General features: G+C 40.8%; 4 protein-coding genes across 8 annotated transcripts; 2 read left to right on the forward strand and 2 right to left on the reverse strand.

Annotated features, from left to right (window-relative positions):
- The first annotated feature begins 1193 nt into the window (after positions 1–1193).
- On the forward strand, positions 1194–81206 carry DDX60 (DExD/H-box helicase 60). Its single transcript, XM_054029085.1, has 38 exons — positions 1194–1255; positions 4408–4730; positions 6766–6835; positions 8556–8745; positions 13503–13844; positions 15090–15206; positions 16416–16559; positions 19813–19971; positions 21986–22127; positions 22818–22973; positions 26033–26132; positions 27689–27804; positions 30417–30580; positions 33273–33519; positions 39332–39498; positions 41303–41467; positions 42826–42975; positions 43478–43597; positions 44804–44899; positions 46533–46648; positions 47771–47913; positions 48223–48332; positions 48715–48819; positions 48954–49082; positions 49938–50065; positions 53453–53611; positions 55240–55381; positions 57268–57420; positions 58507–58611; positions 62239–62439; positions 63633–63737; positions 67432–67570; positions 69261–69382; positions 74139–74286; positions 75486–75628; positions 77992–78143; positions 79090–79152; positions 80618–81206. The coding sequence occupies exons 2-38, from the start codon at positions 4511–4513 to the stop codon at positions 80715–80717; spliced, it is 5328 nt and encodes a 1775-aa protein (XP_053885060.1). The 5' UTR covers positions 1194–1255; positions 4408–4510; the 3' UTR covers positions 80718–81206.
- Positions 58255–195361, reverse strand: LOC128837710 (serine-rich adhesin for platelets-like). 4 transcript variants are annotated; one of them, XM_054029086.1, is made up of 10 exons: positions 194662–195361; positions 192959–193045; positions 189915–190145; positions 188069–188091; positions 183101–183246; positions 182738–182838; positions 182532–182633; positions 178097–179978; positions 161809–161917; positions 149923–150332 (listed from the first exon to the last, which is right to left on the reverse strand). In XM_054029086.1, exons 1-10 carry the CDS (start codon positions 195145–195147, stop codon positions 150278–150280), a joined length of 3222 nt encoding a protein of 1073 aa, XP_053885061.1. In that variant the 5' UTR covers positions 195148–195361; the 3' UTR covers positions 149923–150277. The 4 variants fall into 4 exon arrangements, with proteins under 4 accessions (XP_053885064.1, XP_053885061.1, XP_053885062.1 ...); XM_054029089.1 differs by lacking the exons at positions 149923–150332; positions 161809–161917 and adding an exon at positions 58255–58384 and having other exon boundaries at positions 194662–195360; XM_054029087.1 differs by lacking the exons at positions 149923–150332; positions 161809–161917 and adding an exon at positions 163106–164943 and having other exon boundaries at positions 194662–195360.
- LOC128837711 (probable ATP-dependent RNA helicase DDX60) lies at positions 109169–170282 on the forward strand. The gene is given in 34 exon segments (XM_054029091.1): positions 109169–109664; positions 111076–111189; positions 114072–114181; positions 115451–115646; positions 116293–116434; positions 121029–121184; positions 122306–122408; positions 123884–123999; positions 128228–128400; positions 130910–131162; positions 132299–132462; positions 133248–133400; positions 134960–135109; positions 136136–136255; positions 138532–138627; positions 139172–139287; positions 141509–141648; positions 141845–141954; positions 142057–142161; positions 142250–142378; positions 143963–144090; positions 145283–145441; positions 147303–147447; positions 150933–151085; positions 152148–152252; positions 153179–153379; positions 155969–156073; positions 156619–156760; positions 159312–159433; positions 160666–160813; positions 165845–165987; positions 167073–167224; positions 169405–169467; positions 169562–170282. Coding segments are annotated over 34 exon segments (4833 nt in total). The 5' UTR covers positions 109169–109334; the 3' UTR covers positions 169653–170282.
- A 10303-nt stretch (positions 195362–205664) lies between the features above and the next one.
- ANXA10 (annexin A10) lies at positions 205665–257791 on the reverse strand. Of its 2 annotated transcripts, none has more exons than XM_054030968.1 (12): positions 257600–257791; positions 238128–238209; positions 234504–234598; positions 221903–222016; positions 220257–220347; positions 219363–219442; positions 213928–213981; positions 213708–213801; positions 212358–212453; positions 210942–211000; positions 207701–207823; positions 205665–206015 (listed from the first exon to the last, which is right to left on the reverse strand). In XM_054030968.1, the coding sequence occupies exons 1-12, from the start codon at positions 257615–257617 to the stop codon at positions 205947–205949; spliced, it is 975 nt and encodes a 324-aa protein (XP_053886943.1). In that variant the 5' UTR covers positions 257618–257791; the 3' UTR covers positions 205665–205946. The 2 variants fall into 2 exon arrangements, with proteins under 2 accessions (XP_053886943.1, XP_053886942.1); XM_054030967.1 differs by having other exon boundaries at positions 205666–206015; positions 238128–238212; positions 257600–257790.
- Positions 257792–576716: the final 318925 nt, after the last annotated feature.

Below are 576716 nucleotides of genomic sequence, written 5' to 3' on the forward strand. Positions count from 1 at the left end.
GACCCTACCGGCAGGGCCGCCGCCGCGCAGGGGGGTGGGGAGGGAGAGCGCAAAAGGGGCAGTGACATTTAAGTGCTGCTGCGGCAAAGGACCCTCGTTAAAGTGCTACCGTCATTGCCCCGTTCCTCCCCGGGCTGCTGATGGGGGGGCGGGGGGAGACCGGCCGCTGCCGGCACTACTGCGGTAGCAGCCGGGAGCCCCAGGCCCTTTAAATCGCTGCTGGAGCCCTGGGTAGCACAGGCCAGGCAGCGCAGATGGGCTGGCTGGGGGAGGCTGACCTCGAGCCCCGCCCCTTCTGCCTGAGGCCCCCATACAGGTAAAAAGAACAGGAGTACTTGTGGCACCTTAGAGACTAACAAATTTATTAGAGCATAAGCTTTCGTGGACTACAGCCCACTTCTTCGGATGCATATGCATATTTTGTTAGACTCTAAGGTGCCACAAGTACTCCTGTTCTTTTTGCGGATACAGACTAACACGACTGCTACTCTGAAACCATATAGGTAAGTGCTTAATGTTACTTTCACCCCTGGGAAGGGCGCATGTCTCCAGGGCAGCTGAGTTCAAAACAATGAGCAGTCACTTGAGGCGTTATGGGACAGCTCCGGAGGCAAATTACAGCGCAGAAAGCAACCAAGTGTTCACACTGGCAATAGAGCGCTGGAGCCTCTGCGCAAATAGCTTTATGACTCTGGTGGAAGTGGTTTTTTTGCAGTGCTGCAATTAAGGTGATCAGATGTCCTGATTTTATAGGTACAGTCCTGATTTTGAGGTCTTTTTCCAATATAGGCTCTTATTACCCCCCACCCCCATCCCGATTTTTCACATTTGCTGTCTGGTCGCCCTAGCTGCAACTGAGGAGTTTCTGCACACAAAGTGGCTTGGCAGTGTGTGCATATCTGCAGTTTGAGCACAAAAAGCTGCTTTACTGCGCAGAAACTTGCCAGTGTAGACAAGCCCTAAACCAGCATCGTTATAGCAATATAAACCTGTGTGCATTATAATGCCCTCAGTGCAGCCTTATCTCCAGTAGGTCAGAGTATCAACAGTAGAGGGGTGCGGCCCTGGTCCTGAGTTCACATGCCCGCTCCCCTCCTGCAGTAAATCAAAAGAAATCCCTGTTACGTGTTTTCTGAGAATCGAAACTTAGCCGTGACAGCGGGGAGGCGCCTCCCACTCCGTCCTGTCCGATCATAAACGCAGCAGCAGCAGTTGTTCCCAGGTGCTCTCCCCGCTGGTTTCGCCCGCTGCCCAGGTACGGTCTACAGAGCGGAGCATCTCCTGCCTTCTCCAGTGCACCGGTTGCTCTAGGGGGCGCGGAGCTGGCGGCTCGGACCAGGAAAGCCCGTGGCTGCGAAGGACTGGGATGCTCTTCTCTTCTTTGGGGCGCTAGCAGGGACGGCGCAGGGATGGGAGGGGGAGTGAGCTGCCCCGGCAGGTGTCTCTTGAGGGGCACAGGGCTTACAGGGCTGTCAGTGAGAAAGTCAGGATGTGGGGAGAAGGGGGGCTGTGGGTAGTAGCAGGGTGTGTGTGTGTTTGCAAGTCCCTCCAAAGCCCTTGGATTCTTGCTTTCTAAAAGCCTCAGCCAATTTCCTACTGAGCAGAACAAGTTATTTTGAGTCCTATCTTTAATTGTCCCCCTAAGGTCTCTTAATTCTACCTGGTGCAAGTCCAGTTCTGTGAGTACAGATGCAAGTGAAAGGATAATTTGTTCTGTAGATTGTACTAGGTTTGGGGAGAGAGAGGGTTGTCTGAACAGTGGTATGCACACTGATGGCATCAGAAATTATATCAATTATTTATTCTAATTATTAAAGCTGCTCTCATATATATTCAATACTGGTTCAGGGACAGATGCTCCCACAATTCAGCATATTTATAATAGTTTCATTCTAAAGCAGCATTGATTTTGCTTTGAGCCACCTAGAATATTTCAAATATCTATGATTAATTACTTAAGGGTCTGGTTATGCCATAAATTCTTGTTGGATTCAATGAAACATAGTTATGTGGTATGTAGTACGTTTGCTTCTAGGTGCCAGAAACTGTTCTTTATGAAGCAGGTGTACCAGGTTACCTTAAAGGAGATCCTGATAATTTTTAGGCTATATTTAGCTGCTGTTTATAATCCTGTAAAATCAGGATAATAACAAAAGGGTTACTTTTTCTGGTTTTCATCTGAAGGCTGTAAGAAAATGTAGAAAATGTAGTCCAAGTGTTAACACCCATCAGTAACTAACCCACTTTTCTTGCTTCTATCCTGGATTCTGTTCTTGCAGGATGCAAATAATTTTGATTTTTAGTTTATTGGAAGCTGAAAACCAGTAAATTCTTCATTTGCTATTCTGAGCTGCCTGCACACATGAAACCAATATTATAGTCTGGCACTGTAGTTTATTATATTCTGGCCTTAAAAATGGTGGCATTGCTATCTCTCTGGGTTAGGGTGGTTCAGGTGAAGTCACAAGCAGGAGAGATTTTGGCAAATATCTTCATAAAAAAAAAACACAGAAACCTGAGGATTTCAGTGACACTGAAAGAGAAACTCGAAGTCTTAGGTCCCCAGTGCAAATTAATTTGAATTTCTTCTCTTTGTCATTAGTGGATATCTGAGTCCCCATCATAAAACTACTGCATAACTGGCAGATGAAGGGAATGAATTTAAGGATTGGAATAACTGGGGTAGAATTATGAAGCAGGAGGAGTAAACTGAAAACCAGGGATCCTAAGAGCTCTTGGAACTTGGAGGAATCATGTGAATTAAAAAAGTAGTGTTTCTAAAACCAAAATATCTTTTAAAATCACTTCTGATAAGTGTCATTTGGGGCCACTGTCTTGGAATCTGTTACACAGGAATTTAAAGAATCTTGCAACATTCTCTGCTGACTAGTTTTCTTTATTTCCAAGTGGTGGTTTGATTAGTTACTCCTGCACCAAAAAAATTAAAATGTGCCAAAAAATTAAAAATTCTGCACACAATATTTTAAAATTCTGCAAATGTTATTTGTTAAATAAATGTGGAGGCTCCAGCATAGCATTGGGGAGCACAGGCCACTGGCTGCACAGAGGTGGGAGATCACTGTGCAGCTCCCCCCTAGAACATGGACTCAGCGGTGAGGCTGCACCCAACCCTGACACAACGCAAGGACTGGTCCTGCCCCTCTGTGCCAGGTGCACCAGGTGTGGGCAGGCAGGCTCAGCAAAGTAGGATCCAAGTGTGGAGGGGCTTAGTGTTTGGGGATTTAGGTGTGGCTTGAGAGGGTTCTGAGTGGGGCAATCTGGGTGCGGGCGGCTCAGTGTGGGATCCGGGTGTGGGGTGAGATCTGGATGCACAGAGGCTTGTTGGGGGGTTCTGGGTACAACAGTAATTGGACTCTGCAGGGGGGTCCTGGTGAAGGTGTTTGGGTGTGGGGGGCTCAGTGGGGGGTCCAGATGCTGGGGGCTCAGTGGGGGGTCCAGATGCTGGGGGAGTGGGGTTCAGTGGGGTGGGGATCCAGATGTGGGTGGTTCATCAGGGTGGTCCATGTGCAGGGGGATTGGGGCTTATTGGGGGAGGAGGGGAGGATTCGAGTGCGGGGGAGCTCGGCAGGAGGGTCTGGGTATGAGGGGGTCTGGATGCACGACAGTTGGGGGAGCATCTCCCTGTACAAGAATCCCTCCCCCTGCAGCTGAGGAGTGATAAGTGCAGGAAGCAGGGGAGGGGGGCATTTGCAGAGCTTTCTGCAGCTGGGGGAGAAATCGGGGGATGGGTCTGACCTGGCCCTGGATGCCGTGCAGGGGAAGAGGAAGTCCTGTCCTCCCCAGCCCAGCTGGGGACTAGCAGCTGACCCCAGTGCAAGGGTAGGAGCCACCAGTTGGGTCTTCCCCAATCCTACCTCCTGCTCCATAGTGATTTACCTCTCTGCCAGCTGCCCTGGGAACCGAAAACATACTGCTGGGGAGGGTCGCTTCCCATTGCTTCCCTGTCAGAAAGTCATCTTCGGGGGGGATAAATTCTGTGCATGCGCAGTGATGCAGAATTCCTGCAGGAGTAATTAGTAAACAAAAACATAGTAGAGAAGCAGTTATATCTCTCAAAACAGCACTAAGGTAAGTAGTATGAGGATTTGATGGGAATTATATGTTGTCTTCTTTTTAGTGGATCTGTGTAGTTATTGAGCACAAGTCTGCAATAACAGACTCGATATCTAAAAACTAATTCTGTTTAATTATCTAGGTTTTTATAATGTATACATTCCTTCGTCATAAGTCTAATATATTATTTTCTTTTGTTTAATATATGAAGTAAATTAGTAAATATTATTGGCTTGGGCTCCTGGCATTTTACTAGCTTTCTTCTTCCAAAATTTTCAATGATACTATAGACATTGAGCTAGTTAATAAGGCACATAATCTTTCCCTTTACAGAGAAATGTATGTTTCTTAAAAGGCATTTTGAAGACTAATAGTACATCTAATAAGCATATGTAAGTTGAAGACTGGAAGTGTCAAGAGTCAGAATAAAGCCATCATGGCTTCTGGAGGAACTGTTAAAGATGGCAGTGATGATGATGGTGGAGATCTCACAGCCCAAAACCTTGAAAAAAAATCTGTGTCTTTTGAAGATCAAGTAGAAAATAAAAGTGGCTGCACTGACTTTTCAAATGTATTTTGTTGGGAAAAGGAGATACAGCAGGTATCAAGGGTCAGTGATTATAGCAGACAAGACAACTATGATTTCAGAAATCCAGGTGAGAAGATACATTCATTTTTGTTCATAATCATATCGTTAGCTTAGATGGTTTTGACAGGAGGCTTCATTGAAGATTTCATCATTTTCACTGATTAATACTCATCTTGCAGTTCTGTGGTTATTCAAGACTTAGACTAAACTGCATGACCCTGAGCTGTTTTTCAACATTAGACCAAAGTTCAGAAGTATGTTTATTTTACAAGTTTCCATATTTGTTTTTAGTAGAGACAAACTTTAAACAAGAGAATATTTAAATGTGATGGGATACAGTTTGAAGCAGGGGAGTACTAAATCCTCTCCCATTTCTTTGGAAATTTACCACAAAGTTTTCTTCTAATAATTATGCCATTATTGAAGCAGAATGGAAACCAACTTACATTCTCTGACACTACTTGGTGGTTTAAATTATGATGGGATAAATAAATTATGTCACTCATTTGACACTAATATGATGTGTAGAACACAAAGCTAATATTCAAAAATGATTATTTTAATCAAACACTTCAATTTCGGGTTAGGGAATAATAAAGAGCTTAGGGGATCTTTCAGATGAATGGTGCTAACTCAAATATAAAATCTTTACAAACACACCATGATTCTTGGGTCTGGCCAACCTGTATGCCACCATTGTACTTCTCCAATCCCTAAATCTGGTTCCATTCATGATGTAAATTATATTAGCCTCATGTCTGGCTAAGGATCATTTATCACAATGCTCTCTGGCCATGCCTGATCTTGCTGTTGGCACATTCCCAACATGCCCCCTATGCTGGCTTTATGTCATACCACATCCACAATAGATGTATCTCCAGATACCGTATTAATGCAGCTTTATGGCCCCTTCTTGCCACTGGAGGATCTAGCTTCAATTGTTCAGACTGAAATTTTCTATACTGGGTGCCTACTTCAAACTGAACTCTTTTTTTGGAAGTTTCACTAAAAACAGTTCAACTATTCAGAGAATGAAATTAGGAAGAAGATGGGGTTTTTTTACATGTTAAAAATTCTTAGAATACCTTGTTTTATAAGCTGGTATGTGTGCGTGCATGTGTGAAGATAAGCTGCAAGGAGAGGGGAGGAGCAGAAACTAGCTGTGGGGAAATAGGGCAGAGACAGATTGTAGGGAAGGGAACAGAGGCAGAGACAGACTGTGGGATGTATATATTAGGGGCATATGTGCAGGGACAGGAAGGGTATATAAGGAAAGAAGGGTCTGTGCCCAGGGCTGCCAAGAGCGGGTTCAGGCCCTGGTGAACAATTTTTTTCAGGCCCCCCAGCAAGGGCGGACGGGCTAAACAGGGCCGACGAGGGAAGCAGGAGAAGCTGGGCCCCGGGCCCCCTTCCGGACCGCCGGGCCCTGGTAATTTGTACTGGCTTCCCCCCCTCTCGTCAGCCCTGTCTGTGCCCACTAGAGCACTCTCCCTTCCAGAATCTGTATGGAACCCAAGATTCTTGAGTTGCTACATTCCTCTGCTCTCAGCAAATAGCTGTGAAATCCACTAGCAAAGTGTGTGCCTCATTCCCATTTAGTGTCTGGTCTGGTCTACATAGAAGGTAATAGCCTAATACTGCTCAGTTACTGGATTAACTCAAGTGGTAGAGGTTTGTGTTGTGTACTTAAAGGTCCCAGCGTTGCTGGTGACATATGACCCATCAATTTGTTTCCATATGATGGACTTCCTGTTTTGTCCGTTTTTTTTTAAACTTAGGAAATTATATTTAAAAGAACATTAACGTTGCAAAATTGAGCACAGAAGATATAGGAAATACCAGAATTAAGGTTGCCTCTCCTGGTGCATATGCATTATGATACAGTCTTTACTTACATGATTACATGCTATTTTTTCCCATGAAAAACCTTAATTTTTGCATTTCCTAACTTCTGAGTGCTTGATTTGCAATCATAATGCTCTTTTAACAGCTTTTTCACATGTAATACGATAGAATGAGAAAGTGATTAGATATAGGCTGACTCTTTGATCATATAACTCTTGTGACTGATTGCTAAGAAAAATGTTTTATTAACTTTTTAGAACTAAACAAATACATAGGACTTCTGGAGAAAATATCTGACTTAATTTTGAACGACATACCAAAAGCTGAGTAAGTATGGTGGCAATTACTTGAGCTGAAAAAAATGCAAAGAGAAATTGTTAATCAAGAGAAGAATTTCAGTAAGACTCAGAATATGGCGGTGCTACTTAACAGATTATCTACAGTCCACACAGCTACATTTAGACAGTGGCACCCAAAATTTGCATATCTGAGGACCATATTGAAAAGTGTTCAAGGGCTGCATTCAAGGGTTGCACCTAGCTTTTCCATCTCTGATCTACGAACATCCTAGATACCACTTTCCCTCAGATTATACGAACAAATAACTATACTATGATTCCAAGTAGAGCTGGATGGTAATTTTCAAACTAAATGTTTTTCCATCAGAAAATGTGGAGTCATTGAAATTGAAACATTCTGTGGGAACATGTCAATTTCAACAATATTTTGTTTAGAAAAAAATCTTAAATATACAATATATAAAGTAACAAAAATAAAATTACAGAATACAAATAGTAAATGAAAATATATGAAAATAAAATGAAAGTCAAAATCAAAATGAAATGTTTTGATTGACCCAAAATGATTTTTTTAAAATTTGTATTTAAAAGGACATCTGGAAAAAATCATTATGATTTGGAATGAAAACAAATTTTGAAATCACAGAATTTCATACAAAATAGAACTTCTGGTCCTCAGTCAGCTTTTGTTCGCAGTCATATGAAGCAACCTGCTTGCTGAGTGAAAAATAGAAAAAAATCAAAATCAGCCAGAGGTAAACCAATCTGGCAAGTTCCTTGAATATGGAATCAGGGCAGGGCTTTATTAATATACTCCCTTCCCAGCTGACAGCAGTGGCACATAATGCCTTTTATCCAAGTCTGGCTCAAAGGCCGCAACCATTCTTCTGGTGTAGACTTTGCCAACATTATCCATTCATTTGTAATCTCAAACCTGCTTTGCTGCAATGCATTCTACTAAGGGTAGTACTTGTAAAGCAGCTAGGGACTACAGCCCTTGAGTAGAATGGACCACTGTAAGTAAACCAGTGACCTGTGGTCCTAGAATATAATATGATCCAAATAGCTTAAATAGGTAGATTCATTAGTTAGCAGAGATGAAACCAACTGTTTTGGCATTGTACAAAAAAATATATCAACTGTTTTGCTAGACACTTCAAAAAGGGTCCCTATAAAGATAAAATTTTTATCTTGGTGACGTGGTTTGTAACTGTACTTTGGAAGCCCAGTTTTCAGAAGCAGACATTTAAACTGTATATTTTGATCCTATATTTGCATATGAAAATAGGAAGTTTTGCTTTCAAGTATGTGTTTGGAATGGCACAGTGCTTTTTTTCAGCAAATATTGGCTATGTGTAAATGGCTCTGTTGTTCAGTTTTCTAAGTTACACCCTACACTCTTTATCTATTTAGTTTTATGTGAGTCACTCAGTTGATGACCGCCTGGAAAATTTCTAGGGCTGACGATGCCCTTTTCTGTTTTTTACAAGGTGTGTAAAAAATTCATAACATACAAACATTCCTTATAGCAGACGATAGGAATTTTGTTGTAAATATAATAGGAGACAACATGGTGACAATGTTTTTTACCGAGTTACTGATCTTATTTTTCTCATACAGAACTGGAAAATTGTGTTTAAGATTTTTTTTTAAAACTGCTACTTTTTACATTTCCTCAAGTACATTGTATTGTTTCCACATTGATGATAAATTGTACTGTTTGTTTCCATATGCATTCTTTGTTTCAGGTATGTCAGCTTACTCAATGATTACGTTGAGTCTGAGTTTTTTCTGATTGATGGAGATTCATTGTTCATCACTTGCATAAGTGAACAGACATTACTGCCGGGACAGAACCTGCACTTCTTTTACCTGGTAGAACGCTTTCTACTGGATTTATCAAACAAAGGAGCAAAATACGTCATTGTTTTCTTCAAGGTAACAAATACATGATTTTTGCAATGAATGGTTGAATTCTTGCACTATATTTCTTCACTAGAGAAAAGTGTTCATTCATAATATATTAGGTAGTCTTTAAACAATAAAACAATAAAGGCCAAATTCAGACCTTTAGCCAATTTCTCCTCCAAAAGGTGCACAATTAGCCATGCAAAAGTAGTTTTAAGAGCTTGTTGCAAAGTTTTCAAGGAAACAGTTTTTTATCAGAAAATGCCACTTCATCAAAACTGAAACTTTTTGCCTGAATATACTAGATTCGATGAGAATTTTGTCAGGCCAGCTTTCTCAGTTCCAGGATGAAGAGCCTTTGTGTGCTTAGCCCAGAATAGCCAAATGGCTGGGGTACTCATCTAGGATTTTGGAGGCCTAGATTCAACTCCCTGCTCTGCCTGATTTAGATGAGAGACTTGAACCTGGGTCTCCCACATCCAGGTGAGGCACCCTAACCACCAGCTATTTTGGAAGTTTGGGGGTTCTCACTTTGATGAAAAAGTTTGAAAAGACTTGTTTCCATCCTGATTTTTTGTTTTATTGTGAGCCTGAGAGTGTACGCATGCAAATTACTCATAACAAATGCATCTGTATTCCCAGCCGGGAATTCCTAGATGTTCACAGGAGTATGTGATAAAATAAATAGACTAATACCCAAGCCCCGCTACTAAATGTTCATGTTATATATCTGGCTTAGGAGGATCTTTAGTTGCATCTCATGGTCCTCAGTCAGTTGCATCTTTATGGGCAAGCACCTGTGGACAGATTGAGTTCTGAATTTGGCCCTGCAAGTATTCTCTCTGGTGTTTGATTAATATATGTGGCTGATTTTTTTTTTTTTTTTTGGCACTAGGTAACACAATATTGTTTTTTCTTTCCTACTGCTTTCAGAAAAGAGTTGTTTTAGGTTAATTTTAGTTTTGTGTGTTATCCATGGGTTGAAATGGAACATACCTTTGGAATGTAGTACTGCGCAAGGATTACTGTTCATTTCTGTTCCTTGTGTTAATTTTGTTTTTGCTTCAGCATTTTTTGAGAGCCACATACTATTTCCAGCCCATGGCAACAACAAAAAAAAATAAAATAAAATAACATTGTGAGATTAAGACAAATTGGAAACTAATTGGAAACTTGAGGGAGTCAACAAGCATGTGGACAAGGGGGATCCAGTGGATATAGTGTACTTAGATTTTCAGAAAGCCTTTGACAGTATTCCTCACCAAAGGCTCTTAAGCAAAGTAAGCTGTCATGGGATAAGAGGAAAGGTCCTCTCATGGACTGGTAACTGGTTAAAAGATAGAAAACAAATGGTAGGAATAAATGGTCAGTTTTCAGTATGGAGAGAGGTAAATAGTGGTGTCCCCCACAGATCTGTACTGGGACAAATCATGTTCAACATATTCATAAATGAACTGGAAAAATGGGTAAACAGTGAAGTGGCAAAATTTGCAGATGATACAAAACTACTCAAGCTAATTAAGTCCCAAGCAGACTGTGAAGAGCTACAAAAGGATCTCACAAACCTGGGTGACGGGGCAACAAAATGGCAGATGAAATTAAATGTTGATAAATGTAAAGTAAAGCACATTATGTTTTCCAATCCCAATTCTACATATAAACGGATGGGGTCTAAATTAGCTGTTACCGCTCAAGAAAGAGATCTTGGAATTATTGTGGATAGTTCTCTGAAAACATCCACTCAATCTGCAGTGGCAGTCAAAAAAGTGAACTGAATGTTGGGAATCATTAAGAAAGGGATGATAATAAGACAGAAAATATTATATTACCTCTATATAAATTCATGGTATGCCCACATCTTGAATACTGCATGCAGACGTGGTCACCCCGTTCAAACAAGATATATTGGAATTGGAAAAGATACAGCAAAGGGCAACAAAAATAATTAGGGGTATGGGGCAGTTTCTGTATGAGGAGTGATTAATAAGACTGGGAAAAGAGATGACTAAGGGGGGATATGATAGAGGTCTATAAAATCATGACTGGTGGAGAAAGTAAATAAGGAAATGTTATTTACTCATTCTCATAACACAAGAACTAGAGGTCACCAAATGAAATGAATAGGCAGCAGGTTTAAAACGAACAAAAGGAAGTATTTTTTCACACAACACACAGTCAACCTGTGGAACTCCTTGCCAGATGATGTTGGGAAGGCCAAGATTATAACAAAAAAGAACTATATAAGTTCATGGAGGATAGCTCCATCAATTGCTATTAGTCAGAATGGGCAAGGATGGTGTCCCTAGCCTCTGTTTGTCATAAGCTGGGAATGGGTGACAGGGGATGGATTACCTGTTCTGTTCATTCCCCCTGGGGCACCTGGCATTGGCCACTGTCAGAAGACAAGATGCTGGACTAGATGGATCTTTGGTCTGACCCAGTATGGCCATTTTTATGTTAACCTTGGTGATATTTGGGATCTCAGTAGTTTGAGGGTGTCAGTAATGCTTTCGCTGAATAGATTTGCTAGCAAAACATTTTTCTTTCTCTATCAAGACATTTAAATGGTAAATTAATGACATTTTAAATTCACTTCTTTCTTTTACATAGCCTAATATCTTTCAAATTTGACTATGAAGTCAGAAAAAATTACTGTAAAATTAAAGCTTATATATATATGTTGACTTGCTCACATAGGCCCTAGTAATTCCCCCCCCCCAACTCTGATAAAATATTGTGTGTATAATAGTATGAAATTAGATTAAGGTAAAAAGAAACTGTAGAGTGTAGCTCAGATACTCTTCCAACTGTGAATTTGTAATTAATTTCTTTAGTCAATATCAATATGGAAATGGATAAAAGTTGAAATTCATATCTTCTTTTTCTTGCATCTGTATAGAGAAAATAAAAGCATTGACTATTCTAATTTTACTTAAATATTGTACATCAGGTTATATTATAGAGCAAGCACAATTTTAAAGTAAATTAAAAAGGGGATAAGGACAGTGATAAGAGACCCATCAAGTGAGGAATAAAGTAGTGAAGCATCTACTACTGGACATCATCCAAGATAAGATACTGAGCTAGAATGGCCACTGGTCTGATCCAGCTTGGCAATTTCTAGGTTTTTAACTACAGTGTGTCTAACTCTAATTTATGTACATTTTGGGAATACTTTGAGTCTCTACCTATATATTGGTATTCTGGTAATGTGAATAAGATGCAGAGGATCCAATTCTTGAATCTGAGAAGTCTGGTTTCCACCACTCTCCCTGGAGCAAAGCAGATTTAAGCTCTATAATTCAGGTTGGTGGAGGACAGGGCTGGCTCTAACTTTTCTGCCGCCCCACTGTACCCCCCCCGCGAGCACCGCCGAAATCCCCGCCCCCCCAACACCACGCCACCCGAAGCCCCGCCCCCTCCAAGCGCTGCACCGCCTGAAGCCTCCACCCCCCTCCGAGCACCGCACGCGCCAGCCCCCGCCCCCCCAAGGCCCCGCCCCCCTGAGCACCACGCTGTCCGAAGCCCCGCCCCCCCATCCAAGCGCCTTGCCGAATCAAAAAACAAAATAAATAAATAAAAAATCGAGCGCTGCCCTGCCCCAAGGTGCCGCCCCAAGCATGTGCTTGGTTGGCTGGTGCCTGGAGCTGGGCCTGGTGGAGGATCTCCCAGGCATGGGGTTGCTCTAGTGCAGAGGCTCTCAACTGTTCAAGACTACTGTACCCCTTTCAGGAGTCTGATTTGTCTTGCGTATCCCCAAGTGTCACCTCACTTAAAAACTACTTGCTTACAAAATCAGACAAAAATACAAAAATGTCACAGCACACTATTACTGAAAAATTGCTTACTTTCTCTTTTCTACCATATAATTATAAAATAAATCAATTGGAATATAAATATTGTAGTTACATTTCAGTGTATAGTATAGAGAGCAGTATAAACTAGTCACTGTTTGTATGAAATTGTAGTTTGTACTGACTTTGCTAGTTCTTTTTATGTAGCTTGTTGTAAAACTAGGCAAATATCTAGGTGAGTTGATATACCACCCAGAAGACCTCTGTATACTCCTGGTTGAAAACTACTGTTCCAGTGGCTCCTGTTTTGGATCTACACTTGATCCATGGTGCAGGGCATGTTCCCAGTGGAAAGGGTGTGTGACCAAGCAGTCCTTGCACTCCAGTGATCCCTAGAACCACCTTGGTATGTGTAGTCCCAGCCTGAGGAACTGGCCCAAACCACTCACACATAAATCCCCAGCTGTACCAGTTGCTCACTAGGCACAGCCAAGAATCTGGCCCACAAGCTTTTGCTTCCACTCTTTCTGTCAGCAGAATCTTTTAATGTCTCCTTATGTTTTCTGTTTAGAAACTGATCCTGCCAATGCTTATGCACACAAGTAACCTTGAACATATACAGCTCTCAATGGCACTGGTGTAAATCCAGAGTAACTCCATAGCTGTGCTGAAGTCAATGGAGATTCTATGGATTTACACCAATGTAAGCGAGAGCATGATTGATCCAATAAGACTATTCGTGTGGCTAAAGGTTAGCAGGACTGGGCCCCCAATTTAAATTATTGGCTTATTTGGAAGTTATTAAAATTACATAATGTAAAGTGTTATTTTCATGTCCTGTTAATTCAAAGTAATAGCTCCAAAGCAGATACTATGGATACATATATACAAAATATGTCATTACTAAGAATTAACATGTTTATACTCGTTGCAGCTAATTGAAACTGTTAATCTGTATAAAAATATGATAGAATTTTACTTTATTTTTTACAGGATGCAGAGCATGTATATTTCAGGCATCCGACTCTCTTGTCCTTACGTACTGCACTGATTCTCCATCTTCAGCACAATACTGATGCTGTCATTCACACTGAATTTTCCAACTTTTTAGAAGAGAAGTGGCAATCTTTCCTGCAAGAAAGCTACCCATATTTTATAATAATCTCTGATGATGGACTGACTAAACTACAGACAAGCTTTCTCAATTTATTTATCATTCATGCCTTGTCAAAAAGAATCAACATTGTCCTTACTTCTGGACAAGAATCAGATTTTATCAGAGTTTATGGATATCACATCCATGGCATGTACAAGCACAAGGGCTTTTTCTCCCAGGTAAACAACATATTAAATCATTACTGATATTTAATAGAGAAATTTAATATTTAGGCAGTGTAGTAGATCTTGCCCAAAAATGACTGAGAGCTAAAGCCTTGTCTATATTTGAAAACTTACAGTAGTGTAATGAAAAATTGACTTAGAGATAGACTGTAAACTCTCTGGGACAGGGACTAAGTTGAGTATGCACACAGAACATGGCATTAAATAAATATCAGACAAGGAGAAATGAGTGCATGAGTAGATTACGGCATAGCTAAAATGGTATGGGATGTGTCATGTGACTTCCAAGTTATTTTTTCTGGTTTCGCATTAATATTTATTACTATTTACTATTATTATTTTATTTATTTTATACTTTGTAGTTTGTAGGATTGTGTGGGAAGGCAAGTTTTGAGGAGGTATTGAAGAAGCTGTATTGCATATAGGTTCAATAAGGATTTTCTTGGAGTAGGGCGTACTGTGGGGGAAGGCATGGAAAAGGAGACAATGTGTGAGAGGCAAGTGGTGGGCTGTAGGAGGAATCTAGAGAAATGGAAAAGGCAAAGCACAGAAGCTGACTGGTAGAGTGGCAGTTAACAAGTGAGGAGTTGTAGGCTGGGGCAGAACCTCTACATTCAGTACAGAAAGCTGCCTTTATTTAATGTATGCAAAGCCCTTTTTGAGCTCTATCCTCTCCACATTTAAGCCCCTCTGAAAGACCAATTGGTTGTAATGCCTGTACAAAACTTGCCGATAGACAATACCATACCTGAGGAGTAGTTTGGAAATTTGTGTATATTTGTTAGCTAAATTTGTGGTGCTGTTTCCCCTTGCCTGCTCTTTGTGTTTAGATTGTGAGCCAGCGGGGCAAGGATTGTGCTTTCTTCACAATAAACTGCTCACTCATGAGCTACAGGCCAAAAAATATTAGCATAAATTACTCCTCACATAATTTTGAACAAATATACTCAAGAAAATCACACTTCACAGAAAATACATTAACAGAAAAAGGTGAAATTTGTCACAATATTCTCTACTTTGAATATTGAGTTCTATAATATGTACCCATTATAACATTTTTTTCTGGAGGAACTGTATCAGTACTCCAAATTGGTATTAACGTGTGTATTTTCCATTTTAGCCTTTTTGAATGACCTAAAAAAGTCATAATATTCTAATAGCATGTACATTTAAAAATAAAATGGCTGAATTTAGAAGATAAAAAGCTTGATATAAAAAATAAACTATATATTTTTTAAGCACCGAAAAGAGATTCAGTGTGTTTTCCAAACACTGGTTAAAGACTTGCAGGAATCCAGTACAGCAACATTACTTTCTCTCTCTGGACATTCAAGTGTGAAGGACATGGAAAAAGAGGTACTTCATTTTGTTACTTCAGTCAAAAACTTGAAAGAATTTCTACCAAAATCCTACATTAGTTTTAGTTCATATTGAACATATATCATTTTGGAAATGTCTTAGGAATGTTGTAATTTGAAAAAAAAGGTAAAAAATTGAAAGCTGAAAATCCATTGTGAGGGTTCCACATTAAAAATATAAACTGGAAAGTATAAAAATGCACACAGTTATGTTCAGGAAAGATCTAAGTAGATCCCCCTATCAGCTTCAAAATTAAATGTATTTTATACCTTCAATCTGCCCTACTCTAAAACTGTAATATATAGTATTGCTGTATTACTTTTTTACTAAAAATTCCCTTTTATGGTGACTGGCATATCATTTGTTTATTCTTAAATACTACATGTATCTTATTTAGCATACATGTACACTTCCTGAATGATATATTATTGCTAATGAGTATATTTGAGTCCCTTTTTATCTGGAGGATAGACTACAAATATATGTCCCGATCTTTTAAATACTTATGTATGTTAAAAACTTTGCTCAAAGTTAAGCACATGGATAAGTGTCTGCAGGATTAGTGCCTGATTCAAAGACTATTTAAGTCAGTGGAATGACTTCCATTGACTTCAATGGCATTCGGATCGGGATGGGTAATATGTGCATCTGATTAGTGATTACGATTCAATAAATTTGCCAGGGCACAGCACTTCTAGAGGTCAGGCCTTAAAATTATATGATTAAATCTGGACTTCCCGACACATAGAAGTCTCCCTCATTTATGTATGCCAAATGCTTTCCCTCTTCCTCTCTTCCTTTAAATTCCCTTGTTTTGGCTAAGACCAAATCCAAATCCCTCTTCCATTTGCAACTCCTTATTCTTGCACCTGAGCAGGATAATTAGACAACAATTCAAAGAAAAAGAAAAATGCATTTCCAAGATTTCTTCTCCTTCTTCCCTTATTTATTACACTCCTCTAACCTCTCTCCTGCCATGTGATGTATAATATGTATAATGTAGATCTCAATACTGCAAGGTGTTGGCAAATCATCCTTCACCTCTACAGGCAGGCATCATTCTTATTTCCCTAGGCCTGTGACTAAATATTTCATTCATGTGATTTTGGTCCCTGTTGGCTTCTTTGCCTATTACATTTTTAAAAAGAGAAAACTCTTGCTTTAAAATCCTCCTCATATATTTAATTATATATTTCATGATATCAGGTTTGTGAGACATTATCCCAGTTCAAGCATATTTGGCCAGAAATATCTGATGTTCGACACATTGTCTGCATTGTCTCATGTGCACTGGGGCTGAGAATGTACAGTAGGTTACAAAAGAAACACCAGGCTACCATTCGAAAACAGGTAGGATTTTCATTTAGCACAAACTCTTGCTTTTTTCTTTTCATTCCCTCACCTTGACAGGTGTGATATTTTAAAGGTATGCATTTTCCCTATGGCATATGTTCGGTGTGTTATCCATCTACTCCTATAAACTATTATTACAAAATATTTTTACATAAAAGCCTGTTAGTAGAACACAAATAATTTCCAGGAAAGCAGCAATTGACATACATAGAAATAAATATCTCTGGAGCTACAGTATTTCAAATACAGACTAGAATGTTTTATTCTACACACGATGTGGAGCTCTGTGCCATTATATATGCCTTTTTAAAGTTTAAATGGAATGAGTCAGGGCATTTAATAACCCCAGTGTTGTCAAATTTTATCATGACTCTTACTATATCTGATGTTTCACTTAAAGAACCAGCTTTTGAAGACAAGTGATTATGAGAGTATCTCAGCTTTCTTTCAAAGCAAAGTGAATTTCTAGCCCTCATGGTTGCAGAGAAAGATTTAAAAATGAGACTAAAGTGCAGCCTGAAGGCTCCAAAACTAGAAAGCAAATTAGAAGAACCTAATATTTACTCATATCTAAAATTTTGAAAAAATTTCTGCCAAGCTCATGATTTTGAGGGGGTCTTGATTTTTGAACATCCTGGCTCTTTGAGCTGTGGTCAAGTGAAAAATTCTCTAAGTTGTAGGGTTACCATAATCCAGCAAGCAAAAAAGAGGACGGGAGGAGTCCCGCGCCTGTCCTGCCCTAGCCCTGCCCCATCCTGCCCTAGCCCCGCCCCTCCCACTCCCCTCCTCAGAACCCCCAACCCTCCCCCCGCTCCTTGTCCCCTGACTGCCCCCTCCTGGGACCCCTGCCCCTAGTTGCCCCCCAGGACTCCACCCCCTACCTAAGCCTCCCTGCCTCTTGTCCCCTGACTGCCCCCTCCTGAGACCCTCCCCCCATCCTAACTGGCCCCCTAGGACTCTACCCCCTACCTGTACCCTGACTGCCCCAACCCTTATCCACAGCCCCACCCCCAGACAGACCCTTGGGACTCCCATGCCCCATCCAACCACTCTCCACCCCCTGACAGTCCCCCCCAAAACTCCCGACCCATCTAAACCCCTCTGCTCCCTGTCCCCTGACTGCTCCAATCCCTCTCCCCACTCCTGCCCCCTGACAGGCCCCCCTCCAGAAGTCCCAAACACCCCCCCCCCACTGATTGTCCCCTGACTGCCCCCTCCTGGGACCCCTGCTCCTAACTGCCCTCCAGAACCCTACCCTCTACATAAGCCTCCCTGTTTCTTGTCCCCTAACTGCCCCCTCCTAAGACCCCCCCCCCAAAATGCCCCCCAGGACCCTACCCCCTACCTGTACCCTGACTGCCCAAAACCTTACCCACACCCCCAGAAAGCCCCCCCAAACTCCCAACCCCCCCGTCTCTTGACTGTCCCCTCCAGAACCTCCCTGCCCCTTCTCCGACCCCCTGGCCCCCTTGTTGTTGGCCTTTCTTCACCTAATGTCTTGGTGAACTTGCTCAGGAACTGCATGAGCCGCTCATCGGACGCTGGGCAGCAGTGGGGGAGGAGCTCCAGACTGCCAGAGCCCATCTGCGATGCAGGGAGGGAGGGAGTGATTTCTGCTGCAGGGGGGAGAAGGAGGACGTGCTCTCTCTGGCTGAGTGTCGGAGCCCCATGTAAGTGGCACCACCCGGCCAGCTGCCCTGTTAGCCGCGCGTGCTCTGCATGGGGGGGAACTCCGGACATTTACAAATTCCCCCCGGACGCTATTTTTAGCTTAAAAAGCCGGACATGTCCGGGGGAATCCGGACGAATGGTAACCGTATAGTATTGCTACCCTGAGCACTATACATCACAGACCAGTCATGGCAACCTTAACTGTGCCCCAATGTATACATCTGGGGTAAGAGGTGCTTGAAGTCTGGCATCCTCGTAGAGGCAGAGTTAAGGTAGCAATGTGCAATTTACGATGTATGCTGGTTGTGCTACTGGTGAAGTCAGTATCTCCTGGTAGAGGTGGAGAGTTAGATTTCTTAATTTTTCATGTCCTTGCTTGTGTTGGGTATGTTACGTGTAGACAAACCTTTACTTACATATAATATGGTCTTTTATACCTCTGGCTTTAACAAGTATTGACCAGAGCTATAGATTTGGCCTTGCATTTTGCACTCACAGTTTTTGAGGCACAAATAATTTGAGACAATGTTGTAGATGCAAAATAATTGTGGATGGAACTGATCTCATTAATAAGTGTGATCATGCCAATAGATGAAGTCAGATTGAGTGCATTCACAAATCAGATAGTCTAAAACGGGTGGGGAACCTACAGCCAATGAGCCAGATCCATTCCACTACTTCATTTCACCCGGCCCGCAGCAAGTCTTCGTGCCATGGCCCGGAAGCCCTGAGCCTTGGTGCCCCCACCTTGCCCAGGGGGCTGGAGCTGTGAGCACTGGCTTGCCAGAAGTCTGGTTGGCTGCATGCAGCTCCTGGAAGGGACTGGCATGTGCCTGCGGCCCCTAGCAGCAGGGGCGATCAGGGAAGCCCCGCCCACCCCCCAGCACTGGCTCCGCAGTTCTCATTGGTCAGGAATCACGGTCAATGGGTGCTGTGGGGGCAGTGCCTGCAGGCGTGGGCAGCACGCATAGCCCCCAGGCCCCTCCACCTAGGGGCTGGACATGGCGGACGCTTCTGGGAGCACAGAGCCCTGACAGGTAGGAAGCCTGCCTAAGCTCCACTGCGTCACCGACCGGAGCTACCTGAGGTAAGCGCTGCCTGATCGGAGCTCGCACCCCAACTCCTCTGCCCAGGTAGGAACCCCCTCCCACACTCTAACTCCCTCCCAGAATCCACACCCTCACCTGCACCTCAATCCCCTGCCCCAGCCTGGAGCCCCCTCCCACACCCTGAACCCCTCATTTCTAGCCCCACCCTGGAGCCTAGGGGAAGCCATGAGCCTCTGCGCACCCCCATCCCCATTGGGCTGGAGCCACGCTGCTGTGGGGGGAAGTGCCGAGCCTCCACACCCCCCTGGTGGGCTGTGTGTGGCCTGCAACTGATTTTTTCCATGGGTCAGTGGCCCCTGATAGAAAAAAGGTTCCCCACCCCTGGTCTAAAAGATCAGTTCTATATGTCTGTAGTTATGTCTGCAAAACAGCAGATGCAAAATGGAAGATCAGATTGAAGCTCCTTTCAAAATATGAATTGCAAAATAGGTTGCATGTAGGCATGATACTTTTTGTTTGTATTTATACAGGAGAAGAGTAGGGAAATAACACCAGAAGAAGCTGAAGACCTAATCAGGATGTATTGCCTGAGTGTGGTTTTTCTTTTCCATTTACCTCTTTCACAACGAGCTCGGGTTAGATCAATCAGTTACCATTGGAGTAAACAAACTTTCACATTTATACAAATGGTAGGCAGTGCATTTTCATTGTTTGTACTTTTAGTTCTTATTTATTAACAATAGACACAAGGGATAGGATCCATGAAGGAACTTAGGTGTTGTAACACTTGAGGGCAGGTCTACACTATGGGGCTAAGTTGACCTAAGTTACGCAACTCCAGCTATGTGAATAACGTAGCTGAGTCGACATACCTTAGATCGACTTATTGCAGTGTCTACACCACGCTGGGTCAACGGGAGAAACTCCCATTCTCCCATGTCTCATTCCGGTGACATACTGGAGTCGATGAAAGAGTGATCAGCGGTCGATTAGACCCACAAAATCGACCCCCGCTGGATCGCCCCACATCAATCCCCCAGTAAGTGGACACAAGCCTTTAGCGTCATAGAGTCTCCCACCTCCCAAGTGAATGCCCAAGCCCCTGGACTACAGAGTTATTATTTTGCTCTTTGGCCCAAGGATTGTTGAAATATTTAGCCACAGTGCACATGCCCAGATGCAAGAACACAGGCACCTAAGGAACTTGTACTCTGAAAGCTTAGGCACCAAGTGAGTTTAGGCACCTAGAGGGTTCGGTGGGAATTTTGTGGATCACACAGGAGCCAAAACTGGGACTTAGTCATTTAAACCTGAGATTTAGACACCTTTGTGTCCTAAGGCTGAGCATATTTAATATTTAAATCAGTCTCTTTGCAAGCCTACATTTTCAAATAGAAGATGAGGTCAGACCATTTAACCTTTAACAGTTTCTAAAAATTATTTACCAAAATGTTCCAAGTAAGCATTTTAAAAAAAGTCTAAAAATTCAAATAAAAAACCTAGGAAAAATAATGAAATGAATGATACATCTTAACTATCTTGTGTGTTTAGTTATTTGTGAAGCTACGTGGCTCTTTATAGCAAAAATAAATAATGTTTTGTGCACTGATAGCACTTTCCAGACAAATATCTCAAAGTGCTTTACAAGTACTAACAACTAAATCCTGCAAACACCAAAACCTGTGTATAACTTTCATCTCATGAGTAATCCCATTGATTGCAATGGAACCCCTTGCCTGAGTAAATTATACACAAGTTTAAGCATTTGCATGATCAGATACTAGACCAGAGGTGGGCAAACTACAGCCCGTGGGCCTCATCCATCCCACGGGACACACCTGCCGAACCCCTGAGCTCCTGCCCTGGGATGCCAACCCCCAGCCCGTCCCCTGCTGTTCCCCCATAGCCTCAGCTCGCCCCGCCGCTGGCGCAATGCTCTGGGCGGTTAGCTCCTGGGGCAGCGCAGCTGCAGAGCTGCAGCCTGACCTGGTGCTCTGTGCTATGCGGGCAGCACGGCTGCCTGTCCTGCTGCTCTGGGTAGCCCTGCCAGCCACCAGTGCTCCAGGCAGCGTGGTAAGGGGGCAGGGAGTGGGGGGGGTTGGATAGAGAGCAGGGGACATTAGGGTGGTGGTCAGGGGGTGGGGGTGTGGATAGGGGTTGGGGCCATCAGAGGGTGGAGAACAGGGGGATTAGTCAGGAAGGAGAGAGGGGGTTGGATGGGGCGGCAGGGTTTCCAGAGATGGTCAGGGGACAGGGAGTAAAGTGCTACTCAACATGAATAAAGGGACAGAATCATTCCCTTAAATATGTTATGGCCAGTGTTTCACTACTGTCTCATCAATGCCTTATCTTCTCAAAATGGCACTGGAGCTTTCATAATATTACCATTTAGAGCTTACAATGCACTCTCCTGTCAGGTGTAATGGTGACCTATCACCATTCCCTTTAACTTTTCTGAATCTGTGCTTCTTTCCTACCACTCTGCTTTACACTTTTTCTCCAAAATGGTCTAAGTGCATGGATTTGTTTAACAAATATTCAGACCTTTGTGATCACCAAAAAAATCAAGTTGGGTAATTAAGAAAAAACTTCAAGGTGCGTTCAGCATCTGATACTGGAGCCAAAATCTTGAGAAAAAAAAGGTTTTTTTTTTGTGTTGAGTATTGATACCTTGCACAGAAGTTAATCTTTTTTTCCTTTTAGCATAAAGGTTGCGAATTTTTTCTTCTGAAACATCTGACAACTGAAAAGCTGTGGAAAGTGGATTTCACTCATTTGCCTGATTTAAGTGATGATCTTTTGTGGAAGAATGTTGCATATTACTATGAAGTAGAAAATGAGCAAGGTACTACATTCATATTTGTTTCTTCACTTATTAGTTTTTAAACCTAATCTAGATTTTAATCTAACAATAAAACACTCAGTAGTTCATGTCACATTAATTAATATTAGATTCTGACATTAGGCATATACCAGAGCAAGCTGGACCTATGTAGGAACATCCCTGGGATGCATTATGACATACAGAGACACCATTATCACAATTCCTCCCCTTCTTCCTCATTCCTCAGGTAGATGAGTGGGTGGGGTAGAAGATTACTATTGCCTACATCAGCAGTAAACTACTGTCCTTACCCCTATTCCCAGCATCCTACACTGCTTCAGCTAGTGAGTGATGGGTGTAGTCATGCTTCCACTCATTCCCCTCTCCTTTTCCACCCCCTGCCTGCCTGGTTCAAGGAAGGAATAAGTGGGCAAGGAGCCCTGCTTACTTCTAAATGCTTGAACACAAGGCTTGGAGTGCAAGGCTTGTGTGAATGTGTATTTCAAGTTGATATCTCACCCACTGTTGTTATTCCATAATGACATAACTGTTTTCTCTTTTGTTACTTTGATGTTGTGTCTTGTACTGTATTTACAAAGGTCCTCAATTCTGCCACTCTTATACTGAAGTGTGCAAAAAATTCAAGAAAGCTAGTTATAAAATAAATATTTTCTAGCAAAATATTAGTTTCCAGTTTACATTCCATTTTAGGGTTAAACTTGGATATGGGGGAAAAAATTAAGAGAGAGTATGAATATCTGTGGAGTATCATATCAAAACTATCTGGAAAGGATGATGATGGAAAGTCTTTGCCTCTGAGAAGAACTTCTATATCTTTTCTTGAAAAGAGAGCTTCACCAACTGAAGGTACCATAGTAACAATCTTCAAAATTACACTATTATTATTTTAACTCATGATTTTAAAATTGTATTTATTAAGGCTCTATTCTGCAGAAAATATGTGATTCCTCCATGAACAGAACAGTCTGCTTAATCTTTTGACATATTTCAAAGAAATCTTACTGCTTAGTAGAAACAATCTTTTAAAATATTCCTCCTTTAGTAGGAGCTATTGAGTTGACTAAACTCTTGCCTACATTTCATCAGAGGCAACAAGTATGGAGGGTTTCATATACAGCTGGGCAAATACTTAAAAAAATTGATTGGGATTTTTAAATGAATTTGTTTTGACTATTCAGACCCTTTTTGAATTCAACTCTCAAATGTTCTAGCAAATTGGTTAACTGGCAGTCATGTTAACAGTCGTGTCTGTGAAAATGGTGATTTCAAAGAAACTGAATTCTTAATTAGGAAAGAAATAGTCACACAAGAAACATTTTAAGAACTAGGCCCATTCAGTTATTGGGACTGTGGCGGGGTGATGACTCACTGGCACAGCACCTCCTACTGATCATCCTGGGAATTAGCTCTTCTCACCTGCCACTGGCTCCCATGTCTCCCCCAGACCCTAGTGCCCTTTTTTCCTGGGGGTTCTGCCTCAGCAGTACCCCCACTCTGGGTCTCCCCTCCCTGGGGGAAACCTCCCACCCTCTATCCCCACCTTGCCTCAGTGGCTATTGCCAGTCATCATCTAGCCCCCACTCACTGGGGCAGACTGCAGTCTGTAAACCATTCATCATCGGCAAGGGGGTTAGGACCTGCTGCCTTTGCCTATCTCTGGGCTACCCCTCTGCAGCCCCCATACCTTTTCAAGGCTTGCAGCCGGGGTTTTACTAGGCTGGAGCTCCCCAGCTCTCTCTGCCCTTCCCCAGCACTGCTCCACCTCAGGTACCCTTCTCAGCTCCCAGGCAGCTTACTCCTTCTCTCTTTAGAGCCAGAAAGAGACTAACAGCTTCTGGCCCAAAGCCCTCTTATAAGGGCCAGCTGGGTGCTGATTAAGCTGTCCACAGCCTTGGCTGCTTTCCCAATCAGCCTACCTTTTCCCAACCACCACCCTCTCCAGGGCTGCTTTTAACCCCTCTTTACTGGAGTGGGGCAGCCGCCCCTCAACAGGGACAAAAAGTATCATATGACCCACATATCCAAACAAAATCAACTAACCAATCTAATCATTCTGGATATTCACAATGACCTGCTCCTAATTAATGAACTTGCAAAGTGTTGTTCAGTCCTATGCAATCAAGAAAATTGCAGGATGACTACAAACCCCTCATGAACAGAAGTAGTAAAATGTGTCAATTTATCTGCAACTAGTTTTGTACCTATCTCTAGTTTCATCAGCTGGAGAGATAGTTCTGGGTATTTTGCAATTAGGAGATACACTGAGGATCACTGTAGCTAAGCCCTGCCTTCACTGCTTAAAAATAACGCGTTTCTTACCTCAGGGTAACTAATTCATGTGAGCCATGCCAAGGTAAAAACACAGTGAAGATAAGGTACTTTAGCTTTACTGGGAGGTAAACTAGGTGAGAGAAGGGGGAGGTGTAGTGCTGACCTCACCTGATCTCTTGAGATTCTTCCCAGCCCATTTCCATGATTTTATTATTATAGTTTACCTTGCTATAAAACTAATGCGCTTTATCTTCACTGTTTTTTCCTTGGGATAGCTCACTCACATTCAGGCCTGCTGACAGTAATTTTGGCCCCTAGGGCAGAACAGTCAATGGTTCCCCTAGAAAGGGATGACTGAAGTTTTCGCGCAGTGCTGTGCCTGCACTGACTGGTGCCCAGTGAGCTGTCGGCTGTGCTGCTGGGTGTGCTCTTCCGACACGGCCAGGGTTTCCACATGCTCACTTGGCTCACCGCCGCCAGCACCACCCCATACACGCCTAAGAGACTTGCGGCCCACCTGGGCGATTTAAAAGGGCCTGGGGGCTCCTGGCCGCCACCACCCCTACCGGTGGGATGGCTGTATTCCTTTTATTTACAAGGGAGGTCTGTGTGACATTCTCTACCCAGAATAATAGCTAAAGGGACATAGTCCTGTTCATAGTATTTATTATTTTAAGTAACGGTAATAAGTAACGGTAATAAGAAGGGTACAGAAAAGAATGGTCAGAGAGGAACGCACACATTCTCATTCATTTTTTCACCTTTGGAAATCATAATACCACCACAATTATATGCAGCTACAAGTCAGGATAAGAATCTTGGCAAATATTAAAAGACCTAGCAAGAAAGGAAAATAAATATGAATTGAAAGAAACAACGGTGAGAAATTAATTTGGAAAACAACAGGTAATTAATTCAACCTATAGTTCCATTACATGCATGTGTCGCAAGAAATAAGACAGAAGCAACATAAATAAATTACTACATGTGGGGATAGGACAGCCTACTTTAATGCTATATTAGGTTAAATTACGAGAACTGTTCTATTGGTTAAGTTTCAGTTTTTCTTTTGCCTTTCCTAGTATAAAGTCTCATAATTTTTACTGATCATTTATAAGTGATCATTTATAAGTGCTTCTCTCTGTGCTCAGTCAAGCAAGAATGTAAATGACAGAGGCTAAAAATTTCAAACCTGAGTGGCTAAAATTAGGCTCCAACATAAAAGTAGCCCAAGATGCTAAGCAGAACAAAGTGGCTTGATTTTCAAAGGTGATGAGCGTCTATAACTCCCATTGCAAACCAGGCCACTTTTAATTGGGAGCCTAAGTATGGATTTAAAAGCCTAATTTTTAGGTTTGAAAACTTTGGCTAGAAGGAATAAGTTCTGTGCATTACAGAACTTTGTTAGCAAGTTTCACAGAGCAATAATATGAATCAAAACTCTGCCTGGATATTTTATTCACTAAATCTGAGCTATCAGTAGAGGCTTGTTTTAGTATTGCTTTCTCTTGAATGAAGGGTGTTGTGATTTTGCTTTACTGAAATTGCATTTGAACATTATTCTAAGATGTTGCTGTAAATATGTTACTGTAGCAGACTTTTGAAGAACTGTCTTTTTTTTCCACATTTAAAAGAATCCAAGAATATTCCTAATCTAGGGCTGATACCCATGACATCTATGGTGGTGGATGAATTTGCTGGAGATATTTTAAGTAGCCTACCATTTTTAAAAAGGTATGTGTGTTTTACTTTTTTTATTTTTCTGAATATATATAAGATTAAATCATTGGGTATTGTGGTTTTGTCATGTTCTAGGAATTTTCATTGTGATGACTATTTTTGTTTTCATAATTTGGTATCAAACAACCCAGGCAACATTTTCAAAATATTAATTAAAAGAATGTAGGAAGTTAAGAAGTAAAAACAGTATGCATTAAAATGTAAAAGCAAACAAACAAACGTACTGGAAAAACAGAGTAGCCTGTAGTGGCATTTTTATATATTACAGGATGTTCTTGGATGCTGTTCTCTCATAAACACATACATGTGGGTTTCATGTATGTGTGTCTCTCTCACACACCCACACCCTCCCACCCACCAATTTATAATACATACCCAAAATCTCTGGAATGAAGACCATGATCAACAATTCTACTTTTGAGGCATACTGGAACTTTCTACGATAAGGGTACAGCTTGTCTGTGCAGATGGAGCTTTCTCAGGGACTGAGCTGAAACTATGGAATGAATTTCCACAGGAACTAAGGACCATCAGAAACCTCACCACCTTCCATTCCAAGTACAAGATGCATTTCTTTGAACTGCCTTTTCTGCTATAAACACATAGCAGTCTGTACATTAGCCCCCTCAAAACTCTCCAAACAATAAACAATGTCCCTCCAAACCTTTCCAAAACAAATCACTACATTGCACACACAAATTTCCCCCAGTGGAGACCATATGAGAGAGGGAACAAAACACAAGTGACAAATGTTAGTCACATCACTTAACACACTACTAGAAGGTACTATAGTGATGAGTGCAATATAACAACTGATATAGAATAGAACCACATTATTAAAATGTTACACACAACAGGACCACAAGCCTCCATTCTCTGACCATCCAAGACACCCACTGAATTCAACCTGGGTGCAAAGGGTGCCAAATAGGATTGCCAGTGTGAACCACACTGGGAGTTTTAGCTTGTTAATTAGACTTGCTCCCAAGAAGGTACTGTAGACCATGTCAGCTGCCAAAATCATGTCTATACTTGGACTCCCATTGCTACAAAAATCAGTTATTTTAAACCAGAGATAGTAACAAGGTGAACATTTTCTAAATATAGACAGACCCTGAGACCACCTGGGATGGGAAAGAGCCAGTTAGGTGGTATGTAACAATTTGTGTAGCACTATGGCACAGGGATGAATTTCACACATAAGAGGGATATGACATCACCCCAAATGTTTTCTAAAGTAAGTATTCAGATGTTGATTAAAGTAAGCAGATGGTTATATATCTTTGCTTAATTGGAACTACAGAGTGAAATCCTGGCCCCACTGAAGTCATTGGGAATTTTTCCTTAACTTCACCAGGGCTGGGATTTTACCTACAGACTCTAAATATTTTATACATTTACAATGGCATTTTCATAATTTTATATTATTCCATGTAGGTTCTATCAGGCCAACAACCTACTGATGTGACATGTATTTTAAAATCTTTATTTTTGAAAATAATGATATCATAAATAGTATACATTATCAATGTTGTGTCTTTTGTTGTTAGTGATGACTCTGCTGTTACTTCCCTTATTAAACAAAAAGAATTTGATGAAATTCGACACTGGCATTCAGGAAAGCTTCTCAGTGATGATTATGACAGAACAAAGTCCAGTTCTCAAGGTAAGACCCTATTCAGATAAACCCTATTCAGAAAAAGCTAAAGTATTATCAGTGTGGGTAGTTTTATAGGTTCAAAAAATTATTTAAAAGTTGCACTAATTTAATGAAACAATGTGTATTGGGGTAGAGATAGTCTTTTCGGTGTGTGTAGTACCTAGCCCAATGGGGTTCCAGTCCCTGATTGGGGAACACAGGTGCTATTGTAATATAAATAGCGATAATTAATATATAAAAAAACTTGGGTCTAGAATAATGTTTTCTCCATTTAGAAATAATGGGAATTGCTGAGATTATCTTAGTAAGACTACTCACATGCCTAAAGTTAAACATGTCTGTAATTGTTTGCAGGATCAATGCCATAGTTAATGAACACTCACAAAAGTGAAAAGTAGCCATTTCACAAAACAGTACATATTAGAAATAAAGCAACAGCTAAACAGTTTTCCTTTTCATATACTAAGCAATCAATAGTCTCATAGACTCATAGACTTTAAGGTCAGAAGGGACCAGTATGATCATCTAGTCTGACCTCCCGCATGATGCAGGCCACAAAAGCTGACCCACCCCATTTCCCTTGACTCAGCTGTTGAAGTCCCCAAATCCTGTGATTTAAGGACTTCAAGTCGCGGAGAATCTTCCAGCTAGCGACCCCCGCCCCATGCTGCGGAGGAAGGCGAAAAACCTCCAGGGCCTCTGCCAATCTACCTTAGAGGAAAATTCCTTCCCGACCCCAAATATGGCGATCAGTAGAACCCCGAGCATGCAGGCAAGATTCTCCAGCCAGACCCTCATTGACCATTGATAATATTTACCAGCGATGGCACGCTGTTGATTAATTGACTAAAATCACGTTATCCCATCAAACCATTCCCTCCATAAACGTATCAAGCTTAATCTTAAAGCCAGAGAGGTCTTTCGCCCCCACTGTTTCCCTCGGAAGGCTGTTCCAAAATTTCACCCCTCTGATGGTTAGAAACCTTCGTCTAATTTCAAGCCTAAACTTCCCCAGCGCCAGTTTATATCCATTCGTTCTCGTGTCCACATTAGTACTGAGCTGAAATAATTCCTTTCCCTCCCTAGTATTTATCCCTCTGATATATTTAAAGAGAGCAATCATATCCCCCCTCAGCCTTCTTTTGGTTAGGGTAAACAAACCGAGCTCCTCGAGTCTCCTTTCATACGACAGGTTTTCCATTCCTCTGATCATCCTAGTGGCCCTTCTCTGTACTCGTTCCAGTTTGAGTTCATCCCTTTTAAACATGTGAGACCAGAACGCACTCAGTACTCCAAATGAGGTCTCACCAGTGCCTTGTATAACGGAAGCAGCACCTCCTTATCCCTACTAGATATACCTCGCCTAATGCATCCCAAGACCGCATTGGCTTTTTTCACGGCCACGTCACATTGCCGACTCATAGTCATCCTGCGGTCAACCAGTCGAGGGACAAGATTTATTATTTTTTTTCACAAAAGGTCATCATTGTGTAGGGCAGGCTTTGATTCACTGTTCTGTAGTACAATTCCATAGTATGTTAATAATATCACTTTTTCTTCCTTTTTTGTTTCTGTTATGCTGAATAATTATTCTGAATTTATCAAAATTTAAGGCTAAATTATGCCTGCCCTTGCATGGGTGTGCTAGAGAGGAGGTCTCACTGGAGTATTGTGTCCAGTTCTGGGCGCCACATTTCAGGAAAAATGTGGACAAATTGAAGGAAGTCCAGAGAAGAGCAACAAAAATGATTAAAGGTCTAGAAAACATGACCTATGAGGATAGATTAAATAAATTGGATTTGTTTAGTCTGGAGAAGAGAAGACTGAGAGGGGACATGATAACAGTTTTCAAATACATAAAAGTCTGTTACAAGGAAGAGGGAGAGAAATTGTTCTTCTTAACCTCTAAGGATAGGACAAGAAACAATGGGCTTAAATTGCAGCAAGGGAGGTTTAGGTTGGACATTAGGAAAAACTTGCTAATTGTCAGGGTAGTGAAGCACTGTAATAAATTGCCCAGGAAGGTTGTGGAATCTCTGTCACTGGAGATTTTTAAGAGTAGGTTGGACAAGCACCTGTGAGGGATGGTCTACATAATACTTAGTCCTCCCATGAGTGCAGGGACTGAACAAGAAAACTTCTTGAGGTCCCTTCCAGTCCTGTGATTCTATGATCTCCACTCAACAGCAGACTTGTAGCTCCCTGGGGAGAGAGGAGAGAGTAATGAGTGCTGCTGCTTCACACCCAAGCTCTCCTGAGCCTGGGACTGGCCTGTTTCCTTCCTGAATTCTCCTGAAGCACCTTCAGAGGGGGGAGTCTGTCCACTCACAACCTTCTGAGGACTCCTCATAATCACCCAACCCACAGATTGGCAAATTGTGACTTAGAGTGATGATATCCTAGGCCTGTATTGGTGAACATGGCATTACAACAGAGTCTTGGTACTTCTTACTTGGCCTATACCTTTATTGTGGCCCTGCTGCTGCTCTGAAATGCAGGGAAAGACAAAGCCTTCATGCCTCACAATGCGAAAATTGAAAGGAAGGGCAGTATGTAGGCAAGGAGGTGAGGGATATGAAAAGCATGCATGTGTGTGTAACATTTTGTGTATTCTGAAGCAATGTGCAAAGATCCAAGGGCCCTTCGAAGCAATCAAAAGTTGCAGTCTTTTCTACGCTTTTATGGATCATCACTGGAAGGCAACATTTCAAAAACAATTGTAACCCAATTGGATACTCCAAAGAAGGCTTATTCTGACATGAAGAACAGCAAAAAAATTCATGTAAGATCTGTGAAGTATCTCCATAAGATCAGAATGATTATTTTATGCATGTATTGCACAGTAGTGATTTTTTTTATTTTGCTTTAAACCATCTAGTACAGGAATTTCTACCATTCTTGTTCTGCCATTATAAGGGTTCTGATTTGGGATTTCCATCTTTTCAGTATTTATGGGATCTAGATTTTATCTCATGTCTTACTGAAGGAGTTCCCTCCTGCCTCATTTCTCCATTCACCTTCCATTTTATTAATGGCACAATCTTGGTCCCACTGCAATTAGTATGAGCTTTGCTGTTGATTTTCCAATCCTGCATTGAGCTCTGTCTGGGTAGATCCCCTCTCCTTGTGTAAAGATCACTGCAGGATAAGGGACTAAGGCAATAATTGGTAAGGGAAGACCAATTTTTGTTTTATTGAAGAGATTATTTTACACTGTCATATTGCTGCTCTCTGCAAAGGCTATGTAGGTTTATAACTGTAGGTAGACAGATCTATTGGTGACCTCAGAATCAAATCAGATTAATATTTATCTCACAGGTAGTGCTCGCAGAAGGGAACATTTTTTGTACAAAAAAATCACACAACCAGGACAACAAGTGATGGCTATATTGATATCAAAAATTTGAATGTAGTAGATAGTGGATATTGGGGAAGAGGTGGGTTGAACAGCTAAAGGATATGAGTGGGTTACTGGAATTGTATAGTATGTTGTAGATTTTATTCTGTTACAATATTGTTTATTCTAAACATTGTAAAGCTCCTAGAACTCTGGATAGGGTTGCCAACTGTCTGGTTTTCAAATGGAATGCCCCATCACTGCTGACCGGGCCATTAAAAGTCTGATTGGCTGCCCACAGAAGGACAGGCAGGGTGCCTGCTTGGCTCCTGGGAAGAGGCTGGCATCTCCCTCTGGCTCCTAGGCGTAGGGATGTTGCCCCTGCCCCGAGAGCCGGCTCTGCAGCTCCCATTGGCTGGGAACCGTGGCCAGTGGGACCTGTGGGAGTGGCACTTCAAGGCAGGGGCAGAGCACAGAGCCCCCTAGGAGCAGGACATGCTGGCTGCTTCTGGGAACCACCTGAGGTAAGAGCTGCCTGGCCGGAGCCCATACCCCTCATCCCCTCTCACATCCCTACCCCTGCACCCCAAACCCCTCAATTCCAGCCCCACCCCAGGGCCTGCAACCCCACCTGGAGGTCTCACCCCCTCTTGCAACCTCTGCCCCAGCCTGGTGAAAATGAGTGAGTGAGGGTCGGGGAGAATAAGCGATGGAGGGAGGGGGGATGGAGTGGGTGGGGCCTCAGAAGGGGTGGGGCCGCGGGGCAAGGGTGTTGCAAATGGGAAGTTGGCAACCCTAGCTCTGGATATATGTTGGCAAAAATGTGAATGAATAAATAAATGAATAAGATACTATTGTTTTTAAAAATATTTAGTAGCAGAGTTGGAAAGAGTGGCAAGCACAGGGGTGGGGAGGGTGTCATAGGGCGAGGTGTTGGAGTGCTCTTCTGTACATGTTTATTTAGTGGTCAGTAGGCCTGTAGGGCATACCTATCTACAATGAAGAACTTGTACAGCCTGCAGACAGAATTCAACATTTTCAGCATTGAACAAAGACTGGTCTTTTCTTTCCAGATAATCAAATATTTACTAAGATGTAGCTGCACTGAATTCAGTGGAACTAGGCCCATTTATACCAACTGAGAATCTGGCCTCCAATCTTTAAATAACAACTTCAGGTGAAATTCTGGCTCCTCAAAGCCAATAGAGAAACTACCAAGGTCTAGTTTTGTAATCTCTGCAGTAACAAAAAGTGCACTAAGACCCAGATTGTGATGCATGTAGGTAAATGTATATCTAAAAATGAATGACAGTTTGTAATCAAATACAGTTCAGAGACAGCAAAGTAAAAATGTTGACTACTCTTTGCCCTGCCTTGCTACTGTGGAGCCTGAATCTGCAATCTTTGCATTGATTAGTACTTTACACACAAGAGTAATCCTGTTGTCTACAGCTGAAAGATGGCAATTGTGGTTGTGGTGCGATTTTATTGCCTTGCACAGTTTTCTACACCTGTGAAAAATGGGTGTAATATATTACTATTCTGATCTGTTAGCATTACATTCATTTTCCTTCAATGGAAACACTCTTAGATTACAATTTTTTTAAGGCAGGAGTCGTATTTTTTTATATATATCTATGTATACTGGCTAGAAAAATATGGTTCCAAACCCAGGATTAGGGCCTCTAGATACTATTGCAATACAAATACATAACTACATAAATTACAAAACAGCTGTGAATCAAGCAGTGTTTGGTGTTCAAGGCAATTGAAATACTAGTATTTATCCATGTATATTAACTGTTAAAATAACTTAAAATCATAGTTGTGACATAATGTGAAGAAAATACCCATCAGATAAAGTTATTGACAATATCCCAAGATATATTGAGTAACCAGAATAAAAAGTCATGAATTTCCATTAGTCCACTGACTGATTTATTTTGAAGATGTTTTATATAAAAGCCAATTTATAGGTGAATAATAAGAAATCAGTATTTTTAAGCAGAGTTACTTAGTGATGCTCACACGTCAATCTTTGTTACATTAGATTATTTGTAAGACATTAGCATTTGTTCTTTAAAATTTCACAAAAGTGTAAAGTTTTATGTATGTTGTATATTTATTTTATTGGCAGAAGACTAAAGCAGAAATAATTATTGAGGAAAACCAAAAGAGAATGAAAGCTGAAGAGGAAAGAAAAGAACAGAAACAATGGGATGCGCTTTCCATTGAAAAGCTAATACAAGAGAATTTTAACTTGGGAATAAGAAAACTAGAGGATTTTCTCAAGAAGTGTCAAAGTAATTCTGTGAAATGTACTGCAGAAATGGCAGGATTGAATACGTGCTTTGAAGTGTGGATAGAACAATGCAAAGACCAAGGTATGTGAAAGTATGCTTGGGTCTTTTTTGGAGGGGTTGGCAGTCATCATTTAACTGTAGCAAGATTACAGAAGAAAATCCTAATAAACTTTACCTGTTGTAGCGCCATGGCTAGCTGGTATAAGTGTTCAGGGGAGGGGAGTGCAAAGGACCCTGCCTGTCACTCACATGCTTCCAGCACAAGAAATATGTGCAACTGGAGTATCCTTCGGGGGATTTGTCTGGCTATGGAGAAGGGAGTATGTACCTGCCATTGGTATCTTAGCTCATCATTTTCTTTTGTGTACTGTAATAGTTTTCCATAATCAGGGTATTCCAGATTTTGTTAAATCAGTTTTGTAACACAGGGCAAGGATCACTAATTGGCTGCTGCTTCCAGTTGGATAATGACAAAGGAATTGTACCATTTTTTAGTTGTTGTGTACCATATCAGGTCTGTGGAATTCTATGCAAAATAGAGAATCAGGGGGTAGCTGTGTTAATCTGTATCCACAAAACCAACAAGGAGTCCGGTGGCACTTTAAAGACTAATAGATTTATTTGGGTATAAGCTTTCGTGGGATGCAGCTGAAGAAGTGAGGTTTTTTACCCACGAAAGCTTATGCCCAAATAAATCTGTTAGTCTTTAAGGTGCCACCGGACATCTTGTTGTTTGTATGCAAAGTAGAGCAAGGCTGACTTTCACAGTAATCTGTATATCTAGGGTCTGTGTTATAAAGTGGAATATTTCATGGCATATATATTGGAATATTTTATGCCAGAGTCTGAGAATCAAAGGGAAAATCATCCAGAAAGTCTTTGGTTTTGCCATTAGTTTTCTGTTTTAAGGTAATTCATATAAAAAGAGACATTTTGGCACTCGCTGGCAAAGTAAATTTATACTATAATAAAGAACCTATCAGTCCTAATTATTGATGAATTACACAAATAAAAAACTAATCAAACTAATCATATACAACTACAGTACATGCAAATTACACGATCCAACTAAGAAATCCTTTAAATTCCTTAAGAACACAGATCAAACTGCAAAACAAATATGAACACAACTTCCACATTCATTTCTAAATACGTTTTGCAATATAAAATCATTCTGACAAGTACACTAGGTCCTTACACTAACTTTTATATAAGCATGTTTATTGTTTTTCACTGTCATCAACAGAGTTTGATCCCACACATCCACACCTCTTCCATTTCAGGTATAGACTCAGACTCAGACTTTAAGGTCAGAAGGGACCATTATGATCATTTGGTCTGACCCCCTGCATGATGCAGGCCGCAAGACCCTTCCCTGGACTCTGCCGTTGAAGTCCCCAATCCTGTGTTTTAGTGACTTCAATCGGCTGAGACCCTCCTGCTAGTGATCCCTGCCCCATGCTGCGGAGGAAGGCGAAAAACCTCCAGAGGCTCAGCCAATCTACCCTGGAGGAAAATTCCTTCCCGACCCCTAATATGGCGATCAGTAATACCCCGAGCATATAGGCAAGAGTCTCTAGCCTGACCCTTGTTGGCCATTATGCTATTCATGTACCATTGCTTGGTCTTCCTTGGCTACTATGTTTTACCATTAAACCATTCCCTCCATAAACTTATCCAACTTAATCTTAAAACCAGACAGGTCCGTCGCCCCCACCGTTTCCCTCGGAAGGCCGTTCCAATATTTCACCCCTCTGACGGTCAGAAACCTTCGTCTAATTTCAAGCCTGAACTTCCCCACGGCCAGTTTAGATGCAATTGGTGAGAATTAGCATTAAGTTATCCTCTCTGTTGCCCAGCCCATACAGGGAGGCACAACACATATCTTACCAGTTTTGTAAGACCACAACAGAATACTGAACATCTAGATTTTTGGTTTCTCTCCTTGGTTCTGGGAGCAGACTGTGATGTAGTAATTACACCTTAGGGTGGAGGGGGGGGCAGAGCTACATGTAACACCACTCCTGTGCAGGGCAGGTGCAAGGATGTTTCGCGCCCTAAGCGAAACTTCCACCTTGCACCCCCCCTCCCCCCCAGCCCTGTGGCAGCTCTCTGCCCCTCCTCCACCCTGAGGCGCCCCTCCTGCAGCAGCGCCCCACCCCCGCCCTGAGGCACCCCCCACAGCAGCTCTCCCTGGCCCAGGGAGCCGTACGGCAGCTCCCCGCCCCAGCTCACCTCTGCTCCGCCTCCTCCCCGAGCACGCCGTTGCCGCTCCACTTCTCCCACCTCCCAGGCTTGCGGCGCCAAACAGCTGATTGGCGCCGCAAGCCTGGGAGGGAGAGAAGCAGAGCGGGGTGGTGTGCTCAGGGGAGGAGGCGGAGCAGAGGTGAGCTGGGGCAGGGAGTTCCCCTGTGTGGTGCCACCCCTCCCCTTACTTGCTGCAAGCGGCCTTCCCTGGGCCCCCCTGGCCCAGCTCCCTCCGCCTAAATGCCAATGACGACCAGGGCGGCCGAAGATGCGGTCGCCGCCGAAGGACCGGAAATGCTGCCCCCCAAATGCCAGTGCCCTAGGCGACCACCTAGGTCACCTAATGGGTTGCACTGGCCCTGCTCCTGTGTAGGTCATCTGTGGGGACTGATACTGGGACCTCAGTAAAAAGCAGGAGCCACTATTACTTGACCTAAAGAACCATGTCACTTAGCATCAGGGGCTCGTTCACCTGCACATCTACCAATGTGATATATGCCATCATGTGCCAGCAATGCCCCTCTGCCATGTATATTGGCCAAACCGGACAGTCTCTACGCAAAAGAATTAATGGACACAAATCTGACATCAGGAATCAAAATACTCAAAAACCAGTGGGAGAACACTTTAACCTGTCTGGTCATTCAGTGACAGACCTGCGGGTGGCTATATTACAACAGAAAAACTTCAAAAACAGACTCCAAAGAGAGACTGCAGAGCTAGAATTGATATGCAAACTAGACACAATCAACTCCGGTTTGAATAAGGACTGGGAATGGCTGAGCCATTACAAACATTGACTCTATCTCCCCTTGTAAGTACTCTCACACTTCTTATCAAACTGTCTGTACTGCTAGCTTGATTATCACTTCAAAAGTTTTTTTCCTCTTAATTAATTGGCCTCTCAGAGTTGGTAAGACAACTCCCACCTGTTTATGCTCTCTGTATGTGTGTATATATATCTCCTCAATATATGTTCCATTCTATATGCATCCGAAGAAGTGGGCTGTAGTCCACGAAAGCTTATGCTCTAATAAATTTGTTAGTCTCTAAGGTGCCACAAGTACTCCTGTTCTTCACTTAGCGTAGGGGTTCTCAAACTGGGGGTCAGGACCCCTCAGGGGTCACAAGGTTATTACGTGGGGGTTGCAAGCTCCACCCCAAACTCGCTTTGCCTCCAGCATTTATAATGGTGTTAAATATATAAAAATGTGTTTTTAATTTATAAGGGGGGGTGTCACACTCAGAGGCTTGCTATGTGAAAGGGGTCACCAGTACTAAAGCTTGAGAACCACTGTTTTAGCACCCTATAGCCAAGTAGTAAATTTAAATACATAGGCAGCTGCTAAAGGCTGACAGAGAGCCACAGTGCATTAATAAGGGGGGAAGAGGTTAGACAAACACCTAATTTGACATATCACTTTTAAAAGACTATGTGGCAAAGTAGAAGAGCTTTGGCTCTGTTATATAGTAGTGATCTGGGTCACTAGTAGTAGTGATATAGTAGTGACCTGGGTTCTAATTCCAGCTCTCTCTGAAATGTCCTTGTGCAATCTGTTACTTTTTCTGTTTAATGCACTGTAAGGGGTCAGACTCATCCCTGCAGTGCCTCCTGCTGGTCTCTTCTGGGAAAGAGCTCATCCCAGCTCCAGCACTCCCTCTGCAGGCCAGTGATCAGCCTTGCCACTGGCCCCATGTCCCTCCCAGGACCCCACTGACCCTTTCTCTGGGTGCTGCCCCCTGGCAGTACCCACACACACTGGGTCTCCCCTCCCAGGGGAACCCCCACCCACTAACCCCACCTCACCTCAGTGTAAGGCTACTGCCAGTCACCATCTAGTCCCACTCCCTGGGGCAGACTGCAGTATCAGCCACTCATCACAGGCAAGGTTGGGTTTGGACCTGCTGCCTTTGCCTACCCCTGGGCTGCCCTCTGCAACCCCCAGTACCTGTTGGCCCAATGCTAGGCCACAGCCTGGGGCTTTCCAGACTGGAGCTCCTCTGCCGCTCCCCAGCCCTTCTCCTCTCAGGTACTCTAGCTCCCTGCAGCCAGGCCCTTTTCTCTCCAAATGCAGAGAATGGGTGTCTCCTTGCTCCTGGCTCAAGCCTTTATAGGGCCAGCTGGGCTCTGATTGGGGCATGGCCCAGCTGCAACTGCTTCCCCCAATCAGCCCAGGTCTTTCCTTCCACAGCCCCAGCCCTCTGCAGGACTGGCTTTAACCCTTCCCAGGCAGGAGCGGGCTCCACCCCGCTACATGCACAAATGATAATAACTACCCAGCATATAAAGCCTTGGTTCATAGTAAGGATTGCAAAAAGTACTGAAATATTTTCAGTGCAATAGCTGGGACTAGAACTCATAGTCTCTGGCCATGTAGTTTAGCATATCATTTACTAGGCTAATCAAATACTCTGATCTTGCTTCCTAAAAATGGTGTGATGGCTGGAACTTTTCATGCCATTGTGAAACTACATGCAGCCAGGACCCAAACAATGATTTTCATGATCAGTTTGTGACAGTTGGCAACACTGGTGTAATAAGTGACAGGAGAAAAGGAAGAATACCAAAATGTTGAGAGGCTCATCATGGAAAACACCCATGTTTATGGTAACATCAAACCAATCTATCAGAACCTGTTCTCCACTCTCCAGCTCCCTTTTTCCCATCCCATGCTGTGGATGCTAACGTCCAAATACACTGCAGTATCATATCCCTCTGTCATTTAATGCAAGAACTGGATACCAGAAGAATATATTTTTAAAGCAGTATGCATGTTCTAAAATAGCAATGAGGTGTAAACAGAAAAGAATTTAAAAAAAAAAAGTCCAAACCACCATCTACATACACTGGCCATGAAAGGAGGCCGATGTGTAAAGCATCTGAGCATATTTATTATTTTGTGCATTTTGATTTATACATAACATTTAAATGTACCTATCCAGAGCTCTAGACAAGCCAAGTAATACAAACAAAAATAAATGTAGTTTCCTCCCCGAGTTGATCTCTAGCCATAGATCCCAGCTCTCAATGCCCAAATCTCAGCCATCAGTTCACATACATTTGCATAAAAATGTGGGAAGAGGTGGGTCTTGCAACATGTCCTGAAGGTCTATAGAGCTGAACTATTTTGGATGTGTCCCTCATCGCACATCCTGGGATTAAAATAAATCATAAGTTGTCTGCAACAGTAACCCTTAGTAGGACTGCTTCTTGGCTAGTCATTTTCATCCTGTTGCATCGCAGAAAATCTCTACAATGAGGCTTTATGTTAATGGCTTTTATTGGGAGCTTGCTGATGCAGGGCTTTCCAAGCTGACATCAAAATCAGAGTCATTGCACATGGTCTCATAGGATACAACTACACTGCAATAAAAGAGCTGCAGCACACGGGTGGCTGGCCTGGGTCAGCTACTCAGGCTTGCGGGTCTCAGGCTGCGGGGCTAAAAATTGTAGTGTTGATGTTTGGGCTCAAGCTGGAGTCCAAGATCTGAGACCTTCTCTCTTTGCACAGAACCTGTGCAGCTGTGAAGATCATTTGGCCCTTGTGTGGAGAGTTCTGCCACTTCTCAAATGAACAAAAAATATTTTTAAAATAAAAAATACTTAATGAGATTATCAATATAGCTGAATATTTTGTTTTTCAAGGAAAGAGACTGAAAGATATAAATGCAGCTGTTGAAGTAATGAGAAGAATCCATTCCTTGCTGGAAAAATATAAAGATTTAATGGAGAAGACAGATTATCAAAAGATTGTCAGATGTCTTAGATACTTTGGATTTGACAATTTAGCATGTACTTTAGAATCTTCCCAGGTAATGTCTGTATAACAACTGTACTATTCTACATGCATATAATTTAATCTCCGCTATAGTTTTTGTCATACAATTTGTATTATTTTTTTTCAAAATATCTACAATTTCATACAAAAAAACTATGTTAAAAGAAAATTATTTAGTCTGCAAAGTCAAGCGCTTGAAATGTAGGAGATACGAGATTTATGATTGCCCATGCAATTTTATTTCTGCCCCATTGTATGTACATCTTGTGCAATTAAATAAGGCAGAGGCCCCGTGGGAAAAAAATGTGTGATCATGTAGAGGCTGCATTGTGCAATATATGAACAATAGGGCCAAATTAAGATGGCACAGGCAACTGTAAATCTGTAATTTCTTAACTTTCAAATGCTATTTTGCCACCTGCATAGCGTTGTTTTACCACAGTTTGATTTTTTAAATATTATTTCTGAAGTGTGTTTTTAAAGAAAAAGGTAAGAACAAATTCAATTATGTGCAACTGGAACAAGCACACCATTGTGCATCATCAGTTCACATTCTGAACTTTCAGCATTGCAGCATACTTTTATCACCTAACCTACGGGAATAACAACATTAGCTGGCAGTTGGAGAAGGCAGTTATCTTAGAAGGAGGTTGGATCACTGGTTCCAGGAGTGATCATGGAGGGAGCTTGGCTTGATATCTTTCTCTCTCTCATTCCCTCCTCTACCCAGGAGTGGGAGAAGCTCTTGCCCCAGTTCCTACCTTCAGAGAGGATGGACTGCAAGAGGGGCTAGGACTAGGGGGCTAGGACTAGGGACTATAGGTGAGGAGAGCTCAGTTTGTGTTTCCTCTCCCCCTACATTCCCTACCAGATGTTATGTAGGAGAGCTACATGCTAGGTCTGGAAGGAGCAGTGCAGCCTGGCTCTCTTCATCTCCAACAGCTGCTCCAGCAGCACTCAGATGCTTTAGTGGCTGCCCCACTTTAGAATGTTCATGTTTAGTTATTATTCTGGCATGCTCACAACATTTTCCTGAGGTACAAAAATGAGAAAAGGGAAATGGTGATTTTTAACAGATTATACCTCAGTAAAAGATTAATGAAACTGAATGGGCAAGAAAAGGCACTTTTTTCTCTTTGATAGCTCACCCTCTGTATAATAATATCAAAGCCTACTGCAAACAATGCAGGTGTTAGAGATTCTCAAAGAAACGGTCACAAGAATCTTTTATAAAGGGAAGTGTTAGGCCACCTAAATATAGGACTTGCTACAGGCTCCCTCTGTAATAAAACTAAAGGTTAGAAAAGGAGGAGTAAGAAGGGGAGGGACATTTTACAATGAATAAGTTAAATCTTTAAAATAAAATTTAGAAACTATTATAATTTAAATTATTTAACCTTGGTTCCATGTTATAATATCTAGAACATCACTGCTACACCTAGACTTATCCCATGTATTGCATTTGTCTGAGTAATGACCTGATCCTGTGTGGTCCTGTGTGCCTCTTGCATTCAGCACTATTTTTACCACCTCCTGAACTCTTCGTTACCATCAACACCAAACGATGGCCAAAGGAGTTTCCAGGCTTCTTAATGCTACTGTTTAAGGTCCTGATCCTGCCATCACCTGCAGATTTCTTAACTTCTTGTTATTGTGAGACCATAATAATTTGATGCTTAATTGGAGCAAGAAAACCTAACATATTTTAAATAAATCCTTTTCTTTATTGTTGGAAATAAATAACTAGATATAATATTGCTACTTCACTGAGAAGTGAAAAAAATTAATTATGATAATATAAACAAACAAGCTGCATCAAAAATTCTAAATGTTTACAGATTCCAGAGGATGACAGAAAAGAGAAGAAGGCAAAGATTTCTAAATATTCTGTTGGCATGGGAGCAGCTCGGTTTCAGCTACAGTACATGGGTCATTGCCTGTTACGAGAAGAGAGAACAGATCGAGATCCCAGGATCCAGCATTTTATTCCAGATACATGGCAGGTAATACCATATACTGTGAAATTTGACCTACTGTTTTCATAGGTAATCGTTGTTAGAAGAGCCAATATTAAAATATAACAGAAAAATTCTACAGCTGTTCACAGCCTCTTTGAAAAGCTGATTTGGGGAACTTAATTTTCAGGAACCTCCATTTTCACCTACAGTGGGTGAGAGGGTTGTGGTAGGACAATAGCTTATATAAATATACAGACCTTCTATAAAATATAAACTTTCATATTTGAAATAGTTTTCTTCTTGATTAGCTTTCAAGTAACTTTTTAAAATCCATATTTAGATTTCAGAATAATCTGTCTGATCTCTAGTCCAGTTCTAGAAAAGGAACGCTTATTGCAATTGCCTTGTCTGTTTGTAGATTAGTAGAGGAGAAAGTGGAGATGATGAAATGTATCCATAAGTCTGAGTTTATTTTTGATTTGCTGATGAATGAATGTTGTATTGTTTGTTTGTTTGCTTTTTTGTGACAGGGTTTTACTTATTATTTATGTGTATTGGGGTTTTACATTGAATTTTCCATAAACTGGTGACATAGGGTCTTAAAAAATTTGACCCAGATAAGATCACATCAGCTTCCTTGTCTGATGTTTTATGTTTTTGGGGGTCATAGACTAACAGTCCCTATGCTATGGAAAATAAATAATATTTTTTAAATTGCTGGCTTACCAGGATTTTTTTTCCAAGTTGATGCTCATTAATGTGACCTAATTCAAACTTGACTGGACTGAGTTGGAGGGCTCCAAAGTCAGCCTTCCATCTGATTTTCCAAAGCTTTGGAGAGAGGGGCCGTAAGGCAGAGCAAGCAAACTTCATACCATATAAGAATCAATAGTAAGGCCAAGAAGCCTCTCCTTTTGGGACCACAAGCCACCTGAGGCAAGACTGACATTCCAGAATCCCATTGTCTGGAGGGGAAGTCACAATAGCAATGAGCATGCTACTCCAACTTTTCACTAGTCTCTCCATGCACCCAAAGAAGGTCCACTACTGAGAAGCACTGAGCCAGCAAGACATGACCATATGCTCCTTGCCTGTAGTTCTAAGTCCTACTCTGTTCTCTCTCCACAATACTCTTTGGGTATGGAGTAGGTGGAGTTTATTCAGGAGGAGAAGGCCCCTATTGGGATGAGACAGAGGTCTATGTGGAAGCATGGCCTTAGAGAAGAAGGCACTGGAGTGAAATGTTTTTTCAATAGCCGGGCAGCATAGAATTATGCAGTGGTAAAGAGAAAAGATGATTGTGTGCTGGTGAACTGAAATGGGTTTAGTTGTATCATAACATCTTGAACTGTACAAAAAATATATTGTCTTGGCATACAATCCATGTCACTTTTTATCTGCAGCGAGACCTTCTTGACATTGTAGATAATAATGAATCTGCAGTGATTGTAGCCCCTACCTCATCAGGGAAAACATATGCCTCCTACTACTGCATGGAGAAAATCCTGAAAGAAAGTAACGAGGGGGTGGTTGTGTATGTTGCTCCAACAAAGGTATGGCTTAAATGCGTAGAAGGCATAGTTTAATGAAAAGGGATTTACAGCAAAATAAAACATATTTCAGTCAAATCCTCAAAACCTCAACTACATTGACTTTGCTGGAGTTAGTGATTTACACCTCCTGAGGATCCTGAGGATCTGGCCCAAGTGAATTAAAACCTTAAGCTTCTATTCAATGTTGAAATCAGTAACTCTTTGCTTAAGTAAGGACAGAAGAATTTAGCTTATTTGATATTATCTTGTCTTCTTACACCTGACACTATTTTTAGTATGATGTTAGCAGTTTTATAGCACATGCTGTGTCTACGTCTATTATAAAACTTGGTAATAAATATTCACTGTAATTTGCATTCAGGATTGACTTTAATGTATTTACACTGGTATAAAATTGGAGTAATATTATGGTGAAATAGCCTATCTATTTATATTTTTATTTTCTTAGATGTCTAAATTTTATTGACGTGTTACTGATGTGTTGCTTTTCTTTAATAATCAGGCTCTTGTTAACCAAGTGTGGGCGACTGTTTATAATCGATTTAACAAAACACTGCCCGATGGTATGGTAGTATGTGGTGTTTTCACGAGAGATTTCCGCCATGATGCTCTGAACTGTCAGGTATACTGTTATTTCAGATTTGTTATTATATGATACATTTCTTTATTTAAATAACAAAGTTTGAACTTCTGGTAGACTGCATCTCAGAAAGTTCATCATGGTACTGTTTTTTAAACTATGAACTTCCAAACACATCAGAATATAACAGAAGAAAAATCTAATATTGTAGAAATCTTCATGAACAGACCTTTCCTGATGTCTGAATCTCACTTCATTTTACATGAAGTTCCAATAGAGATGATAGATCTTGTGTGTACAACAAACTGGTTTGCTTACTTGCCAGTTTTCTAGATCAGTGGGTAATAATATACACTGAAGTTAACGATCTTGAAAACCATCCCGCCCTTTTTTTTAACAAGTATGTTCTCAATTTCATCTCTCTCTCAAGGAGTAAAGCAGATAAGCAGCTTAATTTAGTACTGCTATTTCTGCAGCTGCTTCTACCAACTGGAGTTCCTCTATGCAGTTTTTCCCCCAGGGGAAGGCAAGGCGGCACCTGGGCCCTAATTTCCCAAATTGGGTGTGTGTGTCTCCCCTGCACAGTTCTGGATCTAGGAGGGTGTTGGGGGAAGAGGTGGCACCAGCTGGGCCCCATTTTACCTCCTCCCTGAACTACAGCCAACCCTGCTTTGGCTGTCTATGGATCTCCTCCTACTAGCTGCAGTCTCTGGGATCTTGAACTATTTTCTAAACTAAATCTACATCTTCCATTTAAAATATAAGTGCATTAAGTGTCATCATCAGGTTAGCTTACTTTCTAAACATAGTAATTCATTCCTGGCACAAAAGGGTAATTGAATTTTGGTTCTTATTAGAGAAGATTAATATAGTGTTCAAGAATGGCGATTTGTACTGTGGGACTGTGTACTCTGCAGTCTGGAGCTTTTTGGCCCCTAAGTGTTAAGTTACCCCTGCAGCAGGGTGAGTATTCTCTTTTTTTGGTGAGAAATCTATTAGAAGGAGAACTTAAGAAGAAAGTGAATAGGGTTTATAATGGTTTGGCTAGTTCGGCTAATATTTAGATTATCTGGAATTTTGGATGCTTATCTTGGACATATCCAGATTCTGAACCTTTGAGGAATCAGCCACCTCTAGTTGTTATTCACTGAAAATAAAAAATGTTTATTTACATTATAAAAACTATGTCTTATAATAATGTCATTTGTCAGCAGGTTTCAAACTAATGGGCTGCAAACATTTTTTCAGGTACTAGTGACGGTGCCTCAATGCTTAGAAATCCTGCTGCTGTCACCTCACCGCCAGCAATGGGTCAAAAGGATCAGATATGTTATATTTGATGAGGTAGATTTCTACTGTCCTTCTTTGCTTCTATTGGAATTATTAAAGGGTATTTTATTAAAATGTCAGGAGCTAAGTGAGTTTGGCATGTTTATATGCACATATTCTATTTTTTTTTTAAACAAGCTCCACTCCCTCTTCCAATGGCACTTAGTCAGCTGTCCGTGCACCTTTTTCTTTTGGTACTATCACTCTCACTCATTTTTTTAAAGTCTCCTGTTCATGGCAATTCTCAGCTGGTCGGAAGCACTGGGATTTGTTTCTCTCCATGTCTAAAGCAAATGCCATTTGTGATTCAACTATGGAGGATGTTTTTAAGTGCAATATTGAGCTATCTTCTTTCACATGGACTAGGGTTCTACTCATAGGGGAATCAGGAGCATGCTGTTTCATGCTGTCTGGAGTGGCTCACAACTGTGAGTGCCTACATCAGGGCAGACTGTCAGAAAACAAGGGCAGACACCCAAAACTGGTGGTATGTTCCATAATCAGATTTCACCAAACCACTAATAAATGTGAATTCCTGGATCACTATACCAGTCTTACCATAGAGTCACAGACAGTCCCCCATAGACTCTCCAGTCTATCTTGCCACCCAGACAAATGGGGCTTTGTGATAATGGTCACTTTAACCAAAAATCACACTGCATCAGGTTTCTCCCAGTCCCAGTAGACCAGTCACTTACCCCAAATCAATTGGTACTGCAGGTCTGACACCAAAGACAATTCTGGCAGCCAATTCCATAGCAAACTAACTATAGGTTTATTAGCTAAGAAAAGGAAATGAGAGGTATTGAGAGCTTAAAGCAGAGAAAATATATTAGCAGGTGCGTCACAGTTTGTCAGTGCAAACTGTAGCAGAGATGCAGTAATCTGCCAGTTTCCCAAAAGCCTCTCGGGGCTACCCAGAATAACTCTGGGGATCTCTGACTTCTCATTCAGTTATTCTGCCCTGTTAGAATCCAAACAGTCCAGAGTAAAGGATCTTTCTTTGAATCCATATTTATAATATCTTCACACAGAAAGCAAGCTGACGGTGTCTCTACTCACATGGGCTTTTCCTTTGATAAAGATGAGTGAGGAATCCACTTTGAGTCTCTGTCCTCAGGTCATCACCACAATGGCCATTTGCTTTGGAATTAGCAAATTCCTTAAATCCTTCATTAGCATTTCACAAGATTTCTTTGATGGGTTATTTAATCACAGGGTATACATCATGTAAATGTTTGCCATTATATTATAACAGGAACAGATAAGTGAAAACAATACAAGTAACATTATATTAGTTTTCATGAAGTTTAAACATTTGAATACACACGTATATTACTTACTTTGATCTATACTAATACACAAGCAAATTGGCCTACGGCCCCGATCTGACCTGGTTTGCCAGCATCACACCCTGTCTCTAAATAGTAAATATTTATCCTGGAGAACTTTATGGAAGTGCAATGTGCTGCTATTTCCCCAGCTGTGTGCTGGAAGAGTCTAATTTACTTTGTTAGGACTTGGAAAATTGGCAGGACAGTGGGGAAAATATTGTAAATCTACTGTTCAGTATAGAAAGTAAAAAATTGAGTTTTTTTTCTAATGTGAAACATCCATTTTTAAAAGTGAATATTATGTCTAATAACAGGTCCATTGTCTTGGTGGTGAAATTGGAGCAGAAGTTTGGGAGCACCTTCTAGTTATGATTCGATGTCCATTTTTGGCTCTCTCTGCAACTATTAGTAACCCAAAACATCTTACTGAGTAAATATAATGCTTTATTTTCTTGAAAGTGCAAAATGAGTTGCCTTATTTGATTTGAATTGCTTTACTTTTTTTAAATCTCTGTGTATTTTGAACACACATCTTTAGGGCCCTACATTGTTATCAAGCAATTTACATGATCTTGGGCTGCATATCCTGCCCCCTCTGCAGTCCCACAGAGTTTTTCACCAGGAGACAATAAGAAGGGAATTCAGCACAGTTCACTGGATATAGTTTCTGGAATAACTTTCCACATTCTGTGGGTTGTGTCATGGGAGGGGATGATTTAGGTAACTTGCATTTATATAAGGGTCAATCCTTGAACCTAATGCATAAACCAAGAGGTCCATCTGGGTCAAGGGAGACAATAGGGGGGAGGGATAGCTCAGTGGTTTGAGCATTGGCCTGCTAAACCCAGGGTTGTGAGTTCAATCCTTGAGGGGGCCACTTGGGGATCTAGGGCAAAATCAGTACTTGGTCCTGCTAGTGAAGGCAGGGGGCTGGACTCGATGACCTTTCAAGGTCCCTTCCAGTTCTAGGAGATGGGATATCTCCATTTATTTATTTATTTATTTATTTAATCCACATCGCAGACCGTGTAGAAGCTCGAGAGCTATTCTGTAGCTGCTATTATAACCTTAGTTGCTCTAGGGGCATTTAGTTAGTGGATCTGTATGTTTGTGGATCTCCAGCTCCTCCTCTTCCCCCACTCATCTGGCCAACACCCCATCTGCCAGGGCATAGGGCGGCCCTACAGAGCTGGGGTCCTAGCCTATATTAGATGTTAAGACCCTAGGCTTCCCACTGCCTGCTACCCAACTGATGAAGTTGCATCAGTTCTACTACATTCAAGGCTTTCCTCACATCTGAGGAATTTAAAAGGGAAGAATTTATTCCATAATGACACAATGTCTTTTGTTCTCTTATTCTTGGTATTATTCTACTAAAAAGGATTTTTTCATAGTATTTCCAGAGTATCAGAGAAGTCTGCAGTTTGCTAGTTTGAAGATGGTTTAATGGTTCAATAAATGGTTGGTTTATTAGAATATCAAAAAAGGAATTGTTTATGCAGGTATGTTACATTGCACTACTTTTCCAGCAAATGCATTATTTTTTGTTTAGGTGGCTACAGTCAGTAAAGAGGTACTGGCAACATGTTGAAAGTGTAAGAGAAGAAAGCCTTAGATCTTTTACAAGCACCAAGAAAGGAACTAAAAAACAAAAGAATATCAAGACAGTAAATAAATCATATAAAGTTAAATTGGGTATGTATCAGAATGCAACATTTAAAAAACCAGATTAGTCCTTTATATCTGATTTTTAAAAAGGATATGGTGAAAATCAGCAAATGTGAGTGTCTAATAAAATGAGATTTTTCAAAGACTCTGAGTACCCACAACTACCACTGACTTCAATGATAACTGAAGGTGCTTATCACCTTTGACAATAAGACCATTTGCTTAGATGCGTAAGTTTAGGTACTCAAGTTTGAAAATGGTGGCCTTTTGGTTTTAGTTTTAAACTATTATCAGGTAACTTGCTTTAGATTTAGAAACTTATTATTCTGTTTACAGTGCTTTATGGAGAGAGATACAATGATTTGGAAAAATATGTGTGTTCCCTAGAGGACAATGACTTCAAAATTCATCACTATCACCCATGTGCTGCCCTAACTGTGGACCATGTAAGTTTAATGGTATAATAAATAAAACAATTTTTGAAATGAACCATGAAATTAAGAAAACATACCTTCATGACATGTTGCAAGGAAACCAATTTCCCTGCCCAGGTTAAAAAAAGGCTGGGGTGATGCAGAAACAGGGATTGAGCTCCTGTAGAAGGAATTATGTTGTGTCATTTTTGCAGCATTCATGTTCAAAGACAAATTCTATCCTGTCTTTCTATCTCTCAAGAATGGCTACTGCAACACAAGAACCTAAGAAAGGGCAATGTAGAACAAGATGGGAAACAGTTGTCCACTGAAGAGAAGATGAAGAGGGACCCTCCCCTACATACACACACACAAACCATAAATCCTCTCTGCTTTCCTTTTTCTGGTATTACAGATAGATAAATATGGCTTCCCTTCAGACCTGACTTTTTCTCCACGAGAAAGTATTTTACTGTATGACTCCATGGTACTAGTCTGGGAAAACTGGCCAAGAGCTGACGTAAGCACTCATCACTTATATATTTTCACAACTAGTCTGAGCAGTTGTTTGTAAGAGGCCATTGCATGTTTGCCAGACGACATTGTCTGAACATATTTTGTAACAACATAGTTTTTCTGTTACCTGTTTTTAAGGAGCTAGATCCTGAGAAGTTTACACATTTTAAAAATAAAATAGTAATCACAAAAGCAGATGCAAGAAAATATGAAGAAGAATTGAAGGAAGAGCTAAAAAATTGGATAGTACATGACAACAGAATGAAGGTAACTACAATGATCAAGTTATGGGACATTCTTCTCAGGTATGACTAGAAAGCTAGATTTAATACAAAGCAATTATAATTCCTTCAGTTAGAGAGTTAATGCATGTCATTTTTAAAAGCAGATGTTAGTTCAAGCGTTGTAAAAAATTATGAATATTTTTGGAACTTTTTAGGTTTTTGATCTCCAAATACCATATTACTTAGATTTTCCTGAACTTGACGACTTGATCTTAACCTGAGTGTCTGACAAGTCCTGGACTGGACTTTGCAGATATATTGATGAATGATGATCTTGATGGTCTTCTAGGCTTTAGAAAAATCTCAGGGTTTATATTAACACTAAACATGGTTATCAAGAGTCTTATTGGCAAAAACTCAGGAAAATATATAACATAGTAGAGTAGAACACCACAGTCTCTGTGTAGTACTTGGTAGATTTGAGAGTTAGTTATAACTTTGTCCATTTTAATGAGTATTTCTCTAATTACTTTGTTGACAAGGTCTGTACAATAAAAGATTAGTACAACTTGTACTTGTATCTGTGGTTTCTAAGGTGCTTTTGATTATTAATTTGCATAATTGTTTATCTTCCTCCTGCCTTCTGGTTCTCTTTTAAAAACATTTAAAAATTTCAAAACCTGTTCTTTTAACCAACAGAAATTTTGTGCTAAGCAGTCTGTCATCCCACCTACAACATCTTGAGATGCAGTCTAATCCTGTTACTTACCAAAGTCAAGGTTGTAGTCAGGCTAGAACTGATAATCATTTTATATAACAAAAACCTGCAGCCTTATTAAAAAGGTACTCCAGAATGAACCTTGCGTACTCTTCATCTAATCATTATCTCTGTTTCTAGGCTAACAGGGTGCTGAAGTTACTCAAACCCCAACGTCCCTATTGTTCAGAAAAAGACATGAAGGACAATTTCCCATGTTTTGTTGAAAAACTAAGACAGATGGATAAACTGCCTGCATTATTTTTTCTGTAAGTCACACAAATGCAATAAAAAAAGTTACAATTTATATAGTAGAGAAATATTGCACATGGGCTTAAATTGCAGGAAGGCAGATTTAGATTAGACATTAGGAAAAACTTCCTAACTGTCAAGGTAGTTAAGCACTTGAACAAATTACCTAGGGAGGTTGTGGGATCTCTGGAGGTTGGGGGGTTTTAAGAACAGGTTAGACAAACACCTGTCAGGGATGGTCTAGATCAGATGTGGGCAAACTATGGCCCGCGGGACCATCCTGCCCGGCCCCTGAGCTCCCGGCCTGGGAGCCTAGTCCCCAGCCCCTCCCCCCTACCCCACAGCCATGCCGCCACGCTCTGGACCGCCGCTCCAGTTGGGCAGCATGGGGAGCACAGCTGGCTGTGGCCGGGTGTTGCGGCTGCGAACTCCTGCTGCTGGTAAGGGAGCGGGAGGTCCTGGGGGGGCAGTCAGGGAGGAGGGGGTGGTTGGATGGTGCGGAGATTCTGGGGGAGCGGTCAGGGGATGGGGAGCAGGGAGGATTGGGAGTGGGAGTCTCGGGGGGCCTGTCGGAGGCGGGGATGTAGATAAGGGTTGGGAGGGCAGTTGGGGGACAGGGAGCAGGAGGGGTTGGATAAGGGGGTGGGATCCCAGGGGGAGTTGGGGCGCGGGGTCCCGGGAGGGGATGGTCAGGGGACAAGGAGCAGAGGGTGGTTGGATAGGGGATGGGAGTCCTGGGGGGGCTGTCAAGGGCGGGGGTGTGGATAGGGGTTGGGGCAGTCAGGGGACAGGGAGCAGGGGGGTTGGATAGGGTGCGGGGGTCCTGAGAGGGGGCAGTCAGGGGACAAGGAGCAGGGGGGTTGGATGGGTTGGGGGTTCTGAGAGGGGCAGTCAGGAGGTGGGAAGTGGGAGGGGGCGGATAGGATAGTTGCGCAACCCTGATGTGGCCCTCGGGCCAAAACGTTTGCCCAACCCTGGTCTAGATAATACATATTCCTGCCTCAGTGCAGGTGAATAGAGTAGGTGACATATTGAGGTCCCTTCCAGACCTACATTTCTATGATAATCAAAGAAAATGTCATGAATCTAAGGAATCTACCAAGGTATAGCAATATTATGAAATATGTAACTGGCATAGAATAGTTCTCCCATTAAATCTGAAATATTTTTTACTTTAAAAATAATCACTCTTTAACCCTTTTGCCACAAGTCCATCACATGTGTAAGTGAATAGCATGATATTGTACCTAACTGTGTGGAGAAACTTCTGTTCTTATGACAAGTTGTTGGGTGTGGCTGAAGTGTTTAAAGGGTCACTTTTTACAGTGTAAGGAAGAGCTCCGAATGCTTGTTGCAGCTAACAATAAGTACAGAGTTGTGGGCTGTCAGTTGTTTGTAAAATTAAAATAAAAACAAACAAAAAACAAAAAGCAGCTCTCCTTGGCTAATATGAAGATCCAGTACACTTTCCACTGTAAATTCTCAAAATTGATAATCTGAAGAAAAGGTCATTGTTATTTATTAAATGTATTTTTTAATTAAAATATTGTTTACATTCATGAAACTATTTCCACAGATTCCCTTTCTTAGATGACCTGAGACACTATGTTATGTTAAAAAGTAGTTAGTCTAAATGGGTCAGTAAACCTCATAGCCTATGCAATATTTTACTTAAAAGCTTTATAGATGTGTGAATTCCTGCATATATACAGTTCTTGGGGATTTTTTTTTTTTTGTACCTGCCACCAAATCTCTAAACTTAGTGGTTTTAACTAGATTTCTACCATTATCCTTTTCAAGCTCCAACTCTTCTCTATTTGGATTTTGGTTTAGATATTTCAAAATATTAAAAGGAGAAGATATGTTGTTGCTTCTGCTGTCTTCCTAAGCACTCATTTTGAGTCAAGATGGCTAATGACAAGTCAGATTGTAAATTCATCTCACATCCTCACAGGATCTCTCTCTTGGATAAGGTGTATGTTGGTGTGGGGAAAAAGGGCACTGACAAAAAGTGCCCAGACTGTTCCTTTTCTCTCACATCATTATTATACTATACTCATCACCCTATCTGAACACTTTGACCATGGCATTGTTCACTCTTCACAGTCAGGATGAATAAGACAGATGGCAAAAGTTCTCTTAAAACAGGAATGGTCTTGACTTTCATTCACAAAGCCTTGACTTTGGCTTCAATGCCTTGTTGGTTTTCTGATCTGTGGCCTCAGATAATGTGAATCAAATATGCATCTGCCTTATCAGTTCTGAAGCACAGGAAAAAGAATAAAATAATAATAATAATAATAATAATATAATATAATAATGAAGAGGTCCTTGAATCTAAAGGCTCAGCCATAGAGATCCAGTGTCCTTGTGTGCATTCCTGGAGCAGCAGCTTTCAGCTCCATCACTACTAGTATCAGTACTTTCAGTTTGGGGGTCATACCTTGGCATTGCTGTTTGGACACATGGCTTCTGTGATGGGGGTCTACAAACCCCCCACAAAACATTGGAAGGAAAGGGCTGAGAATCCTCTCTGTCTGCAGACAGACAAACTAGTCATGCCCCAGCTCAGCTGTGAGAAATATCAGTTCTGGAAGGAAATTCCAACAAATATGATGACTAATGAGGGAAAGTCTAATTATATAGAGGGAGGAACAGGAAGAGGAGCTTGGAATTGCTAAGGAGCAATAATTCTCTATAGCAGCGATTCTAAAACTTTAGCAACTGGAAGACCCCCATTTTTATTTAAAATTTTTTGTGGATGTTGGCCTGATTGGGAAGTTCTTTTAGAAGCCTTTTACTTTCTATGGAGGATATGTTTCCTTACACTTTCCTCTTTTTTCTTTTGTTTCCTTGAATGTAAGCAATGTGAGATTGTGCATGATCCTTCACAACATACCCAATGCTGAAATGTGTAGCATGGCTACACAAAGTTTGATAGGTACCTTTACCTTCACCCAGCACTCATCTCTTGATTAGGAAGCTATACCAGACACCCATTTCATGAAGGTGTAGTGCATTACTTTTTCTGGTTATTCCAAGGGTGCAGCTCTGTAGCAGCAGTTTCGTGGGGAGAAAACTACGTTTCTTTCACAGATTCATACCTGCCCTCCCTCCTCTCTGTATGCTTCAGAATCTAAATTCTGGGAAGACAGATAAGAAATCAGGGTTGCAGGATCTTGCATCTCGTTAGAATCTTGCTCAGAATATGGCTTTGCACATTTACTGAGATATATGACTCCAGCCAGGATAGTTGGCCATCTTTATACATTAAGAAGTGGAAACGGCACAAAGATATTCCTGCATGAATGCATGCACAACAGTGTTCTACAATACATAGAGGCAATGTATTTGAGAAATCTAGTTACTAGTAAGTTACCTAGTTTTTAAATTCTATTTTAAAGATTCGACATTAAAAAGGTGGAAAAATGGGCTGAAAATATAAAAAACTGCCTGGAGAAGAAGCAAAAGAGTAAACAAATACCAAAGACTGAAAAGCAAATACATTTGCTAACAAATAGATTGAAAAAAAAGGAAAAGTCCATGCAGAAGAATCAGACTGTGTAAGTATTACTTGCATTTGAATCTATTGAAACGATTTCTATTAGGTTCATTGTTTAACTTCTTGTACCAGATCTATATGAAAGAGACCTTTCTAAACTAAAAAACTTGATTTTTCTCTTACTCCCCCTTCTACCTGTAGTCTTTCTCTAGGGCTGTCAAAAGAAAAACTAGCCAAGGTTTCAAAGAACTTTCTTCAAAAAAATATAATGCTTACTTGCCTACCTCTCCAGAGAGCCTGTGAGCACAGCCTAGCTCCCTGATTGTGCAAAAAAACCAGTTTTTATATTTTCCCCACCCTGCCTTGTTGAGGCTAGGACTATAGTCTGGCTGCTCTAGTGCACTAAATATCCCAGGTTCAGAGAGAGAGAGAGAGAGAGAGAGAGAGAGAGAGAGTGAGATGGAGTGGTTGGAACCACCAGGAGCCAGTCAGAGTTAGTCTGATCCCTCATCATTAAGGGTATGCAGTGCTTAATTTGTAATGAAAGATGTGTCAGGGCTCAGGCATCACACTAGCAGCAGTGCAACGTTTCAGGGATGTTCCTCTGGCAGCTGTGACATGTGAGTGGAGGCAAAGTATTGCGCTGCTGCTTGAATCTCTTACACACATAAAAGAACTGATGTGGCAAGTCCAGAGGTGCCGGGGCTATGAACTGCCAAGCCTAGAGATGCCCAGGCTCAGCCCCAGCCCAAATTAAGCACTGAGGGTATGTCTACCCTACAGCAGCATAGCTCCAGTGCTGACCCTTCCTACATTGATGAAAGGAGTTTTTTTATCAGTGTAGTTAATCCACCTCTCCTTGAGGTGGTAGTTAGGTTGACAGAAGAATTCTTCCATCGACTTAGCTGTGGGGGTTAGGTTGACCTACCTGCATTGCACAGGGTGTGAAGTTTTTCACAGCCCTGAGTTATGTAACTAGGGTAATGTAATTTTTAGGTGTAAACCAGGCCTAACATGGTTAGACCAGAGTTCCAGCTCACCCTACTCAGAGCTCTGTTCTTGGGCCCTAAACCAGAGTTAGTAGTTTAGATTTTCCTCAAACTCCATGTTAACTTTCCAAGACCACTTTCTCACCCCCAGTGACTGTACCCCTGTACATCATTTATTTCTTAGAAGAAAAACCCTGGCATGGAGTAGGGCTGATCCCTAGAGGGTTCCTTCACCATCCTTAAAGGGCCACCCTGTTACACAATAAACATTTTCTTCCTGATTTTTCAGGTGTATCAGACCAAATTCATACAAAAACTAAATACAAATCAAAACTGAATACAAGTTGGAGTGTACAATTTTTTGCCCCCCTGTGGTACTTCAAGGTTCTGCCCTCATATCGTTTTTCAGTTGAGTCAGAAGTCGAGTGTTTGATCAACACATTCATATTTTTTCATAGACCTAATCCTGCTCCACTGGCATCAGTGGACTTCTGCCATTGACCTCAGCAGGAGTAGGTCCTGTATCTGAAAACAAACATCAGCCTGATGGTGTATTATGTACAATCTGGCAGAAGGATTGGTCTGGTGGGAATATCTCAAAACAAAAACAAATAATAAAATGTAGTGAACTTTTAAAACACTGATTGCAGATTTTCTTAGATAAAGGTTCAAACTAACAACTAATGTGTATTTTGTATAGTGGCATGAAAATTACATCAAGTAAAACTGATAAAATGATACTTGAGGAGGCTGAGCATGGAAATTTGATGGAAAAACTTGGGAAGCTAACTGAAATCCCTCCGGATTGCACCTATGCAAATAGCCAAGCTGTTGATACAGAGGTAAGAAAAAAGCAAAAGTGCTGCTAATTCTACATTCCAATAATAAATGCTGGGCCCTGAGAAAGAACTTATTCTGCAAAGGTTCTTCTATTGCCCTCATCAGTGTAGTATCTGAGCACCTTCCAGTAGTCTTTAAAAATGTGACTAACATCTGTCATGTATGATTGGTTCTCTCTCTCATTGTCTTCCCAGGAGAATTGTGTGCAGTGTAGCCTCTAATGTTATGTTTCTTTAAATGTACCTGTTGATATGTGTTTGCTAGAAAAGACAAGGTGAAAGAAGTGCACCTTGCACTTGGAATGGAATGTGGTGATGTTTGTGATGGCCTGTAGCTCCCACAATCTGAGACTGGCTTCTGAGAAAACTCCATCTCCTGCACAGACAAGCTTTATTCTTGTGTTGGAAAGTTCCATGGTGCCTAAGAAGCAGAGCTATGAGCCATGGTCCTTATCCCGAAGATTTAGGTGATATTTTAGATCTCCCAAGCCCAGGCTAGTCCATTGACGATTAGGACCGAGACCTTGAGTTTGGCTTGATGTTCTATGGAAAGCCAATGTAGAGAGTGGAAGACAGGTCTGATTTGCTCAGGATAGCCAATGTTGCTGAGTATTTTCTACTAGTTGGAGTTTCCTAAGGGTAATGGCTTCATGTCCAAGTATATTGCATTGCTGCTTTACTTTTATTGGTAAAACTATTATAAGGGTAATTAAATATTAATCAAAATGAAACACTGTATCTAAGATTAATTGCCCCCTTTTACTTTGAAAATTAATATGTTTTAAATGTATATGCTATATATTTCAAAAATACATCCCAGAGTCTGAAATTCTCCCCACCATTAGTTACTAGCAGGGCCGGCTCCAGGCACCAGCTTACCAAGCAGGTGCTTGGGGCGGCCACTTCGGAGAGGGGCGGCATGTTCAGCTGTTCGGCAGCAATTCGGCGGATGTTCCCTCACTCCTGCTGGGAGCGAAGGACCTCCCGCCGAATTGCCGCTGCAGATCGAGATCGCGGCTTTTTTGTTGTTGTTGTTTGTTTTTTTTTTTGGCTGCTTGGGCCGGCCTAAACCCTGGAGCCAGCCCTGGTTACTAGAAAACTTAAAATCAATCTGTCTTGATTGCTATCACATATTAGCTTTATTAGACCTAAAAATGTATTTGTCTACTTTAAAACATATATGCCACACATAAACATTTACTTATCCCCCAGTTGGTTTCTTGCTGGCCCTGATTTCATTTTAGGGACTACAGGTTGACTCTTTTTCCAGCTACTTTTTACCTTAACTCAAGGTCAATTTCAGATAGCCATACTCATGTTGAGTAGCACTGTATACCCTATTGGATTCAGTGGACTAATGGAGGAGTAAGGTACTATTCAATGAATAAGACTGGCAGAATGTAACCCTTTATCTATTTGTTATTGCTTGATTTTCTATGCTGGAAAAAAATGTTACAGTGATGAGCACTATAGAAATTTCTGCCACTCTTACTCATATCAAGTAGTACTGGAAATCAATTTAAAATGCTCACGTAGGTAAGTTTTACTCCATGTAAAGGTGGAAGAATCAATTGCTTGAATGGAAAAAAAAAAAAAAAGCTTGACTAAATTCAATGAATCAGATCTCAGAAAAGAGGTTTAACCAACGTGTTATTTGGTTTGAAATGTGTCACTGGCAGCCCACAGGACTATCTCTTAACCCAAGCAGTGTTTTAGGCTACATCTGCATTTCTTGCACATTGGTAGTAACAGATTTCCTATTGAGAGCACTGTTTGGCCAAAGCAGGTAATTTTAGGACAATGCATTACTCAATTGTATTCCATTCTGGCACTAGCTTAAATGAATGTAAATAAAAATGAAAAATATCTAAATTTTTTCATTTTCTTAGATTTTGCAGAAGGTGATGGATCGAGTGAAGTTCATGAAAACAAATACAACACTGAAAACACTGGCACTGAGAGGAATTGGATATCATCATGCTTCTGTGGAACAAAGAGGAAGACAGTTGGTGGAGATGCTCTTCAGGATGGGATTTATCCAGGTTCATTGTTTTTCACAGATTTTTTTTTAAGTATACAGCAGTATCTGCTTTGAGAATTAAATATTTTTTACATGTAATGATCTCCTTTGAGTATGCATTCACTTATTGAGGGCAAATGTAAGTGCAAGCACAATCCCCACAAAATGTACATTAAATATATTCCTTAGTGAACAAATTGCATGGCATATCTATGCAGTTTACCAAACTGACACCATTTTAGAATACCTAAGAAAAAATACAATAGAATCTTAGGCCCTAATCCTGAAAATACTTACATATTTACATGCATTTGTGCATGTGAATAAAGTTAAGCATAAATATAAATATTAGCAGGATCAGGGCCTTGTTTTGTATATCTTTCAATATAAATTGTTTAAAATACTTTACAGTGTTTAATAATAAAAATACTTGGCTCTTTCATACAAACTTATTTCAAGATCCGAAACTGCTCAAATTTTTTTAAGCTAAAGATAAGCATGGTAAGTAAGTTTGGGATATTGAGATAGAAAAGTCAATTGACTTTTTGTGAGAACCAAGACAATCCTTCTGCGCCTCCTCACACCAAAAAAACCAAACAGCAACCACACACCAAACCTTAATTAAAACAATGTGCAACCAGGGCACAACAAGACAGAAGAAGCCACATAAAAATGGGCAAAATACGTTAGGATAAGCAATTATGACTTATCATTGAGGAGGGAACCAAGTTGTATATTAACTGTTAAAGGCATTATGCTGTTAATAATTTAAAAAATCCAAATAAAAATGAAAGTGGCAGCAGTAATCCCTTACCTGTGTAGCAATGATTTTCCACAGCTGCTCCATATTGTCTGTTCACCAGTCAGGATAATTTCTCTTCCCCCTTTCACTTGTTAAGCTACTACCTGTACCTAATTTACTCTGTTTATAATTCCATCATTTCAAGGGTGGAGTACCTGTTGTGGGTGCCTGTTATCATCTTTGCCTGGAAGTAATAATGTACAGAGGTGGATTAATTTTCTATTTAGCATTTCTATCTTTAAGGCTATCAGAATGGAAACACAAGTTTATAAATATAATTTTCAATACTTATGTTTATTTTCCTAGGTGGTTACAGCTACTGGAACACTGGCTTTAGGAATCAACATGCCATGTAAATCGGTTGTCTTCACACAGAATTCTGTGTATTTGGATGCTCTGAACTATAGACAGGTATTGAAATACACAGCTAGTTTAACTAACACACACATCTGTACACACGTACATAAATTTAGACAGAAAAGTTCTGGATAGCCGTATATATATGTATATATAAAAAGCTGGTCAAAATATTTCTGTCTAAAAAGTTTGATGAAAAAGGGAAAACACACACCACAAGTGAAGATTTTAGGCATATGATTAGGGCCCTACCAAATTCACAGCCACGAAAAACGCGTCACAGACCATGAAATCTGGTTTCCCCCCGTAAAATCTGGTCTTTTGTGTGCTTTTACACTATACAGATTTCACAGGAGACCAGGGTTTCTCAAATTGGCGGTCCTGACCCAAAAGGGAGTTACAGGGGGGTCACAAGGTTATTTTAGGGCGGTTGCAGTATGGCCACCCTTACTTCTGCACTGCCTTCAGAGCTGGGCAGCCAGAGAGTGGCGGCTATTGGCTGGGCACCCAGCTCTGAAGGCAGTGCCCCGCCAGCAGCAGTGCAAAAGTAAGGGTGGCAATACCATACCATAACATCCTTACTTCTGCACTGCTGCCTTCAGAGCTAGGTGGCTGGAGAGTGGCAGCTGATGACTGAGGGTCCAGCTCTGCAGGCAGCAGAGCAGAAATAAGGATGGCAATACCATACCATTCCATCCTTACTTCTGTGCTGCTGCTGGCGGCAGCGCTGCCTTCAGAGTTGGGCTCCCAGCTAGCAGCCGCTGCTCTCCAGCTGCCCAGCTCTGAAGGCAGTGCCGCTGCCAGCAGCAGTGCAGAAGTAAGGGTAGCAACCGCAAACCCCACCTACGATAACTTTGTGACCCTTCCCAAACTCCTTTTTGGGTCAGGACTCCTACAATTACAACACCGTGAAATTTCATATTTAAAAAACAGAAATCATGACATTTACTATTTTTAAAATCCTACGATCGTGAAAGTGACCAAAATGGACTGTGAATTTGGTAGGGCCTTACATATGATCAATTTCCAAGTCATGACATAAATCAGTCTATTCTGCATTTTCTACCTACCTAATGCAACCTACTTACATAGCCCCCATCAATTTAGTCTGAGTGCCTCACAATCTGCAATGTATTATCCTCACAACACCTGTGTGAGTTAAAGAAGCACTATTATCCCCATTTTACAGATGGAGAACTGAGGCACAGAGACAGTATGGGTATGCCTGTACTGCAATTAAACACCTGTGGCTAGCCAATGAGAGCTGACTTGGGCTCATGGGACTTGGGCTACAGAGCCATTTAATTGCTGTGTAGATGTTCAGGCTTGAGTTGGAGCCTGGGCTCTGGGACCCTTCCCTCTTGCGGGGTCCCAGAGCTCAGGCTCAGCCCAAGCCTGAATATCTACACCACAATTAAATAGCCATGTAGCCCAAGCTCTGCGAGTCCAAGTCAGCTGACATGGGCCAGCCATGGGTATTTAATGGCAGTGTAGACATACCCTATGTGGCTTGCCTAACATCACACAGGAAGCCTGTGGCAGAGGAGAAACTTTCATGTGGTTCTCCCAAGTTCTAAGCAAGTGCCTTAACCACTGGACCATCCTTCTTCTGCTTTGCCGCTTTACCTACCCTGTGCCCTCTACCCATTCGCCCCTGGACTTATTCTAACATTTTTACCCCTGAGGAGCTTCAAATGGTTGCCATTAAAGTAAAAATCAGTGTCAGAGAGATGTCTCCTTTTCCTCTTCCCAAATGAGGAACTCTACCCCCATCCAACCAAATTAAGTGGGCTCGAATTCCAGGATGGACAAGACTTAGTTCTGCACCTCTGACAGGTTTTCCTTATATAAAAATGTCACTACTTTAAAAAATGGAATATCAGAAAAATAGAACTTTGTACCACTGTCAGCTTCCCAAGGAGTACCAACATTTGCTTCCAACAGAAGGTCCTGAGATATCGGACCTTAAAAATATCATGATTCTGGGTACCAAGAAGCTATTTTAGAGGTTTATTAAATTTGCCTCTAAGGCCTGAAAGGTGAACTCATGGCTAAAGCACCTGGCTTGACAGGTGGGAAGGATACAAAAATAGTCCCAATAAAAATGTTAAAACTGTAAAATATTCTTACATTGTGTTTTGTAACATGTGTTGCATATATAGAATATATTATAGTGATTTATTGGCAATAATTTGTAATGATCTGCATAATTTACACATGGTTTCATCACTGATAAACAATGCAGCAGATTTTAGACATGGCTTGGATGCATAGGGCAAAGGACAGAGAAGAATGAAAGATGACCCCCAGGTTTCAGGCTTGAGCGATAAAGAAGATGGTGATAGTGTTGATGGTAAAATAAAGGGAACTGGAGAGGGCTTGAGAGACAAACTCAGTAGTTTGGTTATGGTATGCTTAATTTCAGTGAGACGTTTAAGAGGAAAGGTCAGAGACACAGGATGAGATGCAGGATTGGAGAGGACGGAGACAACTCGAGAGTAGAGAGGTAGATTTGTAAATTGTCAGAATAGAAGCAGCAGTTTAAACCATGAGAGTAGATAAAATCAGCTAAATAGGTGATGTAAAGGGAAGAGGAGGAATCTAAAGATTGAGCCTTGAAGAATCCCAACAGCCAGTGGATAAAATGGGAGAGACCCAGTGAAAAGCCTTTATGCTATTCACCATCACGTACTCTGGTTCTGCTCCACAGCTTCAGCACTGATTCTCTGTGGATAAGTTATACCAAGAGCTGGTCAAACAAAAAAGGGGGAAATTATTCACAAATTTTTGCAAAATAAATAGTCCATTTTTCCTCAGACATGTTGGAATTAAAAATATTTCAACAACTCTAATTCTTCCCTGTGGCATTTGGGAGTGATCCTGTGTTGTTTCTGGGGGTCCAGTATAACCAATGCTGAATTTGAACTTAAGTGTTTTACAATAGATTATTTTATAACACACATTTTTATTTAATTGTGATGAGCTATTGCAATCCAGGGCCCTGGATGGTGGGAAGATCACCTGGAAGCAGGTTGCACAATAAAATGGTATATCTATATGGGACAGCTGTGAGTGTTTTATTGCAGTGTAGACATACCCTTTGGTACTTACATCCCTAAAGGCCAAGGAGAGAAGAGCTGTCTGAGAAGTGGCCATGGCCAGGAAGGTGGGAAGATACACCAATTCTACCTATCCCCTGGATAGCCTTTGCTGGCAAGGCTCCTATGGAGCCCCAGCTGTAATTTAAAGTTGCCCTCATCTGACAACCATTGAGGGAGGTGGTAGTACAATCATTGCAAGCCTCCTCCCCATAGCCAGGCACAAATCTCCCAATTGGCATAAGAAGTTGACTATAGCTTCTGCATTCTTTTCTGCTGGCCACATAATAAAGATTGCAGCATTCTTGGAATGTTCTAACCATCTAATCTTACAAAACTGGTCAAGGAACAGCATATCCTCAGCTCCTTTTCTCCCACCCTCCTTTTTTCTTCCCCTGTCTTGGCTGTGAGCTGGAAAGGCAGGCTGGGAGCAATAGGTGCCTATTACCCTCCACCCCCTGTCCCGTTTTTTTCACAGTTGCTATCTGGTCACCCTATTCAAACCAGAACAACCGGCATTACTGCAATGACTTTGTGCAATCATGGAAATGAGAAAAAAAATGTTGGCATTGCTTCTCTCTAGATGTCCGGACGTGCTGGACGACGTGGTCAAGACTTGCTGGGAAATGTGTTTTTCTATGATATTCCATTGCCAAAAGTAGACAAGCTTATAAAATCCAATGTACCTCAACTGAGAGGCCAGTTCCCTCTGAATATTTCCCTGGCACTGAGACTTATGCTGTTGGCTGCAAAAGCTGATGACAAAGAAGATGCAAAAGCAAAGGTATATTATATGGTTGTAGGCTATCAATGCTCAGTTAGATAATGGAACCTTTATTTATTTTTAGATCACATGTTGAAGAATTTTTATTTAGTTCAACACCAAATTACTAAATATGTAATTTTATTAACCTGAAAAATCTAAATGTTTTTAATAAATGGGGGGATTTCTGATTTCTAATACACATTAAGTAATACAAATTAATTATGATCTTTCCCTTTCCCTACACTGTTCACATTGTTTTCAGTGGAATCCAATTTTATTAAGTGATATATATTTGGATCAAATATATCTATGCTATTTATATATATATCTTACGATCACAGAAATTAGATGAAAAGGCCCTATAAAATCCTTAAGTACATTTTTTGTATTTTGTGCAGTTTAGTTTTAAATACATCAAACAATGATTCTAATAGATCTCAATATCAAGTTTTCCTGATAGTCATCGCAAATTTTCCCTTTTTTAATTTCATCCTATTTTTTTCCAAGAAACTCTTTGTACTAATCTCAGCAATTCCTCTCCCTATTTGGTGTTTACACCATTCAAATGTTTGCAGATTATTACATTGTCACACCTTTGTCTGCTCTTAGACAAGTTATATTTATTTAGTTCTTTTAATCTTTCATCAGTCAATTCCTTTAGCACTCTGATCTTTTTTCCCTCTTCTCTGAACTCCCTCTAATGTTGTCAGTCTTTCTGCTAGTGAGGTGTCCAGAAACAGATGTAATAGGAGCAAAACCATCCTGAGGGGCATGGACAGATTTAAGGGGCAATAGGACAGTAAATGCCACCGCCTCCTCCCCATGTTGCAGTGTTCCTGGAGTGGTTTAAGCAACGAGCTGTCTCTGATATCAGTAAGAAGGCAGAAGGAAAGGGAAAAGGAGCAGAGAAAGGGGCTCAACTGCCTAGGGAGAGGAAGTTTATCTTATTGTCTTTATAATACACCTTCACTTCTTCTTCCCTTTTCTCTTTCTTGTGTAGATTGCATCCAAGAGTAATTTTGTCCCCAAAGTGAAACGGGGAATGGACACACAGACCCTCCCCATGGTACCCTGAGTTCCCCAACAGCATAATTCCCCCTTCTCCCAAAACATCCCCAGAGCATTGTTGTATCATAAGCAGGGCATTCCCTAGCAAGTTACTAATTTAGACATTTTAGAGAGTGATAAATTGAAGTATTTTTCCTCCTAAGGTTTTGTCACTGTTGAAGCATTCACTTCTCTCCTTCAACCAGCCAAGAGTCGTGGAGATATTAAAGCTGTACTTTTTATTTTCTTTGCAATTTCTTGTCAAGGAGGTAAGATTCCACCTTGTCTTTCTGTTAATGAAATGGTTTATCTCTAATTTTAGTCTTTGGCCTTGATCCTGCAAAGAACACCACATGAGCTCAGGGACGTGCCCATGAACATGCTATGAACACTATTATTTTATAGATCAAACCAGCTATCCTGGTTATTATTGTTTGTGCTGTACATGTACCTCAGTTCTTCCACACAAGCCTGAGATTTTCACTGAAAATTACTTATATCAAAAATGCTGAATCATGATATTTTAAGAAAAAACAAATTGTGCAAAAGAACTAAATTTCACATGATTCCATCTTCCTATTTTTTTTTTTGAGTGGGGTGGCTCTGTATCTCATTTGAGATATTTATTACATAATACATAATTTGAAGGGCACTGTCACATGTTTTATCCTTGGTAGGTTGAGAGCTGAGCCTAACAATCTAGTTGGTAAGTACCACATATGATACCACCATTCTTAATAAACGCCTGCCAGTACAGCTAAAACACTCAGGAACTGTAACCTCTGATTTTACTCTTTGGCCTGGTCTACACTATGACTTTAATTCGGATTTAGCAGCGTTAAATCGAATTAACCCTGCACCCGTCCACACAACGAAGCCATTTATTTCGAAATAAAGGGCTCTTAAAATTGATTTCTGTACTCCACCCCGACGAGCGGAGTAGTGCCAAAATCGATATTGTCATTTCAAATTAGGGTTAGTGTGGCCGCAATTCGATGGTATTGGCCTCCGGGAGCTATCCCACAGTGCACCATTGTGACCGCTCTGGACAGCAATCTGAACTCGGATGCACTGGCCAGGTAGAGAGGAAAAGCCCCACGAACATTTGAATTTTATTTCCTGTTTGCCCAGCGTGGAGAGCACAGGTGACCACAGATAGCTCATCAGCACAGGTAACCATGCAGGCCGATAATCGAAAAAGAGCACCAGCATGGACCGTATGGGAGGTACTGGATCTGATTGCTATATGGGGAGAGGATTCAGTGCTATCAGAACTTCGTTCGAAAGGACGAAATGCCAAAACTTTTGAAAAAATCTCCAAGGGCATGATGGAGAGAGGCCACAATAGGGACTCAGATCAGTGCCGCGTGAAAGTCAAGGAGCTCAGACAAGCCTATCAAAAAACAAAGGAGGCAAACGGTTGCTCCGGATCGGAGCCGCGGACATGCCGCTTCTACGCCAAGCTGCATGCAGTTCTGGGGAGGCTGCCACCACTACCCCACCTCTGACCATGAATTCCGAGGTGGGGGTAATCTCATCAGCTACACTTGAGGATTCTGCGGATGGGGAAGAGGAGGAGGAGGAGGAGCTTGCGGAGAGCACACAGCACTCCGTTCTCCCCAACAGCCAGGATCTTTTTCTCAGCCTGACTGAAGTACCCTCTCAACCCTCCCAAGCCAGTATCCAAGACCATGACCCCATGGAAGGGACCTCAGGTGAGTTTACCTTTTAAAATATAAAACTTGTTTTAAAAGCAAGCGTTTTTTAATTATTACTTTGCCCTGAGGACTTGGGATCCATTCGCGGCCAGTACTGCTACTGGAAAAGTCTGTTAACGTGTCTGGGGATGGAGCGGAAACCCTCCAGGGACATCTCCATGAAGCTCTCCTGGAGGTACTCCAAAAGCCTTGCCACAAGGTTTATGGGCAGTGCAGCCTTATTCCATCCTCCATGGTAGGACACTTGACCACGCCATGCTAGTAGCAAGTAATCTGGTATCATTGCATGACAAAGCCTGGCAGCGTATGTTCCCGGTGTTTGCTGGCATTCAAGCAACATCCGTTCTTTATCTCGCTGTGTAATCCTCAGGAGAGTGATATCGCTCATGGTAACCTAGTTGAAATACGGGAATTTAATTAAGGGGACAGAGGTGGCCGTTCCTACTGGGCTGTTTGCCTGTGGCTGAAAAGAAATCCTTCCCTGCAGTTAGCCAAGTGCGGGGGGCGGGGGGGGAAGGAATTGGCCCTGAGCTTTTCGCGTTTGGCTAGCAGGGATCTTCCCTGATACCAGCCACACGGTGGGGGGAGGGGTAAAGCGATCATCCCAGAGAATTCATGGGGGGGTGGGGTGGTGTTAGTTTGGTTCCTGCAGGGATCTTCCCTGATACCAGCCACGCGGTGGGGGGAGGGATAAAGCGATCATCCACAGAATTGGATGCGGGGGGGGGGGGGCAGGGGTTAGTTTGTTTTCTGCTGCTGAAGGTTAACAGGAAAACCGCAGCACTCAACGGGCTTTGCTTGGTATGTGGGAAAGGAGGGTGCAGAAGCCGAAAGACAATGGCTTACCATGGCCACATGCAAGCCGAATTCTGTTGCCCGGACCTGTGTCTGTGATCTCTAGCAGCAAAGCCACAGGTACTCAATATTAAGAGGCAAAATACGACCTTGCACAGAAATCACATGTGCTATGTAATGTGAATAGTGTTGATCACCGTGAAAGAGTATAAGCATTGTTCTGTAAAATGTATCTTTTTAAAAAATTCTCTCCTTTTTTCCCTCCCTCCAGCAGCTGCAAATTTTTCAAGCCTCCCTCCTCCGTCCCGAAGGCTATCTCAGATAAGGCGTCGGAAAAAGAAGATGCGAGACGAGATGTTCGCGGAAATCATGGAATCCACCCGCAGTGAAATCTCTCATCTTGGTATTCTGGCGCTTCAGGGCAGGGGAAAGCAAGTCATAAAGTTCCATGAAAGTGCCCTTACGCATGCGAAAGTTTCGCAGTCACTCGGAATCATCCCACACCTGCAACACTATGTGGTCCCACCAGTCTGTGCTCGTTTCCCGGGCCCAGAATCGGCATTCCACGGATAGAACCTGCCCCATTAACAACATGATCTCCAAAGCACCGGGACCCGCGGTTTGAGAGAATTCTGTGTCCATGTCCATGTCTTCATCACTCTTGTCGCTGCGCTGCCATTGCCGCCTCCTCCTCTCCTCGTTTTTCTGGTCCTGGTTCTGCATAAACTGCACGAGAACGCGCGAGGTGTTTACAATGTTCATGACTGCTGTCTTGAGCTAAGCGGGCTCCATGCTTGCCGTGGTATGGAGTCTGCAGTGTTCACCCAGGAAAAAAGGCGCGAAATGGTTGTCTGCTGTTGCTTTCATGGAGGGAGGGGTGAGGCTGTACCCAGAACCACCTGCGACAATGTTTTTTGCCCCATCAGGCACTGGGATCTCAACCCAGAATTCCAATGGGAGGGGGAGACTGCGGGAACTATGGGATAGCTATGGGATAACTACCCACAGTGCAAGCTCCGGAAATCGACGCTAGCCCCGGTACCTGGACGCACACCGCCGAATTAATGTGCTTAGTGTGGCCGCATACATTCGACTTTATACAATCTGTTTCCAAAATTCGAATTATATGAATTTGAATTAATCCCATAGTATAGACATACCCTTTGTCGCAGTTTTCAGGGGCAATATCTGGTTGTTATAATGCTCCATTGTAATTAAGTTTATATTATATCTCATGCTACCAGAACGATCCACTGTATTGCAAGGCGTGGAACAGAGGAGAATGGTTTTCTATGTAACTCCCCAAGTCACAGAATTCTCCACAATGGTGGCATGAGTAATATTTAATGTTGAACAATATCATGGTCCAAATGACAAAAATTACAGTCATTTGTAATTGTAGATTAATACAAGGTCCAGTCATAGTTTACTAAATTGTTTAATTCTTTAGGGATATTTGGATCAAGAAGGTAATACCATGGGATTTGCTGGACTTGTAACCCATCTGCATTATCACGAACCTTCCAATCTTGTCTTAGTCAGCTTTCTTGTGAAGGGCTTGTTCCACAAACTGTGCCAGCCGAGGAAAGGTAAGTTCATGTTCACTACCTTTTTACGTAGTTAAGAAATTGACACTAAATTAAAAATAATTGTTAAAGAGTAGAAGACAAGTTACATATATAGCGGAAAAAATTACCCAGATATAGTCCATCTCTTCTGGTTATTTCCTCCAATCAACCAACATCACCTCTGTCTTGGCACAACTGAACTTCAGCCAACTAGCCATCATCCAAACCCCTATCACAGCTGAACAAGCAGAGAAACTGCATTGTTCTGATCTGATGAAAAAGATGAGTGAATGTTGCAGTTTTGGGTAATTGCATCTATGACCTCTCTGTGGTGTGCTCAAGGGATGCTCCATTAGGTCTCACGCCTTCAGTGTCACCTCTCTCTGGTCAGGGACTTGCATTTATCTGCCTCCAGACATGGCATGTAGGCTGCATCCCCCTACAATTCACTGTGATTGTTCCAGCAGGTCTGATTTGTTCAGCATTTGCAGTTTCACACTCTCACAAGGGCTAAGACCGTAGTTTACTAGGGACCAGACAGCTTTACATAGAGCACAATGCATTTATTTTAGATAAAGAGATTACAAAGAAAATATAATAAAAGACAAACACATACACCCATCCGTCCTATGGTGACCCTGGCTAGTTCCAGTTCTTCCAACCCTTCAGCAGGATTTGCCTCTTCCCCATCTCCACTTTGGTCAAAGGTTCATGTCAGTTTATTGGATCAAAGTGAGAGCCCCCTTGAATAAGTTTAAACTCAGCCTTTATACCCCAAAGCCCTTCTTTGTCTCCTGGTCTCTTGAAGCTAGTCTGAGCCAGAATGTGCAATTCCCCCCAGAGGGTGGTACTTATGTGTCTCAGGGTCTGCAGTAACTGCCCCCCACTTATTTTAGTTCCTGAAAGGAGTTCTGTAACCCTCCCCAACCAGCCTACATACAAGCCTGGGTTCACAGAGATACAGATAACATTATAAAGTGGATCCAATAGTCTCAAGATATGCCTGCATTAGTCATAGGTGTCTGTCATAGTCAACAGCATGCTTATGGCGCCACGTCTGAAAATTCCTCACTATCTCACACTGTGGCCTTACATTTACATTGAGCAAGAGGGGTAACAAAAACACGAGAGAGAGAGACTCCTGTGGGTAGATGTTCAGTTGCAGAATAGCACCCTAGGAATCTTCTCTGAGAGAATACAATAGAGCCACTCCATCATGGTTCTTTCTATCCTTGCCAGAATATGCAACTTTCTGAACAATAGCATCAAAGGCAACTAACAGATCTAAAAGAATCATCACAGATATTTAGTCTTTGTCCATTGCTAAAAGGAGATCGCTGATCAAGGGGACCAGAGCTATGTTCAAATTTAAAACCAGATTTGAAGAAATCAAAAAAATCTGCACACTCTTGATAAAGCCAGAGCTGCCTCAATAAAATTTTCTCAATAGGCTTCCCTCAAAATATTAGAGACACAACATGGCACCTCCTAGTTCCTCCCAAGTCCGTGTAGTGTAATGGAGTTTGGACACATTACCCACATTATATCATAAGCGGCAACATTATGTATGTTTGCACCTATATTAGAGTTTTTTTTTCTAGAATTAAAAAGTTTGCTACGTGAGTTTTTCCAAATGCTTACAATACTGGCTAGTTTAGGCTTTAATCCCAACATCCTTGTTCTGACTGTCTGAGTTTTCTGTTTTGAATAGACTCAAAGACATTTTCTAAAGAGGTGATGGAACAACTAGTGCTAGTACTGGCAAATCTGTTTGGAAGAAGATATATCCCAGCCAGCGTGATTAAATCTAAACAAAAGTTTTACCAGTCAAAGGTAAGATGAAATCTCTTGTTTTATTTTTTTTAAATATTTAGTAAATAATGATAAAATAAAACAGAGAGGTAGGCTAAGTGATTGCTGATAATTTGAACAACAGATCTACAGGAGAGATAACCTCTCTTTTGATGTTAGAGTATCACATTGTGTAACTGTAGGCTGCTAGCCTGAGCCCTCAGTTCAGAAAGCGCTCACACCATGCTGGTTCTAGCCCTCTTTCTCACCTGGTTCTAGCCCTCTTTATTTGTTCACAATAAAACCGTTCAACATAAGCTCCATATATAAACCCAGTATTTTCCCTTGACCCAGGGTCTTCTTCAGGGGCCTATCTAGTCCTAACATGTTTTAGTCTTACCAATCACTTGCAGGCCTGCCAACAAGAGAGGCAAAGGGGGCAACTGCCCAGGGGCCCAGGTGATTTAAAAGGGCCCGGGAGTCCCAGGCCCCTTTAAATCATCTGGATGGGCCGCAGGGCACCTAGATACTCAAGACCACTCTGGGCCCTGTGCTTTGCAGGGCCCCATGGGCTGATGTGGGCGGTCCCGAAAGTGGCAGATTCATCACTTCCACCCCGGAACCTGTTCCCTTGGGGACAGCCCTGGCCCAGAATTTCTGTCGATGGGCCTGCTCACTTGCCTGAGAGTCACTCTGCTCCAAGGCCCTCCACAGGCACCCTCCTATTTCCTGTAAGGTCCCCTTGACCTAGGAGCTTCCTACTACAGTCTTTCTACTCTGAGCAGCTATCTTCAATACCTGGCCCCCTTGCTGGCTTTTATAATCAGCTAGTCTATCTCAGCTGTGAGGTAGCTGATCAGTCACAGGTGAGGCTCGGTGTAACTCTCCTTAAGCAGCCAGTCACTTTTAGTCAGTGATGAAAGCCATATACACAACCCTTAATTGAAAAGAATCATTATTAGATGCAAACATAAAGATTGGAGATTTGATGATCTTTAGATGAGATGAGCTCTTTGCAAGTCCAATGTTGTGAACTCAGTTTTAAACAGGAAGATCATCTCCCTCTCTTGAACTTGAACCCAGGTAACTACAGACCAGTTAGTTTAACTTCTGTGCCAGGGAAGATAATGGAGCAAGTAATTAAGGAAATCATCTGCCAACACTTGGAAGGTGGTAAGGTGATAGGGAATAGCCAGCATGGATTTGTGAAGAACAAATCATGTCAAACCAATCTGATAGCTTTCTTTGATAGGATAACGAGCCTTGTGGATAAGGGTGAAGCGGTGGATGTGGTATACCTAGACTTTAGTAAGGCATTTGATACGGTCTCGCATGATATTCTTATCGATAAACTAGGCAAATACAAATTAGATGGGGCTACTATAAGGTGGGTGCATAACTGGCTGGATAATCGTACTCAGAGAGTTGTTATTAATGGTTCCCAATCCTGCTGGAAAGGCGTAACGAGTGGGGTACCGCAGGGGTCTGTTTTGGGACCGGCTCTGTTCAATATCTTCATCAACGACTTAGATATTGGCATAGAAAGTACGCTTATTAAGTTTGCGGATGATACCAAACTGGGAGGGATTGCAACTACTTTGGAGGACAGGGTCATAATTCAAAATGATCTGGACAAATTGGAGAAATGGTCTGAGTTAAACAGGATGAAGTTTAACAAAGACAAATGCAAAGTGCTCCACTTAGGAAGGAAAAATCAATTTCACACATACAGAATGGGAAAAGACTGTCTAGGAAGGAGTACGGCAGAAAGGGATCTAGGGGTTATAGTGGACCACAAGCTAAATATGAGTCAACAGTGTGATGCTGTTGCAAAAAAAGCAAACATGATTCTGGGATGCATTAACAGGTGTGTTGTGAGCAAGACACGAGAAGTCATTCTTCCGCTCTACTCTGCTCTGGTTAGGCCTCAGCTGGAGTATTGTGTCCAGTTCTGGGCGCTGCATTTTAAAAAAGATGTGGAGAAATTGGAAAGGGTCCAAAGAAGAGCAACAAGAATGATTAAAGGTCTTGAGAACATGACCTATGAAGGAAGGCTGAAAGAATTGGGTTTGTTTAGTTTGGAAAAGAGAAGACTGAGAGGGGACATGATAGCAGTTTTCAGGTATATAAAAGGGTGTCATAAGGAGGAGGGAGAGAACTTGTTTACCTTAGCCTCTAAGGATAGAACCAGAAACAATGGGTTTAAACTGCAGCAAGGGAGGTCTAGATTGGACATTAGGAAAAAGTTCCTAACTGTCAGGGTGGTTAAACACTGGAACAAATTGCCTAGGGAGGTTGTGGAATCTCCGTCTCTGGAGATATTTAAGAGTAGGTTAGATAAATGTCTATTAGGGATGGTCTAGGCAGTATTTGGTCCTGCCATGCGGGCAGGGGACTGGACTCGATGACCTCTCGAGGTCCCTTCCAGTCCTATAATCTATGAATCTATGAATCTATGAATTTCCTCTACAACAGCTAGAAGCCTCTGCAAAACTTTTTCACAGTTTGGACTCCAGTTTTAGAAACTGTTTCACAGACTACCTCCCCTCCCTTTCAAATAACATCCCTATGGCAGTTAATTGCTTACATGGCAAAATAATATTGGAAATGTTTCAATATACTTTTTTTTTGGCTTACTTTTAATGCTGTTTAAACTATGGAAATGAGATAGCGCTCTACAGACCACAAGCTGCTGCTCTATGACCACAGTTTGGGAACCTCTGCTCTAGTGTATTTTAATTGATAGGGGAAGATGTTGCCTGATCTTTAAATTATGTATTAATTATATTGATTACTTAATAATCCCCAGTTATCATTTTGAGGGTTGCCAGGTTCTTGCCCCAAGATCAGGCCCAGTATTATTCAAATTATTATATAGTTGGGAACCCCTGATGTGCACAGTTGCAACACTCACACTATGGGAACTCTTTTATATTTACAAATATAGTTTATTAATACATTTAGCACAGTCACAAACACCCCAACTCAGTAAGGTAGATAAAAATACTACAGAATGTACATCTGAACACAAATACACTCACACCATCTCCTGTAGAACAACCTGAACTGTTAGCCATCATCTTCCTCATCACCATCACCTTCCCCATCATCACCAATGGCCATCATTCTGGAATCCCCCAAGGACTACATCTTCTCTCCTACCACTCCTAAGCTGGGATGCCACTTTTATAATATGTTATGCTGACACCGTTATATTTGATGCATATTCAGCAGGGGATTTATTTCCCTTTTCCTTATTTGTATTTCCTCACCTTACTAATGTTGGAGTATCTTTTTCCTATAGGTTAGTATATCAATGATCTCAACTTATTATCATATACATCCATTCATGGCCCTTTTGTGGTTAGGCATCACATTTGTTATTTCTGTCCTAACTGGTTATTTCGGTTCTTTCCAAGTTCCAAGTTGTGGTGTACCCGTTAAGTTTAAAAGGGTATGCACTTAGGAAAGCCCCTATGCCAACCTGCTTTAACACATCCTCTATGTTAAAGGTCGCAGCCACACATGGACCTTATGCTTTAACTCTTCACCATCTATCTAGGTGAAAGGTCCCAAACATATGTATGCTAACTTTGCCTTAGCTCACCATACAGGATGTGGCCTGCAGTCCCTTGTGTTACAGACAAAATATACTCTAATAGAGACTTATAAACCTATTCTAATAAAATAATCAAACCCATAAGAAAATAAGAAATTTATAAGAAAAGATATATAGGTAAGCAAGCAAGCTAGTCTTAAATGTATCTCATGTACCTGTTGTGTATATCAGTTTGTTGCCAGGACGCTTCTGTGGTTGAATTATTTACCTGTGGTCAGAACTTCCCCTTAAACTCTATTTTCAGCTCCCCAAATATGTGAGGTTTTCTGTTGGGCCGTTTTTCTGTGCAGAGTCTATCTGTTCAAAGTTCATAGGTCTCAAGCCTTATGCTAACTTGCTGAAGCTAATGTCTTACAGGATACAGGCCTGTAGGTTTTTTGCATTACTGCTGAATACAATGCAAAGCAGAATACAATACAAAGCAGTAAATATAATAAAGGCAAGCTAGCACACTGGGCTACAGATGTTTGTGTGGTGGGATAACATCTTTCCTATGTAACCTATAACGTGTACAGCATAAATTACTGATTTGTGCCTAGCAGACAGGGCCGGCTCCAGGCACCAGCTTACCAAGCAGGTGCTTGGGGCGGCCACTTCGGAGAGGGGTGGCACGTCCAGCTGTTCGGTGGCAATTCGGCGGACGGTCCCTCACTCCCGCTCGGAGTGAAGGACCTCCCGCCGAATTGCCGCTGCAGATCGCACTCGTGATCACGGCTTTTTGTTTTTGTTTTTGTTTTTGTTTGGCTGCTTGGGGTGGCCAAAACCCTGGAGCTGGCCCTGCTAGCAGAGCTGCTGTTTCAGTCTGTTTACAGGCTCAGGAAGAAATTTTTGACATTTTCAAGCACTAGAAACTTAAAAATGAAAGCTTGAGATTCAGCAAAACAATTCTGTGGCAATGGGTGGATTACCAGGCAAATTCTGTAGCCACAAAATTGCAGACTACAACATAGGGTTTGACTTATTATGGAGATAATCTGTTCTAAAGTCTTGCTTTTAGAAACAGTGACTTCAGTTGGAAATATCTAACATCAGATATGCTAAATATTGTCACTGCAACACCATACTGTAAAAGTATAGTATACAGCTCAGCTTTTCTGTACCCTTTTAGTTGCTCAGAAAACTGGTAAAACTCTAGACTGAATGTAAGTGTTCTATCCCACAACATTTGTATTCTTTTAGGTGTTCCTTGAAGATCTCCCAGAAGACTTTGCTGTTGCATTACATGAGTTCAACAACAAAATAGAGGAGAATTTTGGCCATTTTTTATTGATTATTTCCAAGATGGCTGATATGAAACAAGAATACCAACTTCCTCTTTCAAGGATTGGTAAGTGAATGCTACATTTATACATTCATATTCACTGTGGTTTGCTTCATTGAAATATTGTGTTTTGGGCTATTAGAGCCTGGTCTAGTGGTAGTGTAATGTGGAAGATAGGGGCTCAATTCCTTGTTCATAAGTCAACACACGCTAGAATCTGTATGAAAGCAACAGTCCTCTGAGGTAGGAAATATCTCACTTTGATATCTTGCAATTTTCTTGCCAACTAAAGAACCTGCACTGATGGACTCTAAAAAGGATTTTGTCAAAGCCTCATTAGAAGGAGGGTAATAATAATGGCCTTCAATGGGAAAAGAGAACAGGAGGAAAGTGTGGGTTCAGACTGCAAAAAAGACATAAAGAACCCTCTGAGTAGAAAGAAATATGGTATGATAGCGTAACAGGTTGGCAGTGTTTGCCTGAAGCATCCATCTTGTTAGCAAGATCCTTGCTGCTCTAGCTGAGACTACAAATCCAGTTATCAGAGTGGCTTCCAGCCCTGTACATCTACATCTAGACCAGAGGATATACTGCTACTGCACTTATGTCCCATCTATAGATCTTACTCTGTGAATATCACATAGTAACTGGAGGGGGTGGGGAGGTAGGTTGGAGCTTGCTCAGTGCAGATGGAATGTTCCCAGATTGTAGCAGCAGTCTTCTAAATTCTACCGAGCATATGTAAATGGTGATCAGGTTCTTTTAAGTCAGCAAAATCTGGATAGATTTTGTCCTGGGAACCCCAGAAGATACCTCTCTGATTACAGGACTAATTGCAAATACTGCTTCACCCCCCGAAGGCATTTCTTCAAAGAAATTGATGGAAAATATTTTAGTATTGGCTAATCAGCCTATTTTCCCCTAAACTCATTCTTAGAAATGGCTGAACCGCTTTTGCTGAATCTTTCAAAAAAAAAAAAAAAAGAAAAGAAAAATCAGCCTGAGGAGAAACCAAGCATGGGAAATTTCAGATCAAGTAGTTAAAATCTGGCAGAATTATAAGCAGCTGAAAGCAGAGGCTTATTATAGAAAGTGATAGATAACTCTAATTATAAGCATTGTCTGTAAGGTCAAAATTATAAAGAGAACTATTAAGTCAAAAAGAGTAATAAAAATATTTATTGCATTATCTGATCCTTTCTCAGAGGACAGTTGTGTTGCGTATGTATTCTTAAACTTTTCATTTCACATCTTGTTCTGGTTAGATTTTTCAAGTGAAGAATGCAATGACTCTAAACTGGTGTCTCACTTGATGAGTTGTAATGAAGGAAGAACTGCTGTTTCACCTTTTGCATGCCTGTCTGGAAACGTGGATAGTGATTTACTTCATGCAGAGACTGTCAACAGTGTAAGTGGGGGAGATTTGTAAAGTATTAATGCAGGTTCACTTTGTCTATACTCCAGAATAAATATATTCAGATACTCCATATGAAAAAGGAATTGCCACTCTAGTGATAACAGTTTGTACTTTTTATTTACCTGGTGTCTGAGGATATCAAAGTGCTTGACAAACATTAAGGAATCTAGCTTCACAATAGCTCTGAGGTAGGTATTATGCCTATTTTACAGATCAGGAGACTGAGGCATAGGGAAATTTAGGCAGCATTCTTCTGCTAAAAGAGAAGACAGTGATCTATTGCTATTAGGAAAGAGGCCTCTATCCTCTATTTATAGATTCAAATTCTACCTGACCTACATTCACACTGATTTTAGTAGAGATGCTCAGGCAAAATTTGCTCCATATTTTGTATTACTTCCAAGGAGTATATATTCCTAACAAGGAGCTTATTTAATGTTGTCAAATATAAGGAATATATAATGCCTGTTTTCTAGGGCTCAGCTGGCTTCCTGTTCACTTTTGGTGCTGATTTTGATCTAATGCCCTATATAGTTTGAAATCTGTTAAGGGAGAGAGATTCTCTCTACATGTACTGCCACTGTAATTGAAATTAGTTATGAAGCTTTCAGGGATTTAACTATAGAGGTAACTATCTGGAGGCCTGTCATTTTCAGCAGGTAACATTTAATTTTGGAACACAGTCCCTGCATTTGTTGATCAGAACCTGAGTCTGATGGGGGTATAATGCTCATCTATTTACTCACGCTTTTGTTTGAATCGGGTGATTGTAGGGGAGGCTATGGAGCTATTTTTGAGAGAATGTTAATTTAGTCTGATGGAGTTGATTGTGTTTTCTTTTAACATAGAGCTTCTTGGATAAGCCCATTTTTATAAACAAAAAAAAATGTATTGTAAAGAATAAAACTACTTTTAAAAATTGGTATAGGTGTTTACTTCCTAGAATCCATAATTAGAAAAGAGACACTCACTCACCAATTTTTTCAGTCGTGCACTAAGCCAGCAGAAGCTTTCAGTTATCATTTTAAATTCCTTAACATGCTTACTTTTCTACACTACTAGTAATCTAATAAAATGAAATTAAGTAACAATTATAGGAAAATAATTTTGTGGAATATTTTAGTACTAATATTAATTTGTCTTAAAATGTAAAACTCTCCAGTAAATAAGAGGTTTCATTGATGGTTACTCTTTCCTTGTCTTTCCATCCTCCTGATAGGAACTCTGTAGTATTTAACAGACTGACACTTTGTGCTGTTATTTTCCTTGACTCTGCTTAAAAAAAAAATCTCATTTTGTGGGTCTGTGCTCTTGGGTTCCATTTGCTACATAACCTTCTTTGCATAAATTTGGAAGAAAGAATTTCAAAAATAATCTAAACTTAAGCTCCTAAATATTTAGGCACTTTAATAAGGGGCCTGATTTTTCAAAAAACATATTAAGGGTCCAGCTAGGGTGACCAGATGTCCTGATTTTATGGGACAGTCCCGATTTTGGGGGCTTTTTCTTATATAGGCATAGGGTGACCAGATGAGATCAAGAAAATATCGGGCCACTGGAGGGGGGGAAGCCGAGTGCTGCCGGCTGGCCAAGAGCAAAAAAAAATAAAAGAAAAAAGCCGAGTGCTGCCGGCCGGCCAAGAGCAAAATATTGGGACAAAAATTGCGTCCCGACCAGAGATCGAATATTATCGGGACGTCTGGTCACCCTATATAGGCACCTATTACCCCCACCCCCATCCCGATTTTTCACATTTGCCCACTGGTCACCCTAAGTCCAGCAGATCCCATTATTCAATAGGAGCTGCTAGGTGCTCAGCATTTTTGAAAATTTGGTCCATTCTTTACGAATATAAGTAAGGATTTAAGAGCCTAATTTTTAGGTATGCTTGGCTGGGATTCTTTAAGAAATATTAGTTTCATAAAATAAATTAACCATCATTCTAAAGTGATGACTACTTTTATTAATGCTTTATTTCCATCAAGAATGCCATAAGGGCTTTGTCCTGCAAACAAAACTACCCAATAATGTCAATGGAATTTCTACTCTTGGGCTCCAGTTCAGCAACGTCCTTGATCATGTGCCTAACTTTAAGCACATGAGTAATCCTACTGACTTCAGGCCTTGCTGAATTTAAGCTTCCAGGATCAGATTTAAGTCTGGCACTTAGACATAGAAACCAAAAAACAGACTGTCTGGGTAAAACAAGATGGGTGGCAACCCTACTTAAGTGTTAAGTTGACATGTAGATGAGTAACGTCAAAACATGGAAAACCCTGGATAAGCATGCAAAAAATTTATACAGTAAACCTGAAAGATCTGAATCTTAAAATTAAGTTGCACTGTTTCCTCAGGTCATATTACGCACAGTTGGTATTACTGCTGGAAATATTCCTGTACTTTGTGCAAAGAAATTTGATAATCGAAGAAGAAGAATGCCACTTAATGCTTATGCACTTGACTTCTATAAACATGGTTCTTTGACAGCAATGGCACAAGATAATGGGTAAGCAACTGATGTTTCTTTGATTTAATTTTTCATCTTAAGCAGAGTTATAACCCTGATAGTTTAAGAGGTTAAAACATTATGCATATTGCATCATCTTCTCCCCAGCCCCACTCATCCATTTCAATGAGTGAAGAACATACAATCCTAACTTTTGACTGTGAACACTCCTAACACTACTGTATTTACTAGTGGCCCTCATACCCTTAGATAAGAGGTAGCCCTGGTGGGCTAAATGTTTTGATTATATTTATTGTCCATATATATTTTTTTATGAATCACTCTTTAAACTCTAGGAGAAAAATACAGTTCAGTGCACAGGCAACTATCTAAAGTATTCTAATACCTGTGTGTTTCACAGAAGTCTTGCAAGAGATTTTTCAGTAATCTACTATTTTCAGTGTTCTGATATAGTCTTACTTCGGGTGAAATTGAGCTCAGTGCAGAGTTCTTGCACAAAGCCCTATGCACCACGTAAGCATGCAAGTAAAGCTTAAGTGCAAAAAGCCTGCTGCCCTTCCATTTACTCTAGGTAAAATTCAACCTTGTGCAGAGTACAAGTTACAAGGCTCACTTAAGCCTTTTTTTTAAGGACTTTAGTGGAACTTAAATGGTGCATAAGCCTTCTGTGGACCACCTGCACAGAGATTAATTGAGCTTGAAATCCTGGCCCTTAAAACTAGTGGGAATTTTACCACTGACTTCAGTGTGGCCATGATTACCCTGAATATGTACAAGTGAAACACTGTAAAACACCTGCGTCCGAAGAAGTGGGCTGTAGCCCACAAAAGCTTATGCTCAAATAAGTTTGTTAGTCTCTAAGGTTCCACAAGTACTCCTGTTCTTTTTGCGGATACAGACTAACACGGCTGCTACTCTGAAACCTGTAATAGACATGCTTAAATACTTCTAGTTATTTACATTTGGAAATCTTTTCTTTTTCTAGTATACATGAAGGAGAAGCTTATCTTCTGCTGAAAGATTTTTCACTCACTATTAAAGCTATCAGGTATACATATGCTGGTGACTCTATTTAAACAAGAAAATGGACTAAAAGGGAAGTTATTTTTTGTAAATAATTTAAGATACTTTTTAAAATGTATGGTACCTGAAATGAAAAGAAAACTCTGTTTTCACTTGCCTTTTGAAAAACGTGTGATTTTGATAATTATGTCCTGTACAAATAATTTCTATCCCTAGTAAAATAGTGGATGAAATAGTAAGTAGTGGGAAATTCACTAAACATCTAAAGGATGACAGTACCATGTTCATGAGTTTAGAATAGCATGGGTTTAGAAAGATTAAATCTTGGCAAACAAACTTTACTGTTTTCTTAGTTAGACCTACAAAACCAGTGAGTGAAAGGAAGACAATAGATGTACTAGATTTGGGGCTAGATTCCTCAGTTACTGTAGATCAGTGTAGCTCTATTGAAATAATGGAGTCAATGGAACTACACTGATTTTAGCTAAGGATGTGTCCCTTGGTTTTTAGTAACACATTTAACACTGTCTGTGAAATCATGTTTGAAAAATTAATTCAAATTAACTTGGTTAAGTACACTTTTATGTTGACTGATAATTAATGGCAAGACTATAAACAAAGGATAATGATAAATCTCAATATAGGTCTTTTTTCTGAGAAAAATGCTGAGCGCACTGATCCAGCGAAGCACTTTAGAACATGCTCAATTTTAAGCATGTGAGTAGTTCCACTGACTTCAAGAGAGGGGGCTCAGGGAGAAGACAGCTCTCTAAGAATCCCCTTGCAGAGCTCCTCTCACATCATTCCATTAGGAAGAGGCTAATACAGTATAGCATTCCACAGCTTCTTGTGGCTCTGATTTAGCAGTCCTCCTCCGTTCAGCAAAGCAATTAAGTATGTGCATATCTTTAAGCATGTCTAAGTCCTGTTCAAGTCAATGAAATGAAACACATCATTAAGTGCATTGCTGAGTAGGGATAAACTTAAGCATGTGAGTAAATACTTTGCTAGGAGCCAGAGTAAGGAACTTCCTGTTGGAGTAATGGTTATAAATACTTATAAATGTAAAATTGCAGAATCTAGAATCACAGAATCCAGAACCACAGAGCTTGAAATAGTAGAGGCCCTGTTCCATGAGAGTGGCCTCAAATCTCAACCACATCCAAGAAATTTGACTTCAAAAACTAAACTGTGTCATAGGCCACAGCACTACATGTTGTACAGGTCGTCCTGCTGATTAATTTGAGAAAAACAGGCACATGACTCTTAATTTTAAAATTAATACACCCGGAGCTTCAGTTTTTAATAAATCAAACAAAATAAGGAGAGAAATAAAAATGAGTTGGTAAACATATTTAATTCTAACTATAATTGTATAAAAAAAATTAAATCCACAAACTGGGAGCTACCTTAACATTTAAACTAAGAGAATGTTCTTTCTTTACATAAAAGCAACTTTACAATTAATCATTTTCCCTTCTATTTTGCAGCGTTTCTCTAAGTGAACTCTGTGATGAGGAGGAGGACAACGTTGTGCAGGCATTTAGCCAACTCAGTGACAGTTACTGGGAAAAACTGCAAAAAGTCTAAGGCTAAAGATATAAAATCATCTATGTGCTGAAGCAACAAAATTCCAAAACTATGTTTCCTCATTTGTTATAACTTGGAAATATTATTATTTTCATAACTGCTTTAGGATAGTAATTTAAATTTGTTTTAATTACATAAAGTCTTGAATTCTGTCATCAATTTAATTCCTCCACAACTCAGTTTTATTATGTATTTTATTGGTGTGGCTATAAGATGTGTTGATTTTACAGATTTTGTGACAATTATGGTACTCATGGCTCTGCTGTGCATAGCAAAACATGTTTAGCTTGCCATGCTAGACCTTTTTTATGTAAAAAGATTTAGTTTCAAGTATGTATTTGAGAGATTGTGCTAAATATTAAGAATTTAAATTCAGAGATTATGTACAAAAACAACTTATGCTCTGTTTCTTTTATTAATCTATTAATAACAAGTAACTAATTCAGGGAATAACTTTCATTATACTCTAAGAAATAAATGTTATAATTAAAGTAATGAGTGCCATGACTTTCCTCTTATTTTTAAACTAAAATTATTACTTTTCTATTTTTTTTTGTTTATGTCAAACAACAAGCTTTTAATAATGGACTGAAGAAGCCATGACTGATATAAAAAACTGGGTCCACAGTTTTGAAAAGGAGGTCCGCTAGTCCTGCCGAATTGCCGCCGAAGCCTGGAGCCGCCGCTGGGTATCAGGAGGGTTGTGGGAGAAGAGGTGCAGGGGAAGGGGGGAGGTGCGGGAGGAGAGGTCTGGGGGAGGGTACAAAGGGAGAGGTGCAGGTGAAGGGAGAGTACAAGGGGAAGGGATGCGGCGAAGGAGCGATGGGGGGAGGTTACAAGTGGAGGTGCTGCGAGTGGGATGGGGGGGTGCAAGGGCTGAGAGGGGCAGGCGCTGACAGCTGCTTCCCCAGCCCCGTGCAGGCAGAGCCAAGAGGACGGACACTGACCCCCAGGTGCCCGAGTCGCGGGGGTCCCCCGGCGGGGCAGTATCCCCAGCTGTCCTGCTCGGAGCCGGGCTCTGCCTCTCCCCGCCCAGGGCAAGCAGCGCGGGGCTGAGGTGGGGGAGGTGTGCGGCCGGCTGGGTCTGGGAGCAGGAGGGGGCGGCGGCAGCTCCCTGGCAACTCAGGCTGCCCAGCCCCCCGGCGGCGTCCTGCACAGCCTGGCGCCGCCCTGGGGAGACTCAGAGCAGCAGCGGCAGCGGTAGCAGCAGCAGGACCCCTCCTCCCTCCCTGCATCCAGGGCCTGCTTCCCTCCCTCCCCAGCTCCTCACACACTTCGGGAGCCCCTCTCACCACTGCAGCCCAGGCTCGGCTAAGGGGACGATGCTCTGGCTCTCCAGTGGCAGGACTCTGGCCAGGGCTGGCTCCCGACTTTTTGCGCCTCAAGCAAAAAAAAGGGCCAGAGTGCCGCCCCTTCGAAAGTGCCTCCCCAAGCACATGCTTGGAGCGCTGGTGCCTAGAGCCGGCCCTGCAAATTACCAAGGGAAATGGTGAATTCTCCGTTTCTTGATGTCTTCATATCAGGACGGGTTTCCTTTCTGGAAACTATGTTTTAGACAAACATAGGTTATTGGGCTCAGCATAGTGGTAACCAGATGAAATTCTATGGCCTGTGTTACACAAGAAATTAGATTAGATGAGCTACTGGGCCCTTCTGGCTTTAAAATCTAAGAATTTGTATAAAAATGGTGAAGGTACAATTTGATCAATCAGAAGTTAGGTAAGGAAGAGAAAATATTTATGTATACTATTATCATTTAGAGTAAAATTCATCCCTATGCAGAGGACCAGACTATACAGTTCCATCCAGGACTTATGCACCACTTAAATCCTACTTAAGCCCTCAAAATAGGTCTTAAAGTTGATCCTGACCAATGGGAAATCTTGGTAAGTGATCGTAACAAGTGGCGCCATCGTCTCCATCAGGGTATCAAAGTCCATGACAGGAGCTGGCTCCTACAGCTTGAGGAGAAAAGAGCCCGTAGGAAGCAAGCAGCTCCGAACCATGATACATACTTTTGCAATAACTGCCACAGATCATGCAAATCTCAGATTGACCTATTCAGTCACATGAGACATTGCAAACCATCTACATCATAGGCTGAAATTCCCACCCTCTCTCACAGACAAAAGGATGCCAACATATAGAAGGTTTGATTTTTTTTTTGTCAGGATTTTTCTTGGTTGTTTTTCATCTTAGAAACAACAAGACTGTAAAGTCTGATCTTCCCTGATTTTGTTGGACAACCAGTAACACATTTTAAAATATGCTCTTCTGAGCTCTACACACCTTACTTTAAGAGATTAAGGGGCTGAATCTTAAAGACTTCCTTGATTCAAAATGTTAATTATTCAGTTGTTAATTTTTCACTGAAGGCATATAATTATAATTAAAAACAATCGAAACCAGATAGGATTTTTAGTCATACTGTTTTATACTTTCTCCTCTTAATAGCTGTTGCTGGAGAAGGAGGAGACTATGAGTTCTAGACTCACTTTTTCTAAAGCAGTATCTAAAATGGGGCGGGGAGAAGGGCCCAGGGTTCACCCTGATTAGCTAAATCAAGGTAAAACTACAACTTGGCCTTCTCTATACTAAGATTTTACATATCAGCAATCATCTGTTAACTTTCATGTAAAACACACCTTTTTCCTTAGCGTAAACAAGCTCCATTGTGCTAATAGGTCTTACAGTTCACACAAGTTGTGAAAAGAATGCAGATCTCTAATATGGCAGACCGAAGATTCGGCCACTTAGCCTGTCTTTCAGGGTCTGTCCAATCTCTATCCTTGGTAATAGAACAGTGATATTTCTGCATCTGTAACTCTCCGTCTCAGTGTGTTGAATCCCATACTAGTGGATGGTTCACAGAGGATCTATTGCCAGCTAATGTAGTTAGTTCTTTAGCTGAAGTGGTAGAGGTTTGTGATGCGGTACTGAATGTTTTGTTGGAGAAGTTGTTATAACTGCACAAAACAGAATTTTGGGTCTTTTTTCACTAGAAAAAACATACAAAAACTAGCAAAAATTGTGTGCTATCAAGTATTTAAAGATTGTATGCTCAAAGGCCCAAGAGTAGTGGGCCTTAAATCTGGCATTTACTAAGAACCTTAAATTAGGCAACCTTAAATCTGGCATTTATTAACTTTAGAATGCTTGACTTTACAACCTAAATAACATTCTGTGACATGGTACACAAGAGCAGTCCCTAGCCCCGGCCCTAAATGATTAATGCAGCAACCAATTAACCCAATTCCAGGTCCTCCGGTTAGTGGAAATTTTGATAATATAATATCATCGGAAATGGGTTGAGTTGGGTATCATTTAGAAACCCTTTCTCCCAAAAACACAATGGTACTAATCATGACAAACCTAGAACAATTACGTAGATATATATTCAATAAAATGTTTAACAATCAACATTTTTTAAATTATATTTTAACTCAGTCATGTCAAACATGCAGTCTTCAGAAAGTTAAATGATGACCCTTGACTGACAGTACTGTGTTATCAGTTAATGCTGAGAACATGATTCCTGATTAATGTTTTTAATGTTACAGACTACTATAAATAGAAGGAGTGCTTCAAGTTGATCTGCCATCATTGGCAAAAAAGACATGGTTCAGTGGTATTGATTATAAGCTTTGTTTATTATAAGAGTTATAATAAAGTACTGGTTAAGACTTCAGCATCCAGCTAGAAACTACTGGAATCCATCCACAAACATAGTTACATAGCATACATTTCATAACAGAATTAATTACAGTCCAAAAATAATTTATTACAAAATCCTTGATAATGTTTAGGTATCAATGGGGAGATAAAAAGTACTGACTAATAGCTGTAACATTGGAGAACACCACCACAAAGTGTTAGGATATAGATATTCAGGCCTGTCTGTAAAGGCCTATACTTTAAGAATTTAGGTGTATTCTTATCACTTAGCTAGTTATAGAGGTATAAAATAAAGCATCAAAATCACTGTCTGTCTGTGAAAGGGCCTTCTCGTACTGTGACAGTCTGAGGCTCTGTTCTTAGGCTAAGTAAGGCCTTTGGCTAAGCAGCAGAGGCAGCCATAAGCCGAGAAGTGAACGGTCACATCCTCACATTCCAAACTAGTCATATGGAAATAAGGTGCTATTGGGCTGTTAGGAATACAGTTCTGTCCTGATATTCCTATCACCTCCAGAGAAAGGAAATAGCCTAGAACATGTAAAAGGAAATTTAGTTTGATAGTTTTCTGTCTGGTAAGAACTTACTTATCAATAGACAGTTGGAAAACCCTTATGTCTATATAGATGTAGTTGTGAAATCCTCACTTCTGTATTGTTTTGTATGTTTATTTGCATGGTCTCTGGTTCTGTAATTGTTTCTGTCTGCTGTATAATTAAATTTGTTGGGTGTAAACCAATTAAGGTGGTGGAATATAATTGGTTAAATAACCATGTTACAGTATGTTAGGATTGGTTAGTTAAATTTCAGAAAAATGATTGGTTAAGGTATAGCTAAGCAGAACTCAAGTTTTACTATATAGTCTGCAGTCAATCAGGAAGTAAGGGGGAATGGGAACAGGGAATGGGGATGAGGAAATTGGAATCATGTTTTGCTAAGGGGGGAATGGGAACAGGGATGGCTCCGTGGTGTCAGAGCTGGGAAGGGGGACACTGAGGAAGGAAACTGGAATCATGCTTGCTGGAAGTTCACCCCAATAAACATCCAATTATTTGCACCTTTGGACTTCGGGTATTGTTGCTCTCTGTTCATGCGAGAAGGACCAGGGAAGTGAGAGGGTGAAGGAATAAGCCCCCTAACACAAACGACCTGGTTAAACACAATGCTCAGTGTCACCTTGCATGCTATAAGAAATGCACATACAAAACTGAATTTGGCAAGGCTGGGGAGGAAGTACATCAAGCATTGGGAAAAAGTTGAAAATGCCAGCACAACCTGGCAAACCCAGATGTAGGTGGAAAATTACAAGTTCCATTTTGTTTAGGCACTTTGCCATTTTGTTTGTAAGGAGTTGTTGTTTGTCCACTATGTTGGTGACCTTCTTCTTGAGACAATTGGTGCCTTTTTCTCTCTAAGGTGGGAAAGAGCAAGGGTCATATGGCCTGTGTTCTACCTAGGAACCGGAGAGCATAAAAGACTGCTGCACCCGAGAGGAGAGGCTGTCCTTCCTGGTGGCAGCACAGTGCATGCCTTAGCCAAGACTTTGAGGGATCTACAGAAGACCACAGAAGAAGATCCAAACTCCATAGTTCCGGCTATCAATTTCTGATTGATTCCTATCTTACCTGTATCCTGAACTCCTGTGTTCTCACCTTGCTATCGTGATGTCTTTTGTCATGGGTCCATTCCTCTGAACCTGGTGTAGTATGCTGTGTACCTCTGTACTTTACCTGTAAATTCCCCTTTGTCCTCATGGGTTTGGTACCTTGACTTTATGTCAGTTTGTTGTGCCAACCTGTACCTGTATGCCTTTTGTGTATTGTTTTGCTAGGGGTCCGATAAGTTACTGTTTCCAGATTCAGTCACTGTTTAATAAACCAATTTGCTTTATAGTTAATCTTGTCCTTAGTTTTCTCTCCGTTGATACATGTGGTTTGGGGGAATGAGTCTGCTGGGTGGGGACTCTGAGGTGTGGAACCTAGAGCACATCCAGTTATACATAGGCAAGATCTGAGTTCTGGTTAACACAGAGCTCTATCGAATTTTGAACAAAACATTAAGCATGATTGGGATGACTTTCCTAGAAGTAACCAAACACCTTTTAGACTCATTATATACTGTTAAATGCCAGGAAGGGACAATTTTAAAGCTACAGGATGAGCTTACTCGCACTGGTAACCCATTCATGTATGATGGACCGGAGCTCATGATGAAAGCAGTGTTCAGTGGTAAGATAGCTAAAGATATCAGAGTGAAGGTGGCAGGGACTATTTCAGAGCTAATTTCAGACAGGTCATTGTTCGCTCTTGGTTGTGTCCAGATCTCAGCATGACATTGATCTATGTGAGACTTCGGGAAAGTATGAGTTCTCTGTGATACCAGATATGATTGATGTTCAAATGCGATGGATCAATGCATATGTGCCATGCAAAAAGCAAACAAATCCACATCTTGGATGGTCTTCCTAAGCCAGCACCTGTTAACAACATGACCAGTACCTTAGGCCAACAAAGGCCTTTCAGCACAGTAATCAAGGATGGTATGGCTGAAGTTCAAACTCTCGACAAACTAGAAACTAACACTTGCTGAGATTTGGCAGAATACTTTATTATGAGGCTATAGAGAAAATTCTGGTGCTAAGATGAAGTCCACCTTGTGTTTGACATGTATGCAGAGGAATCAATTAAAATATTACATGAAAAAAAGAGACTCAATGGTATTGCACCTATCCAATACAAAATCATTGGCTCCATGAACATTTCCAATGTCACAATGAAGAAGCTATTGTCTCATATTCTCACAAAAGACAAGTTAACTGTGTACCTCGCAGGAAAAATGCTTGAGCATGCCAAGAATTTCTTAAAGAATTTCATCATTGCATGGTATAATGAAGATGCTGCCTCGCACTGTTTAGTGGAGTTTCTTCATAGTTCCCATGACACTAAAATTATCTTGCATGCCATCAATGCCACAGATAGACGTGCTACTAAACTTTGGATTTTTGCACAAGACATAGCTGTTCTACTGTTTTCTGTGAGATGCTACTCAAGACTTCCTCAAGATTCTGTTTTTGTGCCTGTTGCTTGAAAACAGAATTACTGTATATTCCTCAGAGATGCGTTGCTTTCATTTGTACCATTGTCCTGACACTACTGACACTACTGGAAGGTTGACTGGATAGTACAGGGGTCAGCAACCTTTCAGAAGTGGTGTGCCAAGTCTTCATTTATTCACTCTGATTTAAGGTTTCGCGTGCCGGTAATACATTTTAATGTTTTTTAGAAGGTCTCTCTCTATAAGTCTATATATTATATAACTAAACTATTGTTGTATTGTAAAATAAACAAGGTTTTCAAAATGTTTAAGAAACTTCATTTAAAATCAAATTAAAGTGTTGATCTTACGCTGCCGGCCTGCTCAGCCCGCTGCTGGTCTGGGGTCCCGGCCCTGCCCACATACAGTGGGTACCTACCTTCTCCCTGGTTCTGGCCCATTCTCTTCCTCTCTCTGCACTGAGCTGAGGGTGGAAGTGCACTGAGCACAGGGCTGGGGATGAAGGGTCTGGCCAGGAGCTAGAATGAGGGAGGGGGCTCAGGGTTGGGGCAGGAGATTTGGGTGTGGGGCACTTACCTGGGCAGCTCCCATTTGGTGCGAGGGGTGCAGGTGGGAATGTGGGGTGTGTGTGTGTGCTGGAGCTCCCGTTTGGTGCTCAGGGTGAGGGTGGGGATGTGGGGGGTGCATGGGGTATGGAGGCGCTGGGGATGTGGGGGGTGCAAGAGTCAGGGCAGAGGGCTGGGGGCATGTGAGGGGGTGCAGGTGTCAGGGTAGGGGGGGCTGGGTATGTGTGGGGGTGCCAGAGTCAGGGCTGGGGTCGTGGGGGGGGTGAAGGAGTCAAGCAGAGGACTGGGTGTGTGTAAGGTGGGTCAGGGCTCAGGGCAGAGGGCTGGGGGTGTGTGAGGGGGGCTCAGGGCAGGGAGCTGGGTGTATGGGGTGGCTCAGGGCAGAGGTCAGAGGGCTGGGAGTGTAAGTGGGGGGGCTCAGGGCTCAGGGCAGAGGGCTGGGTGTGTGTGTGGGGGGGGTCAGGGCTCAGGGCAGAGGGCTGGGTTGTGTGTGTGGGGTCACGGCAGAGGGCTTCCCCCACTCCTGCGGCCCCCAGCTGGTTCACCCACTCGGGGCCCCGCAGCGCACCACACGAGTGCAACTAGCGCCCCCCGGCAAGACAGTCCCCTCTGACTGTGTCTGGAGAAGCCGCTCCGGGAGGCGCATGACCCCGCGGTATGCAAGCTCCTCGTCCCAGGGCTCTCTGGCCACCACCGATTCCCGCTCGCCCGCACCTGCTGTGCGCTCAGTGCCGCCGGGCCGCAGGGCTCTCCACTCCTCCCAGCAAGTACTGATCCATGGCCGCGGCCGGGCGCCTCCTCCCGGGTACGCTCAGCAGCCGGCGCTTACTGCCGCTGGGAGTCAGGACCAGGTCCGGCAGCGAACCCGCTCCCTCGGCGCACCGCCAATCCACCATGGCCAGCTATACCAAGGCAGCCCAGGTGAGCGGGCTCCTTGCTGAGTGAGGGGACGCGAGAGCCCACAGGCAGGCCACTGAGGCGGCTCTTCTCTGAGGCAGCGCAGGCTCTGCCCCTCACTGGCTGTGTGTCCTCGGGACTCGGGCAGGCAGCAGTGTGCCATTAAAAATCGGCTTGCGTGCCATCTTTGCCACGCGTGCCATAGGTTGCCAACCCCTGTGATAGTATTTGATTCAGCCTTCAAAGACTCTCTCCTCGATCTGAAGGTGCTCGGAACTATTGAGACAGTCACTGATGAGGCCATAAATGGACGGGAGGCATTCATATGCCAAGTTCACCATTTGAAGACCAGTATTACAATACTTGCGAAGCTATGTTGGTGGATGTTCTCCAAGAAGCAGAAAAACGGAGAAAAATTGTCATCAACAAGGGGTACACTTATACTTCCTGTCAATAGGACAAATTATCAAGCAATGGAATGGCTCTGGGATGATCGAGTGCATCCAAAACTACCCTCCTCTATCAAGTATGGATGGGTCTTGAAGGACGGACTAATCACACCAGTTATATGGGAAATATCAGTCCTTCAGCTAATCAAATGCTTGTGTGCAAAGACCAAATGCTCAATACCATGGAAATGTTTGACAGCCTGCCTTATATGGACATGTGTGAGTGTGAGATCAGTGTGATGTGTGGAGATGACACTAATGATGACTTTGATGAACACATTTTTTCAGTCCTACATATCAAGGTTAATTTCCCTAGGATTACCACAGATCAATCCGTTTTTATGTAAGCAATGCATTCCTGAGTTAAAGAATAATTTAAAAAGTTGATTTTTAAACACTTTCTCAAATATATATAACACATAATTATTCTAGGTTTGCCATATTTGGTACATTGTGTTCGTGGGACAAAGGTATCCAAAAACCCTAATTCAACCCATTTTCAATGACATTGTATTATCAACATTTCCACCAACCGGAGGCTCTGGAGCTGAGGGGACAGCAAGTCCCTCTATTACACCGCTGAGGGTGACACCACTGAAATTATGATTCTGTAGATTTTTACGAATCAAATGACTCCTCTCTTACTGTTCTATCACTAACTTGCCCAATACAATGAGATTTAAAAATTTTATTAGAGTGAATGTTTAAAATGAAATATACATGAGTTAAGAGGCAAGGTACTGTACATCTGGGGTCAGGCTTGGGTTATGGGGGCTTACAGGTATCGTTTGCCAGGATGTAAAGATACATACATATTGCATAACCTGCATAGACCCAGATTGGGGTGCAAGAGTTTTTAAAGAGTCAGTGGATAAGTGGGCTCGGGTACGCCACCCATGAAATGAATAAGGAGTCCAAGTCAGTATCGGTGTAGCGGATAAGTACATGGGTGGGGTACCCTTGGTCTGTCAGGGAAGGAATTGGGTTATTTCCCTGGTCGGCGGTCTCGGTTACTCAGTGTGGTATTGACGGTGTCCTGTGATGTGTTCCGTATAAATGTCTCTAGATCACCTGATGGCGTCAGACACCATGAGCTGTCTCATGAGCCAGGCGTAGCATCGATCATCTCCACACGCTCTCAGAACCGGCTTGTTGTGGAAGTTCCAGGAGCCCAGGGCTCCCACAATCAGGGAGTGCATCTGGACCTCGTAGCCCTGGGCTCTCAGGGTCTCAGCCAGCGGGGTGTACTTCAACGTCTTCCATGCTCGGGCCTCATGGAGGGCTGGTAGACAGTTTTCAAAAGGCACTGTGACGTCTATGATGAGGACATTCTTCTTTTCTGCATCCATCACGACGATGTCGGGTCGCAATATGCTGTCTGTCCCAGGGATGGCGGAGTTGAGGGTGATCTTCCCCAGGGATGGCAGGATGGCTTTCACCAGCCGGTTTTGGATGGCGTTGTGGCGGTGCCGCCAGGCTCCGGAGTGCTGTTTGCATCCACACAGGATGTGGGGCAGGGTCTCGTTTGCATAGCCGCACTTCCTGCAGCGCTTGTCCTGGTTGCCATGACGGATGGCTCCGTTGAGGGGGACGCAGTTGAGTCGGGCCCTGTGGATGAACCGCCAGTCCACAAACCTGGTGAAGCTGCCCCCAGGGAGGAAGTGGTTGCTGGCGTCCTACTTGCTGGACACCTCGAACACCTTGCCCTGGTCCGGCTTCCGCTTGAGGTTCTCGGTGTAAAGGCAGTGGATGGTGTCCTTCAGTGTCCTTTCCAGCATAGCTCTGGCGGTCGGGGTGACGATGGTGTGGTTCGGGGTCTTTAAGCGCGGCACCAGTATTCCCAGCTCCCGGCGCTCCTCGCACCACTTCCAGCAGCAGCCGATCCTCTTACCCAGATGTCTTGAGGCTTTGCGGGCGCGGGACCAGAGAGAGGACAGGTCTCTCCCCTCTCTTCCGAACTCAGCCTCCAGGGAGCCGCTGAGGTAGGTGGCGATGTCCTGCTCAGAGGGGGCCCTGGCGATGCGTTTCCTGACCACGGCCCGTACGGCTTCCTGCGCAATGCTCCTCACTGTAGGGTCTGGGCACGTCAGGAGGCGGAAGGCATGGGTCATCACCACCACTTCGCACAGGTCACCCATCCAAGGTACGTTGGCGCCGCTCTGCCTGTGGGAAATGTAGATGATGTCCGTGCTGGCCCTCTGGAGAAGGTAGGGCCACTTTTCACCAGCTGCCTGATGGCGCTGTTAGCCTTGTTCAGGGGCACTGTTGTTACGGCCGATCCCCTGAAGACAAAGGAGATACGGGGTACCAGGAAGGTATTGAGGCTGTTGATCTTTTGCCAGGGGGCAAGCAGGGAGGAGTCGATTTGGGCCGCATCTCGCAGGATCTCTGCGATGGTGTCTTCGGGGGTCTGTTGGACGCGGACCCCTGTGGGTGTGCCGAGATGTTGGTATACCTCTCCCTCTTCGAGGGAGGCCATGGGCTCGCCCTGGACCAGGAATCGTGATGGCCGGACCAGTGCCCTGTCGCTACGGTCGACGTGGTAGGAAGCACACTTGTTGGGGTTGAAGCGGAGGCCAATCCACTCGGCGGCTTGGCTGGTGACGTCGAGCATTTGCTGGAGGCTTTCCGAGCTGTCAGCGACCAGGGCCAGATCATCCACGTAGGCCAGAATGCTAATTTTCTTGCCGTGCAGGTCGGAGCTGGTCGGGCTGCTGGAGATGGCTCGGATGAGCAGGTCCATGGCCAGGTTGAAAATGATGGAGCTGAGGGGGCACCCTTGTTTCACACCGTCGCGGATGGGGATGGCGTCCATCTCTCCATCCATGGCGCGGATGGTGGTGGAGCAGTCCTTGTAGAGGTCCCAAAGGATCTGGATGAAGGTTTCTGGCATCCCGAACTCTCCCAGGGTGGCAAAGATGTGATGGTGGGGTACAGACCTGAAAGCGTTGGTCAGGTCAAGCCATGCCACAGTGCACTGTCTCTTGGACCTCCTGGCTTCCTGGATGGTGGTCTGAAGGAGGAAGTTGTGCTCGTAGCATCCCTCGCAGGACATGAAACCCTTCTGTATTGAGCTGACAGCACCCCCGCACACTGACCAGTCTGTGATCCTTGCCACGAGGCAGCTGGCATACAGCTTGTAGATGGTGGAGCAGAGGGAGATGGGCCTCCAGTTGCCAGGGTCGTCTCGCTTGCCTTTTTTGTGGATGAGCACGGTCATGGACTTTTTCCAGGAGCAGGGAACGCGATGAAACTACTTGCATTTGGTGAAGATGGCAGCGAGCATCAGGCAGCCGGGGTCTCGCTTCTTCAGCAGGTGGTAGCGGATGCCATCTTTTCCAGGGGCGGTATTTTTGGTCCTCTTCAGTCTCGCCTGCACCTCCTGCGGGAAAAAATCTCGCTCCAGTTTATCTGTGAGGTCGATCTGGGGTAGCGGGAGAAGGCACTCTGGGTGTTGCAAGTTGGTCTGGGCCTCGTGGTCGAACACATCCTTGAAGTAGGAGTAGAGTCTCTCAGGCTGGATGGCACAGTAGGAGGAGGCCCCGTCAAGGATCTCCCTCATGGCTTTCGTCTGGTTCGTCCTGTATAGTTTCTGAATACAGGATGCAGCCGCCGGATTGTAGCGGCGGCCAACGTCCCCTCTCCTGCCTTCTCTGGCAGTGTTGTTATGGGTTGGCACAGGGAATCTGCGCGTGGTCCATGAGGCCTCCTGGGGTTCCCTCCTTCTGGCTGTAATTTCCGCAGACAGTTCTGCGGTCAGTCTGTCCATCAGGGTGTCGAAGGTCTCGAAGTCCTCAGCCTTTGCCAGCTCCTCCATCCAGGCGGATTGCCACGGCATGGGGACCCTCACTCGCGGCCGTCGTTCCTCCTGCTGCATTGTCTCTCTGGGTTCAGGTGCTGCGGAGACAGTCTGTGGCCTGGTTGTCCCTCGGACTGGGGGGCAGTGTTCAGGTGGGTCTTGAGGTGGGGGTCCTGGTGCAGTGCGGGGGGCAGCTCTCAGTGTCTCCGAGGTAGCGCTGGATCTTCCGGGAGGGAATGGAGTTCTGGAAACACCAGTGTTGGGCTTTGTGGGGGCGCGGTCGTGTTTGGAAGCGCTGGGGATGGTTCTGGTTCTTCTGAGGGTGGTATCTGGCTGGGGGGTCTTCGGTGGGGCCTGGGGTTTTTAGCGGTCGGAGGCTCATTGGGTAATCTTGGAGGAGGTGTTAGGTCTCCCGGGGGCAGGGTCCAGCCGTGGGATCCGGGGGCTGCGGGAGGCTCCTCCGCTGTCTGGGTCTCACCATGCGGCCTAGGGGACGATGCTAGTTGCTCCTACGGCACGGCGGCATGAGGTGACCTGTGGGGGAGCGCTACACCGTCTCGTATCCATGTTGTACCGGATGGTTTTTATGAGGTCGTTGAGGCATCTGGTGAGGTCGTTGACCTGGGAGGTGGCGGTGATCCCCCTCACAGCAGGGTCCAGCATGGGGATTCTGGAGGCGGGACTGGTCCTTTTGGTGGCATCGTCAGTCTTCGAGATGGGGGTTGCGCTTCCCTCGGTTGGCGGTTGGTCCCCCCTTACTTGCTGTGACTCTGGGGATGCTGGCTGGGGTGCTGAAGCCGGACCATCGGTGGGGTTTGGGGTTGGAACCCACAGGATGTCAGTGGGGTTCACTTTCGTGGTTGTGAAGGGTCCTTTGCATGTGGCATGATGGGACTTGCATTTCTTTTGAGTCTCGAATGGTGCATTGCAGCGGCTACACCGGAAAGCAATCTGTTTGTTGTAGGTTTTACCAACGAGTTTGCTGAGGGCCCCGAGGGTCTGGACTCCATGGACAGGGAGGCAGAAGGGGCAGAGGAGGAGACCTGTAGGGAGCGGGTACTGGAGGTAGATGCAGTTGTCTTCCCCTGCCTCACCCTCTGTGGGGTGGACCTCTGTTGTGCCTGCCTACTTGGCAGGTGATTCCTCTGGTTCTGGTAGAGAAGCTTGAGGAGGTGAAGTCGCTCTTGGGGGGGTGCTGGACTCACTGGCCACGATGTATCTTTGCCCGGAAGGACAGCATGCGGCATCGAGATCCAGGGCTCTGGAGTGCATTCCCCTTTGAGCAGCCCTCCTCCGGATAGGCTGGTGGTAAGTGGTTTCCGGGTCTGGGGTTGAGGAGGTGGTTCCTTCTTGAGTATCCTTCTCTGAAGCAGCAGGGCGGCGGTCAGCAACCTGGTCCCGGGTTGTCGGGGGGGCTCCTCCGGTATTCTCCCAGACTATCTCTGAGGAATTCTTCATGGCACTTGCAACACTACTCCCTCTGGCTCCTGATGCCTTCATAGAGCTGCAGACTCTGTGTTCTAGGCTGCACGTTACATTACACAGAAAAAGCTGTTTTCAGAAACCCTGAAAAGACTTCTGCTTGAGAGAATTCTTATTAAGAAAATACTTCCTTTGAGGTAAAAGTCTGGTTGGGCAGGACCCGGAGAGGACTTGAGGTGGGCATACCTGCCAACTAGGAATAAATTTTTTCCTAAGGACTAACCTTTTGGCAATAATCCCAATACATGAGTCAATAATAATTAATATATTATATAAAAGTACTTTTAATTGAACCATCAGGAAGAGTGCAGGACTAAAACCATGAAATTCCATGATCTAATTGCTACAACCTTTGTCCTTCCTTCCCTCATTACTTCTCTACTGTTTGCTATCCTCACTCACATAACTATAAACTATTCAAGGCAGGGTCCTTATCTATCTTTACTAGGGCACAGAAGAATAATTAATAGCACTAGTAATGGAGGTGGTCCAAAACCAGACTCTACTACTGAAAATCACCCAGATCTGGGGTGATTCTTAATCTGAACCCCAATCTGGACCTGATTTTATAGTCGGCCCTTATTTCTATAGGGTCACATCATGATATCCTTCCACATGTTGAACAGTACCTTATAGGTGTAAGATTCCATTCAATATGTGGAAGGATATCACTATCTGTAGGGGAAAGGTTGCGGAAAATTGGCGAGGAGCTAAGTGGAGGACCGAGTATGTGATTGAATGAGAGCGGAAGATGCAGGCTGTGCAGTTGAAGGCCGTGCAATGAACCTTGTCTGGCAGATCCTGCCAAAATGTAGTTTAGTATAGTTCAGCATTTTTTTGTCCTGTAAACAAGTCAGCTTATATAATATGTATGATTTATGAATGCAATGAATGTAGCCAGCTGTTGACCCCATGTAATCTTGAGATAAGCACGGGGGGGATATAGCATTGCAGCGGACTCCCTTCAGTGGAGTCCTGCCTGGCCAACGGTCAGAGTTCCCTGCAGCCCCTCTGCGCACCCTGGGACTCCCTGTGCAGCTTGGAGTGTAAGTTCTTCCTTCAGTAAAGCCTTTCTTTTTACTCTCAAGCCTGAGTGTCATTCTTTCGCTGGTATCACGGCCCCCCTTGCGGGCACACTATCTAACTCATAATGGGTAGAGCCTAACACTATCTCTATATTGGCACCAAAACAGTGCTTGAAAGACTGATGTTCCTTAGTTGCATGATTCTTTTCCTTTTCTTGGGAGCTATGAGACCATGCATTACTTAGAAAGTTTAGGTGTAGAGAGTGCTCCTCCATGACATGCAATTTCCCCACAATTCTTAAATCATATATGCTAAATGTTGCTACTGTATTTAGGCGTGACAATCAATATGAGTTACAAAAATACTTTTTTAAACTCTTTTCTTCAGAAAGCTTGTCTTCTCTTTCAATGACATTAAAAATACATGCTCTTGTTTTTTCTCCCCAATTGTCACCATTTCCCTATCTCAAATGTTGGCAGGTAGACATGGTCTGGAGCCGTAAAATTCAGATTCTGAACCAGAAACACCCTGAAATCAGGATTCAGTGTTTTGGTTTGGCCTATTATAGAAATGTGGAGGAATAGCTGCAACATACAGGCCTACTATCTAATCCACATAGCCATTTACATGCACCATACTCACTCACTTCATGAAATCTATAGGTTGGTCCATGAGGCTCAGCACTGCGGACCAAGACTTCGGATAATATTGGGCTCTGATGTTTTGTTTGGGCATATTATAGAAACAGAACCATAAGGCACAATTTTGGTCCAAGTTTTGACGCCCCGGCAGGTCCGGGGGATCCGGCTCTGATTCCACCTGCTGTGGTAAAGAAAGGGAGAGCGGCTCAGCATCTCAGCCCTGAGTTCAGAGTCTGCCCAAGGCTGGGGGAATTGGGGGCTCGTGCGGGCTTTGTCTCGCTGTCTTCCCCAGGGCGGGGCGGGCGCTTGCAGCTGCAGGGAGCGGCGTCAGCGGACCGAGTGCTTTCCAGAGGAGTCGGAGCAAAGGCCGCGGCAGCTCGGCGGGGGCGGCGACAGCAGTGGCTATAAAGAGCGCTCGTTCGCCCTGCCCGGGCTCGCCGCGTCCTCAGCCGCTTGTCGCGGGGAGAAAGAAGTGTAAGGAGTGGGCGCGAGGCGGGAGACAAAGCGCAGCTGAGAGAGGCAGGACCTGTGCCGGGGGCTGAGCCGTGGGGCGCCGGGACCTGCCTCCTGCGCTCGGGGAGGGGATGCCCGCACCTGTCTCTGACTGAGGCGGGGGTGCCAGGACCGCTCGCCTGAGCTCGGGCTGGCGATGGAGGGATGCTGGGCACAAACTGAGCCGGCCGCTGCCCATTCTCAGCTGCTGCTCCTCACATGGAGCAGGCGGGGCTCGCCTCTCCCGTGCCTTTGCTGAAAGAGGGGCTGCGATTAGTGGGCCACGGTGGCTCACTCTTTAAAGTTGCGTTTAGCAGCATCCTCAGCGCTGTAAAAGGCAGATCCCGCCCGGGGTGTACAGAGGGGCCTTTTGTTTTGGAAGGTCAGGGCTGACGTTATTTACGATATTAGACAATGATGCCTAATATCCTGGTTTGTTTTCAGTGCAGTTTGTTTAAGAGAGCAATAGGTACTCTGTAAACTCATCTAGTTGGCATGCATAGGCTGCCAAGCTTGCTGAAGTTGACTAGATGCAACATTTATTTGACCCACTTGATTTTCTACCTTATATTTGTGAAAAAGTCCAGATAATTATTTATATGAAGTTTATTAGTACCGTTTATTTGTTTATTTATTTGAAATCGGTTTTTTTTTTCCCTTTTAGATTACACCGTGGTGTTATATGTTTCTTGAATCTGCAAGCAGGCAATGCTGTATTTGGTACTACTTCTTTCCATAATGGAATATTTGTAAACTACAGTAGAACCTCAGAGTTACAAACACCTCAGGAATGGAGGTTGTTTGTAACTCTGAAAAGTTTGTAACTGTGAACAAAACCTTATGGTTATTCTTTCAAAAGTTTACAACTGAACATTGACTTAATACAGCTTTGAACTTTACTATGAAAAAGAAAAATGCAGCTTTTAACCATCTTAATTTTAATGAAACAAGCACAGAAAGTTTCCTTACCTTTTAAAATCTTTTTAAAACTTTCCCTTTATTTTTAAGTAGCTTACGTTTAACACAGTACTGACTATACAGTATTTGGTTTTTTGGGGGGGGGGAGGGGGTTGGTTCGTTGTTTGTTTTGTCTCTGCTGCCTGATTGCATACTTCTGGTTCCAAATGAGGTGTGTGGTTGACTGGTCAGTTCGTAACTCTAGTGTTTGTAACTCTGAGGTCATACTGTATTATTCATTACTGTATATCATCTTTTTAATTTTACATTTATTCCACTTTAAACAAATACTCAGTGAAATGTATTCTTTTAGCTCCATGATGCTAAACTTTATAGATGTACACCAATCTCTCTGTGGTATCATTTTTCAGTTAGACAGAATAGTGAGTAGATGGTGCTTAATAATGGGTGGTCCCTGTTCAGAAGGCTTGGTGCAGGGTGCAGTCCTCCATGCCATACTCAGGCAAAATTTGACTGTCAAGTCAAAAGGAGTTTTTCCTGAGTAAACAGGAGGTGGGCCCACGGTCTAAAGACATATACATAAAAGACCACATATATGGGGTCAAAATGTTTTGTCAAGTATCAGGGGGTAGCCGTGTTAGTCTGTATCTACAAAAACAACAAGGAGTCTGGTGGCACCTTAAAGACTAATAGATTTATTTGGGCATAAGCTTTCGTGAGTAAAAACCTGCATCCGAAGAAGTGAGGTTTTTACTCACGAAAGCTTATGCCCAAATAAATCTGTTAGTCTTTAAGGTGCCACCAGACTCCTTGTTGTTAAAATGTTTTGTGGAGTAGATGAATATTCTTTGTTTTGGTTTTCACCAAGAAGGTTAATAGTGCTTGGACGTCTAACATAGTGAATGCCAGTGAAAATGAGATAGGATCAGAGGCTAAAATAGGGAAAGAACAAGTTAAAAATTACAAAGACAAGTTAGATGTCTTCAAGTCACCAGGGCCTAATGAAATGCATCCTAGAATACTCAAGGAGCTGACTGATGAGATATCTGAACTATTAGCAATTATCTTTGAAAAGTCATGGAAGACAGGAGAGATTACAGAAGACTAGAAAAGGGCAAATATAATGCCTAGCTATAAAAAGTGAAATAAGGACAATCCGGGCAATTACAGACCAGTCAGCTTAACTTCAGTACCCAGAAATATAATGGAGCAAATAATTAAGCAATCAATTTGCTTAAGGTAATAAGTAACAGTCAGCATGAATTTGTCAAGAACAAATCTTGTCAAACCAACCTGATAGCTTTCTTGGACAGAGTAAAAAACCCTGTGGATAGAGGGAAGCAGTAGACATGTAATATCTTGACTTTAGCAAAGCTTTTGATACTTGCATGACCTTCTCATAAAAAAACTAGGGAAACTAAATAGAACTACTATAAGGTGGGTGCATAACTGTTGGAAAACCATTCCCAGAGAGTAGTTATCAGTGGTTCACAGTCACGCTGGAAGGGCATAAGGAGTGGGGTCCAGCAGGGATCAATTTTGGGTCCAGTTCTCTTCAATATATTCATCAATGATGTAGACAATGTAGTCATAGAGAATACATTTATAAAGTTTGTGCATGATACCAAGCTGGGAGGGGTTGTAAGTGCTTCGGAGGATAGGGTTAACATTCAAAATGATCTGGACAAACTGGAGAAATAGTCTGAAGTAAACAGGAAGAAACTCAATAAGGACAAATGCAAAGTACTTCACTTAGGAAGGAACAATCAGTTGCACACATGCAAAATGGGAAACGACTGCCTAGGAAGGAATACTGTGGAAAGGGATCTAGAGGTCATAGTGGACCACAAGCTAAATATGGGTCAACAGTGTAACACTGTTGCAAACAAAGCGAACATCATTCTGGGATGTATTAGCAGGAGTATTGTAAGCAAGACACGAGAAGTAATTCTTCCGCTCTACTGATTAGGCCTCAACTGGAGTATTGTGTCCAGTTCTGGGCACCACATTTCAGGAAAGATGTGGACAAATTGGAGAAAGTCCAGAGAAGCACAACAAAAATGATTAAATGTCTAGAAAACATGACTTATGAGGGAAGATTGACAAAATTGGGTTTGTTTAGTCTGGAAAAGAGAAGATGGCGAAGGGACATGAGAACAGTTTTCAAGCACACCTCTACCGCGATATAACGCGACCCAATATAACACGAATTCGGATATAACGTGGTAAAGCAGCGCTCTGGGGGGGCGGGGAGGGGCGCGCGTGCTCCGGCGGATCAAAGCAAGTTTGATATAATGCATTTTCACCTATAACCTATAATTTTTTAGCTTCCGAGGACAGCGTTATATCAGGGTACAGGTGTATATAAAAGATTGTTACAAGGAGGAGGGAGAAAAATTGTTCTTCTTAACCTCTGAGGATAGGACAAAAAGCAATGGGCTTGAATTGCAGCAAGGGTGGTTTAGGTTGGGCATTAGGAAAAATTTCCTGTCGGGTGGTTAAGCACTGGAATAAAGTGGCTAGGGAGGTTGTGGAATCTCCATCATTGGAGATTTTTAAGAGCAGGTTAGACAAACACCTGTCAGGGATGGTCTTGATAATACTTAGTCCTGCCATGAGTGCAGGGGACTGGACTAGATGACCTCTTGAGGTCCCTTCCAGTCCTGTTATCCTATGATTCTATGATTGTATGCTTTGCTCACAGTTACCATAGTTCAGTGGGCAATTACTAGTATTTTGTATTTCAGTAGCCCACAAAGTCCTAGACAAAATGGGGGCCCCATTGTGCTAGGCACAGTACAAACAAACAATGACATTTGCAGGAAAGGTTGCATGTAAGAAAAAAAAATCAGCAAAGTATTTAAACTTTCTGAAGTTAGTGGGACTACTCATGTACTCATGCATTTGTTTAAGTGCTTTGCTGAATCGGGACCTATGTTCTTCCAGCAAAGTCAGTGGGAGTTTGGTGTGCAAAGAATTGAGGATCAGTCCTCAGAGGGTGATAATAAAGATTTTTTTTAAAGATCACTAAAAACAGCTTTTCCACATAAATGAAAAAAGAAAAAAAATCAAAGCTTTTCATCTACTTTCTGCCTTTTATTATGCTCTTTAGTTATGAACTTTGTACATCTAAAGATGATGAGTATTAAAGGTCATATTTAAAATTGATAACCACCACATAAAAATGTAGTCCTTGACTTGGATATCTTAAAAGTAGTTATAACAGTACAAATTCTATGTACAGATTATAGCTATTAAAGTTCAAGTTTAATGTTATGATAACCATATAAGATATAGTACTTGACTTATGTATGATATTTTTAAAATAGCTGTAACAATGCAAATACTGTATTCAATATGTTTTATTTGCTTTTATCTTTCATGTAGTTTTGAAAGTACTGTTTTCTTGTATTTGATTGTTTATTTGAAGCCTGAGCATCTTGTCTTGAGATGGGAGCTTTATTAATGCAAAACCATTATAAATGAAATTTATATTTACTAACCATTATTTGTAAGATTATTTTCCTTTCACTTTTGTTTTATTTTGGTAACTAAAATAAAAGAGACAGTGATATCAATTTTTTAAAATTGCGGACACTGAACAAACACATAACAAGTGTCAAGTATCAGAGGGGTAGCCGTGTTAGTCTGAATCTGTAAAAAGCAACAGAGGGTCCTGTGGCACCTTTGAGACTAACAGAAGTATTGGGAGCATAAGCTTTCGTGGGTAAGAACCTCACTTCTTCAGATGCAAGTAATGGAAGTCTCTAGAGGCAGGTATAAATCAGTGTGGAGATAACGAGGTTAGTTCAATCAGGGAGGGTGAGGTGCTCTGCTAGCAGTTGAGGTGTGAACACCAATGGAGGAGAAACTGCTTCTATAGTTGGATAGCCATTCACAGTCTTTGTTTAATCCTGATCTGATGGTGTCAAATTTGCAAATGAACTGGAGCTCAGCAGTTTCTCTTTGGAGTCTGGTCCTGAAGTTTTTTTGTTGTAAGATGGCTACCTTTACATCTGCTATTGTGTGGCCAGGGAGGTTGAAGTGTTCTCCTACAGGTTTTTGTATATTGCCATTCCTGATATCTGACTTGTGTCCATTTATCCTCTTGCGTAGTGACTGTCCAGTTTGGCCAATGTACATAGCAGAGGGGTATTGCTGGCATATGATGGCATATATAACATTGGTGGACGTGCAGGTGAATGAGCCGGTGATGTTGTAGCTGATCTGGTTAGGTCCTGTGATGGTGTTGCTGGTGTAGATATGTGGGCAGAGTTGGCATCGAGGTTTGTTGCATGGGTTGGTTCCTGAGTTAGAGTTGTTATGGTGCGGTGCGTGGTTGCTGGTGAGAATATGCTTAAGGTTGGCAGGTTGTCTGTGGGCGAGGACTGGCCTGCCTCCCAAGGTTTGTGAAAGTGAGGGATCATTGTCCAGGATGGGTTGTAGATCACTGATGATGCGTTGGAGAGGTTTAAGCTGCGGACTGTAGGTGATGGCCAGTGGAGTTCTGTTGGTTTCTCTTCTGGGCCTGTCTTGTAGCAGGAGGCTTCTGGGTACACGTCTGGCTCTGTTGATTTGTTTCTTTATTTCCTTGTGTGGGTATCGTAGTTTTGAGAATGCTTGGTGGAGATCTTGTAGGTGTTGGTCTCTGTCTGAGGGGTTGGAGCAGATGCGATTGTACCTCAGTGCTTGGCTGTAGACGATGGATCGTGTGGTGTGACCGGGGTGGAAGCTGGAGGCATGAAGGTAGGCGTAGCGGTCTCCAACGCATTATCAGTGATCTACAACCCATCCTGGACAATGATCCCTCACTTTCACAGACCTTGGGAGGCAGGCCAGTCCTCGCCCACAGACAACCTGCCAACCTTAAGCATATTCTCACCAGCAACCACGCACCGCACCATAACAACTCTAACTCAGGAACCAACCCATGCAACAAAGCTCGATGCCAACTCTGCCCACATATCTACACCAGCAACACCATCACAGGACCTAACCAGATCAGCTACAACATCACCGGCTCATTCACCTGCACGTCCACCATCATATGCCAGCAATGCCCCTCTGCTATGTACATTGGCCAAACTGGACAGTCACTACGCAAGAGGATAAATGGACACAAGTCAGATATCAGGAATGGCAATATACAAATGGCTATCCAACTATAGAAGCAGTTTCTCCTCCCTTGGTGTTCACACCTCAACTGCTAGCAGAGCACCTCACCCTCCCTGATTGAACTAACCTCGTTATCTCCACACTGATTTATACCTGCCTCTAGAGATTTCCATTACTTGCATCTGAAGAAGTGAGGTTCTTACCCACGAAAGCTTATGCTCCCAATACTTCTGTTAGTCTCAAAGGTGCCACAGGACCCTCTGTTGCTTTTTACATAACAAGTGGTGTCCATACCTTGTGCCTACCTGCTAGGTGAATTTCAACCCTGTAAAGTAGGGTGGGCATCTATAGTTATTTTTATCAATTTAAATACATCTATCAGAAAATAATAACTCCCACATTAGGTATCAATAAGCTGTGATATTCTTTTGCTGTGGAGAAATTCACTACACCAAATCCAAAAAAACTTATAATACAGTACTCCGCTATCTGAGAACCATATATGAAAGACACTGAATCCATCACTTATGCTACTGGATCTCAGTGTGTTATATTTTCACAATTATTGAAAATGTTGGCTGTCCTCTTTCTTCTTCTCCTTCTTATAACTGGAGTTAGCCTTGCATTTTATTTGTAAGTTATATTTTCTTGTATAAAAGTATTATCATTAAATGTTTGCAGTAATAAATGTGCCACATATTCTCCTTACTATATTTGTAGTGTGGAACTTATTCTGGTAACAACCTTCAAAAATTAAAATAAATATTAAGATAGGTCAATAGGGAATTATGTAAGATAGGATGGGGCTGGATAAGTCTTTGGTGTGTGTGAATGAAATGTAATCACTGAGATGTTGGCTATGCTGATGTGTCAGCGTAGGATGAATTGGAAGATATTCTGTGAACCCTTATTTATAGGAGCAGTCCTTACTCATACAAGTAGTTCCATTAAAGACAATGAGAGTTTTAGTAATTTAAAGCTATTTGTGTTGATAAGACCCCAATCCTGCAAAGAAGTGCATGTAGGCAGACCCCTGCTCTTATGCAGAGCCCCGAAGGTCCCTGACCAGCACAGGATTGAAAAAGCTGAAAGATGGTGCAGAACCATCTTTCCCTTATTCTGGATTTACATTTGACATAGCTGATCCCATTGACTGCAGTGGGAGACAAGCAAGATTTGGTGCTTTATTTTTCTCCATATTTCCTTAGCTGAATAAGCCATGGTCCTTTGTGGAGGGCAATATAGAGATTAATCATCCCAGCAACAGTTTTGTGGGATATTGTGCCTGAGGACATTGCCTCCTAGTTCCCTGGCACTCTGGAGAAGGAAAGCTACTGCAGCACCTCTTTAAAAGGTGCAAGATTAGAAGAGGTTCCTTGCACCTTTCCTCCCCTTCCCATTTTGTTCACCCATTGAAGAGCCACACAATTTTTTTCTTGTTGAATAAGGATGACTAGATTGATGTTAGAAGAAAAAAGATTTGACAAATTTTAGGAAACTGAATTATATGAAAATATTGAGTAATTATTGCAGAATATAAGTAATAGTGAGTAGAGTTTGTTGGAAAATGTAAAAAATTCTCACGGGGATATTCACAAAATGTTTTCTTTTTTATTTGATGGAAATTTTCCAGCCACCTCTAATAGAAAGGTGGACAATTTAATGAACCAAGTCTAAGAGCATACCGTAATTACTGAAAATTAATTATTTGCAATTAAATACATTTTTATTTTTAGAGACCAGAAAGAAAGTCTGATGGCTTCTGCACAAACTGATCCTGAGGAAGATGGGAGTGTGAATGGGAGTGAGAGTGAGAGTAGTGCTGATGAAGAGAGCGAGACCACGGATAGTAGTCTGGAGCATTATTCTTTTCCATTTGACAGAGAAGAAGATGGAGAAAAAGAAATTGAAGAAGATAAAAGCCATCTTAATTTTTCAGATATATTGAGAGCTGAAGAAGAATCACAACATGTTTCAAAAGCTGATAGAGAAGATTCCAAAGAACTTAGGGACAGACATGATTCCCAAAATCCTGGTGAGATGTTAGCTGCTTATGCTAATGTCTAATTTTTATAGTGTTCTTTTACCACATGAATCCCTTGTAACTGTTTGAGTAAAATCCATATGTTTATTTTAGAAAAAAGAGAATGTCTTGGATTTCTGAAGAAATTGTCTTTATTCATTTGGAAATCCCTGTCACAAGCTAAGTATGTACAGTGAGCTTCACTGAAATAAATGTAAAAATAATTTGTTAGGAAAAAGTTTCCATTAAATCCAGTAGATGGCATTGTTAGCGTAATATAATACCTTCTACTATGACTGTCCACTATTCATCCAGGTATCAGAGGGGTAGCTGTGTTAGTCTGGATCTGTAAAAAGCAACAGAGAGTTCTGTGGCACCTTTAAGACCAACAGATGTATTGGAGCATAAGCTTTCATGGGTGCATGCATCCGATGAAGTGAGCATTCACCCACGAAAGGTTATGCTCCAATACATCTGTTAGTCTTAAAGGTGCCACAGGACTCTGTGTTCCTTATTCATCCAGGTTTATCGAAAATCAGGAGATCAGGGCTGTCAAATTTATTCTGTGAAGGAGGCTGAATTCCACTTTTAATTATGGTCAGTGGGCTGGGCATTTAGGACTCTATACTCCCCTCAGTCCATAGCAGAATGCACACTGACACCAATGGGAGGTTTACACAAAGAACACAGAAGGGTTCCCCAGCTCTAGCCAGTCCCCCCACAACATCTTTCTTCAGCTTCTATTCTTCCCAACAGCTTTTGTTACTAGTTCTCATCTCAGTTAGCACCCTCTCTCTCCCAGGTCTCCTATAGCTCTCTCCCAGTAGCTATTGCCTGTTCTCCACTGTTTCTCTCTGTCTCCAGCAGCTCTCCTATGCCACAGCCTATCTGTCTCTGGGGCTCTCCTTTCCTTTTTGGATACCTCTCACTTGCCCTTCCTATTTCTCTCAAGCAGCATTCCTCCACTGCTTTCCTGGCTCTTTATACAGCTCAGATGCCATCTCTTAAGGCCAGTTGGCAGGCAGATGACTAGTCACAGGTGCACTGAACATGATCCCTCTTAAAGAGGCCAGTCACCCTGTGACAAGGCTTCTACTGGGATTTTCAGAAGTGCCCGAGTGCCATCTTTTCCTCATTTCCCTGTGATCTTCAGTGGGAAGGGGACTGGCTCCAAGTCTTCTTTCTGGCTGGGCTAAGGCAAGTCTTATAACTTCCTGACGTAAGTAGCCTCCATATTAGGGGTAGAGTGAAGAGAGAATCCCTCTAATTGTTGGTTTGCTGGAGGGGACCCACCATGATTGAATGCTTCTTCTAGGATACATTGACATTTCTTGGGCTGAGGAAAGGGATAATATTCAATATCTTTTCATCTCCTTTTAAAATTCTTCCCTACTTGAAAGAACCCATCTTTTTAAGATGTTAAAAGAACTCCCCGAGCTCTCTGAAGTTATTGGCATGAACATAATTGTTATATATTATAACTGGGGCCTCAGGCAAGAGGGTGCCCAATATACATTCTGTGGTTGTATCCAATGGGACACTTTTATTTCAGAATCAGGAACAGCTTCCACAGCAACACATATGAGTGATAGCAGCCATGAAATTTGATTTGGGCTAGATAGCATTCACAGTGTTGAAGAGTGAGAAAATTTCCATTACATTGAATGAATGAAGAGCAATGTTGGCAGCTTATGACTGACTTTAGAGCCAAGAAAGATAGCTTACTTCTGAATTGGCCTCTACTAATCAATTTTAGTAGATTTTAAAACAAGTTTTCTAGTGAATTAAATCTTTTAGCAATCAAATGTCCCACCCCCTCCATTTCCATTTGTGCAAGATTATGCTTATACTATTTCTCTTTTCATTCAGGTATGTCAGATTACTAAATGATTTTGTAGAGTCTGATTTTTTTGTGATTGATGGGGATTCCCTACTTCTCAAGTATTTATGCAAGAAAAGACATTATCTGCCCTTCTTTTACTTAGTTGAATGCTTTCTACTTGATTTCACACAAAAAGGAGCAAAATATGTAATTGTTTTCTTCAAGGTACTGTAGCAACCAACTCTTATTTGCATACTGTTTAAACCACTGCACTATTTCAAAAGGAATTGTTTGATTGTAAGAAAGGAGATTTCATCACTAGATTTAAAAAAAATACAGTCTATAATAATTACGAACCCAATCTTGCTCCCCTACCCTGAATCCATATGCAGAAGGGACCTGCTTATCTAGACCTCACATCTCCTGGGCACATCTCCCTCAGCAACAGTTGGTTTTCTGTCCCAGGACTCTGCTGAGGAGGCAAACAGTGAGCAGTTCTGAAAGATTCACATTGTTCCCTCACTGGTCTTGCAGACATTGGCCCCAGGCTTCTGTCTGTAGTAGCTATCCTGTGGCATTGGAGGATGGCGAGCGAATGAGGCAGTAGAGAGTCCCTGTGCAGTTGTCCCTGTGCAGATCCTGGCCGCCTTTCAGCCCTCCTTTCCCATCCGTGCTATGATCTGTGTGGCTCTCAATGGACGCAGGAGGTTTGGGAGTAGGCCCTGCAGCCTGTTTCCATGGGTTGGATAAGCCATGCCACTCCTGATGGACTGATTAGGAAACAAATTGTCACAATGAAAACATTGCAGAGATTTCCTTTGCTCTGTGGGTTTTCCCACAGCACAAGGTTATTGGGCCAGAGTGTAAGAAAGGCAAATCTGTTTATTTCAGTTATATGTGCAAAGAGATGCACAATAACCCCCAGGAAACACATCTGAACCTTATTTTCCTGACTTCTTTTTTGTAAGAATTGTTTTGGAGAAGCTTCTATTAAAATTGTTTAGTAGTGTATTTAAATGAATGTATAATCATGTAGCTAATCATTAAAATCCATTTAGAGATACGCAACTATATTCACTTTGATGAAATTTTTAACAGTGCATTCCTAGAATTTTATAAATCTTGATCATTTATAGTAAAGAAGCTTACCTACAAAATAATAGCAGTGTGGGCCCAATGTTCCCCTAGAATGGAGAAATCCATGGGAAGGGGGAAAATCTACTGGAAACTGCAAAATTGCTTCTGTAAAATTTTCCTCATATCCATCAAATGCAGAGGATTACAGAAAAATGGAATGGGGAAGAGATATGCTGTTTAGACAAGGTGCAACTGAGTGGGTCCTCAGTTGCCAATGGAGACGGCCTGCCACTTCACCCAGTTTCCCAGGGCTCCTCTCCCATATAGCAACCTGGATCCTTTAAGAGTCTTATTTTGTTTTCTTAATCCCTGGTGACTGTACACCACCTTCTTTTTCATGGGGAATAGAGGAGCCATGGATCAGTAACTCCCAGAGGAGATTCTGGGTCCTGAGGGCACATGTTGCAAAGTGACTGCTCCATGGCTCCATCCATCCTTGGCATATCTACACAGAGCTTGAGGCCTTAGCCCACAATGTGCCTGTAGAGCAGAGGATCTCAACCTTTCCAGACTACTGTGCCCTTTTCAGGAGTCTGATTTGTCTTGCGTACCCCCCAGGTTTCACCTCACTTAAAAACTACATGCTTACAAAATCAGACTTAAAAATACAAAAGTGTCATAGCACACTATTACTGAAAAATTGTTTACTTTCTCATTTTTACCATATAATTACAAAATAAATCAATTGGAATATAAATATTGTACTTAGATTTCAGTGTATAGTATATAAAGCAGTATAAACAAGACACTGTCCGTATGAAATTTTAGTTTGTACTGACTTCACTAGTGCTTTTTATGTTGATGAGTTGATGTACCCCCTAGAAGACCTCTGTGTACCCCCAGGAGTACATGTATACCTGGTTGAGAACCACTGCTGTAGAGGGACTTTTGCAGCTTCCTAGGGGGATGGAGGAAGAAGATGATTGTGTCTTCTTTATTTGGAATATTGAAATAGTTATTACATTTCTACTGGGGCTATAGTAATTATGGGTGGAGCTAGTAGCATTACCTATGCTTAAAGTTAACTGGCACTTCCCATTGTAAGACCCTGTGTTCAGGTGGAAAAAAGTAGTATATGATCACATAATTAAAGACTATCATAATGCATATACACTAAGGAGCCAAATTAAATTGCACAAGCAACCTTTATTCTGGCATTCCCTAACTTTTGACTTTGCAACCTTACTGTTCTTTTAACATATTTTTTTTAAAAAAATGTAATGGATGTATCAATGATATCTTTATATATATGGAATTTTTTATTGCCTTTTACCCCATGAAATATTTAGAAACAAATATATCATTCTGTACAACATTACTAATAGCATACAAGTAAACAGCAGTGATACACAGACAAATATAATATTTTAGTGTTCTTTATTGTATTCTCTTAGGGGCAGGGAGCATGTCTTTATGTATGTTTGTACATCACTAGTCAAAAGAGTTCTGAAAAGGGTCTATTGGAATATAAATGTGAAATAATAATCTCTCAATTGTTTTCACTTTCTACAGGATGTGGAACAGATGTATTTCAGTTACCCTAATTTCCTTTTCCATCGTACTGCATTAATACAACACCTGAAGTGCAACACTGACATTGTCATTCATACGGAGTTTTCCAACTGTTTCTCACCAGAATGGCTGATTTTCCTCAAGGAAAGTTATCCATATTTTGTGATAATCTCTGACATAGGACTGATCTCTCTACAAGAAGACTATTTAAATATATTTATCGCTCATACCTTGTCAAAGAAAATCAGTGTTGTGCTCACTTCAGGACAGGAGTCTGATGCTCTTACAGTTTATGGATATTATGTCCAGAATGTGTATGAACACAGGTTATTTTTTCAGCAGGTAAATTGCAATACATCTTATTTATGGATTTTAACTAGGAAAAATGTACCATTTATATGTAGAATTATATTTTTAATTAGAACATCTTATTGGCAATTTTTGAATCAAGACTGGATGTTCTAAAATACATGGTCTAGGAATTATTTGGCAAAGTTGGCCAGTGTTATACAGGAGGTCAAACTAGTTTATTACAGTGGTCCCTTCTGGCCTTGGAATCAATGAATTTGAAAACCAGGTTTTTATACATTAAAATTGTGATGCAGTTATAACATTTGGCTTGTCTATATGCTTTTCATCTGAGGATCTTAAAGACCTCTGCATACATTAATTCATTTGGGGCAAAACCTTGAGCCCTTCTCCATAGCAACATGCTAGGCTATAGGATTCATTGCTGTGTGGCTCTTCCAGTGCTCATTGCCATGGGAATAAGGGGAGGGTAGGGGATGAGAGAGAGAGGCACAACGTGTTACTTCAGTTTGCAGTAACTTAGTCCAGCTAATCAGGCTGGGTTGAGGATTTGGCACTTAATTACTGTACCTTAAATGGTCCGATCCTTCTTTCCTTACACTGAATAATACCATACTCTGTGGGTGATCTGATTGAAATCCCTGGGACTGCTACTAAGTTATACTCACTGTATGTAAGGATGGGAGAATTAGGCCCTATGTTGTTATCCTCATTTTGCAGAGGGGGTAAACTCAGGTTATAGAGTGGCTAATGTACTTGCACAAGTTTACATAGTGGGTTAGTGATGGGCCAGGTGTAGATTACAGATTTCATGACTCCCGGTCCTCAGCTTTAATTTATTTTAGACAGAAACAGTTCTGGTTCCCTGGTGCCTATTTGCCATGAATTTGTCCTTGAAGAAAGCTTATATGATGAACTGTAGATCATATTCATGGTCACCCTTAAGTTCCTAATGGCCTGGACTTCTCAAACACCTGTTGAAATACAGTTTATTAGGCAGCCTCAGGAATTTATGAGTAGCATGTCTCTTTTCCTGTACTGTTCATTTAGGGCCTGATCCACAGACTTCAATAGGAACCTTTCTATTTACTTCAGTGGGTGTGCATCAGGCCCTGATTTTGTTTAACATATATAGTAAGTGATAACACTTGAGTTTAGGTCTTGGGCATGTGGTTTTTACCCTATTGTGACAGAGGAATTTTCTTTACAAGTGATGTTAGTTTTAGACATAAGCAGAGTGCCCACCTAAACTCATTTTCCACTAGTATTTGAGCTTAATAAACTTTGGGTAAAATTTTCAAAAGCACTGAAGTGACTTAGTCACTTAAGTCCCATTTTCAAAAGTGCCTATGTGACTTTTGAAAATGGGACTTAGGCACTTAACAAAATTTTCCCTTTGACTTTAATGTATAACTTTGACTTGTATACTTTTATTCTCATTTAGCATGAAAAGGATCTGCAACATACTTGTGAAGCCATGGTCAAACACTTACAAAAATTCCAGAATACAGCCTATCTGTATAATTTAAAGCTGAGCTTGAGAAACATACAAGAAGAGGTAACTTAACTATTTTACAATCTTTTTTCTAGTTACACAGCTCAGTAACAAAAAGTGTGTTCATGTAGCAATCTGTCAGTTGTGCAGTAGAAGATAATGGTCTTGTGGAAGAGCCCATGGGACCCACTCCCAAATCCCATGGATTCCTTTGGAATTCCAGGGGCCTCACTATGTACTAAACTATTCACAACAAAGGATATTTTTTGGAAAAGAGATTGCTTACAGGGATATTTCATAATAATATTTAGCACTTACACTGTGTTTTCTTATTCAAAACATTAGACAAATACTAATCTGCTATATTGATTTTAGGTTACTGTATAGCAGGGGTGGCCAAACTGAGCCTGAGAAGGAGCCAGAATTTACCAATGTACATTGCCAGAGAGCCACAATAATATGTAATGATTATATAAATACACCTCTACCTCGATAGAACGCTGTCCTCGGGAGCCAAAAAATCTTACTGCGTTATAGGTGAAACCGCGTTATATCGAACTTGCTTTGATCTGCCGGAGTGCACAGCCCCGCCCCCCCGGAGCACTGCTTTACCACGTTATATCAGAATTCGTGTTATATCGGGTTGCGTTATATCGGGGTAGAGGTGTATATGTATATGTGTGTGTGTTGATAATGTATATTTATTATACATTTATAATGTATAGTTAATAATAACAACTTAATCTTTTACTTAGAGGGACTTCTGGCAATCTTTGCTTTCAACAATTCCCTTGAAGTTTGGTTTGTGTTCAGTTGGCTCACATGCAACAGTTCTCTTAAGCGGCTGTCTGTCAAAACAGATCAGTGCTTGGATATCACATGTTTGAGTGTCAAGAAAACAGACTCACAAAGATAGGTCAAGACAAACATCGAGATTAATTTTAGGGTTGCACCTCTGATGTTGGGGTATTTATCCTTTTTTTTATCCCCTCTGTCTTCTGGACAGATTTCAATCTGTCATCTTCGAAAAGTTCTATTATTTCCATCTGGGATGCTGCTTCATCAGTGGGGCTTCAGTCCCTTAAAGGGGGCTTCAGACAATCGGCTTCAGTACTAAAAGGGTCAATCAGAAATCTGATTTGAGGTCTTTTCTGCTGCAAATCTTGGAATCTTTCCTCAAAACTGTCCTTAAGATCTTTAATCACACACACATACTTAGTTGTGCTCCATTTTAGGGGTTCTGCTGCATCTTCTTTTGATCTGGCTTGAAGTTGTAACATTGAGGGAAAGTGTGTCAGCTCTCCCTTAAGCATTTGTCTGTGAAACAACTGCAGCTTATTCATGAATGCAAATACGCCTTGCACTAGATCAGACAGCAACTGGAATTTTCCTTCTAAGTTCACGTTTAGTTTATCCAAATGCAGCAGCATGTCTGCAAGAAACGCCAAGTCTAGAACCCATCCAGGATCTGTAAGCTCAGGGTGTATTGTGTGCTTCTCCTCCATAAGCAATTTTACTGGTTGCAGGAGATTGAAAAAACAGGAAATAACTTTACCTCTCGAGAGCCATCGATCTGCACAGTGAAATGGCAAATTGGCAGGGGAGACGTCTTCATCCAGATTTCTAGATGCCAGTTGCTTCCGATGAATAATACAGTGAAATGTCCAAAATTCAGGAAAGCTCTCGTCAGACTTATAAAGCCCTACTAATCCATTTGCAGACCCCACATGGACAGAGCCCCGCCCGTTGCAATGGCAGTGAGGTTCTGTGAAGGCAAGTAGCTTTTCGCAACTACCAACATCAATGCCTCCTTTAGATCTTGTCCACGAGTTCTGTACTTTAGTGACACGATATCGAGGAGTTCTTCCCTTACAACACAGTCGGCAGACACAGTGCAGACAAATACCGTTAATAAGGTTTATCCTGCGCATGGCACAACTCATCCAAAGCAATGTTCAAATACTCACACTGCTGAAGTTGCGAGTGCGATTTGATGTCACTGTTTAGGTCGGAGATTTCTGTGTTCTGTTGTGCAGTGTGGAAGTGTGAGGGGGGCTTTATGCCTCATCCTCACTCCTCCATCCTCCCCCCCAGAGCCTCCTGAATGCTGCCGCGAAAAGGCTGATTGCAGCGGGAAGGAGGCATGGGGGAGGGAGGAGGAGGCGCTGATTGGGGGCACACCAGCAGGCGGGAGATGCTGGAGGATGGAGTTGGGGCTGATAGGGCTGCTGGTGGGTGCTGAGCACCCACCATTTTCCCCCAGAGTCGGCTCCTAGCAGGAGCCACATATTATCTTCTGAAGGGCCGCATGTGGCTTCGGAGCCACAAGTTGGCCACCCCTGCTATACAGAAACATTGTAAATCTTCTTTCGTGAGCTTAAACAATAATTTTCAACAATTACAAACCCTCTGCCTCCCTGAGTATAAATTCCCCTGTCAGAAATCAATTGGTGGCACTAGCTTAGTTGAGGACCACCAAATCCAAGAGTTTGAGGGTGCATTTTTATGACTAGTTTTCCCATTCATTTTTAAAGTATTAAATATGCCTACTATGCCATTGACCTTCTGATAGTCCTATCGAAGACAATAGCAAAGCTCCCATTGACTTCAGTTGGAGCCAGACAAGCTGGTTCCAGAAGCTGATATTCACCCCCAAAACTACTGGCTTTTTCCACATGGGGCCTTATTGAAAGTCTCTTAAAGTCAATAGAAATATTTAGTGGGCTTTGGATTGTAGTAGAATTGCTTTTAAAAAACCAAGTTTTTAATAACTCACTATCCCAGGAGCAGAAAAGGAAACTATTTTAACTAACTTCTTTTTCCCTTCTGTATATCTTGATGTACTGCTTTTCTTCATTGATTGAGTTATATAAAGATAAATGTGTATGTCTCCTTTATAATCTTTTCATTATAAAAATAATAATATTAACACCTTATGATTGTAGGTATGTCGGACTATTTTGCTGCTGAAGCACCTGTGGCCAGAAGGAGCCGACATTAGATGTATTGTTTGTGTTCTTACATGTATAGTGGGATTAAAAATGTACAGTAACATGTTAGAAAATGCAAAAGTCTCTGAGGAAACAAAGGAACAACTAACAAAAAATTTCAGTCAAAAGGTGAGATTTCTTTATAACTTCTCATCACCTGTTCATCTTTAACATAAGTATTTTGGTCATATTGGAGAGGATTGTCCCCCAAGATCCCATGCTGAAGAGGGTCCCAGTGGCTTCTGCAGCACCATGTCTTGCTTCCTCTGTGTATCTGCTGGTCCAGAGAACTGCATGGAAAGGGAACATCGACTGGGCGGATTGGCAGAAGAGTGAGTGGCCCGGGGGGTGAACTTCATCCTACTACCACCCCTCTGACTAGGAAAAAATGATGTGGATTGGGGCTGTATTATCTTTTCTACAGAATCCTCTCTGTGGATGAGATCCCCACTTAAGGGGTCCCCACTTAAAAGTGGGCAGCCATAGCCAGAAAGAGTTCCTGGCAGTGGTGCTCCAGTGGAGTTGCACCATAGGTAGGGATGGAGCTGCTCTGGGCCATAGTTGGTGTGAAGGAACAGGACATTATGCCACCTACTGAAGCCACTGGAATCCCCAAGGAATCCATGGGGTTTGGAACTGGGTCCCATGGCCTCTTTCCTGAGAAGTTTTACCTTAGGAGGCAATCTTGCCTATTACTCTTTTTTCCCGTTCCTCATACACAACAGTATAATAACCACTGTAGAGGAATACAATTTTTCATATTTTTTGTGTTCAGGGAAAAAGTCTCAATTTCTTCCTTGCCATATGTAACCCTTCATCAATATCCCTTTTTAATATATAATTATGCTAAAGGTCTTATGTTTTAATTAGTCTAAGATGAAAGCAGTGTAACAGCATATATGTAGAGTAGCACATATGGTAGATCATAGGAACATATTGAAAAAATAACTATGATAACTATCTCAAAATTAATTAATAGGGTTTACAAAGAGAAAAAACCCACATAGGACTCTATTTAAATATTAGCTTCTCATCTTAAAATAACATAATTTCTATCCAGACAGATTGGTAATTGGTTTACTAAATTCCATATGATTTTCAATGGTCACATTACTTCCCTCTTGGATTTATAATGAAAGTGGAAGTGATAATTGATCCTCAGTTATCTAATGCTACGATAAAAGGCGTGTGATGAACTAAGTATAGCCAGAAGTGATTGTAACATACAAAATGTATAACAGTAACAGTTTTAGCTGAACTGACAAAGTGAAAAATCACTGAATTATATTTTTAATATGAATTATGTTCACCACTAATTAATATTTATTATTGAGGTACTTAGTGAACCATATATTGGTTATGTCCCAATAGGAGAAAAGTGAATCATTAACACTGGAAGAAGCCGCAGACCTGTGTAGATTGCAGTGCCTCAGTGTGGTTTTTCTTCTCCACTTGCCTCTTTCACAACGAGCTCGGATTAGGATAATCAATTCCTGCTGGACTAAGCAAGTTTTACCATTTATAATCATGGTAGGTGTACCAGGGCCTTGCCTCCTCTGGCATCGGGTGCAGCAAATGCCTCCGATTTCCTTTTCTTGGTAGGGTACTCTAGCCCCCTGGCCAGGGCCAGCTCCAGGCACCACCAGCTTACCAAGCAGGTGCTTGGGGCAGCCACTTCCGTGAGGGGCGGCACGTCCAGCTGTTCGGCGGCAATTCGGCGGACGGTCCCTCACTCCTGCTCGGAGCGAAGGACCTCCAGCTGAATTGCCACCGCAGATCGCGATCGCGGCTTTTTTGTTTTTGTTTTTTTTTGTTTGGCTGCTTGGGGCGGCCAAAACTCCGGAGCCGGCCCTGCCCCTGGCCACACCATACAAATGTATTGTACATAGTACAGTGGCAGCCTGGAAGGTCTTTAGATCTTTTAAAAGCAAGTGGAGTTTGAACAGCTTGCCGTTGAAGCAGAGTGGTCCAGTAGGTAGTCTGGGAGTACAAGACTGAGTTTATATTCCAAGCTCTGCCACTGGCCTGCTGTGCGACCTTAGACAAGTCACATCACCTTTCACTGCTTCATTTTACCAGTCTGTAAAAATTGGATCGACATACCTTCTTTTGTAAAGTGCTTTGAGCTCTTCAGATAAAAAGTGCTATGTAAGAATTAACTGCATTTTTTTAATAGCAACAACATTGTGACTATTTTGTTCTGAAGCAACTAGAAGATGAAAGTGACTGGAAATTGGATTTAACTCACCTGCCTGATTTAAGGGACAATTCACTGTTAAAGAATCTTTCACATTACTATGAAATAGAATACTGCTCAGGTATTTATCTTTGGACTTGAATAATTTGCTTTTTTAATATCTAATTTTATTAAGTTTATAAATGAAAAGCAAAAGTATTAGCTAATGAGTATGTGTGTGTGTATGTATTATATTACTATTATATATAGTAATAAAGTTATTTTATGGAATAGTGGAAAAAGCATTTTCAGTATGGAATCCAGAGAATTAGATGCATAGCTCCTGTCACTTAACAAGAATCTGTTCAGACCCACTTTCCCTGGTCACACCCATGCCGCTATGAATATGCAAAAGCAAGGAGGGGAGGTGGTATAGGTTAGACTATGAGGACTCCGTGCCACTTGAAGATTGTCTTATGTTCATAGAATTGTAGGACTGGAAGTGACCTCAAGTGGTCATCTAGTCCAGTCCCCTGCACTCATGGCAGGACTAAGTATTATCTAGACCATCCCTGACAGGTGTTTAAAAATCTTAAAAATCTCCAGTGGTGGAGATTCCACAACCTCCGTGGGCAATTTACTCCAGTGCTTAACTACCCAGAGACTTAGGAAGTTCTTCCTAGTGTCCAACCTAAACCACCCTTGCTACAATTTAAGTCCATTGCTTCTTGGCCTATCCTCAGAAGTTAAGGAGAACAATTTTTCTCCCTCCTCTTTGTAACAACCTTTTATGTACTTGAAAATTGTTATGTCCCCTCTCAGTCTTCTCTTCTCCAGACTAAAACCCAATTTTTCCAATCTTCCCCCATATATCATGTTGTCTAGACATGTAATCATTTTTCTTGTGCTTCTCTGGACTTTCTCCAGTTTGTCCACATCTTTCCTGAAATGTGGTGCCTGGAACTGGATACAATACTCCAGTTGAGGCATAATCAGCGTGGAGTAGAGTGGAAGAATTACTTAACATAAGAATGGCCCTAGTCAGAGCAAAGGTCCATCTAGCCTACTATCCTGTGTTCCGACTGTGGCAAATGCCAGGTGCCCCAGAGGGAATGAACAGAACAGGTAATCATCAAGTGATCCATCCCCTGTTGCTTATTCCCAGCTTCTGGCAAACAGAATCTAGGGACACCATTCCTGCCCATCCTGGCTAATAGCCGTTGATGGACCTATCCTCCATGAATTTATCTAGTTCTTTTTTTAACCCTGTTATGGCCTTGGCCTTCACAACATCCTCTGGCAAGGAGTTCCACAGGTTGACTGTGCATCGTGTGACGAAATACTTCCTTTTATTTGTTTTAAACCTGTTGCCTATTAATTTCATTTGGTGACCCCTAGTTCTTGTGTTATGAGAAGTAGTAAACAACACTTCCTTATCTACTTTCTCTACACCAGTCATGATTTTATAGACCTCAATCATATCTCCCCTTAACCGTCGCTTTTCCAAGCTGAAAAGTCCCAGTCTTATTAATCTCTCCTCATACGGAAGCCATTCCATACCGCTAATCATTTTTGTTGCCCTTTTCTGAACCTTTTCCAATTCCAATATATCTTTTTTTGAGATGGGGCGACCACATCTGCTCACAGTATTCAAGATGTGGGCATACCGTGGATTTATATGGCGGCAACATGATATTTTCTGTTCTATTATCTATCCCTTTCTTAATTATTTCCAGCATTCTGTTCACTTTTTTGACTGCCGCTGCACATTGAGTGGATGTTTTCAGAGAACTATACACAATGAATCCAGGATCTTTTCTCTTTCTTGAGTGGTGAGATCTCTGTAAGCTGCATGGAAACTCTTTTACTTACTTACAGCAATTTATTTACTTACAGCAATTGTCTTCCTTACAACACTTCTGCTAATACATCCCAGAATAATGTTTGCTTTTTTTGTAACAGTGTTACACCGTTCACTCATATTTAGCTTGTGATCACTATAACCCCCAGATCCCTTTCTGCTGTACTCTTTCCTAGGCAGTCATTTCCCATTTTGTATGTATGCAACTGATTGTTCCTTCCTAAGTGGAGTACTTTGCATATGTCCTTATTGAATTTCATTCTGTTTACTTTCTCCAGTTTGTCCAGATCATTTTGAATGTTAATCCTATCCTCCAAAGCACTTGCAACCCTCCAGCTTCGTATTGTCCGTAAACTTCATAAGTGTACTCCCTATGCCATTATCTAAATCATCGATGAATATATCGAACAGAACCAGACCGAGAACTGATCCCTGCAAGATCCCACTTACTATGCCCTTCCAGCTTGGCTGTGAACCACTGATAACTATTCTCTGGAAATAGTTTTCCAACCAGTTATGCAACCACCTTATAGTAGCTCCTTCTAGTTTGTATTTCCCTAGTTTGTTTATGAGAAGGTCATGCGAGACAGTATGAAAATCTTTACTAAAGTCAAGATATACCAGATCTACTGCTTTTCCCCTGTCCACAGGGCTTGTTACTCTGACAAAAAAAGCTATCAGGTTGGTTTGACATGATTTGTTCTTGACAAATCCATGCTGACTATTACCTATCACCTTTATTATCTTCTAGGTATTTGAAAATTGATTGCTTAATTATTTGCTCCATTATATTTCTGGGTACTGAAGTTAAGCTGACTGGTCTATAATACCCTGGGTTGTCCTTATTTCGCTTTTCATAGATGGGCACTGTATTTGCCCTTTTCCAGTCCTCTGGAACCTCTCCCATCTTCCATGACTTTTCAAAGATAATTACTAATGGCTCAGATATCTCCTAAGTCAACTGCTTGAGTATTCTAGGATGTATTTCATCTGATCCTGGTGACTTGAAGATATCTAACTTGTCTATATAATTTTTAACTTGTTCTTTCCCTATTTTAGCCTCTGATCCTACATCATTTTCACTGGCATTCACTAGGTTATACATCCAATCGCTACTAACCTTTTTAGTGAAAACTGAAACAAAAAAGTAATTTGGTACTTCAGCCATTTCCACACTTTCTGTTATTGCCCCCCCCCCTCCACTCCCATTGAATAATGGGCCTACCCTGTCCTTGGTCTTCCTCTTGCTTCTAATATATTTGTAGAATGCTTTCTTGTTATGCTTTATATCTCTAGTTAGTTTAATCTTGCTTTGTGCCTTGGCTTTTCTAATTTTGTCACTACATCCTTTTGTATTTGTTTATATTCATCCTTTGTAATTCGACCTAGTTTCCACTTTTTGTATGACTCTTTTTTGAGTTTCAGATAATTGAAGATCTCCTGGTTAAGCCAAGGTGGTCTCTTGCCATATTTCCTATCTTTCCTACACAGTGGGATAGTTTGCTCTTCTGCCCTTAATAATGTCTCTTTGAAAAACTGCCAATGCTCTTGAACTGTTTTTTCCCTTAGACTTGCTTCCCATGGGATCTTATGTACCAACTTCCTGAGTTTGCTAAAATTATGTCTGCCTTGTTGAAATCCATTATCTTTATTGTGCTGTTTTCCCTCCTACCATTCCTTAGAATCATGAGCTCCACCATTTCATGAACACACTCACCTAAGCTGCCTTCCACTTTCAAATTCTCAACTATTTCCTCCCTATTTGTCAAAATGAAATCTAGACAGCCTCTCCCTTAGTAGCTTGCTCCACTTTCTGAACTAAAAAAATGTCTCCATACATTCCAAGAACTTGTTGAGTAATCTGTGCCCTACCGTGTTATTTTCTCAACAGATGTTGGGGGATTCCTTTTAAATTTGGCCAGCTTTCTCACTTGTTTTGTTTTGCCAGAGTAGCTCAAAGAAGCCAGAATAGGGAGCAGGTTCTGATCCTTGAATCACTGGAGTTGCAGGTTAAAATCCCAGGAAGTTTTTATTTTTAATCCTTTTGTTTCAAATAAAACTTTAAAAACTGGGGTTCTGTCTGCTCTGTATAGACATTAAAGATCTCATGACAATTTTCATAAGAGTAACTGAGGGCTAGAAACTTTAAAAAATGAAATTGAGATGTCATGAAATCACATGACTGTGGGAGCTTGGGCTTTAAGAAAACCGTCTGATAACAGGAGACTAACAATAAAATTGTGAGAGCTAGCAACACAACAGGTTGAGGATGAAGCTTTGTCTCAGGAACTTCTTCCAGAGCTTTCCTGCTCTCCTGACACCCTCTTCCAAGGGTTTCTCTGTGGGAAGGGTAATTTGGGCCCATGAAAGCAATTTATGCAGTAAAATGAATCCAGTCTAAAGGTTCAGTTCTCCTGCATATATCTAATCCAAACAATCTTGAAGGAACTTTCAAAGAAAGTATAAATTGGGCATATAACAATAGTTGACATTTATAACACCATCCATTATTCTTTGGGGAATAGAGGGAATTTTCTAAAGCCCAGATCCTGCAATGAGTTTTTTGGGGGGAGAACCCCCCATCTTTATTCAGGGCCTCATGGGCTTCAGTTGCAGTATCGAGGCCTAAAATTGCTATTTGTATACTCCCCAATATATTTTCCTGACCATATTTAGATACATTGTATACATCCAAGGCTACCAACAATTGTGAATGCGCCCTTTCTGCCCTGTTGTAATACCCAAAGGACACTGTCAGAATTGGGCCCTATTGTTGTGGATGCTGTATAAACACAGATAAAGAGGCAGTCCCTTTTCCAGAGAACTTTCATTGTAAAATCTCATTTTTCTTTTTTTTGTGTGTGTGTGTGCATAGGGTTACATTTTGAATTGGGCAAGGCAATTAAGTGTGAATACCAGTATCTGTGGAATACGGTAACAAAATTAGCTTCCAGCTGTGATTTTGGAGATGCTTTCCCAGTGAGAACTACTTCACAACTGTTTCTTGAACAGAAACAAATGGTATTTAAAGGTACTAACAACTGTATAAAAATGACTGGTATAAGCATAATAATAATTGCCAGTTATAAAATGTTTTACATAGTCAAAGTGCTATACAGTTATGAGCTTTTTAATTCTTTCCCTTCTAATAATTTATTACTTTATGGGTCTGTTCATTGAAGTCAGTGACAAAACTCCCATTTGATGCCAAAAGGAGTCTGATTAGGCCCTATGCATGAAATCCTGGCCCCATTGAAGTCAATGGAAATTTTGCTATTGACTTCACTGGGGCCAGGATGGCACCCTGTGGATTTGATTTTCATTCCCAAACCAGGCCCTTTGTGCTGGCAAAAGGCCTAAAGCAGAGTAAAGAAAATGATAATCTAAAAGCCCTGTTTCAGTCTGTGGACGAATTTTCTCAATGTACAGGCACTGTGGTAGATGCAAGGAGGCTGTCTCTCAAGGACTTCCTCACAAGCACTGGCATGTTGAGCGTGCTGGGGGCAGAGCTGGAGCAGGGACAAGTATGTCAGGAGTAGGTCTATAGCATACAGTGCTGTGGAGATTCCAGGCAGCACTGCAGTCCATAAGGCAGCCCTGGGAGGATGCTGCAACCTAAACATGCCCTCTGGGCTGTCTAATTACACTGGGAGCCATATAGCAGCCCAGAATCAGAAGGGTGCAAAGTTGGCTTAAGGACCATTTAGCCCCCGCCTCTGGACTGGGCTGCAAGATCTGTGACTTTCACTGTTTATCTTTATCAGGCATTTATTCTTTCCATACTTGAGGGTAACTTCGGTTAAGCTTTTCAAATGTTTTGTTAAAACACTGAAGTGTTCTTCAGAAGACTTTTGTAATATAAAAGGAGGTCTCTTGTGTTCCCCACATCTCTTGTGAATCATCACAGGGGCCATATACAATCAGGCTCATAATTTATATTAAATGTATACCATAATATTACAAATTCTGCTTTGACATCACTGATTATTACTTAACTTGTATTTCTTGTTACAATTTGATTTATAACATACACTTGACAAAAATTAGCAGGATGTTGTATATACGTTTTGCTCTTTGGAATTGCAGAAGGTAACATAAGAGTGTATGTTTTAGTTAACCAGTATTTATCACATTTTCATTCACACTGCAAAGAATCTAAGGAAGAAATTCCCAGTATAGGGCTCATCCCAGTGAAATCTGACCTTGTTGAAGATTATGCTGGAGCTGTTTTGGCAGATTTACCTATTTTAAGCAGGTACATTCTTTTGACATTTGTCTGGGTTTTTCTTTTTTAATTAAATGAGATACTATGAGCTGATTCTTCACTGCCCTGCATCTTATGTCATTATTTACACTTGTGCAAAGCAGCATAAAATGCTACTGTTCATTTAGGTAGTATTTTATATCCACTTTGAACTGGTTTAAATATTAACATTAGGTGCAGGGTAAGGATGACTCGGACTCTAAATCCTGGCTCCATATTGTATTCTTTATGCAGTTTTTGATTAGCATTATAGTCTCTGATAATGTTTGCTCTACAGTTTCAAGTAGCTGCTTTTACCATACAATGTGTACTTGAAGAGCCAGATACTGATCCCAGAGAAGCCAATCACAGAATGCAAATTGATTCAAATGAGAGCTTTGCCTGAATAAAGATTAAGTAACTATAGAGTCATAGATTTTATGGATAACATAATTTAATCCTAGTAACAGGCTCTGTATTGGGGGGGGGCAGGGGGAGGAAATCTTTCCCTCCACCCAGGCCAATAAATTGCTTCAGAGTTGCTCCACTCTGGGGGTTAGTAGCCATTTAAACCCCCAATGAGCCCCTGCTGTGAGTGGAGAATCTTTGTGGCAATAGATTCTCTCCATTTGTCCCTTCCTTGGAGTTCCCCTGCTCTGCTCAGACACCTGCTGCGCATTCCCACTCATGGGGTACGTCTATACTTACCTCCGGGTCCAGCGGTAAGCAATCGATCTTCTGGGATCGATTTATCACGTCTTGTCTAGACACGATAAATCGATCCCGGATCGATCCCGGAAGTGCTCGCCGTCGACGCCGGTAATCCTGCTCCGCGAGAGGAGTACATGGAGTCGACGGGGGAGCCTGCCTGCCGCATGTGGACCCGCGGTAAGTTCGAACTAAGTTACTTCGACTGCAGCTATGTTATTCACGTAGCTGAAGTTGCGTATCTTAGTTCGAAGTGGGGGGTTAGTGTGGACCAGCCCATGGAGTCCTCACCGAGCTGTGTTCTGTGACACACAAAGGATGTATCCCTCTTGTACTGACTCCAAAATCCAGTTCCTGACTTTGACAAAATTGTGCATGGAACTTATTTGTTTCTGTGGCCAAGAAATGTGGATTTGTACTAAACTAAGTATCAAATATGAAGTCAGACAATACAGATGTGCACCTATTAAAGATTAGTTCTGTGACTTATGCTATATAATTCTTCACTAATCCATAAAGAATTAAGTGGGGAGGACAGGAAGCCACTAGAGCAAAATGAAGTCATAAGCAATCAGGTGGCTGCCACAGAAGAATTAAGAATATCAGGTGAACAAAAAGATCTCTTTGGTATGACATGCTCTTCTAGTCAGTATTATGTATTACAATGAATGCCAAAACATTTTGTTTATAATTAAGTGGGTATAAGGCTTGTTATGTAGGATGTGCCAGAAAACTAAACATACGTAAGTATCACTGTATATACTGTGTGTATTTTTCAGCAATAATCCTGCAGTTACTTCACTTATTAAACAAACAGAATTTGATGAACTTCGGCATTGGCATTCAGGCAAACCTCTCAGTGATGATTATGACAGAACGAAGTGCAGCAATGATGGTAAAAAACATAAAACCTACTTATCTAGTTGGATAAAACTCTACTGTTGTCAAGGTTATCACATTTTAGAGGAAAGACTGCTGTAATTCCAGATAATTTTCCACATATTATATACATATACTTCAAAAGGGTATTACAATAATTAGTTTTATATTAAATATATTTTGCCTGATTACATTAATTTATCTTGAATAGCCCAAGGAGTTATGACACAATCAATGCTACAAGCCATATTTTCATGAGGCTCCCTTTTGCAAAAATTTGTTCAAATTTTTTCCCCTTGTGCAGAAATTTGCACATAGACAATATATATGTACACATACAATTTGGTATTTAAAATTGCAGTTTGGGTAACTGTATTTAGCTACTCAGTTTATATGCATAAGGGTTCAGATGACTGCGCAAATGGGGGCAAGGCTAGATTTACCCTATGAAAATAGCATTAGAAAGCAAAATAACTTGTATACTTTTTAATTTTCTGGCAATTTTTCCTATTTTCACATAACCAGAAAATAAACCAGGACTCAACATTGATCTTAGATTTGTACATTTGTATTATCGAATTAAATATACATTTGAGGGGCTACCAGCCACTTGTATACAAAACTATTGCTCTGTTGAAAAATTACCATCTGCCAGAGCATTATATCATGAATAAAACATCTTATGAGGAGTTTTACAGGAATTCTGTGTGATTATTAACAGATAGTTATTCATTTATAAAATAACTAGTGTAAACTCAATGCGTCAGATTCATCTCTGGTATCACTTTACTATTTACATAATGGATATGTACACCTGCTATGTATATATGTCTAGTGATAGTGTCATATTCATATTTAATCCCCACAAAACACAAAGTGGCCAGATGCTCAGATGCCATGATAATGGGTATAGGATAAGAATGTGAATAGAACAGAATAAACTAGAATAAAAAAAGCTTTGACCAATAAGTGTCTCAAGCCATATTATAATTGATGTTGGATGTGCTTCTTTAACAGCTTTGGACAAATTCATTCCTGGTGGAACTCCACAATCCATTACATTAGTCATCTTTTCCACTCCAGCCCAGTTGCTATATGCTGCAGATAGATGAGCTGCTTTATATTTTTACTTTTAAGTTAAATAATTGAATTAGTAGCACTTAAAAATGGCTTCTAATTCAGCTTTCTAAAAAAATGACCAACTTTAAAGACACCTTTGAATCTCTATGATATATGGTCTAGAGAAGATATTTGAATCTCTATGATATATGGTCTAGAGAAGATATTTGGCATTGCTCCTTGAGAAGCACTGGTGAATATAACTTCAAAAGAAACTACCACATCCCTCTCATGACGAGACCTCTCAGTTGCTATGAAGTTTTACTATTAAGTTGTTTTAACCAACTTTCTACCCTGGCTTAAGTAACACCTTCTCATTATTATTTATTGTAATGTAAACTTTGAGTAAACTGTTTAACATTGCCACTCTTAATGAGAAATCTTTACTACTGTAGTTTGAACACTTATGTAAGGGTCAATATGAAATGATTCACGGTGGTATATGACTTATTACTGACAGTATAATATCTTTGAGACAGATTTTTAAAAGTATTTAGGCACCTAAAGAGTCAAAAAGGGACCGAATAGGATTTCCTTTGAAGGTTATGTGCTGGCATCCAAGAGTTTTTGAAAATCCCAATAGATACCTGTCTGCATCTTTAGGTGCCTAATGCCTAGATTTTCCAAGATCCATTGCTTTACTTAGCATTGCAAGGTCTAGGGTCCAGATTCACAACAACATGCCTCTTTAGTCTAACACTTTAGTGCCACTCACATTCTCAAAACTACTACCCAGCTGCTGCCTAACCCCATAGGGTATGTTTACATAGCAGTTAAACACCCGGCTGGCCCAGGTCAGCTGACTCAGGCTCTCAGGGCTCAGGCTGTGGGGCTGTAAAACTGCCGTGTAGATGCTTGGGCTGGAGCACGGGCTCTGGGACCATTCTCACCGACAGGGTCCCAGAGCTTATTTTATAAATGAATAACTATCTGTTAATAATCACATAGAATTCCAGTAAAACTCCTCATAAGATGTTTTATTCACATATAATCCAGCCTGATCCTGCAGGTCTATACCACAATTCTACAGCCCTGCAAGACCAGCCACAGTTGTTTAACTGCTGTGTAAAGACCTAAGTCTTCATGGAACTTAGTTTCCATAGGCGGGCACATGCAAAGCTGCCTAAGTCTTGATGCCACCCCATAGTAAATGAGCAGCTCAAAGCCCAAATGCCAGCCAAAGCCACAGCGGCTCTGAAGCAGGATTCTCAAACTAGGTGAGAGAATACCTCTCTTGCCAGCATGCCTACAGGTACAGGCCCAGCACAAACAATAGGTGTGTCCCCCCAGAATACCATTAGCCCAGTGATTAGGGCACTCAGCTGGGATGTTGGAGACTCAAGTCACTGCTCCAAATCAAGCAGAGTGGGGATTCAAACTTGGGTCTCCCACATCCAATGGGAGTATTTTGGAAATACACAGGTATGCTGTTGTGATGGATCACAGAAACCCTCTTGGGAGCTGCCACCGGATGTACCAAGACTACCTCTGCCCCTGCCTTCCTGCCCCATCAGCTTAGGACTTCAGTGCCCTGCCTGGTTTGAACCAGACTCGCTAGCCTGCTGCAAACCTAGACCCAGGTGTGAATCACGTCCCCTAACAGCTACAGGCTTATCTGAAAGCAGCTAACAGAAGTGTTCTAGTCTTTAACACTCAGATGCCCAACTCCCAATGGGGTCTAAACCCAAATAAATCCGTTTTACCGTGTATAAAGCTTATGCAGGGCAAACTCATAAATTGTTCGCTCTCTATAACACTGCTAGAGAGATATGCACAGCTGTTTGCCCACCCATTAACACATACTTTGAATTAAATAATAAGTAAAAAGTGATTTTATTAAATACAGAAAGTAGGATTTAAGTGGTTTCAAGTAATAACAGACAGAACAAAGTAAATTACCAAGTAAAATAAAATAAAACACGCCAGTCTGTGTCTAATACAGTAAGAAACTGAATACAGATAAGATCCTCACCATCCTCACCAGTTCCAGAATGCTTCCTTTTACAGACTAATCTCCTTTTAGTCTGGGTCTAGCAATTACTTACACCCCTTGCAGTCACTGTCCTTTGTTCCAGTTTCTTTCAGGTATCTTTGGGGGTGGAGAGGCTCTCTCTTTAGCCAGCTGAAGACAAAATGGAGGGGTCTCCCCTGGACTTAAATAGACTTTCTCTTGTGGGTGGAGACCCCCTCCTCTCTCCTATGTAAAGTCCAGCTACAAAATAGAGTATTGGAGTCACCTGGGCAAGTCACATGTCCATGTATGACTGAGTTCCTTACCAGCCAAGCCACATTCCTGGGAAAGTCCAGATGTGGATTGGCGTCTCCAAGTTTATTGTTGGCTTAAGTGTTTCTTGATGGGGCACTTACTGAGAATAGTCTTTTCTCAGGAAGCTGACCAACTGCTTCACTACAGCCTACTTAGAATCAAACAAGTATGCAGCCATATTCATAACTTAGAATACAAAAATGATACATGCATACAGATAGGATTAATAGATTTAGTAGATCATGACCTTTACAGAAATATGTTACATGGCATATGTAGCATAAAACATATTCTAGTTATATTATATATATATATATATACACACATATAAGCATATTTCCATAAAGCCTTATGGGTGGCCCCGTCACAGCTGTCTTTTGTGCTGGCCCTGAGCCTGTAGATGTGCTGGTGAGATATATGTACCCTCACCTAGTTTGAGAATTCAGCTTCAGGGCTGCCAGGACTTTGGGTTGCACTAGGGTTCTGAGCAGCTCACTAGCTGTGAGGTGGTGTTCAGGACTTAGGTGGCTTTACACATGCCCACCTGCGGGGATGTAGGCACCTACGGGAGTTGGCAGCAGTTGAGCAGTAGTTTTGAAAATGCCTAAATGTTGGGCACAAGTGCCTAAGTACTTTTGTGAATCTGGCCTTAAATTCTTATGTCAGCTAGGGTCAGATTTTGAAAAGGTGTTAAAGAGAGTTAAATGCCTATTACCTTTCAAATTCTGGCCCTGGGGCACTTTTGAAAATTTTATCCAAGGGCTAAATTTGGAGCTTTCATCTCTTGCCAAAAAATGAATATATTGGAATTCCACCAATTACCTTATAAGTCAAAAATAATTCTCTCTGTTTGCTGTAGCAAAGTCCAAAGGTCCAAAAGAAAGAAGAGGCATACAAAAGTTACAGTCTTATTATCGACTTTATGGAAGATCGTTGGAAGGCAACATTTCAAAGACAATTGTAACCCAGGTGGATGTGCCCTTGGTTCCCACAAGCACTAAGACTGCTGTCACAAAGACAAAAAAATTACATGTAAGCATATTCAAGTTGTTCCATAGCATACCTATGCTTTCTGCTGTCCAGGCTCAGATTTTTCCTTCTGGTGTAGTTGCTTTGGTCAAGAATACTTACCTGGGATTTTTCATTTGTCAATCATTAGTAATTTTTATTGAAAGAATAAATCCATCCTTGCACCCTAGATTTAATTGGTAATTAGTGTGAACCCATTTTTATCCCTGTACAGAAATATAAACAAGTAGCTGTGTTTGGAGCTGGAGCAGTAAAACGATAACAGAAAGCTTTAATTTTGGAGACCTATACAATTAGTATGTGATTGAGTAGGAAAGAAAAAATAAATTTTAGGTAGGGTTGGCTTTTTACAGAACCTTTTCAGAAATAATCTGTTTAAAAATTGAATGAGGTTCTTGAGGTTTGTTTAAATATGCTGCTTGAAAACTATATCAAAATAGCCATTTAAAAGATTAGGAGTACTTGTGGCACCTTAGAGACTAACAAATTTATTTGAGCATAAGCTTTCGTGGGCTACAGCCCACTTCTTCGGATGCATAGAGTGGAACATATATTGAGGAGATATATATACACATACAGAGAGCATGAAAAGGTGGGAGTTGTCTTACCAACTCTGAGAGGCCAATTAAGTAAGAGATTGAAACAATCACACGGAAGATGCAGGTGGCTCATATCAATATTCCAAAATTGAAAAATACATGTGTATGACACATCTTTTATGTCAGTGTATGTGGATCAAATTAATGTCAATAAGGTACAGTTGAATACAGTACTCTTGGTTCTGAGCTACTGTCAGGGTTCCCTCCCCACTCTGAACTTTAGGGTACAGATGTGGGGACCCGCATGAAAGTTCCCCTAAGCTCATTTCTATCAGCTTAGGTTAAAACTTCCCCAAGGCACAAATTCTCTCTTGTACCTTGGATTAGGTAAACGCTGCCACCACCAAGTGATTCAAACAAACATTTAGGGAGGGCCACTTGGAGCCCTATCGTCCCCTAAAATCGCCCCAAGCCCTACACCCCCTTTCCTGGGGAGGCTTGAGAATAAACAAGATGAGCACAAAAACAATCAGATTCTTAAAAAACCTGAACTTTATTAGAAAGAAAAAAGGTAAAAGAAGCACTTCTGGAAAGTTAGAATGGAAGATAATCTCACAGGGCAGTTAGATTCAAAACACAGAGGATTTCTCTCTAGGCAAAACCTTAAAGTTGCAAAAACAAAAAAACAAACAAACAAACAAAAAAAAAAACAGGAATACACCTTCCTCTCAGCACAGAGAAAATCACAAGCCAAAACAAAAGATCATCTAACGCATTCCCTTGCTAGTACTTACTAATTCTATAGGAGTTGGATTGCTTGCTTTCTTGATCTGTCTCCGGCAAGAGCCACACGGAACAGACAGAACAAAGCCTCCCTCCTCCCCCCAGATTTGAAAGAATCTTGTCCCCTTATTGGTCCTTTGGGTCAGGTGCCAGCCAGGTTACTTGAGTTTCTTAACCCTTTACAGGTAAGAGGATTTTGTGCCTCTGGCCAGGAGGGATTTTATAGTACTGTATACAGAAAGGTGGTTACATTTCCCTTTATATTTATGACAGCTACAATTTGTGGGTTCAAGTCTCAAGTCTTAGTTGGACTCATGGCTATTACTAACATTTGGGGTGAAAGGGATGGCAACAGAGGACATTAGTTTGTATTTGTTTTGAGAAAATATTCCTAACCAATGCAAAATCTAAAAGTTCTTTGATTTTGATTTCCCTGCGTTTGTGACAAATAATGTCTGCATTTATATATCAAGAAAGATTTGATCCTGTAAGCCCTATTCCATATTAAATTGCTGACTAGAATAATACATGCACCATTTCTGATTTTACAGGATACATGAAAAAGTGTACCTGGATGTTAATGGGCAAGATTGAGCAATGAACAATAGTAATCATTACTGTATTTCTTAGTTAAAATATCATGACCACTTTGTATCATTTAGTGTGGAGTATAGATTTAAGGCCTGATCAAATGCCCATTGAAGTCACCAAGAGTCTTTTTATTGACTTCAGTGGGCATTTGATTAGGTCCCTAATTGTCTTCAATTTACTGAAATACCTGGAATTATAATTAGAATTTTCATTTTTCAGGCTTTAAATAAATGACTTCAAGTTGTGACCTAAACGCTCTTTTTCGTTTTATGTGTTTGTGGCTCTTTAGATATTAGAAAGTTAAAGAACTATTTCATATACTTTTAGTATGATTTGTTGAATAAGCCTTTTTTTTGTAAAACATGTACCAGTATTTACCAATAAATTATGACTTGCAGAGAATTCAGTACTATTTTAAACAAAATTCAAAGCAAAACACAACACACAAATGGGGAAAAATCCTATAATTTGCAGTCAGTCGTTATTCAGGCAAAATTCCCATTTACTTCCAAGGACTGGGCTCAAGGCTTACAACATTTTTCATATTGCTTGCACACATTGGTATTTAGTTCTGTATATCTTTATTAATTTTTTTGTAGAAAAGTAAAGCAGAAATAATTGCAGAGGAAAACCAGAAGCGACTAGAAGCTAAAGAAGAGAAGAAAGAACAGGAACAGTGGAGTGCCTTATCTGTGTCAATTGAAAGGGAAATTAAAGAGAATTTTACCTGTGGAATAAATAAACTGGAGAATTTCCTCAAGACATGTCAAAGTAATTCTGTGAAATTCACAGCAGAAATGGCAGGACTGAATGTCTGTTTAGAAGTTTGGAAGGAACACTGCAGAAACCAAGGTATGATTTCTGAATTCATTTTGGGCCACGATCATTCTGCATCCTACATCCCCAGCCCCCCCCCCCCCCGCCCCCTCCCACAAACCCCAAAGCTTTCATTAGACTTTCACAGCTAGAATAAAGGCACATACTAATGCTAATTTTCAAGTATGCATATACACCCATTTGGGGAGAATTAGGCCTCTTTTCAATTGCTGGCCAGAATTTAGCCCTATATTGGCAAATTCAGGATGCCACGAGTCAGATTTAAATTAACCACTTAAACTATGTTGTAACTGTTTTCCTATATCACCAAACAGTAGGCACGCATTACTAACATAAAATCTTGATTTCACTGTACAAAATTTAGAAGACTGCATAAGCTGTTCACTGAGCAGAGTTGTGCAATGGAAGGTGACTGGACTGAACTGGTCTGTAGAGCCTGGGGCAGTTAACATCCCCACAACACTACCAAGAGCCTATGTAAAGCTGCAGCTAAAGAATATTATGGAGATTAGGTGCTACAGGAAGTATGTCCTGAAGGGGCCAGAGCAATAGCAACCTATACCCCTTTGATTGGCCCATGCTTACTATTCCATCCTGGACGGTGCCCTAGGAAGGTGTCTGAACAACCAAACAGACATCTAACTTGCTGTGGCTCTAGACCTTGCCTTGTTCTCTGACCCTGACTTCAGCCTGATAACTGATCTCTGGTCTTTGCCTCTGACCTAGACTCTCGCCTCCTGATTCCAGCCTGGTAACTACTGCTGACCTCTGGTCTTTGACCTTTGCTTGACTCTGACATTTGCCTAGTGAGCCCAGCTGTAGCAATTACACTGCCTTGTGGCCATCCTTGACTTGGTGACACCAACACAGCAGTGACCATGAGGCCAGATGTCCTACGCTCTGGCCCCTTGCAGGTTGGGGCTGTATGGGCAGCAGGAGCGCTTCGTCTGCACATAGTCCAATCACATAGTCCAAGCATGGGGAAAGAGCCATGCCACCTCTCCTGGGATCATTTAAAAATAAAATAAAATAAAATTTAAAAAACACCACACACATGGTTGGAGCAGTGCGGTTCCCAAAACCTGAAGAGTAGATTGGAAGAACTCCTGATGATTTGATCATATATCAAATGGTTCCTTTATTTATTTTAGGCAAAAAATCAAGAGATTTAAGCATAGCTGTCCAAGTGATGAGGAGAATTCATATACTTCTTGAAAAACACCAGGAACTATTAAAGAAGCCACATGTACAAAAGTTGTCCAGATGTCTGAAATACCTTGGATTTGAGAATTTGGCATGCTCTTTGTCTAGCCTGGTAATTCTTATAGAATACAATTAATTTTTACAGAACATAATTAACTAATGAAATTAAAAGTGGTACAACAAAGATTACTTTGGCACTTGTGCCCATTTCCTGACAGTTTACACCCACTGGGCCTGAACCTGGTTCAACTGAAGCCAACTTCCCAAAGTGTTACTTTACACTGCCATTTATATCATCCAAATGTTGCATTGTAACACTGTAGAACAAGAAAAGATGGTTCTAAACCTCACAGAATGATATAAAATAGAATCTCAACAAAAATGTATACAAGTTATTCAGTCCTTCATGAAATGTAGCTGATATGCAATTATTTATACGGTATGAGCTGTTGTTTTAGGCTTTCTGCAGGCTCAGGGAGATATAACTGCAGCCATTTATACTTGTTTCATATATTACTTCAGTCTGCTATTTAACAGTGAATAATACTTGTGGAATCAAATCTTTCCATAGCAGACAAATGCAAATGTATATTCAGCTTGACTTAGAGTACATGGACTTTGCTGATAACTATCAGATCCATTAAAAATTTATGGTCACATTCTCATTACATCTGCATGTAGAATTCCCATTGACTTTTATGATTTCATGCATTGCTCAAGCCAGCATTGTATGATCTTCTGTATGGGAGTGTCTGAAAATCACCTCGCCTCCTCAGCACACATCAAACTAATTTTTCAAAGCTTGTATAATGTTCTACAATGCAAAAGCCAGATGCCATTTTCAATTACTCTATCCCTAATTCTAAATCTGACTTGAATTTTAATTTGACCTTGTAGATAATAGAAAGTGACAATGAGAAGATAGCCAAATATACTACTGAGATGGGAGCAGCTCGTTTTCAGCTACAATATATGGGCTGTTACTTGTTCAGAGAAGAGAGGAAAGATCCAGATCCCAGAGTACAGCATTTTATACCAGATACATGGCAGGTAATGTTACATGTAAACTATTTTTAAATAGTGCTGTTAGAGATTCTGTCAAGGTTTTCTTTCAAAATTAAAAAAAGCAATGAATGAGAGTCATACAGGATAATAAACATATTTCATTTCTCTCACTGTTGTAACTTATCCTCTCATTTACCACCTTTTATCCTTTATATACGGTCTTATGCTACTTTCTGTCTTATGCTACTTTAAGCCCCTGTCCTGCATTGGGATCTGCTAGTGCTGACTCCCAAGGCCATATGGTGTCTCAGAAGACAATGCAGTGATGTCCTGTGGAAGGCAGTGAAATTCTGCATGGTACAAGACTCTACAGTTACAGATCCCCATGCGAGATCAGGGCCTTAGAATCTAAACTCCTCAGGGAAGGAACCTATCATTTTTTACCTGTCTCTTAAGTATAAAGAATACCTCTGGAACTTTGTGTGCATTGGTATTAAAAATTGTAATATGATGCACTTTCATGCATAATCTGAGTTTCAATTTTAAGTTATTTATTGAAAGACAATTAGAAATGTACCAGTGACGTGCAAACTTTTTTTTTTGTTTACACAGGGTGGAGAGTAATAGTTTCAGTGCATTTAGTGTGCTATTACTTATTTACACAATAGCTGTAACAAATACACTGTAATGGGGCTGTACATTTAAATATTTCATTGGACTGTCTGGGAAACAATCCCACATTTCTTGTACACCCAAAGCTTCCAATGGGCCAAGGATAAGAAAACCTATCAAATCTCTGGGTTTACACTGCAGAGAAACAATTTTTTGTCGGGGGAAAACTCCTACTCTATGGGTAAATCCTCGTTGGATTGGCTGCCCTTCTCCATCCGTCTGTCTCTAGGAAAAGAACAGTTGATCCAAGCTGCTGCATGTTCTGAAGGAACGCCTGTTCCCTCAGAAAACATAGCAAACATAGCTCTCTCTATATTATTGTAGAAAGGCTGAATCAGAAACAGCTTGCTCATTTCTCATGTTCACACCCGCAAAAATTTCACTTGCTCAAGGAGCAACATAAAACTTGGCAAATATGCTGGGAGTGGGGAAGATATTGCCAGTGCTGCCACTTCCTCCCTACAACCTCCACCCTGGCCAACTTCTAAAGGTCACTGGTAGGGTGGGGAGAAGAATAATGAAATGCTGGGTAGTGGGAGCTGGGAAGAGCTCTGGGCTGTGTGGTTAAGCAGTACTGGTATAACATAAGAAACAATGACTGCATCAGAGAAAACTGTGACTTTTTTGCTTCTAAATTATACACTGCTGAACTGACTGGTTCATATTTTGCTTTTTTTTTTTAAAAAAAAAGTTCACTTTTGAACTGAAAACTTTCTTGTATCAACAATTCAAACCTAAGTGCAGTTTCCAGGCCAAATTACGGAAAAAAATAGTTTACAATTAAAAATCAAAGTGTGATGGAAAAAATATAACACTACTGCAGCAGCAGAGAAAAATATTTTGAACTTTATAATACTGATATTAAGCATATCAATCTAGAATCGATATATATAATTAAATGTCTTGAAATAAATGATTTGTTTTATCTCCAGCGAGAGCTTCTTGATGTTGTAGACAATAATGAGTCTGCAGTGATTGTTGCGCCTACTTCATCAGGGAAAACCTATGCATCATTTTATTGCATGGAGAAAGTTCTGAAAGAGAGCAATGAAGGAGTAGTTGTATATGTTTCACCAACAAAGGTATGGCTATATATAATTACATATTTTGTATGTTGACTATAGTATTTCCCGATATGATTAAAAACAATTTTGGTGATTATTTAAATTGATTTAGATTATATATGTCTGTTTTAATTATACATATCTACTTTAATTAAATATGTTTAGAAATATCCCACCTGATATACAGAATTTAGTTTATGTTAATATTCATACAGCACTTTGAAGGTGGAAAGCACTAAATAAGTGTGTATTATGTCAATGATGAAAGTAGCATTTGATCAGGGTATAAAAAAACATAGAAACCTAATAATTGCCTGCTGGATCAGACCCAAGGTCAATCTAGTCAAATATCCAGTCTCTGATAGTGGTAGTACCAGATGCTTCAGAGAAAGGAGCAAGAAACCCCACAATAGGCAAATGTGGGATAATCTTTTTTATGAAGGTCTTATCCTAATTCCAAATAGTTAAAAATGGTCTTAAACCATGAAGCATGGGGTTTTATATTCCTTTCAAAGCTAATTTTTAGCATTAACTGTTATAAGTCTGGATATTAACACACAGAAACATTCAGTGAATATGTGATGCATCTAATACATGTGCAGTTTTTCAATACTGCATGTGAAATCAAATGTTGTGCACAGTTATGATTATTAGGAATCCAAATGCCATTTTCATTTGCAAGTAAAGAATATGTGCACACAAATTTTGCCTGCACCCTTAGAGTCTGACTTTGGAAAATTCTGGAACATACTGTAGAATGTGATCTATGTTTTAAACTTTTGCAGAAAGAGGTAAAATACAGAATTAATATTAATATATATACCAGCTCACACATCAAGTTTCTTCAATATCAGTTATGAATGAAACTAAAAAATAAGGGTTGTTATAGTACTCTAAACTTTTATTGCTGATCTAAATTAATATTGGTGTCATAAATTGTGAAGCCTCTGCACATCTCAGAGCACCATACTAATATAGATGTACACTTTATGTATGTAAATGTAATAGATTTATTAATGATCTGTTTTATGTAATAATGACTAGGCTCTTGTAAACCAAGTGATGGGAACTATATACAATCGGTTCACCAAGACTTTGCCTCATGGATTAGTAGTAGGTGGAACTTTCACAAGGGATTATCGCCATGATACCCTGAACTGTCAGGTACGGTATTCTAGATGTATTACTGCATACTATATTTATTTAAATAGTGACTTTTGCACTTTTGATTGACTCCACAGAAAGTTTATTTTTGACTATAATAATGTTGGCATAACTATATAAAGATTAGAAAAAATCTGAGTTACTTGAGCCCAAGGTTCCATCCTGCCTACTAGGCACTCTCTACCTGTAGGGCACAACCTACATGTTGGCCACAAGGAGGCTTTGGCTTGATTGTATGCTGTAGTTGAGAAATACAGAAAGAAAACCAATCAAAATCCTTCAAGCATTAGCACCCAGCAGGTGCAAGATAGGGAAATGAAAGAGATTCTCTGCTCCCTTCTTTTCTCCTGCTGCTGCTGTACAACTCAACTCCAGTGCAAACTCAAACCTCCCTTCCACATGCTCAACTCCTAACCTTCTGTATAGTGCTGAGCTCCAGACTGAGGTTCCACAAGAAAGTGTGGAGCCCACAGAAGACCGTGTGTGGAATTGAGAGAGGATGGAGAAATACAGCCCATTTAGCACCAGCACACTTTTGCTCACCTTCAGAGCCTTCAATATCTCCCACCCCTAGTGGCTCCCACGAGCACCAGCCTCCCTTCCAGTAGCCTCACCACGCTATATATCCTCACCAGTCTTCATACCCAGCGTTTTCCTATTCAGCATCCATCACCAAAACCACACTGGGGTTCTTGATATGACTCCAGGCACACAACTAATGGCCTTCAAGGGTGCAAACTGTAGGATTTAGATTGATCCTGGCAAAAAAACTATGGATGGATTTGCTGTCTTGGTTGAAAACAGCTTCAGTGGATGCCTTAAACTGAAAGTCAAGCTAAGCTATTATAGCTAAGCTAATTAAAGATCCCAAACCCCCAAACACAGTTTTCACCCTGAAAAAGGAGGAGACTCTATTAAGTCCATTAGGGACTTTGCTGTTGCTACTGATTTTATGTGGAAGGTACTCAGCTGCAGTGGTGATGGGCTGCATTATAAAACCCTAAGATATCTAGATAGGACCACATTTATTGAACATGATAGTTAAGCTATATTATTACCTTGGCCATTACAGTTTTAGAACCACTGTTAGCTTTGCCATAAAGTAAACAACATCAATATTCATTATTTTCTCAACAGCGATATTTACACTGCATTGCATTTGAGGACTTATTCCTGTGCTGATGTTCTTCCACAAAAATAACACTACTTTTAAAAACACATAAAATATAATAAATAGAACTGCATTTTTTAAATTATTCCAACAGAAGTAGGCCAAAGCTTTTTTGTTATCTCTAACACATATTAGGCCCAATCCCAAAGCAGCATCCTTGTTCAGGGAAAAAAAGTGAAACAAGTCATAAACTACATGCAGTACATAGGGCAGGGCCGGCGCTTCCACTAGGCGACCCTAGGCAGTCGCCTAGGGCGGCAGGATGTGGGGGGTGGCATTTCGGCGGCGATTCCTCTGGGCAGGAAGAAAAGCGGCCGCGGAAATGTCACCGAGAACCAGGGCCGCCCAGAGGGGTTTCTTCCGCTCCCGGTCTTCAGCGGAAATTCGGCGGCGGGTCCTTCACTCGCTCTGGGACCCGCCGCCAAAGTGCCCCAAAGACCCGGAGCGGAAGGACCCCCACCGCCGAGAACGCTGCTTCAGAGGAGGAGCTGCCGCCAATTACTGAGGAGGAGAGCTGTTGCCTAGGGCAGCAAAAACCCTGGTGCCGCTCCTGACATAGGGACCCTGGTGCAGTGGCTACTCTAGCAAAATGTTGTGATTCTCATATACATAATAGCATCAGTGCATGGTGGATCAGGTTAAACTTAAAGTTTATTTATATTTTGCATATCTGGAGATCAGGCAACTTTGTCATGAACTCGGATGTGGATGGTCAGGCCTAGTGGCTGGAGCCAGAGTTAGAAACCAAAGCCAGTGGTCAGAATCAGTAGGGAAGCAGACCTAGAACAGATGGAGCAAGACAGGCACAAGCGAGATCACAGCTGTGGGCATATGCATTGGACAGCCAGAGATCACTCGTTGCTGTTGAGCTTAAGAGCCGGCTTGCTGACTTCGCCAAACAGGTGGCGTAGTCAATCAAGTGTCCCTGCTGTGGGTCAGCTGTGCTCATAGGCAGCCCAGAAACTAGGCAGGTGCAGCTGCAAGTCCTCATTGCTGACACTATACATTTATAATTACCCTCCTTTTCAATTATGAAAGCTATTTTTTTTTACATTTCATTTGTCAGTAGGCTTAGAAGTAATACGTCACAAACATTTCTTTTCAGATACTTGTGACAGTGCCTCAGTGTTTAGAAATCTTGTTGCTATCCCCTCATCGCCAGGATTGGGTCAAAAGAATAAGATATGTTATATTTGATGAGGTAGGTGTCTTTTAACAGGAATCAAATTAGCTCATGTATGAAATTTTTGAAAGAAGGAACCAATGACTGCATTTTTCAAAATATGTTATTACTGGCCAGCGCCCATCTCTGGGAATATAGCTGTAAACTTCTTAATTTTCAAGACATAAATTCTTCCACTTCCATCTCGACCCTCATCGTACCTCTATATTTAACTGCATAGAAATTTACCAATTTTTTTGGAAAAAATTGTAATGATAAATCTCACCAAATCTGACACTGAGCATACAATTTAGGGGCAGATTCTGTATTCCTTATGCATCTAAGACTGCTAGTGAAGTCTGTGGGAGGCTTGGGTACAAAATGAATATAGTGTTGAGTCCTTCAGATCTGATCCAATACCACTGTAGTCATTAGAAGGACTCAGTGGGCGGGAGTGGGCCCTTAATGACACATGCAGCAATTTCTGAATTTTTGGCACTCATTTAGTGAAGTAAGTTATTTTTCTCATTACAATGTATTTCCATATTTTAGGCTGATTTTTTTCCCATATATATATATATAGGTACATTGTCTTGGTGGGGAAATTGGAGCAGAAGTTTGGGAGCACCTCCTGGTTATGATTCGATGTCCCTTTCTGGCTCTCTCTGCAACTATCAGTAATCCTGAACACCTTACTGAGTAAGCATGAACTTTTTTTTACTTATAAGAGCATGTGAATTATATACATTGGATGGGACAAAATTACCTCAGAGAGTACAGCATGAAATGTAGGTGAAAATATTCATGTTTATTTAAAAAATATCTGGTTCAGAGCTGGATTGCTACAGCTCTTACTTGGTAAGGCCCAATACCTCTGCCTGGCCCAGCTCACATTGTGACTCCAGCTGTGGTGGAGAGAGCAGAGGTTCCACCCTGATACCCACTGCCATGAGCAGGAAGAAGATAGTGGAATGAGCTCTGGCTACACCCCACTACTTGCTTCTACCTGGAGAAGTGCCAGAAATTGATTTTTATAGGGTCTAATCACATCAGCCACACCATCAGAGGCTCGTTCACCTGCACATCTACCAATGTGATATATGCCATCATGTGCCAGCAATACCCCTCTGCCATGTACATTGGCCAAACCAGACAGTCTCTACACAAAAGAATAAATGGACACAAATCAGACGTCAAGAATTATAACATTCAAAAACCAGTCGGAGAACACTTCAACCTCCCTGGTCACTCAGTTACAGACCTAAAAGTCTCAATTCTCCAACAAAAAAACTTCAAAAATGGACTCCAACGAGAAACTGCAGAATTGGAATTAATTTGCAAATTGGACACCATTAAATTAGGCTTGAATAAAGACTGGGAGTGGATGGGTCATTACACAAAGTAAAAACTATTTCCCCATGCTGATTTTCCCCTACTGTTACTCACACCTTCTTGTCAACCATTGGAAATGAGCCATCCTGATTATCACTACAAAAGTTTTTGTGCTGATAATAGCCCACCTTAATTGATTAGTCTCATTATAGTTGGTATGGCAACACCCATTTTTTCATGTTCTCTGTGTATATATATCTTCCTACTGTATTTTCCACTGCATGCATCCGGTGAAGTGGGTTTTAGCCCACGAAAGCTTATGCCCAAATAAATTTGTTAGTCTCTAAGGTGCCACAAGTACTCCTCATTCTTTATACACAAAACGGTAATTTGTTATTATATTGATGGCCATATTTGTTGTTTTCTTGTCTACATCTAGTCATGGGTGATTCAGTTTGGCAGAAGTCAGAACTCCTTTTTCTTGCTGAACTTTCTCCCCCCAACCCCCATTACAAGAACAAAATTCAAATTCAAGGATTTTATTTATTTATTTATTTATTTGTTTATTGTGAGGTAGCAGAAAAGTTTGGTTAAGGGAGTTGTAAAGGTTGCTTTCACAATGTTTCCAAAACATAGCCACATATTTACATATTTTGCCTTTTAACCTGTTCTAAATACACCTAACTATTTTCTTTCAGTTCTTTTACAGAAGCTTTACCTTTACAGTAACTCCTCACTTATCGTCCTCCTGCTTAACGTTGTTTCAAAGTTACATCGCTGCTCAATTAGCGAACATGCTCGTTTAAAGTTTTGCAATGCTCCCTTACAACGTCGTTTGGCTGCCTGCTCTGTCCACTGCTTGTAAGATTCTGTGGAAGAGCAGTGACTTTACAAGGGAGCATTGCACAAGTTCCTCTTCTCCGCCTCCTTCCCCTCCCTCCCAACGCTTAGCACTTTCTGGGAGGGCGGGGGAGGAGCGGCGAAGTGCTACGTCTCCACTCCTTCCCCTCCCTCCTAGAAAGTCCTAAGCATTGCCAAACAGCTGTTTGGTGGCAGGGAAGCACTGGGAGGGAGGGGGATGAGTGGGGAAGCGCCGTGTCTCTGCTCCTCCCCTCCCTCCCAGAAAGTCCTAAGTGCCGCCAAACAGCTTAGGACTTTGGGGGTGGGGGAAGGAGCGGGGATGAGGCTGCTCTGGAGAGGAGGTGGAATGGGGGTGGGAAGAGGTGTGCCTGGAGTGAAGCAGGGACAGGAAGAGGCAGGCCTGGAGCATCCCTAGCAAAGTCGGCGCCTGTTCTTCTCCAGGGAAGCTGCCACTGCTGCTGCGAAGGTGCCTAGCGTCCTTGCCTGCAGCGGGCTGTGCCTGTGTGGGGTAAGCCTGGGGACCTTCCCAACCACAGTACAGTACTGTACAGTATATGCCTTTTGTCTGCCCCCCAAAAATTTCCTTGGAACCTAACCCCCCTCATTTACATTAAATCTTATGGGAAAATTTGATTCATTTAACATTGTTTCACTTAAAGTTGCATTTTTCAGGAACAGAACTACAACGTTAAGTGAGGAGTTACTGTATTTTGTTCTTTCACTCTAGGTGGCTACAGTCAGTAAAAAGATACTGGCAACTTGCTGAAAGTACAATAGAAGAAAGCCCTGGTTCTTCTACAACTGCCAGGAAATGTACAAGGAAGCAAAAACTACAAAAAACAAAAAAATCATATAGAGTTAGACTAGGTCTGTATCAGAATATTTTTAAATATAGAAAATATCATTTGTGGCCCCAATCCTGTAAAGATTTACACATGTACTAAAGTTTATGAACTGTGAATAGTTCCTTCAAAGTAAAGATCTTTACAGAATGGGGTCCTTAATTTTTTAAAAAAACAAGTGTAGATGCAATTCATAAATAAATTTATGCTTGTATATACAGTATTGCATGGAGAGAGATACAATGATCTGGAAAAGTATGTGTGTTCTCTCAAGGATAATGATTTTATTATTGATCACTATCACCCATGTGCTGCATTAACAGTCAGTCATGTAAGTATAATACCAGAGCCAAAATGGTTTTATCAGATATTATATTAGCAATATTAACCAAAAAAATCATTCTGCTGATTCTTTTGTTGAATGTACATATAGATTGAGAACTATGGCCTTCCTTTAGACATTGCCTTCTCTCCACGAGAGAGTATCCAGCTATATGACATGATGGCAAAAGTCTGGGAAGAGTGGCCAAGATTACAGGTGTGTATACACAATGGTGCATGAATGATATTTTTTGAAAATACTGAGAGAGCAGTTTGCTATTATTTTTATTGCTGGTGTTTTCAAGGAGTTAGATCCTGAGGAATTTACCTCTTTCAAGAATAAAATAGTAATCACAAAGGCAGATGCAAAAAATTATGAACAGGAGCTGAAGAAAGAACTAATCAACTGGATTATACTTGGCCAAAGAGAGAAGGTAACTAAAAATGTCAGAAGCGTATCCCCTTCTGAAACGTAAATACAATATTAATATAGTACAAGTACCCCCTAAGTTATTAAAACTAACTTTTTGCGGTTTCTTTTGTTAATTGAAAGCATTTTCTATGGCTAAAGTTCCAATGGCTCCTAATATCAGTGGTGTTTCTAATGTGTTTGGGTGAGATTTTCAAAAGCACCGAAGTGAATGGGTCATATAACTGCCATTGTGAGAGCTGGAGTCCCAACTTCCTTAGATAGTTTTAAAAATCCCACTTTTTATGTTTAATGCCTTCTCACTGGCCTTGCTTTACTTTAGTCCACTTCTTATCTTAGTGCATTCTTGAATCCCTTTGCGCAAACTATAGGTAGTGGGCATGTTTCCAGTTGAAGAAGCTTTTTTTTCTGATTAATTATATTAATTATTATTATTATTATTTGGATTACATTCACACTTAGAGGTTGTCCTAAACACTTTACAAGCACCGAATAGAAGATCTCTATTCCTATCAGCTCACAACCTGGGGCCTCACTCTATAAATCAGGAGCATCTCTGTTGAAATCAGTGGAGTCACACCAGTGTAAAACCTGTATAAGTGAGAAGAGAATCCAGCCTCTAATTAAGGCAAGATACCTCAGTGGATATACCATAACAAGCAGTAAGATCGGGCAGTGGATGGAGGACAAGGGAAACAACAATAAATAATATGAAAAAGCAAAATCTCTTTAAAATGTGGTATTTTCAACAAAATGTCTAATGGTACAATAATTCTTACATTTGCAATAATTCAGCATTCATACAGCAGTTTAAGGCCTCAATCTGTATGTGGAATTCTTATTGAAATTAATCTGAGTTTCACAGAGTCCTCAAAGGATCCATTCATAGGCTGTATACTGCTGCCACAATTATGGGTGACCTTATAAAAACCTAAATAGATAGAAAGTTTAAACAGAAAGCTGGAGTTTTAAATTACTTTGATTTACATTCAACATTTACATTATTATTGTGCACCGTTTGATTTTTTTCAGGTCTCATCAAATTTTGTGTTTTCACGCCTTTAAGACCGACCCACTAGGAATCATTGCTTTATACCATCTTTTGGGCTAATTAAATTCCTGAATTTAAGCACAAATAAACTCAACACTTGCTGAAATCTGTTGTGATTACCAGAACGTGTATATGTATTTTGAATATACTGGGCCAGGTTGTGTCCTAAGCTACATCCTTGTGACCCCATTGTTGCCAGTGGGATTACACTGAGCAAGTATTCCAGAATTTGGCCCTGAAGAATAATCACAACAGCCCTGTAAGTATTATCCCCATTTTCAAGACGGGGAAATCATGAAAGAGGTGAAGTGAGCTGACTAATCAGTGACTGAGCCAGAATTAGAATTTAGGATTCAATAAGTGGTAAGGGAGCAATGTACTCTAATGTAACAAGCACATGATTCAGTGTCTGGAATTTCTGACTTCCTTGAACAAAGATATGAGGAAGGATAGTTGCCTCAGATAACAAAGTTTATAGCCTGCTCCATAACATACAGTTTGCACTATAAATCAGATCACTAACACTACTTTGTCTAGGTGCATCAGCTGCTGGAGTCCCTTAAACCTCACCCTGTTGAATGTTCAGAAAATGAAAAGCGGATCAGATTTGCACATTTTGTTAAAAAACTACAAGACATGGATAAATTGCCTGCCATATTTTTTATGTAAATATACAAATTCTTTTTTTTTAATGTATATCTTTTTACAAGAGTTAAAATGATGTATATTGGAGCTAATACTGACAAGGCTCAGCAAGGTATGTTTTGTAATGTGCTATTTATTTTCAAGAGTCTCCTGAGATTAAGTTTTGTTTGTTAGACTGTGGTAGGTATGAATATCCATTTGATTAAAAACATTTGAAGTAAATGCTCATATTGTAGATCACAAGCACTCTCATCCTGTTCGCTTCCATGAGGTGTTAAAAAGTCTAGCTGAACTACAATTGGAACCTTTTAAACTGTGTGTGCGTATGTACACACACACGCACACACACTACATAATTAAAGGCATATCAGGAAGGTGCTCAGTGCCTTGCAACATTGGAATTGTTAAGGTTCATAGCTATAAATATATAGAGAGGTATATGCACATGTGTATATATTTATGGTATATAATCCATTTTGTATTGTCAATAATGTTTTTAAATAAAAAAAAAGCTTGATTCTTTTTTTCTCCTTTGTCTCCTGAAGAAAATGGACAATGGAGTTGTTGGGTGGTATGTGTGTGTTTGCACATGTGTATACAATTTCAAACAAAAATCTAAATGAATAGATTTAAAAAAAACATACATTTTGTTTAATTCTTTAAACAATTACAAGTATAACTGAGAGATATAAAATAATCTGAGACAAGAAATTGTCCTCAGCAATATAGGAAACTGATGTGATTGCTCAGAGATAAGTCAGAGTCTATACAGAATGACAAAAGTAAAAAGGAAAATTCTGAAAAATTGAGTCAGCTAACTATATTAAGGACCTGATTCTCAGCTGCCTTGTATCTTGCATAAATACTTACATCTGTGCAAAGTAGGCATAGAACTCTACCATCCACTTACCCACTTTGCTTAGGTGTAAGATCCAATTCAGCAAAGCATTAAGCATATGCTAAACTTTTTAAGCATTTGAGTATTTCCATTGATGTCAATAGTACTATTCATATGTTTAAAGTTAAGTATGTGCTTAAGTGATTTGTTTAATAGAGATAGGGACATATTTCTAAGTTTATAGAATTAACTGACAGATTACAAGACCTACTTATGACTATTACTCTAACAGTATGACATAAGTACCTTGTTTAAAAATATGTATCTCTTTAACAATCAGCATTAACTAATCTTACTACAATTTTTGTTTTAAGGTTTAACATTCATTCAGTAGAAAGAACAGCCATGGATACATTTTATAATTTGATGAAAAAACAAAGGAGTGAACGAGATCCAAATATTGAGAAAAAAATAAAAAGTTTAACAGACAAACTAAGAAAAACAAATAAAACTCTAGGGAAATGTCTGGCTGCGTAAGTATTACTATATATTTATTATTTTATTCTGTTAGTGCTCAGAGGCCTGAATCAGGATCAGGGCCTAATTGAGTTTGATGCTGTAAAAACACATAGCATGAGACAATTCGTGCTTCAACGAGTTTATATTTTTAATACCAGGAATAATAAGTGGATGTAACAGACAAACAGATGAAATGGGCAAGGGAGAGATGATGGTTTCCACCATTTCCTTTGGCAGGCTACCTATATGGTATATAAAAACTTGTTATTTACATCCTTCAAATGTTAACAATATCCATCTCCCTAACTATATATAATCAATAGAACAGAGTGATTTTTGTGATGTCCAAACAACTCCTATCTGAGGCCCCCAAATCAAAATCAAACTTTTCAAATTCAGATATGGCAGACATAACATTGTGTAATTAAATATATAGTCATGACATCAAACCCAAGAAAAGTACATGTCAGATGTGAGATCCTCAGCCCTGCTTTGGCCCCTTTGCACCATGTAAAAGGGCCAGAGCAGCATAAAGGGGCCATTAAAAGCTCCTTTATGAGGATTCTTCTAGAGCAGGCACTGCAGAAGACAGCCATAAGGCTGCTTTCCAAGGACCTGTTTTCAAACTCTAGCACAAAAGGTGTAGGAGGCAGTGCTGCAACAAACAGAAATGTGGAGATTCCAAGCAGTGCTGCAGTACATAGGGCAGTCTTGGGAGGCTTCCTTAACTTAGCCAGGCCCTCAGGGCTGTCAAAGTTATGCGGAGACTTCTTCAGCCCCCAGAGCAGCTTAGGATTGGGAGGTGCTATGAGTTTTGTGATGTTTAGGGTACAGCACAGAATCTCACTCCAAAACTATGGGCCAGGCATTTTGGCAGAAAAAGGGCTTTTCTTTTGATAGCTGCTTTCCAATATAGCCAGCCTTCTCCTACAACCTGAGTTTAAAGGATGGACCCCTGGAACACGGGCTCATGTGGACTGAGGTGATGATTGTTCCATGAAGAGTATGTTACTTCAAAGTGAATGAATCTTAAGTGTGTTTCCCTGCCTGCACTGAATGTGTCTACAGTTGAGAGCAGCTCATTCATTTCTGCTCCATTATCTACCTGGAACTTGCTTATTTTTGTCAAACATCAAGAGCCAGATTTTTAAAGGTATTTAGGCACCTAAAGATACATATAAGTGTCTAATGGGATTTTCAAAAGTGTCTAAGTGCCATCTTTGTAACCTCTGGGAGTGTACATTGTGGGTGGGCTGGGGTCTGATGTCATGATGACATTTAATTTATTTCAATGGGAGTTGGGCACCTAGGTGCTTTTGAAAATCCTAGTAGATTCCTATCTTTAGGCACCTGAATACCTTTACATATCTGGCCCAACGTCACTCTTCCTTTTTCAGATTCATGACTTTAAATCTTCCAGTTCATGTTAGCATATAACTGATACAAAACCCCTGTCGTCTTTCTCTTCCCACACTACTGTAGCATTCTTTCATTCTTCTCTTACTGTACAATAGAGTACCTATCCTTAGTTTGCAAGAATATTATACTTTCTTGGCAATATTTTCCACTTTTACATTTCTGCTTTCTTTTCAGTTTCCTCCATTTTGTATATCATTATCCTTTTTGCCCATGTAAGTCACTTTATATTCTGCCTTATACTTTAAAATGTTCTTGTTGCTTTGTATGAAGGCGATGATATAAAATTCAATTGATATATATTTAATGATTTGTGAATTTACATTAGTTTTGAGATCTTAATTTATGAGTCACTTGAAAAGGAAATGCATATTTAAAAGTTGAAAAGTCAAAAGAGTACTTTGTAATCAATTTTAATAACAAAAAAAATACCCTTTTAAAATTGTATGTTTTATACAGTAACCTAAAAAAGGAGTCTTCCACTAAACTTGAGAGAATGATCCTTAATTTGAACAAAAAACAAGATTTAAAGAAAAGACTTGAAAAGCTTACTAAGGTCCCTCCAGACAGTACTTATGCTAATTCTAAAGCTGTGGATAAAGAAGTGAGTAATTCATTATTGATAAACATAACTTTTGCTTTTGTTTTTAAACATTTAAATATAGGATAAGTATGTGTGATATCGCTGTACTTTATAATTCTGTGCTTAATCTGTCATGAAACTTGTCTAAATTGAAAGCCCGGTCCTGCAAGATACAGAGCATCTCTAGAGAGATGCTGAGTGCCTTCACCTCCATTTGATTTTTATTTTTAAGATGGATCCAGACTCATTCATCCTCCCATTGAGCTCACTGAGATCCAGGCAGGAGAGTTACTCCAGCATTAGAGCTTCTTGTAATTCCTACAGACACTATGGCCTGAGGGGAGAGGATGATTTGCCCATCCTTTGGGAATTATGGAGTGTAGAAGGCAAGGAATTCATTCCTGTGAACTCTCCTCAATGCACAGCTCTATCAGTTGCTGATCTGGGACTTTTTTTGATTAATTGATTAACTCACTTTGGAACTAGCATGACTTTCCCAGTCTTGTACACATCACAAAATAGCCACATGGTGTCATTTCAGGAAAGTGTATCTATGTAGGAAAGCGTTTAGCACATACTCAGCTTTATGTAACATTGACTGCCATGTTAAATGTAATATTGATGAAGTTCCATTGATATATGACAAGACAGATGCTTAAGTGCTTTCTTGAATAGGAATGAATTTAAGCATGGGTTCAACTGCCTTATACCAATAATTCTGGATTTGGCTTTTTGATAAGATAGATTCTGTCTTCAAACTATCAGACTAGAGAATAAGACATTCTGATGAATAAATATTTGTTTTACACAATGGAGTTCATCAGGATAAAACCACAAATATTGTATATGTTAAATTGCAGTAAATTAGCCAATCATTCAGGTAAACAGATGATGGAGGCTCCCAGTTAGATTGTCTGTTCATAGGACCCAATTCAGGAAACCATTTAAGCACATGCTTAAACACATATTTAAATGCTTTCCGGAATCAGAGTCTTAATGCATATTTTGTGTGTGTGTGTGTGTGTGTGTGTGTGTGTGTGTGTGTGTGTGTGTGTGTTTAAATTTCTTCAAATCATGTACATCAGCCTCTAGGTATGTATACATTATTTTTGGAAGAAATACGTCCATTACAATTACATTGGATCAAAGTACAAAAAAGTCTCAGTTTACAACAAAGAAATAAATGTTTTCCTCTCAATACACTTGTACCCTTGTAAACCTGCTCCCTGAGAAAATAGAGGCCTTACACTCCTCTGAAGTTAAAAAGTTTTTTCTAATTTCCACCCTAGATTTATTCATGGCCAATTTATTCTCATTTGTTTTTGTGCCAATATTATCCTTAGCTTAAATAGCGATTCTTCCTCCCTGGTGTTTGCCCCCCCGACATTCTGAATGTATTGATAGACAGCAATTATATCCTTGCTCTCAAGAGACGAAGATCCTTTTTTAATTGTGCCAGAGGTGCAGCTAGCCCTGTAATCATGACACTTTCTTAAAGCCTTCAGTACCACTTCAGTCTTCTACAGGTTCAGACTTAGCCAGCTAGCTCTTATCCAAACCCCAGCCTTTGATAGATACTGGTAAGCTAATCAATATTGCACTTGAAACAGTGAAAGCTGTTTTTGAAAATATAAGCCTTTATCTTTACCGTCAAGATAAGGAAATATTAACTGGTGTGCATGTTTCTTTCTTTCCTCATTCATCACTAATGGGTAATGCCTCCCACTTGTGGGATTCAGAATTGGTCTGGTGTTGATGCTGGAAGATCCAGGACTAAGCCCCACCCTTCAATTTAGGCCGCCAGATTTTCTGCCTCTGGTGGCAGAAAAAGTTGGTGGTTCAGTTTCTTCTAAGCATTTTGTTCTATAATTTTTTATTTTGTTTTTGTGCAGTGGCAGCCTCATTTCAATTTCTGTCTCCTCTTTTGTGGTGAGGCATTACCACAGTATTGAAGCTCTAACCCTCTGGCTTCTCCAGTACAGCAACTCTTGAATGGGCTCCCTCTGCCTCAGCAGAAAAGCCCTGCAAGCATCTAGCTAAGTTCAAGAGATGCTGTAGGTAGCTTTTCAGGAGTCTCAGCGAGCAAACTATGTTCTGCTGCACAAGCATTGACTTTTGCTGTGCCAGGGCATGGGGCTTGAGAGGGCAAGCTATACCCTTCAGCTACAAGCTGCTGACCCTTGCACTGCTAGGGCACGGGCTTTGAGTCAGACTGGTATGTAAAGATTGACTCCTGCCTAAAGCCGTGACTCCACCATGGGAGGGTTGATCAGTAGCATGGGGATTGCCACAGAGAGGAGATCCCTTCACAGTCTGCTTCAGGGTAAGTCTTGCAAACTACAGAGGCTTCAGATTAAAAAACTATAAAAGTCATTGTACCCTTCATAACAATTTGTATTTTTAACGAGCTAGTGAGGTAAAAATTGGGGTTTAAATCCTTTGGATTTTGCCTTCCCACCTTGAGGGACGTGTTCACTAGCACCTTTCTCCTCACAGGGGCTCTTTCACATGCTGTATAAGGCATATCGCCCTTCTATCACCCTGCAGTCTGGCTGGCATGCAAAAAAGCCTATTACTCCTGTGAAGCTCTGTCTCAGGCTGCAGTGTAATGGGGATTGTGCCTGCCTGGTTTTCAGCCCATAGCCTGTTGGTCTGCCAGGAAAAGGGGGCTAAGAGTATGACAGATGGAAAAGGGTCTTTCGTTCCACAGGCTGGCTCCACACTAAAGCGTAACAAACATTTCAGGCAGACTGTGACTAGAAGAGAGGCACAGGAGGACTCCATTCCTCACACAGCTGCACCATCATGGATTACAAGGAGGCACTTTAGACTTATTAGGCAGCCAGAGAACCTACGTTGCATCCGTAGAAAGGGACCCCTTCATCCAGATCAAGGTAGCCTGGACACTGGAAGAGAAGTGTAGTTCAGCAGGATTTCTCCATTAGCCTCATCATACTTTTTGATATCGAGACAGAACTCAGCCAGAAAATTTCATTCAGCTGGTCAATTTATATTTCTAATTAATGAGAAGAGAAGCTGTGTTGCATAATGAGAAATGTCTTACATGATCCTTTTCTTTTCTTTTTTTTTTTCTGTTAGCAGCTTCTCTTCTCTCCTCATTCATCACACCCTGGTAGTCTGGTAAATGACTGGAATACAAATTGTAACAAATTGAAATTGTTCTCTAAGGGGAGATTTAGATATTTACTTACCTGAAGGTTATTAATATATTATGTTAGGTTTTCTTAATGCTAATAATTGGTTGGTGGAGTATTGCTACAGTTTTGGAATAACACTTCTGGTAGCACGAGCTGATGGGTGGGCTTGAGGACTCCAGCGACAACGTTGTACCACCTCTGAATTCCACAGGTGGCCTGTATTACCTATTAGTGAGGAATGGGGAGAGAAGCTGCTCACAGAAAAAAATAATCAGGTAAGAATTTTCTTACTTTGTTTTACAACACTTAAATGACTGTGATTAATACTTAACATTTCTTTACAAGTAGACCTTGATGGAGATCTTTCATCGAATTAGGTTTCAAAGAAAGAGTTTCCTGCTGAGAATGTTGGCACAGAAGGGTATTGGATATCATCATGCTTCAATGTCATACAAAGAAAGACAAGTCGTGGAGATGCTTTTCAGGATGGGATATATCCGGGTTGGTAAATTATAATCATTTTTTTGGACAATTGCTTTTTAAGGAATAATTTTATAATTTCTCATTATATTTAATTAAATCACAGCTTGACTCTCACCCATATAATTCACATATAAACTTATTTTCATTGACTGTGGTAAAATATATTGCACCTGGTTTACCAGCATTAATTTTTAATATATTGACAGGAGAGTTTCTAAATTAGAAACAAAATATCTAAAAATTCTAAAAGCAATCAGTTGACTGGTCCAGGACTAAATGTTACCATCTTCAAGATTAGGGCACTGAATCAGAAAATTTTAGTAGATCTCTGCACACAAAAAGAATAAGTAAACTGATACTAGATCTGCCTTTTGATTTTTATGAGACTGTATGGTTATGGGTGTACTGATTCCAAAGCCCATTTCCGCAACGTTGTATCAATACAGTACCTCCATATCACAGCGTCTGTATTTACTAATTACCAGTGAAAGTTTCTCTAAAATTAAATGTGATTATATTTAGGGAAATGAACTATGTAATGGCACGTTGGGAAGCACTAATGAGATAATGTTAAAACTTAATGATGTACTTTGCATCAAATGTAGATCATGGTTTCTCACGCTGTTGAATTATTTCCAACTGTGCTGCTACTTTGCTTTAGCATTACTGAATTAGAAGCAGATTTCCCAGGGTGCAGTTATTGTATGCTTAAAATTATCACTTTTTAAAATAATTTTATATTAAAAGTTACATAAATATTTGCACAGTTTTAAAAAAGATAAATGAAGAAAAGTTAAAGTTATATTCTAATTCTGGTATCAGAGGGGTAGCCGTGTTAGTCTGAATCTGTAAAAAGCAACAGGACCCTCTGTTGCATTCTAATTCTGTTAAATCTATTTGGGTGAAATCCTGGTTCCACTGAAGTTAATGGTAAAATTCCCAATGACTTCAGTGGGCCAGGATTGCAAACATTATTTTAAATATATGGTAATAAACCAATGTTTCAAAATTAAATAAGCAAACGAAATTAAAAATTGCTTCTTGCTGCTAATAAATGCACTTATGTTTGACTTTTCCTAGGTGGTTACAGCTACTGGATCACTTGCTTTGGGAATCAATATGCCATGTAAATCTGTTGTCTTTACTGAAGATTCTGTCTATTTAGATGCTCTGAATTATAGACAGGTATTGAAATACAGCAAGTCTCATTTATATTGAATATATATACAGACATACTTTTCCTCACAACTTTCCCCAGAAAATACCTTCTTTTTCAAATTGCTTCTGCCTATTCTGAATCATATCTGCTGCCTTTAATGCCAAAAATGAGTTTTTACTGCTTGGTACTTTTGTTAGCACTACAGAGTTGACGCTGCTCAGAAATTGAGCTGGATTGTATTCTTTCTTGTGCATTATCAACAGAGCTATTTACTAAATTAGTCAGTTACACCTGTGCAATCCCATTGCAGGAAATGCAGTTGCACAAGTGAAACTGAAGACATAATTTGAAAACAAAGGGTTGTACAGGTGTAAATTAAGGTAGACTTCAGCCTGTAGAACCTTTTATTAAGGTAGTGATGTGAGAGAAGGAAAGAATCCAGCCTGATGTTCAGAGCCCAGGGTGAGTTTGAAAGACTTAAATTAAAAAAAAAACTAGCCCACCTCTTTACTTGTAAACGAACTATATTTGATGTAGAATGTATTTAGAGATGCTAAATGAGGAACACCATGGCACCATTTTTACAGATGCACCACACCATAAGTTTGTGAGGTACACTGGGATCCTTTGACAAGAAAGATACAAATTGTATCATTTTAGCTGTTTAGTGAATATAAGGAGAAAATACTTTCACTACTGTGTATAATTATAGCTGGGGTGATAAGGAAACCAGTATTACCTAAGGGCATAGTAACTGGTTATATTGCTTCCTAAGATCTGATTAAAAAAATTGTGTGTTGCATACGTTATTTTTCAAACTAGTATCATTAGTGTAAATGCTTTTGTACCCTAGTATACTATGGAGAGGAGCACCATATACAGTTTAAATAAAGAGAATAGAACAGAATTTTTGTGAAATAATAATCTTTAGAATTTATAAATAACCCTTTAGATGTCTGGACGTGCTGGAAGACGTGGACAAGATATGATAGGAAGTGTGTTCTTCTATGATATCCCACTGCCTAAGGTCGAAAAACTTATAAAATCCAATGTACCCCAACTGAAAGGCCAGTTCCCTCTGAGTATTTCCCTGGTACTGAGACTCATGCTATTGGCTGCAAAAGCAGATGACAAAGCAGATGCCAGAGCAAAGGTATATTAATTTATTTTAAAAACATCTTTTAATTTTATTATATTTATATATTCTCTCTAACTCAAGTACAAAGTATGCATTTCAAATGTAAACAGTCTGACACCAAATAAAGTGTATATTTTTCTACTAGAGCTTCTTAGGGTACATCTCTACTGCAGAAAAAAACCTGCGGAAGCAAGTCTCAGAACCTGGGTCAACTGACTTGGGCTTGTGCTACTGAGTTTAAAAATAGAAGTGTAGACATTCCTGCTCAGGCTGGAGCTCAAGGTCTGAGACTCAGCTAGTGGGCTGGGTAACAGAATTCAAGTTCCAGCTTGAGGGGGAACATCAGCACTGCTATTTTTAGCTCCACAATGCAAGCCCTGGGAGCCAGAGTCTGTTGACCTGGGCTCTGAGACTCACTACTGTGAGGGGTTTTTTTTTTGTTTTTTTTTGTTTTTTTGTTTTTTCATTTTGCATTGTAGCCATACCTTAAAAGTCTCTTGTGCTATAAGGACACCAAATCTCACTGATAAGAGAAAAGATGCTGCCAACAAGATGGCTACAAAATTTAGTCTTTCAAGAAGCACAAGATAGCTACTTGTAGAAAGGTATTTTAGTGTTAAAATATTAGTTTCGCTTATAGAAGTCACTGTTTTGATTTTGTTTTTCACTTCCTCTGTTTGTGTCTCCTCTTTATCTCTTTCTACTGGTTCTATTTTCTCCTCTTTTCTCTCCCTTCACCTTTTGATAACCGTAGCATCAGGGGTCCCAGTCAGGATTATGGCTATAATGTGCTAAGTGAGAAATTGCCACAGCGTGTTTTTAGTTTAAATAGAGAAGCCAGACAAAAGGGGTGAGAAAGAAAACATAAAGAAAGAAAAACATACAGACTTAATCAGTGTTGGTTGGAAAACATCATATTCAACATTTTTATTTTGTGTTATATTCTTCATGTCTTATGGAGCAGATGTAGGATAAGGGAGGAAGGCAGATAGAAAAGAGGCAACAAGAAAGACAAAGGAGGGCACAGCGGTCAATGAGGGAAGAGTAATAAAGAGGATGGGGAAGACCAAGGATGGTTGACAGAGCAAAACTGACAGGGATCGTGAGGGGAAAGAATGAAGATGTCAGAGCAAAAAGCCAACAAGCAAAGAAGAAAAATGCCCAGAATCTAACCTACAGAAGGAATGCTTCTGGCCTCCTGTTGGGGTACATCTTAAAGCTTGTCTACAATACCGCGTGGGGTTGATCTAAGATATGCAACTTCAGCTACGTGAAGAGCATAGCTGAAATCAACGTACTTAGATCTACTTACCGCGGTGTCTTCACTGCGGTAAGTTGACAGCTGATGCTCTCCCGTCAACTTTGCTTGCATTTCTCGTTCTGGTGGAGTCGACGGGAGAGTGCTCAGCGGTCGATTTATCGCATCTATACTAGACGCGATAAATCGACCCCCCCCACTGCATCGATTGTTGCCTGCCGATCTGGTGGGTAGTGTAGACAAGCCCTTCGAGCAGTGACTCTCAGCCTTTCCAGATTACTGTACCCCTGTCAGGAGTCTGATTTGTCTTGCATACCCACAAATTCCACCTCACTTAAAAACTGCTTGCTTACAAAATCAGACATAAAAATACAAAAGTGTCACAGCACATTATTACTGAAAATTGCTTACTTTCTCATTTTTCCATATAATTATAAAGTAAATCAATTTATATATAAATATTGTACTTATGTTTCAGTGAATAGTATATAGAGTAGTATAAACAAGTCATTGTCTATATGAAATTCTAGTTTGTACTGACTTCACTAGCGCTTTTTATGTAGCCTGTTGTAAAAGTAGGCAAATATCTAGATGAGTTGATGTACTCCATGGAAGACTTTTGCCTACCCCCAGGGGTATGTGTACCCCTGGTTGAGGATCACTGTCTTTAGAGCTTCTGGGAATGGATTTTCCTCTGGGAGTTTGCTCTGCCTCCCCTGAACTCTTGGCTGGTGAATGCTGCAGGGAGCTTGGTGTGTGTCCATTCTGTCTACTTTTCCATATTGTTCATGTTAATTATACATAGAGAATCAGAAGATCCTATGGGATCCAGGATTTCAACTAAAAGTGAGGAAAATGAGTAAAAGGGGATGAGGGTGGGAAATAACTGAACATAAATCTGGTCTCGGAGGAAAAATAAAAGGCCTAAAATAGAAGGAAAATAAAGCACTAATTTAAATTCATTTACAGGAAAATCTGGATTAACTCCTTAAGCATATTTACTTTATTATTTTATTAAAATACTGAACATAGCCCTTAGCAGTGTGTGTAATATGTTCAATATTAAAACAATGCACATTTTAGTTTAAATATTCAAATACATATTAATGCCCTGATCCTGCAAAGATTTAGGCATATGCTTAACCCATTGCATAAAGTTAAGCACAAGCCTAAATCTTTGCAGGATCAGGTCATAGGGATGGTATTTTCAAAAGCACCTGAAAGAGTTAGGTACCCAACTCCCAATTAAAGTTAAAAACAATCTATAGGAGTTGGGTCCTAGTTTCTTTGTTTGTTTGGAACATTAAAACATTGCAATTCCTAAATTTGTCTCTCTTTTTACTCAGGTGCTGTCAGTGTTGAAGCACTCACTGCTGTCCTTCAAACAAAAACAGAATTCTGAAATGTTAAAAGTATACTTTATCTTTTCCTTGCAGTTTCTTGTCAAAGAGGTAAATTTTAATTCTGTTAGGTTAAGAGCATATATCCAGCATTGCACTCTTATATAATTTTTTTCAAACATTACTGGAAACAAAGCCAGAAATCTTACAAACTGTATTGTTTCTTTCATATAATTATTGTACCACTCATCTTACGTTATATAGCACCATTCAGGCATTAGTTAAGAAAAACTAGGTGAAGAAAACCAGATAAAGAGACATTAAGCCCAATTTTTAAAATATAATCAGTGTTCCAATCCTACATTTAATTGAAGACTGTTCATTTTTTGTGATGCAAAGACAATAGAGAGAGTGCTAATCCTGCTGCATGTATGAGTATGATCAAGGATGGCACACAGGGCAAAATATGAACTGAGGTATCCATCCATATGATATTTTAAGATGCATATACATAAAATGCATTGGAGGACAGAATTTTCCCAAAGACAGCATGTTAATAATTGTGCTTCTATCAAGCCCCAGTTCGCAAGACTTCACAATGTCAAGCACTTTGTATCTTGCACACTTGAACTAACTTAACATATTTTATTAACTAGGGCTACTTGGATCAAGAAGGTAACCCTATGGGATTTACTGGACTTGTGACCCATTTACATTATCATGAACCTTCAAATTTTATCCTAGTTAGCTTTCTTGTGAAAGGTTTATTTCACAAACTGTGCCAGCCAGTTGAGAATGGTAAGTTAATATTTCATACTTTTTAATTAATGTAACTGCATTTTTGTGAATGACTGTCTAAATCATGCTCGTATTTTATTATGTGCTCTAAAGTTAATGATCTGTAATTATCTTAGACAATTACAAAACAAATGTGACATGTACTTCCTTCCATATAATGTTAATAGAACCTTTCTATTGTTATATGTTCACTAAGTTTCAAGTCTAAAGCATTTGCAGCTCCCACTCTAGACAGGTAAATGTAAGTTGTTTTCAAATTTAGTAATTGGTGATGTGTGTGTTTTAAAAAAAAAAAAAAAAAAAAAAAAAAAAAAATTAGGAAGATATCATGTAAAACTTCATTGTAACTATGGAGTTACAGCAGCCACTCCATAGTTAAGGCTGCAACTGGGTTTCATTATAAGGTCCATTTTGAATCCCTATTCAATAGACCTCTATTCCTGAAGTCCCTTCTATCACCCCAGTCAAAAATGAAAATGTATTAAGATTTTTTTAAAACCCAGTCTGTCTTTGATTCACCCTGTTGTTCTGTACTGAAGCTGTCATGTGTATCATCTGTGCCGAAACATACGGACAAAAACAGAGGTGAGTGAAGAAAAAGTAAAGGCCTTCATCCTGCAAACATGGATGGGGGCCTAAGAATTTTTACACAAACTTCTAGTTTCCATTGATTTTCAGTCCATATTACAATATGGTTCTGGTACGTAATTAATATGGGAAGTAGGTAGAGGTTTAACATTTTCAAACTGTAGATTTGTTTAGTTTAAACGATGCCTTCATCTTAAAAATGACCGATTTGTCTGAATGTTTGTCTACTGTTACAAGTAATGACAAAGCTTATCAAAGTTGAAAGAGTTTAGAGGAAAAAAATGTTTTGCTTTCAGTGTTGTTATTGCATTTGACAGCACTTTTTGTATACTCCGTTTCACTAATTCTCCTGTATTACAGTGAGGTTGGTAGCACCACCTATTATTAAGTTTGCCAAACACACCACAGTCATACTTTTGCCAAATGATAACCATTTGGGCTGACATTTTGCATGATGAGGCCTGCCTCTGTCTGAACAGGTTTGGAAAACTTCAGCCAAAGTGGTCAGCTGTTTCCAAGAATGAGGCTGGGAAAATATTCATTGTTTTGCTCATGTTAAAACATTCTGGCAACCTTTTTCTTTGAAATGCTCTAGCACTCCCATGCTTTGGAGCAGGGACTTGAAATCTGGCGGAGGGTGGTCTTTGTCATGGATGTACCTTTTGGTGGCATCATGAAAATCAGTCCAAATTTGGCTATGGTATAAGTCTTTGAAAAATTGTGGTTTGCATATGCTCGGTAGAAATGTGCTAGACCTTAACAGCTAAAATCTCAGAACAATCTGTTCGCACTGAGCATACTCCAGTCCAGAGTTGCAGGGGGCTAAGCAGGACTTTTCCTGCAATTGAAACTCTGGGCTCCTGCAGTCTGTGCGAGGTCTGGACACCTGAACTGAGAGGTGAATGGGAGTGGGAAAGAGAAAGGACTGGGACAAATTGGAGGGGACAGAGTAGAAGGGAGTCAAAGTGTAGAAAAGCCTGTGCCCACTAGAGCACATTCCTTTCTAGAGCCTGCAATGGACCCCCAGGTTCCTGAGTCTCACCATTCCTCTGCTGTCAGCAAATTGTGTGAAACCCACAAAGTGTGTGCATCATACTCCTCTAGTGCTGGTCCACAGAGAGAATGGCAGCCTACTATTGCTCTCAGTTATTCAGGTAGCTCAAGTAACAATGAGAGCTGTGCTTGAATATATGAAATGCTAAATAATCTGAAAAATCTGGACCTAGTCTTCTCAAACTGACACCCCAAATTAGTGGATACTTTTGACCCTATTCTTTTTGCCTCAGTTCCCCATATGTATAAAAGGAATAATACCACCCCCTCATCTCACTGGGGTTTTGTGAAAATAAATGAATGTTTGCCTTCCTCTGCAGCACAGAGCATGGGCACTTGCTGGTTTAAATGAGAGTAAATGATGGATTCTCTGTAACTTGAAGACTTTAAATCATGATGTGAGGACTTCAGTAACTCAGCCTAAGGTTATGGATCTATTACAGAAGGGGGTGGGTGAGGTTCTGTGGCCTGCAATGTGCAGAAGGTCAGACTAGATGATCATAATGGTCCCTTCTGACCTTAGTTTATGAGTATATAAGGGGCTGAATTAAGGTTGCACAGACAACTTTAAATCTAGCCTTTTCTAATTTTTGAGTACTTAACTTTGCAACCTTAATGTTCTGCTTAATGTAGCTTTTTGTATGTAATAGTAAATGAGTTGGTCAGTTTCCTTTGTTATTTGTGTGGGTATTTCACACAGCAACATGAAGAGAAAAACAATTTTTAAAAACAGGAAAAGTGTCTGTAAAAATTACCACAATTGGTACAGAAACTCATGGACCGGTATAGAACAGGAAAATACATTGAATTAATTTTTAAAATGACTAGACTTCAAGTTGGAAGTGTGTGTTTAAAGGTTAAAGAGAATTTTCTTATTTTGCATATTTATTGTACTTTCTGTCTGAAATAGGCTCGACTGTTTTTTCTGAAGATGTGATGGAAAAATTAGTGCTAGTGCTAGCAAACTTATTTGGAAGGAGATATCTACCAGCCTGTGCTACGAAATTTAGAAGAACATCTTGCCAGTCAAAGGTAAAGGAAAAAAAAATTAATTTAATTAACTAATAATTTATTATTTGCATTGTGATAATGCTTAGAAGCCCCAATTAGGGATCATGGGCCATTATTCTAAAGACTGTACATACATATAGTGAAAAGACAATTCGTTTTTGAAAGATCTAATGACTAAGGACTATAAAGCAGTAGTAATTAACCAAAAAAGGGCCAGTGGGTCCTGGCTTATGTGAATAATAAACTATCCAAGCATTCTTTCAGAGATGACACAGTTGCTTACACAGTTCTTGTCATGCTGGTATTTTATCTTTTAAGTGTGTTGATTAAATAGTTCTTTACTAAAAATTCCAAACACTGTTCATGTATATCTTTCCCCACATTCTAATTTTGACCTCCAGTCTAAAGTGCTATCATCTGTGAAATTTACAAATTGACTAGCAGAGCATTGGCTATAGAGGTTTTAACCTTTTCTTTGGTACACCTAGATCCAAACTTAGGGTCAAACCTTTTAGAAGTGTGATAAGATGGGCAATAACAATGATTATGCCCGGGGGGAGGGCAGAAGAGGGGAGCCTATATAGAATGTAGTCACTGGTACTCTTCCACACAAACAATATGTATTTGGGACGCCAAGTGATTTTTGGATTAAACCAGCTGGAGATGGGATAAAAGGACAGAACTGGAGAGCAGCAAGTGTATGTGGAGCTACTCCTCTAGCCAATTTTTTAATATCCAAGCTGGAAAAGAACATTTTTAATTTTCAGTTTATAGCTTCTAACCTCATAGGAGATGTTATTGGACAGCTGTGACCAGTGGCAGCAAAGTAGCAGAAGCATTCATGTTGCTAGGGTGCCTGTGGAAGGTCAGGCACTGAGATGTGCAGGGCTGGCATAGGGATTTCCTGTGGGTTCTTGAGCTATGTGCAGTCACCCCATTTGCACCAGCAGGAATCCCTCATATCAAATTGAATTATATGTTGAGCTCTCTCTGAGTAGAAGCTCAGGAAATTCCAGACATTGTTGCTTGAAAGCCATATTCAGCTTTAAGTTTTGTTCGTTGTAGACCAACTCTAGCTGTCTAAAGTTGGGCATTTTGAAGATTTGGGCCAAGGTATTTGGCACTATAGTCTTTCCAGTGTGTGCTTGTAATCTTCACAAATGTTGTGTGTATGCATCAAGGTAGGACTAATGCTCCTCAGATACACAGAAATAGTTTACCTAAATAAGGTAATAAGCTATATGTTGTTTCAGGTGTTTCTAGAAGATCTCCCAGAAGAGTTTGCTGCTGCTGTTCATGAATACAACTGCAAAATAAAGAAGAATTTTGGTTGTTTTCTTCTAACAGTTGCCAAGCTGGCTGACATGGAACAAGAATACCAACTTCCTTTATCAAGGATAGGTAGGCACTGGGAACACACATGCTTATTAATGTGGATCCAAGGTATATTGTGAATGACTGATAGTTTTGATAATGGGGACATAGGTGAGTGAAATGTTATGCAACTAAAGGCTAGTGAATTCAGCCAAGCTAATATAGAGATATACATTGCATTGCTTCTTTCATTCTACAGTAGGTACTGTAGTTGTAGATTATATTGAGATATTGGAGGTGTTATGGGGTGCAGGGACATGGCACATGGGTTAGCTGCTATCCTTTCAGGATTCAGGGAGTAAGAATTAAATCAAAGGTACTCCTTTATGAAAGGCAAATTGGGGTTCTGGCACTTTTTTCCTTGTCTTGTGCTGAAAAGAGCTAAAGAGGCAATTATCTGTCAGCTCAAAAATCCAGTCAGAACTTCTGAGGCATGTTATGATACAATAATTGTTTTCAGGGTGTACTACAAAAATTAATCCTCACATCGTCCTAACGAAATAGATAGGTAACCCACTATAGATGAGCATTGTATCAGGAGTAAAACAATTGAATTCCTCATTAGCCAATAAGCAAGCTTTGGCAATCAGAAAGCAATATGAAAAGACATCATCATAAGATTACAAAGCACTAGATTTTCACCTAGTCAAATTGCTTGACTGGCATATTATATTATCATATGGCTTCCTGGAAAGAAAGATGCGAGGTGGACTAACTAAATGTGTCCTTGTTTGACAAGGATGGATATTTTACCTTATAACCCTCCCAAAAAATTTAGTATTTTAGGGTGTTGCCTAACGCTTTTTAAAGATTAATATTTGTATTAATTTTCAATTGATCAGAAGGTTCTGGTACAAGAATCAGGCTACACAGAACTAAAACCAATGAGTTCGATATCTTGCAGGAACCCTCAGGATGTATGGCAAGGACCCTCCACGCCAAATAGAAAGATAGGAGTAATACAGTATTGGGGATATCTGTGGTATCATTCTTTGCATAATCTCTTAGTTTTGCATACTTACACTGTTCCTTGAGGAGCTGGTGGTAAGAGACAAAGTACCAGCCCTGTCTCTGGCATGCCAAATGAGTCAGATGGTCCAGGTTCCTCAATGCCCCAGATTGATGGTAGAGCTGAAGAGTCAAATGATTGAAAAAACTAATAATGATGGAGAAGCCAAGCTAACTGTACTTGGTGGTTTGCTCTCTTATAGGGCCTGAGCACCATCATGAATATTCATGATGGTGCTCAACCTTCCATGCCCAAATCTAACTTCCTCACCCACATAATACCGAGGTGTACTTATTCTATAAGTTAACATATTAATACATATGAATGTCATTTAGCTCATTATCAATTGCGTTGCTTCTTGCTTAAACTGGTTTACAGTTATTACTTCCAATTCTTATGGTGTTCCTGCGGTTGCCATTTACCATTAAGTTCCAACTACGACCATTACGTAAGCTATCTTTAGTTCTCCAAAGAGTAACTGTTAAACCATTTATCTCTGCCAAATGTCACATGCCTACTATACTTATGTTAACTTGCTTAAGCTAATGTCTTACAGGATATAGGCCTGTAGGTTCCTTGCATTAAAGCTGAATATAATAAAGGCTAAGATAGCCTTATGGGGTACAAGTGGAGATATTTTTTTAGATGAGGCAGCACATGAATTGTAGATTAAACTGTATTCATTCCATATGTCTAATCCCTTTTCACATTAGTGTAATGGTTCTCAGCTTCTTTTGATCTATAACAAACAAGATGGTCAACAAAATCATCCTACAGCCCATCATATCCCATGATATGGGTACAAAGGTGTGACCGGGTGCCTACATGGGCCACATTGAGGATGCTATACTCAGGGAAGACTGCAAAGAATAGGGCAGACAATCCCCAAAACTGGTGGTTTATTCTATAGTTAGATTCACCAAGCCAATAAGAAAACAGCTTCTGTAATACCACACTGGTTACCAAGAAGCCAAATACAGTCCCTTTTAAGCATTCCAGCCCTCAATGCCCCCTTCCCCATCCCCTCTAGACAGCGAAGTCTAATTTAGTGTGAGAGGTTATAGAAAATCTGATTCACCATATGTGAGGTTCATCAATCCCAAAGGACTGGACACTGATCCCCAGGTTAATATGAGTCTCAGATCTTGCCCAATAATCACTCATAGACTCATAGACTTTAAGATCAGAAGGGACCATTATGATCATCTGGTCTGACCCCCTGCATGCTGCAGGCCACAAAACCGTCCCTACCCCTTCCCTTGACTCTGCTGTTGAAGTCCCCAAATCCTGTGTTTTAGTGATGCCAGTAATTAAAACTAAAGGTTTTAATAATAGAAGGAAAAGTGTTGCAGTGGTTAAGAGATCAGTATATGTACAGCGATGTGAAAAGTTCTCCTGTTAGTTTCATAGCAGAGATGCTGAGGCTGGTGACTTGTAAAAGTCTGTCTGGAATCAATTAAAAAAGTTATAATGCAATAGGTAGTCCAGGTGTAGAGTTTGTTCAAATTCTTCCATGAGCATTCCTGGGTAAATCCAGAATAAACCTGAAGACCTTAGTGTTGTGGCTTAGATCTTCCCTGTTAAAGTTGAAGCAGACCTGAGATAAAAAGGATCAGTCCCGAAGCTTTCTTTATAGTTCTCTACAAGCTGATAAGCCTCTTGACAGCAATTGTCACAGCAGGACCTTCCCAGAATGAAGAATAGCAGTGCATATTGTTGCTTTGAAGCTAAACTTCTATTTCCTGTGCTTACACAGGTAGACTAGTTTCATTCATTAACATAGTGCAATTAGCCATTCAAACTATCAAGACAGTTCATTATAGCATAGATAATTAAGCTGAAAATAATGTAAATAATAATTTTAGTTCCTGCAGTATCTTATATCTTTAATTTTAAGGTTAACTGAATCATCCGCATATATAATATAGGGCCATTAAGACATGAAAAGGAATTAGCATCTACAAGCTGATCTTATTACATTTGTTAAACTTCTAACAAGCTATAGGTAAATACAGACAAATACACTTCACATCTACCCTTGATTTCTATTACTACAAATAAATGGGTTTATGAGTGCTGGTCTGGGACACATCTTTGAAATCCATGTACAAGTAGATTGTCTTGGTTACATTTCAGTGACTCTTGTTTAATTGTTATGGGTCATATCCAAGTTGAGCAGTCTGTTAGTGTCACAAAAGGATAGGTTTTTTTCAGCCATTTTGTGGATTGCAGACCAAAAAAGATGTGGGTGGGGCAACTTGTGGTTTGGGGGTGGGGCTTCTGGGAGAGTGTGCTGATGCTTTTGAGGATGGGAAGAGGAGAAGAGAAGAGAATGGTGTTTCTGAGTTGGGAGAGTCATCTAGGTGAGGGGGACTTGTGGTCTTGATGTGAGAGCCTGTAAGGGGAGGGAGCTGATACTGCTGGCCAGGGCTCAAATTGGGAAGAAAAAAATAGTAGGTACTCGTCCAGGTTCCACCTACAAACCACTCTTCCTATCTGAGATGTTCAAGTGAGAGGTCACTCACAATACACTGGGCTAATGTTTAAAATGTGATCACATGCTCTGATAGGCTCCTACTGTTGCCTCAGCTTTGTCTCCTTCTCAGCAGGATTCCAACACAGCTCTGGGCAGCGCAAGTTTAAGGCAAATACATAATGCCCACATCCCTTGGGTCTAGCTGTCAGTCATGTGTTGACATCAGAATCTCAGCTTTCTTTTAAAGAAAAAGGGTCTAGCCCCAATGATGGGAAAGATAAGGCTGAAAATGTGACCCAAATGTCATTGATCCAGTGATGACTGCCTGGTTCTGCAGACAGTTTCCCACAGAGGGATGACAAGCAGCCACTAGAGCTGGGAGAAAGCTGCCTGGCCTCACCACCATCATCAGGTCTATGCTCCTCTGGATGGATAGCAGGATCACAACAGACTTCCAGTGTGAGCGGGTCACAGACTTAAAGAGGCAGAGCAGGGAGAAGATGGCGGCAGCAGCAGGAACCACCATACAACTCTAGATGGGCTGCTCCTTCCTTTCCATCTAGGCTCCTGCTGATTCCTAACAACCACGGAACATTGCAGCTCTCAGGCAGTTGGGTGCGACCCACTGAGCCTTCCAAAGTCCAGTTATGAAGTGCAGCATTAGTGTTATATCTGCAACAAGGATGTGACATACCAGTTTTTTGTCATGTTCATATTGTAATTATTTATTTTAATAATTAAGGAACTGCTTTTCACTGTTGGAGAAATCCAAATACTGATTTATTAATTGGCAAATATTTATTTATGGCACAAGTAATTGTAAATTAGGGGGGGGGTCGTGTAAATGAAGCTTGGACTGGTTTGTGTGTGCAACAAAACACACAGAGAAAATTGTGGCTTTATAAGACAGCCTCTTGCATAATACACTGGGCATTTACATTAAGGATTATTTTTGATGTGCAAGGAATGCAGGATCACACCCATGGATTAGTGCTTAAGTGCCACACTCTGTAGGTTCCATTCCTCCAGTCCCCTCCCCCTCCCCCCTTGTTGTTGCTGATCCTCTCCTCCCTTTTTGCTGTTGCTGTCCTCTTCCTGACACTTGTAGTTGATTCCTTCACCAGGCTTTCCTTTAATCATCTCAGGAACAGCTGTTCCTTGGCACCCCCTTTTTGCTATAGGAACTGCAATCATCTCTCTTTAAAGGTATTTCAGTGAGCCCATAGTACAACCATTTTCTCAATATTTCAGTGTGTTTAATGTCCACTATTTTGACTCTAGTTTAAAGTTTTTTTTTTTTAAGGTAGCAGGAAAAAAGATTTAAGTGGAGGTGGTTAATTTTAGTTTTGAAAAATCAACCATATGGTAAGTCTTAATCAGTTTTAGCAAGACACAGGATACCTTAGGTTTAATTTTTGAAACATTAGGGAGATTTATACGTTGCACACAACTCCACCCTAATTGAGATTTTAATGAAAAAAATTAACTGCTTTTAAAATGCACTGATTATTAAAGGGCACTTGAGCATGTGAAGATTTTATTACATTCACATTTTAAAATTTGTTCTTATTAGATTTTACACATAAAGAATGTGATAACTCTGAACTGACATCTCATTTGATGAATAGCACCAAAAGCATAGCTTCTGTGTCACCCTTCACATGCCTGTCTGGAACCATTGACCAGGATTTATTTGATGCTGAGAATGTTAATGAAGTAAGTTAGTGTTGTTGTGTTTGTGTTTTTTTTTTTTTTTTTTTTTTTTTGTAGAGAGGGCCTCAAAATCAGAAGGGGATGGATCACTTGATGATTACCTGTTCTGTTCATTCCCTCAAGCACCTGACATTGACCACTGTTGGAAGACAGGATACTTGGCTAGATGGACCTTTAGTCTGATGCAATATGGCCGTTCTTATGTTCTGCATCTGAATTTCGTTCTGGGGGAGGGGGAATTCTTAACTCTTCTATGGCCCCTTTGCACCAATTATGAAGCAGGCATAAAGACTCTTAGTGAAGACCTCCAGTAAAGAGGGTGTTACAGAGTAAGTTGGGGGTGGAAAGAGACATTAGCTGGGGGTATTCTTGCATAAGCTATGAAGCTTATAGGCTATGGCAGTCACGGTATAAATTAAGTCTGTCACAGCAACCCTACCCAATCCCAACATATAGGAAGTGCAAGCTGTCTCCCTTTAGCGTGCAGCCCACTGCAAAGACCATCCCCGGGCTACATCAGGACTCCTATTTCTATAATAGACTAAAGTAAATCCCCACCTCCTAACGCTCCTGAAATTGGTAGCATGAAATACAAGTCCAACACCAAACTGTTCCATGTTTCAAGGTGTTTGAGTTTGGAATTCATATTCAGCCCATTTCAGACAGATCTGAACACATTCTCTGTATGTGGGTCAAAAGCCACCCCAAATTCAGAAACATATCATGGATAAGGTAGTGTTGAGGGAGCAGTCTGGGGCAGACCAGAGTCATGCTGCCATGTAAGCTACTGCAACAACACAGGGCCTTTGTGGCCATCTATAAAGCTCAGAAGATCTATCAATTACAGGCCAAACCCCCAGCTACTTCAACATAGAAAATGAAAATTGAAACTCTGCAAGTGCAAAGGGTCTGCTACATCAACCCACAGACAACATGATCCTAAATTTTCAGAGTGGCATGGATTATAGCCATGCAAATCCTTTTAGCAATAGGTCTAAAATCCTAGATTGCATACAGTAATTAGTAACACACCAAAAGTATAAAAATACAAACATTTGAAAAACAATTAATGTGTTGTATTTTCTCAGGCTGTCTTGCGTACAATTGGTGTTAATGTCAGAAATGCTCCTCTGTGTTGGTTGGAGAAATATGATAATCAAGGAAGAAGAATGCCACTGAATGCTTATGCCCTTGACTTTTTTAAACATGGCTCCTTGATTGCACTGACAACAGATAATTGGTACGTACTTCTTGTTTAATTTGAATATTTTGCTGCACAGTCGTAATGGCTGAATAGCTTTTGGGATATAAGTTAACTGCCTGCAATTGCACACCCACAAAATATAGGACAGGATCCCTTGTCATGATTATCCAGTAGCATAGAATTTTTCCTTATTAAAAGATTACGTTTCTGGTATTTATAGTTACAAACTTCCAAATGTGAACAGTGTGACTTGCTGAGTCTGCAGACAATGTCAGCAGTGTGAACAGCCCTCTTCATTTAAACTACTGCGTTTTAGCTGTAAAACCTGAAAATGGCAATTTAAATGTCAACTCCCAATGACAACTTCAATTCCAATCATTGTAGCTAATGTACTTAGCCTACAAATGAACACCACCTCCCAGTGTGACCAAGCACCAAATGCTCCTACTATCTCTATCTCCTCTCAGACTGCTAAGATTTCCAGCTTCCCCTGATAACCGAGACCTGGTACACACTACAGAGTTATGTTGATGTAAGGCAGCTTACGTCAACTTAATGTCAGTTTCTATACTAGAGTGTTCCTTCCACTGACATAAGTTGTCTGCTAAATCAACGTGTAGATGCTGTATTGCTTACACCACCTTAACTGGTCTCCAGGAGCTGTCACACAATGCACATTGTGATCTCTCTGGTCACCATTTTCAACTCCGCTGCCCAGAGCCAAATTTCTTTCAGGCCCTCACTGTTTTCTTCCTCAGCTGCTACTACACTCTTTCTGGCCTACCAAACACACACACACAGCCCACATCAGTGCATTCAACACATATTTGCTAAACTCATCTTCCTTACCTGTGAGTTTGATCAGATTACTTGCCTCTGAATATTTTTGAATCCTTCCATTGGCTCTGTCTGCTCTTTTATCACATCTAAGTTTCTTGTCATTGCCTTCAAAGTTTGGTTTACCTCTCTCAATTTATCCTCATTGGTCAAGCTTTGCAAAGTCTCCTGCCCGATCCATTCTCTGCCTTGTTCCCAGCTTCTCATTCAGTCACTTTCATACTTTGTCATGCAGCCCCACAGATATAGTACAACTATTCTAAGCTCATCTCCCTTCTCCATCTTTAAGGTCTACACAGAGTTAATGTGTTAAGCCAAGGTGTGACGCGACAGCACACTTGTAGTAGTAACCTGTGTGGGCTCTGCTACAGCACACTATGGAACTTTTAGAGCACTGTACCAGAGTTAACATTGGACTTGACTGCACAGCAAGCTCGCATGCTGTAGATTCACACCCTGACTTGCCACACACACTAACTTACCATGTCGACTAGTTCTAAATTGCTCTGATAGGCTTATTTCTCCCCTGCTGCTTTAGTGAATCTAGTTAACTTGTACAAAAATTACCTGTTTTTCCCCTAAACTGTGTATACTTGTCTGTCTTTTGATTGCTAGCTCCTTAGAGATCATCCATCTTCAAATGTTTGACAAATAATTAGTACATTGTTTATGGTAGTATTCGTAATGTTTTCTATACAAAATTCTAAAACACAATAAAATGGAAATATGGGGCAATACAACTAGTTGAGTTTAGAACAACAGAAATGAAGAAAGATGTACTGAACCATCATAAATGTTAATTTACCTGAAGCTGCTGCAAAATTTCCAGCCCACTGCATGGAGTATTGCACTAATAACCTGAGGGCCTTTCTGCAGAATTCAGTTTATTTGCCTATAGACAAAACAGCTAGTTTTTGATCTCTTCCTGTTCCTCATGTAGACAACATATTGGTCTGAATTCCACTTTCCATTACAGTTAGATTACTTTGCTTTTGCATGCTGTTCCAATAGCTGTTTTCTATCTAATAAAAAGTTAACACATGCATTAAATAACTACTTTCCCCAGATATATTTTTACTCTTCTAATGTGACTGTTTTGAATATTTTAATAGGCTAAGCATGATTATGTAAATATGTATAATCTTACACTCAGAACAGCAACTTTGTTTTGCCTGAATTATGAACTCTCAATTTTGAAATTAATTTTCTATTCATCAAAGTTAGACTTTGTTGATCTTTGTGGCCTGGTGTAAGGGGTGTCTGTTTACTCTGGATTTTGCCTACCAGCTGGGAGCAACAAGAGAAGATTTATAGAGTAGTGTAACAAGTTTCTTTTTAATAACGCTTTAAAATAATTTGAGATTTTTTTCCTTTACTAGGCTAAATGAAGGAGATGCTTACAATCTACTCAAAGATTTTTCACTTCTTATTAAAGCAATTGGGTATGATATACATATGTACTAACAAAACAGAATTTTAATGTATCTTTTTATATCTCCTAAGCAATTAACAGTTTTTTTTTTTTCCCCCAAACAGAACATCCTTAGGTGAACTTTGTGATGATCCAAATGACAATGTTGTACTTGCATTTCAACAACTGAGTGAAAGCTACAGTGCAAAACTGTAGTCTGAGCATCACATACTCTGTAAAGTTTGAAGAAATGACAGTAACACAGGGGTTGGCGACCTATGGCACGCGTGCCAAAGGCTGCACGCGAGCGGATATTCAATGGCACTCACACTGCCCGGGTCCTGACCACCAGTCTGGGGGGCTCTGCATTTTAATTTAATTTTAAATGAAGCTTCTTAAACATTTAAAAAACCTTATTTACTTTACATACAACAATAGTTTAGTAATATGTTATAGACTTATAGAAAGAGACCTTCTAAAAACGTTAATGTATTATGGGCATGCAAAACCTTAAATTAGAGTGAATAAATGAAGATTCGGCACACCACTTCTGAAAGGTTGCCGACCCCTGCAGTAACATATAGTCTTCTGGACAGAAGACCTGGACAAAAAATAGTTTTAGCAGTTAATTTAAGTTGAGTGATTAGCCTCTACTCACTTTTTATTCTCAAACACACTTGGAATAAAAATTACAATAAATCTTTTGGGCTATAGTCATTAAGGAATTGGCCCATTTTCTTTTAATTATAAATACAAATTATTCATTTTAAAGCTTGTACTATACTTGATGTTTAATTTAAAACAGATGTGTTAAGCTTAAGATTGAACTGTTAGTGTTTTTGTAACAAAGGCTGTAACTAGACAATTGTATCATTTTTCAAATTAAAATTTGTTTTAACCAGAGGTTTTTTTTTTTTTTTTTTTTTTTTTTGAAGCGTCTATTAAAAAAAAAGTCAATGCCCTTTACACTTGGAAGTTTCTAGGGACAGCTACTTGTAGCTCACTATCTGTCATTAACAGATGGCTACAGGGGCCACAAGTCATTGTGCATTAAATGAAAGCATGTTAAACTGCTGTGAGGATGCTCTCACACAGGAGTCAAGTGGCATAGCCTTTAATTTATGTACACTGACTTCACAATTGTATCTGATTTGCCTTCCTTATCTGACCTATGACCTTGTAGACACAACCCTAGGACAATGCTGGAGCATCTTAAGTAGGCTGCCCTAAAGCTAGTAGCAAATTATTCACACAGGCTTGTGCTGTGTGTCAGCAAGTAGACTTTGGCCATATCTACACACACATATGCAAATAGTTGCAGCCACTTAAGTGGTACATAGCCCTTTATGGAAATACTTAATTTCAGAATATCCAAGTAGAGATTTACACCAGTTAACTAAACTGTAACCTGTCCTTTAAATCAGCTTCTGTACCCAATGACAGGAAGATAGCTAATATAACACTAATATTTAAAAAGGGCTCTAGAGGTGATCCCGGCAATTACAGACCAGCAAATTACTTGAAACAATCATAAAGAATAAAATTGTCAGACACACAGAACATAAATTGTTGGGCAAAAGTCAGCATGGTTTCTGTAAAGGGAAATCATGTCTTACTAATCTATTAGAATTCTTTGACAGGGTCAACAAACATGTGGACAAGGGGGAATCCAGTGGACATAGTGTACTTAGATTTCCAGAAAGCCTTTGACAAGGTCCCCCATCAAAAGCTCTTACATAAATTAAGTTGTCATGGGATAAGAGGGAAGATCCTTTCATGGATTGAGGACTGGTTAAAAGATAAGGAACAAAGGGTAGGAATATGATAAATTTTCAGAATGGAGAGGGGTAACTAGTGGTGTTCCCCAAGGGTCAATCCTACGACCAATCCTATTCAACTTATTCATAAATGATTTGGAGAAAGGGGTAAAAAGTGAGGTGGCAAGGTTTGTAGATACTAAACTGCTCGAGATAGTTAAGACCAAAGTGGAATGTGAAGAACTTCAAAAAGATCTCACAAAACTAAGTGATTGGGCAACAAAATGGCAAATGAAATTTAATGTGAATAAATGTAAAGTAATGCACATTGGGAAAAATAACACTAACTCTACATACAATATGATGGGGGCTAATTTAGCTACAACTAATCAGGAAAACGAGCTTGGAGTCACTGTGGATAGTTCTCTGAAAATGTCCACGCAGTGTGCAGCAGCAGTCAAAAAAGCAAACAGGATGTTAGGAATCATTAGAAAGGGGATAGAGAATAAGACTGAGTATTTTATTGCCCTTATATAAATCCATGGTATGCCCACATCTTGAATACTGCATACAGATGTGGTCTCATCTCAAAAAAGCTATAATGGCATTAGAAAAGGTTCAGAGAAGGGCAACTAAAATGATTAGGGATTTGGAACGGATACCATATGAGGAGAGATTAAAGAGCTAGGATGTTTCAGCTTGGAAAAGAGGAGATTAAGGAGGGATATGATAGAGGTATATAAAATCATGAGTGATGTGGAAAAAGTGAATAAGGCAAAGTTATTTACTCGTTCCCATAATAGAAGAACTAGGGGCCACCAAATGAAATTAATGGGCAGCAGGTTTAAAACAAATAAAACGAAGTTCTTCACACAGCACACAGTCAACTTGTGGAACTCCTTGCCTAAGAAGGTTGTGAAGGCTAGGACTATAACAGGGTTTAAAAAAGAACTGGATACATTCATGGCGGTTAAGTCCATTAATGGCTATTAGCCAGGATAGGTAAGCAATGGGGGCCCTAGCCCAGGGGTTCTCAAACTGGGAGTTGTGACCTCTCAGGTGTCATGAGATATTACCTGGGGGGTTGCAAGCTGTCAGTCTCCACCCAAAACCCTGCCTCACCTCCAGCATTTATAATAGTGTTAACTATTTTAAGAAGTGTTTTTAATTTATAAGGGGGGGGGGTGCCCTCCATGGCTTGCTGTGCGAAAGCGGTCACCACTACAAAAGTTTGAGAACCACTGTTCTAGCCTCTGTTTGTCAGAAGGTGGTGATGGACGGCAGGAGAGAGATCACTTGATCATTACCTGTTAGATTCACTCCCTCTGGGGCACCTGGCATTGGCCACTGTCGGTAGACAGGATACTGGGCTGGATGGACCTTTGGTCTGACCCAGTATGATCATTATGTTTGTCTAAAGACAAGGCTAGACTGTGGGAGGGTCCCTCAAAAGAATACATGATTTTATTTTTTTGCTATTAGGATGATTTTGAGAAGTCCCATATTGTCTTAATCCAATGATTTTTTTAAAAATACATAAAGTTGGAGCCTATCACCCTTGGCAGTGGATCCTAAATAAGTTCTTGTCTGATTATGAATAATTAAAGCAAAGTGGAACCAAGCTTGTAACAAATTTCAGGGAAGGATAGTGAAACAAAGCTTTAGCAATCACTCGAGTAGTCTTGCGCTCTTTAAAATTACTACAGAGAATAGTTTGTAGCCTAGAGTACAAGGAAGTGGAAATATTATTAAAGCTTTAGGCTGAGATTTTTAAAGGCATCTAGAATGTGGATGCCTAGTTCTCATTAATAAATCTCACTTTAGTGTGGGATTTTCAAAAGGGCTCAGTAATGGCCTGTTACTGCAACCCTTGGAATAAATGATACAACCCCCATTAGCTGCAAGGGTAGCACTTAGTTCACTCTTGACTGATTTGAAAAATCCACACTAAAGCTGTGAACTGGAAAAAAAAAAAATGAAGACCGATACAGCTAGCGCATGACCACAGTGTAGTAAAAGACAACTAGTGTCTGACTATGAAAATGGCTGCTTGGCACCAGCTAACTTGTGCTAAGTTCAATTTATCTAGCTCATCCATACCAGATAAAGTACTTAATACCTTATTTAAGTCTGACGGAGTGGCTGAAATCATATTTTCCCTAACTTAGAAATAAACTCTAAGGGCTGGTCTACACTTGAAATGTTACAGCAGCACAATAGCTGTAGTTCTTCAGTGTAGATACTACCTATGCCAATGGGAAGGGTTCTCCTATCAGCACAGGTAATCCATCTCTCTGCGAGTAACCAGGGTTAAGGTGAGTATAGTTAGGTCTTTCAGGGGTGTGGATTTTTCTCAGCCCCAGGAGAAGTAGCTGTGCCAGTACACGTTCTCAACATACACCAGCCCTAACAGACGTCCAAATGCTACTGCTTCAATCCTGTAAGAGTGACTTTTCTGAAGAGAAATAGTATTTTACTAGTGTATTAGAATACACAGAGTGGACGGCCAACTGGTCCTTTTACCATAGCCAACCCTTTGAATGTTCATATGGAATGCTATCATATGAGCATGCTCTTCTGGTTTAGGGGAGAAATCACCAATGTTGCTCTTGACAAAGATCAGTGAGAAAGCTTCTCCAACACCACTACACAAATCTATTAGATCTGCAGAAAAGTTGTTAGTATTACAAAATAAAAGGAGAAAGCATGGAAGAGGAATGCAGTATGTTGTCACCAATAAAATCATTCTATAGAATGAATGTTCAGGCACTGCTGTGAAATTTCTCCTCTAGCATATTTAGGTTTTTGCTATGTTCTCACAAAAGATTACTTTCATTTCAATAGTAGCATCCAGGCAGAGAGGGTTATTCATTTGAGAGAATGAAATGATGATTAAGACCTTGTGGAGTAGTTTGAAGTCAGAGGATCTGCTTGCTTATAGTCCAATCCTGCAATTTATTCTCCGTGTGAGCCTATACCACTGAAGTCAAAAAGAACTGTCATTGACTTCAGATCAATGGCACCCAATTAGCTCCTAAGAATCAGAATTCAGAGTTCTTCTTTCTAGTACATGGATGCTTCTATGGATGGATGCTTCTCCCTATCATTCAGCTTCATTGTCTACCTGTATCTCATACTCTGAAGACTTAAAGGGGAAAAAAACCTATTGTCATGGCTAGAATGCTGTTCCAAGCACATTTAGGACTGCTTCATACTCTACCTAACCACTTTCAGGAGCCATTCACATGGATCACGCTCCCTGCTGGGTCTCAGAGGCAGTTTGTTAAAAGATGCTTTGCAACTCAGGGATCATTTCCGTTTAGAAGCGCACCTGCTGTTTATTAAATGTCTACTTTAACTTCCAGTAGCACTACTGCAATGGCAAAAAATAAAATTCAAAATTTCCAGAACCATCTTCACATACAAAAAGTCTTTGGTTTCATTAATGGGGACCCATACTTATTGGCCTATATATAAACTAAATGAGAAATGGCATGTTACTGTTAAAAAGTTAGAAACTCAAATAATCAAATCACTTGAGTGTAATTAAATTACAAGACAAAAAACAGACGAACAATTTACTACTAATGGTTTTAAATATTTTAATATATTAGGTGGTGATATACTAAGCAACTGACACTGGTGCTAATAGATAAGCAAATAAATCCACAATGCTATAAAGATTAGATAGAAAATGATTTCCAATGTTCTTTCCTATACACTGTGCACAAGTTAAGAATAACACTAATAATTAAGAATCCCAACCTCTTAACGGCATCAGCCCGCTGGCATTCAAATTCTAATTACTGATGAAGACAATGAGAACAGCATTATATTAGTATCAGGATGATGGATGAGCCAAGAACTCTGCCACAGAAAAACCACGTCAATGGTACTGAAGACATTACTACAAAAGTCACTGCTTTGTTGGACCTAATTCAGCATAAAACTTGGATAAAAGCAGTGGTGGTACAGAAGATATTAAATATGCCTATTGGGAAGAGTTTTGGTACCATTTTTACATAGCAGAGAATATCAAAAGTTATGTTTCTCAATTAGTGACAACTACCATAACTAAAATTTTGCCTTTAACAATGCATTCAATACTTGCTTCCTCTATAGAGGTCAGTAAAGATCAATAACTGAACCTGGGGAAACTGATCAAAAGATTAAATCACAAGAAGAAATGTCATCACTTCAGCCATTAACTATGTATTCTGATAAGACATATTTGTTTAGATATCCTGTTTACTGTCTAAAATTTTATAAGTATAAACATTTCATGCAAAGACACCACCTTCTTGTCACCTAGGAACTATTACAGAAAATAACTTGCCACACTTGATTATATTCAATATATCGCTCAAGGTCAGAAAGAACAGCCTTTCAAATCTAGATGTTTATCTTTACTAAAAGGCATACTTTATTTTAGCTCTATTTTAGCTGGCTGCTGGTTTTAGAATGTACCTTTTCAGAGAGTAAAAAGGAACATTTCACTAATCGAAACATCTGGAGATGCATATATATATATATATATATATATATATATATATATATATATATATATATATATATATATATATATATACATATATATACATATACACACACACACACACACACAGCATAGATTCAACAGACCATAATAAATAGGTTACTGTAAACTGAACAAGAGACTTTCCCAAGACCAATGTTTCTAGAAAATTCATTTACATTTCTGACCAACTGTTCTGTATGGATGTAGACTTAATTTCCTGTCCTGTGAAGAGACATATACAATACATATTTAATTTTTTGAATGTACATATTAACTCTTCAGAATGTTTCTGCTATAAACTAGATTGATCTACCTAGTAAACTTTAGGTCTATAAATCATATAGGTTGCAGTTATATGAAGTTTTAGTGACATGGCCATTTCTATGATTTGAGGAGCCCTGTACAAAATAGGGGCCTCAGCCAGCACCCTCCATATATACATGCCCCAGTCCATCCATGCTCAGTCCTTTAGCTCCATGATCAGCTCTTATCCTGTGGCAATTTCAGTTTGCAGCTTTCCACAAACAAGGCCAGCAGATGGGGTGTAATACTGGTCACCAAAAAAGGATATTGCAGAATTAGAGGGGGTTCAGAAAAGGATGACAAGAATAATCCAGGGTATGGGAAAAACTCATAAGAGACAGAAAAGACTGGGATTTTATCTTAGAAAGATTAATAGAGGGCACGTGATAAATATATAAAATAATAAATGGTACAGAAAAGATAGATCGATCAGGAAATTCTATACTCTCCAGCTCAATACACAAGGAGAGATTAAACGAAACCGAAAGGTGGCTAATTAAAACCTGATAAAAGGAAATAATTTTTTATAACAACTTTGCCACAAGAAATGGTTGAGGCCAAGAATTTGACAAGATTCAAAAAAGGAATTGGCCATGTATAGGGATATCAAGAATATCCAGAATTATCATAGTTAACAGCGCTTCCAAAATCATATTAAGCCTCATAAACTGAATATAAGGCTGACAGCCAGCAGGCTGGTGTGTGAGAGAGAGAAGCCAGATGAATAAGAACAGAGAAGGCAGAAAAAGAAGGTTCTAGAGAGCAAGCAACTGCCTGAAGCAGCACTCCGAGGCAGCAACTGGAGGAGCAGCAGCAGCGCCAACAGTCGCCTTTTTCAGATAGAGCAGAAGGAGCAAAGACAATACAGAGGGGTTTTATAGTGAAGGAGTGTAAATCTGATTTTTATACTTTATCTTAAGGAATAACTGGGTGTGTCTGTAAATAAAGCTGGATGCCTGCATTTGTGAGAGCCACCACACCCATCCTGCAACCATTTGGCCAATGCTGATAGTTACTAGTTAACACTAACATCCTATTTCATTAATATGTAATACTGTGATGTTTTCTTATGTCTATATATAGAAACTTTGTACACTATATTGTATCAAATTTAGGATTATACTGTAATGTTACATATAGGCTTCATACATATGAATTGGAAGTCTCCATGTGTTTTAATATGTAACATTGTAATGCTTCCCTGTACATATACGTTCTGTTTACTAACTGTGTTGGGGCTTTATGCATGTGTACAAGGGGTCTCTATGTACCTTGAATATTACATTATAACTGCTACATGGTCTATGTATGCTATATGTTCTGTGCTGTCTGTCTTATTTTGCCACTTTAATGTATGATTTCTAATTAAGATTTAATAGTGGTTTACTATGTCTTAATAGATTATATTCTTTCTTGCTTTATTGAATGTATTGTAACTGCTTATTTTCCTTTCAATAAATGACACTGTTTTTGAAGAATTGCTGCTTGTATGTCAATCCTTTGAGCAGAAGGCTGTATCGGTGTCCTCCCAAGGGTTAGCAGAATTAGTCTGCTCTGGGGAGTCCTCTTCGGGCCAGAGGCCAACACATTGGTAGACCCTGGCATTTCCTCTAGGGCAAGCCACCTCTTTATTACCCATTGAGATAGAACAAATTAAAAATTGTTTTATGGTTATAGGCAGGCCAGTATATGAGTGATTGAGACCCAAAATTTGGGTAACTGGTGGAGAGGCAAGAAACTAGAGTTCCAGCTTCAACCTTCATAAGGAAATAGAATTTAGGGTTAAACATGGTTTCTAACAATGGAAGACATTTTGGAGGTTGATATTCAGTTTTGTCAGTTTGTACCATAAAAATAGTATCTCTACTTTCTTTTGAATTCGAGTTGATTGTGATAGTTGTTCCTATTACAGATAGACCCCATTTAAGATACATGGCAAACAAAGAGCTCTGGAGAAAAAAAAAAAACCCAGGAGATCACCTCTTTTTAAACTGGTTATGTATTTCAATAGAAACATTTACCTAGTTCCAACATATCTAAACAGATATCTGAGTATTATTTACCTTGAAGGGAATTCTCTTCCGTTTCATTCTCTACGGTGCATGTACCCGGTTTTTCACAAGCTGTTATTTTGTCTTCTGCAACCAAAAAATATTCTGATGCACTGCTCCAGTCACTAGACACTGATGCTTGACTTAGCTCTTCTATATCAGAATCTGAATGATTTAGTGTTTCACATTCTTTATCTACTGCATGTGCCGAGCCTCCCAAAAAGGTATCAGCACATGTCACTGGAGTAAGACAAGTTGCATTCTGTAACTGCAGAGTGTCAAGTTCATCTTCTTTCCTAGAAATCTCTTCTAAATCTTGGTGTGACTTATAGGTTTCACCAATATTTACATTATCTTCAACTTTCACATCTATATGAGGTTTAGTTGATGCAACACTAGGATGAGTGGAAAATACATTGCTTTCTTTACTAGGAAGGCCTGTTGAAAATAGAGAGCTGACTACAGCTGGACCACACAAAGAATTCTGTTGAGCAAGAGTGTCTTCAGTTTCAGTGTTCATAGATAGGTCAAAAGAAAAAAAGGAATTGCTACGCTTTGGACTTGTAAGTTCAGATATGGCCACTGTACATATTGGAGGTGTAGATTTTTCTACAACTAGATGTGCTTTGTCAATTGATTCTATTTTCATTTTTTCACTTTCACTTTTATTATTATTAGATAAAAACAGCATCGAGGAGGAAGATAGTGATTTGGAAGTACTTTTGACGGTGCCTTCAAATGAGATTACAGGTGAAGATTTACATTCCAGAATACAATTATTGGATGAGAAGGAAAGTGTGTTATTACAGGGGAGAGGCTGGGTCTTGGAAACATCTTTTTTTCTGGTGTCACTACTAGATGTAGTGCAGGTTATAGTAGCAGTGGAATCTGGGGTACTGGCACTCTGCTCCTGAGGGACTACTGTAGGAGATTTTAGCCAGTTATATTCTACGTCTTTGCTTACAGAAACGCTCTCTTTTCCGGTTTGAAATATTGTACTTTGTTCAGCTGGCTTCTCAGATAGGCTAGAAAATGGTGAAATCTTCAATGAATTGCTGAGTTTGGATACTGTAAAACAATCTCTTTCCGAATTGCTAAAGGTAAATGAAAAAACTGGCTTTCCACTTTCTGATGACTCTAGTTTAGGACTTGTAGAGGCAGCAGAAGCTTTAGCCTCAGTTAAAGCTGAAGAGTTAAACTGTGTACAATTTCCATGTTGATTGCCCATTTCATCTTGAGTATCACACCTTCCGACGTAAAACGTGGGGAAAACCGAATTATTCTTCTCTTTTTTGAAGAAAAATGTAGCTGCAGCTTTATTTAAATTGGGTAATGTCGAGTTATTACCCGAATTGGGGATAAAATGTGGAGCAGAAAGGCTCTGTGTGGGAGCACCTAAAAAGGTGGGTTTTAAAACAGGAACAGGTTTTGTTGCGGATTCTGGTAAGCCAGTTGAAGTGCTAGGACTTGCTAGTGTTTTTGCAGAAATGGGAACTGGTGATGATTGAGCCATTTTTACTTTGTTTTTTATTACCAAGCCATTGAAATTTTCTGATGGGGTGGTTAGTTTGCTTACTTCCGGAGATCTTGTTCCATTAAATAACTTCAAGTCACTGTTCAATTCAGAGAAATTCCAGTTCACAGGTGGAAAGCTGAATCTGTAACTACTGGAACTGGAAAAACTAGTGTTACTAAAACTTCCTTTTTGTAATTTTTGTGTTCTTATTCTCTGTGCATCTTTCACTTTGGGAGGTGAGGACAGAAGGGGAACTGCCGAGAACGTATTCTTTGAAGAATCAGTTATCACAAATGTATGCTTCGTATTTGCAGGTGAAGTCTGCGTCTTCAATTGATCTGATGTCCGATGACCCATATAATAATTATAACGTACCTCCTACAATTGTAGAAAATCACCAAATTATTTAGTACAAGGGAAAGTAGTCAGTCATCAAAGTTGCAAGTTCTTTAAATATTATGTGAAGGAAAATTATTAATTTGTTGTGCTTATATGATCTAAGACTACTTTAAAAAGCAACAGAGGGTCCTGTGGCACCTTTGAGACTAACAGAAGTATTGGGAGCATAAGCTTTCGTGGGTAAGAACTTGCATCTGAAGAAGTGAGGTTCTTACCCACGAAAGCTTATGCTCCCAATACTTCTGTTAGTCTCAAAGGTGCCACAGGACCCTCTGTTGCTTTTTACAGATTCAGACTAACATGGCTACCCCTCTGATACAAGACTACTTTACTTACTTAGAATATTTTGCTGACACTGTTAAAAGGCAACAGAAAAAAAATACACACACTGTTCAGATTAGAAGAAATCTATTACTTTTTAAAAATCAAATATTTAAGTGACCCAAATAAACCCAAAATCCAATGGCATAAGTATCAAAGACTAAGGGCGGGTCTACACTACCCGCCTGAATTGGCGGGTAGAAATCGATCTCTCGGGGATCGAATTATCGCATCTCGTCGGGACACGACAATCGATCCCCGAATCGACGCTTCTACTCCACCAGCGGAGGTAGGAGCAAGCGCCGTCGACGGGGGAGCCGTGGAGGTCGATTTGCCGCCGTCCTCACAGCGGGATAAGTTGGCTCCGATATGTCGAATTCAGCTACTCGCGTAGCTGAATTTGCATATCTTAAATCGACCCCCCCCCCCCGTAGTGAGGACATAGTCTAAGACTACACAGAAGTAATATCTTTATAACTACAAGTTAATAAACAATTATTGCTAAAAATCAGAATTGATCAGTTTAAGATGCAAGAGAATATTTTCTTCTGAGAATAATGAAAATCTAAATCCAATGTAGTACTTTTTTATCCAGGGCCAATGAATTTTTAAATTCATATTTTTCTTAGTCACATTAAGATACACAGCAGCCAAACCTGTTATCTATGGTAACAAGGCAAAAGATGATTCATTTTATGTCTATAATACTCAAATGTCTCTAACTCTCAAGAGTATGGAACTGGAGAGGCACTAGTTATGGAAGGCCAAAACAGCTATCAAATGACTACAGAGGGAAGATATTTTAAGCCATTTTCTGCTAGAGGAAGAAGATAGATAGGCATGATGCAATGCAACTGATAAAGCCTGATGCAGCAACTCAGATATTCCTTCACTGACTGCAGTCAAAAGAAACTGGAATTTGGAATACTAGGGGACACACACAAGCCATCATTGCAGAAACTGTGACATGCAACCTACTGGGACTAACTGTTTAAAAATTTTAGCATGAGTTACCACCTTAAATGCACACAGAAGCATAGGCCCAAAATCAACAGAGACTATTAACTATTTCTCAGGAAAAGGTGTGGCATTCATTCATACTTCAGTTTGATCATAATATCGTTCCCACTGAAACTGGGCCTTACCTTCTCTTTAAGTATGGACTACTTAGTGTGGCCAAAAAAATGTTAACTTCTCAAATAAGTTTAAAAATAATCCACTTGCATTTGTAACAGTAAACAATCCACAACAGCTAACCCTTTTTTATAAAAGCAACTAGGTTGTAGTTGCAAAAAGAACAGGAGTACTTGTGGCACCTTAGAGACTAACAAATTTATTAGAGCATAAGCTTTTGAATAGGTTGGAGTTCTACATTTAATTTAAGAAAAAGGTTAGTGCGCAGTAGCCTAACTAAAAGTAGGTAACTGACCTGTCAAGAATATCAGTTTAGCATAATTAGGGCCCTACCAATTTCACGGCCGTGAAAAACACATCATGGACCGTGAAATAAGCCCTTCCCCATGAAATCCAATGTCCCCTTGTTTCTCAGAGTGTCCCAGAAAAGGGGGCTCCTAGCTCCGGCTGGGTAGGGACAGGACTTGTCCATCCCCTGCACAGGTGCATGGGGGGTGGTGGGGAGGAGGAACCAGACCCACCTCCGGGTGCCTCCCCCTGCTGTAGGATGCTCTGGGACTGGGCAGCAGTCGCAGAGCTTCCTGCAGCTAGAGGAGTTGGGTCTGATCTTCCTTTGTTCCTAGGAGCACCCCAGTCCATCCCCTGCACTGAGGGGGGGGGGGGGAAGCCTCCGGGAACCTCCTGTGGCTGCAGGAAGCTCTGCAGCTCTCACAGAAGTGAGGGTAGCAATCCCATGACCCCCCTACAAACTGGTTTGCGACCACCCCCCTCCCCCTCCACACACACACACAATCCCCTTTTGGGTTGGGACCCCCAATTACACCACCTTGAAATTTCAGATTTAAACATCTGAAAATGTGAAGTTTACCAATTTTCAAATCCTATGGCCATGAAACTGACCATAATGGACTGTGAATTTGGTAGGGCCCCAAGCATAATGAACAAAAAAAAAAAAAAAAAAAAGGAAGCCTGTTGTAAACCAAGAGAAGTAAAAGATTGTGATGATATAAAACAGTAACTTGTTTTCCCAAACACTATTAGCAGCTGAGCAATACTTACACCAAAATGCATTCTTACCTCATGACTCATGTTTTGAAATGTTGACATTTCTGATATTGACATTAAGCGAGTACAGATTTTACTACCGTCAGTCAAAGTTTCCTCATGTCCCACTACAGGCTGAAAAAAGTTACATCAGACATTGTTCATTTTGGATTTTACAAAGCCAAAAGAACATACTTAACCATAAAAAAAATTAGTAAGTCTTGTAAACAAGAACTTACATAATATGTGTTGTGTATGTTTTTCTGATCTTTCCATTGTTTTGCACTATTTGTATATGCATACTTTCCAGTTAAACCTTCATTTCCTCCAGAAGAAAGTTCTGTGAGAAAAGAGGAATAAAATAAGACTGATTTATTAAAAAAAAAAAAAAAAAATACAATTTATAAAGAACACTTGACTCATCAGATGTAAACTTACAAAGTTATGAAACCGGGGCAGCTAAAAAAATTTCCATTTTGAAAACTGAGTATTGCTTTAATGTAAAGTTTATTGTGGTACTATAACAGAATTATTTTCAAAATATATGTGTTAAAAATAATAAACTGTGCACTGTGTTCAAAATATATGCATCTTTTTTCTACCTTTAATGATGCATGAATCAACTGAAGTCAGCTGTAAGGCCAGGATTTCATTAACCACAGATTTGATATCCATTTGCTTTTGGGTAGACTCTGGTGCTTTTTCATAGCTAGATGCTATGTGCATCAGGTCAAGCTGAGTCTTCATTCTGGAAAAAAAGGTGAACAAATCTTTTAGACAATTATTTGTGTTTCTCTGGGCTCAAAACAGGGAAAAAAAAGTTATACCTAGTTAATAAAAAAATTACATTAAAAAAGGAACTCAGTAGATAGCAGAAAATATTTGAAGAGATTGATCTTCCTCTATTTAGAATTTTCTAATTTCTTTTCTTAGAAAAGACCACTTGAGGATTTGTTTGCTATTTCTTCTTCCAAGAGGCATCTCTGTCCGGCAAAGAAGCTGTACTTTATGGCCTAAAAGAGAGTTAACCCCTTCTAGCTGTATGGATAGCAAAAGACGTTTCAGTAAGGAAGGTTTTTTTGGGGAGGTGGGAGAAGGGAAAAGCTGTGGGAGGGGTGGGGGTGGAAGAACTGATATTGTTATTTAAGCATTTGTTTAGTTTGCCGTAAATTTAAAGACTCATAATCCAGCATGATGAAATTTAAACAAGAAGTAGGCATTCAACATCAAGTCACCTTATTCTTATGGAACAATTAATTTTGTCAAACCACCAATCCGCAAAGAGGCAAATCATTCCATTGAGAAATTTTAAATATGCAATAAGTGAATTTGAAGAAACTGTAAGTTTTATTGTCCAGAATTCATCTCTCCTGTACAAGTTTTTGCAATAATTAACTAGTCAAGCAGAAAAGGGTTAATACGTGCACTATGAAAATATAAGAGATGTGCTGAAATACCATTGCCAAAGATATTCTTCAGTAATAAGAAATAAAGTACCGTATATACTTGTTCATTAGCCCGTTCGTTTATAAGCCGACCCCCCAAGTTGGTTAGGTAAAACTAGCAAAAACTGCATGACCCCTTTCATAAGCCGACCTTATATTTCAGGGGTTGGCAAACTTTGGCTCCTGGCCCGTTAGGGTAAGCCTCTAGCGGTCCAGGATGTTGTGTTTACTTGGAACAGCACACCGCGGCCACGGGGAGCTAAGGGGCTCCATGCCTGTGAACGCTCCAGGTAAACAAAACGACAATGTATTAGATATTCAAATCAATGATTCCATAGGAGTTTAAAATCATCAAATTTTGGTGTAGACCCGTTTATAAGTTGACCCCCGCTCTTTGGTGTGTCACTTTTTTACCAAAAATATTCAGCTTATGAACGAGTATATATGGTATTGTTAGTCCACTATGTCTGAACCCGAATTACACCTTTTTCTTCAGGGGTCATTCCTAAAGGCCTCAGTGGTGAAACAGAATTTTAAAGTTCTGTTCTCACTTACTGTAATAACCTTTAAAATAAATTATTATATATATATATATATATATATATATATACACACACACACACACACACACACACCCCAATTAAGTATAGACATAAAAGTGCAAAACCATAAAAAAGCCAAATATGACATTTTGTGTATCCCACAGCAAACATTTAAAATCAGCAAGAGAAGGTACTGTACTCCATTACTTAAACAAAAAATAAAACAAAAAACCTTGCAAACTTTTTATAGAAAGTTTGCATAAGAAGTTTAATTCCATTATTATATTAGAGCTGACTGAATCAATTTGTATGTGCTCAAACATTGATTCTAATTCATTAAAGTATCCAAAAAATAGTTTTGAAAACATGTGATACTCGTGAATTGGAGCATTTCCTTTGCTCAGTGAAAATTACGAGTAACTCCTCACTTAATGTTGTAGTTACGTTCCTGAAAAATGCGACTAAGTGAAACGATGTTAAGCGAATCCAATTTCCCCATAAGAATGAATGAAAATTGGGGGGGGGGGGGAGGGAACGGGGGGGGTTAGGTTCCAGGTAAATTTTTTTTTGCCATACAGTACAGTACTATAGTTGAGAGGTGCCCTCTCCTTACCCCACACGGGCACAGCCCACTGGCATTGGAGACAATGAGGCAGGTAAGGAGGCTGAAGGTGCTGTAGGCTAGAAGCATGTTGTGCAGCAGCAGCTTCCCCTACTCTGCAAGCACCGGGGAGGGGGGGCTCAACCCTTGGCCCACCCACGCCACCCCTTCCTCCAAGCCTCCACCCTTAACCTGCCTCTTCTCCTCCCACTTCCCCCTTTACTCCGCATGCTGCGTCCTCGCTCCTCCCCCCTCCCTCCTGCCCGTGGCAATCAGCTGGCTTGCAGCGTTCAGGAGGGAGAGGGGAGGAGCGAGGACATGGCGCGCAGGTTCCCCATCCCTCCTGAACACCGCAAGCCAGCTGAGGAGGCAGGGGAGATAGGGGGGAGGTGCTCGCTCCTCCCTCCTGCCCACGGGAATCAGATGGCTTGCGACATTCAGGGGGCAGGAGGGAGGACTCTGTGCGCAGGCTCCCCCCTCCTTCTCCTGCCTGTGGCAATCAGCTGGTTTGTGGTGTTCGGGAGGCAGGGCTGGAAGGGGGAGCCTGCGCGCTGAGTCCTCGCTCCTCCCCGCTCCCTCTTGAATGCCACAGGCAGGAGGCAGGGGGAGGAGGTGGAAGGCGCTGATCTGCGGGGTCTGCCGGGGGCGGGAAGGAGGCACTGCGTGTGTGTGGTTGGGGGAGGAGGAGGGAGAAGGAGCCATAGGGGAGCTGATGGGGGGCTGCCCTGCATAACTTTAAATGGAGCATGTTCTGTAATTGAGCAGGGACATAAGATCGAAACAACGTTAAGCGAGAGGACATTAAGTGGGGAGTTACTGTACAAGAATATACAGTTCAACATATAGTAAATTAATTATATTCACTTTAATATAAAATTTAAATCACCAAATTTATAATGTGTCTCAGTAACATTTCATACGGAAAGAAGCTATTTTATCTAATTATGTTAGCAGGACCTATAAGCATAATTCCTGAAACCTTCTTTAATACTCCCACAAAAACTAGATTTTTTAGTCCCACAGCAGCATAGCATCTGGTAAACTAAGGCAGTGGTTCTCAAAGCCGGTCCGCCGCTTGTTCAGGGAAAGCTCCTGGCGGGCCAGGACGGTTTGTTTACCTGCCACGTCTGCAGGTTTGGCCGGTCGCGGCTCCCACTGGCCGCGGTTTGCCGCTCCAGGCCAATGGGAGCTGCGGGAAGGGCGGCCAGCGCATCCCTCAGGCCATGCCGCTTCCTGCGGCCCCATTGGCCTGGAGCGGCAAACCACGGCCAGTGGGAGCCGCGACCGGCCGAACCTGCGGACGCGGCAGGTAAACAAACTGGCCCGGCCCGCCAGGAGCTTTCCCTGAACAAGCGGCGGACCAGCTTTGAGAACTACTGAACTAACGCACAAACTTAAGTCAGAAAGAGACTAAGAGATTCAAAGAGTCAGTTTTCAGAACAAAGAGAGGTAAACAGCAGGGATCAGTACTGGGACCAGCGCTGTTCAACATATTCATAAGTGATCTGGAAAAAGGGGTGAACAGTGAGGGGGAAAAGTTTGCAGATGATACAAAAAAAAAAAAAAAAAATCCACTCAAGACAGTTAAGTCCAAAGCAGACTGCCAAGGGTTACAAAGGTATCTCACAAAACTGTGTGACTGGGCAACAAAATGGCAGATAAAATTAAATGTTGATAAATGCAAAGTAATGCACACATTGGCAAACATAATCCCAACTACTCATACAGAATAATGGGGTCTAAATTAGCCATTACCACTTAAGAAAGGGATCTTGGAGTCATTGTGGTTAGTTCTCTGACAACATCTGCACAATGTGCAGTTGCAGAAAAAAAAAAAACCACCACCGAAAACCTAACCATGTTAGGAACCATTAAGAAAGGGATAGATAAGACCAAAAACATAATGCCACTATATAAATCCATGATTCACCCACAGCTTAAATACTGTGTGCAGTCACCCCATCCCAAAAAAGATACTAGAAACGGAAAAGGTACAGAGAAGGGCTACAAAAATGATTAAGGGTATGGAACAGCTTCGAGAGGAGGAGAGATTAAAAAGACAAACTATTCAGCTTGGAAAAGAGACGATTCAGGGAGGATATGATAGAGGTCCATAAAATCATGAATGGTGTAGAGAAAGTGAATAACCAAGTGTTATTTACCCCTTCTCATAACGCAAGAACCTGAGGTTGCCCAATGAAATTAATAGGTAGCAGGTTTAAAACAAACAAAAGGAAGTACTTCTTCATACAATGCAGTCAATCTGCAGAACTGGTTGCCATGGAATGTTGTCAAGGCAAAAAACTGTAACTGGATTCAAAACGGAATTAGATAAGTTAATGGAGGATAGGTCCATCAATGGCTATTAGCCAAGATGATCAGGGCTGCAACCCCATGCAGCAGGCTGTCCCTAAGCCTCTGACTGATGGACACTGGGACTGGAAGACAGGGAATGAATCACTTGATTGCCCTGTTCTGTTCATTTCCTCTGAAGCATCTGCCATTGGCCACTGTCAGAAGACGGAATACCGGGCTAGATGGACTACTGACCCACTATAGCCAGTCTCATGTTCTTATTATTTTCTGGGACAAAGCAAAAAGACAGTATTAAGGCTTTTTTTAGGACAGTGTTTACCTCATGTACTGCAACAGAAAAACATTAATATCTGAAGTGATTATTTTAAGCTTCACTTGTATCTGTTCAATAATAAATCTGTGAAAGTGATATAGTACTTCCAACAACTCTAGAAGAATTTTAAAATTAAATGTCAAATATTCATAGAACTTCTACCACTGTTCAAAATTGTTCTGTGTATCTCTCCATATTAACTAATCCACTACATGCCCTGGACACTCCTCTCTGAATCCCCTCCCCACAATCATGATATGAATATTAACTAAACTTACTTTGTTGTATCTTATTATTTTACTCAACTATACACTAGCAAACCACAGAAACTAGAACTCATGAAATGTATGTACCTTTTATTCAAGCCACATGCCACCTGTAATTAAAATAAAACTGCATTAGAGTTAAGGATGTCATTTAAAAATCAAACAAAATTACTTTACCAGAATATCTGACAGAAATTAACTGTTTTAACTTGTTAAAAAACAACTCTTCATTTCACCAAAACATAATCAGAACTTTTAGCACTCACAGAAGTAAAAGAGCAATAATCACACACAGGGAGTGTGTATATCTGGGAAAATTACTTACCCTGTAATATTTTGTTCTGAGACCAAAGGGGAAATCTTTCCTAAAAGTCAAATCCAAGACACTGTACATGAGGCAAAAGCCACATGGCAGTCTTTGAGATCAAAATGGACTTGAAAATATTTTGGCAGGATTTTCAAACCATGGACTTGTGCTCCTTAGTGCAAGACTAAGAGTCTGTCTACACTTGAAATGTGGTATTTAGGTCAATGGAAGAATTCTTCTGTCAACCCAGCACTGTTTACACAGGGACCTAAAATCAGCCTAACTATGGCGCTTAGGACTGTGGATTTTTCATACCCCAAGTGACATAGCTAGGTCGATCTAATCTGCTAGTGTTCATCAGCCCTAAGGGACTTTTTCTACATGGTAAGGTAATGCACTCTCTACAGGGGAGTGATTTCTAGAGTGCACTAACTGGTCCATGTAGACCGGGGTGGACAAACCTTTTGGCCCAAGGGCCACATCTGGGTGGGGAAATTGTATGCAGGGCCATGAATGTAGGGCTGGGGCAGGTGGTTGGGGTGCGGTGTGCAGGAAGGGACTATGGGCAAGGGGTTGGGGTGCAGGAGGGGGTGCGGGGTGTACAAAGGGGCTCAGGGCAGTGGGCTGGAGTGCAGATGGGGTGCGGCAGGGGGATGGGGTGCAGAGGGGGCTCAGGGCCGGGGGCTGGGCTGCAGGAGGGGTGTAGCATGGGGCTCAGAGCAGGGAGTTGGGGTGCAGGAAGGGTTCGGCATGCAGGCCCCCCTGCAGCTCCCATTGGCCAGGAACAGGGAACCGCGGCCAATGGGAGCTTTGGGGGAGGTACCCACAGGTGTGGGCAGCATGTGGAGCTTCTGGGAACGGTGTGGGGCCAGGATAGGCAGGGAGCCTGCCTTAGCCCCACGGTGCCATGGGATGGCAATCCCGTGGGCTGGATCCAAAGCCCTGATGGGCCAGATACGGCCTGCGGGCCGTAGTTTGCCCACCCCTCATGTAGACCCTGCTGGTGCGCACAAAAAAGGCTCCCCAGGGCACTTCAACATAAAACAGCTATAAAATAACTAACTATGTTAAAGCACACCAATGGCATCTATACAAAGCAATTAATGTTCAACATGGTAGTGGGCACTGGAAATCACACTCCATAAATTCCAGGCAGAGTTCCCAAAATGGTAAAAATTTTGGTCACTGAGGGTGCCTTATGGTGTTTTATAATGCAGCTACTTGCCCCACCCTACTACTTGTGAGTACGTGCCTCACAGGATTTTAACCAAGTCTCTCGGAACTTTCCAATAAGTTCCTGATTAAGTTGGAAATGAAGAAAATAAGTCAATCACAAAAATTCAAGTGAATTAGAAATTAGTGCCTCAAAACAGGTTGCGCAATACAAGAGGGGGAAAAAAATCCTTCGCCAAATCAAAATAATGTTCTCTTCTACACTCTGAAGGGAAGTAAGTGAGAATCCTGTCAGAATTACACGTTCAGAGAAGCAGATTACACTGAAACATGTAAACAGAATTCACCTTGACAGTAAGTATCTCAAGGGATGTCCCAAACAAGGGGGGGGGGGGGGGGTGTTACATGCACATACAATGTTCTGCTATCAAGTAGTAACATAAAAGTTATCACCTCCAGGAAACACTCAGGATCACATTCATCAACAAGCTTTTCACAATCCTTCAGGAAACTCTCAATGGTTTTCTTGTGAGTTTCCTTCATTTTCTTCCAAATTTGATATTCTTTCTCTTTCTTACTTCTCTGACTTTCAATATCTTCTAGCAATTCCTTTTTTCTCATTTCCAGAGTTTTGAAAATTTCTTCAAATTCCAACATAATTATCTCTGCTTCTTTGTTCAAGATCTAGAAACAAAGTATTTTGCACAAAGATCTGATAACAGTAATTCTTTACACTGCGTCATCCCTGCAAGCTGCATGGCAACTTTTTAAAGACACCATAAGAGAGGCTCAATTTAAATGTATACCCCAAATTAAAAAACCACAGTAAAAGAACGAAAAAAGTGCAACCGTGGCTAAACAACAAAGTAAAAGAAGCAGTGACAGGCAAAAAGGCACACTTTAAAAAGTGGAAGTTAAATCCGAGTGAGGAAAATAGCAAGGAGCATAAACTCTGGCAAATAAAGCGTAAAAATATAACTAGAAAGGCCAAAAAAGAATTTGAAGAACAGCTAGCCAAAGACTCAGAAAGTAATAGCAATTAAAAAAAAAAAAAAGAAGTACATCAGAAGCAGGAAGCCTGCTAAATAACCAGTGGGGCCACTGGACGATCGAGATGCTAAAGGAGCACTCAAGAACGATAAGGCCATTGTGGAGAAACTAAATGAATTCTTTGCATCGGTCTTCATGGCTGAGGATGTAAGGGACATTCCCAAACCTGAGCCATTCTTTTTAGGTGACAAATCTGAGGAACTGTTCCAGATTGAGGTGTCAGAGGTGGTTTTGGAACAAACTGATAAACTAAACAGTAGTAAGTCACCAGGACCAGATGGTATTCACCCAAAAGTTCTGAAGAAACTCAAGTGTGAAATTGCAGAACTATTAACTGTAGTCTGTAACCTATCATCTTTTAACTCAGCTTCTGTACTGGAGGATAGCTAATGTGACTCCAATTTTTAAAAAGGGCTCCAGAGGTGATCCCAGCAATTACAGGCCAGTAAGCCTGACTTCAGTACTGGGCAAACTGGTTGAAAATATAGTTAAGAACAAAATTGTCAGGCACATAGATTAACATAATTTGTTGGGGAAGAATCAACACAGTGTTTGCAAAGGGAAATTATGCCTCACCAATGTACTAGAACTCTTTGAGGGGGTCAACAAGCATGTGGACAAGGGGGATCCAGTGGATATAGTATACTTAGATTTTCAGAAAGCCTTTGACAAGTTCCCTCACCGAAGGCTCTTAAGCAAAGTAAACGGTCATGGAGTAAGAGGGAAGGTCCTCTCATGGACTGGTAACTGGTTACAAGGGTAGGAATAAATGGTCAGTTTTCAGAACGGAGAGAGGTAATTAGTGGTGTCCCCCACGGGTCTGTGCTGGACCCAGTCCTATTCAACATATTCATAAATGATCTGGAAAAAGGGGTAAACAGTGAGGTTGCAAAATTTGCAGATGATACAAAACTATTCAAGACAATTAAGTCCTAGGCAGTCTGCGAAGAGCTACAAAAGGATCTCTCAAAACTAGGAGACTGGGCAACAAAGTGGCAGATGAAATTCAATGTTGATAAATGCAAAGTAATGCACACTAGAAAACATAATCCCTATTATACATATAAAATGATGGAGTCTGAATTAGATGTTACCACTCAAGAAAGATCTTGGAGTCATCATGGGTAGTTGTCTGAAAACATCTACTCAATATGCAGCGGCATTCAAAAAAAAAAAAAAAAAAAGCGAACAATATTATGAACCTTTAAGCAAGGGATAGATAATAAGACACTAAATATCTGAATGCCACTATATAAATTATCCACAGCTTGAATACAATGTGCAGTTCTGGTTACCTTTTCCTATTCTAATACATCTTTTTTGAGATGGGATAAGGAGAAAGGCAACAAAAATAATTAAGGGTATGGAACAGTTTCCATACAAAGATAGATTAAAAACACGGACATTTTTCAACTTGGGAAAGAGATGACTAAGTGGGATACAACAGAAGTCTATAAAATCATGAATGGTTTGGAGAAAGTGAATACCAAACTGTTATTTACACCTCCAGATAACACAAGAACCAGAGGTCACCATATGAAATTAATAGGCAGCAGGTTTAAAACAAACAAAAGGAAATATTTCTTCACACAGTGCAGAGCCAATCTGTGGGATTCGCTGCCAGGGGATGTTGTGAAGGCCAAAACTATAACAAGGTTCAAAAAAGAACTAGATAAATTCACGGAGGATAGGTCCATCAATGGCTATTAGCCAGGATGGGCCAGGGTGGTGTCCCTAGCATCTGTTTGCCAGAAGCTGGGAATGGGTGACAGGGGATGGATCACTTGATTACCTGTTCTGTTCATTCCCTCTGGGGCACCTGGCATTTGCCATGGTTGGAAGACAGGATACTGGGCAAGATGGACCTTTGGTCTGACCCAATATGACAATTCTTATGTTCGATGGTCAGAGATACAACCCATGCTGTGGGTGTCCCTACCATCTGACTGCCAGAAGCTGGGAGTGGATGATAGGGGGTGGATAGATCGAAGATTGCCTGTTCTGTTTTCCCTCTGAGGCACCTAACATTGGCCACTGTCAGAAGATGGGCTAGAGATGGATCATGGTCTGACCCAATACAGCCTCTCTTATGATGCTGCTCTGGATGAGAAAGCCTTGAGAGGTGTTGGCTCCAGGTCCGGGTGTGTGTGTGTGTGTGTCTGTGTGTGTCGTACCTTCGCCCAGGTGGGGAGGAGGGAAGGGATCAGGTCCTTCCCCGCCTCTGCGGGGGTGGGAATGGGGTGGCATTGCAGAATGAGCCTGCCCTGTATTCACCCTGCAGCAGTGGCTCCCGCCACACAGGGCTGGGACAGCAGTATAGGCGCTGCAGGGTACATTTTTCATTTTATTTTGTTTATAGGTTGTCATTTTATTTTGTGTTATCTCGCATCTGCAAAAAAAACACAGGGCTCCACTACTCTCTACAGATGTCATTATGTCTAACTCACCTCAGTATCTTTTGGATGACTTGATAGTTCCTTCACCAAGTTCTCATTTATTGCTCTCAGTTTCTTCAGGCTGCTAAAGAAGGTTAACTGCAGGACATAAGTTTATAACCGCTTAATCTACTTTTTTTTTTTAATTAAAAAAATCTACATTATAATGTTTAATCATATCTACAGACTGCACAGAGTTTAACTAGACTATTAAGACATTACTTATACACCTCTACCCAAATATAACGCAACCCGATATAACACGAATTCGGATATAATGTGGTAAAGCAGCACTCCAGGGGAGCAGGGCTGCGTGCTCCGGTGGATCAAAGCAAGTTAAATATAACGTGGTTTCACCTAGAACGTGGTAAGATTTTTTGGCTCCCGAGGACAGCGTTATATTGGGGTAGAGGTGTATAAAAAGACTCTATACTTTAGGACAATGAAGAAACTTGCATTTGGTATTTTTCTCTCTCAAAGTAGCATTCTTTAGGCTTGTCTACACTAGAAAGTTTTGCTGCTTTAACTATACCAGTATAGTTAAACCCTGGACCAGATTGTGCATTCCTCTTTTCCTGTGCTGAGGGGACAAGCTACCTTTGCCCCTCCCCACTTCCAGCCTGTGTTCCCACTGTATTGGTTACAAAATCAGTATAGAACAGCCACAGTGCCATGTGCTCTACTATGCCCCATACCCATCCCGTGTACCAGGGACATTCTGCAAATGCATTTAAACTGAAGCATAAAAGGACTGCTTAATAATGTACTATCCAGCTTCTATTTGAGATGGAGCTTGGAAAAGTGGTTGAATATCCACTATCTTGGCAAAAATCCATTGCAGATAAAGTATTAAAAGAGGGACATGCTTTCTTCATACTAAAATATTCCTGGAGCTGTCTATTTCACCTTAATTGCTTTTCCTTCATCAACTATCCAAATCTAAAGGTGTCAGGCCAAAAAGCAGATAGGTAACGTGACTGCCTGTAAGTGACTGTAGGGATGACTGGACTAGCACATTCTTGGTCTTGGGAAACAAGGTTAACATACAAGACATTAAGGGCCTGTCTACAGTAGACACTTGCTATAATGACAGAAAGTGTTTTTTCCCCCTCCCACTGTTGTAGCGAATACATTCCCTCAAGGAGCTGTAGGTAGGTTGACAGAATAATTTCTGTGTTGATCTATTGCTGTCTATCCTAGGGCTCAGGTTAGCTTAACTACATCTTCTCGGGGTGAGAGTTTTTCACAACCCTGAGCAAGAGCTAGATCAACCACAGTTTTAGGTTTAGACCAGGCCTAAGATTATCAGCTTCAACATCTGGAACCAGTCTACAGTCTATTCAGTTAAATTCATAAAACTATCTATGTGGGGAGGAGTGTGCACTTGTCAGGGCACTGTGATAATTAAGTCAGGGCACTGCCATGTTACTACAAGGCTTGGCCTTAGGTATGCAGGACTAAACAGGAAAGACCAGAACTTGTTTGCAGCATCCTGGCCCTGCAAGCTTTCACAGGAATGCTCTGACTTATTACAACACTGGACCCATTTGGCTCTAACAGGTTCTCAGGAGGCAGACTAGCTTATTGTGTTCGCCAACCAGGCTTGAATTGCTGGGTGGTCTGGGCTAAGTCCAAAAGAGGCACTGGCTGGGTAGGCAGGTTCCCATTTCACCCCGCAATGGGCACAGGCGGCTGGCAGGGGTCGCGGGGCTTACTTTCTCCTCCTGGTACACGGTGTCGAGGAGGTTGACGGCGTGGAAGATGCCCTGGTGCGCCTCAGACACGCACTGGCCGCAGCCCGCCTGGCGGCACATCCGGCAATACAGCTGCACCAGCCGGGCCGGGTGCTTCTCGCAGGCTGCTCCGAACGCCGGCGGGGGGCTCAGCGCCCCCGCCTCGCCGCGCCCCGGCCCCGCCTTGCCCCCGCTGGCCCTGTACAACTTCACCACCTCCGCCAGCGTGGTGTTGACGGGCAGCGCCGAGTAGCCGCCGCGCGGCAGCGGGCAGAGCTTCCTGCAGAGCGGGCAGGAGAAGCGCTGGCCCTGGCCCTGGCCCACGCGGGGCGAGGGGAGCGCGCCGGGCTCCCCGGAGGCCAGGCACTCCAGCACGCAGCCCTTGCAGAAGTTGTGGGAGCAGAGCGGCAGTGTGACCGGATCCTCAAAGAGGCCGAGGCAGACGGCGCAGGTCAGGCTGGCCTCCATCGAGGCCAAGCCGGCGGCGCGGCGGGCCTCCCTCCGCAGAGACCCGCTCCCACGGGGGCTAGAGCCGCCTCCCTGCGGCCAGCTCCCACGGAGCTCGCCCCCGACGGAGCAACTCGCGGCCAGCTACGCGCTCGCCCCGGCCGGGCACGACAGCCCCTAAACTTCAACCGCCTGCCTGACGCTCCAGCCTGGACGAGGTTGGGAAGAGCGGCTGCGGAACTTCGGGGCGGGGGGCGGCTGTGATTGGAGGAAGGTAGGAGATTGACAACGCTAACTACTACTAGTCAAAACATAGGGCTAGGGGAAACACCAATCGTATCACAATGAAAGGGGCGGGACAAAAGCAGCCCTGCCCAGTAGGAGGTTTGAACGGGGACGCTGGGCTGTGGCAGCGGCGGTTTCTCACGGGCTGGTGGCGCCCGCGAGCTGTAGCCTGTGTAGCAGCTCCAGCGGAAGCGCGAGATCTGGGTGGGTGGCGCAACTACCTATTGGGCTTCAGGAAGTGGGCGGGCGTAAGCCCACTGCTAAAGGGTCCCCCCCCCATGGCGCAACTAGCTGGGCTTTTGCCTGGCCCTACCGGTGTGTGGCCGGGCACAGGTGGGGGTTTGGGGAGGAAATCAGGAGCGTCCTTCTCCTGTATAAGGGCCTGGAAGAGCTGCAGGCCCTGTCGTCAGGGGGGCGCCTCGCTCCCCGAAGTGAGTGGACAGGCAGCGAGGAATGGCTGTGAGCTGCACCGCAAGCAGGGGTGTTTATGTGCTGAAAAGTCACAACCAAAGTCCTATGTCTTGTGATCTCTGAAGGGCAGGGAGTGTACCTGTGTAGAGCGCTTGAGCAATAATTAATTGGTGTAGGTTCCCTATGACTCTCACATCCTAGTGTCTATAGGCAGGGCCCGTGCAAGGATATTTTGTACCCTAGGCGAAACTTCCACCTTGCGTCTCCCCCCGGTAACATTGGTTCATTGAGGGGCAAATCACAACGAGCCTTTATAGACCCCAGGGGCCAGCCATACCCAGGGGCTGCTCCCCAGACCAGGTTCCCTCCCCCCTCCTAACTTCCCCTGGAGGGTGCACAGCCCCCCTCCCCGTGAGCCCTCCCCAAGCCGCCCTGAGTCCACTCACTGGCTTTGCCAGGCTTTGGCCACTGCAGCAACTCAGCAGGGAGGAGCTGCCTTCTGGGGGCTCCTGCAGCAGATGCATGTGGGTAGAGGCCCCTGTGCACCTCCCCCGGCTCCCACCTCACCGCGCTTGGGCTCTGCGGCTCCCGGGAGTGTGAGCTGCCCCTCCCCCTCCCAGAGCAGTCTCAGGGCCCCACGCCCCGGCAGTGGCTCACGTGCCCAGGAGCCACAGAGCCTGAGCGTGGCGAAGAGGGACGGGGGGGGGGCCCACGGGGGCCTCTGCCCACATGCATCTGCTGCAGTCTGAAGGGGCACCCGGGGGGGTGCCAAGCCGCAGCCTGGGCAGGATGGATGGGGGGGCGCAGCTGCTCCCCGTTAGCAGCGCCGCCACCTTTGCAGGGCTCCTGCCCCCCTGCATCGCACTGGCTCCTCCATGGCTGGGGCTCACCGCCCCCGCAAGCCCTATGCAGTATTATTAAACTGGTGCCCCTATGCCCGAAGGCAGCCTGAGCTTGCAGCCCAGCGGGGGCAGGGGGACAAGGCAGAAAGAACAACAAGACGCCTGGCCCGCCTCATGGTGGTGGAGAGTCACAGTTCTCCGCAGAGACCCCTGTACTCTCTCCCTCACTCAGAATGTACATGCAGAAGGTACCTAATTAAAAGCACTAAATTTGGGAATAAAAAATGTCAGTTTCAGGTTTTTTTATATGCCCTGAAGTTTGTCAGACATTTATTTGCAAGAACTTGGTAGTAAGGGTGAGTCAGCTGTCTTGTTTCAGAGTAGCAGCTGAATACAACATTAAATATTATGGAATACATGATGCAGCTCTTCTCTGTTTTATATTTTCTTAATCAGTATTTCTAAGATGATTTTATATTTTAAATGTACTCTTAAGCCTTCATAAAGTAATCATTCCAGATTACTACATATTTAACTCACTGAAACAGACATTATTTTAAATTGATAAGTCACAGAGGTTTAGTGTGTTCATAACAATGTTCATTGCTTTTAGAAAAAGGGAACACTAATTTACTGTGTGTGATCTTCATAACAATACACATGTTTATGAAATTTCACCAACTTTAAAAAATATGTTTCCAAAGATTTTAGGCATAACAAAGGATTTTATATCTTACTAAGGTACTGATTTTGCTGAAAACTAGTTCATCAGATAGTCAGAAGTAAAGAAAGAGAGACTCTGTCCAGCTAGCTGGAAGCAAAGGGCTGTTGCTTCCTTCAATGAGGGGGGAGGGGGAAGAGGAGATGAAGGGAGAAATGGATGGACAGAAAGGACAGAAAGACTTTGGAAATAAATTTTTTTACTATAGTAATTAAAATGTGTATTTTAGATAAGGGTGGTCTTTTGAAGAATTTATTTAAAAAAACATATGTCTGAAGATCCAAGCATTTAAGGCTAAAGATGATTGTGCATCTAAAAATCTATGCAAGGATATTTTAGAGATGTGATTTTTATAATCTTCACCAACTCATTAATGAAATATTTTTAAAGCAAATTTTGCACTAAGGTCCTGTAGACTGACATGTTCTGAGTAATTTCAGAGTAGCAGCCGCGTTAGTCTGTATCCGCAAAAAGAACAGGAGTACTTGTGGCACCTTATAGACGAACAAATTTATTAGAGCATAAGCTTTCGTGGGCTACAGCCCACTTCTTCGGATGTTCTGAGTAAATATTACAGTCATGCACAACTGTTTTTGTCAGTACATTCAGAAACTGACAGTAGATACCTGGGGGTTGGCAAATGCCTGTTAAATGTCTTCATTACCCCTTGAATGGCTCTTTAACAGTTTCAGTGTTGTGCTAGTAGGTCTGGCAGGCTGGAGACTGTTTCTCTTTTAACTACTAGATCCCCTTCCCAGGAAGACTGAGGCCTGGTCTACACTACGGGTTTAGGTCGACTTTAGCAGCGTTAAATCGAATTAAGCCTGGACACGTTCACACGACGAAGCCCTTTCTTTCGACTTAAAGGGCCCTTTAAACCAGTTTCTTTACACCACCTTCGTAGAGGGGATTAGCGATATAATCGGCCTTTGCGGGTCGGAATTGGGGTAGTGTGGACGGAATTCGACATTATTGGCCTCCAGGAGCTATCCCACAGTGCTTCATTGTGACCACTCTGGACAGCACTCTCAACTCAGATGCACTGACCAGGTAGACAGGAAAAGACCCGCAAACGTTTGAATTTCATTTCCTGTTTGCCCAGCGTGGAGAGCACAGGTAACCACGCAGAGCTCATCAGCACAGGTAACCGTGATGGAGTCCCAGGATCGCAAAAGAGCTCCAGCATGGACCAAACGGGATCTGCTCGCCATATGGGGAGATGAATCAGTGCTAGCTGAACTCCGTAGCAGTAAAAGAAACGGCAAAGTATTAGAAAAGGTCTCCAAGGCTATGAAGGACCGAGGCCATAACAGGGACACACAGCAGTGCCGCGTGAAAATTAAGGAGCTACGGCAAGCCTACCACAAAGCCAGAGAAGCAAATGGAAGGTCCAGGGCAGAGCCGCAAACTTGCCGCTTCTATGCGGAGCTGCATGCCATTCTAGGGGGTGCAGCCACCACTACCCCAACCGTGTGCTTTGACTCCATCAATGGAGACACACACAGGGAAGAGGGTTCGGGGAACGAGGAAGATGAGGATGGAGGTAATGTAGGTAGCTCACAGCAGCAAGGAAGCGGAGAAACCGGTTTCCCCAACAGCCAGGATATGTTTGTCACCCTGGACCTGGAACCAGTAACCCCCGAACTCACCCAAGACCCGGAGGGCACACAGGAGACCTCTGGTGAGTGTACCTTTGTAAATATTACACATGGTTTAAAAGCAAGAGTGTTTAATGATTAATGATTAATTTGCCCTGGCAATCGCGGTCAGTACAGCTACTGGAAAAGTCTGTTAACGTGTATGGGGATGGAGCGGAAATCCTCCAGGGACATCTCCAGACAGCTCTTCTTCATGTACTCCCAAAGCCTTTGCAAAAGGTTTCTGGGGAGGGCTGCCTTATCCCGTCCACCATGGTAGGACACTTTACCACGCCAGGCCAGTAGCACGTAGTCTGGAATCATTGCATAACAAAGCATGGCAGCGTATGGTCCCGGTGTTTGCTGGCATGCAGACAACATCCATTCCTTATCTCTCTTTGTTATCCTCAGGAGAGTGATATAATTCACGTTCACCTGGTTGAAATGGGGTGATTTTATTAAGGGGACATTCAGAGGTGCCCGTTCCTGCTCTTCTGAACAGAAATGTTCCCCGCTGTTAACCACGCGGTGGGGGGAGGGGTGAAGTGATCATCCCAGAGAATTGGGTGTGTGTGTGTGGGGTGGTTTACTTGAGTTTGTGCTGCATGTTAACCCAGAAACCGCAGCCCCTCCTTTTACATTGAAAACCCATTTTAAATGGCCAACCCAATTCATCCTTGATATGGGAAATGAGGGCGTTGCTGTTTGAAACCATTCCCACATGTTAAGAAGGTTAAAAAAGCCAAAAGGCTGTGGCTTACCATGGCTGCCTGCAAGCCGAAATCTGTTGCCTGGCACTGCGTGAGTGATCTCTCATACCAAACCGGCAGGCCCTCACTATAAGAGGAAAAATGCGACCTTGTAATGAAAGAGTGTTCTCTAAAATGTGTCTTTTTTAACCACCTCTCCCTTCTACTCCACCAGCTGCAAATGTTTCTCCTTTGCAGAGGCTAGTGAACATTAGAAAGAGAAAACGGAGGACGCGGGACGATATGTTCACGGAGCTCCAGATGTCCTCCCACGCTGATAGAGCACAGCAGAATGCGTGGAGGCAGTCAATGTCAGACATGAGAAAAGCACAATACGAACGAGAGGAGAGGTGGTGGGCTGAATGGCGGGATGAAAAGAGCAAGTGGCGGGCTGAATATGATAGGTGGTGTCAGTTTGCAGACAGAAGGCAAGAGTCAATGCTCTGTCTGCTGGAGCATCAAACTGATATGCTCCAGCGTATGGTTGAGCTGCAGGAAAGGCAGCAGGAGCAGAGACCGCTGCTACAGCCCCTGTGTAACCAACAGCCCTCCTCCCCAAGTTCCATAGCCTCCTCTGCCAGACACCCAAGAACACGGTGGGGGGGCCTCCGGCCACCCTGTCACTCCACCCCAGACGATTGCCTAAGCATCAGAAGGCTGGCCTTCAATAAGAGTTAAAGTTTTAAAATGCAGTGTGTCCTTTTCCATCCCTCCTCTCCCACCCATCCCAGGCTACCTTGGCAATTATCCCCCTACTTGTGTGAGGAATTAATAAAGAATGCATGAATGTGAAATAACAATGACTTTATTGCCTCTGCAAGCGGTGCTCGAAGTGGGGAGGGGAGGGTGGGGGTGGTTGGTTTACAGGGAAGTAGAGTGAATCGGGTGGGGGGGCGGAGGGTTCATCAAGGAGAAACAAACAGAAGTTTCACACCGTAGCCTGGCCAGTCACAAAACTCGTTTTCAAAGCTTCTCTGATGCGCACCACGCCCTGCTGTGCTCCTCTAACCGCCCTGGTGTCTGGCTGCGCGTAATCAGTGGCCAGGCGAGTTGCCTCAACCTCCCACCTTGCCATAAATGTCTCCCCCTTACTCTCACAGATATTGTGAAGCGCACAGCAAGCAGCAATAACAATGGGGATATTCTTTTCGCTGAGGTCTGAACGAGTCAGTAAGCTGCGCCAGCGCGCTTTTAAACATCCAAATGCACATTCCACCACCATTCGGCACTTGATCAGCCTATAGTTGAACAGGTCCTGACTCCTGTCCAGGCTGCCTGTGTACGGCTTCATGAGCCATGGCATTAAGGGGTAGGCTGGGTCCCCAAGGATCATGATAGGCATTTCAACATCCCCAATGGTTACTTTCTGGTCCGGGAAGAAAGTCCCTTCCTCCAGCTTTCGAAACAGACCAGAGTGCCTGAAGATGCGAGCATCATGTACCTTTCCCGGCCATCCCACGTTGATGTTGGTGAAACGTCCCTTGTGATCCACCAGGGCTTGCAGCAGCATTGAAAAGTACCCCTTGTGGTTTATGTACTCGGTGGCTTGGTGCTCCGGTGCCAAGATAGGGATATGGGTTCCGTCTATGGCCCCACCACAGTTTGGGAATCCCATTTCAGCAAAACCATCCACTATTGCCTGTACGTTGCCCAGAGTCACTACCCTTGATATCACCAGGTCTTTCATTGCCCTGGCAACTTGGATCACAGCAGCCCCCACAGTAGATTTGCCCACTCCAAATTGATTCCCGACTGACCGGTAGCTGTCTGGCGTTGCAAGCTTCCACAGGGCTGTCGCCACTCGCTTCTCAACTGAGAGGGCTGCTCTCATCCTGGTATTCTGGCGCTTCAGGGCAGGGGAAAGCAAGTCACAAAGTTCCATGAAAGTGCCCTTACGCATGCGAAAGTTTTGCAGCCACTGGGAATCGTCCCACACCTGCAGCACAATGCGGTCCCACCAGTCTGTGCTTGTTTCCTGGGCCCAGAATCGGCATTCCACGCCATGAACCTGCCCCAGTAACACCATGATTTCCACATTGCTGGGGCCTGTGCCTTGTGAGAGGTCTATGTCCATGTCAATTTCCTCATCACTCTCTTCGCCGCGCTGCAATCGCCTCCTCGGCTGGTCCGGGTTTCGCCTTGGCATGTCCTGGCTCTGCATATACTCCAGGACAATGCGCGTGGTGTTCATAGTGCTCATAATTGCCACGGTGATCTGAGCGGGCTCCATGATCCCAGTGCTAGCTATGGCGCCTGGTCTGAAAAAAGGCGCGAAACTAGTATCTGACGGACCAGGAGAAGGAGGGAGGGCGGGAGGGAGGGAGGGCTGAGTGATGACATGGCGTACAGGTACAGGGAATTTAAAATCAAGAGAGGTGGCTGTGCATCAGGGAGAAACACAAACAACTGTCACACAGAATGGTCCCCCCAAAGATTAAACTGAAAACCCTGGGTTTAGCAGGCCATTGATTTCACGGAGGGAGGGGAAGCAAATGAATACAGAACAAATCTATTTTTTACATCTTAAGCTGGCAGCCGACGGTGGAGCATGACTGATAGCCTCTGCAGTACGATGACGACGGATACCAGCCGTAATATACCATCTTCTACCAAAAGGCAAGAGGCTGCTGCTGTGTAGCAATGCAGCCCCACGTCTGCCAGCCCCATGTCTGCCAGCACCCAGATCGCCCTTGGCCTCTTCTGGGTGCTTAGCAGACAATACTGGGCAATTGGCAGAAAATAGCATACTACGACTGATAGCCATCATCATCGAGACAGTAGCATGTCTGCCCAGGTGCCCATGATTGACAGCCACTGCAGTACGACGACGATGATTACCAATCGTAATATACCATCTTCTACGAAAAGGCAAGGGGCTGGTGCAATGCAGCCCTACGGCTGCCAGCCCCACGGCTATTAGTCATGCTACACCGTCTACCGCCAAAAGGCAATTAGCAGCTGCTGCTGTGTAGTAGTGCAGTCCCACGTCTGCCGGCACCCAGAGGACATATGGTGATGGTGAGCTCAGCTGAGCTGAGCGGGCTCCATGCTTGCCGTGGTATGTTGTCTGCACAGGTAACCCAGGTAAAAAGGCGCGAATCTATTGTCTGCCGTTGCTCTGACGGAGGGGGAGGGGCCTGACGACATGTACCCAGAACCTCCCGCGACACTGTTTTGCATCATCCGGGCATTGGGATCTCAACACAGAATTCCAATGGGCGGCAGAGACTGCGGGAACTGTGGGATAATACCCATAGTGCAATGCTCCGGAAGTCGACGCTAGCCTCGGTACTGTGGACGCGGTCCGCCGACTAGAGCACTTAGAGCATTTTATGTGGGGACACACACAATCGGCTGTATACAACCGATTTCTATAAAACCGGCTTCCATAAATTCAACCTAATTTCGTAGTGTAGACACACCCTCAGAGTCTGCAGGAAGGGTCAGAACAGGGATAGGAAAACCAGTAGGGTGGACACTAAGACCCAGTGGTGCCACAGATTTTCAGGTGCCCTACCCAGCTGCCTATGCCTGAGGACTGACCCGGGTGTCCCCAACCACTTACCGCCCTAGGCCACTGCCTAGTTCGCTAGTGCTTGCACCGGCCCTGTCTGTAGGGGTCACCTCTCCTGTTCACCAGATTTGCTTTTTTTTCCCCCAGACCCACCTATTGTGCTAGGTCAGGGGTGGCCAACCTGAGCCCGAGAAGGAGCCAGAATTTACCAATGTACATTGCCAAAGAACCATGGTAATACATCAGCAGCCCTCCATCAGCTCCCCCTGCTCCCTCCCTCGCTCCCAGTGCCTCCCACCCACCTGTAGCCCTGCTGATCAGCTGTTTCATGGCTTGCAGGAGGCTCTGGGACGGGAGAGGGAGGAGCAAGGGCATGGCAGGCTCAGGGGAGGGGGTGAGAAGGGATGGAATGGGTGCAGGGCCTGTGGCAGAGCCCAAGGGTTGAGCAGTGAGCACCCCCCCGCCCCCGGGACATTGGAAAGTTGGCACCTGTAGCACCAGCTCTGGAGTCGGTGCCTATACAAGGAGCCGCATATTAACTTCTGAAGAGCCACATGTGGCTCCATAGCCACATGTTGGCCACCCCTGTGCTAGGTGCTATGCAAACAAATAAATAATAAAACCTGCCCTGGCCCCAAAATGCTTAGAATAATTCATACCTAGAATACAGTATGCCAGCTTACAAAATATTTATTTAAAATCAATATGAATATTTTTCTTTGTTCTTTGTCTTCCTTCAATCACACCTGGTTTTGCTTATAGCATTACCTCACAGCAGTCCAAATGCTGGAGTGATGAAGCCCGGAGAGGAATAACAAGGATATATAAAAGAATAAGAAGTGGAAAGCCAAAAGAACAATTTACCATTTAAATGTTCAATATATTGGCCCTGATTCAGCAAAGCACTTAAGCATGTGTGCTTAAGGGATTACTTGTGTGCTTAAGTGCTTTCCTGAATTGGGGCCAAAGTGATTTAGGCTCAGATTATTCCACCTGTATGTTTGCTGAATAGTACCTTACTGGACAAGAATTCCATGTCCCTAAATTAAAAATTCTGACCAAAAATTAAAAATTCTGCACACAATATTTTAAAATTCTGCAAAATTTACAAATTTTGTCAAAATAATCCTACATAATCAAAGCAGTTTCAATTATTTGGGTAATTTATTTCAGAATACCTGTCAGCAAGTATGTCTGTAACAATACAAACACACAAAATTTCCCCCAGGAGTAGAGAGTTAAAGAAACCCCTACAACAACCCAGTTCCTGCTTCTCTGCCCCCTTCTTCCCAGAGCCCAGCTGTGGGGGCCCCTCATTGCCCAGATACCTGTACCCCAGACATGTCAAACCCGTGGAAAAAATGCAGAAATTGGGCTTGTTTTTGGCTTAATTAGCTTGTGAGTTGCTTAATGGCTAGTTTTTGGCTTGTAGCTTGTTGCTTCTTTTTTTTTGATCAGCTCCCAACAAGCAGGGGCAAGGTGGGGAGAGAGTCAGGGGTGCACAGTGGGCTCACCACAGTCCCAGACTGCAATCCGGGGGGAATCTAGTACATAGAGGGTTAGGGTTTGGCTTGGTTTGGCCTTGTTTTGAAATGGGATTAGCTTGATTTTTGACTTACTGTGAAAGTCGGGGTGCTTATTTACCATGTGAAAATTGGCAACTGTGCTTGGGGGCTGGCAGGCAATGGCTTGAAAGTCCTCAAAGTCATGGGATGGCCTTGCCAGGCAAGCTGAGGGGCTGGTGGCCAAGTTACAGTCAGTCATCTCCCAGTATTCCCCAGGTTCTCCCGGTTTGACAAAAGGGAAGGGAAGAATAGGGGGACCCAGGCTCTCTCTTTACAGCAGGTCCTGGCTCAGGGCCCAAGGGGGAAAGGGTGAAGTGTGTCTCAGTTCCTTTTTGTAGGTACACTAGACCAGCCTCTCCTGTTCTCTCTTCAGTTTGGGGCATGGTCTCACACTGCTTTCATCCCAGCAGAGGGTTGCTCAAACAGCCTCAACAATTCAGATAGTGATTTGGGACTTCCCAGCTTGCTTTTTAGTGTCCAGTTATTCCCCCTCGTCAGGGAAAAGAGGAGAGAAAAGCTGTCAGTACCCTGGTCTCCCAGTCAGGTCTTACCCACACTAGTCTTACCCATAGTCCACCCTACCCCTATGGATCCTCTGTCCCAGAAGCTATTGCTATAAACTGCCTTGTTTGTTTCCTTCCTGCAGACAGCCTCTCTACTCTCTCCCTCCCCCTGATTGTTAATGTCCCTTTTTAAACAGGTCCTCCATTGGAAGCATGATTTGAAGCTGTGGAGGAGCAGGGCCTTCTTGTTCCAGTATTGCTCCATCGTTCCCTTGATGCGGGGTCTGTAAACCCCATCATAAGGCAAAATAATACGCATACATTTTAGTTAAATAGAATTGTATTAGTTTTACATTGGATAATGTATTTCACAGTAACAGCATTTCTTCACAAGTTGGGAAAAATCATATTCCTGACAAAACAAGTTTGTACATTTGTTTTCAAAAAGATTTAAAGTTAGAAAATATCTAGCACTGATTCGTCCACTTTTTTATATAGAGCAGGAATAACTAATAGTTATAGGAAATGTGGCCGGCTTGGATTTCTATTAAAAATGGATCCATACAGCTTTCAAAATTCATTATCTTCTTCCTTTAATAATCTTCAGCATCACCAGCACAGATGGCAAGTAAAGCTGTCTCATAATGTCCTGAAGCAAAATGCTGCAAGGGAAAGAATCTTTTTGTGATGATAATTTTTCCTCTCGCCCAGCCAAGAAAACCATTTTTGTGCATTAGGGACTGGAGGACATTTGAGAAGTTGTGGGTTTTGCCCAAGACTTTCAATGCTTCATAAAGATTCTAGACCAAGATTTTCAAAAGTGATTAGTAATTTTGGATCTCTCATTTTTGAGGGGGGGGGGCAACCTGAGTCACCTACAAGGTCTGATTTTCAGAAGGTGGCTGCTCAGCTCTTTCTGAAAATCAGGTCCTTTTAATGTATCTGAAATTGGGCACTGAAAATTCATTGATCAGTTTTGAAAATCTTTGCCCTAGATATTTTCTGATAAAACATAAAAAACATCATAAAAACATTGGAAAGGTTTTTACTGTACTGAATCATTTTACAAGAATTTAACAATACAGTTCATGCTTGTCTGGAGATATGGGACTGACAGAACAAGAAAAATATATCCTTATGATGGTTGCTATGTAAAAAAAACCAACACACTCAGTAGGACAGATTTTGATTTCTCTTACACTGATATAAAGCCAGAGTATCTCCACTGACTCCCATGAATTGAAGTCAGTGGAGATACTCTGGATCTACATCACTGTAAATCAAATAAAAATCTGGGTGATCATGTTTCCAAGAAAATAACTCAAAATAAAAGACCAGATCCTGCAGACAGAGAACCCGCTATGCTTTTATTGAGGTTAATGGCAAAACTTCAGTGGGACTGGCATCAGATTCATTTTCAATGTTTATTATAATTTTTCCCAGTAGTATGAGTACCCAGTAATGCAGGGTTTTGTTTGTTTATAGAGGAAACAGATGCACTAGGAAGTGAAAATCTAGCTCTATAACAATAAGTTTATAAGGTTAAAGATGGAAACAAGTTCATGCTGATCAAGGACAAACTGATTGCAGGATCAGCTTTAATTAGATTAATAAAAGAGTGCTAAATGAAAGAGAGTCCTTGGGGGTGGTGAAGCACTGTTTTAGGATGGATGTGATGAAGCTAAATAATAAACATACATTTAAAATGCTCCCAAGTAGTGCATGGTGCTGGTACTGTGCTTCATGGTGGATGTGCCAAGGACACCTGAATATTTTAAGCCAAGATTAGTTTTGCCACATGATTAACAAAAGAAGCATAGCACAGGCAAGGGAACTGCAAAGGTCATTTTACATCACTCCAGTAAGCTTAAATGACCACCTATGGGTTGCTCCACAGCCCAGAATATCCAGAGGAGAGGGTGCTCTGGCCATACCACCTCCGTCTCCAAATTGACTCTGGGCACAACCTCACATCAGGGGGTTATGCAGGAAGACCACAGAGCTGCTCCACACATTCTACACCACCTTTTTACAAAGTATTTCCACAGCAGGCAGTTCTGTCCCGGGGGCGGGACAGAATCCGGCCTATAATATGAAAGTGTGATTAGAATTTAGTGGGAAATATTATCTCATCTTTATTGTTCACTTACTGAAAGTAGTCAGAGGCACTGAACTGATGTAACATGAGTTCAGGAAGCATATTGTTACTTCTGCCTTTGCATCAAATGATTAGATTAGGATTCAGAATTAACTCAACATTTGCTATTGTTAAAGCTCTCATATGGATATATGAAACTCTGCTATTGAACTAGGTACTGTATACATGCAAAAGTATAGAGTGACTTACTTTGATATCATGAAACAGAGATTTCCCATATCTCTCTTTGTATCGTCGTCTTATATTCATCAGATCTATTTCACTTCTGGCAATCAAAATCCTGATAACAGTTTTATTATGGAAACCATACTCCTAAAAGACGAGAAAGATATGAGGAAACTTGGATGAGTCTATCTATCTGAATATATTAATATTATGTGCAAATGAGTAAATTGATTAGGCCATCTAGATATATATTCTGGATCTGAGAGAAGTTTGAGGTTACAGAGGTTTTACTATACTGAGCTTTCTCATGTATGAATAGTGCATTTCATATTACTGTGTAATTGAGATAACAAAATCTGCACATTAAACACCACTTAAAATTTTTTCTTTAAGTGTTATCTTATTAATGGACAGTTGTATTTACTACTACTTTTTTTAAAGCATGTGCTTAAGTGCTTTGCTGAATCAGGGCCTCAGTCAGTCTTTTTTGTTGACTGCCAACAAGAATGCCAGGTGGGATGGTGGCTTTTGTTATGTGCAATTTGTCCACTTAATACTAGACTGAGACCACCATATTTTTTCACATAGGTTGCCGAACAACCATCTGATTCTAAACAGGTTTAGAACTGTAATGCTTTGTATCCAACCATGAATCACGTGAGCTTTTCAATTTCTCAGATAGATTCTGCATGGAGGAATGGTGAGAAAGAAGGTAGGTGAGATTATTGTGATGTTGCACTCCATATGTTTTATGGAAATATGTTTGTAAGTATGAATATGATGTAACTGAAATATGCTGTATGCAAAAGGTCTCTTGTAAGGTATCATTACATAGCTTATGATCTCCTGAGTATGTTCATCCTATTTGTATGAATGTATCATTCTTGTATCTGAAGCTAGAGATATAAATTATTAATCTGAAGTCCTATTGTAACTATGCAAAGTGTGGGTCATTAATGGTGGCTTGGAATCTTGATGGCTCCTATCAACTAGGACAATTGGTTGTAAATGGCTCTGTTTACTTATAAGCCTTCCTGTATACCTTGGTACTAGCCAGTGAATAATGAAGTCTTACAAGACATGTGAACATGTCACATGATACTGGAATCCATCTTAAACCTGAAGCTTTTCCATTTAGAAGAAAGGGTGGGAACCCAGAGAGAGACAAAGGATTTCCTCCTTGAGCCAAAGATATAGAAGGGGGGTGGAACAGAAAAAAGGGGGCTGCAGCCATGAGAAGTCCCCTAGTTACCACCTGAGCTGGAGCTAACAGAACTGTAGCAGGGGAAAGGATTGGGCCCAGACTAAGAAGGAGTCTTGTCTTTGAAAGTAGCTTATTGGAACATCTCTGAGGGTGAGATTTACCTGTATTCAGTTTCTTAATGTATTAGGCTTAGACTTGCATGTTTTTGCTTTATTTTACTTGGTGACTTACTTTGTTCTGTCAGTTATTACTTGGAACCACTTAAATACTACTTTTTTTGTTAATAAAATCACTTTTGTTTATTATTGAACCTAGAGTAAGTGATTAATACCTGGGGGAGCAAACAGCTGTGCATATCTCTCTATCAGTGTTATAGAGGGCGGACAATTTATGAGTTTACCCTGTAAAAGTTTTATATAGAGTAAAATGGATTTATTTGGGGTTTGGATCCTATTGGGAGCTAGGTGTCTGGGTGCTGGAAAGAGGTGACCTGCTGAGTGGTTTTCAGTTAAAGCCTGCAGCTTTGGGGACGTGGTTCAGACCTGGTTCTGTGTTGCAGTAGACTAGCGTTGTCTGTCTCAACAGGGCAGGGTTCTGGAGTCCCAAGCTGACAGGGAAAACAAGCTCAGAGGTAATTTCAGCATGTCAGGTGACAGTCCCAAGGGGGGTCTCTGTGATTGAACCCGTCACAATAATATCTTTTATTGGACCAATTTCCGTTGGTGAGAGAGACAAGCTACTCTGAAAGCTTTCAAGCTTAGACAGTGCTCTCCTTCAGGACACTTCTGGACGAATGGTGACATCTAGTGGACAGTAACATTAATTCAAACAATTTTGAAGGTTGCATTGGAAATATTTACTTATTCAAAATGTTGGTCTATTTAAAGGTGGCAGGTTGAATTTATCAATTAGCTATTCACTCTACCAGAATAAAGTAGCAAGGGATACTCAGAAAGCTGCATTTACAGGATTTGATTCTTATTTGGTGGGTGCACTAAAATCTTTATAACAACCCATTATGGATTTTACGAAAATCATACTTCTAATATTAGAAGCGTTCTTAACAGACTGATGCTAATCATGCAATATTCTAAATAGAAATCTGACAAAAGTTTGACAAAATCTGATTGACTAATGCACTGTGGAATGGAATATTCTTTAAAACGCCTACTATCAGCAGCATACCATCTCACTAAGCATTTCATTGACATAAATCACTAGACACTAGGAGGAAACTGAGAAATTTACTTAATTTTGTTTTAAAAATTTCTGCAATTTTATTTAATGTATTTTCTCAAAAATCTATTTTGCTTATGAAAATAAGAAATAATTACAAAATGCCACATTTCACTCAAAAATGATCCTGGTTTAGCACAACAATTTTGTGAAAATGAAATCAATTTTGAATTTGAAAAAATATGAAAATGCTCAGATTCAGAATATTTTCAATTTTGTCATGAATACTTTACATAAATTTACATCAGCAGCACACAATACAAAGTAAAACACATTCATGGTATTTTTATCTCTATGCAGTATTTGTGGATACTTCTGAGTGCATATGCATATACCTACATTTGTACCCAATGTTAATTTTTTTAAGCTAATGTGCATAAAAATACTAGGATTCCCTAGTGAAGTCTCATTGAAAATATGGCGATTAGTATTTTCACACACAGTATTTCTATTATGCCATTCATAGTGATATTTATTAAAGCTGTGCAGCGGGAAGTCACATAAGAATAGATCATATTGAATAAAACATGCACTTTGAGTTTTGCCCATCAGGGGGAGATGCAGTCCATACAAAATGATGGTTTTCAGTTTTCAAAAAGTTAATGCAGTTATCGGACAAGTAGTGTTGGAAGAAAACTCATCTGTTGTTCAAGCACTATGGCTTTGAAATTGATAACATTACCAAAATTTTTAAAACAAGCAAGCAACACTTTAAAAGCGGAAGTTATTAAAACCCCAACCCTTTTAAAGCAAATGAGCTAAATCATTCAAAATAGAGACAGTAAAGCTGTTCTTTAAAATATGTGAAAGAATAGTGCTACTTACATGGATTGCATTGTAAAGCCTATATGCAAAATAGGAAGGTTTATCTCGAACACAGAGAACTAGGAGAGATATGTTATGGAGAAAAGGAGAAACATTAAAAAATTTCAGAAACCTGCATCAACAGTGTGTTTATGTGATCTTGAGGCTGCTTATTGGGTTGAACTGAAACAAGTTGATGCCAGTTGATAGAAACTTTCTCACATTGCACAGTTCATAGCTGTGGGTCAGGCTGCCCCTTCTATCTTAGAAAAAACCTGGGGTGCTCCTCAAGAAGTTTTCCTAACAATACTCATTCAGTGGGAGGTGACAGAATTTTCAATCCTATGGAATTGCCCGTTGAAGCTGCAGATTATAAAATTCTAATCTCAGGCCAACTGCAAGAAGCCTCTCTGTTTCTGTACTGGCTGTGGGCCTCCCCCACAGCAGACAGGGCAACTTTACCTGTGACTCATCTTAAAGATGCTGGTAGTTTAAGTATATGGTTGTATTTTTCAGTCATAATAATCTGCTATGTATTTATAGGTTTTTTTATGGTGTTCATCACCATACTATATAAGTGCCTCACAAACTTAATGAATTTAGCTACATGACATCTTTGTGAGGTAGGGAAGTATTATTATTGTAATGGGCGATGTGTGAACCCCCCTTCAGGAAACCTAGCCCTCTACTCCTTCCATTCCACTTGAGGCCCTGCCCCCACTCCATCCCCCCGCTCTCCATCCCCCGGCCAGAGCCAGAGGAGCCCCAAACCCCCCACCACAGCCAGATGGATCCTGGCTGGCCCACCCAAGCTGCCCTGAGCCGCAGCCTGAATGCCCGAGCCATCTCCAGCCCAGTCGCCTGAACTGCCCCAAGTCTTGGCCGCCTGGAGGAGCTCTGAGCCCTGCCATGGCCTGGCCCCAGGGCCGTGGTGGGGAGCATTAACAGAGGTTTGGGGAAGCTTAGCATCCTCCAGCATCCATTACGCATTGCCCATGATTACCGTCATTTTACAGATGGGAAACTGAGGCACAGAAAATTTAGAAGCTTGATCCTACACCACTGAAGACATGCAGTTTTGCCATTTGTTTCAGTGTGAGCAGGATTAGTGCCTAATGGACTTGCCCATGGTCACACAGGAAGTTTGTAGCAAAAACGGAAGCAGAATCCAGTTCTCCTCAGCCCTAATCCGGTGACCACATTTTAGTTTTTAGCCTCAACCTATGATGCAATTTAAATGCCCTTTCTTCTATATACCCTTAGATTGTTGGTTGATTTTCTTCCAAATGTTCAAAGTTTCTACACCATATATGAAAATTAACTAGTGGGGAAAATAGCACAAAAAGCTTATATTTGCATCTTTTAATGGACCAGATATACTATACTATATAATTATTAAGAAGTTATTACCAGTGTAAAATAATCATTTTATTTTACCTATTGCTACCAGCAGTTCTTGAAAGTATCCATCGTAACATTCATTAATAGCATCAACTATATCTTGCCCAGAGATGTTTTGGAACTCCTGAAAAACTTGAAAGAAATGAATACATGTTTATTTATATTCTGTATTAAGAGTAGAAACTAGCTCCAGCAGTTTTATTGCTGTTTACTTTTGAGATGTCTATTACCTCAAGGTAAAACTTAATCTAAAATAAGAGATTGGTACAGATTCTCAACCCAATACTCAGAGCAAAGCAGCTGGAAAGCTGCCCTGAAAGGGCAGCTGTCAATTCCTTGGCATGGGGTGAGGGGTAGAGAATAGCATAGCCAGGTCTATGCTAACACCTGCCCCCATCCCCCCATGAGGTGGATTGGGGTTAGGAGTATGTTCCTGCTTATCCTTGTTGATGTAATAACCTCCAGGAGAGCATTACAAGCTGAAGTCAATTAGTCCACCCTTTATACTATAGAGCTGTCTGGAGAATGACAATTCCATTTTGAGATTTGTTTTCATTCCACACTGGAACAAAACCAAAACGTTTTGAACGTTTTCTCAAAACAGTATTGTGTCTAAATGTCCATTTTTGGACTGAAAAGGTCAGGTTTTCGATTCATCTCACTCTCTCGATACACATGAGCAACTGAGGAGTCCGCACTGACCTCAGAAGCCTTCCCATAGAAAATGTCAACATTGACATGTTTCTGCAGAATGTATCAGCTTAAATGGAACACCACGTTTTGACAAAAATATGTTTAATTAAAACTGTTCCAACCAGCTCTATTAATCAGCTGTTACTTGTTTGGTTGGGGTTTTTTTGGGGGGGGGGCAGTATTTGCCCCTGTCTGCCCCCCAAGACTGGGAAAAGTGGAAAGGTGGCTTCAGTGCACTTTTGACTCCCTCCTATCAGATGAATTGAGTGTGAGTTCCAAGGGTGCGGGAACAATTTTTATAGTGGGGGTGCTGACCATGGAAACCACATATTTGGTGTTTGTTATTACTACTTCAAGCCAGGGGGTGCGGCAGCGCCCCCAGCACTCCTAGTTCCAGCACCACTGGTGAGGACAGTGCAGCTGAAGACTGAGCCCATCACCTTAATTGTCATCTCTATGATGCATTTTTTTCACTATCTATTCTACGCTGGGTTCAGCTTCAGTTGGAGTTTTGGGAGCACAAAGAATGTAGGCTCAGGCTCCTGTTTCAGACTGCACTGGAACCTGAATATTGGTTTGTGAATTCAGCTTCTGTGTGCATAGTTAAAATTATGCCTGTTTTCTCTGTAAGCTATATTCTCCCATTATACATTCAAATACTGAGTAGTTAGATTCATAAGTGATGATAATTACCCATCCACAACTGCTGGTAACTCTTGTTGCACAGGATCATTTGCATCATGTTTTTGTGTTCCCCTGTTTTCTGCTGACATGCTTCCCATAGGATCTAAGGCATTAAAATAATAACAAGGTGCAAAAGATATCAGTTCCAAACCCCTTTAAACAAGACTTTCAAACAGCTACATTTTTGTTTTCTGTTATTTTTGAGAAACTGACAGGTGATTGTAGTTACCATTGCATCCTGAGCACCCATAACAGGATCTGCATATCCTTCCTCCCGGGTTCCCTGTAAAATGTTAAAACATTTTTCCTCTTTTAGTTCTTCTAAAATGACTGCAAGAGAATGAGATGGTCTTTATATAATACTACTTCTCATTCACTGAGATATCCATTCCAGGATTTTACACAAGAACGGTGTGTGATACAGCTGGTCTATACAGCCCTAAAATATTCTACAGGTCACATTGGGAATTGCTATGGCACCTCTCCAAGGGCCATTCCCTTATGATGGAGGAATTCTAGAATCATGATGGGACTGATGACAGGAAGTAGTAGTAGAGGTGAATATAAGTGGGTTCCCTGTGAGATCACATTTTTAATTAACCCTTTACTTACATAAAAGAAAAGTTAGTGAATAATTAGATGACATTACCTGCTAATAAAGTTATTATAACCCGTGGTTATGACGTGGAAAATAACTGTACAAATGGCATCTTTGTGTCTCCAGTTTATTTTCCACTGATATGTTCATATAACTTTGCTGTTTTTTACAAGGAAAAAAAAAAACACACACTTTTTTTTCTCACTGTCCAAACTGCAAGATCAGTCGAATCAAGTAGTGATCAATCTGCTTTACACTGCATGTTACCATCATCACCTATAGTTAAGATTCAAGATTGAGAAGCTGCCTGACAATTTTGATAATGTATGAGTCAAAATAGAATACAGCTTATTCTCCCGTAGCTCTTTTGGCTTTGCAGTTCTGTAAGCCAAGCAGATATGATTTAGTTAATACACTAGGATCAGTTATATTTAGTTGTAACGAAAGAAAAGTCTTTTAGAATAACTTCTTTTAATCATAATTACAGTGTAAGAATACAAATAATCCCAGGTTGCAGGAGTCATAATTCTCAGACAGCACTTAATCATTGCCTTAATTATATGTTTTTGAAGCAATTTACTTTAGTTTGGAGTTGACAATCATTCTGCTACAAAACTGAAAGTAAGGATTAAAATTATGTATTGTCTGCCAACTACTAAAATGACCAGTTTTCAACTCTTGCCTGGAAAATATGTTAATTCACATTTTAATTAAATTGTAAAGAATTTGCACAGAACAAAGAATGAAGTTCTTAGTGACAAGATACATTGCTTAAAGGAAATTATGCTGGAGTGACTTCCTGTGATTGACATGAAACTGGAAAAATATGACAAGTGGACAATAAAAACTGAGCAGCAGTGCTCTACATAAACAAAAAACCCTACAGTTAATTTTTTTAATGACTATTCTTGGCATTGTTTGATCCGATAATCCTACAAATGGCATCAATATTCTTATTTTTAAATTCCAGAAAATTGTGATATTTTAATTCATATCCATACCAAAACCTAAATCAACTCTTCATGTCATATTAAAAGTCTGGATAATTATAATTCGATCCAAGTACTTACATTAATTAGGATGTAATAAGCCTTCCAGAAGCTTGCCTCTCTGAAGAATTTTGCCACTACCCATTGATTGATGGTGGTGGCGGGGTGGGGGTGGGGGTGGGGGGGATCATATGCTTTTTCCTTATGAAAAAGTATTATCGGCCTCAGTATTGTAATTATGGCACTCAGGTAGATTGCTGCTCCTGCACAGAGCCCCATTGACCCATATTATAAATGCCTGTGTGCTATCAATTGCAGGATGAAGGCCCCAGAATTTAATAGAGAGTAAACCAGTACATTTTTATAGAAAACATAAAAAAATAGAAACTGTTGATACAGAATGACATCCTTTCTATAAATTACATAGAAATAGATAGAAAGAATCTAATTTTCTATTTTAATCTGTAGCATTGTCCAGTTTATTCTACAAGACTATCCAAAAGAGAAACTATAAAAAGGATAATCTTTTAAATTAAGTGCCATCTGACTTTTCTACAGTTGTTTTTATTAACATATATAAGGTAATATTCACACATATATAACAATTAACAACTTACAAAGAAGCACAGTATGAAACAGTGCAGTTGGAGTTCTCCAGAGCTCTTTTTAGGTTCCAGAATCTGAGATGAGTAGCTGGTGGGATCCCGCCTATCTGGTGATCCCCAGTCACCCTTTTTGGGGATATTTGTGGCAATGTGTTTTGATAATGAGTACTGCAGATTTTAGGGCAGGATGTTTTGTATTTGTCCTGATTGTAAGACAAAATTGCCATGGCTTTAATGAGGGTAAGAACTAAGATATTGTGTAATCTTTTCAGGGTGACAAGGAGTTCATCACCAGTGAAAAAATCTGTTGAACATTAAAAGGAAAAAATCTCTCCTTTGCAGTGCCTACATCTGGAACATACATGTTTTCTCTGTCCTTGTCATCCACTCCCCATCTCATTTCGAACCTCATCAGAAATCATCCTTTTCAACCTTGAACTTATGTTTTATATCTTTGCCATTCCTCCCTGCTAGACCATGTGCTTTTATTTATTGTTTAACTCTGCAAAGCATTTTGAGATAATGGTCCAGTTCATTAGCTGGTATGAATTGGTCACGTTCATCAGGTGTTATAAATTGACATAGCTTAATTGAAGTTAATGAAGCTATGCTTATTTACACCCACTGAGAATATCCCCCAAAGTTTGTATGAAAGATTCTGTACAAACAAGGCCCCCATTCTGCAAACACACACATGAGTAGTGCCCTTTATTCTTGTAGGTAAAATTACTCACATGCATGATGTTGGCAGGATAAGTGCCTGAAATTACATGGTATTGAATTAGGCCCTAATTTAGTAAAGTGTGTAAGCATTTTCCTATCTTTAAGCATGTGAGAAGTCACCTTGGCTTCATTGGGACTATTTATGTGCCTAAAGTTGGGTAAAATGTTTAAGAATCATGCTGAATCACAGCCTTAATCATTAAGACTTACTATGACTGAAAGTTCTTTGGAGCAGAGGCCAGGCCTTCATATTTTTGTACATCACCTAACAATCCTGATTGGGGTCTTTGTGTACTACCCTGATTTAAAAAAAAGAAAAGAAGAGAAAATGCACAGCTGTACATGCTTGTGCTCCACACCTTTCATTTCCTCACCCTCGTGTCCAACCCTGCCACCGAGTGGTGGGACCTCCTACCACCAGTGGAGGGTGAGGAACTCTGGTGGGCCAGTCTGTATTCCACATTGGTCTTGTGGCCATCTGGGGATATTAGTTGGCAGCTCGTTCATGGAGCCATGAGCATGGGCATGTAGTTGGTGCAGTTCACCTTTCTTGCCCCTTGTGTGGCATGAGGGAGACCCCAGTGCACATCTATCTTGAGTGTGCAAGGCTACAGACCCTTTTCTGGCTTCTCCTTAGGTTATGACTGCACTGTTCTCTGCACTTCCTGATTTACGCACAGCCCAGCTGTTGCCCCACAAAGTCATGAGACCTCCTCATCAACCTCCTCCTGGCGCTGGCCAAGGTAGCCATCCACCATATCAAGAGGAGGATGCTGGATGGGGAGGTGCTCTGTGACTGTGGGGCCTATTTCTACTCCTCCCTCAGATCACATGTCCGAGCAGTGTTTCTCAGGGCTAAATCCACTGGCTTCCTGGATGCCTTTGCAGAACAGTGGAAGCTGTCTGGTATTCTCTGCTCAGTGTCTCCTTCTGGTTCCTTGCTTTTGACCCTGTGACCTTCCCTTAGGGTTGCCAACCCTCCAGGATTGGCCTGGAGTCTCCAGGAATTGACATCGATCTCCCAGTGACTTGAAAGCAATCCCAGAGATTTTAATAGGATATTTTAAGAAATGACATTATGTCCAAAAATCTTCCAGAATAGCTTCAGTCAGAGTTGGCAGCCCTACCCTCACTCCCATTGCTGTTATTCATCAATTGTCCCCAACTTCAGTTGAGACCTGGGTTCAGTAGTTTCTCCTCTTAGGCTTGTGGAGGAGCCTTTAGATGAGGGCAGGACTTGCACCTACTCTCCCCCGGGTCTTCAATAAGTACTCACTCCCCGTTCTCTGTCACAGATGGTTTTATGGTTAAAGCAATTGAATGCCACCCAGAACAATTAGATACTTCCCCTGCCTCTCCACATAGTTCCTATGTGGTACTGGGAAAGTCATGTAAACCAAAATTTTCAAAGATGTCCAGGGCTCACTAAATAATGCATGTAGTTACATCCTGAATAATCAGGATAAAGAGAAATACAGAATGCTTATTAAATGAGCACTGTCCATCCTGTGCACTGAATGAGGAAGGGGTCATGTCGAAAAAAACAGCAATAAGACTGTATAATAATGCATATGTACAAGGGAGCAAAAATAAAATTTCTCAGGAAACCCTAATCCTGGTATTTCCTAACTTTTGGCTGGTTGACTTGTCAACCTTAGTGTTCTTTTTATGTAGGTGTTTTTTTTTTCTTTTAATGTAATACAAATATAGAGTCAAAGTTTCGGGTCCAGGTGCAACCACAAAAATGTGCAGTCAACCATTGTGACTGCAGCTCTCCATTTTCCATGTGCAAACAGTCATTTGTGTACTTATTTGTAAAAACAAATGCAAGTACAAAGGTACATATAGATTTCTGTCAGTGCACCTGTTGCTTTTGATCCATATTATGAAAGTCCCTAATTCAGTTTTCACACTAAACATATTTAGATGTTTAAGCTGTAATAATTCCTGAAATACAGTAAAATTAATTAGGCCACTAGCATGAAGGCATCTTCCCCCTCTGTGTCTTTTTGATAACAGTATTTACTGTCCCATTTCTCCTCTGTCCCTTGCCTTATGGCACAATATTTTAGGGTTTGATTCTGTAAAGAGTTGATCACCAGTTTTGAGCTGCTGAGTGAGAGTCTCCTAATTCAGTGAGAATTGACCATATCTCAACAAAAAGCACTCAAGCACTTTACAGGCTCAGGAAGTTTGTAAATAATACTGACAATCCTCCTGCATGAGGTATCACCACAGTGTAAACAGCATGTTGTTTGGCAGATTTCTTCAGCACAAAAAACATGTTTTTTTGAAAACAGAAGGAATATAAAGATCTGTTTAATAATTTCTTGCATAGTCAGGTCAGCTATTTCTCCATTTTTCTATGTGACATACAAACTGTAATATGGACAGGACACTCCATTAATGAAGAAAAATAGAGTTTGTGAAAGAAAAATCTCATTTGGATATGAAGATACTCTCTTTTTTGAGCATAGGGTCAGACGCTGGCATTTTCAGATTCTCGTTCAATAAAATACTCAATTGACCTATGGTTGCATTCAAAAGCCAAAGTGAAAGCAGATGAAAGAATTCAAATTCTAATCTTTCCCCTTTTTGCTACCACTTCAGAAATGTAGCTTTTCAACCATATTGAGCATGGATTAGTTTTAACTCTAGCCAACTTAAAATCTGAGGGTCCTTCAGCAAAATTAGAAGATGGTTCTGCATTTTAAAAAAATGTAAAACATATTTTGAGTTTGTACAGTACCTGAGCGAGGTTCATAAGTGTGTCTCTGAAGTGGCCTGAAGTCTCAGAATAAATGTCTTGTTGAAGATCATTGTTGTATTCTGGGGTGCAAACCACAACAAACTTGTGTTAAATGTGTAATTTGTAGAACACACAAGTATTCTCTGAATAATGTTAGTGAAGATTTGCAAACAATGATGAGTAACAAGAATAAAAACTATACTCAGTATATTGACATTTGCAAGTCTTTAAACACTTTTCAGTGAGCAATAAATTGGCCTAATCATGTGGGGATAGATCTTCAAAGGGATTTTCACAAGAGTTTAAGCAGGTTAGGCACCTAATTCACTTAACCTGCTTATGCACTTTTGAAAATCCCATTAGGTGCCTATCTGCATCTTTAGGTGCCTAAACGCCTAAGAAAATCTGGTCTGTAGTCCCCACTGCTAGCAAGAACCTCCGTGACTTTAATAGGATTTTTACCTAAATAGTTCAAGCCTAAAATGACAATTAGTTAGAGAACAAACAAACAATCCCCCCAAAACAAAAAACAACCCCCTCCTTCTTTTTAAAGATTTAAAGAGTTTAATCTTCCTTCAAAAGTCATAGTCCAAAAATATCAGCCTGTGCACTGAGAGACTTTTCAAAGATCACAGAATCATGAATGTCTAAAAAAATTGAGATATTTTTATGCTACTACATTAAAAATTTAAACTTGATTTATACATTTTGCTTCAGCCTTTTATGTACAATTATCCTGAAACAAGGAAAGAGAGAAAACAATTGGCTTTAAGAATTCATCTTTGGAAGTCTAGCTCTTTCAGTCATGCAACTATATCCAGAACACTTTTAGTCAGAATTGCACCCTTGTAGGATATGCTACTGTATACGTAAATAAAATAAAATAAACAATACGCATTAAGTAGGCTTCTTTCATTTGGAAGATCTCCCCATTTGATCTTGAGGCTAATATATCAATTAGACAGTTCTCTTCCATCTCTGCTCCCTGCAAGGAAAAAATAGCAAACAAGCAAGGTCATTACTAGTAGAGATAATGGCTTCCAATACAATGTGTAATATTTGTCAAGGACATTGAAAGAATGCTAGTCTCTGTTCGAGGAGTTCATGGTTTATTTTCCTATTAATAAGAGTACTGATTTCAGTCTTTTCGGGGTTACAGATTAGCTTCTGTGTAATTAGTATTAGAACTGAACCTCCAACACTAACACTTAAAGTTAAGCATGTGAAGTGTCCTATTGCTAAGGTAACATGGAGAGCGAGACAATGCCCTACCAAAGGAGAAAATGCACTGGGATGAATTTCATTCCTAGGAAGCAATAAAGCCCTTTTAAATATGTGGGGCTTTGTAAAGAATTAAATGCATGTACTAAGCATGCTGTCCCTAATTGTGCTAGGGGGTTAGACAATTTGAAATATATTTGAACATCAATAACATGCTGTGCTTCCAGTTTCTCTTTTTTGGAACTACTTAGAAGTATATTTTGCAATGTTTACAACAGTACTTGATTTTTACATGAAGTACTTCTTCATTACTGTCATACCATGTAGGATTGCAAATCATTACATTTCCCCACAAGGTTGTTGACTTCAGTTCGTGAGTTTGAATTCAGGTGAATGGATGCTACATATACTGCTTTTGATAGGTGCATACAGCTCTGGTTAATAACAATGGGAATTATGAATTTAGAATAGGAGAAGAATATGTCAGCAAGGCCCCAATTCTGCAGAGTTTTGTATGTGCATTATTTTAAGCATCCAAGTAATCCCATTGATTCCACAATTAAGGTACAAGCGTGTAAAAAATCACAAACTTGATTCAAATGCAGAAACATTCTAGATTTGCCAATCCTGGTCAATAGTGATAAAAATAGTACTTCTGATGCTACTAATGGGCTATAATAATCTCACTGCTAACCATCATTTTAAAAATATACCAGTAGCTCTAAAAGTGCCTTGATATCAACTGTTAAAAAAATGACAAAGTTGGTGCTCATTTTATTTGCTGGCAATGACTGCTTAATACAATAAAATAGTTCCTAGCCTTGAAAATGGGAATGAAAGCAAAATGTTAAAGGATAGTCATTGATTTATAAAAGAGTAAGGTAAGTATTAGGGTGCAGACAATGCAAACACTTATGCATGTGCTTAGCCTTATGAGAAAGATTCAATGGGACTACTCATACGAGCATATCTAAGAATATGTCTAAGTGTTTGCCGGATCAGGGACTTACATTTCAGTTAACAAACCATACTGTAGAAATATGTGATTTTCTTCAGTTATCTGTTTATATTCATCTGTTAAATTATTGCTGTATTTTTTAAAGCTAGATTATTTATATTGCTTTTAACATATAATATATTGATTTAATATATAATTATGTATTTATATATTAAAAGCAATATAAATAATCTAAACTGAGAAATGCCTTTTTAACGGTTTATCATTCAGTTATATGTCAAAGAATCTATGAAACAGATGTGAATTGCTGTAATCAGTGCCTATAAGTAATAATCTAAGTATTTTTGAGTTAGACACGCACCTTCATAGCATGCCTGAGCTCATGGGCATCATAGGATGCAGGTGGATACATCAGGCCAACCATAACGTCTTTGAAGTGATGAGAGAGATTCTCTTTCAGGTCCATAATCAAATCCTTGGAAAAAAGATAATTAGGATTATTGTGGTACTCATGCTGTGCAGTGGAATATTAATCACTGAAAGCATTAAAAATAAAAACTAGCAATTATTTTTGTGATATAATAAAAAGATGAGCCCTGCAGGCTGGATTGTGGCTACAGTTAAGTAACAAAAACTCTTCTCAAAGCTGTGCATATCCTTGTTGATAATATGGGTAAGGCTACTGTACATAAAGAAAGAAAAAGAACACAGCAATGTTGGCTTATGGTTAATTAGAACATAGGTGAAACCCCTCCTCCCCCAATATTTAGAAATGGAAAAGACTTAGACTGGTAAGGAAAGACATTTGGGGCCAAATTTTAAAAGGGTCTGCAATCTGCTTTGAAACATTCTCCATCAACTTGTGTATGCAAATCTTTATGAACCCAGACCTGTAGGTGTGCCTGTGCAAACAACTTTTGTGTGACATCACCACAACTATATTTTATGGGTTGTACTCAACTATATTTGTAAGTAGGTTTGTAATCATATGCAGAGCTGGACAGAAAACAGTTTTCCCAGCCAGTGAAACTTGTCAAGATTTTGAAAATGGACTCATTCCACATCTGGATGAAACTGAGACCTTTTTGAAGTTACTCAATGAAAAAAAAATATAGGAGAGCTTCGAGGCTGGTGATTATAGTACTTGCCTGGAATGATCTGAATCAGGCAGAGGGGGACTTATACGTGAGTGTTTGTCTGCTTTCCCACTCTTTCAGTCTCTTTTGCTGGAGTGCTTCTGGTGTGCATAAATAATTAACTCTTCATTTGAGCAGGGACTTGAAACTCCATCTCTGGTTAGTGGTCTAGCCACTAACCTATAGTAAACCTATAGTCAAACCTATAGACTAACACGGTTGCTACTTTGTAACCTATAGTCAGTCACCCTCTCAAGCAATATTTAATTATTTATACAAAATGTAACATCTTCAGCCAGCAAAACTGAGCTAGAGACACACTGATTTGGAGCAAGTACTCTGTTACATAGGCCAAAGGCATGCGGTAACCACAGGACTATAATCTCTCTTAGTCCTGTTCCTCCCTGACATTCCATCCTGGACCCGAGGAACATTTCTTGACAAAAATGTGTTGAACCTAACGCCTTCCTACAAAACATTTCTGTTTTGACAAATAAACATTTCATGATTGAAATAAATCTTTCAGCCAAAAATTCCTCTAGTCATATGTCAGGGAGAAGAGATGGAGGCTAGTCAGGAACTTAAAATGGCAAGAAAGCTGTCCCTGATCAGAGGGGCAACATGAGGAAAGGTTTTATCTTTGCTTATCTTTTCCTACTTTCTAGCACCCTTCATCTGCTATACTTTGTGAATACTAGACTTATTTAGTGAATGTGTCCATTTACATTTATCACATTTGCTGGACGTTTTTCTCTTGGATACCAGCGTGTGATTCCTGTTAAGGTTAATGAGACTTATGGGTAAGTACTAAGTAGCGAATGTCCCCCTAGTTGATTTTAACAATGCACATGGAGCTGTGATATACATTGGAAAATAAAAACATTGCTGCCTATTGTGACATATCACATAGTTATACTTCTTGGGGCAGACCCTCAGCTAAGAATCTTCCCCCTGGAAACTACATACTGCTTCTTCCTCACTACTAAAGGATTCTCTTCATGGACTCTTTCTTTGGGGTATAGGAAATTTCTAGGGACTTTCTGCCTCCCCCCCCATGTTATTCACTCCCCAGACAATGAGAAATCTTGAAAATACATGCCTCAGGTTATTGGCAGTTAGTGTATGCCTCTCCCTTTTTGTTTTTTATTTTAACTGAATTTAACAAAACTGGTATGATGGTACTGGAAGCTTCTCCACAGCCCCATATGCATGCGTCCGCACTGATCTACAATGTACTTATTGAGGGGATAAGAATGTCCATGCTCACTTACTCTTTATCTGTTTGAGGCTTTCAACCTCTTAAGACTGCCAAAAAGCTTGTCACTTGCAGCAGTGGTGTGTTATTGTGTAGATACCTATTCACTTATTTCCTATACACTAACTAAGCAGGCATCAGGACCCAGATCCACAAAGGACCCAGATTCTTAGCATCACACTGCCTAACTTTTAAGTACCTCTAAATCGCTGTAAATTCTGGGTTAGATGCCTAGACTCCCTACACAATGCATGGAGAGAGATAGGAATAGTGTAGGGATATTAAAGAAGGTACTAACAGTGATTCCCCCAAGTGACAGTGACCCCCAATAATTTGTCCCCCACACTTTAAAATCCAACAGTTTCACCAAGTACAAAAATCTCTTGGGTCTTCTGTTAAAACTTGTAAGCTACTGTCTGTAGAAATCATTGATTGTATCTATCCTGTGAAAGATACTTTATTACTATGTAAAACTTACAAACAAGTTAATTTACTTTGTTCTTGAAGTAATTGATACAATGTAAACAAACACTATAAGCCGTTAAGTGACTTTCACTTCATTGTAACAGCAATGGCTCCTAGACTCCCACCCTCTGTGATTAAAGGGTCGGGAGTCTCAAATGAATTAACACACACCCTGAAAGTGGTGGAGACACTAAATTAAAATATGGTTAAGTTATGGAATGTATGTTGATGAATACTTGATGTACATGAATGGTTAGGGAGGTGCCAGCCTAGAAAGGGAGTATCCATCGGCCGAAGAATGTGTAAAGTGGATCACCAGAACCCCCGGAGGGTAAACTGGGATCCACCCCATCACCTGGAAGGATGAGAAACACAAACTTTGGACAGTTTGGAGCCACCAGGAATGTGCCATCTGCTGATTGAGTCAGCAACAGCAGAATGAAACAGCTCCCATAGACTAACATAGGAATTAATTCCTATAAGAATGGACTCTCAAGACTGAGGATTTTGAGTCTCTGGTTCTGCTGCCAGCCTCCAGGAGCATCAGGTGCACCTGACACAGACTCGGCTCCATCCTCATGACCAAGATACCTGGCCAGTAACTTGGCATGAGCAACTTCTAGGCCGGTAACTATAACACCTATACAGAACTTGAATGAATGATTGTGTGAATGAATCTCTCTTTCTATATATATATATATATATATATATGTGTGTGTGTGTGTGTGTGTGTATAAGGAATAAGTAGTGATAGGAATAAGTAGTCAAACAATGTTGTTTACTTTTATCTTTTGCTTTATCATTATATTTACAATAAATGTGACATCTTTGCCTTATCCCTCTTAATAAGATCCTGCTGGTTTTTATTCTATTGGTATAACAATAGGATCCACAAAAGCCAGCATGCTAGGCAGGGAGCTGACAAGACTAGCCAACAGCAGCTGCTTGAGGAGAGGGGTGCCTCTTTCATGGAGTTAGGCGTCTATGTCAGAGCTGCAGGGAGAGACCTATCTCTGCGTGTGATACACAGCTGGGAACCCATCTCCTAGAGTATGTTGGCTTAGATACCTGAGACATTTCTTGTGAGACTGGCTTATGTGCCTGCCTAGCTCCATACTAAATGGGATGGAGAAGAGGTGGACTCCCTTTTAACCACTAATCAGGGGGTTAGGGTACTCATGTGGGAGAACCTAGTTCAATTCTCCCTCTCCCCATCCGAAGAGGAAACCAGATTTGAAGAGGGGTCCTTCACTATTCAGGTGAGTGCCTGAACCACTAGACTGGCATATGGGAAATGACTGCCTAGGAAGGAGTACTGCGGAAAGGGATCTGGGGGTCATAGTGTACCACAAGCTAAATATGAGTCAAACGTGTAATGCAGTTCAAAAAAAGCGAACACCATTCTGGGATGTATTAGCAGGAGTGTTGTAAGCAAGACATGAAAAGTAATTCTTCCTCTCTACTCCCTGCTGATTAAGCCTCAACAGGAGTATTGTGTTCAGTTCTGGGCACCACATTTCAGGAAGGATGTGGAGAAACTGGAGAGTCCAGAGAAGAATGACAAAAATGATTAAAGGTCTAGAAAACATGACCTATGAGAGAAGATTGAAAAAATTGTGTTTGTTGAGTCTGGAAAAGAGAAGACTGAGAGGGGATATGATAACAGTTTTCAAGTATGTAAAATGTTGCTACAAGGAGGAGGGAGAAAAATTGTTTTTCTTAACCTCTGAGGATAGGACAAGAAGCAATGGGCTTAAATTGCAGCAAAGGAAGTTTAGGTTGGACATTAGGAAAAACTTCCTAACTGTCAGGGTGATTAAGCACTGGAATAAATTGCCTAGGGAGGTTGTGGAATCTCCATCATCGAAGATTTTTAAGAATAGGTTAGACAAATACCTTTCAGGGATGGTCTAGATAATACTTAGTCCTGCCATGAGTGCAGTCCTATGATTCTATTCTCGGGGGTGGTGGGAAGAGGGTGTATCTCAATCTCTCTTGTTGAAGCCATTCCCCTTTGTACTAAATAATTAAGTGTTAATTAGGCCAGAGAGAGTAAGAATAACTCTATAGTCCAGTGATTAGGGCACGCATGTGAGGTGGAAAACTCCTGTTAAAATTCCTTTCCCTCAGGCAGAGGGGGGAAATGAACAAATGAACTGGGGTCTCCCACATCCTAAGTGAATGTCCTAAGTACTGGGCTAAGAAGGGAGGGTGTTAACTCCTCCTCCACCCAGCTCTTTGGTGTGGAGTGAGCCCTATTCAGAGCACAGCTACTGGATCAGGCTTTGCAGGTGAGATGGGCAAGATGCCATCTATCTTTGCCTGGCTTGAGGCATGAGAGAGGCCAGGGTGCCAGCCTGTGGCAGAAGATTAGGCACATAGTGAGCTTTTACTGAGGAAATTTAGGCAGTGAGCTTTGGCTCCAACTGAGTGAGGGTTCTGTGGGTTGCAAGCGTGCCTTAATCTTGAAATCAGTGGAAGTTAGGAGCCTAAATACCTTTGAGGACCTGGGCCCAGATTCCTACTGACCTGAGCTTGGATTTGAATCAGTGATCAGATGGACTCCAATCCCATAAACCAGCCAGTCCCTGCTCCCCCCCCCCATGTATATCTTCTTTTAGTCCAAAGATAGAGACTTCACTTTTGATGGGCTGAAACAAAAGTATTAAGGGTGTTTCTTCCAATGCAACTTGTCTTAAATACTTTTTTTGTGTATTGGTGAACATTTTTCATTAACAAGAGATCCATGGAAATGGTGGAAAAACTATAACTGAAAATGACAACATAGTTAATGCAAAAGCTTCTCTATCTCTCAGAAGGAGAATAATTAAAGATATACTCAGATATCCCATGGTTAATCAATTTAGTAAACAGAGTAGCAATGAGGAAGGAGACATACAAATTAAAAAATGAATTTATGATGAAGAAACAATATGTAATCTTTCCTGAATGCGCATTAGATACATTTGACAACTACTAAATCACACATAGACTTGAAATTAATTCATTAAGATATTTTACTGCTGACAGCATGCCTGTGGGAATATGGATTAATAATACAAATGGAGACTAATTAAAAATTACCCCCTGTAATCAGAACCAGGGTAGAATGAAGAGAAGTAGTGAAAAATAAGAAAAGACAAATCTAAGTTGTCATTATTAAAAATTTCCAATTGTCTCTCTGAGAAATCCTTAAAGGCTAATTGTAAGAAGGAATCTCTTAAGTTTCTGGATATGTCTGAATCAAACAGCCAGTTCAGAAGGTATTTAACTTCAGCAATTGCTTTTATCCATTTCTGCTTTTAATTTGCCCCATTTCCAGTTTGTAATTCATGTTAGTGTCAATATGAACAGGATCCTATTGAAAGCAAAATAGCTACCATATTAAAAATTGATCTAGACAGAGGTCTAAATATGTGAAGTTGATATACTAGTGTCTATACAGTGGCCTGTTTGATGAATTTTTTAAAAAAATCAAAACAAAATATTAAAGCTGAACCTGTCCCATGAGAGAGCGCTAGAAACCAGAGAAATGGGGTGAGGAAGAGAGAGGGAGGATGTGGAGAAGTAGCAGACCCTTAGCATTTTTGCCTGCTCCCTCAACCAAATAGTAACTAATTACTGACCCCCATTTCCACATCACTTTACATAGGGTTGGCATAAAGACTTTTGGGAAGGTTAGCAAGATGCACCCAATAATTGACTAATTTCACTTAATTTGTGTATCTTTAGACTCTTCTCTACCCAGCGGTGGTTCCAGGCACCAGCACTCCAAGTGCATGCCTGGGGCGGCAAGCTGTTGGGGGCGCCCTGCTGGTCTCTGCGAGGGTGGCAGTCAGGCAGCCTTCGGCGGCATGCCTGCGGGAGGTCCGCCGGTCCCGCAGATTCGGCAGCAGGTATGCCGAAACTGCGGGACCGGCGGACCTCCCACAGGTATGCCACCAAATCCGCGGGACCTGGGACCTCCCGCAGGCAAGCTGCCGAAGGCAGCCTGCCTGCCGTGCTTTGGGCGGCAAAAAAGCTAGAGCCCCTGTCTCTACCCCACACATTCTGCTGTGGAAATGGAATACAATTGCTTGTTCCTTTTAATATTAGCAACTTGCTTACGTTGTAAAAAGGGCCAGAAACTTTCTTTTGAAAATGAAAGCAGAGATTGTCCTTTACATTTCCAGTTTCCCCCTTATCATGAGACCTGCAGCCATCAACGTTACAGGGCCAAGAGGCTATTCCTGGGAGGTGGGAAAAGAAGGTTGAATTTAAGGTAAAATTGACCTAGAGGAATCTATTCTTTGTTCTTTTATTTATTGTTTGGTTCAGGATTTTAAAATGAAAATCCAAACTGTTGAATTAAGTAGACATAACAGGAATTATCCTCCATTAATACAGAATATCTCAAACCACATTATGTGAACTCCCTAAAAAGGAACTGGCAATTCTTTCTGCAAATAATATAGGTTTATATCCCAGTTACCCATAGGTTCAGTAATTTAAAATAAAATATCACTAACTTTTTTATTTTATTATAATGATAGCTCCAGTTGCAAGTAATATTCCAGAAAAATATCAGAGGAGCACTTGTTGAAAAGAAATGCTATGTACAGAGTTTCTGCTGTGGACTGTACACACACCTGAGATGAGATTAGCTTGATCAGATTAGCTCAATTTCTTAACAAAATACAATTAAAAGTTGTTACAGTGCCTATAATGCTATTTGATGTTTTAAAACTGTTGGCTCAATCCCAAACATAACTGGTACAGCAGAAATCATTAAACCTCATTTACCAACTATATAAACCACACACAGTCTGAGATTACCACAGTTTTCTCTACACTGAAGGAATTTATGGTAACTGTGTAGTAAGTGTTGGCAAAAGATAACTCTTTAATGGCAACTACTACAATTATATTAGAGAGGGAGGATGGTATAGTGATTAGGGATACAGCCTATGACTGGGGAGTCCTAGATTCTGCCATAGATTTCCTGTGTGACTTTGTGTAAGTGTCTGGGAGACTTTAATCACCCTGTTATCTGCTGGGAGAGCAATACAGCGGTGCACAGGCAATCCAGGAAATTTTTGGATAGTGTAGGGGACAATTTCCTGGTGCAAGTGCTGGAGGAACCAACTAGGGGCAAAGCTTTTCTTGACCTGCTACTCACAAACAGAGAAGAACTAGTAGGGGAAGCAAAAGTGGATGGGAACCTGGGAGGCAGTGACCATGAGATGGTCGAGTTCAGGATCCTGACACAAGGAAGAAAGGAGAGCAGCAGAATACGGACCCTGGACTTCAGAAAAGCAGACTTTGACTCCCTCAGGGAACAGATGGGCAGGATCCCCTGGGAGAATAACATGAAGGGCAAAGGGGTCCAGGAGAGCTGGCTGTATTTTAAAGAATCCTTATTGAGGTTGCAGGAACAAACCATCCCGATGTGTAGAAACAGGGCCGGCTTTAGGCCGATTCAGCCGATTCGGCTGAATTGGGCCCCGCGCCAAGAGGGCCCCGCGCTGCAGCTGTTCACCCCGCCCCCAGCTCACTTCCCCCTCCTCCCCTGCCCTGCACGCCCCGCCCCCTCCCCTGCTTCCCGCGAATCAGAGATTCGCGGGAAGTCTGAGACTAAGCAGCAGGGGCGGGCCGGCCGGCAGCATGAGGTAAGCTGGGGTGGGGGCGGGAGAAGGGCTCCGGGGAGGCGCGGCCCGTTCCCGCAGGCCCCAGCACGGCCCCCGTGGCCCGGCTCCGGCCCGGTCCCCGCGGCTCGGGCCCCCCCGTCCCCCCCTGCGGCGCGGCTCGGGTCCCCCCCCCGGTCCGCCTGCGGCGCGGCTGGGCTCGGGTCCCCCCCGGCCCCCCTGCGGCGTGGCTCGGGTCCCCTGCAGCGCGGCGCGGCTCGGGGCCCCCCTGCGGCGCGGCTGGGCTCGGGTCCCCCCCGGCCCCCCTGCGGCGCGGCGCGGCTGGGCTCGGGTCCCCCCCGGCCCCCCTGCGGCGCGGCGCGGCATGGGGCCCCTCCGGCCCCCCCGGCGGCGCGGCGCAGCTCGGGCCCCCCCGGCGGCGCGGCTCAGATCCTGGAATCGGGCCCCGCTCTTGCTAAAGCCGGCCCTGTGTAGAAAGAATAGTAAATATGGCAGGTGACCAGCTTGGCTAAACAGTGAAATCCTTGCTGATCTTAAACGCAAAGAAGAAGCTTACAAGAAGTGGAAGATTGGACAAATGACCAGGGAGGAGTATAAAAATATTGCTCAGGCGTGCAGGAGTGAAATCAGGAAGGCCAAATCACACTTGGAGTTGCAGTTAGCAAGAGATGTTAAGAGTAACAAGAAGGGTTTCTTCAGGTATGTTAGCAACAAGAAGAAAATCAAGGAAAGTGTGGGCCCCTTACTGAATGAGGGAGGCAACCTAGTGACCGAGGATGTGGAAAAAGCTAATGTACTCAATGATTTTTTTGCCTCTGTCTTCACGAACAAGGTCAGCTCCCAGACTGCTGCACTGGGCAGTACAGCATGGGGAGAAGGTGACCAACCCTCTGTGGAGAAAGAAGTGGTTCGGGACTATTTAGAAAAACTGGACGTGCACAAGTCCATGGGACCGGATGCGCTGCATCCGAGGGTGCTAAAGGAGTTGGCGGGTGAGATTGCAGAGCCATTAGCCATTATTTTTGAAAACTCATGGCGATCGGGGGAGGTCCCAGATGACTGGAAAAAGGCTAATGTAGTGCCCATCTTTAAAAAAGGGAAGAAGGAGGATCCGGGGAACTACAGGCCAGTCAGCCTCACCTCAGTCCCTGGAAAAATCATGGAGCAGGTCCTCAAGGAATCAATTATGAAACATTTAGAGGAGAGGAAAGTTATCAGGAACAGTCAGCATGGATTCACGAAGGGGAAGTCGTGCCTGACTAACCTAATTGCCTTCTATGATGAGATAACTGGCTCTGTGGATGAGGGGAAAGCAGTGGATGTGTTATTCCTTGACTTTAGCAAAGCTTTTGATACGGTCTCCCACAGTATTCTTGCCGCCAAGTTAAAGACGTATGGGCTGGATGAATGGACTGTAAGGTGGATAGAAAGCTGGCTAGATCGTCGGGCTCAACGGGTAGTGATCAATGGCTCCATGTCTAGTTGGCAGCCGGCTTCAAGCGGAGTGCCCCAAGGGTCGGTCCTGGGGCCGGTTTTGTTTAATATCTTTATTAATGATCTGGAGGATGGTGTGGACTGCACTCTCAGCAAGTTTGCAGATGACACTAAACTAGGAGGCGTGGTAGATACACTAGAGGGTAGGGATCGGATACAGAGGGACCTAGACAAATTAGAAGATTGGGCCAAAAAAAACCTGATGAGGTTCAACAAGGACAAGTGCAGAGTCCTGCACTTAGGACGGAAGAATCCCATGCACTGCTACAGACTAGGGACCGAATGGCTAGGTAGCAGTTCTGCAGAAAAGGACCTAGGGGTCACAGTGGACGAGAAGCTGGATATGAGTCAACAGTGTGCTCTTGTTGCCAAGAAGGCTAACGGCATTTTGGGCTGTATAAGTAGGGGCATTGCCAGCAGATCGAGGGACGTGATCGTTCCCCTTTATTCGACATTGGTGAGGCCTCATCTGGAATACTGTGTCCAGTTTTGGGCCCCACACTACAAGAAGGATGTGGAAAAATTGGAAAGAGTCCAGCGGAGGGCAACAAAAATGATTAGGGGTCTGGAGCACATGACTTATGAGGAGAGGCTGAGGGAACTGGGATTGTTTAGTCTCCAGAAGAGAAGAATGAGGGGGGATTTGATAGCAGCCTTCATCTACCTGAAGGGGGGTTCCAAAGAGGATGGAGCTCGGCTGTTCTCAGTGGTGGCAGATGACAGAACAAGGAGCAATGGTCTCAAGTTGCAGTGGGGGAGGTCCAGGTTGGATATCAGGAAAAACTATTTCACTAGGAGGGTGGTGAAACACTGGAATGCGTTACCTAGGGAGGTGGTGGAGTCTCCTTCCTTGGAGGTTTTTAAGGCCCAGCTTGACAAAGCCCTGGCTGGGATGATTTAGCTGGGAATTGGTCCTGCTTTGAGCAGGGGGTTGGACCAGATGACCTCTTGAGGTCCCTTCCAACTCTGATATTCTATGATTCTATGATTCTGTGTCTCTGTTCCCTTTTGGTAAAGGGAACACTACCTACTTCACAGGGGTGTTGTGAAGATGGACAAATTAAAGACTATGGGTAGGTCTATACTTACCTCCAGGTCCGGCGGTAAGCAATCGATCTTCTGGGATCGATCCCGGAAGTGCTCGCCATCGATGCCGGTACTCCTGCTCAGCGAGAGGAGTACGTGGAGTCGATGGGGGAGCCTGCTTGCCGCGTCTGGACCCGCGGTAAGTTCGAACTAAGGTACTTGGACTTCAGCTACATTATTCACGTAGCTGAAGTTGCGTATCTTAGTTCGAAGTGGGGGGTTAGTGTGGACCAGGCCTATGAGGTATTCAGGTACTATGGTGGTAGGAGGCATAAAAGTCATAAAGATATCTAGGTAATAGAATTCACTTATGTACATACTGATGTTCTAGTGATTTCAATTAAATGTAAGTAGAACAACAGACGCTGGAAAGTGAGATGAGCTATGGTTTAGTTGTAGTTTATTCATTTTGATTTATAACACAAAAACCCTTCTTTACCTTTGTTTAAAGATGATATAATCCAGACAAAATCATCAGCCCCCCCATCCCTACAAACCAGAAAATAACCAACTAAACATGAAAATAAAGTTCAAACAATTCTCCCCTCTACCCATATATACCAGCCCTCCTTCTGCCTCTCCATCCCTTCATTGTCTCAGAAAACAGGTGGGCTTTGCAGCCTATATAAAAATCAACAGACTTGGGCAATTTTGGATCAGGGAGGGAATAAATTCAAAAGTTAAGGTCTGCTTATGGAGAACACCCTCCCAGCAGCCCCTGTATTCCTGAGAAGCTCCAGTATAAGTATCAAGACACTTCTCAAGGAGAATCTCTTTTCTCAGGGTTGTGGTGAGCTGGTAGACTGAGGGGGACTGGGTGATCCAGAGTTCAGGGAAATTGGATTTAACTCAAGCTATTGGGCTAATTTCTATTATGACTGAGGGGAATCTGGTCAGTTTAATCATAGGATTTTTCATTAGTTGTGTATTTTTGTATATAATAAGAAAATCTGACTCTTGCATTGCTTTTTGCATCTGTAGATTTCAATGCACTTCACAAAGAAAGTCAGTATCATTATCCCCATTTTACAGATGGGGAAACTGAGGCACAAACTGACAACACGACTTGCCCAAAGGCACTCAGCAAGTCAGTTGTAGGGCTGGGCATAGAATCCAGGTCTACTGAGGCCTAGGTCACCTCTCTATCCGCTAGGCAATATTACCTCCTCTGACATGTATAAGAGATGCTAATGTTCTTGGTAGGTGCTTTTAATGAATTTAAATAGAATATTAAAAAAAATAGAATCTGACCAGAAGACAAAAGCTACCCAAACTCCTGTCCTCTCATATTTGAAAAGCACGTGTGTATGTATATTTCAGTATAAAAATTGGTGGTGGTCATGTATTATCACAAAAATTGTGCCACATCACTTCTGGATGTGAGCAGATCTGATCTCATACAAGTTCTGAAGCACCTTACAAACATTATTTACATATCACCATATCTCTGTCAGATAACTTATTTCCACTGTACCAATGGGTACTCAGTGGCACAGAGAGTTTAAGTAAAATGCCCAAAGTCACACATTGTAATCAGGAGAACAAACTATATTTGAGAAGCTGGGGTGAGGGGAAGATAGAGGTATTTCTAAAGAATGTATGTAAGATCAGTAGAGGAACATAGTGAGTGAACTGTGGGGGAAGAAACTTTCCATCTCGTTTCCTTCTTAGTTCTTTATGTCTAAACAGACATTTAACTTCCACTGTCATATAAATGATAACTAACAGTCTAAAACCTGCAGAGCTATTGATAGTCATATAAATAAAGTAGTTGTCTGTCAATCAGGTGGCGATACAGCTTCATGCCAGAGATTGGGTTCCAGGAAACGGCTTGAAGAAAAGGCCAACAGCAATAAGTACAGAAGGGTTATAAGTGTGGACATATGCAAAACGATATCATACCCTGCCATACCTGTCCCTGTAAGCCTCTGCAATCATAAGTCTTTGTGCATTGCAACGCTGTGTTAGAATATCAATCACCATGTCCTTTTCACAACCTGGAAAGGAAACAAGACAAAATGCCTAAATTAAACTTTTACTTATATTTATCATTGTTTGGTGAATGTAAGTAAGATACCATGTTTTGTTCAAATGCATTAACCACATTTCTTGCAGAAAAAAATCAATAGATTAATATCAGATTGGTATTTACAAATATCAATAATCTTTATCATGCTTATGTACCTTTCATTTGCTGGCGTACTACTGACAAATAGTCAAGAAATCTGTATTATTATCAGATGCATTACCATACTCTCAAGGGGAATGGACTTGAAAACATCAGTAAAATTGGATCAAGGCTTTCATCAAATGAGAACTAGGCATTTGGGTAGAATTTATAGCTAGGACTGGAAAGTTGAGTTTGCATGTGACAATGCTGATTAAATTGTCATTTTCGAATTATTGATCTCCAGTAATGGAATGGCTATTTACAGAGGGACTATTGGTTGTAAAATTGCTGAATAAGGTGCTCAGTTGGATAATGTAAAATAAGATGTTGAAGGATTATTTATTAATACTGATTTCTGAATGATGCATTAGGACAAGGGTTACTTTGTGGAAGAAGGTTATCTATGATCATTAGCTTGTAACTGGTGATTAGAGCTACCTGCGTGTTTAAGTGAAAGTTGCAGGTAACCCACAGAAGTTTTTGAATGGAAACTTTAGTGATGGATAGTATGGTATTGGAAGATAGTCTTTAAGGTTCTTTAGCATTATTCTGAAATAATTCTTGATTTTTTGGGACTGTGCAGATTTTATTGTATGAATTTTAACTCAGGTTCTGTTTAGACAAATTTGATATTAGCTGCAAGAACTATGGCTTGTATTATGTTGCCAAGTGCTGATCATGGTAATAAAACATTCTACCGTATAACCACAAATTCTGAATAGAATGTCATCAGTCTATAATACAGTAGATTTACAGTGGATAATACAGTAGATTAAGTCTTGTTTAATTGGCAGAGCACCATTTCCTCACCACATGGCAGGCTGTTGGCTCTCATGAATGAGATGGATGCCATTTTATTTCTCATCTGGAGTCCGAGTCTGTGCACACTGAAGTCAATAGCAAAGTTCCCATTCCGTTCAATGATGTAGCCTCCGACTCAAGAAGTGTGCAGTTTCAAATCCAGTATGTTGTTTTTACTTTTCAGAGAACAGTTACTTCAGGAGGTTTGTTTATAATGAAAAGTGGTTTGTCCATCCTTGAAATTAGTGCTCAACACAGCAATTGTTTATCTCCATAAGTAACATTACTCATGTGAGTACTCCCATTGTTGCTCATTGAGACTACTCATGTGAGTAATTTTATTACATGCATAATTCTTAGCTAGACTAGGGCAACAAACTGCCAACTCTTCGGGGCAAAGTCTGTGGGGAGTAAATGGACATAGCTTCAGTGAAGTCAAACTGCTTTAATTTTGTCAGATAAGTAGTCATGCATGAAAACAGAAGCTTATGCCCATGTTTTTACATTATTAAGTTTAAAGTACACCTCTACCCCGATATAACGTGACCCGATATAACACGGGGGGGGGGGGGGGAGGCAGCGCCCTCCGATGGATCAAAGCAAGTTCAATATGACACGGTTTCACCTATAATGCGGTAAGATTTTTTGGCTCCCAAGGACAGCATGATATCGGGGTAGAGGTGTATATTAAAATGTGTTATTGCAATTTGTATTTAATAGGTGATGGACAGAATCTTGTCTCTTTTAATCCCAGTGAAAATATGATTCATTAAAAGTTCTTGCTTAAAGAATAGGAAAATACGAGAAACCTTAACATGTAACCAGCTTAATCAATCAAAAAGAAGAGGCAGATTGTACTTAATACTTTTTGGTATTTCCTGGGACAAAGTATACATAGCTGAATGGAGGCACATACCCCTCCACTCAAGAAAATGGCTGGACAGAATGCCAGATTTGGTGCTTTAAGTAGGGCTGTCATTTAATCACAGTTAACTCAAGAGATTAACTCAAAACAAATTAACTCTATGAAAAATATAATCACAATTAATCACAGATTTAATCACAATATTAAACAATGATAGAATACCAATTTAAATGTATTATAAATATTTTTGGAGATTTCTCTACACTTTCAAATATATTGATTTAAATTACAATAGAATACAAAGTGCACAGTGCTCACTTTATATTATTATTTTCATTAAAAATATTTGCATTGTAAAAAAGATAAAGAAATGGCATTTTTCAGTTCACCTCATACAAGTACTGTAATGCAATCTCTATTGTGAAAGTGCAACATACAAATGTAGATTTCGTTTTTTTTACATAATGGCACTCAAAAACAAATGAATGTAAAACTTTAGAACCTACAGGTCAACTCAGTCCTACTTCTTGTTCAGCCAATCACTAAGACAAGCAAGTTTGTTTACATTTACGGGAGATAATGCTGCCCACTTCTTATTTACAATGTCACCTGAAAGTGAGAACAGGTGTTCGCATGGCACTGTTGTAGCGGGCATTGCAAGGTATTTACATGCTAGATATTCTAAACATTAGTATGCCACCCTGATGCTTCAGCCACCATTTCAGAGGACATACTTCTATGCTGATGATGGGTTCTGCTCAATAATGATCCTAAGCACTTTCACAATAAAGAAATTGCATTACAGTAATTTTATGAGATGAATTGAAAAATACAATTTCTCTTTTACAGTACAAATATTTGTAATAAAAAATATAAAGTAAGCACTGTAAACTTTGTATTCTGTGTTGTAGTTGAAATCAATATATTTGAAAACACAGAAAACATCCAATATATTTAAATAAATGATATATTATTCAACAGTGCAATTAATCGTGATTTTTCAAATCTCCAAATTAATCGTGATTAGTTTTTTAATTGTTTGACAGCCCTAGTTTTAATACTAGTAAAAAGCCTAGCAGGGTGAATTTGAAAGCTTTCCATGCAGACAGATATCCTGATGAGGAAAATGTCTCATTCAAAGATTCAATATACTGACCCCCAGCAATATCAACAATACCCAAAGAGGAAAACAAAAACCTGAAGAGAAAAAAATGCTTTGGTGAACTGCATCTTTGTCTGGTTTTTGCTTTCAGTCCATAGATTAGCTATTCCTCAAGAGGAATCAATAAGGTAATCTTGTCTTGTTTTTTTTCAGACATGATTGATATTTTAAAAGCCAATATCCTTTGAGAATAGCTAATTTTAGATGTCATAATTAAGAGACTTTTCTTTTGTCTCAAGAGAGCTGGTAACATAAAAGATAACCTTTAGGAAAAGGAAGCTTAGTACAAAAACCCCAAAAGCTTTGACTAAGTTGTCGTAGGCTTGTGTCTACCCTGAACATACTCTAATTCCTTCCAATGCAATTGCAGAGTTTTTTTTAATGTCAGTGATTTATGATTTTTAGTTAAAAATCAATTATCTCTTTCCATGCTTAATGCCTGTTTCTATGATTGTTCTTTTTCTAAAGGTGTTTCCAAGGATGGGCTGGAAGAAGAGAGGGCTTGGAATTGTCAGTCAGGATACACACCTATCCCCTGTAGGGCTCCCCCCAGCATCTGGGCATCCATAACTGGGTTGAAATTTGGAGCTGGGAAGATTGTTCCTTGTATCTGCTAAGGGGGAAAAGAGAGAGTGTTATTTGTAACTGATCATTAATTATATACAAGATGTCATCAGCAGAATTATGAATAGATTTTGGAACCCTTGTTCATATGAATAGTCCTTCCTTTAATGAGTAAAGCACTGAAGCCCTCTGGAACCTATGGCCTGGTCTACACTACGACTTTAATTCGGATTTATCAGCTTTAATTCGAATTTACCCTGCAACCGTCCACACAACGACGCTATTTATTTCGATGTAAAGGGCCCTTTAAATCGATTTCTGTACTCCACCCCGACGAGCGGAGTAGCGCCAAAATCGATTTTAACATTTCAAATTAGGGATAGTGTGGCCGCAATTCGATGGTATTGGCCTCCGGGAGCTATCCCACAGTGCATCATTGTGACCGCTCTGGACAGCAATCTAAACTCGGATGCACTGGCCAGGTAGACAGGAAAAGCCCCGCGAACATTTGAATTTCATTTCCTGTTTGCCCAGCGTGGAGAGCACAGGTGACCACAGATAGCTCATCAGCACAGGTAACCATGCAGGCCGATAATCGAAAAAGAGCATCAGCATGGACCGTGAGGGAGGTACTGGATCTGATCGCTGTATGGGGAGAGGATTCAGTGCTTGCAGAACTTCGTTCTAAAAGACGAAATGCAAAAACTTTTGAAAAAATCTCCAAGGGCATGATGGAGAGAGGCCACAATAGGGACTCTGAGCAGTGCCGCGTGAAAGTCAAGGAGCTCAGACAAGCCTATCAAAAAACAAAGGAGGCAAACGGTCGCTCCGAGTCAGAGCCGCGGACATGCCGCTTCTACGCCGAGCTGCATGCAATTCTAGGGGGGGCTGCCACCACTACCCCACCTGTGATCGTGGATTCTGGGTCGGGGATAGTCTCATCAGCGACGCCTGAGGATTCTGCCGATGGGGGAGAGGAGGAGGAGGAGGATGAGGATGAGCTTGCAGAGAGCACACAGCACTCCGTTCTCCCCAACAGCCAGGATCTTTTTCTCACCCTGACTGAAGTATCCTCCCAAGCCTCCCAAGCCAGTACCCAAGACTCTGACCCCATGGAAGGGACCTCAGGTGAGTTTACTTTTTAAAATATAAAACTTGTTTTAAAAGCAAACGGTTTTTAATGATTACTTTGCCCTGAGGACTTGGGATGCATTCGCGGTCAGTTCAGCTACTGGAAAAGTCTGTTAACGTGTCTGGGGATGGAGCGGAAATCCTCCAGGGACATCTCCATGAAACTCTCCTGGAGGTACTCCAAAAGCCTTGCCACAAGGTTTCTGGGCAGTGCATCCTTATTCCCTCCTCCATGGTAGGACACTTGACCACGCCATGCTTGCAGCAAGTAATCTGGTATCATTGCCTGACAAAGCCTGGCAGCGTATGGTCCCGGTGTTTGCTGGCATTCAAGCAACATCCGTTCTTTATCTTGTTGTGTAATCCTCAGGAGAGTGATATCACTCCTGGTAACCTGGTTGAAATATGGGAACTTAATTAAGGGGACAGAGGTGGCCGTTCCTACTGGGCTGTTTGCCTGTGGCGGAAAATAAATCCTTCCCTGCAGTTAGCCAAGCGCAGATGGGAAATTGGCCCTGAGTTTTTCGCGTTTGGCTAGCAGGGATCTTCCCTGTTACCAGCCACGCGGTGGGGGGAGGGGTACCGTGATCATCCCAGAGAATTCATGGCGGGAGGGGGGCGGCGGGGGGGGGTGGTTAGTTTGGTGCCTGCAGGGATCTTCCCTGATACCAGCCACGCGGTGGGGGGGAGGAGTACAGCGATCATCCCAGAGAATTCATGGCGAGAGGGGGGGGTGGTTAGTTTGTTTTCTGCTGCTGCTGCTGAATGTTAACAGAAAAACCGCAGCACTCTACAGGCTATGCTTGGTATGTGGGAAAGGAGGGCGCAGAAGCTGTAAAACAATGGCTTACCATGGCCGCATGCAAGCCGAATTCTGTTGCCCAGACCTGTGATCTCTAGCAGCAAAGCCAAAGGCACTCAGCATTAAGAGGCAAAATGCGACCTTGCACAGAAATCACATGTGCTATGTAATGTGAATAGTGTTGGTCACCGTGAAAGAGTATAAGCATTGTTCTGCAAAATGTAGCTTTTTAAACAATTCTCTCTTTTTTCCCCTCCCTATAGCAGCTGCAAATTCCTCAAGCCTCTCTCCTCCATCCCGAAGGTTATCACAGATAAGGCGTCGTAAGAAGAGAACGCGAGACGAGATGTTTTCTGAAATTATGGAATCCAGCCGCAGTGACAGAGCTCATCTGAATGAGTGGAAGGAAACAGTTTCAAAGTATAGGAAAGAAGCCAGTGAACGTGAGGACAGGAGGGACCAACGTGAGGACATGAGGGACCAACGTGAGGAGAGGAGAGACGCTCGAGATGAGAGGTGGTGGCAGGAAGACCAGAGGAGGCAGGATGCAATGCTGGGGCTGCTGCGTGAGCAAACAGACATGCTCCGGCATCTGGTGGAGCTTCAGGAACGGCTGCTGGAAAACAGACTGCCGCTTCAGCCCCTGTTCCACCCTCCACCCTCCCCATGTTCCGTATCCTCCTCACCCAGACGTGTAAGAACGCGGGGGGGGGGAGGCTCCGTACACCTTCCCATTCCACCCCAGTAGACAGCCCAAGCAAAAGGCTGTCATTTTTTTAACCTTTTCTTTGTGGCTTTTTCCTTCCCAGCAATCCTCCTCCCAAATACCACCCGGGTTCCCTCCCTCTTTTTCTAATCTATTAATAAAGAATAAATGATTTTTAAATGACAGTGACTTTATTTGGTTTGAAAGAAAGCTGGGGGAAGGGGGAGGGTGGGTTCCTTACAGAAAATCAGTCAATAAAGGGGGCGGGTTTTCATGAAGGAGAAACAAACAGATATTTCACACTGTAGCCTGGCCAGTCATGAAACTGGTTTTTAAAGCTTCTCTAATGCACAGCGCTTCCTGGTGTGCTCTTCTAATCGCCCTGGTGTCTGGCTGCGCGTAATCAGCAGCCAGGCGATTTGCCTCAGCCTCCCACCCCGCCATAAAGGTCTCCCCGTTACTTTCACAGAGATTGTGGAGCACACAGCAAGCAGAAATAACAATGGGGAGATTTCTTTGGCTGAGGTCAGAGCGAGTCAATAATGATCGCCAGCGACCTTTTAAACGGCCAAATGCACATTCTACCACCATTCTGCACTTGCTTAGCCTGTAGTTAAACAGCTCCTGACTCCTGTCCAGGCTGCCTGTGTACGGCTTCATGAGCCATGGCATTAAGGGGTAGGCGGGGTCCCCAAGAATAACTATTGGCATTTCAACATCCCCAACGGTTATTTTCTGGTCCGGAAAGTAAGTCCCTTGCTGCAGCCCTTTAAACAGAGTAGTGTTCCTGAAAACGCGAGCGTCATGAACCCTTCCCGCCCAGCCCGCGTTGATGTTAGTGAAACGTCCCTTGTGATCCACAAGTGCTTGCAGCACCATTGAAAAGTACCCCTTGCGGTTTATGTACTCGGTGGCTTGGTGCTCCGGTGCCAAGATAGGGATATGGGTTCCGTCTATCGCCCCACCACAGTTAGGGAATCCCATTGCAGCAAAACCATCCACTATGGCCTGCACATTTCCCAGAGTCACTAACTTTCGTAGCAGCACCTGAGTGATTGCTTTGGCTACTTGCATCACAGCAGCCCCCACAGTAGATTTGCCCACTCCAAATTGATTCCCGACTGACCGGTAGCTGTCTGGCATTGCAAGCTTCCACAGGGCTATCGCCACGCGCTTCTCAACTGTGAGGGCTGCTCTCATCTTGGTATTCTGGCGTTTCAGGGCAGGGGACAGCAAGTCACAAAGTTCCATGAAAGTGCCCTTACGCATGTGAAAGTTCCGCAGCCACTGGGAATCGTCCCAGACCTGCAACACTATGCGGTCCCACCAGTCTGTGCTTGTTTCCCTTGCCCAGAATCGGCGTTCCATGGATAGAATCTGCCCCATTAACAACATGATCTCCAAAGCACCGGGGCCCGTGGTTTCACAGAATTCTGTGTCCGTGTCCATGTCCATGTCAATGTCCTCATCATGCTTGTCGCTGCGCTGCCGCCGCCGCTGCCTCCTTGCCTCGTTTTTCTGGTCCTGGCTGAGCATAAACTCCACGAGAACGCGCGAGGTGTTTACAATGTTCATGACTGCTGTCTTGAGCTCAGCGGGCTCCATGCTTGCCGTGGTATGGAGTCTGCAGTGTTCACCCACCCAGGAAAAAAGGCGCGAAAATGGTTGTCTGCCGTCCGTTGCTTTCATGCAGGGAGGGAGGAGGGAGGGAGGAGGTGAGGCTGTACCCAGAACCACCTGCAACGATGTTTTTTGTCCCATCAGGCACTGGGATCTTAACCCACAATCCCAATGGGTGCGGGAGACTGCGGGAATTATGGGATAGCTATGGGATAGCTACCCACAGTGCAACGGTGCAGAAATCGACGCTAGCTCCGGTACTTGGACGCACACCACCGAATTAATGTGCTTAGTGTGGCCACATACATTTCGACTTTATACAACCTGTTTTTCAAATCCGAATTATATAAATTCGGATTAATCCCGTAGTGTAGACATACCCTATGTCTGTAATGAGTAAAGATTGCAAGATCAGGCATCAAACCTGTTTTTTGGAACCCATTGACACTCAAAACACATACTTTAGTTTCTATGAGGCTACGAAGCAATATTTCACAAGTGACCAGTAAATAATATTATGTTAATCCTTGCATTCCAACCTCATTAAAGGGGCACGGTCAACATGATGATCACATTTCCATTGAAAATTGGGTATCTATTGTTGCAAATAGCTCCTACAGTTATTATAACACCTGAGATTAGAGAAAGATATTTGTTTACACAAGAGGCAGGTGTATAAAAAGAAAAAGGGGACAAAGGATATTGAGATATGTTTGATTTTAGTCTCAGGCCCACCTGAAAAACATGAGGGGAAACACTTTTAGCAATTAAAAAGAAAAAGTTAGGATATTATTTGAAGGATCAGAAAGCAATGCTTTAAGTTAACCACTTTCAAAAAATTCAAGTTGAGGAAAAATTAAACAAAACAGCGCCATTCCAATATAGTTGTGAGGATTATAAAAGAATAGGATGCCCCAAGCAGAATTCAAATGAAGATCTTCCTTTGTTTAACACAGAGTTCTAGGGCTTTAAAACTTCCTTTGGCAGTAGGAGAAAGTAAAAACATGACTTGCATTCAGTTATAATGCTCTCTGTCCAGCTTTAAAATGGTAGAACATTTGGAGTAGATTTGACATACATGGTTCACTGTTTCAGAAATAGTTGGCAACAAAACAGCATCTTACATTCAAACTTAGCACAAGAAAGCCATTTTAGTTTAAATTTCTTAAGATCAAGCAGATGTCTGATTGCTTAAATAAGCCATCAAAAGTATGGACACACCAGAAAAAATCATTTCAGAAGTGGAAATTGTAATTAATTCCAGTCTGTTAGATTCAACAGCTCTTTTAAATTTAGCACTCACAATAGATCAGTAACCTATGCCATGCACATGGAATTTGTTTTTAAGATTGGGTGGAGAGGATGTTTTCATTAGACTGATGTGGCTTATGGATATCTCAAGATGAATGTGAAAGATCAATGGAAACAATCTAAATCTAATTTGTCTAGGTATTTCCATAGTGTCCAGTACAGAGAAAACTTTGCAGAGATTCTTTGATGTATTGTTTTATAGACATAATTTATATTATAAGCAGATGTGATAGAAAATAATTACAAAATCTAGTGAAACTGCTACTCCTACTTTATGCTGAAGTTATTTTTCTGTGCCTAATACTCCAGCCTCTAAGGGAAAAGAGGTTATCCTCAGAGATTCAGTTACAGTGAATATACTGGTCCTGGCATATAAAATGGTTGTTTCTATTTACCCTCAAAGAAAGGTTGTCTGAATGGAAACTTTAGTGATGGATAGCATGGTATTGGTATGTCACAGATGATGGTATTAATATTCTTTCACTACACACACCCATCTCTGAATCTCAACTCTTCTAGGGTAAATAGAAACAACCATTTTATATGCCATACAGAGGTCATATGACTAATATCAATGAAGTATCACAGGCATGGTCCTTCTAAGCATTATCATCTCAGACATGAAGTCAATAGTGGAGGAATTAGAAGAATAGCAACAAACATGGAAGGGTTAGAGGGCATGATTTATGAGGAAAGATTAAGATAACTAAGGTACTGATGCTCTCACTGGATTTTCATGACTAATTCATGTACCTGTATGGAACAGCATTGACCTTCATAGTGCTCCATATGGGCACAATAGTTTATGGGAATCCAGCAGCCGGATTGGGACTTAAACATAGTCAGTGCTTAGCCAAGCTATACAAAGTGAAACAATTGTTAGCAAAAATGTGAAAGGTGTGATTAAATAGGGAGGAATTGTTTGCCATGATGCAAAATATGATAGCTAGTAGTAATGGAATTAAATTAAGAAAAAGGAAAGCTTCCTGACAAACATCTTTTTAGGCCAATCAATAGTCTCCCAAATGGTGGAAACCCATTAGTAGAGACATTTAAAAGTAGACTGAACACAGTGATAAAATAGATTGTAGGGAACAATTTCTTAGTGGACAGAAGGATGGTTTAGATGTCCATCTCTACTTGTTATGACCCATGTCCTCGTGTCTGCCACAGAGCTCCAAGTGAGCCAAGCAAAAGCTGTGGCAGACATGAGGACATGGGTCATAGTGATCAGAGATGGACAAGACCTACTGGACACCTAGACCATCCTCCTCTCCATTAAGAATTGTACCCTACAATCTATTTTCTCACTGTGTCCAGTCTACTTTTAAATGTCTCTAGTAATGGGTTTCCACCATTTGGGAGACTATTAATTTTTTACAAAGAATTTTTTTCAAAAGATATAACCTGTCAGTCAGAACTGAGATGTAGTGAGCATCAATAATTTGTGTTCACAAGTACATGTTCTTGAAACTCCCAAAGCAAAATGGGTTTAAGTCCCTTCTGTAGAAAAGAAACAATTACTAGCATATGGCTTAGGGGTGATCATGAGCAAAGAGATGGGGAGTGCATAACGCATATGCACCCTTGTCCAGAAAATCACCAGACAATATAAATTATGGATCTTTGACAACAGGCCTGATCCTTGCATATGCTGAATATCCTCAGTTGACCTCTTAAGAGGCACTGCTCAGCTCACTATACCAGGCCCAATGTTAGTAAGGAAAATCCAAGCCAATAAACAGGCAAACTACATTACCATAAAAATCAAAGGAACAATGATTTTAAGTAGAACAGAATTACATATGTAACTTCAAGGCAACTCCTTCTAGAAAACATAGTACAAGAAAAACATTTTAAATAAAAATCCTAGAACAAAATTTGAGCAAACAGCTCTTTCCAAAATATTAAATTACCTCACACAGTACTTAGCTTTGATCTTGGCTTCTATCTCACACAAATGTTTGTGTCGGAGTCCACTTCCAGATTAGCTGGTCATTGTAGGTCTCATTTAACTTTGACTGGTTTTTCAGCAGACCCAGAATTCCACCAAGATACAATAAGTCACTGACCTGAACTCTGTGTTGCTGCATATAATATTAAGGCCTCCATTAAGGACCCTGAAATACTAACAACTCAGTGGCTGGCTTTTATCTCAGAGCTAGTATTATGAAAATAAATACAAAAAAACTCAAAACACTGTGCTTCTTTAAGAAAATGCCCTTCTTATTTGTAAGATGTGTATCCCCAGTCCTTATAATTTGAAGCTTTGAATGTCAATTTTCTGCCAGGATCACTTTCATTACATTATTTTCTGAAAGCCATCCTGAAGCACTTTTTGTAAGTTAGATCATTTGATACATCTAGTTTGAAAGTCTTTGGGGATCCAGCATGTACTAAACTTCATTCAAGTTTCAGAGTAACAGCCGTGTTAGTCTGTATCCGCAAAAAGAAGAACAGGAGTACTTGTGGCACCTTAGAGACTAACAAATTTATTAGAGCATAAGCTTTCGTGGACTACAGCCCACTTCTTCAGATGCATATGCATCCGAAGAAGTGGGCTGTAGTCCACGAAAGCTTATAAACTTCATTGCATCTGTTTTTTCCGCAAATCTTCATAAAATGCAGATATAGGTCTGAGCCAAATGCTGTATCTGAACTTTGGACAAGTTCAGGCCTGACTCCAATGTGATAACTATATAATGATTCTTCATTGTCTTCTGTGTGTTACAATTACAAACCTTTTATACAGGACCAAGGGATTTCAAAGAGCTTTATAATATTCACTGAAAGTTAGTCAAAGGAGAAGGATGACAACCGCATTGTGGTGGCCACTGGTAATTTCAAAGGACCTGACCCTCAACTGGTGTAAATGAATAACTCTGAAGTAAATCCTGCCTTGAAAATCAATGGAGCTATGCTGATTTATACTAACTGAGGATCTGACCCTCTGTATTCTGTGGCATGTGGCAGCTTCACACTGCACCATCTTGTGGAGACATGATGGTGCATGGCGAAAAACTGGGGAGAGGGGGAGAATATTTGGAAAGGAATTCAGATCTCCATGAGTCACTATATGTTAGTGCTAGTCATGCCTGGCCCTTGTGCAGGTGCATTTGGTGGGGAAAGAAGAAAGATTGTGGAAGGAGCTTTCACTTCTGCTTGTGGCACAATTGCAGCCCTTGTTCTTGGGGAAAGTACAGAGACTTCTCCCAACTAATGCCAGGGGAGCAAACCACCCAGAAGAGAAGTAGGGGACACATCCCTACCCTTTGTGCACTTCATCTTCCTTACACACTGATGCAGAGGCCAGCCACAATCTGTTGCACAGTCATTTGAGAGACAGATTGGGGGTATGGCTGAGTTAAGTTAACACCATTTTGTTATAAGAATGCAATTGCATGATTGTAACCCTCAGTTTGCATTGTAATCATCTTTGGAAAACCAGACTAATCTTGACAAGGGCAATCTATTCTAGACATTGCGTGCTCACATGAGGCAGTAGGACACCTTGGAGAGGACTATCACTGAGAGAGCCATCAATGTTGAATAATTATTAGGGAATAATTACTAGACCAAGGGGTTTTCTACTAACAGGGCCTTTGACTGGACTTTCTACACAGAAACCTTTCTGGGAGAATAGGGCTGGAGTTTCCTGGTCTAAGTGTCAGGGACTAGGAGATAGGTGGTTTTGTAGGGGTAGGATTTTATATTTGTATTAAAAGCCATAGTTTATCATGCGAGCTACCCTTTTTTAAATAGCAGAAGGGAATGACTCTCTGGGGCATTGGTAGAAACACATCTGACAGACTGCCAGTGTCTGTACTGGCAGACGGCCAATCCTGTTGCCTAACAATTGACTATAAAAGGATTAACAAAGGTACAATACCTATGGCTCCTATTGTGGCAGACGTAACACAGGTTATACGAAAGGTCCATGCCACATCAAACTATTTTTCAGTAATCAACTTATCCAACTGTTTCTTTGCTATTCCCCTACACTCTGATTCACAGGTTCATCTTGTCACAACTCCAAAAGCATCAGATTGTGACCAACAAAGCCCGGCTCCCCTCTCCGACCAATCTGGCTGGCTACTAAATTAATCCAAACTGGTAACTATAAACATCAACTGGCAAAACTGTGTGCGTGTGTATATGTGTATATATATATATATATAAAAATAACTAAAAAGCATATGCTAATTGCTGTATTCTCAATAAATGTGGCATGTTGCCTTCTCCCCTATAAAAAATTTCATATACTTTGTATAAGCATAACAGTTTTACCTAGTGATCAGAACTGGGAACAGTAACTAGAAGTCAGAATCAAAGTCAAGAACCAGGCAAAGAAGAAGGGCTGAGGTAGATAGGAACAGGACAAGCACAAGGTAGGAGTAGGTGTAGAGTAAGGCTAGGAATAAGAAAGGCATAGAAAAGAATGAAGTTGTAGGCTCAAATATTTAATAGTTAGTAATCTGTTGCCCTTGCTGAGCTTAAATGCAGATATGTTGATGCCTTGCAGCCAAGTGGGAGGGTTGGCCAATCAGGTAAATCTGCTGCAGCCCAGCTGGGCTCATTATCCAGCCTGAGGGATGTGCTAGTTAGCCCCAAGCTCAGCTGAAGAAGCTTAGGTCCATAGTTCCTGACACTAAGCACATGGTTGGGAAAGCTGCCCCCTGACTAAATATGAGAATCATTATTTAAGGAGGCTGCTTCTCTAAGTAAGAAGCTATTCTATTGCTATTTATAAGCAAACCTTTCTAGGAAGAATGGGAGATTCTATCTAGCTTAAGAATACTAGCCAGAACTCAGGATTTATAGGCAGCATGAGATCTGACTGAGGAAGTCTTGTTCAGGGCTATTTGTTATTTTTCCATAGATCTGTAAATCTTGTTTGTTTTTCTTTTAATTGTGGCTTAAATTCTTTTATTAAGCTTTTGTTCCTTGCTTTACAGTCATTTTGTTCATGAAGAATGTAACAAGGAAAATGCCTGGGGAGGGCTGAGCATTGGTTCTGGGGTCTAGATAGTTGGACTGCGGAGTTCCACTAACCAAGGAGCATGTCAGATTGCAGGGATGCACCTGCAAGACTCAGAGAAAGAAACAGTGATCAGTCACTACCTAGATACATAGGGCTTAGAAGCCCTGGTACTGAATAATGGGTTCCAATTACAATAGACTGGTGTCAGCCCAGAGAGCAGGGCTGGGCCAGTTGGTAATTCTCTAACCAAGGCAAATGGAGCAGAACAATCAGCTTTATTTTGAGGCAGGTTCTGAGAGCTGTTTGAACACCAAAATGCAGTTACAAATATTACTGTTTTCCTTTGTGCAGTCTGACTGAGTTCTGCTATACCTGCAAATAGCATACTCAGTTTTTAGTCCATGGCTGCCTGTGTTTTGTCTGTACATCAGATGGCTCTTTTGATCTATTTTGTTTAGGAGAAGCAGAAGGAAAAAAACACATACTGCACACCTCATGACTGCTCCTCCATCTGCTTGGGCTTTAGAAGGGCCCCAGCAGGAGTGCTCATTCTCCCCCCCACCCCCTTGTCATTTCCCTACTTTACTTTAATTTTCAAAATACACTTTGTCTAACACATCCTTAAAAAATCTTGAGCATAGCAATGAAATTTCTCTGAAATAAATATCTCCCAATCTATAGGTGAAATAAGCCTTTAAACATCCTCCAGTGAATGAAATATCCAACAGGGTTCTGAATAATTCAAGTAACAACTCCCCATCAATCAGAATGAATTATTAGACAAGGCATAACACTGGTACATCAAATTCCAACAGCTTGAAGACAGCAATCACATTACAATAACTGTTTCTGAAGATTAGTGTAAAATATTTTTCAGGACCACAGAGCACATCATAAATAACAGTGAATAAGAACCTACAGAGTTACTATAGCTTCCTTTCCAAAATAGGAAAGAGGTAGTGGCAAATGCCTTGAGACAGGTCATCAGCTATAGATGATCAGCTAAGAAAAGTAAGAGAAAACACTTTGTTCCTAATTAAAGCCACCCTAAATAGAAGAAAGGTAAAGAATTACTAATATGCCTACTAGAACTACTAGCCCTAAAGAAACAATGGTATAGGACAATTTACCTTAAGCAACATTGATACCAACTGAAAACTTCACACCATCAAATTAGGCCTGAATAAAGACTGGGAGTGGCTGAGTCACTACAAAAAGTAATTTTCCCTCTGTTGATATTCACACCTTCTTGTCAACTTTTGGGAATGGGCCACATCCACCCTGATTGAATTGGCCTTGTTAGCATTGACCAGCCCACCCACCCCACTCTTGGTAAGGCAACTCCCATCTTTTCATGTGCTGTATATTTATACCTGCCTACTGTATTTTTCACTCCGTGCATCTGATGAAGTGGGTTATAGCCCACGAAAGCTTATGCCCAAATAAATTTGTTAGTCTCTAAGGTGCCACAAGGACTCCTTGTTTTTGCTGCTACACAAAAGGAATCTTAAAAAGAGCCAGGAAAGAGAGTAGCAATAGTCAAAACACTGGATTAAGAACAAAAACTAGGCCAGAGTTGCACTAATAACATTTTGCCCTTACTTTAGAGAAAGAAATGAAGTTCAAAATAAGCTTGTGAAAGTTTGATAATTAAAGTTGTTGTTCCTTTATTGTAATTCAATACTCTTATGCTTAAACCTTGAAAAGCTAAACCCAAACCTTTGATTTCCAGACTGACTAAATTTCTTTGATCTACAGAAGAATAGGTTTATTTAAACCCAAACTTTCCCTGTAATTACAGTAATATGAGTTCAATTTTAGATTGCTAAAATTGGCTTTGTGTTGATATTTGTGGCATTCAGAATAGGGAGGTGTCTACTAAAATACTTGAATAATCTTGTAGGCCATTGCTGCATTAAGGTCTGCCTATTTTAGGGCCCAATCCAGTTTTCATTGAAGTCAATAGGCATATTCCCATTCCCCTCAGTAGAAGTTAGATTAGACCCTTAATGACTTTTCATGACCCTATAGACTATTTTTAGTTTCACATATTTGAAGTTTTCCTCAGTGGAAAAGTCAGACTTTAATTATTGACAGCAGGCCAATAGTACAGCCATAGTATTTTATCCCCAGTGTAAAATGCAATATTATCTGACCTCCCTAAATTGACTATGCTTTTGCTGCTTTCCACATATAAAAATGATTAGACAGCAGTATACATGGGAAATAATTGACAGTGGTGCTGAAATATGAAACTGCTAAAATCAGAGAAACGGCAAAACAAGAGACTAAACTACAAAGATCTAAGTGATGTTCATGCTCATGGCAACCTTGTGAGGCTGAATTTCACACTTACAATACACATGTTGCCATTTGCTGTGTGCAGAAATTACATTTCATGGTGATATTAACTCTGCTGCAGTAAAAATGGTATTGCAGTTTTCTGCAAGAAAGGTGATGCCAGTGTAAATTTTAGGGGTGTTTTCACTTCATTTAATTTCTCTAAATAGACCATTATCCAACCCAGCACCATAAGCAAACCAAATATTTTTCAAATGACAGGATTCCTGTCTGAATGTTAAAAAGAACAGAAACACTTTTGAATCATTTAACTTTTCTGGCATTAGGGCCTGAACCAAAGCCTATGCTTAAAGTCAATGGATGCCTTTCTGTTGATTTCATTGGATGAGGCCATAAGGGAGCAAAGATGTCAGCCAGTGATTTCAAAATTGAGCATTTGAAGCTCAGCTGAGGAAGCAAAGGAGAGGTTGGTATAAATTCTTCTTCAGACAGAAGAAGTGACAGAGATGACTCCAGTAATAAATTCAACGTAGAGAAACAAATAAGCAAGCCAAACTCCTGTTGACTTCAGTGGTAGGACTGAGTTAAAAGGGAAGTATAATATGCACTAGGAGTCCAGTTCTGCAAGGTGCTCGGAAAATTCTGTGAGATGGATAATTGAGAGTGCTAGACACCTTGCAGGACCAGGACCAGACTTGACATTTGTGCTGCTCTGCCCTGAGTTGCTAATGCCCTATATATGCATTTTTGATTATTAGAGCTGTTGCACTGAAGTAATTCACTTTATACGTTGTCCAGAGTTATGATACTATGAATATTGTGCTGAGTAATTCATTTATGCCTTTTCATTTTGGTAGATTAACAAAGGTATAAAACCCATGCAGACTGAGTTTAGATTCATAGTCATGATAAATTGTGATTCTTGCATAGGTATCAGACACTTCTTATATATGGACATTAAATGGGCTTTTAACTATAGTTTACACATGAGAGCTATAGAAGGGCGATTTATCTTCACTGATTATAAATCAATCACATTAAGTAGATTCCTCCCCTAAATAGCTTTTATTGATACTATTCTGGGGAGGACCCCAAGATAAATAAGCAGTTTTAGATGATTTCTCCAATATCTAAATGTACTTTCAATTTCCCAAGGGGGCTCTAGTATATAAAGAAACTGAATTCAGGACTGTGAACCTTTTTATTATTATCTCGAACTTGATCTATTTCATGATAACTATATCCATTCAAATAAAAACACATCAAAAATTTGGCATTTAGGAAATAGTGTTCTATAGAGTGTATTCAGAAAACATGAGTCTGAACCTCAGCTGGTGTCAATGGAGCTACAATGATTTACATCAACTGATGATCTGCCCTTTTGTCTCAGCTTCTTTGCCAGCTCCTGACTCCTCTTCCACACATCCCTACATGCTGGCAATATCTTCTCTACTAAATATACTTCAAGCTCCAGTCATTGTCTTCATTAAACTTCTAAAATCTCACATTCAAGATGTAGTGGATACTTCCTGATTTATGTATGTTCTGTCTTACTACTGTACAGCACTGAGTACATTTATACTACTATATACATGACTATGGGCCATATTTTCAAATCCTCTGCCCTCAGAAATTCCCATGCATGCATAAACTTCACATTTACATGCATAAACCAGAACATGGTATGTGCAATTACTCAAATGTGGCTTTTGTACCTGCAGCTGCATCTAAGTCCATTTTTGTGGGTATAACTTTAGGTGCCAATTTTGGAAATGTGGTTATGCCAACAGACTAAAAATACTAGATAATGTTCAGTGAAGGAAAAACACAAAACACACCTGCACAGGCTTAATAAAGAGTACATTGTATGCTAATTTTAAAGATATTGTTTTCACTTTGACATATTGGTCACAACATTTTGGTCTACTTATGTATTGGTTTTGCTGTAACCCTGTTTGAAAAGGTAGCATTCATCATGGTTTTTCAAGTGAGAGTGAAGATGTATCAGGGAAACAAGTTAGCAGAGAGTCAGTTACTCCTGAGTCAAGGAGGAACATGAGGGTCATCCTGTGGAGTGTTTTAGGGCTGGGTAAGGGAATAATTTACCATTGAACTTATGTAACTAGTCAGTAGATGGCTAGCTGCAGATCTGACCCTTGCTCTATATAATTCCACATCAAGGTGATTCTATGGGGGAGTTCTCCCTCTGCTTTCTTATCCCCACCTTAGTGGCTGGACCCACTCCAGAAACATCCCTCCATCTTCTGAGGCTGGAACACAAGCAAAGTGTCCACAAGCAAAGGAACTTTCTGCTGTTCGAGCATCCTCCATCTTACCTACCCTTCTGTCCTCCCCTCCCTTCTGCTATCACTGTCCCTCATGCTGATGTTGTATTTGTTTATTTTATCTGAGAGACCCAATGGTTTTAAAACTCTCTAATAGTCTCTTGCTGCCTCCAAATACCCTCCTGTGCAAAAACACACTGCCAGTTGTCATAGGTGTGGCCTGACTGATCACTTTATATGTGGATGTGATCGCTTGCACATAAATGCCTGTAACTATTTGAATAAAAGATCCTTCCCAAACAGCTGTGAAAACATAAAACTAGTTTGCTTGGATGAAGTGGGAGGGGAATGAAGAAATAAGGGCTGGAGACTGAAAAGTGATTCAGAATTTGCAAAAAGTAGGTAAAACTTGTTTGCACTGGTCTCCCAGGTCTAAGTAAGAGTAAGAAAGTTACAACATTTTCTTCCATCAACCAAAGCTTTGAGCAGTACAACACAAGCCTCAGTAAAGGCTGAGGCTGTAGCTATCTGCTTTCACAGCTTTTATCAAATTATGGCGTGTAAAGTTCAGACAATGCAGTCTTATGATGGAAAAAGTAATCTGAAGTATGAACAACCTTCTAATAATATTTGTTCAGTAAGTCATATCGCTGATAAGAAACAATCTAAGTCAGATTTCCTTGGACAGAATGTTTTCAGCTGTGAATACCTTCTAAAAGAAAATGAATGCTTTAAAGCTAGCTATGTGCTCTAGTCCCTTATGAATTAGCTATGCTTCCACAAAGAGATCCTCTGTGGTACAGCTTTATTATTAGATAAAAATAGTAGTTTTGATTTATGTGAATTTATTAAATATATTTCACATCATTTGAAAATTATATGATGCAATAATGTAATGGAAACTTTTCAACATAGCTAATTCAGTCATCCTCAAAATCCTCCTGTCTTTTCCTGATATATGTATTTTATAAAGGACATTGGCTGCCTTCCTATCTAATTTCTGGTAGTTTTTCTGTTTGTGTACTCTTGGGAGCCATTTCCAGTATGCAATCACAATAATGAAGTCAGATAACGTTTCTTTGTCTGGCAGGATTGCTGTTGTGAGCACTTTCTGGTTTGCATTCTTAAGCCTTGATGTATTCCAATCAAGGCAATCTTCCACCCAGCCATATACAAAAAATGATGATTATTCTAAAACATTAACTAATAATTCTAAAAGTAATGCTAATTATGATTTTGCTTTTTCTTATGTTTCTAAATTAATACTGTATTGGGATTCCTCTAGGAAATAGTTAGGGCTAGATTGTGCCTTTAGCCCTCGGTAAAAGGTTGTGTGAAACTGCACCATTCCAGAACTAGCCCCGGGAGGCACGGTTACTCAGACATACCTCAGAGTCGCAATACCTCCTCTGCTTTTTGTTCTGAGGGGAAGGGGAGTAATGTTCTACTGACATATACCAATCAAGGATCCACTTATTCCCCTTCTCTTCCCACCCCAGCTCAGGGAGAGAGTAAGTGGGCATACTTCAGTGCAGACATGCCTATTTATACCACAAGAGAATTTGACAGTATTTTGTTCAGGGAAAGTATATGGTCAGTGTGACGGAGCAGGGAGCAGGGCAGATTTGACCTGGGAATGTTGCAGGGGGGTTGCATTGGGGATGGGGGACTTCCCTTGAAGGAAGCTACCTGAGCTGTAACCTGAGCCAGGAGGGGGGTTGGGAGAAATAACACCTTCTGCCTGGGAGACTGAAAAGGGGAGGAGGAGCAGAGGGGAGAGGAGAGAAAGCTGCTGGAGGAGTTTTGGTTTGGTTTCAGTTTGGGCTCGGTGGTGCAACGTTGGAACCCTAAGCTGGGGTCTAAGCTCCCTAAACCCCCCAGAAGAACTTGATTGAGGGGATCTGGTTGTACCTACATGCTCTGCTTGGGACTGTGTTCCTGTCATCTAATAAACCTGTTTTACTGGCTGGCTGAGAGTCACGGTGAATCCCAGGAAGAGGGGTGCAGGGTCCTGACTCCCCCACACTCCGTGACAGTCAGATTTTGACACACTCTCTTTTATACTGAGTAGTACCTCACTCTTGAGCATTCCCTCTATTCCCCTGCTTGACATGATAAGGGTAAGTTACAGTTAATCACAGTGAACAAACAGACAAAATATACAGGTTTCAGAGTAGCAGCCATGTTAGTCTGTATCCGCAAAAAGAACAGGAGTACTTGTGGCACCTTAGAGACTAACAAATTTATTTGAGCATAAGCTTTCGTGGGCTACAGCCCACTTCTTCGGATGCATGTAATTTCTGGTAGTTTTTCTGTTTGTGTACTCCTTGGAGCCATTTCCAGTATGCAATCACAATAATGAAGTCAGATAACGTTTCTTTGTCTGGCAGGATGTATGCATCCAAAGAAGTGGGCTGTAGTCCACGAAAGCTTATGCTCTAATAAATTTGTTAGTCTCTAAGGTGCCACAAGTACTCCTGTTCTTTTTACAAAATATACAGAAATTTTAGACTATATATTTGATAATACTGGACTGTGTTTTCAAGTTATAATAAGATCAAATAGCTGCAATATCATTAAATCTTAGTAATATTATATTTAACAATTTTTTGTGATATAAACTGAAACTATTCCCTTATGTGATAATGTAATATACTAATATTGATGCCAGGCAATACTATCAGTACATGATACTAATTACTCAAATATAATTGGACTTGTTTAATCAGAAGAAGAAAAGAAACTGAAGTTGGTGACTTCTGCAGATTAAATTAATCCTCTAGTTGTGTCAGACTGCCTAATTCTTCCTCCTTCACTCTAGTAAAATGAAATACATTAATAACTCAGTAGAAAGAACGAACAAACCTTTAGCTCTTTAGTGGGGCCGTAGATCTAGTAATGGACTCGAGATCCCAAATCGCAGATCAAAGACAAAGACATTATGGAAACCTATTCAATAATTATTTGTCTAGAGAAACAAATAAGTGCAATACAGTTTTCTAGAAAGAAATGTTTTGTCAGTGATACTGGAATAATTTGCCTTCAGATACATAATTAAAGAAAAAATTGCGAATGCTTTCTGTATTGATTTGTAAAACAATTGGGGATGCACACACAGAGCATTTTGGAAAAATACACTATTACACTAGCATTAATTATTAAAAGGTTATGAAATTCCTTAAACGGCACAATTACCCATGTGCCATGTATATGAAGCAGTTTCATATTTTGCTCTCAAAAAGTATTGAGTCCATGCACCTTGGTTCCAATTTATTAATCTGGCACATTTAATCAACACCACTCCCATGATTAGTCGCTTAATAGAGAGTCAATTTTTCATTTTTGAATATTTTTAATTTTCAAAATATAAACAAATTGAATATGACTTAATACATCCCCAACAAAAGTAAATGCTTATAAATGACAAAAAACATATGTACATTACATTGTAACACAGAATATACATTCATCTTCTAAAGAAAAAGATCTGAAATGTAAATATATATATATATATATATGTATGAAATATAACAAATGGCAATATTTGTCCATTCCGTCAGAGGATTCAAAAGTTTTTTTTTATTTTTAATGAACTATGTGACAATGTATGAGTACAATAGCTATTAAAAGCCTATACAATGTAAAATCTTATATTCCGTCTTAAATAGTTCTTAGACCAAATCATGCTGAATTTCTATGTATTCATGTTGACTCATTCAAAGGAAAGAGACATACTCCAGAAAAGCAAAACTTTTTCTAAACCAATATACCAGTCTGCTCTCTTTGATTCTGCAAATAAAACTTCCATTTCTTGTTAAGGTCTTGACAAGTTTTTTGACTATCAAATTAGTCCTAACCAAGTTTCTTTCAGCTTGTATTTATTTTGTAAGGTTACTTAAATCTGCTTCTTTTAAAAAAAACAAACAAACAAAAAAACGGGTTAATCAAAATGCTATAGTACAATATAAATCATTATTGTTTAGGGATGGTACAAAATTAGATCTTGACCTCGACCTCAGAAGTAAATGGTAAAAGACACATTTTGTCTTAGATCTAAAATTTTAATACAGCCACTGCATGTGAACTGTACAAACAACATTCTCCATGTTGTCCACATTTTAGATACCACATATAAACCTTGGGCCAGATCTATAGCTGGCATAAATTGGCAGTAAATTGACTACAATGGAGGTGCGCTTATTTACACAGCTGAGGATCTGGGCTTCTAACGTTCTGTTAAGGTTGACAACTCAAACAGAAAACTTTGAAAGATTTGGCAGAACTGATCATTATACTTACATAATCTCCACAATACATTTTGGCGTAAAACTTCAAGTTCAGTAGAGCTCAAAGTAGGATTCAGAATAAAGACTTAAAATTGCTGTAACTAACTCTTATTGCGTTGAAGAGGACTGACCGGAACCATCCAATCAAACTAATACACTTCTACCAATCTCATTCGACTCCCAGGTAACAATGAAGTAGGAGCAGCTCTTGGCACTGCATGTCCCCAGATTTTACAGATTCACTGTGTATACTTAACCATTATTCATATGTGACTAAGCAGGATTATTATGTAAAACAAATAGAACAATTAGCATAATACCTTATTGCTCTAATGTGTTGATTTAAGAAACAGAATTTAGCCAATCATGGAATGAAGTATTAATCTACAGAATATACTTGTGTTAATGATTGACTTCCAGCATTAAACTGGCTCTAGTTCATTTTTTTCCTATGGCTGAGTCACTTAGCTCAGTATATATTATAATGACTATTTGCAACTGGTGTGACATGGTGGATGCTGTACTGACTCTACATAGTGTCTGTGCAGTCACTGGGCCAGATCCTCATATGCTTTAAATTGGCATAGCCAATGGTCCTTTGCTGATTTATACAAGTGATCAGTTTGTGAGATGCTGCAATTCTGTAACATGGAGAAAAATTGCAGAAGTTGCACAACCCTGGAGATTGTCACCAAAAATGATAAATGATCTGGAAAAAGGGGTAAACAGTAAGGTGATGATACAAAATTACTGAAGATAGTTAAGTCTAAAACACACTGCAAAGAGTTATAAAGAGATCTCAAAACTGGGTGACTGGGCAACAAACTGGCAGATGAAATTCAGTGTTGATAAATGCAAAGTAATACACATTGGAAAACCATAATCCCAACTATACATAGAAATGATGGTATGTAAATTAGCTGTTACCACTCAAGAAAGAGATCTTGGAATCATTGTGGATAGTTCTCTGAAAACATCTGCACAATGTGTAGTGGCAGTCAAAAAAGCAAACAATGTTAGGAACTGTTAGGAAAGGTATAGATATAAATATAATGCCATTGTATGCCCACATCTTGAATACAGCGCACAGTCCTGGTTGCCCCATCTAAGAAAAAAGATATATTAGAATTGGAAAAGGTACTCAGAAGGGCAACAAAATTAATGGTATGGAACAGCTTTCACGTGAGAAGGGATTAAAAAGACTGGGACTTTTCAGCTTGGAAAAGAGAGAACTAAGGGGGGATATGAGAGAAGACTATGAAATCATGAATTATCTTGGATAGCCAAGATGGTCAGGGATACAACTCCATGTTGTGGGTGTCCCTAAGCCTCCGACTGCCAGAAGCTGGGAGTGGACGACAATAATTGCCCTGTTCTATTCATTCCTCTGAAGCACCTGGAATTGGCCACTGTTGGAAGACAAGGTACTGGGCTAGATGGACCATTGTCTGACTGAATATGTACTTATATGCTTAAAAATGATATTTTTCAGCAGTCACCATCTTTATTTATTCTGTTTGCTAGTAAATATTATTATAATAAAGTAATTTGCAGTATCAGGAAATGTGACATATCCTGAAACAGTTTCTCTCTCATGTCTACTTAAGAGTTTAAAATACAGGTGAGAAAACAGAGTGTACATCCCATGGTATTATTAGAAAAGATACTATGGATTACCATTATCCTAGCTAAATACCTGCCAAGAGACTTAAAGAGTTGCATATTACTTTGAGCTGAGAAATTAACAAACAGTCTTAGTTGTGCTTTTTAAAAAAATATATTAATCATATTATTTATAATCCACTTTTGGAAGAGCTGGTTTGTTAATTTATTTAGGAGGCGTGTTATGACTTAGTGGATAGAATGCTGGATTGGGATTCAGAAGACCCAATGCTATTCCTTGCTCTTCTTCTGACCTGAGTGAGCTTGGGCAACTCCCTTCATCTTTCTCTACCTTAATATCTCTGTATGTAAAATGAGGAAAATGATACTGACCTCCTTTTGTAAAGAACTTTGGTATCTACTGAGCTGGTGTCATTATTGTTACCTATAAACTGACTTGGGAACTATTCTTTTATTTTCAATTCTTGAGGAGGGTCCAGATGATCAAGTCCCCAGTATATTACTAGAGAAATTCTCTGGCTTGGAAAGGTTCATCCAATAGTGTGTAGGATGTGAGTGGCTGTGAATGTCAGTCCTAACAAGAACTCTCCTAAATATCTATATATTTCTGCATGCCTGTGACATATGCAAGGCTTAATGGGTTTGGGATGGCATGTTATCTTTCAGTACATAAGAAAATAAGAACAGACATACTCCATCTAACCCAGTATCCTATCTTCCAACAGTGACCAATGCCAGGTGCCCCAGAGGGAATGAACAGAACAGGTAATCAACAAGTGATCCATCTCTTGTCGCCCATTCCCAGCTTCTGGCAAACAGAGGCTAGGGACACTATCCCTGTCCATCCTGGCTAATAGCCATTGATGGACCTATCCTCCATGAACTTCTCTAGTTTTTTTTTTTTGAACCCTGTTATCGTCTTGGCCTATAGTATAATAGGGCAGGATAGATTCATAAGAACAGCCGTACTGCAATCCCCACCCCTGCACCAGGGGATCTGATGTCTCTTTCCATTTCCTCCCATTTGGGAGATCAGGTGACTGTTTTGGCTTCTGTGATGCCTCCTCTCTTTCTTCCACTCTGGAGTTCCCCCTTTCTCTTCCTTCCAAAGGTCCATACATGTTGCAGCTCATTGAGGAATCTAGGTTTTCTTCCCCCGTCCCCCCATGTTGCCGCCTCTCTCCTGTTAGACTGCTGCTGCCTTTAGCCTTTTCTGTGAGTGAAGGAGGCTAGATACCCTCTTCCTCTGCCTTCTTTGGCTAGTTGCTTGAAGATGGAGCTACTCAATTATGCCGAAGGCTCTTCCACTTAGGCTCCTTCTCTGTGCTGCTTTCTGCTGTGGTTGATTATTGAGGTGTTTAGGGTTGTTGGCACAATTGGGAACACTGACTAAAACTAGCCCAGTGTAATTAATTTCTAATTAGATAGTCATAGACTTATAAAAGAATGATTGTATTTAAATGAGAAGTAAAAATGACTTAGTATCAAGTAATGCTATGCTAGAATCTAATTTTCAGGGAAATGAATATCAGTCATGTATATTAATTAAAAACAAAGTGCACATTGTAGGTGTAATAGGGTTACCATATTTGAACATTGAAAAAAGAGGACACTCCATGGGGCCCCGGCCCCGCCCCAACTCCGCCCCTTCCCCTCCCCCGGTCCCACCCCTTTCCCCACCCCCGGCCCCGCCCAACTCCGCCCCTTCCCTGTCCCCATTCCAACCCCTTCCCCAAAGTCTCCGCCCCCTCCCCTGAGCACCCCACATTCCCCCTCCTCCCTCCCAGCCACACGAAACAGCTGCACCAATTCTAAAGTCAGGCACTCCACTAGTATAGACTCCCATGACTTTAATGAAGCTGCTCAGTGGAGGATCTGCCCCGGCCCTCAGTTTTTGGGAGCGGTCAGGACACGCAGCTCACACTGTTCTGTTTCCCAGCTCCCCAGATGCCTTGGAGCACCCAGTTCTCCTCCCTGCCCGGTAAAATCCCGGACATTTTGAGCTATTTAATTCTTTAATTCTAAAACGTAATTCTTTATATGTAGTGAACTTTGTATTTTCGTTTTGGCATTGTGTTTGCTCCTAGGATCAGGGGCAGCCAGGGTCTCCACGTGCTTGGCCCGCCACAAGCCAAGCTCAGAGGCTCCCATTGGCTGGGAAAAGCTCCAATGGGAGCTGTCGGAGCCAGCCCCTGCAAGCCCTGCCCCCGCAGCTCTGATTGGGCAGGTATTTCGCAGTGATCCACCACACTGCTGTGTCTCATCACAAATGGGGAGCTGAGTGCCATACAGCACACCCCAGCCCCAGGAGCTCTGATCCACTTGCAGGCAAGGCAGCCCGATGCCCATCGCAGCCAGAGCTCTGATCCCTCTGCACACTCCTGCCTTTCTCACACTGCCCTCCCCTCCTCCCCCACCACAGTCAGTGCTTTTTGGCGACTCCCCGGAGCAGCTCCCCCAGCGCTGCCCCCCACCTGTGCAATCAGCGGCGCATGGTACTCCCAGCTTTGCTGCTCCCTGACTCTTCGGCTCTGTTTAAGAGCCAAGCTGCCCTAGTGCTACCGGCTTCAGGCACTTCTCCTACCTGGGCTCCACCTGAGCTGCTCCTCCCAGCTCAGACTGTAAGAGCCGAGCTGCTGGCTTCTGGCAGCCCTCCCCTACCTCAGGACCCAGAGCTGGCTGGACACGTCCCTTCCCCCGGCTCCAACTGAGCTGCTCGGCTCCGCCCCCTCAGACTTACAGAGCAGAGCTGCAGGAGCCAGCGTTACCGGCTTCAGGCAGCACCCCCCCTGCCTCGGGACCTTGCACCGTGGGAGCAGCTCAGCTGGAGCCGGGTAGGAGAAGTGCCTGGCTGGGGGCTCGGGGTCCGGAGGCGGGGGGGGGTGCTGCCTGAAGCCAGTAGCGCTTGCTCGGGCAGCTTGGCTCTGTAAATCTGAGAGAGGAGGAGTGGAGCAGAGCCACAGGGGGAGAGGAAGTGCCGGCCATTTTCCCGGACATGTGTGGCTTTTCAGCAATTCCCCCCGGACGGGGGTTTGATTGCTGAAAAGCCGGACATGTCCGGGAAAAAGAGGACGTATGGTAACCCTAAGGTGTAATAAGTTTCATGTATTGCTTTAGGGATTCCTTTAGGGAGAATTGAAATGTGATGGCTGAGGGCAGGTCTACACTTACTTCCTGGTCCGGCCGTAAGCAATCAATCTTCTGGGATCGATTTATCGCGTCTTGTCTAGACGCGATAAATTGATCCCGGATCGATCCCGAAGTGCTCGCCGTCGACGCCGGTACTCCAGCTCGGTGAGAGGAGTATGCGGCATCGACGGGGGAGCCTGTCTGCCATGTCTGGACCTGCTGTAAGTTCGCACTAAGATACTTCGAATTCAGCTACGTTATTAACTTTTGAATTTCATTTCCTGTTTGCCCAGTGTGGAGAGCACAGGTGATCACACAGAGCTCATCAGCACAGGTAACCATGATGGAGTCCCAGGATCGCAAAAGAGCTCCAGCATGGACAGAACGGGAGGTAGGGATCTGCTCGCCATATGGGGAGACGAATCAGTGCCAGCTGAACTCCGTAGCAGTAAACGAAATGGCAAAATATTAGAAAAGGTCTCCAAGGCCATGAAGGACAGAGGCCATAACAGGGACGCACAGCAGTGCCACGTGAAAATTAAGGAGCTAAGGCAAGCCTACCACAGAGCCAGAGAGGCAAACAGCAGGTCTGGGGCAGAGCCGCAAACATGCCACTTCTACGCGGAGCTGCATGCCATTCTAGGGGGTGCAGCCACCACTACCCTAACCGTGTGCTTTGACTCCGTCAATGGAGAAACACGCAACAGGGAAGTGGGTTCGGGGTACGCGGAAGATGATGATGATGATGAAGACCATGAAGATAGCTCACAGCAAGGAAGCGGAGAAACCAGTTTCCACAACAACCAGGATATGTTTATCACCCTGGCAAACGCGGCCAGTACAGCTACTGGAAAAGTCTATTAACGTGTATGGGGATGGAGCGGAAATCCTCCAGGGACATCTCCAGAAAGCTCTCCTTCATGTACTCCCAAAGCCTTTGCAAAAGGTTTCTGGGGAGGGCTGCTTTATCCCGTCCGCCATGGTAGGACACTTTACCACGCCAGGCCAGTAGCATGTAGTCTGGAATCATTGCATAACAATGATTTGTTATCCTCAGGAGAGTGATATCATTCACGGTCACCTGGTTGAAATGGGGTGATTTTATTAAGGGGGAATTCAGAGGTGTCCGTTCTGGCTCGGCTGAATAGAAATGTTCCCCACTGTTAGCCACGCGGTGGGGGGGAGGGGTGAAGGGATCATCCCAGAGAATTGGGTGTGTGTGTGGGGTGGGGGGTAGTTGGGTTTGTGCTGCATGTTAACCCGGAAACCCCAGCCCCTCCTTTTACATTGCAAACCCATTTTAAATGGCCAACCCAACGGGTCCTTGGTATGGGAAATGAGAGTGCTGTTGTTTGAAACCATTCCTACATGTTATGAAGGTTAAAAAAGCCAAAAGACTGTGGCTTACCATGGCTGCCTGCAAGCCGAATTCTGTTGCCTGGCACTGCGTGAGTGATCTCTCACAGCAAACCGGCAGGCCTTCAATATAAGAGGAAAAATGCGACCTTGTAACAAAAGCACATGTGCTGTGTAATGTGAACAGCAAAATTTAACGTGAAAGAGTGTACCCATTGTTCTCTAAAATGTGTCTTTTTTAACCACCTCTCCCTTGTCCTCCACCAGCTGCAAATGTTTCTCCTTCACATAGGCTAGCAAAGATTAGAAGGAGAAAACGGCGTACTCGGGATGATATGTTCATGGAGCTCCAGATGTCCTCCCACGCTGAAAGAGCACAGCAGAATGTGTGGAGGCAGTTAATGTCAGACTACAGAAAAGCACAATATGAACGAGAGGAGAGGTGGCGGGCTGAATCGCAGGATGAACAGAGCAAGTGGCGGGATGAAGATGATAGGTGGTGTCAGCTTGCAGACAGAAGGCAAGAGTCGATGCTCCGGCTGCTGGAGCATCAAACTGATATGTTCCAGCATATGGTTGAGCTGCAGGAAAGGCAGCAGGAGCAAAGACTGCTGCTACAGCCCCTGTGTAACCAACAGCCCTCCTCCCCAAGTCCCATTGCCTCCTCACCCAGACGCCCAAGAACACGGTGGGGGGCCTCCGGCCACCCAGTCACTCCACCCCAGATGATTGCCCGAGCATCGGAAGGCTGGCCTTCAATAAGTGTTAAAGTTTTAAAGTTTTAAACTGCAGTGTGTCCTTTTCCTTCCCTCCTTCCCCACCCTTCTCGGGCTACCTTTGCAATTATCCCCCTAGTTGTGTGATGAATTAATAAAGAATGCATGAATGTGAAGTAACAATGACTTTATTGCCTCTGCAAGCGGTGCTCGAAGGAAGGAGGGGAAGGTAGGGTGGTTGGTTTACAGGGAAGTAGAGTGAACCGCGTGGGGGGGGCGGAGGGTTCATCAAGGAGAAACAAACAGAAGTTTCACACCGTAGCCTGGACAGTCACAAAACTCGTTTTCAAAGCTTCTCTGATGCACACCGCGCCCTGCTGTACTCTTCTAACCGCCCTGGTGTCTGGCTGCGCATAATCAGTGGCCAGGCGATTTGCCTCAACCTCCCACCCCGCCATAAATGTCTCCCCTTTACTCTCACAGATATTGTGGAGCGCACAGCAAGCAGCAATAACAATGGGGATAATTCTTTTCGCTGAGGTCTGAGCGAGTCAGTAAGCTGTGCCAGCGCGCTTTTAAACGTCCAAATGCACATTCCACCACCATTCGGCACTTGCTCAGCCTATAGTTGAACAGATCCTGACTACTGTCCAGGCTGCCTGTGTACAGCTTCATGAGCCATGGCATTAAGGGGTAGGCTGGGTCCCCAAGGATCACAATAGGCATTTCAACATCCCCAACGGTTATTTTCTGGTCCGGGAAGCAAGTCTCTTCCTCCAGCTTTCGAAACAGACCAGAGTGCCTGAAGACGCGAGCATCATGTACCTTTCCCGGCCATCCCATGTTGATGTTGGTGAAACATCCCTTGTGATCCACCAGGGCTTGCAGCAGCATTGAAAAGTACCCCTTGCGGTTTATGTATTCGGTGGCTTAGTGCTCCGGTGCCAAGATAGGGATATGGGTTCCGTCTATCGCCCCACCACAGTTTGGGAATCCCATTGCAGCAAAGCCATCACTATGGCCTGCATGTTTCCCAGAGTCACTACCCTTGATATCAGCAGGTCTTTGATTGCCCTGGCAATTTGGATCACGCAGCCCCCACAGTAGATTTGCCCACTCCAAATTGATTCCCGACTGACCGGTAGCTGTCTGGCGTTGCAAGCTTCCACAGGGCTATCGCCACTCACTTCTCAACTGTGAGGGCTGCTCTCACCCTGGTATTCTGGCGCTTTAGGGCAGGGGAAAGCAAGTCACAAAGTTCCATGAAAGAGCCCTTACGCATGCAAAAGTTTTGCAGCCAATGGGAATCGTCCAACACCTGCAACACAATGCGGTCCCACCAATCTGTGCTTGTTTCCCGGGCCCAGAATCGGCGTTCCACGGCATGAACCTGCCCCAGTAACACCATGATTTGCACATTGCTGGGGCCCATACCTTGTGTGAGGGCTGTGTCCATGTCAATTTCCTCATCACTCTCGTCGCCGCGCTGCAATCGCCTCATTGGCTGGTCCTGGTTTTGCTTTGGCATGTCCTGGCTCTGCATATACTACAGGACAATGTGCGTGGTGTTCATAGTGCTCATAATTGCTTGGCAGAAGATACTGTACTACGACTGCTAGCCATCATCGTCAAGACGGTTCAATCGGACTGCCAGCAGGACTGAGTCTCCAGGAGACAAAGCATGTCTGACCAGGTGCCTCTGATTGAACTGGAATACGACGACGACGGATATCAGTCTTAGTACACCATCTACTGCCAAAAGACAAGGGGCTGCTGCTGTGTAGCAATGCAGTACCACGTCTGCCGGCACCCAGATGACATATGGTGACGGTGAGCTGAGCTGAGCGGGCTCCAACGCTCCAGAAGTCGACGCTAGCCTCGGTACTGTGGACACGGTCCGCCGGCTTCATGCACTTAGATCATGTTATGTGGGGACACACACAATCGCATGTATAAAACTGATATCTATAAAACCGGCTTCTATAAATTCGACCTAATTTCGTAGTGTAGACATACCCTGAGATGTACTCAGACAAACCTGTCTCCAGTCCCTTGGGAAATGCTGCCTAGTCCTATCCTGAGGCTCTGTCACCTAAGCCAGTTATAGTGATTTCAGCTGTATTTACTGATTGGGTAGGAGGACCTTCACTAGAATTTTTTCAGCTCTGCTATTGTCCTCTGTGTCTTCAATAAAGAGCATTCTCTGCAATTTGCCCCATAAAAGAGTTGCCTCTGCATCATCTCCTATCACAAAGTCCTCTGCAACAGCACAATCCCCTGACCAGAGAGAAACTAGTAGCATATAGAACCCTTGAGCACAGTCTTTGCCACAAATTAAGAATCCCTTTTCCTATCTCAGTTCAATTCCACCACCCAGCCACCAGTTCTAGTTTGAACAGAGTTATGGTAGGCCCCAAAGTATTGCTGGAAGAATTCTGGGTAGAATGCTTATGAAATGAAGCTCTTTCTGTAGCTCAATTTCTCCCAGTTCACCAATAGATGGTGGCAGAAAGTTCTTTCCCCATTAGTATGTCTGTCCATCTGGAATTCTGGGTAAATAGCTTATGCAGATGACGCAGCTCTATGACCATTCTTTCCCATTCATCAACAGATGGAAGCAGAGAGCTCCTTACCCTGTAGAGCAGTGTTTCTCAAATGCAGCCACCAGGGGCTTTTCATGAGGCCACAGCCTCCTAGGTGATGATGGGGGTGACGGAAAGAAGTGGCCCCTCCCCCAGGGCCTAGTCTCTACCCGCTTCTGGAGTCCCAAACACTGTAGGAGCAGGCAACCAGTATGAGTTCTCCACCTTCCCAGATGTGATGGGCCTTGGGCTTCAGCCCTGGGGTGGCAGGCGGTAGGCTCTAGCTGTGCAGTGGTGGGCTCCATCTCCCAGCTGCCGGGCTTTGGGTTCTGGCCCTGGGCTCGCCCTCCCATGTTGCCCCTGACCCCACTGCCTCCTCCAGCCCCCAGCTGTGCAGTGGGACCCCAGGCTCCAGCCCTGCTCACTCCCTCCACCCTGCCCCCCCCCCACCTCCCTATCCACCTCCCCATCCAGGGCTTAATTTGTCTTCCAGCTTGCTGGGGCTGAGTAAGTCTGCTGTGAAAAGTGATATTAACAAATATACAACTATCAATTTTCACAATAGCAGCTTACTAGCTAGCAAATTTGAAAAAAAATCAATTAAAAAAGCAAAACATGCAAAACACATTATTTGTGTTTCTATTCTGTTTAGGTCCAATAAAGAATAGAATTATTTTTATTATTGAGTCTGCAAAATCTTACATAAATACATTAAAATGATTTGGACCTGTATGTGTGCATATTTATTTGTTTTTCCTCAAGTTAATTAAGTATTTTAAGAAAAAGTGTAAGAGTGGCCACCATCAAGACTTGGTGGCCACATTCTGAGGCCCACCAAAAAATTTGTTGTGAGAATCCCTGCTCTAGAGCTTCAGGCCACAGAGATTACATAAATTTGAAACATAGTTCAATAAAAGAACTGCATATTGGAAAACTTACTGGTACTACATCAGTAGGATTCCTCTGAGGATAGTTATGATGGAAATTTAATTATGATGGGAATTCTTCTCTTTCATCATATTATGAGGGTGTATCATTTCCCCCAACTGTCAAAGTACTTTTGATCAGTACCAATGAAAGCCAAATCTCTTGTTGTATATGTCTCCTTCCAAGGAGAGCATCCAAAGCACTCTGGGTGAAATGCATAGTAAATATTTCATATGAAAATTTGAAGATTAAAGCTCCATACAACCAAAAGTTAAATAATAAAGTGAAGCACTGAATGGGAGCATTCCACTAGGATGTTTCTCAGAATAACATATCATCAAGGCTACTTCGATCATCCACTGACTCCAGCATGGAGGTCAGACTGTGCCAGAATGACAGATACAACCCAGAGGAGGATGAAGCAGGTCACAACGCCAGTAAAGCTACAGAAAATGCAGAAATTTTCATTCATAATTTTAAGATGGCAAAGGGGAAGAATTTATCATTTAAAAACAAAAAATCCCTACAAAAGTGAAGTCATACTCAACTCATAAAAATTCAGCAGTCAGAAAATGATTAAAATATGCCCATCACACACACAAACATGCTTTCTCAAACCCAGCAGAAAACTAAATGAGGCTTGCAGATGTAATAGGTGCAGACACAGAAAATATTTGAGGGAGCAATGGCTTGTTTTGCAAGGCTGTTGAGCTAGTTGGGTCTCTTATATTAGCCTTCAGAGCTGCAATTCAATGCACAAGAACCACCAGCTGCCACCGCTGTTGCCCTCATTCTCAAAAAAAGTTTATTTTAAAAAATAGTAAGAATAACAGATCATGGCGTTTCTTAATATTGAATGCAATAAGCCATTCCAAGCTTTGACTACAAGATGTATTTATCTTTACATTGTCTTTGACAGTCATAAATGACTTTTTGAAGAAATGGTGTGGCAGTGCTATTGAAGCTGTGTCGGTCCCCAAAAGAGAGTCTCCTACATTAGCTATTAGCCAATTACTACTTAAGGGTGAAAGCATCTCAATACATAGCAATAGGCTCTGAGATGTCCAGGTCATTTCTAAAAAACACTTGATTGTTAGCTCAAATCTGGCCCAATTCAATGGTGCCCAGAGTCATTGATAGCTATTGCTAGACTGGACAGAGGCTTAAGACTGAACCTGCATAAGGCTGTTCACACACCTTTAGAGATGGCCATTCAGAAGGGTGCAAGGCAGAGGCACACAGGTAGGGTGATGTGGAGAAGTTTCACTGCATAATTTATTAACACTTGCTAAAGAATTCTTTTCTCTTCATGACTAAAAACTGATGCCCAACATGTTACAGAATTTCAGGAGCTTTGAAAGAAATGGCTGAGGGAGACCTGATTTGATACAGCAAAAATGATAAATAAACATTGGTCCAACTGTCTGTGCTCGGAGGTAGTTAATACATTAGCATCAGGAGCCTCATTTTAATTATTTTAGAGGATATGTTCTTGAATCTGAAAATAACAAATTTGTAGACTCAATAAAAACGATTATACTAGATACTTAAAATATCCAGGTTTATTACACTGGGTCTATTAGCAGCAGGGAATATTGTATAATGAACAACAAGAGAAGAGTTTAATGATAATTTTGAGTGGGTTTTTGCAAACACATAGATCTTTGTTTCTCTTCATAAATTTAGTATCTTGTAGTGTAACTAGCTGCAGAGATCAGTTAAAACAATCTCTCTTTGCTGGCGGGTAGCTTTGCTGTACTGCATGCTTGGACTAACCAGTAGAGTTCAAACCAAACTAAACTACAGGTGCTGACCAAATTAAGCTTCACGAGATTCTGCCATGGAAGGAATAACTGCCTGTTTTGGTCTCTATTTTAGTCTGAGTTTGTCAGGAGAGAAGTTCAAAGTGCAGTATATTATTTTAAAGGGTATGCAGCAGTTTATGGATCTCAGCAAAGCTCCTTTATTAATACAGCTATAGAATAATGTAACAATGTTTTCATGCCATTGTTATGTTTCTGTACATACAGATTTCATATGCAGCTCCCTATGCCCAGAATACCCTTCATGATCGAGTGTGCCATGCAACTTCATTGTCCTCCTTCAAATCCCTCCACCAGACTCATTTCCTTTGGTTAACCTTCCAACACTGACCTTTATTCTACCATTCTCTTAAGAGACTTTAATCCTCAAACTGTTCATATATTATATTAGCATATTTTAAAAGGTTCTTAAAATGGTACTGAACAAGAAGTGCACATAAGACACATAACAGACATAATATCCTCTGATTTGTTTTAATGCAGTAACCCTCAGCCATCCTATACCATTACTCAGCACCCTTTGTTTGTTCCTTTGTGCTGTTCTGCCTTTAATTTAGTTGGAAAGCCCTTTAAACCAGGTACCTATATTTTTATTTTGACTGTAAGGTGCCAGACCCACTGCTACATTTACACACAAACGGGGCTAGATTCAGGGCTCCTGGGTATGCCCTCCCCACCAAGGGACAATCTGCTAGTCAGAGATCAACAGAGTTTAGCATGCTCTGGCCACACCCCTTTCTCTTGCACTTTGTACACAGTGTTTTGCTGTAGATAAAAAACAGACCTGGGAGTTATGAGACCTGTATTTGATTCATGGCTTCTCTACTGACAGTTTCTTATCTATGTGTACGTCACTTTCCCAAGCTATGAAAAGAGGATATTACTCACCCTCCCTTGTAAAGCTGATAGAGATCTATGGATGAAAAGCACAGTACTTATTAATCTTGTACACATGTGTACATGCTCATATGGTGAGTATAATGCATTCTGAATGCATACAATATACATCAAGTTCTTCAAATGTCACAGGTAGTGGAAGTAGAGTTAAGCTCTTCTCTGACCATCTTGTATCTTCCCATGTCACATTCTCACACTCTCCCTACTCGTGTGATAGTTGTACTAGTACAGTTTCACCAGCGTAGGCTGTGTATTATATTTGATTCCCCCACAAACTACAAGTGTATGTTTAGAGATACAAAGAGAAAAAGTCCCATGCCTTCAACACATTACTGTTTGTCATTAGTATTTGCTGTAGCAGTACACATGTTTTTTCTCAGGCCTGGTCCACACTAACCCCCCACTTCGAACTAAGGTATGCAAATTCAGACAGTTTTCCTGTCTACCTGGTCAGTGCATCTGAGTTGAGAGTGCTGTCCAGAGCGGTCACAATGAAGCACTGTGGGATAGCTCCTGGAGGCCAATAACGTCGAATTCCGTCCACACTACCCCAAATCTGACCCGCAAAGGCCGATTTTAGCGCTAATCCCCTCGTCGGAGGTGGAGTAAAGAAACTGGTTTAAAGGGCCCTTTAAGTCGAAAGAAAGGGCTTCGTCATGTGGACGTGTCCAGGCTTAATTCGATTTAATCCTGCTAAAGTCGACCTAAACTCGTAATGTAGACCAGGGCTCAGAATTCTGTGACTATATGCTACCAGCTACCCACAGACACCGAACCCTGACTGAGGTTTAGTGGATGGGGAAGGGTGAAATGATGTAGTAAAGGGATGTTTACTTATTGAACATTCATGCAGGTGAGTTAAGGGAGTACTGCCAAAGTTGGAGGGAGGGAGTGTTTTACTTATTGTTCATATAGATATATTGTTGCTGTGTTTTCCCAAGCTGCGGATGTATTCCCTTTCCCTGCTTCATACACAGACTCAGTGCTTGTGAATGGGGAAGTATTGCCTATTAAGGGTGCCTTGGGAAGGTATTTCATGATCCCAAAAATTCTGAATGGAGGCAGGTGGTTTTTAAGAGTGATCCCTACCTATTGGAAAGTGGCCCTTGTTACTGCTCCAATTACTGGCAGAAGGGTTGTTTCTAAAATTCCTAGAAATATTTTCCTGCTTCATGGAAAGAACTTTGGATTCAATGTATATTGCCCACATATGATATTTGTAATACCAATGGTAATGAAGGACTCAGCAATTATTTAATCAAAGGTTTGTAACTAAATGAGTAAAAAAAAAAAATCCTTGAATTTGCAGCCAAGAAAATCTTTTCATGACAAACCTATTAAAACCATATTAAAATGTTTCAAGAGAACCTTCAGTAATACTGGAATGGGCAAATTTGAATTGTTGTGAATGCTGCTTTTAATTTTTCACACTTTAAATAAAAAATTACTATGGATACAATAAAATACTTTACAATTTACCATGACTAACCTAACACTGCAAGGAAAATCACATTAGTACAAAGAACATCCCTCTAACTAGCTTGGAGGGAATTTTTTCCTGCAAAAATACTTTCCTATTATTTGCTTAAAAAAGGGGAAAGGAGGCAGTCAAGCATAATTAATGGTGTTAAAATGTAACTTTAATGGCAATGTGTAAATGCCAGTGGGATGGATATCTGACCTTAGTTGTCTTCTATAGACATTTAACTTTTTCTGCTGTGCCCCCATCTGGGAAACAGATTGTGCATGCCAAACAAGCAAAACACACGCCTCTTGAAGCTCAGTTGTTGCCATGACAACAGATAATTGGTATTAAGAATTATTTCATTTGTAAACTGAACTGATTTTTTTTCCACGGAAGATGCTTCGTTTACAGAAGTTACAATTTAAAATGTTTAATCATGGCTAGCACAGCAAGATATGTAATACAGATGGCTGCAAATATCACTGTAATTGTTTTCATTACTTGAAGTACAATGCACATTTGTCAAACAAATGCATAGCACTTAAATTTCCTCAAAGATTGAGAACATGATAAAAACTTTCTGCTTTGTCTAACTTATCATTTCTTTATTATTTATTTATTTATTTATTTATTTATGATTGCTTGTCTAATCTTGCATCAGCTGTTTATTTCTGAACTCTATATTTCCAAAGATTACAAGAAAACTGAACAAATGATTAGGGGAGTGGAGAGACCAGAACTGCACACAATATTCCAGATGAGGTCTCACCAGTGTCTTGTATAACGGTACTAACACCTCCTTATCCCTACTGGAAATACCTCACCTGATGCATCCCAAGACCGCATTAGCTTTTTTCAAGGCCATATCACATTGGCGGCTCATAGTCATCCTGTGATCAACCAATACGCCGAGATCCTTCTCCTCCTCCGTTACTTCCAACTGATGTGTCCCCAATTTATAACCAAAATTCTTGTTATTAATCCCTAAATGCATGACCTTGCACTTTTCACTATTAAATTTCATCCTATTACTATTACTCCAGTTTACAAGGTCATCCAGGTCTTCCTGTATGATATCCTGGTCCTTCTCTGTATTAGCAATACCTCCCAGCTTTGTGTCATCTGCAAACTTTATTAGCACATTCCCACTTTTTGTGCCAAGGCAGTAATAAAAAGATTAAATAAGATTGGTCCCAAAACGTCTGAGGAACTCCACTAGTAACCTCCGTCCAGCATGACAGTTCACCTTTCAGTATGACCCATTGTAGTCTCACCTTTAATCAGTTCCTTATCCACCTTTCAGTTTTCATATTGATCCCCATCTTTTCTAATTTAGCTAATAATTCCCCATGTGGAACCGTATCAAATCGAGGTAATTTAGATCCACTGTGTTTCCTTTGTCTAAAAAATCTGTTACCTTCTCAAAGGAGGAGATCAGGTTGGTTTAGCACGATCTACCTTTTATAAAACCATGTTGTATTTTGTCCCAATTATCATTGATCTCAATGTCCTTAACTACTTTCTCCTTCAAAATTTTTCCCAAGACCTTGCATACTACAGATGTCAAACTAACAGGTCTATAGTTACTCGGATCACTTTTTTCCCCTTTCTTAAAAATAGGAACTATGTTAGCAATTCTCCAGTCATATGGTACAACCCCTGAGTTTACTGATTCATTAAAAATTCTTGCTAATGGGCTTGCAATTTCACGTGCCACTTCCTTTAATATTCTTGGATGAAGATTATCTGGGCCCTTCAATTTAGTCCCATTAAGCTGTTTGAGTTTGGCTTCTACCTCAGATGTGGTAATATCTACCTCCATATCCTCATTCCCATTTGTCATCCTACCATTATCCCTAAGCTCCTCATTAGCCTCATTAAAAACTGAGGCGAAGTATTTGTTTAGATATTGGGCCATGCCTAGATTATCCTTAACCTCCACTCCATCCTCAGTGTTTAGCGGTCCCACTTATTCTTTCTTTGTTTTCTTCTTATTTACGTGGTTATAGAATCTTTTACTATTGGTTTTAATTCCCTTTTCAAGGTCCAACTCTACATGGCTTTTGGCCTTTCTCACTTTATCCCTACATGTTCTGACCTCAATAAGATAGCTTTCCTTGCTGATCATGCCCATCTTCCACTTCTTGTAGGCTTTCTGCTTTTTCTTAATCATCTCTCTGAGATGCTTGCTCATCCAGCTTGGTCTACAACTTCTGCCTATGAATTTTTCCCCCTTTCTTGGGATGCAGGCTTCTGATAGTTTCTGCAACTTTGACTTGTAGTAATTCCAGGCCTCCTCCATCTTTAGATCCACAAGTTCTTCAGTCCAATCCACTTCCCTAACTAATTTCCTTAATTCTTTAAAATTAGTCCTTTTGAAATCAAAAACTCTAGTCCCAGATCTATTTTTATTTATCCTTCCATCTAGTTTGAACGGAATTAGCTCATGATGAACTGAATTAGCTCAGTCTTCACTCAAAAAACATTCACCACTGTATTTGGTCTGTTTTGACTATCAAACTTATACGGAATTTTGCCTGAGTAAATACTACAGGGCCAAATTCATGTTCTGAGAGCTCCAGAACAGTGTAAATCCACCTTTCCTGGCAATATGCAACACCAGGATGATAATGATTTGTGCTCATGGCCTCTTTCATCTGCAGATCTCAAAGCTTTTAAGAAGCACAAGTGAATTTATCCTTGCAACACCAGTCAAGAGGAGATATTTTCTTTTTCATCTTCCAAATGAAGGGAGTAGAAATTAAGTGGTTTGTACAAGGTCACACAGGAGATCTGTGCCAGAGCTGGGATTAGAATTCGGGCTTTAGATCTCCCATCTTGTGCTTTTGTAGGAAAACCATCCATTTTCCTGGGTGAATGTCTAACAAAAGGAAAAAACAAAGGTACCAATCCCCAGGTCTGCTTGTAGTATTCTTTCTTGGTTGACAATAAGGAAAGGTGACTGTATGAAAGAATGACCATGAGCATCCTCTTTCTCCCTGTTTTCTGCTTTCATGTAGTTTGGTCTGAGTTTGGTCTGCCTCTAATTTCTAATGTAAGTGGCTTTTGGAATATAATAAACAAATTCAATTGGGCATTTTGTTAAACTGCTACATTTTCTAGTGGTAAAGCTTCTTTACAGCATTGCATCCAATAAACAGGACAAGGATTCCTGCAGTAGGAACAGCAACACAAAAAACAACTGCTGTTGTTCCCTGTGGTCATAAGAGTCTGCAACATGCTGCTTCAATGGCAGGGTGGGCGGAGGGAAGGAGGAGAAGAGAATCCTCCATGCAGGCAGCCATCACAGGTATCAGTTGAAAAAAGTCAATGAAGAGGAGTAGATGAGCCATATTTACTAGTTACTCTTAAATTCTTTTAGGTGTGAACTTCAGTTCTCATCACCTAATATTATTTAAAGGGCTAGTGATGCAATTCACTCCTGTGCAGAAGGCCAGCAAACAGCCTATGTGTAACGTAAATCCTGAAAACAGGGCTTAAGTGAGACTTAAAGGGTAGGGTTGCCCCGTGTCCGGTTTTTGGCTGGAACGCCCAGTTGAAAAGGGACCCTCACAGCTCCAGTCAGCATGTCCGACCGGGCCATTAAAGGTCCGGTCATCGGTGCTGCGGGGCTAAGGCAGCCTAGTCCCTAACTGTCCTGGCTCCACGCTGCACCCCGGAAGTGGCCAGCAGGTCCGGCTCCTAGGCGGAAGGGCCACGGAGCTCCACGTGCTGCCCCCACCCCGAGCACCAGATCTGCACTCCCATTTGCCAGGAACCACAGCCAATGGGAGCTGTGGGGGCAGTACCTGTGGGTGAGAGCAGCGTGCGGAGCCTCCTGGCCCCTTCCTCTGCCTAGGAGACAGACCTGCTGGCCGCTTCCGGGGTGCAGCGTGGAGCCAGGACAGGCAGTGAGCCTGCCTTAGCCTCGCTGCACCGCTAACCAGGAGCTGCCCAAGGTTAGCACGTCCCAACCATGAGCCCCGACCCCCAGCCCCAGCCCTTCCAAACCTGGATCCCCTTCCTGTACCCCAAACCCCTCATCCCCAGCCCCACCCCAGAACCTGCACCCTGAGCTGGAGCCCTCACCTCCTCCTGCACCCCAACCCCATGCCCCCTCCCACACCCTGAACCCTTCATCCCCAGCCCCATCTCAGAGCCCTCACCCCCTCCTGCACCCCAACCCCTTGCCTCAACCCACAGTCCCCTCCCACACTCCAAATCCCTTGGCCCCACCACCCAGCCTGGAGCCCCCTCCTGCACCCCAAATCCCTCATCCACAGCCCCACCCCAGAGCCTGCACCCCCAGCCAGAGCCCTCACCCCCTCCCAACCCCTAGCCCCCTGCCACAGCTCAGTGAAAATGAGTGAATGTAGTGAGTGGGGAAGGGGGCATGGCTAGGGTGTTCAGTTTTGTGTGATTAGAAAGTTGGCAACCCTATTAAAGGAGTGCATTAGTCTGCAGAAGAGAAGAATGAGCGGGGATTTGATAGCTGCTTTCATCTACCTGAAAGGGGATTCCAAAGAGGAATGGATCTAGATTGTTCTCAGAGGTAGCAGATGACAGAACAAGGAGTAATGGTCTCAAGTTGCAGTGGGGAAGGTTTAGGTTGGATATTAGGAAAAACTTTTTCACTAGGAGGGTGGTGAAGCACTGGAATGGGTTACCTAGGGAGGTGGTGGAATCTCTTTCCTTAGAGGTTTTTAAGGTCAGGCTTGACAAAGCCCTGGCTGGGATGATTTAGTTGGGGATTGGTCCTGCTTCGAGCAGGGGTTGGACTAGATGCCCTCCTGAGGTCCCTTCCAACCCTGATATTCTATGATTCTATGGGTGAATTTCACCCTAGGTGAATATCCATACATAACATCCAAGTGGCTTTATTTCCTGTTCAATAAATAGATTGTGCTATATGTGAGCCATATAAATCATGTAATATAAGAAACTCTAAGTTGACAAATAAGGAAGGTGGAAACACCTTCTAGAATTATGGTATGTTACTATTTTGTCCTATTTTTCTCTCTGAGTTTACACATACTATGGAAGCCTTTTAGTATCTGATTCTGAGCATTAAAATGCCTAAGTACCTCTGTGGATCTAGACCTTTGTACTTTTTTGTTATGTTTTCCCCTTCTTCTGCTGTGTTTTGTTCTCAGAACATAAAAGCATGATGCCAGGAGTTTTTTTTTTTTAGGGCTGCTGCTTTTGGTGGGTAGATGAACATCTTGAAGAATCATGTCTTTTTCCTTTTCTGTCCTTCTGTGCAGAGCTGGGGGATGATTAATATAGACTGTACTCCTCCTCCCCTGGAACTATTACAATGTCTAACTCAGATCTAGACACAGACTCATGTATAGTATTTGTTTGAACATGCAGTGCATTTTGGCATGTGACTTGCCATGTGACTCTGCTGGTTACAGAATTATCCTTGTTTTTGGTTAGAAGTTCCAGGAATAAAATAAGTCCTTAGATGTACTGTGCAATTTTTCTGTTCTAATTGCATCCTGGTTTCTGTTTCCTGCATAGCTACTGAAACTGACTACAGTCTAGACACTGAAAAACAACATTTTTATTAAGACCTTTGCTAGAAAAAATGAAATAGTTGTGAAGCTATAATCTGCCTATAAGGGAAATTACCCCAAGATAATTTGACCATCTTTTTTTTTTTTTTTTTTTTTTTTTTTTACAAAGAACAAATTTCAAGGCATATAGGAGGGAAAGATCAGCAGTTTTGTGCACTATTCTTAGATAAATGTTAAGAAAAAGATTACTTCTTGTATTCTAGGTGGTTTGATTTAATCCTGATAACATTTCTTCTCTATTTTTTTCTACTCACTGCTTGTCTGTGAGGCATAAAAGCCTCAGACATAAAACCACCCTCAACAACTACAAAGACAGTTGTTAGGAGGAAAACTATTGACTATTACTGAGACAGAAGTTGAGTTTTTTTTTTGTTTTGTTTTGTCAGGAAGTTCTTTACAATTCAAATAAAAATGCAGGAAAGTTGTTGCTTAAGCAAATAACTCATTGCACAATTTAAATCTTTTATTATCTTTATTAAATGTATCTGATCCTCTCTTAGCCCTAACTTCAAGGGAAAAAGTTTTATTTATAGTTACCTTTAAAATGTTAATACAGCAATTTCCACTGAAGACACAGTGGGGGTGTTAGTAGCAGAACATACTGAATAGATACAGTAGGCATAATTTAAATTGATTTCAGCAACTCAAAGAAAAGATTTTTTTTCTCCTTTAGGCTTTGCTGAAACCACTTGTACTGATTGGTAGCATTTCTCTGTGGCACTTGAGCTAATTAGTATCTGCCTTTTAATGATATCGTTGAGTAGATACAGTTCATAATTAAAGTGTTAAAATAAAGGAAATAGACAATGAAATATGGATGGACAGATTCCAGAACAATGATTATTTACGACTGGCTGCTCGAGACACCTTCTAGCCATGAAATTAGTTGTAACATAAGCAATTAAGCTTCACAGTCCTTTATTAAATTTAAATGCAGTCATAATTCTCTTTTCAATTCCCTTCATTCTCTATTGCTAATTATGCTTGCAGAATTTAAAATATTAACCTTTTGTCTGAATAGTTATTCATTTAAGACCCTGATATTTTCTTGAGCTGGTGCTAGCCATTCATTATGCAGCTGTGGTTGCTAGTCTAACATTTGAGTCTTTTTTTTTTTTTTTTTTTACCCTATAGCTTGAATGTTATTATCTCTTCTCTGTTTCTAATCAGTGATCAAATATGATGCAAGGAAGATAAAAGACTGCATGCTGTGCTCCTGAAGAGCTAAATAAACTGTGGTGTATTAGCTTATTAAGCTTACAAATTGACCCGGACCACCATAGCACTCATTACAAGCATTTCAGCAAAAATAGCATGCATAATAGCTTTCTAACAAAATGTTTGTGTGTCTTTTTTGGCATAAATCATTTAATCATACAGATAATGATGAAAATTCTTTGTTCAAGATGTAAGATTATACTTGAAGACTTGAGCACAGAATAAATATCCTTCTGTTACTGAAAAATACAGGACATATACTTCAACTACTGTCACTGGATTTCAGTTCAAATCCATGATAGCTGGGAGATTCTCACAATGATATCCTGTTCTATTTTCTGTATGATAAATATTGATTTCCTCTCAGAGGTTATCATATGTGACTTAAATTGCATGATGGCATTTGGACTAGCTATCAGGCAGAGGTGGTTAAAGGGCAGGGGAGCCACCCTGTGACATAACGGCATGTCTTTATTGATGGGAACATTTGGAACAAGAATTCAGCATCTCAAAGAAAACTTATATTTTCATGTTCTTCAGTTATGTGACTGAAATAGGTCAATAATCAGATGTTTACAAATGACATTTTTGCTTCTTTAAAGATATACCATGAGTAAATCCTGGCCACCACTTTTAATTTTATCTCAAACTCTTAAATATAATTTGTATTAATAGTGATATATACTCACCATCCTGTTAACTAGTTGATCACAAAAAGAAAATATTTACAGTTAAGTTTTAATCCTTTGCCATATTTTAAGATGCTTATAGACTCAGTTGTGCTCTTAACACATAGCCCATAGTACAGGAAAATGCAGAGATGCACCACTTCTGCATTGTGCTTCACACAGGCACTAGGGGTGAAATCCTGGATCCACTAAAGTCAATGGAAGTTTTGTTGTTGACTGTAGTGGTGGGGAAGAGGTGGGGGAAGTGGCTTACGTAGGCTGCACTATCCTTTGACAGAGTATAGCCCTGATCAGCTGTCGAGAGGGCAGATATATATTGAAATAACCAGGTGCCTTAGCCATACAGGAACACTGGATCTTTTGGCTATGTGTACACAAGCCTCCTATTCCAGGATGACAGACTAGGCTTAGTGGCTGTAGACAGTGCTTTGAAGTTGCAGCTCAGGCTCTGAAGCCTAGAGATGGGTGTGAGCTTCAGAGCCTGAGCTCCAGCCTGAGCTGCAACTTCAAAGCACTGTCTACACTGATATTTTAGAGTTCTAGGGTGAGCCCTGCTGGCCCTAGTCTGTCAATTTGGACTGGGAGGCTCATTTCTGTGAGCTGAATAGACATACCCATGTGGACCAGTCCTGGCATGTAAGGGGAGACAAAAAGGGGGTTAAAATAGGTGTAACCAGGAAGAGGAGGGAACACCAGTAAGAGGGGGCCTGAGCCTAAGGGGAGTCAGTATGGGAGGGAGAGGTAGCTGTTATTAAGAAGGGAGGAGACTAAAAGAGCCATGAAGGAAAGAGAAGCAGGAGGGAAAGAATCAGCGGAAAGCACTGGGCAATGAAGGGGAGAATGAAGGAAGAAAGGAACGAAGGAAGAGGGCAGATGAAGGAAAAGATTTAGAGAGGGGAAAGAGCTGGGAAAGAAAAGTTAATCAGTGATAAAACTGACTCTGAAAGAGTAAGGGAAGAGAGAAAGATGGGGGAAAAGTAAAGTGAAAAACAAGAAACCAAAAGATAACAGTTTGATGCCAAAATGTTAAAGTATACACAGCCTTGATTTCATAAAACAGGGAGCATGATTCTTTAGGATGTGGGAATTTTGGGAGAGCTGGCTGTGAATTGGAGGTGGCTATGAGACCTTAATGTTTCTACATGGTGGGGAAAGGATAACCTATCAAAGTTTATGACTAAATTTTTATTATACTAATACTTGGATTTTGAAATTATTCTAGTACCAGATAAACACCAAATAGAGTGGAATGTGAGGCTGGAGCCTGATTCCAGTCCCACTTCAAACCACACCAGTCTTCTCCAAAGAAAAAGGAGAACTATCCTCCTGATCAGTGGTTTCACATTAAGGCCCTGATTCTGCAAACACATTCATATATAAGAAACTTTATGCACATGAGTAGACCACATGAATGCTGCAGAACTACTCCTGTGCATAAAGTTACTGACAGATGTAAGGGTTTGCAGAATCATGGCCTTATTTTGTAAAAGTTCACAAAAAGAAAAACCTAGAAAGTCCTCAATGCTGAAGGTGTGCAGAGATTTTAAGATGGCTAATCAAAAACAAACTGACACAAAGTACAGTTTAAAAAATTTAACTTTCTCGATGCCTTTCCTGGGTGTGCATCCCAAGTTCCTAATGAGTTCAAGTGTGGTTTCCTTAGCAGCCTGAATTACTCCCTCAGACTTCACCTAATTCCTCCCTTCTGCAGAGGAATATTGTCTTTTCTTTATCAGCCTCCTGATTATAAATAAGATGCAATTGTTTTAAGTGATTCAGCTGATGGTAGGATTCAGTTGCTCCTTTTACGTTCCTTGGGCTGGGGAGGGAATTTTTCTAGGTCCAAGTTTTCCTTAGCAATCTCCTTGGAGCCCTTGTCTATTTCAATAACATTTTTCCTTAGCACTATTAGGACGGAGAGTGTTAAAATCAAAATGGTCCACTTCACGGTCCCCTCTCATAGTTCATGATGAATTTTAAATGGCTACCCAAGGTGCCTACTGATACAGTAACTACAGCATATTTCTGTACATAAAATAGTAGGTACTGGGGTGCTGCAATCACTTCAGAAGGGCAAAGGATGGGTTTTTTATGTGATTTTAAAACAAGCGGATGAAATAGAATACAAAAAACTGCATCTAGTATTTCCAAATGTGCGGGGAAGGACCGCAGCACCCTTATTTAAGATTTGGTCTCCTTAGAGCTTCCCAAGCTGCCTGTCTTTTTACCTGGCTGACTGTTGATTTGACTCTGATGCTGCACCTCTTTTCCATTTTGTGTGTGCGCGCGCACACGCGTGTAAGGGGTAAACATGTATGCATTATCTGTGATAGTTGAAAACTCTCTGGGCTTTACCTAATATCTACTTGTGTATCCACACACAATGCATGTTAAATATAAAAAATGCTATTGTCATGGAATTTGAAATGAACGTTATGTTGACAGAATAGATGAAAAGACTCCAGTAGGAAATATGAGTGGAGTGCCATACTGTGAGTCCAGAGAAGCTGTTCTAAAGGCACATATTAAAAGTGGTATCTCACACACCTCTTTCTTCCTGAGAGTGTATGAAAATGGTTTCCTTCAATTCTGCTCTAGGAGTCATTCTCTTAACAATTTTTCCTAGTCCTTGCTCCTTGATTTTTTTCAGAAGGCTAAAGTAGTTTGCATTTACAAGAGAGGGGGAGGCTTGAAATATATTCTTTGTTACAAGAAAACGTTTGCAGCAACTAAATGGAGCCATGCTGACATGGAAAAGCTGGCTGTACTCAAACACTGTGTGAACTATTTGTTTCCTTTGACATGTTTGCTTTATGGATGCTAAGTTGTTATATAGATAGCTTGTGGAAAAATGGTGCTTGGTAGGAGAAAAGGGTGTAGCTTATACCTGAGGAAACTGTGACTTTATAAAATGCAGTATACCAGATCTATAATGTAATTGTCAGCTCACAGAGTAACCAGATAGCAGATAGAATGATGTATCGCAGGGGTCCTTAACCTTTTTTGAATCATGCCCTTGCTTTAGCATCTATTACTGGGAGTTCCTTCCCCCTTACAATAGTGAGGAGGATACTCACCTTGCCCTAGTGCAAATTTGGCCTGGCTTGCTGCACCCTCTCTGGAAAGTTTGATGTGCACCTCCCACCCCGGTTAAGAACCTATGATGTATGGAAAGAGTCCTCAGGACCATTTACCTGAACTAATGAAAAATTATCCATACACTGTTGGGCAAATTCTGCAGGGTGTTTTGCACAGGCACATGCCAGAAAAACCACAAGCAGCAGGAGCAGTATATAGTAGAAAATTTCTGCACCAATCCTAGTTCACCACTAAACTCACGGAACATCTGCTCCACAGGCACACAATGGGAGATGTGGAGGGTAGTGTTAGGTAGGTCCTTTTCCAGCAATAATCCTTATCCATTCACTCGTTAGCAGGTAATTCCTCCTCTGATCAGAAGTAATCTGAAGGATGGCAGTTATCCAGATATAACAATATCCCTTGCTTTTGCAGCATCTTATACCTGTTTTCTGGATATTTACATGCTGGGCCAGGCATTTGTCTTAATATATTCCATTCCATTTATGCTTTATGGTCTATTTCTTGCCTCCCCCCCATAATAAAACTGAGTATAAGGTATCTGAGAGAGGCTTATTCTGAAAATATGATTATTTTTATATATAAATATAAAAATGGAACCCTCTTTAAAATGACACACACAACTAGTATTATAATTCTTTTTCAATATCCCAGACAAAAATCAGTTAAGTTACAAATCTATATCGGTTAAATTGATTGTTGTAGTTATTAAAGGAAACCAAATCTTCTGAAGCCATGGAAATTCAAAGTCAGGAAATTGATATTTAAGGTGCCACAAATGTGGTGATGTATCTTCCTTTGGTGCTGATTCTCCTTTAACTTACAACAGTATTACTCAAATAATTTCAGTGGCATTACTTCTGATTTACACAGTGTCAATAGGTGGAGATTCAGATATAGAGTTTTTCTCTGGACTGAACATGGAGGGTTAGGAGGCAAATTTATACCTGCTGAAAATCTGGCTTGCAATATTCAACTATTCATTATGAACAACACTCAAATGAACCACATGGCCTTCAAAATACATTCAAAGACACTAGTTCTCATTGTTAACAAATAGATAAAACAAATGTGGGGCCTGATTGTTCACACCATTACTCCAGTTTTACACCAGTGTAATGGTGTTTAAATCAACAGAGCTATATCAGTGTGAACCAGGAATAAAATAATGGTGAATCAATTCCGTGAAGTTATGACATTCCAGAAAAAGTTAAATAATTCTCAAAAAGTAAAAAAGCTCTTAGTTTGAAAACTCAGGTTTCAAAAATGCCTTATTTGCTTAGCTTTATATTTAATAAAAAATCTCCTTTTGGTAGAAACTACGAATGCAAAATTTCAGGTAAAAAGGTATTACTTTAAGAAAGGTTGGAGACTGGAGGGAGAGGGTGTCTTTTAAAATTGCACTTGTGTTTTGAAAACTACTATTACAGTTTCATACATTATTTCAGGTGAATTAAATAGAAACAGCCACCAAATTTCTGAACTGTCAACCACTGTGTAAGTGACAATTACGTATCATACACCTCTTGTTAGGACAATGCACTGGTCCAAAAATAGTGAAGCAATTCATGTGTATAATTATATTTACATAATTTAATAATTATGGATGGACTCATTTCTGATTAATACAATATTATTACTATGTTTTATTGATAAGTGGAAATTATATAGACATAATTTATATGATAACACTAAAAGTAAATCAGATAATTATGTGTATAAAATTTACTGCAAGTTCTTAAAAGGCTTCAATTAATAGCCTGTAGGGAGTGCAAGAAGTTAGAGATTGTCATTTTATTATTTATATCATGAGAAGGTCACTAACCTGCCATGAACATCACAGTACTTTGTCTGAGATATCAAGACATGAATGTACTTAAGTGAAGAAAAAATGATTACAACCATTTAAGAGTATTCAGAGGATGGCAAAGGTAACGTTTTACCTTCAGACCTGGGTTTAAATATATTCTAAGGTTTGTCCTGTAAATTATACCAAAACAATACTCAAAATGGGTCAGTGGTTGCAGGTCAATGACTTACACCGCTCATATTTTCTGCATGAATTTGCGTAAGATTTCTTGTAATGCCAAGCTAACAAAGTGCAAGATATGGACCTAATCTTGCAAGAGAAGGAGCACCTCTCAAATCCATTGACTTCAGTGGGAATGGACTGCATTCAGTACCTCACAGGAACCACTGAGGTTGCTGTTGGCTTGTTTTATGAGGAAATTACTATACAAAGTATTTTCCAGATTCAAACAACCTTTTCTTCTGAAGAACCTCTCTCTTGTAATGACTTGCTTAAATCCATTGGACCTTCCTCCACTAAAAAGATTTAGAAAAAACAATTTAATGGGCTCTTTACAGCAGAGTTGTAACTGCTGTGACTAAATTATTATTGATATAGTGAATCAACTACTGTGAGGTTTGTTTTCCCAAGATGTTGAGTTTAAAAAAATGTTTGATATGGTGCTATGATGTAGCTTTCATTATGGAGCAAAATGAAGGTTGAATGCTATTGTTTCACTCATTTGACTGCTCCTGTAAATGAGAATGTACTTCCCATCCTAGATTCTCCCAGACACTTTGAATATTAGGGTTTATTCTGTTGTACCAGTTTCACACCCATATAAATTCATTTAGTTCAGTGGGAGCAACTGGGTGCTTAGCATGGTTAGAAAAAAAATTATTTAGGTGCCTAAAAATGGTGCAGGAGAGATAACGACTTCATAGTTATGGTTATACAGAGCTTTTTGTTTAAGAGCAATTTTTCTAAGTGCTCTTAAATGCATAGACATAGGTAGATTGTCATGAAAATGCTATGTACCTCAGGAGCAGGTGTAGAGTTTCTGGTGCAAATAGACGTAGTAGCCCAGTGGTTCTCAAACTTTTGTACTGGTGACCCCTTTCACATAGCAAGCCTCTGAGTGCGTCCCCCCTTATAAATTAAAAACACTTTTTAATATATTTAACACCATTATAAATGCTGGAGACAAAGCGGGGTTTGGAGTGGAGGCTGACAGCTCGCGACCCCCCATGTAATAACCTCACAACCCCGAGGGGTCCCGACCCCCAGTTTGAGAACCCCTGTAGTAGCCTAACTTTAAAGGCACTGTTTTTGGAATATATTGGCTGATAGCAGTAGTCACTACCCACTCATAAACAGAGATAAAACATTTTCATTTTTGCCAATTCATTATTTTATTGGGAGTCTTGCAATATTTGGGGTTTTATTTCCATCGTCAGCAGCTGGAATCAGGTTATTGCCAATCTGAGCTTTTGTTTTAAAAACAAGTAAATTTTCTGTCCTCTTAACTGTGCAGAAAAGCTTGAAAACATGTATCCTAAATTCCAACACCAGAAGGCAAATGAAAAGAACCCCCAAATTAATATATCTCCACATTTTGTGATATCCTCAACCCTCCTGCTAATCTGCTGCCTACACTGGAGGTGCCTAAACTCACTTTGTATCTACATTTTTGCTGTTAAAATCCCCAAGGCACTTATATTCCTGCCTCTGGGCATGCACACAGTGCCTCAGTCAAGGCACCCGAGAGACTGACTCATGCCTAAGCCCCAGCAGGGTGCTCAAAGGAGGTAAAGCTAGACGTCCCCCCTGCCTACCTAGCCTGGGGGGCCCAATCCAGTAGGCGCTCTCAGAGGACATCTAACTCCACACAAAATGAATGGGACAAGGAGGAGGCATCCTACGTTTAGCCCACTGGTTAGGGAACTCGCTGGGGATGAGCCCAGTTCAATTTCCCCTCTGCCTGATGTGGCAAAGAGATTTCAATATACAGAGAGAGTCATTCTCTCTCTGGCCCAATGCATGTTAAATCATTTATACTCTGTGGAACAGCTTCAGCAAGAGAGACCAACATTAGAATATCCCTTAGTGTATTAAGACACTCATATTACAATTTGTTGGAGGCAGTGCAGGCGGACTCAGTTTAATGTTGAACTTCCCCAAAACAAAACATTTTGATTCTGTTTCACAAACCAAAATATTTTTGATTTGGATCAAATAGAATATTTTGTTTTGATTTTCTTGATGGAAACTTTTGGTTTTCAGCTGAAAGTTTTCAATTTTCATGCTTTTGATGACAAGCTGAAATTTTCTGTGGAAAATTTGCAATGAAAATGATATTTGTGTGTGTGTATTAATTGAAATGTTCAAGGGGGCGGTGAAAAAACATTTTCTAAGGGTTTATTGTTAACAGTCTTTCACTGATGGTCAATCATGTAAGGAAGGAGAGACTCATTCAGAATATGAAGAGCTGCACAATCTACTGTGATGTTTCATTCTGCTAGGTCAAGTGGGCAGAATTTGGTTTATTGCTGAGGCTTGGAAAAGTACCATTGCTTCCCCTACCCCAGTTCAACCCCTGCTGATGACAGTCCCTATTAAAATATTGTGGTGCTTGGTGGGCTTGTGTTTACATATTTGCTGTAAGCCTTGGGGTTCATTTTTAGCCCAGTCCATGTATTCTATGGCCTTTGAAGACACTAGAAAATAGCAGTCTTTATTCTTGTTATAGTGTTGCAGAAACGAAACTGTAATTATGGCTGAAGAAGTGCTTTTACATCCAACCTGTATTTTGAATCATTTACAAGTTTAAAGAAAAAATTCCTTTGGGGTTAAGTTTCTTATGCATTGGGGATAATGATACTTCTTTTGTAAAGTGCTTTGAGAACTATGGTTGAAAAGTGCTATACAAAAGCTGAGTTTTTAATTTTATTATTATTATTTATTATATTAGTATTATTTCAAGTCAAAGATGAATACTTTGGGGGAGGTTTGGAAAAAAACCCTTTCAGACATTTTTGAGTGAAGGAAGTGTTAAAAATGTTTTTCATTCGTTTGAAAAATTGTTGTGTGTGTTTTACTGTGCTTGGAGAACTCAAACTTTTTGTAAGTTCAAATTTGGCATGTCATGAGGAATGCATGATCTGCCTAGTTTAAAAAAAAAAGAATTGCTTGAGAAATTAAGCTATAACCAAGTGAAAACAGCAGACTAGCCATCTCTACTATGAACTTAGTACATGCATTTATACAAGTATTAGTAAGTGCAAGTGTGCATTTCTCTTCACTGAAATAAACAGCTTATTTTAAAGTGTGATGAATCTCAAATGTTGAATATAAATATTAATAAACAATTTTTAAAATTTATTACCACACTTCCAATAGTACTAGTTTATATGGAATTTATTATGATTACGTTTGTTTTTAAGACACAGAAATTGAATATAAACTAACTACATTAGTGCAACCTTATGGCTGTGATCATGCATGCAATAAGGTCAAGAAATTTAGACTTCCCAAAATAACTAACTTGTTAATGGGGAGGAAAGGAGGGCCACTTGGTTTGAAAATAAAGAACCTGAACTTTAATTTCAATATCTTAATGGTGAGGAGTATACTGACTCTGTTTCTTATATTGTGTGGTTGCAACGTACAACTTAATGTATGAAGAATTTATATAACAAATATAGAACTTTCAATGTCACACTACTCACTAATTACTGCTCACACTAAAAGGAAATACAGCCTCTGGTCTGCCAAATTTATGTCACTTCCAAAAAGATTGTTTTTTATTATACTCCATGTGTGGAATCTTTTTGTTTGAGCATAGTGAACTACACAAACATTTTTGTCATGGTGTGGAAGCCAGCATATTTTAAATAAGTTTTTTTTCCTTTTTTTTCCTTTTCAGAATTGATTTGTTCCATCATGAACTGGTTATATATTCCTGTAACATTTAGGCATTTAAATAGCTCAACTTCACACAGAGCAATTCTCACTGCATGATGCTGAGAACACAGTTTTATGTGCACCCTCCAGGGGAGTTCAGGGGGCGGGGAGGGGGAAACCTGGTCTGGGGAGCAGCCCCTGGGCACGGCTGGCCCCTGGGGTCTATAAAGGCTCATTGGGATTTGTCCCTCAATGAACCGATGTGCAAAGGGGGGGGGGAGAGTCTCAAGGTGGAAGTTTCACCTAGTGCACAAAATATCCTTGCACTGGCACTGGGAGCCTGTCTGTGGGATTGTGACTAACTGACTGACTGAATCCACTGTAGTAATGCCAACCACAAGCATTCAAAAGTCATGAGTCTGGTCCCCGCAAAAGTCAAGAAATTGGTTTGAAAAGCAGGTGATTTAAAAATATATATGCATTTTAAAATTGCCTTCTGGTTACTGAGCCTTTAGGGTTCATGTTTTCAAGCTTTTCTCCAAAACCATGAGGGCTGCAAACTGACTTTTAACTTTTTAAATGAAAGCTGAGATTGTGCAGTAATAACATGATTCCAGGAGCCGGTGCTTTAAGAAAAGCACCAAATATTATAAGACTGGTGATAAAATCATGAGTATTGGCAACACTGCCATTGCCTGCCTGGGTTGCAGTAGTGGTATCTGTGGGAAGAAAAGCATCAAGATGGGGGAAGGGGCAGATACAAGGGGGAGGTGAGAGTCCTCTAGGGAGTTGGTAGGGCTGCAGGAGATGACAGTATAGGCAATCACATTTCAGTTCATGCTTAAACAGCAAATAATAAATCTCTTGCTGGCAGAGCCTAAAGACAAAGTAGTGACATTTTAAAAACAGACACTAATTTTTTTAGGAGTCTGTGTAATGAATATTAATAATCATTTAATGTTCCCAGGGCTGCTAGAACCAACACTTCTGTCTTTATTAAGTGCAGTGATGTTTTTGAACATTTCTGGAGCAGCAGAAACCCCTATTTTATACCCATAGCCTAGTGCAGGGGTTGTCAACCTTCAACATGCAGCCTATCAGGGTAATCTGCTGGTGGGCCGTGAGAAATTTTGTTTGCCTTGACTGTCCGCAGGCACGGCCGCCTGCAGCTCCCAGTGGCTGTGGTTCACCATTCCCGGCCCATGGGAGCTGCTGGAAGCAGTAGCCAGCATGTCCCTGCGGCCCGCGCCGCTTTCTGCAGCTCCCATGGGCCGGGAATGGTGAACCGCAGCCACTGAAAACTGCGGGGGGCCATGCCTGCAGATGGTCAACATAAACAAAATGTCTTGCAGCCAGCCAGTGGATTACCCTGATGGGCTGCATGCCAAAAGTTACTGACCCCTGGCCTAGTGGTTGGAGCATTCATCTGGCATGTGGAAGACCTAGGCTTGAATCCCTACACTGGAGCAAGGACTTGAAACTAGGTATCTTCTCCCCCCAGTGAATGTTTGTTTGTTTTTGCTTTGTTTTGTTTTTCTTGTGAGTGATATTGTGGTCATTTCACAATATTGAAAGAAATGTTTAAGGAAATGGACCAGGAAGGGTGGGGGCTGGTTGAGAAGCCCACCCTCCTTGCTAAATTGGTAGTGGAACAAAGCTTGTGCCCATGGAAAGGAAAGGTTCTTTGGAAAAAGCAGGATCAGGCCCAGACAAGCAGGCAAGAAATTGGTTGGAAGCCTTAAGGGCATAGTGGCAGGAGCAAGAAAGCAGTAAGTACAGGCATGAATCCCTGGAACAATACTTAAAATGGTAAAATCTAATTGATAAAGGTGTCATTTTGGGAGATAAACAGTAATTTAAGGAAAGACCCTGAAAAGTTAACTCTACAGAGGCTGAACAGAATTAAGCAGTTAAACTTTGTGAAAATGCTAAAAAGTACCATGTTAAAGAGAAAAGGAATTCTTGGTTCCTTTGCAGCCATTCTGAAGGAAAAATGGGCCCTTTTCCAAAGGAATGTCTGTAAATAATCCAGGTATTTGAAATAATTTGACTATGAACAAATTAGTCAAATTTGTTAAAAACATGAGGGGATTCTATTGGAACTTAACTGACCCAAATGTATGAAGGGAATATAATCTATGTACAGCTATGTAAAAACAGCAATGTAGAAAAGATGTTAAGGGAAAGAAAATGTGTATGTATCTATTTGTCTGTGGAAATATGTAAAGTTCTAAGAACCTAAACCAACACATCTGGTTTGTAAAACTCCTGTTTTGTAAGTTTAAGATAAATTACTTTTGTTTTGTTTTAAATAATGCCACTAAAAATCCATTTAACTATTTGATTCAAAGTTGCAAAACTGACAGACCTTTTTGCCAGACACAGCTAATCAGTGTTGGCTGGCTTTTGGGATTTGGCATTTAACCCTTAAGGGGTAACTCGGTGCTTTACAAAATTTAAAATGTTTTTAATAAAAACCAACGTTGTGACTGCAGCAGGGCAGTCAAAATCAGGAGAATAGGAAAAGATTCTGGATTCTTCTTGTTTGTTTGTTTAGTTGTTTTTTTGTGTGTAACAAAATAGCAAATGAGAGCTGTAGTAAAAGAATAAGAAATTAACAGTGCCCCTCTGAAGCAACAGCAGGGGTGAGGTGCACAAAACAAAAGGAAGCAGCTGCAGTTTGGCTTCTATGGAAGACCTGTAACAAGGTATTCCTTCAATTGGCTAAAGGCAAAAATTAAAAACTGCACCAAGATTTACAAGCCTCTGCTGCAAAAGCAGAGAAATAAAATGTATGTCCATTAGTACCCAAATCCAGTTAGATGTCCTTAAGGTTGGGTACAGAGAGTTAAAACAGCACTCTCAAATCTTACAGCAGCAGTAACATCAGAAGAAGGAACATTTAAGACCCCAGAAGGGGCAGATTTTTGGGACCCCTCTGGAAATTGGGAAGGGAGATATTTGGGTAAATTCCTCCTTCCAGGGCCAGAATGCCCTTGCAACAGTAATAACAGTGCCTGCTTCTGCCTCAGACCTCCAGGCCATGGCAAAGTGGCTGGGGATTTAAAAAAAAAAAAAAAAAAAAAAATTTAACTCACAAGAAATGCACCACTTAATTAGCATTTGTGCAGCCCCAAGTATCAAACACACTGTGGCAGAGACCAAGCAGGTTCTGCCAGGGTGAAAGCACTGTGCTAATTTGTTTCCAAGCTTCTATCTTTCAGGCTCTGAACCAGAACATCAGGAGAGCTGGTACCAGCTGAAGAGTTATAAAAGACCATGGTTCTAGTGTCACGACAAATTCTGTGTTCAGTGTTGCATGTTCTGTGTCTGTCTCTAGTGGTGTCCTGTGCTAGCATTGGGTCCAGAGAAAAAGGGGATACTACACTAGACAAGACAAATGTCTTTTCTTCTACTTCCCCCATATCCATCCAACTTATCAATCACCACTTGTGTCCAAAAGACTTTGGTCCCCAGTGCACCAGGTTTATTTTTTGTTAGGTTCTCTGATAGTCATTTTGTTGTTAATTTTTATTATTGATACATTTGTATTGTTAGTTACATTTGCTTGTACTGTTAATTCCACACTTTCCTCTATGCACTCTGTATTCTACTTCCCCAAGCCCTGAAGGGTAGTTCTTGGGCCCCCATAACCTGTAAAACCTTAGCCCATGATTGCAGGGCCCCATCTTTCAGGTCCCCAGAAACCTCTGAGAACAACTGTTAGAAATAGGGGATTCTGCATTAAAAAGGTCCTAACCTCAGTAACTTTTATTGTTTGATGACTATTGCAGCATCAAACTTGGACCTCATTTTATTTGTCAATGTACTTAATTATTGTAATGGTTTTAGGTTTTATTGTATTCCCAATTATTATAATTATTTGGTTGCATTTCTGTTTATATTATATCTGGTGTTTGGTCAATTGTAATGATTTTAGTTATACTCACCTGCTTATAATTGTTTGGTTTGTTTACAACAGATCACCTGTGCCCTACAATGACAACTACTGTACTGTAATGATCATAGATCAAGGGGCGGAGAGTTGTAGGAGCAGCACTGATCTGTATGCAAACGGCTATAGCTATGGGATGCACTGAAATGCAGATACTTGCCCTATCTACTTTGGAACACAAAATGTTTTGGGTAACTTTGGGTAATATTAAGGTTTTAATGCATTTGTTAAAACAAAGGAAATGATCTCTGTTTGATACTTACCAATATGACTGGATGCAGTATGTTTCCAGCACTGTGAAACCAGACTTGTTAATTGGGGAAATAATTGTAAAAATAGCACATCAACAGTCTCTGGAGGCAAAGGTATGGAAGGTTAGCCCACTCCCCATATTACACATGGGATCATTCTGGCTGCCTCGGACCTTGAGCCAGTGGGCTGGGGAGGGAGGAAAACTATTGGACACTAGAGGTTGTACCGAATGGACTCCTCAAAAGTGGGGTATGCCTCACCTTACCGGTTGCCCCAGAGCCTTGTAGTAAAGATGTTTCATTGGAATCATGTATGTGGGATGAATTGGATAATGACACCAAAGTATTGTACAATGGACAATGTGTATGTATCCACTCATGGGAGGAAGTATTTTGGGAGGATGGGAGTGTTAGCAACCCCCCCAGTAGATGAATGTAAATGATTCTCTGGATGGTCCCCGACTACCACTGGCATCCTATCAGTAATGCTACACCCCTTGATAGTAGTCTTGATATTAAATTGTATTTGTATAATTGGTATGTATGGCATGTGTTTTCAGATAAACAGAATGTATGCTAAATTGGAATCACAAACACGTTGCCTCACAGTACCTTCTCTCAAACAGGTTAAAAAGAAAGTGACACTAACGATTATATAAATATCGTAGTGTCAAAAGGGGGATTATGTAGGGATATTAAAGAAGGTACTAACAGTGATTCCCCCAAGTGACAGTGACCCCCTCATAATTTGGCCCCCATACTTTAAAATCCAACAGTTTCACCAAGTACAAAAATCTCTTGGGTCTTCTGTTAAAACTTGTAAGCTACTGTCTGTAGAAACCATTGATTATATCTATCCTGTAACTACTATGTAAAACTTACAAACAAGTTAACTGACTTTGTTATACAATGTAAACAAACACTATAAGCTGTTAAGTGTCTTTCACTTCATTCAATGGCTCCTAGGACAGACCCCCACCCTCTGTGATTAAAGGGCCGGGAGTCTCAAATGAATTAGCACACACTCTGAAAGTGGTGGAGACCATAAATTAAAATATGGTTAAGGGATGGAATGTATGCTGATGAATGCTTGATATACATGGATGGTTAGGGAGGTGCCAGCCTAGAAAAGGAGTATCCATCGGCCGAAGAATGTGTCAAGTGGATGACCAGAAACCCCCGGAGGGTAAACTGGGACCCACCCCATCACCTGGAAGGATGAGAAACACAAACTTTGGACAGTGTGGAGCCACCAGGAATGTGCCACTTTGGACAGGAATGTGCCACTTTGGACAGGAATGTGCCATCTGCTGATTGAGTCAGCAACAGCAGGATGAAACAGCTCCCATAGAATAACATAGGAACTAATTCCTATAAGAATGGACTCTAAAGACTGATGACTTTGAGTCTCTGGTTCTGCTGCCAGCCTCCAGGAGCATCAGGTGCACCTGACACAGACTCGGCTCCATCCTCATGACCAAGATACCTGGCCAGTAACTTGGCATGAGCAACTTCTAGGCTGGTAACTATAACACCTATACAGAACTTGAATGAATGATTGTGTGAATGAATCTCTCTCTCTCTCTCTCTCTCTCTCTATATATATATATGTGTGTGTGTATGTGTGTATGTATAAGAAATAAGTAGTCAAACAACGTTGTTTACTTTTATCTTTTGCTTTATCAGTATATTTACAATAAATGTGGCATCTTTGCCTTATCCCTCTTAATAAGATCCTGCTGGTTTTTATTCTATTGGTATAACAATGCTTTTGCACTTCCTGGTTATGGCTGGAGCTAAAACCAAAACTGCCAGATCACACCATTTCCAATGACAGGCCTGAAGCAAAATTCAGCCTCTGAGCATCCTTGAATCTTTTAGGTGCTTTAGGTCTATATATGGATACCCAATTTGCAAACAGGTTTTCTATGTAACAGGCTGAACCAAATTTCTGGATATTAACACCCTCAAACTTTGATGGGATGATTGTTCAAAATATCAACCGAGATGCACATTTTGAAGCTTGAACTCATCTCTTGATATTTCTAACCCCAATATAGGAAGTTGTGAGAATATGCTCCCCTGTGAGATTTTCAGAAGACTTCCCAGACCCATTTTGCGGAGCCTAGATGTCGGGATGAGTTTTGACTACACTGCTAAATTTTGGGGATTTTCAGAATAGGGTGCTTAAAGTTAGGCTTCTTAACACATATACTGTTGCCTGATTTTCAAATGTGCTAAGCTCACAACAGTTACCTTCAAATCTTGGCTGTGATGTTTATCAAAATGGAGCAGAACTGCTCATCTTTTTGAAGTTTGGCTATCATTATAGTTACTCAATTTTTTATAAAAGCATCTAAAAGCTTTAAATGTTTGAAGCATAAAATATAAAAGAACTAAAAAAAAGAAAATAGTCAATTTTTAGATGTGAATAATTTTACTTAATGTATTTTTTGGATTTTTGTAAGAAATCTAAATAACAGGTAGAAATATAGCTGAGATGCTATGGAAGGGAGAGTGTAGCTAAGCTACTTGGCAGTAGCTGCACTGGCATATGCAATTATGATAGATAAAACAGAATCAGAATTACTCAAAGTGCTTTGCAGACACTAAATGTGTCTGGTCAGTTGGGAGTTTGAATAATCAGAAGTCAAAATACAATGAGTCCATTGACCAGAGCGATACAGTACTGTATATAATGCTATGGCAGGGGAGTAGAAAGATATAACTATCAACAGGCAGATAGATTTATTTGAAAGCTTTATTCATTTGATAGATATTTCCTGCATGTTATATGGAATAACACAACGGATGAAAGCTTTCAAATTAATAAAAAGTTTTTCAGTGAACCCATTGCTGGTAGGGAGGTAGATAATAAGGGTTCAGATAATCAAGATTCTACTGCATGGCTTATTAAATTAACATGATTTGTTTTCTGTTCCAAAAAACCCAAAAAACCCAAGAACCCTGTCTGTAACTAGTAATTATTGACTGTACTGTGCATATCATTTGCTTTTACAAGGACTGTTTCTTGTTGTTCTTTTTTTTAACAGTAATTCTCCATGTTAGGCCTTCACTTATAGAACATAAACTTTCAGTTACTAGACAAATGGCCTGAAAGTCCACTGTATCTTTCCTCATTTCCATCCCAGCTCTGCTGAAATCAATATACCATTAACTATTTATGTTTATGTTACACTGTATGTGCCCACCGTCTTATGCTGGAAGCTGCTCTCTTGGGTGACTGGGGGATTCAGGGATTCTGGCCTCCTGCTTGTTCCATCTAAATGTTGTTAAATTTTAAAATATCCAATATGTAGTCGTGACCATGGTTTAAAATGCAGGCCCACTTCCCTACTCCCAACACACACACATATTTCTGCTTCTTGGAGGTTCTGAACTTCTGGTTAGCATACAAACTTAATCTGCATTCAGTACAGCACAAGAAAACTACCAGACCTAAGTACAGACCAGCTTTTTGTCTGCAATTATATTTGGTTTTGTTTTGTTTTCCTTGGGTGAAAATGAATGTGGAGAAGAGGACTTACTGATAAATGGTGAAGCTAAAGGATAGTGAATGCCTCTGGACAAACATAAGCTCATTTTTTCCAAGTACTTTTGGATAATACTCAAGAGAAATTCTATTTTAAAAAAGAAAGGTGTTATTTTACAAGGACTGATTTAGACCAAATGTCATGGTTTGTCAGTGTTAAAATTTCATGAGGACTAGTTATATGCAAGTATGGTGGAAGGATGCTGCTTAAATTTATAAATTTGTTTCAGATAAATATCACAACCAACTTGTTTTCTTATGTACATAATTGAAAACAACATTGTTTTAAATGAAATTTCATAAAGGGAAGTTTCACTATTTAATGTAAATATAAACATATTTATCTTGTTTTCATCACTTTTTCTTACCACATTTGTTAATTATTAAATGATTTGGACCAATTTCTGTCTTCATATGTGTCCCTGCAACTCAGTCTGACATAAAAATTATGGTAACACTTTGAGGGAATGATCCTAACTCAGTTCAATTGGGATAACTTAATTGACTTCAATATAGCTACACCGATTGACACCAGCTGAGGATCTAGCCCTCAATGTCTGCTACATAGTAGATATTCCAGCATGTCTGAAGACAGAATTTGATCTTTCCCTTTTAAACAAGGGCCTGCTCTTTTCTCTATGTGTTCATACAATGAAATCATGTTCATAATGTTGAAATTGCAACATTTCATTCACTTCCATGACAATTGCCTATGACATTTTTTATGACCATGGAAAACTTCAGACAGGTGCATTCTTCACTTATTGGAGGGAATTTGCCCACAACTCCCATTATCTAATATGCTTGACTAAAGGCCTGAACACTGAGTTGATAACTCAACATCTTTTTAGTTAAAATATAAGAACATAAGAGCTGCTATATGGGTCAGACAATGGTCCATCTTGCCCAGTATCCTGTCTTCAACAGTGGTCTATACCAGAGCTTCAAAGTGAATGTAAAGAACAGGCCAATCATGGAGTGATCCACCATCTTCACAGTCTGCTTTGGACTTCGTTATCTTTGTCTGCAAACTTTGTCACCTCATTATTCACCCTCTTTTCTAGATCATGAATGAATATGCTGAATAGCACAGGTCCCAGTATAGATCCTTGGGGAACCCTCACTGTTTGATACTCCCCATTATGAAAACTGACCATTTGTTCCTACCCTTTATTTCCTGTCTTTCAACCAAGTACTGATCCAGGAGAGGACCTTCCCTCTTATCCCCTGGCTACTTAGTTTCCTTAAGAGCGTTTGGTGAAGGACTTTTCCAAAGGCTTTCTGAAAATCCAAGTATGCTATATCGACTGGTCACCTAGTAGTAGGATTTTATCTTTGTATTAATATAATTTAGAATGAAGGATAAAGAATAATAATGTAGCATGTATTAAATGTATTGGTTTATGATTTGATCATATCCTGCCAGCCACCCTTTTTGAATAACAGAAAGGAATGGCCTAATGGGCCATTGGTAGAGATACATCAGCCAGTATCTGTGTCTGGATTGATTTTAAGGCAGTGACAGACCTTTGAGGGCACCAATTTGTTGTAGGTTTAGCATTTTAAAATAAGTAAAAGAATGCAATGATTGTCTTTCTTTTGCATTGCAATTTGATGTTCCTGTTCAAAATGTTGTGTGTAAATTAATTCTGTTTTGTGTGTGAATGAGGAATGTATGTGTTAAGAGATAAGTGTGAAGGTCATCACTGAACCAGATGTACGAGGGAGGAACCAGAGACAGACGCAAGGGTGCCAGGAGGCTGCAACATGCTCCTATTGAAATGTCAGAGGAGGGAAGATTGATGACTCTAAAGACAGGCACCTATCAGTGGGGATGATAGCTGTGATAAAGAATGAGAAGGACAATTTAAGAAAACAAGCACTCGTCAAACAACAATTGATTACAGCATGACGGAGCAAAACTCATTGGTCCCAATGAAGGAAAATCACTATATAAACAGGGTGCCTTGCCATGAAACTTTGGGTTCGTCCTTCCAAGACTTCCCCGGAGCATTGTGTCATGATCGATGGAACCTGGCTCCTCCCTACTGGTGATCAACCTAGCTGGCCACTAGGTTGATCCGGACTGGTAACTATAACAATGACTGGCAGGACAGTGTGCATGATGTGTGTATGTGTAACTGAAAAGCATATGCTAACTGCTGTATTCTTAATAAATGCATTGTGTTGCCTTCTCCCCTATAAAAGATCTTGTGTGCTTTGTATAAGCATAACACCCCTCTCCACATGCTTGTTGACTTCCTCAAAGAATTCTAATAGACTGGGGAGGAATGACTTCCCTTTACAAAAGTCATGTTGACTCTTCAGAAACAAATCATGTTTGTTGATGTGTCTGATAATTCTATTCTTTACAGTAGTTTCTATCAATTTGCCTGGTTCTGAAGTTAGGTTCACCAGCCTGTAACTACCTGGATCCCCTCTGGAGCCCTTTCAAAAAATTGGTGTTACATTAGATACTTTTCAGTCATCTGGTACAGAGGCTGATTTCAGTGATGGGTTATTGACTACAGTTCATAATTCTGCAATTTCATACTCGAGTTCTTTCAGAACTCTTGGGTGAAGACCATCTGGTCGCAGTGACTTATTACAGTTTAGTGTATCAATTTGTTCTAAAACCTCTTCTACTGACACATCAATTTGGGACAGTACTTCAGATTTGTCGCCCAAAAAGAATAGCTCTAATGTGGCCATCTCCATCACATTCTCTGCAATGAAGACTGATGCAGAGAATTCATTTAGTGTCTCTGCAATGGCCCTGTCTTCCTTGAGTGCTGCTTTAATGCCTTTGTCATTTAGTGGCCCCACTGCGTCTTTGATGGGCTTCCTGCTGCTGGTGTACTTAAAAATGTTTTTACTATTAGTTTTTGCATCATTAACAAGTTGCTTCTCAAATTCTTTGTTGTCTTCCCTTATTATACTTGCCAGAGTTTGTGTACCTTCTTGTATTCTTGCTTGGATTTGACTTTCACATTTTAAAGGATGCCTTTTTGCCTCTAATGGCCTTCATTACTTTGCTGATTAGCCATGGTGGCATTCCTTTGGTTAGAATCATAGACTTTAAGGTCAGAAGGGACCATTATGATCATCTAGTCTGACCTCCTGCACAATGCAGGCTACAGAATCTCACCCACCCACTCCTGTATCAAACCTGTGTCTGAGCCATTGAAGTCCTCAAATCATGGTTTAAAGACTTCATGGTGCAGAGAATCTTCCAGCAAATGACCTGTGCCCCATGCTGCAGAGGAAGGCAACCCCCCACCCTCCCAGGGCCTCTGCCAATCTACCCTGGAGGAAAATTCCTTCCCGACCCCAAATATGGCGATCAGCTAAACCCTGAGCATGTGGGCAAGACTCACCAGCAAGACACCGAGGAAAGAATTCTCTGTAATAACTCAGATCCCACCCCATCTAACATCCCATCACAAGCCATTGGGCATATTTACCGCTAATAGTCAAAGACCAATCTCATTATACCATCCCCTCCATAAGCTTATCAAGCTTAGTCTTGAAGCCAGATATGTTTTTTGCCCCTACTACTCCCCTTGGAAGGCTGTTCCAGAACTTCACTCCTCCGATGGTTAGAAACCTTTGTCTAATTTTAAGTCTAAACTTCCTGATGTCCAGTTTATATCCATTCGTTCTTGTGTCCACATTGGTATTAAGCTTAAATAATTCCTCTCCCTCCCTGGTATTTATTCCTCAGATATATTTGTAGAGAGCAATCATATCTCCCCTCAGCCTTCTTTTGGTTAGGCTAAACAAGCCAAGCTCTTTGAGTCTCCTTTCAGAAGACAGGTTTTCCATTCCTCGGCTCATCCTAGTAGCCCTTCTCTGTACCTGTTCCAATTTGAATTCGTCCTTCAACATGGGAGACCAGAACTGCACACAGTATTCCAGATGAGGTCTCACCAGTGCCTTGTATAACGGTACTTACACCTCCTTATCTCTACTGGAAATACCTCACCTGATGCATCCCAAGACTGCATTAGCTTTTTCATGGCCCTATCACATTGGCGGCTCATAGTCATCCTGTGATCAACCAATACTCCGAGGTCCTTCTCCTCCTCCGTTACTTCCAACTGATGCATCCCCAATTTATAACAATAATTCTTGTTATTAATCCCTAAATGCATGACCTTGCACTTTTCACTATTAAATTTCATCCTATTAGTATTACTCCAGTTTACGAGGTCATCCAGATCTTCCTGTATGATATTCCAGTCCTTCTCTGTATTGGCAATACCTCCCAGCTTTGTGTCAGCTTTATTAGCACATTCCCGCTTTTTGTGCCAAGGTCAGTAATAAAAAGATTAAATAAGATTGGTCCCAAAACCGATCCCTGAGGAACTCCACTAGTAACCTCCCTCCAGCCTGACAGTTCACCTTTCAGTACGACTCGTTGTAGTCTCCCCTTTAACCAGTTCCTTATCCACCTTTCAATTTTCATATTGATCCCCATCTTTTCCAATTTAGTTAATAATTCCCCATGTGGAACCGTATCGAATACCTTACTAAAATCGAGGTAAATTAGATTCACTGCGTTTCCGTTGTCTAAAAAATCTGTTACCTTCTCAAAGAAGGAGATCAGGTTGGTTTGGCATGATCTACCTTTTATAAAACTATGTTGTAATTTGTCCCAATTACTGTTGAACTCAATGTCCTTAACTACTTTCTCCTTAAATTTTTTCCCCAAGACCTTGCATACTACAGATGTCAAACTAACAGACCTGTAGTTGCCCGGATCACTTTTTTTACCTTTCTTAAAGATAGGAACTATGTTAGCAATTCTCCAGTATTGTGGTACAACCCCTGAGTTTACTGATTCATTAAAAATTCTTGCTAATGGGCTTGCAATTTAATATTCTTGGATGAAGATTATCTGGGCCCCCCGATTTAGTCCCATTAAGCTGTTTGTGTTTGGCTTCTACCTTGGAATTGGTAATACCTACCTCCATATCCTCATTCCCATTTGTCATCCTACCATTATCCCTAAGCTCCTCATTAGCCTCATTAAAGACTGAGGCAAAGTATTTGTTTAGATATTGGGCCATGCCTAGATTATCCTTAACCTCCTCCACTCCATCCTCAGTGTTTAGCGGTCCCACTTCTTCTTTTGTTGTTTTCTTCTTATTTATATGGCTATAGAACCTTTTACTATTTAATTCCCTTTGCAAGGTCCAACTCTACATGGCTTTTGGCCTTTCTCACTTTATCCCGACATGTTCTGACCTCAATAAGGTACCTTTCCTTGCTGATCCCTCATATCTTCCACTCCTTGTAGGTTTTCTGCTTTTTCTTAATCACCTCTCTGAGATGCTTGCTCGTCCAGCTTGGTCTACAATTCCTGCCTATGAATTTTTTCCCCTTTCTTGTGATGCAGGCTTCTGATAGTTTCTGCAACTTTGACTTGAAGTAATTCCAGGCCTCCTCCACCTTTAGATCCACAAGTTCTTCAGTCCAATCCACTTCCCTAACTAATTTCCTTAATTTTTTAAAGTTAGCCCTTTTGAAATCAAAAACCCTAGTCCCAGATCTATTTTTGTTTATCCTTCCATTTAGTTTAAACTGAATTAACCTTGGTTCGAGCGATCATGAGCTATCCCCTACAACCATTTCTTCTATGAGGTCCTCAGTACTCACCAAAACTAAATCTAAAATGGCATCCCCTCTTGTTGGTTCTTCCACTACTTGGTGAAGGAATCCACCAGCTATCGCATCTAGGAAATTCTGAGCCCTATTATTGTTACTAGCACTTGTCCTCCAATCTATATCTGGGAAGTTAAAGTCTCCCATGATCACACAATTCCTATTTAGTATTTACTTCATTAAAAACATTAAAAAGGTCTCCATCCATATCCAAATCAGATCCTGGTGGTCTATAGCACACCCCAAGCACTATCTCAGGGGAGGTTTTAATAGCTTTCTTCTCCAATGTGATTTTTGCCCAGACAGGCTCTGTCTTATCCATTCCATCCCTTCTTATTTCTTGACAGTCTACCTCATCATTGATATACAGTGCTACTCCACCACCTTTGCCTTTATTTCTGTCTTTCCTAAACAGCACATACCCTTCAATACCTGTACTCCAGTCATGACTACCATTCCACCATGTTTCTGTTATCCCTATAATATCCGGTTTCACTTCCTGCACCAGTAACTCTAGTTCCTCCATTTTGTTCCCTAGGCTCCTTGCATTGGTGTACAAACATCTTAATTCTTGCTGTTTGGCTTCGCTCACATTCTTTACCTGATTAGGCCCAGACATACTACCACCAGTATCACCTATTAGAATGGTATCTACACTACACTTCCTCCGTATGTTCTTCTACTCTTTTTTTTTTTTTAATTTGGGATATATATTTAATCTGAGCTTCTATTATGGTTTTTTTAAAGTCGTCTCCATACTACTTGCAGGCATTTTACCCTTGTAACTGCTTTTTTAAATTTCCATCTACTTAGCATTCTCATTCTTTTGCAGTCCCCCGTTTAAAAGCTAAATGTTACTGTGGTGGGGGTTTTTTGTTTTGTTTTTTGTTTGGTATTTTCTCCCCTGCAAAGATTCTAAATTGAATTACATGATGATAATTATTATTGAGGAGTTCAGCTATATTCACCTTGTAGACCAGATCCTGTGCATCACTTAGGATTAAATCCCTTGTGGGTTCCAGGACTAGTTGCCCCAAGAAGTAGTAATTTATGATGTCTAGAAATATTATGTCTGCATAATGCCCTGAGGTAACGTACCCAAGCAATATGAGGATAGTTGATATTACCCATTATTATTGTGTTTTCTGATTTTGTAGCCTGTCTAACCTCCTGTAGCATTTCACAATCATTGTCACCATTCTGGATCATTGTCACCATTCTGGTAAGGTGGTCGGTAGTATATTACTACTGTATGCTTTTATTATTCAAGCATGGAATTTCTATCCATAGGGATTCTATGGTATAGTTTTATTCATTTAAGATTTGTCACCTTATTTGATTCTATGCTTTTTAAAAACATATAGTGCCACTCCCCCGGCAGTGTGAACTACTCTGCCATTCTAATGTGGTAGCCGTATTAGTCTGTATCAGCAAAATCAACCATGAGTCCGTATAGACTAACAAATGTATTTGGGCATAACCTTTCATGGGCTAAAACCCACTTCATCAGATGCACGGAGTGAAAAATACAGTGAGCAATATAAATATTACAGCACATGAAAAGATGGGAGTTGCCTTCCCAAGTGGAGGGTCAGTGCTAAGAAGGCCAATTCAATTAAGATGGAAGAGGCCTATTCTCAACAGTTGACAAGAAGGGGTGAATATCAAAGGAAGAAAATTACTTTTGTAGTGCTAACGAGGCCAATGCTATAAAGGTGGACATCGCCCATTTCCAACAATTCACAAAATGGTGTGAGTATCAGCAGAGGGGAAAATTACTTTTTGTAGTGACCCATCCACTCCCAGTCTTTATTCAGGCCTAATTTGATGGTGTCCAGTTTGCAAATTAATTCCAGTTCTGCAATTTCTTGTTGGAGTCTGTTTTTGAAGTTTTTTTGTTGAAGAATTGCCACTTTTAAGTCTGTTATTGAATGTCCAAGGAGATTGAAGTGTTCTCCTACTGGTTTTTGAATGTTACAATTCTTGATGTCTGATTTGTGTCCATTTATTCTTTTGCATAGAGACTGTCCGGTTTGGCCAATGTAAATGGCAGAAGGGCACTGCTGGCACATGATGGCATATATCATACTGGTAGATGTGCAGGAGAACAAGCCCCTGATGGTGTGGCTGATGTGGCTCTGGCTCTATCAAGTGTTCTGAAAACTACAATACCCACCTGGTGAAGTGAAGAAACAGATTGACAGAGCCAGAAGAGAACCCAGAAATCATCCACTACAGGACAGGCCCAACAAAGAAAGTAACAGAACGCCACTAGCCGTCACCTACAGCCCCCAACTTAAACCTCTCCAGCGCATCATCAATGATCTACAACCTATCCTGAAGGACGATCCCTCACTCTCACAGACCTTGGGAGACAGGCCAATCCTCGCTTACACACAGCCCCCCAACCTGAAGCAAATACTCACCAGCAACTACACACCACACAACAAAAACACTAACCCAGGAACCAATCCCTGCAACAAACCCCGTTGCCAACTCTGTCCACACATCTATTCAAGGGACACCATCTTAGGACCTAACCACAAAAACCAGTAGGAGAACACTTCAATCTCCCTGGATTCCTGGAGGTCAGACTAGATGATCATAACGGTCCCTTCTGACCTTAAAATCTATGAGTCTATGATATTCACTCCTTTTTGTCAACTGTTGAGAATAGGCCACTTCCACCTTAGCTGAATTGGCTTCGTTAGCACTGATCCCCCACATGATAAGACAACTCCCATCTTTTCATGTGCTGTAATATTTATACTGCTCACTGTATTTTTCACTCCATGCATCTGATGAAGTGGGTTTAGCCCACAAAAGCTTATGCCCAAATAAATTTGTTAGTCTCTAAGGTGCAACAAGGACTCCTCATTTGTTTTTGTCATTCCAATGTATTTTGTATCCTGGTATTACTGTGTCCCATTGATTACCCTCATTACACCAGATCTCTGTAATGCCCTTACAGCAATATCCTCATCTAATGCCAGGCATTCTCGGTCACCCATCTTAGTATTTAGACTTCTAGCCTTTGTATATAAGCATTTGTACATTTTGTGACTATTTAGTTGCTTGCCTTCATGTGTTATGTTTAAATGGGACTCTTTTATGTGTGTGCTCCTCCACACCTGTTGGGTTTCCCCCAGCCCTTAGGTTAAAAAACTCCTTTACAACCTTTTTTAATTTTACATGCCAACAGTCTGGTTCCATTTTGGTTAAGGTGGAGCCCATCCCTCCTGTATAGGTTACTTTTCCCCCAAAGGTTTCCTAATTCCTAAGAAATCTTAATCCCTCCATCCTACACCATTGTCTCATCCATGTATTTAGGCCCTGCAGTTCTGCCTGTCTTACTGGCCCTGCATGTGGAACTGGAAGCATCTCAGAGATTGCTTCTATGGATATCCTGGACTTTAATCTAAGCCTAAATGTGAGAGGATATATGACATCTAGAAGGTGGATCCCAACTATGGGATTATTTTCCTATGCTTAGGGTGACCAGACGTCCCGATAAAATTGGGACCGTCCCGATATTTAGGTGTTTGTTCCGATATTTTGCTCTGCCGGTAGCACTTGGTTTTTTTTTTTGCTCTGCCGGTGGATCCCCCCCTCCCATGTGTCCCGATATTTTCTTCCTCTCATCTGGTCACCCTACCTACGCTCCATCTTGATGCTCTCCTGTCCTGAGACTTTCATCCTCCTTAACACCACAGGGGTTGTCAGACAGAAGGTGGGGCTGCTCTACCATGTCCCGAAAAGTCACCTTTATGTACCTCTCTGTAGTCTCTGCAGATGGCCGAAAGAGATAAAGTTTAGCTCCAGATGTGTATTTCCTCAAAATTTGAATGTGCTCAGACTCACGGTATTAGTACTGTATATATCAACTCTGATTTGGGATATCTCTAGCTTAGTTTATCTCCTGGCATGTTGTCTTGGAAGGCTTAGGTTCCAGTTCTCTCTTTAAAAAAAGATTAAAACATAAGGAGAAAATAAAGAGTTTCTAATGCAATCCTTGCTTATTATGTGAATAGTCCCTTTTGAAATCAATGGATCTGCTTTCACAAGTCAATATTCATTATTTATTTGTATTGCTGTAGCACCTAGATGCCCCACTCATGGTCTGTGAATCTATTGTGCTAAGTGCTGTACAAACACAGGAGAAAAAGATGGACCCTGCTGCCAAACCATATTCAAACAAAATATGCTGGCCACATTTGTCAAATATTATTGCCTAAAGTTAGGCACTTAGTCCATGTTTAGATACCTAAACAAAGAGGCCTAATTCTCAGAAGTGCTGAGCACCTACTGTTCCCACTTAAGTCAATGGGTGTTTTGGGTGCTTACCAACACTTGTGAAAACCTTTTGCTTAGGTATCTAAATATGTCTGTAATAGGCACCCTTATTTGACATTTTGCCCACTGTATAATATAGTTTTATCTAGCAGTAAATTATGTACTTAATGACATATAAAATGACAATGACAACACATTATGTTGACCTTATGTACAGTTTTGCAATTTTACAACATTAGCTATTATGTATATTTACAGCTATTAAACAGTTTCAGTATATTAACATATACTATATATTAGCATCTGTAAGAAGTACTTAGATTATTCCATGTACTGAAATAAGATCATGAGCTATAGTGCAAAAAAGGATATTTTCATTTCTAGATTTATATTAGTTAATATCCTACTATTGGAAGTGAACCTGTGTTTAGGCATACTGTGAGAAAGTTTCCACATTAAACAGAACTTTACCCCATCTTTGTTTAGAGACTGGACATGAAATGTGCGCAATATCTCTTCATATAAAGCCCATGAGTGGAGCAGATAACTTGCTTTCTGTTATTCTGAACTGTAGTATATATTACATGATCTGATGCATATTAGATTTTGTGCACATTTATGTTGCTGCATGAATATAAATAATAAATAATAAAACTATTCATAAAAGTAACATTCCCTTATGTGCAACCTCCTGAAATGATTTCATCATTAAGAAGAGCTCATAGGTTGGCTCTGTGACATCCTCCTTGAAATTATAATGGTATGTACTATTGGTGGAAATTCTGGAAAATATCACTATATATTTATAGCTAGACAGGTAGTTTATATCAAACTACTCACTGTTACCAACAGCTGTATGGGCCCCTCTGCATACAGTTTAACATACGTTTTTTATGTTAATTTCAAGTGCATGCTCTAAACTTGCAACATGTACTTAAAACTCCATGCTTGTGTGCAGACTAAAAATTACTTTTCATGGAAAGCATGACACATTCTATATGTCCATCCAGAAATACTTTTGGTAAAATTATAATTAAATTAAATGTACTTTTAATCATTTATGCTCTCTATTTTTTGTATCTCACTCATACTGGACAACGGGAACAGATCAGTTTCACATTTGTTTTGATCAGTTTCTAAGCAATTTTATTATTTTATGTTTTCATTAGCGCTGGGCAAACCATTATGGCCAGCGCTCTGCCCCTGAATTTTGCTTTGAGTTTTTGGGTTCAAACAAGCTAAAAACCTCAAAACAAAACTCAGTGAAAATGACCAGTCTTCAACTGATTTTTGGTCCAAACTCTTAAATTGTCCCAGGTTTGCTTGAAACTAGGTCCACGTTCACCCAAATATATTTGAGAATCACAGTGGAAGTTTCAGTGTACATGGTGTATGATTTGAATATGTAATGAAACCTGTAACCAGACAGGTGTCGTGTGGTTTAGGGTACATTGTGCACTTTTTGCACAGCTTTAATTTTTATGACTCCTCCTTTCTCAGCATTTAATAACTTGTGTTAGATTCTCAACTCCAGTGAGCTTTGCTCAACACTGAGAGGGCCATCAGGAAGCTGGTTTTGGCTCCTTGATTCTGAATTTGGGGTCAATTCCTGCACTTCTTACGCCCACTGAAGTCAGTAGCTGAAGTGAATGGTGACTTGGGTTCTATTTCAGATTCTGCCACCAACCTGCTATGTGAACTTGGGCAAGTTAATTCACTTCTGTTTGCCCTCTCCACTTTGTCTGCCCCATCTATTTATTTGTAACTTCTTTCAAGTCAGGACAATCTGTTACTATTTGTTTGTACATCATCTAGTTCAGTGAAGCCCTGATTTCAGTTGGGGTCTCTAGGCACTGCTGTAATACAAATAATTGACCACACTTGCTTAAGTCTTTTCCAGAGCAGGGCCTAATATTAGGCCTTAATATCTAGTCTTGTGTGTGTGGATCGGGTTTTTGCAATGTAACTTTTACTTCTGAACTTTTTAAAGTGTAGCATTTTTAAAAGTTTGGGCCTGAGAGCTTTGCTTAATGAAGAAGGACAGGATTAAGCCTGCTGTCTGTGGTGCTGTTTATTCATGTCTAGGGAAGTGTGTTATGTGTTAGGAATAAGCAATTCATTTCTGATAAAATAAGAACTGACATAAACATTGGCTCAAAACCCTAAGTGAACCCGTATCCAATCCTTTCTTATTAGTTTTCACTTTTGCACTCCACTTCCTGATTCTGGCTGGGATTGGAACTGGAAGATACAAAATAGTATGAGAAGATGTATTCTCCTGGGGGCAGTTCCCCAGATGGTGTATATTGCCAACAATGTACACCAGCTGAAGATCTGCCCACGGATTCTTCTAGTCCAATTGGCAGACCTGAAAGATTTGGATAAGTTTAAATATCTGAACTCTGCAGTGCTTATCCAAACCAAAGCCAAACCCCACATCTCCTGACTGGCGAGCCCCCAAAGTTTAATTCTTGTTACATTCTTCTTGTTCTCCTTTGTAGCACTATTAATGCGTACTTGGAGGAATGTGGATATGTATAATATAAATGTTTTATGTTTTCCACTCTTTAAAGTTTCAAAGTTACATAAATCTCATGATTTCAAACTTTAAAATACAGCATCAGCATCTTTAATGATGTGTTTCTTTTTTGTGCTGATGTGAGAGGAAAAGACAATTTATTGAACAGCAAGTCTTAGAAGTTTCTTTCCTGTACTAACATGGATTTGTATTCAAAGAATTATGGATAGTTTTTCCTAGAGACTCTCAACACTCCCTATTGATATCTGTCTGTAGCAAACAAGATAAAACTGTTCTACTTCCCATTCAAGTATATCCAGAACTAAGATTACTGCAGTGAATTGAAATGTGCCTACATGAGCCCTGAGAAGCAAGCAAAAGGTGCCTGAGCTCATTTTGTGTTTGACCCAAAGAACACCGGGAGGAGGAATCATTGGGTGGGGAGTTCTTACTATGAAGCTCTTACAAGAAAGCAGGGCAATAGCTTTCCTATTGTTTATATTTGTATAATGTGGGCCAGATTGTGGCTTACCTTGTGTGGATGAGCAAAGAGGGACAGGGAGCATGCAAGTGATTTTCCTTACAATCCTGTGATGGAGCCAGATATTCCCCGAAGTCCCTTGGCTTGAGACCTGGTCTGAGCATTTTTTTGCTAGGCCAGCAAAATATTTTGCCACTAATTCCCCTACAGTTATTCACTTGTTGTCCACCATGTTTACTTCCCACCATGAATTAATGAGAATAAACAACATAACCTCAGTTAAAATAATTTAATAGAGAAATTATGTATCCTTGAAAACCAGGAATGTCTTTCTCTTCAGTGCCTTGCCAGTGTCCCTCATGATTTTACAGAAAGCAACGTTTTGCCTTGTTTTTGTAAACCCCAGAGATTGGCCATCCAAAGGAGCTGCCAGGGGGATGAGTTGGTGAACTGATAGCAATTTGGGTGCACACCTATGCAGTCAGAGACCATGACATTAGGTTAATATACTTAATAGTTGGGAATAGTTAATATATAATCAACATTTTTTCTATACATATTTTCTCCCACCCTTCATTTGTTGCTTTCTTATTACACAAGTGGTGCGGACTATCTCTTACTGTGTTGTGGGAACTTCTGTAATGCAAAATAATACTTTACATAAAATGTATGGCATCAGGAACTCTTTGGGTCCCATCCCCCCTACCCTTCTGTTGCAAGAGACACAGAGCCCAGCTGCTTGTGCTGGGGTCTATCTGTAGTTAACATTTAGAAAAGTTTTACCAGTGCCAAATAAACTGGCTTGGGGTGGGGGAGGGTGGGGGACATCCTTTTTTGTATGTCTCAATCATCCTTTTTTGGTGTCTGGAATCCTCATTGTGTATGGGTTTGATCCTACTGCCTCTCCAATGTAAAATGAATGATTGATCTGGTTTCTATTCTTTGTTCAATTCCACCTTAGTTCCAAGAATAGTGTGCATTGTTTAATACTGTCCAAACAGCTCAAACTTCCAGCATGACTATACTGGAATCTCTCTTAAGAGACTATTCACTAACTTCACTGCATCCAGGAATACGGCTTTGTCCTCTCCTCATGAGGCACTCTGTTCATGGGCCAGAATGTAGCTTGACTAGCTTTATTGCTTTGAGAAACATTCCTTTGCTGGTTTTATTTATTCCAGGTGATGGCAGTAAAAGACCTTTGCTCTTTCAGCATACAGAGAATGATAAGGCTCTCAGACTCTTACCACCTCTCAAGGGGAAAAGATTCCTCCACCCCACCCCCTTTTAGTACATAGCATGAGACAGAAAACTGCATGACCTGTTTTTTTGTTCTTTATAAATAATAAATACAGCATAGCTTTTTCACCCACCTTTCTCTGCATGGGCCTCTCACACTGTATATTTTAGTATAATATTTCACTGATTTATAATCCATACTGTGCAAGTTACAGTATTAGTGTTCAGGTTTAAGGTATTTTAAACTGCTCCCGTAATTTTAACGTAAATTGTATGTTCAGGGACAGAGGGAAATCTCAATGAAGCTGTTTTGCTGGGATTTGTCACTCAGGCAGATGGTGACATAGCAATGTTATGTCAAAGACAGTTTCAAAATGAAAAGCCTTGCAGTGAGCCTGGAGTTTGCCTGCTGGATTGAAACAAATCTTCAATTCATTGCTAATGTTTTATAGATGCGTTAAAAGGAAAAACCAACTCAAAACAAAACAAAACCCAACTTGTAAACACTCCCTGAAAAATGCATTCAGCATAGCCTTGCAATTACTTTCTTTGAGTCTATTTTTTTTAAAAAAGGGACATTGTGGTTGTTTTCAGCCTCATGGTAAAAATTCATAGGGGGGAGAAAATCTGCTCAAAACATTTCTGCTGTATGTTAGCCTCAGGAGAGGATTTGTGGTTGTGTGGAAGAACGAGAGTCTGTAGACCTCAAACAGTGTCTAGCCTGAGGGTCTAGGAGGATCTCAGAATCCCAAAAGGGGTGTTCTCCAGTGCCTCCTTCCCCTGGCAACACAAAATTTCTCAAACTCTGTAACTGTTGGCTCCCTCGATGTCCCCATCCCCAACATGCTTCTAAGAGGAAGTTAAGGCTAGTTTAGCCAATGTATAACTCTTGTGTATATTTTCCCCTAGAAATCCACCAGGTTCCCAGGGAAATATGCCGTGAAGAGCAGTAACCTAATCCACCTTGTTCCCAATAAAGCTCTAATTGTGGTGTGTCCATATACTTCCTGGGAAAGGGAGGAGCATTCCGCAGAGCTGGCACTCCCCCCTTTCCATGGGTTAGCCCACAGTTCGCTCCACTTTCTTGCATAGTGTAGAATGGAAGGAAGCATGGAACCTGGGATGGGAGAACTGATTCAGATGAACATAGAATTTTTGGACTGCAGTGGCAGCTGGCTGAATGTAGCAACTCATAGGACACTAAGCCCTAAATCTTTTGTTGTTTTCACATTATAAAGAGAAGAATGGAAGTCTTCTCATCACCTGAGAGACACAGCTGTCCTCCTTCAGTTAATAAAAGTATGTTGCTCACCCCCATTTAGATGACCAGGCTTAAAATTAATTAAAAAATTGAAAGCAAACATTTCTATTCACAAAAGGCATGATCATTTTCACTTACATCCATACAAAATTCAACAGATTGGCATGTGTGTAAATAAGAAAAACATTTAGAGTAGCGGGTGTTTTCCAGTGAGAGCCCATTATAATTATTATAACTCTTCCCAGAACAGTCTCCTCAGTCATATACCACTCTTTGTGGGGAGGAAAGCAAGAGAGAGATTACAAAGTGCTTTTTCATTGTATTTGCTCTTTACATGAACTTGTAAAGGATCCAGTGTGCTGTGAACATCTATTATTTATCTTAAACTATAAGATTTCCTTGGTAGTTAAACACATACAGTACTTCTCAACTTACCTCAGTTTCAGAGTAGGATGCTGGCATTTTCAATGAGAATATAAAAACAATTACTCATGCAAGCAACTCACAATGCTTTGGACATCATTTCTTGTGAGGGAAGACTAGGTTCTCTTTAGCTGTAGTTACCAAATCCCACTCTATTGATGTAAGTTGCAGTAACAAAACGCAGGATGAGATGAAGGGAAGATTATGGGAAAATGAATAATAGACTCAAGTGAATCCCACATCTAGAGTTATGGGTTTGCCTGTTTTAAATGTCTGCTTAGTTTGCATGTTTGTTATTTCTCAAGCCTTGTTTTTAAAAAAGAGCTGTCAAAGTAAATGAGAAAGAGTTAGACCAATATATATATATGACCATTAAACTTCCACTTATGAAGTAAGCAGCTATCACAGTAGTGGTCACTGTGAGAATGGTCCAACTTTAGCCCATGGAAAGTGTGCTTGCTTCTCCTAGGACAGAGTCTGAGTCAAAGTACCATGTGGTTGCATGGAGGGTAGTTCCTAACAGTTCTCCCTTTGGATTATTGGAGGAAGCTATTTGCTTATCTATTCTATTTCTTGGAGAAGCAGAGTCCTCCAAATGGAATGCTATAAATCAAGGTGATAGGTGGCTGTAAGTAAAGAGAGTGAAATAAGTCACATGAGAACACATGACAAATGTATTTGACACTGTAAGAAAAATACATTGATCTCCTTCACTGAGTTCATTATTGTCTAAATAATATGAAGTTAGGCATAGAAAAAGAGCTACTTTGCAGAATAATTATTTTCCACATCAGTTGGAAGCTGTACTTTTTGGAACTACAGTAATACGGCATTTACACATGTGCATGTTGCACCAAGGGCTTCACCTTTCAGATACATTAGAAACTAGCCTCTGTCTACATTGTGATTGGCTCAGAGGATGAAAAACAAGGGCATGATGATGCCCTTATCAAACTAACAAAAATTTTTTACATGAGCAAGCAAGACCCTAATGTTCTGTCACTACTTCTATTTGAATAAGATAATCCTCAAGCCCTGAAGACACTTTAATGAGACTTGACTTATTTTAGTCTATCCTTGATATCCCACTGAGATTGTGTTTCAACCTGTCAAATTCAGTATCACATTCATACAATGTTCTTTTACTGCTTGTATCTTGAATTTGACTCCTGTTCTCTGGGGAGCTGAGTGCAACCACCAGAAGTCATTTCACTTGTCACCTTTAACAACCATCAGAAAGATGGAACTATGTCTGTATACGATGAGTTTTAGTTTCAGTTGCTGGAGCTAGAAGGAAAATTACTCAAAAGCCATTCATAGCAAAGTCCACCTGACCCTAAATTACACTATTCCTGCAAATGATGGTAACATCTGTGTACAATAGTTCAGCATATATTAACTTGTTTTAAATAAATTATATTGTTTCACTTGCAGGCTTTTTACAGACAGGAAGTAATAAAAAAAATCTTGAAACATGATTGGTGAAATGAAGCAGAAATTCCTCTTTGGCATACAATAGACAGCTTCAAAATGCTTCAATTTTCATTTTTTTAAATGCCTCACTAGTGGCTTCTGTAATGTATTTCAGTAGCATTTCCTAAAAATGAATAGAAGAGATGTGGAGAAGCTTTTGCTTAAATAGTTTTAAGTTGTCAGTTCATTTCTAAGATGTGACACTGTGCTTTAGAAGTAATATACATTACCAGTAAAAGTCACACCAGAATAATACTGCTTGTGCCAGAATTAATATAACAATTTCAGAACACAATATCAATTTCCCCCTTCATACTTGCCAAGACTCCACTGAAAACAAAATATGGTATTTTCTGGCTTCAGAGAGCAATATGCCAGTTTATGGGGGCCTTTTATAAAACAAACAATTACTGTATATACTCGTTCATAAGCCGAATATTTTTGGTAAAAAAGTGACGCATCAAAGAGTGGGGGGGTCGGCTTATAAATGGATCTACACTAAAAGTTGATGATTTTAAACTCTATGGAATCATTGCATTGAATATGTAATACAGGGATTGTCAACCTTTGGCCCGCGGCCCACCAGGGTAACACCCTGGCGGGCCGGGCCAGTTTGTTTACCTGCCGTGTCCACAGGTTCGGCCGATCGCGGATCCCACTGGCCACAGTTCACCTCTCCAGGCCAATGGGGGCGGCAGGAAGTGGCAGCCAGCACATCCCTCGGCCCGCGCTGCTTCCCGCCGCCCCCATTGGCCTGGAGCAGCAAACCGCGGCCAGTGGGAGCCGTGATCGGCCAAACCTGCGGCCCGCCAGGGTGCTTACCCTGGCGGGCCACGTGCCAAAGATTGCTGATCCCTCATTTAATACATTGTAGTTTTGTTTACCTGGAGCATCTGCAGGCATGGAGTCCCTTGGCTCCCTGTGGTTGCGGTTCGCCATTACCAGCCAATGGGAACTGTGGGAAGTGGCGCAGTCTCATTGACTGGGAATGGCGAACTGCTGCCACAGGGAGCTGAGGGGCTCCATGCTTGCAGATGCTCCAGGTAAACAAAACGTCCCAACCTGCCAACGGCTTACCCTGACGGGCCGGGAGCAAAAGTTTTCCAACCCCTGAAATATAGGGTTGGCTTATGAAAGTGTCATACAGTTTTTGCTATTTTTACCTATCCATTTTGGGGGTCGGCTTATAAATGAATCTGCTAATGAATGAGTATATACGGTAAGTGTTCTTGGCACTACACCAAACCCTAGAGAGGTGAGGAGCTAACCGTGACATGGGGAAATTCTCACCTGCAATACCTGGTTCCAAAGAATTGTTTCAGTCTGGGAGTTACTTGTCACAGTTGCCAGGTGGCAGGCTAAGCCAGGAGCAGATGCAGGCTGGAACAGGGGCTGGCTAATGTGGAACGAGCTACAGGTTAGGCTGGAGTAGGAGCAAGGGCAGTTGGTTAAAACTACTGGCAAGGGGAATGTCCTTGGCTAGGTAGTGATGCAGAGCAGACTGGAGAAACTGCTTCCCTCTATATTTGCCTTGGGATCGTCTGGGTGGGGCCTTCCCTGTGGATTGGCTGACTCCTGTAGAGAACTGATGAGTCATCACTTCAAGCAGGCTCAGGCTCAGATATAACTGAGAGATGAGTCATCACATTACTGTATGCTGATCCAAAACTAAAATCTCTCTCCTGTTTAGTCACTTATAGAAATTTGATTTGCCAGCCCAACTCCCAACTATAACAGACGGCCTGATTCAATTCCCATAAGTTAGTGGAAAGGCTCCCATTAAATCAATAGAATTGTATTGGACCCATAATTGTGCAGGTGTACTGAAAGAGTTTAAATGAACTTTTCAGTCAACCTGGACTGAGTAGTGTAGCCTATTATTTAATTAATATAGTCTGAAAATTGGAATTGGCCAGATTCTGACACCCCTCCTTATGCTGAGTAGCCTTTTACTTTGTGAATGGTTCTGTTGACTTTGAGACTACTTATGCAGTAAAGCATTATTCGTCATGAGTAAGTGTGTCAAAATCTGGCCTGATGTTGCCTTGTAGTACTACATGCAATCATATAAAGGATTTATCATGAGTTACATAGTTCAGTTTCATTCAGAAGTTTTGTTATGTCATAAATATTTTTTCATATTGTTTGTTATGGTACTGCAAAAATCTATATTTAACATACCTTAAATATCACAGGTTTGGTCAGTTTTATAGTGACAAGCAGTAATCCAAATTCTGATTTTACTAACACCTATATAACTATGTTGACTGCAACATCATTCATTTCTCATTTATACTGTTGCATCCCCTTTGAATTCACTGCACCTCAATTACTGTGATTTTTAACTTCATTATTCTACTGTACATTGGCATATTATCACTTAAGTCTTTTTTTTTCTAAGTACAAGAGAAAGACACACGATCTTTGCAATAGGTGACATATGCTTAGTGCAGACTGTTTTCTGTTAGATAGGTATGGCATGACAGTCCCTAGTTATCTGTTTTCTGATCAATTATAAGAGGTGTCACTCTATATGATCATCACCATGTTGAGGTATTGATATAAGGCGGCATTTCAAATGAACCCAGATGAATATAGGACATCACATGCTTTCATCAAGGCCATTGAACCTCTGGAACATTTGAAATACAGCAAACAATTCTGGTATCTTTCTGGATATTGAAACAGAAGTATACGTGTGACATGAAAACAAATGTTAGAAGGTGGGACATGGTGCTAGTTGCTAACAATCACTTAGGGATGCTACTCATGTGTGACAGATTTGGAGCTGTTCTGTAATAACTTATGAATAGTGTATGTTAACCTGGTTTAGCTGTTTACTGGAGGAAAATATTGTTTTAGTTTAATAGGAAGCTGTCAGGGAAATACAAGCAGGAAGGGGAGAAATGGCTCAAAATAAGCAACTTTATAGCTTAGAGAGAGTTGTTAAGAGTCAGTGCCAGACAAATAAAGGCCTGGGAGCACAGAACAACAAAATAGCTCTGGCAGCTTAAAGAGGAACTTTCTTTCAAGAAAGTGGGGTAGTTGTTTGAGGCCAGACTGGGGCTAGGTCTATACTACCCGCCTGAATCGGCAGGTAGAAATCGACCTCTCGGGGATCGATTTACCGCGTCCCATCGGGACGCGACAATCGATCCCCGAATCGGCGCTCTTACTCCACCAGCGGAGGTGGTAGTAAGCGCAGCCGACAGAAAGCCGCAGAAGTCAATTTTGCCGCCGTCCTCACAACGGGGTAAGTCGGCTGCGATACGTCGAATTCAGCTACGCTATTCACGTAGCTGAATTTGCGTATCTTAAATCGACTCCCCCCTGTAGTGTAGATGTACCCTGAGACACATGACATTCCACTTACTGCTACAGTGACTCAAAAAGTTAGGCTTGCCAAGGTTACTATCAAGGGATGGTGGGACTCTAGACAACAAATATTGTGTACACTCTTGTTTTAAAATCCTAATTCTTTCTCTACAAGGTTTGTTCCTACTGTTAAATAAACAATGCTTTTGTGTTTAGAAGGCTGTTTGATACAGACTCCCAAAGGGAAGATCCGCAGGTGCTCTGCCACAGGGTGGCTTGCCCCTTAAGGGGAGGCTCAGTCCCCCCCCCCGTGACAAGCTTAACTCACCTCTCCAGGTGGGGAAAATGAAGATCTTGTGAGGGGGAGTGGTGGGGCCAGGGAACCCAGTCAGGCTTCTTATAAGGGAGAGGCCTAAGAAAGATCAGAGGCTGCTGGAAGTGAGTAGGTTTCAGGAGAGAAGACTTGGAATTTAGACTACAAGCAGGAAAGGCCTGGGTGGAGTCCAGATAAGAGGCTAAATTTGTGGACTTGGAGGCTTTATTTTGAATTGGTTTGGATAGAAAGAGAGCAGATTCTACAGGAGTTAGAAAAGGCTTCACCCAAGTAGGGTGAACAGTGACCTACCAAAGCAGGGAAGAGTTACAGAGAGCAGACTTGGGGGAAAAGGGAAACCCCAAAACTGCATTTTGTTTTCTGTCTATAAGTAGAACACTGGGAGAAGGGGCATTAGTGGACAAAAAGCCTGTGCTGTTTATTGAAGGAGTCCCTTCAATGGGGAAACTGAGGTGGGGGCTACTTGCAGGACTGCCTTGCGGCTATGAGGGGGTGTCTAGAATGAGGTAACTTGTTCTAAAATCATTTGGATCTGCTGAGTAAGAATGGTTGATATAGAGGATACTGTAGCCCATGGTGAATTGCAGAGAATGGCAGAATTTTGCCAGAGGATAAGTAAAACTATGAGGGTATGCAATCAGATTAGAAAGGGGATAATCCTGCAGCTAGTTTTGCAATTGTGATAGCATGCAAGCAGCAGAAATTACAATAGAGAAAAGATTTGCATTCCCATTTGACAGAATAGCAGATGTCACAACTGTAAAAGTGGCAACGAAGCAAAGGTTATGCTTCAGTTTACCAGTCTTCAGTGAGAACCAATATATCCAAATGTTGGAAAAAAATTGTCTCCCATAGTACGGAAGATAATGGAGGAGGTCTAATAGCCATGGATACTGCAACAAGCTATTACACCTGTATGTATTTTACAGTTTGGATAGTAAAAGTTATAAAATAAACAGTATTTCTGCAAATCTGTACTGGAAAATGTCATTGCTATTTTTTGTAATAATTGTCTAATTATAAGTTTCTAAAAGATTTTAGGTAGTGTCATGTTAATGATGTAGGTCAGGTAAATTGCATCTTTTAAGAAACCGTTTTTCAAGGATTTTTAAATTTACCCATTTTAATCTGTTATGTATAGCAGTGGTTCTCAGCCAGGGGTCCCGGGCCCCCTAGGGAGCCATGGGCAGGTTTCAGGGGGTCTGCCAAGCAGGGCCAGTGTTAAACTTGCTGAGGTCCAGGGCAGAGAGCCAAAGCTTCACCACGTAGGCTGAAGCCCGAGGCCCAGAGCCCCACCACCTGGGGCTGAAGCCGAAGCATGAGCAACATAGCTTCATGGAGACCCCTGTGGCCCCGGACAATTGCCCTGGCTTTTATAGGCAGAGAACCAGTTGTTGTGGCACAGATGGGCTGTGTAGTTTTTATAGCATGTTGGGGTGGACCTCAGAAAGAAAAAGGTTGAGAACCGCTGATGTATAGCACACCTGTCATCCCAAATAATCTCCACATGCTCTACAGTCTGGGCATACAGCAATTTTATCCATTAATAAAATAAGCCACTTTTGAGATGAAAACACAGCAGTTATTTTGCATCAGCAACACTGCACAAGCTTGTTTTTAGGCAAGCAAGTCAGGAGGAATACATCAAATTGAAACAGGACAGTAGTAATTCAGTTAGATGACTAAAGTCGAATGTGATCAAAACCTATCACACTTCTATGGCTAAGTCAGACCTAATACAAGTTATATGGACTATTTAAAGACTGCAAAAGGCAATGGTACCCACTGCCATTAAAGGAAGCGATAGGGTGACGAGATGTCCCAATTTTTATAGGGACAGTCCTGATATTCAGGGCTTTTTCTTATATAGGCGCCTATTACCCCGCACCCCCTGTCCCGATTTTTCACATTTGCTATCTGGTCACTCTAGGAAGAGAATATGGCTATTGAGCCACATGTGGGTCCATAGGCATGAATGGATAAATCATTGGAATAGCCCATTGAGACAAACGTGGGGCAGTACTATAGCAGGTTCCCCTATTATAAAAAGCATTTTCTATTACTGTTTAACCATGTGCTCTTTGGGTCTGCACAGTCTCAGGATAGGACTTTTCAAATTGCACTCACAGCGCTGTATGCCCACACCCTGAGATGACACATATTCTCATTTCTGCTGAACACCCAGCACCACCGAGTTCACACTGTGCCAATCAAAAGGCATTTGGATACAGATGATTGATTAACTCCAGTTGTGTCATCCTCTTTCCTTATACCTCTGCTGCTTTGTTTCACTCATTTACCTCAGGCCAGTTACAGGCATGACATTTTTGCTTCTCTTGTGTCTCTGACTCAGTGTAAATTGGTGTCCTTGCCTTTTTTCCTCCTGTCAACCCATGCCTACAACCTCACCCTCAATCCTATCTACTTCCTTCTTCAAATAAATTATCCTAATCCCTCATCTTACTGTCTGCTGTTTTCGTACAGCTGTCCCAAAAGTCAATAGTGGGCTGTTTGGAAACCTTCTCCATTGGCACATCCTAGCTTGTGCACAGCTAATTTGGCATCAGAGTGACCTGTGTCATTTTGAAGATAGAAGGCATGTACCTATCCTGATGCTTTCCTACCACTCTGCATATTTGCATGTGCCCATCCTTCAGCATCATCCTCTTTGAAAATATTATGTTTACCTCTATATTTTGCACCCTGAATGCACTTGTGACAAGATTTGTGCCCATACAAGTCTTTGGCTAGAACTTGTTCCCTATTGTGTCAATTTCAGTGAGTAAGTTTCTTTTTTTTATATTGTTTTATTGACTTACACCTCTAAAAAGATATAACATAAATATATTGTAGCAAAATATCTTCTATTTCAGTTTCTGTTTACAAACAGGACCATTCTGATATGCTTTGCTATTGCTCAAAACAAATGTTTAATACTTGTTCCTGTAGGTCCCCTCAACCTTTATTCATGAGAGTATTCTCATATTTAAATCCTTGTCAAACATTTTTCAGCTTTCAATGATAATAAAAAATAAGTATTCCAATAGAATTATGGATAGCAGAGCCTTTGTTTAGTTAACTGTAAACATGTCTTCAAATGTTCCTACAGTCTGTAGAACATTAATGTCCATGGTTTTTATAGGCGACACAGAAAAACTAATTTCCTCTGTGTTTTATGATGATAAATAGTAATGTAAGAGAAAGATACATGTTAAATCACCATGGTTAGCCAAAATTTAATTAACTACCTAATTTTCTCATGAGTTTGGAGGAATTCTGATGCTTAAAGAAAACAGACTTAGGGCTTTCTCTGAGTTATATACATTTTATTGATCACCCTTACAGTCAATAATTAATGCAGAATGCATTCATTGAAAGGAAAACTCATGGGACTATTAAAATCTCAACTTTCAAGTTATCATGATAATACTGGCCTACAATTTTTGAGAAGTTGTCTGCTTCAGAGATAAAATGTGCTATTTATTATGTATTTTGATGTGCTGAATTCAAATATGACAATTAAGACAATTGATTGGCTACTGTTTCTAAGATATTTGAGATTTTACATTTTTTGTCTATGTATATTGTGTAGATAGTAGAGTTTTAATCATAAATTGTAAACCTAGGTCTTTTCATGTGTTTATGGTTGCTTTACATGATAATATTTCACCTGTCCTGTTTATGTAACACTTTAAAAATCAGCAAAAGGGTTATATAAATAAAATGTATTATGAAACAAAAGGCAAAAAACTATTCTGTACATAGTTTAGTCCTATTCAGCATCTACTTGGCGCTTCTTGGCTTGTCTCTTGTATTCATTAAATGGAGCATCTCTTGTCACTGTCCAGCAATAGTCTGCAAGCATTGATGGGCTCCATTTGCCCTGATAGCGTTTCTCCATTGTTGCAATGTCCTGGTGAAATCGCTCATCATGCTTGTCGCTCACCGCTCCGCAGTTCGGTGGAAAAAAATCTAGATGAGAGTGCAAAAAATGTATCTTTAGTGACATGTTGCAACCAAGGCTTTTGTGTGCCTTGAGGAGGTTTTCCACCAACAACCTGTAGTTGTCTGCCTTGTTGTTTCCAAGAAAATGCATTGCCACTAACTAGAAGGCTTTCCATGCCGTCTTTTCCTTGCCACGCAGTGCATAGTCAAATGCATCAGCTCGAAGAAGTTCACGAATCTGAGGACCAACAAAGACACCTTCCTTTATCTTAGCTTCACTTAACCTTGGAAATTTTCCACGGAGGTACTTGAAAGTTGCATGTGTTTTGTCAATGGTCTTGACAAAGTTCTTCATCAGACCCAGCTTGATGTGTAAGGGTGGTAACAAAATCTTCCTTGATTCAACAAGTGGTGGATGCTGAACACTTTTCCTCCCAGGCTCCATTGACTCTCGGAGTGGCCAGTCTTTCTTGATGTAGTGGGAATCTCTTGCACGACTATCCCATTCGCAGAGAAAACAGCAGTACTTTGTGTATCCAGTCTGCAGACCAAGCAAGAGAGCAACAACCTTCAAATTGCCACAAAGCTGCCACTGATGTTGGTCATAGTTTATGCACCTCAAAAGTTGTTTCATGTTGTCATAGGTTTCCTTCATATGGACTGCATGACCAACATTGATGGCAAAACATTGCCATTAGGCAGTAAAACAGCTTTAAGACTCATCTTCGATGAATCAATGAACAGCCTCCACTCATCTGGATTGTGAACGATGTTGAGGGCTGCCATCACACCATCGATGTTGTTGCAGGCTACAAGATCACCTTCCATGAAGAAGAATGGGACAAGATCCTTTTGACTGTCACGGAACATGGAAACCGTAACATCACCTGCCAGGAGATTCCACTGCTGTAGTCTGGAGCCCAACAGCTCTGCCTTACTCTTGGGTAGTTCCAAATCCCTGACAAGGTCATTCAGTTCACCTTGTGTTATGAGGTGTGGTTCAGAGGAGGAGGATGGGAGAAAATGTGGGTCCTGTGACATTGATGGTTCAGGACCAGAAGTTTCATCCTCTTCCTCTTCCTCGTCTGACTCAAGTGAGAGTGATTCTGGTGCATCAGGAACCGGCAGTCCTTCTCCATGGGGTACTGGGCGTATAGCTGATGGAATGTTTGGATAATGCACAGTCCACTTTTTCTTCTTTGACACACCTTTCCCAACTGGAGGCACCATGCAGAAGTAACAATTGCTGGTATGATCTATTGGCTCTCTCCAAATCATTGGCACTGCAAAAGGCATAGATTTCCTTTTCCTGTTCAACCACTGGCGAAGATTTGTTGCACAAGTGTTGCAGCATATGTGTGGGCCCACCTCTTGTCCTGATCTCTGATTTTTCAGCCAAAATAAAGGTGATAGGCTTTCTTAACCATAGTGATTATACTGCGCTTTTGTGATGCAAAAGTCACTTCACCACAAACATAGCAGAAGTTATCTGCACTGTTCACACAAGTACGAGGCATCTCTGCTCACTTTGGCTAAACAGAAATGTGTCCCTTTTCAAAATCAAACACTGACAAATAAGAGAGCACGACACTGTATGATTTCTAGAGCTGATATAGGGCAATTTGTTCAGCAGAGTGATGTAAGCTTCGTTATGATTGCATCATCCATGACTTCTAGGAATAACATGATGCAATTCATAGCATGTATGATGCAATACCAGCTTCAGATTGCATCATTCATTGTTTTGCATAAAAAGCAAGTACTGTCCAAACCCAGTCATAGATTTATTCATAGATCCAGTCAAAGATGTATTTTAGTCATTTCGGGTTTAAATTGAGATCCCTTCCCTTTATAACTCACTTATCCTCCGCCATTCCCAAGTCAAGGGTCATATATACTGACCCAATAGCATATCTTGAAAACTAGAGGCAATCAACAATTTTAAGCATCATTTTTGTTCTCAGTGACCCAGAATTAGTAAAGTTTGACTACATTTATTTCAGAAGCATTTTGGCTGTAGAGCAGTGTAATAACTGAAGATATTAACATAAAAAAATCAGCTTTTCCAAATGATATTTTGCCTAGTTTCCAACATGGCAAGATTACTTCTATTGTTATCTGATGCTTATGTCTTTCACTCTAGGAGTTAATTATATACCAATCACACAAATGCATTATCAATACAGCTGACAGTTGATAACCCCCTGATGATTTTTACTCAGAGAAATGTGAAGTCCTTACCTATGCTAGAAAAGCTATACTGGCAAACACTAACAGTTTATGCTACCAGTATAGCTATAGTGGTAAACCCTCTCAGTGGAGATGCAAATGCCACCCCCCCTTTTTTTTTTGCCAGAATAAGCTGCTTATATCACTTTGTCCCTTAAACGACAAACTATATCAGCAGAAGTACTTTTTTGCTAGTATAATGTCTACTGTGATGCTCTGTACCTCGGGGGAACACCCAGCACCCCTATGTTCATCCTTGTAAAATAATTGTGTGGTATCTAATGCAAAGTTTATCATGTCGGGTGTCTTTGGAAGGCTCATGATGCACTGAGCATTGTTGTTACAGTGATGTTATAGTTAGGTTATAATTTCATGTATGTAGTTATGAGGCTGAAAATGTATCCTCATGGCTTAAAATAAGCCCAGGCAAAAACTCTCCAAGAGCAGAGAGGTAGTTCACACCTCATCAGGGTATGTAAGGGACAAATCCAACCCAGCCCAGCCTCACAGAAACAAAGGGCACTGGCCTAGGCAGCAACAAAAGAATCTGTTGGACTCTCAGGGAGTCACCCCGCTTCCTTTGGTCAGTTTGGGACTGCGATGAGGTAATGCTCACCTGACTCTGAAGGGAGATGGGGGCAAAGCCAAGAGGGAAGAAAGAAAGAGGGAAAGACATTTGCCATCCTCTTCCTCTCTCTTCCACCTACCACACCAAGCAACTGACACGCTGATCAGAGGAGAGCCTAGCTGAAGAGCAACCAGCCAGCCTGTGGTGAGAAGCATCTAAGTTTGTAAAGGCATTGAAGGTGTTAAGATCAACTTAGAATGTTTTGCTTTTATTTCATTTGACCAAATCTGACTTAGATTTTAAGTGATTATAAGTCAAAACGTATATTTATAGTTAATCTGTTTGTTTCTTCTACCTGAAGCAGTGTGTTTGGTTTGAAGCAGAGACTCCCCTTGGAATAAGAAGCCTGGTGCAGATCAATTTCTTTGTTAGCTTGATGAACTCATATAAGCTTGCAGTGTCCAGGGAGCATAACTGGACACTGCAAGCCGGAGGTTCCTATGGTTGTGTCTGGTGTCATTCAGTTGCACAATCCAAGGAGCAGTTTACATGCCAGAGGCTGTGTGTGAACAGCCCAGGAGTGGGGGTTCTCATAGCAGAGCAGGGTAAGGCTGGCTCCCAGAGTCAAGGATTGGAGTGACCTAGCAGATCACTGGTCCAGACAACACCAGAAGGGAATGTCACATCCACCTTCAGTTAGGAGTGTTATTTCCTTCCCTCCCCCCCCACTCTTAACAGACATACCTTTTCCTGGCTAAAGAGTTAAATGTAGACCAGACTTAAGTATAACTTTTAGCAGTTGATTCTTTTAGCAGTTTTACACACGCATACACAGTTATATCCTTTTTAGATGGTTTGAGAAATACTGCAATACAAGAAATGGGTTCTTGTTCAGAAAAAAAATTCTGAAAAACTTCTGGGGAAAAAAAAAAAAAAAACAGAAACATTTCTGTTAGCTAATAGTACTTTTCTGTTTTTGTGCTCCAAGCAGTCTGTTATTCAAATGCAAATACTACATTAGCTATGTGATCTGGTGAAAAGCTATACAAGCACATTCATGCTTTGTCATTCATTGATCTCTCTGTTTTGGAAGTGTGATAGGATGCTTGGAGGACTGGGCACCCTATCAGTTAGCACACTTGACATCCAGCCCTTTGCTTCCCTAGCAGAGGGGCCTGGTTCCTACCTTAGGTAGGGAATCTTCTGGCCTCCATTTGCACCTGGGCCTCACCCCTTAAGGAGTTCTGACAGGGGGACACTGGACCTCCATTTCTACCAGGTAGCAGTCCAGGGCCCTGTGTGAAGCAACATTGGCAGGGTCTTCCAGGAAGAGCTTTTAAGTCCACTTCCTTGGGTTACTTCCTACTTATAAACTTCAGTTTTGGGCATGGCCCTTATAGTCCCAAGAGTCTGTAGTGGCTTTTTGTGGCATCCTGCTGTAGCCTCAGGTCTCTCGAGGGGAGGAGGGGTCCCACAAAGTTCTTATAGGCAAAGAGTAACAGTCACTGCTGGGTGCTCCCCAGTCTCTTCAACAGTCTGTCTTTTAGTGAGGGACACGCTGCTTCTCCCCCAGCAGCTGTCAGGCTTGTAGTGATGGTACTTCCTGCCTCCTCATCAATCAGCCCTGAACTGAGCCAAATTCTCCCCTTTTTTTCTCCCTCCAGGCCTAGCATTGGCTCCAGGTATAGCAGCGTAGGGGTAGCTGGGCCCATAGGCTCTCTTTAACCCTTTTACTGCTGGTGTGAGGTTTCTCTGTGCCATTACAGAAAGTAATTAATCAATTTAGTTGAGTCCTCATCCAACAGTGTGAGTACTTATCACCAGGTGTTTATTCACAAACTCTCAGTTTCAGCTGCAGCTTGTCAGCTCTCAGCTGCAGTTGGCACTTCCAGCATGGATGATGAGGATTTCTTTATCCTGGTAAAGTCATGCTATCCCCTGCAAACATACCAAACTACAGCACTAAACATCCACAGGTGCTAGTGTTGGGAATGGGTAGTACAATGAAGGAAGTGTGCAGAAGAGAAGGTTAATGGGTAGTTTGATATGTTTTCAGGAGTGGCTTTGTAAAGGGGTGCTGGAATGCTTGCCTCCTTTAAGTGGCCCAGTTAAGGTTGTGGTGCATGGTTTGTGGTATATGGTAATTATGGTAAGGGTAAGGTGTGTGCATGTAAGTGGAATGTAAAACACGCACAGTTCCCATTCTAGTTATGAGTGCTCAATACTGCTACGGACCAGACATGTAATTAGAATGAACATTAGTTCACATATATGGCAGCACATTTACTAAAAGTACAGTGTACCTGAGTCTGTTTACCATTTGATTTCTTAATTTGATTGAAGAAAAAAGACAAACATCTAAACACAGCTACTGGTTGAAAATAAACCGAGGGACAAGTCACTGTTTAAAATCTATCAGAAGAGTTTTATCATGGCAGGAAAACAACAAAAAGTCCTATCTTAACTTGATTCAAAGTGTGAACTGAAGCTGTTATTCAATCCTTGACTCCCCCGCCCCCCCATGATGAAACCTGCTGACACATCGTCAAAAGATGGCAGACTTAAATAAGCAAGCAAAGCAAAAATCAGCAGGAAGAAAACTTGAAGCTACAGAATAAAATAATGTAAAAGACTGTTCAATACCAAGAAAAGGTAATTGAATTTGTGAATAGCAGGCAAATGTACCACAGTGTAAAAAATGTGCTGACATCAGAGATTGCTTCATTAAAAAGAATATGCAATAAATCCTTAAAGTTCTGCCAGTAAAAATGTTAAGGCATTTTCTTTGGGGATTTTAGGAATATGGAAAATGTACCTTTACCCAAATGAATAAAATATTAATGAAATTAGTCAACATATAGTAAATGGGCCTTAAACTTAGTTTCACTTTTTTGAAGTAGTTCCACTGCCTTTCAAAAGGGTCTCACTTTACAAAAATACTGACTAGGGGAAAGTGCATATTTTTCACTTTGTTTTTTTCCTTTCCATATGGATTGCTGAAAGAGAGAACTTTACTAAAAGGCTTATCGTACCCTGAAGTGAGTTAAAATCAAAGTAATATATATCTTGCCATATATTATTTTTATTTACCTGCATAAAAATATATGCCAATATACTTTCTCAGATGTATATGTTTGCATAGAGAAGACAGGATGGTGTGCTGTAGTATGAAGGTTTTGTCATCAGCAACACATAGAATACTGTAATGAGTTTGGGATGGGTATTCAGATCTGGAATTCACCTAAATGTGTGATACTAATATTGTTGTATTGCACCAAATCAGCCTATATTCTGTATGACACATAATAGAAAACTTTTATTTTAACACTGTTTTGGAGAGCTTTTAAATTTTATATTGATAAAACATTTTCTTTACTGTGAACATTCTTGCAACCATAAAAATGGCTCTTAAGAACTTTTGTGCAAAGTGACTAACAGCACATTCATGTTTTTTTTTATTCAAACAAATTATCATAAATGTTTTTTCTTCAAAAGTCTTCCCTCTCTAGATAGACGCATACATGGTAACTATTTCAAAAAAATCAACATTTGCCAATGGTTACCATAAAGTGGTATCTCAAATACAAGACTTTTCTCATTACTTGGAAAAGGAAATAACCATTGCTTGGATAACAGTGTCAATGAAGCCAGGAATTTACTGACTTTTCATGATTTTTCAACTTGTGCTATTTTTCTCTCAAATGGGAGGTGAGTAAGGGTCGCTGAACAATTCACACAGAAATCCCAGCTTGAATTAGCCTCTTTCAGAACTGTCAAACTGAACTCCAGCATTGGTTGTAAGGGAAAATGAGGAGGAAATTTTAAGAAAACTGAGAGCTGAGGAGATGGTCCAAAAGCTATATGGCCATATTAGCTGTAGTTAGAGGTTCGTAAATAATTTGTAAAGAATATTTTATTTTATGGACTTTGCCCCTTTTCTCTTCACAGATTGTCTATAATATAAAATGTATTCATTATTCAAAATTCATTGCCAAATATCTGCAAATAATTATTGATTTTAGTCTGTGACCAGTTTATTGTGAGTATTCAAAATTCAAGCAGTTTTGACGGATACGTAGATCACAAGGTAGGTTTCAGTTCTGTGAAGAGATTATCATAACTCTTAGAACTGGATTTCCAATATCAGTGCTTCTGAAAGTGTATTCGCATTTCACTTTCTGCAATATTCATTTAAAATTTGCATTTTGGTTAATATTCCTGCCAGTAAGATAATTTGGTAGGTTATTCACTGAAAGCAAACATAAATTTGGTGCTAAGGTACCTATATTGATTTGTGGACATCTGGATGGACCATTTTAAGAGCAGTAGCTGACCACATTGGAGAGATGTATAGTAGCTAACTAAGGCAGAGAAATTTGCAGAAACAGTTGCAGTATGTTTCTTGAGAAGTAGTTGTAAATAGAGCTTGTTGAACCACTCATCACAAACAATGTTTTCACCAGTTTTGGCCTTTTCTGTCCATGAACCCATCATTACTCTTACTAATTTTAAAGTTATTCATAATTGTTTAACAAATAATTTTTACAAAAATACTTGGGTCTTCTTGAGTTGCTGCAAGCCATGTGTAGCAAGCACTCTTTCAAGTATTCATTATTGGATCTGAATGATTGCTCACCTAAATCACAATGCCACCCCTGAAAATGTGCCGCCCCAAGCACGTGCTTGGTTTGCTGGTGCCTAGAGCCGGACCTGCTGACAGGATGATATAATGGGAGAAGAGCTTAAAGAAAGAATCAGGGTATCAAATTGCTCAAGAAGAGAATAGAGAGCATTTTAGGGAAGGGGACAAATATAGGAGATAAGCATGCCTAGGAAATACCAGAATCCTCGGTTGTCTATGTTACTGTTATTGTGGTTCCATAGGGCAATTGTCCCCGCATGCTTATCTTTCTGCCTTGCTATTTGGCCACACTACATGCTCTGGAGCTGATACATGTGCCAATTGTCTCCAGGCATTAAAGCTTTTTGCTGCATGAGCATCCCTCCCCCAAACTTAGGGACTTCCCCTCCTCCTCTTCACTACATCTCATGCTAAATAATCACTCGGATATATGTCAGAAAAATGCTGGCATTCCCACTATCCAATTCTCTTTCTACCTCTGAGTACCTTTGTGTACAAACACACAAAATGAAGGTTCTTCTGTGAGCACTTCCAGGGTGAATAAATTTGCTCACAACCAAATTTGCCTGGTCATAGACAAATAACAATATCTGCAGGAATAAAATCTCCATTTTGCTTCATATGTTCATGATCTGTAAAGTAGACGGAGCCTGCTGTCAAAGTTAGACTCAGGACTCATAGTTTGTCAGACCACTCTGTTTTATTAGCACAGTGCTCTGCTAATAAATTCAGATAATGTGAGCCCCCATGCAAGATTTAAACAGTCTTATATATACAGATAAAAGGGTGCAAACTAAACAAAGGGACAGAGAGAGCAAAATTGTAAAATTTGCAAGGGCACAATATGCATATCCTACTTCCTTATTAACTCTTATCGATCTAAGGCTAATGCTTCACCAATTGCCCTTAAGTGGGGCAATTCATTAAGCAGTTAATGTCTGCTTTCCTGCCCCCTGACTTGCAGCATTTCTACTTAAAGGTACATACAGCATTCTTTAATTCATTCTATTTCTTGAATATAATTCATTTCACTTTCACAATCCCTCCTCTTGGTCAAGCTTACTCAAAGACCAACAATTACTGGCTTCCACATATTAATCGTTCTTTATCTCTTCGTTCATCAGTGATAGTTCGAAATCATCATATTAGCACTCTGTTTTGGGGCAGTCACTTGGGTGGCATACCTTACGCAATTCTGGATACAACAGGAGATTAGCTGAAAACATACAAAAATCATTAAGATTTTAAACAGGATAGTCAGGACACCCTGAAACAACCAGTTTCCTATGCCAGAGAAATTGAACAGGTTACTTAGCCACTTCCATAAAGAACTCGGCTCTTCATGGGGAAGATATGTGATTTGTTCTAAGTGACTAACGCGATCTATTACCTCATTGGTATTGTCAGGTATGAACACACAACATTCTTTTCCAATGAGAGCACAGGTCCCTCCTTTGGCCGCCAGCATTATGTCCAATGCCTGACTGTTTTGGAGGGCCATCTGTCAGATCGCCTCTGTTTCTTTGGCCAGGGTTTTTTAAACTCTCTTCGGTTTCATTTGCCATTATTTCAACTACTACTTGTAACCTTAGGAGCCTTTTTGCATGGTATTGAAAGATTGTATTGTTTTCACTAAGGTTACTGTAGGGGGAACATGAAATTGATTTTTCTGTTTGATCCTCAGGTCAAGAGAAAATTTCATATCCCCATACCCAGCCCGCCACTTTTTAGTTTTGTTTGAATAATCCCATACACCATTGGCCACAATATGCTGAAGGCAACAGCTTTTTTCCAGATCCAGCCTGTCCCATTACACACCCAACACAATAACCTTTTCCCTCCACCAGACTGATCCATTTAGATACATTTTATTCCCACTGCTTCCCAAGTGTCATTATTGTTCCATGTTTTGTTAAACAGACGAGGTCCTCCAGTGACAGAATGAGGTGCACCATGAGGTGGTGTACCTCAGTTTTTTCTTTACAGCAGACCAAGTTTATAATGTCTTTCCTGCTGTGTTAAGCTTTAAGTTTGTTCACAGGTAACAGCTGAAAAGCATCATTATCATAAAGGATTTTTTTAAAAAATCATACACACTATAGATTATTACAAACTTATTAACATTAAATTTATTTTAATTAAAGGTATCTTGTTATACCGTGCCTTTTATTTAGACAATTTGTTTGCTGACCAGGTATGTTCTTTATCTGCAACTTCTTTGTGCTGGCAGTTCTCTCACTTCCTTTATCAGTTAGGTAATTTGCATCAACACAGGCTTGGCTTTTGGATTCAAAGCCATCAGCAGAGCTCAGAGACTCTGTCTTAAAAGGAACACAATTAACTTTTACCAGAGTTTTGATTACTTTTAATTTTTGCTTCCAAAACGCACAGAGGTCTGAAAAAGAAAACAGTCTATTGTGGCTCCTTTGGAACCCTAATAGGATTTTAATTAAGTAGCATGTTTCATTTGTATTTCTTTTACCCCCTTCTATAATACACACTGCACATGTCTGCACATTCCTTCTATGCTTTAACTTTTAAAACTTTAGCCATATTAATTTTTACATAAGGTGCAACTGTTTCTTTTGTTCTTACAGAGTTTTATGTACCCTTATCAAAGTGACAGTCTGATAACACAGAACCATTTAAGGCTTAGTGTTTCTAACGTTGCTTCTTTTTGTTTTGGGCACCTCACCCCTGCTGTTGCTTCAGAGGGGCACTGTCTTTATTCTTTTACTACAGCTTTCATCTGCTATTTTGTTACAAAAATAAACAAACAAAAAGAATCCAGAATCTCTCCCTATTCTTCTGATTTTGACTGCCCTGCTGCAGTCATGACTTGGTCTTTATTTGAAAACATTTAAATTTTGTAAAGAATCAAGTTACCCCTTAAGGGTTAAATACCAAATCTCAAAGCCAACCAACACTGATTACCTGTGTCTGGCAAAAAGGTCTGTCAGTTTTGCAACTTTGAATTAAAGAGTCAAATGGTTTTTTTAGTGGCATTATAAACAAAACAAAATCAATTTATCTTAAATCTACAAAACAGGAGTTTTACAAACTTCACATATTCCCACAGACAGACGGATACATACTCATTTTATTTTCCTTAACATTCCTTCTACACTGCTTTGTTTTTACATAGCTGTACATAGATTACATTACCTTTATACATTTGGGGCAGTTAAGTTCCAATAGAACCCCCCCTATGTACTTTTAGCAAATTTGACTCAATTGTCCATAGTCAAATGATTTTAATTAGATAGTCTCTTTACCTGGATTATTTACAGACATTCTTTTGGAAAGGGGCCCATTTTTCCTTCAGAATGGCTGCAAAGAAACCAAGAATTCTTTTAACAAGGTCCTTTTAAACATTTTTACAAGATTTAACTGCTTAATTCTTTTCAGCCTCTGTAGAGTTAACTTTTCATTCTCTTTCCTTAAATCACTTATTTCCCAAAATGACACCTTTATCAGCTCAGATTTCACCATTTTAAGTATTGTTCCAGGGGTTCATGCTTGCACTTACTCCTGACACTATGCCCTTAGGGCTTCCAACATGTTTTTCAGTTTCTTTATCTGTTGCTTGCCCGCTTGTCTGGGCCCGATCCTGCTTTTTCCAATGAACCGTTTTTGTGAGTGATATTGTGGTCATTTCACAATTTTGAAAGAAATGTTTAAGGAAAGGGACCAGGAAGGGTGGGGGCTAGTTGAGGACCCCACCCTCCTTGCTGAATTGGTAGTGGAACACTAAAGAATCAGTTTCTGAGGCAGACAATGAAGGGGAACAGAACAAGGGGCTTTTTTGTCCTTTTTACAATGAGATGGGAGATGGAGGGGGTTGGGATCGATCCGGGGTTGTTGTTTTTTTTTTTTTTTTTTTTCAGAGAACGGGGTAAAGGGGAGCGCTTGGTCTGGTGGTGGGAGAGGAGGGTTTTAATAAAGCTTTTAACTTATTATTTGAATATTTGAGAGAGGCGAGTTTTGATTTTGTCCACCTACGATTTGCCTCTTCCCACCACTGCATGAAACAATTAACCTCTCCTTTTCCAATTTAGTTTTAGATTGGCCGAGTTTGTCTTTTAAGATGTCCACTTGGTCCTTGTTCCAAGATTTTGACAGTGGCCACTGAGTTTTGGGATCTCCCTGAGTTAGCCTAGACCATTTTTCCAGAAATTTACAGGAGTCCGGACTCTTCCTAAAACTGAGCCGGCGTTCCTTTAGGGAACTGTCCCGACTTAGACGTCTGGTTACCAATATAGGAGGACTTTACACACACCAATCACACAAAAAGGAAATTTGGGTTCATCAGAGCGATGCCCGGTGCAACACACAAAAGGAGCCCACACGCTACTGCCTCAATCGCCCTTGCTTTCACACCAAGGGTTTTACCCAAGGTGCGGTGCGGCTGCGATTGTGCAGATTTCACTCACTCAGACCGCGGGGATAAGAACCCCTTGGTCGGCCGATCCCCGGCCGGATATGGCACCTAGACTCAAACACTCCACAGGAGGACGGATAGACACAGAGACAGGACAGTCCTCAGTCTGGACGAAACACAGAAATAATTACCTGACCAGATTCCTGATGTCAGATCCCGGGATCCCTACCAGAACAGAGTGGGAACCAACAGGTTCAATGGCGTAGACTTCACTGTGGTCGTGCGCCCTTCCACTCGGGCCAAATGCCCAGGTGCCGGCTGCCACGGTCATCCTACAAAAATGGTCAGGAATCACACGGCCCCAGTGAAGACGGTTGCCATCTCGGTGGAACCTCCACATTTTCAAAGTTAGACTCAGGACTCATAGTTTGTCAGACCACTCTGTTTTATTAGCACAGCGCTCTGCTAATACATTCAGATAATGTGAGCCCCCATGCAAGATTTAAACAGTCTTATTTATACAGATAAAAGGGTGTGAACTAAACAAAGGGACAGAGAGAGCAAAATTGTAAAATTTGCAAGGGCACAATATGAATATCCTGCTTCCTTATTAACTCTTATCGATCTAAGGCTAATGCTTCACCAATTGCCCTTAAGTGGTGCAATTCATTAAGCAGTTAATGTCTGCTTTCCTGCCCCCTGGCTTGCAGCATTTCTACTTAAAGGTATGTCAAGGCTGTATCCCTACTTTGAACTTTAGGGTACAAATGTAGGGGCCTGCATGAAAACTTCTAAGCTTAACTACCAGCTTAGCTCTGGTCCGCTGCCACCATCCCAATGGATTCCCTCCCTGAGAAGCCTTGAGAAACCTTTCACCAATTCCCTGGTGAATACAGATCCAAACCCCTTGGATCTTAAAACAAGGAGAAATTCACCATTCCCCTCCTTCCTCCCACCAACTCCTGGTGAATACAGTTCCAACCCCCCTGGGATCTTAAAACAAGGAGAAATTAACCATCCCCCCTCCTTTCTCCCACCAACTCCTGGTGAATACAGATCCAACCCCCTTGGATCTAAAACAAGGAAAAAATCAATCAGGTTCTTAAAAAGAAGGTTTTTAATTAAAGAAAAAGGTAAAAACCATCTCTGTAAAATCAGTATGGGAAATAACTTTACAGGGTAATCAAACTTAAAGAGCTCAGAGGACTCCCCTCTAGTCTTAGGTTCAAAGTACAGCAAACAAAGATAAACACTCTAGTAAAAGGTACATTTACAAGTTGAGAAAAAAAGTAAAACTAAGACGCCTTGCCTGGCTATTTACTTACAAGTTTGAAATAAGAGAGACTAGTTTAGAAAGATGTGGAGAACCTGGATTGATGTCTGGTCCCTCTCGGTCCCAAGAGCGAACGCACACCCAAACAAAGAGCACAAACAAAAGCCTTCCCCGCCCCCAAGATTTGAAAGTATCTTGTCTCCTTATTGTTTCCTTTGGGTCAGATGCCAGCCAAGTTACCTGAGCTTCTTAACCCTTTACGGGGAAAAGGATTTTGGAGTCTCTGGCCAGGAGGGATTTTATAGTACTGTACACAGGACAGCTGTTACCCTTCCCTTTATAGTTATGACAAGGTACATACAGCATTCTTTAATTCATTCTATTTCTTTAATATAATTCATTTCACTTTCACACTGCCAAGGTGAGGCAAAGAGGATGACTAAAAATGCATAATGAGTTTCCTTCAGTTGTCTTTTAAGTAGTCTAAGTCTCTGCAAAAATGTATAGATCTTATGATAGCTATCACAAATTCAATAACGAATTGCTAACTAAACTACAGAAAAATGAAGTATTTTTCCTTAGTTCAGAAGTCCATATTAAATAAAGCTAAAGTAGCAAAGCGTATGAAAACTAAATAAATTATTGACGGTAAATAGATCTGATTGAGACAATATTTAACCACACTGCTTTTTACTGTGACAGAATACTTGACTGCCTCCAGCTTTTTGCAAAATAACCAGGCTTGTAGTGATTCTTTCACTTAAAATCTTTTTGGGATGGTATAGTTAGTATATGGTGAAGGGTAAGAAAGCTAATTTAACCTCTGACAGTCCTTCTCTGCACTCCTGTTGTTCCATGATTCTTTGCTACTGGAGTGCTTATGGGGAAGTGATCTGCAGAGGATGCAAGGGATCAGAATACCAGTTGTGATAATTGAAATTGATAATTGAAACCAATGTGATAGATGCCATCATGTGCCAGCAATGCCCCTCTGCCATGTACATTGGCCAAACCAGACAGTCTTTACGCAAAAGAATAAATGGACACAAATCTGACATCAGGAATCATAACATTCAAAAACCAGTAGGAGAACACTTCAACCTTTCTGGTCACTCAGTAACAGACTTAAAGGTGGCAATTTTGCAACAGAAAAGCTTCAAAAACAGACTCCAACAAGAAACTGCTGAACTTGAATTAATATGCAAACTAGACTCCATCAATTTGGGCTTGAATAGAGACTGGGAGTGGCTGGGTCATTACACAAATTGAATCTATTTCCCCACGTTAAGTATCCTCACACCTTCTTGTCAACTGTCTGAAATGGGCATCTTGATTATCACTACAAAAGTTTTTTTTTTTCCAGCTCATAATAGCTCATCTTAATTAATTAGCCTCTTATAGTTGGTATGGCAACTTCCACCTTTTCATGTTCTCTATATGTGTATATATATCTTCTTACTATATGTTCCATTCTATGCATCTAATGAAATGGGCTGTAGCCCACGAAAGCTTATGCTCAAATAAATGTGTTAGTCTCTAAGGTGCCACAAGTACTCCTGTTCTTTTTGTGGATACAGACTAACACGGCTGCTACTCTGAAACCTTCCATATGCAGATATTAATAAGGCTGTGACTTTCAGCTTGGAAAAAGAGGTTTCAGGTTAGCAGCCGTGTTAGTCTGTATCCTCAAAAAGAACAGGAGTACTTGTGGCACCTTAGAAACTAACAAATTGATTAGAGCATAAGCTTTCGAGGGCTACAACCCACTTCTTCGGATTCATATAGAGTGAAACATATATTGAGGATATATATATATACACACACATACAGAGAGCATGAACAGGTGGGAGTTGTCTTACCAACTCTGAGAGGCCAATTAAGTAAGAGAAAAAAAAACTTTTGAAGTGATAATCAAGATAGCCCGGTACAGACAGTTTGATAAGAAGCAAGTGTGAGAATACTTACAAGGGGAGATAGATTCAATGTTTGTAATGGCTCAGCCATTCCCAGTCCTTATTTAATCCTGAGTTGATTGTGTCTAGTTTGCATATCAATTCCAGCTCAGCAGTCTCTCGTTGGAGTCTGTTTTTGAAGTTTTTCTGTTTTAAGATAGCCACCCGCAGGTCTGTCATTGAATGACCAGACAGGTTAAAGTGTTCTCCCACTGGTTTTTGAGTATTATGATTCCTGATGTCAGATTTGTGTCTCTTTGGAAAAAGAGACGACTAAAGGGGGACATGGTAGATGTCTATAAAATCATGACTGGTGTGGAGAAAGTAAATAAGTAAGTGTTATTTACCCTGCTTAATTGGGGCCATAATGAATCACAATGAATGGGCTACAAATAAATAGTTATTTTACAGAATACATTCTGTGCAAAATAAACAATTTTTGTAAAAAAAAAATTAGAGATGAACCTCAGTACATGAGAGAAAATCAGAACCCAACTTGGTGCATAACTGAATATTATTTTATTATATTTATCTTCTCTGGCTGAGAAACTACTGAACCATTAAGCCCAGTGTACACTGTGAGCAGCAGCATTCTAGGTACAACATATGCCTTGCTAAACATTTGCTAAATGTATACATTGCTGCATCGGTGCTGCTGCACCCCGTGGCTTGAAGTGGTTTCCATAATTTCCAGGGTTTTGTTTGGTTCAATGACTCTCAGCACCCCCACTATACAAATTGTTCCAGCACCCCTGCATTGCTAAATATGACTGTTGCTAGCTGGGTTCTTTCATAGTTTTCTTAACTTGTATGGCGAAGTATTTTCAGTCTGTAAGCACATATGGTGTGGTTAAATCTATAGCACAGTTTTGCTAGCACTGTTCTAAGAACAAAAATATCAGGCCCTAATAGGTGTCTCAAGTAGCATGACCAAAGTTGAAGCACCCAAAGTGAATGAATACTTCTGATGAATTTTAGGCTAAATTGTCTATAGGAACAACTAGAAAAGAACCTCATTAGTATTAAAGTAGTTGTAGACAACATAGACCTTAGATTCAGGAAAAAGATAATTTGGGGTCATGGGAAATTACCTCCCCATCTCCAACCCATTAAAGTCACTACTGGAGTTGCTCACTCTCAAATACTATATTCTGTTAAACAGTTGTTCTTAATGTAGGAAAGCAATGTGTTATATGAATGTCAGTGTAAAAATCAGAGCGGGCTGACTGACCTTTTAAAAATTAGGGAGTTGAGAATAAAAAATGATTACCCTTCAAACCAGACTCCTTGAGACTATTCATTATACTATCATGTTAAAAATGCTTAGTAGGCTGCAGACAATTAACTTACAATTTCTCTCATCTTGTTCCAACTGGATCAACGAATATGCTGTCTGCATCCCCTCCATATTCCTTAAAACTCCAATGATATTCCAAATCATATTTTATAGCAGAAGATATGCTGCTATTTGGAATGCTGTTGACAGGTGACAAAAGCTTAAACTGATTTTTTTTTAAATAGATGTGACTGTTCAGGAATTTAATTTTTTAAAATAGCTTTCTTAAAATGAGATGCAGTTGAATTTTATTTGCTCAGTTGTTATTTTGTTGTTTATCCTGCCTCAAAATGGAAACTGCAAGCCCTTGGATCAATGGATTGAAAAGCCATATGGTTTCACTATCAGTAGCACATTCAAATGCCTCTATAGCTCCTGCATAACCTTGTAGACTCAGAGCAATACTCCTCAATCAGTCAAGCAGATAACAACCAGGACTTCCTTCATCAAGTGTTTGGTGGGCAGGGTGATGATCTATACTTCTTTCTTCATCCATGGAAGAACACTATTATTTCAAATTTGTGCTAAATTAGGGAACTATGAACATACAAATTCTGATACAAATTAACCTTTGTAGTTGCTGGGTAACAATTATAGAGGCTACATTGCAGAGCATGTGTAGATCTATTTTGGAGCAGGGTGGAAAATCTTCCACTTACTCAGTCTTTCAGCATCTTCCAGGTGTGACAGTTCCTAAACACTGCTGAACCACAGTGTGCTAAAAGCTCTGGTCACCTGCTCTTTAGGTCCCTTTGTTTGTTTGTGTTTGAAATTTTATACCTCTTGGGGATGGAAAGCCTTAGTATCTAGGTTGTCCTGAATTTATCTCCAAAATTGTGTTTGCTCAGTGGGAATGCTTTCAAACAACTCCAGAGCATAGCTAATCCAAGCTATACATGTTTATGTTCTTAGCCTTGTCTGCAGTATCCATGGCTGTGTGCTGAGGTGTTGTGAAAATATGTTTCTGTCTATGCATGCCCTGTCTCTGCACACTCAGGAACATGTGCTGCCTGGTTTGTAAAACTAGCCCTAAATCTCATAAGATTCAATCTTTCTCCATCCTTATCACCTCCCAGAAGTTTGAACTTCTAGTTTTTTCTCATCCTGATCAAACTTTAGTAGTGCTAGACTCTGACAGGAAGGGGGAAATGCATTCTTCAAAAAAACTTTGAGCAGCAGGCTGTGCATTATATTGATCCAAAAGGAGGGCAGCTCAGTTCAGTTATATTTGTTCCTACTTTACACTGGTGAAACACTTCCCAGTCAATTCAGCCTACAGCAGACTCCAGATTTTGTAACTTCTGTACTTTGGGTTTATGGAACAACTGCTTAACAAAGTGTTCTGCTTCCTTCTCTAACTCCATGCTGTTTCCTCATCATGCCTGCCTTTCATTCCCTTTCTTTTCTCTGTAAAGAGCACTCTACTTATGTCCTGTTCTCACTTGCTGAGAGTTAAAACTGCATTTTAAAAACTGCTTTAACTTCTTGTAGTTAAAACTGCTTAACCTTGTGGAGTTTCAGGTTTTCCACAAGCAGGTTAGGGTCTCCACAGCAGAGTTTGGTGAATTTCCGCAAAACCAAGTCTTTTGTTTTGCAGAATTGTCACCTGAAAAGTTGGTGCTTTCACTTCATCCTCCATTTTTCTACCCTTTGCTTACAGTTTGGAAAAAAAATTCTATAATTCTTTCAATAGATGTCTTGGAAGAAACACACATTTGTCACTCAAAAGTTGCCCCTTTGTACTACGAAGTAGGCCTGTTATTACTTGAAAAATCTGCATGTTTTAGAAAAATGTTCCATAAAAATTGGCATATATTCAAGGTTATAACAGAATCTAGTAACCTTTCAATTTGAAATAGTTTTGCATTTTATTGTGCATGTTCCTAACCCACTTCTTCTCTAATGTCTGGAATTATGAAACAAAAGCACATAATATCCCATGACTGCTGGCACTGTTTTCATTGACCTGCATTACATGAAAGGAAGGATTCTCTAACCACCATCAGTGTGAAATCATTAAAATCAGTTTTATATGATAAATACTTGGGGCTGTGCAGTGTGAGCTGCTGTCCTGCCTGTTTTTAAGTCTGTAAACAAGCAAAAAGCCAGCAAGATATTTAATATATAACTTTCTAGTGGTTGATCCATTTTATAAAGATTTTTTTTCCAGAATGTTGAACCACTAAAAGTTGCTCATTTCAAAAACTGAGAAAAAGGATGGAAAGATGAAGGTCAAAGTGGAGAGGAAGTTGTTGAAAAAATGCAGGCTCAGAACCTGGCAAGAAAAAGTAAAATACAGTGGAGATCATTGCCAACTTAACAGCCATAATGGAAAAGATGTTTGAAAGATGAAAAGAAAGATTGGAAGCATAACATTAAAACTATGAGCACCCATGCTAAAATAAGGCCTGATCCAAAGAAAAGAGGATCAGGAAAGAGTCTCATTGGCATAAGTGGACTTTGGATCAGACTCATATATTCCAATGAAATGGATGAGTGGAAACAAAGAATCTGAGCTAAGTAATCTGGATATCAACTCAGTAAGCCAAAGGTTTCAAAGTGTGTGGTAGCCTCTGTGAAATATTTTGCCTTTCCTTTGAAAATTGCCCCTTTGTGGTTGAAATCAAGGCCTTTATTAACAGTATAAGTATAGTAAAGTTGAATATTACACGATTAATTCAATCTCTTAAAAGTTTCCTGGATATATGAACTTTCTTTTTTGGGAAAGAAAGTCCACCTAAAGTTATCAATGTTACACTGGTTACACATGTTTACTTATGACCTTAAACTCATTCTCTTTTTTTAAATGATATTGGACCTTTTCCTTTTTAGTTTTCATGGCCAAAAAAAAAATCCCCAGGATAGCACTTGAAATTTATGTCATAATAAAAAAAAAAAAAAAAAAAAAAAAAAAAAAAAAAAGGAGGCCTAAAAATCTTTGACACTTCCTGTTATATTTCTGAGCTTCCCACTTAGAACATACAGCATTGTGTAAGGAAGGAAACTCAGCGAATAACTTGATGTAAATAGAAAAATAAAAAGCTGCAACTATTAAAGTAACAAATGTATTGTATAGTAATATAGAGGAGTTTCCTCCCCCTTCAGTTGCCCCTCTGAAGATGTGCAAAAATCCAATTGTGCATGGCACCAAGAAAATGGAGAACAATATTAAAATAACTGTAACTACCCTGACTTCTTTTATTGAGACCCTGGCATGAGATCCAAACTTTATTTTTGGAGCAGGATTCCCAATATATTTACAATAGAAAGGAAGGGAGTCAGGCACAATAAGGACTTGATTTACAATGATACTATTATGATTATACAATACAGATTTTAACATTCAGAATGAAGAAACATTCTGTTATTTGTCAATAAAGACTTCTTTTTTTAAAAGATGATATTTTAAAACCCCTATTCCAATACATGCAGTGGAAACATTGTTAATGAGTGAAAGCTAACAAAACATTTCTATAGGCTTCTGTAACCAATCACAATTTTTTTTTCTGTGGTCCGTAGACATGAATAGCACTCTTAAAGAAGAGGAAGGGGTATATATCCTGGAAGCAGTACATGAATCCTACTATAAACAACTACCTGAGGCAAAGAGATTGTTTCTTAATGTATAAGATTATTCCAGGTGTCTGTCTAATATAAATATATTCCAGGCTGATCTCCATTATCCTATCACTCTCTCTTTGATCATGTACCGTGGTCTATAATTTCTGGGAGTTATCTGAAAAACAACATGGGAAATGCTTAGACTTTACTACCTCTAGATTCAAAAATTTGCTGATGGGGTCAAATACTGCTTAACCTTTCTCCATGAATAGGTCATACCATAGGGCTTTCTGCAGAGGATCTAAGTTAGATTGAAGGAGAAGGAATTTGCCCCAACAACATTGTTGTTTGATGGAGATAAGTCATATAGCTGCTCTTCTGTCACTGCTATGGCTCATGGGTGGTGGTAGCAGCTGTGGCTCTGAATACCAGAGGGCTTTAGCCCTATGGAATTGTATAATTGTTGCCTACTCCAAGTATGCCCCAAACTCTCACTTTGTACTGTGGAGCACAGTTTTATGGCCTGCAGAATTGTGGAATCCCTGTGCGTAGCATCTCTGGGTTTGTCTTCACTTGAAACTTACGTCAAGTTAAAATACGACTTTGAGAAGTTATGTTAACTAGCACAATGCTAACATCATCTTTACACTCAGCATAGACAAAAACATGTTGTGTTAAGCATTGTGTCAGCTGGTTACTAGTAAAAATTTAGAGACAGATGCATGAAACTGTGTACTGTATATTGATTTTTAGAAACATGTTTATTGACACACAAACATTACAACACAAAATAAAATGCTGACTATGAAGAAGGAGAGTAATGGTCAATAAACTGTATCCCTCCTGAGGGTTAGATGACCTAGTAATTAATCATTTATATTCAAAGTCAATAATGGAAACCACTTTTCCTCTAAAAAGTCCTTCTCCTCCACAAAAGCTACTCTGCTTCTGATTATAATCCATTGATAAAAGGTCTTACATTAAAGACAGCCATTGATCCAGGACAGGAGAATACTCCAATAGTCTAAGGATACATCAGACATTTTGTAGGGAAAAAGAAGATGCAATACAAGCTAATGTTTCTGTTTCATTATTGCCTCTCTAGATTTACTGTCAATAGGCCAAATGCTACCGCCCAACCTTGTAAAAAGGTGGCAGGACACTTCGGTTGACCTCCCCTGTAAACAAGGGTTAGAACCCTTCAGGGAATTCTTTTAATAGGTTCCTGAGGATCCACACAGCACATGGGGAGAAGGGTTGGGCTAGAATTTGTTATATTATTAGTTTCTTTGCAAATAAAGCCAAAGCCTACAAAAGGTGTGAGGACTGACCTTGTGCAACACGTGGCACTTTCTTTTGGAGCAGGTTGTAAAAACCATATGCTCACTCACCCTGCCTCCTTTCAGGTATGAATGACCCTAAACACAGCTGAACCTCAGTGAGGTCACTGCAAAAGCATCAGAGGGTTTCTCTTCACTAGAAAATTACATTGAGTAATTCCCCCTATTCCCTTAGGGGTGATGTGTGTTCCTGGGGCCACAGAGGAGGCCATCCTTGCACTCTTTCAAATACAGGGACTCCTCATATCTTCAGCTCTTGTGTATGGTGGCTGAGAGGAGTGAAGGCTCTTTGGCCCAGATCCACCAGGGTACTTATGTGTTGCAATACTCACTCTTTCTCTGGCCCAATTGCTGTGTGGTTATTCAATTGTTTAATTAAAGGGGGAACAGCTTCAACAGGACAGACTGAGGGAGTCCCACATCAGAATAATCCATGGCCCAGTGGTTAGAGTTCTCTCCTGAGCCTGTTCAAATCCCTTTGCCTGATGAGGTAGAGGGAGGACTAGAACCTGGGGGTTTCCCATTTCCTGGATGAGTGTGCTAACCACATATAGTTATAAGAGTGGCCTGTGACCACCTCCTCCTCCAGGCCATTTTGTGTGGAAGCAGCCTCTGAGCAGTTCTACCAGATCGGGTCCTGCAGACAAGGTAGGTGAATCAATCTGGGGCTTACATGGGCTCCCTAGAGAGAGGCAGCTATGAGCATGCCCAGAGGCAGAAAGTTATGCACTTAGGGAACTTTTACTGCAAAAATGTAGGCACTGATTGAATTTAGACACCTACAGGCTTAAGGCAGAAGCCGAGCAGGGGTTTTATGGATCACTGCAATGCCTAAAAATGGAATTTAGGGATCTAAATCTGGCCTAAGTACCTTTACAGATCTGTACCTCTGAATTATCTTCTCTCCACGCGCAGTCTTAGACTCGAAACAATCTGGTCCATGGGATTTAATAACATGAACCTTAAAAAAACCTCCTTTTAATATTTTTGGTTATAACTAGAGAGGAAACCCTAAAAGCAAAATCAGCTTTGTCCATTGGTCAGTAACCAGGTTGCTCTCTCAATCGTACTTGGAACAGTAGTTGGCTTTTACAAATTACCAACTGCAGCCATTCTTAGTTTTCAATAGACAAAGTACTTTTGACTCTGCTTGTATATTTATTGGATCTTGTGATCTTTTGGGGCCAAAATTATATCCGATCTTTGGCCTATTTTCACAGACTTCAGATTCACACAAATGATAGAAATATGTGACAGAGTAGGGTATTTTGGAGTTTGTTTTTGCCTTGTTTCTTTGTCTTCCTAATCCCATCCTCAGCTGGTATACATGTGTGCAGTTCATATGGAGTTAAAAGGAGTTTCACCTATTTACAGTAGCTGAGAATTTGGTCTGTTATGTCTAACATACATTTTAAAATTGGAAATAACTTGTAATTATTAAAGACTGAGGTGGCACTGCAACTGTAATGGACAATTATGTTAAGGAAGCTCCAATTAGCAAGAGTGCCTGAGAGTGCTTGGCAGAGATGGGAAAGCTCTGGAGAGCTTGATCGGGTGTGACTTCAAGGATAATTATCTGAAATGAACTCTAGAGTGAGATTTTCAAAGCTACTTAAGGGATGTGAATGCCAGCTCTCATTAGCAGTAAATGGGAATTGAATATTGAGATCCTCTAATCCGTGTTGATGATATCACAACTAAACTTTTTGGGGGTATCCTGTGTGAAGAATACCTTTCCTCTATCTAATTCTCAATTGGAGGACGGCCCAACTCTCCAATCCATTAAGGGCCTACATTGTGCTTTGGTTGAGGAGAACTATATGGGACTCTTTTCAGAATTCACCAGTGCCAATCCTCCGCCACAGTGATTGATGTAGAATGACTCAGGATGAACTTTTCTGAGTGCACGGTTTTGTTTCTAGCCTTTGCCAATCCAGGGAATGAGACACAAACCCTTGTACCTGGCTGACTCCCTCTGAGCCTTGGAGATTTGCCCATCACTTAATGACAGTGAATTGCTTACAATAAAGAAGTGTTAGATGTAATTTGTTGCCATCTGCCTGTATTTTGCTAATCCACATGATTGGACACCACGTTATGTTTGTTTATGTTTGCAATTTATCATACCTCTCACTCTCCTGTGTATGCAGACTCCTTTCATAAAGAAAGAACAGCCAGCCACAAAAGAAATGGTCTCAGCTATTGCACAATATATGTGCAAATTAATGAAATTAATTGGAAAATAAAAAGAACATACAGCACTTATTGCAGATTTTAGACAGACTGCACTTGCTTACAGTACATGTACTTATTTATGCAATTTATTCTTGTTTAATTTGACTATTTATTCCAGCAGCTGTCATATCACATTGTGTTTGTGCTACAGTACCTCTGAGATGCAGAGAAGCTTCTCTAGGGACACGGTCATATGAACTGTGTTTTTCAGAGAAAGAGATGTGTTTTAGTAAGCAAGCACATATCCTAGTTTTGAGTTCTCAGTACTTAATAACTAATTCTGTTCTCCACTAACCGGTTGTACTGATGTTCTCTACCATTTTGAATTTTTTTCAAATGGGAAACTCCTGTTTTTTAAAAAATACACTTGTTATTTTGAATGCATGTTGTGGGCATGTGGCTGGGGATTACTGTGCATGCGGGATTTTTTTTTTGTACAATTGGAAAATACAGTTCTATACAGTATATAGCCCCAATCATACAAAGTGCTCCACCTAGTGGAAACCAATGTAACTCCAGATAGGTAGAAGTCAATAGGCTTCTAGAGATGCCACATTCTAAGGTATATCCATCACTGACAGACTTTATTTCCACTGTTTGACTTTTCTCTGTACACACCCAGCCTCACACCCGTCCTTTAGTGCAGTGAGGATGGAGGCAAGGGTAGTGTACCAGTCCTGGATATTGATGGTCATGCAGGGCCATTTCAACAATCCACTAATCCCTTTGCTGCCTGACACTTACCTAGTTGTATAAAGGTTGCCCCCGCCCCATTGACAGCAGTAGTAACAACCTTCTCCATGCCAACATGGTCCCTGAACAACACAGGTATAAATCAATGGTTCTATTGGAATTCTATGAACCACTGTAAAGCATGTAGTGGGAGCTATAATAGGTTATTAACAAGCAGACAATGTGCCCCTGTGTCTGTGCATTTCTTCATCAGTACTGACAGCAATTGTCCCTGGGCTGCATGAAATGGGGGGGGGGAGGAGAAGGGAGGGAGAAAAGGGTCAGCTTTTAAAAGAACACTTTAGTGACACTTACGGTTTAGCAGAAATCCAACACCACCCCTCTCCCACTGACCAACCCCTATTTTTTTCTTCCCCATTATGAATGGAAATAGTACAAGAGGGAAGTTGGTTGGTGGCTTGTGTGCAGGTCTACCTAGATCTGGGAAGGGAAAGCACTATTTGTTTGTCTGAGGAAAGTCAGAGTAGTCCAAACATTTCAAATGTTTTGTACTGATCCCAGGCCCTAGTGTCTGTCCTCTCCCTGCACTGAGTCACTCTCAGTGAGTGAAGCATCCATTCCAGTGGTTGCTCAAACGCAATGCCATGTCCCTTAGCTGTGGAGAGAAAACTGGCTTGTGGTGTTAATTCAAAAGTTCAGGGAAGAGTATACACTTCTGGAGTCACTCTTTGTTTCCCTGTCCTTTTCATTGCTGTTTGCTGGACACAGGGGCTGGAGTTTCTGGTGATGCAGAAACTGGGTTGATGAATGCTCTTTGTGGTTCTCTGTTCCTCTTCATGGGAACTCTGTCTACCTGCTTGCTTAGAATATAGTCAATTTCTTCTCAAATTGCCCTCCCCCACCCAAGCATAATTCAGCAACTTTTTGGTGTAGCAGAAATTCAAGCTTGTTCTTTGGGTTTTAAGGCAGGACAAATGTGCTTGGTCACCTTTATAGCTCACAAAATCCTCCACTTAGCATTATGTAAGCAAAATATTAGCAAAATATTTCTCTGGCAACGATGGCTGTATATCCTCCACAGGCCTAGAAAGCCACTTCTCTTTTCCAGTCTGATATTTTCAAAACAGCTATGTTCTCCAGCCTTTGAAGAAGAAAAGGGCAACTAGTAACATTTCCCTAAAGGAACCAAATCACACACCAGCTGGCTCCTGGAGGCATTGCACACATTACAACATTTTAATATATGGTATCTTACCATTTTTAGCTTTGGCTCCTTCCTTGAGGACAGCAAAAGAAGAGGACTGTAACAGCTGCATTCCAGGGATGCTAAAAAGTACCGTTATGTTATGTGGGGCAATTTTTTAGGTTCCTGCAAAGAAGAAATGAAATATAAAGCTAGCCTTGCATTTGACTTGGCAGGACGTTCCAATGCTGGTAGGGAACACATTCAACTCAGAGGACAGGAGCAGCAACTCAGAGGTAATAGAGGAAGATGCTGACGGACTCTGGAGAACCTGTGTGTTGGCATAGACAGAAAGAATCAAGAGCAGATGGACTTTCTTTGGGAAAAGCAGGATTGAGTTGTTAGGGAAGATGAGGCATTCCTGCAAATGGAGAGACAGCACAGGCAATGGGAGTGTGCCCACAGGGAATGGGAGCATGCACAGAGGGAACAGGATCATGCACTCATGCAATCCCTAGTCCAACTGGTGGGTGGTGGAAAACTTTTGAGATCCGCCCACTGCCACTGTTGCTGCTCCTCTTCCGAGTGGGCACCTCCTCTTCCTCCCCATTTTCTTCCTCTTCCAGCTGCTGCCCACATTGCTGCTGGGGCAGTGAATTCCCACTCCCCACCCCAAACCAGATAGGAGCATGCTGGATGCTTGGAACAACATACTCTACTGCACCCAAAACCCACCATCTCCTCAGAGCCCAGAGGAGGGAGATGATGAGCCCCGTGGTGTCTCTGTAGCTCAGCCTTTGCTCAGCCCCCAAATTCCATGCAGTAGATGTCCCCATTTGTCTCCCCGCACAATAATCTACAGTTGTCCCCTCCCCTCACCATCCCCTCGGCAGGGGGAGGAGGAAGGCAAGAGCAAGGAGATGGTTGTTTGCCCACTTCTCTAAGAACTTTTTTTTTTGGTTAATTTGTTCCTGTCAAACACCATTTTCGATCTATGTTCAATATATATAAATAAAAGTTACTGTTCACTTCACTTGTGTGTACCTTGTCTTTCAAGTATGATCAACATGATACGTTCCAGAGTTTTGGGATGGGGTAGAAGAATTCATAGCGCATAACTGTGCATTTCCACGGCACCAGACTTTTAATAAATCAAACACTTTCATCCCTTCCACAAACCCTCCTCCCCCCAATGAATTTGCTGTGTTAAAGGTTTCTTGACAATGAAGTAAGCTGTGAAATAACTGTTGTTGTCCAATGCCCCACATTGAAAAACAGAGGAGAATTTAATTGAAATGTCTTTGTCTTTGTTAATAATTTACATAATAAAGAGAAAAGAAACAAAAGTAAAATAACATTGAAGATATCTGACAATGAGCAGTACATTTATGACCTCTTCCCCCCACCCAGCCATTACTACTGACAACCATGGGAGAGTATTCATGCCATGGGAATGATCATGCAGGGCTCCTGACAAGTGCTGTGAGCAATGCTGCCAGAAAACATTGTGAGGAAGGAATTTGTGAATTCCCTCCCCAAACCCTACAGTACTTTTTAAAAATTACTTTAACAATGCTTAAGTGCTCCCCATAAACCAGCCTGGAACAGTGCAATTAACATAACAAAAATATTGCTAAGGGTTTTTACCTCTGGGTCCGGCAGTAAGCAATCGATCTTCTGGGATTGATTTATTGCATCTTGTCTAGACGCAATAAATCGATCCCGGATCGATCCCGGAAGTGCTCACCGTCGACGCCGGTACTCCTGCTCGGCGAGCGGAGTATGCAGAGTCGACGGGGGAGCCTGCCTGCCGCGTGTGGACCCGCGGTAAGTTCGAACTAAGATAGTTCAACTTCAGCTACGTGAATAACGTAGCTGAAGTTGCGTATCTTAGTTCAAAGTGGGGGGTCAGTGTGGACCAGCCCTAAATGATGGCATTACAGTGCATTATCATTCACCTCAGCACAAAACCACCACAAGCTCCTCATGCAAATCAATGAATATCTGCTTCCTCATTCAGAACTTCTGCACCCATTGGTCGTCATCCCACGTTTCCAAGATGATCTGGTCCCACCATGCTGATTCTCCAGGACCAGAAATGGTGGTCCACTTTTGGGCATACTGTTATGATCCCTGCATTCAAAACATCTGCTCCATGGGACCCAAGTAGATTTTTATCCCCCCTCTGGGTCAGCTCTCTTTAGACCAATTCCGTCCAGTGTCTGGTACCATGGTGCATGGACATTTGTCCAGTGAACAGTAGCAGGAACAGAATGACATCATCATGGACGTGCTCCTTATCTCCAATGCAGTTTGGCAGAAAGGAGAGATGGCAGGGAGCTGCCAGCGTCAAATACATGAAGGTGGCTAACAGCTCCATCAACATGCAGTAAGGCAGTTCCTAGAGTGTCCCCTGTGATGCACAGACCTCTGGGATATCATCCCTGAAATGTTACCTCTAATGTCATGTACCAAAAGGTGCAGTTTGAATAAAGAAATATGCCAGTGCACAGTGTATACTCTGCCCAGCACAGCATATGTGGATACTTGGTGTGGGTACAGAGTACATGCTCTAGCAATACATGGATAAGTAACTGTGTACACTCACAAGGGTACTGCCTTCAGATCCTAGCACAATACTAAGTGACTGCAAGAATGACGTTTTGGCACTCCCACAGCCAGCTTAGGGCTATGTCTAAGCTGGCAATTGAACGAGAAAAACTTTTGTCTTTCAGAGGTGTTAAGCCCTCTCCCCCCGAAAGACAAAAGTTTTACTGCGACAAGTGCCAGTGTGAACAGCACATTGTCAGCAGAAGCACTCTCCTGCCAACAAAGCAAATGCTGCTCATTGCGGGGGGAAGTTTTTTGTCATCAGGAGAGCCAACAAACAGCAGCTACACTGCACAGCTTTTAGCGGCACGGCTGTAGCGAGACAGCCATGTCACTAAAAGCTGTGTAGTGTAGACATAGCCTAATTTTTCCCCAATATATCCAGAGGCCGAAGTTTAGCCAGTTCTATTTCCTTTACAGGAAAGAATAGGAAAAGTATCTGGGAATGGAAGTTTCTAATAGTCCTAATGATTATTCTTTAAATGTTCAGTTGGGAATGGAACAGGCACAAAGGCTGAAAGGGAAACATAAGTTGGAAATAGTTTATCATCATTCTCCTTTCAAATTATTATTCTGTAATATCATCCCTCATGCCTTGTAATCCTTCTGTTTTGTCATGGGAACAATAAAATTTTAAATAAAAATACCCAAGATTTTTTGTCAGGATAGCTTAGACTTATTTCTGTGTTTGATTATAGAAAACACACCATACTACTATGTACTTGTAACACACACTTGTCAAAGATATATATCCTGAATTTGGAATCAACAGCCCTAGTAAGAATATATTCTGCTAGGCGCTTTGTGGAGTTCTTGTAACAAATGAAGTTCCTGTGATCTGAAATCACTAAACACAAATGAAATGTTTGGTAAGCAAGTAATTTTTTAGTAGCAGGTCAGCTTCCCTACTCTCTGCTAGGCAGAGAAAGATCAGTCCACAGGAACAGGACATACTAGAAGTTTCAAGGATTTGCAAATGGAACAGGTGCTAATGAAGGAATAATTATCTTCAACTAGCCAGCAGATGGCCTTCAGGCATTCAGAGCCATATAAAAAAGAGAGATTGAACTCTCCTGTGGGAAATAGGAGTGTTTTAGCTATATCTTAAACCAGGCAGAGAATAGCAACAGAGGGTTCTGTGGCACCTTTAAAACTAACAGAAGTATTGGGAGCATAAGCTTTCGTGGGTAAGAACCTCACTTCTTCAGATACAAGCAGAGAATGTTCATGTATTTACACATAAAACAGCAACACTGTGCTCATAAGAAAGTGTAGGAACATGTTAAGGACAGGACAGAGGTGGTTTTTTTTTTTTTTTGTTTTTTTTTTAAGAGCTTTGGTTTTATATCTTTTTGTGAATGTTCTCATAGTTAGCAAGCTAGGCTGGCTGACATTAAATCATTTGTGGCAGCAGCTCATTTACCTGGTATGTAAAGTGTACCATTAAAAGTACTAGATAAGGCTTTTTGGGTACATCTTCACTAGCCGCCGTATCGGCAGGTAGCAATCGATTTATGCGGGATCGATATATCGCGTCTCGTTAAGATGCGATATATCGATCCCTGAATGCGCTCACCGTCGACTCCAGAACTCCACCAGAGCGAGCAGTGGTAGTGCAGTCAATGGGGGAACCGCAGCCGTCGATCCCGCGCCGTGTGGACCCCAGGTAATTCAATCTTAGATACTTCAACTTCAGCTACGCTATTTGCGTTGCTGAAGTTGTGTATCTTAGATTGATTTCCGCCCCCCCCCAGTGTAGACCAGCCCTTCATTTCATACTGTACATTTCCCTGAATTTGCTGCACAGATTTTCCAACAGGATTTTATTCTATCAGTCCCAAACTAAGCTTTATAACTCCAATTTACTGACATAAGCTAACAGTCTGCATTGAGTTTGGCATTAAAAAGGTCAAGTATAGTGTAGTGGAGAAAGAGAAATCACAAAAGACTGAATTGATGACAGGTATTTCTATGAGGCTTACGGGCTTTGTAGGTAGTTCTAATTTAAGTACCTAACATGAATTAGGGGAGCATGCTACCACTTGTACTGTTGCTGTTTGATTGTGTAGCTAGAGTCTATCAAAATAGAACATACTTTGAAAGACACCATAGTTTCAGTGCTGTTTGCTGTGTCATTCTAAGGAAATAAGTCCCCTAACTTGATGTGACATGAGATTTTATATAAAGAAGTGTAAGAATGCATATAGGGAAGAAAAACAGTAGAGGCATATAAAATGCTATTTAGAGCTTGATTGTAAATTTGCAATCTGCCTTGAGAAAGGGGTAGCATATAGCTGTGCTGCTGCAGGAGCAGACCAGACAGGGAATTGTGACTAACACCAGACCACTTCACTTCCCATTTGCCATCCTGTAGCATTCCTAGTGCAACGATAACCATTGCTTATGTGGAAAAGTAACATTAGGAAAGTATTGAATGTATTTTAGCTGTCTTCTGTTGCAATTTAGCTTCTAGAAACAAGGAGTGCAAGTACCATGTGATTAGCAAGCTGTACAGACCATAGTTTTAGAACCTGTGTGTTAAATGACCAAGTAGAGCAGGGGTAGGCATCCTATGGCACGCGTGCCAAAGGCCACATGCGAGCTGATTTTCAGTGGCACTCACACTGCCCAGGTCCTGGCCACCAGTCCAGGGGGCTCTGCATTTTAATTTAATTTTAAATGAAGCTTCTTAAACATTTAAAAAACCTTATTCACATTACATACAACAATAGTTTAGTTATATGTTATAGACTTATAGAAAGAGACCTTCTAAAAACATTAAAATGTATTACTGGCACGCGAAACCTTAAATTAGAGTGAATAAATGAAGACTCGGCACACCACTTCTGAAAGGTTGCTGATCCCTGAAGTAGAGTTATAAAGATTTTAATAATTAAGCAATGTGCCCCATGTATTTATCTGTGACTAGCAATAAGGAATAGCATCATGATTGATGTCATTTAGTTTTGATCCCTAAATTGAAGGAGGAGAAACTGGATAAAGAAAAAGCTTCTGGGCTCTCCAGTGTAGGAGGAGGTGTAGGCATAAAAAAACAAAGGAAAACTACAATGCTGGCATATCTGAAAGGCCTGAAAAGTCAGCATTCCCTTCTAATGTCTGGAATATTTCCAGATTTAAATATGTTCAAAGCTACTTTTTACTTTGGAAACAGAATAATGAACCCTGACAAGCCTGGAATCCATGTTGGCTGGCACTTCTACCCTCTGGTTCCATGTATGTTAACATCCCCTTCACCCTTACTTATCTTCTTTATAATACAGAAATAAACTCCTGATCACATCAAAAGAAGCCTGCATGGAGGTTATATGCAGGTAGTATTTTGAAAGTTGCCTTTTCATTGTTTAAGTTGTCCTCTGTTGTACTCTATAAGTAATGAAAAATAGGATCAAATCTAAAAACTACAGTGCACTAATACCGTAGATAAATGTTGATGTTTATTATACAAGTAGCATAATATGCGGGGAAAGGTAGAAGAAGGATATCAAGAAAATGATATTAGCTGTAAATGATCACACAATAAAGTGTGTTTTTCTGAACATGCCTTTAGAACAGCATTGCAAGAAACAGATAATACAAACTGGATTGTGTGATTATCCATTCGGCAGCACCATTTATCATTGCAACCCTGACACTGACAGTTAGGTATGACTGTCTTAAAATTTTATGAAATATAACAACACAGTTAGCTATCAAATGAGGAATGATGCTCTTGGTATGCCTGCATATTAATAGAATGCCATTCTTTACAATTATGCTATGAAAGCTTGCTCTCCTTAGACACATTAGTGACAAGAGGGATAAAATGCATTATTCCAGAATAACTAAGATATAGTGAAAGATAGCAACAGGATTCAGTCTTAGTCTTTTGCATCTTGTAACCAGCTAATATACAGTGAGGGAACAGGCTATTATATCTAATACTGGAGAAGTAGAATTGTAAAGTTAGTTTTTGTTTAAAACAAGTTGCTGTAATCCTTTGTTTAACAAGACACCACATTACACACCTGCTGTGGCAGAGCCACTAAAAAGGAGCAGCTCTTGCATGAATTTTCAAGATTATCATTTATTCAAGGAAGCTTGTTATAACGGCCAACATCAACCTTCTGCCTTCATCCACACCTACAGTGTCACCCTATGTATCTCCTTTTTTACAGATCACCAACCAAGCAGTTAGGTAAGTCCCCTTCATAGATGACATCAATTGGTCCATACTCCAAGTATTATAAAGAATTCAAATGTCAGTTATCTAAGTATTCTAATAGCACCAGAAAGAGTCTTACACTCTTTCTTCATATGAGTGGCTTTGGCACAGCAGGTGTACAAGCAATGCAGCTCTTGTCAAAGTTACCTTTGATTAACTTAGACAGTTTCTGTTCAGGGCCCACTTGAGTTTCTGTTTGAATTTCCTAATAATAACAGCTGAGCTTTCATTAGCATCCTGGGAATGGATCAGATTCTTTAAAGAACACCATCATCAAATATTTAACAAGCTCACATATGTGCTATACACATTAGCAATATTTGCATATCTTTGCCATTCCAAATGCCCATCTGTGTACTTACCAGGTATGCTTAAATAACCATGAGGAGGGTTAAGGTCTTGTAGGAAAGGTAGTGGACTGAGACCCAGACTCATAGACTCATAGACTTTAAGGTCAGAAGGGACCATTATGATCATCTGGTCTGACCCCCTGCATGCTGCAGGCCACAAAGCTGTCCCTACCCTTTCCCTTGACTCTGCTGTTCAAGTCCCTAAATCCTGTGGCTTAGTGACTTCAATTAGCAGAGAACCCCCCTGCTAGCGATCCCTGCCCCATGCTGCGGAGGAAGGCGAAAAACCTCCAGGGCCTCTGCCAATCTACCCTGGAGGAAAATTCCTTCCCGACCCCAAATATGGCGATCAGTAAAACCCCGAGCATGTAGGCAAGAGTCTCCAGCCTCACCCTCATTAGCCATTATACTATTTACCTGCCCCTGTGTTCAGGTCCAAGCTATGCCATAGATTTTCTATGCAACCTTGTGTAAATTCCTTAATCTGCCTCAGTTCCCAATGTATAAAATGAGAATATCAATACTTCCTGTTGCTCACATCTTCGTCTGTCATTGTAAGATCTTTGGGGAAGGGCCTTTTTACTGCTTTGTGTTTGTATAGCACCTGGGACAATGGGGCTTTGATCTTGGTTGGAGCCTTTAGGTGCTACCATAATTCCCTAGTGGGGAAGCTACAGTTGACCATAACCAGAAAATAGATTTTTAATTCACCACAACTTACCCACTAAGCCACGTCCTGTTAATCATGTTAGTTAAAATGTGTTAGCCAGCACATTTTACAATGTAAACTATTTTTCTAGTCTAGTCATGGCCTTTAAAAGGAGTGAAAGTCCATTGAAATTCACTGAAGCAATCTGAGATTTTTCTCTCAATTTCCCTGTAAATGGAGTTGCTCTATCACCAACATGAAACACACTATGCAATTCACCTACCAGTATCTAGCTATGGAACTGATGTGAATGTTATGTACAAATAAAATAAATTGAAAGTCAAAACCATGGACCAGATCCTGACTACTAAAGGGAGTTGCAGGGTCCCATCACATCTTATGATCGGGACCAAATTATAGATGATAATTCTTCATATTATCTTTGAGCCACAGCTATTTCTCTTACTGACAGAAAGTGCTGCTAGTGCTGAAGAGCCAATATAGCTATGGAACAGTGAGCTAGATTTTATTCTGCTTTATCATCTGTACAATTGTCACCAGCATTATAATTGCAGAATCCTACTACGAGCAATGATATAGGAGATGCTGGTAGAGAGAACAGAGCTTGATTTTCAGATTCTAGTTTGAAATTTCAGGGCTGACAGTTTGACAAACCATGGTTTGATTTGTAAAAACTATACAGAGTTTCTATGAAAGTCACTGAGAGACAATAAGCATGGAACCCCCTTCATGATTATTTTATAGTCACTCTTAGTATAATCACATTTGCTGTATTAAATAAAAAGGAACCAATCTAATTATTTCTTGTATTTCTGCTTTTTAAATTCTTTTCTTAGTATCAATTAAGCTGTTTTTTCATTCATTTTCTAAATTGGCAGTACAGTTGAAGCAGCATATTAAATTTGTAGAGGGAAGTTGATTGCCATCTCCATTCAGGAAGAACTTGCCAGGTGAATTTCATTTAATGTATGTTGTAATACAAACAGGACATGTTGCTTTGTCTCTCTCCTCTTCCAGAATGATTATAGACCCCATGCCAAGCTGTTTAGTAGTTGAGAACCAAATAGCCAACTACCCCCTATAAACTGGCCAGTGTTTGGCCTTAAGTGAATCTGGGAACAGCAAGCATACTCTGATGGAACACTGAGTAAAAAGAATAGAATAAAGGGCTACCTGACCAGTAAGCCTTCCCACTAGCCATTGCAAATGTTGTCCAAGTTAAGGGAAGGGACCCTGTGTGTTGCTTGTGATTAGCTTGCAAAGGGTTTCCCTGCTGGTGGAGTACACACTGTCCTCCCTCATCCTTTGGATTTGGGAACCCCAATGTACATGAGGGGAATCAGACAAATGTGGCACAGAATAAAATACATTCTCTTTGATTTTGCACAATTAGGAGAGACTTTGCTATACCACCATCACAATGCATAATTGCAACCAGTCCTTGGGGTCATTCAGTTGACAGACTACTTGCTTGCACTAAAACATAGAAAATGCATTAAATCTGACCATTAGTATCCTAAGATTCTTATAACTGCTGAAAGACTTTTTGTTTCACCTTAGCAAAGATACATTTTAGAAAGATCAAAAATCCCTGAGAAAGTTAGTGTTTTTGTATTGCGGAACTGTTCTTAATACTTACATTTTGTAAGAAACAATGGAAGCAATTGGAAAGTTAACATGGTGATTTCAAAATGAAACCTATTTTTCATTAAGGTCATTGCTTAATAGGAAACCAAGTTTAACTTAAAAATGGAAAAAATTATGACACTCTTTATAACATTCAGGAAGCTTCAGTATAGACTTCTGAAAATAAAAAAGAGCTCTTTAAACATATGTATATCTCTAAAGAATGTGTTGCAATCTTAATTTCTTGATGGTATAATTAAACAAACACTGCACTGATTAATTGTGGTCTGGAATCCTTGCATGCTTTTATCTCTCAAATCACAGGCTATATAGTCAGTGCAAGATATTCTGAGACATTCTGCTCAGGTGTCAGAAGTAAAACAATTATCTGAAGTGACAGAGGGGGACTGGTAGTGATCCAAAACTGCACAGTGTGTATATATATATATTATATATATATAATAAAATAATCAGCATAGTTACCTGACCACTTGAGCAGTTAGAGCTGTCAGTCTTAAGAGAGGCAAAGGATTGGATGTACATAAAGGAAAAACTATACTGTCATGCCAGAGGTGGTCTCTCCGAGGTATATTTGGGGCACAATGGAGGGTTTGTGGGAAGTCTGCACATTGCCACTACCTGTGCTATTCCTAGCCTCCAGATAAATAGAAAATTTTGGCCTCCAGGCATGTCAGTTCAGGGCCCATTGAGATTGCTATCTTTATTTTAGTTTTTTTTTTTTAATGATTTTGATGTAAAAATTCTCTCTGAAGACATTTTAAGTAGCAGATGGTTACCTAAATGTTCTAACATTAGCATTCAATGTTTGGTGCAAATAGACTGTCAAATCAAGAAGTTACTATCTGTCAGGGATATAAAATACTAACCTCCAGATTTGGTGCTGGCAAACAAATGAGACCCTGAGTCTAATATTTTCCGATAAGTGTACAATTCCTTTGTATTTCCATAGAAAACAACTTGCAAAATCAGATAGTATTCCCAGTCTATGCCTGTTTTATGTGCTAGTTTTTTTCATTTGTGTCAATGACACAACCTTTTGCATCCAAAACAACATTTTTATTATGGCAATTCAGTTTTTAAAACATGCTGAATTTTCAAATAAGAAACCTACAGAACTCAGTTTGTCTTTAATGTCACCACATTTCTCCTGTTCAAACACTTAAGACTTGCTGATCAAAAATGCCTATCAAATTGAGCTAAATTAGTGCACTACAAATTTGTGATGCTCAATTTAACATTACTGTGAAAAATCCATTTGGGATAATAGGCTTTGCCCCAGGGATTGAGAAGACTCACAAAAAATAAGACACAAATCCTGGATTGCTAATTAAAAATTAGTAGCATTGGGAGATGTTTAAAGTTTCCTTCTAATTTTTGACATTCAACCCCCTATTCTCTAGTATGGCTGCTTTGTGCTGAATGACTAAAAGATTATAGTCTGAAAGATAAGGTGGCTGGATGTGGGAGGGTCACCCCATTAGAGCTCTATGGATGATTTTGTGGTTCTAACTCTACCACTCTCCATGCTGCTGGCAGAGACACGGCTGGGACACATCACCCTATTCCCAGCTGCTCTATCAGCCAGAAATGTTGAGACTGTTCACAACCCAAACCTCTAAATTGAGAAAATGGTCTCTGCCTTTGTAATGGCCTGAACCAAAATTCAAATTCAAATGTTGAGGCTAGATTCCACCTGTATAGTTTTAAAAGGACCCTCCACTGCAAGCATAGAAGAGCTCTGAAAGCTTCACATGTTCGCAGGCTGCCTGCTCAGTTCTATTTGAGCCATAATTAGAGTAGTCCCAGAGACAGAGTTCAGGTGTAGCCACAGTGGACAGCTGCCCCCCTTCTCGAGGAGCAGTGTTAAGGACCCTAATGGGCAAACGCTGAGCAGAGGGGGTGAGGAGCTGACTAGCCTATGATTTCAAGGAGGCAGTAGATAAGGATAAGGAGTCGTAGAGCAGTTTTTAAACTAAGGGCTGGGGGACAGCCGACAGGTGCGGAGGAGCACATGGTGCGGACAGAGACATCCCTTAGGGGATGATCTATTAATGGAGATTCTCTATGTCCTACTAAGGAGGAGAGAATGGAAGATAATAAAATACAGATAGGATCTGATGAGAAACAGTCAAATAAAAAGAGCTCCATTCAGTGACATCATGTAATGGCAGACAGCTAAAAAGTGATAAGTTTTTAAAGTGCTTATATACAAATGGTAGAAGTCTAAATAATAAGGTGGGTGAACTAGAGTGCTTCATATTAAATGAGGATATTGATATAATAGGCATCACAGAAACTTGGTGGAATGAGGATAATCAATGGGACACAATAATACAGGGTACAAAATATATTGGAAGGACAGAACAGGTCGTGCTGGTGGAGGAGTGGCACTATATGTGAAAGGAAGCATAGAGTCAAATGAAGTAAAAATCTTAAATGAACCAAACTTTACCATAGAATCTCAATGGATAGTAATTCCATGCTCTAATAATAAGAATATAGCAGTAGGGATATATTACCGACCACCTACACAGGATGATGATAGTGACTGTGAAATGCTCAGGGAGATTAGAGAGGCTATAAAAAACTCAATAATAATGGGGGATTTAAACTATCCCCATATTGACTAGGTACATGTCACCTCAGGATGAGATGCAGAGATAAAGTTTCTTGATACCTTAAATCATAGCTTCTTGGAGCAGCTAGTCCTGGAAACCACAAGTGGAGAGGCAATTCTTGATTTAGTCCTAAGTGAAGCACAGGATCTGCTCCAAGATGTGAATATAGACTTTAAGGTCAGAAGGGACCATTATGATGGTCTAGTCTGACCTCCTGCACAACGCAGGCCACAGAATCTCACCCACCACTCCTGTATCAAACCCCTAACCTCTGTCTGAGCTATTGAAGTCCTCAAATCATGGTTTAAAGACTTCAAGGTGCAGAGAATCCTCCAGCAAGTGACCCTTGCCTCACGCTGCAGAGGAAGGCAAAAACCCCCAGGGCCTCTGCCAATCTGTCCTGGAGGAAGATTCCTTCCCGACCACAAATATGGTGATCAGCTAAACCCTGAGCATGTGGGCAAGACTCACCACCCAGACACCTAGGAAAGAATTCTCTGTAGTAACTCAGATCCCACCCCATCTAACATCCCATCACAGGTCATTGGGCATTTTACCGCTGACAGTCAAAGATTAATTAATTGCCAATATTAGGCTATCCCATCATACCATCCTCTCCATAAGCTTATCAAGCTCGGTCTTGAAGCCAGATATGTCTTTTGCCCCCACTGTTCCCCTTGGAAGGCTGTTCCAGAACTTTACTCCTCTGACGGTTAGAAACCTTTGGCTAATTTCAAGTCTAAACTTCCTGATGGCCAGTTTATATCCATTTGTTCTTGTGTCCACATTGGTACTGAGTTTAAATAATTCCTCTCCCTCCCTGGTATTTATCCCTCTGATATATTTATAGAGAGCAATCATATCTCCTCCAGCCTTCTTTTGGTTAGGCTAAACAAGCCAAGCTCTTTGAGTCTCCTTTCAGAAGACAGGTTTTCCATTCCTCGGATCATCCTAGTAGCCCTTCTCTGTACCCGTTCCAGTTTGAATTCATCCTTCTTAAACATGGGAGACCAGAACTGCACACAGTATTCCAGATGAGGTCTCACTAGTGCCTTGTATAACAGTACTAACACCTCCTTATCTCTACTGAAAATACCTTGCCTGATGCATCCCAAGACCACATTAGCTTTTTTCACAGCCATATCACATTGGTGGCTCATAGTCATCCTGTGATCAACCAATACTCTGAGGTCCTTCTCCTTTTTTACTTCCAATTGATGCATCCCCAGCTTATAACAAAAAATTCTTGTTATTAATCCATAAATACATGACCTTGCACTTTTTACTATTAAATTTCATCCTATTACTATTGCTCCAGTTTACAAGGTCATCCAGATCTTCCTGTATGATATCCCGGTCCTTCTCTGTATTGGCAATACCTCCCAGGTTTGTGTCATCTGCAGACTTTATTAGCACATTCCCACTTTTTGTGCCAAGGTCAGTAATAAAAAGATTAAATAAGATTGGTCCCAAAACTGATCCTCGAGGAACTCCACTAGTAACCTCCCTCCAACCTGACAGGTCACCTTTCAGTATAACCTGTTGTAGTCTCCCCTTTAACCAGTTCCTTATCCACCTTTCAATTTTCATATTGATCCCCATCTTTTCCAATTTAGCTAATAATTACCCCATGTGGAACTGTATCAAATGCCTTACTGAAATCGAGGTAAATTAGATCTACTGCATTTCCTTTGTCTAAAAGATCTGTTACCTTCTCAAAGAAGGAGATCAGGTTGGTTTGGCACGATCTACCTTTTGTAAAACCATGTTGTATTTTGTCCCAATTACCATTGACCTCAATGTCCTTAACTACTTTCTCCTTCAAATTTTTTTCCCAAGACCTTGCATACTACAGATGTCAAACTAACAGGCCTGTAGTTACCCAGATCACTTTTTTTCCCTTTCTTAAAAATAGGAACTATGTTAGCAATTCTCCAGTCATACGGTACAACCCCTGATTTTACTGATTCATTAAAAATTCTTGCTAATGGGCTTGCAATTTTATGTGCCAGTTCCTTTAATATTCTTGGATGAAGATTATCTGGGCCCCCCGATTTGGTCCAATTAAGCTGTTCGAGTTTGGCTTCTACCTCGGCTGTGGTAATACCTACCTCCATATCCTCATTCCCATTTGTCATCCTACCATTATCTCTAAGCCTCATTAAAGACTGAGGCAAAGTATTTGTTTAGATATTGGGCCATGCCTAGATTATCCTTAACCTCCACTCCATCCTCAGTGTTTAGTGGTCCCACTTCTTCTTTCATTGTTTTCTTCTTATTTATATGGCTATAGAACTTTTTACTATTGGTTTTAATTCCCTTTGCAAGGTCCAACTCTACATGGCTTTTGGCCTTTCTCACTTTATTCCGACATGTTCTGACCTCAATAAGGTACCTTTCCTTGCTGATCCCTCATATCTTCCACTCCTTGTAGGTTTTCTGCTTTTTCTTAATCACCTCTCTGAGATGCTTGCTCGTCCAGCTTGGTCTACAATTCCTGCCTATGAATTTTTTCCCCTTTCTTGTGATGCAGGCTTCTGATAGTTTCTGCAACTTTGACTTGAAGTAATTCCAGGCCTCCTCCACCTTTAGATCCACAAGTTCTTCAGTCCAATCCACTTCCCTAACTAATTTCCTTAATTTTTTAAAGTTAGCCCTTTTGAAATCAAAAACCCTAGTCCCAGATCTATTTTTGTTTATCCTTCCATTTAGTTTAAACTGAATTAACCTTGGTTCGAGCGATCATGAGCTATCCCCTACAACCATTTCTTCTATGAGGTCCTCAGTACTCACCAAAACTAAATCTAAAATGGCATCCCCTCTTGTTGGTTCTTCCACTACTTGGTGAAGGAATCCACCAGCTATCGCATCTAGGAAATTCTGAGCCCTATTATTGTTACTAGCACTTGTCCTCCAATCTATATCTGGGAAGTTAAAGTCTCCCATGATCACACAATTCCTATTTAGTATTTACTTCATTAAAAACATTAAAAAGGTCTCCATCCATATCCAGATCAGATCCCGGTGATCTATAGCACACCCCAATCACTATCTCAGGGGAGGCTCTAGTAGCTTTCTTCCCCAATGTGATTTTTGCCCAGACAGGCTCTGTCTTATCCATTCCATCCCTTCTTATTTCTTTACAATCTACCTAATCATTGATATACAATGCTACTCCACCACCTTTGTCTTTATTTCTGTCTTTCCTAAACAGCACATACCCTTCAATACCTGTACTCCAGTCATGACTACCATTCCACCATGTTTCTGTTATCCCTATAATATCCGGTTTCACTTCCTACACTAGTAACTCTAGTTCCTCCATTTTGTTCCCTAGGCTCCTTGCATTGGTGTACAAACATCTTAATTTTTGATCTTTGGCTTTGCTCACATTCTTTACCCAATTAGGCATAGACAGTCTACTGCTGGGCCGCTTAGTAACAGCGACCATAATATAATTAAATTTAACATACCTGTGGTGGGGAAAACACCACAGCAGCCCCACACTGTAGCACTTAATTTCAGAAAGGGGGACTACACAAAAATGAGGTATTTAGTTAAACAGAAATTAAAAGGTACACTGCCAAAAGTGAAATCCCTGCAAGATACATGGAAACTTTTTAAAGACACCATAATAGAGGCTCAACTTAAATGTATACCCCAAATTTAAAAACATAGTAAGAGAACCAAAAAAGTGCCACCCTGGCTAAACAACAAAGTACAAGAAGCAGTGAGAGGCAAAAAGGTATCCTTTAAAAAGTGGAAGTTAAATCCTAGTGAGGAAAATAGAAAGAGCATAAACTCTGGCAAATGAAGTGTAAAAATATAATTAGGAAGACCAAAAAAGAATGCGAAGAACAGCCAACCAAAGACTCAAAAAGTAATAGCATATTTTTTTTTAAGTACATCAGAAAAAGGAAGCCTGTTAAACAACCAATGGGGCCACTGGACGATCAAGATGCTAAAGGAGCATTCAAGGATGATAAGGCCATTGTGGAAAAATAAAATTAATTCTTTGCATTGGTTTGCATGGCTGGGGATGTAAGGGAGATTCCCAAACCTGAGCCATTCTTTTTAGGTGACAAATCTGAGGAACTGTTGCAGATTGAGGTGTTATCAGAGGAGGTTTTGGAACAAATTGATAAACTAAATAGTAATAAGTCATCAGGATCAGATGGTATTCACCCAAGAGTTCTGAAGGAACTCAAATGTGAAATTGCAGAACTACTAACTGTAGTCTGTAACCTATCATTTAAATCAGCTTTTGTACAAAATGACTGGAGGATAGCTAATGTGACGCCAATTTTGAAAAGGACTCCAGAGATGATCCCGGCAATTACAGACTGGTAAGTCTGACTTTAGGACTGGGAAAGCTGGTTGAAACTATAGTAAAGACCAAAATTGTCAGACACATAGATTAACATAATTTGTTGGGGAAGAGTCAGCATGGTTTTTGTAAAGGGAAATCATGCCTCACCAATCTACTAGAATTCTTTGAGGGGGTCAACAAGCATGTGGACAAGAGGGATCCAGTGGATATAGTGTACTTAGATTTTTCAGAAAGCCTTTGTTTGACAAGGTCCCTCACTAAAGGCTCTTACACTAAATAAGCTGTCATGGGATAAGAGGAAGGTCCTCTCATTGATCTGTAACTGGTTTAAAGATAGGAAACAAAGGGTAAGAATAAATTATCAGAATGGAGAGATGTAAATAGTGTTCTAACTTGTCCCCCAAGGGTCTGTCCTGGGACCAGTATTATTCAACATATTCATAAATGATCTGAAAAAAGGGGTAAACAGTGAGGTGGCAAAATTTGCAGATGATACAAAACTAGTTAAGATAGTTAAGTCCCAGGCAGACTGCGAAGAGCTACAAAAGGATCTCACAAAACTGGGACTTGCGCAACAAAATGGCAGATGAAATTCAATGTTGATAAATGCAAAGTAATGCACATTGGAAAACATAATCCCAACTACACATATAAAATGATTGGGTCAAAATTAGCTGTTCTCATTCAAGAAAGAGATCCTGGAGTCATTAAGGATAGTTCTCTGAAAACATCCACCCAGTGTGCAGCGGCAGTCAAAAATGTATAGTATGTTGGGAATGGCTTCCGTATGAGGAGAGAGAAATAAGACTGGGGCTTTTCAGCTTGGAAAAGAGATGACTAAAGGGGGATATGATAGAGGTCTATAAAATCATGACTTGTGTGGAGAAAGTAAATAAGGAAGGTGTCATTTACTCCTTCTCATAACACAAGAACTAGGGGTCACCAAATGAAATTAATAGGCAGCAAGTTTAAAACAAACAAAAGTATTTCTTCACACAATGGACAGTCAATCTGTGCAACTCTGCCAGAGGATGTTGTGAAGACCAAAACTATAACAGGGTTCAAAAAAGAAAGTTCATGGAGGATAAGTTCATGGAGGATAGGTCCATCAATGGCTATTAGCCAGAACGGGCAGGGATGGAGTCCCTAGCCTCTGTTTGCAGAAGCTGGATCACTTGATGATTACCTGTTCTGTTCATTCCCTCTGGGGCACCTGGCATTGGCCACTGTCAGAAGACAGGATACTGAATTAGATGGACCTTTGGTCTGACCCGGTATGGTCGTTCTTATGGTCTGTGGCCTGGCAAAGGGGTCACAGAGGAGATGAGGCTCAGAATGGAATGGGCAAGGATGCCTGTTTATTTTCAGAAGGAATAAGGGAGCAATTACACCAGATGAATTATTGGTGTGGAGGAGCTACAAACTGATGAGTTGTTTGATCAGAAAAAAAATTGTGTGCGGAGGATGTGATGGTGTCAGAAATATTTTTGGGGGGAGGAGGGGGGCGTATGTAATTATCAGCCTCAACCCCTCACTTGTTTTACCAATTGCTACCTCTGACAGCATTCCTTTACAGAATGATGATTCACTTGCAAAGTAGTCAGGAAGATCTATATATTTAGGATTTCTTTTGAATTATAAATCAGGAGGTCTATTATATGAACATTACTTTGGGGTAGTTGTACATTTATATCAAGTAATGTGCAGAAACATTTGTGGTAAGTAGAGTGCTTTAAAACTGTACTAATTATTTGGTATTGGATTTATAAGACACCCACCCATTCCAGCATCTCTGAGTGAGTATTTGTAAAACCTTGAGTAATAAAATGCCACATAGATGCACATACATTGCGTAAATGTAAAGGGGTACCTCCTGCTTCCCCCAGTCTTAAAAACATCTCAATAGCCATGCTACCTGAGAAAATATCTTGGAAAAAAAGATACATGTACATGCATTTCCCCCCTGTAACTTATAGCATCATCTGTCCACTACTTCCTGTGATTAAACATATTTATTTTTTAGCTAATTGCAATGGAGAAGAAATACGGTAAATGAAAGCAAATGTAATAATAGGGGAAGAAACAGTATGGTGGCAGTTACTGGGAAGTGCATTGTTTTCTGTAGGAATATATACATCTTGCTGGCTACCTCTCTGCAGGAAACAATATCCTGGATAATGCAAATTTCTTATATTCCATTAATTTCTCATTGAAATTACAAGACCTCTCTGCCAGGAATGATACTTCTCTCCACAAAAACAACGAGGAGTCCGGTTACCCAACGAAAGCTTATGTCCAAATAAATTTGTTAGACTTTAAGGTGCCACCGGACTCCTCGTTGTTTTTGTGGATACAGACTATCATGGCTACCCCTCTGATACTTCTCTCCAGTCTCCATTGGACACAGAAAAGCTAACACAACAGTTCAATTATGCAGGAGATCTTATTGCTACCACTTTGATTGCTAGTTAGGCTTCTGCCTCTATTTTCCCTGCTGCTGGGGCCATTGCACCATTCTGAGCAAAAAGGGGCACATTCTGGATGTTTATTTGCCACAATACAGAAAATCAAGGGCAGTGTTGGAAAGACAAAACTAATGACACATAATATGTAGTACAAGAAGAGCTGATGTTACCTAGTAGTTAGGAAAAATTGTTCAAACAATATATGCATTTCATTATGTTAGCATACTGTAAAACTTTAAAAAATCTAACTCAAAATGAATATCACATCCTAAGCAAAGATTGCCCTCTAATATTGTCTAGTTTAGTAATAAATACTGTTAATAAAAGCAATATTTCCCACATAAGTGCAAGATAAATCTGCTTAAGTGCATCAGGCTGTGTTTTTGAACTGAGTACTGACCTATATCCATAGTCTTCAACCCTTAGGAGATTTGCACATTTTCCCAGTGCATATGGCATTCATTCTAATGCCACAAAACCAAATGTCCTGGTGGCAGAATACTGATTTTTATGGGATAGCTGCATTTGCTATTTTTCAATTTAAATTGTTGGGAAATTGTACTCCTGTTGGATGTAAGTGTTCTGGGACTAAAGACCTACCGTATATCATAAAGAAGCAAAATCAGTGATGGACCATGTCACTTTGCAAAAGGTTAGGAAGTTGGACTATGGGCCCTAGACTTATTTTCAGTGTTACCAAGTTCCAAAATATTGATTGTCACTAACTTGAATTGTATCAACTCCAAGCAGCACCTCCCCATTATCTAATGCAGGGTTTCAGAAATGCTTCTTCAAATGATATAAGACCATAATGCCCTTTGTTCAAGTATTCAAAGTACACATTAATTATTCTTAATATTTATTTAGGGTCTAATGTGTGCTAGGAGCTTCACAGACAAACGTAACAATAAAGTACCAGCTTGTCAGCAGGTATAAAGGGGAGTAAATTCACTGTCTTCAAGGAAGTTACAGGGATTTAAATCAGTTTAGGATCTGGCCTATTGTTTCTACAACTCAGCATTTACTATCTATATAGTCAACATATAGAAGATCCTAGGAATGGGGATCCTCTGGGAGGGGGAAATGCAAGGTTTATAGGTTTGGTGAAAGAAGTGTGTAGTACACATAAGCAAGAGTGTTTGGGTGGTCAGATAATTTAATCCCAGATCATTTATAATTCCAGTGAAGGTTGTAGAGAGTTCCTTGATATAGTGACCCAGTCTTTGCTTCCTATGTAGTAGTGACCCACTCTTTGCTTCCAAAAACTCCTTTCCGATTAGCAAATCTTCCTTGCAACATACAGTAATATAGTTTAATGGGGACATAACTTTAAACTAAGACTTTGCCATCTGTTTTGTATCTAGTTATAAATGGTAATTCATACACAAAGTGTACTGTAAGTGATTTAAATGCCTGTATGTGTGCTTTATTCAAAACAGCATGCATCTGTTATGTTTTTCTCGTGGTTGAGATACAAATCACTTTAGAAAACTGCTCTCTTCTGGTGTATATTGTTTCATGGCAAACAGATTCACTGTCCAAAGCAGAGTCTGGATGACATAATGCAATAGGAAAGCAAAAGCATCAGGATAGCCAGACTCCAAAGTTAGAAATATTTTACAATAATAAATTAAACTCAGCTGTTAATCCCTAGGGGAGTTCTGTCAGGAAACTTGATCTTGCAGGTCATGTTAGGATGAAGTCAGCTTTACTGCTGAAAAAAGGTTCAAAATTACCTTTTTTCCCCACTTAAAAAGTTATTGCACTATACATGTAATGGATCCAAAAGTAGGGAATGTAAATTTGAATCCTTAACATAAGGTGCAATGTTCACATTACCTTGTTTCATGCATGTCTTTTTTCAGCCTCTGTTTTGTGTGTACTGAACTAACCTTGGCATCCAACTATAAGTTTCTTTCTCCCTGTGTCTGAAAGCAAACAAAGGCTGTGCTCCAGATTCTGTGTCAAGTATTTAGGTCCATTTTTAATTCCAAGAGCTACCATTTGTCCCTAAAAGCTTCCTTTCTCTTCAGATGGGTTTGGCCAGGAAAGAATGCTCGTTAGATGCCTTTGCCAACATTGCTGTAGACAAGGGGGCTGGAAGAACTCATAGATGGTCCTGTTTGAGCACTATTTTGAGGGTTTAGGTAGGAATTAAGTGGTGTATGCTGGTTGCACTGGTCCTATGCATAGATGGGAACTTCACCCAGAATGAGCATCCATCCTTTCTATACTCTCTATTCTATTCCTTCCCCTGAAACCTTTCTCCTTTGGGAGCTTTGGCAGGGTAGAGAGTGAGGGACTTAATGTTGCTACTGATAGAAGAATCTCACTGAAAGATAATCAGACATCATGCTAAAGTACCTGGGAGTGGACTGTACATGTTGAATACTTTCTGGATCAGATTCAGCTCTCATTTACATCATTGTAAATCTGGAGCAACTCCAGAAAAGCCCAAAGTTACTTTGGGCTCACAGTACACTGATGCAAGTGAGATCAGAACCTCTTCTATTGTAATTATTTTTGCTTTTCCATCTGTCTCGCTCTGTGCTCTTCTTTTCCTAGTCTCTCCAGAACTGAATGCAAACCAGATAATGATGGAGTGAAATTTTCAAACCTATGCTGTTGTGGCAGGTAAGAAAATAGGGAAAACAAGTTCTTTCTTCACCTCTTCTTCTAAAATCTCCATATAGTTGAATTATACCAGAGGAGGGCAACCTGCAGCCTGCATGAGGCCCATCAGGGTAATCTGATGGTAGACCATGAGCCATTTTGCTGACATTGACCATCCGCAGGCCTGCCCCCCTGCAGCTCCCAGTGGCCATGGTTTGCCGTTCCCAGCCAATGGGAGCAGCAGGAAGTGGTGGCCAGCATGTCCCTCTGACCCAGCACTTCCTGCAGCTCCTGTTGGCCGGGAACCATGAACCACAGCCACTGGGAGCTGTGGGGGGGCCATGCCTGCAGACGGTCAACATCAGCAAAATGTCTCGCGGTCCGTAATCAGATTACCCTGATGGGCTGTATGCGGGCCACAGTTTGTCCACCACTGAATTATACCATTTCATAAATCCTATATGACAATTACAAATATTCTTTTAATGTACTACCCTTTTGTAAAAGAATTACTGCTGTAGAGAATCTGTGTCTGCAAAAAACCCTCTAGTAACTTTCTATATTCAATGATAATTCATCCTACTTTTACTATAGCTTTTTTCATACAAAGCAATGACTATAGATTAATTTATTCTCATAGTGCTAAATGGAAATTTTATCCATTCTCTTCAGTGACAGTATTCCTCTCAGCAAATGTCTTAATCTAATTTTTCTCACAGCAACTCCATATCAGTGCTCAGATTTCCTCATTGTTCCATATGTTCATTGTTGCACTAGTCAAATGTACCTTTATCTGTCACTCCAATGCCATTCCTGGAGATGAAATGAATGGCTCTAGCTCATTCAGGATTAGGAATAGAGTTGGGTGAATACAAGAGATTAATATTTGTGAATATCCTTATGAATAAAACTAGCTGATTTGCTTTTCTGGTATTCATGTCCCCCACGAATGTTCAGGCGAGTGAGGTTTTATGCAAAAGACTATTCTCAGAAAGCAGGTGTCATGATGACTAACAGGAACAACATTCACAAGAGTATTCACATGGGCAGTGCTCCTATAGGCATTCTGAAAGAGGTTGGAAGGAGAAGGACTGAGGTTGTTGCAGAGCAGCAGAAGGCAGAAAATATATCTACAGTAGCGATGAGAATGTTGGTGTTATTGGTATACAACCACTACAGGGAGCAGCAAATGAAGAGTCAGAGCTTGGCATCAATACCTTAGGACCATCAATATACCTGGTCAACTTACTGTGAACCTGGATTGCATCTAGGAGGTAAGGGAATGACTGCCTTGGAACAGAAGCCTTTTGGTACTGCCTTGGAAAGTGACATCCAGAGATATATGCTGTGCTGCAACTAGATAGAACTCCAAGGAGGAATGATGAACAGCAGTACCAGGAGGATCATGAGTAACAGCAACAGTGCCACTAAAATGGGGATGGCTAGCACTAGGTCAGATGATGACAGGATAGGACTACAGCAACATATAAGAGTAATAGAGGGCCTTGCATTCTGTCTTTGACATAATATCAGCTCTCTGTTCTGGTTGCTATCCTGTCACTCCTAGAACCCAGATGAGTAGTCTATCCCATCAAAATGATGCTCTTATATTATGAAACACTTAACTGTGGTCTTAGTATTAGTGTAATTTTTGGAGTTGCTTTTATTGCTACCTTTTATATTTTTCTACAATCCATGTATATTGTGATCCTTAAGACTTATTTAAAAGCCTCTCAGAGGATTGCTTGTGGCTCAAATACAATACAAGGAACTTAATTCTTAATTATATGCAGAGGGATATGTGAAATGGAATTTACAGATTTAATGCCCTTCTCGACTATGAATCTGTAAATATATTGTTGCTTCTTCAGAGAGCTGAAATTATGCCATGATGAAAATGTTCATTAAATCAGTAGCGCAGTACTGGGGGCTTTTAATTTGATAAAAAGAGATTCTTAGAATTGAATACAGTAGCTGCTTTGGTGACACTCTTTTAGTATTCTCTGCTGACTGGGATGGCAACATTTTGTGATGATAGTAAGTTGTAATACATTTTTTGGCAAAGTTCAGAATGTAATCATTTGAGCCATATTCATTGCCATTAGTGCTGCTTGCCTTGTGAAAGAGTGATAAACACCACTTCAAAATTAATCCATAACTAAAGTGCACACTTTTAAGGGAGTACGTTCCTGCAAAACCTCACTAGTGCTAAAAGTCTCAGAGAATAAAGAAATGTCTTATTGCCAACACAATGCTCAAGGGGGATTTTACAAAACCTCTAAAACTAGGAGGGATTGCAGATATGTATTTATATTTTAAAAAACATTTATGTGACTCCATTTCCTCAAGGTATGTACATAGCTAACCTACATAAAAACCATGCTTTTTTTACTGTTATTCTCATCCTTCTAATGTTTGTTACACTCACTTGCTAAAGTGTATGTGTGCAGCGGCGTCTCCAAGCACCAGTGCTCCAAGCGCATGCCTGTATGCGTGAGAGTAGTCCCATTGAAATTAATGAAACTACTCATATGTGTACAGTTAACCCGGTGTGTAGCTCCTTGCTATACAGGGGTCATAGACTGGAAGATCATCAGAGCAGAGTACATGGATTAAATCCTAGCTCTACTGAAGTCTTTGGCAATTTTACCATCGACTTAAATGGAGCCAGGATATTACCTTTGTCATTGTATGTATTTCACACTGGCTAGTGCAATCAGACACTTATCATGACTGGGGTCTTTAGGTGCTACTGCAATATAAAAAAAATAAATGAATAATAAATAATTATTTACTTGAATTACCCACTCTGTTCTATCATCTGGGACAATAATCATCAGCTTCTAACCAACGCAAGTTGATAAGGCTATTTTTTTCCAGATATCTGAGTGGCATATTTCACCAAACAAATTAAAGATTTTTCCATTTTTAGAATAAAATTAGGAAAAGTTATTTTAGTAGTTGGCTACTTGACTGGAGCTTTCTGACAAAGCCCAGAGAATGTCATTCTCTTTGTGCTTTTTTTGGATCTATTTTAATAGTGAGATGAGTTGGAATTGAAATACTTGCTACCAACAGATAGGCAGCTAACCTGAACCAGTAATTATCTGGAAAACATCAGGTTGAACATTCAGTACTGTAATTACCTCAAAATTACTGGATGAATCTGGGCAAAGTGTTGTTTCTCTGACACTTACCTTCATATCTATAGCATTAAAAAAACAGAATTAAACCCCCAAAATGGGGGGCAGTGGTGTCAAAACAAGGAGAATAAGATCAGAAACAAACTGCTTTTTAATTTTGCTGTGGACTTTTATCTTTCTAACTGATGCATTGCTCAACTCATATTATGTTAAGCAACTGGTACATGGCATATAATTTACTACTTTTACTGATTTAAACACTTGTGGCAAGCACCAAAGCATTGTGCAAAAAGGCAGAATTAAGAAAAAAAAGTTAGTTTAAAGGAAAATCTGAAGAGAATTTCTGTTTTAAATGTGCCTTGTATTGGAACAAGAAAGTCAACAAAGTACATTTACCAAGGTAAAGAATTCCACTTTCACAGACCAATGTGAGCAAAATGCCCAGTATCTGGAGGTGGCTAATGATAAAAAGGTAGATGGAATGGGAAAGATCCTTGTCCCTGTGTGATGCTAGCTGGAGGCACTCAGAGTTGTGAGGCATCTCGGTACCACTGGCTCTTAGTGAAACCCCCAGGAGACGTCACAACCTGCTTTGGTGTCATTCCACTGGGTGAAAGCAGTAGGATCTCTGAAAGGGTCTCTAAAAGCTCTGTAACTAGCTGAGGGAAGATTTCCCTGGTAAAGGAACTGTGGAAGATTCCACAGGCTACCTTCTAAGGATCCCTTTGCAATTTGAGCATAGGGGGCATGATGGAGACAGGAAGGGCATATTCAGGATAGAGTCACAGCACACATTGCTGAGGAGATTCTAGGCAGCGCTGCCTCTCAAAGGAGAGCCCAGCAAGGCTTCTGTAATTTAGATAGCAACTCAAGGCTGTCAAAATTATGCCAGAAAACCATTCCAGCCCCAGGAACAGTCTAGCATCAATAGGGTGCAAAAGGTGGCTTAAAGCCACCTTATTCCCCTCCCACTGGGCTGTGAATTCTAGGCTGCACCTCTTAGAGGCATCACACAGAATCTCACCTTACATATGTATCTCAATCAATTACACTCTCCCATGTCATAGCTAGCAGAGCTGGTTGTACATGAATTGGGGAGCGAACTGTGTATTATAAAGACCTAATGCAGAATACTCCCCAGTAGAAAACAAGATTTCAAGAGGAATTGTGCCTCAGAACAGTGTCGCTGAGGATCAGTTCCTTCCCAGGGCTGCTACTGGAGCAGCTGAACCTAAAGACTGAATCTAGCTCTCAGTTAAAAACATTACAGTATATTGAAATTTATATTTTCAAAGTGCTTTGCAGATATCAATTAACAGATTAATCACTTGTATATGAATACAAATGGCGCCTATGGTTAAATTACTGAGGATAAAATTAAAAGCTGCCAAACTCTCAGTCCTCAGGCTTTTGAGCATAAGATGGTCAGCAGTGGGGGTCCGAGAGCGATTTCTTCCCACAGTATAGTCTGCACAATTAGATGCACTGAGTGGAGCTTCTGAAGCTTGTTCAATTGGCCATTGTCAGAGACAGGTTACTGAAGTTGAAAATAGACTGAGAGTCTTCCCTGGTACAGAAATTCTTCTGTTTATTTACTAACGCACAGAGAGATTAATGTTTCACTGAATATGAAAAAGAATGGAAACTTATTCTAATGTCCTGAGAATAACGTAATTAGCTAATGATAAAAGTGTTTTAGCAGTAGAAGAGTCAGGGAATCCAATTATGTATTTTCTGTTGTGCTAGTCTGGGTCAAGATCTAGCTATTTGCTTAGCGAAAGACAAAGGGCCAGATTCTCAGATGGTTTAAATCAGCATTTGCTCCACCTGTAGCTGGATGTATATTGAACTTTGTCTATTTATGCCAGCTGAGAATCTGGCCATATGATACTATACCTGTGGGGATCAAAGAGATTTTACAATACTGATGAGTCTTAACCCAAATTCATCACCAATCTGTGGAGGCATGTGGACCCAATTTCAGGGTCCCACATGCCTCCAAGACAACTAGGTCTGGGTAGATTCCAGTCACTGTTTCTAGCTCTGGATCTAGAGGGCACCCTCCCAGGCTGAGTCCTTTTGTCTCACACCCACCCTTGGGATATGATGCGCTGCTGTCCAGCCACCCGTACCAGTTAGCATGTGGTGAGTTAGCGCTCTGTAGATTTGCACCCCAGCTTACAGTATACTATCGCTCCATATAGACAAGCCCCAAGATCTCTGTGGTAAATGGAAAATTAGTATAATTATACTCATCTTTAAGTCTTATAAAATTAGGAATTCTCAGCTACAGTTCTTGTGTATCTAGGGAAATGTTTCTTCACTAATGTGGCCAATGGAGACCATGATATTGAGTCTTGAGACATGTGGGAGGGACTTTTTGAAGTATGTTTTACTTTGTGGGGTTTTATATTTTTGCCTTTTTAAATACTGCTTGCTTTAGTGTTCCCTGCTACAGAATTTTCAAAATTGTTTGTAGAATTGGATAGTGTCACAGTCACTACTGCGTTATCATTTTCCATCAGTATGCTCTGCAATGTAGTTGTCTCCTAAAAAGACTCCTTGTTTGAGGCTTTATGATCTTTTTTTTCTCTCTTCTTGACTCAAAGTCACTATTTTATATTGACAACTGAATGGCAGATAGCTTTGGCTAAAATTCAGGAGACACAGATCCTATTCTGTGGCAAAATGCTTAGTGATTTTATTCATATCGTTTAAAATTTCTGTATAGCTTATGGCTTTTTTAACATTTCATGAATTATTTAAAATTAATTTAGCAAAAGAATAGAAGGAAAATAGAGGGGCTTTTTGTCTTGTATAGCAACACTACTGTTTTCTTCCTCAACCAGAAATGATACTATGATATTATTCAGTAGGTGATGAAATATTTTTGGACAGTATCCGAGAGAAGTTGGACACAGCAGAGACAGAAATGGTATCTTCAAGAACACATCCTTGTAACTAATTTTTGTGATGTTATGTAACCTGTAGAGACTCTTAATAGCCCAAGATTGTGGATGTAGCCACTGACTTTGGTAAGCCTGAGTTGAATATTGCATTTACTGTACCAAAAATGAAAATTGTTATGATGAGCTGTGGTGGTGGCTTGTAAATATAATGGACATCCTTCACCACTGTATTACACCATGAAAATCAATGAAATAACAGAAAACTGATGTAGTACAATAGCAAATCATGCCCAATGAAAGGCAATGAAATCTTTACTCAGAAAATTCAGACATATTACAGGTATTTGTTCTAGTTTATATAAACCCATGGTGTTCTAAGTTTGCTTGATTACTGCAGGGAATGCCTTGGTTTTAGGACTGAGCCCTCGTGAGCAAGTTTAGAGTTAGGGATTGAGGAAAGTGGATTTAGGGGAAATTAATTAAAGAAGTCTAGGTGTGCTATGGTCATAGCTTGGGTCTCTATCTCAAATCTTGGGACTAGGGACTCAGATGGAAGATGGTATTCAGTGCATAGTAAAAAAGTGAGACTTAACAACACACCTCTTGTGAGATACTAAGCACATTGGACATCCATTGAAGGCTATGGTAACTAAGGATGTTTCCCATTTTGGAGTAGGTACTCATCATTTTGCAGCCCTAGATTATGCCAAAGAATCCAGCTGGGGAGCATCATTTCATATTCCTTTTCGATAATGTGAAGTAAAATAATCAGCACCTTCTTATATTGGAATTCCTCATATGTACAAGATGGGACTGATTGACTTTGGAGCCTCTCTCATATCAAAGGAGATATTTTCATATCCTGTCCTATCAGGGTCATAAATGCTGTAAAAGAACTTTTAGAAGTAACTGAAAGAAGTGATGGACCAATGAATCATTGTTTGGATCTGAATCAAGTCGAAGTCTGGGGCTCTGTTCAGAAAGAAAAGGAAAAGAGAAATGTGATGGAGTAGAGTATGTCTGTACATGTCTATATCAAACTAAAAACTCCACTTTGTTTTGTGAACACAATTTTGATTGCAAAACTGTTCTGTGCCTTCACTGTATCTCTGTAGTCTCAATAATGAGCTGAAACCCTCAGGAAATGTCAGGGGATATTTCTGCACCTAGCAGAAGGCTGGTGATGCAGAGCAATCAAGTGTCATTAACTTGGAGGGTCTGACATTCAAATGGAAGCACCATAGGATAATGATCTAGCTGCCACCAAAAGAAAGAAGTTCTCCCAGGTGGGCTTGTAACCAAGCAATGGATCACCTGATGACAAACATGATGCCACCTAGGAGAGTCATCTGACCAGGGGACTAGAACGTTATAGAAAACTCTTTCACTGGCCATTTTAGAAAGAGAAGAGATATAAGCATAAGAAGGCAAGTCTTGCCAGGAGGAGAATGAAGAATGGAGGATCCTGGGATCTTGAAAGGACACTGACCAAAACCCAAAGGGCTCTTGGAAAGGAAGAGCGAGGAAACTGAGGCAATGTTTTATGCATAGGTTTCTTTTATTTTCCCTAGTACTGCATATCACTTGTGCTTTGTGAGTAATGTGATTGGTTTAGAAATTCTTTTTCAGTGCCTGTCCCCCCCTTGCTTTCACTGTCATGTAGTACCTGGGGGGGAAACAGTAATCCAGAGGGTCCACGCCTTCAGTGGGTCTCTGAAAGCATGCAAGAGCTGCTGGGAGGCTTGGAAAATCTGGCACTAGTTTCAAGGACTGGGCAGTTGGTCGCAGAGTCCCACCTCTCAAAAAGTGTGATAGATGGAGGCTCTCTGTACCCTGAGAGTGTGTCAGAGCCTCAGAGTCAGAAACAATAACTAGACTCTGCTCAGACCCAGACAGCAAGAGGGCATGAGGTCCAGTGGATGGATACTGCAGTGTATTAAAAATAATGTTAAAAGAATTAGTCTGCCACTTAAAATGCTTCTTCTGTGTGCAGGCTAAGGAGGGTGTTCTGTAGGGAAGCCTGGGATCTGGGAGCTGGCAGTTTGTAGATAGCAAGCCTAGAGTCAGGTCAGATGAGTTATGCTTCTCTGTTTTAGGGTGCAGCCTGCTTCTCTCTTTTTCTGTTTAGGGGGTCTTGCATGTTATAATTCTGAATTCTAAGTAATCCATTAGTATTATGGTGCAATCTTTCAGCAAGAATATTTTATAGCTTGGTAAACTGAAGTGAAGAGACGTAACTGTGTGGTGAAGAAATCCCAGCCTAATACAAAGGTGTTCATACAGCTACAATGCTGTAGTGCCATTTTTGGAAATATCAAATCTGGAAGATGATAGATGATAGACCATTCTGGACTGCAGCATCCTTCTGCAAACCGGCTCTCCTCAAAATAGTGTAAAAATAAACAACATTATCCTGCTATAAAAACAAATTAAAGATTTTGGAAGCTCTTGTTAAAGCAACTAACCTTCCAAGGTTTTTATATATTTTTAACAGCTTCCACAACAAAAGGTGAAAGCAAATATTGTTTTACAGGTCTTTGAAATAAGAAAATGCCAAGATAGTGAACATCATTTGAAAGTTACATAGGGATATGAGGGATGTATGGAAGAGGAGAAAATATAGGTGTGACGTTCCCCTGGTGTTGTCTGGACCGGTGATCTGATAAGTCACTCCAATCCCCGACTCTGGGAGCCAGCCTTACTGTGCTCCACTGTGAGAACCCCCAGTCCCAGGCTGTTCATGCACAGCCTCTAGCATGTATGCTGCTTTCAGCTACGTGAGTGAGCACTTTTGGCCAGCCACTGCTTGGATGGTGCAACCGAATGACACTAGCCAATATCTTCAGTCCCAGACACAACCCTAGGAACCTCCATTTTGCAATGTCCAGTTATGCCTGCTGGACCCTACAAGCTTATATGAGTTTGTCAATTTAACAAAGAAATTTATATATATCAGGCCTGTTATCCCAAGGGGAGTCTCTGACATGCTTCAAACCAAACACACTGCTTCAGGTAGAACAAACAAATTTATTAGCTACAAAAGATAGAGTTTAAGTGATTATAAGTCAAAGCACAACAAGTCAGATTTGGTCAAATGAAATAAAAGCAAAACACATTCTAAGCTGATCTTAACACTTTCAATGCCCTTACAATCTTAGATGCTTCTCACCACAGGCTGGCTGGTTGCCCTTCAGACTGGCTCTCCCCTTTGATCAGTGCTTCAGTCACTTGGTGGTGGTGTCTGTAGATGGAGGTGGAAGAGAGAGAGAGAGTCTGGCAAGCATCTCTCCCTTTTATCATGTCCTTTCTTCCCTCTTGGCTTTGCTGCCTCCCCCTTTTAGAGTCAGGTGAGCATTACCTTATCGAAGTCCCAAACTGACCAAGGGAAGGGGGATTACTCACTCGAGAGTCCAACAGATCCTTTGTTGCTGTCTGGGCCAGTGTCCTTTGTTCCTGTGAGGCTGGGCTGGGTTTGTCCCATACATGCCCTGATGAGGTGTGAACTGCCCCTCTGCTCCTGGAGAGTTTTGCATGGGCTTGCTTTATAATCATAGAAGATTAGGTTTGGAAAAGATCTCAGGAGGTCTTCTAGTCCAACCTCCTGCTCAAAGCAGGACCAACACCAACTAAATCATCCCAGCCAGGGCTTTGTCAAGCCAGGACTTAAAAACCTCTAAGGATAGAGATTCCACCACCTCCCTAGGAAACCCATTCCAGTGCTTCACAACCCTCCTAGTGAAATAATGTTTCCTAATATCCAACCTAGATCTCCCCCACTACAACTTGAGACCATTGCTCTTTGTTCTGTCATCTGCCACCACTAAGAACAGCTGAGTTCCATCCTTTTTGGAACCTCCCTTCAGGTAATTGAAGGCTGCTATCAAATCCCCCCTTACTCTTCTCTTCTGAGACTAAACAAGCCCAGTTCCCTCAGTCTCTCCTTATAAGCCATGTGCCCCATCCCCCTGATCATTTTTGTTGCCCTCCTCTGGACTCTTTCCAATTTGTCCACATCCTATCTGTAGTAGGGGGTCCAAAATTGGATGCAATGCTCCAGATGTGGCCTCACCAGTGTTGAATAGAGGGGAATAATCACTCCCCTCAATCTGCTGACAATGCTCCTACTAATGAAGCCCAATATGCCGTTAGCCTTCTTGGCAACAAGGGCACACTGCTGACTCATATCCAGCTTCTCACCCACTGTAACCCCCAGGTCCTTTTCTGCAGAACTGCTGCTTAGCCAGTCGCTCCCCAGCCTGTAGTGGTGCATGGGATTCTTCTGTCCTAAGTGCAGGACTCTGCACTTGTCCTTGTTGAACCTCATCAGATTTCTTTTGGCCCCTTCTTCCAATTTGTCTAGGTCACTCTGGACCCTATCCCTACCCTTCAGAATATCTACCTCTCCCTGCAGCTTAGTGTCATCCGTGAACTTGCTGAGGGTGAAATCTACCCCATGGTCCAGATCATTAATAAAGATATTGAACAAAACTGGCCCCAGGACCGACCCCTGGAGGATTCCACTTGATACCGGCTGCCAACTAGAGATCGAGACGTTGATCACTACCTGTTGAGCCCAACAATCTAGCCAGCTTTCTATCCACCTTACAGTCGATTCATCCAATCCATACTTTTTTAACTTGCTGGCAAGAATACTGTGGGGGACTGTATCAAAAACTTTGCTAAAGTCAAGATATATCATGTCCACCGCTTTCCCCATATCCAGAGAGCCAGTTATCTCATCATAAAAGGCAATCAGGTTGGTCAGGCATGACTTACCCTTGGTGAATCCATGTTGACTGTTCCTGATCACCTTCCTCTCCTTCAAGTGCTTCAAAATAGTTTCCTTGAGGACCTGCTGCATGATTTTTCCAGGGACTGAGGTAAGGCTGACCGGTCTGTAATTCCCCGGGTTCTCCTTCTTCCTTTTTTTAAAGATGGGCACTATATTTGCCTTTTACCAATCGTCCTGGACCTCCCCCAATCACCGCGAGTTTTCAAAGATAATGGCCAATGGCTCTGCAATCACATCAGCCAATTCCCTCAGCACCCTCGGATGCATTAGATCTGGACCCATGGACTTGTGCATATTTTTTTAAGCCATGAGGACACATTTTCAGCCACAAAACTATATACATGAAATTACAACCTATAACATTACCAACACAACAATGCTCAGTGCATCATGAGCCTTCCGAAGACACCCGACATGACAAACTTTGCAGTGGATACCACACAATCATATTATACGGATGAACATGGAAGTACAGGGTACCGAGCATCTCAATAGGATTTGTCATAGTGGGTGAAACCAATAATTCACCAAGCCTGGTATCCTGGGTGTTGTTTGTGTAGTACAAATGGAGACTAAAGTAATAAATGGGGTAATCCTCAAGAAATCAAAGCCCCCAGCTTATTCACAGATGAATTGTAGCTTTCCATTTCAGATACCACAATTTTCCTAGTTGAAACACTGATGTGTCTAACTTTAACACTTATCATATCAGGCAAAAATCCTCCAAATTCAAGGCCTTTCCTTTCCAGCACCATGTGTAGTGCACGTGTAGTTTGAATCTCAGCAGTATATATGTCTTTTATGGAAGACTGGAGATTTTTTCTTGTAAGGAAATCCAAATCATTTATGTAGCACAATAAATCTTCCTTCATTTCAAATAGAATTTTTAAAAATGTAGGCAAAGTGGCTATGTAATCTTCGCATAGCATGTGGAGAAATATTTCCTTACTCTACAGACATAGGCAGACACACATACATACAACCCTCTCATGATCTGGGCAGCAGCAGAGTATGAATTGGTGATTTTGAAATCATGTTTGTTTTGCTGCAGTTAGTATTTTTTTTTTTTTTAAAGATTGTGTTTGTATAGTTGCCTTCATACGTATTTTATTCTGGGGATGGGGAGGGAGGAAGGATGGTTTGGGGAATAAATAAAATCTTGTTGACATTTTCTGTAAGAATCCTTCCTATAGATCCAATTGACCTCCATTGAACATACTCAAAGATGTCCATGCAAAAAGACAAGCTGTTCATGGATGACTGACCGCATATATGCCCTTCTGAACATATGCCTGTAACATATATGGATAAATTGATAAATAATCTTTGTACTATATGTCTAACAAGGTGTAGATAGCAAGTAATCTAAATGAACCCTCCCCCAAAGGGAAATGATAATGATAGTAACAATGCATTTATATAGTGATTATAACAGAGATTCCAAAGAGCTCTATAAATTGTACTACACTGTATAGTGATATGTATGAATCTCTTTGCCCATTACTAAAATATAGAGGGAAATCTGGCAACAGTTTATAAGCATACTGTAAATCTACACAAGGAAAGGGAGTCACATATTAATCTTCCTCTTCAACCCTCCCCCCACACAAATAAGTAAAAACACAGACTGGGTGGGAAATGAGATGACTGAGTTATAAAAGCTAACTAATCTCAGACCTCATCCTGCAAACAGAACTGGAAATTGAAGCAAATGAATGCTTTTAGTTACAGTTATTAACTCAACAGGCTAAGAGTGTTCTTCTTAGCTAAATATCTTCTCTGTGAGCGGGTCGGGTGGGGATACTTTATGCAAATCATTAGCTAAGCTAATGTAAGGTTAGAGTTCACCTAGTTTAATGGAATTTATACCCTCCGTATATATTCCATATATAAGTGCTTGAAGTGGGGGATAACGTGATAGTGTGCTCTGCCTCACATTTTTTTCCCGTCCTCTGATGGTTAATAGTGTGGCTATGACATCCCTACATACATCTCTCAATTCTAGCACTGACTGTCATAGCATTTGTATTTAAAAGAGAGAGGCAGTTTTAGAGAATGGGAAGATAGAAGCAATGGGAAGTCTAATAAGTGTATATGGGATATGAGCTGCTTTATTGAATAAAAATATAAGTAAGGGCATACAGGGTAGAAGGGGATAGAGGGACCTAGCCAAGCCTACCCCATTCCTTGTTTCCCCTGAGCCCAGAACTCTGTAGCTGGGAGTCCCTCTCCAGGAACACAAGGATCCATAAAATCTCCCCCTTCCCCATGCCATATAAGCCCAGGGAAAAGAGAAACTCATGGTGAACTCAGCTCATGATTAGAGGCTCAGCCTGCAGGAATAGATACAGCAGCAGTTGCAGCATGGATCTTCAGACACTGATGATCTCATCAGAGTCTTTTCTATAGCTTTTCCTCTGAACATTCTCTCCCATCTGCTGACAGGCTGCTTGTTCCAAACCACTACCAGTCTCTTCAGCTCAGTCTAACTTCTACTGCCCTCCATGCTCTGCAATTTTCCTTTTCCCCTCTCCCCATCCCACTTACCTCCCTCCCTTCAATGTCTCCTCTTGCTTCCTTCTGTCTTTCTATTCCCTTCCTGCCAAAACTTGACTGAAAAAATCTAACATGACATTTGCAGGCCATCACATCAATCTACTTGGAGGCTAGCCCTTCCCTCATTCCTTTCATCTGTCTTAGCTATTTAGACTGTAAGCTTTCCAAGGCATGGTCTTTTTTGTTTTACTCTACATCTGTACAGGACCTGACACAATGGATCAACAATCTCAAATGGGGCCTTTAGGCATTACTGTAATACAAACATATAATTAATAGGAAAATCTCTATAGGAAAAAAACCTCCAATACATTTCTGTAGAGGGAAGCTAACATATAAGTTCACCATAAATGTGGCAGTTTTAACTGGATCAAGATAAAAGGAAAAGGTTAGTGCAGTAAGATAAAGGTGGAACTGTAACAAAGTTTGGTAAATCATATCTAAATTACAAACCAATTTGAAGAAGGAAATATCAAGGACAAATCAGAGCCAGGCCAATCCAGGCAGTGCTCAGCTAATGCACTTAGTGAAACAAAAAAACTCTAAGAGTTCAGGAGAAACTGCAAATCATCCAGATTCAGACTGCTGCAAACACTGAACAAGTTTAATGCCAGAAGAGTGAGAACCGAGGGCGAAGAAATCAGTGGTCAGCATTTAAGGAGGATGAGACAGGGGAATAACAGGACTGTAACAAATATGAAATTAGCGTTGACAGCAAGTGTTTAGGAAAAAGATGGACAAGTTGATGACCATAATCTATGACATGCATTTGCAGAAGTATGGTGAAGAAGATTGAAGCTAATAAACTCTATGGGTCAAACAGAAAAACAGGAAACCATCAGAGATTAAATCTAATCTTAATAGCCTTGAAACAAGATGGAGAAAGGTAATGGAGGGTGAAAGGCAATGAATTAATGAATTTAAAAAAGTGAGAATTAAGATAATAGCTAAGGAGTTTATGTTCAGCAATAACAGAGGAGAGGAAACAGAATAAAAAGCAGAAAGAGCTGCACAGATGAAAGTCCTCTGTGACACCAAGCAAAGGCCATATGTAGAAAAGGAGGATGGGGAATGGAAAATAAAACAGAACAAGTAGGAAGTTATCTGACAAGAATGTACAGTTGGTCAATTCACGAAGTTCAATCCTTTATAAGCCTTAATAAAATTCACACTGAGCAGGTATCATATTGCTTTACAAGAATCACAACTATGCTGTCTTACTATTCTTTCTCCTAAATGGGGGGAGAAATCACACAGCAGGTTGACTGAGGCCTGGTCTACACTACGAGTTTAGGTCGACTTTAGCAGCGTTAAATCGAATTAAGCCTGGACACGTTCACACGACGAAGCCCTTTCTTTCGACTTAAGGGGCCCTTTAAACCGGTTTCTTTACTTCACCTCTGACGAGGGGATTAGCAATAAAATCGGCCTTAGCGGGTCGGAATTGGGGTAGTGTGGATGGAATTTGACGTTATTGGCCTCCAGGAGTTATCCCACAGTGCTTCATTGTGACTGCTCTGGACAGCACTCTCAACTCAGATGCGTGGAGAGCACAGGTGACCGTGATGGAGTCCCAGGATCGCAAAAGAGCTCCAGCATGGACCGAACGGGAGGTACGGGATCTGCTCGCCATATGGGGAGATGAATCAGTGCTAGCTGAACTCCGTAACAGTAAAAGAAATGGCAAAATATTAGAAAAGGTCTCCAAGGCCATGAAGGACAGAGGCCATAACAGGGACGCACAGCAGTGCCACGTGAAAATTAAGGAGCTAAGGCAAGCTTACCACAAAGCCAGAGAGGCAAACAGAAGGTCCGGAGCACAGCCACAAACATGCCGCTTCTACGCGGAGCTGCATGCCATTCTAGGGGGTGCAGCCACCACTACCCCAACCGTGTGCTTTGACTCTGTCAATGGAGACACACACAGAGAAGAGGGTTCGGGGTACGAGGAAGAGGAGGATGAAGATAATGTGGATAGCTCACAGCAGCAAGGAAGCAGAGAAACTGGTTTCCCCAACAGCCAGGATATGTTTATCACCCTGGACCTGGAGCCAGTAACCCCCAAACTCACCCAAGGTGTGCTCCCAGACCCTGAGGGCACACTGGGGACCTCTGGTGAGTGTACCGTTGTAAATATTACACATGGTTTAAAAGCAAGCGTGTTTAATGATTAATTTGCCCTGGCAATCGCGGCGAGTACAGCTACTGGAAAAGTCTGTTAACGTGTATGGGGATGGAGCGGAAATCCTCCAGGGACATCTCCAGAAAGCTCTCCTTCATGTACTCCCAAAGCCTTTGAAAAAAGGTTTCTGGGGAGGGCTGCCTTATGCCGTCCGCCATGGTAGGACACTTTACCACGCCAGGCCAGTAGCACATAGTCTGGAATCATTGCATAACAAAGCATGGCAGCGTATGGTCCCGGTGTTTGCTGGCATGCAGACAACATCCATTCCTTATCGCTCTTTGTTATCCTCAGGAGAGTGATATCATTCACGGTTACCTGGTTGAAATGGGGTGATTTTATTAAGGGGACATTCAGAGGTGCCCGTTCCTGCTCGGCTGAACAGAAATGTCCCCTGCTGTTAGCCAAGCTGTGGGGGGAGGGGTGAAGTGATCATCCCAGAGAATTGGGTGTGTGGGGGAGAAGGGGGTTAGTTGGGTTTGTGCTGCATGTTAACCCGGGAACCACAGCCCCTCCTTTTACATTGCAAACCCATTTTTAATGGCCAACCCAATGGGTGCTTAGTATGAGAAATGAGGGCACTACTGTTTGAAACCATTCCCACATGTTAAGAAGGTGAAAAAAAGCCAAAAGACTGTGGCTTACCATGGCTGCCTGGAAGCCGAAATCTGTTGCCTGGCACTGCGTGAGTGATCTCTCACACCAAACCGGCAGGCCCTCAATATAAGAGGAAAAATACGACCTTGTAACGAAAGCACATGTGCTGTGTAATGTGAACAGCAAAATTTAACGTGAAAGAGTGTACCCATTGTTCTCTAAAATGTGTCTTTTTTAATCACCTCTCCCTTCTCCTCCACCAGCTGCAAATGTTTCTCCTTCACAGAGGCTAGTGAAGATTAGAAGGAGAAAACGGCGGACTCGGGATGACATGTTCACGGAGCTCCAGATGTCCTCCCACACTGAAAGAGCACAGCAGAATGTGTGGAGGCAGTCAATGTCAGACTACAGAAATGCATAGTATGAATGAGAGGAGAGGTGGCGGGCTGAATCATGGGATGAAAAGAGCAAGTGGCGGGCTGAAGATGATAGGTGGTGTCAGCTTGCAGACAGAAGGCAAGAGTCGATGCTCCGGCTGCTGGAGCATCAAACTGATATGCTCCAGCATATGGTTGAGCTGCAGGAAAGGCAGCAGGAGCAGAGGCCACCGCTACAGCCCCTGTGTAACCAACAGCCCTCCTCCCCAAGTTCCATAGCCTCCTCACCCAGACACCCAAGAACACAGTGGGGGGGCCTCCGGCCACCCAGTCACTCCACCCCAGATGATTGCCCGAGCATCAGAAGGCTGGCCTTCAATAAGAGTTAAAGTTTTAAACTGCAGTGTATCCTTTTCCTTCCCTCCTCCCCCACCCATCCCGGGCTACCTTGGCAATTATCCCCCTAGTTGTGTGATGAATTAATAAAGAATGCATGAATGTGAAGTAACAGTGACTTTATTGCCTCTGCAAGCGGTGCTCGAAGGGGGAGGGGAGGGTGGAGTTTTTGGTTTACAGGGAAGTAGAGTGAACTGGGTGGGGGGGTGGGGCAGAGGGTTCATCAAGGAGAAACAAACAGAAGTTTCATACCATAGCCTGGCCAGTCACAAAACTCGTTTTCAAAGCTTCTCTGATGCGCCCCGCGCCCCGCTGTGCTCTTCTAACTGCCCTGGAGTCTGGCTGCACGTAATCAGCGGCCAGGCGATGTGCCTCAACCTCCCACCCCGCCATAAATGTCTCCCCCTTACTCTCACAGATATTGTGGAGCACACAGCAAGCAGCAATAACAATGGGGATATTCTTTTCGCTGAGGTGTGAGCGAGTCAGTAAGCTGCGCCAGCGTGCTTTTAAATGTCCAAATGCACATTCCACCACCATTCGGCACTTGCTCAGCCTGTAGTTGAACAGGTCCTGACTACTGTCCAGGCTGCCTGTGTACGGCTTCATGAGCCATGGCATTAAGGGGTAGGCTGGGACCCCAAGGATAACTATAGGCGTTTCAACATCCCCAACGGTTATTTTCTGGTCCAGGAAGAAAGTCCCTTCCTCCAGCTTTCAAACAGACCAGAGTTCCTGAAGACGCGAGCATCATGTACCTTTCCCGGCCATCCCACGTTGATGTTGGTGAAACGTCCCTTGTGATCCACCAGGGCTTGCAGCAGCATTGAAAAGTGCCCCTTGCAGTTTATGTACTCGGTGGCTTGGTGCTCCGGTGCCAAGATAGGGACATGGGTTCCGTCCATCGCCCCATCACAATTTGCGAATCCCATTTCTGCAAAGCCATCCACTATGGCCTGCACGTTTCCCAGAGTCACTACCCTTGATATCACCAGGTCTTTCATTGCCCTGGCAACTTGGATCACAGCAGCCTCCACAGTAGATTTGCCCACTCCAAATTGATTCCCGACTGACCGGTAGCTATCTGGTATTGCAAGCTTCCACAGGGCTATCACCACTCGTTTCTCAACTGTGAGGGCTGGTCTCATCCTGGTATTCTGGCACTTCAGGGCAGGGGAAAGCAAGTCACAAAGTTCCATGAAAGTGCCCTTACACATGCGAAAGTTTCGCAGCCACTGGGAATCATCCCACACCTGCAGCACGATGCGGTTCCACCAGTCTGTGCTTGTTTCCCGGGTCCAGAATCGGCGTTCCACGGCATGAACCTGCCCCAGTAACACTATGATTTGCACATTGCTGGGGCCTGTACTTTGTGAGAGGTCTATGTCCATATCAATTTCCTCATCACACTCATTGCCGCGCTGCAATCGCCTACTCGGCTGGTCCTGGTTTTGCTTTGGCATGTCCTGGCTCTGCATATACTCCAGGACAATGCGCGTGGTGTTCATAGTGCTCATAATTGCCGTGGTGATCTGAGTGGGCTCCATGATCCCAGTGCTATGGCGTCTGGTCTGAAAAAAGGTGCAAAACTAGTATCTGACGGAGGGAGGAAGGGGGAGTGACGACATGGCGTACAGGTACAGGTAATTAAAATCAACAAAGGTGGCTGTGCATCAGGGAGAAACACAAACAACTGTTACACAGAATGCCCCTTCCCTCCCCGCCCAAAGATTGAACTTAAAACCCTGGGTTTAGCAGGCCATTGATTTCACTGAGGGAGGGGGAAGCAAATGAATACAGAACAAATCTATTTTTTACATCTTAAGCTGGCAGACGACGGTGCAGCATGACTGATAGCCCTCGGCATCTTCTGGGTGCATGGCAGAAAATACTGGGCGCTTGGCAGAAAATAGCATACTACGACTGATAGCCATCATCGTCAAGACTGCCCAGGTGCCCATGATTGATAGCCACTGCAGTACGATGACAATGGATATCAGTCGTAATATACCATCTTCTACCAAAAGGCAAGGGGCTGCTGTTGTGTGCAATGCAGCCCCACCTCTGCCAGCACCCAGATCACCAATGAAGGCTACCAGTCATACTGCACTGTCTACTGCCAGAAGGCAATTAGCTGCTGATGTATAGCAATGCAGTACCACGTCTGCCGGCACCCAGAGGACATATGGTGATGGTGAACTGAGCTGAGCTGAGCAGGCTCCATGCTTGGCGTGGTATGTTGTCTGCACAGGTAACCCAGGTAAAAAGGGGCGAATTGATTGTCTGCCATTGCTCTGACGGAGGGGGAGGTGCCTGACGACATGTACCCAGAACCCCCCGCGACACTGTTTTGCATCATTCAGGCATTGGGATCTCAACCCATAATTCCAATGGGCGGCGGAGACTGCGGGAACTGTGGGATAGCTATCCATAGTGCAACGCTCCGGAAGTCGATGCTAGCCTCGGTACTGTGGACGTGGTCCGCCGACTTCATGCACTTAGAGCATTTTATGTGGGGACACACACAACTGGCTGTACACAACCGATTTCTATAAAACCGGCTTCTATAAATTCGACCTAATTTCATAGTGTAGACATACCCAAAGACATTACAGAAATTATGTTAATGTAACCCCTTATCTTTGAGAATGCCAGAAATTGGTGAGCAACCTCATTTAAAAAAAGTTTTTCCAGTTTGTTGTATTCATGAGGCAACAGCAAACTTAAATGCAATAGAGAAGTTTAAAGTGGGGGGGAACATGAGGGCAGCAAGAAAATAAAGTCAGGGATGTCATGCAAAAATTGTAACAAAAGCCTCCATCTAAAAATCTTCACTGTAGTTGGTGATATAAGCAACATCTCCCCTTTACCTCAACAACTAGTCCATCGGTTGCACAGTGTCCCTTTGGCCTCTCCAAAAGAAATAATCCATCAACTCTATAATCTTTCTCTCTCCCAAATGACCCAGTACTGTCTTCTCATCCTTCCCCCACACTCCCAACCAGTGCTTTTTGACTCACCATTATTTCCCCTCTAGATGCAGCCTACTCACAGCTGTTCATCATAGCAGCAGCAGTGGTTGGCTCCATTTTCAGCTTCTGCTAGCAATAAATGGCAGACAAGTCATCCTGTGCCTCTGGCTGTTGTGTGGGGAATAGATCCCTTTGGTGATGAGTGGTGTAGTCAATTGGGGAAAAGGTTTCCCTTGGTTCTGAGTTGGGCAGGTTCCCTGACGTTGGGAAGATTTCCCTTGCTGTTGTGAGCTATGGGGAGACGGAGTTTCCCCAGATTCATAGGTAAGGGACCAGGGCTTCAGTTTCCCACATAATACCAGCTTTTCAGACTCCAGCCTGGGACAGTGGCCGTAAGGAGAGGCATAGATTTCAGTGGCTACAAGACTCCCACTGGAGACGGCAGCCACTATTCCACCCTTTGACAGTAAACAGCATATGCTCCAGCATATGTGCCTGCTCTGTTGGTGGGGTTGGGAGGAGGGAGAGGACTTTGTGCTGCCCTTTCCATACCCCCCTGCTAACTCTGAGCAGACTGTGTGTTCACAGCAGTGTAATGATAATGATTGTAAACACCTATTGTGCAAAGAAATGAAGGGTGGCACCTTGTGACCTTTCCACTCCCTTTGCACACTTTCATAGGGCTTCACACTCTTGTCCAGAATGCTGTATATTCTGCAGATGGATCGGGGGAAGCACAAGGTTAACTGCATATTTGGCATAGAAGTGTCTGATTTTGGTCTTGTTAGCCAGGCAGATTGCTAGGGTAGATGTACTACAATTACCAAAGAGAAGGAGAGGCACCTATTTCTAACAGTATTAGTTATAACAATCCATCCCTCAACAATAGGCTTGTTGCTTGAGCCTGAGATCCGACTCTCACTTTCCCCTTGAAATAGCATTGCACATAAACACACGTGTACAAGCACATATGCAGACATATTATAAGTTTCTAAACTTAATACTATTAAAAATGGGAATAACTTTAAAAAGAGGAAAAAGGCAGTCAAGATGCTGACTTTGTTTCAATTAAGCAGACTGCCTCATCCAAGTACAAAGAGATGGTAGCTAAAGAGAGGCTGAGGAACAATGACAGACACCAAAGGAAAAAAAAGAAGCAAAAGGTTGGTGACAAATAAAGAAATTAGCAAGGAGAAAGAAGTAGAGAGCAGAAACAGAAAAATGTGGTCATGCTGGGGAAGAATGATTGGTATTTGACACAGAAGACCATCACACAGTGATGTAGCTAGGAATGGAAATTTGGGTGGGGCCCCAATTTATGGTGAATGGGCCATGACCAAATGTCTGATGTCACAACAAATCATTTATATTGCAAATGATTTAAAACAATGAAACCTAAATAGATTAAATGTCAGCCCTGGGCATCCATTTAACATAAACAAATAGTTTCCACATCATCTGCAGTAAATGTACCTTAAAGAGCCAAGCAAGTTGCATCACCAAACCAGAAAGAACATAGTAATTTTAAATGTTAACTGATTAGTAAATTAATAAAAGACAGTGTCATAAGTATAAAGGGAAGGGTAACAGCTCTCCTGTGTACAGTACTATAAAATCCCTCCTGGCCAGAGACTCCAAAATCCTTTTCCCTGTAAAGGGTTAAGAAGCTCAGGTAACCTGGCTGGCATCTGACCCAAACGACCAATAAGGGGACAAGATACTTTCAAATCTTGAGGAGGGGGAAGGCTTTTGTTTGTGCTCTTTGTTTGGGTTGTGGGTTCACTCTTGGGACTGAGAGGGACCAGACATCAATCCAGGTTCTCCCCATCTTTCGAAACAAGTCCCTCATATTGCAAACTTGTAAGTAAAAAGCCAGGCAAGGCGTCTTAGTTTTACTTTGTTTTCTCAACTTGTAAATATACCTTTTACTAGAGTGTTTATCTTTGATTGCTGTACTTTGAACCTAAGACTAGAGGGGAGTCCTCTGAGCTCTTTTAGTTTGATTACCCTGTAAAGTTATTTTCCATACTGATTTTACAGAGATGATTTTTACCTTTTGCTTTAATTAAAAACCTTTTTTTTAAGAACCTGATTAATTTTTTCCTTGTTTTAGATCCAAGGGGGTTGGATCTGTATTCACCAGGAATTGGTGGGAGAAAGAAGGGGGGATGGTTAATTTCTCCTTGTTTTAAGATCCCAGGGGGGTTGGAACTGTATTCACCAGGAGTTGATGGGAGGAAGGAGGGGAATGGTTAATTTCTCCTTGTTTTAAGATCCAAGGGGTTTGGATCTGTATTCACCAGGAAATTGGTGAAAGGTTTCTCAAGGCTTCCCAGGGAAGGGAATCCATTGGATGGTGGCAGCGGACCAGACCTAAGCTGGTAGTTAAGCTTAGAAGTCTTCATGCAGGCCCCCACATTTTGTACCCTAAAGTTCAAAGTGGGGATACAGCCTTGACAGTCAGTAAATTACTTATATTACCTAGGTACTGTCCTCTTGTCTCCACTCTACCTTTCTACAGGAGAAGGCATTAGGATTTGCCATTAAGTATGGTAATTACAGGGTCATAATCCAGAGAATTGCACAGGTTCCTTTCAAATGACAGGAGAGATAGCATATTCAGGCTATTTGTCAGTGCTGATGTTTGCACAGCTGTTTTCATCCTATTCATGGTGGGGTAGAGCATTTCTACTGTATAGCTGGTCATTAGGCATGTAATCAAAACCCTTAAAAGTCTATGCATATGGAAAAAGATATTCAAGTGGTAATCATCTAAAACTTCTATTAGTGTTGGATAATTTTTTTCAGCGGTTGATTTGCACTTCATTTGTTGAATGAACACTGAAACTTCAGTTTAATCCAGATCAATACTGTACAAGATATATGCTGATTTGAGGCTTTCCTGCTAGCCAAAATGTGTGCAATTTTGGCAAGCATGTAGCCATGGCTTTAATGAGGCAATATATGTTAATCTGAAAGTGGTTGTTCAATTTAGAAAGCTGATAATCTAAACTATGCCTCCCCATTGCTGTCAATTACTCATTAAAATGCACCACGGTTGAATTTCAAAAGATGAAGTAACAAACAAACCATCCAGTTGATTTGGTTATTTTCTCTTCTGACATGACACTACATCCCAGATTTCAATTTCATACCTCTCCATCAATTCATTAGTTAACTACGGCACTTGACTGAAACCATTCACTTTATTGCTTCTTAAATTGAAGATAATAAAAATTGGTTTGTTTAGTCTGAAGAAGAGAAGACTGAGGTGGGTTATGATAACAGTTTTCAAGTACATAAAAGGTTGTTACAAGAAGAAGGGAGAAAAAAAATCTTCTCTTTAACCTCTGAGGATAGGACAGGAAGCAATGGGCTTAAATTGCAGCAAGGGCAATTTACGTTGGGCATTAGGAAAAGCTTCCTAATTGTCAGGGTGGTTAAGCAATGGAATAAATTGCCTAGGGAGGTTATGGAATCTCTGTCACTGGAGATTTTAAAGAGCAGGTTAGACAAACACATCCTCAGGGATAGTCTATATAATACTTAGTCCTACCTTGAGTGCAGGGGACTGGGCTAGAAGACCTCTCAAGGTCCCTTCCAGTTCTATGATTCTATGAAATTACATATACTCTCTTTAAGGCCCTCTATCAGATCAATACAGTCAGTAATGGACAGAGTTATGCTTGTCTGGCTATGCTGGAATGAGGACAACTGATTTAAATAGGCTGCAACTTTATTCCTAAATGGGAGTACCCAAAAGATAAAACTGTGAAGTGCTGTGCAGTTAATTAATTTATTTACATATACCGGGGGTGGGGGGGTGAGGGTGAATGTTGATAGCCCTCCCCTTACTCATTCTGGTCCCCAGCCATCCTACTGCTAGGACCTTGCCACCCCTTGCCTTGAATGAGAACTAAGGGGAGCTATAAAGGAGGGGGAGATTCCCTCCCTATCATACCAGTCATAGAAGCCCCCCTTTCCCTCACATTTTTGCTCCTTTAAAGAATACCTCCTTTAAATCCTTCCCCATCTATTTTATCTGATCACCCATATCCATTTCCTATGGAGTACCTGCTCTGGACATATGCCCAAGCTTACATAATGAATTGTGACAGCAGCGTCTAATGAGCCTTTTGTTTTTTACCTCCCACTAAGAGGCCAACTCACTGTGGGGAAAGCGAAAAACTCCATCTTACCCTGGCCAAACTCGTGGTGAGGAAAAAATTCCTTCCCAGTGCCCCAAAGAAAGGAGCAACTAGTGTAATGTCCACAGTGTATTTCAACTACTTCCATGGGTGTGTGTGAGGGGGTGGGTAATACCCAGCCCGGTCCTGGTGAAAAGAGGGCTTTTACTGTACAGATGTGGGCATAAATAGTCTCTTCTATTCCAGTCACCTGTGCGGGGGATGGGTCAGCATCTTCACGCTGACTTGGTATGGAGCTGCCTCCATGTGGCAGGTAACATTCTGGTTCTCCAGCCATCCTTAAAGGGGAAGCACACCTTCTTTGACAAGCCCGACAAGGGTCACCACTGCTTAATGTGTGGTGAGGTTATCTGCAACCATTTGGTAGTGCAGTCATTTAAACAATTTTCCAAAAGTTACTGCTAAAAACAAGAACTTTTTTGTTTGAATGTTTTTGGAGAAGAGATTGAGCCTCCCCTGTTATTTGTCCTCCACATTATGTAAATTCCACTAACACATCATGTATGACATCAGAAAGCATTAGTACGTTGTTCACCACACCAGACTTGGACCTCCAATGTGTATCGATAGCCTGTTCAAGCTCAAGGTACTCTTGCTTGGAATGTAGTTTATTTGATTCTACAAAAACCGAAAATGCCCATTGTAAAAGCGTGCAACCCGTTTATAAGCTCAAAAAAACCCAGTGGCAATATTTGCAGCTATTTTAATCACTGTGGTAAGGACCAGCTTAATGATTGGTACAATGCACATAAATCACTCTCAAAAATTGTGGTTCAGAATTACATGTACTCCTCTTTTATTTCCAGACATAACATATGACCCATCTAAACTGAAGCAGATACACAATTTGTGCTCCAGTTCAAAGTACTTCCAAAACTTGTGAATTTTCTCAAAGTCCATTTGCAGTTATGTCACCTGTATCCACAAATTTCACTACTCTTTCTTTAACTAATCCATTGTGCACGTGTCTAGCACATAACATTTCAACAAGCTCCCATTTTGAAAGATTTTTGAATTAATTGCCAAGAATTGCATACTAAGTGCTGGGAGGTTTATATAATTATTGATTAACCTTGCCCAGAAGTAATGAGGCTTCAGTTTCTAAAAGGCCGCTCTGTGTATCTGGGCTCATCATAGTAGCATTTTTAAGAATTTCCTTGTCATATTTACTGATTAGTTTGAAAAGCTCAAGAATATTCCCTTTATTTAAACTTTCCTGGCCTTCTCTGTGTCCATGTAAAGAAGTTTGTTGTTTAGAACAGCACAGCACAATGTCAAGCATGACTTTAATATGCTCACTATTTTTATCTATTAATAAGGTTTTCATTGCATCTTTGTTTAGCTGGTTCAAAATATTTCCATCACCTGATATCTTCCACTCTTTATGATTGCTATTGCATGCACTTTGCTTGATTCATGTTTGGAGCAGGTCTGATACATATACTTCCAATCACTAAAGCCATGCTGACAGAATATGTCTTCAGAGCAATGCCTACATATTTTGCAAAACACTGCATTTCTAGACATGTTGTTGCCGGCCCAAAGGGCCCGAGAGGGGCAACAACGGGGTTCGTTGCCCGGTGTGCTTTGCACCAGTGAACACACCGAGGTGGAGAAGCAATCCAAGTTTATTCAAGAGCTCTGAATAGGCACTAGGAGACCAGCATGTCTCAAATCAAGCGCAACAAATACAAACAAGTTTCCCATTTTATACTCCAAGCTGTTTGTGTGCAAGCCTTTGTTTTATTTCACCCCTACCCCTCACTCCCAGACAACAGTTACAATAGGCACTACATTGGTGTGTGAGAAAAGTTCTTGTTCATCTGTTTATCTGTGGTCTTGTGCCTTAGACGCATGTGAACTTCCCCCCTCCCCCTTTCCCCCGCTCTTATCACTACAGCGTTTTGCTAGTGTGAATGAAACTGCAGCTGTCTGCTAGAAAAGCTGACCATTACATTTCTGCTACAGCATGTAAGCAGTTAGCCTGGAGGTAGGTCAAAGTTCACAAGATGGAGTTACTGTGGCTCACGTAGACCCAGAGCGCAGGAGTTTCATCGGCACTTATGGCCTTCCACTCCCCAGAGTTACCTGGTAGCTATGCCTAGTGACACCAACAATGTAATATTCCAGCCATTGAAATCTTGTATACCAATGTTTGCAAAAGTGTGATTTTTTTTATAGCAGCTAACAGAAGTCAGAAAATGCTGAAGTTTTGGCTAAGTCAGTGATTCATTAATATTAGATAAATCAGAAAGCCAGCTTGGAGTTTTCTTACCCTGGAAGCAATCATATTAGCAGCTGGACCATCCCACATTTTTTTTCATAGGTTGTCATTTCCCTTGCTGAAAGAGATGTCAGTGAAGAGTTTTCAGATTCAGAAGATGTCAGTTGGTTTTGTGGATTCATTACCTTTCTGTTGTCTTCTTAAGAGATTTAATACTCATTTGTTTTGCTGTGTTGGCTGAAGCACTGCAGGTAGATTGCAAGTTTGCTTACACTATGTGCATTTAAAATAAAGTTGGAACATGGAATATGGAAATACTTGGGACTTCCAAAACATTCAAGCCACATGCTTCACAACTTGTCAATCGAATACTGCTTTCACATAGTTTGTTGTGTGAGAGGAGGATCCCACAGAAACATTGCTTCACAATATCTTTGTCTTTGCTTGGTCAAACTCCCCTAGATAGTTTTGAAATAGTCTATTTTCCCAGTACCTGAACTCTTGCCCGTGAGGTACATGGTTTAAAAAAAAATTACTTAAACTTGGCATTCATGCAGGCTCAGATTTGAGTGGTCCCAAGCCCATCTGTGATTATGCTCTTTCCCTCAAATTATTACAGTTCCACTAGGCTCAGTGCCTAACTCCCTACCAACCATGGTAAAATTAAAACAGACTAGAGAGGTTAAATTCTGAAAGAAAAGCATGTGCAGTATACAGAAAAATACTGCCTTTCAGCAAGGATGCATTTTGCAATGTACTGAAGTGGAACTGGAATAAGTATCTAGCTTTTTAGCTACTCTTATGGCACGCAGGGCCATTGTGTCTCATCTGCTCCCAGTATTTTAAAATAGAAATAAAATAACACTCTCTCTCTCTCTCTCTCTTTCTTCTCAGCTGGGAGGAATAGCTTGATTAATTTATGGGGCTTTTTTGTTTGCTTGCTTATTTATGGTACTCTGAGTGTGTAAAGAAGTCATTGAAGGAAAGCTAAATCAAAGTAAAAATCTTTGCATTAAGTTCCAAAACAATGAGCACCTCACAATCTTTAATGTATTTGGCCTCACTACACCCTAGTGATGTAGAGTAGTACTATTATCTCCATTTTACAGATGGACAACTGAGGCACTGAGAAATTTAGCAACTTATCCAAGAATGCTCAGAGAGTCTGTGGCAGAGCTGGGAATTAATCTTCAAAGTTCCAAGCTCGTGCCCTAGCCATTAGGAAGTCCTTCTTTACTTCCTTTTCTTTGCTCTTGATGTTAGAATGGAGGAGAAGAGAACCGAACTTTAGAGCTTATACAGTGCCTTGTTAGCTCTCCTAGAGCTGCAGTAGATTTTTTTTTCTAGCATATTAGACGAAAAATACCTGGCATACAGTAAAGATTATCAACTCTGAGAGGTGTGGTTGGACTCAGCAAAACGAAAAGATTTAAGAAAAGACTCCTGTGAAGTGTATCATTCTGGAAGTTTTAAAATGGACCTAAAAAGAACATTGGTGTTCTGAGGAAAAACAATATCAACTGCTGTTGTATTTGAATGCAGCTCCTAAAGAGTGCAATGTGCCAAAGAAGTGGTAATTACAGAACTAACTAATGGTTCCAAGTGAAGATTGAATGAAAAGTTACCATGTACCTTAGAAGAAAAAATATCTAGCATTGTAAGAATTCTATAAATAAAGTGGTTGGAGTTAAAGATGGACCTGAGCTCCTAACCCAGACTCAAACACCTCTGGACTTTGCAGCAGGTGTGAATCTGTACTTGGATTGGGATTTGACATCTGGCTGTAATCTGTACAATGAGCTGAAGCAAAAACTTGAATATAAAAATCTAGATCTTAACTTTGCAACTCAGTTTCATCACAATTTGGAAAACATATTGCTCCTCATTTGAAGTAGCAGCAGAAATTTCTCCTATCAGTCACTCTCATTAAAGTGTAAGGACACTTTTAATATATAGAAAAGTAAAGAAAGCAGTAAAATAATATTATGATGCAGAAGAAAAAGTATTATGTTATATGTGACAGATATTGAAACTACATGCAGTATTTTTGGGGACTGTTGTATTAACTTAATGAATATTATGGCTAGGGATTATATTCTGCTCCATGGGGAAGGAATGAAAAACAGTGTGCAATCTTTGGCACTGTAAACAGCTTCAGAGCAGTATCATCCTCTGAGGTGATTTGCATATACTGATTCAGATGGGTACTAGAGGGCCAAGTGTCAAAGAAAGGGCATTTAGTATAAAAGGCTGAATTTAACCTGACAGAGGGTTAAAGAAACATACCTGACCTTTTGTCAAAAGGGGACCTGACCCTGCTGAAGGGTTGGAAGGACTCTGATCTGCCAGCCTCTCTCATGTGGTGGTTGGGCAATTTCTCGTACATTTAGTATGCATTTAGACCTTTTAATTGTTGCATGTGATTTTTCTGTATGCTTTTGTCCTTAAATGAATGTACCTTGCTTTGAAAGAGATGTAATTGCTGACATACACTTGTAATTACTGGCATACACTGTTCAGCCCTTGGAGAAAAAGGGGCAGGGGTTAGACTCTTTGTCAAACCTGCTGGAGAGAATCACAGTAAGTGCAATGTAGTAGCAAACCTCAGCCTCTGGTAAGTGGGGAGAGGGACATGGGTCGGTGCAGCTAGCCCTGAGAGGGCAATCCTTGAGCAGACCACGGAGGGGTGTCAAAGGTGCAGTTACATTGAAACTGTGACATTGGCTATGGCTACAAAAAGCACAACTAATCCTATATGATTATTAATAACTGCAAGAAAAAATGTAATATAGAGAAAATCAAAATAAGACCACTACCCTGGTGAAGTTTATTTTCAGGGCAGGCACAATGCCATTCTATTCATTCGTTTATACTTTATCCATTGTTAAGAATGCTATGGCTTGGTTTGACCGGACTGCATATGCCAAATAAAATAAATTTATACTACATCCAGCATGATCCCTGACTGAGGCCTTTAGGCATTACCATTGTACAATTACAGTGTGGTGTTAGGAATGAGGACCTTACAGTCAGTATGTTAATCTAGCACTTTTGCCTCCCAAAAGCCCCAGATCACTACTCAGTCTAATTCCCATCATATAGCTCAGTCTTCTCTATGGGGAAAACAGAAAAGTAGAATGAGGCCTGGCCTACACTACAAATTTACATAGGTATAGCTCTGTCTCTCAGGAGTGTGAAAAATCCACACCCCTGAGAAACGTAGCTAACCTGACTTAACTCCCAGTGTAGACAGTGCTAGTTACCACCTCTCGGAGAGATGGATTACCTACTCTGACAGGAGAACCCTCCCATTGGCATAGGTAGTGTCTACACTGAGGCTGTGCTGCTGTAGCATTTTAAGTGTAGCCACGCCCTCAGTTAAGTAAATGGGATTCCTGAGAAGTGGGTGTCACAAGACATGCTTTTTGGGAGAATACCATCACTTCCACTGCAACTCATCCCCACCTGAACTCCTGTGCAGCAGGAACTGCCTTAAATCATGAAGGGCAATGAACAAACCATGTAGCTCAACAGCAAGAATTTTAATGAAGTGGTGTTAGTTTGTGGGCTCCTATAATGTATAGCAGAGGGTGCTGTAGGACAAAATTTTACTGAGCTTTTTTCAGTTTGTGATTTCAGCAAAAAAGAAAAATGTAATCAAAAATGAAATTTTGCAGGAAAATTTTCATCTGCAATGAAAAGTTAGTCTTGATGACAAAATTTTGAGCAGCTGTACTGATTTTGTTTCTATTTCTGATCCGATTGCTCTGTTTGGCTTAAAAGGGAACAGTCAACATGGGCACACAGGAATTAATGCAACCCTCATTTATTCTTACAGCATTACTTTCGTTTCTTTCTTAGTACAGGATAAAGCAATCAACATCCCAACATCTTACTGACTACAGTATTTAAACAATAAGCATTGGACTATTGTGACAAAGTTGGGATTTTCACTTGTTATGTTATATGTGAGCTATGTGAGTCTTACTGTTGAGACTATGTGAGTTTTAGTGTTTTGCATGAGCACTGTGTGTGCCTCAGTTTCCCTGTGTGCTGCACCAATGCCTAGATGGTGGGAATTAGGGTGTGTGACTTTGGCTGAGACCCTCTGGGGCAGGTGAGGCTGCTCCAGCTGTCTGCATGTATGCTATGGCAGATGCCCTTCGTAACCTGAGACCCAGGAGGGAGAGGTGACCAGGTGACTCTTTGCCCGGGAAGCGAGACAAAGACCAGGAGGGGGAGCAACAGGGGTGTCGGAGGTCGGATAACAGGTAGCGGGGCAGTCTGCTCTGGGGGACTGGAAGAGGGGAAGTCCAGGGCATCTGGCCCGGTGTTCCCCCAAGATGGACTGGTCTGAAAGTCACTGATTTTGGTGCTAGCAAGCTCTGTTCTACGCTCTGTTCCTGTCAACTAATAAATCCTTCTGTTCTACATGCTGGCTGAAAGTCACAGCTAACTGCGGAGTTGGGGTGCTGGGCCCTCTGGCTTCCCCAGGAGCCCTGCCCAGGCAGACTTGCTGAGGGAAGCGCACGGTATGAAAGGGGATGCTGAATGCTCTGAGGTCAGACGCAGGAAGGTCAAAGCTCTGTAAGCTTCTTGTCCTGGTGACAGTATGCTCAGAGAGAGGAAGTATGCTACACCAGAGTCCTGACTGGCTTCATATAGAGTAGTTCCAGAGCATTGGCTCAGTGACTCCGTGACAACTATGTTGTGTATATATATATATATACATATATATATGCTTATATGTGTGTGAGTATGTGTGTGTTTAAAATCATAGCTGCCAAAAGATAGTCTGTTTCTATAGAAAAAGTAAAAAGTATATTGTATTTCAATTTTTTATATGTTCATGGCAAAAACTTGAGGTGTTCAGTGGTGTTTAATTGGAATGCCATGTTTTTTGGCCTATGGGATCCTTATACCTTGGCACTTGGTAAGGGATACGCTATTGTCAAAGCTAATTCCCCACTCTGGCACTTCAAGTGCAGAAGATGGGGGTCCGCAAGGACTTTAAAAATTAATACTGGCCACTCCAGGCTTGTATTAAACTTCCAAGGTTACAGCTTTTCTCTGACCTTGGATTGGTAGATGCTTCCACCACCCAAGTGCAGAACCCCTTTGAGGACCCAGAAGGGCGCACTTGGGAATTCCTTCCTGTGGGATACCATCAAGCCCTTTCACCCCCTGCTTTGGGGAAGAGCTGAGAAAGAAAAACAAAGGAAATCAGCTGTTGCCACTAGCTAATTAAACAATATATGGACAAAACTCTTAGGACACAAAAACGCAATCCTGTTCATAAAAAAGGTAAATGTTATTAAAACAAAAAGAAAGGAAATACATCTGGAAACAGGTTATTGCTAGATTTTAAAAGAGCAAATACAAGGATTAAGCATCAAGAATAGTTTCTTGAGGTTGAGCTTAAAGGTTACAAGCAAAGCAAAAGCACCTGGGGTTAGCACAGAGGAGTCCACAAGCCATAAAGAAATAAAAAAGAGATAAACCTAATCACTTCTTCCTAGACATTCCCTGATCTACTTACATGTCTGGGGTTTCAAATGAGTAGTTTCTAGGTATGATCTGATGATTTTTCATACCTGGCCCAAAGCTTCTTTACAGCATCACTGCTCTGTTCCCTCTCTCTGGAGAACAGACAGACAGACAAAAGGGGAGTCTTGTTTCAATTTTAAAAAGTTCTAGCCTTCCCATTGGCTCTTTTAGCCAGGTGCCCACTCACTTCTTTTTACCTATGCATTGCAGTGATACTTTTTAACCCTTTACAGGTAAAGCAAGTAGAGAACAGCTACTAAGAAGGATTTTATAGCTAACTGACTGGCTGGGTCCATAAAAGGGCACTACCACCACTTCATTATCACAGCTATATATTGTGAAATGTTCAAAACAGAAAGAGAATATTTTAGAATGAGAATCTGTGCATTTAGAGTTAAGTTTTCAAAAGCATATGAGGGATTTTGGAGTACAAGTCCCACTCAAAGTCAATAGGACTTGTGTTCCAAAATACCTTAGGCACTTTTGAAAATCTCCTCAGAAAAAGATGAAAAATTGCAACGACCACAAATTAGCAGAAATGGTCACAGGAAACGGAAAAATTGATATAAGGCTAAAATCCTAGCTAACATAAATCAGGAGGAATTTTTTTAGTTTTCTAAAGGCACCCTTAGAGATATTTGACAGCAAAGCACAACCATATTCTCTTAATTAGGAGGAGGACTATAAATTTCTTCACTGGAAAAAATACTCGTATTTTATTCCAGAGATGGCAGCATTTCAGTGTTGGCAAATTGACGACTATATCTGTATCTATATCAAGTCTGAATGGGTTTTGGTATCTCTGAATGAATGACACTATATAAATGTAATTCATTACCATTTACAGAAATGTGTCAAATGGAACCCAGGCATTCTGTAATTTTTTGTACCTCTTCCAGCATGAGCTGTAGTTTTTCAGTAGTCTCTCCAGGTAAGGCAATATCACCTACATACTCAACATCCTCCAAAGTCGAAGCTTTACATTTCACACCTTGTACTTTGGCCTCATTCAGCTTCATCATCAGATAGTCTTAGAACATTAAATAATGCAGGTGAGAGAATGCATCCCTGGCATACTCCTAATGCTTTTGAAAACCAGTCTGTAATAAAACCATGGGACATCCTATGGCTAAATGTATAGTGGTGCACTTTTTCACTAGGCACACTACCCTCAGGCACCTCATACTGGTGTAGTAGAATCCACAGTGTTGTTCAATGCACTGAGTCAAAAACAGCTGAAAAGTCCGTAAACGTGACATTACTTCCCTTTGTCACTCTAGTCATTTTTCAGTAGCATTCTGCAGAGCAGAATCTATGGGACTTAAGATCAATGGTGGCATAACCAAAGCTGTGCATGCCTTCTATACAATGGAAATGAACGTCCTGCTGACTGTGCATGTAGGTGGAAATGATACCAAATGGGTGAATAGCTTTATCTATCTTGGTAGCCAGTTGACAACTGGAGGTTCTATAACTGAAGAAGTCTAATGTCGAATCAGTGTGGCCTAAACAGCATTTTGGCATCTTCAAAGGCCTCTGTTTGGGTGACAGGATGTCTGTGAAATAGCTAAGCTATCAATATTCTATATGGTAATGATGACAGCTTTGCTTTATGGAGCAGAAACAGTGTTAAAAACAGCAGAGGAAAGGAAACTAAATAGTATTCAGTGTAAAATGTTCTGGTGTATTCTTAACATCCATTGATTGATTTTTTCACAACCAAGGAGATAATTAGATGATCCTGTCAAGTTGCTGTCTTGCTAGTGTTAAGAACAAGATGACTGCAATGGTGGGGTTATGTAAAATGTGCAGAGGAAGGTATGCTTTTACAGAAGGTTTATAAACCAGAGGTCAAAGGAAATAGAGCATAAGGCTGACCATGAATGAAGTTGGAAGATGCAATTCTGAGGGATTTAAGAAGTTTGAATCCTCTCATGCTGAATCTTGCCAAAGGAAGATTTTCATGGGACCATTCAATATGGAAGTCCATTCTACATTCCACCAGCACTATATCATAATCAAGTGAATCTGCTGCTGCTGCCTAATGACAAACTTCTACAGAAACAACCAAGAAAAATGATTTTCAGTATTCTGAAAAAAAAAGTCAATAACAGAATTTCCTGATTGCTTTGACTTCACACAATGAAAAATCATGTACCACGCTTGCCAAGTATAGGGTGCATTATTCTCTACCTGCTGACAGCAGAGTAAATCAAGACAGGACTACATCCACTGAAATACATGGAGTTACACTGTTGTAAAATCATCCCCTTGGTCTTGTGCTGATAATCATCCAAATTAGACCTTAAAATGAATGTTCTACATTTCTATTGGTTGAGGACACTTTAGTAGTTAATTGCAGCTATGCAGTAGTGGTTAAGTATTTAGAACAATTTACTGTTTAAGGTACTTTACAGATAACTGAGTTTGTGCACCACAATCAAATCTCTAGTGATTGTATCAAAATGCCATATCTTATAAGAACCATAAATTCAAAAAGGTGATGCTGACTTTGGGCTTCAAACAACACCTTTAACACTTTACCTTTTTATTTATTCAGTTATCCAGTAAAGTTCCTTTTAATTCTTTTTGTCAGTTATAATAATTTAGCATTCAATGTCACCAGAAGAAGACAAAAACATCTATGACAAAAAATAAGGGGCTGTGTCAGCATTATATTGTCTGACTGAGAATGTTTGGTTGCCCCAAATTAATTTCAAAATAGGTCTTTAAACCAGAGACTATATAAACAAAATATATTAAACATTTGGAGCTTAGATCCCGTCCATTAATTTTTCAAAAGTGCTATTCCCTACTGTAACTGGTTTGGAACTGCAGCTAGTAATCCAGTTAAGAGCTTTGAAACTCAAATCTATGCTCTATATAAAGTATCCTCTTGTTGCACCAGTTGGTGCTTAAATTCTAGGACTGGTTTAAAAGGGCATCATAGCCAGTACCCAGGCTTTTAATTTCATTGAATCAAATTGCATACACTTAAGGACAAATTATGTGTATCTCTCTTAAATAAGCTATCAATATATTTGACAGATCTTAATAATAAATAATAATTAATAAATCAGTGTCTGAACTATCTGCAAGTTAGTCAATGAAAAATGACAATAAACCTAGGTCTTTATGACAGGTTTCAGAGTAGCAGCCGTGTTAGTCTGTATCCGCAAAAAGAAGAACAGGAGTACTTGTGGCACCTTAGAGACTAACAAATTTATTAGAGCATAAGCTTTCGTGGACTACAGCCCACTTCTTCGGATGCATATAGAATGGAACATATATTGAGGAGATATATATACACACATACAGAGAGCATAAACAGGTGGGAGTTGTCTTACCAACTCTGAGAGGCCAATTAATTAAGAGAAAAAAAACTTTTGAAGTGATAATCAAGCTAGCCCAGTACAGACAGTTTGATAAGAAGTGTGAGAGTACTTACAAGGGGAGATAGAGTCAATGTTTGTAATGGCTCAGCCATTCCCAGTCCTTATTCAAACCGGAGTTGATTGTGTCTAGTTTGCATATCAATTCTAGCTCTGCAGTCTCTCTTTGGAGTCTGTTTTTGAAGTTTTTCTGTTGTAATATAGCCACCCGCAGGTCTGTCACTGAATGACCAGACAGGTTAAAGTGTTCTCCCACTGGTTTTTGAGTATTTTGATTCCTGATGTCAGATTTGTGTCCATTAATTCTTTTGCATAGAGACTGTCCGGTTTGGCCAATGTACATGGCAGAGGGGCATTGCTGGCACATGATGGCATATATCACATTGGTAGATGTGCAGTTGAACGAGCCCTGATGGTATGGCTGATGTGATTAGGTCCAATGATGATGTCACTTGAATAGATATGTGGACAGAGTTGGCATTGGGGTTTGTTACAAGGATAGGTTCCTGGGTTAGTGGTTTTGTTCAGTGATGTGTGGTTGCTGGTGAGTATTTGCTTTAGGTTGGGGGGTTGTCTGTAAGCGAGGACAGGTCTGTCTCCCAAGATCTGTGAGAGTAAAGGATCATCTTTCAGGATAGGTTGTAGATCTCTGATGATGCGCTGGAGAGGTTTTAGTTGGGGGCTGAAGGTGACAGCTAGTGGTGTTCTGTTATTTTCTTTGTTGGGCCTGTCTTGTAGCTTTATTGCCTTAGCGTGCACAGTAGACCGACTGTTCAGAGAACTTTAAAAGCAAACAGTAAAATTACAGTTTAAGCAACACAGTTCCAGGATAAATGAGAGTATATTTGTCAAGTTCTCTCCCTCTCTTGGAACTCTGCCTTGTCTACAGCTTCCTTTTTTAGTGCCCTTTGCTGAAATATTAAATTGTTCTGATAAACAATTGATTTCAGTTCCTTTTAATCAAACACGCATATGATTATGAGTAATCTCACTTCAGCTGTGGTACTAAGTATAAAAAAGCCCCAATACAAGTTTTTGGAGCTTCAGGGTAAAATTTTTGTCCCCTTGGTAATGGATTCCATTGACATCCATGAAAAATATACAAATGTAGTGGATATACAACAGAAATCTCCATTGCACTTGAAAGTGATCTGGACTAACAGAACAGGGATGGGATGTGAAGGAGAGCTATGCCTGATTCTAGTCCTTTCAATCTGCTCCCCAGTTGCTTTCTGACTTGCCCTTCTTTACCCACTTGCCTTCAGGAAAGTTGAACAGGAAGAAGAACAGCAGGAAAGAAGAAAGATAGGAAGCAATTTGTTCTGTAGCAGCTGTGAAAGTTGTACGTAGAGGGTGAAGGAGTAACCTGCTCCAAAAACACTAAACTGTATCCCACAATCAGCCATCACTTTGGCAGTATAGATAAGACCATTCCAATTACAGCACTGGTTGTAATCACTGAAATATGCACTTTGTAAAAATTTTCAAGTAGCCAGTAAATTTGAGAAAAATATTTATTTTTCAAGCAGAAATAGAAATGAAATTGTCTAATAAATTTCATTACAAATTATTTGATCTGCTTTATTTGGAACTGCTGCTATGAAAACTTTTAAGGGAATGATAATGGAATAAAACAGAGACCCACAGATATTTTAATTCATGTAGATGAACCTAGGGTTAGATTGCTATCCTTGATACAGAAAGCCTTGTGTGGAAGTGTTACTTGATTCCAAAATAACATTTATGTTACCTAGCAACAGTGGGTCACTTCACCTTGAATAGTCCCTTAGAATATGTGCTATCTTCTTATGCTAAACTATCTGTTTGATCTTGTATTTAGCAGTGACACTCTGTATACCTTTCCCAGATCTGAAGAACTCAGTGTAGCTCAAAATCTTGTCTCTCTCACCAACAGAAGTTGGTCTAATAAAAGATATTGCCTCCCCCACCTTGTCTGTCTAATATCCTGGGACTGACATGGCTACAACAACACTGCACCTAGCAACAATGACATTTTTAGGGTCTCATTGAAATCAATGAGTTTATCCATATCCATTTACTATTTTTTAATCAGGATTTGCCTCTTGAATTCTCAGGAAGTAGAATAGATTACAAAGCATTTGCTGGTGGAGGCAGGTGTCCCTAATATTTTTTCATACATTCAGTGAGAATATTTGAGGTAAAGCACCAAAGTTGATCCATTTTGGTGCTCTTTAGGATCAGTTTTTATCAATAACTGTTACTCCAAAAATTACTCTAGATATTAATATTAAATAAACAAACTGAAAACAAGGCCCAGCAGATTTTGCTGAAGTGTAAGCACTTTTTCATTAGGGATCAAATCCACCTATTAGACATAAAAATTGATTGAGAAAGACCTTGGAAGGATAAAATCTGTTGACCTGGAAACTAGTGGTGTCTGGTAAATTATGTTTAGGAAAGAAGATGTCAATTTTATCAGGTATCAGGGAAAGTTGTTAAAAAAAAAAAAGCTTATATGCCCCAGAATGCCTACACAATTGTGTAAATCAATAAAATGAGGTAAATGGATTATTTAGTATTAAACAGGATCCATTTTTATTTTATTTGTGGACCTTTACATTGATTGAGTTTTTGCAAATGGCAAAATACTAACATTCAAAAATGTAAAAGAGGATTAAGTTCAGCTCTAGATGGCATGGCCAGTATATACTGAGTATCATCTGGATTTGGGATCCTTATCACGTAAAGTGGATGACTTTCTTTTTATGTAGACTAGATATCTACAGCGCAAACATATCAAATGGGTAGGAGAACCACATTCTAAACTAGATTTCTTGATTTTGTTCCTTGTGTACGTATTTTATACTGATTAAGGCAGGATTGGAAACATCAGTAACAATACTAAATTGATTTGCATAGCTTTATCAGATACAAAATGAGAGAAAACAACAGCTAAGAAAGACTTGCTGCGTACAGAATGTGATGAAGAAAAGGAATGTCTGGCATATGATTGAGAGCACATTAAAAGGCAAGGTGCACCAGAGTAGTCCTGCCAGACAATTTCAAATAAACTCAACCATTGACAGATGTATTCAGATGAAAAGACGAGAAGGCTCATGGATCCTGCATATTACAATTTACAATGGGTAAGAATCAGTACAAATCTATTCTGACAACCCTAATGAAAACAATTAAGGCTGCAATTTTTCACTCCTGAGAAATATGGTGAAAGATTTCCAGGTCTGGGGACAAAATTACTTGTTTTAGATCGGCAAAGAACCTCCCTATATACAGTATCTTATTTCATTTAATTTACAAATTTAGAGTTGTAGTTCAGTGTGAGATGTTTGCTGCCTGCAAAACCAATTTTATTTTAGTCCAATAGTCAATTAAAAAGATCATTTGCATTACCACTTAGGCATACACAGTCATGTCTAATGCAGATCTCAGCGTACTTTTTATATTACATATATCTGTGAACAGAGATCACAGAATAGGGTAACCTTTTTTTTTTTTTTTCAATTCTGCTCATCAAGAAAAATCAGGAACAATTTAAACTCCATGATAGTGTAAACTGTATTTAAAGAAAATATTCTTTCTTCCACCATTTAGATTATTTTAGCCACATCCCTGAATATCTATAAATGGTTGGGCCAAATTCAGCACTTGGGAACATCAGAGACTTGAGTTACTGTGATATAACTGAGAGCAGAATTTGGCCTTCAGTCTATTTTTTGAGGTGATCTGGATGTGGAGTGGACAGACCTTTAAAGTTCCAAATCCATTGCTTAATAAAATAAACCCCTTTACAGTCCGAGTACACTTATTTCTCCCAAGACTCTTTATTTTTCATTCTTCCATGCAAGTGTAATGCACCCAGAGCTAGTTCAATTGTGCAGACTGAAATTGAGACCTATGGATCCAAAGACATGAATTGTTACTGACTGAACTAAAGGACCAGGTCCCTTAGTTTAGCTGCATCAGCAAACTCCAAAACAACTAAATGTTGACTAGCCAATAGAGGGGAGGATGAAATCACACTGTTAATGTGGATTACACAAGTTTCAGGTTATTCACTTGCCATTACATTTTGAAACAATATAGAGGGATAAATATGATTATATATCCCTATTAGAAGATATTAGCTTTGTAGGGTTACATTGTCCATTTTTAGCCAATGATCCAAGAGCAAATTATATTTTGCATTAACTCTAAAACTGTAAGTGGCTTTAATGTTCAGTCTCCTCCATTTAATTCAAAACTGAATGCATTTTCATTGCGTATTTACATTTTAAGGCTTATTTTATTTTTTTTAAAAGGTGGATCTCTAGGGCATGTAACAACATTTTCATGTTACAAATAGAAAAGGAATATTAATTTCAAATGGGATGCACTGGTGTCTATATATTCTCTATGTTCAAACACTGAAATCATAGAATAAGCTGTAATGAAACATTGCTTGGTTTCCAAGCTTAGCCTTTACAATAGCATATGCTGCTATGGTTTAAAAAGAAATTTCATAATTTCACATATTTGCACTAATTTTCAGAGAAACTAGTCTCTCCAGGTGGTAAAATAGTCTAGCGTCCTTTCAGTTGGAATAGAGAAAAGAAAAATTGCCTTTGTTCCTGGAATACTCCTTGATTGCGAGGTGGGAGCAATTCTTTGTGAAGAAGATGGAATTGCTTTGTTTGCTTGAGAAAGAATTGTCTCCTGCATCCTTCCTGCTGCTGAGACCATGTGTACTGCAGGGGTGACTGATTAGAGATCTACGATAACAAATCAAAAACCATGGTTAATAATCCTCTGAAGTAGAAGAGAAATGTATGGGCAACCGTATGCTTCTTTAAAATAGATTAAATGTACTAGTTTGCATAATACAAACCATTCTGGTTCCAGTCGGTGCAGACAGCCATGACAACTGCTAAAATAAAAGCTGAAAGCATTGGTACAATCAAAGCTTTAATAAACAAACGTGATAGGATAACAGTACTTTCCCTAGAAAACTCAGTAGAAAAGTCAAGTTGTTATTAATGTCATAGAGTCAAGTTAATACATTGCTATTCTGAATTCTTTCTAATGATTTAAAGGAAAAGCAAAAGAAATAAAATGTTGTCATTACATATTAATTAATTAATATATGAAAGTTTCCCCATAATATTAGTGTAAGGGCTTATTAACTCCCCAAATGCATTTTTAGTTAGTAAAATAAAATTTACTCATGAATCTCCTGCCTTTTCTTTGCCATTTCTGCAATAGGATACCCTGAAATTTTTAATGAGGAGGGGGGAATGCTAAGTAAAACAAGTTGTAGTCTTTCAGTTTAGGAGGAAGCCAGGGAGCTCTGGGCCTACTGAAGAAGCTTCTCTGACTTGTAAAGAGATCTATTATCTTTTCAATGTCTCTGGCACAGAGCATGGCTCTTGAATCATATGGAATCATCTTTAAAGATACCCTTGGCCATTCAAACATTAGTATCTGCTAGCATCTATGAATATACAGAGCACCACGAGAAGAGTACTTATTACAACCAACCTCATCCAGTGGGAATCAGGAATAAAAGAGTTAAAGTGTGTCCCCAGGTCTTTTGAACTCACCAATCCTTTTATACCATCTAGAATGGTTTCTACCACAATATAGTTTGCCTGTGCGTGTGGAGCCAACTGTAGAATAGTGTTGAAACTAATGCTAAATGATTACTGTAACAAAGACATAGCAAATTGGTTTAGCTAGTCAATTTAGAAAGGGATTTTAAACATAGTTTCTTACTACCGTTATAAGTCCTGTGTAAATAAGACTTTAAATTGGAATTAAACCTATAAATCACTTAAGTTTTTGCATTCCACAAATATACTGTGATTCTATTTACTCATTAACTAGTAGAAGTCCAAGCAGTATGAGCTTTCACAAACATAGATCAAATAAGAAGTACAGGACAAATAAAATTAGGGTCGAATTCTGCACTTATCACATATAAATTCAGTCTTACACCAAATTTACAGGTGAGAACAAAATTTGGCGCTACATCATCCTACTTCAATCAAAGTAAGAATGATAAACTCCTTGTAGCAGTAAATGTAAACATGTAAAGAAAAAGAATTTCAGGAAAACTAACACAGTTAAGAGAAAATAATGAGCAAAAAGTTATTAAAAGTGTATTGCTGGCAAAAATACATGCACATAAGGTTTTGCATGCTCAAATTGGAGGCCAGCCTTTGAAAATTTAGGCCTTGATCTTCCAGACGAAGAATTAAATACACAGTTTCAGAATAGATAGAGAAGGATTTGAGAGAAGCAGAGGAGAAAACAATCTTGGACAAACATTTATCGGCTAAAGTTTTAAAAGTGGCACACTACACCTATAAATTATAATCTTCATTCTGCTTTTGGATTTCAATGTTAGGTTTTTTTGGTTGAAACATTGAGAAAATTTTGTCCAAAACAAAAATTATCAGTAAAAAATTTGCTTTTTGGGCATAAAGCTATTTTTGTTAAAGATGCTCTGGGGGGAAAACTTTTTACCACCTCTACTCAATTTACAAAATACTTATTTTGGAGAATATGGCACTAAGATGTTAATTAATGTCTACTAAGCAGAGCGGATCAGGAATTTTTTAACAATTTTTTTTCCAAACAAAAAATGCAGATTTGTCTAAACCAAAACTTTTCCCACAAAATGTTGGCTTTGATGAATTTCCTGTTTTGAAAAGGAAATTTGAAAAAAAAAGTTTCAAAATTGTTGAAATGGGACAAATTCCATTTTTCATTTCAGAGCAACTTTGTTTCACAATTTAAGTTAACTGTAACTGATAAAAAATAAAAATCAAAGGATGATATTAAAAAGAAATGTTTCAAAATATGAAAATGAAACAGTTCAATTGTCCAAAACTAATTTTGTTTTCAGATTTTTGGTTTACAAAAAAATAATAATAAAAAATGAGATTTCAATTTTTCATCCTGATTCAGGATGGGAAAAGGGTATTGGAATAATAAAAACAAATTCCTGGGATGGGAAAACCATTCCTCACCAACTCTGCTAATAACTTACCAGGACTCACAGTTCAAAATGTAAAATACAAAACTGAAAAATATATTTCTAGGATAAGAACAATCTTTGCAAAATTAACTGTTCCAACAACTGTGTGCAAACAGAAAGGACATAGAAGAAATCAGATTTGTTTTAGACAAGAAATCAAGCAAGTAATACTGGCAATTTCTGACTCTCCTGGTCACTGTGTTTATCCTACATTAGTCCAAATAAAAGTATCGATGCAATTATAGCCTAGGTCAGTATAAAAGAGAGTACTGTATATTCAGAGATCTGCAGCATGTTCAATAATTCTACTAGTTACCACATGGTTATCTATTATTGCTCTTTTCTGGTAGAATTTTAAGAACGAATTGCCAGAGAAGAAGCCAAGCCAATGTCACTGTGTTGACAAATTTCATCCTTTCAGACTTGTATGATAATTAAAGAGCAAGATTTCAGCACTTGATCAATGTCTGTTGCTATCAGTGATTCTTCTAGCTAGGCCTACAGTGAAGTAGCTTCTCCAGCATACATATCATGAAGTTGTGGGCTGCATATGACAGCAGTGCCTATGAGAGAGAGTGAGAGAGAGACAGTGCAGTGCAGAATTGTACAGACAACTACTGGAAAAATTCTTATCTAAAATGTCAGATTATGGCCAGGATTGTGAAGTAGAGATTGTGAAATAAAGGAGAGCAATGAAAACACATCAACTCCTCCTAATTCTATTCCTGCCATGGTAAATTTATTTAAATGGTTTACATTAGAACTAAAGCAATCTCACTCTGGCAGGATTTGCTGGTGGCTATTTAAAACTACCCAACTAGAACCGCAAAACTGGTGACCAGGTGACTTATAGTATGCAACCTTTGGATCATAGCGGTTCATGGAAATTGTGCCTGTTGAAGAAATCGTAAGAAATCTCATAACGTCAACATTTGCAATGTACGCTAAAAGAAGCAGTGTCTCATAGAAGATAATTGATTTAATAGATACTACCTTTTGGATGAGCTGTAAAGTTATGGTCTGACCACTTGTGGCCTTTAAAGAATCATGACAGGACCAAAGTCAGGACCAAATTTAAATGGCTAACTGCAGCGTTTCACCCAACAAATTGCTACCTTTGAATGGTTGGTGCAGTGGATTTTAACAAAAAACAATATACCCATGTTGTCAAATCTGCATTCTTCAAGAGGTAGGAACATTTACATTGTCAAACAAAAGAGAAGTTGAGCCATGTAATCCTCCCTTTGGGCCTTTCCTTTGTGCTTCATAATCAAGAGTATTTGATAGTGTACCATAATTTCTCTTAAATAATGAAAGTGATATGCAAACAAGTACAGTGCTGTCAGATAAAATATTCTGGATGCAAGATGTAGGAATTTGCAGGATATTTAGTGCTGTTCCTGTAGAACTTCAGTACCGTGCACAGATGCTTTACTGACCATTTGACAGACTCTGTGGTGATCTCTAGGTTCCTGCAATGTGCTTATAACTTCACTGTTCTCTTCATCTAATGTGTCTTGCAAAGAAAATAATTGTAAAGAAATAGATTTATACACATCAAGCATATACATTTTAAAAGACATACAAGAGGTTTAAATGACTTATTTTATCACTGAGACAACGTGAGTGAGGTAGTATCTTTAATTACATTCCTAATAAATACAAGCCAACTCCATGCAAGTTCAAGAAAATTACTTCCAAACTTAAAACATCATTATATACATATAGTCTCCTGAGAATGATATACCTCCCATCAGACAGATGCTCAGGCATGGATGCAATTTTCTACATTCCAGCCATCCTAATATGATTGAATTCACTTTCTACATTCTAGAGTTATATTTCTAAGTGATTGTGGGATGCATGTGTCCTCCCACTTTTGCTATCAAGTCAGTATTATGTCCAGAGGAAAAAAGAAATGGTCTGTTGAACAAAGTAGACTACTATGACTATTACCAGGATGCCTCTGAGGCTGCACATTATGGTGCAGTTTACATAGTAAGAAAAAGTCCCTGCATGTAAGAATCTGAAATGCCATTAAAAAAAGAAAAAAAGAAAAGAAATATGTACTCCCAGAATATCTGATTACTGAACCTCTAGATTCCTAAAAATGAGCAAGAAACTGGCTTGAAGGAAAAGAAAACCAAGTTCGAGTAATAAACAGTAAGTGACTTCCAGATAATATAACACTCAAGCTGGTGCTGCAGATAGAACATTGTGTTCCTTCCCTCATGATGGTTCTGTGTACATCCCGTTGAAGACAGAGGAAAATTGATCCAAATACAAACTGTACTGTGCACAAAATCACACATTTTTATTGTGGCGTTCTCTTCCTCCATCAGTAAGTTTTTAGGGAAATGAGTGAAAAGCCTACATCCCCCAACATCTTGCTTAGCAAGTGACTCAGAGATGTGACCAAGTAGCTGGCTTTTTTCTCTCCACTGGCAGGATTTTCAAGGAAAACAACTTGCAGTCAGCTTTCTTCTCCATCACCAGGCTCTTTTGGTATCATTGCAAGCCTCCCCCTAATGTGCCCAGAAAGCTCACTCTGAGGAGGCAGAGGGCGTCATGACCCTATCTTTTATTCCTATCTGTTTCCCCATTGGGTGCATGAATGAAATGGATCCAATAAGGTGTGTTAGGGGAGGCCTTTTGGATGTTATGCCCTCCACAAGTCCCAGCCACAATCTAGCCCCTAGTATAAGAAGTCCTATGTTTTAGGAATGAATGATAATTTTGTTTGTTTTATCATAGACCGTGAAATCAGATAGTTTGCATACTTCAGATGTAAAATTTCATATTCTGTTTTTTGGAAATATAAAGTATGTTGATAGTCATTGATACTATTTCCTAAATATTTAACTATAGGTTGTTGGCATTTTCTTGCTTGATGGACAAAGGAGGAAGCCTACAAATGCCTGCAACAAACAAAAGATGGTTAAGTATTTTGTGTATTTTCAGCAGCTCATCATTAGCTTTGTAACAAAAATTCCCAACCCTGGAAATGGGTCTTTCTCTAAACACTGTTGAGATCCATGGTAATCACTTATTAAGACATATTTGACAAGTTATCTGAATAAAAATAGCATGACTTGAAAAATTGCATTTCAGTGGCTTTTTTTAATACCCTATGAAACAGGTCAGCCAAGCCTCTCTGATTTATATTGAGATTTGTTCAATGTAAACTGCTTTAGAGGCAGTTTTTAAAGTCCCTGAGTTTTAAGTTCTTCTGATTAAGGTGTTTGTGATGTTTTTCAAGGTCCATTCCTGCCCCGATTAATTCCAATCGTGCAGAAGTAGTTCCATAAGAGCTATTTAAAATTACACTTATCTAAATTGTCACAGCTTGAGATGCATGGTAAATGATTAGTGGTATATTACAGTGACTGAAGGCCCTGTCAGTGTAATCAAAGAGACGAAATAGCACGTAAGAAACTGTTTCATCTTGATCTCTTTCATCTACAGAAACCTGATAGAACCTGTTAGGAGATTCTGGCATATAAATGTCTAGTTCAATGCAGCTATTTGGACAGACTCTTTAGAACAAAGGGAGATGGAAGGATGGTGTCACCATGCCTCAGTGGGTTGCAGTTGAGGATGCCAAATTCAGGACAAACTGCTGAGAAATAGGGCAGACTCACCCCCAGTCTGGTGGTTATTCTATTATTAGATTATACCAAGCCAGTAACCAGGGTCGGCTCCAGGGTTTTGGCCGCCCCAAGCAGCCAAAAAAAAAAAAAAAAACTGCGATCGCAATTGCGATCTGCGGCGGCAATTCAGCGGAAGGTCCTTTGCTCCAAGCAGGACTGAGGGACCGTCCGCCGGACAGCTGGACCTGCCGCCCCTCTCCGGAGTGGCCGCCTCAAGCACCAGCTTGCCAAGCTGGTGCCTGGAGCCGGCCCTGCCAGTAACAACAAAAGTAAACTTCTGTCTCACCCCGTTGGTTAACAAGAAGTCAAAACTGCAGTCTCCTTAGGCATTCCAGCCCTTGTCTCACCACCCAGACACTAGACCTTATGATGAGTGGTTACTGAAAACCAATTTCCTCAAGCAAAGGGTTCTTCTGATCTCCAGAGATCAGCCATATAACCAGGTTAATACAGAACTCAGATCTTACCTAATAATCAGACTGTTGCCTATCCTTGAGTAACTCAAATCTAAAGGTTTATTTGTAAGAGAAAAGAAGAAGAAAGTTAAAATGGTTAATACAGCATATATAGAGAATCATTGCAAAGTTCTTATATCAGGTTTGTAGACACTGCTGGCTTGTAAAGTCTCTGGTACTTCCAAAAGATTGGAAGGTCTTCAGTCCATAGTCAGTATGCTCTTTTCAGTTATAAATCCACAGTCCAGAGAGTCAGAACAAGAAAGAGGCAAGATGGCGATGTTTCCAGAGTATTTTATACCCTTTGCCATGTGCTTGGAATTTTACTGCCCCAAAACAAAGCTCACACAGCACAGATTGTGGGAAATTACAGGCACACGATGGAGTCCAAGGTCACATGAATAAGTCACATGCCCCTTACATGCTTGCTGACTCACAGGAGAAGGCATTTCCCAAATTCTGGTTGGCTTCTGGCTGGAGCGTTCACACGAAGACTCACTGGGCAGGACTATGGCCTATTGTGAGAGTTAATTGCCTTTGATGGGCCACCAGCACAAAGCTGTCTGGCTTCAATATAGATTTTACCTGGTGGGTGTTACTGCAGGAACAAACAAGTTTGGGATACACTATTTTCTCTCTCTATATATATACAGAGAAAGAGAGAGAGAGAGAGAGAGAGAGAGAGAGAAATATAGATAGTTCATATTCAAAACTTCAGGTACAGTGATGATACATGGATTTAAACAAGGTAATAATTTTTAGCGAATCATAACTTTTCCATTGCATGATATACTTTATAAAAGTTTTGTTGCAATTGTCTAACAGTGGCAATATTAATGATATATATGGTCATATTTCAATCATACAGCATCAGAGGTAAAAGATGTAGAATATTAGAACCACAGATAATAGACATTTTAAAATCAAAGGAGATTGATGAGACTAATCTATATATACACATCTAGATTCTGTGCTGGTGTGGGAGGGCATCCAGGGGCCTACATATGCTAGAATGTGTAAAGGCAGTATCCAGATCATTTACAATTGTAATCCAGTGGTGACTCTGCAGTGCTACAATAGGCTTCTAAATACATTGAGGTTCAGCTTTTGTCTTAGTGTAAGTGACTGCATCTACCTTCATGGGAATGGCTAGTGCATAGCCAAAAGGGGCTGGAGATAAACTTCAGGTTCTGGATAAACTGGACTCATACACAGAAAATAAAATATAACAGCTCAATCTGTTTCTGAGCAGGCCACAAAAGCAGCCCTGCAGCAAGCTGAAATTCAACACAGCATCCCTCTGAAGACCATTTGGCATCCAGGTGACTACACAATAAGGGCAGTGATAAAGGAAAGGGCCACTGATAAATGTGATTTAAGCACCAATTTTGCAAAAATGTATATGTCTGCATAAACTTTGAACCTGTGAGTAAACCTACTGAAGGGAGGGGGCTATTTGCATGTGTACGTGATTGCAGAATCAGGGTCTTAGTAGCCAAGATAACATCTATCGGTCTCTGGCAGGTGAATAAAGCAGTCAGGAAAGAGCTGAATGGGCTTGGGACCAGCTGCCCCAGGAGGACCATCATCATTAGCAATATCAGAACTGGGCAAATCTGACAACAGAAAAGTTATTAAGCAAATTACTGTAACTGTACTCTTTATATATAGATATAGATATATAGATACACACATTATATTGTATTATATTTAAACACACACACATATATTGTGACAGAGAAAGGTCAGATGGCTATAGGAAAATAGTGAGGAACAGGTATGTTAGCCCCAGGCTAAACAAATCCCTGTTACCTGGTAACCAAATGGCAGTTGTTCCAGCCTGGGACCAATTAACATCCTTCTAGAAAGCACTTGAGATGGCTAGGATGATTGGGATACCTGAAGTAATCAATGGCTGGCTTGAACTAGTTAAAAGCCTCTCAGTTAGTCAGTGAGGTGTGTGTGTCAGGAGCTATAGGAGGAAGCTGTGCTGCTGGAGAAACTGGGCAGTATGAACCCTATCAGGCACAAGGAAGAAGGCCCTGAGGTAAGGATGAAGTAGATGTTGAGGAAGTGGGGGATGCTGTGAGGAAGTGGCCCAGGGAATTGTACTTGTCCTGTTTCAAAAGGTCAGCTACCAATAGCTGCTACTATTAGGGTCCCTGGGCTGGAGCCTGGAGTAGAGGGTGGGCCTGGGCTCCCCCCCCCGCACTCTCCCCCAGTCTCCATGATTAATCACAGAGACTGTGAGATAACAGAGACTGTCTGAGGGAGGATTTCTTCTTCCCACCTCCCTTGCAGGCTTATGATGAAAATGGTTCAGTAGGCTGTAACCCTTGCCTCTAGAGAGAGAAGAGCTATGTGGAGGGTGACAGTGAGTCTCTGAGGCTAGCGTAAATCCACCTGGAAGTGCGGGACCCACTGAGACAAGGTCGGAGCTTTGTCACAACTGGTGTCAGAAGTGGGATCAACTGTTCACAGCATGGTGGAAGAAAGATGTTTTTAAAAAAAGTGCACTGGGGTTTTGGGGTTTTGTTTTGTACCACAATGGAGGAGCTGGTGAGAGCTCTGGTGCAAGCCATGGCAGCCCAACAGGAAGCCATCCGGGTTCAGGTGATGGCACAACAGGAGTCTATGCGGCTACAGCAGGAAACCAACCAATTATTAGTGGGCCAAGCAGCCCAAGATAGAGCCCTCCTGCCTGAGGTAGTGGACCAGCTGAAGATCCTCACCACCCAGGCCACGGGGTCTGATGGGACGTGAACCCTGAGGACCATTGGTTGTCTGCCAAAGATGATGACAGAAGATGACATAGAGGCGTATCTCCTCTCATTCAAAAAGACTGCTCAGCATCAAGCGGGGCCCCAGGATCAGTGGGCCAGCATTCTTGCCCCTTTTTTGTGCGGACAGGCCCAGAAGGCCTACTTTGATCTGCCTGCCAAGGACGGCACTGACTATCCCTGGCTGAAGACGGAGATCCTAGCATGATATGGGGTGACTGCAGCAGTACAGAGGTTCCATGAGTGGAAATACCAGGAGAACAAACCTCTGAGGTCCCAGCTATTCGACATCATACACCTCATGCGGAAGTGGTTACAGCCCAAGGTATGCAGCTCGGAGGAGATTTTGGAGACTTTGGTCATGGACCATTACATGCGGGGACTTCTCCGTAAATGGGTAGGCTAGAACGATCTGTCCACCTACAACGAAATGATCACACTGGTAGAAAGATGGCTGACAGCCAGGGAACTGACCTGACTACCCAAGGAAGGCCTCTTATGAAGCAAGCACCCAACCCCAACCCCTGGGGAGCCCTAGGTTGAAGAAGAGGGGGGCCAAAAACCAGCTGGGAACCCAGAAGGAAGGGAATGGCCTGAGTGTGGGAACCCTGGGATTAAACCCCCTAACCCATGTGATAGGGGAGTGACTAGAAGCAATTATAGATGTTATGCATGTGGGGAGTGGGGACACATAACAGCACCGTGTCCCAGCACCGAGGAGCCTATGCAATGCCACTTGTGGGATTGGGAGGTTCCATACTCCCTTATCCACCTTGCTCAGGTCGCATTAGCCCTGCATAACTACACCAGGCTGGTGAGAATAAATGGGGCGGAGACTAAGCGCTTGTGGACTCTGGAAGTGCTATCACCCTCACACTGGGTAAGCTGTTAAAAAGTAGCCAGCTGCTACAGGCCAAACATGTAGCAGTGACATGCATAGATGGGGCTATGAGCCATTACCCCACCATCCCGGTAGAGAGAAAGGTTCAGGTGAACCCTCTTGAGGTGACAGTTGGAGTAGTTCCTAAACTCCCATATGCTGTAGTCATTGGGAGGGATTATCCAGGGTTTGATAATTTACTTCCCTGGAGAGGTTGGAGGGAGGAGGGGACCCTGAGGGAGGTGACTCATCGCCAGGGGAATGTCAACCCCTGATGTTTTCTGAGATTTCTCAGGATCTGTTCCCAACTCCCAGAAAGACTTGGAAGACCAAAAAAGAGAGGAAGGCTGCGAAGGCATTGGGAACCCAGATCCTAAACCAGGGCCAGAAGACCTCTCTAGCAGACAGACAGACATGGACAGCAGACAGAGAAACTTGCACCACGGAGAGTGAGCCGGAGGCCAGCCCCAGCTGTGATGGTGGCAAGCTGCTGGAAGAAGCAGAAGTCAGCCCCTGGGACCTCGGGCAGGTTAGTCCTGGAAGAGAGACTTTCGGGCAGGACCAGGCGGAGGACCCCAGATATGATAACACCAGGAGAGAGGTGGCCGAGATAGACGGAATACCCATGGATGGGAAGGTCCGTGTACCGGGACCTTATTTTATAGTGAAGAAAGATCTCCTGTACCTGGTTGTGCAAATGCAGGAGCAAGAGATACAGCAACTTCTGGTGCCATCAAAAAGCATCAAAAAGCCATATTGAGCCTCGCCCACAGTCACCTTTTTGGAGGACACCTAGGGGTAGAGAAAACCCAGGTACGGATCCTGCGGAGGTTCTTCTGGCCAGGAGTAAATGAAGATGTCTGGCGGTACTGCACCTCCTCTCCTGAGTGTCATCTGCAAAGCCCTTGCCCACACTTGAGGGCCCTTTTGATACCTCTTCCAGTAATAGAGGTACCTTTTGAACAAATAGCCATGGATCTGGTAGGGCTCCTAGAGAAGACAGCTTGGGGCCACAAACATGTACTTGTTGTCCTGGACTATGCAACCCGGTACCCGGAAGCTGTCTCATAACACAAAACAACACAGCTTCCAAGACAATAGCTAAGGAGCTAGTACAGATCTTTGCCCAGGTTGGGCTACCCAAGGAGATGTTGACTGATCAAGGGACACCTTTCATGTCGAAGCTGATGAAAGTTTCTGTTCATTGTGCCACGTACAGGCCCTACAGACTTCTGTATACCACCCGCAAACCGATGGCTTTGTGGAAAGTTTCAATAGGACCCTCAAAGCCATGATCAGGAAAGTGGTAAGCTGGGATGGTAAAGATTGGGGTACCCTACTGCCTAACTTAATTTTTGCCATCTGGGAGGTCCCACAAGTCTCCACGGGCTTCTCACCATTCAAACTACTATATGGGTGGCACCGCCGGGCATATTAGATAAAGCCAGAGAAGCCTGGGAAGAGGAGCTAAATCCCAGAAGGGACATAGTCGAGCATGTACTGCAGATGAGAGATCATATAGCCCAAATTATGCCCATTGTACGAGAACACTTGGAGAAAGCACAAGAGACCCAATGAACCCATTACAACGACCAAGAAAGGTTCAACAGTTCCAACGGGGGGACCGGGTGATGGTACTGGTGCCCACAGCAGAGAGTAAACTTTTGGCCCAGTGGCAGGGACCCTATGAAGTAGTCGAGGCTATGGGGGAGGTGAACTATAAGGTGCGGCAGCCAGGCTGCTGGAAACCAGAGCAAATTTACCACATCAATCTTCTAAAACCTTAGCACGACCAAGAGACATGCTTAGTCAACCAGGAGGCCCTTCCCCAAGAGGATAACCTACATGAGCAAGTGAAGATATCACCCAACTTGACGCCTAACCAAAAGGTCGAGGCAGCTGACATGATCAACCGCAAGCGAGATGTGTTCTCTACGAAGCTGGGGCAGATGACTGAGACCTATCACCATATCGGCACAATCCCCGGAGCCAAGGTAACATTGAGGTAACATTGAGACCCTACTGAATCCCAGCAGCAAAAAGAGAAGAGATCAAGGCTGAAGTGAAGATGTTAGAATTAGCGGTCATTGAAGAATCTCAGTAAGTGGTCCAGTCCAGTCCAATCATACTGGGGCCCAAACCTGACAGTACCACATGATTCTGTAATGACTTTCGGCGACTGAATGAAGTATTCCAATTTGATGCATACCCCATACCAGGCATCGACGAACTGGTTGACCGACTGGGTAGTGCCTGATTCCTGACTACCCTGGATTTAACAAAAGGGTATTGGCAGATTCCCCTGACCAAGGAAGCTAAAGAGAAGCCAGCGTTCTCCACCCCAGAGGAGCTATTCCAGTACACCGTCCTCCTTTTCGGGCTACATGGGGCACTGGCCACCTTCCAGCGCCTCATGGATAAGTTGCTGCACCCTCATTCTAGTTATGCAGCTGCATACCTAGATGATGTAATCATCCATACACCAGACTGGGGAACCCACTTGGAGAAAGTTGAGGCAGTACTGTGCACCTTAAAGTGGGCTGGCATCACCGTTAATCTTGCTAAATGTGCCATAGAGCTAGCAGAGGCTAAGTACCTGGGGTATATTGTAGGAAGAGGCCTTTTAAAGTCTGATCAAAAGCCCCTTTTAAGTCAGAGTCTTTTCCCAAGTCTGTCCCTTAAAGAGCAATCAGAGCCCAGTACACATGACATAATACTTGGAATTGTGACCGTGAAGGTGATGTAAAGTGATACATGACATGTGGGGTTTTGACCTGGAATTTCTGCAGATCCATTTCACAGAAAAATAAACTGATAAGGAAATATGCAATGTTAATATCTTGGCATATGGGAACAAATGGTAGGGAGGAAAATGTGATTTATTGATGTAACAAAGTAAAGAGTGTTTATTAGCAGTTCATAAATTTGAGAGTAAGTTATATTTCATGCTGCTAACACAGTAATATATTATCACTTCTTTACAAAGAGGAAGAGGTTCCTTATAGCATCAAGATGCAGCAGTCTCCAGTTTAAAATACACTTGGACTATAAGAGGCTGGTTCTATTATGTAATATTGGCCTCCTAACCAATCTAGTTGTGGGAAGAATAACCCATGACTAATGGCCTACTAGCCGCTCAAGTGTCCCTTATTTGCTAAGATTGTTACTTTCAGAAATGTTCCCTTTTATAGATCTGTATGTATAAAAAGCAGCCAAGGTACTACTCAGGAAACAATAGGATTTTTTTTCTTCACATTAGGGTTCAATAGATTATTGCTGTCAATAGTTTCCAAACAATGATTTCACATACTCATGGGACCAACCCCCAAACCTGGCTGCTTAGTAGAGGTGATCTCAAAAAAACCACCAACAACAATCCCCCTCCCACCCCACCCCACCCCAAAAACAAACAAACAAACAAAAAACCAGCAGAACTGAACTCAGTGTGTTTGGGACTATTTAGTATTGATCTTGTAAGACAATATATTTACCTAATAAGGGTGTTTCACTGCACAGGTTTCACTATATATCACCATTTGTATCTAATTTAATGTGGAATAGAGTACAGTCGTAACACACCTTTCTTGTAAAAAATCAGAGATGTTATCTGTGAAATGATTACTATTATTAATGTATTTTGTTTAGTACCTTCATTAAGCCTCAAAAGCCTTTGCAGAATTACAAATTCCATAGTCTGCCTATAGGGTTAGGTTGTATCTATTAGTCACGGGCCTGAGCAGATGTATTGATTGTCTGACTATATTGAAAGAAGGACAGGAGATATTTGACATGGGTGTAATCAGGCCGCAACTTTATTATTAGATGTCTGGGACTAACCAGCAGATAACAAGGTACAGTGCAGGTAACCACTTGTTTATTCCGTAATTACCCGGGGGGCTTTTACCAGCTACTCCTCTTTTTCCATCCAAGTCCCTCCAGCAAATCTATTGCTGGGACCTTACCATCCACCCCTGCCCCCCATAGGAGGGTTAAGATGGGCTATAAGAATGTGCGGGGGTTGGCTCCCTGCCGTACCAATCATAGGAGTCCTCAACTGCCCCCCATTTGTTCCTTTAACGAACACCTCTTTTTAAGTCCTTTTCCAAACCATTTATCCGATCACTGTATACCACTGGAGGGCTGTGAGACAGTTTGTTTACATTGACTGTCCGCAGACTGTAAGTATTTTTTCAGGCTGCATCAAATATACAGGAATGTTAGCTGGCTAACCTATTTAAGTCACATGGCTGCAGTGGTCTCTGTGCAGTAGTCCCAGATAGCACAGAACAATAATATGGAGTGTTAAAATGTGTGTTTTTCAAATGTGCTTTTCAGACTCTCTCCTAGATATGTTAGAAAACAAGAACATCAGTGTTGCCTATTATTTTAGAAATTAGTATATTGAAAAATTGAAGGAAAAAGGTGAAGCAAATATGCCTTTGCTGAGCTGGGTGTGTGTGTGGTGTGGTTTTTTTTTAATTATTTTTTTTTAAAGGTTTTAGTCAAGACCTTTAATTATGGTCAAATCCATCAAATTATTTAAAAAAAAACCTTTGTACAAATTTGGGCAAACAGCTGACCTAATTTTGTCCTTTATTTTTTGTAAAGCTTTTAGATTAATTAATCCATATATGAATATAATTTAATAAGACATACTGGATGCATTCTGAAAAGCAGTCATTAATCATTGTAATGTATGACCTCAATCATGTTCTCTCTCTTTAAAGTATATTTTTGTATTAATCAATAATTGATGCAGTCATGCAGTTGTTTGTGTCTTCCTTTTAAGGAATGATGGCAGTCATTTGTTTGATGTTTGTAATGGCAAATTAAATATTTGACTTTTGACTTTCTCATAATAGTCTTCTCCAAAGCAAACTAGGTTCCTGTTTGCTGAGTGTCAGAATTGAGAGCTAATGATTAATCTCTGATTCTTTACCAACAAGGGAGAAAGATATTTGGCCTGAAGAAAAATGTTTCAAATCCTTCCCATACAAATGTCAAATCATATAGATCATGCTCTACAATAAACCATTGCACACCTTTGATTGACAGATGGTCTATGCTACACTGACTGTGCATTTTTGTAAGTCTTTACTGTGAGTGGCAGTTTAGTAACTGAACCTCAGTGTTATGTTGTCATCATACACAAATAAATTTATAGTGATGTGGTCTTAAACTCGACTTTTCTGAGATTGCTTTAGAATTTTTATATATATATATAAAGTCTTCAAAAAAAAAAAAAGAATATATTACTTTCCATGCTGGATGGGAAAGGCAGTGTGGTCCAGTGGACAGGGCAGAAGACAAGGCATCTGACTACCTAGGTTCCATTCCAGGCTCTGTTTGATCTTGGAAAAGTCTTTTACCCAGTCTGTGCTTTGGTTCCCCTGTTGTTAATAACAGCTGCCCACTGTAGTGGACCTTACACCAACCTTTGCACAGGATTATTTAAAACGTATGGGTGAACTAAAACACAAACACAAAAAGCACAAAAATACAAGACCAAAAAGCCCTTACATACTGTAATCCTCTGTTCCCCCTCATAACTAGTATAATACAGAACAGGCAGTATCAGTCCAAGCTCCCTCATGCTGCCCTGCCAATGTGCATTATCTTAAGTCTGGAGGGACAAAAGGGTCATACCTTCAGGGGTGAGTGGCTGAGGCAGTCTCTATGTACTTGTTTCATCTCTGGCCTCTGTGCTGAGACTGCCATCAAGGACCCAAGGACAATTCAGGGACGGGTACATTAGGACTGCTCAGACACGTTCAGACACTGAAACTATTTTTAATGAAAAGTTGGGGTTTTGACTAAATTTTTCTTCAAATATATCTGCTTTCCACAGAAAATTTATATTTATTGTTGTGATGCTTTAGAGGTTCATCCAGATCAGTAAGAGGTGTATCACTGCCTGCCCTGTAACCCTGCATGCGTCTATCCTGTGCAACTTTGTCTCAGAGCCTTGCCACCAGTAGCATGCTCACAGCACAATGGGCTCTCCCTTGCTTCCCCCAGCCTAGTTTTTCCTTTGCAGGCTGATATCAACAGTCCCCTCCAGTCCTGAGTGTCTCCAAAACTGGTACTCCTTAGTGTCCAGTTCCATTCATTGGATCCTCACAGAAGTTATCAAGTTCACTGCCTCCAAAGAGATAGAATACACACCGGGCTGCTAGATAAACTAAAACATGAAGCCCTTAGCTTAGTATACAGCACTGAGATGATTTTGAAACATTAAAACAAGTTTATTAACAGCAGAACCTAGATTTAAGTGATACCAGGTAGAAGGAATAGGGATACAAATGATTACAAAGAAACAAAAGTGAAAATATGCTTCTAAGACTAAACTCTACCATAACACATTAGAGTCTTTTGCTCAGATATTTTCTCACTAGTCATTCTTCCAGCCCATCAGCCAGCTACACAGAGCCCAAAGCACTTGGTTTCTTTGTCTCCTCAGGTAAAGGATGAGACAATTGCTTTTTGCCTCGGCTTATATCTTCCCAAAGTTCATTGACCTGTTTCAAGAGGCATGAAATCTTTCTGGGAGTGCAATCTCCATCTCCCATTGAGATTGTTAAATGGTCATCTTCCTCCCATTGCTTGATAACTTTGTTTACCTTGCATGTAAAAGTGCTTTTGCTTGTCTTAGGTTTAATTTACATTGGAGACACAGTCAAGGCTGTGAAATCCTTTGCCTAGGGCAGGCTGTGATTAGGAACTGTGTACCAAACACTTTTGAGGAACATATTTCCAGCACACATCTATCATTCTTTATACACTGCCCATACATACATCACACAGTAAAATTAATGATCAGCATGTTACCAGTTTTCATATGACACCTTTTAGATACAGATTATTACAACAGTGAGTTGGGGCAATGTGTGTGTCAGGCCTGATGAGAGTTATGGTATGGTGTTCCCTTTGCCACCTGGCATTGAGAGTCTTCTGAGGTCACAATTGTCAAAAAACTAAATACTTGAAAAATTAAAGATTTTCATTAGGTTATGTCATCTTGGTACCCCATGAGAGTTGTAGTTCAGTTGCCTCAGGTCCCCATTCTGCTCTATGATCTGGGCTTCTCAATTGGATTTCTTCTCCCATGATCTATCAGAGACATGAGGCTCACATGATGCACTGTGTAGCTCACGAAGAGGGGAGCGCATGGTGCATCATGGAATATGTACTCCAGCCATGTAACCTGGCCTATAAAGGAGAATGGAAGCATAAGGCTCCTGGATTACAATTCCCAGGTGGCACTACAGTGGCATTTCTAAATCAAACAGTGTTGGGTTTTGGCTGAAATATTTTGGTCTTTGATTTATTGCTGAAAAATCAAAATTTTCCGTGGGGGAAAAAAATCCAATTTTCAAACTTGGTCTATTATATATTTATCTACTAGTATCTAAATTGAGACCATCAATTCCTTTCACATAGGAAACCAAACAGCTACCATGGCTTTTGTTCACTGCTCATCTAAGCCAGATTCAGATGAGTAACCAATAGGTGAAAAGATTAATATCTTATTAATAATTCCCAAGAGTCACCACTGCATTTGGCAACCTCTTATCCTGTCTTGGCAGACAGGCCAAATTTTGGGTATGAATTAGCATGGAAACAGCACTACCTTCTCACTCCTAGCAGTGGTCCCTCCAGTTCAGGGCTGAAATATAATGTATACTATAATGTTAGATACTGTGATGGGGATCTATCCTACACAGCTGTAAAAGGGGTTAATCTCAGGTGTGAGTGGGGAGGTGAGTCTTCCAAGCAGACTAGAGAGGCTGTGTTGGGTGCAACCAATCAGGGAAGGGCTGCAGGGAGCAACCAATCATGGCCTAGTGGGCTCACATAAAAGAATCTGCTGGGCCAGAAGCTGCTAGGAGCTCAAGGACTCAGAACTGTGTCTCTAGCATGCTGAGAGTTTTGCAGAACCATGGTCAGAGCAGTTGCTGGCAGAGACTGAGGAAGAGCATAAGCTCTCCTGGCTAGCTGCTAAGGCCCTGAGGTAAGGGTGAAGAAGGTGCTGGTGCCATGGGGAAATGGCTCTGGGAAACATACTGAACAGTTGGAGGGGATGCAGCACATGACTGTCATCTACAAGGTCCCTGAGCTGGGACCCAGAGTGTTGGATGGGCCTGGGTCTCCCCCACTTGCCACTGGGGGAGTGGCTGGACTATTAGACTGTGATACTAACCCCCAGAAGAGGGGAACACAAAAGTTGACACAGCCGGAGGGCTGAGTTGCGAAGAAGGTGCTGTGATTCCTGAGGTTGTGAGAGGGGATGAAGGCAGATGCAGTGATAGTGCTCAAGCTGTAAATGAGGAGCACTGGCCTCAAGCTAATCCCTAGCCATGACAGATACAACTGGTGTGAGGCACAGTGGGGAAAGCAATAGGACGAAGTATACTGAACCCATGCTTTGGGTAGTGGGTTTCAGTCTCCAGGGATGTCAATTCATGTTTTGTTAGCCTTAAAATTCATTACTACTTTTAAAAATTTAATCCGGGCTTATGGGACAACACATTATTCAATACTAAAAGCTTTTAGATTTGTACAAATATGGTTACACTTGTTTATTTTTATCATGAAAACTTTATATGTGACATATAACATTTTTGACCACCTTTAGGTCCCAGTTCAAGAAAGAATCCCTATTTAGGCCATAATGTAACTTCATGCTTAAATTTAAGCACATTGCTCAAGTGCTGTCCTGAATAAAGGTGGACTTATGTATAAACTTAAGGGCTTTCCCGAATCAGGACTTTAGTTTATGCCACACTAGTGTATATACTATATAACCCTTGCGTAAATTCAGCAATCAGTATCCACAGTGCCTGTGTAAATACATCCCAGTTCTGAATATCATTATCTTTCCAACAGTGTAAAAATATCATGTGATTTGTAAATGCCTCCTCATCCATTCAAATACAATCTTAATGCATTAGAATCGTGCACTGGACGTACAATGCTTTTGATTTTACTATTGGAGCTATACTGTCAAATATGCTTATCACAGTATAATATTTCCTATTATATTTCAGTAATTTTGTTTTCATCAAAAGAAAATGAAAGTGGAGGTAGACAAGAAACTGCTCTCAAATTTATAACTATTTGCTGTTTCATTTTTTTAGATCTTTCATGCAATTAAAGACATCAGCATATCTATATCTCTTGTGATTCTTAAATGTTTTACACAATATTTCACATGGCAATATAGACCTTATATTCCAGTTTAACTATCTTTTTTTTTTTTTATTCTACTTCTTACCTGACAGAGGCGTTGGAGATCAAAAAGAGTGGATTGTCCATGAATGATAAATAAACTAAGTATTTGTTTAAAATTAGTAATATGATATAACTGTCAGTACATTACTGGAAATTTTGGTTTGATTTGTGTCATAGCATAGACAATGGGACATTCACCATTCAAGAAGTATCATAGTTTCTTAAAATGTACTGCCTGGAATGGTTTTTTATTGTTACTCTGAAATGAAATGTATAAACAACAATAGGAAAATAGGTTATATTTAGAGAGCATGTCTCCTTCGGTATGTCAGCTATTCCAGCATCACATTCATCTCAATGAGGTCTGAACCTCCAAGCTCTGTTAGGACAATTTATATGTTAACTTGTATGGATAGGTTTTTTCTCCTTTTTTTTTTTTTTTTTTTTGAATTTCCTGATTTTTAAAAGTAACCTTTTTTATATAACAGGCGTCATGTCAGACTCATATCTCCCTATAGTTAAGAACAATAGGGGAGATCTTCATCTGGTATAAATTGTCATAGTCTTATTGACTTCAAATCTTTCCCATACAAATATCAGTTCATATACATCCTGCTATACAGACTGATGAGCACTTTTGAAAATTGGGCCACTTATTTAGTTAGCTAAATATATTTTTAGGAGCTTAAATATAGGCACTTGTTAATGAAAATCTTGGTCAAGATTTCTTGCAAATAAGGGTGTCTAAGAAAAATAATCAAAGTAAATCTTAGCATGAAAAGACAATAAAAAACATTGGAAACAAAAGGCTGTTCATAGATCAAAAGTGTCTAACAAATGGTTGACTAACTTTTCTTCTCGGCATTCCAAAAATTCACTCAGAATTACTAGTGTAGGCAGCATAAAATTTCACAGTAGGAAGAAATCAGGAGATCTCCTTTTAGGAGACAAAGTGCAGCACAAACAAGAATTTTAACTCTGGAGAAGTTGGGTTTTGGCAAAACCCATGTTCAACTTTTTTCTTCTCTTCTCATCTTGTTTTGGCAACCAACTAAATTACAAACTTCATTTCCTCTGCAGTTGCTATGCTTTAGAAATGTTGATAGGCCTATGATTTTTTTTTTTACTTGCCCAAAAGAGAACCAATGTCATTATTTCATAGCCAACTTGTAATAGCAAAAAATGAACATATGGGAGGACAAATGAGCAAATGTCACTGTATAGTTTATCAGCTTTCTAGCCATCCATTGACTAATGGCATAAAAAAGAATGCAACATCATTCAGTCATTCAAATGTATAATGATCAATATTCATCTAAAATATTCAGTCATACTTTATAATAATGGTACAGATATAAAGTTTAACATGAGTTAACAAAGGATTAATAGGTTTAATAAGTATTTTACAGACTAGACTTGGCAGTTCATAGCCCCAGCATCTCTGAGCTTGCCATGTCAGTTATGAAAGTAAAAAAAAAATTGCTTGAGCTTGGCACCTAATTGCTTGAGCCTTGGAACCTTTTTCACTACAAATTAAGTACTGTGTACAAGCACTGACCTATATAGTCCACCCCGCTCTCTTCAGGTCACCTGTGAGGGGGATGGGTCAGCATCCCTATGCTGATCTGATCTGCATCTGCAGCAAAAAGTCACTCCTTGGCTCTTTAGCCCTTAAAGGGACACACAAGCCAAACAATGGCCCCCACCACTTAATGTGTGGTGAGGTCATTCTGTAAACATAATTTATTTCACACTACAAGTGCTGAGTCCTCAAGAACTTATTAAACATTTCAAAACAGATTTACATATAATGGCTTATGTGCAATGAATCAAATTTTATTAAAATCAGGATACAACTACTACTTAGCTGTGAATACTTCATATGAAAACTTTAGGGTTCTTAGTTAGAAGCTATTAGAATGTGTCCAATATGATAAAATGTCTTTAGAAAAAGTATGATAGAACTTTATTCATAGAACTATTGGAACGTTTCATAGGATGACAGCACAATTTTCCTGTGAGCAATGTAGGTGTGAGAACCTGCAGGAAAGTCCAGTGATGCCAGGAATATTTGTAGAATGATTTGTACTGAGCACAGCATCCAAGGGCAGTTTTGAAAGATGAGAGTTTTTTGATTAAAATTAAGCAAAAAATTCTTTCAGTCTGTGAAAATGACAGAAAAAAAACCCTGGTGTTCTCTGATTTGTGGGGAAAAAAACAAAAAAAATCACTTTTTTCACCTTCAGATCTTAGTGCAAATTAAGGGTGGTTTTACAGGTAGAAACCTTTTTAAAATATATATTCAGAAATTACAATTTATCAGAAGTTGAAATGAAAAAAAAAGAAATTTTGAAATTACACCAAATAACTAAATTGTCATTTCATTGTGAAATTTTGACTGAATTTTTTATACAGATATTTTTCAAAGGAAAAATTTTGTAGGACAAAAGTTTCATGTTTCACCAGCTCTCGTGACCTTATGGACAATTAGCTCATGTCATACAACATGGTCATAAATCCATGCCACAGTTCGTACAATAAAAATACAACTTGCAAGGTCTCTCTCTCTCTCTCTCTCTCTCTCTATATATATACATTTCATGATATCATTCATTCCAGTTTTATTCATAAAATATTCTTCTACTTCAACATTACACTATGAGAAAACATATAGAATTCCTATTTAATTGAAGGTCCTTCGGGACTATATTCCTTTTGAAAGGTGTTTATACACATTTAATAAAACAGTTTATATCCAGCAATGTGTCCATTACGGAATAAGTCAAAGTCCAAATATTACATCATCTACCTAATCTGAACTTTTCAAGTAGCAATAAACTAAAACATCATTGTAACTTTTTTGTACTTTCTTTTTTTCATGTGAAACATCTTCCTGTAGCTCTGCATTCAACCATCTCTGTGTTCATCATCCCTGTATATTCCTTCACCACTGACAGACAACTTAATAGTACCAACATGTCACACCAGTAATCAGAAACATTCTTTTCTGGTAATACATTTATCCACTATGAGTCACATCCCTGTAACCATGAGATTACCAAGCTGTCCAAAAGGAAATACAGGTATCTGGACAGCCTTCATCATCATTTGGCTGAAGATGGTCTCTGCTAATTGTCTTTCCTTTCATGAACTTCTCTTTATGTACCTCTATGAGACTAATGTTTTTTGATACAAGAGGATTCAGCTGTATATCAGCAAAGCAATTCAAAGTAGTACAAAAGTGCATGTTTTTGGTGACCTTGAGAATACCATTATAAACCATAAAAAGAAGAACAGGAGTACTTGTGGCACCTTAGAGACTAACAAATTTATTAGAGCATAAGCTTTCGTGGACTACAGCCCACTTCTTCGGATGCATATAGAATGGAACATATATTGAGGAGATATATATACACACATACAGAGAGCATAAACAGGTGGGAGTTGTCTTACCAACTCTGAGAGGCCAATTAATTAAGAGAAAAAAAACTTTTGAAGTGATAATCAAGCTAGCCCAGTACAGACAGTTTGATAAGAAGTGTGAGAGTACTTACAAGGGGAGATAGAGTCAATGTTTGTAATGGCTCAGCCATTCCCAGTCCTTATTCAAACCGGAGTTGATTGTGTCTAGTTTGCATATCAATTCTAGCTCTGCAGTCTCTCTTTGGAGTCTGTTTTTGAAGTTTTTCTGTTGTAATATAGCCACCCGCAGGTCTGTCACTGAATGACCAGACAGGTTAAAGTGTTCTCCCACTGGTTTTTGAGTATTTTGATTCCTGATGTCAGATTTGTGTCCATTAATTCTTTTGCATAGAGACTGTCCGGTTTGGCCAATGTACATGGCAGAGGGGCATTGCTGGCACATGATGGCATATATCACATTGGTAGATGTGCAGGTGAACGAGCCCCTGATGGTATGGCTGATGTGATTAGGTCCTATGATGATGTCACTTGAATAGATATGTGGACAGAGTTGGCATCGGGATTTGTTACAAGGATAGGTTCCTGGGTTAGTGGTTTTGTTCAGTGATGTGTGGTTGCTGGTGAGTATTTGCTTTAGGTTGGTGAAAAATACCCACCTGAAGTGAAAAAACAGATTGACAGAGCCAGACGAGTACCCAGAAGTCACCTCCTACAAGACAGGCCCAACAAAGAAAATAACAGAACACCACTAGCTGTCACCTTCAGCCCCCAACTAAAACCTCTCCAGCGCATCATCAGAGATCTACAACCTATCCTGAAAGATGATCCTTTACTCTCACAGATCTTGGGAGACAGACCTGTCCTCGCTTACAGACAACCCCCCAACCTAAAGCAAATACTCACCAGCAACCACCCATAATTATTCTACTGTGAAGTATGCATCGTTTTTGCCAGAAGCAGATTGATTACCTTTTCACAAAAAAGAACCAGGAGGTCAATTTATTTTTCATTATAGTCACTAGATATTTGTGATACCTGAGATCATGATGAGTTGATACTGAGTAGGGTAACCAAATGTTACGATTTTATAAGGACAGTCCCAGTATCCAGAGCTTTGTCTTATATAAGCACCTATTACCCTCCACCCTTTGTCCCAATTTTTCACACTTGCTATCTGGTTACCCTAATACTGAGTATAAATTCTGTTGACCACTGTTACTACCTCCTTAAAATCTAGCATGAAACTTCCTCTGTCCTGCTGTTTGCTTTAGAAATTAAGGTTTAATGCACCTTTTAGGTAGTTTCTCCCAGCCTAAAGTCAAAATGACCACTGGGTCAATTTTTCAAAAATGCCCCCTAAGTGGACTTTTAATGAGACCTAAGCTCCTTAGTGTCTAAGATAATTTTGAAAATGGGACTTGGGTGCTTTTGAAAAAATCACCACTCCTACTTTTGACTGGTGTTGAAGGCTTTCAAAGAGCCTGATCCTGTACCATTGAAGTGAATGGGATCTTCGAGATGGACTCTTCAACCAGTGAAAGTTCAGGCCCAAAATAGAGCATTTCAGTGATGCAACCACATTAAAAAATTATAGATTGCTGGATCTGAGAATGCATTACCTTTGTATCTTTGAACATCTATTTTTTCTGTGTCCAAGAATATGCAAAGGTATTTTGACCCCAGTAGATTTGGGGCATGCTTATTAGTATTATCACAGGAATTTAATTTGCCATCGTGATGACTCAATTTCAGGCAGAATTACAGATAATCACCGGGTAGGTTTATATTTATTTTTTAAACACCTTTAAAGTCTTAATCTTCCATGTTGAAGGAAATAATACTGGGATTTCTGCATTTTGGTGGAAGGATCCAAATGCTCATTTATTTATTTATTTACTTAATCTCTCTACACCTTCCCCACTTTTGCTTCCCAGGGCAGAAATATTACAATGAAGTCAGTTAACAAGAAATATTTTTATTAAAGAGTTAATATAACTGGGGCTTCTGATAGAGGGAAAAGTTACCACACATGGCCTCAACCTACCCCCAGTAGACTTCCTGTATTGAGAGGATATCTACTAGGGATTTGTGGGTGCTCAGCACTTTTGAAAATTGGGCCACTTTTAATAAGGTGACTAATGTGGATTTTAAAAACGTACTTTAAGACCCCATATTTTAAAATTTTGGCATTAATTTATTTTAAACATTGCTTCCATTTTATTTTGATTCCCTCTTAACACTACTTCTACAGTACTAATCTTTCAATCAGTTACTTTCCAAATGTCTAAAATAAACCTCACCTTTGTTTCCTTTACTTTTAAATTGGCTCCTTGAACTGTTTTGTCTCTTACAGAAGTGTCTTCGGTCCCTTGGAAGAACTAGCAGAAAAAAAACAATTGCTGTCTCAAAAGATGGAAACAGCTGTCACTATTTGCCACTTATTATTTGAGTGACAGCTAAATGCTTCTGTCAGAAATCTTAATTGATGCTGGCCAAGAGAAGAAATTTCTACATCCCCTGAAAACCCACTAGAATGGAGGGAGGACATTGGGGGCAAGGGAAGGGCACCTGTTAAAGAGGGCTTTTGTTCCATAAGAGTTTGCATACATGCAAACAGGGGAGGAACAGACAAACTAGTAAGTAATACACTGTTGGCACATGAGGCAAGGGATGACAGGACAAAGCACAGATGTATAATGGCAGAGTTACCACTTTTATTAGTTTAAAGTTATTAATAATCATCATTTTTGAGCACTCATAATGGAGCAACAGCATTCTCTACAACCTTTGACACACATACAAGGTGAGATTGTGCCTGGACCTCTCATAGGTACACAAGGGATATGAAAGCACAAGGAGCTTTGCATATGTCCTCCTACACTCCTTGAACCAATACTGAAGTCTTTGCACTTTCCTACTTACCAGAGAAGAAGGAGGAAAGCATGACAGTGGGTGACTCTGTACCTCAAAATAGCACCCTGTAACCCCCACATTCACCATAGCTATCCCTCTCATACTTGACACTTGTATATGGTTATGCTATTTTATATACAGAATGCCTTGTAAGATACCATATGGAAACTCATGATTTTCTGAAATTCATTATTCATTCAAAATATGTATATAATCATTGTATATGGAGTTAGGAGATTTTGCTATATGGTTGTTGTTGAAATATATTCTGAGTCTGGAACATGCCCACAGCTAGCTCTCCAGTGGTAACACAGGGGGTGACCTATACCCAGACAGGTGTTAAGCGACTATCACCAGCCATTGACCAGCAGGGGAACTGTAAACAAGAAATTTACAATTCAATAAGAGACCATTGCTCAAGCTCTATGCAATGGGGATTGCTTAATGGCATGACTCAGCAAGGTATATGGACATGTGGTGCTTGACTCCATGTTTGAGCCAGTATTTTTCCAGACACATGAACTGAGAGTATAAAATAGGGCACAGTGTCATCATGAGTTCACCCCTCTCTCCTCCCCCACCTACTCTGAAGGCAACAAGAACATTTGGCAGAAAAGACTTTGTCCCAGGCTGAGCAAAAACTCAGCCTGTATATTAAGAACTCTGAACTGCTTACAGTTCACATCTTGCTTAGTCAGATAATTTAGGCTTTAGTCTGCAATTTTACCTTATATTTCTTATGTAACCAACTCTGACCTCTATGCTTAACTCTTATAATCACTTAAAATGTATCTTTCTGTAGTTAAAACATTAAAATAAGTTTATCTTTACCAGTGAGTTTGTCTAAAGTGCTTGGGGAATATGCTCAGATTACAAAGGCTGATGCATGTCCACTAGCCTTTGAAGTGGGGAAGTAATTAATGAGCCTGCACTGATTAAGAAGATCTTGAGCACTCTAAGACGGGACATTTCTGGGGTGTAAGGCTGGGGGGATTTGCTGGTGTGTCTCTGTGTATAGTTCATGAGAGACTGTGAGAACCTGCCTGTAACGTTGGGTATTCCTTCACATGCTAATGGCTGTGCGAAAGCGAAGCCAGAAGGGGCTCCTTGTCACTAGCAGAGCAGTGTGAGAGATACTCTGATCCAGAGAGTTAAAGGGGACATAGCAGTCCTACAGTCCAGGTAGTACCCCTGGGGGGTGTCACACATGACTCCATCCCTTCACACACATCAGCAGAGCAGGCCAGTCATAGAGGGAGCTTGTGCTCTACCCACCTAAGAGACTGGAGTTGCAATGTGTAGTAAGTCTTCACACTACTGCTGACATAGGGCATTGCCTTAATCTGGCTCAGAGTAAGACAATTTATATTGCTGTATACTGTGTATGATTGAGCATAATGAGAGATCCTTTTTATCTAAGTATTTTCATGGTTCCACTACCATGGTATCAGAGTGCTTCCTGAGTAGTTAAATATTGAAATAACAATTTCTCTCTTTGAGAATATAAAGAATGCATAACTTTTAGTGCATAAGCATGATGGGGCTGAATTAAAGATGCTATGGGAACTTTAAATTCTGAATTTGTTTAAAATTTCAACCTTTCTATTGTAATAACATAATTTCTCATATAATGTAATCATGTTAAAGCATAAAGTTACAAAGAATGCCCAGGAAGCCATGAAACTATTATATGCCTATGCAAACCTTAGTGATACAATACAAGACAGCATTATCACTCTTTATATAACAACCTAAAATTATAGTTTAGAATCTGTCATTAGTCATTTATTACTATGGCTACAAGGAAGGGGCAACATGAGTTTAGCTTGAATGAAAAGATTGAAGTATGCAGTTGTCTCAGAGAAGAAATTTATTTCAACCTGAGTTAAGATTATCAAGATACAATTTGCCTGATGAAAGAGATTATTTGGCTAAAAGAAAGCAGCATGCCACCCCCAATCTAAATCATGAGGTGGGAAGACCAGTGATGCTAATTCAGCCCCCCTGCTGTGGTTCTAGATGGCAACTGTACAGTATACTCAAATCAATGCTCTGATTTTTAACAACAAGCATAGTGAGGTTTAGAGGTCAATCAAGATTTCAGCATTTGCTACAGCAAATGGATTGATATATTATTGAAAACATACACAACACTGTATGATTGCAAAGCAAATACAAATTACAATTCTTATGGGCTCACCCCATGAGGAATAAATGCTGCATATGGCTGTGCCAAGTATTCTATATCAGTTTTATAGAGAAAACCAGTTACTTTTTCCTCCCATGCTCTGCGGAAGGATGCTTTAGCATGAGCACTTAAACATACTAGGAAATAAGGAATATTTTGTGCATTGTCACTTTTCATAACTGGTGTTAAGTGCAGCCTTGTTTAGTTTGATTGCTGTAGAGTATTAGAATCTCTTAACCACTGGGACTATGGGTACATCTACACTACAGCGGGGAGTCGATTTAAGATACGCAAATTCAGCTACGTGAATAGCGTAGCTGAATTCGACGTATTGCAGCCGACTTACCCCGTTGTGAGGACGGCGGCAAAATCGACTTCTGCGGCTTTTTGTCGGCGGCGCTTACTACCACCTCCGCTGGTGGAGTTAGAGCGACGATTCGGGGATCGATTGTCGCGTCCCGACGGGACGCGATAAATCGATCCCCGAGAGGTCGATTTCTACCCGCCGATTCAGGCGGGTAGTATAGACCAGACCTATTTGACACCTGTGTCTTTTATTATTTATTTAGTTTGAATTTAGCTAACCTGAAATATCTCACTAGGGAATGTTATTTTTTTTACTGCAACATACTTTTTATTCTTTATGTTGAGTTCAAAGAGAGTATTGTAACTTACTGCAGAAGAGCATGCCAATACAACCTCTTACTGCCTTCTGAGAGGCAATCACTTCAAGACACACAGTGTCCATTACTTTATATATCTCAGTACACAGTCCCAGCATGCTACCATACCAACAGCCCCTTCACACTGAGCAGAACTTCTGTGCTTTTGGTACCTGGAGACAGGGTAGCCAAAGAATCATACCCAACTCAGTCCTCAATGTCTCAGTATTAATTGGAAAAGGAAGATACTGCTAAGAAAGGACAACATGGCCACACAAAGGCAAAGACCTACCAACAGGCAAATAAATCCAGTTTTCTTCATCTAGTTATCTCTGCAATCCTCATCTAGTTAACACAACAAAAAGGGCAGGAGAAGACAAGACCCTCAAACTTTTACTGCTGAATCCAAGATTAGCCATCAGCAAAAACAGCACCATCCTTGATCTGATTTGTGATGAGGCACCCAAAGAAGCTTGCATCACTAACACTTGGTTTATGTCTACTTTTGAACCCTCTTCTAGCCTAGCTAGTCCCCAGAGTCTCTATTATGTATACCACAAAGCAAGACTGAGTCCAGAATTGGGCAAAAAGAAGAAAAAAAAGGAGGTGGAATATCAGTCATGTTCCCCTTCAACCTCAGATAAAAATTACTCCAGCCATCCCACTCCAACAGGAACCAGAGAGTGGTTATGGACAACTCCTTCTCCTCAATGATTCATAGGGATGAAATCTACCTCCCATTTTCTTCAATATCAACAGGAGACTACTTGGAGAGTTGGTATATTACTGCATGCCCTGCACCGACAATGGTCTACGACACACAGGCATGTATATCACATTTTTCACAGACGCAACCAATAGTATTCTAAGGATATCACAACCCTATAAGGATCAGCTCCTGGATGAAGAACGCTTGGCTCAGATTGAATCCAAGCAAGAACAAGGTGATCCTGGTCAGAAGAAAGAGACATTTATGAGGAATGTTATCCCAGTCCATCAAAGGCATCTGCACAGCCTCATCTCTCTTTTATCAAAGTCACAGTTTGTGTCCTGTCAAGCTGCCTATACAGTCAGATAGCTTTCTTCCTCCTGCAGTGCTAGGAAAGTTTCCTGGATGAAAATCTGGGTACAGTGATCCATGTACTTGTCTCTTCCAGACAGGAGTACAGCAGTTGACTTCATCTGGAGTGGAAGGTGGATACAAAATAGAATGTCGGCTAATAGACAACATGCCTTACTCCTTCTCAATGGGCTGGACTGTCATCAATATATTACCTCTGTATTTTGATCCCTCCATTGGCCTACCATTTCTCCCATTGTTAGTTTAAACTTGGTCCTGGTATTCAAAGGCTTCCATGGGGCAAAAGATCACCTACATTAGTGAAAGCATCTCCATCCATGACCTACATAAACAGCTCTTCTCCTCTATAATATTTTTAAGAGTCCCAGATTAAACACTTCAGAGCAGAAATAACTTCTTTACTGAGGGGTTTTGGCTGTGGACTGAGCCTCCTATGGAGATTAAACTAACCCAGAGTCTAACCATATTCAGGGCATAGAAGAAATCTGTCTGACAAACTATTTCCACCACAACTGCAATAACAATGATCAGGAGGGGTGTGGAGAGAGGAATATTCCTTAACCAAAGCCATGGAGCATTAAAAAACAAGGAACTCCACCAGGGTACTCACCAAGTAGGTTTAATTTACCTGGGAAGAAATCTGAGGAAAGTTAGAGATTTATGTATCTATAGAGTTGAATCATTTGCATAAGTATACATGGTAATGCTTTGACTATATTAGTCCAAAACCATGCAATTAGTTGCACTATGCAAATACATGATGCTATGCCTGAGACCCAATATCAAAAGCAAAATCAAGAAGGATTTTATTTCCAAGGCAGGTGGACACTTAGAACATGGAGATGAGGCATTCAGTAAACTTGATGGAAAAGAAGAGGAAGAGGCTAGAGGAAAGTGGAAAAGATGAAAAAGGATGTTGCATTTGGATTGGGAGCAGGTTGAAGGAAATAAAACAGTGCTCTGAATTAGAAGAAATATGGTGTGATAAATGAAATAGGGAGCACTCCCTTTTATGGACATCCACTCAGCCACTTAGCTATAAAATCCCTCTTAGTAGTTGTTCTCTACCTGCTTTACCTGTAAAGGGTTAAAAAGTCTCCCAGCATAGGTAAAAGGAAGGGAGTGGGCACCTGACCAAAAGAGCCAATGGGAAGGCTAGAACTTTTTAAAATTGGGAAAAAACCTTCCCCTTTGTCTGTTCTTGAGGAGAAGCAGAGACAGGGCTGGAACTATGCTATAAGAAGCTTGGGGCCAGGTATGAAAAATCATCTGAATCATACCTAGAAGCTACTCACTTGAAGCCCCCAGATATGTAAGTAGATCAGGAAATGTCTAGAAAGATGCAATTAAGTTTATTTATTTTTATTTCTTTATGGCTTGTAGACTCCTCTGTGCTAACCCCAAATGCTTTTGTTTTGCTTGTAACCTTTAAGCTGGACCTCAAGAAAGTTATTCTTGATGCTTAATTTTTATAAGTGGGTTTTTTTTAATTTAGCAATAGCCTGAGTTTTCAAATGAATTTTCTCTCTTTGTTTTTAATAAAATTTACTTTTTTTAAGAACAGGATTGGATTTTGTGTCCTACGAGGTTTGTGCACATGTTGTTTAATTAGCTGGTGGCAACAGCTGATTTCCTTTGTCTTCTTTCTCAGTTTGTTCCGGAGAGGGGTGGGGGGAAGAGGCTTGAGGGTATCCCACAGGAAGGAATTCCCAAGTTCTTCCTGGGTTCTCAGAGAGGTTTTTTGCACTTGGGTGGTGGCAGCATCTATCCATCCAAGGTCAGAGAAAAGCTGTAACCTTGGGAGTTTAAAACCAGCCTCGAGTGGATAGTATTAATTTTTAGAATCCTTGCGGGCCACCACCTTCTGAGCTCAAAGTGCCAGAGTGGGGAATCAGCCTTGACATATGGACAAGTCCATATATTACACAGCCTGCCTCCTGGAGCCACAGTCCTTCCCTAAACTTCCTTTACAGCTGTGGAGCTCCACACTGCTCTCTACTTGGGCCAGGGAAAATATCATATTTTTAGCACTTAGGCACTAAAGTTTGAAAACTGGCCTCCAAGTGACTTGTCCAATTTGGCAGAGTTTAAAATCAAACTGATTATTCCTGATTCTTATTCACTTCTCTGCTCTATTTACTAGACACTTCTCTATTTTTCATAAAAAGTCATTAAATTAGTTTAAATATTATTTGAAATAGATAGGCAAATCTTACCACTATTTCTCTTGCACTTCAGTTTGAATATATACTTTCTAAAAGACAATAACTCAAAGCAAGAGGGGGGGGGGGTTATGCCATTTAAGCATCTTAGTTAGGGCCTAGGTGACAGTAGTTCTGTTCTGCTTGGATTAATTTGAAATATGAATTTTTTTGTTTTGCATAAAAATCTGCAAGTTTGCACATTTTTTGTGAAAAAATGCATTCAATTGGGTTGAAACATGGTATCACTTTTGGGTTGCGATCCATGGGTTGAGAAACACTTCTCTAATGCACAAAAATGTAGTCTAATTTCAAACACATCTACATTAATGTGCACTAGGGAATTTAGTGCTTGCCAGCAGGGTTCATACAGGCCAGTTATTATGTGACACACTGGTGCACGTTAGAATTCACACCCCTCTGAGGACTAACACATTGTGTAGACACCCTGAATTGCTATTGATCTACATTAATGCTCATCCTATACATTTAAAATCTTTTATTTGCTGAAAAATGACAATGATTTTTATTGTTTTTCAAGTTCACTCATGCAAAGCAGGTATAAAATTAGAACAGTTTTTATACAGAGAATAAAAGTATACCAAAAGTATTTTGATTCTTTTTGATCATCTTGAGTGCCTTCCCTTATTACACATACACTGTCTATTTACAAAGGTGAATACCTCTTATACTTTACCCCTCACACCATATCTGAAATGCCATCTAACTGAAAATGAAGTCTGCAGTGGTGATTTGAGCATGGGATCATCTTCAGAAATATTTTCTGCAGGGAAAGGTAATCTTACAACAGAAAACAGGGCTGCTTTCTTTAGAGACAAAAAGGAGAAAACTGGATAGATCATTCCTGATGAAGGTCTCATGGCCAAAACACTTAGCTAACTTCATTTTTATTTCCAGCATGTATTTCAGGCTCTTTTGTACCAATGCGTTGATACAACATCCATTGTATCTTGTTCCCAGATCTGATATTGCAATGGATAAAAGGTTAAAAAAAAAAAGAAAAGAAAACCACTTTGGAAAATGGAGCTCATTGTAGTATGTAATGCTATGGAATTTGTTTGAAGGGCTTCTCACTTGAGTACTTCTTTTCTCTAGCTAGTTCTATCATTCACTGGAGATTTAAATTTGACCTTGAAGCTTGATCTTGACCTTTTAGTTACCTTGATTCTAGTGATGTTAGGAACAAAACATCATTGTATGTCATTGAAAATGAATCTATAAAATATTTCTAAATGGTTTTAGAAGGGAGGGGAAAGTGAATAATACCTGAGTAGTGATATTTCCATAGCAACATTGTCAGAAGGGGTTAGTGCAAAAACCTGGAAAAATAATTGTTATAGGGTTTTATGTTTGTTTCAAAGAGCGATAATTGGATCATTTTTTTAATATACACTCCAGCATTTGCACTCCTATCATGGCAGCTAGTAGTTTTTGAAAAGTCACAATGACATTACTGGGAAGTATCATAGGAAATGTCTTGCTGTTACCATCAAGCTATTTTTTTAACTATTTCAAGATGTAACAACTTGATGAAGTAATATGGTGGCAAAAGGGATAAAATTGTTTTATTCTTTCTGGGCTTGGTTTTGAGCAGTTTTAATAATATTATGCCTTGATATTTAGTGTTCTTAGAATGATTATGACTGTACACTACTCTGCTCAGAGGAACACAAAGTCTCCAAAGGAATATTTGATTAAGCTGAACAGAAATGGCAGGTGTTATTTTGCATTACAATGAAATCAGTGGAGAAATCCCCTCCTTTATGGCCATCAGTAATGCTATAATAATTACCATCAATGTCATTACCAGAATTCAGGAATATCTTCAAGGTATATGATTAGTAGTTATGGAGGCCATTAAAAAATAGCTATTGATTCTATTCACTATTTAAAATAGATTTAAACTATAATGCAGCATATGTAATTGCAATCTTGTATTATCTGGTAAATGTTTCCCTTCCCTCTTTTACAGAGGTATGTTGAATCACTATTTATTTCCTTCCCACCTTCCTCTTCATTAGCAAGGCTGTGTAAAAGAGAGCTTTTTATTAGAGGTAAACACATTCTCCACAATGCTAGAATGCTTGTCCAAAAAGAATATGCAAACTGAAGTTCCCTTCTTCCCTCACTTTTCCCCCCTCATTCTTCCTTGTCATTGACATCAAGGTTTTTCATCTGCTCTTCTAGCCCATATCCCTTTATATTATGGCCTCCTTCCAGCCCCCTTGCTTTCCATTACATCAGCTTTCTTCTGAATCTCTCATTCTCCTCTGGTTACTTCCTCCTCACAGTACAAACATGCTATGGCCTTTCCCATCCTAATAAACTCCACTAGAAACCCACCTGCACCTCCACCTACAGGCCCATCTCCCTTCTTTTCTTCATCATTAAACTCATTGAACATGTAATCAGTGTTCATGCTTGTTCCCTTTCCAATCAACTGAAATTGCTCTCATCAGATCTCTAATGACTTCTTCCTGGTGAAATCTCAGGGTTCTTTCTCCATCTTCATCCTGTTTGACCTCTCTGCTTTTAGACACTTTGTCATACCCTCATTCTTGACAAAGATGAGATCGTCTATTTTAGTTTTATTTCTCTATCCTCTTTAGGCAGAACTTTTACCGAAGTTTTCCATTTAGGAGGTGGCTTAATATTTCAAACAGTGCCCAATCAAAAAAATCATAAATAAGCAAACACCATTCCAGTTTGCTGTGAAATTTCATTTCCACTCCTTGTTCCATGGAAGGTAGCTCAAATTACTCAACTTTCAGAAGCAGTGGGGAATATTTCTTATAAATTACCTTTTTTATCTGATTCTCAGCATTTAGCTACCGGCTTTACTTTCTCACCATTTACTCAACAGGATTATTTCATTTAATCTAGTGATGATATAAAAAAGAGACATCTGTAAAACTATGGGGCTATTCTGTAAAGATGAAGGCTAACATCTTTGTCTTTCTGAAGAAACCACTAATGCTCCAATGCCTGTAAATTTTGAAAGTCAAGTGCTTCTCTTATTTCTTTGCCTATGTTTAATTGAAGAGTACCTTACCTCAAATCTTCTTTTCTTTCTAACGTTGATACTGAAGCCACCAAGCGTTCATGTGCATGTAGACTACTTCTAGTCTACATGCACTAGTCTAGACTAGCTAGGCACATGCCTAACTATATTTACTTTACAGGGATTACTCACATGCTTAAATTCAAGCATGTGCTCAAGGGCCAGATTATGAAGGAATGGAGATGCTGATAGGTGATTAGTGAGATTTACAAAAACAGATAAGCTTGTTAGGCACCTCATTCCCACTGACTTTCAAAATGCAAGATGCAAATTCTCCCCGATGTATAAGAAAGCTGTGTAGCAGAATGGGAACCCTGTTCCTGGTGGGGAGAAGAGGGGGCACAGTGTTTATTGAATTGCCACTTGCTCCACACCGTGGTTTGTTTGGGCTGTTGGGCAGTCCAACACCTGCAAAAGCCTAACTACTAGAGGCTCTCTGGGAACAGCTCAGTGACACAGGAAATAGAAGCTCGGTCTGCAGAGCCTGGGATGGCTGATGTTCCCACACTGCCACTGGGAGATTATGCAAAGCCCCACAGAGGGATCACTGGATAATAGGCACTGCAGGAACTGGAATAGATACAGCCTTCCCCGCAAACAAAGCACTGAGTTGGTTTATAGTAAAAAATAAAACAACTTATGTACTATTGTAAATTTCAGTGATGCCAAGTCAAATAAATAGGAGTTGAAATGGTTACAAGCAAATAAAATTTAAAATGTGTCAAACTTAATCTAGCAAAGGACAGACTTTGTTCAAGTTGGTTTCTTTCCTCAATCTTCCTTCTTCACAGCTATGGCTGACTTTCAATCAGGACCTTATCGAAATTCAAGATACTGGCTTCCCTTGTCTTCCTAGATGAAATATATTTACCAAAGCAGGTTTCTCACCAGTATTCAGTTCCCAGACACTTCATCCCCTCTTTAGTTGAAGGACCCACTTTTTCAGCTTCCAAGAGCTCTGTTCCCTTGTGTATGCCTAGTGATGGATGCCGAAGAGGTTTATGTCCTTGCTTATATCTTCCAAAGATCTGGGACTTTGTTTCAGGAGGCAGGATGACCTCATGCTCTTCTTCACTTCCTGCGGGCTTCCAATCCTCCGTATGTAAATTGAGCTTCCATTGTTTTGATTTCACCATGCTTAATGAGAGCTGCCTTTTCTCCTGTATGGGAAGGAACCTGGTTCTCCCTGGTTGGTCACAGACTTTAAAGCATAATATCATTTAGCATCCATTTCCCTTCATAGTGTTAATACTTACATTTCACAGTGATATTAATCAACAGCATCATTAGCTTTCAGAAAAGACCTCACTCTGTATATAATATTACTGTATTATAAAAGTGTATAATCAGTTGATTCAATTGCTTATCACTTGAGGTTAGACACACACCCCTCCCAGTCTTTATAGAGGTGTTCTTTGAAAAGTAAAATTCAGACCAAACTTCTTGTGTTGGGGGGAGGGAGGGTATAGATGCCATGCTGTCTCCTCACACACTTGTTGGCTTGATAACTTTGTTTACCTAATATGTAAAAATGGACCTCCATTGTCTTTGATTCAAGAGCAGGCTGGTCAGAGAATCAAATACACATTCCTTTGTCTAAGGCAGACTATGCTTATGCATTGCTTGCCAAATACATTTTCAGAATATAATTCTGGTGCACATGCATAACTTTTTGTGTACATTCTGTGTATACATCATGCAAGAATATTAATGATCGTTGAGGTATTAGTTTTCCAATGATATCTTATATTCTGTACCTAAAAGGTGTCATGTAACTACAGTGAGCTGGTGTACACTGAATTGGTCAAGCCAGCTGAAACTTGTCTACCTGATACCAATGAGCCCCACGTGCTCTGGCACTGGCATGCACTTAGGGTCACACAGTCATAGTTGAGTCATAATAATAAATAAGCCTTTTATATGGCATCACTAAAAATCAGGTTTCACAAGGAAAATACTACCAAATTCTTAACTGTGTCAGCTCTTCTGCCATTCATTTCAATGATGGCTGTAATGACAGAAACAAGTACACATTGATGCATTGATAGGTACACGTATAGGTAATTTTAAAATAAAATAAAGCTCTTAAGAGGTATTGAACCAGTGCCTGAGTAGGGTGACCAGGCAGCAAGTGTGAAAAATTGGGGACGGAAGTGGGGGTGGTGGTGGTGTGGGGGGGGGGTGTAATAGAAGCCTATATATGAAAAAGACTAAAAAATCAGGACTGTTCCTATAAAAATCGGGACATCTGGTCACCTTATGCCTAAGTGTTCTTTATGTTGCTACACATTCTGAATTTTCACAGCAGATGTGCACAATGCTAGTGTTTCAGCTATTGTGCTAAAGTCTCTAAAGAGATGTAATAAAGTCTCCAAAGACATTACTTGGGAAATCCACAGCATTCAGTAATTCTCAGTCTTTCACTACCCAACAAAGGTAACACATTGGACTTCATTATATAACAGTTAGATATCAAAAAATGTTATAGTTCTGATAAAATAAGGGCTTCATCTTTCTTCCAAAACAAACTCTGCCTAATCCAACCCCTTTTCTGACATTTCATAACGTTCAATTCTGTTTCCTTACATTATTTCTCATGTTCCTGTGCCTCTGTACTTCATGGTTCCAGCCAGAATTAGAAACAGAAGTGCTGGAATATGAGGGAGGCTTTCCATCCTGAAAAGAAGATGGTCTTGTGCGATGTCTAGCCCAGTTTTTCAGATTTGTGATGGCCAGTTACTGAATAGTGGAAAGGATTCAGACTAACATCCAAATTTTTGGTTGATAGTCTGAATCCAACCTCAAACTATGAGCTAGATTGTGACTTGGAATATATGTCCACCCACAGAATAGGAACCTTATGTGAGTTATCTGGACCTTGAGTCATGTTGCACAGGAGTAAGGAGGTGTTGCATGCCCATTTCCTCCCAACCATCCCCAAGTTTACAAAGTGCTTCACTGACATTAGCTACTACTCACAACAGCCTTGAGAGGTAGGCAATTGTAAGTATTATTATCATCACTTTATAGGTGAAAAGAAGAACAGGAGTACTTGTGGCAACGACCAACAAATTTATTAGAGCATAAGCTTTCGTGGACTACAGCCCACTTCTTCGGATGCATATCAAATGCATTTGAAGAAGTGGGCTGTAGTCCACGAAAGCTTATGCTCTAATAAATTTGTTGGTCTCTAAGGTGCCACAAGTACTCCTGTTCTTCTTTTTGTGGATACAGACTAACACGGCTGTTACTCTGAAACTTTATAGGTGGTGAGACTGAGCTTCTCCCCACATCCTCCCCCACGCAACAGGTGGGCTGGAGTTGTGGGGAGAGGGTGGAGTTGAGCCAATGTGTGTGTATGTGCCAGGGTGTGATTATATAGTTATTTACTGTTGGTGAAGACCAGCACAGAATTATTACTCTTCTGAATACAGGGGAAGTAGGGATGAGTGGTGTCTGTGGCTTCCTGGTGCAGCTGGAAAAATAATGTAGCTCTACACACCACTTTTTTCCTCAGGGCTCCCTAACTGTAACCCTCACCTATTGCTATTCTCAGCTTATTGCTGTTTGCTTCATTGTATATCTAAAAACATTTTTACTACATTGTACTGAACACATTTTTAAAAGGTGCTATAAAGGCTTTACAAGGGGAGCTTTGGAAGTAATGACTTCCAGCTGCATTAACTTGTGGTAGTGTGTGGTACTCCCATTGTGAAGTCTTGTGACAGGAATGAAATTAACTCATGTCATCACCATGAAGCAAGGTTAACGTACAATGAACTGCATTATGTTCCTACATCCATCCACTTAATATTGGGCCTGACACAAGGCCATTAGAAGATAAATTAACAAAAGAGCAGCAAAAATAGCAAAGACTAAAAAGTAACAGAATATCATGATTAGAGTTTATAACAGAATAATGATCTGTCTTCTATATTCTGGAGTGTTTATAAGTCTGAGCTGGGCTTTAAAGGAATGGTCTGCTAAATGTGGCCTTAAATTTAGGTTTTGGTTTAAAAGGCTTTATAATCTGTAGACTTTGCATGAATAATGAAAGAACAGAAGCAAGGAACCAAACGTTAACAGTGGACAAAGCATGAATTCACAACTGGCTTTGTAAATAATATGTAGCTAGCAGATGAAGTAATAGTAGTAATAATAATTTATTAATAATAAGAGTAATGTGTGAAGTTTGCAGCTGCAGCTTTGCTTATGAGCACGCTTCGTAGTGCATGGATAGCTCCTGATCTACACAGCGATTGGTTCACAAATTTAGTAAGTCAATCCTAAAGTATGTGATTTGAACTGAGTGGAAATGGTCTTAGAAGGAATCCCAATTTAACCTAGATGATAAGATTTTTTTTAGGGAAGAGATTGTACTTTTAACAAGTGTTTTTATAGTACTTACAATAATGGGGTTCTGATACTACATTTGGGTCATTGGACCTTCCTATGTTACAATGAATAATAAACAAAATAACGACAGGTTTCAGAGTAGCAGCCATGTTAGTCTTTATCCGCAAAAAGAACAGGAGTACTTGTGGCACCTTAGAGACTAACAAATTTATTTGAGCATAAGCTTTCGTGGGCTACAGCCCACTTCTTCAGATGCATAGACTGGAACATATATTGAGGAGATACACATACAGAGAGCATGAAAAGGTGGGAGTTGTCTTACCAACTCTGAGAGGCCGATTAAGTAAGAGAAAAAACTTTTGAAGTGATAATCAAGATAGCCCAGTACAGACAGTTTGATAAGAAGTGTGAGAATACTTACAAGGGGAGATAGATTCAATGTTTGTAATGGCTCAGCCATTTCCAGTCCCTATTCAAGCCTACGTTGATTGTATCTAGTTTGCATATCAATTCCAGCTCAGCAGTTTCTCGTTGGAGTCTGTTTTTGAAGCTTTTCTGTTGCAAAATTGCCACCCGCAGGTCTGTCATTGAATGACCAGACAGGTTAAAGTGTTCTCCTACTGGTTTTTGAGTGTTACGATTCCTGATGTCAGATTTGAGTCCATTAATTATCATAATCAAAAAGGCTGACAAAGGAGGTGCTGTCGTCTTCATGAATAAATTGGAATATGACTAAGAGGCTTCTAGACAGCTCTCTAACACCACATTCTACAGGCCATTATCCTCTGATCCCACTGAGGATTACCTAAAGAAACTACACCATCTACTAAAAAAACTCCCTGACAAAGCACAGGAACAAATCTATACAGACACATGCCTAGAACCCCGACCAGGGGTATTCTATTTGCTGCCGAAGATCCATAAACCTGGAAATCCTGGATGCCCCATCATCTCAGTCATTGGCACCCTAACATCAGGATTGTCTCGCTATGTAGACCTCAGGCCCTACACTCCCAGCACTCCCAGCTACCTTCGAGACACCACTGACTTCCTGAGGAAACTACAATCCATCGGTGATCTTCCAGAAAACACCATCCTGGCCACTATGGGTGTAGAAGCCCTCTACACCAATATTCCACACAAAGATGGACTACAAGCTATCAGGAACAGTATCCCCGATAAAGTCACAGCTAACCTGGTGGCTGAACTTTGTGACTTTGTCCTCACCCACAACTTTTTCACATTTGGGGACAATATATACCTTCAAGTCAGGGCACTGCTATGGGTACCTGCATGGTCCCACAGTATGCCAACGTTTTTATGGCTGATTTAAAACAACGTTTCCTTAACTCTCATCCCCTAACGCCCCGACTCTACTTGCACTACATTGATGACATCTTCATCATCTGGACCCATGGAAAAGAAGCCCTTGAGGAATTCCACCATGATATCAATAATTTCCATCCCACCATCAACCTCAGCCTTGATCAATCCACAAAAGCGGTCCATTTCCTGGACACTACTGTGCTAATACGCGATGGTCACATAAATACCACCCTATATCGGAAACCTACTGACAGCTATACTTACCTACATGCCTCTAGCTTCCATCCAGGACACACCACACGATCCATTGTCTACAGCCAAGCTCTAAGATACAACCGCATTTGCTCCAATCCCTCAGACAGAGACAAGCACCTACAAGATCTCAATCAAGCATTCTTAAAACTACAATACCCACCTGCTGAAGTGAAAAAAACAGATTGAAAGAGCCAGACGAGTACCCAGAAGTCACCTCCTACAAGAGAGGCCCAACAAAGAAAATAAGAGAACACCACTAGCTGTCACCTTCAGCCCCCAACTAAAACCTCTCCAGTGAATCATCAAAGATCTACAACCTATCCTGAAAGATGATCCCTCACTCTTACACATCTTGGGAGACAGACCTGTCCTCGCTTACAGACAACCCCCCAACCTGAAGCAAATACTCACCAGCAACCACACATCACTGAACAAAAACACTGACCCAGGAACCTATCCTTGCAACAAAGCCCGATGCCAATTCTGTCCACATATCTATTCAAGTGACATCATCATAGGACTTTATCACATCAGCCATACCATCAGGGGCTCATTCACTTGCACATCTACCAATGTGATATATGCCATCATGTGCCAGCAATGCCCTCTGCCATGTACATTGGCCAAACCAGACAGACTCTATGCAAAAGAATAAATGGACACAAATCTGACATCAGGGATTATTTCAAAAATAAATAACCAATATAGGGACCAGTATTGCCTCCTTTATTCAGCAGTATTTTACTCTACAAATAATTTTATTGAAGTCAGTGGACTAGTTTGTGCAATTTGTCTGCCGTCTGAAAGAGGCAGCAGGTAAGTACAGTCCCTTGCTCCAGGGGGTAGTAATCTGCTACTGGTCCTATTATTATTAATTTTATCATCATTTAATTAATAATAGCAATCAGTGTATTAATTTGCATAGGCAGACTCAAAAGCATCCTATTGTAAATGCCCATTGTTGTAAATAAGCTTTACAGTTTGTAAAGCAAAATAGCAGTAAAATTTAACTATGTCAAGCCTGAAAACATCGCTTTAAAACAGAATGTACTGGGTACTATTCAGGAGTGCAAACAAGGAGAGAGGGGAGTATGTTTTCTACTCTCTAAGGAAACCCTGTTCTTAAAATATGATATAAAGTTGTCAGGGTGTATTAAAAGCCATTTGTTACATTAATTTATTAAGTGGATAGAGCACTGGGCTGGGACCCAGGAGATGTGGGTTCTATTTCTGGTTTTGCCATTGGTCTGCTGGGTGTCCCTGACCAAGTCTCTTCACCTTGCTGTGCCTCAGTGCCCTTGTCTGTAAAATGGGGATATGGATACTGACGTCCTTCATAAAGTGCTTGGAGATCTTTACTATTATAATAACAGTACCTAGTTAGAATGAAAATATTTTACAAATTGATTTACTTTCTACTAATTATGGGCCAGATTCTGCCTCCCTTAATCATGCATAGTCTTACTTTACCCCACAAATAGGCCCACTAAAGTAGAATGTAACCTGTCTGCATGGCCAACCAAGTAGGTGATGAGTGACAAGACCTAAATTACTACCTACTGCAACCAGTGAACATGGGAAGTCCCAGCCCACATGCCTGCCTATCGAGCCTAATGGTAAGCCTAGCTTTATCTGTTACCTTCAGGATTTGTTCTATGACTCATTGTTTGGCCTTTTTTTAGGTAAAATAAATATATCCTTCCACTAGAACTCTTTCTACAAAATATAACCTGAATGATTTATTCATAGGATTAGGAACAGGTCTGCATGAACTAAGCACATAAAATACCTTCCCCTCCTCCCCAGAATGGTTATTGATTTTTATGGTCTGACCCGATACGGCCATTCTTATGTTCTTATGCTGTGAAATCAATTCCCAAATATTGTCACTTTTTCTTAGTTGTACATAAATGTTTGAAGTTATTTTCCAGAAGCACAAGGTGTCAGTGTTTGAAGTTACATTGTGCCTAAGGTGAACAGTAATGTGTTGTGGTTAGCAATGTGCAATATAAAATGTCAATTTCAATTTTTGGAATAGGTGCAGCCACAAACACACTATCATCACATTCCTCTTGCCCATTCAAAGTAGTTTTTCTTCTTCTGCAAAGTAATGAAAACAGACAGGTAAAGGGGATCATATGGTTGACAACCACACACTCAATGCTCATTTGTTAGTTGGCTTTCTTTGGTTTAGTGATGGTGCACACGATTGGTATGATTGTCCTCTGATTTCTGGATAAAAAATGTTCATTTGGGCCTCATAATATCACATTTAAGTACGGAATGGATTCGTATTGTTGCCGTGCTATGGGAGCACACAGAAATAAAAGAGCCTCAAGTGTACACTCACTGCTTTATAGTTACAATGTACTAATGTACCTCTAGAATGGCACAATTTCTCTAGCTAACCATTTAGAGAGTAATTGTGAAAGCTGTACTCAGGCAGTCAACAAAACATACAGATGACTGAAGCTTTCATTGTTCAGCAGTCAAACCACATTAGTATGACTGCCTGAAATAGCAAAGATGAGGAAGCTATGAAAAGGGTACATGTCATTACATTTGTTTGTAGTGAAAGAATGACCACAATATAATTTAGTGGCTCAGACAGGTAATTTTTGCTGAAAAAGGTTGTAGCTGAGGGTCTGCCTGGGTAACAGTTCACAGCAAAAAATAAGGCTGGACATTATTTATCTCTCTTTTCCTTGAGCACTGGCTCACTTATCAAGTGTCGCTCTGCTATCATTTGTTTTATAAAATGATTTGTGCAAGAGAAGGACATTTAAAACATCTACAGTTCCTAATGTTATGCTGAGAATTCCTTAGAGATGCTGCACTCATTTTTACTACCAGAGCAATGTGAAAATCCTCTTCTAACATGTGTAGTGTGAAATGTACTAAAAATAAAGGGCCTGGTTCTGCTACCAGTACTAAGGGTACAACGGTGGCAGAACTGGGCCCAAGTTTGTTAAAATTAACATTTTTTACCCTATTAATTGGCAGGTGGTGGTGTGACATCGTACAGAAGTATGGGAACCCAATGTAAATCTACTTCCATCTAGCTTTAATACTAGCAGGACCAATTGTACTCACCAATAGGCGTACCTGGCCCAAGATTAGGACACAGCATATTTGGGTTGCAGTTTTTAGCTACTAAGGAGAACGTTTGGGAACGTAAGTCTTGAATTCTTTCTTTAAGACTTAGGGTATGTCTACACTACGAAATTAGGTCGAATTTATAGAAGCCGGTTTTATAGAAATCGGTTGTATACAGCCGATTGTGTGTGTCCCCACATAAAATGCTCTAAGTGCATGAAGTCAGCGGACCGCGTCCACAGTACCGAGGCTGGCGTCGACTTCTGGAGCGTTGCACTATGGGTAGCTATTCCACAGTTCCCGCAGTCTCACCCGCCCATTGGAATTCTGGGTTGAGATCCCAATGCCTGAATGATGCAAAACAGTGTCGTGGGGGGTTCTGGGTACATGTCATCAGGCACCTCCCCCTCCGTCAGAGCCACGGCAGACAATCGATTCACGCCTTTTTACCTGGGTTACCTGTGCAGACAACATACCACGCCAAGCATGGAGCCCGCTAAGCTCAGCTCAGCTCAGCTCACCGTCACCATATGCCCTCTGGGTGCCGGCAGACGTGGAACTGCATTGCTACACAGCAGCAGCTAATTGCCTTTTGGCAGTAGACGGTGCAGTATGACTGGTAGCCTTCATCGGCGATCTGGGTGCTAGCAGACGTGGGGCTGGCAGACATGGGGCTGCATTTCACACAACAGCAGCCCCTTGCCTTTTGGTAAAAGATGGTATATTACGATTGATATCCGTCGTCGTCATACTGCAGTCGCTGTTAATCATGGGCACCTGGGCAGACATGCTTAGTCCTATCGAACAGTCTCGACGATGATGGCTATCAGTCGTAGTATGCTATTTTCTGCCAAGCACCCAGAAGATGCCGAGGGCTATCAGTCATGCTGCACCGTCATCTGCCAGCTTAAGATGTAAAAAATAGATTTGTTCTGTATTCATTTGCTTCCCCCTCTATCCGTGAAATCAACGGCCTGCTAAACCCAGGGTTTTGGTTCAATCTGGGGGGGGGGGGGGGGGGGGGGGGCATTCTGTGTGACAGTTGTTTGTGTTTCTCCCTGATGCACAGCCACCTTTGTTGATTTTAATTCCCTGTATCTGTACACCATGTCGTCACTCGCTCCACTCTCCCTCCCTCCCTCCGTCCATCAGATACTAGTTTTGCGCCTTTTTTCAGACCAGACGCCTTAGCACTGGGATCATGGAGCCCACTCAGATCACCGCGGCAATTTTGAGCACTATGAACACCACGCACATTGTCCTGAGTATATGCAGAGCCAGGACATGCCAAAGCAAAACCAGGACCAGCCGAGTAGGCGATTGCAGCGCGGCGACGAGAGTGATGAGGAAATTGATATGGACATAGACCTCTCACAAAGTACAGGCCCCAGCAATATGCAAATCATGGTGTTACTGGGGCAGGTTCATGCCATGGAACATCGATTCTGGGCCCGGGAAACAAGCACAGACTGGTGGGACCACATCGTGCTGCAGGTGTGGGATGATTCCCAGTGGCTGCGAAACTTTTGCATGCGTAAGGGCACTTTCATGGAACTTTGACTTGCTTTCCCCTGCCCTGAAGTGCCAGAATACCAGAATGAGACCAGACCTCACAGTTGAGAAGTGAGTGGTGATAGCCCTGTAGAAGCATGCAACGCCAGACAGCTACCGGAAAGTCGGGAATCAATTTGGAGTGGGCAAATCTACTGTGGGGGCTGCTGTGATCCAAGTTGCCAGGGCAATGAAAGACCTGGTGATATCAAGGCTAGTGACTCTGGGAAACGTGCAGGCTATAGTGATGGCTTTGCTGCAATGGGATTCCCAAACTGTGGTGGGGCGATAGACGGAACCCATATCCCTATCTTGGCACCGGAGCACCAAGCCACCGAATACATAAACCGCAAGGGGTACTTTTCAATGCTGCTGCAAGCCCTGGTGGATCACAAGGGATGTTTCACCAACATCAACGTGGGATGGCCGGGAAAGGTACATGATGCTCGCGTCTTCAGGCACTCTGGTCTGTTTCGAAAGCTGGAGGAAGAGACTTGCTTCCCGGACCAGAAAATAACCGTTGGGGATGTTGAAATGCCTATAGTTATCCTTGGGGACCCAGCCTACCCCTTAATGCCATGGCTCATGAAGCCGTACACAGGCAGCCTGGACAGTAGTCAGGACCTGTTCAACTACAGGCTGAGCAAGTGCTGAATGGTGGCAGAATGTGCATTTGGACGTTTAAAAGCACGCTGGCGCAGCTTACTGACTCGCTCAGACCTCAGCGAAAAGAATTATCCCCATTGTTATTGCTGCTTGCTGTGCGCTCCACAATATCTGTGAGAGTAAGGGGGAGACATTTATGGTGGGGTGGGAGGTTGAGGCACATCGCCTGGCCACTGATTACGCGCAGCCAGACACCCGGGCTGTTAGAAGAGCACAGCAGGGCGTGGTGCACATCAGAGAAGCTTTGAAAATGAGTTTTGTGACTGGCTAGGCTACGGTGTGAAACTTCTGTTTGTTTCTCCTTGTTGAACCCTCCGCCCCCCCCACGCGGTTCACTCTACTTCCCTGTAAACCAAAAACCCCACCCTCGCCTCCCGCTTCGAGCACCACTTGCAGAGGCAATAAAGTCATTGTTACTTCACATTCATGCATTCTTTATTAATTCATCACACAACTAGGGGGATAATTGCCAAGGTAGCCCAGGATGGGTGGGGGAGGAGAGAAGGAAAAGGACACACTGCAGTTTAAAACTTTAACTCTTATTGAAGGCCAGCCTTCTGATGCTCGGGCAATCATCTGGGGTGGAGTGACTGGGTGGCCGGAGGCCCCCCCACCGTGTTCTTGGGCATCTGGGTGAGGAGGCTATGGAACTTGGGAAGGAGGGCTGTTGGTTACACAGGGGCTGTAGCGGCGGTCTCTGCTCCTGCTGCCTTTCCTGCAGCTCAACCATATGCTGGAGCATATCAGTTTGATGCTCCAGCAGCCGGAGCATCGACTCTTGCCTTCTGTCTGCAAGCTGACGCCACCTATCATCTTCACTCCGCCACTTGCTCTGTTCATCCCGTTCATACTATGCTTTTCTGTAGTCTGACACTGACTGCCTCCACACATTCTGCTGTGCTCTTTCAGTGTGGGAGGACATCTGGAGCTCCGTGAACATGTCATCCCGAGTCCGCCGTTTTCTCCTTCTAATCTTCACTAGCCTCTGTGAAGGAGAAACATTTGCAGCTGGTGGAGGAAAAGGAGAGGTGGTTAAAAAAGACACATTTTAGAGAACAATGGGTACACTCTTTCACGTTAAATTTTGCTGTTCGCATGACACAGCACATGTGCTTTCGTTACAAGGTCGCATTTTTCCTCTTATATTGAGGTCTAGCTGGTTTGCTGTGAGAGATCACTCACGCAGTGCCAGGCAACAGATTTCGGCTTGCAGGCAGACATGGTAAGCCAGTCTTTTGGCTTTTTTCACCTACTTAACATGTGGGAATGGTTTCAAACAGTAGCGCCCTCATTTCCCATACCAAGCACCCTTTGGGTTGGTCATTTAAAACTGGTTTGCAATGTAAAAGGAGGGGCTGCAGTTCCCGGGTTAACATGCAGCACAAACCCAACTAATCCCCCTCCCCCCCCCACCCAATTCTCTGGGATGATCACTTCACCCTTCCCCCCCACCGCGTGGCTAACAGCGGGGAACATTTCTGGTCAGCCGAGCAGGAACGGGCACCTCTGAATGTCCCCTTAATAAAATCAACCCATTTCAACCAGGTGACCGTGAATGATATCACTCTCCTGAGGATAACAAAGAGAGATAAGGAATGGATGTTGTCTGCATGCCAGCAAACACCAGGACTATACGCTGCCATGCTTTGTTATGCAATGATTCCAGACTATGTGCTACTGGCCTGGCCTGGTAAAGTATCCTACCATGGCAGACGGGATAAGGCAGCCCTCCCCAGAAACCTTTTGCAAAGGCTTTGGGAGTACATGAAGGAGAGCTTTCTGGAGATGTCCCTGGAGGATTTCCGCTCCATCCCCATACACGTTAACAGATTTTTCCAGTAGCTGTACTGGCCGCGATTGCCAGGGTAAATTAATCATTAATCATTAAACACGCTTGCTTTTAAACCATGTGTAATATTTACAAAGGTACACTCACCAGAGGTCCCCAGTGTGCCCTCAGGGTCTGGGAGCACGCCTTGGGTGAGTTTGAGGGTTACTGGTTCCAGGTCCAGGGTGATAAACATATCCTGGCTGTTGTGGAAACTGGTTTCTCCGCTTCCTTGCTGTGAGCTATCTTCATGGTCTTCATCATCATCATCATCTTCCGCGTACCCCGAACCCACTTCCCTGTTGCGTGTTTCTCCATTGACGGAGTCAAAGCACACGGTTGGGGTAGTGGTGGCTGCACCCCCTAGAATGGTATGCAGCTCCGTGTAGAAGCGGCATGTTTGCGGCTCTGCCCCAGACCTTCCGTTTGCCTCTCTGGCTCTGTAGTAGGCTTGCCTTAGCTCCTTAATTTTCACGCGGCACTGCTGTGCGTCCCTGTTATGGCCTCTGTCCTTCATGGCCTTGGAGACTTTTTCTAATATTTTGCCATTTCTTTTACTGCTACGGAGTTCAGCTAGCACTGATTCATCTCCCCATATGGCGAGCAGATCCCGTACCTCCCGTTCGGTCCATGCTGGAGCTCTTTTGCAATCCTGGGACTCCATCACGGTTACCTGTGCTTATGAGCTCTGCGTGGTCACCTGTGCTCTCCACGCTGGGCAAACAGGAAATGAAATTCAAAAGTTCTCGGGGCTTTTCCTGTCTACCTGGTCAGTGCATCTGAGTTGAGAGTGCTGTCCAGAGCGGTCAGAATGAAGCACTGTGGGTTAGCTCCCGGAGGCCAATAATGTCGAATTCCATCCACACTACCCCAATTCCGACCCGCTAAGGCCGATTTTATCGCTAATCGCCTCGTCGGAGGTGGAGTAAAGAAACCGGTTTAAAGGGCCCCTTAAGTCGAAAGAAAGGGCTTCGTCATGTGGACGTGTCCAGGCTTAATTTGATTTAACCCTGCTAAAGTCGACCTAAACTCGTAGTGTAGACCAGGCCTTATACATGGCGGGGGTGCGGGGGAGGGAGGGGAAACAGTGCTGAAGGACAGTTCAGGTGGGGGATGACAATTATTGTAGGGAAGGGTTTACCAGAAGTCTGTAAAGGGTGAACCAGAGCAGTGTGAGGTGAAGCAGGAGAGTTCAACAGAAAAGGGAAGGCAGCTAGGCAAGGTAGCTACAGCAGTAAGGGGAGCCAAATGGGCAAGAGGTCTGTGAACAATAGCTTTACTTTCACCAACCTATAAGGAGAGCAATATGGAGAAGTCAAGCAGTCAGGGGTGGAACTGGGGAGCAGAAGCGGAGCTGACAGAGGAGAAAACTCTGAAAATAGAGAGCTGCAGAACAATGGGAGCATAGTGCCCTCTGATCTGACCTGTCTTCAATGACCCACTTTAGAACTAAATGGTCCAGGGCCTTGATTTCTGATACCTCATGGGAAGCTTCCTTTTAACACTCTATTCACATGTTCAATAATAAAGCATATTTACAGATAAAGAGAATATCTATAATTTAAAAAAATTCCCTTCCCTTCCCACTTTTATTCCTAGGTGAGAAATATGAAAATAGAATCTTTGTTCCTGAATATTTCATCTGATTTCCATGTAATGTCATAATCCTCTTTGAACCTGATAAAAAGCGATTGAAACACTGCATTTTACTTTAGTGTACTTTGGGTCATGTCCTAGGTGAGATAACTGTTGGTTTATGTAGAGATGATTGTAACTACAAGTAATAAATTGGTAAATAGGCAGCAGAAACAGATAAGCTTTTGTGACATAAAGATCCTTTTTTCACACAAATGTCCTTACTAATAAAAGTGAAGAAAGAAAAGAATCAGAAAAAAAAATTGGACAGAATTGTTCTAGTGAAACATTTTCAAGGGGGCATCAGGTGCTTCTTGGCATAAGGACAGGACGTTGACTGTGGAATCAGAACATACTTCATGCAAATATGAAACAGAGAATGAAAAATAGTTTACAGTCTCTAAGTAACTAAATCTCCAATATCACCCTTCTCCCAAAACCTGTCATGTAAGCCAAATTCATTCCTACCAAATAAGGTCTAGAGTAGTGTTTCCTAAACTTTTTAAAGCTGATCTCCTCCAGGAAAATACAGGAGTATGAATCTTAATGTATATATCTTCTGCACACCCGCCCCAGCTAGATCTTGTGCCCACCAAATTGGCATAACCCACACTTTGGGGAAAGGTAGTGTTGATCTTCATAATAGGATACTTCCTCACTTTTCTTATGTTTTTTTAAACAGTGATATACTTAACAACATTGACATATAAAGTATCCATCAGTCTGCACCTCAGATATTCTTTCAGGCTCTCTTCAAACTCAGGCAGATGTTTCTGTTTCAAATTTTGAAGGTTTTTTTCACAACAATAACAGCTAAGGACTTTGTTTTAAAACTGAAAGCAGAAACTATGGAGAGCAAATCAGAGGTTTGCCAGGGTATTCTCCCCCAAGATAGTCCTTCACACATATTCAGGGGGAACACTTCACAATTTGGGAGTGGGCTAGAGACAATCTGGACCATTGTTTTTGCACATGATGCAACTGTGAAGAAGGTGGCCATCAGCTAGGGTTAGAAATGCACATTTTAATTATTTCTATTTCACAGTTTCTACACTCAGAACTCATTGTCACTCTCATATCTAACAGTGTACTTTCAAAACAAGGCATTGAGCGGAATTGAAGTATTGTGTCCTTCAAGTTCATAACAAAAGTGCCCCAAACAATACTCAAAGGATGAAATAAAAATTAGGTATTTCCCATAATGCTGCATGGGCCAGACCCTAAATTTGCATAAATTATCATAGCTCCTTTGAAGTCAGCACAGCTATGACAATTTACACCAGCTGAGAATCTGCCCGTAGGTCCGAGTTTGGGAGTAAAAGAGGAAAAGGGAGCTCAGAAAAAGTCAGAGTGAGCTCAGTACAACGAATATTCTGCTCAGCCCTTGAAATGGCCTGCCCTTTCTTTCATTCCTTCTATTTGCTATTTCAGTTTTGCTACTTTGCCTGCTCAGATGAAACACTGAACTCCTTTTTTAACATAAGAGAAGTGCTGGGACTCAGCTGTTGGAGAGGAAGTTCCAGAGCTCAGTTTCTGGAAACTCACTTTGAACATCTGGGCACAGATCTACTCTAACCCATCAATGATTGCTTTGTTTACCATACAGGCCTTTGTTTTAGGGAAGTACTTACAGTGTCTGACATTGACTGTTGTAGTATGTGTTGCCTTTGAAGAGACAAAGGCAAAAGTGTATATTAACCTTTAGGCTTTCTATTTTTTGTTTTCTGAATATATTTGAAATATGCAACATCCCAGCATTTGAAACATGTAGTTCCTTTGCTTTGAAACATGACTAGCACACACCTGGAAATTCACTTACCAAGCACTTAATCTGTTATTTCCCCATCCAAAAAATCTCCTCCCTTCCTCCTGCTGCATTTCAAGAATTTAGCTAAGACCCAACAACTATTTTACCAGTGCTATACCCCAAAGTAGCATCATAATGTTATTATTTTTATAGCAAAAAATAGAGCCTTAGGAATCTTATAAAATCATCTTGACAAAGAGAACAAAGTGTTCCAACACATAAAAGCAGATAAAATCATAATGAATAATTTTAAAACCTTCAAAATGTTCATTTGCATCCTTCTCCTTATCTCTAGCACTTTTCATCTTCAGATTATGCACATTTAGGACTAGGTATTGTCACACACCAAAAGCCCATAGTTGTTTCACCACCCCAGGAACATCCCAGGGATGGGACAATGGTCCATAGAGCCACAATTCCCTCTATGCTCCCCTATTGGTCTCAGGCAATAGTAATTCATCTCTGGCCTATACCACCAGTAAATTATAATTTCCCTCCCCCATGCTGGTGAAGCCAAGAGTCCACACATTCTCTGTCCACCGACTGTGGCAAAGTAATACTTGTGCACATAGCTCCCTTAACTCCTTCATAGCCGAGATCCAGATAGACCATAGAATCATAGGACTGGAAGGGACTTCAAGAGGTGATCTAGTCCAGTCCCCTGCACTCATGGCAGGACTAAGTATTATCTAGACAATCCCTGACAGGTGTTTATCTAGCCTGCTTTTTAAAATCTCCAATGATGGAGATTCCACAACCTCCCTAGGCAATGTATTCCAGTGCTTAGCCACCCTGACAGTTAGGAAGTTTTTTTCCTAATGTCCAATCTAAACAGCCCTTGCTGCAATTTAAGCCCATTACTTTTTGTCTTATCCTCAGAGGTTAAAGAGAACAATTTTTCTCCTGCATCCTTGTAACAATCTTTTATGTACTTGAAAACTTATCATGTCCCCTCTCAGTCTTCTCTTCTCCAGACTAAACAAACCCAATTGTTTCAATCTTCCCTCATAGGTCATGTTTTCTAATAATTTTTGTTACTCTTCTCTGGATTCTCTCTCATTTGTCCACATTATTCCTGAAATGTGGTGTCCAGAACTGGACACAATATTTCACTTGAGGCCTAATCAAGGTGAAGTAGAGCAGAAGAATTAATTCTCGTGTCTTGCTTACAACACTCCTGCTAATACATCCCAGAATGTTTGCTTTTTTTACAATAGTGCTACACTGTTGACTCATATTTAGCTTGTCATCCATTATGACTCCCAGATCCCTTTCTGCAGTACTCCTTCCTAGGCAGTCATTTCCCATTTTGTCTGTGTGCAACTGATTGTTCCTTTCTAAGTGCTATACTTTGCATTTGTCCTTATTGAATTTCATCCTATTTACTTCAAACCATTTCTCCAGTTTCTCCAGATCATTTTAAATTTTAATCCTATCCCTCAAAGAACTTGCAACCCTTCCCGCTTGGTATCATCCATAAACATTATAAGTGTATTCTCTATGCCATTATCTAAATCCTTGATGAAGATATTGAACAGAACTGGACCCAGAAGTGATCCCTGTGGGACCCCACTTGATACCAGCTTGACTGTAACCAATGATAACTGCTCTCTGGGAACAGTCTTCCAACCAGTTATTCACCCACCTTATAGTAGCTCCATCTAGGTTGTATTTCCCTAGTTTGTTTATGAGAAGGTCATGCAGGACAGTATCAAAATCCTTTCTAAAGTCAAGATATACCACATCTACCGCTTCCCCCATCCACAAGGCTTGTTACCCTATTAAAGAAAGCTTTTGAGTTGGATTGACATGATTTATTCTATATTGTACACAACTCCCTCCTCAGATACCCACATTTTTCAAATATGTGTTATTCATTCGTATTGCAAATGTTAAATACATGCATTTCATGTATTATAACTCTTCTGCCTTTATTTTGTATGCCCCAAACCATGCAAATTCTTACTGATTAAGAGGTGGCAAGAGTGGGATGAAATATTAATATTTCAAAATGCTCCACAGTGTTGGCATGTCATCAGGCAGATTCTTAAAATGTATGATCCTGAGATCAGCCACAACCCCCTCCCCCCCACCCTCCCCAATCATGTATGGATCCTAAGGCAAGGCTGCGCCACTGTAAGATCTCTTGTGTAGCTGCTCTATGCTGATGGGAGAAAGCTCTCCTGTCAACATAATTAAGTCACCTCCAATGAGTGGCAGTAGCTATGTTGATGGGAGAAGCTCTCCTGCCAACATATCGCTGTGCAAGCAACCAATTATGCCGGCAAAACGATGTCGCTCAGGGGGGTGTTTTTTCAGTGACTTAAGTTTTTCTCACATAAGTGATAGTGTAGGCCTCAGATTGTCGCCAGACCATGCAGAGAAGCAGAAACAAGGGGAACATTTCTTGCATCCTCTCTACTTTGTTCACTCATGTGTGATGAAACAGTCTGATCCTTAGCTTTCTTGCATGCAGCATTATTGTAGCCATGTCAGACCCAAGATATTAGAGGGACAAGGAGGTTGAGGTAATATCTTTTATTGGACCAACTTCTGATGGTGAGATAGACAAGCTTTCCAGTTTACACTCTGAGTACATTTCCCAGATCTAAAGAAGAGCTCTGTGTAATAAGCTAAATACAAGGTGGAACATATTGTTTAGCATAAGTAATTAACACACATTCTAAGAGAACACTCAAGGTAAAGTGGCCCACTACCACCTCTAGTCACAGGGTGGAAAGGAGGTGGGGGGAGCAGGTTTGTTAGTTGGTTATAGATTGTTGTAATATCCATAAATCCAGTGTCTCTCTTCAGTCCATGCTGTTTAGTGCCAAAGTTACAAATGTTAGCTCCCAGGCTCGTCTTTTCAAAGTGTTGTGCAGTTTCCTTTGAGGACGAGGACTGATATGTCAAACATAGAGTGATCACTTTGTGAAAAGTGTTCACCCTCGGGCGATATGGTGTTTTTTGTCTTTTGTCCCGTGAAATATGTATTGACTACTTATGCTAAACAATCTGTTCCATCTTGTATTTAGCTCTTGTTTTTAGGATATGTTTCCCAGACCTGAAGAAGAGCTCTGTGTAAGCTTGAAAGCTTGTCTATCTCACCATCAGAAATTGGTTCAATAAAAGATATTACTTCACCTACCTTGCCCCTTAGCTTTCTTGGCTGGCATCATGGGTCTCAGATCTGCTTGCAGACTCCTACTTGCCAAAACACACTGAGTCACAAAGTGGTTGGGTTAGAATTTCTAAGGCCATGTCTACACTACCACTTAGTTCAGCAAAATGTATATCGCTCAGGGATGTGGAAAAACAAACACGCCCTTCTTCCCCTAACCCCCCCCCCCCCCCCCCGCCGAGCGACATAAGTTTCACCGGCATAAGTGGTAGTGTGCAGAGCACTATGTTGGTGGGAAAGCTTCTCCTGCTGACATAGCTGCCACCGCTTGTTGGGAGTGGTTTAATTATGTTGATGGGAGAGATCTCTCCCATTGGCATATAGCGGCTACACGAGAGATCATAAAGCATCGGTACAGCTGTGCCGCTGTAAGTTCTCTAGCACAAACATAGCCTTAGTCTTGTGAATTACATTAAAAGAAATCTAATGCCATACTTAACTGAACAACAAGAGGCCATTGTATGGTTTCTAAAAAAACATATCCTAATTGCTTGCTTAGTGGTGTACAAAAGGTAAACAGAGCAGTTAGGGAACTCAATTGTATTTGTTGTTTGCTCAGATGATGGACCTGATCAGGAAGTTAATGTGATCTTTAACATCCTACTTGTTTAGGATGATGCCCTTTACTTTACTGCTATTTTATGGTACTTAGCTTCAAATCACATATCAATACACAGTAACAAGATGTGAAAATGACATAAAACACAAACTGAAGTAAGATGCAACAGAAACATAACAAGGAATGTTAGAAACATCTGAAATAATTAATATTTGAGAATAGAATTACCCAGTTTGCTAGTTGAATTTCCCCTGAATACTTTCTATTCATGGATTATTTACAACCCAGACATTTCACGGAAAAAAAAATAACATGCAACATGATATGTTGTTCATACAAAGAGCAAAAGAACATCATTAGCCGCATCTGAACAGCTTCGTGGTATGTTTTTCTTTGTGTGATTGGTTTCAGACAAGTGGGAGATAAAGCCTTATTGTAAATCACTTGAAAGACTCTAAATTTGAAATAGTTATGCTATCTCTCAGGCTTTCTTCCCTTTCTGTCTTTTGCTGTACAGCTGGAGATAGTTTAAGAAAACTTTCCTGTCACATAATGAATTAATCTTTGCTACTCAGCAGTGGGAAAAAAAATTGTGCACTAAAAGAGGGGAAGCAAGGATTTTAGGCAGAACAGGAGCCCAACACAAAATTATACATGTGAAAGTATGTCAAGTGAGAGCAATAGAGCTTTGGATAGACTACAGCAATTGGTAAGAAAAGTGGTCATTTTTTAAATAAACACATCTGAAAGGCTTGTCAGTCCTGACAATATTTATGGCCTGAGATCCGATGGTTCCATGTTCCCTTGGTTCTCCCTTCATAAAACTTCTTTAATCAGTTGAAATTGGACACGTGGATCTGCTGCCATAAATTTTGTGAAGTGGTCAGTTAAATGAAACCTTTCTCAATAAGCATTTCCACTACATTTTAAAGGCTCTTTAATGCGAGAAACAGGAAAACTTTTTAAAACCATCCAAAACTGTAGTAGCTGATTGTTCATTAATACAACAAACTAGCGATCAATGTTCCAGTTTCTGTGTAGCATACTATAAAGGTCCTAAATTATTAAAAACTAATTTTGTAATTCTTTTTAAATTGCCTGTTTTTACATTTTGCCTTGCATGATATTTTAAATTACTGTAGCCCCAGGCAGTTGTTTACTGCATTATTCCTCAAGTAGTAATTTATTATGGGCTCTATGGAAGCAAGAGCTGTGCCAGAAAAATCTTGCACTTAATTTCAAGAAAGAAACAGAAAATATTTTAGGAATAATACATTTGGTGAAGATGCTATGAGGCTGATGAGACTTTTTTTTTTCCAAATTACATTCTAAAAACTTGATTAGGACTCAGTATTTATTTGTATGGATTTGGCTCTAGGGTCTACATAGGGTTTCTATGTTTCAACTGCTGAAGAGCCTATTCCTGTTTCAAGAAGCAAATATTTCTTCAGATTGCTCCTGTCAAGCTCAGGCTCTGAGTTTTAAAGACTAATCCTATAACTATAACGTCACACCTCCACAGCATAAAATAAGACCACCTGACCATGTTCCAGAGTAATTTCCCATGTGTGTGTTTGCTTTTGTAGATTAAAGCTAGTGCTTTAAAATAAAAGCTCCACTTGCTGCCAGAGTCTCCTACTTCTTACAGCAAAAATGAGGGAAAGCCATAGATCTTATATATGAAAAGGGCAGGAGCTGGTCAATAAAGAGCAATGAATGCAAACTGAAAATGCAGTCTCTCCCATCCTTATTTTTCATTTGACTTTTAATTTTATTCCAAAGCAATCTTATATGAAACCTAAGAAACATACAATATGGATACTCTCAAGCAGTTTGAATTTAAGAGGAAGATGAAAAAAATATGGCAAGCTTGCTTTCCTGAGATCCACATTTATTCATTTCTAAAGTATATTAACATATTGTGTGCATACAAATTACATTACATGGTTACACTTAATCTGCATGCAGTCAACTCTGTCAAACAACAAACAGCTCTGCTACAGCAAAACACTTTCAAAGCATTATACTATATAGCAATAAATAAACTACTTTCCAGTAAATTATTTTATGAAGATTTCTGTGATAAAGATTCCATACAGGCTTGCGATCCCTAGTGCGAGACTGAAAACCATGTAGTAGTAAACTATTATTTCATTTGCCTAATAATGCCTGATTTGTTCCATTTGCTTCAGCAAAGGTCATGCAAAAATAATCAGCACAAAACTCTGATAATTTGAAATGAAGATGAATTGTATAATATTAATTGGAAATCATAAAATGCATATGTTAACTAGTATCTACATTCCAGATGAGCCAAAAAAAAAAAAATCCCAACCAAACCCAACTCATGCCCTGCAGTAGATAACTTCGTTCCTAGAGAAGTTAAGTAATTTAATTAACACATGTATATCTGAACCAGCTGAGGTCCCATCTCTTAGTGATATTGTCATTAGTGATCCTAGGGCTGGACAAAGAGGTTCAAAGCATTGTGCTACGTTTCAAAGAGTTCCCTTAAGACTGGAAGGAATTTCAGTCTCTGTGTCCATGTAATTCTTTGAATCTCTGTAGCCACCGAGGATGATACTTCTGATACTAAGTTTTGTGAGGTTTACACTATACATTTGGAACTGAACTAAAACTATCTGCTCATTTCACTGAAATATCCAGTTTTTAATTACCGGTACTAAAAAATTAACAGGATTCAAATCTGTTACTTAGTCCCTGTGATGGGGTGCCTGCCCCGCACTGGCCCTGAGAGAGAGAAAACCAGCCCAGGGAGGCTCCTATTGAAAATTCCAGGGGAAGTGGGTGGGCGTTTATACCTTACTTGTATCCTGATAAATAAACACATAGGCACAAATGGGTAGTGCCATATGCAAAAACACTATTTTTTCCATGTAATTGTATTTTTCATTCAGACAGCAACTTGCATCTGACCTGCATTTATGTTTTGAGAGCACAATTTAAAAAAACATTAATTCCCCCCCCCAATTCTATACTTTTTAAAATATCAGAACTGATGCTTTTTGTATATGCAAAGTAGAATACGCAACCTCAATATTAAAAATGTATTCATAGACTGTTTTTCGGAATTACTCGTATTAAAAACTGTCAGACTCATAAAAGCAGAATTTATGATCAAGAAATTTTATTTTCTGTATCACAATGAAGCTATAATTTAACTGCAGCCCAAATCCTCTCATGATCTTCCCTTGAAGCCTCATGTATATGTTGAACTGAGAAGGCAACAAGATTGACTAAAGCTCAGTGCAACACTATGTAGCTCAGGGAAAAAGAACAATATTCATCACAATCCCCTGGGATCTCTGAAAGAGAAAACTAGCTTAAAATGATTCTTTTCATCCATGATAGGTCCAATACATAAATTGCAAGTACCTCATGATCAACACTATTGAAGGTCATTGTTAAGTTGCAAAGCATTAGCAAGGAAATCTGACTTCTGTCCATAGTGCCAAAAAGCTCTTTATGAGCACAAACAATGCTTTCTACCAACTTTATCCATATTTAAGGGCTGATTGGAAGGAATGTAGGACACTGGAGGAAGCCAGGAAAGATGGTGATAGGCCACTTCCTAAAACACCTAATCTTCTGAGGTACTGGGCAGTTGCTTTTCTTCTGTGAAGGTCCGAACATGTACCCACCAGCTTCATTTGATCTTCTTGCCTCTCATGCTCAACACTTCCATGAGGCTACAGCAGGAGATCATGAAAAGATCTGTACTTTAGTTTAGACTTCAAGGTCTTATTTTGGGAAATCAATGACCATGAATTCCCATTTTTTTGAATAAAGATTATAGCCTCCCATTTTTAGTGATGGCTAGGGTTTCAGAAGTACTTGTACTGATTTTGAATACAAGTAGAGAGAAAAATATCTTCTTCTGAGTGCATATAGTAATTGCAGAAATATATATGACTTTCCTTATGCCTTAACTCATCACAAGACCTTGTTTGTTAAGGAAAGTTTTGCTTCAGGTTAAGGTAGAATAACCAATTGTAACAACAAATAGTTTGGACACATCAATACACATGAAATATTTAATTATTTCTTACCATTTGTGTGACATATTGAGTTAAAAGTGTAACAGCATCAATATGACATGCTAAATTCTTTATTAGCTGTTCACAATTATTATACTGTCATCAACAGTATTACAGAACCTTTCTCAAGCATGAGGGAAAAGGTTTGCATTTTTAAAAAAATATTATATGTTAATAAATAAGATTCTGGGTTTCAGTATATTAATTGAGTGATGGGTTTCATTCTCCTTTGTATTCATTATAGAAACCCAAATAGGACATCTGTCATCTGAAGTGCAGAGGAGCACAATGTTTGAGTGGAGACATATCTCTTAGGGATGAATTTATTAAAGGGGAAATTCTATATCCTAGTAAAGAGTATAGGTAAGAAGTTGGTAAAGTACAGGTGGGAGTTAGTGAGGAACAGTCAAACGTAAGAGAAGCATTTAAATACATTACGTAAGGGCAACCAACTGAATATTGACAAAATGTCCAAATGCTTATATACAAATGCTAGAAGTCTAAATACTAAGATGGGTGAATTAGACTGGCTAGCATTAAATGAGGCTATTAATGTAATAGGCATTGTGGAATCTTGGTGGAATGAGGATAATCAATGGGACATGATAATACCAAAATATAAAATACATAGGAATATTGGAGTAGGTAACATTGGTTAGGAGGGTGGCACTCCATGTGAAAGAAAGCATAGTCATATAAGTAAAATCTTAAATGAATCAAACTATCCCATAGAATCTCTACTGATAGAAACTCCATGCTGAGCAATAAGAGTATAGCAGTAAGAATATACTACTGACCACCTGACCAGGATGGTGACATTGATTGTGAAATGCTCTGAGAGGTTAGCGATGTTACAAAGGCAGAAAATGCAATAATAATGGATGATTTTAACCATCCTCGTATTGACGAGGTATATGTCAGCTCGGGAAGGGACCCAGAGATAAAATTTCTAGACACCATAAATGACTTCTTGGAACAGCTTGTCCTGGACTGCACAAGTGGAGAGGCAATTCTTGAGTTAGTCCTAAGTGGCACACTGCATCTGGTCCAGGAGATGAATATAGCTGAACCACTCGGTAATAGCAACCATAATGTATTCCATGTGGGCAGGGGACTGGACTCGATGACCTCTCGAGGTCCCTTCCAGTCCTAGAATCTATGAATCTATGAATTTAGCTTCCTTGTAGGGAGAAAAATACCAAAGAAACCCACCACAGTAGCATTTAACTTTAAGAAGAGAAACTACCCAAAAATGAAGAAGCTCATTAAACAGAAATTGAAAGAAATAGTCACAAGGGTAAAATGCCTTCAAGCTTCAAGGAGACTATTTAAAAAACACCATAACAGAGACTCAAGCAAAATGTATACCCCCAAATAAAAAAAAATTGTAAAAGGACCAAAAAATGCCACCATGGCTAAATAGCAGAGTAAAAGAGGTGGTAAGAGGCAAAAAAGGCATCCTTTAAAAACTGGAAGTCAAATCCTAGTGAGGAAAATAGAAAGGAGCATTAATTCTGGCAAGTCAAGTGTAAAAGTATAATAAGGCAGGCCAAGAAAGAATTTGAAGATCAACTATCTAAGGACACAAAAACTAACAGCCACACAGTGGAGCCAATAGACAATCGAGGTGCTAAAGGAGCACTCAAGAAAGAAAAGCCATTGTGAAGAAGCTACATTAATTCTGTGCATCGGTCTTCACTGTAGAGTATGTGAGGGAGATTTTGAGGTGCCAAGCTGAGGAACTGTCCCAGACTATTTGAGGGGTCAATAGAAGAGGTTTTGGAACAAACTGATAATTTAAACAGTAATAACTCATCAAGACTAGATGGGATTCATCCACAAATTGTGAAGAAACTCAGTTATGAAATTGCAGAACTATTAACTGGTATGTAACCTGTCACTTGAATCTGGCTCTGTCCCAGAAAATTGGTGGATAACTACTATGACACTGATAATTTAAAAGGGCTCCAGAGGTGATCATGGTAACTACAGGCCAGTAAGCCTAACTTCAGCAAATTGGTTGAAACATAATTTCCCCCTAAACTGCACGGCCGCGCAGCAGTCTATTAAGTGCCATGCAGGTGCTCAGCCTGCAGTGGGGAGAGGTGCTTCTCCCTGTTGGCCCCAACCCAGCCCCGGACCTGCCATAGCCAGGGGAGAAGTGCCCCGGACCCAACCCAGCCCGGCCCACATCTACCCACGGCTCAGGAAGTGGTGCCTCTCCCCCCACAGCCCAGGTGCTGCTGCAGGGAGAGAGAGCTGGGGGGAGTCCTCTCTCCCCACCATAGCCCCAGGGTAGCCTGTACCCCAACCTCTCAATCCCCAGCCCCACACCAGAGCCCACACCCCCAGCCAGAGCCCTCACTCCTCTGCACCCCAACTGTCTGCCTCAGCCCTGAACCCACCATCCATGGTCCCACCCCAGAGCCCTCACCCCCCGCAACCAACCCTATGCCCCAACCCTGAGCCCCCTCCCACACTCCAAACCCCTCAGCCCCACCCCTACCAGTCAGCAAAATCATCTGATTCTGACCACTGTCAGAACCAGGATACTGGGTTAGATGGAACACTGGTCTGACCCAGTATTCCCATTCTTATGCTCATATCCCATTGAAGTGATTCACTCTGCTGCTCACCAAATACTGTATAATCAAAGAGTTTTTCTCCTTTTACATTTGATCTGGCAAGAAGCTGAGTGCCCTCAAATACCACTTACTTTTATGGGAGTCAGAACCACTCTGCATCTCTGGAGTGCTCAGAACCTTGGAATTTCAGTATCTTTAGAGATATTTGATTTTGAGTTTGCTGTGTTTTTCTGGTATTTGACTTGAGTACTGGACACCCAGTCCAGACATTAACAAATAATCTTTGGGCACTTTCAGATAGAATGTAGTTTACTTCCTGCAGATCAATACCACAGCTTACAGTGTCCTCTGTGTTCAATATCATTATGCTAGTGTTCACCTACTCCTAATTACTGTAGTCATTTCATGGCATATGTTTGGATGTTCCTCTGTCCTCTAGACATAACAGCAGCTCTGTCAGGGAATATCCTCCTTCCTCACCTACTAATTCGACAAGTCAGTCAATGTGCCTGGTCCATGTCATTTAGCATAACTATGATGGACACAATGCTCCCCACCTGTGTTCTGAGGATGCCAATGTTTAAAGAATGTCTGTACAATGCAATCTTCATTATGAAACATACAAAGGAAACCCCTGCTGCAAGTTTCCTAATCAAATGAGAACTCCCCTGATGCTGGTGAGAACAGCAACGGTGATGAGTTTTGTTCTGCTCCAAATTACTAATTGACTTTTTCTAAAGAACATCTACTAGGAATCTTGACTTTTTACAACAAATGCTAACCAGCAGCTATTTTCTAATTGTTCTTCAGATTCTATATCCCTTGTAAATTTCTCTTTTGAATAATAAGCTGGAGATTGTTTTAATTGACACTTCCAGTTAAAAGCAATGCATAATTAGATCAGAGAAAACTGTTAGTATAAGAGTATAGGACTTTAACCCACAAAACTCAGGAAATTCAGAGATCAGGCACACTACTTATCTTCAACTCTTTCTATAGTTCCTAGGTTTTTGCACTACTTGTTCTGTGACATGGAAAATTCTGTAATACCTAAAAATGGCATGGAGAGAGAGAGAGAGAGAGAGAGAGAGAAGATGCAGTTTCAGCCTTAATATTCAGTTTTATACATTTACTGTAATGGTAAAAGTTAGAAAAGGCTAGAAAAATAATCTGAACTAAATTGTTCAATATAGCTGTCCAACAAGAAAATGGCTGGACAATAGAATTTTCTTCTGAATTGAACTGGACCTATTAGGACAAATTTTCAAATGAGTAACAGCTGATATATACACACACCCCTACACCCATGCATGTATACCTGTATTTGCAGTACATCCAATTAAGCTGTCCACACAAGACAATTAACAAAATTGAATGTGCAAATGTAGATGTGTGCATGTATGTTTTTTGTGTCTGATCACTAATTTGGTATTAATGACACTTCAGTGTGGACTTGATTGTCTTAAACTCTTTGGTGTGATATCATTGACTATTTGCTTTTACACATTTTTAGGTGAGAAAGGTTATTTTAAAAGAAAACTCAAAATAGATGCAAAGAGCTCTAAAGAACAGTGGCCCTGCAAAAATGCAAGTTAAAATAGTAATAAAAATACATATGTATCGTGCTTTGTACCTTTTTTAGAGTCCCTTTCCCACCCCTACATCTGTTTTCTTTTTCCCTCCCCTCTCCAAGCTGCCACTATTCACAGTGGTGCCAAGTGTAAACTCAGTGCAACTGAGAATTTTGCCACATGTTTTTTTATGTAAGCTCAAGTGATTCTGAAATATTAGGAAAAAAGTAGATTTTTTTCTTTAAAGAAATGGCAGGTAGTAATTTCCCTCCAAATCAAGGTGCTATCAATCAAAAGTCAGAGCAATGCAGTGACAGTTGGTGTGTGTTCATTGATCCAAACTTGTAAACTAATAAATGAGTAATCTGCTCCATTGGCCCTAATGCCTTTGCTGGATGTTTTCACAGAGATGTTAGAAAGTAGTTTTCCAAAAAAGGTCATATTTTTTATCTAACCAAAATATGCAAGAGATTAGGGCTGTCAATGATTTACTTAATGACTACAGCCAAAAATCCTATTAAGCCATTTGCTGAGTGGGTCCATCATTGTTATGAATCAAAACAATAAATGTAATGGGATATTAGGACAATTAAACACTTGATATGTTCTGTAACAAATGTACAGATGGGTCATTATCAACAGAGAAATTGATTAAATCATTAAACTGGAAGTAAACTTCAGCTGAACTGGTAACCAGAATAGGAATTTCTCATGAAGGATTATTGGCTATGTCCCGCACTAAACACATAACATTAAATATCATTCAGAAATCATTAGCCCCTAGCAGAACTGTCTTTTTGGTTATGACTGCATTAACCCTTATACTTACAATTTCCTGAGGTATATCTGATCATTTACTTTATGTATTTTCCTTTTTAAGTGAAATAGTGTAAATAATTTGCTTAAGGTGCTTAGATAGGCAACAACCCTGAATGAAATACATGAGGGTTTGGAAGGCCATATTCTTTCATTAGAGTGAAGATGGTTCCATGATATCTTCCCAACTGGTCACCTTTTCCTTTAGCTGGTATATTTCTTATTAAAAGAAAAACAAAACAAATGAAAAGGAAACAAGTGAAAGTTATTCAAAAATGCTTTTATACACAAACATTCATGGATATTAAACTTGAGTCCTTTCTTGACAATCTCTCCATGGGATAATTGAAAATTATAAACATATATTCTAGTACTATATATTAACTACTCAGGTAGGAATATTTCTAGAACTAATCTTCATCTAAAGATGAATTTGTTTGGAAAGATTGTTCAGAAATGTTTCTGCCATTTCACAATGAAAGAAAAGGAAAACAAAACAGAACAATACAATAACAGCAGAACTCCTTAATTACAGAATAGAAAAATATTGTGTACATGTTTAAAACAACTGTAAGCACGGACATGGCTGGAGGTAGAAAGTTGGAATTTAGTAGGAAAATATACTTTGAGAAGTACCTTTGAGTGTTCCAGTAAAAAACTGGGTTTAATTTGATAAGAAGTTATAAGGGTTTGAAAATCTCACTTTGTGAATGTGCAGTATTTAGATAAATTTCTTAGCATATATTGCAAAAGTTCCAAGTATAGGAAGGCTGTTAGCTGAGCTACCTGTGTAGTGAATGTTCTTATTGAAGGTGTGTGCTGAATGCTAAGGTTCACCTTGAACAAAGAAACCGGCTAAAGGAGCCCTGCCTCATTCTCTACATAGTAAAAGGTACAGTGAATGAGGGCAGGGCTTTGTAGATCTTGTACAGTATTATGAATGAGGTTGTTTTACTACTTGTCCACCTCAGCTGCTAAAAAGTATCTTGTGCAGTGTGATCCCCTTATTAATGGGCCTTTTCAAAAGCTCACCCAAGAGGTATGTAGTGGATTTTCTCCTGCAAAAACCTAGAGAGTTTGCCATTTATCACCACCTTTTTAGAGAAAGTTAGGAAGAAAGTGTTGGTTTTTCAGCTTTAGGTTCACCTCAACACCAGAGACCTCTTAGGTAGCACCAGTCCATTTATAAGACTTCTTTTTAAATTGAGACCTTTTGATCAGAGTCAGAATTGATCTCCTGCTAACTTTAGATTAGGGCCATTTGGGTATTTTCATTTTGCTGGACCTTTACTATAATTGACTGTAGGTACTTCCTGTTTTAGAAGGCATATTTGATATGTCTGGAGCCATTCACTAGAGGTTCTAGCCACTCCCCGGAGACTAACTCATATTAGTGGCAGTGGATAACTATATGTCATCACTAAGAAATTTGAAAGAACTCAAAATTCAGCCCATTTTCCTTGTTATTCTTAGGAGTCTTTTGAGCTCAATTGTTTCCAACCGTGGTCTAGAGTATCATCACCATACTGATGACCATACAATTCTTAGCTTGTGGATGTGGACCTTGCTAACTTTGTTTAAGACTTGGAAGGTTTTTTGGATGATATTGAAGATTACATTTCTCAGAGCTATCAAATTTTCAATGCATGTTAGAAAGAAGCACATTAATTGGTTAAGGGTCATCTTCATGATTCTGCCTGATAGGCCTTGTTCAGAAACCATGAGCAACATCAAGGAACTTACCTTTGTTTTGACCTGACCCTTTCCATACAGAGCCACATGTAGGATGTGATACGAAAATGTTTCTTTCAGTTGTGCAATTTTCACTGGCTGTGCCCTTATTTATCCAATGATGTCCTTGCAACAGCAACATATTCCTTTATGACTACAAAGCTAGATTATTGTAATTCCCTTTTAGTAGGGCTTCCAGGAGAATTCTACTGTCACTTGTAGTTAATGCGGCATGCAGCAGCATGTCAGCTTTCTAGACTGAGCAGCTGTGACCATATTACACTTGGTCTCTGTTCCCTGCAGTAGCTCCTTGTAAAGTCATTGGTTGTAAGATGACACTGTTGACTTTTGAAGTCCTTCATGGAAAAGACTAGGTTATGCTTGAGACCTCCTTTATAAGCCTAATCCTAGTAGCTACCTGTACTGTGACACCACTCTCCTTTTAGGGGTTCACCTATCATGCTTTAAGCCAGATGGTGATCAAGCTTTTGTTGAGACATACCCTAGGATGTGGAACTCACTCGCCTTGAAATCCCACATTGAGTGTATAAGAGGTCAAAGTTGCAGTTAGGAAGCAGAGGGAAGGGTTGTGTGGAGCTGCTGTATGGAATGCGGGGGCTTCTGCTGACATAAGCACTGGGGGGGGCAGAGTGGGAGCAGCAAAGAATAGCAGAGTTGGGAGGAGAAAGGAAGAGAGAAATGGGTTGTAAGGAGGAGTTGGGATAGCTGGGCTAAATCCCACCCTTAGTGATTATTTGGCACTGTCAGGCTTTGGAATTTAACATATGCACTCAGGCTTGTCTACACTACAGATTATGGTGGTATAATTTATGTCACTCCAGGGTGCGAATAAGCCACCCCCTAAGCAGTGTAAATTACACCGACCTAAGTGCCAGTGTGGACAGCACTATGTTGGCAGGACAGCTTCTCCTGTTGACATAGCTATCACCTCTCATGGAGTGGCTTTATTATGCTGACAGGAGAGCATAGAGCGTATTCACCAGATGCGCTACAGCAGCTAGTGTAGACTAGCCCTCATTTACTGAAATGATGCATTTCAAATCCATGCTTTTGATTTGTTTTTAAGTTAACTTTAATACTGAATAAATGAAATTGCTTCAACTTTGCTAGCATCACAGTATCCCTATGTTTAGTATGTAGAGATTGTTACTTGCAATACTTTATTTGATTTATACTCAGTCCAAAATAAACTTCAGAAGACTGTTAGTCTATTTTTATGTTTTTAATAAGATTGTCCTTGAGATCAGTTATTTCCCACTCTGCTATTTTTAAATCTGTGTTTATTTATTCATACTATATTTATTATTATTGTTTAGATACAGTGTAAACACTATGTATATATTTACACATAGACGTGTGTGTGTGTGTGTGTGTGTATATATATTGTGTGTGTATATTTATTTGCTTGCTATTGATTTTGGCAACCTGTTCAGTCTTACATTTTGTTAGTTACCCTGTAATGTCTGATGAAGGCTGTAAAACCAGAACATTAATGAACTTGCTTTTGTTCTCTTAGTAAATGCATTTGTGTGATAGATACTATCAATAATAGTCTCTGCATCATTCTTTGTACAAAGGAATGAAAAGGAAAACACCTGATTTTTAAATTATAAAGCATTAAAGTTTTATTACTTCAGCATGACATTGGTCTTGTATTTTTGAAGCTTTCTCTTCATTTTGGATCCTGATCCTTCACAAAGGCATTAAGCTTCAAACATACATAACTCTACCGAATGGGATAAGTAAGCAGCTCCATGAGCTAGACCCTGATGCAGTAAGGTAGTTAATGTACATTAACTTTAAGTACTGAGTAGTCCTGTTAGTTGTTCATGTTCTTAACGTTATTTACATGCTTATATCCTATGCTGATTCAGGGCCACAAAGAAAGAAAAAAATGCTTAGAAAAATAATAATGCATAGGAATATTAAACATAGTCACATTCTTACACTCAACCCTAATCATGAAATTTTGCAATGCAGTTGTGCAGATATATACGTTTATACCAAGACCCTGCTTATCACTAAAAGCCATATATATATATATAATCACACACAAAGTAGTACTGAAACATATATTTAAATAACTTCATTTGGGGCTCAGTCGTGCATGTAAGTCACATCCTGATCCAATGGTCACTGAAGTCAGTGAGAGGCTTTGCATTGACTACAGTGGTGGGGGGTTGATCAAAGCCAACACACGTGCTGTTAAATGATGCCAAGAAACAAGTAGAGAGAATAGGCAAATGAGGTAATATCTTTTATTGGACCAACTTCTGTTGGTGTGAGAGCCAAGGTTTCGAGCTACACAGAGCTCTTCCTTAGATCTGGGAAAAGTACTCCGAGTGTGACAGTTAAATGCAAGATCGAATACATAGTTTAGTGTAAGTAGTTAGCACATATTCTAAGGCACCATTCAAGGTGAAGTGGCTCGTTAACGCCCCTGTAGTTATAGGACAAAAATGGGGGGAGGGCTAGTGGGTTACAGCAGATTGTAATAATAAGCCATAACTCCAGTGTCTTTATTAAGACCATGATTTTTAGTGTCTTGCAGAGTTATGAATTTAAGCTCCCAGGCTCATCTTTTGAAAGTGTTGTGCAGATTTCCTTTGAGGATGAGGACTGATAGGTCAGACATACTGTGATCATTTGTGAAAAGTGTTCACCCACAGGTGATGTGAAGTTTTCGTCTTTTATCATTTTCCTGTGTGAGTTCATTCAAGAGCATAGTGATTGTCTGGTTTCACCCACATAGTTGCTATTGGGGTGTTTAGTGCACTGGATGAGGTATACCACATGTGATAAGCATGTGTAGGAACCAGGATTCTTGAAATGTGTATTGTGGGGGGTGTTGATCATTGTAGCAGTGGAGATATGGCTGCAGGTTTTTCATTTGTTGTTCTGGCAGGGTCTGGTGCCACTTTCACTTGGTGTATTTTGGACTCTGGGGAGCTTGCTTCTGAAGATGAGCTTGGACTGGGGGGGGGCGGCGGGGCTGTTTGTAGGCCAGAAGAGGGGGTTCAGGAAATATTTCTTTTAGGATCAAGTCTGGGTTGTAGTTTGATGCCCCATATCAGTTCCAGTCCGAGGCGGTATGTGGCAACTAGGGGTATGCAGTTGGAAGTAGCTGTATTTCTGTATTGAAGCAGGTTCTTGTGGGGTATCTGGGTGACTCATTCCATGATGCTTTCTACTTCTCTGGTGGAGTGTCCTTTTCACAAAGCGATCACTCTATATCTCATCCTCAAAGATATTATCACACCCATCTTTTCTCTCTAATATCCTGGGACTGACATAGCTACAACAACTCTGCACAGGACACAAGTAGTAGAAATGCTAATCAGTTACATTCGTAAGTGTAGAAAAACAGGTTTTAACCTTCACCCTGAATTGATATTTAAAATACACAGAAGTAATAACAATACATACTATCATTAAAATACAATACACACAATAAAATCTAACAATTTATCTTTTCACAAAATCATCTGAGACATACAATTGGATACATCCTCTTCAGCATTGTGATACAGGTTTGTCATGTATTGTATGGGTAAGATTATTGTGAGTCCTTTTTAACATGTGTGTGATGGGGTGTACTGGCACCGCACTGGAGAGGAAGGGGTTAAGGCAACACTCTTAGCAGCAGAAGCCCTGCCCCCTCAACCCTGATGGGCATGCTCCAACTGCTGCTGCAGTATAAAAGGGAGCTGCACAGCTCACTCACGGCTGACTGCTGAGGAGGGAAGATGTACTATACACAGCTACAGGACTCAAGGTAGGAAGCAGCCCAGGGAGGGACCAGCCAGTGTCCCTGCAGTAGTTGGAGTGTTGTGGGCGGATTCCCCGCCGACTATGTGGCAAATCCCATTGCCACTACCACGGCCTGGGGCTGGGACCCAGTGGAACAGGGAGGCCCCGGGTCCCCCTACCTGTCTGCTCCCCCTTTCTTGGGGGTGTGGCCCATCAACACCCTCTCCCTTCTACTGATGCTGGCCACTGGGCCCCACTTCTGTGAAGACAGGGGGAGTCCCACTGACTCTGGCCATTGGGCCGTGTGACCCTGAGGCAGGGCGCAACCCTAGTGGCTGCGCCATGGGGCTATGACACCCTTGCCCTGCCCCAGGGTGACGGGGGTACTGGCCCTATGACAGAGTGACAAAAATTTTCCATGTTCTTCATTTGAAAAGATACATTTGTATTCATTTGAATATCTGGTAACACTTGTATTTTGTTAAATTAAATAGTACTTTTCATTTATAAAGTAGATTTCAAAGCATTTTACAAAGTAAGTATCATTCCCATTTTACACATGCAGAGAGTGAAGAATAGACAGTTTAAGAGTTGCTCAAGTCACACACAGTCAGTGGGAGAGCTGGGACCCTACAAGGACATGCTTAAATTTAAGTATGTATTCAAGCTCCATTGGCTTTAATGGAACTGAAGCATGTGTTTAAAGATAAGCACATGCTAATTACTCATATGCTTAAGTGTTTTGCTGAATCAAAGACTGGGAGCAGAACTCAGCTTTTCTGACTCTTAATTGCATGCCCTGTGTACTGGACTACATTCTCTACGGAGTTCTGAATACATACATAGGACTATCAGGGACAATAAGTACAAAGGTATATGGGCAATTTTTTCTAAATTGCCTATGTGACTTGGGAGGCAAGGTTTCAGTTACGTTCACAAGTGATTGAGTCACTTCTGAAAATAGGATGTTGGCTCCTAAATCACTTAGTTGCTTTTGAAAATATTACCCTATATCAAAAATTTTGTTCTGTTTGAACTGAAGGAAAAATCCATACACACACATTCCCTTCCATCTTATTATAATAGGAACCTCAGCTGACAGTTAAGTTTGGTAAAAATGGAGTTGCTAGGTAAGAAATATATATAATCAGATGACATTTACGGTGATTACTTAATTTTAAAGCATTTACAGTATCATTTGTGACAATTAATAGAAAGTGTTATTACATTAAATTATATCAAATTTGCAATTCATTTTTGAATTATATAGTGTTTTGAGGTAAAATACATTAAATTTGCATTTTGTTTCATTTTCATGTCTATTTTAAAAAAAGACTTTGTAGCAAGTGACAAATCATAATAAATTCCTTTGATATTCAGTGTAAGAACTTCCTTCACTCTTTTGATATGGATGTATTATAAAATTTAATAGATCTTCTTGTGTAATTTAACTGGGAATAATGCCCTAAAGAGATATCACAGGATAGAACTTGACAAATCCATTAATTCATTTGACAGTTATGTGTAGGTAACATTCCTTAATGATTGGGGGCTTTATTCATCTTTTCATTAAAAAAAAAAGTGGCTAGGTACCTGATAACTTTGCAAATCTGATCCCAGATGTGCAAACTGATCCAATGTTATCTTCCTAAACTTGCAGACTGCCTCAAACCAAAGAGCTATATAAAGTGCCTAATGCCCAAATCCTAAATCCTACAGTCCAAGTAGCCAAGCAGGACACTGGGAAGTTCCTGTGAAGGAGTGGGGAGGAATCCTTGCAGCAGAGCAGCTTCAGAGCCTCTCCAACTTCACTGTGGACAGGGAGCCCCTGCAGATTCTATCATGCCTAGGGATGCATATGCATTGGATGGGCTTCCCAAATCCTGGTACAGCCTCATGCAACAGAACTATACTTGCGGCGCCTGATGTTCCAACCTGTGGACTTGAGAACTGGGGTCACAGGATCCACATAAATGCAGCCCTATCTCTGAGCACCCAAGGCATAGGGCAATAGGGCAAAACATGGACTATTCCTGCCTCAGCTGCTCACCAAGCAGCCCCATGCATCTCCTATGTACTCCTTATTGGGTGTAGAAGACCTAGAGCCATCCCTGCATCAGTGTGAATTTCACCCTTAGAGAACTGGCAGTGAGTAGGTTACATCTTCTGGTTCCTGTATTTTTGACATACCACAAATACTCACAGACTTCAAGGGCAGCACTGGAAGTGCAAGAAAAGCAAGATCGGGCTGTAAGGTGCACATACAGAATTAAGTACCAGATGTCTGCTATGAACAACATCACTGACATTTATCCTCTTCAGATTGCCTTTTAAGCTTTAGAGCTTAGCTGCTTTATATGTCTATACCTCTGTCAATTAGTTCTTCATTATGCAGATTTCACTTTCTTTCGCTTGAAAAATAAAATTGAATAACATATATATTAACACTAATGAGTAATGACTTGAGATCTTGCATCTCTATTTGTGCCTAATGATGTAAATATCTTTAGCACATTTGCTAAGTGGTATTTGCCATGTTTACTTTTGATAGTTTGATTTATTTATTTACTTTTCTCCCCTCCTTGCTGTGAGGAGAGTGTTGCTGACAAGCAAGGCCTCAGCTATGGTCAGGGTCACTGTAGATTTGATGGACATATACAGGATGTGCTGCGTAGAGTGACACAAATTAAAAGCATTTCTTTATGTTAGAGAAAGATAGTGGGCCAAATTCTATTCCTATTTGCACCAATGTGAACCAGAGTACCTCTAGTGGAGGAGGGAGGCATAGCTCAGTGGTTTGAGCATTGGCTTGCTAAACCCAATCCTTGAAAGGGCTATTTAGGGATCTGGGGCAAAAATCTGTCTGGGATTTGGTCCTACTTTGAGCAAGGGGTTGCACTAGGTGACCTCCTGAGGTCCCTCCCAATCCTGATATTCCATGATTCAGTAACTTTAATGTTTTGGATAGTTTAAAGACTTCTTTTCTAGACTGCTTTTGGTTTGATCCATTGAGGAATGTTTTTTTCAACACCATCTACAGTTATTTACCCACTGATAATATACTCTCAGTTCATTTTTCAGTTTTCCATCTATCACAGTGGTGGTGACTGTCAAATATCAATTTATTTCTTATAGCTCTGACATGATCTATACTTTAAAGGTAAACTCCACTCATCAAATCTGCTAGGTAGATTTTGGATAAAAAAAGCAGAAATAAGAATTTCCCTCTTTCAAGGCAAAAACATGTATACTACCAATGATTTCATACTCTTGATAGGGATTTCTTACTCTGTACTTCCCCTTCATGTTAGCCCCAACAGTTCTCTAAGGTGCATGATCTATCACAAGTAGTGCCTTTGCACCATAAAAACTACTTTCTGTATTTGCCAAAATGAAAACCTTGTCAGGTGTATATGAGAACATACTCAAGTAGTATAACCAATATGTATAGCAGCCACATCAAATGGGAAGACACTAGGCAAATGGATAGACAAATGTTTCCTCACACATGCTGTAGATCAGCTCATGTAAATGTCATAGAACAAACATCCAATGCATCACATTGTCTGGACACTCCCTGGAGAACATGTTATACAAGACCCTACAAAATTCAATTGGCAGCTTATGAAAGATAGGGTATGTGAACAAATTAAAACATTCAGTCATACCGTTATTACCAGAGGGAATAAGAAATTAATAGACACAAGCACGGAAGAAAAGATTTTCAGATGTGTTTTGAAAAGAGATGGATAATCATTGACACAAAGATACCCAGGGGCTGTTCCCCAATAGCTGTAGAAGAGCAATCCTTGCACCAGCATCTGCCAGATAGTGGGAAGGAGCAGAAGATGAATAGTAGGACTGGTAAGGAGACAAGGGAAAGGCAAGATCTATAATGATTTGCACCAGCTAGAATTTTTTGCCACTAAGATTTGGCAAACTCACTCAAGAGTAATGTAGATAACCTCAAAGGAGTCTGAAAAAAACCTTCAATATACCACCATATATTCTGTATATGGAACATCTATTACACAAAAGTATTTTAGGAATGTTCTAAAAAGAATTGGGACAATTATTTGTAGCTTCTGCCTGTATATCAGGTACCTAGCCATAAAATAATCTTTAAATGACCTATATATCTTTTCTATATCTAAAAATAGATTAGCGAGGAAACAGCAGGTGAGCCAATCAAAGGTGCTTGCTAAATGCATTTGTCACATGAATTTGTAATTTATCACTTGGATTTCATCTTCACATATTTAGTCTCTCTCTCTCTCTCTTCCCCCCCCCCCCCCCGCCTCCCTCCCACAGAGATTTCATTAAGATTCAGAAGACAATATGTTTGGTAATAACTGTAAGAACTGGAATGTAGCTTACAGGTAGTGGCTTAGTCCTGCAGTCTTTGCTCAGTCAAAATCCATACTAAAAGCAATGGGATTTTTGACTAAAGAAGGACTAGGGGATGAAATCCTGACCCTATTGAAGCCAATAGAAGTTTTGCCATTTACTTCAATGATTCCAGCATTTCTCCCATAGGATCCAAGCCAAACTTAGGCAAAATAACCCAACAACATAACTTCAATAGTCAAATACTGCATAAACTATCGTGTATTCCACATTTACTGGACTATTATTTGCAACGGTAGGTGAATGGAAGAGGCAGAAGTTCATCATAATTATCCGTCATTGCTATGATTAGTTTCAATACTGATTATTGCAAATCACAAAACGTGTAGCCTATCAAGACAGTTTAGTTTACTATTGCTCATCATTTTTTCCATTCTGTTGTGTTCTCTCACATATGGTGCTCTGAAACAATAAGTAAAATGAAGATCATGTTTAACTCATATTAGTGACACATCAGTTATACTGCACTGGTTGTATTTACTAAAGGGCAGCTTCCTTGTCTGTGCTGGGTCCTGAATGCAGGGCATCTAGTGTGGTTCTGATGTGTTCAAGTGGGAGTAGGATTTTGAAAGTGCACAGAGCTCCACCACAAAGTGATAAGGCCAGTAAGTCAGTGGATCCACTAGCCATTCCCTTATGGAGGTTGAGCTCAACAGTGCAGAGTGTGGCCTGGGGGAGATGATTCCTTCCTCCTAATGATGTAGCCTTAAATGAACATTGTTATTATAATTATTGACAGAAATTGCATGTCCTGTAAGATAATGACCAGCTGAAGAACCTTGGCTTGACACACAGTCGAGGACTCTTAACCTAGCCAGCCATTTGCTGACAGGAAATATCTGACATAGGGGTTGTTACTGCCATTCCAATATTTAAAATATTAATCTAATAATAATCTTTTGTGTTGAAGATTTAAAAGATTAATATCACATTGTCATTAATGTGAAGTATTGTTCACAGTACTGGTCTTTCCCTAGCATCAGGAACCCTGACCTGCAACAAAGCTAGGCTCCAGGCTGTATCATTAGTACAGTGGGCCTGCAGCAGGCTGCCTGATTAGCTACCCAGCCTGTTTGGCTGCAGGGACTAACAGCTGGCTCTTAAGGCAGCAGCAGCAGCAGCTCTCTGGCTTCTCAACACTCATGCCCACCACTGTGTCCGCTCCTGCCTTGCACCCAGTCTTGCCTCTGTCCTGCCCCTGCCTTGAGCCCCTCCTTGCCTGATACCCTGCTCACTCCAGTTCCAGTTCCTGCTCTCTGGTTTGACCCTTGGCTCCGGTTCCTGACTACAGCTTGACCCTCAGCTCTGGTATCTGGTTTCTGTCTTCCAGTTTGACCCTTGACTTTGGCTTTTGACTACAGCTCTGACTGTAGCCGTGAGACCTGCTGCTCACTAGGCCCGCTACCCTCTCTGACCACTAGGCTAGACTGCCCTCGGCCTGGTCAGCTGACACTTAGCATCTGAAATACAGTCTGCAACCAATAGGAAAACAAGACTTCATTGCCATTGGTACCTCAGGTTTATAATAAAAATGAAAATGTATGTAAATCATTCAGCTGGTGTAGTCATAGCTACATTGACTTCATTTGTTATGGTGACTTACACCACCCCAGGATCTGTTTAAGAAAATACAAAACCCTAGACCATAAGGATGAGGATGATCCTTTCATTGATATGTGGATAAATAAATTAGAAACCCAAAACTTTCCATGCTGAATCAACCATTCACATAATCTTCCTGAATGCCACACATGGCATTTGGATCTCCAACTTAACTGAAAGATATATAAAAAACCCCAAATAGTTAGACCCTTACAGCAGCCAGAACACATGATCCTTCCCCCAAAATGACTGTTCCCCATAAGATAGGTATCTACAGCCTCTATCTTTACTTACAAGCACCGTCTCTCATTAAAAGGCACCCTTCTACTGTACCATCTGTAAACCCACCACATGTTCTCATATTAAAAAATGGTTCCTTGTTGGCTGTATGTCTAAACAGGCCCATATGCATTGGTTATTTCAGCTCAGGTTGGCATTAACTCATGGTGGTGAAATAAGCTCCAGAGATCATCCTTATTTAGGGCCAGGATTCCGATACACGTACTCACATTGAATAGCAACTTACTTTATAAACAGTATTATTGACTTTGATGGGACCGCTGAGGGTTAAGGTTGTACTCAATGTACCTAAGAGTATGGTCATTGGACTGTAATGTACCCTCTTTTAAAGATCCGTCTTTTGATCAAACTACATGCTTTTGGTGGATCTGCCCATCCCACTGAAAGCTATCAAGATTAGCTGAATTGCTTTGGATGGCTGCTAAATTCCAGCAAAACAAATATTAATAGCTCCTCACACCCAATTTATTACAATTTTCTGTGCTGTAGTTCAGATATGACAGCAGAGAGAGAGAGAGAGTGAGACAACCATGTCCAGCTGTGATCTATGATGACGGAGCTGTAAGTTTGCAATGACAATACAAGTGACAGAGCATCATGATAAAATACATTATACACAAATACATATAAGTTGATTGTGATTTATTAATTATGACACCTGGATAGCAATCAAACAACCCTGCAGTCCTCCCTCACCCCAACTTCCACAAAAAACAAAGATCAAATATAAACTTATTTTAATCTCTCCAATTCTTCAGGTAGAATAGAAAATGGAGCTATTGTTAGCTCAAACTAGCAACTGAAATCCCTTTGTAAATATGTTTTTGAAGTATTACATTATAAGAGCATAAGAATGATCATACTGGGTCAGACCAATGGGTCAGGTCCAGTAACCTGCCTTCCAATAGAGGCCAGTGCCAGATGCTTCAGAGGGAATGAACAGAACAGGGCAATTATTTAGTGATCCATCCCCTGTTGTCCAGTCCCAGCTTCTAGTAGTTAGAGATTTAGGGGCACCCAGAGCACGGAGTAGCATCCCTGACAATCTTGGCTAATAGCCATTGATGGACCTGTGTTCCATGAACTTATCTAATTCTTTTCTGAATCCAGTTATTCTTTTGGCCTTCACAATATCTTGTGGCAACCCCTTCCACAGGTTGTCTGTGTTGTGTGAAGAAGCATTTCTTTACATTTGTTTTAAACCTACTTATTAATTTCATTGGGTGACCCCCTGGTTCTTGTACTTTGTGAAGGAGTATGATGGTGCGCCTGCCCCACACTGGGCTGTAAGGGGTTAATAGAGCCCAAGGGAGGCTTCACAGGAGTCAGTCAATCAGAGAAGGGCTATGGGGAGCAGCCAATCAGGGCCTGGCAGGCTCCTATAAGAAGAGCATCAGGGCAGGAGCTTCAGTCACTTGCTGGAGCTTGAGGAGGACTGTTGCTATGCAGGCTGAAGGGAGCTAGCACCCTGGACAGAGCTAGTACTTCAGGCAGCGTACAGTAACTCCTCACTTAACATCCTCCCGCTTAACGTTGTTTAAAAGTTATGTCGCTGCTCAATTAGGGAACATACTCATTTAAAGTTGTGCAATGCTCTCTTATAACATCATTTGGCTGCTTGCTCTGTCCACTGCTTGTAAGATTCTGTGAAAGAGCAGTGACTTTACAAGGGAGCATTGCACAAGTTCCTCTTCTCCGCCTCCTCCCCCTCCCTCCCAGCGCTTCCCCTTAGGAAGTGCTTAGGACTTTCTGGGAGGGAGGAGGAGGAGCAGGGAAGCACTGCATCTCCACTCCTCCCCCTCCCTCCAAGAAAGTCCTAAATGCCGCCAAGCAGCTGTTTGACGCTTAGGACTTTTGGAGGTGTGGAAGGGGGGAAGGAGCGGGATGCGGTGTGCTCCGGAGAGGAAGTGGAATGGGGGCGGGAAGAGGTGGGCCTGGAGCATCCCCCAGCAAAGTCAGCGCCAGTTCTTCTCCGGGGAAGCTGCCGCTGCTGCTGCTGCGAAGGTGCTTCCTAGCATCCTTGCCTGCAGTGGGCTGTGCCTGTGTGGAGTAAGCCAGGGGCACTTCCCCACCACAGTATAGTACTGTACAGTATATAATGCCTTTTGTCTACCCCCAAAAAATGTCCTTGGAACCTAACCCCCTGCATTTAAATACATTAAATCTTATGGGAAAATTGGATAGTTTAACGTTTCACTTAAAGTTGCATTTTTCAGGAACATAACTGCAACGTTAAGTGAGGAGTTACTATACTAAAGTACTAAAGGCAGCTTCTGGTGGGCTGCAGGAAGAACCCTGCAAATCCATGGGTATCTGCTTTATATCCATGAACCATTTTTGCAGTTAGCAACTCAGATGCGGATACAAATTTTGTATCCATGTAGGACTCTGCAGCACAGACTCACCAGAACAGAGTGGCTGTCACAGGCCTGCAGGCTCCAGCTCATAGCAGCAGGGCTAGCCCAGTGGGCACTCTGGGAATTGTACTACCCAGCTTGCTTGGACAGAGGAGGTAAACTACAACTCCCAGAAGGCAGTGAGCCAAGCGCCATTTTGTAAGAGGTGTGATGTTGTAATATAAACTAGTGGACGGCAAGGGTGCATGATATGAAGAGAGTGGCTATTGCCTCTCTCTTCCTGAGCCGGGTCTGCATGCATTACAGCCCCTGCAGCTGCATAGAGGTGTCTGAGCCCCTCCCCCCCACAGAGGGTGGCACTGCACACGAGGGCACAGGATTGTCGTCTTCCTACCAAGAGTGGGGAATGAGGTACAGCAGGAGTGGAGCAGGCAGTGGGGCAGGAAGTCTCTGGGGAGAAATGGGGGGAGGCGGTTGGGTGTCAGAGACTTGGCACAGCCCACTGCTGCACGGTGACATGTGGAGCTGATTAGAGCCCTACAAATCTAGATATCTGCATATGCTGATGTGGATATCCGCAGACAATTTTTGTGGATTGGATGCGGATACGCTTTTTTGTATCCACTCAGGACTCTAGCTGCAGGGATGTGCAGGCTGAGGCCCTGAGAGAAAGGCAAAGAGGGTGCTAGGGCTGCGGGGAAGTGACCCAGAGAAATTTATCGAGGAGCTGGAGGGTGTACAGAAAGCAACAGCCTTCTACAGGGTCCCTGGGCCAGGACCTGGGTCCCCCCACTCACCTCTGAGGAAGTGGCTAGAAAGACTGCAGTCATCACTGTGAGAAGTAGCTGGACAGGGATTGCAGAGACATCCCCCGGAAGGGGGGGAGCACAGTGTGTGGCACAGCTAGAGGTCTGTGTCACTGAAGAGGACCCTGTGGTCCTGGGAGGGACGAGGGTTCAGGAGCAGAAGAGGTGATGGGCAGACCACCACCAGAGCAGGATGAACTGGCTACCAGAGCTAATTCCTACATCGGCCACTAGGAGGCGCTAGAATGGTGAGTGAATCTCATTACAGGGTAAATAACACTTCCTATTCACTTTCTCCATACCATTCATGGTTTTATAGACCTCTATCATATCCCTTCTTAGTTGTCTCTTTTGTAAGCTAAACAGCCCCCATCTTCTTAATCTCTCCTCATACGGAAGCTGTTCCGCATACTAATTATTTTTATTGCCCTTCTCTGTACTTTTTCCTGGTCTAATATGTCTTTTTTTTTTCTTTGAGACGGGGTGACCAGAACTGTGTACATTATTTAAGGTGTGAGTGTACCAAGGATTTATATAGTGGCATTGTGATATTTTCTGTTTTATCTATCCTTTTCCTAATGGTTCCTAACATTGTTAGCTTTTTTGACTGCCACTGAACGTTGAGCAAATGTTTTTGGAGAACTATCCACAATGACGTCAAGATTGTTCTTGAGTGGTTACAACTAATTTAGACCCCATCATTTTGTATGTATAGGTAGGATTATGTTTTCCAGTATGCCGTACTTTGCATTTAAGAACACTGAATTTCACCTGCCATTTTGTTGCCCAATTCTCCAGTTTTGAGAGATCCCTTTAACTCTTAGTTAAGTCCAAAGCTGACTTCAGTCTTGAGTAATTTTGCAATGTCTGCAAATTTTGCCACCTCATTGTTCACCCCTTTTTCCAATTCATTGATGAATACATTGAACAGCACAGGTCCCAGAACAGATTTTTACAGAACCCTGTTATATACCTTACTGTATTGTGAACACTGAACATTTTTTCCTACTCTGTTTCCTATCTTTCAGACAGTCATTGATCCATAAGAGGACCTTCCCTCTTATCCTCTAACTTTGCTTAAAAGCCATTGGTGTGGGTCCTTGTCAAAGGCTTTCTGAAAATCCAAGGACAATATATCAACTATATTAAGTCATGCTTGCATTATTTTTGCACTCTTTCTCCATACCATATTGCAAATCATCAGGCCACTTATGTATGTCTGTGAGGCTTTATCTCCTAACCTGAAGCCTTAGCACAGGACAATTCTCCACTCTCATGCGCACCAGGGAAGAGATATCTGCAGCACCACCGCATACGCAGCTGGTTCGGTTCCAGACCGCGCCAAGGAAACATCTATACACGCTCGTGCTCCACACTCTTCACTTCCTCACCCTCACGTCCTGCCCCAACACAAAGTGGCGGGACCTCCTGCCACCTCTAGAGGGTGAGGAGCCCCAGTGGGCCCGCCTATACTCCATCCTGGTTCCGAGGCCCGCCAAGGATAACAGTTTGCGGCTCCTTCATGGAGCGGTGAGAATGGGCGTGTACTTGGTATGGTTTACCCCATCCCGGATACCTGCCCCTTCTGCAGCATGAGGGAGACCATAGCACACATTTACCTAGAGTGTGCCAGGTTGCAGCCTCTATTCCGGCTCCTCTTGGATATATTATTACATTTTTGGTTGCACTTCTCCCCTCACTTGTTCATCTATGCGCTCCCCATCCATGGCCCCACAAAGTTGCGGGACCTCCTTGTCAACCTCCTCCTAGCTCTGGCCAAAATGGCCATCTACAAAACCAGGGAGAGGAGGTTGGCCGACGGGATTTCCTGTGACTGTGGGGCCTATTTCTGCTCCTCCATCTGTTCACGTATCTGGGCAGAGTTCCTCTGGGCAGCGTCCACTGGCTTCCTTGACGCCTTCGAGGAGCTGTGGGTGCTGTTCGGGGTTCTCTGCTCAGTGTCCTGGTCAGGTTCCCTTCGTTTAGTCCTGTGACCTCACTCCCATTCCTGTTATTTCATTAGTTGTCCCCTGCAATTATTTGGTATCACAAACCTGTGGATCCTCCCCTTATGCTGGGGGAGGTCCTTTAGCAGTGGGCGGGCTTCACCGCCCACTTCCTGGATACCAACAGAACCACCGCATACCAAAGAAAGTTGAAATATAGATTTGCCGAGGATGTTGCCAGTGCATGTGTGCATAGTATGGAATCTACTGGCCCCAATTCATTGCAGGGGAGCAATGAGACATGTTTGTTAATCCCTCTAAACCTTCAGTAGACAGATGCTTCCTAGATGTGCCTTGGTGCCTTGGCCCTTATTTGGCTCAGGAGGTTTGGATTTTCCCTGCACTCCGTAGCAGTTGCATGAGAGCATAGCCCAAATAAAAGAGCTCACTTCGTCAGGCCTGGGTTTCATATCCCTGTGACTATTAAACCAAAAAGCTATATACTGATTAGGATGACTGTGTCTACTTTTCCCTTTTATTTTTTGTTGTTGTCACTATTGTTTAAATAATTTTAGCATATGAGTCATACAAACTGACAATCTCAATTTTTTAAGTTGGAGACCTTTTGTCAGGCAATTATTTTACATGATATTACTGTTATCACTTGTGATTGTGCAATTCTCTCTGTAAGAGAACAACATTTAATATGCAGAGAGGTGGAGACAAACCACTGCTTGACAGAATACTACAGCACCTACCAGTAATAATTTTTATTCACTCTCATTTGAAGAAAATGCTCTAAGATTGTCCCCTTGTATAAGGGAATTTGCATATATGTCTCTCTGGAGTGAGCCACACTGTTTTATTTTTACTCAGTGCCTGGCCAAGGTGCACAGCTAATGTTGGGTGAATTATGCTTTTCAAGCTTAGATGTCCTGGAAAATAGACAGAATGCTAGAATTTACATGATTTCTGCATTCAAGTCATTGAACGTTCACATAGTCTTATTAATGAGCTAATCACAGATGGCTCCGAAATACTTTCTTCTTCTAAGTACACAAGTAATCAGTGGTAAAATTTGCAGTCATAATGTTGTTACTGTAATAGCAATAGGTAAATTAGATGAAGAAAAGGCTATGGACCAGATCCTCAGGTGTTGTAAACTAGTGTAGATCCATTGAAAACTGTGGAATTATGCCTCTTTACACCAGGTGAGTATCTGCCCTTATACTTTTATGACAGTAGTTTATGACTGTGTCATATGATATTATGTCAAATACACTTGGAGTGACATATCACAAAATCACCCAGAGCAAACAGACAGACTCAGCACAGTGCATTTAGATGAATATTTAGAAAAACTCATGTTCATTGTCCGCTATTAATTCAGGCAGCCATTGCTTGACTTGTTTGTTTGTATGTTTAACACCTGTTAAGATTTCAACATACTCTTCACGGAACCAAATGTTTAGCACACTTTTGACTCAATAAGAGGATTGTTTCTATTAAGGAGATTATTAGGCAGCATACACAAGATGAATACATCATCTAGATCTGCGATTATTTACAAACGTACAATGCCACAAATAGGGTTGGACTAGGAATGATACTGAGAGCAAAAGGAGTAGAATTCTCCAAGTCTCTGTCCTTGGGTTATTCTCAGATTTCCACTCTTTTCTTAGTTTTTTGCTTTTTATGATTTTGCTCATTGCTCAGGCTCTGAATGTAGAACGCCATTCCTGTCACAGAAAACCCTTTTGTTCTTATTCTCCACAATATGCTTTCCAGGATCATTCCAGTGGGGCAGACCTCTCTGCTGTTTGGAGCTACTACAGGAGGTGGTATTCCCCACTAAGGCATCTTCACATCACTCTGGAGATGGAAAGAGGCCTCAAAGGAGTCAAAAATAGTCCCTAGAGTAATCCCCTAGTTCAGGACTGGGTGTAATGGCAGTATAGGTGTTCATATGCACATAGCCCTCCATGTAGTAGCAGCTGGAACAGTGATGGGAACACATACATAGAGTGGCTGCAGGTTACATTGCTTTCTGTACCTGAAAACTGGCATATTAACATTGGGTAGTTAACAGATTGCCAAATTCATGCTGATTAATTGTTAATCTGGAAGCCTTTACATTAAGGAAAGGAATTGCTATCTGACACTTCTTGAAGGGGTCTATAGTTTATAGATTTTTGGAAGTGAATGAGAAAATGAATAAACTATATTCTTGCCTTTCTCTGATGCTGTTAAGTTATTCACAGAATGTTCCATTTTAATACAATTTATGCCTTTACCAGCATTTTAGTGTTTCACTGTAGAAGGGAAAAATGAGTCCTTTATCATTCATATTGGAAAAAAAAACTTAAACTTTAATCCACTCAGAGTCAGTAACTGTTATTTGATCTTAAAGGATGGCACTCATAAACTACGGAATGGCAAGGAATAAAACATGCTTTATGGTGTAAATGTTACAGTGTGTCTCCTATTTACCGAAGGGGACAACATTACATAGATTCATTATAATGGATCTTAGTGGCACTTGCATTAAGCAGAAAATTTTAATCCTAGATTAACTTCAAGGGTGAACGATGTACCTGGTACCTTTTCCTTTTGTCCAAGTCTTCATCTCATGTGAATCAACATTATATGAAAAACTAGTGTCAGGACATATGCACATGCCAGCAGCGGTGAAGGGATTAATTAAGATTATCCCCATGGAAAGGAGGGACCATGTAGGTGTCAGCAAGTTATGAGAAACTTGTATATGTGGTATTGTAATTATTTTGGAGCACAAACTGTACTGCCCTCGATTCACAAGCTTAACTTGGATTTGAGCAGCTTTCAATGCTCTGGGTACTTTTTGGCTCATTATTCATTTCAAAGCATAAATTTCTGGTTACTACATATTAAAAAGAAACTATTTTCCCCCTATATACTTATCTCTCTTCCTTTCCCACCACCTCATTGTGTGAAGGGGTTGTAAAGCTGTCCTAACTGGGCAGCTGGGGATTCTCTGTGTGTTTGTGAATCTCAAGCATCTGTGGAACTGGCTCTGGTCTGGGGGAGCTTTTTACTGTGGGATTATTGTGTAGGGAGTAGGTAATTAAAACTAAAACAAAACAAAACAAAACAAACAGCTACCATGGCAACACCAGTAAATATATGCAATTTTTGAGATTAAGAAAATGCTTATAGCAGCTCCTTGATATTACACTGTTGGAGAGAAATAGGTGTTGCAACAAACTGCTAAAGTTTAAATATATATTTAAGATTTGTTAACAAATATTGTAGAGCTGGTCAAAAGTCAGAGTATCCATGCTACAGGGAAATTCTGATATTTCAAACATTTATTTGGGGCCAAAAGGTCAAAATATCAAAAATTTTCACCAAATGGATAGTTCAGAAAAATTGATTTGGAAATGTCAGTTTCTTTTCAATATTTTCTATCAGAATAAACATTTCCAAATCAGTGTGTCAAGCAAAAGCACAACCTTTTGTCTCAGCTAAATTTGAACTGCATCAATGGCATCCAGTGATGCACCCCCAGTCATGAGGCTCCCGTGATGCACCAGAGAGGTTCAACCACCAGAGTGGTTCAACAAGAAAGGAGACTGTGGTACATCATGGGAGGCGTACTCCAAACAGGGAACCTGGCCTGTAGTGGAGAATGGGGTCATGAGAAACCTGAACTATGACTCCCATGAGACAGCATGGCAGCTCAGGTTGACAAAGACTAATGTTAAACTGACCCAAAACAAGATATTTATTTCCAATTCTCCCAATGGAAAATAAAAAAAAATCAGCAAAATTGTAATTTTCCTGCAGAGGATTTTGATTACATGGAAATGATATTTTCCATTGTTTTTTTTTCCATCAAAAAGTTTTTTCAATCCGCTCTGCTCTCTAGTGACTGGTTTACATATTGGAGGATATCTATGGAAAGGGTTATTATATTTTTTGAAATAAAAAATTAGATTAGGTGGAGTGTGCAGCAGAAACCAGAATTCTCAGGAACAATTGCTGCCATGAGATATCATGAACACCGCACACTAAGATATGTAACCCTGAATAATTTAAAACTACTACACAAAGTGGAGCCATGTGGACCTATGAAAATATCTTGGGGCACAAATACTCACTGAGACTTAACTAATGAGGCTATTTTGAACTTTATAGATTAGACTGTTTTTGAGATGTAATGAAACAAAAAAGGCAAGGATTGTTTTTCCAATTTATATTGTCCTATAACTCAAATATGACTGTCAATGTTTAGAAACAGATTGACAAAGCCAGAAGAATACCCAGAAGTCACCTGCTCCAAGACAGGCCCAACAAAGAAAGTAACAGAACGCCACTAGCCGTCACCTTCAGTCCCCAACTAAAACCTCTCCAGCACATCATCAAGGATCTACAACTTATCCTGAAGGACGATCCCTCACTCTCACAGGTCAAGACAGGCCAGTCCTCGCTTACAGACAGCCCCCTAACCTGAAGCAAATACTCACCAGCAACCACACACCACACAACAAAAACACAACCCAGGAACCTATCCTTGCAACAAAGTCCGTTGCCAACTCTGTCCACATATCTATTCAAGGGACATCATAGGACCTAATCACATCAGCCACACCATCAGAGGCTCGTTCACCTGCACATCTACCAAATGCGATATATGCCATCATGTGCCAGCAATGCCCCTCTGCCATATACATTGGCCAAACCGGACAGTCTCTACACAAAAGAATAAATGGATACAAATCAGATGTCAAAAATTATAACATTCAAAAACCAGTCAGAGAACACTTCAACCTTCCTGGTCACTCAATTACAGAACGAAAAGTTGCAATTTTCCACACACAAAAAAAACTTCAACACCTCCAACGAGAAACTGCAGAATTGGAATTAATTTGCAAACTGGACACCATTAAATTAGGCTTGACTGGAACTGGATGGGTCATTACACAAAGTAAAAACTATTTCCCCATGCTAATTTTTCCCCCTACTGTTACTGACACCTTCTTGTCAACTGTTTGAAATGGGCCATCCTGATTATCACTACAAAAGGTTTTTTTTCTCCTGCTGATAATGGCCCACATTAATTGATTAGTCTTGTTAGAGTTGGTATGGCAACACCCGTTTTTTCATGTTCTCTGTGTGTGTATATATAGCTTCCTACTGTGTTTTCCACTGCATGCATCCGATGAAGTGGGTTTTAGCCCATGAAAGGTTATCCTCAAATAAATTTGTTAGTCTCTAAGGTGCCACAAGTATTCCTCGTTCTTTTTATATCTAAGTTCCCACAAAATTTTCCAAAAGCCACAGGTTTTCCACGAGACATTATAATCTTTAAGAAACTTATTAGAGAAAATGTCATGAAATCATGGGGATGGGTCAGTAATGGGCTTATAATGAAAACAATTATTATTAAATTATAGACTGAATACTATGGCTCCAAAATAACTAACTGGTGAGATAAGGATTAGTATAAATTCCTATTGCTTGATATTATCAGCCCCTTACAAGCAATAGGGAGTGTTTCCTATTATGATTCTTGTGACAAGGTGTACTGCCTCTTCAAAGGACCAGAAGGCCTGGGGCTAGCCAGTCCTATTAGCCCTCTGCAATAATTAACTGCCTCCCAGCTTAATGGGGCTGGTCTAATTAAGGTCAGGTGACAGTATAAAACACCTAAGTTTCATAAAAGGACTGAAAAAACCTCAGTTTGGGAGTAGAACTACAAGGAGAAGGTTGGGTCTGGAAGGGCTCTAGTGACACCTACCTAGGAGTCAGCAACCCTATCTCAGAAACAGGAATACTGAAAGGTAGGCCAAAGGGGTGGAGACTGTGTAGGGACTCCAGGGAAGGTGCCTGGGAGTCAGGGTTGTATCTTAAAGTTAGAAAGACTTGTAGGTAACCCACAAGGGACTGGGGACTGAGGCTTGAGGGTGAGTTGAAGAGCACTACAAGTGGGACAGAAGAAACTTATATTTGTGTGGGACTTTTGTTACCTAAAAAGGGATGAAACTTTGAGTGACCTAGCAGGTTGGTTGGGCAATGTGGATCCCTCGGGGAGAGAGAAAATCCTGGAGAGGGGGGGAATAAATTAAGGTGGGGAGTGCCTGAAGCATCACACTTCCCCAAAAAAGGGGTGCTACATGGCAGGTAGACTCTGTCACTTCTATGTCTGTAATTGTCTAACCTCTGCTACATGATGTCACAAACATCTCTGCAGAGTGGACATTTCTTTTGATGTATAAAATAGACACTTACTATTAACATCCTTTCCATAGGCATGGACATTAAATGACATTAACATTGACATTAAATGGAGTTTCTGTATGTACAGGAAGAGGAAAGTGCTAGTATCTCTCTTAAGCTTGCACAAGATACAAACAGTAGCATCATGACTCCACTGTTTATATGTGATTACATAAATGTGTTCTGACAACAGATTCAATATGACGAACAGGTTAAAGACTAAATTCCCTTTGTGTATTAATTTGCTTATTTAAAGTCCTCTAACTCTTTAATTATCCAGATTTAGATGGTTATTTACTTGCCTCTCAAAAATAACATTTTAAGTAGTAGAAAACAAAGATGAAAGATGCTTGAAATGCTGCAAGATTGAAGCAAATGACTGTAGATACTAAAAGCTCTGCAGGAGTGGTTTTTTTTGTTTTTTTTTTTGTTTGTTTTTTTTTTTCTTTCTAAACACAGGGCAACTTGTTTTCTCCTTACTAGTTAGTTGCATTTTGCTTAGTTTGATGTTTTTTTTTTTTTTTTTTTTTTGAAGTCACATCAGAATAAATATAGGAATGTTGGATTTTTGTTCAAATTTCTGGATATTCAATCTACAAATGTATAAAAAGTCTCATGAAATTGTAACACCTAACAAATTCCATTACTTTTGTTTTTAATGGGTATGGGGTAACTGGGTGTGAAAGAATATTTTTGCCTTTTATGTAAACGGGCGGAGGGAGGGTGGTGAGAAAGAACATGAAGATGTTACACTGAAAACTCAATCAATAGACTAACATTTGTGGTCTCTTACCTTAGCCTGCAGGAGGCTGGGAGATTTGAGAAGACAATGATTAAGATTGAAGTTGTCTGAGAAAAGAGTGGGGTCAAACTGTCCTTTTCACTGCACTATCTAGAGGTCAGCCATAGAGTTCCATTGAGAGCTGTTTGCTTCCTGGCCTCAGGGTTGGTTTGTTTGTGGGGTAACTACTTAGTGAACCTCAGCAATTTCACTTTGCAGGGTTTAAAGTGAGCATGGTTTTGTGTCTGTCCACATATATTTGCTTATCCTCTCCCAGAATTTCACTCCAGTTCAAATGAAACAAGTCTCTCACAATAAAACTCAGTTAACACCACGTCAAGCACATATTTTGCCTTTTTGTCTGCAAAACCAATCAAATTAGGCTCATGGTTTCTCTAAAGGTTTGAGTTTTAGGAAATATTTCAGTAATCACTTCTGAGTTTTGATTTGTGACAAAAGTAGGAGACTTTCATATACTTTTGGGCTTGATAAAGATTTTTTTGCATAATTTCAGAAGAGTGATCAGTCAAATAAGGGAGGGATGAGGCCATAATAGAGAAATGTCATTTAACTAGTGAATCACAAATCTAGTCTTAGTAGGCTTGTGGAGTGTCTTCAACCACCTTTCCAGCTAGATGAAAGCTTTTTCCTAGCAGATGTGCTGAAACAAGAAGACTGGATTAGAGATCTCCATCTATTTAGTTTCTTATGATACAGAAACAAATAATCCAGTAAATGAGCAAACTTCAAAAGAGGATTAGACATTTACATAAGGAGAACTTTTACACACATAATAGAACAGTTTACAGAATATAAGGGACATAAACTTTCATGCTTCAGGGCATAAAACAGTCACTAATTCAGATTATGAAGAAACTTCCTCTATTAATCATTTATTCCATAATTGTCAATTAGGTGGACTTGTGAGTCTTCCTGTCTAGTTTCTGATACTTGCCACTGCTGGGGACCGGCATCCATGGATGTTGGTCTGATATACTGTGGAAATTTGTATTGCAACTGCTCAAACATTTTTGAATTTGGAAACTTGATTAAAATTTGGAAAATAAACAGATTTTTCTTAACAGCTCAATAGTTGGACAAAAATACTGGGAAGGAGCTTTTGCGAAACCAACCCCCATAACAATTTAATTACAGAGCTATTCACTCTTTTTCAGATGTTTTTAAAGGAGGGAAATAACAATGTTCATAATTCTCTCCCCTTTTCTTTTCCACCAGTGCTAAATCCTAAATTCTTGTTTTCTTCAGTTAGATTCATTTAGCCTCATAAACCTTACATATCAGTGAAGCAATTGAAGGCTAAATTAGCTAAACACACACTGAGAGCCCAGAAGGCGGAGTGACACTAGCTTAGGTTCACATAGCCCCCAATGGACACAATTTTAAAATGAGCCTCATCATATGATCACTGATACAGGAGTGGATCTGTCATTAGTACAGTTCAAATTTTATTAATATACAGAACATACAACATAGCTGTTACATAGGACAAAAAGCACACATTAATGTGAGTGTAAAGAATACACAAAGGAGTTCTAGGATCTTGTACTGAAAAATGAAGCTTTCACAGTGGCTAAACTTTTTTGAACAACTCCCCATTGTGTTCCCCAGAGCCTGTAATTTCTACATACTCCCTACCTTTTCTGGGTGGGTCAAACACTTGAGTTTGAGCCCAGTTTAATATAGATTAATGGAAGGGTGTACTACGGAAACATCTTTGGATGTTGCGAATGCTACACTAAACTCAGTCCAGGCCCAAGATGAAGAGCTTGTATCCCAGGTAACCACTATCATTATGGATGCTACTGTACTGGGTCAACACTTAGGACTTCGCAAAAAGATGGGTCTAAGTAAAGTAATGGAAGCTGACCCAGTAATGAAAGCAATTCGTGGAGCAAAAGCCAAAGGATCCAGGCCACCAATATAGAAAAGGTACAGGGCAGGCCAGGTTTCTGCTTTGTGAGTGTGGAGAACTGTACCTTGATAATGATAGTGTTCTATGATAAATGAAGCAGGGGAGGGTAGCTCCCTTTTATGACACCCAGCCAGCCAGTTAACTATAAAGTCCCTCTTGATAGCTGTTCTCTGCTTGCTTTACCTGTAAAGGGTTAAAAAGTCCCAGGTAAATGAAAGGGAGTGGGCACCTGATCAGAAGAGCCAATGGAAAGGCTAGAACTTTTAAAATGGGGAGGGGAGAACTTTTCCTTTGTCTGTTGTATTCTCTTGGCTGAAGAGACGGGGCAGCAGGAATACTATAAAAGGTTTAGACTAGGTATGCAAAATCATCTTCCATACCTAGAATGATACAATTGGGACAGGGAATGTTGAGATAGATGTGATCAGGTTTACTTTAGCTTGTGGATTCCTCTGTGCTAAATTCAGGTATTTTTGTTTTTTGTAACGTTAAGCTGGAGCCCAGGGAGCCATTCCTGGTGTTTAACCCTTTTTCAGTTCCTCTATAAAATCTAGCAAAAGCCTAAGTTCCAGCTGTATTTTCTTTCTTTTTGTTTTTGTTAAAATTTACCTTTTTTGATTAAGAACAGGGTTGGATTTTTGGTGTCCTACGTGGTTTATGCATATGTTTTTCAATTAGCTGATAGCAAGAGTTGGGTTTCCCTTTTGTTTGTTTTTCTTTCTCAGCTTCCCTGAAGGAGGGTGGAAAAGCCGAGGGGCCTTAGGGAAAACTTCCCAAGTGAGTTTTTTCCAGTATTTGCAAGAGGCAGTTTTTCACTTGAGTGGTGGCAGCATTTTTCAAGCCAAGGTCAGAGAAAAGCTGTAATCTTGGGAGATTAATACAAACCTAGAGTGGCAAGTATTAATTTTTAAAATCCTTGCGGGCCCCCACCTTCTGTGGTTGAAGTGCCAGAGTGGGGCATCAGCCTTGACGTGTCCTTTATCACAAAACTATTACTTGCAACCAGTTGGTAGTACCAGAAAGGAACTAAAGCCAAGTCAGTGTAGAATTACAGGAAAACATGGGTCACCTTGGTAAAGACTGTTTGTTTCTATTGGCTGCATCTGAAGGAGGATATTGAGCACTGAGGATATTGAGTCAGGTTTGTCAATGCCTGAAAGCAAAGAGATGCAAGCAATATACCAAAGCCCCATTACATCTTATTGATACTACAGAACTGTTTGAAGTAGCTTCAATTGATTTTCTTCACTTTGAGAAAAGCATCGGGGGTTCTAAGTATATCCTGATTGTTACAGACCACTTTACCCAGTTTGCACAGGCTTATCCCCCAAGGAACAAACCTGGGAAAACTGCAGCTGACAAAACTTTGAATAATTTTTGTTTTGAAATTTGTAATCCCTAAATGAATTCACCATGACCACAGTGGTGAATTTGAAAACCAGATGTTCCATAGACTGCAGCTGTACTGCCAGATTGTGGGATTGAGAAAACCCCCATATCATCCTGAGGAAAATGGGTAAACTGAGTGTATTGCTAGTAGTGTTCTATTAATGTTGAGAATGCTCCCTGAAGACGAGAAATCTAATTAGTGTTTAAACATGCTTATGTATGCTTATAACTGTACATATAACAAAACAGGATTGTCTCATCTACTTTTTATGGGAGGGCTTCTTGCTTGACAATTGACATTATATTTGACTTAATGAGGAATCAGTGGAGAACTGTGATTAAAAGTGGAAAGCATGGATGAGAGAAGCTTTTGATTTAGTCAACGAACACTCCAGAAATTCTGCTGCCACAAACAGTGATTACCATCATAGCACTGCTCACAATATCACTCCTTCCCCAGGAGATCATGTATTTTTTCAGGAATTTGTGTGTGTGTGCGGGGGGGACACCTGCAAAACTAAAAGCCAGTTGGGGTGGGAGGGGGGGGAAGCAGATTCATTCTATTACCAAAAAAATGGGGGATCAGCGAGTATATAAAATAGTCCCAGAGTATCAGCAGGGAAGGGCAGAGATATTGCAGGCCAATCTCTAACTACCCAGTGATTACTTATTTATTGATAGTCTATCAACAAGAAGGAAAAAAAAAAACATGAACAGGGACATATTCCCCAATCTTCCAGGAACAGGATTCCTCTGACAGGTTAGATGATGACATACAGGTTTGGTTCCTTAATCCTCAGTCAGAATAAAACCACAGATGTTAACACTGGTGGACAGCATCTAGAGGACAGCCAACCAACAATAACCAGCTCACTCCATCTGGGTGGTGCTGCTTATTGTCCCACTATTGCAAATGACTCCCAGACTGCTTGGTGGTACTGATGGAAGTTCTGAGGTATCACATGCACATGGGTCAAAGGAATCACTGCCAGCACAGGGAGAGGTGCACATTATCAATAATCAACCAGAATGAGAAAAGAATTGATAGTCACAGGTGATCACTTGGGACCCCAAGTTACCTAGACAGGAACTCACAGATCAATTTGGTCAGTCCCTCTGCTACGCTAGTTAGCGCCAGTGAATTTAGGTCCAACAGTGTATACACCAGGATTAATTGCTTAGAGATCGTACCATATTTAAAAGGTTAACGAAGTATAAGAGTATCACAATCGTTACAAAATAAGATAGTTAAGGATTTGTGTAGGACACAACTCAATAAAAGCTTCACAACCAAGCAAGACTTACCTGTAATGATGGAAATGTCAGGATAACATTTTAATGTTAGGAGGTATGTGTAAGACGCACACAAGTGAGTGCTGGGATCTGGTAACTCAAGTTTTCACTGTTGACACTTCTGGACTCAGCATTCCTGTGTTCCCAAGACACATCACATTGTGTTTTTTTTTTAAATTGAGTACGGGACCCCCTTGAGCTTTCTGGGACCCTAAGCAATTGTTTAGTCTGCTTATGCCTAGCACCAGCTTTGGGGGCAGTTTAGTTTGCACACTCTTCCATACAGATCCCAGAGTTTCTTGTGCTTTCCATTAAAGGTGTGTGCTATAAATGTAGGCTTAAAGAGTTCTAAAACTTGTATTGCCTAAATATAAAATGATTCAAAATACTGTAATATGTGGCTACAGAAAATGTGTTTTTTTTTTTTTTTTTTTTAAATTCTGTTAGGCCAGGCCTGAATGTACTATAAAGGAGCAGAAAAGCTGTTAGGTTATTGAATCCAGCTCTTCAGCCATGTTAAACTTTATTTGAGAATTTTTTAGGTTGAATACTACTTCATACAGGCCCCCGAGTCTCATTTTCTGCTATGCATGACATGTGTGCTTGTACTCTGAGGTCATAGAAAACCTGTGCCTTCACAGAACAGAACCTGAGTTTGAAGTGTCACATGGCCAGTGTTTCCTACCTCCCAGCCCCAATGTAGCTTATTCAATACTTTGTGGCTGCTATGAAAAAACCTTGCAAAAATGTGTGCATTAAGGACACACCTGCCGTTGCCTGAGTCATCATAAGAATATTCTGAAACATTAGCACTGTTTCAGGACATACATTATGGGCCACTAATGTGTGTCAGAGCCCCACAGAAAGACCTTAAACAGTATTTTTTTTTTTAAACTAACATCTCTTTAAATCCCTTTCTGCAGAAAGAGAGGAAACAAGCAGTAGGGAAAAAAAAAGAAGCCTGCCCGTACACTGATTATACCACTCTCAAAGAAACCAGTAAATCATGTAAATGCAAGACATTGCATGATCTTTAAACAGAACTATCAAGAAAACCAGATTACAAGTGTGAGGTGCCACAAATTGCAGTCCTGAGGAATCTAAACACAAAGTATTGCGAACTACAATTATAGGTCATTATTGGAGTAATGTGATTGGGGCCTCTGTGCAAACAAATAAGTTTCAGAGTAACAGCCGTGTTAGTCTGTATCCGCAAAAAGAAGAACAGGAGTACTTGTGGCACCTTAGAGACTAACAAATTTATTAGAGCATAAGCTTTCGTGGACTACAGCCCACTTCTTCGGATGCATATAGAATGGAACATATATTGAGGAGATATATATACACACATACAGAGAGCATAAACAGGTGGGAGTTGTCTTACCAACTCTGAGAGGCCAATTAACTAAGAGAAAAAAAACTTTTGAAGTGATAATCAAGCTAGCCGAGTACAGACAGTGTGATAAGAAGTGTGAGAGTACTTACAAACCAACCTTCCACACAAACTTCCTCATGGATAGACTTTACAAAAACTAGACAAGCCATTTACAAGACAAACTTTGCCTCTCTACAAAGGAAAAAGGACACTAAACTATCTAAACTGCTACATGCCACAAGCAGCCACAACAGTAGTTCCCTTAACCCACCCAGCAATATTGTTCATCTTTCCAGCTATACTCTTAGCCCAGCAGAAGAGTCTGTCCTATCTCGGGGCCTCTCATCCCATCCCACCATCAACCTCAGCCTAGATCAATCCACACAAGCGGTCCATTTCCTGGACACTACTGTGCTAGTAAGCGATGGTCACATCAATACCACCCTATACCGGAAACCTACTGACCGCTACACTTACCTACATGCCTCCAGCTTCCATCCAGGACACACCACACGATCCATTGTCTACAGCCAAGCTCTAAGATATAACCGCATTTGCTCCAATCCCTCGGATAGAGACAAGCACCTACAAGATCTCTATCAAGCATTCTTAAAACTACAATACCCACCTGCTGAAGTGAAAAAACAGATTGACAGAGCCAGACGAGTACCCAGAAGTCACCTCCTGCAAGACAGGCCCAACAAAGAAAATAACAGAACACCACTAGCTGTCACCTTCAGCCCCCAACTAAAACCTCTCCAGCGCATCATCAGAGATCTACAACCTATCCTGAAAGATGATCCTTTACTCTCACAGATCTTGGGAGACAGACCTGTCCTCGCTTACAGACAACCCCCCAACCTAAAGCAAATACTCACCAGCAACCACACATCACTGAACAAAACCACTAACCCAGGAACCTATCCTTGTAACAAACCCCGATGCCAACTCTGTCCACATATCTATTCAAGTGACATTATCATAGGACCTAATCACATCAGCCATACCATCAGGGGCTCGTTCACCTGCACATCTACCAATGTGATATATGCCATCATGTGCCAGCAATGCCCCTCTGCCATGTACATTGGCCAAACCGGACAGTCTCTACGCAAAAGAATTAATGGACACAAATCTGACATCAGGAATCAAAATACTCAAAAACCAGTGGGAGAACACTTTAACCTGTCTGGTCATTCAGTGACAGACCTGCGGGTGGCTATATTACAACAGAAAAACTTCAAAAACAGACTCCAAAGAGAGACTGCAGAGCTAGAATTGATATGCAAACTAGACACAATCAACTCCAGTTTGAATAAGGACTGGGAATGGCTGAGCCATTACAAACATTGACTCTATCTCCCCTTGTAAGTACTCTCACACTTCTTATCAAACTGTCTGTACTGGGCTAGCTTGATTATCACTTCAAAAGTTTTTTTTCTCTTAATTAATTGGCCTCTCAGAGTTGGTAAGACAACTCCCACCTGTTTATGCTCTCTGTATGTGTGTATATATATCTCCTCAATATATGTTCCATTCTATATGCATCCGAAGAAGTGGGCTGTAGTCCACGAAAGCTTATGCTCTAATAAATTTGTTAGTCTCTAAGGTGCCACAAGTACTCCTGTTCTTCTTCAAACAAATAAGGTATCTTTTTTCCTCAAAGCAAGTACAATCTAGGGGCTCAGTTGTAGAGTTATAAGTAAAGGCAGCACATAACTGGGACAGTGCAGCTATGTTGAAAGTCATAATTTGGTCCTTGTTTTGCTGTTTCTCTATCCTTTGTCACCTAGCACAGATTTCTTGCCCCTTATAGCTGTCATCTTGGGGAAGAGGTGGGGTCAAGACTCTATTGAACATACTGAGTTTTAGTAATCCAATAGATGCTCTGATCAAACCTACAGTGCTTGGTATCAGAGACCATGGTGCACTTGAGTGTTATTTATATTAGCAAAACTAACCATTTGCACATCTTGCAAAGGATTAGACAAAGACAGTTAAAGCATCTGAGTGAAACAGTAATATTCCTCTAAGCTTAATTTAAAAAAAGACCTTTGTGCTATTTTTGCTAAGAACAGACTGTTGTATTTCAGAGAAGATGATCTCTGCATTGAATTTTAAAACAAATCACTGTGTACCTAAACTATCTGCCTATCTATTACTTGTTTTATGGTACTGCTTAATTTTTCTGTCATTCTATAAATGTAAAGAGAGAACTCCTTTGCTTTAGCTGCAGGCAGTGTTTTGATATTACAAGCCTTATGTCTAAATCCTGATAATACATCTACTCTACAACTCTTATGACCTGTTTTTCTCTTCTCAAAGGAGCTTTTGAAGGCTGGGCAAGAAACAAAATATTTCTATTTTAACACATGAGTCTAGGAACTGTTTTTCAAAGCACTCAGTGCTTTCCTCTTTAATACGCAGAAAGCAAATGACCTCTCAGAACGCAATCAGATATAGTACGGCAGAGTATCTCCCACACACCAATGACCTCTTTTATAGAGGGAAAGGAAAGTGAAGTAGAATGCTGCTATAATATGAGGAAACTAGTAGTAGTCATGCTAAACTGTGGGCTGAGTGCAACTTGAAACATCACAACATAACAGTGGGCTCTAGTTAATCAAGCGTGACAGGTAAGGAAAGAGTAAAATCACCACACTCAGCAGAATAAGACAGACCATTTTAAATGGTAATACAATCAGTCATCTCATTTCAACATTGACACCCTTCAGCATTTGCTCATGTCAGTCATCTTGTGCAGACTGTCAGCTGAATATCAAAACAAGCCTGACAGGCAAATAAATATAAGTCTGAGCAAATATTCTCCTGCAAGAATCAAAGACAAGTGTGACTGACAGGAACTCACTGATACTGATGATTGAGTTTTTATTCTGTGACTAGATTGCCTGGGTTATTCCTTGCTAGGCCATGCATTTCAGATGGATTATATAGATCTCTGGTAAAACTCCCCAAATCATATCTGTTTTAGTAAAATCATTTTAACCCCTCATATTAAACTGGAAATATCCCCAAATGATGCTTTCTAAAGAAATTTTGGAAGAATGTTTCTGGCTTAATACTAAGCATGCATTGGGTAGGGTTTAAATAGATGAGCTAGAGATTAAGGATGCAGGCAAAAATAACCTGAGTGGGTGCTGTCCTGTTTATCTGCTATCTCAAATTAGTTAGTCAGGATTAGGTGGGAAGCTAATAAAGTTCATGTAAAGAGTGGGGTTTAGCTGAGAACCCTAATGCTCAAGGATATATAAACTTTGTCACTGGTCTTCATGGTAGGCCTTGGTAATATAGGGGATAGAGTGTGGATTTGGTACAGGCTTGGGGCTTGATCTGCTGAACATTAATAGACTGTTGGATTGTGTGTACTAACATTGTATGTGAAGTTATGGAGTATTGCTATGTGTTACTGTGGTGGGGCAGTGCCCCACCCCCTGAGACAGGGCTGAACCAGGCCAGAAGGGCTGTGCTGACCCACAGCCAATCAGAGAAGGCCTGGGGAGAGCCAATCCGGGCTAGGTCCTGTATAAAGGCTGCCCAGCTAGGGAGAAGTTAGTCACTTCCTGGCCAGCAAGGGAGAAGGACTGGCTCCTGAAGAAAGGAGTAGCACCTTGGACAGAGCAGTGCTGGGCAGACTTGGGGGAGCAGATAAGAGCTCCAGCCCATTACCTGCCAGGCTGCTATCCTGCTGCAAAGGGGTCAGGAAGGTGCATAGGGCCAAAGGGGAAGTGGCCCAGGGGAACTAAGCAGGTGAGAGGGGAAGGAAGAAGGGCCGAGGGAGGCTGCTGCTAGAGGGTCACTGGGTCGGGGCCTAGAGTCCCAGGCGGGCCTGGGTCCCCCACTTTGTACTGCACCTGGCCGTTGTGAAGAGGGGCTGAAACATACCTCAATTGGCCTCTGAAATAAGGGGCTACACTGCAGGGTTGTGGTTGGCCACCAAGGCAGGTGCGGACAGAAGGACTACAGTTACCAAGGGGCAGTGTCCTGAAGTAAACGGAGACTGTCCGGAGGAGGAGGATGCTGAACAGGGAACCACGCAGGACCCAGGGCAGCAGAGATAATGATGGGCCCAACACCACACGTCGAGGGCGCTCCGCAGCAGTTGAGAGCTAATTCCTGGAGCGACTGGCAGGAGGCGCCAGCGGTGGTGAGTTGAACCCCATCACAGTTACTGAAATATGTTGTGAGATTAGGAATGCCTACAGCTGATCTTTCAGTTGCAATAAAGGAGCAGCCATCAGTGGCCAGGCAGGCATTAACAGCCCATCAAGAAGAATCCACTAGAAGACAAAGGGCTGGTCTACACTGGGGGGGGGGATCAAACCAAGATATGCAACTTCAGCTACGCTATTCGCGTAGCTGAAGTCGAAGTATCTTGAATCGAATTACCTGTGGTCCAGACGGCGCAGGATCAATGGCCGTGGCTCCCCCATCAACTGTGCTACCGCCGCTCGCTCTGGTGGAGTTCCAGAGTCGACGGTGAGCGCGTTCGGGGATTGATATATTGCGTCTTAACAAGACACAATATCGATCCCAGGTAAATCGATTGCTACCCGCTGATACGGCGGGTAGTGAAGACGTACCCAAAGACTTGGAACTAGGGAGATTGGTCGCTGGCTGGAAGGGAGTTCAGTCTGTGTATTGAAGAATGGTAAACTGCCTGTATCATCTGTTAGGGTGAGACTGCTTGAATCAAATCTTGCTTAGTGTGTTAAAGTTAGAATTTAGACTCCATTTCTATTTTTATTTCTTAGGTAACCAATGATTTCTATGCCTGCTACTTCATAATCACTTAAAATTTGTCTTTCTGTAGTTAATAGACCCACTTTATATTTTACCTAAAACAGTGTGTCTTTGGTTGAAGTGCTTGAGGAATCTCCACTCATGCATGTCTACTTTCCTTTGAAGAAGTGGCAAACTTATTAATTAGCTTACACTGCTCAAGATTCCCTTGGACAGTGCAAGATGTATATTTCTCAGGTGCAAGGCTGGGAGCTGGGGTGATTTGCTGGTGCCTCTCTCCGTATGTTTCATGAGTGGCTCAGGGAGGATTCATGTAATACAGCGGGGTGTGGCCTGGAGGGATGTTGCTGCTTGTCACTGGCATAGCTTTCTGAGATACAATCCAGGCTAGAGAGTTAAGGGAGCACAGTGGTCCCATAGTTGTACCCCAGGGATCCTGCCACAGTTGTGTTGCTCCAGGAGCTGCACAGGAAGCAGATGGTGACTTCACTGGTTCTTACCTGGACTTTTGCCCAAACCCCATCACCATCCACACAAACACCAAGTTTGGAGGTGCTTTAAAACTAGCTTACCTGGCTGGGAGTGTGGATTAGAACTTGCACTTCACTTTAACATGGGCTAGAACCTGCCCACTTTGCAGTGAGGAGGCAGGCAAAATTACTCCAGTGCTGATAGTCCTCCAATGCCTTCCCACAATTGCCTCTCTTCCCCAAAATACAGACATGTTCTCTTGCAATTGGCTTGAAAAGAATCCTAGAGTGTCAGCACAAAGAGCCAAGGGATATGCCCCCAAACACACCTAGGAGTGAAGATACAGTAACTCCAATATGGCTTTGTTATGGGAATGGTCAAGGCTAGGGAAGGCTAATCCGGGTGCTCAGATCCAGATTCTGATCACTAGGATAATGCTGCAATGAGCCATATACTTAGATTGTACTCAGAAAATTTGTTTTTTTAGATATGGGTGAGGGGAGGTCACTGAGGCTCACACACCCGTAAACACAAACATGTTGGATTGAGGTTCCAATTCAGATAAACATCCAAAACCTCAGATGCTTTCCTAAACTATCTGAACATCATGAGTTTCCAAAACTGGCCTGGAAATCTCATTAGAACAGGTTTTCTTATGAGAATATATAGCTCTTCTGCTTCAAAAGCTGCCTGGAAATAGTGTGATAACAACTATTCTCCTGGTGTTTCTGCATTTTTCATTTTGCCCCAGCAGGAAACCAGCAGTGCAAATCACTTATTTCAGAACTTCAAAGGAGATTCCACTGAAGCTCAGTTCTGGAAATAGGTGAAGATTCAAGGGGGAGGGGGTATTTTTTTTACCCAAATCTAATTCCTCCTTCCCTAGTTTTCTTTGGAGGTGGCTCTAAAGGCAATATTTTAATGTAGGCAACCCAAATTGTACAGCTCTGTGCAAGGTATTATGTAGGTATAGTTTACACAGGCATAAAAATCATATTTAAATCACTAGGAGTTATACCTCTCATTACTAGTTAAAAGTAGAATTAAGGACTCCAGTGGGAGTTATATTTGCATAGGGAGAAGAAATAGCCCCATGTTTGTAACCTACTGATACATTTCTATTCCTCCCTCATCCTCCCCTTTTCCTCCTCCCCTGCACATTCTGGAGAAGTAAATCAAGTATTAGCTAAAAATACATTTTTAAAAATGACACAGCAAATATTGGGCATGAATAGTTCTTAAAATGCTTTCACCACTTCGCTTTGAGTTTAATGAAGAGCATAGTGCATGTAGACGTGGCATTTGGGGAGGCAGGCCCTAGCCACATTTTGGTAGATCTGAATGTTGCAGAGAAGTTGAAGGACTAACTGAACACACTGCCAATCTGATAACCGGAACTACGTGAGAGCATCAGTGTGTCTTACTGATACCAGCCTATGTCAAAGGCTTAACATGCTATTTTGAAGTTATTGTTCATATTCAGAAGTGTGATTTGAGTTGCTTGAGACTGTTATACAGCTACTTGATTGTTTTATAAGATGTGTATTTCACTGCTTAAATGTATTGTCTTAAGAGTTGCATAATGTTCATATGATCTGATGGCTGATTTGACTTTAGTCAGTGAACAAACTTCAACCCATGACTGCTCTAGTGAAACACAGTAGTCAGAGTGGATGCACTAAAATGCCTCTTCTCCCTCCCCCAACACTTTTCCTATCTCTCAGTAACAATGAAACACAAGCCTTTTTTGAGATTCAATAAATGATAGATAATCCATCAAAAGTTCAAATAATATGAGGTATGTTTTGGATAAACCTTGTGAGGTTCACTATCACTATGGCCCCTGACAATAAGAGGATGTTTTGCCTAATTATATATGGAAATTTTCTACCAGATTTTTAGGAAAGTTTTGCAAACTCTGGAATTTATTTACTGATTTCAAATGAATTAGAAATTACTAATTTGCTTAGGTTTATTTGTATCCTTAAGTAGTTCTGAATAAAGTTGATAGGACTGAGTAAAATTCAAGTTTTAAAAAATCTTCCTCACAATTCCAGAGACTTCTCATTCTCACCAGAGATCTTCTATCCCAAAAGAAACTAGAGTGACCTCTTTCTTCATAAGGAGGAAGTATGGGAAGATCATGTAAATTTAGAGCTGTCCAGGGCCAGATATAATTTATGCAACTCTTTTTGTGACCTCCAATTTTGTCAGGAGGAAAATGTGCATAAAGTATTAAGGAAATTTCCATACCTTGTGGTTCAATCACCATCATTGATCCTTTGCAGCAATGGTCTGAATTGTGCATGGTTCTCCTGCTAAATGAAAATCAAGTTCACATCCTTTAAATAAGATGTCTAATAGCACACTTCCTCTTTTGATTGCAATATGCAAAAATCTGTCTTGGCTATGCCAAGTTAATGCTAGTAAGACAAGGACTTTATAGTTGTGATGTCAACTGTGGTAATATTAGCACATTGCAACTCTCTATGCAGTCTCCATCTGCTGTTAATGTTGTAGTAGTTTTTGTATTGCTATAGTATCTAGTCATAGATCAAGACCCCATTACATAAGACCAGCTATACTGGGTGTGATGGGTTGGATCACAGAAACCCCCTTGGGAGCTGCCACCTGATGTACAAAGACTACCCCTGCTCCTGTTTTTCCTGCCAGCTCAGGATTCCAGCACCCTGTCTTGCTGAGCCAGACACTCCCGTCTGCTCCAACACAGACCCAGGGTCTGAACTACTTGCCCCAAAGCTGCAGGTTTACCTGAAAACAGCTCACAGAAGTGTGCTTGTCTTTAGCACTCAGATGCCCAACTCCCAATGGGGTCTAAACCCAAATAAATCTGTTTTACTCATAAATTGTTTGCCCTCTATAACACTGATAGAGATATTCAGTTGTTTGCTCCCCCAGGTATTAATACATACATTGAGTTAATTAATAAGTAAAAAGTGATTTTATTAAATACAGAAAGTAGGATCTAAGTGGTTCCAAGTACTAACCGACAGAACAAAGTAAATCACCAAGCAAAATAAAATGCACAATTCTATGTCTAATCAAACTGAATACAGATAATCTCACCCTCAGAGATGCTTCTGTGTGTGTGTGTGTGTGTGTGTGTTTTGTCAAACTGGACACCTTCCAGGCCTGAGCACAATTCTTTCCCCTGGTACAGCTCTTGTTCCAGCTTAGGTGGTAGCTAGGGGATTCTTCATGATGGCTGTCCTCTCTCCCTTTGTTCTGTTCCACCCCTTTATATATCTTTTGCATAAGGCGGGAACCCCACCCCTCCCTCACTGGAAAAGCACCAGGTTAAAGATGGATTCCAATTCAGGTGACATGATCACATGTCACTGCAAGACTTCATTACCCACTTGCCAGCACACACACATACAGGAAGACTCACAAGTAAAACACAGCCATCTGCAGACTATGGTCCTGGTTAATGGGAGTCATCAAGATTCCAAACCACTATTAATGGCCCACACTTTGAATAATTACAATAGGCCCTCAGTTATATTTTATTTCTAGTTTTAGATACAAGAGTGGTACATTTATACAAATAAGATGATCACACTCAGATTATAAGCTTTGTAATGATACCTTACAAGACACCTTTTGCATGAAGCATATTCCAGTTACATTATATTCACGTATTATCATGTTTTTATAAAACCATATAGACTGCACAACCTCACACTGGGTCAAACCAATGTTCCATCTATCTTAGTATGCTATCTTCCAACAGAGACCAGTGCTAGATGTTTCAGAAGGAATGACCAGAACAAGGCAATTTTGAGTGATCCATCATCTACTGTCCAGTCCCACCTTTGGCAGTTGGAGGTTTAGGGACACCCAAAGCATGGGGTTGCATCCCTGACCATCTTGATTAATAGCCATTGATGGACGTATTCACCATGAACTTATTGTAATCTGTTTATGAACACAGTTATACTTTTGCATTCACAACCTCCCATGGCAAAGAGTTCCACGGGTTGACTATGCATTGTGTGCAAAAGAAATTCCTTAAGTTTGTTTTAAACCTTCTACCTATTAATTTCATTAGGTGACCCCTTGATGTTTGTATTGTGTGAAAGGATAAATACTTCCCTCTTAACTTTCACCATACCATTCATGATTTAAAAACTTCTATCATATCCCCCTAGTTGTAATTTTTCTAAAATAAATAGTCCCACTCTTTAATCTCTCTTCATACAGAAGCTGTTCCATATTCCTAAACATTTTTGTTGCCCTTCTTTGTAATTTTCCAATTGTAATATCTTTTGAGATGGGGTGACCAGAACTGCATGCAGTATTCAAGGGGTATGTGTACCATGTATTTATATAGTGGCATTATTATATTATCTATCCCTTTCCTAATGATTCCTAACATTCTGTTAGTTTTGGGTTCTTTTTTATTGCTACTGCACCTTCAGCAGATGTTTTCAGAAAAATATCCATGATTACTTCAAGATCTTTCTTGAATGCTAACAGCTAATTTAGACCCCCATTATTTAATATGTATAGCTGAAAATGTTTTCCGATGTGTTACTTAGCAAGATAAAATTCAGTGTTGGTATGTGCAGGGTGTTGTACAAACACAGAACAAAAAGAGAATCTTCATCCCAAAGAACTTAGAAAGCCACTTAGATTCATTGACAATAGTTGCTGTGCAATGGATTCAGCTTACTCTCATACATAGTCTAAGATAAAGATTTGAAATAGCTTATGCTTAATTCCATACTGTCTGAATGACTTTATTATGTTTCCTGGAATTGTAAATATTTGCCTTTTATTTCCTGTGGTTTGACAGGACTGACACCATCTCTTATATACTACTGCCCTTTTTGGCCTGAGTGGCTAGTCAAAGTTCAGGGAACTGGGATGTTCTTACTGGGAATAAAAATTTACAATGGATTCTGGTATCTTCTTGATGCAATCTTGTTTGTTTACAAGGAATGTACAAGGTCTTCTCTAAATGTAGGAGGAATAAGAAACTTAAGAATAGTTTCTTGGTACAGCCCCAAAGCCTCCTTAGCCAACACATGATCCCAAAAAACCCAACTCCTTCTAGCTTTTTCCAGGTGCTCCCAGGCAGCTGCTTGGTTTTGTGTCTTTACTTCTGAATCTTTCTCTTCTCTGACTTGTGTCTGCACTATACCCGTCTTTTATATATACATACACAGGTCAGAATAAATACTGAGTGGAACCTTTTAACCCACATGGTGCTAGTTTCTGGACAGACACTACAGGGCCTTGTTTTAGGTCTGGCCCTTAAATGTCCATCCCAACTATATTGAGTGCAGGGTTCATTCTGACATCAGGCTTAACTCAACCCATAACAAGTATTCAGTTATATTTTTAAGAATTCTGTCCTTTTCAGTGAAGTTAACTCAAACATTTTCAAGCTGGTATTCTTTGGTTAAGCTGAGGTGAAGACAAGGTTTGATTTTTTTATTCTCTAGTGTGTTGTGTTTTTTTTTTTTGTTACATTCTCATCACCATAGCATCTGAGCACCTTCCTTTAGTACATTAAGCAATGTGACTAACAACTGTTACGAATGGTACATACTCTCACATCCTCTCCCCAAAGGGAGAATTGTGGGTACCGTGTAATACTTTGTTTTGGTAGGGTTTTTTTAAAATGTATTGCTGTGAGTGTTAGAGAAGGCAAGGTAGGAGACGTGTACCTTGCACTTGGAGCGGAAGGTAGTAAGGTTTATGATAGTCCCTAGTGCCTGTGGAAAACTGTCCCCTGAGAAAACTCTCATGTACAGATGAGCTTTACCCTTGTGGTAGAAAGTTCCAGTGCCTGATGAGTGGATTTGTCAATTTCAGTCTTCATGCCAGATGTCCCCTTACACACATGCATAAACAGGTGTGTGTGTGCGCGCGCGCACACACACAATCAAGAATCTATGGTATGGCTTCTGACTGTATCTTAGAAATTAAAAATAGATGTCAAAAGATGTATTCGTATAGAAGCCAGCAACAGCAGCTTGAATGCTTACAAAGGTTTAAAAATAAATCCAATCCAGCTCCCATTACTAATCTGCCTTCTGGCTTCAATGGCTGTTTGGTTCCTTAACAGGTAAAGGATAGGTCCATCAATGGCTATTCACCAAGATGGGCAGGGATGGTGTCCCTAGCCTGTTTGCCAGAAGCTAGGAATGGGCATCAGGAGTTGGATCATTAGATGATTACCTGTTCTATTCATTCCCTCTGAAGCACCTGGTATTGGCCACTGTTGGAAGACAGGATACTGGACTAGATGGACCTTTGGTCTGACCCAGTATGGCCATTATGTTAAAATAGGCTTAGGAATAGCAGAGAGGATGGTTGTGAGTAATTTGTGTGAGGCCAGAAATATAGATTACAAACAAATTAAAGCAAATCCATTCTATTTGTAGTAAAATCAGCTGATGTATCTTGCAAACAAGGGTAGAGTATAACATTTTAAAGCACATACTTTTACATCTTGCATTTTAAACTATAATGGTTTGAGCTGTAACTGCAATGTGCTGTTATAAACCCTCTTTACCATACTCTGTATTACCTCAGCAACTGTTCTCCCATCAGTGGGATCTAAAGGCAGGAGCAGCACCAGGGTTTTTGCCGCCCGGTGGCAGCGCTCCTAGGTGGCAGCGCTCCTAGGTGGCAGCGCTCCTCCTCAGAGCATTCAGTGGTGGGGGTCCTTCCGCTCCGTGTCTTTGGGGTGCTTCGGCGGGTCCCGGAGCGAGTGAAGGACCCGCTACCAAAGAGCCCTGAAGATCTGGAGTGGAAGGACCCTTGCTGCCGAATTGCTGCCAGGGATGGCAAAATGCCATCCCCCAAATCCTGCCACCCTAGGCGACCGCCTAGGGTTGCCTAGTGGAAGCACTGGCCCTGTCTGAAGGAATAACTCAAACAAGTTTAATTTATTCTTGCTTTCCACTTCTTCTCTACAGTAATTAGTTTAGCCAACAGGTTAAGAAGTATACACTGCTGCCTTTCTTCTAGCATAAGAAGATTAAACAGGTCTTAGAAAGCACCTTCCAAATATTATAGGATTCCCCAGGTCTTGAGATATTAACATTCGCGGTTTACTTTCACTTTCCTTTTTCTAGTCACATAGTATCACTCAGAGCCCATTTTATAACCTCAGAATTGTACACCTTTGAACACATTTCCTCTGGAAATTATATTGCTTGCTTATTATTCTGCACTATCCATAAACATATTTGTTATACGGAGTCAGAGGCCCCTGTTCCCTGGAGGAACTGTGTTTTGTTGGGACACCAGGGAACAGGTGCAGTTAGGCTGGAAGCAGTTGAGCCATGCAGACAGAGCAACGCACGGGGTTTAATAATGTTTCACTTGCTCAACTTGACATCCATTCAGCTTCACCTTTTGCTAATGAGATATGGTGGTAGCATTGGGACTGAGTTCTCTATAGTGCTGCAGCTGGCAGTGTGAGCCATGGAACTTGGTCTGAAGCCTTCCAGATCCCTGGCTTTTGCAGACACGTATCTAGCCCAGCAATGGGCCTGGTGGAAGGAGGCATTTAAGCTGTAAGCAAAGGCAGCCATGCAGGAGTAAGACAAGTGCAGGAATGTAAAACTGTTACCTGTACAAGGCTGCAGCACTCTGAAGCTCACCACTACCTCAAGCCTCATAGCACTACTAGGGTCCGTATAGGCCTGTTGCTCCCAAAGCAGGGAAAAACGGTGGAGTGGCACTTTTCACTAGAGACCAATCCAAATGGAAGGGGATAGATATCTGTTACTACTTTATTCACACTGACTGCTATGCCATTTTGGGAACTTCAGACTTCTTGAATTGCAATGGGCACTTGGGATCGCTGTCTTCCCCGAGCAGTCACTCCCACGGGCGATCTCACATTAGACAGATGCTTGGACATGGGGCATACAGGAGAAGCCTAAAGAGAATGGATGAAAGCCCTAGGAGGCACCATACCCCAAGAAGTACATGCAGCAAAGGAAAGCAGGTAACCAGGGTTCCATACCCTTAGTGAAAGGTATTTACTGTGAGAGACCGCATGAGTGGTTAAAGTGCTTTACACTAAGAAAGCATTGAAAGGAATGTCAAGTTAAATCATTTTAGCAGTGTGTGCAAGAGCCGAGGAAGGTCTCAGAAAGATCCAGTTAAGCTTGTACCATGGGGTGATGGCACATTAGAAGGCACGGTGACGTCAACTCTTTCCTTGAGTCCAAGAGCATGTCAGGTTCAGGCTGTCAGGACAGGAAAGCAACAAGGTACAATCCAACTTCCACACATGCAACAGTGTAATAGGGAAACATCCTGTGCAACTTCAGCTGGATACCTGGGTCTCCTGCAATGTGATTCCTGGCTTGAAATGGACTCCAACTCATTACAAAAATCAGGAGCAATCTAATAATGCTCAATGAGAGCATAATGCAGCCAGTAGGAAAATGTTACCTCATAGCCCACCATAAACCGGAGGTGGTATCTGTTGTTGTTTTTTTGGTGGTGTGTGGTTTTTTTTTTTTTTTTTTTTTTTTTTGGGAAGATGGCAAGCACCTTGACCTTGGGCCCTTCTTGGGAATTCTGCCATACAAGCCATGGATCGCATTAGATTGCAGTGTCCTAATTTTATAGCTGCAGTGCAAGAAGCAAAAGAGGGAGTACCATGGAGACAACTAAAAACATATGGAGCTGTTTTCAAAGGAGACTGGTGCCTCAAAGGAAAGCTGCTGTGGCTGGAAATAGACCACACTGTGGAACCTGTACGCTTGCACAAAGGAAAATTCCAGTGGAACTACATAAATCTGTACACAAGGAGTTAAGCCTTTCTCTGAAGGCTTATCAGCACCTGTAGACACCAGTACAGTCTGGGTAAGCAGCATGTGGTGGCAAAGAAGCCATCTAGTAAAATTTGTGGCTACATAGGTCCAAAGCCACAGAATCAAACATTGAAAAGATGCCACTGTGCACAATTGATGACATCTTGCCAGAAGTTTCCAAAGCCAGAATCTTTAGAATCTCTGGTGTGAGGGAATGGATTTTCGCACATAAGCCTAGGTAAACAATGCAGCTTGTTGATGACCTTCACAACATCATATAGTCACTACAGACAGCTGTGCATGGCACCAGAGGTGTTCCAGAGAAGACTCAGCCAAACACTGGAAGGTGTGCCTGATGTGAAAATAACTGCAGATCAGATCCTTTTGTAGGTCTAGGGAGCAATGATACAGAAGTTGAATGAGACCATGACCGAGAACTACAAGCTTTTCTACAATGATGAAAGGAAAAGAACATAAAACTCAACCCAGAAAAATTGTGACTTTACATTAGGTGACATACATTGAACATCTACTGAAAGCAAATCCAACAAGATCAAGGTAGACAGACATGCCAGCTCCGGTGAATGTGAAAGCAGCACAGCACTTCATAGGAATAATAAAATTTCTTTCAAAGTTGTGTCCCCATGTGGCTGCAGTAGAGAAACCATATGTCATCTCACAAGGCAGTCTGTTGAGTGGGACTGGGCAGGAACCCCAGTGGCAGTCATTTGACATGCTGAAACAAATAACAGATTCCTGAAGATACCAGCCAGGAGAGCCACTGACATTGCAGTGTGATGGGAAAGGATTGGGTGTAGCTCTCTTCAGAGCAGCTTATAGTTTGTGCCAGCAGAGCCCTATCAAATTGAAGAGGGGTACACCCAAATAGAAAAAGAGCTGGCTGTGGTATTTGGACTGGACCAACTCCATGAATACACCTATGGCCATCCATTAATGGTTCAATCAAACCACAAACACCCTAGAGACAATCATGGCAATGGCCCTTCCTAGTGCTCAAAAGAGATGGCTGTGCTGGAGGCACAATAACATGCACTGCCAGGTAGAGATCAGATATTGTCCAGGATGATTACTGAGATCCTGAGTAGGGCATATATACTTCTCAGTGAGTTGGGGAAGGGGATCAGGATACTGAATCCATTAACATGATGAATCAGTTCTAACACCAAAGATGATGGAAATCAAAGGGTATATCTACTTTGCAATGTAAGCCTGGGTCTGTGGGGCTCAAGTGACTGGCCTTGTGTTTGTAAGCCTGTGTTTGAGCAACCACACTGAATATTGACCCTAAGTTTAGAATTTCTAAACACAAGTCTCACACCTATACTCACGTGTCCACACTATACTATGCAAACACAAGTCAATCCAAGGATTCCTTGTGCTTCTGTGGCTGTAGAGGCTCTAGCCCTTTCTTCGTGGTGTTCTGTGGAAAACTTGACTGGCTGGGCTGTCCAAGAAATTGCTGCAGCCCACCAACACTTCCAGCCAAAACTGTCTTTTGGGTCTGCATGCTCCTGGCAGCTAGAGCCAGTAACCTGGTGTAGTCACCATTTGAAAAAATTGTCCTACTTGTGCTTTCACTCCTGTGCTAGGAAATGGAGAATATCCATGAGACTCTCATGGACACACCAATGGTGTTTTCAGACCGAAGACCTCTTTGGGGAGAGGACAGTAGAGACATGGCAAACCTAGACTGACTGCTGTTCACAATTCTCAGTACAGTTACTAATGCCGTCTATATTGACTATGAATTCTGGAGCAGGCCCACAAGCACAGATTGGTGGGATGGCATCCTGCTGACCTGAGATGATGATCAGTGACTCTAGAACTTTAGCATGAAGAAAGCTACATTTCTGGAGCTTTGTGAGCAGTTTACTCTGACACCAGTGCCGGATTAAGGTGTAAACTAACTAAGCTACAGCTTAGGGCCTCATAATATGAAAGGCCTCTAAAAAAGCCATGGGGGAGGATTGTGTACGGCCTCACCGCTGAGTCAGTGTCCCAGGGCTGGGGAGGCTGCAGGGTGACTTCCCACCTTCATGCAGCCTGTGGCCTGTGCTCCCCACTGGCATGCTGGAGCCTCTGCATTTATTTATTGACAAATGAAACTTACAGACATTTTTTTAAATGTGTGCAGAATTTAATTTTTTTGGCCCAGAGTGCCTTCAGTACTAATACATACAATTGTGTATTTTAGTGCACATGCCGCTTTCTGCTTCACGCACTATCCATGCTTCACATGATTGAGTTTGCAGGTGATCATCTTATGGACTTGGGTCAAATAGGTCTTAAGGAGGATAAATTTGTGTTGGCTTCCCTCTGTCATTTTCGGGAACCATCACAGTAAATATCAGAGTGCTGACCAAAGGATAACTAGAGGGTTTTGAGAGAAGTGAAAGAAGATCTACATATATAACAAAATATTGTGGTACTTTGTGAGCAAGTTATTTCAAACTATGTGCATATATGATTTATAGGCTATTAAAGCCTATAATATTCATTATAATTGCCTGAATATAGGCTATTTTTTTTCTCAATGCCTGTCTAGAGATTACCAGTCTTCTTTTTTTTTTTTTTTTTTTTTTTTTTTTCTGGTAAATTTTCTTTCCCTTTCTCACATATAGCTTATTCTCACTCTGTGTCCAAGGTGTTTACTTGAGATTAATTAGTGGTCCGGGGGGGAGACAGGGATAGAGAAGCGAACACAGATGTCTGCCTAGAAAAAAGACTGAGATTTTCTGCTTGGCAGGTTTGGAGCACACAAGATATTTTATTATAGGTTGTATGCTATGTAAAAATTCTTATATAGACTTATATGTATGATGCATTATATTTTTATAGTATGGCAAAAGAGAAATCCAACAATTCATTGTTTAATGCAAAAATTAAATGGAATAAACATTTGTAAATATTTTATGTATCGTCTGGATAAATGTATTTCCCTAACAAAATTAATCCACAAAAAGAACAGGAGTACTTGTGGCACCTTAAAGACTAACAAATTTATTAGAGCATAAGCTTTCGTGGACTACAGCCCATGCATCCGAAGAAGTGGGCTGTAGTCCACAAAAGCTTATGCTCTAATAAATTTGTTAGTCTCTAAGGTGCCACAAGTACTCCTGTTCTTCTTTTTGCAGATACAGACTAACACGGCTGCTACTCTGAAAATTAATGCAATGTTTTTCATTTATTCATATGAAAAGCAAGATAATTGTCCTTATTCATGGTGTGTTTAAAAAAAAAAAATTATATAGCCTCTCATTTTCCTGTGAGAACATAAACAAAATAACACTAACTTTCACAGAAATATCCAGGTAAAATAAGTTTCTGGATTCAATAAAAACTTTCTGCTACTAATTTTAGTACCAATATTAGGTAATTCAGCATACTTTCTATAAAAACAAATCAATTGATTGGAAAAATACAACCCACATGCTGATGGTTTGCTTATTATCTGGGTATAATTCATATCACTATAACTAATAGTTGAGCTTTAAGCTTGTGGGTGATCCACATCCTATATCCTCCATTGCTTCTTGATCCTCTATTGCCATCTTATCTTAGAGTCTCATTCCATATTCAGAGAAGGAATTCCACAATTTAGATTCCCCAACAGAGAGAAATTTCCTGAGAACTCTTCTAGTAAATTGTATTTACAGTATTTTTAATTTGCATTTTTATATTTACTTCTACTTTACTGACATATGCAAGTCAAACAATTTGTCTAAAATGTTTGTCCAAATGTCATCGTTGCGGAGAGGGCTGCTGAAAATGAAGATTTTTCTATTTTTAAAACTCTGCCTTTGCATATATGCAAATATTATTTTCACAGAAAGGACATTAATGTATAAAGATTGTGTGTATATATTCAATGTTTTTAATGGTATGGGGCTTCTTACACTTGACCATAGCTTAGGGCCTCAGAATGTCAGCATCAGGACATTGGCAGGAGGGCAGCCATGTCCAGAAGTGGGATGCTGTTACCTTCTGGAAGCTGGCTACCCCAGACTGCTACAGGTCCATTGCTAACCAGTTTAGCTTTGGCAAATTCACTATGGGGACAGTTTTCTGAGGCAGTCAGGTGTGTGATTTACCAAAGGTGGTGATCATATACAGTGTCCCTGAATTAATTGCTGGATTTGAGAGGATGGAGTTTGCTAACTGCACCAAGGCCATTGATGGGACACATGTTTCCGTAGTTGCTGATCCTCAAGGCACACATGAGTACATAGTACCATTTGCAGTTTATTTCATTGTTATGCAGGTCTTTGTCAACCAGAGAGGCCTATTCATGGATGTCAACATGGACTGCACTGGAAAAGTGGCAGAAACCCTAGTATGATACCAAGGATCAGCTTTCATGGATAAGCTGCAACACCATTCCTATCAAATGACATTATCCTATATGGAGTAATTGTCCCACACTGTTCTAGGGGATCTTGCATGTATCCCCTTTTGCCTTGGCTTCTGAAACCTTATCCTGATCTCAGAGGCCCTGGTAAAAGGTTTAATTACATTCAGTGGGTATAGAATGGTGGTTGAATGTGCATTTGGCAGACAGAAATCTCACTGGTATTGTTTACTGGGATTGGATTCCAGTGTTACCAATGCTGTCTGAATTCCTGAAGCTTGTTGTGCTCTTCTCATCTTTGGGTTCCCAAAGATTGCTATTAGCCTATGAGTAGACCTGTGACAACAATGGATTGTTGAACTGGTACACTCATACAGCAAGAGCACCAATCACAGCTGGAGCAGGATGCATATGAGCAACAGAAATCAGGGATTTGTGAGCCCCCATGGACTTGCATGGCCAATGGAAGAGGGAGAACAATATGTTTATGGATGTATTTGTACAGCAATGTTAACAGTAAATGAAGTACCCTTTCTCTACACTGCAAATGGAATGGGTGTGATATAGTTGTCATGAATTTTCTTTATGGATGAAATGACTGCTTAAACAAGGGCTTGTGGAGGAAATGGTGGTTTGTGTGATATGAGCTGAAGACTTTCATTATGGATTGATCTAAAAAGATGTATTGAGAAACTGTTTTGAATAAAAGTTCCCAGTTGTCTTATGTCTTTATCTGCATTTTTTGAAATGCACATTAGATGATGTCATGCAGTGATAGTAATAAACTTTCTTAATGAAACAAAAGCCTTTATTTTTAACATGGCTGTACTACAAAAAACAATATTCAAGAATTGTCATGCAAGCTAGATGCCATTAAAACACCAAAGCCAGTAATAAAGTGTGTAACGCAAACATTAAACAGCGTAAAATTCCCCTACTTCTACATATCCCCTGGCCTCCATTCTCATTTCTCTTTCTACCATGTTTAGCACACACTTGGCATTGCTGTACAGGAGTGGAGGACTGCAGTGGGTACATCTGCCAGCCCAACTAGCATTCAGTCCTGGTTGCATGGACCACCCAACCATGGTATTGTCCAGTGCATCATGGCTCTGCAGGACATGGTACCTTAGAGGCAACTCAGGACATGGTGCAGGTGAAGTAGGTGCCTGAACTATTAGTGCAAACAGCCTCTTGCAGGTCATTCTGCTGTGCTGTCATCTCTCTCAAGTGATGTGCCTGCTCCAGACACTGCACCAAGTCTCTTATGTGTTGAAATTCCTTCCTCACACCTGTGTGTGCCTCTTCACTTGATATGAATCCCTTTTTCCCTTTGGTATTGTATCTGCTTCTTGGGCATGTCCACCAGAAATTTGTCAAGGAAACACTTCCTTTTGACCACTCCATGGCAGTTCGAAATCCCTATGGCTGGGCTGTAGAGATGGAAAGGCCTGAAAACAGACATCAAACAGTACATTATTGTCTCAGTACTTCAAAAAAAAAAAATTCAGTACATCCTCTTCTCCGTTTCTTCTCTTCCCCCCACCCCCCAATAAAAGTGGAATCTCAAGTCCAAAACATGATACTCTGTAAAACTCTCTACTTCAGTCTGTTTAACTCAATTGTGTCTGGGAGCTGGAGTGTTCCTCTGAAACTAGAGTGAAAAGACCACCTACGCAATGGTAAGGTGTAATTAACAAGGTTAGTGTTTTTAAACTTGCAGACCACTGTAGCCTTGGGCTCCGAGGAGGGGAGGGGAATATAGTGTGGCTATACCTAGCATTGAGAACCATTTCAGGCATTCCACATTCTGGAAGACATAACAATCCTGGGAATTCCAAAGGCACATTCTATTTCAAGTTATCAGTGGCAGGCCAGCCATGTAGGCTACAGAGGTTTCCAAGCTTATAGTGATTGAGCAATATATTTATGAACAGAGTAGGATAGTGCCCTATAGAGGAGGATCTAGAAAATACATCCTTCTCCTAAATATGACTACCTAGCTTAAGTTCCTAGTATGGTAAAAGTTTATATTGATCAGCACCTGTGATTGAGTCAATATTCATGGGGGGAATCAACAGGACGCTGTACTAGCATCCACATCAATTACTATCTCCCTACGGTTTAGGATACAGCCTGCTGACTACATCTGCCTATAGACTACATGCAAATACTAATGGCAATACAGACTCTCAAATAACTGCACAGCCAGCCCCCTCCCTTTCCCTGGCACATTTCTGGACTGCATATAAACCCCTGCCACATGTTAGTGACTTAATCACCCATGCACTACATTTTCCCCTTACCTTTGTACAGTTTACAGGTTATGCTATTGTGTCCAATTTGTGTGGTGTACTAAAAGGGAAGGCAATATAAGTGTGACTGTGGTCCCTGTGGGGGCTAGCTGTGGTCACTCAATTAGGGTGAACTGCAAAGAATGGGGCAGGCAATCCCTGTAAAGCTGGTAGATATTCCAATACTGTTTGTTCTACCATTAGTGGATACACACTGCTACCCACAGCTTGTAATAAAAATTGCGTTTTGTCATAAACCAGAAATCCCTCCCATTTGTATATTCACAAAAATAAGAGCCAGAAACTTACTAGGCTCCAGGCCTCCTTCTGTTTCTGCTGCCAGTTCCATGGCAGGCTGCTCCTCTGAGCCAGCATGGTTGTGGCTGTCATCAAACAGCTCTTCCAAGTATGCACCCAGGAGGTACTGCAACTGCTCCAGCAGCAATGCCTCCTTTCAGAGCGGCATGAGCACCAGAGTCACTTTGCTAGCTTGATCTATGAGCTACTGGCTCCCCTTTGGTGCTATACTAGATTCAGGGGTCAGAAGATTGCCATCTCAGATCACCAGACTATCATTCGGTATCCAGCACCTGGTCAAAGGCAGGATGACAGGGAATTCCCAGAGGTGCAGTTCTCATTCCTGGCTTTCTGGTAGTGGCTCTCAAGTTGCTTAATCTGTTCCCTGCACTGGTCACCTGTCCCTTTAATCTTCAAAACTGCCAGTTTTCCCACTATTTCTTGGTGCACATGGTCATATCTGATACTCGCACTGAAGCTGATTATCTTGCTTGCCTGGTACCAAAGATTTAACAGAATCTGACTGTGGTCCTGTGACCAGGTAGCAGCATGTTTGGTAAAGGATGACTTCTTGTTAGTAACCATAGCTAACACAGGAGACTGTTCACTCTGCAGTTCAGTGCTCAGAATAAAATGGAAGGGTTAAACAACAAGCAGCTGTACTTGAACTGAGGGGATTGCTTCTGTTTACTGAGAGTTGATTGGCTAGCCTTGGGATAGAAAGGATAGGAACATGGGATTGTGGGATAGCATTGGTGGATCTTGGGACACAAGTCTGGGGACCTGGGCCCAAACTGCATCCTAACTGCAAAATGATGGTGTTTGGACCATAGTCCTAGTGAGACTCAAGCTTGGGCCGACCCCTCTCTGCTTTGTCATAGGGCTCAAGTCCTGAGGGCTTACTGGCCTGAGTCAGACAGATTTGTGTGTAGATGGAAGTGGTGGTGCGGATTGGACATGAGCCTGGGTTTACATTGCAATGTAGACTTACACAGAGAGCTAAGGAAAATGACATCTACAGGCAGTTAACAGCAATACTAGCAGGATGGCCAGAAGACAAAAGCCAAGTACCAGTAGCACCAGAGTCCTATTTTTGACTTTAAAGATGAGCTGAGTATGATGGAAACATACTTTGAGGAGAGGGAGCTGTTGTGCCCACCTCATTACATAAGGATAGCATGCCAAAACACCATGCCTCACATCTGGGCATTGACAAATGTAGAAAATGCTTAATGCCACCTATTGGTGGAAATTGTGGAATTACCAATGGTTCCTTCTAGTTTTCATGATACCTAAGAAGTTATAATAGGGGAAATAAGAGCCAGTAGGTGTGCACCCCGCCATTTTATTTTTAGTGGAAACATTTGTAAATATGTTTCCTGTTGTTCTGTTTATAGGTAGATAAATGCATTAAAGTTGAAATAAGTCACCATCATACCCTCTGTAAAGCCCAGGACAAGAATGATGATTAAAATGTTGTACTGGTTTGATTAAGCACTCACATAGAGTATAAACTTCTTAACCTTACTTCTAACATTTTTGAGGGACCATAAGGAATCTTGTGCCTGAGACTTTTGGACTTGTGCCTTTTACATATTTCATTGTTTCTTGGCTAATTTGGTTTGTCTCTGTCTTCCACCCTCCCCCCCATCTCCCCAATAGAATTGTCCTAGTTTCAAGAAAAGGTTCTTCGTTGTTCCTAAACAACCTCACAAGGTCTGTTTAAATATATTGTCAAAATTATACATTCCTCAGTCCTGTCACCTATACTGCATCTTTGGGGTATGAGATGTCAACTAGAGCTAGTCAACTAATACAGAAAATGACTGATTAATATTTTCACTAATAAACATGGTGAGTTTTCTCTGCTGCTGTTCACCATGAGATCATGCTATTGATTGTTCACATGTACTTGGATGACCTACTTTCCAAGAAATTTAGCATGAATCATTATTTATTTACCTAAAATTCATGCAGTAAATGCTGTTCAGTTTTTATCATTTGTCATCCTGCTTAAAAACTTTCAGTCAGTCAGGGACCAGAAACCATACCATAAATACCATACAGTAATTTAGAGGGCCACTCCTAAAACACAAAGAGCAAACAAATGGTAAGACTGAACAGCAAAAAAATAGCTGACACTATCTAAACTAGATAGTGAATACTTTTAAATGAATCCATTAATAGAAATCACAGCTGATTCACAAATAGAAAAAGGCACTGAATTTGCTGTATAATTATTTCCAAATAGTTACTTTCAGCGATTATATTGGACATCATGCCCAATTCAGTATTCATTAACATTAAGGGTAAATCCTGAGCTTGAACCCTCTTTGAATTGCCCACTTGTCTCTAAATATCTTTAAAAGAATTTTTGATGATGTATTGAAGCAAGTCATATCTATGATCTTTGTCAGTATTTATGGGCTCTAGGTTTGATTCTCTGCTCTGCCCACTTGTCACTGACTAGGGGGAGCCCTAACTTAAATTGTTGGTGTAAGGTCCCTCAGGGATCCTAGGTGAATGGAATATCAGGCACAACTGAATGCCACTTGGCCATGCCTCCTCATATCTGACCCACCTCAGAATGTCTTTGAGTTCTCACCCCTACTCTGAATATCTTGTATGCCAGAAGTAGAAGGTGCACCTCACCATCTTCTGCTGCAAGGTGCATTTCTTTGATTGTGCTTTCTCTAACAAAAACAAAGCATGTGTAATTTTTTTTAAAAAGCAGTAAAACCCTAAAATTATGCCAAAATAAGACACTGCACTGCACACTGTTCTCTCATCTTTCTCCCAGGGGAGAAACAACAGCTGATGTGTAGTCACATTGCTTAATACACTACTAGAAAATGCTCTCAAGATACTATACTGATGGAGGTATAAGAATCTAAATAGAATAGAAACAGAGGAGCCACCTCTTCCAAATTTCCATGAGTAGAGAACCCCTGCACAGGAAACATTCTCTACATGGTCCTAAATTGCCTTAGTGGACCAGAAAATCAAGCTCTGTGTGTCTTACTCTTAGTCCATCTGAGTAACTATTTTATCAGAACACACTGATGCTTGTAGAGGATTTAAAAATATAATTACATTAAGAAAAGACAATAAGGAGGTTAATCTCTCCATACTTGTGTGTGACACTTATTGATCTTAATCCGAGTAAGTCACATGTATTAATGGAATAATATATCCATAAGTGCTGAGTAAAATTCTGTCATATATAAGGGAGTATATTTCAAAGTTTGTAATTGATTTTCAGTTTATTTCATTACGTTTGAAGCTGACTTACTGACTGATATTGGTGAAGTCAATGGGATTGTGCAGGTGAATTTGCTCCAATAGCAGCTGTTGCTAAAAACCTCAACCAACTGCCTCAAAAAATACACCTTGGGTGTTGTGATTGTTGTAATACTGAAGTATTACATGTAATAAACCACACGCAGTGGGCATATTATAAGAATGAATATTTATTTCAGGGTTCTGATATGTACAAAGCACTGTTATTGTTGGCATGATTTATAATGTTGTTAGAACTGTGATTTTTTTTTTTTAGGAATACCACCTGTATTGTACAGCTGAACATTCTGTAGAATATCCTGTATATGTGGTGTGTCCTAAGGGCCAATTTTACAAAAGTGTGCCTTGTACTTGTAATTTTGTGCCCATTTTTGAACTGCACCTCTTACACCTCTCAAAAATTCTTAAGCCTTAAACAAGCTCCCAGTTGCAGGTGCAAATCAGGCAGCTAGGGGCACAAGTATTTTGATTTGCACATGTACTTCATTTCATAGGCACAAAGTTATGGGTGCAAATTGCACCCAACAAAGGGAAGCTGGGCCTTAGCCTAGATTAAATGTACAACATAGAGAACATCAAACTAGATAAAAATAAATGAACACAAAATGTAGAAGCTTTACTCTATCTCACAGTACAATATAATGCTAACATGAATGTCTCAAACTCTGCCTTGTAGCAAATTAAAATAACCTAAAAATCACAAGTTGGGTCATAAATACAGCAGTACATAAAACATTTTAGGATTTTTTCTCTAAATTCATTTAATTACCCTGATTTAGATGGGATGCTAACAAACTCCAATAGTATCTTTAACTTGTAGGTAACTCTACTATTGACCTCAATGAGAATTTCATGCCTGGATTAAGGGCACTATAGATTATACCGTGGAGATTGTGATTCACTAAAAAATGGTAAACTCCAACAAGGACTTCATTAATGGATTTCCCATTGATCTTGTGGTGCAGGAACACTTCACTTTATAGTGACTGCTATAAGGGTAGCACAGAGGATAACTTTTATTTTTCACTTCTGTTGGTGAGGACCCATAACAGTGGCTTGTGCAGTGAATCTACACTCAAGAATCATAACTACCTTACTCCACTCAAAGTAATTATCTTTTATATTACCATTATTTTAATATTTTCTGTACATTACATATGCGGCACAGTATGTGGTGATTTAATTCTACAAAGAAGTTGGTTCTAAAGACTTATTTTACTTTCTAAATGTCAAGTTTTCTGATTTCTGAGCATTCATCATTTGGTTGGTGAAGCATAAACAAGCTATGACAAATTGCGGATGATAGGCATCAGGGGAAGCATCTCCAGAAATTCTGTAATTTGCAGGTTTGTGTGTAAATACATTTGATGCTTTAGGCTTTCATCTAGCTCAGGAAGGGTTTGTCATCACCTGCCCTGTAACCTTGGGTGCTTCTGTGTTGTGCAGCTTTAGCTTAGAGCTCTGACACCAGCAGCATGCTCACAGCACATTGGCCTCACCATGGCTTCCACCAGCCTGATTACTTCTTGCAGTTTGAGACCAACAGCCCTTCCAGCCCTAAGTCTCTCCTGCGGTGTCCAGTCCCTCTCATTCGACCCTCACAGAAGTTTCCAAATTCACTGCTCCAAAGAGACAGACTATATGCCAGCTTGTTTGCCTGAAAACCCACATTTCAATTTAATACACAGCACTGAGATGACTGGGTGATAAAACAAGAATAAGTTTATTAACAAATAATGTAGGTTTAAGTGATTTCAAATAAGTGTGAAAGATAGGAAAGATGGCAAATAAAGCAAACAAAACATGCTTTCTAGTGACTAGCAAGCTACAATCTTTGCCTAAGCAATTTCCTCCTTACATCAAGTTATCAGTATCCCTAGTCCTCTGGACAAGGGGACCCAACTTTTAGGTTCAAAGGGTGCTGTACCCTATTGTCCTCTCAGTGATGGATAAAATCAGTGGCAAAAAAACATGTTATCATCCCAAAGTTCATTGACCCTGTTTCAAGAGGCAGGAAGACCTCTTTGGGGGGTGCAGTCTCCATCCTGGTCAAGATTGTCATGTGGTCTTCTTCCCCCTCTTGATCTCCTGATGACTATTTACCTTGAACATAAATGTACTTTCCATTGTCTCAGATTACACTTTGTTCAATTTACATTGGAGACAGTCAAGACTGTGAAATAACATTCTTTTCTCTAGGACTGGTTGGGCTTAGGGATTGTCTGTCCAACACTTTCAAGAAACGTATTTCCAGCACACAGCTATAATTCTTTATTCACCACTTGTACGTACATCATGCAATAACATTAATGATCAGCATGTTACCAGTCTGCATATGAAACCTTATATGACACCTTTTAGAAACAGATTAGGACGAGAGTTAGTGCAGTGAGGGAGGGAAGGCCTGATGGGTTATGGTAGGGTGTTCCCTCTGCCAGTTGTCATTTAGGGGCTCCCTGCATCACAACATTGTTCCTTTTATGCTGGATTATCTGAATTTCTTTCTGCTATGAACATATGTCTCTCTGCTTTAAGATAAAAGCTGAGGATCTATCTCAGTGATTGCTTCAAAGTTTAATATTAAGTCATCAGAAATGGCTGTGCCTGATTAAAGTCAAACATTCAGACATACTCTCATGAGCAATAACAAGATCAGATCAGGGCTGATGGCTAGCAGGATGGTTTAGTTACTTGAGGATTCCATTACAACAGGGAGCACTAATCAATGTATATCTACTTTTTAATATGTTACTTCAACCCTGTCTTTTACCAACATTTGAAAGGATGTTATGTCAACTGTCTGATAAAAGCCAATAACAAGTAGTGTAATCAGATTATAAATACTGTAAAAGGATATTCCAATGACAGAAGAAATATATATATGGAAATATGGCACATTATACCTTTGTGATGGGCAACTTTTCTTCCAGACAAAAATCTAGGGTGGACTACTTCATTCCTTCTTCTTTATCCTTGGCACCCTCAGCTGCATAGGATGTCTACTAGTTTCTGTCACTTGTTTTGGTGTTGTGCTGGTCTGCTCTGACTTCTGAATGTCATGTTGATGGATTTGGCTTCTTTCTTTATTCTGTGTAATGTTTCTCTGGGCTGCCTTCTTTTATTCTCTTTCCAGGTGGTGTCCATATTATCACTTGCATTGCAAGCCATGTTGGGGACAACCTTAAAGCATGTCCTACCCATCTTCTCACTGTATTTGGTGCTTCAGATTATTGGTTTGCTCTACTTAGAATTTATGATGTTGCAAGAAACACTTTCCAATGGACTCTGAAGAGCTTCAACAGGAATTTATTTTAGTATGAATTGATCTTATCAATTTCCATGTAAGTTTTCCATAACTCTACTGTGTAAAGGAGTACAGATACAATTTTTAACACTGGCATTGTATTTTTGTGTCAGTGCCACTTATACTATTTTTTCCTGATTTTTTTTTAAGCTTATGGAAGTTGTTTGCTGCTTTTGATATTCATAGAATATCAGGGTTGGAAGGTGTCAAGGCTGCTTCCCCACTCTGAACTTTAGGGTACAAATGTGAGGGCCTGCATGAAAACTTCTAAGCTTAACTACCAGCTTAGATCTGGTCCGCTGCCACCATTCCCAAAACTAATTCCCTTCCCTGGGAAGCCTTGAGAAACTCTTCACCAATTCCCTGGTGAATACAGATCTAAACCCCTTGGATCTTAAAACAAGGAGAAATTAACCATAGCCCCTCCTTCCTCCCACCAACTCCTGGTGGATCAAGATCCAACCCCCTTGGATCTAAAAACAAGGAAAAATCAATCAGGTTCTTAAAAAGAAGGCTTTTAATTAAAGAAAAAGGTAAAAATCATCTCTGTAAATCAGGATGGAAAATAACTTTACAGGGTAATCAACTTAAAGAGCATTTTACTATAATGGTATGTCTTCATTTGAATGCAGTTCTTGCACCTCACCCACCAGCCCTATATGTTTAAAAAATATATATCTGAGATAGAATAGACCCGGAGAGAGGTGACAAAAAGGATGAGATTTGAAAAGACCTCTGTATAGAGAAAGATTAACAAGATTGGTGCTGGTTAGTTTAGAGAGATGAGTAACAGGGCCATGATAGAGGTAAATCAAATAATGAATTATATAGAGAAAGTAAATCAGGAGCTCCTGTTTCTCATAAGGGGACATTCAATGAAATGGAAAGACAGCAAACTTAAAAGTGATAAAGGAAATACTTTTTTTACAGAATGCGTAATTAACCCGTGGAGCTCATCTCCACATGATATTGAGACCAAAACTTAGTAGAGTTCAAAAAAGAGATACTGAGAACAACCACCATGGCATGAGCGAGGATAAAAAAGAAGGAAAATAATTCTCATACTTTAGGGCATAAGTCAACCACTAACTGAAGGGAGTTGGAGTTAAACTTCCCTTATGGGGAGGATATTCGATAGTTGTCGAATTTTTGCACCTTCTGAAACATCTGGTTCTGACTAATGGCAGAGATGGGTGAGTGCTCTGCTCAAGTATGGCAATTCTCATGCCCCTATGTAGTTTAGTGGCTGCTGATGACATCCAGGAGTGCCACCAGTGTACAGCACACTGCACAACTATGGAAAGAGTTTTGGGGGAATTCAGGGCAGGGACACTGGGGAAAATCCCTACTGTGATGCTGGCAAACCAGGTGCCAGCTCATACCAAGGTCCTTAAGACTCACTGAATACTGACAAATGCATAGGTGGAAAACAGTCTGGCTCATCCATGCATTTGCATTGTTAAAATATATTGTAAATTTATAAGAAGGTGTTTACTGTTTAGGCTTGATGAAATGCTTATAAAATTGATTTTACTTATAACATCTGTAGTGCATGTTATAAAGTTATACTGAGTGTTTGCATTGTAAACCTCTGTAGTTGTCACTCACCAAACAGGAAAGGAACATTTATTAAAATGCTGATCCAGCACACAAGAAGGCCCATTGAAACCAAATGAGCCATTATGAAACATCCCCTCACCCCCGGCCAGAGACACACACAACCATGAAAAGGAGACAGGTGCTGACACTTGTTCTTTCAGTTTGAACTCTGGAGGAAGGGAATAAAAATCCATGACCAGAATGAACTGTATCACTATGCTGCTTGGAATTTGGCAACGTTTCCAAGAATAATCCAGGGATTCCCAAGCTGCTTAGCTTGTGATGTGCAAGCGTTCTGTGTCCTCTAGAGCTAACTCCACGGTTTCTATTACCTTTTGGAAACTAAGACCATAACTCATTTTGGTGTGTATACTTACCTGCTTTAACCCTGTAAATAATTTTCTTATTTCTTTTTCTTAGTTAATAAATCTTTAGTTAATTTGTTATAGGATTGGCTACAAGCATTGTCTCTGAGAAATCTAGAGTACAATTGACTAGTCCTTTGGGACTGAAAGTAACCTGAATAATGTGGTTCTGGTGTAAGGGATCATCTGTCACAAAGGCAGTCTTGCCTGGGTGGCAAGAAAAATCAGAGTGCCCAAGGGGAATGGCTGTGAATCCCTTCTAAGGTTCGTGCACCTTCTTCTAAGGTGATTGTTGTGCTCAAGGAATTCACACTTGATACTTGGTTGGTGAAGTCTAAGTATTAGAGCACACAACCAATTTGGGGTTTGTGCCTTGTTTCTTAACAGTCTGTCCTGAGTTCGGCACTCACTCATAAGCCACTCTAGATAGCTGGACACTTACATTGTACAAAATGTGCCTTGGGATCTCTTGTTACCTGTCTATAGTATTTCTAAGGCACCTATCACCTGGTTATCTAAACATTAACATGCTTATACAGTAGACAGATTTTATCTGAAACACCCCAAGCACTGTAAACCATATGTTAGTCAATTCAATTTATTTCTAATTCAGCCTCATACCATAACATCTTAGGCATGAATGTAACAAGAATGATAAAGGATTAGAAAACATGCCTTGTAGTGATAGACTCAAGGAGCAAAATCGAGTAATCTTAACAAAGAGAAGGTTAAAGGGTGATGTGATTACAGTCGATAAGTACCTACATGGGGAATAAATATTTAATAATGGGCCCTCCAATCTAGTAGACAAAGGTATAACATCATCCAATGGCTGGAAGAGTTTTGGCGGATTTTACAACACTGACAATTTTAAAATCAAGATCAGATGCTTTTCTAAAGGATTATGCTCTCGCAATTATTTTGGGGAAGTCCTCTGGCCTGTGTTGTGCAGGTCAAACTAGAAGATCACAGTGGTCCATTCTGGCCTTAGAAGCTATCAGTTCATGTAACCTAATGCACACCTTTTCATTATATTATTTGCTTAATTAGTCGGACTTGGCTCTTACTGACAAAATGTGATGTTAACTAATAAAATTCTGTATATAAACCATAACAAAGAAAACTAATGCTAAACCCCTACATACTTCATGGTTCTGATAACATCATAGTTCTCTGGAGTATTGCTTTTGCAGTAACTATATTGCCAGAACCCCAGGATTTGTGTGTGTAGCCTTATAACTTGACCACATATACAGTGTCTTCTATATATTACAACTGACTAAATACACTATATTTATGAAGCTTCTGGATTTTTACAATGTAAGAAATCATAATATAAAATATAATACTGTGTCATTTTCTTCAAACTTTGTTGCATTACTTTTACCACTTTATTCCAGGAATGGCCTGGGTCATAAATATTAGTCATCTTCCAGGAAATCAGAACAATGGTACTAAAACATAGTCTATTGAGAATGGCCTTTATGAGTCAAAACCAACCTCTGTTTCAACTCTTTTTGTAGCAAATGCTTAATAATGCATTATTCTTTGTCTGGCGTGGCTATCATTTCTGTTTAGGCTGTCAAGGGAAATATCTTGGTTTAAAAAAGAATTCCACTTACAGAGTGGCTCAGAATAAGCAACACACTTCTGCACTTAATGAACAGACCTACTGCACTGCATTTAATTTAGCAATGCTGAATGAGTCAGCATAATTCCAAATGATGTTGCAGGTATAGGACAAAGGGCAAGTATTAAAAAGTCATTTGTCTTCCGACTTTGTGATACAGTGAACTATGGCATACCTTCCAATTGCCTCAAGTGGCCTGGTTCTTGGCTGATGTTCACACTTGTCATAAAGATCACAGTACAAAAGTTATGTCTTAGGAAAACAACAGTAGAACAGAGTGAAGAGGGAATAAGAGGAACTGAAAAGTAATATTTTTTCAACCTTCAAATATTTCCTTAAAGGCCACAAGGTAATATGTCTGCTACAAGGTATATACTTATAGAAAGCAGAAGCTCCAAGGGTTAGAATTTTACATTTCCAGTAGAAATTGAAAGCTGAAAACCTATTTCTTTTATTATTTGATTTGGAATGGATACATCCAAGCAGGATATCTAAGAATAAATGGCTATTAAAAATATAAAGTCACTAATATAATGTTAACTAAAATATTCCATACAGTATTAACATCACATTTTGTATAAAAGGTGTCAGATAACTTATTGGCCTTTTCCATATTTGATTGATCTGATTATCTATCCTGTCTCCCCTACCCTGTGCCAATGTCAAATTAGTCCCTATAGTATATTCTTCAGTGCTTATCCAATCCAGTTTTAAGTGAGACAAGCAATAGTATTTCCACTACCTCCCTAAGGCAATAGCTAATCTGTTTTATTTTCTTTAAAGATGGTGGCCAGTTACTTGCATGCAAGCTGTCTCTGAAGCACATACTAAGGCTTATCTATGTTACAGTGACCACCCTGCACCTTTAAGCAGGGGGGTGTTTGGCTGGCTGGCAGAGTGAAGGGAATAGTGCTGGCTGGGGGTGGGGAGGAAGATGAAAACTGCTCCACAAGGGGCAGCGTGGTCTCTGACTCATCCCCTGGGAATGCAGGGTTTTAAAAGGGGCAGCTCAGCCTTCCTTTTTACACATGTGACCAGATAAATAGCTTGGAAAAGGACTTAAAAAGAGGTGTTCATTAAAGGAACAAATGAGGGGCAGTTGGGGACTCCTATGATTGGTACGGCAAGGAGCCAACCCCCCCATTCTTCTAACCCATCTTAACCCTCCTACGAGGCGGGGGGTGGATGGTAAGGTCCTGGCAATGGATTTGTTGGAGGGACCTGAAGGGAAAAAGAGGGGGAGCTGGTAACCCCCCTCCCTCCCATAAGGGTAATTATGGAATAAACATGGGGTTGCCTGCACTGTACACTGTTATCTGCTGGGTAGTCCCAGATATCTAATAATAAAGTTGCGACCGGATTAAACCCATGTCAAATGTCTCCTGTCCATCTTTCAGCACAGCCAGATAATGCATGTACAAAACTTATCTTAGTAAATGGTACTTATTCACATGCTATGCTAACAGTGAGTCACTGAAGACATTCCATTAAAAAAAGTTAGCTCTTTGTGCAGTATCATGATGTTCTGTCTACCTAGCTATATTTCAAGAAGTTTTCCGAAAAAGACTGCATATCTTTTTCACATATTACCATCCCAGAAAAGAAGATTTGAAACAGGTTGTATTTACAGGGCAATACTGTAATGACCAACACAATGACTGTATGCACAAAATTCTATATTTCCCCAGACAAATTGGGTAAATGTTTGAGCAAGTAATTGTACTTGCAATCACTTCATTTGTATGCACTGTGGTGCATCATGGGAGATGTAATCCAGCTAGGGAGCTCAGCCTAGAGGAGAATAGGAGTATAAATAACCCAGCTTCAGTTTCCACAATTCTGAACCAACATATTTTGGTTTTCACCCAAAATATTTTAGTTTGTTTTTTGCCAAAATGTAAAAATATTTCATAGGAGGAAAAATTCTGTCCAGTTCTAGAAAACATAAATGTATCAAACTTTTGAAGTCTCAATAGTGGCTTGGTTTGACAGCATGGCAAATGGTTGTGTCAGATCTTATTTTATCTGAAGCAGTTTGTCCACTCCCAATAACAATTTAAAGTTTTTCCCAGGTTTCACTGCTTGAGCTAACATTCAGCACTGTCTGCCATACATCACTATAATACAGATCACCTCTATCTGTTGCCAAAGATATAATGCCCTAGCATTAAATTTTGAGTTCCGTGATTTTGTTAGAGAGCAGCAGGGTTATGAAAGAAAGTTTGTTTGAATGCAATTCCCCTACCCCCTCAAAAAAGTAATTTTAAAATGAAAGCTATATTATTTTCTACTTTTAGTTATTCAGTAGATCCCCTGGGCGCAGTTACCTTGGAAACATCATAGTGTAAAGGAATACAAATATATGGAACATCTTCCTGCACCCCTTGACAGTGCCTGGAAAAACAATGTTGATAGCAGTGAAAAAACAGTGAAAATTTAGCAGAAGCAGAAGTTTGACCTTTAAAATGGATCTTGGGAGGAGAAGAGGAATCTGAGTAGTTGAGAAGGTTTAACTCTTTGAAAGCTCGGATTTCAAAGATGCAGTGTGGTACCAGTTATCACCATGTCATTTATAGATTATTTTAAAATGTGTACTTTTGTGTGGAAAATAAGGTAATGCAATGAAACTTTTAATACAAAGTCCTGGTGCAAAGAAATGTAGTGCAATAGTTAGGTCTAACTGCAATGCATACTTGTTCCAGTGCCCAACCTTAGGACTGGGTTATAATAGGGTTGAAATAATTGTTGTAAATTCAGTATTATTTGAAGTATTAAAAAGCCACAAACTTTTTTTATATATTAATTACCCTTAAAATGTCTGACTGAGCCACAGGCTCTCCTGCATTATTTATTGTTGTCACCTTGGGAAAAATTAAAAAAAAAAACCCTAAAATGATACAAAACTAACATGGCAGACATTAAATGGATTAAAAACTGATAAACAAGGAATCTCAAAATGTAACTGTAAATTGGGAGTAGATATGTTTCTAGTAGGGTCCTTCAAGGATCAGTTCTTGGCCCTACACTATTTAACCTTTTTCTTTTTTTTTTTTAAAGACCTGAAAGAAAGCAAAATCATCACTGATAAAGTTAGCAAATGACCTCAAAACGGAGGGAATGGTAAATAATTAAAAGGAGGAGTCACTGATTTAGATTGAACAGGATCTCTTGGTAAGTTGGGTTGAAGCAACAATATGCATTTTAATATGGCTAAATGTAAATGTACACATCTGGGGGGGGGGGGAGGGCGGAAATGTAGGCCATATTTACAAAATGGGGAACAATCCTGGGAAGAAGTGACTTTGAAAAAGATTTGTGGGTTGTGGTAGATAATCAGATGAACATGAGCTCCTAGGGTTATGCTGTGGCCAAAAGGACTAATGTGATCCTTGAATGCATAAACAGAGGAATCTTTAGTAGGAATACAGAGTTTATTTTATTTTTGCATTTGGCACTGGTGCAACCACTGCTGGAATAGTGTCTGTTTCTAGAGTCCACAATTCAAGAAGGATAGTGATACATTGGAGGGGGTTCAGAGAAGATCCATGAGAATGATTAAAGGACTAGAAAACATGCCTTATAATAAGAGTCAAGAAGCGCAATCTATTTTGCATAACAAAGAGAAGGCTAAGGCGTGACTTGATCAGTCTATAAGTACCAAATATTTTAAAATGAGATGTTCAATCTAGCAGACAAAGGTATAACACAATCCAATGGCTGGAAATTGAAGCTAGACAAATTCAGGCTGGAAATAAGATGTACATTTTTAATAGTGAGGGTATTTAACCATTAGAACAACTTAGCAGTCAATCCTTCCTTTGAAGTTAATTGCAAACCTCCCATCATGGGAAGATCAGACTCACTTTTATAATCGCTTTAAATCTTCAGTGACAGAGGATAGCAATCTCAACTGTTTCGGGTTTTTTTTTTGTTCTAATGACTAATATGCATCTTTTTAAAACGGGAGCATAGAGGACCTGGGAAATTAGACTAGTCAGCATAACTTCGATATTTGGAAAGATACTGGACAAATTATTAAGCAATCTGTTTATAAGCACGTGGGGGATAATAGGGTTATAAGGAATAGCCAGAATGGATTTGTCAAGAACAAATTATGCCAAACCAACTTAATTCCCTTCTTTGATAAGATTAGTGACTGAGTGGGTGAGGGTAAGCAGTAAACATGATACTTCTTGATTTTTTTTTTGTTTTTATTTTATTTTTAATTTTTTGTAAGGCTTTCTACAGTCCCCACCAACATTCTCATAAGCAAACTAAGGAAATGTGATCTTGATTGAATTACTAAAAGGTGGGTGCACAAATGGTTGAAAGACTATACTCAGAGAATAGTTATCAATAGATCACTGTCAAACTGGGAGGCTGTGTCTAATGGATTTCCACAAGAGTAAGTCCTGGGTCCGGCACTATTAAATATTTTCATAAATGACTTGGATAATGTAGTGGATAGTATGGTTATAAAATTTGTGGATGACACCAAACTGGGAGGGGTCACAAGCAGTTTGGATAATAGGATTAGAATTCAAAATGACCTTGAGAATTGGTCTGAAATCAAATAGATGAAATTCAATGAAGATAAGTGCAAAGTATTTCACTTGGGAAGGAAAAATGTAGTACTGCTGAAAAGGATCTGGGGTTTCTAGTGGATCACAAATTGAGTCAACAATGTGATGTAGTTATAAAAAAGGCAAATATTCTGGGGTGTATTAACAGGTGTGTCATATGTAAGACTCAGGAGGTAATTGTCCTGCTCTACTCGGTACTGGTGAGACCTCAGCTGGAGTACTGTGTCCAATTCTGGGGGCCATATTTAAGGAAAGATGTGGACAAATTGGAGATAGTCCAGAGAAGAGCAACAAAACTGATCAAACATTTAAAAAACCTGATCTGTGAGGAAAAGAAAACTGATAGGGGACCTGATAAGTCTTCAAATATGTTAAGGGCTGTTAGAAAGAGGATGTGATCAATTGTTCTTCATAGCCACTGAAGGTAGGAAAAATAGTAATGGGCTTAATCAGCAGCAAGGGAGATTTAGATTAGAATTTTTTTTCCAAATATCTAACTATAACTGGAATAGGCTTCCAAGGGAGGTTGCAGAATAACAGTCATTGGAAGTTTTTAAGAATAGGTTAGACAAACACTGACTGGGATGGTCTTCTGTGTTTACTTGGGCCTGCCTCAGCACAGGGGCTAGACTTGATGACTTCTCAAGGTCCCTTCCAGCCCTGCATTTATAGGATTCTATGCAGAGCATCTGGAGTTATGACTTAGTAAAGATTTTTTTTCAGCAAACTCCACTGACCAATTTCTGTTCCCAAGTGAAACTGAAAGAAGATTCTAATCTTAAGACCCCCTTGACTAGCACAATATTAGCCTGGTATATTAACAAAGCAAAGACATAGCCAAGAATATTTCATATATAATGGCTCCTATTGTTTCTTTTTTTATTTGATTTTTTTCAAGTTTTTCTCAGAATATAACCAGATTGTAAACAGAATCAGACAAAACAGTTTCATGACTTGCTGTTGATAGGTATCTGTGTAGTGAAAGACAATTTTAATCTTTTTCCTTTTAAAATAATTGTTTGCTTTTAAAACTGATAAAGCATTTTTAGAAAAATAATATAATTTAGGTTCAGCATTCTCAACTCAACCTGAAGTCACTGGGGATTGATAGTTTTCAATAGCTGTCTTAATGAAGGATACCAAGTATCTGAAAAAGTGACAGTAACAGGCTGCATAAAGAACAGTATAGAGAAAGATGATCCTGTCTATAACTGCATTAGAGAGTACAGGAAATTCTGTGGAGGTTGAACTGGGATTCTTCTAAAAGATAAAGGATCAAATAAGATTTTAATCTATTATTAGCAAGGGATATGAATAGCGTGAGGCATCAGAGCATTGTTCATTGACTTTTTCTTTACTCTTTCCATTGGGTTCTTTTCTTCCCAGTCTTCCCAAAGGAAATTTTGCTGGTCTCCCCTCAAGTACTGCATTCATGTCAGTTAATGTCCCTTTTGTTCTATGATGATATAACATCTTGGAGCATGACTTATCATGTCACGTTAGCTAGTCCTGGCAGTTCTGGGAGATAGAGAATTCCATTAGAGCATTAAAGATGATGGTTGTAGTTATATCAGGCAGAATTAACATCAGATGTGCTTTTTTACAGGAGTACACATAAAACTGATGAATTTCTGAGTACCACATCGTCTACTGAACACAATGGAGAATGTAGCCGCACACATGCCCTACATGATGCATTTTAGGCCAGGTTTGCAGCTTGGATAAATCAGTGTATCTCCGTTAGCTGTGTCAATTTACAATACCTGAGAAACTGACCCAATGTCTCAGGGTTGTTTCTATAACCCTAGCTCATACTCAAAGAAAAGAGAGCTAGTGAGTCTGACTGCTTTCAGTTCAAAGAGACTCCAAATAACAGTGAAAACGTGATGTGTCATGATAGGTTTGAAAAGGCAAATTGCTGCCAGCCTGATTTCATAGATCTAGACACAAAAGTACTTGGTTGAAAAGAAGAAAGGTAACAAAAGAGAAATAAAAACAAAGATGAACTCCCAATTCAAAAGATACAAAAGTTTCCATTACAGTTCCCTGAAAAGAGACTCTATAGAAATGTGCTGTAGCGCACTAAGCAGATCTGCTCCCTTTATGCACTCATAGTTATACCTTCATATCGTAGTGACAAGAATACATTGGTACTGCTTTACTGTTAGCACAGTAGAGCCAGCACAGCTAAGCATGTGAGCTGGATTTTCTTGCCCATTGTGATGGGTTCGGTCACAAAGACCCCCTTGAGACTATCACCTGACATGCTGGAATTACCTGTGAGCCCATTTTCCACTGCCAGCTTGGGACTCCAGAACCCTGCCTTGTTGAATCAGACATGCTAGTGGGCTGCAACACAGACCCAGGTCTGGTCCACGCCCCCAAAGCTGCAGACTTTAACCAAAACCTGCTCAGTAACTCACCTATCTCTAGCTACCCAGACACCCAGCTCCCAAGGGGATCCAAACCCCAAATAAATCCGTTTTACTCAGTATAAAGCTTATACAGGGTAAACTCATAAATTGTCCGCCCTCTATAACACTGATAGAGAGATATGCACAGCTGTTTGCTCCCCTAGGTATTAATCACTTACTCTGGGTTAATTAAGTATAAAAAGTAGGATTTAAGTGGTTTCAAGTAATAACAGACAGAACAAAGTAAGTTACCAAGCAAAATAAAACAAAACATGCAAGTCTAAGGCCTGGTCTACACTACGACTTTAATTCGGATTTATCAGCTTTAATTCGAATTAACCCTGTAACCGTCCACACAACGACGCCATTTAATTCGATGTAAAGGGCCCTTTAAATCGATTTCTGTACTCCACCCCAACGAGCGGAGTAGCGCCAAAATCGATTTTAGCAATTCGAATTAGGGTTAGTGTGGCCGCAATTCGATGGTATTGGCCTCCGGGAGCTATCCCACAGTGCATCATTGTGACCGCTCTGGACAGCAATCCGAACTCGGATGCACTGGCCAGGTAGACAGGAAAAGCCCCGCGAACATTTGAACTTCATTTCCTGTTTGCCCAGCATGGAGAGCACAGGTGACCACAGATACCTCATCAGCACAGGTAACCATGCAGGCTGATAATCGAAAAAGAGCACCAGCATGGACCGTGAGGGAGGTACTGGATCTGATCGCTGTATGGGGAGAGGATTCAGTGCTTGCAGAACTTCGTTCTAAAAGACGAAATGCAAAAACTTTTGAAAAAATTTCCAAGGGCATGATGGAGAGAGGCCACAATAGGGACTCTGAGCAGTGCCGCGTGAAGGTCAAGGAGCTCAGACAAGCCTATCAAAAAACAAAGGAGGCAAACGGTCGCTCCGGGTCAGAGCCGCGGACATGCCGCTACTACGCCGAGCTGCATGCAATTCTAGGGGGGGCTGCCACCACTACCCCACCTTTGTTCGTGGATTCTGGGTCGGGGATAGTCTCGACGCCTGAGGATTCTGCCGATGGGGTAGAGGAGGAGGAGGAGGAGGATGAGCTTGCAGAGAGCACACAGCACTCCATTCTCCCCAACAGTCAGGATCTTTTTCTCACCCTGACTGAAGTACCCTCCCAAGCCTCCCAAGCCAGTACCCAAGACTCTGACCCCATGGAAGGGACCTCAGGTGAGTTTACCTTTTAAAATATAAAACTTGTTTTAAAAGCAAACGGTTTTTAATGATTACTTTGCCTGACTTTGCATTCGCGGTCAGTTCAGCTACTGGAAAAGTCTGTAGCTACTGGAAAAGTCTGTTAACGTGTCTGGGGATGGAGCGGAAATCCTCCAGGGACATCTCCATGAAGCTCTCCTGGAGGTACTCCGAAAGCCTTGCCAGAAGGTTTCTGGGCAGTGCATCCTTATTCCCTCCTCCATGGTAGGACACTTGACCACGCCATGCTTGCAGCAAGTAATCTGGTATCATTGCCTGACAAAGCCTAGCAGCGTATGGTCCCGGTGTTTGCTGGCATTCAAGCAACATCCGTTCTTTATCTTGTTGTGTAATCCTCAGGAGAGTGATATCACTCCTGGTAACCTGGTTGAAATACGGGAACTTAATTAAGGGGACAGAGGTGGCCGTTCCTACTGGGCTGTTTGCCTGTGGCGGAAAATAAATCCTTCCCTGCAGTTAGCCAAGCGCAGATGGGAAATTGGCCCTGAAGTTTTCCGCGTTTGGCTAGCAGCGTTCTTCCCTGTTACCAGCCACGCGGTGGGGGGAGGGTACCGTGATCATCCCAGAGAATTCATGGCGAGGGGGGGCGGCGGCGGCGGGGGGGGGGTAGTTTGGTGCCTGCAGGGATCTTCCCTGATACCAGCCATGCGGTGGGGGGAGGGGTACCGTGATCATCCCAGAGAATTCATGGCGGGGGGGGGGTTAGTTTGTTTTCTGGTGCTGCTGAATGTTAACAGAAAAACCGCAGCACTCTACTTGCCTGAAGGGGCCCAGACAAGCCCCCCCACACTGCCCCCCCCCCAACTGGCTGAGATTGGCCAGGCTTCTGCAGCACTCTACAGGCTATGCTTGGTATGTGGGAAAGGAGGGTGCAGAAGCTGTAAAACAATGGCTTACCATGGCCGCATGCAAGCCGAATTCTGTTGCCCAGACCTGTGATCTCTAGCAGCAAAGCCACAAGCACTCAGCATTAAGAGGCAAAATGCGACCTTGCACAGAAATCACATGTGCTATGTAATGTGAACAGTGTTGGTCACCGTGAAAGAGTATAAGCATTGTTCTGCAAAATGTAGCTTTTAAAACAATTCTCTCTTTTTTCCCCTCCCTACAGCAGCTGCAAATTCCTCAAGCCTCCCTCCTCCATCCCGAAGGTTATCACAGATAAGGCGTCGTAAGAAGAAGACGCGGGAGGACATGTTTTCTGAAATTATGCAATCCAGCAGGAGTGACAGAGCTCATCTGAATGAGTGGAAGGAAACAGTTTCAAAGTATAGGAAAGAAGTCAGTGAACGTGAGGAGAGGAGGGACCAACGTGAGGAGAGGAGGGACCAACGTGAGGAGAGGAGAGACGATCGAGATGAGAGATGGCGGCAGGAAGACCAGAGGATGAAGGATGCAATGCTGGGGCTGCTCCGGCGTCTGGTGGAGGTTCAGGAACGGCTGCTGGAAAACAGACTGCCGCTTCAGCCCCTGTTCCACCCTCCCCCCTCCCCATGTTCCGTATCCTCCTCACCCAGACGTGTAAGAACGCGGGGGGGGAGGCTCCGTACACCTTCCCATTCCACCCCAGTAGACAGCCCAAGCAAAAGGCTGTCATTTTTTTAACCTTTTCTTTGTGGCTTTTTCCTTCCCAGCAATCCTCCTCCCAAATACCACCCGGATTCCCTCCCTCTTTTTCTAATCTATTAATAAAGAATAAATGATTTTTAAATGATAGTGACTTTATTTGGTTTGAAAGAAAGCTGGGGGAAGGGGCAGGGTGGGTTCCTTACAGAAAATCAGTCAGTAAAGGGGGAGGGTTTTCATGAAGGAGAAACAAACAGATATTTCACACGGTAGCCTGGCCAGCCATGAAACTGGTTTTCAAAGCTTCTCTGATGCACAGCGCTTCATGGTGTGATCTTCTAATCGCCCTGGTGTCTGGCTGCGCGTAATCAGCAGCCAGGCGATTTGCCTCAGCCTCCCACCCCGCCATAAAGGTCTCCCCCTTACTTTCACAGAGATTGTGGAGCACACAGCAAGCAGAAATAACAATGGGGAGATTTCTTTGGCTGAGGTCAGAGCGAGTCAATAATGAACGCCAGCGACCTTTTAAACGGCCAAATGCACATTCTACCACCATTCTGCACTTGCTTAGCCTGTAGTTAAACAGCTCCTGACTCCTGTCCAGGCTGCCTGTGTATGGCTTCATAAGCCATGGCATTAAGGGGTAGGCTGGGTCCCCAAGAATAACTATGGGCATTTCAACATCCCCAACGGTTATTTTCTGGTCCGGAAAGTAAGTCCCTTGCTGCAGCCCTTTAAACAGAGTAGTGTTCCTGAAGACGCGAGCGTCATGAACCCTTCCCGCCCAGCCCGCGTTGATGTTGGTGAAACGTCCTTTGTGATCCACAAGTGCTTGCAGCACCATTGAAAAGTACCCCTTGCGGTTTATGTACTCGGTGGCTTGGTGCTCCGGTGCCAAGATAGGGATATGGGTTCCGTCTAGTGCCCCACCACAGTTAGGGAATCCCATTGCAGCAAAACCATCCACTATAGCCTGCACATTTCCCAGAGTCACTAACTTTCGTAGCAGCACCTGAGTGATTGCTTTGGCTACTTGCATCACAGCAGCCCCCACCGTAGATTTGCCCACTCCAAATTGATTCCCGACTGACCGGTAGCTGTCTGGCGTTGCAAGCTTCCACAGGGCTATCGCCACGCGCTTCTCAACTGTGAGGGCTGCTCTCATCTTGGTATTCTGGCATTTCAGGGCAGGGGAAAGCAAGTCACAAAGTTCCATGAAAGTGCCCTTACGCATGCGAAAGTTCCGCAGCCACTGGGAATCGTCCCAGACCTGCAACACTATGCGGTCCCACCAGTCTGTGCTTGTTTCCCTTGCCCAGAATCGGCGTTCCATGGATAGAATCTGCCCCATTAACAACATGATCTCCAAAGCACCGGGGCCTGTGGTTTCACTGAATTCTGTGTCCGTGTCCGTGTCCATGTCCTCATCATGCTTGTCGCTGCGCTGCCGCCGCCGCTGCCTCCTCGCCTCGTTTTTCTGGTCCTGGCTGAGCATAAACTCCACAAGAACGCGCGAGGTGTTTGCAATATTCATGAGTGCTGTCTTGACCTCAGCGGGCTCCATGCTTGCCGTGGTATGGAGTCTGCAGTGTTCACCCACCCAGGAAAAAAGGCGCGAAAATGGTTGTCTGCCGTCCGTTGCTTTCATGCAGGGAGGGAGGGAGGGAGGGAGTGAGGCTGTACCCAGAACCACCTGCGACGATGTTTTTTGTCCCATCAGGCACTGGGACCTTAACCCACAATCCCAATGGGCGCAGGAGACTGCGGGAACTATGGGATAGCTATGGAATTGCTACCCACAGTGCAACGGTGCAGAAATCGACGCTAGCCCCGGTACTTGGACGCACACCACCGAATTACTGTGCTAGTGTGGCCGCACTCATTTCGACTTTATACAACCTGTTTCTCAAATCCGAATTATCTAAATTCGGATTAATCCCGTAGTGTAGACATACCCTAAGCCTAATACATTAAGAATTGAGTACAAGTAAATCTCACCCTTAGAGATATTCCAATAAGCTTCTTTCACAAACTAGACTCCTTCCTACTCTGGGCCCAGTCCTTTCCCTGGTACAATTCTTGTTAGTTCCAGCTCAGGTGGTAACTAGGGGATTTCTCATGACTGCAGCCCCCTTTGTTTTGTTCCACTCCCTTTTATATCTTTGGCACAAGGCGGGAATTCTCTGTGTCTCTCTGGATTCCCACTCTTCCTTCTAAATAGAAAAGCACCAGGTTTAAGATGGATTCCAGTACCAGGTAACATGGTCACATGCCCTGTGAGACCATGCCTCCATTCTTTCCAGCCTGACTCACAGGAACACAGGAAGGCTTACAAGTAAACTGAGCCATTTACAACAAATTATCCTGGTCAATGGGAGCCATTGAGATTCTAAACCACCATTAATGGCCCACACTTTGCATAATTACAAAAGGACTTCAGAGTAATACTTCATATTTGTGGCTTCAGATACAAGAATGATACATTCATACAAATAGGATGAACACACTCAGTAGATCATAAGCTTTGTAATGATACCTTACAAGAGACCATCATCCTCATCTGGGTCAAGCATGTGTCAGAACAGCCACAGGGCAGCTATAACTTCATTCGCTGGCTGAAATTATTCCCTTAGGACTGTTCTGCCAGCTGGGGATCAGCAGATTGCATCATGATCTGATCCTACCCCATATATTTCCCAGAAAATCCTCTATAGCACCAGCCAGCTCCACCTCTCCCCTGCATTGGGGCACCATGGAGGAAGGGCTGAAGTAAAGCTGCCTCATTAGGGCGCGGATTCCCCTGTGGTGGAAAAAATGGGCATCTGCCCCATTAGGACAGGTTTAATCCTGTCTAAAAATGCCCTGGTGATACAAAGTGAATTTAGTAGCACCAGGGATCTGGTAAAAATCATTAAGACACAGTAGAGATGCAGCCCACAATACAATTTATTTGAGTCACTTTTTCTACTAGGACCACGCTTTGAAGATTAATACAAAGTTTAAATAAAAGCAAATGGGGTTGGGGTGGGTGAGTGGGGGCTTCTTTTATCTGAGACTAGAGATTAATTTTAAATATGTGAAGTCTGTAAACATTTCAGGCAATTTATTTAAGTTCAGTCATCTGGGGTTGAAATATGAATATATACAGTTATATTTGTTTTAAGATTTTTATTTTAACTGTCATGATATTAGCTGAGCTGTGGTGAAGATAGATGTATCCATGGAAACTGTACAGTAATTCATAAGGAGTAGAACTGTATAGTGGCTCTCTACCAAAAATATGTTTTATCAAGAAAGTCAGTGCTACTTTTCCATGTCAGATTGTCACACAGTCAAGATTTCTTCCTGTTTTATGATGATGATTTGAGCTCTCTCAAGGCAGACACTATTGTTTGGTACTTTGTGACATAAAACAGCAATAAAAAAGTAAACTCTCAAAATGTGTAACATACCATAAAAAAATATAGTCAGAGAATGTATTTGGATGAGAACTAACCATAATGCCATATTATAACTGCTTTGAGTAATATGTATTTTTTTAATTATCAGACAATAGTTCTTTCAATTGTACTTGTGTAATCCTGTGGGGATGTAAGTGAGGTAAACAGAAGGAGTTTTAAGCTTTTGGGGTATTTCCAGACTAGCATTTAAGCTCTCTCTTTTTTAAGGTGAGTTGATTGCCATTTAACTCAATTTAACTGACATGTTTGCATATGCTCAGTCTAGAGTAAACCACAAATGTTTGTGTCCTAGAACAAATGCTCTAGTATCTGATCTAGCATTTGCAAACATGTTAGGTAACTCCATTTAATGGGCAATCAGTTAACTCAAGATTCAGGGCTAGTCTATACTGGCAATGCTAAAGTGCTGCCGTGGCCATGTGTTTTTTCACACCCTTGAGTGAGAAAGTTGCAGCACTGGTAATTGCCAGTGTAGACCAGCCATCAGTCTAGCTATACTATTAGTTAGAGCACAGGAATTGAAGTTAAGAGCCTATGGTTCTATTCTCAGTTCTTTGACAGACCACCTTTGTGACCTTGGGCAAGTCATCTAGACCATACATTTTAAAAAAAAGTTCTCCTTTTCACTTTCATTCAGATATGAATTGCAGCCAGAAATCTGTGTACTCAAACCAGCTTTCCAAAAGGTCAGAGGGATTAGATGTGTTTCAGAGTGGGAGGTGAGAGTTTGATCGGTGATTCATTTCATCTGCACACACTGGTTTTAACTTTGAATTTGGGAGCTGCAAAACATATTTTTGTTTGTTTGTTTGGTGCCTGTGTGACGTTGCACTCTGTATGATTTTATGAAAGTATGCTGATGAATATGAATATAATGTAACTGGAATATGCTTCATGCAAAAGGTCTCTTGTAAGGTATCATTACAAAGCTTATCTATTTATACAAATAGGATGACCACATCCTATTTGTATAAATGTACCACTCTTGTATCTGAAATTAGAAATATAAAATATAATTCTGAGGGCCTATTGTAATTATGCAAAGTGTGGGCCATTAATGGTGGCTTAGGATCTTAATGGCTGCCATTAACCAGGACAATTGTCTGTACATGGCTCTGTTTTACTTGTAAGTCTTCCTGTATACGTGTGTGATGGCAAGTGGGTAATGAAGTCTTACAGTGACATGTGATCATGTCACCTGAATTGGAATCCATCTTTAACCTGGTGCTTTTCCATTGAGAAGGAGGGGTGGGAACCCAGAGAAGGACAAAGAATTCCCGCCTTATGCAAAAGATATATAAGTGGGTGGAACAGAACAATGGAGCAGCCATCATGAGAAATCCCCTAGCTACCACCAGAGCTGGAACAAGGGCTATACCATGAGAGAAGAATGTGCAAATTAAGTGCCCAATCAAGAACCACTTAAGCCAACAATGAACTCGAATATGCCAATCCACATCAGAGCTTTCCCAGGAATGTGGCTTGGCTGGTAAGCAACTCAGTCATGCATGGACATGTAACTTGCCCATGTGACTCCAAAACTCCATCTTGGAGCTGGACTTTGCATAGGAGAGAGGAGGGGGTCTCCACCCACAAGAGAAAGTCTATTTAAGCCTGTGGGAGACCCCTCCATTTGGTCTTCAGCTGGCTAAAGAGAGAGCCTCACCACCCCCAAGGATACGTGAAATAAACTGGAACAAAGGACAGTAACTAAAGGAGGTGTGAGTGATTGCTGGACCCAGACTAGAAGGAGACTAGTCTGTAAAAGGATGCTTACTGGAACTGGTGAGGTTTTATCTCTGTTCAGTTTTCTTAGACATAGACTTGTGTGTTCTATTTTATTTTGCTTAGTAATTCACTTTGTTCTGTCTGCTATTACTTGGAACCACTTAAATCCTACTTTCTGTAATTAATAACATCACTTTTTACTTATGAATTAACCCAGAGTATGCATTAATACCTGGGGGAGGGGGGGACCAAACAGCTGTGCATATCTCCCTATCAGTGTTATAAAGGGTGAAAAAATTGAGTTTACCCTGTATACGCTTTATACAGGGTAAAACTGATTTATTTGGATTTGGACGCCATTGGGAGTTGAGGATCTGAGTGTTAAAGACAGGAACACTTCTGTAAGCTGCTTTCAGTTAAGTCTGCAGCTTTGGGGCATGTGTTCAGACCTTGGGTCAGTGTTGGAGAAGACGGGCATGTCTGGCTCAACAAGACAGGGTGCTGGAGCCCCAGGCTGGCAGGGAAAGCAGGGGCAGAAGTAGTTTTGGCACATCAGTTGGCAGCCCCAAAGGGGTTTCTGTGATCCAACCTGCCACAGCCTGATAGCATGTTCTGACATTTCTAGTTTACTAGTAAAAAAAAAACAAACCAAACCAAAACACTTTCTCAACATAAACTTTCCCCATCTCAGAATTGGCCCTGTCTCTTAAACCTCAATAACATTTTCAACTAATTTTTGTTAAATTTTTGTTTCTAAGACAAACTACTTTTGAGAGATTTCAAAAATTCCTTTAAAATGTTTTTTCCATGACCTAAGATGAACACCTGTTTTGTTTTGTTTTGTTTTCCCCCTGAGGCCCATGTCTCAAACAGCTTTTCCAAATCAACTTACATATGAACAAAATAAATTCTGCTGGCACAGTCCATATATGCAAGATTTTTTCTTTGAGAATTTTAAGAGGAGGCACAACTGAACTTATAATACAAAGCAGGTCTCCACTTTAATGATTAAGATACTGTCATGTTTCCATGATAAAATCTTCTATCAATCAGTGTTCTACCATAATTTCTTACTTTCATTGAAACAGCAGGTTAAATCTAATTTATGGCCTGGCAAAGCCTTTTGATACGATCAGCATTTAATATTGGGTCTGCAATAAGCGCCTGAGAACTGGAAAAGAAATTATAACCTGTCTCTTGATGCTCACATTACTAAAAATACGAAGTGAAAAGGTTCTTTTCAGTGGGATTATTGTGATTAAATAACCAGACAACCATCCTAATGCAGCTATCCAGTCCATGTAAGGACTGATTTAAACTTTTGTGATTGAACCACCACATGATGTAGTGAAATCAGATGCTGTGGTTAAGATTTTTTTAAAGCAGTCTAGAAGAATTAGGTATATATCTTCCATTTCTTTCCATGGCATATTTTTCTGTCTATTTCCCTAGAATGTTTGAAAAATTTTAATGGCTAGCTCAAAAATATTGTTGGTTACTCTTAGAAATAATAAGCTTTAGATTCTTTTCCCACTTGGTTTTGCACTGGTACAACTTCATTGGCTTTACTGGAATTATTCCTCATGTACACTAGTGTAAGAGAGAACAAGGCCTAATAATCCAGCGATTTAGATCTTGATTCAAATACGTTAGTCAGACAAGATAAATGTTCTGAAATTGAGCTTTCTTACAGATCTACAATCTGCTTTGTCTAGTAGAGTAACTCTAGAAGAACTCTAAATGAATGGTAATTCAGTGGTGTGAAAAACAAAGCTGCACTGAACTAAAATTCAATAAATTCAGGGTATCAGTTTAACACATTAAGGTCCCATATTGTCAAGTCCAATCCATTCATTAAAATGAATCTGTCTCTTTGTGTTATGGACTTTGTAACAAAAGAAAATTATAATAAACAAATCAGTGTAACTTCTTATATATAAACAGTTAGATCTGCACAACATGTGGTATTTAAAAACCCTCAAGCTTTATTTATCCTTTCTCAGATATAGGAATTTATTAAATGATGCTTCACTTGCAGTACTTTAACAATCACTGAAAGAACTTAGCTGATCAATATCAAATGAACAGATGTCATTGGCTACTTATATGTAATGCCTTTAGGGGCTTGGCTTTTATACCAAGTCACACTTACCTCACATTTCTCTTGTAGATAATCAGCACTAAGATTCCTATGCAAAATATGCATCCACCATTAACGTAGTGCCTTTCAGTTCCCACACTTTTCTGACACTTCTGTTATAATCAATTGGCTAGTTCATACTATAAACATATCTTGCACAAATAGAATCATTTAGATATATAAGTGGAGGTGGACACTTCATTTATAAAAATAACTTGCATATTAAAGCAATAAGTGCAATAAGCAATAAATATTCATTGATAGATAGACACTAAGTGTCTCTTTCCTTTCAGCCATGATTAAGGGGCGGTTCATAGCTGTTACACCCCAGTGAAGAATCTATAACTAAGTCAAAACTTACAGTGTCAATCACAAGGTCATGGAGTTGCCCAAGTGTAAAGCTGGCACAAATGGGAGGATAACCATGCCCCATAATTCTAGCTCTTGCTTCCATTTTTCAGTAGAAATGGACAATGAAAGTAGGTTGAGTCAAAAGGAAATTGCCAAGGAGACACAACACTGAATTCCAGAAGGGTTCTTCCTTTTATGTTCTCATTCAGTGTTGTGGCAGCCTTGTATCCCGCTCAATGCTTCCTTTTGTAGCATGTCCTGCTGAATTATTGAATTCTCCATTCAAGTTTATCTATTGTGGATGTTACAAGGATAATCACTAATAACCCTTCAGGAAAACTGGTATTTACCATAAAAAAAATCCATTTTTCTTTTCTTAGGGGAAATTTAAAGAACCAGATTACTCACATTTCTAGTTTTAAATATTTATTGGGGTAACAAAAGACAGTCTCACACTAAAGCTTTTTAACAGTCACTGTTACCTTTATTACTTGAGAAGAAGACTTCTTTAGTTGTATGTTTTGCAGAGTTGTTTGGCTTTGGGGAATGGGAGGAGGAGAGGCAGCTTTTCTTGAAAGACACTATGGCTCCAGTTCTACCTTGCTATGTTCCAGCCCCTTTAGTGGTGGAGGCCTGGAGGATCACACCAGCTGTATCACAGCGTGATTCACCAGAAGTAGTACAATTTAAGGACAATTGCTAGGTCTCACAGCTAGGGATTTTTATGGTAATGTTAGGGGTGGAAATCCTATTCTTCAACTGCTAATCAGAGCTCATTCAAATTGAGGGATGGTCATGGTGTGAACCCACAGCCTAATATGACAACACTCCCATTGTTTTCTGACCTGTGATACCTGAATGCCATCAGTACCATATTAGGTGCAGTCCTGTGTGGATGATGGTGCACCTTGCTGTGTGCAGCTCTTGATAGTTCAGCATAGCTCTCCTGCTGCACTGAGATGAGCACCCTTAATCCTATAAAAATATTGAGCAGGCTCAACCAAATTTAGCTTGTGAGGTATGCCAAGATCTCACAACCTATGACGGCTGGCTACAGACTAGCAAATTCTTCTTGTTGTAGTATTCCTTAGGGCCCTTGGGAAGGAGCTACTGGGGCAGGAACCAAACCCAGATTTCACTTTTAAAACTAGAGCACTGCCACAAGATCATGTACAGCTTAAAATCTTTCGTTGGAGTCACTTCCAATATAGCTTGGTGAAACTGAAAGCAGAATTTGATCTCCCAGTCATTAGGAATAAGCTAAAACATCAGATAATCTCAAGTGGCCATGCAACCAATTACAATCCAGACCCAAACTGGCTTTGTTTTTAAATTTTTTTCAAGGTCAAGCCTATTCATAACAATAAGGTCACCTGCTTGGAAATATTAGCCACTAGGGCTGTCAATGAATCTGAGTTAATGCCTGCGATTAACTGAAAATAAAATTAACATGTTAATTGTATACCTATGGGCGGGGAGGGAAGCATCGGTGGCAAGGGGGCTGAAGCCACAGCTCAGAGCTCTGGAGGCGGTGTGGGGGGGGCTGAAGCCTTGTGCCCTGAGTGGGACTGAAGCCCCAAGCCAGGCTGAAGACCAGAGCCCCAAGCCTATATTTGAAAACATCCACAAATATTTAAATAAATGGTATTCTATTTTTGTTTAACAGTTTAACTGATTAATTGTGATTAACTTTTTAATCTTGTGATTAATCATGATTAATTAAACCTTTCATATGCAATATCATTTGTTTTAAAGCAGTAGCAGTAACTTTTTGTAAAATAATTTTCAAATTTGAAGGGAGTTGTTAGAGGAATAAGTTGTCATTGAGCAATGCTTATGTTTCCTGTATGAAACTTACGTTCTTCTTTCACCTCTCATCCCTTTACTGATTGCGTAGTTAAATCAAATCACTTGTGGCAATGAGAATAATTGGTGATCTCCCAATTGAGTGGGCCTGATATCTTCAGGCTGAACAATATTACTTCCACTTATTTTTAAGTGCGGCACTTATACGCTCAACCACTGTGGAGCTGGGACAGAGGGAAGTTAGAATGGGATAAGATGTCCTCTTTACTGTCCTGTTGTTCCACTCAGTGGGCCAGATCCTCAGCTGATGTAAATTGTCATAACCCTATTGACATTTATGGAGATGCCCCAATTTATACTGGCTGAAAATCTGCCCCGATGTGTCTGTGGGTCCTATGACCCAACTCGGTTTATATGGTTGCACCTAGATAACAGTCATCTTGAGCTTCATTAATTTAGAGATTCACATTTTCCTTTGAAGCATATCTTTATCAAGAACATAACTGTTGCTAGATGAGTCCCCAGACAGAACACAATCTCCTGCTAATTCTAACTGGTTGGTAGACAAACTAACTGTACACCATCAGAAGAAAAGTTGGTATTCTAGATTCTTGATTCCATTCAAGTGGCCACGTTATTCGAGGCTGCAGAATAATGATCTCAGTTTGGAACATAATGTGCATTGGTATTTATATAATTTTGATAGTGATATGGGTTTTAAATTGGTTATTTATTTGCAACAGTTTAGAAAATTGGGGAAGTCTAATCCCAACAATGAACTTTATATTTCAAACAACTGAACTTTAAAAAAAAAAAAAAAAACCACTTCGCTCGAAGCATTTGTGTATGCTGTTTGTTTTGGCTTGCTGCTATTTGATTTCCAGCAGAACATTTTAAAGTTTATGTAATCTTGGGCCTAGCAGTTAATGTGTCCCCTACAGGCAGACTCCATATAAATTAGAAAGAAATTCAATTACTGAACTCCTGATAACTTATCTCAACAGAATACAAATGGATTAAGATGGTTAAATGTTCTCTCTTATAAATGTACTATTTTAACTAGCAAACATGTTTTTTGAAGGAAAAAACGGTTTATGCTTTTAGCCTTTATATGCATTTCATATTGGGTTATTTACAAAGTCACTTAAGATAGTATTTGTTAAAATAAAGTGGAATTAAATTATACAAAAACATGCCAAATAATTTCCTGTTTTTTCACTAGGAGATACAATGGAAATGGCTCCTTTTTTTCAAAAGAAATGGAGATGACCCATTAGACAAAAAGGTGAAGTGTTATTCATTTTGAATAAATAAAACTAGAGAAATCTCTTTTCCCAGCACGATTTGCAGTATTAGTGCATTCAGTTTTTACCATACATAAAGTATGCTCACCTATAGGTGGAATAGTCAGCACTTACCCAGGAAACATTTAACTAATTTGAGTCTCATGTGTTTGGTGGGTTTTTTGTTTTGTTTTCTTTAAAGCACTCTCTCCCCTCCATTTTCTTAACTGATTCTAATTTTGACAGTGATTTATCTAAATTGTTAACCTTCTTGTCCTTCTCTTCTCCATTAATTAGCTCTGTACAAAAATTGGGTCTGTGAATAGTATTAGTCAACTTCACATCCAATCCCAGCTGCACATTTATTAACTCAAATAACCTACCAAACATGTCTAAAGTTAGGGTGACCAGATGTCCCTATTTTATAGGGACAGTCCTGATTTTGGGGTCTTTTTCTTATATAGGCTCCTATTACCCCTCCACCACCTGTCCTTATTTTTCTCATTTGCTGTCTGGTCACCCTATCCAAAGTGCACCCATACTCATTTATTCACCATATATATAACTATCTGCTTTTCATTGCTATATTTCTCCAAAGAGCTTAAGATCATGGCATCACTCTTACAATCATAACACAAGACATTGGCAGCCTTGCAATTTTGTATTCTATGATTTAAATTGAAATTAAAATATGAATATTGGGTCTAATCTTACAATTGATCTGCACTCAAAGCTTCCAACCGGTTTGGTTGGAATTTTATATGTTTAACAATAAAATCAAATTTAAAAAATGAAGGATTCACTTCTGTGCATCTGAACTTTACTCGGCATTAGAACACTGCAGTATTAAATCATCTTACTGATATTTACAATAAATTATTCTTTCATTTACTGATTCTGAGTGCTAGATAAAGATTAGACTTTTTGTAAATTGCATTCAGGAATCCGACATAGCTTTCCCTTTTTGTGGAATAATTATAAATATAGCTATAGAAATCATTAGATACTAAATATGAATCTGGATAATGGGACAAGTATGAAACTTATTTTAGCTGAATTTTAAGAGCAAATTATTTAAAAAATTCCACTGTGTAATATCTGTATAACTTTTTCATAGCCTACGAAGAAAAAATATATGTTCAGAATATTCACTATAGTAAGAACATATTAAAAATTGTTAGTCGTGCAATGGGATTCGGAAGAATTTCTTACAGTGTTATAAAATATTTCTGAAACAAATTATTGTTATTAATGTTGTATCAATAACATAGCAAGTGTACGTTTGTTCTAGTATTTTAATATTTGAATTCTTCAGTGTATATAAACTGCATTTTAAAAACAGAAGTTCCTCCTGCTTTCTGGCATCAGGGCTGGATCCTGTAAAGTACTGATCACTATAGTCCTTGACCCAGCAAAGCACAGAATCATAGAAGTGTAAGACTGGAATGGACTTTGAGAGGTCATCTAGTCCACTCCCCTGCACTCAGGGCAGTACTATGTAATAACTAGACCATCCCTGATAGGTGTTTGTCTAACTTGCTCTTAAAAATCTCCAATGATGGAGATTCCACAACCTTCCTGGGCAATTTGTCCCAAGCATTCAAGCATATGCTTAACCTTAAACATATGAATTGACCTATTGGTTTCAGTCAAGACTGGATGGGAACCCACAGTAAGTCTCTGATCAGAGCAAATGTTTTCAGCAGAATTGAACAGCCTTTTAGATAGGCCTATAGTGCCAAAGTTTGGTTCTTTTCTTTTAGGGTATAGTTGGTTCCAATGTAGCAGAAACCAGTTTGTTGATTTCAGTGGGAATTAGATCAGGTCCAGACAGTACCACAAATGAGATTGGAAAACTTGCAGTTGTGTTATATCTCTTACTAAAAATTCTTTTTCTCCTTAAAATTGAATAGTATTCACCTGCTGCGTAATCTGTAATGGACGTGGTCTTGCAGTTTTAATACACACCAAATTACTAATGAAATCATTTGGAGTTTTCAGTGCAAATCAGTTGTAGTATTGGACCCAAATTCACATCTGAGTTGAAAGCTAGCTTTTCTTGTGTACTACTTTGCCAGAATTACAGTTGCAGAAAGGCAGAGGCAACTTTAGTAAAGACATCATGTTTGATGATCCTCTTGAACAGGAATAGCCAATTTAAATATTCAGGTATACTGTGTGATAGTGCTTGCTTGAATTTGCCATGTGAGGACAAGTTTGTTCATTTTAGTTCAATTTACCCAGCTCAAGTGTCTGAGGATCCTTTATAAATGCCATTAGTAACTATCTGTATATCTTGGCTAATTCTTTTAACTGGAATGGCTTCTTGTCACTAAAAGCTACCATCTCTACTAAATAACACTGTTATATTTATGTATATTCATTTTTAGCAACATTCAACCACATTTTGCCCTCAGCTGCACATGCACAATTGCCATCCACAAATTGGAGCTGCACACATGGAGATGATTTCAGAACTCTGACTGCATCTCTAGGTAGACATTCCAAAATACCAAAGGCAGCATCTTGTAGAAGAACTGGCAGAAGATGAAAAAAGTGAAGGGGAAAGCAGTTAATGTTCATTTATTTTCCACATCCGACTGACTGACTCATCTTGTTTGTTTTCTCTCCCTCTGTTTAGAATAGCAAGGTTCAGCTAGAAAGGGCTAGCATCTCCTCTTTTTCACTGGCTCCAACTACTTAGGACAGAGGTGGTCAACCTGTGGCTCTGGAGCCACATGTGGTTCTTCAGAAGTTAATATGTGGTTCCTTGTATAGGCACCGACTCCGGGGCTGGAGCTACAGGTGCCAACTTTCCAATGTGCTGGGGGGTGCTCACTGCTCAATCCCTGGCTCTGCCACAGGCCCTGCCCCAACTCCACCCCTTCCCAACCCCTCCCTTGAGCCTGCCGTGCCCTTGCTCCTCCCCGTTGCCCCCAGAGGCTCCTGCACAACATGAAACAGCTGATCAGGAGGTGCGGGGACAGAAGGGGAGGCGCTGATTGGCAGGGCTGCCGGTGGGTGGGAGGCACTGGGAGTGGGGGGGGGGAGATGACAACTGATGGGGGGGCTGCTGACCTATTTCTGTGGCTCTTTGGCAATGTACATTGGCAAATTCTAGCTCCTTCTCAGGCTCAGGTTGGCCACCCCTGACTTAGGAAATTGATCCCCAGGAAGTGAGTGAAAGGGTATAAAAGAAACTTGCTGATGGCTATTATGAGGGTATTTAAATCCTGGAAAAGAAGAATATTTTTCAGTATTCTAATCAACGCTGAATGATACAGGTTACTGCTTCTCTGGGCAACTGCTGCACATGTACCCCAATAGCATCCTCAGTATGTTTTTCTCATTGTTCCTGTATCATCAACCAAAAGATGTTCATAGCTTCCTTCCTTCGATGCAACCATTTTCTTGAGGAAAAATTCAAATTGCTTTTTCTCATAAATATTTTCTGCCTCCTTCTTGTAGAGCACACTTCTAAATAAAGCTCTGAGTTTCTCCTGTAAAACTTTCAGTAATTACAAAAATAATTAGTAATCTTTTATCTGAGGATGTCCATGTCATGTATGCAAAAAGACATTCTAGGCCACAAACCATTATGTTTGGAAGGTCACATATGGTTAAGACATGAGCCCCAGGTCTTCAGTCAACATCCACAATGGAAAAGAGAAGAAGTGAGAATGGCTTTTCTGGCCTGCTGTAACCAAGACTCACTTCAAGAATTCTCTTTCCTGTTATTAGTGGGATTATAACTGACCTTAAAAAAAGTGGTCTGTTTAATGAAATAGAGAATAACTGGTCTAGACAATTCTTCTGCAATGGATAACAACATTTTTTGTCTTGAGTGGGAGTTGCATCATGCAAACATTTCCAATGGAGGGCATCCCGAGATCCAGCAAACTGGTAAAAAGCTCTTTACCTGCCCCCAAAGGGGACATGGTCGTATATGTCAACACGGGAAAGAGCTGAGAAATGAGTGGTATTTATTCTGGATAAAGATGCATCTGTCTTGCTGCTCAGATAAAATCCAGACCACGTCAGACTTATTTCAATTTGTCTCAAAGGGAGCCTCAGTAAATCTGAATACCATTTAAGCCAATGAGCCAACTTCAACAGCCAAAGATGGCAAAATTGTTGTGTTTTACAGCCAACTAAAGGAATTCATTGATACTGTGCCAAAACATGATGAGCTGTATTTACTGAGGATGTGAAGTGCTATGGTGTGGGAAGAGGTTTTGATCAGAATGTAATGGCATGTCGTGGACTGGGAGAGATCAGTGAACAAGGACACTGACTAAGTTTTTCTCTGAGAAATAGATTGCCCTTAACAGCCTTTCATTTCAATATCATAGTGCAAGTAAAAATCCTTGAAGCTCTGCAGATCAGGTCCACAAGAATTCAATCAATTACATCATTGCACAGAGAAGATGATGTGATCTCCACTGCAAAACTCTAGTGGGCAGTGATATCAACCCAAATGACTACTTCTGCTTTCATTGTTCAAAGTGATAGCTCAACATCATAAAAAAATCCTCCAAGGAATAATCTGGACAGTAGAGAGAGGTTCTGTATAAACAGAGTAAAGTTTGACAAACTGTTTGACAGTTTGATGCATTACTCAAAGTGAGAGGGACGGGGGAAGGGTTAAATGAGCTCTGGGATGAAATGAAGTTCACTAAACATTACACAGAACAGCAAGACAAAAACACACCTTTTAAAAAGAGAAATCCCCTTACGCTTTCCAATTCTCTATAGCATCCCAACAGCATTTGGTCTGGCTCTTATTAATACCATCTGAGCTGCATTTAGAGGGTAGTGGTAGGAATGGCTTTAGAATTTGCCCCTCATTGCATCCAGACAAAGCAGTTTGTTAGAGTTAAGGATACAAAAGACAAACTATCACTGTCAGTTATCAGTTTTTGTTTATCATGAAGACCCTTTTCATTAGGGAACATTATAGTTTAATCCTACATGAAGTATGTGACTTTCAAACTTTTTTTTCTTCCAAATAGTGTGTTTTTAAATATGCCCAACCCTGTGCAGGTGTCCTAGGAGCCTACTCCCCATTGTCTGGATACTCTACATAACCCTTGGCATAAAGGAATGCAAGGCATGCAAAAAATGATTGTACAAAGTCAGGGCAGAGAGGGTGCAGCGACATCTTTTATCCCCTCCTCAATGACCTGACAATCGGAGGGGGGGCAGCACACAGAGAGGAGCTCATGCTGACCCTTTTCAAGGATGTCACATTGATGGTCCTCATACCTGGAGTATAATACTACAATACTTCCAAGAGCTCCCTATGGGACACCATTCCTGCAGCAATCAGAACATATTTTTATTTGACAATATTTTATTTAACCTTCCATTTTATCTGCTTAACAAAAATTAAACAACAAAACAAAACCACCAATCAAACCCTCCAAAATATGAGAGTAAATTCTATTTGTGAATTTTTTTTAAAGTGGTCAGGTAGAAATAAAGGTGAATACTCATAACATGACAATGTAAACTTTTTTCATACATTTGATAAAAAGGATGAGAATTAAAACTGGAGAAGCAAAGAGACAAAGTTACGGTTAGTTATGTCCTGTCAATTCTGCCTCCGTCTCTATAGTACATATTTTATCTTGTACATATATTTAGGTGCATTTCATTGTCTCTTTTTGACACATTTTGCTTTCTTTTGGGGATATATATGCATCACAGTGGTGTCTAGTAATAGGTTTGGGACAGTAGATTTGAAGACAAGACCTGCTATATGATAAAAGTGTGTAAGTCAGTAGGGTTCCACTAGAGCTGCATAGCTGAGAATATGGGCCTCTTGAAGTAGACTTTAACATGAAATTACAGTTAAGTATTGTGAGGTCCTATGTGAAATCCTGCCCCCTTCAAAATCAATGGGCGTTTTGCAATGGACTTTCACCCCTCATTTATGGAGTAATAAGACTTTTTGTTTTGAAGTAGCTCTGATTTCATGTCCTCCATTAGTTTGTCAGGGTTTAGGATTCTTCAGTAAACCAAGGGGCTCCCATATGTCTGTGTGTCACATGTTTATAAAAGGGAGTCTCTCTATATAATACTGTAAATTCTTTGTCTTTGCTTTCAAACTTGAGACATTTATTCTGCGAAACCTAAGCAAACAGATTATAGATTTGCAAATATTTTGCACAAGTTTCCCCCTCCCCGCCCCCATGGTAAAAGTTTATAAATATTTTGCTAAGCTCCTTGATTAAGCTATTTTGGACATTGTCACTCTGGACTCATGTGGAGCAATACTTTACTTCAAAATCAGTCTTCATTGATTTCTTTGGGACTACTTGTGCAGTAAGGTACTACTAAACATGGTAAGGTTAGCAGAATCAGCCCTTCAGAATGAAATCACATAGCTTTCCAGTTGAATGGGCTGTTGTGATGTTTTAGCATTGTATGTTTTGTTTGTTTGTTTTGGTATCATCTGTAGAAAGCAGTTACACTTTAAGTAAAGTAAAGCAGTTACACTTAAGTAAAGGATTTGTAGTAGGAGATTAAGGCAAAACAGAAGTTATTAGTGCTAGGGTCAGTATCTAAGAACTGCACCAGAGCTGACAATAAGCATTTATTCAACATTTAACTCCTATACTTTCAGATAAAGCATTCATAGCACCCTCTGTAATGGTGCCATCTGATGTCTTTACAAAATGTTAGTCACTAGTCAGATCATATTCTTTTCTATCTGAGACAATTTTGATATGGCATTCTACAGTTACAGTAGTTTGAAATTAAATTCAAAGGTCTTCGTGGAAGCCTTTCTACATGATTATGCAACTACTTTTCAAATTATTTGCCCACAGGTCTTAAAAATAGAAAATAATCTCCCAGATGAAACTCCTCTACTCTTCCCACAAATTCAAGTAAGTCACAAGACAAAACAAGCAAACAGAAAATTCAAGAAACCTGTAAATTTTGTTTTTACATTTTTAGAGGCTATTTAGCTTCTAATCTGCCAATGCCTATTTTTTCAGGGAAAGCAGTGAGATGGAATTGAAATTTAAGTTTTTCTCATTAATCTGGGAATTAAATTGCTTTGAGGCAAGAATTTTTTCCCCCAACATTGCAGAAGAGGACTCTATGAATGTTCCCTTACAAACTGGTATAACCCTTCCTTCATTTCCTTTATATCTGGAGCCAACCATTAGAAACAACTTCTATAGAGCCTAGCTTCTCTTTCTGAGAGCATTGTAACATGGCAATTTGAACACATTGACAGTTTCTTTTCAATCTGTGTACTGGAGTGCTGTAGTTCTATTCTGTATTGCTACACACAGTGCAATATGTTCACGCCTATCTTTGTTCATTTAGTCTAGGTACAGGATTTCACTTTTTGCTAAGAGTCATCCCAGGAGCTATCATGCTTCAGAGACAACTTCTCTTTCTATTATCATAATAGGAGCCACTGGCAGAGATTAGGACCTGACTGTGCTAGGCACTATACAAAAAGACAGTCCCTACTCCAAGGATTTATAATCTAAATATAAAAGGAGACAACAGAACAGACAGATGAGTGAATAGAAAGAAACAATTGGACAATAGTGTGTAAATAGACGAGAGACACAAGAACAGGGAACATACAAGCAGAGTGAACTATGTTCTGATGGCAAACATCCTGTTAGTTCCATGACTTTTTTGGGATGGGAATTTGGGTTTGGGGGGTGGGTTTACTTAGCAAGGGATCAGCTAAATGGGAAGGGAAGATGGGTGAGGGGAAAGGGTAGGATGTAAGAAGCAGGTTTGGAGTGAAGTTCAGGTGAAGAGACGGAGGGAGGGAGGGAGAGGGTTGGAGCAAACAGCCAGGCAGCACAGGGCAGAGAAAGTAAGAATATTCTATAGTTTTTAATGGAACGTCCAAAGGTCCCTGCTTTGGCTGCCACTGCTTCCACCAGCTGGAGTCTCTGGCTGGCTGCTCTCCACAGTTTGTCTCTGACCTGGCGAGAGGGGTGGGTCTCAGAGCCCTGGTTCCAGCTCCTGTGGGAATATCTACACTCCTATTTTTAGCCCCATAGTGTGAGCTAAAGTCAGTTGACCTAGGCTCTGAGACTCTCAGCTGGGGCGGGAGGGAGGGTTGGGGTTTTTTGCTGTGTAGACATACCCTATGTTGTATATCTTTTGCATGCCCTCTTGCCCAGTGAATATTTAATTATTTATACATAGCGGAACAACTTCAACAAGAAAGATTGAGAGAAACCCACACCAGAATTCCCAGTTATTTGGTGATGAAGACACTCTTGTAGGAAACCTAGGTTCAAGTCCTTGTTCCAAATCAGAAAAAGTAGAGATTTGAAAGCAGGTGTTCCAAATTCTAGGACTTTGCCTTAATTACTGGGCTGTTGGCTATAATGAGGCTAGAGCGGTAGAGTATGTCTCTCTCTAATTTTTTGTAACAAAGGATGGACCTGGCTTCAGTGCCTAACTTCAGGAGACAGTGAGCGGCTGAGAATCCCGAGCAGAGATCGGTGATTCCCTCTGGCGCTGAAGCTAGACAACTAACTGCCTTGTGGGGTAGGGCCCTAAGTATTTCCTGTTAACTAGCTTAGGAGTCTCCTTCTTTATCTTGCTGGCTTGAGGATCCCTTTCCTAGGCATCTAAGCTCCCCATGCATTTTATGGGCATCTAACTCAGGGCTGTGAATTCCACTGAGCAGCTGGGCACCTAAGAGTATCCTTTGTGGATCTAGCCCAGGTGCGGAGGAGTTAAGCATTGCAATGCCTAAATCCCCTCTGTAAATCTAGCTCTAATAGACTCTGCTAACAAAATTACATTAAAAATGCCCCTTGGAGTGCTATTGTACTGTACTATGATACTTTACATCTCAACAGTCACCTTTTTACTATCTTCTCATCCCTGCAGTGAATCTTGTCTTTGGTGCTTTTTTGTTGCTGTTTATTTTGGGGATCTCTTTTGCTTTTGTTCAGAGTAAAATATAATTGCTTTACAAACCCAGGAGCTACATCACTGCATCCATTCCCCAGTGGAAAAATGAAGTTGCACCCTTGATCTGAATGGAGTTACTCCAGATTTATATAAAAGGAGTGTAGATTTTGGTGCTACTTTGGAACTCAGCAAAAAGCATGCCAAGTCTTCACGAAGCAAAGCACTTGCAAGGAGTATAACTAAGCAAAAAGAGAAAACCTATGTATTTCACTGGGGAAAAAATATATATCCTTTGAATCTGTTTACACTGAAATACATAGTGAGAAGCAAATATTAATCTGCAATTGTGCATGTAATTTTCACATTTGTGAATGCAAATTGGATAAATGCACTTGCAAAAAGGTACTTTGTATCAAATACAATTTTACCTCTACAAACAGCATTCAGTATTCTAAAAAAAGTAAAAAGGATTTTGTTTAATCATGTTGTCTCAAAGGCCCCTCAGAACACTGGGAGGAATTCTGATTGGTTTTTCTATTTAAAAAAAAATCAGAGATGAAACTTTTAAATTAACTCGGAAATAACCTCTAACCCAGAAAAATAATTTTATTGTTTATAGTAAATTAATACTCAAAAGTTACATGTAGTTTGTGGTACACCTTATGATATAATCTCATAAACAGTATGGGTACAAAACTATGTAGTTTTATCCATAATTATTATCCACGTGGCTCAACAGATGTTGTGCATCTTACTTATAATGTTAGGGTTAGTGTTGTGTGGGCACAGAAAGTAATTAAAAACATATATCTTTACCAATCCATGGAAATGTCAGCACTCCTGGGTAAAAGTACATCCTCCAGATATTTCTAGGAATTAATCTGTAGTGTCAAAATTACTGGATGTATCTAGGAGAATCAGATATTTAAACTAACTCATTGTACTTTGCCTTTATAGGACTTTTCTTTTACATTGACAACAGTGTAATGGTATTGTATCCTTAAGCCTCTCTGTGGCTGTTTATAAAACCATGTCACAAAATACCACACTATTTATCACCACGTGCTTGAATGATTATTGCCCTTATTCATGCTGAACAGTTGCTTAGTCTGCAAAAAGCCCCCACTCAATTCAGTAGGATTGCTCACGGAGTAAAGGAGTATTCAAGGAAAAGAGGAAAGATGGTCCAATGTAGCCTGGGACTTTGTCCCTGGCATCCTGTGTGATTTTTTTTTTTTTTTTTTTTTTAGGCCCAGATTCTTAAAGATATTTAGAAACTTATCTGCATTTTTAGGTACCTTACCTTTAAATAACTGTGCCTTTCTGCCTCAGTACCCCATCTATCAAATGGGGAATAATAGCATTTATCTCTCTCTTACAGGTACTATGTGATAAATAAGTGAAGATGGTATGGTACTAAAATGTTAAAATAGTGGAAGCCATATAAGTACTTTAAATAAGGCTATCTATAATGTGCAACCAGAAAAACCTCTTAATGAGATGTGATCCTAGGAATCTGAACCTGGGCTTCTTCCAAACAGGTCAGGTATGCCAGCAGGCCAGTAAATGTAACACCTACTGTATAGAAAATACTCAAAATATTTATGTAACAACTTATTGGTAATAAACTAACCTTAGTTCTAAATGTCATAATCTTGCATTGGTATTTTATATTTTCCTCAAGAGCATTTTGTAAATAAGATTCTGTTAAAATAAAAGTAAAAATAATAAAATCTACTTTTGGAAATAAAATGAATTCAACAGTACATCATAAATATATAGAAAGATTTTATAAGCATTTGCTAAAGGCAAAAGTGCACTAACACATGTGGCTCAGTCAATATTCCTTTCAAGGGAGCTTTATTTGGAAAAATGCAAAAACCATATCTTGTAGTCCGTAATAAATATTTCATTAAATTGTCTCTAATTCAGCTTTCATTCCCATTGGAAAACCTCTAGTGGTGCATAGTTTTTCCTCTTTATTTTATTGCCCTGGTAACATGCAATTGTTTCATAAGCCCTTTGGTGTCTGATATACCATATATTGCATTGCTTTAGATTACTTTCAGAGGCATTGTCTTGTTTAAATATGTAATATCTGACCATCTAATCAACTTAGAGCTATTTGAAAATAATAATACAGGCTTACATTTGGCTCTCAGAACATTTCCCAAACAATGAAGAGGCGACTGCACAAAAATATTTTCTTTATGCTATGAAAATATTAAATTATTCTCTTTATACTGTGAAAATACACGCTGCTTTGGCTGACGTAATTAAATTGACGATGTATCTGATTTCTTAAGAATGAAAAAGCAAGCCTTAGAGCATTCAGATTTTCTATGTTCACTTAAACCAAGGAATTCTACAGTATCTACTCAGGCACTCACTTTTTATTGTGATGCACAAAAAAGGATGAAGGTCATCCAATACGTTTTTAGAGCAGCAAATTTCATACCAATTTGTCGCTTTATTTTTTTGTTTTCAGTTTGTGATTTGTGTGTGGTAATTATAGTGAAAAGGAGGAAAGAGTTTAACTATCTTTTCATAATGCTTTAGAGAGGAATACTGTATTTAAAAGGGTATGTCTACACTACCACCCCCACCCCCACCCCTACCCCAGTGTAGACCAGGTCTAAGTCACATTTGTCAAACTGCAGCTTTTAATAGAGATGTAACAAATCTCATATCTATTGCCAGGCAATTGGTGAAGGCTGCTGGTCTGTCTGAGAAAAAAATCTGAATCTTAAATCTGAATAGACAGTGATGATTCTTCAATAAAGGGTGCCTTTGATAGTTGACCCTGATTGCTCTCTTATGGCTGCTGGGCTGTACAGTTAAAAGCTTCTGCTTCCTCGCTGCCCCTATAGAAATATGCACATGTGCCATTTGATTTCTCAGGCAATGGAACAACTGCCCTTAGATTCACTACTTTCCTGGAAAAATTGGATAGAGCATGGAATTGGGATGAAAATAAATTTGTCTAACTCCCACTGTGTTTATTTTTTCTTATTAAAACAGTGTTCCATTTGCCTGTATGGCAAAGCAGCAACTCTTACTATGATAAGGAAAGAATGAGAGAGCGGAAACTGATGGGAGGACTCAAAGGGTATGTCTACACTACAGGATTAATCCGAATTTACAGAATTCGAATTTTGGAAACAGATAGTATAAAGTCGAATGTATGCGGCCACACTAAGCACATTAATTCAGCGGTGTGCGTCCATGTACCAGGGCTAGCGTCGATTTCCAGAGTGTTGCACTGTGGGTAGTTATCCCATAGCTATCCCATAGTTCCCGCAGTCTCACCTGCCCATTGGAATTCTGGGTGGAGATCCCAGTGCCTGATGGGTCAAAAAACATTGTCGCAGGTGGTTCTGGGTACAGCCTCACCCCTCCCTCCATGAGAGCAACGGCAGACAACCATTTCGCGCCTTTTTTCCTGGGTGAACACAGCAGATGCCATACCACGGCAAGCATGGAGCCTGCTCAGCTCAAGACAGCAGTCATGAACATTGTAAACACCTCGCGCATTATGGTGCAGTTTATGCTGAACCAGGACCAACATCTGGATGAGGAGGTTATGGAACATGGGGAGGGGGGTTATACAGGGGCTGTAGCACCAGTTTGTGATCCTGCTGCCGTTCCTGAAGCTCCACCAGACGCCGGAGCATGTCTGTTTGCTCATGCAGCAGCCCCAGCATTGCATCCTGCCTCCTCTGATCTTCCTGCCACCACCACTCATCTCAAGTGTCTCTCCTCTCCTCAGGTTGGTCCCTCATGTCCTCACGTTGGTCCCTCTTGTCTTCACGTTCACTGGCATCTTTCCAATACTTTGAAACCGTGTCCTTCCACTCATTCCGATGAGCTCTTTCATTGCAGGTGGATTTCATGACTTCCGCGAACATCTCGTCTCGCGTCCTCTTTTTCTGACGCCTTATCTGAGATAGCCTTCCGGACGGAGGAGGGAGGCTTGAAAAATTTGCAGCTGCTGGAGGGAGGGAAAAAAGGAGAGAATTTTTTAAAAAGATACATTTTACAGAACAATGCTTTACTCTTTCACGGTGAACAACACTATTCACATTACCTAGCACATGTGATTTCTGTGCAAGGTCGCATTTTGCCTCTTAATATTGAGTGCCTGTGGCTTTGCTGCTAAAGATCACAGATGCAGGTCCAGGCAACAGAATTTGGCTTGCATGCGGCCATGGTAAGCCATTGTCTTTCAGCTTCTGCATCCTCCTTTCCCACATACCAAGCAAAGCCCGTTGAGTGCTGCAGTTTTCCTGTTAACCTTCAGCAGCAGAAAACAAACTAAGCCCCCCCGCATCCAATTCTCTGGGATGATCGCTTTATCCCTCCCCCCCACTGCGTGGTTGGTATCAGGGAAGATCCCTGCTAGCCACATGTGAAAAGCTTAGCGCCAAACTTCCCCCCCACCACCCTGCGCTTGGCTTACTACAGGGAAGGATCTCTTTTCAGCCACAGGCAAAGAGCCCAGTAGGAAGGGCCACCTCTGTCCCCTTAATTAAATTCTCATATTTCAACCAGGTTACCATGAGCGATATCACTCTCCTGAGGATTACACAGCGAGATAAAGAACAGATGTTGCTTGAATGCCAGCAAACACCGGGACCATACGCTGCCAGGCTTTATCATGCAATGATACCAGATTACTTGCTACTAGCATGGCATGGTCAAGTGTCCTACCATGGAGGACGGAATAAGGCTGCACTGCCCATAAACCTTGTGGCAAGGCTTTTGGAGTACCTCCAGGAGAGCTTCATGGAAATGTCCCTGGAGGATTTCCGCTCCATCCCCAGACACGTTAACAGACTTTTCCAGTAGCTGTACTGGCCGCGAATGCATCCCAAGTCCTCAGAGCAAATTAATCATTAAAAAACGCTTGCTTTTAAACCATGTTTTATATTTTAAAATGTAAACTCACCTGAGGTCCCTTCCTTGGGGTCATGGTCCTAGGTACAGGCTTGGGAGGGTACGTCAGTCAGGCTGAGAAAAAGTTCCTGGCTGTTGGGGAGAACAGAGTGCTGTGTGCTCTCCGCAAGCTTGTCCTCCTCCTCCTCTTCCCCATCCGCAGAATCCTCAGGTGTGGCTGATGAGATTACTCCCACCTCAGAATCCACAGTCAGAGGTGGGATAGTGGTGGCGGCCCCCCCTAGAATTGCATGCAGCTCAGCGTAGAAGCGGCATGTCCATGGCTCTGACCCGGAGTGACCGTTTGCCTCCTTTGTTTTCTGATAGGCTTGTCTGAGCTCCTTGATTTTCATGCGGCACTGCTCTGAGTCCCTATTGTGGCCTCCCTCTATCATGCCTTTGGAGATTTTTTTCAAAAGTTTTGGCATTTCGTCTTTTTGAACGAAGTTCTGCTAGCACTGAATCCTCTCCCCATATAGCAATCAGATCCAGTACCTCCCGTACGGTCCATGCTGGTGCTCTTTTTCGATTTTTGGCCTGCATGGTTACCTGTGCTGATGAGCTCTCTGTGGTCACCTGTGCTCTCCTGTGCTGGGCAAACAGGAAATGAAATTAAAATGTTCGCGGGGCTTTTCCTGTCTACCTGGCCAGTGCATCCGAGTTCAAATTGCTGTCCAGAGCGATCACAATGGTGCACTGTGGGATAGCTCCCGGAGGCCAATACCATTGAATTGCGGCCACACTAACCCTAATTCAAAATGACAATATCGATTTTGGTGCTACTCCGCTCGTCGGGGAGGAGTACAGAAATTGATTTTAAGAGCCCTTTATTTCGAAATAAATGTCTTTGTTGTGTGGAACGGTGCAGAGATAATTCGATTTAACGCTGCTAAATTCGAATTAAACTCATAGTGTAGACCAGGCCTAAGGGTGGGGAAGTGGCTGAGGAAGGGAGAGATTAAGTTGACTCTGAGGACAGAGTGGAGGGAAGCAGCAGCTAGGGAAAGTCTGGGACTGAGGTCCAGTTGCAATAAAGAAGCTAAGAAAGCGGAAGCCAGGCCATAGTTAAAAGATCTGTCATCACATGTCATGCAGTGATGGCCATTTAAAATACAGTATACGTGAATCGTACAGAAATTTGGAATCAAGCTTTACAAAACTGCCAGATTCATGTACAAATCAGAGATTTATCTCAGCCCTAGTTTGCTGATAAAATAAATCTATGTGAATCTGACAATGTAAAAATAAATATTAGACCATACAGAATGCTAGAGTGACAAAGAAGTACTCAGAAGACTGGAAATGCCATAGTTAAGGTTGTCTATATGACTTTAAATGTCCCCTTGTGTGCCCACACCACCAGTTAGATGTGATTTCAATGGAGCTAAGTAGATTTACACCAGCTGAGGATCCCTCTATTTTCTTTGCAGGACCCACTGCCTTGTTCAGAGGGCATATTCCATGGTGTGGAATAAATGAGACACCTGTTCAATATTTTATTTTTAATTTGCTAAGTGTGCAGCCTCATTTCCCATTCACTGCACATCATCCAACTCCTTTTGGACTTCTGCCTCTTTCATTAGATAACCAACCATCCTCAATGAATGAGGCAACCCTGTCAAGCCAAATCCAAAATTATACTGGTAGGTTACCCAGGCAATGTCCTACCCCCCTCCCTCAGTCTAAATATAATGAGATATTATTTAAAATCTGGGATTCTGAAAAAAAAATCTACATTTGGGAATGTATTTTGTACAATCAATGTTTAAAAGGACATGCAAAAATGGTCACATGTGGTGGTGTCCTGGGTTGGAACGATAAATGCTATTAAAATGGAAATCTGCCCTTAGTTTTAAAAACATCTTTCATCACTACCTCGCTGACAGCTGAAAACAATTTCCAAGACCTTCATAAGGCCTTCAGCAAATTTATATGGCAGCAGTGCAGCAGACCATGAATCGTCTCACAGCCCTTTAGCTCTCTAAGGGAAAGGGTAATATTGCCCTGCCTAATTTCCAGTGCTACAGAATGACGGGGTCTCAATTTTGCTGTTTCTAGCAGTCCAGCTGTTCCAGGATACAAGATATTTAGTGTTTGATTTCCCTCTAATTTGGAGTCTACAAGCCTGGTGATCCTTTCTCTATTCCTTTTATCAACTCCTGGCATTCCCACCTAGTAGCTGCACACAGCCTGAATCTGGGAGTTTAGTACCTGTTTAGAGCTAAGACAGGAATTCTGTCTCGCACAATTTGTGTACAATGTTGCTATCCTTCTTTTCTGACTTAGCATACAATATCTGAAGAAGCCAACTTTATATCAGTTGTACAGGATCCCTGTGTTTACTTATTGTTGAAAATATACACATACAAATTATCTCCTCTTCACTTATTGAAATAGCTGGGGGGAAGGCTTTATCAATATTATTTTAAGGTTCCACCAAGACACTACCAATTCATAAAAGCAAAAAAATGTGACTCACATCCTATGAATGAACAATGGAATGAAGACTTGGCAGATGTTTTCAGAAATTGGGTCTGGAGGCAGACCTGGAATAAAGCACATCAAATCTTTATTTATACTGGCTGGAAAGCTCTGTTGTATAGAGTGATACACAGCATCTACAGCTACCCAGTGTTTTGGAATAAAGAACCTGATTAGACAATGTCCCTGACGTGACCAGAATTCCTTGCCATATAAGGCATATGTTGTGGAGTTGCCCAATAATCAAGCTATTTTGGACAGAAGACCATTCAAAAGATTCCAAGTTACATTGCCAATTGCCTTCCCACACAATGCTGTCATTTTTCTGTTAGGTAATGGATCTCTTAGGCTGTATTGGAGAATCAAGGATATATCACAATCTGTGATCAAAGAAACACAATGTAGTGGTTCTAAATGATATTCCCAAGAGAAGCTAACTGTAGCCAAGAAGTATTGGGCAGAGCCTCCACTGAAATGCTTTGGGAGACTAATTGGATAAACATCATCAGTTGGTCTTTTGTAATTATTCTGATGCTGCATTATCAATATGCCACTTGGTCTACTAATGAGCTATTGTCTTCTGAGAAGAATAATAGAGATTTCTTTTGGGAAAAAATGCAAACTGAGAATAACAGGGCCTTTATAAGGAGACCACTAATCTAAAAAATGTTGCTTTAAGAAATATAATAAACTTTATTTATGTAATTCTGTGTCAGGTGCTAGTTATTCTGCAGCCTGTTCAGGTGCATCCTATTACTTATAAACCAGGAACATATAAGAGTCTGAGTCTTCCCTTCCTGAAGAAAGGGAGAACTGGGGAGCAGGAATATAGGTGCCTAGCAGGGAAAGGGATAGACTGATGCTTATATTTTGTAGTTCTTAAATTAACAATAAAAAATCAGCAAGTAGGGTGAAGTTAGAACACCAGTCCTCTTGTGTTTTCTGTACTCTGTTGAGAATGGTTGGTGGATATTCTGTGTGTTCAAAAACTTCCTTTATTAAAAAAAATGTAGGGTGCTCTGTTCTCAAAAGTAATGCAAATAATATTGGTTGAAAGGAAAACAGGTCTACTGCAGTGACATATTTGCAAAAATATGTAGTTGAGAGAAACCCCAGAATACTTTCTAGGCTGCAGACTAGAGTATTTCTAAATATATTTAGAAAATGGTCATGCAAACTAAAGAAAAAATATGTGAAAAACAAAAAGGAATTCCTTTTTCTCATAACTAAGTATTGGGGGGGGGAGGGAGGAGAAATGTCCCTAGTGTCCTCCTTACAAATAGAAATCACTAGTCTGATTCAGACCTTCAGAGCAATTTAGGCTGACAGAAAGCAGAGCCTTTAAAATGATAGTGTGCTGTACTCTACTCTCAAGCCTAGGTTCTGCAATTTATAGAAATCCCTCTGTGGTCTGGAGTTGAGTCACCCAGCAGGAGCTCTGAGAGGGATTTTTGTGTTAGGCTGCACAATCGCTCCCAAAGGTCTGGTGTGAAGGGGCAGCTTGGCAATGGCTCTTACACCTCTCCATACCCTTTGGGGCAGCTTGTACCTCTGGGGACAGTTGGCGAGAACAGTTCCTATTCTCCCCTGTGTGTAGAGATTGTGCATATGCCAGGCATTGGTGGAGGGGATGCCTGGGGAGAGAAGGCTCTTCACACATTTTCTCACGCTGTGGCACACCTGTGCAGGGAAAGGAGGCAACTCAGTCCTCAGTTTGCAAAAAAAAAAGTTCTGCATATGTTATAGCCTAGATCTACTTGATGAATAGAGAGAGAGAGCTATTATTTCTCATGATTTTAATCTTTCTTTTATTAATTATCTTGACTTGCCCTTCATTGATTTCCAATAATGTAGAAAGAAGCGCCCACCCCCAGATGTTTCTTTATTAAATTCCTTCTGTGACTGAGGATAAACACAGTTTGTTACCATCCCAAAATGATGAAAGTTCTCCACTCATTATCACATTTTACATGGCATACAGACATAATGACAATGTTAATTAGTGACAAAAGCTTGATTGTTCTTTAATTACTCTGTCAAGAGCTGGTAGAAAATATGAAGTCACAAATTATATGACATTATAAATGTGGATTGGCTTTAATGATGTCTTCATATACCAACATGCATATTTCATTACTGAAGTTCTGCTATTAACATTTTAATACAGCCCATTAATAATAAAAATTCTGTGTAATGAACATTAATAAGAAAATTATTATTACAACTTCTTAACAGGCAACCAACATCTAGGTGCACTTTTCAATAGTACCAAACATCAAAAGAATGGGTGCACATAGTCTGTTAATTTCTTATTAGTCATCTTAATTACTGAGCAGAGACTTTAAAAGGTGACCAGAGTCTATGGGTAAAATCCTGGCTTCATTGAACTCAGTGACAGAACTCCCACAGAGTTCAATAGAGGACGCCTAGAGCCTGACAATATGGGAAAGGCAAGCCACAGAGTTGTAAATTTACATCATGCCAGGCTAAGGCTTCAAAGTAATTTCTGCCAGGAGCAGTTTCAGAGGGACCACTACCAAGTGCACCTAAATGTTCTCAAACTTCACCCTGAGGATCTCAAGCCAAAAAGCTTCCCTCCAAGTATAGTTGTTTTGGTGCAGTATACGAAGAGGAAGTTGTTCTGATAAATAGTTCGGGATCAAGTTAGGACTTTGAAGAGTGTAACTATCACATTGAATTTGACTTAGAAGTGGTCTGGCAGCCTGGGCAGAGCATGAAGATGGGCAGGTTATTATTTAACATTTATATTGCAGTAGTGCCTACAAACCTCACCATTGTGTTTGATGCTATACAAACATGGTGTAGCACTAGCTGGAGCTTCTGAATAGCCTTCAGTGTTTATCTTAACACATTGCAGTAGTCCACACCTGAGATGACAAAAGTATAGATTACTATAGAGAAGTCTTAATCCACACATAATGGTAATAATTATAGCTGGTCTGATAATAATAAAAAAAAAATTGTGAAAAGTTTTCAAAAAAACTCCTACCATCCCCTCCCCCCGCCTCATCCCCCACCAAATCTAGTCACAATCTTCTGGCTAACCAGAGTTATAACAAGCTATTCCTGATCACTAGTCATATCAGCAAGGGACAGGGAATAATCAATAAATCTAAAATAGGTTAAGAATCACATTTTTAATCTGCTCTCATGTAAAAGACCAGCTCCAGAGTGTTTCCACGTATATAACAAGGTCCAGGATTGACATGAGGCTCAAGAGTCCCCAATACACAGAATCTTGGTGTGACACAGTACAAAGCTTAGTGGTAGCTCAGCCAGTTTGTACATGAAGGTTTGAAGGGGCAGGGCCAGTAAGGAGTTTGTACATTACCATATTCCCACATAAATTATATCCCAAATCTCTCCAACTGATTAGGTATATTCAACAACTTTGGGCCAGATTTTTAAAAATGCAGATGAATGCTTTTGAAAATCCCATTACACACCTATCTGCATCTTTAGGCACTTAAAGGAACAAGATGACAACCTTCACGTGGTGCTTCTGTTAAGTGCTGGTGTTTTTTGGGCTCTGTGTTTTGTGCAATTCCACCAACATACCAATGTCATCAATTAGCCCCTGGATGTTGTTTTACCGACCTCCAAGTGAACATAGTAATGACTAACCACTCAAAACAAACAGCTCATTGTTGATCCTATTGAGGAACCACTGGGTTTTGATTTATGTTGGAAAGACTGGTGCAGATTGAATCACATCAGTACATCTCATTGGAGATGTGGACAAACCCTTTTTAAATGGAAAATGAGGCAACTACCTGTATGCAACTGTGGGCACCAGGCACAATCGATAGGGCACATCGTATCTGAATGCCCCCTTTGTTCTTTTGCCGGGAGCCTGAAGGACATTCACCAGCTCACTGCTGTGGCAATGTGCTGGCTATCAAACTTAGATATAAATTTGTAGTTGTTGCTACCTACCCAAGCCATACGAAAGAAAGAGAAGAAGGCACTTAAATACCTGTAAAATCTGATCCTTAGTCTTCATTATGTGACACTTTCTAAATCTGAAGTCAGGCACAGACACCATCACTGCTCCTTGAACCTCCCTAGGTTCACATAAGAAGTGGTGGTTCTTTAGGAAATTAATATCTAAAACTATGCCATGTGAAGGATTATAGCTCTTTCAAGAGTTAAGTATGAGGCGTGGGGGACCAATAGAAGTACGGTAGGTCAGGGAATTCCCACAAGGAGGATGAGATGAGTTTTCACTTTTATGCTTTGGAAAGTGGAAAACTTTGATTTGGCAATAAGATTCTTTATAAACACGAAATAATTAATTAATTCTAGTGGGGTAGATAGATATTATTGGCCTCATTTTACACATAGGGAAACCGAGGTACTGAGAATGTGACTTACCAAGCTTCATGATCAGGGACAGAATTAGACTTTAAGCATTCCTGGTTACCTGTTCTTTGTTCAGATCATGTCTGTGGTCTCAAAAGTAACATGAGGAAAGTCCTGGTTTTCCCCCACCATCATTATGGGCTATTATCTTTACGTATGTCCATTCTAGTCCTCCCTCTACATGACTGTGCAAATACCCCCCCCCCATTCTGAAATGGAGAGATCCGCCATAACCAGAACAGAAATTTGTGTGTTCCATGAAATGTCCACTGAGGGTGTTACTGAGTGAGAGAAATGGTTTTTATTCCACTTAAGGCTCACTATGTTTTTTAGAACACTATTATGGAAATGCCAGTTTGAGTAAAAGGCCTATTGTTTTTCATGAATATGATGCTAAATGAGACAGACAAAACCAGTTCAGTTTATTACTTCTTAGTATGTTCATTACTGTCATGTTATGAATATAGGTATTTATATATCAGCTTTGATTTGAGCAAATAGTTTTGAGATTCAGTTGCAAAAGAGCAATCCTGCAAATATGTTTTTGAGCATATAATTGTGAAGGAAATATTTTACTCAGTTTTCTGTACATCTTGCATCAGATTCACTAAAGATGCAAAACCATTAATCCCCAAATGCTGTATTAGAATGAGAACAACTGTGCCTTATCTCCTGTTTTTCTTGTCAAGTTTTTTAATGCTGTCACTCCACAGCATCCCTATACAGAAGTCTCTGATAGGAAAATTTTCCTTTCTCTGTACACACATTCAAGGATACTTTATGACCTAACTGATTAAAGGCCTATCATAATCCCCTTTTCATAGCACCCAATGAATTGGTGATGTTAAAAAATGTTCAGCTCATTAAGAAAATGTCACACCTCTCATTCCAAATAAACACCCCAAAAACATCTAGAGAAACAGCCCAACCTGATGACTCAGCTGTTAGTAGACTGTACTCTATTCATCAGAGCTCTTGGTTTAAGCATAACTGACATGTTCACCATAGCTGAGGAAGAGCTGGGAATATTCTAGGGTTCATTCCCTAATCCTCCACAATTATTTGTGCTCACAGAAACATTTTGAACATCTTTCAGTATATGTGGCTCTATATTCTTGTAGGAAGTCCAAGAATTTGTATGGCATTCCAGCCACTTCAGACACAGGAGACAAGATAATGGCTTTTGAACAGGGTGATTGGAGTAATGGATGACAACCAAAACAACAACAACAAAAACCTGCCATTTGGACCAACCTAGTATTTCCAGAATACATTTTGAAAAATGTTGCTGGGCAATGAAGAGTCCATGCTGAAAAATCTGGAATACAATCCCAGTTCCCCTCCACAACTGAAACATAAAATCTTGAAACAGATAAACTGCTTATTGACATACTGTAAATGGCAATACTAAGTCACAAATTACTAGACGTTTATTTTGACCTGATATGGTTTTAGCTCACTAGTAAACAATTCAACTTGGAAAGCCTGAGGTGCTATGTAGGCATGGACATTGTGCAATGAAGTTTTCTCAGAGATTTTGCACCCTAAATCAGATACTATATAAGATTTGTTTTGAGAAGATGACTAGTGGTCCAATTTCTCACCTCTTCCTTTGAGCTTAAGCAAGTCTCTGTCTCCCACACTGTCACTCAATTTCTCCTTCTGTGAAATGGGGGAAATAGCACATACCACTCAGGGATGTTGTGAGAATGAATTTGTTAATCTCTGTAAAGAATTTTGAAGGTGTAAAGGTATATGTAAGTGCTAATTATTTTCCCCTCTTGCTGTAAATTGGCTGAGTCCTTTCCCTGGCAGTAATGATTATACATCTTCAGATGTTCCAGCCTCTGCTGAAATTTTGTGAAAATTGTTTAATTCAGCCAAAATGGCTGAAGTTTGGCAAAGATATAAGCAACTGAAAGCAGGCTCTTATAATAGGAAGTGTTAATAAATAATAATAATTAATAATTAATAATACGTAGTGTTGCCTGTCCATAATTCTGTGGTAGTGATTCAAAACTGGCAATAAACTCTGGAGCCCCCTCAGATTTTGGGAGAATTTGGATTGACTTCAAATCCAAAAATGCCCCTATGCTTTTTGTTAGGGGACAGATGCAATACA

The sequence above is a fragment of the Malaclemys terrapin genome, chromosome 5, assembly GCF_027887155.1.
Source record: "Malaclemys terrapin pileata isolate rMalTer1 chromosome 5, rMalTer1.hap1, whole genome shotgun sequence".
Taxonomy (NCBI): domain Eukaryota; kingdom Metazoa; phylum Chordata; order Testudines; family Emydidae; genus Malaclemys; species Malaclemys terrapin.

Coding starts and splice junctions, on each gene's coding strand:
- ANXA10 (XM_054030967.1), bottom strand. Junction 234,599..238,127: donor GGGAGCCCTACAGGGGATAG/GTGTGTATCCTG, acceptor TTTCCTTTCCAG/GTTGTGAAAAGGACATGGTG. Junction 213,982..219,362: donor CACTTATGAACCTCGCTCAG/GTACTGTACAAA, acceptor AACATTTTACAG/GGAACCCGGGAGGAAGGATA.
- DDX60 (XM_054029085.1), top strand. CDS start 4,511: ATGGCTTCTGGAGGAACTGTTAAAGATGGCAGTGATGATGATGGTGGA. Junction 16,560..19,812: donor AGGCTACCATTCGAAAACAG/GTAGGATTTTCA, acceptor GTATTTATACAG/GAGAAGAGTAGGGAAATAAC. Junction 63,738..67,431: donor TGCAATTTCTTGTCAAGGAG/GTAAGATTCCAC, acceptor TTAATTCTTTAG/GGATATTTGGATCAAGAAGG.
- LOC128837710 (XM_054029086.1), bottom strand. CDS start 195,147: ATGGAGGCCAGCCTGACCTGCGCCGTCTGCCTCGGCCTCTTTGAGGAT. Junction 183,247..188,068: donor GCATGTGGCTTGAATAAAAG/GTACATACATTT, acceptor CTTTTTTTCCAG/AATGAAGACTCAGCTTGACC. Junction 179,979..182,531: donor TTCAAAACATGAGTCATGAG/GTAAGAATGCAT, acceptor CTACAATTGTAG/GAGGTACGTTATAATTATTA.